The sequence below is a fragment of the Bufo bufo genome, chromosome 4, assembly GCF_905171765.1.
Source record: "Bufo bufo chromosome 4, aBufBuf1.1, whole genome shotgun sequence".
Lineage (NCBI taxonomy): Eukaryota > Metazoa > Chordata > Amphibia > Anura > Bufonidae > Bufo > Bufo bufo.
The window spans coordinates 314,518,333-315,095,048 of NC_053392.1; the positions used below are offsets into that span (position 1 = coordinate 314,518,333).

At 43.9% G+C, this 576,716-nt stretch overlaps 1 protein-coding gene and 1 long non-coding RNA gene across 2 annotated transcripts; one reads left to right on the forward strand and one right to left on the reverse strand.

Annotated features, from left to right (window-relative positions):
- Positions 1–65,465: 65,465 nt before the first annotated feature.
- Positions 65,466–439,085, reverse strand: LOC120998199. Its single transcript, XR_005778314.1, has 3 exons — positions 438,991–439,085; positions 423,953–423,955; positions 65,466–65,535 (listed from the first exon to the last, which is right to left on the reverse strand). It is a non-coding gene; the product is annotated as an uncharacterized LOC120998199 (long non-coding RNA).
- On the forward strand, positions 272,257–305,609 carry MANEA (mannosidase endo-alpha). Its single transcript, XM_040428775.1, has 5 exons — positions 272,257–272,328; positions 284,976–285,518; positions 296,343–296,452; positions 297,845–297,921; positions 304,364–305,609. The coding sequence occupies exons 2-5, from the start codon at positions 285,002–285,004 to the stop codon at positions 304,998–305,000; spliced, it is 1,341 nt and encodes a 446-aa protein (XP_040284709.1). The 5' UTR covers positions 272,257–272,328; positions 284,976–285,001; the 3' UTR covers positions 305,001–305,609.
- Positions 439,086–576,716: the final 137,631 nt, after the last annotated feature.

A 576,716-nucleotide genomic window follows, 5' to 3' on the forward strand; every position in this document is an offset into this window, starting at 1 on the left:
GTGGATCCGTAAAAAACACATAAGGACGTCTGAATGGAGCCTTACAGGGGGGTGATCAATGACAGGGGGGTGATCAATGACAGGGGGGTGATCAGGGAGTCTATATGGGGTGATCACCCCCCTGTCATTGATCACCCCCCTGTAAGGCTCCATTCAGACGTCCGTATGTGTTTTATGGATCAACGGATCGGATCCGCAAAACACATACGGACGTCTGAATAGAGGCTTACAGGGGGGTGATCAATGACAGGGGGGTGATCAATGACAGGGGGATGATCAGGGAGTCTATATGGGGTGATCAGGGGTTAATTAGGGGTTAATAAGTGACAGGGGGGTGTAGTGTAGTGTGGTGCTTGGTGCTACTTATTACAGAGCTGCCTGTGTCCTCTGGTGGTCGATCGAAGCAAAAGGGATCACCAGAGGACCAGGTAGCAGGTATATTAGACGCTGTTATCAAAACAGCGTCTAATATACCTGTTAGGGGTTAAAAAAATCGCATCTACAGCCTGCCAGCGAACGATCGCCGCTGGCAGGCTGTAGATCTACTCGTTTACCTGCAGTTCCTGTGAACGCGCGCGCCTGTGTGCGCGCGTTCACAGGAAATCTCGCGTCTCGCGAGATAACGCGTATATGCGTGACTCTACCTGGGTGAGCCGCCTCCGGAACGCGATCCTGCGTTAGGCGGTCCGGAAGCGGTTAATCTCCAGTCAAAATGGAAATCCAGAATATGCTATTCAATCATCAGTGTCAGAAAATGCAGGAAACAGCTGAGACAAATAGACAAAGTCTCCAACAACACTAAATGTAATGTGAAATCTATATCTATTAGGGCTCATGCACACAAATATTTTTTTTCTGTCTCCGTTCAGTTTTTTTTGTTGTGGCCTCATGGAACCATTCACTTCAATGGGGCCTCAAAAAAACCTAAGTGACTCTGTGTGCATTCCGAGTCCGTATATCCACATGGCCGTTCTACCAAAAAATAGAACATGTCCTATTATTGTCCACATTATGGACAAGGATATGACTGTTCTATTAGGGGCTGGCCCTTCCGTTTCGGAAAATGCAGAATGCACACAGTTGGTATCTGTTTTTTGTGGATCTACAATTAGCGGACCATAAAACATCCAAAGGTCATGTGCATGAACCCTAACTCCACTCATGTGCACGCATCTGCCACTTCTACATCTTTCCAATAAGTTACAGATGAAGATTCCCACAGATGTTAATAATATTGAGGGACATTTATCAAAACTGGTGTACCTATACGCCAGTCTTGATCTCCTTGCACTGGCATGAGATGCGTCTAATTTATTAAGATGCAGATACCTCAATAATTAGTCGCATCAATGTCCTGCTGTCCGACAGATACTGGTCTATGCCAGCTACAGGCTGGCGCAGACTTAAGTTATAACTTGTGCCAGTTTCTCACAAAAGCTATAGTAAATCTGGAGGGTGGTGTGATGCCCCGTCCTTCCTGTGAGGGGCATCCCTTTCTCAGCACTTCGAAAAAGTGTCAAGAAGCTTAAAGAGGTCGCAAATGTGCTGCACATATGGCTCTGCTTTAGGTCTTAACCCCTTTAACCATGGGCCTGTTTTCACCTTCCTGCCCAGGCCATTTTTTGAAAATCTGACATGTGTCACTTTATGTGGTAACAACTTTAAAACGCTTTTACTTATACAGGCCATTCTGAGATTGTTTTCTCGTCACATATCGTACTTCATGACAGTGGTAAAAATGAGTAAAAAAAAATCATTTTTATTTATAAAAAAATACCAAATTTACCAAAAATTTAGAAAAATTAGCTCTACTTTTATAATAGATAGTAATACCTACAGAAATAGTAATTACTTTACATTCCCCATATGTCTACTTCATGTTTGATCATTTTGAAAATGACATTTTATTTTTTGGAGACGTTAGAAGGCTTAGAAGTTTAAAAGCAAATCTTAAAATTATTAACAATATTTCCAAAACCAAAGTTATGAAGTCACTTTCTGGGGCTTACATATTAGAAACCACCCATAAATCACCACATTTTAGAAACTACACCCCTCAAGGTATTCAAAACTGATTTTACTAACTTTGTTAACCCTTTAGGTGCCCCACGAAAATTAAAGGAAAATGGGAATTAAATTTCAAAATTTCAAAACATTTTTGCAGATTCAAAATTTTAATCTATTTTTTCTTCACCACATTAAGGGTTAACAGCCAAACAAAACTCAAAATCTATTACCCTGAATCTGGGGTTTACAGAAACACCCCATGTGTGCTCAAAAACTGATGTATGGGCGCACAGAAGGCTTCAGAGTGGAAGGAGCACCATATGGCTTTTGGAGAGCGGATTTAGCTGGAATGGTAATTGGGAGCTATGTAGCATGTGAAGACACCCTGAGGTGGCCCTACAGTGGAAACCCCCAAAAAGTTACCCCATTCTGGAAACTACACCCCTCAAGGAATATTTCAAGGTGTGTAGTGAGCACTTTGACCCATTGGGCGTTTCAAAGAATTAGGAAACGCTTGGCTGTGAAAATTAAAAATTAAAAAATTTTCCCCAAAAAGTTGCTTTACACCCATATTTTTCACTTTCACAAGGGGTAACAGGACTAAATGAACTTCACATTTTGTTCCCCATGTCCACCCGAATACGCCAACACCCCGTATGTGCTCAAAAAATGATGTATGGGTGCATGTCAGGGTCCAAAAGGGAAGTAGCGCCATATGGCTTTTGGAGGACAGATTTTGCAGGATTGACTTTTGGGAGCTATGTCGCATATAAAGACACCCTGAGGTACCCCTAGAGTGTAAATCCCCAAAAAGTGACCCCATTCTGGAAACTATACCCCTCAAGGAATATTTCAAGATGTGTAGTGAGAAGTTTGTCCTCGAAGATAAAACATGGAATTGGCTGTGAAAATGTAAAATTTAAAATTTTTCAAGAAAAATTGACTTTAGGTCAAAATTTTTCACTTTCACAAGGGGTAACAGGACAAAATGCACCCCAAATTCTGTTTCCCATTCCCCCCCCCCCCGAATACACCAACACCCAATATGTGCTCATAAAATGATGTATGGGTGCATGGCAGGGTCCAAAAGGGAAGTAGCGCCATAGGCTTTTGGAGGATAGATTCTGCAGGATTGGCTTTTGGGAACTATGTTGAACAAAAAGACACCCTGAGGTGGCCCTAGAGTGGAAATCCCCAAAATCGACCCCATTCTGGAAACTACACCCCTACCCCTCAAGGAATATTTCAAGGTGTGTAGTGAGCACTTAGACCCATCGGGCGTTTCACAGAATTAGGAAACGCTTGGCTGTGAAAATAAAAAAATGACCATTTTTTCCAGAAAAAGTTGCTTTACACCACATTTTTCACTTTCACAAGGGGTAAAAGGACAAAATGTACCCAACATTTTGTTTCCCATTTCCCCCGAATACGCCAACACCCAATATGTGGTCATAATATCATGTATGGGCGCATGGCAGGGTCCAAAAGGGAAGTAGCGCCATAGTGCTTTTGGAGGACAGATTTTGCAGGATTGGCTTTTGGGAACTATGTCGTATATAAAGATACCCTGAGGTACCCTCAGACTGGACTTTCCCAAAAAAGTGACCCCATTCCGGAAACTACACCCCTCAAGGAATATTTCAAGGTGTGTAGTGAGCACTTAGACCCATCGGGCGTTTCACAGAATTAGGAAACGCTTGGCTGTGAAGTAACCCCATTTCGGAAAGAGCACCCCCGTACGAACATTTTAAGTGGTGGAAAGGGTACTTTTTACCAACTAGGCGTCTCACAGAAGGCAGAAATACTAGAAAGAGGATTTTAAAGCACACATTTGTAAAAATGAAAAATTACTAGCAGACCCCAATTTTTCACTTTCACAAGGGGTTAAAGGAGAAAATACACCCCAGTATTTGTTCCCCATTTTCTCCCCATTTTGCGAACACCCCATATGTGCTCGTAGCCTGCTGTATTGGTGCACAGTAGGCCTCTACAGACAAAGTACAAAATATGTTTTTTGCAGGCCTGAATTGGTAGACATGGATTTTAGCTGCCATGTCGCATTTAAAAAATTTCCAGTGGTCCCCAGAAATGAAAAACCCCAAGAAGTGACCCCATTTTGGAAAGAGCACCCCCGTATGAACATTTTAAGTGGTGGAAAGGGTACTTTTTACCAAACAGGTGTCTCACAGAAGGCAGAAATTCTAGAGAGAGGATTTCAAAGCACACATTTGTAAAAATGAAAAATTACTAGCAGACCCCAAATTTTCACTTTCACAAGGGGTTAAAGGAGAAAATGCACCCCAGTATATGTTCCCCATTTTTCTCCTTATTTTGAGAACACCCCATATATGCTCATAGCCTGCTGTATTGCCGCACAGCAGGCCTCTACAGGCAAAGTGTAAAATATTGTTTTTGCAGGCCTGAATTAGCACACATGGATTTTAGCTGCCATGTCACATTTAAAAAATGTCCAGAGGTCCCCAGAAATAAAAAACCCCAAGAAGTGACCCCATTTCAGAAAGAGCACCCTTGTACGAACATTTTAAGTGGTGAAAAGGGTACTTTTTACCAAACAGGTGTCACACAGAAGGCAGAAATACTAGAGAGAGGATTTCAAAGCACACATTTGTAAAAATGAAAAATTACTAGAAGACCCCAATTTTTCACTTTCACAAGGGGTTAAAGGAGAAAATGAACCCAAGTATATGTTCCCCATTTTCTCCTCATTTTGAGAACATCCCATATGTGCTCGTAGCCTGCTGTATTGGCGCACAGCAGGCCTCTACATGAAAAGTGCAAAATATGTTTTTTGCAGGCCTGAATTGGGAGACATGGATTTTAGCTGCCATGTCGCATTTAAAAAATTTCCAGAGGTCCCCAGAAATTAAAAACCCCTAGAAGTGACCCCATTTCGGAAAGAGCACCCCCATACAAACATTTTGAATGGTGGAAAGGGTACTTTTTACCAAACAGGTGTCTCACAGAAAAGATTATGTAGTAGTCATGTCCGGTTCATGAACGAATCGTTCTTTTGAATCGATTTAGTTCACTGAACCGGAGAAGTCGATTCACCTGATCCATTTGAAACAGCTCAGTCAGATAGCAGAGCAATAGAGGTGCTGGCAGCAGGGAGGAGGAGTAATGTGATCCTAGAGTGGAAGCCAGCCCCTCCCCTCTCCGCCCACTCCAGCCTGCAACCAATCAGAGCTCAGGCAAGCAGCACTGAGTTACACAATACAGGGAGTCTAAGAATCGAATGAGTCACAGGTTAAAATAATCTAAAGATCCGACTTAGTTATAGACTCATTCGATTCTTTGAGTTAAAAGATGCGTGAGTCACTAGAACATTTTACACTGAGGCTAATGCTTTTGTTGCAGCAGTGATAAGATTAAGGGACAGACGATTTATTAGAAAATCATGCACAAATTGCACAGTATTATTGTCCTGTGTGATGTCTGTGTGGACTGTGGACTATATTATTATCAGCCAGTGTTACTGTTATCAACTTAGCACATACAGTTTTCACAGTGCATTCCCTTCACTTGGTTGTACTGTCTGTCACTGTGGGTGACAATGCATTGCACGCCATGGCTCCTGAGTCCTGTCCTGACTGCTTCCGTTAACGTCCTCACTCAGACCAAGTGCCAAGAGCCGACTCAGCGAGTCAGCAAGTGAATCGAAGCTTCCGTCATCCGCGCATGCGCATTGCGCACCACCTGAGCTTCGGTTCACTTGCTTCTTGTCAGCTCAGCAGACTCAGCGAGTGAACCGAAGATTCCATTCATGAATCGGTTCATTTGAATGAACTGATTCAAATGAACCGATTTATGTGAAAGATCCAAAGTTCCCATCTCTATTATGTAGTGGTTGTTGAAAAGTGGGTATGCAAGTGAGGTGGACTAAATCAGAGATATGGAAATATTACAGGGCGTAAAAGGATGAAACTAAGAATTAATGGATGAGTGGTAGGTTCGGAAGAATTCTTTCATGCAGAGGCCTGGTTTATCAGGGCAGGTGTCGCACTGATAAACGGTGTCCTTTTGTAAGAAACCCGACATCTTTTTTGTGTTTTTCCCCTTTTTGCTGTTTGTGGCACTTCACCAGGGAAATGTTGTCCTGGTACAACACGGGCACCATGACCTCCTGAGGTACTCGGGCCCTCCCCTTCCTGACTTTGGAAAATTAGGGCCTTGATTACCGCCTCTTGGAACTGAAGGAAAGTTCCTGTGTGGCCTGCAGTTGGATGTAAAATGTACGCATTGTACATTGCCATCTGTACAATGTACAGTCGTGGCCAAAAGTTTTGAGAATGACACAAATATTAGTTTTCACAAAGTTTGCTGATAAACTGCTTTTAGATCTTTGTTTCAGTGGTTTCTGTGATGTAGTGAAATATAATTACACGCACTTCATACGTTTCAAAGGCTTTTATCGACAATTACATGACATTTATGCAAAGAGTCAGTATTTGCAGTGTTGGCCCTTCTTATTCAGGACCTCTGCAATTCGACTGGGCATGCTCTCAATCAACTTCTGGGCCAATTCCTGACTGATAGCAACCCATTCTTTCATAATCACTTCTTGGAGTTTGTCAGAATTAGTGGGTTTTTGTTTGTCCACCCACCACTTGAGGATTGACCACAAATTCTCAATGGGATTAAGATCTGGGGAGTTTCCAGGCCATGGACCCAAAATGTCAACGTTTTGGTCCCCGAGCCACTTAGTTATCACTTTTGCCTTATGTGCTCCATCGTGCTGGAAAATGCATTGTTCTTCACCAAACTGTTGTTGGATTGTTGGAAGAAGTTGCTGTTGGAGGGTGTTTTGGTACCATTCTTTATTCATGGCTGTGTTTTGGGAAAAATTGTGAGTGAGCCCACTCCCTTGGATGAGAAGCAACCCCACACATGAATGGTCTCAGGATGCTTTACTGTTGGCATGACACAAGACTGATGGTAGCGCTCACCTTTTCTTCTCCGGACAAGCCTTTTTCCAGATGCCCCAAACAATCGGAAAGAGGCTTCATCGGAGAATATGACTTTGCCCCAGTCGTCAGCAGTCCATTCACCATACTTTTTGGAGAAGATCAATCTGTCCCTGATGTTTTTTTTTGGAGAGAAGTGGCTTCTTTGCTGCCCTTCTTGACACCAGGCCATCTTCCAAAAGTCTTCGCCTCACTGTGCGTGCAGATGCGCTCACACCTGTCTGCTGCCATTCCTGTGCAAGCTCTGCACTGATGGCACTCCGATCCCGCAGCAGAATCCTCTTTAGGAGACGATCCTGGCGCTTGCTGGACTTTCCTGGATGCCCTGAAGCCCTCTTTCCTTGAAGTTCTTGATGATCCTATAAATTGTTGATTGAGGTGCAATCTTAGTAGCCACAATATCCTTGCCTGTGAATCCATTTTTATGCAACGCAATGATGACTGCACGCGTTTCTTTGCAGGTTACCATGGTTAACAATGGAAGAACAATTATTTCAAGCATCACCCTCCTTTTAACATGTCAAGTCTGCCATTTTAACCCAATCAGCCTGACATAATGATCTCCTCCAGCCCTGTGCTCGTCAACATTCTCACCTGAGTTAACAAGACGATTACTGAAATGATCTCAGCAGGTCCTTTAACCACTTCCCATCTGGGCCCTTTGCCCCCTTCCTGACCAGGCCAAATTTTGCAAAACTGACATATCTCACTTTATGTGGTAATAACTTTGGAACGCCTTTATTTATCCAAGTCATTCAGAGATTGTTTTCTCGTGACACATTGTACTTCATGATAGTCATAAATTTGAGTCAAAATATTTTACCTTTATTTATGAAAAAATCCCAAATTTACCCAAAAATTTGAAAAATTCGCAATTTTCTAAATTTCAATTTCTCTGCTTTTAAAACAGAAAGTGATACCTCATAAAATATTTATTATTTAACATTCCCCATATGTCTACTTTATGTTGGCATCATTTTGGAAATGTCATTTTATTTTTTTAGGACGTTAGAAGGCTTAGAAGTTTAGAAGCAATTCTTCAAATTTTTAAGAAAATTGCCAAAACCCACTTTATAAGGACCAATTCAGGTCTGAAGTCACTTTGTGGGGCCTACATAGTGGATACCCCCATAAATGACCCCATTGTAGAAACTACACCCCTCAAGGTATTCAAAACCGATTTTACAAACTTTGTTAACCCTTTAGGCGTTCCACAAGAATTAAAGGAAAATGGAGATCAAATTTTTAAATTTTACTTTTTTGGAAGATTTTCCATTTTAATCAATTTTTTTCTTTAACACATCGATGGTTAACAGCCAAACAAAACTCAATATTTATTACCCAGATTCTGCGGTTTACAGAAACACCCCACATGTGGTCGTAAACTGCTGTATGGGCACACGGCAGGGCGCAGAAGAAAAGGAACTCCACATGGTTTTTAGATGCCATGTCCCATTTGAAGCCCCCTGATGCACCCTTACAGTAGAAACTCCCAAGAAGTGACCCCATTTTGGAAACTAGGGGATAAGGTGCCAGTTTTATTAGTACTATTTTTGGGTACATATGATTTTTTGATCATTCATTATAACACTTTATGGGGCAAGGTGACCAAAAAATTGGTTGTTTTAGCACAGTTTCTATTTATTTATTTTTACAGCGTTCACCTGAGGGGTTCAGTCAAGTGACATTTTTATAGAGCAGATTGTTACGGACGTGGCGATACCTAATATGTATACTTTTTCTCATTTATTAAAGTTTTACACAATAATAGCATTTTTGAAACCAAAAAAATATGTTTTAATGTGTCCATGTTCTGAGAGCTATAGTTTTTTTATTTTTTGAGAGATTTTCTTATGTAGGGGCTCATTTTTTGCGGGATGAGGTGACGGTTTTATTGGTACCATTTTGTGGGACATACGCGTTTTTGATCACTTGGTGTTGCACCTTTTGTGATGCAAGGTGACAAAAATTGCTTGTTTTGACACAGTTTTTTTTTTTTTTACGGTGTTCACCCGAGGTGTTAGGTCATGTGATATTTTTATAGAGCTGGTTTTTACGGACGCGGCAATACCTAATATGTATCCTTTTTTTTATTTGTTTCACTTTAACACAATAATAGCATTTTTGAAACCAAAAAAATGATGTTTTAGTGTCTCCATGTTCTAAGAGCTATAGTTTTTTTATTTTTTGAGAGATTTTCTTATGTATGGGCTAATTTTTTGCGGGATGAGGTGACGGTTTTATTGGTACCATTTTGTGGGACATACGCGTTTTTGATCACTTGGTGTTGCACCTTTTGTGATGCAAGGTGACAAAAATTGCTTGTTTTGACACAGTTTTTTTTTTTTTTTTTTTTACGGTGTTCACCCGAGGGGTTAGGTCATGTGATATTTTTATAGAGCTGGTTTTTACGGACGCGGCAATACTAAATATGTCTATTTTATTTTATTTTTTCTATTTTAATTTTTTTTTTTATTCCTTACTTGGGATTCTTTTTTTTTTTCATGTGAAACTTTTTTTTATTTTATTTTTTCAACCCTTTATTTTATTTTTATTTTATTTTACACTTTTCGTCCCCCATAAGGTCATACAAGACCTCTGGGGGACATTTACTTCACTTATTTTTTTTTTTACACTGTTGATTTCTCCTGTAACTGGGGCTGACATAGCCCCAGTTACAGGACAAATGCACCCCTAGAGAGGCTGTACAGTAGCAATCCAGCGCTGTACAGCCTCACAGCAGGGCTGATCGAGGTCTCTGAGAGACCTCACACAGCTCCTGCACTCTCCGGTCACGGCGGTCACATGACCGCCGGGCCGGAACAGGAAGCGCACAGCGCTTCCTGCTCTGCAGACACAGCGCTCGGTGAGCGCTGTGTCTGCAGCGATCGTGAAGGCAGGGACACCTGGGCACTGTCCCTGCCTTGTCTTAGGGTTGCCCTGCTGTCACTGACAGCGGGCAACCCGATCAGCAGCTGCACGATTAGCGTGCAGCTGCTATTTCTGACAGGACGTTTTAAAACGTGCTGTCAGAAATAGACGTCCACCCATAGGACGTTTATATCCTATGGGCGGACGTGAGGCGGTTAATGAAAGCAATGAAATGCAGTGGAAACGTTTTTTTGGGATTAAGTTAATTTTCATGGCAAAGAAGGACTATGCAATTCATCTGATCACTCTTCATAACATTCTGGAGTATATGCAAATTGCTATTATAAAAACTTAAGCAGCAACTTTTCCAATTTCCAATATTTATGTAATTCTCAAAACTTTTGGCCACGACTGTATACGGCAAGCTTTTTGTACCACACATTAGTTTTATGCATGGCACTGTAGGGCTTCATAACTTGATCGGACAGATCAACCCTTCCCATATGCCTGTTGTAATCAAGGATGCAGTCTGGCTTGTTGACAGGGGTAGTGGTACCTCACACTTGGGCGGGAGAACTGGTGTTGGTGTGAATGGTGGTTAGTGCAAGGACATCCCTCTTGTCCTTCTACTTAACCGCCAGCATGTTCTCATGGCGGAGAGCCTTACTGTCACCTTTTCGGAGTAGTCGCCCTACCAGGGATATAGGGAGCCCTATCAGATTTTTTTCGCATTGTGCCGCAAGCCACAGTACCTCGGGCTTTAAGGGACATAAATAGGGGGATGCTGGTGTAATAGTTATCTACATAGAGGTGATAACCATTATCCAGCATTAGGTGCAGTAAGTCCCACACAATCTTGCTAGTAACTCCTAGGACGGGAAGGGGGGGCATTCAGGGGGTTGTATCCGGGAATCTTTCCCTTCATAAACCCGGAACCTGTAGGTGTATCCGGAGGTATTTTCGCACAGCTTGTACATTTTTATTCTGTACCAGGCCTGCTTGTTGGGCAGGTACTGGTGAAATTTAGCCCTTCCTTTAAAATGTACAAGGGACTCGTCTATGCCAATTTCTTTTTCTGGGGTGAACACCTCTGTAAATTTTGAGTTGAGGTGCTCCAGGAGAGGTCTTATTTTGAATAGGCAGTCAAAATTTGGGTAATTTTGGGGGAAACACTGTACGTTTTCATTATAATGTAAGAATTTCAAAATGGATTCAAATCTTGAGCGGGACATGGCCATATTGTAAATTGGAGTGTGGTACAAGACATCTGAACTCCAATATTGTCTCATTTTTATTTTATTTTTTTACCAGGCCCATATGCAGCAACAGCCCCCAAAACTTCATAATGTCTGCTGCATTTACAGGGGTCCAACCTAGGGGTCCAGCATATGAGAATGTCAGGTTTTGAGCAATAAACTGCTGGGCGTACAAATTTGTTTGGGTCACCATCAAATTTATGAGATCGTCAGAGAAATAGATTTTGAAAAAATCTATTTCTGTGAAGCCTGTGCAGGCAATCTGAATTCCAGAGTTTCCCACAAACTCTGGAATTTTGGGCTCATAATCCTCAGGTGGTGTGGTCCATAGGGGATCACTGGGGAAAGGGGGGGGCTACTTCATCTCTCCTTGGGCGTCCCTCATCACCGGATGACGATGATGATGAAGGAGTAGAGGAGTAGAGGAATGTGGCATCCTCTTCTCCCTCACTTGAAGACTCAGTTTCAGAGGCAAGGATGGCGTATGCCTCTTCAGCGGAGTACATTCTCTGGAATTAATTGGACATTTTTATTTTTTATTGGTGTATATAAAGTGAAAAGTGTCAGGGGGGTGTATGTAGTGATTTAACACGTGAGGGGCTTGTAATGAATTAATTAAAATAAAATTTATGAAAGAAAGAAAAGAGAAAAAGATAAGTGAAAGAATAGGATAAAAATTTTGAAAAAAGGCTCCAAAAAAAAAAGGCAGTAAACCTGAGCAGACACACTCAGGAATTGGACCAACGATCAGCAGGTGCAGGACCTACGCACGCAGATGGCACATGTGTGGGTTAAAAAATCTAAACTAATACAAACGAAAATTGACTTGTATATACAGTCATGTGAAAAAATTAGGACACCCTTTGAAAGCATGTGGTTTTTTGTAACATTTTTAATAAATGGTTATTTCATCTCCGTTTCAACAATACAGAGAGATTAAAGTAATCCAACTAAACAAAGAAAACTGAAGAAAAGTCTTTTCAAGATCTTCTGTAAATGTCATTCTACAAAAATGCCTATTCTAACTGAGGAAAAAGATAGGACACCCTCACATGTATTCCCTCTTAAATTGGCTCAGATCTCACACAGGTATATCACACCAGGTGCACATAATTAGTAGATCGTTACTCTGCATGTTGAATGAGGCTTGCCCTATTTAAACCTCAGACATTTAGTTTGGTGTGCTCCTGACTGTTGAAGTGAGAGTGAGCACCATGGTGAGAGCAAAAGAGCTGTCAGAGGACTTCAGAAAAAAGATTGTAGCAGCCTATGAGTCTGGGAAGGGATTTAAAAAGATCTCAAAAGATTTTGAAATCAGCCATTCCACTGTCCGGAAGATAGTCTACAAGTGGAGGGCTTTCAAAACAACTGCCAACATGCCCAGGACTGGTCGCCCCAGCAAGTTCACCCCAAGAGCAGACCGCAAGATGCTAAAAGAGGTATCCAAAAACCCTAAAGTGTCATCTCGAGAACTACAGCAGGCTCTGGCTACTGTTGATGTAGAAGTACATGCCTCTACAATCAGAAAGAGACTGTACAAGTTTAACTTGCATGGGAGGTGTGCAAGGAGGAAACCTTTGCTTTCCAAGAGAAACATCGAGGCCAGACTGACATTTGCCAGCGATAAAGTTGACAAAGACCAGGACTTCTGGAATAATGTTCTTTGGACAGATGAGTCCAAAATTGAATTATTTGGACACAACAGCAGAGGACATGTTTGGCGTAAACCAAACACAGCATTCCAAGAAAAGAACCTCATACCAACTGTGAAGCATGGAGGTGGAAGTGTCATGGTTTGGGGCTGCTTTGCTGCAGCAGGACCTGGTCAGCTCACCATCATAGAATCCACGATGAATTCTACTGTGTATCAGTAGGTGCTTGAAGAACATGTGAGACCATCAGTTAGAAAATTAAAGCTGAAGCGGAACTGGACCATGCAACATGACAATGACCCAAAACATACTAGTAAATCAACCAAAGATTGGCTGAAAAAGAAGAAATGGAGAGTCCTGGAATGGCCAAGTCAAAGTCCAGATTTGAATCCCATTGAGATGCTGTGGGGTGACTTGAAAAGGGCTGTACGTGCAAGAAACCCCTCAAACATCTCACAGCTGAAAAAGTTCTGCATTGAGGAGTGGGGTAAAATTTCCTCAGACCGATGTCGAAGACTGGTAGATGGCTACAAGAACCGTCTCACTGCAGTTATTTCAGCCAAAGGAGGTAACACTCGCTATTAGGGGCAAGGGTGTCCTATCTTTTTCCTCAGTTAGAATAGGCATTTTTGTAGAATGACATTTACAGAAGATCTTGAAAAGACTTTTCTTCAGTTTTCTTTGTTTAGTCGGATTACTTTAATCTCTCTGTATTGTTGAAACGGAGATGAAATAACCATTTATTAAAAATGTTACAAAAAACCACATGCTTTCAAAGGGTGTCCTAATTTTTTCACAAGACTGTATATATCTATCTATATGTGTATATATATATATATATATATATATATATATATATATATAACTAGCTAGCACTAACTGATTTCTTAAAAAAAAAAAAAGCCACTAAACCTGATCAGACGCAGTCAGTAATTGACAGTACTGACCGGCGCTCAGCAGATGCAGGACCACCCTGCAGCCCCGATCACTGCAATTGGCTAGCTAGTGAAGACCAGCCCATCGCAGCGCCAGCAATGTATGGAACTGCAGGGGGGCTGCAGGGGGGGTGTGCGGGTTCAAAAATCTATAATACTACTAACTAAAATTTACATATATATATATATATATATATATATATATATATATATACACTCACCTAAAGAATTATTAGGAACACCGGTTCTATTTCTCATTAATGCAATTATCTAGTCAACCAATCACATGGAAGTTGCTTCAATGCATTTAGGGGTGGGGTCCTGGTCAAGACAATCTCCTGAACTCCAAACTGAATGTCAGAATGGGAAAGAAAGGTGATTTAAGCAATTTTGAGCGTGGCATGGTTGTTGGTGCCAGACGGGCCAGTCTGAGTATTTCACAATCTGCTCAGTTACTGGGATTTTCACGCACAACCATTTCTAGGGTTTACAAAGAATGGTGTGAAAAGGGAAAAACATCCAGTATGCAGCAGTCCTGTGGGCAAAAATGCCTTGTGGATGCTAGAGGTCAGAGGAGAATGGGCCGACTGATTCAAGCTGATAGAAGAGCAACGTTGACTGAAATAACCACTTGTTATAACCGAGGTATGCAGCAAAGCATTTGTGAAGCCACAACACGCACAACCTTGAGGCGTTTGGGCTACAACAGCAGAAGACCCCACCGGGTACCACTCATCTCCACTATAGGAAATAGGAAAAAGAGGCTACAATTTGCATGAGCTCACCAAAATTGGACTGTTGAAGACTGGAAAAATGTTGCCTGGTCTGATGAGTCTCGATTTCTGTTGAGACATTCAAATAGTAGAGTCCGAATTTGGCGTAAACAGAATGAGAACATGTATCCATCCTCTGATGGCTACTTCCAGCAGGATAATGCACCATGTCACAAAGCTCGAATCATTTCAAATTGGTTTCTTGAACATGACAATGAGTTCACTGTACTAAAATGGCCCCCACAATCACCAGATCTCAACCCAATAGTGCATCTTTGGGATGTGGTGGAACGGGAGCTTCATGCCCTAGATGTGCATCCCTCAAATCTTCATCAACTGCAAGATGCTATCCAATCAATATGGGCCAACATTTCTAAAGAATGCTATCAGCACCTTGTTGAATCAATGCCACGTAGAATTAAGGCAGTTCTGAAGGCAAAAGGGGGTCCAACACCGTATTAGTATGGTGTTCCTAATAATTCTTTAGCTGAGTGTATATATATATATATATATATATATATATAGCTAGCTGGCACCATCAGCACTTGCAAGTCACAGCTCGCACACAGAAAAAGTGGTGCAGAGCCAAAAAAAAGCCAAAAAAAAGTCAACCCCCCAATAAAAAAGGACGGAGAGGGGGGTTGAAGGGAGGGAGAGGGGGGGGACAGAGACAGGGAATGGGGATCTGAAACAGCTGCAGATGAGCCAAAGATTACTACAGCTGTTCCAGATGTTGTTCTTCTTCTTCTGAAAAGCACTGAGTGAAAAGCAGTGATTTATGTGGTAGTACCACAAGCTCCAGCAGACAACGAGCAGCAAAGAGGGGCACAGGTCCTCTCTGCAAGCAGTCACCAAGCTAGAATGGCTGCCTGCAGAGAGGCACCAACGGTTCTTTCTGCTGCACAGCGCTGCCATTGACTGGAGCGTTGTTCCAGCCAATCGCAGCACTGGAAGGGGAAATCAGTGTCTGGTGTCCCCTCCCTGACCTCAGAGGTGACATGGGCTGATGTAATCAGCCCCAATCACCTCCGTCCCAGCCACCAGCAGCACCACAGATTGGATATTTGTAGTATAGCGCTGCCATAGGCTGGAGCGTTGCTCTAGCCAATCACAGTGCTGGGAAGGGACACCTGTCTCTAGTGTCCCCTCCCTGACCTAGGAGGAGACATGGGCTGATGTTATCAGCCCCCTTTCACTTCTAGCCGAGCCCCCCTGCAGTTCCATACATTTCTGGCACTGCGATGGGCTGGTCTTCACTAGCTAGCCAATTGCAGTGATCGGGGCTGCAGGGGGGTGAAAAAACTCCTCGTCTCCCTCAGCTAAGATGGCTGACTGACGATTAGTGCAGTCAGCTTACGCCGGTCACCGTGCGATTCGGCGCGGTGACCGGAGTTATCCATGACATGCTATTACGTCAAGAGGCGGTAAGTCACCAACTTTCATGACGTAGTAGTACGTCATGTGTCGGGAAGGGGTTAAAGAATCAGCAGGTATTTCTGTCAATCTTTGAACTCGAAGTAGACAACTCAACTCTATGGATGAATATCTAGTTATCAAGAAGTCACTGGTAAGAAATAAGGTAACTGAAAAAAATATAAAATTGTGCACAAAACACCAGAAACTGGACATCTTGATGGAGTAGAGATTTGTGGACTGAGTCTAAAGGTGGCTATACACATTAGTCTAAAGTTGATCAAAACAGATTATTTCAACCAAAACAATGTTTCATCAGGAGAAATTTAACGACGAACAATCGTTTTAGCAGACAGATCACAGACCATTATTATCAGTAAAGCATGGTGAAGGATCAATGAAAGTTTGGGAATATATCTAATCACCTGAAGTTGGTGGTTTGATTTTTTGCTTTTTTAACAGACACCTACCAGAAAGGGGTATTTTTTCATAGAAGACAATTTTTTTAGAATGTGCTGTTTTTCATTCTGGAAGTGCCAGTCTACTGAAAATTAAATACAAAATATTGTCTTTCTGTATTAGTCAGCTGAAATGATAAAACCTCCTATATAGACAAGCAATTCATTGTTAGTTTACTGTTGCTATGAGAAGACAATCCTTGTGAAAATAGGAGGTGTAGAACTGAAATAAAGGTATGACAACTCTATTGTTCTCTTAATAGGCCTAGATAAAGATGTCCACAGAAAAGCATTGGTTTGATAAGTAGTGATGGACGAACATCGGCCGGGAAAATTCGCAAATGCGCATTCGCGATCAAATGTTCGCGAATCACGCTTTTGCAGTGGGCCCCATTCACTTTAATAGCAGGCGAACCTGAAAAACCTTTAGGTCATATTTGCAGCCAGCAAACACTTACTAGAAGTACACAAATAGTCCAACAACATGGACAGTGATATACCAGAGGGGGATCATTGGCAAAAATTCCCATAAAAAATATGTATTTTAATTTTAACTTTAACTGTATAGTTCGGGTTCGTACCGAATTTTGGGGTGTCTGTGACACGGACCCGAACCCGAACATTTTCGTAAAAGTCCGGGTTCGGGTTCGGTGTTCGGCGCTTTCTTGGCGCTTTTTGAAAGGCTACAAAGCAGTCAATCAACAAGCGTCATACTACTTGCCCCAAGAGGCCATCACAGCCATGCCTACTATTGTCATGGCTGTGATTGGCCAGTGCAGCATGTGACCCAGCCTCTATTTAAGCTGGAGTCACTTAGCGCCGCACGTCACTCTGCTCTGATCAGTGTAGGGAGAGGATGCAGCTGTTGCTGTTAGGGCGAGATTAGGCAGGGATTTATTTACTGAAGTGATCGATATACAGCTGTGTATCATACAACCTCTGCTATTCAATTGCTCACTGTTTTAAGGCTGCCCAGAGCGTTTTTCAGTCACTTTTTTCTGGGGTGATCGGCGGCCATTTTGTGTCTTGTGGTGCGCCAGCACAAGCTGCCACCAAGTCCATTTTTAACCATCAATAGTGTGTTTTTTGTTTTTTTTTGCTATATTCATACATCAGCGGCTTGGCTGTGCTTGCTATTTTATTGAGGGGTAAAATACAATTGCCAAAATAGCAGTACCCTAAATCTGGTGTTTCAGCTGTGGCTAGCCAATTGTAATACTGTCTGCTGTCTGCCGAAGCACAGTTTTTGTTCTGGGTTGAATACAATTCCCAACTTAGCAATTCCCTAAATTAGTGGTTTCTGCTCTATCAGGCCAAGGTTAAATCTATCCATAAAAGGGTATATTAGATTGAAGGTGCAGATAGGGTCATCCTCAATAACTTCACATGCTACCGTGCATTTCCAAGTCTAATTCTGTCCGTAAAAGGGATACCTGTCATCCAGCGCCTAAATACTAGGCCTACAATTTATATTCAGCTAAATCTGTCGTTACTGCTGTGCCTGTATTAGTGTAATAAGGTACCTAAATAGATAGCCAGATAGTGTTAGGTGCCTGTAAAAAAAGGCCTGAATTTGAATTCAATACATTGGGCCAAATAATTTTTTTCTTATTGTGGTGAACGGTAACAATGAGGAAAACATCTAGTAAGGGACGCGGACATGGTCGTGGTGGTGTTAGTGGACCCTCTGGTGCTGGGAGAGGACGTGGCCATTCTGCCACAGCCACACGTCCTAGTGAACCAACTACCTCAGGTCCCAGTAGCAGCCAGAATTTACAGCGATATTTGGTGGGGCCCAATGCCGTTCTAAGGATGGTAAGGCCTGAGCAGGTACAGGCATTAGTCAATTGGGTGGCCGACAGTGGATCCAGCACGTTCACATTATCTCCCACCCAGTCTTCTGCAGAAAGCGCACAGATGGCGCCTGAAAACCAAGCCCATCAGTCTGTCACATCACCTCCATGCATATCAGGGAAACTGTCTGAGCCTCAAGTTATGCAGCAGTCTCTTATGCTGTTTGAAGACTCTGCTGGCAGGGTTTCCCAAGGGCATCCACCTAGCCCTTCCCCAGGGGTGGAAGAGATAGAATGCACTAACGCACAACCACTTATGTTTCCTGATGAGGACATGGGAATACCACCTCAGCACGTATCTGATGATGACGAAACACAGGTGCCAACTGCTGCGTCTTTCTGCAGTGTGTAGACTGAACAGGAGGTCAGGGAGGAAGACTGGGTGGAAGACGATGCAGGGGACGATGAGGTCCTAGATCCCACATGGAATGAAGGTCGTGCCACTGACTTTCAGAATTCGGAGGAAGAGGCAGTGGTGAGACCGAGCCAACAGCGTAGCAAAAGAGGGAGCAGTGGGCAAAAGCAGAACACCCGCCGCCAAGAGAGTCCGTCTGCTACTGGCCACCGCCATCTGGGACCGAGCACCCCAAAGGCAGCTTTAAGGAGTACCCTGGCGTGGCAGTTCTTCAAACAATGTGCTGACGACAAGACCCGAGTGGTTTGCACGCTGTGCCATCAGAGCCTGAAGCGAGGCATTAACGTTCTGAACCTTAGCACAACCTGCATGACCAGGCACCTGCATGCAAAGCATGAACTGCAGTGGAGTAAACACCTTAAAAACAAGGAACTCACTCAGGCTTCCCTGCTACCTCTTCTGCTGCTGCCGCCGCCTCGGCCTCTTTCTCCGCCTCTGGAGGAAGGTTGGCACCTGCTGCCCAGCAAACAGAGGATGTACCACCAACACCACCGCCTCTGTCACCAAGCATCTCAACCATGTCACACGGCAGCGTTCAGCTCTCCATCTCACAAACATTTGAGAGAAAGCGTAAATTCCCACCTAGCCACCCTCGATCCCTGGCCCTGAATGCCAGCATTTCAAAACTACTGGCCTATGAAATGCTGTCATTCAGGCTGGTGGACACAGACAGCTTCACACAGCTCATGTCGCTTGCTGTCCCACAGTATGTTGTTCCCAGCCGCCACTACTTCTCCAAGAGAGCCGTGCCTTCCCTGCACAACCAAGTATCCGATAAAATCAAGTGCGCACTGCGCAACGCTCTGTGTGGCAAGGTCCACCTAACCACAGATACATGGACCAGTAAGCACGGCCAGGGATGCTATATCTCCCTAACTGCACACTGGGTAAATGTAGTGGCGGCTGGGCCCCAGGCGAAGAGCTGTTTGGCGCACGTCCTTCCGCAGCCAAGGATCGCAGGGCAACATTCTTTGCCTCCAGTTGCCTCCTCCTCCTACTCGGCTTCCTCCTCCTCTTCTTCCACCTGCTCATCCAGTCAGCAACAGACCTTCACCACCAACTTCAGCACAGCCCGGGGTAAACGTCAGCAGGCCATTCTGAAACTCATATGTTTGAGGGACAGGCCCCACACTGCACAGGAGTTGTGGCGGGGTATAGAACAACAGACCGACGAGTGGTTGCTGCCGGTGAGCCTCAAGCCCGACCTGGTGGTGTGCGATAATGGGCGAAATCTCGTTGCAGCTCTGGGACTAGCCGGTTTGACGCACATCCCTTGCCTGGCGCATGTGCTGAATTTGGTGGTGCAGAAGTTCATTCACAACTACCACGATATGTCAGAGCTACTGCATAAAGTGCGGGCCATCTGTGCGCGCTTCCGGCGTTCACATCCTGCCGCTGCTCGCCTGTCTGCGCTACATCGTAACTTCGGTCTTCCCGCTCACCGCCTCATATGCGACGTGCCCACCAGGTGGAACTCCACCTTGCACATGCTGGACAGACTGTACGAGCAGCAGCAGGCCACAGTGGAGTTTCAGCTGCAGCACGCAGGGGTCAGTTGCACTGCGGAACAGCACCACTTCACCACCAATGACTGGGCCTCCATGCGAGACCTGTGTGCCCTGTTGCGCTGTTTCGAGTACTCCACCAACATGGCCAGTGGCGATGACGCTGTTATCAGCGTTACAATACCACTTCTATGTCTCCTTGAGAAAACACTTAGGGCGATGATGGAAGAGGAGGTGGCCCAGGAGGAGGAGGAGGAGGAAGAGGGGTCATTTTTAGCACTTTCAGGCCAGTCTCTTAGAAGTGATTCAGAGGGAGGTTTTTTGCAACAGCAGAGGCCAGGTACAAATGTGGCCAGACAGGGCCCACTACTGGAGGACGAGGAGGACGAGGATGAAGCATGTTCACAGCGGGGTGGCACCCAACGCAGCTCGGGTCCATCACTGGTGCGTGGCTGGGGGGAAACGCAGGACGATGACGATACGCCTCCCACAGCTTGTCCTTACCTCTGGGCAGCCTGGCACACATGAGCGACTACATGCTGCAGTGCCTGCGCAACGACAGCAGAGTTGCCCACATTTTAACGTGTGCGGACTACTGGGTTGCCACCCTGCTGGATCCCCGGTACAAAGACAATGTGCCCACCTTACTTCCTGCACTGGAGCGTGATAGGAAGATGCGCGAGTACAAGCGCACGTTGGTAGACGCGCTACTGAGAGCATTCCCAAATGTCACAGGGGAACAAGTGGAAGCCCAAAGCGAAGGCAGAGGAGGAGCAAGAGATCGCCAACGCAGCTGTGTCACGGCCAGCTCCTCTGAGGGCAGGGTTAGCATGGCAGAGATGTGGAAAGGTTTTGTCACCACGCCACAGCTAACTGCACCACCACCTGATACGGAACGTGTTAGCAGGAGGCAACATTTCACTAACATGGTGGAACAGTACCTGTGCACACCCCTCCACGTACTGACAGATGGTTCGGCCCCATTCAACTTTTGGGTCTCCAAATTGTCCACGTGGCCAGAGCTAGCCTTTTATGCCTTGGAGGTGCTGGCCTGCCCGGCGGCCAGCGTTTTGTCTGAACGTGTATTCAGCACGGCAGGGGGCGTCATTACAGACAAACGCAGCCGCCTGTCTACAGCCAATGTGGACAAGCTGACATTCATAAAAATTAACTAAGCATGGATCCCACAGGACCTGTCCATCCCTTGTGCAGATTAGACATTTATAACTACCTCCCCTTAACCATATATTATTGTACTCCAGGGCACTTCCTCATTCAATCCTTTTTTTATTTTCATTTTACCATTATATTGCATGAAGTTGAATGAACCTCTCCTCTGTCTGGGTGCCGGGGCCTAAAAATATCTGACAGTGGCCTGTTCCAGTGTTGGGTGACATGAAGCCTGATTCTCTGCTATGGGACCTCTCTCCTCTGTCTGGGTGCCGGGGCCTAAATATCTGACAATGGCCTGTTCCAGTGTTGGGTAACGTGAAGCCTGATTCTCTGCTATGACATGAAGCCTGATTCTCTGCTATGACTTGAAGCCTGATTCTCTGCTATGCCATGAAGCCTGATTCTCTGCTATGGGACCTCTCTCCTCTGTCTGGGTGTCGGGGCCTAAAAATATCTGACAATGGCCTGTTCCAGTGGTGGGTGACATGAAGCCTGATTCTCTGCTATGACATGAAGCCTGATTCTCTGCTATGACTTGAAGCCTGATTCTCCGCTATGACATGAAGCCTGATTCTCTGCTATGGGACCTCTCTCCTCTGTCTGGGTGCCGGGGCCTAAATATCTGACAATGGCCTGTTCCAGTGTTGGGTGACGTGAAGCCTGATTCTCTGCTATGACATGAAGCCTGATTCTCTGCTATGACTTGAAGCCTGATTCTCTGCTATGCCATGAAGTCTGATTCTCTGCTATGGGACCTCTCTCCTCTGTCTGGGTGTCGGGGCCTAAAAATATCTTACAATGGCCTATTCCAGTGGTGGGTGACGTGAAGCCTGATTCTCTGCTATGCCATGAAGCCTGATTCTCTGCTATGGGACCTCTCTCCTCTGTCTGGGTGCCGGGGCCTAAATATCTGACAATGGCCTGTTCCAGTGGTGTGTGACGTGAAGCCTGATTCTCTGCTATGACATGAAGCCTGATTCTCTGCCATGAGACCTCTCTCCAATTGATATTGGTTAATTTTAATTTATTTTATTTTTATTTTAATTCATTTCCCTATCCACATTTGTTTGCAGGGGATTTACCTACATTTTGCTGCCTTTTGCAGCCCTCTAGCCCTTTCCTGGGCTACAGCCTTTTTAGTGCCGAAAAGTTCGGGTCCCCATTGACTTCAATGGGGTACGAGTTTGGGGGGCGAAGTTCGGGTCGAGTTCGGATCCCGAACCCGAACATTTCCGGGAAGTTCGGCCGAACTTCTCGAACCCGAACATCCAGGTGTTCGCTCAACTCTAATCAGGAGCCATTTTTATGCGTCTAAAAGGGAAACTCTAAAAAATGTGCCCTGCTGGAGCCTAGAGAAATTTTATTTCCTATCAGTTTTATGTATACAAATGTGCAGCACTCCACATTTTTGTATCCTGCAGAGTCCATTAAAAAAATGCATACGTTAATGTTAAAATAAATTCTACCATGGAACTGTATGGTGAACGGACACCACTGTACGGCTTCAGTCTGAGGCATCTGTTAACGCATACATTTTTGGTATTCATTAAATGGATAGAATAAATACGATGTGAACCCAGCCCTAGTGTCAGAATAAGCACCAGCACACAGCGGAGCAGCGTGGCGGAGAGAGGAGGCCGTCATGTACTGACAGAGCGCTACCTGGTCCTGGTGGTCAGGGATGAGGACTGTGCTTCCCAAGGATCATTTTCTACTGGGAAATACAGGGCACAGTATAATACACTAGAATCTATATGATATAAATATATTATCCCTACCCCCAAATAATAATAAAATTAGGTGGTCATTTAATATATAGAAATACGTCTATGTTAGGCGTATTTCTGACACAGATTGTGGCACACAGGTCCTTAGCACCGCAATATGCATATTTCTCCTGGTCATGCCAGGTATAAAAAGGATGGCGTGGGCAGAGAAAGGGATACAGTTATGGCCATACAGTTATTGGATACCACCGCCATACATTGACTGGATAACACCTCTGTACAGTGACCGGATAACACCGCCATACCGTGACCGGATAAAAGAGTATAAGAGGGCATATTACAGGGAATGACTAGGGGCACTTCACAGGGTGTGGTAAGAGGGCACAATGCAGGGTATAAGGGGGCACAGTATGGGGTGAGGGGCACAGTACGGGGTGGGGGGTACAGTCACATGACCCTGTGACATTAGAAGGTCCTTATGGTGAATGTGGTTCATACACCACCATAATGAGAAGCAGAGGAGTAAGACAGGGGTGTGATTATGTGGATAGAGATAAAAAAATGTAACTGTCGGCCAGTACAGGCCCCAAAAATTAGCTAATAGACCTTCACCTGACAGCAAAGAACTTTGGATTCTGTGGCTGGAGGTACATTAGGCAGTCACAGGATAAAAATTGAACTGTTGGCCAGTATAGGCCCCAAAAATTAGGCAATAGGCATTCACCTGACAGCAAAGAACTTTGGATTCTGTGGCTGGAGGTACATTAGGCGGTCACAGGATAAATATGTAACTGTCGGCCAGTACAGGCCCAAAAATTAGGCAATAGGCATTCACCTGACAGTAGAGTTGAGCGGACACCTGGATGTTCGGGTTCGGCCGAACTTCGGAAAAAAGTTCGAGTTCGGGACCCGAACTTGACCCGAACTTCTCCCCGAACCCCATTGAAATCAATGGGGACCCGAACTTTTGAGCACGAAAATGGCTGTAAAAATGTCATGGAAAGGGCCAGAGGGCTGCAAATGGCATAAAAATGTGGTTAAGAGCATGGCAAGTGCTCTGCAAACAAATGTGGATAGTGAAATGACTTTAAATAACATAAAATACGTAAAAATAAAAAATAATAATCTTGATCTAGGAGGACCAGGTCCATATGGAGTAGGAGGTTGAGGAGGCGGTGGATGTGGCGGTGTAGGTGGAAGTGGCGGTGGAGGAGGAGGAGGTAGCCTACACTGCTTTTTGGTTTAAAATTTATTTACAATTTTTTTTTATTAGGATACACCCCAAAACATTGGGAAATATAACCCTCCAGTCGTGCTAAACACACGTTCAGACAATACACCGGCTGCAGGGCAGGCCAGCACCTCCAAGGTGTAAATGGCAAGCTCAGGCCGTGTGCCCAATTTGGAGACCCAGAAGTTGCAGGGGCTGACCCCTGTCAGTTAGTTCGTGTAGGCGTGTGCATACTTACTACCCCACCATGTTGGTGAAAAGCTGCCTCTTGCTAAGACGTTCCATATCAGCTGGTGGTGCTGGTTGTTGTGGCATGCTGACAAAGCTTTTCCACATTTTTGCCATGCTAACCCTGCCATCTGAGGTGCTGGCGGTGCCCCAGCTGCATTGGCGACCTCTTCCTCGTCCTCTGCCTTCGCCTTGTGCTTCCACTGTATCCCCGCTGTCAGGTGGGAATGCGACCAGCAGCGCGTCTACCAGCGTGAGCTTGTAATCGCGCATCTTACGATCATGCTCCAGTGACGGAATTAAGGACGGTACGTTGTCCTTGTAACGGGGATCCAGCAGTGTGGCCACCCAGTAATCAGCACAAGTTAGAATATGGGGAACTCGGCGGTCATTGCGGAGACACTGCAGCATGTAATCGCTCATGTGTGCCAGGATGCCCAGAGGCAACGAAAAGCTGTCCTCTGTGAGAGGTGTATCGTCTGTGTCCTCTGTATCCCCCCAGCCATGCACCAGTGATGGCCATGAGCTGGTCTGGGTGCCACCCTGCTGTGAACATGGTTCCTCCTACTCTATCTCCTCCTCATCCTCCACCTCCTCATCCTGCAGAACTTGTGTACCTTGGGTTTATGGGTGCAGGAACCCACCCTCGGAGCCACTTGGGAATGACTGGCCGGAAACCCTACGAAATGATCCCTCTTCCTCCTCCTCCTCCTGTGCCACATCCTCCTCCATCATTGCCAGGAGCGTTTTTTCAAGGAGGCATAGAAGTGGGATAGTAACGCTGAGAACGGCGTTATCGGCACTGGCCATGTTGGTAGAGTACTCGAAACAGCGCAACAAGGAGCACAGTTCTGGCGTGGAGGCCCAGTCATTGGTGGTGAAGTGGTGCTGTTTCGCCGAGCGACTCACCCGTGCGTGCTGCAGCTGAAACTCCACTATCACCTGCTGATGCTCGCACAGTCTGGCTAGCATGTGCAAGGTGGAGTTCCACCTTGTGGGCACGTCGCATATGAGGCGGTGAGCGGGAAGGCCGAAGTTACGCTGCAGCGCTGACAGGCGAGCAGCAGCAGGGTGAGAACGCCGAAAGTGCGCACAGACGGCCCGCATTTTCTGCAGCAGCTCTGACATATCGGGGTAAGTTTTAAGGAATCTCTGCACCACCAAATTCAGCACATGCGCCAGGCAGGGGATGTGCATCAAACCGGCTAGTCCCAGAGCTGCTACGAGATTTCGCCCATTATCGAACACCACCAGCCTGGGCTTGAGGCTGACTGGCACAAACCACTCATCGGTCTGTTGTTCAAGGACCGTCCACAGCTCCTGAGCGGTGTGGGGTTTGTCCCCCAAACAGATAAGTTTTAAAACTGCCTGCTGTCGTTTACCCCTGGCTGTGCTGAAGTTGGTGGTGAAGGTGTTACGCTGACCGGATGAGGAGCTGGTAGAGGATGAGGAAGCAGAGTAGGAGGAGGAAGCAACAGGAGGCAAACTGAAGCGCCCTGCAATCCTCGGTGGTGGAAGGACATGCGCCAAACTGCTATCTGCCTCAGGCCCAGCCGCCATTGCATTTACCCAGTGTGCTGTTATGGAGAAATAACGGCCCTGACCGTGCTTACTGGTCCACATATCCGTAGTCAGGTGCACCTTGCCACAGATGGCGATGCGCAGTGCACACCTGATTTTGTCCCCTACTTAGTTGTGAAGGGAAGGGATGGCTCGCCTTGAAAAGTAGTGGCGGCTGGGCACGACGTACTGTGGGACAGCCACCGCCATAAGACCTTTAAAACTATCCGTCTCCACCAGACGTAATGACAGCATTTCAAAGGCCAGTAATTTAGAAATGCTGGCATTCAGGGCTAGGGATCGCAGGTGGGTAGGGGGTACTTCCTCTTCCTCTCCAGAGTTTGGGATATGGAGAGCTGAACACTTCCATGGGACATTGTGGAGATGCTTGGTGACCCAGGTGTTGGTGTTGCTGGCAGATCCTCTGTTTGCGGGGTGCCAGGTGGCACTGTAACTCCAGAGGTAGATGAAGAGGCCGCGACTGCAGCAGAAGAAGAAGCAGGAGGAGCCAGAGACTTTTCTTGGTTTTTGAGGTGTCTACTCCACTGCAGCTCGTGCTTTGCACTTAAATGCCTGGTCATGCAGGTTGTACTCAGGTTGAGAACGTTTATGCCTCGTTTCAGGCTCTGATTGCACAGTGTGCAAATCACTCGTGTCTTGTCGTCAGCACATTGTCTGAAGAACTGCCACGCCAGGGAACTCCTTGGAGCGGACTTTGGTGTGCTTGGTCCCTTGCTGCAGTGGGCAGTAGGAGGCATACTGTCTAGAGGACGGCCGCTCCGCTTTTGCACCCTGCTCCCTCTTCTGCTGTGTTGGTGACTCTGTGCGACCACCACCTCTTTCTCCAAACTACATAGGTCACTTGATTTCATGAATGACCTTGATTCCATGTGGGGTCGAGGACCTCATCGTCCTCCACATCATCTTCCACCCAGTCTTCACCCCTGACTTCCTTGTCGGTCTGCACACTTTCGAAAGCCCCAGCAGTTGGCACCTGTGTTTCGTCATCATCCGAGACGTGCTGCGATGGTCCTTCCATGTACTCATCTTGAAAGATAAGTGGTTGGGCATCGGTGCACTCAATCTCTTCCACTTCTGGGGCAGGGCTAGGTGGATGGCCCTGGGAAACCCTGCTAACAGAGTCATCAAAAAGCAGAAGAGACTGCTGCATGACTTGGGGCTCAGACTGCTTGGCTGATTCGCAAGGGGGTAAGGTGAAAGACTAATGGACATCGGCTGCAGGTGCCAACGGTGTTCTTTCAGCAGGAGACTGAGTGGGAGACAATGTGAAGGAACTGGATCCACTGTCAGCAACCCAATCTACTATCGCCTGTACTTGTTCAGGCCTCACCATTCGTAGACCAAATACCGCTGCAGGTTCTGTCGCCTACTCGCACCTGTTTCACTTGTGCGTGTAGCTGGCACAGATCGACCACGTCCTCTCCCTGCAACAGGAGCTCCACCAGCAGCACCAGGACCTGGGCCACGTCCCTTATTTGATGCTCTTCTCATATTTTTTGAATTTAGGATCTTGCCCTAAATGGGTGTTTAATTAATAGTAGAATAGAACGACAGTATGTAAAGGGTGTATCTCACACAACCTGAACCAGACTAGGCCTAAATTAAATATTTCTTTGCACAAAATGGCTGTATTTCAAATGCCTGCATCAAACCCCTGTATGTAGAGGGAGTATCTCACATGGCCTGAACCAGTGTAGGCCTGAAGTAAATATTTCTTTGCCCAAAATGGCTGTATTTAAAATGGCTGTATTTCAAATGCCTGATTAAACCCCTGTATGTAGAGTGGGTATCTCACACGGTCTAAACCAGTGTAGGCCTGAAGTAAATATTTCTTTGCCCAAAATGGCTGTATTTCAAATGGCTGTATTTCAAATGCCTGATTCAAACCCCTGTATGTAGAGTGGGTATCTCACACGGTCTGAACCAGTGTAGGCCTGAAGTAAATATTTCTTTGCCCAAAATGGCTGTATTTCAAATGCCTGATTCAAACCCCTGTATGAAGACGGGGTATCTCACACGGTCTGAACCAGTGTAGGCCTGAAGTAAATATTTCTTTGCCCAAAATGGCTGTATTTCAAATGGCTGTATTTCAAATGCCTGATTCAAACCCCTGTATGTAGAGGGGGTATCTCACACGGTCTGAACCAATGTAGGCCTGAAGTAAATATTTCTTTGGCCAAAATGGCTGTATTTCAAATGGCTGTATTTCAAATGCCTGATTCAAACCCCTGTATGTAGACAGGGTATCTCACATGGTCTGAACCAGTGTAGACCTGAAGTAAATATTTCTTTGCCCAAAATGGCTGTATTTCAAATGGCTATATTTCAAATGCCTAATTCAAAACCCTGTATGTAGAGGGGGTATCTCACACGGTCTGAACCAATGTAGGCCTGAAGTAAATATTTCTTTGGCCAAAATGGCTGTATTTCAAATGGCTGTATTTCAAATCCCTGAATCAAACCCCTGTATGTAGAGGGAGTATCTCACAGGGCCTGAACCAGTGTAGGCCTGAAGTAAATATTTCTTTGCCCATAATGGCTGTATTTTAAATGGCTGTATTTCAAATGCCTGAATCAAACCCCTGTATGTAGAGGGGGTATCTCACACGGTCTGAACCAGTAAAGGCCTGAAGTAAATATTTCTTTGGCCAAAATGGCTGTATTTCAAATGGCTGTATTTCAAATCCCCGAATCAAACCCCTGTATGTAGAGGGAGTATCTCACAGGGCCTGAACCAGTGTAGGCCTGAAGTGAATATTTCTTTGTCGAAATTGTCTGTATTTCTAATGGCTGTATTTCAAATGCCTGATTCAAACCCCTGTATGTAGAGGGGGTATCTCACACGGTCTGAACCAGTGTAGGCCTGAAGTAAATATTTCTTTGGCCAAAATGGCTGTATTTCAAATGGCTGTATTTCAAATGTCTGATTCAAACCCCACACTGGGGAGCCATGTGCTGGCGTCCTGGGTGAGCAAGATGTGACCGTGCATGGTGGATGGCTCTCTCCAGATGCATTTGCAGTCTGCTTTTTGCCTCCTGTGCACTGTGAGTTCTGTATACTTCTCCTCCTGCTCCTCCCTATCTGCTGCTCCATCTCTCCCTCTGAACTCACCTCCTCATCCTCTCTTGTGGGCACCCACGTGACATCCATTGACACATCATCATCGTCACCTTCACCACCACTGACATTAGAGATATCAGAGTAGGCAGCAACAGCGGGGACCACCCTCCTTGGGCTGATCTGGGTACTGTCATCAGACCGCTGGGTGGCGGCCGTTGCTACCTCCTCTTCCTCATCTGATGCCAAGAATGGCTGCGCATCTGTAAGGTCTGGGAATGGATGGGAAAATAATTTCTCTGACTCGAGTGGAGGTGCTATTGTGGTAGTGGTGTCTTTGGGGGTGCACACAGCAGAGAGTGAGGAGGGTGCAGATACAGATGATGAGGAGCGTGCAGAAGCAGAAGACTGAGTGAGCCACTCAACCAACTCTGGTGCGCCCTTTGAAATTATCGCACACACCTTCTCCAACTTCCCACTTAGGCTCCGGCCTGGTGCACTTGTTTCACCCCTAACATCCCTGCGGAACGGTCTGCCTCTTCCTCTGCCTGTCATTATCTAAATGACCCTCTGCCTAAGTCTGCACAGAAGAGCAGTATTTGTGGAAGAAGGGATATTGCAGCCCCCAATCAGTATTTGGTGGAAAAAGGTATATAGCAATAGCACCCCTCAATCAGTATTTTGTGGAAGAAGGTATATGGCACCCCTCAATCAGTATTTGGCGGAAACAGGTGTATTGCAGCCCTCAATCAATCAGTATTTGGTTGAAGAAGGTATACAGCAATAGCACCCCTCAATCAGTATTTTGTGGAAGAAGGTATATGGCACCCCTCAAACAGTATTTGGCAGAAACAGGTATATATCACCCCTCAATCAGTATTTTGTGGAAGCAGGTGTATCGTAGCCCTCAATCGGTATTTGGTTGAAGAAGGTATATAGCAATAGCACCCCTCAATCAGTATTTTGTGGAAGCAGGTATATAGCACCCCTCAATCAGTATTTGGTGGAAACTGGTATATAGCACCCCTCAATCAGTATTTGACGGAGACATCCCTGCGGAACGGTCTGCCTCTTCCTCTGCCTGTCATTATCTAAATGACCCTCTGCCTAAGTCCTTACAGAAGAGCAGTATTTGTGGAAGAAGTGATATTGCAACCCCCAATCAGTATTTGGTGGAAAAATGTATATAGCAATAGCACCCCTCAATCAGTATTTTGTGGAAGAAGGTATATGGCACCCCTCAATCAGTATTTGGCGGAAACAGGTATATAGCACCCCTCAATTAGTATTTGGCGTAAACAGGTATATGGCACCCCTCAATCAGTATTTTGTGGAAGCAGGTGTATCGAAGCCCTCAAATCAGTATTTGGTGGAAGAAGGTATATAGCAATAGCAGCCCTCAATCAGTATTTTGTGGAAGAAGGTATATGGCACCCCTCAATCAGTATTTGGCAGAAACAGGTATATAGCACCCCTCAATCAGTATTTGGCGGAAACAGGTATATGGCACCCCTCAATCAGTATTTTGTGAAAGCAGGTATATCGCAGCCCTCAATCAATCAGTATTTGGTTGAAGAAGGTATATAGCAATAGCACCCCTCAATCAGTATTTTGTCGAAGAAGGTATATGGCACCCCTCAATCAGTGTTTGGTGGAAACAGGTATATAGCACCCCTCAATCAGTATTTTGTGGAAGCAGGTGTATCGTAGCCCTCAATCAGTATTTGGTGGAAGAAGGTATATAGCAATAGCACCCCTCAATCAGTATTTTGTGGAAGCAGGTATATAGCACCCCGCAATCAGTATTTTGCGTAAACTGGTATATATCACCCCTCAATCAGTATTTTGTGGAAGCAGGTGTATCGTAGCCCTCAATTAGTATTTGGTGGAAGAAGGTATATAGCAATAGCACCCCTCAATAAGTATTTTGTGGAAGCAGATATATAGCACCCCTCAATCAGTATTTGGCAGAAACTGGTATATAGCACCCCTCAATCAGGATTTTGTGGAAGAAGGTATATGGCACCCCTCAATCAGTATTTGGCGTAAACAGGTATATGGCACCCCTCAATCAGTATTTTGTGGAAGCAGGTGTATCGCAGCCCTCAAATCAGTATTTGGTGGAAGAAAGTATATAGCAATAGCAGCCCTCAATCAGTATTTTGTGGAAGAAGGTATATAGCACCCCTCAATCAGTGTTTGGCAGAAACAGGTATATGGCACACCTCAATCAGTATTTTGTGGAAACAGGTATATTGCAGCCCTCAATCAATCAGTATTTGGTTGAAGAAGGTATATAGCAATAGCACCCCTCAATCAATATTTTGTGGAATCAGGTGTATCACAGCCCTCAATCAGTATTTGGTAAAAGAAGGTATATAGTAATAGCACCCCTCAATCAGTATTTTGTGGAAGAAGGTATATAGCACCACTAAATCAGCATTTTGGCGGAAACTGTTATATAGCACCCCTCAATCAGTATTTGGCGGAAACAGGTATATAGCACCCCTCAATCAGGATTTTGTGGAAATAGGTATATGGCACCCCTCTATCAGTATTTGGCGGAAACAGGTATATGGCACCCCTCAATCAGTATTTTGTAGAAGCAGGTGTATCGCAGCCCTCAATCAGTATTTGGTGGGAGAAGGTATATGGCACCCCTCACTCAGTATTTGGCGGAAACAGGTATATAGCACTCCTTGATCAGGATTTGGTGGAAAAAGGTAGATAGCACCCCTCAATCAGGATTTTGTGGAAGAAGGTATATCGCAGCCCTCAAGCAGTTTTTTTGGGGGGCAACAGGTATATCACACCCGTTGCAATTAGTTTTTCCAATAGCGTTTGTCCCTCTATCTAGCTGCGGTATCGCAGCAGAACCGCACACAACTGCTGCACAATGCAAATACACTATAATATAATTTCTATGTTAGAAAGTATATTATAAGTATATCACACCCCTCTATATCACACCTATCGATAGCACACCTATACCAGTCCTTAAAAGGACTTTTGTTGCTCTATTAGCTAGTGTTTGGTGTCCCTAACTGTCCCTGCTCCAAAACACATAATGAAAAAATGGCTGCCAAATTAGGTTCTGTTATAGGGTTGTGGGTGTGTCCATGTGCTGAAACATCTCAATTGGCTGTCCTGTCCCACCTGATGGATGTGTCATGGGTCAAAGTACGGCGCTATGCAAAAGAAATATGGCGCGTGCAAATATATGTTCGCATGTTCGGTGAATCGCAAAGTTCGCCGCCAAACGACCGCCGGGCAAACCGCAGGGCCATCTCTATTGATTGTATATGACAATCTATTCGTAACAAAGCTAGAACCAGCCCTGTATCTCACATAGATCAAGAGATCTCCCCATTCATTGCTCCATTTGTTGTGCTAGATTTATTTCAAGCTGGCAGCTCAGGGGGAGGGTTCTGTCTCTGGGGGTGTGTCCGTTCTGCTGCAGCTCTCTCCCTGTAATCTGATACTATATTTAATTGCTAAAGCGATTGCCTTCTGTATAATTTTCTTTTGAATGTGTTTTCAGATTTTACTTGACGCTGACAAATGAATGATTGCTCAAATTACCAGATAGAGATAGATAGATAGGCTCTAATGATGAGCTGAAACATCACAACCACTTTGGGTGCATAACCCAAAGAGTGCTGCCTTTTTTCCCATTTTCTAGTTATTTGGGATTGTTTCAACCTATAAAACGACCAATATGAGCCACAAACAAATAATACGAAACCTACAACCTATATTTTGTATATGCCCAGGTTATTGAAAAAACTACAACAGCCATATTAATAATCCATTAAGTCTTTATTGAGTCCATACCCATAAAAACAAACAAATTGAATCCACACTACAGGTGGGAAAAAGATTAATAGGAGAGGAACTACTGGGATGAGGTTTTATGACCACACTGTAACTGGAGGAGCGACATTCAAGAAAACCTCCATTCAAGTACTGGTATGCAATCCATACGGTTAAAGTGCTAAGTGCTTCATAAACAAATGACAAATTTCCACTGCAAAAACTGTGCAAATACTGATAGCCTACCAAATGTATAAAAGTACATAACGTTATTGGAGGCTGCACCACTAAAGAGTATATGTAGTGTGAACACCATATAGATAATGTGTTACATCAAATAGCAGAGAAGAATCATAAAAAGGTACACAAAAATGTTGCTTATCAATAATTACCACAAAAGTAAATAAATACACCCATCCCAGTGTCCCTCACCTATTCAACGCATATCGCCAGATGGCTTCGTCAGGGGAAGTGAGGGACAAAGGAAATGGCTGACAATATACACTCACCTAAAGAATTATTAGGAACACCTGTTCTATTTCTCATTAATGCAATTATCTAGTCAACCAATCACATGGCAGTTGCTTCAATGCATTTAGGGATGTGGTCCTGGTCAAGACAATCTCCTGAACTCCAAACTGAATGTCAGAATGGGAAAGAAAGGTGATTTAGGCAATTTTGAGCGTGGCATGGTTGTTGGTGCCAGACGGGCCGGTCTGAGTATTTCACAATCTGCTCAGTTACTGGGATTTTCACGCACAACCATTTCTAGGGTTTACAAAGAATGGTGTGAAAAGGAAAAACATCCAGTATGCGGCAGTCCTGTGGGCAAAAATGCCTTGTGGATGCTAGAGGTCAGAGGAGAATGGGCCGACTGATTCAAGCTGATAGAAGAGCAACGTTGACTGAAATAACCACTCGTTAACACCGAGGTATGCAGCAAAGCATTTGTGAAGCCACAACACGCACAACCTTGAGGTGGATGGGCTACAACAGCAGAAGACCCCAACGGGTACCACTCATCTCCACTACAAATAGGAAAAAGAGGCTACAATTTGCACGAGCTCACCAAAATTGGACTGTTGAAGACTGGAGAAATGTTGCCTTGTCTGATGAGTCTCGATTTCTGTTGAGACATTCAAATGGTAGAGTCCGAATTTGGCGTAAACAGAATGAGAACATGTATCCATCCTCTGATGGCTACTTCCAGCAGGATAATGCACCATGTCACAATGCTCGAATCATTTCAAATTATTTTCTTGAACATGACAATGAGTTCACTGTACTAAAATGGCCCCCCAAGTCACCAGATCTCAACCCAATAGAGCATCTTTGGGATGTGGTGGAACGGGAGCTTCGTGCCCTGGATGTGCATCCCTCAAATCTCCATCAACTGCAAGATGCTATCCTATCAATATGGGCCAACATTTCTAAAGAATGCTATCAGCACCTTGTTGAATCAATGCCACGTAGAATTAAGGCAGTTCTGAAGGCAAAAGGGGGTCCAACACCGTATTAGTATGGTGTTCCTAATAATTCTTTAGGTGAGTGTATATACTTCTATATAAATAATTAAAATCACCTGAATAATGTCTATATCATCGGCCGCATGGGGAGACGTCAAAGACTATGTGCAACTTATGATTACACACCAGGCTCATATCATAAAACAATAAATAAATAATGGATGGACTGGCACTCAAACATAGGTGACTCCCATGGATACACGTAGATTTATTAGGTATTAAAAACTATGAGTTGCATGTCAGGGGATATTTGATCTCCATGCTGAAGACATTGGCACCATATTAGACAAGACCATAGGGTCACTAATACCCACCCTACCACGTTTCACCTACACGCGAGCACCAAATCTGGGCCTTAAAGTGGCCCCTTTGATTAAACACAGACACGGGAAAACCTCCTCAATACAGAATTGGCTTAAACTAAATGGTTTTTTTAGGTGCGGAAAGTGTATAGGCTGCAGAAGTACCAATTTCCCAAAAAAGACAAATAACGTCTCCTCTACACAGAGCTCCTTCAGCATGGAGATCAAATATCCCCTGACATGCAACTCATCCGTGTTATCTACCTAGTCCAGTGCCCATGCCAGAGACAGTACATTGGCAGAACAAAGAGTAAAGGTGAGAATATCCGAACACCTAACAAACATAAAAAAAGGATATGAGAAAAACTCTCTATCCAAACATTTTAAGGAAGTTCATAACCAAAACCATCAAGGTCTAACTTTTACAGCACTGGAAAGAGTGGAAAAACACTGGAGGGGGGGCAATCATATTGACAAAATGTCGCGAGCAGAGTCAAGATGGATATATGACTTTGGAAGCCTGCTACTAGCAGGATTAAATTCCGAGCTAGAGATTTTTGGGTTCCTGTGACAATCAAGTTGACAACAAGAGACGTGGGCCCCCTCGCCAATGGGAGATCGCATGTCCAGCTGTTTATCAGCAATGCAGTCTTCCCTCAGCGGGGGGCCTACGCAACCACTCTTCACACTACATTCCCCATACACCAATCAACAAACCCTGTACTATTTCTTATATGTTCTTATATGTTTTTATATTTTACATATTTATATATTCATATATTGATAAATAAATTTTTATACAGTGGAATGGAGGGACAATATACGACAATATACAGAAATGGGTAAACTAGAAGATCTCATGGACTGTATTACGATTTTATTTTTTAATTACGATTTTATCTTTTATCTTTGATTGTGCTAGCATTATGAATTTCTTAACATATAGGGAGGATATAAAATACAATTTTGCAAACATAAGCAAAAAAATGCATGAATACATGAAAAAACGCATGCATACCGCATGGAAACCACATAGAGAACAAAATACCAGAATTCGATACATTTTCGAAGGAGATCGAACGACTAATCGATATATTCGAAAATTGTGTGATAAATATACCACTTTGAAATGCTTATATATCGAATTACAAAGAGATCTGTAGGACACAGAAATCCAAACCAGACTTTGATGGGAGCTCAAACAGGATATAAAAGATCGAATCCGGAAACATTGAATAGAGCCACTGAAGAAGGGGAAAGTACTCCCCGAAACGCGTCTGGTAACTGTAAGACAATATTCAATGTCCGAATATATGCAAAAACAAGTCTGAAATGCTTAAGCATATTGCGAAAAATTGGATGCAAAAAAATCGGATTTGAATTTTCCTATGGATTGTGAGGAGAGTCACGTGAACCGCCAACAACAAACACAGCGTGAGACGCCGAGGCACAGCGTGAGAGGCCAAGATCGCATACCATTGCACCATAGGCTGAAACTCCATGCTGAAAACACGATTTTCCAATTCGATAATATCGATCACAGCAAAGGCGGCATACAGGGTCAGGTAAGCCCACAGCAGTGGGACGCCACAACGGGCTTGACCGACTGAACTGTAAGTAACCATCTAAGCGAGTACTGATTCATTTAAGTTATATACAAATACCAATATCAAAATTGAAAGCCTAAGCCATATCTTTGTTCTACATATGAGCCCTATATAGCAGAATTGCTATACATGAACTGTGTACAACCGATCTCATTATAATATCCTGGTCTACATATGAACTTTCTACAACTGGATTTATTGAAACACCTATACATGGGACTTTTGTGAAAACACGGAACATATGTGGAGTGACTTTGTGGTTTACCTACCTTTCCATGCGTGTTCTTATGGTTTTATCATTTCCTTTTAGTGTGCAATTTTAGTGTGCAATATTTTAGCTGTACAATTCAGCTCTTTTATACATAGTTTTTAATACCTAATAAATCTACGTGTATCCATAGGAGTCACCTATGTTTGAGTGCCGATCCATCCATTATTTATTTTATTGTACTACTTCTCATTGGAAGGGTGATTAAATTGGACTAGAGCACCTACCTTGGTATATGGTAGAGTGAGCCATTGTCTTGTACTAGCATATCATAAAACATCAGAATGACATGCAATACGTGAGTGCATAGCAGAGCAGTTATAGGTGTATTCAAAGTCACGCAGACTATCGCGTTATGTCCAGATGCCAGTGACAAAAATGGGCGCCGCATCCTCCGCACATATGCGCCATCGAAGCTAGTACACCTGAAAGGCTCATGTGACCGACAAGTATGAGGAAAATAAACAGATCTCGATAGAAGAAGGATCAAGGGCCCAGGTGAAGCCTAGGTTACAGGTAGTGCCTATATACTCTGATTTATAATAAGGTGACATATCTCCATGAGGCCAACTCGGTCAATACAATAAATATTGAAAAATTAAAAAATTTAAGAAATAAATAGTGCATCCATTTATATAATAAATATAGAGTACAGCATATACATCCATCATCAGGAACACGTGGAATAATATAAATATGCATCCTGTGAGGTAGTGATGGGCCTCATGGCTGCTAGGGGAGATTCATGGCAGGAGTTTCCATGTCTTCCCTGTCTGTCATCAATTCTGAGGCAGCACCAGGTGCCACAATCAGTCTGGGATAAGAGCCCAGCCCAGACTGTCAGTCAAGAGAGACAGTCTTGGTGCAACAGAGGCCCTGCTAGAGGCTCTGGAAGGGTGGTCTCAGCCAGGCTGACTGAGGGGCCACGGGGCTAGGTGTTAGCCTGATCTTTGGGGGACTTTGCGAGGTCTGGGAATCGATGGTTGCTAGGCCAGAGTCAGGCAGAATTTTGGGCCACAATCCCCCAAACGTAATGGACTTTGTTACAGCCTGGAAGTGCTGGAGTATAGGCTGGAAAAGCCTATAGCCGCATGTTGGTACAGTGTGTGAACGGGTGCTACAAGTGAGGTAGGATTATTCCTGTTTAGTTAGAGCCCAGACGGGTAAGGGGTTTGTTTTGTTGTTTTTTTGTTTGACTGTTGTGAAAATAAACCTGACCTTTGGACCTGCAATCTGGCTGTTGTGGAGATAATTGTGAGAATGACCCCCGAAAAAAGAGTATAGTCTGTAGGGACTAATATTATCCATCTAGGGAATTTTTCTAATTGGTGACCAATATATACAAACCACAAGGTCTCAATATCAGTGTATAGTAATCAATCTGCATGAATTAATGCTAAAAAACACTGCTTAAAAATACCACAAGTGATAAATTATTAAAACATATATATTTATACTAGCACAGGTTGGTGAGTGTACCGGTACGTGCAATAATTGCACGCAACGACACCCCCACAACCATGCGAGTGTGTATATAAAAAAAGTGTCAATCCGTGAGGTGCCACACGTGTATTAGTGAAAAGTGACAAACCGTGATATATATACCATATGTGAACTAATACATACACTAATGCATAAATGTAAAAAAAGGAACCTAAGGTGAAACTATACATATAGGTCACAGCAAATATCACATCCAATAATTCTGAGTATGAATTATCATGCAAAAGTGGAAAAATGACAATTTTAGGCTACTTTCACACTTGCATTCGGGATTCCGCTTGTGAGTTCCGTTTGAAGGCTCTCACAAGCGGCCCCGAACGGATCTGTACAGCCCCAATGCATTCTGAGTGGATAAGGATCTGCTCAGAATGCATCAGTATGGCTCAGTGTCGCCTCCATTCTGCTCAGCAGGCGGACACCCGAACGCTGCTTGCAGCGTTCGGGTGTCCGCCTGGCCGTGCGGAGCCAAACGGATCCGTCCAGACTTACAATGTAAGTCAATGGGGACGGATCCGTTTGACATTGACACAATATGGTGCAATTTCAAACGGATCCGTCCCCCATTGACTTTCAATGCAAAGTCAGGACGGATCCGTTTGACTAACAATTAGACTTAGATTTTTTTCTGAAATATAATGCAGATGGATCCGTTCTGAACGGATACCATTGTTTGCATTATAGGAGCGGATCCGTCTGTGCAGATACCAGACGGATCCGCTCTGAAAGCAAGTGTGAAAGTAGCCTTATTTTATGTGTATACTGTAAATATACATATAACTCATACCTAGCCCTCCAAAAAGAAAAGAAGAGGGGGAGAAAAAGTGTATGGAAAGAGACAGGTAAGTATATTTAAAAAAATTGTAACTATATTGAGGAAATGTCACTATTTCAGTAAATATAGAGATTAAAAATAAATAATAAATGAAGAAGAACCAAAGTCTATTCAGTCACTAGTGATGAGCGGGAGGTGCCATATTCGGTTTCGCGATATTTCGCGAATATTCGCATGAATATTCGTGTTATATTCGTCGAAATCGAATATTCGCAATTATTCCAATTATCGCGAAATTATTTTTCGCATATTGCGAAAATTTATCTTGATAGTATAAGGCAACGTTCCTATGCTAATGACTATGGCTAGGCTAATATGTGTATATTACGAAATTTTGTAATATTGCTCTAACTTCGTCTCTTAGAATATTACGAATATTCTAAAAGACGAAGTTAGAGCAATATTAAGAACATTTGCAAAAGTCGAAATTGCGATGCGAGTAATATAACACGAAATAGTCGCATGAAGATTTAAACTTAGCACTGCTATATTCCATATTCTAGCCTAATATGGAATATAGCTGTGTTAAGTTAGCACTGCTATATTCCATATTAGGCTAGAATATGGAATATAGCTGTGCTAAATTGAAATCTTCATGCGACTATTTCGTGTTATATTACTCGCATCGCAATTTCGACTTTTGCAAATGTTCTTAATATTGCTCTAACTTCGTCTTTTAGAATATTCGTAATATTCTAAAAGATGAAGTTAGAGCAATATTACGAAATTTCGTAAAATACACATAGATTGTATTTAAGCTAATATACTGCTATAGTAATAATTTTTAATAGTGTACATATTTTACAAAACTTAAGTTCAGAAGAGGCAAAAAAAATTACAGGAAAAAAAAGGGATTATAGCACTATATTAGCTAAATTACAATCTATATGTGTATTTTAAGAAATTTCGTAATATTGCTCTAACTTCGTCTTTTAGAATATTCGTAATATTCTAAGAGACGAAGTTAGAGCAATATTACGAAATTTCTAAAAGACGAAGTTAGAGCAATATTAAGAACATTTGAAAAAGTCGAAATTGCGATGCGACTAATATAACACGAAATATTCGCATGAAGATTTCAACTTAGCACAGCTATACTCCATATTCTAGCCTAATATGGAATATAGCAGTGCTAACTTAGCACAGCTATATTCCATATTAGGCTAGAATATGGAGTATAGCAGTGCTAAGTTGAAATCTTCATGCGAATATTTCGTGTTATATTACTCGATGCGTTCTATTAAATTGCGATGCGACTAATATAACACGAAATATTCGCATGAAGATTTCAACTTAGCGCTGCTAAGTTGAAATCTTCATGCGAATATTTCGTGTTATATTACTCGATGCGTTCTATTAAATTGCGATGCGACTAATATAACACGAAATATTCGCATGAAGATTTCAACTTAGCACAGCTATACTCCATATTCTAGCCTAATATAGAATATAGCAGTGCTAACTTAGCACAGCTATATTCCATATTGGGATAGAATATGGAGTATAGCAGTGCTAAGTTGAAATCTTCATGCGAATATTTCGTGTTATATTACTCGCATCGCAATTGCGACTATTGCGAAATTTCGTAAAATACACATATAGATTAGATTGTAATTTAGCTAATATGGAATATAGCAGTAAGTTGAAAGCGCCACTGACTGGAGCAGCCAGGAAGCCAGGAATCCAAAGGACAGGTAAGAACAACTTTAGGGAAGTGGGAAAGAAAAAAATATAATAAAAAAAAAAAAAGAAAAAAAACGAATATTCTATTTCGCGAATATATAGAACGATATTCTAAATATTCGCGAAATCTCGAAATTGCGATATTCGAGAAAAAAATTCGCAATTCGAATATTCGCGCTCAACACTATCAGTCACATAGAAATTGTGGACAATTCATAAAGTCCTGCAGTCCATCTTCCGCATGATATCTGGATCAGCTTGTCATCCACATTTCATCTGCACTAAAGAAGGAAACAAAAGGAAACAAACTAAAAGAAAGGTTTAAAAATAAGATAAAAAAACAAACTAATGACTGCATCAAAGGTTATGCACACAAGCGTAACCCTACAGAAACGGTACAAAGCTGTTATATTCATTCAGACCCTAATTTGTAGATCCACATAGTTTCTTTTTGTGCCAATTTCTTTCTCCAGTCCCCACCACGAATTGTTGGATATACTCGATCAATGGCTCGCACTTGTAGTAAGCTAGAGTCACTACTATGCATCAGCTTAAAATATCTCGGTAAGGTTTTAAGTGTGAGATGAAGTGTTCATCTCCCGCAGCTGTAATGTCAAGGACGTGTTCTCGTACCCTTCTTTTAAATTCTCGTGTGGTCATTCCAATATAGACTTTCCCACATGGGGATTTCGCATGGTAAATGATTCCAACAGAGGTGCAGTCGATCTTATGTGTAATCTTATACATCTTTCCTCCAGTAGCATCCTGGAATGAATCACATTTCAATATATTTGGGCATGCTACACATCTCCCACACGGAGAGCAGCCCATTTTGGACCCCTTGAGCCAAATAAATTTTCCAGGTTGCTCACCTCTATGATGGCTTGATACAAGCATGTCCTTCAAATTTCGGGATCTTCTATACGCTATGGATAGTCGTGATGGTAGGTATTTTTTTTAAATCCCATCCGATAACAGGATTGGCCAATACTTCTGCAAAATTGCACGTATTTCTTCCGATCTGTAATTAAAGGTAGTGATAAGTATCACACATCCTGTCTTTTCTAGTGTTGAGCGCGAATATTCGAATTGCGAATTTTTATTGCGAATATCGCAACTTCGAGAATTCGCGAAGAATAAGAATATTTGCCTCTATATTCGTTAAAACGAAATTTCGTTTCCTTTTAAGCTAATAAAATAATAGAAATATAATTTATTAGGCCCAATGCATTTAGAACAACTCACATATTATAAATCACGCAAAAGCAGCTAACAGTAGTTTGGATGAGCCAGCTAACCATTACACGAACAGAATTTTTTTACGAATTTAATGGTAGCGAATTTTCGCATACAATATAAGAAAGAGTCAAAATTATATGAGTATTGGGAAGAGCCAGCTAACCATTACACAAACAGAATTTTTTCAGGAATTTAATGGTAGCGAATTTTCGCATACAATATAAGAAAGAGTCAAAATTATATGAGTATTGGGAAGAGCCAGCTAACCATTACACGAACAGAATTTTTTTAGGAATTTAATGGTAGCGAATTTTCGCATACAATATAAGAAAGAGTCAAAATTATATGAGTAACTGAACACTTTTTACATGTCAAGTGAATTCTCGGCACGGTTGCTTGTCATGGAACATAACCTAGCCTTTGCCTTTGCGAAAAAAAACCGTCTTTACAACATGCGATCCGCACACAAGCTTTAAGCATTAGCAATAAGCATAGTAATACTTGACTGATGAAATGACTCGAAATTTTTCGAAAATAGTGCTATATACGAAAATCAAGAATATAGCACTATATTCGAAAAATACGAAAAATACGGCATATTCGTAATATTCTAAAAGACGGAGTTAGAGCAATATTACGAATATTCTAAAAGACGAAGTTAGAGCAGTATTAAGAAATTTTGTAAAATACACATATAGATTGTAATTTAGCTAATATACTGCTAAAGTAATTTTTTTAATAGTGTACATATTTTCCAAAAACTGAAGTTCAGAAGAGGCCAAAAAAATTAGATAAGAAAAAAAAAAAGGATTATAGCACTATATTAGCTAAATTACAATCTATGTGTATTATACGAAATTTCTTAATATTGCTCTAACTTCATCTTTTAGAATATTCGTAATATTGCTCTAACTCCGTCTTTTAGAATATTAGGAATATTCTAAAAGACGAAGTTAGAGCAGTATTAAGAAATTTCGTAAAATACACATATTAGCCTAGCCATAGTCATAGGAACGTTGCCTTATACAGGAAACAAAATCGTACGAAAAATTTATTCGCATATTATTCGCGAAAAATAAAATAATAACGAATATTCGATTTCGACGAAAATAATGCGAATATTCATTCGAATATTCGCGAAATATCGCGAAATCAAATATGGTACCTCCCGCTCATCACTAGTCTTTTCCGGAGACTTCTTCACATGTAGCAACTCATTATGGTTAGTACGTACTGTTCAAGCTTGGGCTCTCTTGATAGCCCTATTGATATATCCTCTTTAACGAAATCGTGTAGCTAATTTAGCCATTTGATGTTTAAAGGTATGTTCTTCCGAACAGATCTGTCTGGTCCGTAAAAATTGTTGATCAAATGTCGTGGATGGGCAGAGGAAGCATGTGATAAATTATTGGTAGCAGTGGGTTTTCTAAATAAATCAGTTTGAATGTGACCATCTGCATCTCTGATCAATTCAATGTCCAAGAAATCAATTTTGTTCATACTATGCTTACAAATCAATTTGATGTTATATGAATTCTAAAAGATGAATTCCTCAAGTTCCTAGACTGAATCCTGAATCCTGCCAAAACTACCAAATGTCATCAATGTACGTCGTCCAGAAATTGACTTTTTCAACATTTTTGACACGGTTAGTCATGAATATTTCTCTTTCCCATTGCTTAAAAAAGAGATTAGCGTAGGACGGCGCAAAGGCCGCCCCGTAGCAGTCCTTAAAATGTCTCCTTAAATATAAAAAAGTTATGGGTCTAGGCAAATTTGATGGCAGTTATCAGAAATTCACAAAGTTTTGTATCCAAGTTGCTCATCATTAAAAACTTGTGTGCTGCCACAATCCCGTCATCATGTCTGATTGATATTTACAATGATACAATGTAACGTGTCAGATTGAATGTGAATCCCATCAATCTTCGTTAATAAGTCCAAACTATCCCGTGTATAATATGGTAAAATTTCCAAAAAAGAAGTCAATTAGATGGCACAAAGGTTCCAATAAATTCCCTACCCCTGACACAATGGGCCTACCTGGTGGATTACTCAAATTCTTGTGTATTTTTGGAATTAGGTACAGGGTGGATATCGATGGTTCTTCTATTAGCAGTCCCATAACTTATTGTCAAGTCCTTTTAGGCTTACACCACCCTCTCATTTGTTATCTGGTGCTGCTATTTTTCTCTTTGTAAATAGATAGATAGATAGATAGATAGATAGACAATACATCTATCAATAATGTTGCAGAGATGGGATTTAGCACAATTTAACTACTGTAATCCATTCCAGTGGTTTCCAATATTTTTTATTACATTTTCGCATGGTTCATGATAAATGTGTATAATACAACAAGCTGTAATGAATTATGCACATGCTCTGTGCCAAGTCTGACTTTTTCTACATGTGCATGACTTTTAGAACAAAAAATTGCTAAATGTTTCAAACTTATTTTGGATAATGTGAATATTGTTATAAACTGCCCATATTACAAAACATAAGGGGAAATATGATTCTGAAAGAGAGTGATTAAAGGGTTTCCGGGCTTTTACTATTGATGACCGGCGGGCGTCTGACACCCGGAACCCTCACTGATCAGATGTATGAGGAGACGACTTGCGCAGTGTTCACATGCTGTCTCCCGCCATCTCTTCCTGTTGCTATGTCTATTGCAAAATAGCGGTGAACAGGAAGAGAGAAGGGAGATGGCATGTGAACACTCTGTGTGCTGTCTGCTCATACAGCTGATCAGTAGGGCGGCCGGACCCCCGCCGATCTGATATTGATGACCTACCCTGAGGATAGGTCATCAATAGTAAATGCCCAGACAACCCCTTTAATATGTATAGAAAGGCTGCAACTCACTTTACAACACAGAATAAAAGAGTGACATGATTCAGAGGATATCACAAAATTTGGGGGCTGGTGGCGGCATATGATAGCTTACCTGCATGAACCTCCATAAGGGAGGCGCTGTGTTATGTAACAAAGAGACTCTTCACTTTAAATATCTAACAATGGGGCACCAAGGTACTGATATTGTTATGGGATGTAACAGCAATCAATAATCTATTGTAAATTAAATTTTCAGCTTTCCCCAGGATATTTCTGTAATTTATTATATCTTCTACAGTATAACCGATTTCAAAATACATTTTTGTTTTATTCTATAAAACGCAAGGCACTTGTACAAAATGTTTAGATTGGCAAAGGACGTGTCTGTTACTTTTCTGAGTGATGCCCTTTGAATGTGAAATTGTGAAGGCACTAGCTTTGCTTTTTGGAGCGATACTCTTTTAACATGAAAAGAATAATATAGCTTTGAAGTAATAAATGAGATGCATGAACTTTTGCTACAGCAGTTTCTATGAAGCATACAGTAAGTGAAGAATGACATACGACAACATAAGAGCTAAGCAATTTTAAATGTCTATATCTTTATATATAGAATCAAAATTCTTCCCAGTCTTTCATTTACATTTAATGTGGAAATTACATTTAAACTTAAAGGAGCTTCCAACCGCGAACACTAACAGGCTTCAAACAGGGAAAAATGACACACAGTAATATGCTTATGCTTATGCTATACTTACATCTTTGTCATGGCCTCTGAAGCCACAGCGCTGTGCCAGATCTGTGTTTAGCACATCCAAAGGCAAACAAGGAGAGGAGAGGGTGGAGTTTAGGGCTACACTTATCCCTACCTTTTCGTGACACTTATCTATTCTTTCCTTGTACAATGACCTCTGCACTGGTCACAGACCATGCCTGAAAACTCTCTCATAGAAGTCTAATAGGTCTCCTCCTGATCATTGTGTCTGTGGCTCATGGGGCTACCATAAAGCAATTTTTTTTTTTTGCTTTGCAAATGCTCTTTCAAACGGCAAGGCAGCAGCCCCATAATCAGTAAAGAGAAAATAAAATCAGATTAGAAAAAAGTATATGTGTTGCTGGTTTTAACCTGCAGATAACATTTTGGGTGACATATTTTCTTTAAGTCACCAACCAGATGAGAAAAAATTCTAGAGTTAGTCTTCACAAATGGAGATCTGGTGTCTGAGGTTAAGGTGGAAGAATATTTGGGTTCCAGTGACCACCAATGTTTATAGTTTGATAGTAAAATGAACTGGGAACAAACGTACACTAATACTTCTAATACTTTAGAAGGACTCATTTTAAGGAGATGGGGGAATATTTGTCTAAAAAGACAACTAGACTATATGTTAGGCAGATTAGCAAGACTAAAAAGGGGAAGAGACCTTTATGGTTTCTTGGTTTCATGAAATGAGGAAGAAATGGTCAAATCTATTAAAGATGGGGGATGATAGTATATTAGTAATAGGAGGGAAAAAATTGTGGGATTACAAAAATGAAAAAAAAAAATTGGGGAAAAGTCACTATAATGATGAAGACATGGCTGTCGCTAACCATTTGAATAGTTACTTTAGTTTAATATTATAAGTAGTAATGGACATGAACATCTGCCGGGACGGTTCGCGAACGCGATCAAATGTTCGCGAACCGCAAGTTCGTGGCGGGTCCCATTTATTTTAATGGCAGGCGAACCTAAAAAACCTTCAGCTCATATTTGCAGTCAAGAAATAATTACTAGAAGTGCACAAATAGTCCTACAACATGGACACTGACATACCAGATGTATTATTCGAATTTGCGATCTCCATTCATTATTTTTTTTTTAATGCAAAATATTGGCAATATAATTTTCGCGTACGCACATGCGCACACCAGTTATAATTATTTTTTCCAATACCGTTTGTTACTGTGTGTAGCAGAGGGAGCGCAGCAAAACCGCAAACAAATGCTGCTGTACCCAAACGCCCTAAATAGAAAGTATATTATTGGTATATAAACCCCGCTTCTATCAGTTATTTTTGGGGGGCGACTGGTATATCACACCAGTTATAATTATTTATTCCAATACCGTTTGTCACTGTGTGTAGCAGAGGGAAAGCAGAAAAACCGCAAACAAATGCTGCTGTACCCAAATGCACTACATAGAAAGTATATTGGTATATAACACCTCGCTTCTATCAGTTTTTTTGGGGGGGGCGACTGGTATATTACACCAATTATAATTATTTTTTCTAAATTGCATTTGTCACTCTGTGTAGCTGCAGTTTAGCTGCAGAACCGCTCACCACTGCTGCACAATACAAATCCACTATAATATGCTTTCTATGTAAGAAAGTATATTATAAGTGTATTACACCCCTCTGTACTGCACACCTATCAATAGTACACCTATACCAGTCCTTAAACCAGTCCTTTTGTGGACCTATTTGATAGCGTTTTTGTTCCTAACAGACTGTCTCTGCTCCACACAGCAACCTTTCCCTACACTGACAAAAGACTGAATGTAAAATGGCAGCTAGATCGAGTCTATTTATAAAATAGGGGGTATGTCCATTTGCTGAAACATCTCAATTGGCTGTCCTGTACCACCTAATGGATGTGTCATGGGTCAAAGTTCTTCACAATGTAAAAGAATATAGCAGGCGCGAATATTGCCATATGTTCGCATGTTCGGCAAATCACGAACGAGCAAAGTCCGCCGTGAACCGACCGCTGGGCGAACCGCAAGGCCATCACTAATTATAAGAATGTGGCTTTCAATATCATATTTTGTATGGTCATGACATTACTGCTAGTTTCAAACGCTCAGCCCAAGTGTCTTTGGAGGCTGATGTTATTGGTGTATTGGCACATTTAAAGTTTAACAATGCAAATAGCATCCACCCCAGAGTCCTTACAGAACTCTATTCGGTGGTTTCTGCTCTTACAGATTTTTTTTAACTAGTCCCATCTGATAGGGGATTTTTGTTTCTGAAGATTGGAGAATGGCCAGCATTTTACCTATCTACAAAAAAGGTAACAGAGAAGAAGCTAGAAACTACAGATACAATTAGCTTCACCTAACTAGTATGGAAACCCTCCTGAATGTAGTTGACCACCTAAAAACCAGCAACTTTTTGGATCCAAAACAGCATGGCTTCACTGGGGGTAGATCATGTCAAACTCATCTTATCGATTTCTTTGTGACTAGCAATGGACGAACATCGGCCGGGACGATTTGCGAATGCGATCGCGCAAACGCGATCAAATGTTCGCGAACCGCAAGTTCGCCCCGGGCCCCATTCACTTTAATGGCAGGCGAACCTGAAAAGCCTTCAGGTCCTATTTGCAGCCACAAAATACTTACTAGAAGTGCACAGATAGTCCCACAACATGGAGAGTGATATACTAGAGAGGATCAATGACAAAAATTCCCACAAAAAATATTTATTTTAATCATGGGCCATTTTTATGCGTCTTAAAGAGGAATTCTCTAACAAATGTGCCCTGCTGGAGCCTAGAAAAAATTAATTTTAGGCCACGGGAGTATGGGCCCTAAATATTAGGCATTCACCTGACATAAAAGAAATTGTGATTATGTGGCTCGAGGTACATTATGCGGTCACTGAATAATAATTTTACTGTAGCCCACTGGACTACAGGCCCCAAACATTAGGAATTCACCATACAGAAAAGATCAAGTGATTATGTAGCTGGAGGTATATTAGACGGTCATTAGATATAAATTTTACTGCAGGCCAGTGGTGTACAGGCCCCAAACATTAGGCATTCACCGTACAGAAAAGAACAAGTGATTATGTGGCTGGAGGTACATTAGGCGGTCACAGTATAACAATTTTACTGTTGGCCAATTAGATTGCAGGCCCCAAAAATTATGCATTCATCGTATAGAAAAGATCAAGTGATTATGTGGCTGGAAGTATATTAGACGGTCATTGGATATCAATTTTACTGCAGGCCAGTACAAATACATGTCAAATACATATGTTTAAAAGAGATAAAAATATTAAATTGGATTAAAAACATGGCTAACGAAATCCCCCCACTTGAATAAACCCCAAATCATAATAAGTGAAATTCGATAACGTAGTCGTCACAGGTGTTGAATTCCTCTGAGGCCCCAACAATTAGGAATTCACCGTACAGAAAAGATCAAGTGATTATGTGGCTGGAGGTATATTAGACGGTCATTGGATATCAATTTTACTGCAGGCCAGTGGAGTACAGGCCCCAAACATTAGGCATTCACCAGACAGAAAAGATCAAGTGATTATGTGGCTGGAGGTATATTAGACGGTTATTGGATAACATTTTTACTGCAGGCCAGTGGAATACAGGGCCCAAACATTAGGCATTCACCATACAGAAAAGATCAAGTGATTATGTGGCTGGAGGTATATTAGATGGTTATTGGATAACAATTTTACTGCAGGCCAGTGGAATACAGGGCCCAAACATTAGTCATTCACCGTACAGAAAAGAACAAGTCATTACCATATTTTTCACCCCATAAGACGCACTTTTTTCTTATGCGTCTTATGGGGCGAATGCCTACTTTATGAATGAAGCAGGCGGAGCAGGCACGTGACCTCAGTGAGTTACGGTCACCCGGCCTGCCTGCTAGCTGCTAGTGCTTACTACAGGAGCGTGACATGTGTACCAGTAAGTACGGTACACATGGGGAGCAGGGGGAGCGTATCATTATTCAGTTTAGATATGATGAACACTACATATAATACAGTACATACTGAGCGGCGGTGCCAGAGTACAGTGCCTGCACTGCCCCGCCACTCTCCCCGCCTACTACAGCCCCTCCCTAGGAATCTGTGGATGGGATAATGATGGGGAGGGGGGTCTGTGGATGGCATTATGATGGGGGGATCTGTGGATGGGACTGTTATGGTGGGATCTGTGGATGACACATATAGCAGTGTCATCCACAGATCCACCACCCCATAACAGTGCCATCCACAGATCCCCCCATCATAATGCCATCCACAGATCCCCCCACCATCATAATGCCATCCACAGATCCCCCCACCATCATAATGCCATCCACAGACCCCCCCATCATAATGCCATCCACATCTCCCCCCATAACAGTGCCATCCACAGATCCCCCACATAACAGTGCCATCCACAAATCCCCCACCCCATAACAGTGCATCATCCACAGATCCCCCATAATAGTGTCATGCACAGACCGCCATTAGTTCAAACCCATCAAAAGCACACCTTTTGGTTAAAAACATATTTTTTCTTATTTTCTTCCTCAAAAACCTAGGTGCGTCTTAAGGGCCGGTGCGTCTTATAGGGCGAAAAATACGGTATGTGGCTGGAGGTACATTAGGCGGTCACCGTATAACAATTTTACTGTTGGCCAGTTAGATTACAGGCCCCAAAAATTATGCATTCATCGTATAGAAAAGATCAAGTGATTATGTGGCTGGAGGTATATTAGACGGTCAATGGATATCAATTTTACTGCAGGCCAGTGGAGTACAGGCCCCAAACATTAGGCATTCACTGGACAGAAAACATCAAGTGATTATGTGGCTGGAGGTATATTAGACGATCATTGGATAACAATTTTACTGCAGGCCAGTAGAGTACAGGCCCCAAACATTAGGTATTTACCAGACAGAAAACATCAAGTGATTATGTGGCTGGAGGTATATTAGGCGGACACCGTATAACAATTTTACTGTTGGCCAGTGGAGTACAGGGCCCAAACATTAGGCATTCACCAAACAGAAAAGAACAAGCGATTATGTGGCTGGAGGTACATTAGGCGATCACCTTATAACAATTTTACTGTTGGCCAGTGGTGTACAGGGCCAAAACATTAGGCATTCACCGTAGAGTAAAGATCAAGTTATTATGTGGCTGGGGGTATGTGTCACCGCTAGTTCTGTGAGAAGATCTGGCAGACGTTCTTCTCTACCTCTTGTATGATGTTCTTTGTTTTGGTTTCACTTTATCATCTCCTTTCCTTCTGCCAGGCGTCACTTATTTAGACTAATCGTCTTCCTTTATATTTCCTCCCATACTGCCTCACTTTGCGGTTTATACTACTTCCTAGGTGAAGTGTTCACTGCTGGAGGCTGCTTCTGCTGTTTGCTCAGATAAGTCCTTTACTTTATTGTGTTTCCTTGCTGGCTTGATTCTAGGTGACCCTGACTCCGTCTGTATTAAGTGCAGGGAGCCGTTGGTTGTGTCCCCTCACTATTATAGGGTTTTCAGGTGTCGCACAGACTTAAGTACGTGGGCATGCAATCGTCTACCATCGAGACCCTTGCATGTGCATAGCAGTCAGGGAGAGTTCTTAGGGTTTTATAGGGCTCACCTATAAGCTCCTTAGTTTGGGATCAAGCCAGTCGCTCGTTTATTCATAAGTTCCAGCTATCTGCAAATTTCACCCGTGACATTATAAACCGCCATAACCGTCTTAAGCATGGATCCGGTTTCAGCCTTGATTGACCGCATGCAAGGTCTTTTGCTGGAGGTAGCAGATCTCCGTAAAACTGTGTCTCAGTTTCAGATGACCGGTTCTGCTGGCGTTCATGGAGTTTGTTCCGAGCCTAAGATCTCGCTTCCGGATACGTTCTCAGGGTATAGTGAGAATTTCTTTCGCTTTAGAGAGGCTTGCAAACTCCATTTTCGCCTACATCCCTATTCCTCTGGTGATGAGGAGCAGAGGGTGGGGATCATCATCTCGCTGCTCAGGGATAACGCTCAGTCTTGGGCCTTTTTGCTGCCGGTGGGGGCACGGCCCCTCCGATCCGTGGATGCATTTTTTGTAGCCCTGGGGCAGATATATGATGACCCGGATCATATGTCTCTGGCTGAATCTAAACTGCGTTTTTTATGCCAGGGTAAACACTCCGCAGAGATATATTGTTCTGAATTTCGGAGATGGGCAGCTGATACTGGTTGGAATGATGCTGCACTCCGAAGTCAATTTTGCCATGGTTTTTTGGAAAGATTGAAAGATGCATTCGCTTTTCATGAGAGCGTCGTTAGAGTCAGCCATGTCTCTAGCTGTTCGTATTGACAGGCGTCTTAGAGAGAGAGAGGAGACTACTCTTTTCTGTCATATTCAGAGCAAGGACAGTAGGGCTGTCTCATTCAGTGCGCAGGGGTCTCAGTCTGTCTCAATCCCCTCTGAGGAGGAGGCCTTGCAGCTGGGTTTGCTTGCCTCTGATAGTAGAGGATTCAGCTCTCAGAGGAGGGTTTGTTTCTGTTGTGGGGGTATAAATCATTTTGCTACTGTTTGCCCCTCTACTAGATTCATGAAGTTTTATGAGGGTAATAAAAAGAAAAAAAAAAAATCGAAATCCTTTCCATTTGCTACTATTGGCAAGGTTGAAATTGAAGGTTTGCCGTTTGCTTGTAGTTCCCGTTTTCTCCTACCTGCCAGGGTGGCGCTAGATAGCAAGAACCTTGTTTGTGAGATTTTTGGAGATAGTGGAGCAGCTGTCAATCTCATTGATAATCAATTTGCAACAACGGATGGTTTCCAGGTATGCACTTTGGAAAAGGATATACCTGTTTTGCTATCGATTCCGCTCCACTTTCTCAAAGATCGTTAAAGGGCATAGTTCACAATATCCGTTTGACTGTGGGTGACGCTCATGTTGAGGATATGTCATGTTTCCTCTTAAGCAGATTACCTACTTACCTACCTAGTGTTGGGATGTGTTTTCCGAGAGTGGTGTCCAGGAGTTGCCCCCTCACCGGGAGTACAACTGCCCTATTAATCTCATCCCAGGCGCCAAGCTGCCAAAATCACGACTATACAATCTCTCCCAACCTGAAAGGGTCGCTATGCGTACTTATATCTCTGAGAGCCTGAGAAAGGGACACATCCGACCCTCGAAGTCACCTGTTGCCGCTGTTTTTTAAGACCTTGTCTGGATTTCAGGGAGCTGAACCGTATCACGATTCGTGACCCATATCCGCTTCCTCTGATCCCGGACCTGTTTAACCAGATTGTTGGGGCTAAAGTTTTTTCTAAGTTGGATTTAAGAGGGGCATACAACCTAGTCAGGGTCAGGGGACGAATGGAAGACGGCCTTCAATACCACTGAGGGTCATTTCGAGAATTTGGTTATGCCCTTTGGTTTGATGAATGCTCTGGCCGTCTTTCAACATTTTGTGAACAGCATTTTTTATCATTTAAATGGGGAAATTTGTACTGGTGTATCTAGATGACATTTTGATTTTTTCTCCTGATTTCAAGACTCATCAGGACCACCTATGTCAGGTCTTGCTGATTCTGCGGGAGAATAAATTGTACGCTAAACTGGAAAAATGTGTGTTTGCGGTTACGGAGATTCAATTTCTTGGTTTTCTTCTCTCCGCTTCTGGTTTTCGGATGGACCCTGAGAAGGTCCGCGCTGTGCTTGATTGGGAGATTCCTGAGAATCAGAAGGTGCTGATGCAGTTTTTGGGTTTTGCCAATTATTATAGAAAGTTCATTTTGAATTATTCCTCTGTTGTTAAGCCACTTACTGATATGACTAAAAAGGGGGTGGATTTTTCCTCGTGGTCGGTAGATGCGCTTAAAGCCTTTTCTAGTATTAAAGAGAGTTTTGCTTCCGCTCCCATTTTGGTACAACCTGATGTCTCTCTACCTTTTATTGTTGAGGTGTACGCTTCTGAGGTGGGTGTGGGTGCGGTCTTATCTCAGGGTCCCTCTCCTGCCAAATGGCGACCTTTTTCTCAAGGAAACTATCCTCTGCAGAGAGAAATTACGATGTGGGAGATAGGGAGTTGTTGGCCATCAAATTAGCTTTTGAGGAATTGTGCCATTGGTTAGAGGGAGCCAGACACCCTTATACTGTGTTTACCAACCATAAGAATCTGGCCTACTTGAAATTGGCCAAGCGTCTGAACCCGAGACAGGCCAGATGGTCTTTGCTCTTTTCTAGGTTTAATATTGTTGTTACGTTCCGCCCTGGGGTTAAAAATGTGAAGGCGGATGCCCTGTCACGTTGTTTTCCGGGAGGGGGGAACTTTGAAGACCCGGGTCCCATTTTGGCTGAAGGGGTGGTCGTCTCTGCTCTTTATTCTGATTTGGAGGCAGAGGTTCAGGCAGCCCAGGCAGAGGCTCCTGATCTTTGTCCTCCTGGGAGGTTGTTTGTGCCTCTCGCTTTACGACACAAGGTTTTTAAGGAGCACCACGATACTGTTCTTGCTGGGCACCCGGGGAGTAGAGCCACAGTGGATCTCATTGCTCGGAGATTCTGGTGGCCGGCTCTTCGTAAGACGGTTGAGGGTTTTGTGGCAGCCTGCGAGACCTGCGTTCGTGCCAAGGTCCCTCACTCACGGCCATCGGGTTCTCTCCTCCTGTTACCCATTCCTTCCCGTCCTTGGACACATCTGTCCATGGACTTCATTACGGACCTGCCTCGTTCTTCGGGGAAGACTGTGATTCTGGTGGTAGTGGACCATTTTAGCAAAATGGCACATTTCATTCCCTTTCCTGGGTTACCCAATGCTAAGACGCTGGCGCAAGCGTTTGTCGATCATATTGTTAAATTGCATGGCATTCCTTCAGACATCGTTTCTGATAGGGCACGCAATTTGTTTCCAGATTCTGGAAGGCCTTCTGTTCTCGCTTGGGGGTTCGGTTGTAGTTCTCTTCTGCTTTTCACCCGCAGTCGAATGGTCAAACCAAACGCGTCAATCAGAATCTGGAGACATATCTGCGCTGTTTTGTGGCGGAGAATCAGGAGGATTGGTATTCTTTTTTGTCCCTTGCTAAGTTTGCTTTAAATAACCGTCGCCAGGAGTCCTCTGATAAGTCACCATTTTTTGGTGCATATGGGTTTCATCCGCAGTTTGGGACATTCTCTGGAGAGGGGTCTTAAGGTTTACATGATGAGGAGAGATTTTCCTCGTCTTTGTCATTTATTTGGCAAAAGAATCAGGGTAATCTGAAGAGGATGAGTGAGAGATATAAGCGTGTGGCGGATAAGAGACGTGTGCCTGGTCCGGACCTGAATGTGGGTGATCTGGTGTGGTTTTCTACAAAGAATATCAAACTGAAGGTGTCACACAGACTTAGGTACGTGGGCATGCAATCGTCTACCATCGAGACCCTTGCATGTGCATAGCAGTCAGGGAGAGCTCTTAGGGTTTTATAGGGCTCACCTATAAGCTCCTTAGTTTGGGATCAAGCCAGTCGCTCGTTTATTCATAAGTTCCAGCTATCTGCAAACTTCACCCGTGACAGTATGTTAGACGCAAAGAGAAAAAAGGAGATGGAGTATTCTGCACGGATGTACAGAAAAGGTGGAGGGAAAATGGAACGAATAAGGCACCAGGGGATAACCACAGAATGGTGTGGAAGGAGGACAGAGAAAACTGCTAAAGAATAGTGGAGAAAAGTAGGCAGCTCCCCAAACCCCCCTAAAAAAGGAAGAAGGAATTCAGTACCCACTGGTGGACTGTGGTGAAAATAAAATTGTTGGTGAGCCGGGTATCTCAGGTGTCCTGATAATACCCAGTGGGCGCCACATAAACTCCAGTGTTACCAATAAAATTATAGTGGATTACACTATTAATATCTTGGCGAAAGGTTGCACTTACTTAACCGGGGAGGAGGGCATAGGATAAAGCTCAAGACACCTATACCTCAACCTGCCCTGCCGAGATCGCTTCACAAGATGTGATGAAAGCTTCCTGGTCCCCAAAAGGATAACACCGGGGCTCCAATATATGCAGGAAATCTTTTATTAGTTCAGCTCGACTCGTTTTGGGAATAAATCCCTTTTTCAAGAGCATATACAGTACAGACCAAAAGTTTGGACACACCTTCTCATTCAAAGAGTTTTCTTTATTTTCATGACTATGAAGGCATCAAAACTATGAATTAACACATGTGGAATTATATAAATAACAAACAAGTGTGAAACAACTTAGGATATGTCATATTCTAGGTTCTTCAAAGTAGCCACCTTTTGCTTTGATTACTGCTTTGCACACTCTTGGCATTCTCTTGATGAGCTTCAAGAGGTAGTCCCCTGAAATGGTCTTCCAACAGTCTTGAAGGAGTTCCCAGAGATTCTTAGCACTTGTTGGCCCTTTTGCCTTCATTCTGCGGTCCAGCTCACCCCAAACCATCTCGATTGGGTTTAGGTCCGGTGACTTTGGAGGCCAGGTCATCTGGCGCAGCACCCCTTCACTCTCCTTCATGGTCAAATAGCCCTTACTTTCAAAGTTTTCCCAATTTTTCGGCTGACTGACTGACCTTCATTTCTTAAAGTAATGATGGCCACTCGTTTTTCTTTACTTAGCTGTGTATCCACCTGACTTCTCCTCAACGCAACAGATGGTCCCAACCCCATTTATAAGGCAATAAATCCCACTTATTAAACCTGACAGGGCACACCTGTGAAGTGAAAACTATTTCAGGGGACTACCTCTTGAAGCTCATCAAGAGAATGCCAAAAGTGTGCAAAGCAGTAATCAAAGCAAAAGGTGGCTACTTTGAAGAACCTAGAATTTGACATATTTTCTGTTGTTTCACACTTGTTTGTTATGTATATAATTCCACATGTGTTAATTCATAGTTTTGATGCCTTCAGTGTGAATCTACAATTTTCATAGTCATGAAAATAAAGAAAACTCTTTGAATGAGAAGGTGTGTCCAAACTTTTGGTCTGTAGTGTAGATATAACAGAAAAGGACGAACTTATATAGGGGAATACAAACACATGATATGGGGTCATCCTCCTTAGGGGAGGGGAGCAAAGGCCAAAGAATGAGGTCATTTCCTGTCCATTGTTGTATCCATTAGGCATAATGATAAAATCAATACATTCAATAGTCTTATGTTCACTCTTTATCTAAAGTGTCCAGTGGATTTGTAAATAAAGAATATTTATGTAGCCATATCTAAAAACTGAAGAAAAATGTCTTGCGTTCCACCATGGAATGCAAAAGTTTTCCTGATGTGCATCTCACCGTAGAACGCAGTGTTGGGCCTAAATTAATAAATGGAAGATGAGCTATTATTGTTCAGAAGCCGATGCGCTCAAATTAGGAGCGCATTGGCTGAGACTGCTGTTCATATGAGGCCTGACAAAGTGAAAACGCTCCGATGCGTTCCACTGTGGAACGCATCGGGCAGGAAGCATACAGTATCGGCACCGATGCGTTCCACTGTGGAGAGCATCGGGCAGGAAGCATGGGGGCGGAGTCAATGTAAAGGAGCTCGCCCCAATCCACTTGTAGATGGGAGGGCTGAGTATTATACCGAAGCGTTCCATCGGTCATTGGATAACAATTTTACAGCAGGCCAGTGGAGTACAGGCCCCAAACATTAGGCATTTGCCGGACAGAAAACATCAAGTGATTTTGTGGCTGGAGGTACATTAGGCGGTCACCGTATAACAATTTTACTGTTGGCCAGTTAGATTACAGGCCCCAAAAATTATGCATTCACCGTACAGTAAAGATCAAGTGATTATGTGGCTGGAGGTATATTAGACGGTCAATGGATATCAATTTTACTGCAGGCCGGTGGAATACAGGCCCCCAACATTAGGCATTCACCGTATAGAAAAGAACAAGTGATTATGTGGCTGGAGGTATATTAGACGGTCACCGTATAACAATTTTACTGTTGGCCAGTTAGATTACAGGCCACAAAAATTATGCATTCATCGTACAGAAAAGATCAATTGATTATGTGACTGGAGGCATATTAGGCGGTCAATAGATATCAATTTTACTGCAGGCCAGTAAAGTATAGGCCCCAAACATTAGGCATTCAACGGACAGAAAAGAACAAGTGATTATGTGGCTGGAGGTACATTAGGCGGTCACCGTATAACAATTTTACTGTTGGCCAGTTAGATTACAGGCCCCAAAAATTATGCATTCACCGTACAGTAAAGATCAAGTTATTATGTAGCTGGAGGTATATTAGATCAAGTGATTATGTGGCTGGAGGCATATTAGACAGTCATTGGATAACAATTTTACTGTAGGCTAGTACAAAATATAAAATTGGATTAAAAGCATGGCTAACAAAATCCCCCCTCTTGAATGAGCCCCAAATGATAATAGGTCAAATTCAATAACACGTGGTCGTCACAGGTGTTGAATTCCTCCGAGGCCTCAACAATTAGGCATTCACCGTACAGAAAAGATCAAGTGATTATGTGGCTGGAGGTATATTAGACGGTCATTGGATATTTATTTTACTGCAGGCCAGTGGAGTACAGGCCCCAAACATTAGGCATTCACCGGACGCGATTCATCGAGCGCGATCCCCCCTGTTGCGCTGAACGTCCTTTTGGACAGGACACTCGACGAGGGGCAAGCCAAGAGTTCCACAGGTCACAGGTCAAGCCTGCACACCCAGTAGTGAAGGGGTTCCTCGCTTCTCAGAGCGTCCACATCGGCTGTTAACCCGATGTAGTCGTACAACTGTCGGTCTAGGCTTTCCCTGAGGCTGGATCCGGAGGGCGGCTGTCAATGGGTTGGCTGCAAGAATGATCTCATATCCAAAGTGACCAACACATCTTCAAACTGGCCTCTTCTTGCATGCAAGGTAGGATTGGTACCCGCAACTGTTTCTGTGTGGGTGGAAATTCCTCTGCCAGCGCCCGCAACAGCAGAATGCAGCATCTCTCGCAGCAAGGCCTGGAAATGCTGCATTCTGACAGCCCTCTGTGATGCCGGTAACATGTCCACCATTTTTTGTTTGTACCGGGGGTCTAAGTACATTGCCACCTAGTACTTGTCTTTGCCCTTTATGCTTTTTATGCGGGGGTCCTTCTTCAAACACTCGAGCATGAAGGCCCCCATTTGCACTAAATTGGAAGCGGTGGAGCGCCCTGGCTCCTGCTCATCGCCCAGGAGAATGTCATCCTCGGTCTCCTCCCCACATCCACGGACAACACCAGGGATCCCCGAAAAGTTTAATGCCTGCTCTTTTTGCTCCTCCTCCCCCCAGGCACCATCCTTCTCCTCTGACTCCTCTTCAGACTCCTGCTGACTTATCTCAGATGGAGTAGCCCCCCTGGAAATTCATTCAGCATTGTGACTTCCTCTTCTTCCAGCTCCTGGTACTCAATGGCACAACGCAATGCACGCTCCAGAAAGAAGGCGTAAGGTACGATGTCACTGATGGTGCCCTGGCTGCAACTGTGTCACAGTCCCTCAGGTGACTGATGTCAGGAAATCAAGGAGATTGGCTGAGCATGGAGGAATCTAACAGCCTCATAAATTTGTCTTGATTCAGTGTTGATAGGGTTAATGACCACTTCCCTTTTCTCAGCTGTTGCTCAGTGGTCATCACTTCTACCCTTTATAGTCTGACCCCACCCTTCTGACTATGCGGTAGATAGCTTCATTTGGGTTTGGCTGAGCTGGTGTGAGATCCTCTCTGGTGTTGCTGTTTTTACATCTCTACAGAAGTGAAGTGTCACGTTTGTATTTGTTATATTCCCTGTTGTTGTATCGGGGACTGAGACAGAGACTTTCATTCGTCCATCTGGGGAAGAATGGGTTGTCTCTGGTCCTATACTTATTCCAGGTCCTTATAGGGAAATCAGGGCCCAGGTATCCTGCTTATGAATATTCCTACCTTCAAGGTCTATTCATATTGATAGGTAGTCAGGGCCCGGATTAGGGTTGTCTAGGAGGTGACCTGTTTCTTCCCTAGTTTCCAGGCCCAGTTACTGTTCCCCTTCCCTCCTGTGTTCAGTGTAGAGTTCCCCCCCACACACTGATCGTGACATTATCTACCGCCATATAAACCGCCATTTCGTTCAGGTCAGTGCAGCAATGGATCCTATGTTTGTAGTGGTCGAACAGCTGCAGGGACTGTTTTTGGAGGTAGCTGACCTCCGCACGTCAGTCTCACGGATTCGGAGAGGGGGTAGTGACAATTTCATTCAGTTCAGGGAATCGTGTAAGTTGTACTTCAAGCTGCGTCCATACTCTTCTGGGGATGAGTGTCAACGTGTGGGTATGATCATTTCTTTGCTTAAGGATAATGCACAGTCTTGGGCTTTTTCTCTGCCGACCGGATCACCGTCCCTCCAGTCGGTAGATGAATGTTTTAGAGCCTTGGGTCTTATTTATGATGACCCGGATCGGATCTCTCAGGCTGAGATCAAGTTATGTGGTTTACGACAGGGAGAACGCTCCACGGAAATCTATTGCTCTGAATTTAGAAGATGGTCTACGGATACGGAGTGGAATGATCCTGCTCTCCATAGCCAGTTCTGTCAGGGTCTATCTGAGAGGCTACAGAACGCGTTGGCCTTTCATGAAAAATCAGAGTCATTGGAAGCAGCTATGTCCCTTGCTGTACGTCTGGATAGACGCTTGAGGGGGAGATCTAAGGGTCCTCACCCTCAGGATGTACTGTCAAATAAGGTGTCAGCTTCCTTTGACACTTATAGTATAGAGACATCTGTGGTTATGCCTTGTGAGGAGCCTATGCAGTTGGGGGGAGCTACTCCTGGGACTGCTGGTAAGAGCTCTGGTCATATGAAGGGAGTCTGTTTTTGTTGTGGAAAGAAGGGACCTTTCATGAATATTTGTTGTTACATCCAGCGTCAAGGTGTAAAAAAAAACGCTTAATCCCTAAATTACTATTGGTGATGTGGGTGGGGAGCAAGAAAACTTACTTTTGTCATTTATTGGTAGTACCCGATTTCTCCTGTCTAATGAGGTGGCGCTAGAGTCCAAAACTGTGGAAATCGAGGTATTTATCGACAGTGGGGCTGGGGTTAACCGATTTTTATTTTCACTGACATTTATTGTATTATCCCTAAATTGGTTATCCCTCTTTGGCCTCATGCACAAGACCCTAGTTATGATCCGCATCCGAGCCACAGTTTTTGCGGCTCGGATGCGGACCAATTCACTTCAATGGGGCCGCAAAAGATGCGGAAAGCACTCTGTGTGCTGTCCGCATCCGTTGCTCCGTTCCAAGGACCCGCATAAAAAATATAGCATGTCCTATTCTTGTCTGTTTTGCAGACAAGAATAGGCAAGTCTACAATGGGCCGCCCGTTCCGTTCCACAAATTGCGGATTGCAAAAAACAGCACGGTCGTGTGCATGAGGCCTTTTTCAGAGTATTTCTAGGACCAAATAACACATCGTGTCTAGATTTTTTAGACACAATGTTGATGCCTCTTTGTAACATCCATGCCGGATACCCGACCCCACATTCTTTTTGAAAGGCTGACTCTGTGCTACAATTTCTGCATGCGCGCATGTGTTCCCCCACAGGTATACCCCTTATGACATGGACTGGATGGTGGCTATTTGCATGGATATGTAATTGCCCTCCACCTCCTTTCTGTAAGTTTCAGTACATACCACTTGGTCTGGAACATCAGTCAATTTTAGATCCAAAAAAGTAGTAGACTCCACCTCTACCATACAGGTGAAAGGAAAGTTGTACATATTATTGTTGAGATAATAAATAGACACCATAGTGTTGTTAATTGTATGCATTCTGTGGTGGACCTGAAGGGTCCTATTTAAAAAAAAAAAAAAATAGGTTTAGTACACAAAGTTTGCCAATTTGTTGTTGATACAAAATTGTGTCACAGGGTAGATATTTCTGAAGGCATTAGTAACGAGGAAAAAGATTTAGCGTCCCTGGATAATTGGTCCAAACCATGGAAACTGCATTTCAATGTGTCCAAATGTAAAATAATGTCCTTGGGGGAGAAGCAACACTTTCTCTTGCAGTTCTGTGTTGGCCAAGACTTCAGAAGAGAAGGATCTATGGAGCCTCATATCTGACAGCCTCAAAATGAGCGCACAGTGTGGGAAGGTAGCTGGGAAAGCATGTTGGTTGCTTGGCTGTTTAACTAGAGGTGTAACCAGTAGGGAGATCTATATCATGATCTCACTGTATAGAGCACTAGTGAGACCACATCTGGAATACTGTGTCCAGTTCTGGAGACCTCACCGAAAAAAGCATATTGATAAAACAGAATAGGTGCAAAAGTGGATTAGTGGATTGTTTGAATACCCCGTTACTAAGGTTACTTAAAGGGGTTCTCCAGGAATAAAAAAAATATGAAAATACTTACATATTACTTTATAATAAATATATTCACAAATACCTTTAATTACTTAGAATGGCTTGTTTTGTCTAGGGAGCAATTATTAGGAGAAATAAAATGGCCACTGTCCTATCAGTACACACAAAACCTGTCCTAATTACACAAGAGGACAAGTTACTTCTGAACACTGAGCTAAAGAGCTGCCTCATCCTCCTCTCTGCTCTGCTGGTCAGGAATCATGATCCTGAATACAGGTGAATCTATGTGGGAATGGAGAAGATGATGAAACATTAGAGGAGGGTGAGGTGTGGCTAATGAGCAGCCGCACTTGTTTACAGTCTCCATTACCACAGCCCCACATTACCATAGCCTGTCCTGTCCATCCTCTCTGTACTTCATGTCTCCTCATGAACTAAATTCCCCAGAGATTCAGCTAAAGTTCTTATCATCTGTATTCAGGATGATAACACCTGACAACTAGAGCAGAGAGGAGGATGAGGTGGCTCAGTGTTGTGAAGTAACTTGTCCTGCTGTGTGATTAGGACAGGTTTTGTGTGAACTAATGGGACAGCGGCCATTTTGTTTCCCCTGATGTTTGCTCTACAGACAAAACGAGCCATTATCACTAATGAAAGGAATTTGAGAATATATTTATAACAAAGTAATAATTAAGTATTTTAATTTTCTTAATTCCCGGAAAACCCCTTTAAGCTATTTAATAAAGTCAAAAACATCACTGAATCAGAATGCCTACTAAACAGAAATAGAGATAGACAAGACAGTAAAGGAGATATAGTGACATCCAATGCTCCCAACATTACTTGCTCCACACAATATAGTGACCAATATAAAAAAAATTGTTATAATTATGAGTAAACATTTACACTTCTTGTATCAGGATCCATCTTTAAATCAAATAATCCAGCATACCGTAGTTGCAGATTTGTGGCAGCAAGAGATTTATCACTAGGTACTGTCACCCGGCATGTATAGCAGGCCTACTTGCATAGACCTATTTGGTTATCTTACTTAGGGCTCATGCACACAAGCATATTTTCTTTCCATGTCCGTTCCGTCCCTTTTGCGGACCGTATGCAGAACCATTCATTTCAATGGGTCCGCAGAAAAAAACGGAAGCTACTCTGTGTGCATTCCATTTCCATATGTCTGTTCTGAAGAAAAATAGAACATGTCCTATTATTGTCCGCATTACGGAGAAGTATAGGGGGTGGGGCAGCCAATAGCAGGCTGTGACAGTGACCAACCTCAAGAGGGAGATGCAGTGGCGGCCGTGCAGAGATCCAGAGCGACGCGGGTGCCGAGGAGCAGGTAAGTATAATGTATACAAGGGGACAGGGAATTGGAGGGGATCCTTTAGAATTCAGGTAACTCCTCTAATACTATTTGGATCACACAGGTAACTTATATACATCATACTAAGTGCAAACTAGCCTCCTCCCATCAGGCTGGGTTATATATTTTGCTGTATTTCATATAGGTCGCTAGGCCAGAAATGCGTCAGCCATATGCAATATGATTTTATCTGTTCTGGATGCCAAAAAAAGAATATTTTTAAGGATACAAGGACTGTTGCTAAAGTTCTGCTTTCTATAGTCTGTACTACCTGGTTGCCAGTCCAGTGATTTCAGCTGTTCTCCATGCAACATAGCCACATAGTTGAGAAGTACACAGGACGGGCTGAGGATTACTTCTTTTATGTGAAGTTGTACAACCACTTTAACTGATATTGAGCTGTCACAGGATTGTATGTCTCATCTATCAAAGGGCCTAACTTTCTGCATTAATACAGAAATTTAATTTACAGATTTTGAGATAGATCTGCATAAGGCTATGTGAAAAATTAATCTATTCAGGATATATGCAGCCAGAACATAGTGCAAAGGGAAAACCTATTGAACAACAACCAGTTAATGGGGGTATCAGTGTCAGTGAGAATTTTACAGTAACTTAATATCACAACTCATGAATGTTATAGACAATATTTTAGATAAAAGTGAAGCAAATTAAGTGTGGCAAATATGGATAGATTTTTGGGGAATATTTCATCAACAGTAAATTCCCCTGAGTCTGCCGACACTCCTTTAAATATATTTTAAAAACAGGTCCCAAATGATGTGAGGGCTCTTGTTTATCCCATTTCTCACTCCAATATGGCAGTAAAAAAGTGCCGCTGATTACCTGATGAACGAGTAAAACGCTCGTTGGTTGGGTAATTGGTTAGTTTGCATAGGCACCTAAATCGTCATTTGCCGGCGGCAGATCATGCTGTATAAACATTGCTCTGATGCCCACAAACAATAATTCTGTGTGGGGACAAGCAATGGCATTAGCGAACACTCCTCCCCATACTGTGGAGGAGATCGCTGCATGTAAATATAGCAGACTTCTTCACTGACGAGCAGGGGATTGTTGGGAAGAAACACTTCCTTCCAAACAATTGCCTGCTGAATTCACCAGTGTAAAGGGACCTTAAAGGAGAAATGAAAGAATTGTGATTTAGTACTCAGGACAATGTGGTTGTGAAGCTGACAGATAAGAGAGGATAATATTGTGTTATTGCCTATTCTCTGGAAGAATCACTGCCAACTGGGCGATAGGTAAACATAAGAAATGTTATGAAATGTTAAAGAAGGACCCTAATAAGACCTATCAAGGTATGTTGAGATCATTGCTTAGACAGGGGAGGAAGGGGATATATTTACTAGCAAGTTTGCAAAGACACTTACAGTAGATTTCCCTGTAAAATTGTATCGGTATATTATTCCCAAAAGGTCCAAATAGATAGATAGATAATGTGAGGCAGTTACAGGCCTCATGGCTGCTAGATTTATGGCAGGAGTTTCCATGTCTTCCCCGGCAATCATCAGGTCTGAGTCAGCACCAGGTGCCACAATCAGTCTGGGATAAGAGCCCAGCCCAGACTGTCAGTCAGGGGAAGTGTTTTGTGAAGCAGAGGCCTGCAAAGGCTCTGTGTGTGGTCTAAGTCAGGAGGACTGAGGGGCCACAAGGCTTTGAATAGCCTGGAGATTGGGGGACCACGCAACGCCTGCAGTGAGAGGGTTGCACGGCCAGAGTCAAGCGGACTTCTGGGCCCTAGTTCCCCAAACGTACTTTTTTGCTACAGCCTGGAGGCTGGCTGAGAAAGCCGCATCTGATTCCAAGTGTGAACTGCGTTATGTAGGTGAGTCAGGGATATTATTCTGTTTTGGTAGACCTCAGATGGGCGAGGTGTTTATTATGTATAATTGTTTATGTTTACGCAGATGTGCCACAATAAAGCACAGTGTTTGAACCTTAAACTAGGTGTCTGGCGAAGTTATCTGTGAGTGTGATCCCCGAAAGCGAGCTAATCCCTGACAATTGGTGGAGGATGTGGGCAAGCGTCCCTGCTGAAAGGAGACAACCGATTGCTACGAGCAACGGCAAGAGCAGGTGCTGCTGAATACTGCTCTGCTGCAAGCAAAAGCTGTGTGGATTTAAAGTGCCAGCAGCGTTGTGAAAGAAACTGTGATCTATGTGATGGAAAAGAAACTGTGATTGCTGAAATTGTCTCTGGAGAGTGAGACACCTGGAGGCCGGGGTCTCTGTTTTAAAGTGGACTTGTTGCTGAAAATTTTTCTGGTGCCTGGGCTGCTATGGGGTGGATGGAGGATCTCACCGAGCAGCTGAGGCAGGTCAATCTGGAGGCTAACCAAAGGCACCTGAAGTGGCAGCAGGAGCATGTAAAACTCATGGAGGAGTATGAAAGACAAAGAGAACTCCTAACCCAAAGCGTTTCCCATGGTAACAGCTGTGCCAAGGCTTTGAGGATGCAATTGCAGTGGGCCCTAGAGAAAAGCCTGCAAAGCTGAGTGGACAATTTATAAAAGTCCAAAGTGTCGGTGATGCGGCAGGAAAACCAGATGAAAAGGTGATGTGTGCCATTGCCAAGGGCAACCGTCGGGAAGAAAAGGAGTGTCCTATAGGGGATGTGCAGGGGTGCTGTGATGCGGGTGCTAGGTGCAACCAACCACGACAGCAGGCAGCTGTCCTGCAACAAAGAGAGCGCTGCTGGAGATGCCGTCAAATCCCAAAGTGTGCACCTGATTGTCCTATGGTCAGGAGTTAGGTAACCAGGAATCAAAGGCGGGAGGTTCCTAATATCCAGGAGAAGGACGGTGACCTCGGGGAAGATGTTCCTGGCACTCCCTCATCACCTGGGACTGCCGAACCAGTGACGTCTGTGGGTAAGACTGTTCCAGTTTTTTTTATTGTGTAAAAGACAAAGTGACAGTGAGCACGGCTCTGTAGACTGGGCAGGTTGCTGACCAGTGCCCTGGGGCTTCAGAAGCCGTGAACTCTGGTGTGAACCGGGGGGCAGTTGCTATCTGCCGATTCGGGAGGTGTTGAGACACCAGGACTGGAGACTGCTCCGCAAATGATAGATGTGCAGGATAGTCGTGCAGATAATAAGGACTATCAGGTGTTTCTCACTAAGGGTGAGACTATAGTGAGAACTGGGACTTATGACCTTGGTAATACAAAAGTGCTCATGTATGAGGGAATGTTGGGCCGTGATTTCCCGTTGTTCCGTGACTTGAGGGGAAGTGGAAACACTTCTGCAATCAGTGACGAAACTCCTGCAGAACTAGTACCTAATCCTTTAAGTGAAGTGACCACTAGAAACAATGGTGCAGATAAGGTGCAAGGTGACTGTGCCAAGTTGGCAGAAATGCATAATGAAAGTGGGATGTCATGTGAAATATGTAATGTTGATAACATGCCTTTTCCGTTGCAGGTTGTGGTTTAGGGATAAGCGTCCCCTGGTGGTAAAAATGTAAATGATGATGAAGCTTTATTTTCTTTATCTGCTTTTTTTCAAGAATAACTATATGACTTGATCAAGAGATTTGAAGAATTGCATATAAGTAGTGTGGAGCGAAGAACAGCTCCAACTCAGCATTTGGTGAATATTCTGCCTCTCAGACTGAAGGTCATGTATTTGTCATTGCAAGTAAGAGAACACACATTAAGGGCAATAAACAGGATAAAATGATTTAATGCACATCCCTGTAATCAGCTAAGGCTGCTGGTGAGGCAGTGTGAGTAGATAACCCTGCACAAATGTTAGAGAAGTAAACTGATGTTACACCTGGCACCAGTGTGTAGTGCATGTGATTGCTATAGGAGTTGATGTTAATATACACCCTGTACAGAATTATTAGGCAAATGAGTATTTTGACCACATCATCGTCTTTATGCATGTTGTCTTACTCCAAGCTGTATAGGCTCGAAAGCCTACTACCAATTAAGCATATTAGGTGATGTGCATCTCTGTAATGAGAAGGGGTGTGGTCTAATGACATCAACACCCTATATTAGGTGTGCATAATTATTAGGCAACTTCCTTTCCTTTGGCAAAATGGGTCAAAAGAAGGACTTGACAGGCTCAGAAAAGTCAAAAATAGTGAGATATCTTGCAGAGGGATGCAGCACTCTTAAAATTGCAAAGCTTCTGAAGCGTGATCATCGAACAATCAAGCGTTTCATTCAAAATAGTCAACAGGGTCGCAAGAAGCGTGTGGAAAAACCAAGGCGCAAAATAACTGCCCATGAACTGAGAAACGTCAAGCGTGCAGCTGCCAAGATGCCACTTGCCACCAGTTTGGCCATATTTCAGAGCTGCAACATCACTGGAGTGCCCAAAAGCACAAGGTGTGCAATACTCAGAGACATGGCCAAGGTAAGAAAGGCTGAAAGACGACCACCACTGAACAAGACACACAAGCTGAAACGTCAAGACTGGGCCAAGAAATATCTCAAGACTGATTTTTCTAAGGTTTTATGGACTGATGAAATGAGAGTGAGTCTTGATGGGCCAGATGGATGGGCCCGTGGCTGGATTAGTAAAGGGCAGAGAGCTCCAGTCCGACTCAGACGCCAGCAAGGTGGAGGTGGAGTACTGGTTTGGGCTGGTATCATCAAAGATGAGCTTGTGGGGCCTTTTTGGGTTGAGGATGGAGTCAAGCTCAACTCCCAGTCCTACTGCCAGTTTCTGGAAGACACCTTCTTCAAGCAGTGGTACAGGAAGAAGTCTGCATCCTTCAAGAAAAACATGATTTTCATGCAGGACAATGCTCCATCACACGCGTCCAAGTACTCCACAGCGTGGCTGGCAAGAAAGGGTATAAAAGAAGAAAATCTAATGACATGGCCTCCTTGTTCACCTGATCTGAACCCCATTGAGAACCTGTGGTCCATCATCAAATGTGAGATTTACAAGGAGGGAAAACAGTACACCTCTCTGAACAGTGTCTGGGAGGCTGTGGTTGCTGCTGCACGCAATGTTGATGGTGAACAGATCAAAACACTGACAGAATCCATGGATGGCAGGCTTTTGAGTGTCCTTGCAAAGAAAGGTGGCTATATTGGTCACTGATTTGTTTTTGTTTTGTTTTTGAATGTCAGAAATGTATATTTGTGAATGTTGAGATGTTATATTGGTTTCACTGGTAAAAATAAATAATTGAAATGGGTATATATTTGTTTTTTGTTAAGTTGCCTAATAATTATGCACAGTAATAGTCACCTGCACACACAGATATCCCCCTAAAATAGCTAAAACTAAAAACAAACTAAAAACTACTTCCAAAAATATTCAGCTTTGATATTAATGAGTTTTTTGGGTTCATTGAGAACATGGTTGTTGTTCAATAATAAAATTAATCCTCAAAAATACAACTTGCCTAATAATTCTGCACTCCCTGTATATGAGTATACTGCACTATTCGCTTACTGTGATGCAGGTTCAGTAATAACAGAGCTGCACATGATAATGAATTCTCTGTTATAAGAATGTTATAGCTGAATATGTGCATGTCAGTATTGAATAGATAGATGTGTATTAATCTATAGGGACAGAATATGTTGTTACTATCCTGTCTCTCATACTGAAGGCCATGTATTTGTCATTGCAGAAAAATGTTCAATAAAAACACTTCTGGTTTTACCCTGCCCGCTCCCTTCGCACATTGGAATTATTGACCATACTTTCAGCATCTGTGCAACAAAATTGGTGGCCTGTACAGGAAGCGGGTGAAGACAACGCGGACCCGGAAGTGAAAAAGAGTGGTAACGTGAATTTTAGAGCAGAGTGGGATATTAACCCTTGCAGCACGGCAAGCGAACACAGATGGATCTATAGAGGCTGCAGGATGAAATCGGTGGACACCTGATCCACTTGTCAGTGGGTGATCTCGAGGTTTGCCAATTCATTAAAGCCTCCGACGCCAGCATGGGGAAGGGAAAAACCCGGCGTCATTATATGCGGATAGTTAACAGGGTGATGGATGAACTGGTCGAAACTGAAAGTGAGGAGACAGTGACACCATTTCTGCAAGCAACAAAAATATTAATTAACGAGCTAGAGAAGAAGAGGGACAATGCAGAAGTCCCAAGCTTCAGTAAGAAAGACCCCCAACCAGAACATCAATTAGCTGACTTGAAAAACAGTATCACACTATGCAGGAGAAGTTCCAGGAAACGTCCAGAATAATTGAGGAACAGATTAAAGAGCTGAGTACCAAAAGTAAAGACTCAAGTGACAGTCAGCTAAAACCAGAGCCAGCTCCGCTTACTCAGAGACTACAACATGGTAGCTTACCAGGGGTGACAATCAGAAAAGACTTCAATATCACAGGCAAGATTGGAGAAAGAGAGCAGAAGGATAAGCTGTCCTACACCAATCTGAAGCACCAAATGGACCTGGGACTACAGAAAGGGTATCCTGAGACTGAGATCGTTGAAGCAGTGGTCAAAGCTATTAGCCCTGGTCTAAGCCTCAGAGGTATGCAGGAGATGAAAAATGGACTGACTCTAGAGCAACTTAGACGAATCTTGAAAAGTCACTACAAGGAGGAGAACGCCTCCGAACTGTACCAGCAACTCCTCAACATTTCCCAGAAGAGCAATGAAACTCCACAGAATTTCCTGTTCAAAGCGATTGAATTGAAAGATCGGTTGCTATTTGTCTGCCAAGGGGAAAGCTCTGATGAACATTTCGGGACTGAGCTGATATAGAAGAAATTTCTAAGATCAGTGGGTACTGGACTGAGAAATGAACACATCAAATTTCAATTAAAGCAGCATTTAGATGACCCTTCCATTCCAGATGAGGTGCTCATAGAGAAAACAAATGAAGCCACCAACATGGAGATGGATAGGGAACAGAAGCAAAATAAATCTCAGCACAGCAGTTCAACAAAAGGAAAAGAATGTCAGTCTAATGCCTTACAGTATCCTCAGGAACCAAGTGTCCAGACGACAACTGCCAACACAACACCTTGGTCTTCATCACAGGCATGTAGCCCAACGATTCAACAGCTGTCTAAGAGCAACTCTGAACTTGAAAAGCTGATGCTACAGATGTAAAAAGAGATGATAAAGATGAAGACACTTCTCCAAGCAAAGTAACCTGTCCTAGAACCAATCCTGTGTCCCAAAGTGCAACTCTTGTCGGTAGCAGACCAGCAAGCTCCAAAACCACCATCAGTGCCATGATTGGTAGGGGAAATCCAAACTCCTTTCAAAGAGTGCACAACTGCTGTAACCAAAGATTCCTCCAGATGGCTCAGCAAGTACCAACTCACGTGGACTGTGTTACCATGAGACAAAACAGCAAGTTACTGAGTCTTATATGATAGAAACTTTTAAATACATAAAGGGAATCAACTCGGTAAAGGAGGAGAGCATATTTAAAAGAAGAAAAACTACCACAAGAGGACACAGTTTTAAATTAGAGGGGCATAGGTTTAAAAGTAATATAAGGAAGTATTACTTTACTGAGAGAGTAGTGGATGCATGGAATAGCCTTCCTGCAGAAGTGGTAGCTGCAAATACAGTGAAGGAGTTTAAGCATGCATGGGATAGGCATAAGGCTATCCTTCATATAAGATAGGGCCAGGGACTATTAATAGGATTCAGATATATTGGGCAGACTAGATGGGCCAAATGGTTCTTATCTGCCGACACATTCTATGTTTCTATGTTTCTATGTTTGTTGCAAAAAAAATGCCTTGTGAACTGTGAAATAGACAATACTTCTGTCCATGCCCTATGGGACACCGGCTCCCAGGTGAGCATCATCAATAAGAGCTGGAGACAGCGGGTTCTGCCACATACAGTGCTCTGATCTTTTGAAGAATTGCTGGGGCCATGAGTCCTCCTTGGGAAGGCAGCCAACGATACTGAAATTCCTTTCTCCGGGTGGATTGAGGTAGTTTTTCAACTAAAAGCGGGAAGTAACAACACCAAACAGCTAGTAGTGCCATTTGTGGTATGGGCAGATGAGAAAGTCGCAGCTGTTGTGGAAATTTTATTATAATTTATCTTAGGATGTGTGTGTGTGTTTTATAGATTGTCATCTGTCTCCCTGTGTCGGATTTAACCTAGGAATGCTCTAGCAGAGGGTACTTGGGTTGAATCGGGACCAGCGGTAAAACCGTCAGTATGAAAACCTTCTCATGGGCTTGGAGATGTGTTCTCAGTGTGTAGAGGGGTGTTTGCCGGTTTGTGAGCACTAAGTGCAATGCACTGGGCTTCTTGTCTTCAAATGTCTATACACATTAGAGAAGTGAAGTCTGCATAATGAGAGATACATATTACACCTCTGCTGCGGCTTCGCTATCCCTTTCTGGATACATATCTGCTTTTAAGACATGCCTTCTCGGTATACTTGTACTGTATACTGACAATAGCCGTAGCAATGTCCCGCAGATAGTCTCAAATCTATAAGAACCAGTAGAATGATCTTCACTAAATATTGGTCACTCTGAGCAGTATTGAATGAGGTCCATGCTGATAGTGATGGGGGATGGGCAGCCACCTGGCTGATCGGACAATGGACATGACTCATCCTTTATACAGGGATGAGGTGTGTGCATTGCACTGTTCAGCAATGTTGATGCCCTCCCCTGTCCTTTTACTATGTACCTAAACTTTCTGGGCTGACTGGCTGAAGTTGTAAAGCCGTCTCCCACTGGGCATCGTTCTATTGCCTTAATAACGAAGGAGTCTGGGGTCTATTGAAAGGGTTTTTACACTGACTCCAGCTTGAACCAGCATTGTGTCTGACTCTTCCTGGCTAAAGAAGTACTTCATCCCTTATACAGAAAGAACTGAATAATAGCTTCGGAATTGTTTGTGTTGGGCGCACTTTAGTACTGAAGTGTACCTTTTAGTGCACCAGAGATTTGCCGGCAAAGTCCAAACAAATTATCCATATCACAAAGACGCCAATCATCGGGTATAATGTCATAGAAGAACTCTTCAAGGAGATAGCTGTCAAGGGAAGGAAAACCATTACAGGGTACATGGACCTACTAGGAACCGCCTTGGAATTGCCGACCCCCAAAGCAGAAGTCCTGGTGAGTCTAATGCAAGCCAGCCTGAAAGAAACTGGTGGTACTGCACTAAAGACTGGTACCAAGAGCCAAAGAATTCCGATAAACACTGTGACGTATCTCAGATGTAGGGCTCACGCCAAAACCAGCCTTGCAAGATCAGACAGTCTTGTTTACACCTGATGAGGCTCATGATGTGCCAGAAGGACTGTATATCGGAGAGATATTAGTGTCACTCAAAAAGGGACAATTTTCCAAACTATCCATTCCGGTTTGGAACACCACCAAGCAAGACGATATCTTACCAAGTCAGACTAGGATTATGTGCCTCAAGCCCATCAAGACAACATGGCCACTCACTCAGAGACTCATAGTCAACAGTCATACAGATCAGGGCCGGAAGGTCGAATGGATCATTTAAACACAAGTCAGTCACCGGTAAGCTATGCTCATCAAGAACACTGGGATCCACCAGTACCTATAGAACACCTACCGGAGGAAGATCAACAGATAGTCAAGACAATGCTAAGGGAGGAATGCCATGCCTTCGCTAAAGATGATTCTGACATCGGATGCATCCCTTCTCTAAAACACAACTGCCCCTCAAAGACAATACACCGGTTAGAATAACTTGCATGTCCATGCCTAAGCCACTACACCAGGAGGTGAAAGAATATCTGCACGATCTGTTGAACCGCGGATGGATTGCAGAGTCAAAATCATCATACTCTTCACCAATTGTGTGTGTGAGAAAGAACGACAGTAGTTTAAGACTGTGTTGTGACTACAGGGAGTTAAAGCAGAAGTCCATCCCAGACCACCATCCAATCCCTAGGATCCAAGACATGCTGGACAGCCTAGGAGGAAGTTCATGGTTTTCAGTGCTAGACCAAGGGAAAGCCTACCATCAAGGATTTGTAGAAGAATCCAGTCGACCACTGACTGTCTTCATCACACCGTGGGGTCTGCATGAGTGGATCAGAATCCCCTTTGGCCTTAGCTCTGCGCAAGGTGAATTTCAATGCAAAATGGAAACTTGTCTAAAGGGACTGAGAGATGAGGTCTGTCTGCCATACCTAGATGACAACCTGGTTCACAGCAGATCATTCCAAGAACATGTGGAACATGTCCGGTTGGTACTGCAACAGTATCAGAAACATAGAGTCAAGTTAACAGGAATGAAATGTGAACTATTCCGAAACAAAGTCAGATTCTTGGGCAAGATCCTGTCTAAAGATGGCCATTTCATGGATCCTGTATGAATTACTATCAGCGGCTACAACATCTACCAGAACGTCAGTATCGGCTCACCAACCCAAGAAGAAAAAGAAGCCATCACTAAAACTAAAGGTCAACAAACTTCTCATCAGTCTATAGTCTGGACGGACCACCACCAGGTAGTACTGGACCGGCTTATTGAGGCCTTAACTCATCCTCCAGTTATGGGTTACCTGGACTACAGCAAATCCTTTTTTCTGCACTGTGATGCCTCGCAGGAAGGACTAGGAGCTGTGTTGTACCAAGAGCAGGAGGAAAAGTTAAAAGTAATTGCTTACTGGTCCAGGACTCTCACACCTGCCAAGAAGAACTATCACATGCATTCAGGAAAACTAGAATTCCTAGCGATGAAATGGGCCATATGTGAAAGGTTCCGAGACTACCTATACTACTGTCCATCCTTCGTAGTCTATACTGACAACAATCCACTAACCTATGTCCTAACTACGGCTAAACTAAATGCAACAGGCCACCAATGGGTTGCAGAACTAGCTGGCATTAATTTCACTATTAAGTATCGTCCAGGAAAGAGAAATGAGGATGCGGATGTACTCTCTCATATGCCACTAAGACCTGAACAATACATGCAACAGTGTTCGCAAGAAGTCGACCCCAAAGTCATCAGTTGCATAACCCAAGCACTTCAAGTACGACAGAAAGAATAAACACCTTGGCTATGTCCAATAACCATCGCGAATACAACGTCAACAATAGATGGTACCCAAAAGAAGGTAGATCAAATACCTAAAGAGACCATCAGGACAGCACAAAAAGAAGACTTAGTAATCGATCCAGTGTGGAAGTACAAAAACCAAAACAGGTACCCATCAAAACAGGAACGACAAGGTGGACCGCTTGATCTCTTCATACTAATGAAGCAGTGGACAAAATTATACCTCGACGAAGATGGAATCTTGAGACGGAAAACACCCTCAGGTTCATTGGTTTTGAAAGAATTGCATGAAGAATTGGGTCACCTAGGAGTTTAAAATACTGTAAATTTGATCAGAGAAAGATTCTTTTTGGCCACATATGCAGAGAGACGCAGAGAAATACATTAATCACCAGTGCACCTGTCTGAAAGACAAACACCCTAATAAGCCTACCAGAGCTCCATTGAACAATATTGTCACCACTAATCCCTTTGAGATGATCTCCATCTACATACTACAGTAGTAGTAATAGACCACTTCACTAGGTTTTCTCAGGTCTAAGCGACCAAAAACAAGTCAGCAAAGACTGTTGCCAAAAAGACATTCAGTGACTTTGTATTGAAATTTGGATTTCCTACCAGAATTCACCATGTTATGGGAAAAGAATTTGAAAACCAGTTGTTCTTGGCATTAGGAAAACACTGCCACATTCAGAACTCACACAAGACTCCATATCATCCAGAAGGTAACGGACAATGCAAAAGATTTATTCGTACTCTGTTGTCTATGCTTCGGACTCTGTCACCAGATTCCAAGAAAGACTGGAAGAACTCACTTGCCCAGGTAATACATGCCTACAACTGCACCAAAAGTGAAGCTATGGGGTATTCTCCATTTTTCTTACTGTTAGGGAGATCTCCAAGACTACCAATAGACAGCATATTTGACACTCCAGTAACGTAAAAATATAAGAATGACTCTGAGTATGTAAAAACGTGGACAGATAGGATGACTGAAGCCTATCAAGTTGCTTCAAAGGTAGCTACCCAAGCTTCGCAAAGAGAAAAAGAGCACTATGATAGAAAAACTCATGGAGCAGAACTCTCACCTGGCAGTAGAGTCCTTGTAAGAAACCTTACTGAAAGAGGAGGACTAGGAAAACTGAGATTGTTCTGGGAAGACACTGTACATGTCGTTCTGAGGAGAAAGTGTGAAGATAACCCAGTGTATGAGGTAAAGCCAGAAACTGGAAAAGGCCAAACGAGAATCCTGCACCACAATTTGCTGTTGCCTTGGTCAGCAGATACCTGCCAGACCCAGTACCAGAAGGCAAGGCCAAGTTTCAAAGACTCCTCAACCAGTGACACAGACATATGAGGAAATATCAGAAGATGAATCGGATCTTGAACAAGAACAATGGAGATCATTCATCCCTATAACCCAAAGAGATCACACAAGGGAAAACATAGAACTGAATCCTGAAGCAGGAGAGTTCTACCCTTGCCAGTTGGAAACAAGTGAGGAAAGTATAGAGGAAGCTACAGAGGAAAGTACAGACGAAGCTACAGTGGAAAATACTGAGGCCGAGCCTGTGATTCAACCTGAACACACTACAGATCCATCAAGAAACACAGAAGAAGAAAACTCTTCACCAGAAAAACCAACAGAGACAGTTGACAGTGACGAAGGTGAGTTTGATGACGCTTCAGATGCCTTTCCGCCACGCAGGATACAGCCCAGCAGGAACAGTAGACAGCCGAAAGTTCTTACTTACGACACTTTTGGTCAACCCAGTAGTGTTGCCAGGAATGCAGCAGTACAGGTCATAGACTGTGTTGTTACACCACCTGCTTTCCCTAGCTGGTACCTAAGTCCAGATTGTTTTGCTGAGAATTTTAAAAGTTGGTAATCGTATCCATGCCTATAATGCCATTGTTTATTGATGTCTACTTATGTTGAAAATGTTAGATGTTATGTTCTGCGGTTAACAAAAGGAAATTTCTTGCACTCTTACTGCAGACATTCCAGGTAAAATAGATTCAAGTGATGGAACTAGGTAGAAGGGAAAGTTGGCCGGAAAAAAAAAAAAAAAGTAGAGATTAATAGGTGGTTATTCTGTACCATGGGTATTTCACCTTATTAAAAAGGAAAAAAGGACAGAAGTAAATAGTTGTCCCCTAGCTCTTCATCAACTCTTGTCTTTACATTAACATACACAAACCTGTGTTAAAGAGGTTTCTTACTAGTTGGCTATATGCAAGAATATCCCACCAGGCTTCATAGCGCTTTGGGCCGGGATGGGAAGCTGTGACATAACTGGGAGTAGATGTTACAGGGAGGACAGTTCCTCAAGTAATGGTATTACTAATTAACCTTGGCTCCGTATGGTTATTGGAAGATGAGTACGAGAATGTGGTTCTCATACTAAAGTCTGCGTATATCGGGGACGACATCAAATTTTGTGGTGGAGAGTGTAAGGTATGTAAAAAATAGGCACCCCATAAAAAAACTAAGTTAAACTCAAGGCAATTCTACTAAATCGCCAGTAGATGACAGCAGAGTGCTTAAAGCCTGATTCCTGGTTCCTAGAGGACAGAATATCTTGTTACTATTCTGCCTCTCAGACTGAAGGTCATGTATTTGTCATTGCAAGTAAGAGAACACACATTAAGGGCAATAAACAGGATAAAATGATTTAATGCACATCCCTGTAATCAGCTAAGGCTGCTGGTGACGCAGTGTGAGTAGATAACCCTGCACAAATGTTAGAGAAGTAAACTGATGTTACACCTGGCACCAGTGTGTAGTGCATGTGATTGCTATAGGAGTTGATGTTAATATATATGAGTATACTGCACTGTTTGCTTACTGTGACGCAGGTTCAGTAATAACAGAGCTGCACATGATAATGAATTATCTCTTATAAGAATGTTATAGCTGAATATGTGTATGTCAGTATTGAATAGATAGATGTGTATTAATCTATAGGGACAGAATATGTTGTTACTATTATGTCTCTCAGACGACTGAAAGTCATGTATTTGTCATTGCAGAAAAATGTTCAATAAAAACACTTCTGGTTTCACCCTGCCCGCTCCCTTCGCACATTGGAATTATTGACCATACTTTCAGCATCTGTGCAACACAATCAGGAAGACGATTTCTCTCTCTCCACCCGGTCCCTAGATAAGATAGAAACGGGTCTAGCTGTCTGCACAGAGTCACCAAAGAAGGCTGCAGAGGGGTCAAAGGAGGAGTCCCTGGAAAAGATGAAGGAATTAAAGGGTCTACGGCCTGATGCACAGGAGAAGAGAAAAGACTCCAGAAAGACACAGAGGTTTACAGTAGACATCGACAACGGGCTTGAAGAGTCCCTGGGTGGAACTCCCACAGGGTGTCTAAAGGAGAATGGTGGTACTCCTACATCTGCTGTTGCAGAAAAACAGAGCAAAGAGCCGCTGGAACCGGAGGCCCAGGAGTGGGGCACTTCCAACAAGAGATGGAAGATCTCATTTGCTCAAATGATGACGTCTGGAAGTGTCACGGAACCATGAACCAGACGTACAACAAGGGATAAGTGAAAATAAGAAGGCTTTATTGAAAATAAAGCTGTGAAGCAAAAGTCCAAACGGATGGCGAAACCGAAGCAGAGTCTTTGCGAAGCCAGAGGTCAGGAACCAGAAGGGTAGTCAGACGAAGCCAGGATCAGGAACCAGCAGGGTAGTCAGACGAAGCCAGGATCAGGAACCAGCAGGGTAGTCGGACGAAACCAGGATCAGGAACCAGCAGGGTAGTCGGACGAAACCAGGATCAGGAACCAGAAGCAGCAGTCTAGAAGCATGTGAACACAGGAGGACCAAGCAAGGAACTGAAGCCACAGACCTCCTATATATATGAGCTAGGCATCCAGCTCCTCCCAGTGGGAAGGAGGAGCCGCAGGGTGGGAGGCTACAAGAAACCCAGAAACCAAGAAGCAAGAAGGTAAGACCATGACAGTACCTCCCCCTCAAGGGCCCCTCCTCCGCGGAGTAAAGAACGGTTTCTGAGGGAAGCGTGCGTGGAAGGCTCGGAGCAAGGCAGGAGCATGGACATCTGCGGAGGGAACCCAGGAACGCTCCTCTGGACCATAACCACGCCAATGGACCAAAAACTGCACCCGACCGCGGACCAGGCGTGAGTCCAGGATATTGCTCACCTCATACTCCTCACGATTACCCACTCGGATCGGACGAGGCCGAGGAACCGAGGAAGTGAAACGATTACACACCAGTGGCTTCAACAGGGAGACATGAAACACGTTGGAGAGCCGCATGCCAGGAGGAAGCGCAAGGGCATAGGCTACCGGGTTTACCCTGCGAAGCACTCGGAAGGGACCAACAAAGCGAGGCGCCAGCTTGGGAGTGGGCACTCGAAGGTTGAGGTTGCGGGTGGACAACCATACACGGTCTCCGACCTGGTAGGAAGGAGCAGGCGCTCGTCTGCGATCAGCCTGGAGTCTCTGGCGCTGCGCAGAGACCTCAAGGGACTTCTGGATCAGTACCCAAGAAGCACGTAGGACGGAAAGGTGATCCTCCACAGCCGGAATATCCTGGGGAGAGAATACCTCCGGTAACACGGCAGATCTCCAATCGAAAGTCGGATTATGCTTCCGGAGCCAGGGGTACCCCAAGACCACCGAGTAGTGTGGAGACGAAATAACCTGGAGGCAGACCGACTCTCTGTGAACGGCACCAATGGCTATCCCCACTGGAAGGGTCTCATGAGTCACGTGTGGCGGCAGAAGGGGTCGCCGTCTATCACCTCAAGAGCCAGTGGGGAACCTCGAGCCTGCAGAGGAATGGAATTGGCGGCAGCGAACACATTATCAATGAACAAACCACCAGCACCAGAGTCCACCAACGCCTGGGTCGTCACCGAGCCCCCGACCCAGGAGAGGACAACAGTGATCAGTGGTTTGTCAACACGGGAAACCGGGGACGAGGAGACTCCACCCAAGATCTGCCCCCGATAGGATCTCAGGTGCGAGCGTTTCCCGGACGGTTTGGACATGCCAACCGAAAATGCCCACCGAGACCACAGTACATGCATCGGCCCTCGCGTCTCCGGAGTACCCTCTCCCCCTCGGACAGGCGAGCAAACCCCAGCTGCATGGGTTCACCCCCAGACAAGTCATCCCCAGGAGGCGTGGGAGGAGAGGGAGGCACGGGTGGGACAACAAACGTAGGCGCCAATCTGTTAGAAAACCTCCGCAGGCTGTCCTTAAAGGAAGGTCTCTCCCTGAGTCTGGTGTCAATCAAAATCAGGAAAGAAATAAGAGACTCGAGCTCCACTGGTAGGTCCTTAGCTGCAACCTCATCCTTCAAGGCATCCGAGAGACCATGAGAGAAAGCAGCAACCAGAGCCTCATTATTCCAGCCCACCTCTGCTGCCAGGGTACGAAACTCAATGGCGTATTCAGCTACGGATCGTGAACCCTGTCTGATGGACATAAGGAGCTTCGCAGCAGAGGCAGCACGAGCCGGCACATCGAATACCTTCCGAAGAGAAGCAACAAAACCGGAAAACTCGGCAACCACCGGATTGTTGTACTCCCATAAAGGGCTGGCCCAGGCCAAGGCCTTGTCCGAGAGCAGCGAGATCAAGAAGCCCACCTTTGATCTCTCAGTGGGAAAGGCATGTGGCAGCAACTCGAAATAAATGCCCACCTGGTTAAGGAAACCTCGGCACTGAGTTGGCTCTCCCCCAAAGCGCTGTGGAAGCGGGGCAGAACCGGTCATACCCCGAAACACCGCAGGTGCAACAACAGGTGTCGGGGTAGACTCTGGCGCAACAACCGGAGCGGCAGTAGGAGCGGGCCCAGGAGCGACAACCGACCCATCAGCAACGGGAGCGAAATGAGCCGTGCGTTCAAGCAGGGTTTGCAACGCCACAGCGAACCGACCCAACAGGTGATCCTGCTGATCAAGTCTGGCAACCAGCGTGGGTAGCGAGGATGGCCCTGTACCGTCATAATTCATGGCTTGGTCCTAATGTCACGGAACCATGAACCAGACGTACAACAAGGGATAAGTGAAAATAAGAAGGCTTTATTGAAAATAAAGCTGTGAAGCAAAAGTCCAAACGGATGGCGAAACCGAAGCAGAGTCTTTGCGAAGCCAGAGGTCAGGAACCAGAAGGGTAGTCAGACGAAGCCAGGATCAGGAACCAGCAGGGTAGTCAGACGAAGCCAGGATCAGGAACCAGCAGGGTAGTCGGACGAAACCAGGATCAGGAACCAGCAGGGTAGTCGGACGAAACCAGGATCAGGAACCAGAAGCAGCAGTCTAGAAGCATGTGAACACAGGAGGACCAAGCAAGGAACTGAAGCCACAGACCTCCTATATATATGAGCTAGGCATCCAGCTCCTCCCAGTGGGAAGGAGGAGCCGCAGGGTGGGAGGCTACAAGAAACCCAGAAACCAAGATGGCCGCCAGCACATGTCAAACGAAGGAGAACAGCAAGAAGGTAAGACCATGACAGGAAGACCGTCTATGAGTTGGAGAAGACTAAGCCTGAAGAGTTAGAGGCCAAGAAGTCTAAGCCAGAGCCTGTTAACAAGGGGTCTGGGGATGGTGGTGCTGTGGTGCCAACCGAGGCAGAGAAGATGGAAGATCTTTCTGCTGAACCCGTTGATAGGGCTAATGAAGAGGCAGAAGCCGAGAGACTCATGGCAGTGTGTAGCCAGGACCTGGTCGCGAAAAATGTCCCCTCCACCTACAAGGCCTTCCAAGTAGCCAGCAGCCTGCTGGGGAAGAAATGCAAGGAGATGGAAGGCTAATATGCGTATCCTGTCTACTACTATGGGCTGGCTCTCCTGAATTCCTTCCAAAAGGAGAACAGTGTCCTGAGTGAGCCTCTGGAGAAATGGCCAGAAGTCGACGAGTCTGGTGAAGTCCCCGGTGTTCATGGTGCCTCATTCCTCGATGAGATAGAGGAGAAGGACTTAAGAGGGCAAGTATATGATGTTGGGTCCAAGAAAACAAAGGCTGAAGAAGTTAAGGCTGAGGTGTTGGAGGATGGTAAGTCCTCAGGTGCTGCAGAGACCGAAGGAGCGGCTACCGTAGTGGAAAAAAACACTAAAAAAGCAGTGCACTGCTGGAAAGAAGGAAGATGTGAACCGGAGACCCGTAAAAGAAGCTAGCGGGGACAAGCATGCTCTGCTGAAGGAGCCCCACAAGGTAAAGGAGGAAAGGTCGGGACACGACCATGACTGGGAGCAGTTCAGTCAAGAGCTGCAGCAGTCCAAGAAAGGACATGAGGAGAATGTGCAGAAGCCAGAGAATCTGCCGATTGTATAAAAACATCTTCTGAAAGAAGTTCCAGAGGCCGAATGCCATATGTGGAGAGAAAAAGAAAAAAGAAAAGAGAGAGGCCACAGGTGCGAAAGCGCTTTATCATCGCTCGGGAAAGAGAGTACCTCGTCATGAGATGGGCAAGAAAATCCCATAGTTCTTATCTGTTTCGTAATAAACTCATGTTGGTGACAAACCTAGCTCTGTTTTCCTGGGTCTGGCAGAATAAGAGGAAGAATGTAGGCCAGCTCGATGCCCTCTCACAAGCATCTTGTTTTGATGCTAGTGTTCACCCCTCTGGGCTTGAACAAAGGGGAAGGGGAGGCAGTGAGAGGCCTCATGGCAGTTAGGGGAGATTTATGGCAGGAGTTTCCATGTCTTCCCCAGCAATCATCAGGTCTGAGGCAGCACCAGGTGCCACAATCAGTCTGGGATAAGAGCCCAGCCCAGACTGTCAGTCAGGGGAAGTGTTTTGTGAAGCAGAGGCCTGCAGAGGCTCTGTGTGTGGTCTCAGTCAGGAGGACTGAGGGGTCACAAGGCTTTGAATAGCCTGGAGTTTGGGGGACCACGCAAACGCCTGCAGTAAGAGGGTTGCACGGCCAGAGTCAGGCGGACTTCTGGGCCCTAGTTCCCCAGACATACTGTTTTGCTACAGCCTGGAGACTGCTGAGCGAATATTCAGGAATATTATTCTGTTTAAGTAGAGCCTAGATGGACAAGGTGTTTATTTTGTATAATTATCTATGTTTACGCGGATGTGCCACAATAGAGCACAGTGTTTGGACCTTAAACTAGGTGTCTGGTGAAGATATCTGTGAGTGTGACCCCTAAAAGTGAGCTAATCCCTCACAATAGTTAGATAATAGATAGATAGATATGAGATAGATAGATAGATAGATAGATAGATAGATAGATAGATAGATAGATAGATAGATAGATATGGAAAGAGGCAGTGAGGGAAGCAGTCAGAAGACAGGCAGCGTTTCTAAGGCACTAAATAGACCACTTTTGAGCTATTTTTCTAATAGAAATATATGATTTCGGTAATTACAGTATATTACACAAATGGTCAGTATCACTGTCCCTATACATTACAAAAAAAAAATTACAGTTACACTTACAGAAGTGGATTCAAAGGGAATGAGAATCATAAAGGAATGACTTATACTTCTTCCTGCTGCATCCACTCCCAACTTTGGCCTAAAAACTGCATCAAAAACTGCAGTGGAGTTTTGTTCCAAAGAAGGTTGTGTATGAAAACAAGTGGCATCATACATAGAATTTTTAGGAAAATATGTGATTTTTCCTGGTAGTTTAGGGGGTTGGAGTCTTTTTTTCAGGATCCTCATTTCTTGGCCAACTTGGTGATGAAGAGCATCTCACTCTGAATGGCTTATGCATTCCTACATTTAAAAGACAACTCATTGATCAGAATAGGCATTCTGTGATTCTCAATTTCTCCTGTGGTGGCACTGCAAGGAAATTGAACCCTTATGGCTGTATTACACTGGCAGATAAGCCTTATAATTGTCTGGAAGGAAGCGTTCCTTTACAATAATCGCTTGCTCATCAGTGGAGACCATTGTTTTCATATACTGCAATCTCCTCCACAGTATGGGAAGGAGTGATCGCTCGTCCCCATCATTATTTGCCGACAGCAGACCATAATTAGAAAGCATGATCTGCTGCTGGCAAATAATGATTTTTTAGCATTCATAAAAGATACGTTTACCCAATGAATGAGCGTTTGCTCATTCATCTGGTAAGTAGCAGTATTTTTACACAGGCAAATAATCTCTAACGAGCATTCCTACAAACCCTTATTAGCAATGATCTTGCCGACCCTCAGCCAGTGTAATATATGCCTTAGGGCTGTATTACACCAATAAATTATCTGACCAATTTCTGTCCAATCAGACCAATAGTTGGTGTGTATAACAAAAGATCTGAGTGTGTAAACAGCCATCTGAACGGCCATCTAACAGCTGATCCCTCAAAGCTCCAACTGGGTAAAACTTTGTGGTCTACTTATTGACAAGAAGGGATAGTCCAAAGTGGTCAAACCCCTTTTTAGCTGCTCTGGAATAGTGAAAGCTGCACTGTTATGGGTTACTGTTGCTGATGTGGCAATTTTTTTTCGTTAGACAGTTTTGATAAGTAATGCAGGGGGTCTTCTGAGCATCCTATTTTGTAATTAAGTTTGCACTTAGTATCATCCAGTGCTAAATAGCAGGAACACATTACAGTAAGTACAGTAATGAAAATTTCTACACACATACTGTATAGGATAGTACAGTTGGAAATGCTGGAAAACCTTGCCAGAGCAGTGTGCATGGGATCCCCATGTCTCTTTATTATGGAACTATAGGAACTCGATTTGCATTGCTTCTGAGGGAGAATACCTCGATAATGAGGCAACTGATGGGATATACCACAATTTAATATATGTCAAATTTTTCATTATGTGACAGAAAAAAATCTGTGTCCGTTTCTTTATGAAATTGGATACATACAGAATTACTTTATGACCCCACGACTTTGTGCCCATAATTATGTTACATGCAATACTCCTCATTCCCTGAAATGCATAATTTATTTAAAAAAAAAGTTTATTAGTTTATTGAAGTCATGGACAGTTAATTAATCTAGCCGTAATAAATCTCTGATAAGGAATGCCCTGTGGATAGAAGTATAGCAATGTGAAAATAATATTTATAAAAAAAATAGCAGGTAAGAGAAAACTTTACATATAACTCAAATCATGTAAATCCCTGAAATTGAAAGTCATACCCACTCAGATTTGCATGCTTTTTAATTGAGTTGGAAATGAACCTGAAATACAATCATCCCTGCCTGTAAGTGGGGAGATAGAACCTGAAAGCTGTATACAATGTACATGTTTGAGCATAAATCTGTCAAGGAGTCTAAATTATAGGGAATTATACAAATCAATTAGAGGAATAATCCAAGTGTAAATGAAAAACTGAAATTGGTTACAAAATATATGGCAAGCAAAATAATTATAGCAAAGCTGACAAATATAAAACAAATAGTTATATACACATTAATTTAATTTAGATAGACAGTAAATACATGTTTAGCAGAGAGTTTAAAAATTCTAAGTGACAAAAACAGGAAAATAAAACAATGAAATACGTTTTATAGTGCATTTATCAATTAATCTACTGTATATTAATTTGACTTAGAGGAAATCTTGTGTTTCTAAATCTCGTATACAAATGGGAAGGCCAGTGAAGCACAAGGTCAAAAAATGGGAAACTATACCTTACCCCAATAGTCCACTATAATAGATTAAATGTTGATTTACCTTACGGTTTAATCAATTTTGTACCCTGGGCGTCAGCAGCAAAGCCCATTATATACACTGTGCAGCGGACCTTCAACTATAGGTTGGTAGATTTTTTTGTATGGGAGCGCAGGAGTGTTTTTGATTTTCTCTAATAGTCCACTATAATAGTTTATAGACTGTCTCAAGGCACTTTCCCATGGACCAAAGATCGGGCCAAATATAAGAAAGGAATTTTCATACAAACTCTTCATATACTTACCTTGTAAACTAGAAAGAGCAGAGATTGACTTTATTTTCAATACTATAAGAGGCACCCGACAAGGGTTAGACAACAAAAAATTTAAAAAAATGTTTTCTACTTATTAAAGCTTCCTTGGTGGATTAATGAAGTGGAGGGGTCAATGTCAGTAATTTACAGCACTGCTGCATACACACCTGACAAACATAGCTCTGCTACAGTAAATGCACAAAAGAAACACAGCTTTGCTACATGCACACAAGCACAGCTCTACTACATGCAAATAAGAAACACAGCTCCACTATATACAACAAACAAAGTTAAGCTACATGCACACAACAAACACAGCTATGGGACATACACACAAAAACAGTTATGCTACATATACACACACACACACAGTTGTGCAACACATATACATAGATATAGGGTGCATCTTTAGTAATAGAAATACCTGTAGGGTAAATCTTTAGTAATAGACATATGGTACAGATTTCTGTACTTTTAGTTTTGCCCTGCCCACCAGTGATATCATAGAAAGTCCTTGCAGTACAAAGCTTTCATCTCAGCTTTCATCTCGCAGCTTGGGGTCAGGGAGGATCTTTGGCCAGAGGTTTTTTACTATCACTTTCCTCTTGCTGCATGTTCTAAATGATGATTCCGATATATTTTTTTATGCCTGCATTGATCTCATACAGATCGGTGTTGAGCAGGAAGAGAGAGGTGTGTGCAGATGCACAGTTCTCTCACAGATAGGGTAAAGCACTGTATGAGCTCTCTGTCAGATCATTAAGGAAGCAGTCAGGGAGGTCTGACACTGCTGCACCACCCTGACTGCAGACTATAAGACGCAGACACATTTTAGCAAGATTTTTTTCTTGCAAAAACGTGCATCTTATAGTCTGGAAAATACGGTAAATAAATACAAGATTTACTGAAAATGTTCCTACTAAACTACCACATTTTTCGCTTTATAAGGCTACTTTCACACTTGCGTTCGGAGCGGATCGGTCTGGTGTCTGCACAGGGGGATCCGCTCCTATAATGCAAACTATGGTATCCGTTCAGAATGGATCCATCTGCATTATATTTCAGAAAAAAATCTAAGTGTGAAAGTTAGTCAGACGGATCCGTCCAGACTTTGCATTGAAAGTCAATGGGGGACGGATCCGTTTGAAATTGCACCATATTGTGTCAACTTCAAACGGATCCGTCCCCATTGACTTACATTGTAAGTCTGGACGGATCCGTTTGGCTCCGCACAGCCAGGCGTACACCCGAACGCTGCAAGCTGCGTTCGGGTGTCCGCCTGCTGAGCGGAACGGAGGCCAAGCGGAGCAAGACTGAGGCATTCTGAGCGGATCCGCATCCACTCAGAATGCATTGGGGCTGTACGGATGCGTTCGGGGCCGCTTGTGAGAGCCTTCAAACGGAGCTCACAAGCGGAACCCCGAACGCAAGTGTGAAAGTAGCCTAAGACACATAGGTTTTAGAGGAGGAAAAAATATTTTTCATTAGATCTCAGAACAGACCCCCAATGTTCATCAGACAACCCAAATTAGAACCCCAATCTTCTTTAGACTTCAGACCCCCATATCAGACCGCAGATCAGACTTCTATATCAGACCTCAGATCAGACCCCCACATCAGACCTCAGATCAGATCCCCATATCAGATTAGACCCACAAATCAGACCCCAATGTCAGATATCAGACCCTAATATCAGATCACAGCCCCATGTCAGACCTCAGATCAGAACCATATCAGAGATAAAAATAAATTCACTTACCTATCCTGCTCCGCCGCTACTCTGCGGTCTCACTTGCAGTCCCACTCAGGTTATAGTGCTGGTATTACATCCTGACAATGTACAGTACAGATCAAAAGTTTGGACACACCTTCTCATTCAAAGAGTTTTCTTTATTTTCATGACTATGAAGGCATCAAAACTATGAATTAACACATGTGGAATTATATACATAACAAACAAGTGTGAAACAACTGAAAATATGTCATATTCTAGGTTCTTCAAAGTAGCCACCTTTTGCTTTGATTACTGCTTTGCACACTCTTGGCATTCTCTTGATGAGCTTCAAGAGGTAGTCCCCTGAAATGGTCTTCCAACAGTCTTGAAGGAGTTTCCAGAGATGCTTAGCACTTGTTGGCCCTTTTGCCTTCACTCTGCGGTCCAGCTCACCCCAAACCATCTCGATTGGGTTCAGCTCCGGTGACTGTGGAGGCCAGGTCATCTGGCGCAGCACCCCATCACTCTCCTTCATGGTCAAATAGCCCTTACTTTCAAAGTTTTCCCAATTTTTCAGCTGACTGACTGACCTTCATTTCTTAAAGTAATGATGGCCACTCGTTTTTCTTTACTTAGCTGCTTTTTTCTTGCCATAATACAAATTCTAACAGTCTATTCAGTAGGACTATAAGCTGTGTATCCACCTGACTTCTCCTCAACGCAACTGATGGTCCCAACCCCATTTATAAGGCAAGAAATCCCACTTATTTAACCTGACAGGGCACACCTGTGAAGTGAAAACCATTTCAGGGGACTACCTCTGGAAGCTCATCAAGAGAATGCCAAGAGTGTGCAAAGCAGTAATCAAAGCAAAAGATGGCTACTTTGAAGAACCTAGAATATGACATATTTTCAGTTGTTTCACACTTGTTTGTTATGTATATAATTCCACATGTGTTAATTCATAGTTTTGATGCCTTCAGTGTGAATCTACAATTTTCATAGTCATGAAAATAAAGAAAACTCTTTGAATGAGAAGGTGTGACCAAACTTTTGGTCTGCACTGTACACAGTTGGGACAGTGCAGCATAGTGCCCGGATGAAGACCAGGGAGTGTTCAGTACAGCCAGCGCCAGTAGCGCTACACTCACCGTCTCCTCCATACGATTGAGTACTTCAATAATAAAAGCTTTCACTAGCATTGGCTTTGCAAGACACACTGCCATTTTTCTAATTTTTACAAATGTGTCTTATAAAGCAGAAAATATGGTATATAGGAAATACTATATAGATCTTTTTTCACTCTCTATTAATTACTACTAGGAGATGACAGCCACGATCCTGCATAGAATAAGAATGCTATCATTACGGTAGGGAGCAGTGAACCCTGAACTACCTATCCCGCTGTCCCTACCTGCTTGCACGACCCACCCTAGCCAGCAGCCCACAGTCTCTTCCTGCAGTACTCCTGAAATAAAAGCAGAGCCCCTTCCTTCACCTAAAGTCTTTGCGATCAAAGTTGCCCCCAGTTGCATAGGTTCATCCAGAGAGTCCATAGTCCTGGAAGCCAAGGATGTTAGCTAATAGCAGTGCAGATAGATGTTCCCTGCTCCCATTTGGAAAGACAAATGTAAAGACATGTCACTGTGGACATGCCATGATTTGTAAAATAAAACATTCAACCAATATCCCCATGACATTCGTATGCTCTCCTCCTGTTTATGTGGCTTTCTTCTGGGCACTTCAGTTTCTTCCCCCACTTGAAAAATAATGCTTTGCACAATAAATTTGCAAATCATGTACAGAAGTATATTTGGTAAAAATTGCACTAGAATTCTTCTGCATTTTCATTAGTAAATGTTCCCGCTGCCCCCTCCTCCCATACCGTATGTCTTTCTGGTCTCTTCTTCAGTGTTGCATACAGAAAAACCCAATCTCCAAAACTAGTCATTCAATCTACCTATTACTTTATATAAGATATTCAGAAATAAAAAATAGCTGCAATTGCCAACTTTAAGATATACTAAAATGTGAAAATATGTCTGTTCCTTGAGTGATGAACGCTTTGATAGATTAAGCATAAAATGTATGAGCCCATAAATCTAACTGTAGGCAATCAACTCTGTAATTGTCAGGAAACAGAAGATCAGCTCAAAATTTTCAAGACTATTTCCCAGTTGCTAGCTAAATTCTTTACAGAGATTATATACAGAAAATGTCCTACAGTAGATAAGGGCAGTGAATTATACATCCATGTACTAAGGGTTACTATGAAATATGGCAAACAAAAGTTATCCCGTTGGTGTAATAACCCTTCACAAAGAACAAGTGATATATATGTGGGTAGAACCCCTGCCCATTTTTTTCTGGATATACAGATGTAACAAAATTATCTTGACTCATTAACCTGACACAGCAATGTGGTATGTTGGGTTAAAAGAACCACATCTTAATGCTTCTGGATTTTATATATTTGACTCCCACACTGCCGAATATGATGGCGCTATGTAAGGAAATAAACTGTATTTTGCATGCAGTAACATAATTTCACCAACAGAACCAATTCCTATATTTTATATTGTACATGCACACATTGATCCCAGCAATCTCTATTGCAGGCAAATTCCATGTGATGTGATACAGTTATTTGCATTAACCCTTTCGCTACCAGCACCGTACATATACAGCGCTGGAGCGATAGGCAAACATGGCGCCCGCTCGCATGTGCAGCGGGCGTAATGGCCGGCAGGTCTCTGCTGTTTCAAACAGCAGAGACCTGCTATTAACTACCACAATCGGCAATAATGCCGATCAACTGGGATCATGGCATCTAAATCAGCAAAAAACAGGAATCTCACCTACCGGCATCTCCTGCGGCCAATGGGGATGCTGGTAATTGGTTTGAATGGGATCAGCCTCACTGAAGTGGCCCACATGATTGTTCATAATTGAAAATAAAAAAAAGATAGATTTTGTAGGCTCATATATGAGCTTCAAAATCATTACAAAAAAATAAAAATAAAAAATAAAAAAACTGATTTTATATATATATATATATATATATATAAAATTAAAAAAGATAGAAAAGTTTAAATCACCCCCCTTTCCGTATAATAAAAAAATAAATACCAAAAATACAGACAATATGGGTATCACCGTGACTAAAAATGCCCATAATATTAAAATATAAAAATATTTTTTTAATATAGCGAATGGCGTAACGGAAAAAAGGGTCAAAATGGCCAATTTGCCATTTTTTCATTGCTTCTCTTACCCAAATTTTTTTTTATAAAATGTGACCAAAAAGTCACACACACTCCAAAATGGTATATAAAAAAAATACAGATTGCCCTGCAAAAAATGAGCCCCCACACAGCTCAGTACGTATAACTATAAAAAAAGTTCTGGGGGTCAGACTATGGTGATGTAAAAAAAATTTTTTTACAAAGTTTAAATTCATTTTTACTATTTAGACATAAAAAACCTATACATATGGGGTATCATTATAATCGTACTGACCTAGAGAATGAAGGACATGGGTAAGTTTTGCTTCAAACAAAATTATGTGCGAACAAAACCCATAAACGTTGGAGGAATTGCATTTATTTTTTCCAATTCCTCACCATTTGGAATTTTTTTACCGCTTCTCACTACATTGTATGCCATAATTAATGGTGGCATTAGAAAGTACAACTTGTCCCGCCAAAAATAAGCCCTCATACAGCTATGTGAATAGAAATATAAAAAGTTATGGTTCAAGGAAGATAGGGAAGAAAAATGAAAACGCAAAAACCTCCGGTATCCTAATGGTTAACTTGACTTGCCACTTCAGTTGTCATGCTAATGCTGGCTATAATGTGCTAAAGGGGCTGTCCCATGAATATTGTACAATTTTCACACCAGCATCTGAATCTAAATACTTGTGTAATTGCATGTAATTAAAAATGTATTATAGCTATTGAGCTATTCACTGAAATCTATCTGTATAGCGCCACCTGCTGTTTGCTCCTTTGTTAATTTCTTTTTCCTGCTCACTGAGATGGAAGCACATGCTCAGTTTTATCCTTCAACTGCCACTAGCTGCAGCAGAAAGGACATACCCTCTGAGTAGGAACACGCGCCAAAGCTGCCAGCTTGAAATAAATCTAGCAGAACAATTGGAGTAATGAATGGGGAGATCTCTGGATTTATGTGAGGCAAACAGGCTGGTTCTAGCTTTTTTAGAAAGTTGTCACGTACTAGATTATATATGATTTTCATTGTTTACATTAATCATGGGATAACCCCTTTAACTATGGCAGAATATGAAACTGATTATTAAAATATATAAATTAATTTTTTTTTTAGAACATTCTGGAATATTTATTTAAGTGACATTGGAGTTTACATATGCAAAAAATATGCAATTTGACAATAAATAATGCCAATGTTATAATGCCATGGCTTACATTGGGCAACCGACTCAGGGCACACATTTTTCTCTCATTTTAGATCAGCACTACTCATTGGGTGTAAACGAAAGGGTGAAAGCACTGCTCAGAACGTTCTCCCTCTTCAATCTTTTCAAGCATGTATTAGGCTACTTTCACATTAGCCGCTGCCTTCTCTGGCAGGCTGTTCCAGCGGGTGAACAGCCTACTGGATCCTTGCTGTCGCTAGTGCGCACGTGCCGCCAGAATCTACCCCGGCCCCATTGACTATGATGGGACAGGCCGGAGGTCTGGCTGCAGCACAGCAAACATGCCGAGAGGCAGCCGGAATAAAACTACAACATGTTTTTGGTTCTGTGTCCGGACCTCCGACTAGCCCCCATTATAGTGAATGGGACCGGAGTGGACTTCTGGCGGCACGGTGCACTAGCGGCAGCACGAATCCCACAGGCTGTTAACCGCCGGAACAGCCTGCCGATGAAGCCTTAAAGAGATATGTTTCCGGAAACTTAGCATCTGAACAGAAAAGTGCTATGAAAGAAAATATTGTGTGATTTTTCAGTGGATACAGAAAAATAATTGAAATACACATAGATTTTAATACAATCTGAATAGTCAAACAAACTAGTAGCATCTCAGAAGAACAGATAGGAATGAGGTCAAAGTGGAATTTTCTTTCATTCTCCTCTGAGATCACTATTGATTGTTTTATTAGTGCTCTTGGATAGAACGCACACAGTTGATATATAATCTATACATCATTATCCTTTATGTACATGTCTCCTGAATCAAAAGACAATCTAACACTAGCAAACTATCTAATATACAGAGAATATGCATATATAACCCTTTCATGGACACACATGTTTATGCCCTTCAAATTTGTTTCAGGAATTTATCTTTTAGACCCTGAGTTGGCCACTGATTGGGTGCCGGGTGCTGCCACTATGGTCTCATGGAGTCACCTGCCCCTCAAGGTAATTTTTTTGTGAGGAGGATCTGTGGTCTGTGGCTGTTGTTATTATTATAGCATTTGGAAAAAGTGCTTTGATTCCATAATTATATGCAAGGTACGATTAAAGCATTCCTACATATCACTAGCTATCCATGTAAACATGTGGGTGTCCATAGTATTTAATGCAAATGCAATAAATTTTTCTCTGCTGATGGTTAAAGGAAGTGCAATTTTACATAAATCATTGTGAAAGGTGCACCACAAAGATATGCAACTGATAACACTATCACTGGCTAATCCCTCAGGCTGATGTTAAGAACTGAGACTTTAGCCAATGTATTCCAGTCAGGAACACATCGGAGCCCTTTTGCACCACCGTCAAGGTATCTCAGCGTGGCACGGGTTCATACCACTAAGCTACCTACGGAGTGTGAACACGGTCTGACAGGTGCTAAGATACAACTTACTGCCAAGCTCCCACATACCTCAATAGTGAGAGTGGTAGAAACCCGTGCCACGCTGAGATACCTTGACGGTGGTGCAAAAGGACTCCGATGTTTTCCTGACTGGAATACATTGGCTAAAGTCTCAGTTCTTAACATCAGCCTGAGGGATTAGCCAGTGTTGTCAGTTACATATCATTGTGGTGCACCTTTCGCAGTGATTTATGTATTTTTATATTCGCATCCACACATTATCCCATCTTGTGTAGGATGCCATTGTGGTGCATGTGGTTCGCTGCCGACATTCTCCATTGTATGCATTTTTGCTGGGGATTGCCGTTAGCAACGGATCACATGCGGAGGAATTGCTCCCCCGATTATAAACGCGCTACAGTGTTTGGGGTTTTTTGAGCATTTCCTCCCATTTAGGCCACTTTATTTCAGTTATTTTTTCTATGTTTAGAATGTGCCATTGCGTACTGCTGGTAGCATTCTGTTGCACCTGGTAGCCCGTGCCACGCCTGGTAGCCCGTGTCACATGGCCTGTTATAGGTGGGGCTTACAGCCTTATCATCTCTCCCACCATAGGTGTGCGCAGCCTATTGCATTAGGGTGTGCACCCTAAAGCACAAACACACGCCGCGCGCGCGCGCGCGCGTGTGTATATATATATATATATATATATATACACACACACATACACATACACACAAATACACTAAGGGGTATCAGGGTACATTATTATACAGGGGTAATATAACTAAGGGCTATCAGGGTAAATTATACAGGAGTAATATAACTGAGGAGGGCTATCAGGGACATTATACAGGGGTAATATAACTTATATTATATAAGTTATATTACCCCTTCATCATGTCCCCTGAGATAGCCCTCCTCAGTTATATTACCCCTGTATAATAATGTACCCTGATACCCCTTAGTTTTACCCCCTGTATAATTTACCCTGATCCTTCAGTTATATTACCCCCTGTAATTTACCCTGATACCCCTTAGTTATACAGTATCATATAACTGAGGGGTATCAGGGTACATTATACAGGGGTGTAATTGAGGAGGGGTAGCAAGCAGCAGGGAACATACAGGGCAGAGTTCCAGTGGTGTAGCGTGTGTTTTGCCAGCACCCGGTGCAAGCCAAGTATTTCTCCCCCTCAATCTTTTTACAAATAATGAAGTACATGTCACCTGCAGTCCTATGTAACACCACAGATGACACAGTGGTAACTCTCTGAGTACAGGTAATGTAGTAGATGGGTATGAGGCCCCAGAATTCAGAACACGCACAGTGTGACCTGAAGTCTGGGACCGGACTGCGGCCGTGTGGACTAAATCCTATAGCCGCCCCCAAACAGATATGTGGATGGACATTACATATAATGGTGCACACTATACAGTAGAGTACAGCAGCACATACCTGTTACATCCAGTGACGTCTCCTGTGATGTAGACCTTCCTCAACGTCTTCATTCGGAGATAAGACCGCCATGATACCTTCTTTCAGCCGCGTATCTGCATAGTTTCACAGAAAAATGTTTAGATTTCTCACTTTACTATCCTCCTCAGATAACAGACCCCCCCCTCCACCCGTAGTGCCCATAAATATAATGCCCTCTGTATAATTATAATATATACTGGCCCCTCTGTGTTGTTGTTATTATTCTTAATATTATAATGGCCCCCTCTGTATTAGGCTCCATGCACACGTCCGCAAAATGTGTCCGCATCCATTCCGCAATTGTGCGGAACGGGTGCGGACCCATGCATTCTCCATGGGGACGGAATGGATGCGGAAAGCACACAGTGTGCTCTTCGCATCCGCATTTCCGGAGCGGCCTGCCGAACTTCCGGTCCGCGGCTCTGGAAAAAAATAGAACATGTCCTATTCTTGTCCGCAGCTGTGGACAAAAATAGGCTGTTCTATGGGGGTGCCTGGCGGGTGTGTTGCGGATCCGCAAAACACTGCGGACTTGTGAATGAATCCTAATAGTAATAATTATGGCGCTCTTCAGCCCCTCCAGCATACAGTCCCATGTAAAATACATCACTCCTTGCCTTCAGCCCCTCCAACATACAGTCCCATGTAAATAATATCACCCTCTCTTCGCTGCCTGCCTTGAGCTCCTTCAGCATACAGTCCCATGTAAAATACATCACGCCCTGCCTTCAGCCCCTCCAACATACAGTCCCATGTAAAATACAAAACTCCCCCGGCCTTCAGCCCTTCCAGCATACAGTCCCATGTAAAATAATATCACCCCTCCTGCCTTCAGCCCCTCCAGCATACAGTCCCATGTAAAATACATCACTATCTCTGCCTTTAGCCCCTCCAGCATACAGTCCCATGTAAAATACATCACTATCTCTGCCTTTAGCCCCTCCAGCATACAGTCCCCAGGTAAATAATATCACTTCACCCCCTCTCTTCAGACCCCTCTAACCTTCTGCTCCTCTCTGCAACGTGCTCTGCTCTGTTGAATTTCCTGCATATCTTGAGGCCCCGCCCCCTGTATGACGAGACTCCGCCTCTTTCCCGACATCATACCTTCCTAGAGCAAATCCATTCTAGTGCTCTACTGTCTCATAGGCTTCAGACCCTTAGCCTGAAGCCTATGAGAAGGATCGCATCAGGAGTTGGCAGATGGCAGTGCAGCACGGAGGTGATGATTAGGGTGTGCCCAGGCACACCCGGCACACCCCGTGCGCACGCCTATGTCTCCCACTACCTGAGTAATCTCACTATTGAGGTATGTGGGAGCTTGGCAGTAAGTTGTATCTTAGCACCTCTCAGACCGTGTTCACACTCCGTAGGTAGTTTAGTGGTAGGAACTCATGCCACGCTGAGATACCTTGATGGTGGTGCAAAAGGGCTCCGATGTGTTCCTGACTGGAATACATTGGCTAAAGTCTCAGTTCTTAACATCAGCTTGAGGGATTAGCCAGTGTTGTCAGTTACATATCTTTGTGGTGCACCTTTCGCAGTGATTTATCTATTTTTATATTTGCATCCACACATTATCCCATCTTGTGTAGGATGCCATTGTGGTGCATGTGGTCCGCCGCCGACATCCTCCATTGTATGCATTTTTGCTGGGGATTGCCGTTAACAACGGATCACATGCGGAGGAATGGCTCCCCCGATTATAAACACGACACAGTGTTTGGGGTTTTTGAGCATTTCCTCCCGTTTAGGCCACTTTATTTCATTTTTTTTTTTTTTTAAGTGCAATTTTATCACAAAGGTTGAAAGCAAGTTAGACATCAATACAGGAAAGGCTCCTTTATAGCTAGAGTCAAACTATAGAAGGTCCTACTCAAAGAGATAATAATGGCAGATACTATGTCAGAATTTAAAAATGTGCTAGATGTTTAATAGCAAATGTTGCTTAGGGTTATTATTAATCTAGCAATTAGTGTTGTATACCAAGGTTTCATGTCAGGCAATAACTGGAAATGCAAATTCTCCAAAACTGTCCCTTCATACCATCTGCAGGACACTGGTACCATTTATAAATTACAAAAATATGGAACTTTATATGGCAACTTTACCAATACATGATTATGAAAACAGAAATAGCCAAAAAACATTGTATGAATGTTATGTGGTACATATAATAGGCAGTATACAGGTATACGTAGGTGTGGACTGCCTCAGGACCCAGGGACAATTACTTCCTATACACTTCAGATTGCTAAAGGTGGCTGGCCTTATACTGGATGATGCCCTGTGCAATCTTTGCTGTTGTGTGCATATCCTAATCTTCAACAGCTATGGCTAGCCCCCGTGGGACTCATTGGGCAGTGGGATCAATAGGTTCCTTAGCTTAATAGCTCCCTGTGAAGGTGTGCTGTATTCACTTGTCTGCCCATTTACCAACTTCTGCTTGTTTACTGAACCCTGACACTTCGCTGCCTGAACTGATTTGTGCCAGACCTCCATATTGACCCTTCTCTGTCTGCCCTAACCTCGAACTGTTTACTGTACTGCACATGTTCCACTGACCCTGACCTTGGCCTGTCTCTGACCACAGATCGGCCTGGCCCCTCAGTGTTCCACACCGGTGTCTCTGACCTCAGCTGTCAACCACATGGAGACTACTTCAGGAGGTAGCAGCCTGGTGACTCCACTGCAGCAAACACTAGATCCCTGAATAGAGGGTAAAGGGTGAATACCAGGGAACAGTCAGGATAAATCCTTTAGGATTAGCCCTAAGTGAAATCTGTTGGTGGACATGGTGGTTTCACACCCACTGCCTTAACAGGATATATTTTATAATATACCATATCTGGGTAACTTGTACATAGAAATTATGGCTAGCTACACTAATACATAATATTCTCATAAGACATAACCTATTATGTTACCTTTATTTTTTTATCTAATTGTTGTCCCCCATATCTATTTTAATTTTCAACTATTTCATTCTTTATAAGTCTATTTCATTTACACAACAGATACTTCACTTTTTTATAAACATGTCCTAGCTAGAACATTTTGTCTACACTTGTAATAAAGAAGTTCAGCATCAAATGTGTCGACTTTGCTTTGTCATCAAAAAAAGAAACTTTACTAAACTTAATGGTTTCTAAGTGTAACATTGCCAAGTCATGGCCTGAATAATCCCACAATGTTAATGAGACAAGCTCTAAGTTGCCCAGTGATCAGTATGCATGCACAGACTGTATTCCAATTCCATTTCTGAACTTGTAAAAAATACAAACTAAGAAGATTTCTTTGCATTCCTAATATGTTTTGTCCCTTTGAATAGCCATCATGGTGTTTCATGTTTTTGTTATAAAAGTCACCAGAGGAATCAGATAAAAACTGCCACCTGAAGAAATTGGCAGAACAGAAACTAAAGGAATCCCAATGCTACACGTTTTATCTGTTTGCTACGCCAGATGTAAAGATCTACAATGCACACAAAAGTGGTTTTCAAATGTTTTGAAATGTAATGTTAAAGAACATTTCTCAACTCTCCCTTGGATTATTGAGTAAGGAAATCTATGCATATTTTATGTATGCCCTAAATAATATACAACAGAAATAACACCGAGAACTGCTGCAGAATACAAATAATCCATTGTCTTCTTTAAATGACCTGACAATTATCTAAATATGAAACACAAAGCTGTATATGCAACTGTAAAATCCGCCACTAGGAATTATTTCGGATATTCTAGCAGGTGTGTGAGATACCAGGTTCAACCCTAAAAACCCTTAACCCCATATTAGCCATTATTTTTGACATTATAGCAGGTGCAGTGTCAGGTTTTATACACAGTTGGGATTATAGAGGTTATATTAGGTACAATAGCAGCTGTCAGCAAACTGTACTGTCATTTGATGATGATAATAATGATGCTAAGAATTCTCTAGTTGCAGAAAGAGAATACAAAATAAAGAAAAGGCAAAGATCATGCAGAGATCAGGCGCTGCGGATTTGGGAAAAAAAAGACACAAGCCAAATGGGAAAAACGTACTGTCAACATTTCTATGACTCAAGTGACTTAATATAGCATTGCAATGCAGGGGTAGTGCTGTACTGTCACCTGAGACCTTTGCCCTGTTAGAGGAGGACATGGACAATGAGTTTGGTAAATAATGGCTTATTGTAATGGCTGTATTATGTACAGAGTCATAATAGAGCTACCATAAAGGTACATGAGTCTTCTAGTGTACCTCGTGTATGTTTCGGATTTCATACTGAGGTACAGTATACTGTACAGCGTTTTTCTTCTTTCAGGTTGTACAAATGTGATTGTCTGTCTGCTATCTCTAACATCATGTCCTCTTACTATCAAAAAACTGAACTATTTCCAAAACTGAACTTCTTGTGATTTCTCCTTCTACTAATCTTAAACCTGATATTTCCATCTCATTGTGTGACACTACCATTACTCCTAGGCAGTAAGCTCGCTGTCTTGGTGTCATGTTTGATGTCCTTCATCCCCTACAGTATATTCAATTGTTTGCCCGCTCATGCCACCTACATCTCAAAAACATCTCTAGAATCCGTAGTTTTTTTTACTGCGAAAACAAGAAACACTCTCATTGTTGCCCTGATCCATTCTCATCTTGGTTACTGTAACCCAGTGGTCCCCAACCTTTTTTGCACCAAGAACCAGTTTCATGCAAGACAATTTTCCCAGGGACTGGGTGGGGTGGGGGGGTTGTGGGGCAGGGCTTAGGGGTGGGAGGGGCTTAAAGGGGTGCTACTCGGCTCTGACTGATTCACGCGCAGAACAAAACACAAGGTGCATATTAAAATATATAACACTATATAACGATTACATTTATTATTTAAATGTGACTCAACTCACCATAATGCAGAATCAGTGTGAAATAGGCCTCACTATTACATTGATATCTCCCAGGCTTTATTTCAGGCTGACATGGTAACTATACCTGAATTGGCTGCACAAAACTGGTCTTTGCTGCACTGTGCTCTGCTGCACTGGGCTCTGCTGCACTGGGCTCTGCTGCACTGGGCTCTGCTGCACTGTGCTCTGCTGCACTGGGCTCTGCTGCACTGGGCTCTGCTGCACTGGGCTCTGCTGTACAGGGCTCTGCTGCACTGGGCTCTGCTGTACAGGGCTCTGCTGATATTTTCAAGGTGACATGGAAGAGGAACTGCAGGTCATTCTCCCGCTCACTCCCTTAGATACTAGCTGAAATTGGATGCCAACAACCCCTCTCCCCCCTCGGGCCGTCATGTTTGTTTCCATTGGTGGGGCAGTGAGACCTTACTAATCCCTCCCTCACAAGCACTTTTCAGCATTTTCATTGGTGGGGCAGTGGGACCTAACCAATCCCTGCCTCACTAGCCCTTTTCAAGCATTTTCATTGGTGGCAGTGTCTGGCCGGCATCACAGTTGGAAGGAAGGAACGCTCTCCTTCCTTCCTGCGTAATGTGATTAAGAGCCAACTGGGGATATCAGCTGATACTCACCATATGTCCAGTAGTGGTTATTTTTATATAGGGTGATATATAGTTTACAGTCACGGGTTGGAGCTAGAATGTGGTATGTGGTAACCTTATTTTTTTTTACTTATTCTTTATTTTGTTTTTCCTATTTTTACTGTACACTTTTTGCTCCCCATAATATCATGCAATAGCTTCAATTACAGGAGGAATACAGCCCCCAGAGTCATTGTGCAAGGCTGTTAAACTTCTCTGCAGAGCCAACTTGGGCCTGCTAAGATCCAGCAGCTCATGTAAATAACCAGCCCCATTAGGACTGGGGACATTGTGGCTGCCTGATCTTCTTGATCTGTATATGCAGTAATGGAGAAGACAGGGATGGTAACAAATATTCCTGCCTTCTCTATGGAGAGCCTGGCTGTCACCGAAAGCAGGCGTCCCACATCTGCAAATACACTACTGTGCAGTTGCTAATTCTGTAAGGACATTCCGAAACATCCTTGAAGAGTTAAAGGATAACTGTCATATTTTTTATTTTTTTTTGCTAAAGTGTAGGGCAAGTGATAGGTAATAATTTTGCAATAGACTTTATTTAGCCAAAACGTTTATTTTTGGTAGAAAACTGGGGCTGAAATGGCCCTTAGCAGCACTCTTCAAATGTGCGTTGCTAAGGGCCATCCGTCTCCTATTAGCAAAGGGGAGACGGGCTGTGCAGACGCTGTGCTTCTGCCTCGTGTTTCCCTGGGAGACAGAAGGCTGGGCACAGGAGTCTTAGGAGTTAAAATTGCATTTATATTCCCCCTTTCTATGCAATCTAATGCTCCGTTACATTCACTGACCTGCTGCGATCCCTGTGATAATAATTCATGAAGCAGCCGCCGGAAGTAGAAGCACTGTGCGCAGTGAGCCGGCTGCTTCATGAATTATTATCACAGGGATCGCAGGTCAGTTTTCTACCAAAAATAAACGTTTTGGCTAAATAAAGTCTATTGCAAAATTGTTACCTATCACTTGCCCTACACTTTAGTTATCCTTTAAATGCAGACTGTCTGGACATTTGTATTCAACAGGAGGTCCAGAAGTAGTTAAATATCGATTATTCTGATGTATGAGTTTGAGCTATTCTATTTAATATCTATCTCTTATCTATCTATCTATTATTATTTTTTATTTTAAAGCGCCATTAATTCCATGGGACTGTACATCCAGCTGGGGTTACACAGGGGAAAAAAAACACAGTACACAAGAAACTATTAACAGACTGGTACAGAGAGGTAGAGGATCCTGCCTGCAAGAGCTTACAATCTATAAGGGAAGGGGAGAACACAGTAGGTGAGGGTACTCTTGTGGCTATGTGGTGGCAGCATGCTCATTGCATATGGTAGGCTTTTTTGAAAAGGTGGGTTTTCAGGTTACTGTTGAAGCTTTGGATGTTGGGGGAGATTGTGATGTGTTGGGGTAGTGAGTGTCAGAGTAGGCACGTGAGAAATATCTATCTATCTATCTCCTATCTATCTATGTATCTATCTATCTATCTCCAATCTATCTATCTCCTATCTATCTATCTCCTATCTATCTATCTATCTATCTCCTATCTATCTATCTCCTATCTATCTATCTCTTATCTATCTATCTCATATCTATCTCCTATCTATCTATCTCCTATCTATCTATGTATCTATCTATCTCCAATCTATCTATCTATCTGTCTAATAGAGAAAAACAAAAATAGTATAAGCAGCACAGCGGTCAAATGAGTACGGTGTGCCAGCGGCTAAGATCCACTAACCAAAAAGACAAAAGAGACAAAAATTCCACGGCACTCCCAAGTAAAGTAAATAAAAAAAGTTTTCTTCAATCACCAGACCGTGACGTTTCAGTCCTCTTACTGGGACTTTTCTCAAGCAGTCACTGCTTGAGAAAAGTCCCAGTAAGAGGACTGAAACGTCGCTGTCTGGTGATTAAAGAACACTTTTTTTTTATTTACTTTACTTGGAAGTGCCGTGGAATTTTTTCTCATCTATCTATCTACCATCTATCTTCAGTATCAAGATGAATATCCCTGGAGAACAACAAAAACTATAATTATTTATAACACTTTTACACTAAAAAAAATCTTTTCTTTCAGTTACATTCTATGTTTCAGATACTCTACAAAGGGAAATATATATAACATGCGTGATCTATGATCAGCGTACTGTAGCACACATTTATATATTGCTCTCAGTAAAAACAGAATATAAGTGTAAAAGACAGAGCATCATTTCTGCTGACAAGGGAATATTGAAATGGATAATATGATAGAACTGCAGTTCAGCACTGAATTCCTGCTCTCTCTTCTACATTTGACATATTTTGTTTTTAAGCTGTGTACTGCCTCATTTGTATGGTAAAAGATTCACAGGGCAATGCTCAACATTCCTCTTTTGTTCCCAATTTTCTACAAAGAATGTTCACAGAAAAGCAAGTATTACTGAAAGCATGCCTGATACGGTATATTGATCTGGCTTCAATTTAGAATACGCCTGTGAAATGATTTTTTCATGTATATCAGAGTGACACCTCTAGCCATCTGTTATTGTGTTTATAGAGATAATTTACTGTCTGCGAGCTTCCCTCCCTCTAATCATATGAAAGAATGAGAAATAAGACTATGCAAACAAGAAAGGCTATCAGCCACAGGCAAGTCACGCAAGTCAGCAGTCAGCAAGCATAAGAATCAACAGTCATGAGCTAGCATCAAAATCCAAGGTCTCTGCCAGCCGGGGTACAATATGCTCACAGGCACTGGAGGAAGGTCGTGATGTTGTTTTGCCTGTACCTAGGTTTTTCAGAAAATTATTATTTTATCTCTATTAGGCTTCATGCACACAGCCATGTCTGTATTTAGGTCATCAAATAACGGATCTGCAAATTACAGGCAGCTTCTCACCCCCATCAATGGAAAGGATTATTCTGTTCCACAATACCGTCAAGAATCGGACATGTTATATAATCTGTGGAGGTGTCAGATGGATCTACAAAAAAAAAATAGATGTGTGCACGTCACCACAGAAATGAATGGGTTGGTGTGCTATGCTCAAAAAATGCGGATAGCACACAAAAAATGGCTGTGTGCATGAGGCCTTAAAGGGAATCTGTCACTAGCAACCTCCTATCCAATTTTTTTTACAGACATATAGCTGTAGTTCACCTGATTAAAGCACAGTATTCTTTATGATGAACGGAGGCTCCTTTCCCGAATTATGATACTTTTTCTTAATATGCAAATTAGGCCTCTGGTAGAATGAGGGCCTCACCATTACTCTTGTTGCACCCAAGCTCTGCTGTTTTCTGTGGCCAGCCGCTACCATGTTGCTTTCTTTGCCACTGCCTTTCCTTGTCAATCAAAGCAGCAAAGGCGGGTGGAGCTTGGGTGCAATATGTGCAATGGTGACACCGTTATTGCACCAAATTCCTATTTACATATCATCAAAAGAAAAACAGTGCTTTAACCAGATGAACTACAGCTATGTGTCTATGCAAATAGCTAGAAAGGGAGGTTGCTAGTGACAGATTCCCTTTAAGGGAAACCATCATCTACAGGGATTGTAAATTAATGTCACGATCCCTCCCGTGACAGAGGTTAGAAAATCTGAGAGACTTGCATCATGTGAGGTTTTCTGACAGCCTCTTGTTTCAGGTGTAGCTTGTGGTCATCACTGCTCCTCTATTTAGTCTGGACTCACACTTCTTACCATGCGGTTGATATTCTCTGCCTGGAGTTGGAAGAGCTGGTTTGTTGTCCTCGTCTGAGTTCCTGCTCATCCATTTTCTATATAAGATAAGTGTATTTCTCTTGGTATTCTGTTGCTCCCATTTGCTCGTCGCTTACTAGGCCTCAGGGAGGTTCATTCATCTGGGAAGGCACCAGTAGTCTCAGACCCTGTTAACAATCCTAGAGCTTTTCAGGGTTTTTAGGACTTAGGTATATGAATATTCCCACCTACATTGTCTATTCATACTGACAAGAGTCAAGACTAGGTTTAGGGTTTCCATAGGTGGTCACCATTTCCCTGTCCCTAGCCTTGAGGCCTAGTTCCTGGTCATTTTCCTTCTGTTGTCTTTATGGTGTTCCTCCCCTCCCCTTACATTGTGACATTTAACCCCTTAAGGACAAAGAAAGTTGTGTCCTACAGAACAACATTAATCAGATTACAATTTATAGTTTTCCTACTTAACCTCGCCATCCCTCCACCCTATTCCCTCGCTGTCAGTGAAATACATTGTTAGGCCTCTTTCACACGGCCGTTTTTTTCCCCCGTTTACTGGCCGTTTTTTGCGGTCCGTATACGATCCGTATACGGAACCATTGATTTCAATGGGTCCGCAAAAAAAACGGAATGTACTCCGTATGCATTCCGTTTCCGTTTTTCCGTTCCATTTTAACATAGAACATGTCCTATATTTGGCCGCAAATCACGTTCCGTGGCTCCATTAAAGTCTATGGGTCCGCAAAAAAACGGAATGCATACGGAAGTGCATCTGTATGTCTTCCGTATCCGTTCCGTTTTTTGCGGATCCATCTATTGAAAATGTTATGCCCAGCCCAATTTTTTCTATGAAATTACTGTATACTGTATTTGCCATACGGAAAAACGGAACGGAAAAACGGAACGGAAACGGAAACACAACGGAAACAAAAAACGGAACAACGGATCCGTTTAAAACGGACCGCAAAACACTGAAAAAGACATACGGTCGTGTGCAATAGGCCTTAGGACTGCAATGCATACACACATGAGCACTTTGAGCACTGACAGCAGCATAACAGAGTGGGGCAGGCAGTAGGGGGAAAAAAATGGAGATCTAGACTAAATAGGTTCATTTATCAAACTGGTGTAAAGTAGAACTGGCTTAGTTTCCCATAGCAACCAATCAGATTCCACCTTTTTCATTTTTGACAGTTCCTTTGAAACATCAAAGGTGGAATCTGATTGGTTGCTATGGGCACCAGTTTGATAAATGATCCCATTTATCTGCAATATTAATGTATGACTGCAGATAATAATCCAGAATTGTGGTGACAGATTCCCTTTAAGGGGATTTATGAAACAGTTAGAAAAAAAAACTGTCTTTGTTGCCCATAGCAACCAACCGCATCTTTCCTTTTGCAGTCTCCTCATAAAAATGAAAGCTTCGCTGTAATTGGTTGCTATGGGCAACAAAGACAGTTTCTATTTCAGACAGAGTCATAAATCTACCCGTATGCATTTTTTATTTTTTTACGTCCTCTCACATTTAACAATCGTAAAGTTTCACTTTTTTTCATTTTCGGCTTTAGCATATCTTGGGTCTTTTCAGGGTAAGTTGTAGATTTTTGGGGGGATCATTTTCAGGTACATAGAAGCTAGCAATAAATTTAGCTATTTATTTATTTTTTCACTTTTAAGTTTTTTTTTTACGCTATTTACTGAAAAAAGATTGGGGCAAATTCACATTTTATTTTCCGTTCTGATCCATTAGAAGAACAGAAAAAAATAAGGGATCTGTTATTTTGAGCATTAGTTCGCTTAGGAAGTTTGTACAAAAATAACTGATTTTTTTTAGCATCAGTTATGATCAGTTTTCATCAGTTTGTGTTAGTTCTGTCATCGATTGATTATTTTAGGTGGGAGATCAGTTGCTCAAAAGATCTTTATTTTTTTTATATATATATTTCTGATGGATCAGAAGAACGGAAAACAAAATGGTGATGTAACTGCGCCCTTACCAGTATTTATATTATTGTACAGGCTATTGTAGCTACAGATATAGCAAGGTATGTATTTTTGTGATATCTATGTAACAAAAAGTCTCCTTAAAAATGTATTTTTCTACTTTTGAAACTTATCTTTTGTTTATGTATTTGTTTTTTTCATTAGAAAAAGTCCAAAAAGAGAACTTCAACTTTCAGTCTTTTATTTTGAACTGTAATATATTGGAATAAGTGTACAGTTCAATGGATTGCTGCACATGAATAGCATGGTGGACGACATGCACACTACCACTCCATTTACAGATTCCTAAACCTCCGTTCTTAGGATTTGAATCCTCCACAATCCAACATTTATCACCTATTCTGTTGCTAGGTGATAAATATTTTTTGTGGGATAACCAGTTTAACTGTACAGCCCTGGTGCCTTACTTAGGGTAAGTATAAGGACCCCTTCTGACACAATATTTTTTTTTGCATTGTCAACTATTGGTGAAAACAGATTCAAGAGGTTTTAATTGCATTTTCTACAAATTTTTCTGGTGGCATTTTATATTTTGTTTAATTTGTCAAATATTTTTTTGTGCTTTCATGCCCGATAGAGAAATATATGGGAAAAACTCTATCCAGAGCATGATGCGCTGTGAAAAATACTGTACAGTAGATGTAGACTTTTCAATCATTTCTTTACACTTTCATAGTAACATCTGGCTGCAGTGACATAAAAGATCACTATGTGTGAATCTAGCCTAAAAGTAACAACAATACTAGAGTTGACAAGAGTGAGACGCCTTCCTTTTGTTTGCTTTCTTTAGATCCATCAATAAGCAGTAAAAAATAAATGCGCATTTAACCCTTTACTGGAGCTATAATTTGTTTTCCTGGAGCCATAACTTTTTTTTTCTCTGTTCGCATAGCCGTATGAGGTCTGTTTTTTTGTGGGATAAGGTGTACTTGGTAATGGCACCATTTAATATTGTATACGGTGTAATGGGAAGCTGGAAAAAAGTTATAAATAGGGTGGAATTGGAAAGAAAACACAATTCTGTCAGTTTTATGGGCTTGATTTTTACGGCATTCCATATGTGGTAAAACTGACCTGTTACCTTCATTGTCTAGTTCAGTACAGTTACAACAATATATATATATATATATATATATATATATATATATATATATATAGTTTTATATGTTTAATACTGAAAGAAAATGGAAAACATTATTTTCTTCTTTTCATAATCATATTCTGACCCTCATAACTTTTTTTTTATACTTATGTCTATGGAGCTGCATGAGGGCTCAATTTTGGGGATACAATCTGTAGTTTTTATTGGATACCATTTTGTAGCATGTATGACTTTTTTACAACTTCTTTATTAAATTTTTTTGGGGAGGTCAAGCGACAAAAAATATTGACTGTGTATTTTAATTGTTTAGGGTGCGGAATTGCCTATGATGCTTATTTTTTATTGTTTATTTTTATTTTAATTATCGGGAAAGGGGGTGATTTGAACTTTTATAGTTTTTAAAAATGTTTGACTTTTTTTTAAGTCACCCTGACTTTAAAAAGCAATTGTTTGATCACTTGTCCAACAGACTGTAGTGATTTAACAGTTTTTGCAGTCTATGGGAGATTCAATGTATGCCACCTGAAGGCCTACTGCTCTGGCAGCCTGGTATTGTTCAGCCTATCACAGCTTACCTGATCGTTGCAAGGGAAGCCTTTCAGGCCCCGGGAGCACAGTGGTTACAATTGATCACGGCATCTGAGGAATAAAAAATGTCTGTGATTGTCAATCACAGACATTAGTCCTGGGGGTCTGCTGAAACAGCAGAAATCTGGCGGCTAAGGTGCCCACTGTGCTCATGAGTGGGCTCCATATTAAAAACACCACTTCTGCTGTACATGTACCATGGTGGTCTTTAAGGGATTAAAGCCAAAGACAAGAGTTTATTCGAAAATAAGAGAAGACTCAGTCTTTCTTTTGTTATTGTCCTCCATTTATGATCCAATCCTGGCTTTGTTTTCCAAAACTGCATAAAAAAACCTCAGTATGGAAACTTTAATGACAGCCACACAGCCACTGTTGATCGGTAGGCACAATTGCTGTGCCATTGTGATCACTCTGACCCTGACACGACTCTTCATTATGGGTAATTTCGGCAAGGTAAACAATGGCATACAGTTTTGTAAGGATGTTCCACTGGATTAAAGCAATACTACACAATACTTGACATATGAAATATATAGTATACAGTTTAATTATGAACCTCTCCCTTTTCTTAGTTGTGTATATATATATATATATATATATATATATATATTATTAAAGCGCCATTTATTCCATAGCTCTGCACTAAGCATAAACAAGACGAGTTACACATTGGTACAGAAAGAGAGAGGGCTCTGCCGGTGAGGGCTTACAATCTACATGGTATGGGAGAAGGACACAGTAGGTGAGGGTGAAGCTGGTCATGGCGGTATAAAGGCAGCACGGTCACTGGTTGTAGGCTTGTCTGAAGAGGTGGGTTTTTAGGCTTCTTTTGAAGGATATCACTGTAGGTGAGAGTCTGATATGTTGGGGTAGCGAGTTCCAGAGTGTGGGGGATGCGTGGGAGAAATCTTGGAGGCGATTGTGGGAAGAGGTGATAAGAGAAGAGGAGAGAAGGAGGTCTTGTGAGGATCGGAGATTGCATGTGGGGATGTATCGGGAAAGTAGCTCAGAGATGTAGGGAGGGGACAGGTTGTGGACGGCCTTGTATGTATTTGTTAGTATTTTGAACAGAATTTGCTGGGCAATGGGGAGCCAGTGAAGGGATTGGCAGAGGGCAGTGGCAGAGGAGTAACAGAGTGAGAGGTGGATTAGTCGGGCAGCAGAGTTGAGGATAGATTGGAGGGGTGTGAGAGTGATAGATGTAAGGCCACAGAGGAGAATGTTGCAGTAGTCTAGGCGGGAGATGATGAGGGCATGTACAAGCATTTTCGCAGATTCAAAGTTAAGGAAAGTTAAGCAAAGTGCGGATGCGGGAGAAGTTTTTGAGTTGGAGGAAGCAAGTGGTGGAAAGGGCTTGGATGTGCCGTCGGAAGGAGAGGGCAGAATCCAAGGTCACTCCAAGGCAGCGGACTTGGTTGACCAGGGAGAGTGTGCAGCCATTGATCGTGATAGATAGGTCTGTTGGGGGGGGAGCAAGATGGGGGAAAGATGATGAATTCTGTTTTATCCATGTTAAGTTTTAGAAAGCGAGAGGAGAAGAAGGATGATATAGAAGATTGACGTTGTGGGATTCTGGATAATAAGGTGATGATGTCTGGAGAGGTAGATTTGTATGTCGTCAGCATAAGAGTGATGCTGAAAGCCATGGGACTCTATGAGATGTCCCAGGCCAAAAGTGTAAATAGAGAAGAGCAGGGGTCCTAGGACAGAGCCTTGCAGGACACCAACAGAGAGGGAAGGAGACAAGGAGGTGGTGTGAGAGTGGGAGATGCTAAATGTCTGGTCTGTGAAGTATGATGTGATTCAGGAGAGGGCCAGGTCAGTGATGCCAAGAGATGAGAGAGTTTGCAACAGAAGGGAGTGGTCAACAGTGTCAAAGGCAGAGGACAGGTCAAGGAGAAGGAAAACAGAGTAATGTTTTTTGGTTTTGGCTCTTAGTAGGTCATTGGTGACTTTGGTAAGATTGTAGCCGGTCAAAGAGGGAGCAAGAGGAGAGGTGAGAGGACAGTTCTGAATGGACATGTTGTTCAAGTAGCTTTGAGGCATACGGAAGAAGTGATATAGGGCGATAAATGGACAAAGAAGATGTGTCAAGTGAAGGCTTTTTGAGGATGGGTGTAATGGTAGCATGTTTAAAAGCAGAGGGGAAAACACCAGAGGTTAGTGATAGGTTATAAGATATGAGTTAGGGCTGGGATAAACACTGTGGTGAGGTTAGGGATGAGGTAGGATGGGATTGGGTCAAGTGCACAGGTGGTGAAATATGATCTGGAGAGTAGAGTGGAGAGTTTTTCTTCTGTAATGGTGGAGAGGTGGGTTTTGGGAGAAGAGGACCGAGCAGTCATGTAGAGGGTCTGTGGGGATTGTGTACTGAAGCTTTCTCTGATGTTGACGATCTTTTCTTTGAAGTATGTGGCAAAGTCCTCAGCTGAGAGGAGAGGGTGGGGACGGAGAAGGGAGTTAAAAGTGTTAAAAAGTTGTTTAGGGCTGTGGGATAGGGAAGATATGAGGGATGAGAAGTAGGCCTGTTTTGCATCAGCAAGAGAGGATTTGAATATGAGGAGGGATTGCTTGTATGCGGTGAATTGATCTTTAGCAGCTCAGCAGCCCTGGAAGCTTGTCTGAGTTTTTTGGTTAGGTTGGCGTGCCAGGGTTGTCTGTTGTCTGTTGATTTTTCGGGTTTTGTTGTGTGTGAGGGGGGCAACAGTGTCCAGAGATGTACTTATTGTGGTGTTTTATAGAGTGGTGGCAGCATCTGGGTTTTGTAAGGAACAAATGGTAGAGAGTTGGAGAAGAGAGTCAGAAAGCAAGCGAAAGTCGAGATGTTTAAGGTTCCTGCGGGGGTGTGCTAGTGTGTGGAGCGGGGGAGCAGCAGAAGAGACCAATGAAGAGAAGGTGAGTAGGTTGAGTCGGATAGGGGGAGACAAATTAGAAAGGCTAGATAGGGAGCAGAGGCGGGGATATATATATATATATATATATATATATATTACATATATAAACAGAACACCCAAAAAGACAATATGATATAACGAATACCTTAATAACATACTTAATAGTGATGGCCTTGCGGTTCGCCCGGCGGTCATTTTGCAGCGAATTTTGCTCGTTCGCGATTCGACGAACATGCGAACATATGGCGATGTTCGCATACGCCATATTCTTTTGCATTGAGCCGAACTTTGACCAATGACACATCCATCAGGTGGGACAGGACAGCCAATTGAGACGTTTCAGCACATGGACACACCCCCACCCTATAAAAGAACCTGATCTGGCAGTCATTTTACATTCTGTCTTTTGCCAGTGTAAGGAGAGGTTGCTTTCTGGAGCAGGGACAAGCTGTTAGGGACACCAAACGCTAGCTAATAGGGCCACAAAAGACCTTTTAAGGACTGGTATAGGTGTGCTATTGATAGGTGTGATATACTGAGGGGTGTGATATACTTATAATATACTTTCTAACATATAAAGTATATTATAGTGCATTTGTTTTGTGCAGCAGTTGTGTGCTGTTCTGCTGCGATACCGCAGGTATATAGAGGGACAAGCGTTATTGGAACAACTATTTGCAACGGGTGTTATATGCGTGTCACCCCCCCAAAAAACTAGTTTTATATACCTGTCATGCCCTGCTCAGGCTATGTGCGGAGGTCTGCCAGGTTAGCAGCACGTGTGTAGCCTTTTGTTTTTGTTTTGGAGTTGAGCTATATCCGCCTCCCTTCAGGTGCCCTGGGTGGGGTCGTTGGTTTGAGTTTAAATTACGCCCACTCCCAGTGTCCTGTGCGGGTTATAGCTTCTGTCTGGCTCAGAGGAAGGAAGGAAGGATTTGCTGTTCCTGTTCAGTAAAAGATAAGTGGGTTTTGTTTTCTTGTGGTTGTCTGTCTAGGCTGTTAGAGAGACGCCTGCCCCCTCCAGGTCCTGAGGGAGTAGGCTGCCTCTTTCCCCCTTTCACAATCTTAGGGATTTTAGGGAATCTTCAGCCTAGGCACGGGGACACGTTTATTCCCACCTTCAGGGTCTGAACGTGGGTATAGAAGTCTAGGGTGAGCTGGTAGGGATTTGTCAGGAGGTGACCTTTATCCCCAGCTTCTTGCCTAGACACTTGTTGATATTCTGTGTATCTTGTATCCTGTCCGCCGTGACAATACCTGCTTCCACTAAATACTGATTGATGGGTATGATATACCTGCTTCTACAAAATACTGATTAAGGGGTACTATATACCTGGTTCCACAAAATACAGATTTAGAGGTGCAATATACCTGTTTCTACAAAATACTGATTAAGGGGTTCTATACGCTTGCTTCCGCAAAATACATATTTCGGGGAGTGATATACCTGCTTCTACAAAATACTGATTTAGGGGTGCGATATACCTGCTTACACCAAATATTGATTGAGGCCTGCGATATACCTGCTTCCACAAAATACTAATTAAGGGGTTCGATATACCTGCTTACACCAAATATTGATTGAGGCCTGCGATATACCTGCTATCACAAAATACTGATTAAGGGGTTTGATATACCTACTTCCACCAAATATTGATTGAGGGCTGCGATATACCTGCTTCCACAAAATACTGATTAAGGGGTTCGATATATACATGTTTTCACCAAATATTGATTGAGGCCTGTGATATACCTGCTATCACAAAATACTGATTAAGGGGTTCGATATACCTGTTTTCACCAAATATTGATTGAGGCCTACGATATACCTGCTTCCACAAAATACTGATTAAGGAGTTTGATATACCTGCTTCCACCAAATATTGATTAAGGCCTACGATATACCTGCTTCCACAAAATACTGATTAAGGGGTTTGATATACCTGCTTCCACCAAAAATTGATTGAGGCCTGCGATATACCTGCTTCCACAAATCCTGCTCTTCTCTAGGGACTTAGGCACAGGGTAATTTTGAAAAGGACAGGCAGAGGAAGAGGCAAGCCATTCTGCAGGGGTGGTAGGCGTCGGGCAGGTGCACCAGACCAGAGCCTAAGTGGGAAGTTGGAGAAGGCACGTGCGATTACTTTACAGGGTGCACCAGAGTTGGTTGAGTGGCTCACTAAGCCTTCCACTTCTACACCCTCCTCATCCTCTGTATCTGCACCCTCCTCACTCTCTGCTGTGTGCACCCCCAAATACACCAACACCACCACCAGCAACATAGCCCCTCCACTCGAGTCAGAGAAATTATTCATCCATTCCCAGACCTTACCGATGCTCAGCCATTCTTGGCATCAGTTGAGGAAGAGGAGGCAGCAACGGCTGCCACCCAACGGTCTGACGACAGTACCCAGATTAGCCCAAGGAGGGTGGTCCCGCTGTTGCTGCCTACTCTGAGATCTCTAATGTCAGTGGTGGTGAAAGTGACGAGGATGACGTGTTGATGGAAGTCACGTGGGTGCCCACAAGAGAGGAAGAGGAGGGGAGTTCAGAGGGAGAGACGGAGCAGCAGATAGGAAGGAGAAGAAGAAGCAGGCAAAACTCGCAGTGCAAAGGAGGCAAAAAGCAGACTGCAAATGTATCTGGAGAGAGCCATCCACCATGCACGGTCACATCTTGTGCTCCCAGGATGCCGGCACATGCCTCCACAGTGTGGGCTTTTTTTAAAGTGTCAGCTGCTGACAATAGTGTTACCTTCTGCAGCCTGTGCTGTCAACGCATAAGTTGCGGTAAGCCCAACACTCGCCTTAAGGAGGCACCTGGCCTCCCATCACCGAGCCAGGTTGGAGCAATGCCGTCAGAACCCACAAAGCCACACTCCCGGCGTTCCACGTCCTGCCTCTTTTCCTGTCTCCTCCCATTTATCCTTCACTTCACCTTCCACCATGCCGCTGTCGTGTTCATCTGGCAAAGGCAGCCTTCCGTAGCCCAAATGTTCGAGCGCAAAAAGTTGATGATGCCGGATAACCCTCTTGCCCAATGGCTGACCACCAACTACTGCCATATAAACTGGTGGACTCGGAGGCCTTTAGAAAATTTGTGGCCATTGGCACATCGCAATGGAAGGTCCCGGAAGGAAATACTTCTTCCAGAAGGGCATCCCAGAGCTATATGGCCACATTCAGCGGCAATTGAATATATCTATGGCACACAGTGTCGGTGCCAAGATACATCTGACCACAGACACGTGGTCTAGCAAACACGTGCAGGAAAGGTACATAACTTTTACTGCACAGTGGGTGAACCATTTAACGGCCGTCCAGCATGTAACTCGTGGCAGCCATGTGGATTTGGTGTTACCACCAGGGATTGCATGCAGGCCTGCCTCTTCTTCTCCTCCTCCTACTCCATCCTCCGTCTCCTCCTCGGCTGACTCCTCCTTTTCCACTGCTACCTCCTGTTCCGCTGCACCCCCCAAGCTCCCCAGAACCTAATCGACGTGCCAGGTGAGACGTCGCCATGCTGTACTGCGGCTGTTGTGCCTGGAAGCCAAGAGCCACCACGGTCCTGCATTGCATACAGCTCTGCAGTCACAGGCCGATAATTGGCTAACCCAGCTCAATTTGACATCACAGCTCAATTTAACAGTCTGACGACTGATTTGTGACAGCCCGACGCGCTGGAACTCCACCTTGTATATGCTTAATTGATCAAGCTGTCGAGGAGTAGGAGCTGGAAGATGAGGAAGTCGCAATGCTGAATAAATTCCGAGGGGGGCTACTCCATCAGAGACAAGTCAGCAGAAGTCTGAAGAGGAGTCAGAGGAGGATGGTGGCTGAGGGGGAGGGAGGAGGAGGAGCAAGAAGAGCAGGCTTTGAGGAGGACTTTAAACTTTTCTGGAATCCCTGGTGTTGTCCGTGGATGGGAGAGGAGACCGAGGATGACATTCTCCTGGGTGATGAGCAGGAGCCAGGGTCCTCCACTGCTTCCAATTTAGTACAAATGGAATGGGGGCCTTCATGCTCCAGTGTTTGAAGAGGGGCCCCAGTATAAAAAGCATAAAGGGCAAGGACCAGTACTAGGTGGCAGGGTACTTAGACCCCCGGCACAAACACAAAATGGGGGACATATTACCACCATCACAGAGGGCTGTCAGAATGCAGCATTTCCAGGCCTTGTTGCGAGAGATGGTACATTCTGCTGTTGCCGGTGCTGTCAGAGTAATTTCCTCCCACAGCAAAACAGGAGCGGGTACCAATCCTATAGCGCCTGCAAGAAGAGGGCGGTTTGCAGATTTGTTAGTCACTTCGGATATAAGATCATTCTTGAAGCCAACTTATCGACAGCCGCCCGGCGGATTTAACCTCAGGGAACGCCTAGACCGACAGGTGTCCGACTACATTGGGTTAACGCCCGAAGTGGACGCTCTGAGAAGCAAGGAACCCCTGGACCACTGGCACAACTGGCACAATTTGCCATGGAACTCTTGGCTTGCCCCTCGTCGAAAGTCCTGTCCGAAAGGACGTTCAGCGCAGCAGGGGGGATCATAACTGATAAGCGCACTCGCCTAGCTCACAACATTTCTAAAAATGAATGAGGCATGGATCTAGGAGGAATTCAACACCTGTGATGACCATGTGTAATCAAATTTCACCTATTATCATTTGGGGTTTATTCAAGAGGGGGGATTTTGTTAGCCATGTTTTTAATCCAATTTTATATTTTTAGTTCTTTTAAACATATGTATTTGACATGTATTTGTACTGGCCTACAGTACATTTTTTATCCAGTGACCGCCTAATGTACTTCCAGCCACAAGTTCTTTTCTGTCTGGTGAATGCCTAATTTTTGGGGCCTGTTCTGGCCTACAGTCAAATTTTTAGCTAGTGATCGCCTAAGATCGCCACATAATCACAAGTTCTTTTCTGTCAAATGAATGCCTAATTTTTGGGGCCTGTACTCCCGTGGCCTAAAATAAAAATTTTCTAGGCTCCAGCAGGGCACATTTTTGTGTTTCCCTTTAAGACGCATAAAAATGGACCCTGATTAAAATACATATTTTTTGTGATCATTTTTGCCAATGATCCCGCTCTGTTATGTCACTGTCCATGTTGTGGGACAATTTGTGCACTTCTAGTAAGTATTTGGTGGCTGAAAATATGACCTGAAGGTTTTTAAGGTTTGCCTGCCATTAACCCCTTAGGGACCCATGACATATCGGTACAGCATGGTTCCCGAGTCCTTACCGGTACGTCATGTGTTGTTCTGATCACCGCCGCCCGGCGGGCGGTGATCGGAACAAGATGCCTGCTCAAATCATTGAGCAGGCACCTCGGCTAAATGCGCGGGGCGTCCCGTGACCCCCGCGTGTCGACGATCACCGCAAACCGCAGGTCAATTCAGACCTGCGGTTTGCGGCTTTTCTAAGTTGCGGCGGCGGCGGTGCCATCGGGTCCCCATGGGGCTGTGGGGGAAACCCGATGGCATGGAAGGCAGCGCGATGTCTAAGGAAGGCATCGTGCTGCCTTCCGGTGACGAGCCTGTGAGATCCAGCTCCGTAAAAAATAAAAACTGTGCTAAATAAACCATTTTTTTGTCACCTTACATCACAAAAAGTACAACAGCAAGCGATCAAAAAGGCGTTTGCCCACCAAAATAGTACCAATCTAACCGTCACCTCATCCCGCAAAAAATTTGCCCCTACCTGAGACAATCGCCCAAAAAATAAAAAAAACTATGGCTCAGGATATGGAGACACTAAAACATCATTTATTTATTTTTTTTGAAAAGCTGTTATTGTGTAAAACTTACATAAATAAATAAAAAGTATACATATTTGGTATAGCCGCGTTCGTATCGACCGGCTCTATAAAAAATATCACATGACCTAACCCCTCAGGTGAACACCGTAAAAAAAAAAAAAAAAAAACTGTGCTAAATAAACAATTTTTTGTCACCTTACATCACAAAAAAAGTAATAGCAAGCGATCAAAAAGACACACGCACCCCAAAATAGTGCTAATAAAATCGTCATCTCATCCCGCAAAAATCATACCCTACCCAAGGAAATCGCCCAAAAACTGAAAAAATTATGGCTCTCAGACTATGGAAACACTAAAACATTATTTTTGATTTAAAAAAAAGTATACATGTTAGGTATCGCCGCATGTGTGACAACCTGGTCTATAAAAATATCACATGATCTAACCTGTCAGATGAATGTTGTAAATAACAAAAAATAAAAACGGTACCAAAACAGCTATTTCTTGTTACATTGCCTCACAAAAAGTGTAATATAGAGCATCCACAAATCATATGTACCCTAAACTAGTACCAACAAAACTGCCACCCTATTCCGTAGTTTCTAAAATGGGGTAACTTTTTTGGAGTTTCTACTCTAGGGGTGCATCAGGGGGGCTTCAAATGGGACATGGTGACAAAAAAACTAGTCCAGCAAAATCTGCCCTCCAAAAACCGTATGGAATTCCTTTCCTTCTGCGCCCTGCCGTGTGCCCGTACAGCAGTTTATGACCACATATGGGGTGTTTCTGTAAACTAAAGAATCAGGGCCATAAATATTGAGGTTTGTTTGGCTGTTAACCCTTGCTTTGTTACTGGGAAAAATGGATTAAAATGGAAAATTTGCCAAAAAATTGAAATTCTGAAATTTCATTTCCATTTGCCAATAACTCTTGTGGAACACCTAAAGGGTTAACGACGTTTGTAAAATCTGTTTTGAATACCTTGAGGGGTGTAGTTTCTTAGATGGGGTCACTTTTATGGAGTTTCTACTCTAGGGGTGCATAAGGGGGGCTTCAATTGGGACATGGTGTCAAAAAAACCAGTCCAGCAAAACCTGCCATTGGCATTCCTTTCCTTCTCCGCCCGGCCGTGTGCCCGTACAGCAGTTTACAACCATATATGGGGTGTTTCTGTAAACTACAGAATCAGGGCCATAAATATTGAGTTTTGTTTGGCTGTTAACCCTTGCTTTGTAACTGGAAAAAAATTATTAAAATGGAAAATCTGCCAAAAAAGTGAAATTTTGAAATTGTATCTCTATTTTCCATTAATTCTTGTGGAACACCTAAAGGGTTAACGACGTTTGTAAAATTAGTTTTGAATACCTTGAGGGGTGTAGTTTATAGAATGGGGTCATTTTTGGGTGGTTTCTATTATGTAAGCCTCGCAAAGTGACTTCAGACCTGAACTGGTCCCTAAAAATTGGGTTTTTGAAAATTTCTAAAAAAAATTCAAGATTTGCTTCTAAACTTCTAAGCCTTGTAACATCACCAAAAAATAAAATATCATTCCCAAAATGATCAAACATGAAGTAGACATATGGGGAATGTAAAGTAATAACTATTTTTGGAGGTATTACTATGTATTATTGAAGTAGAGAAATTGAAACTTGGAAATTTGCAATTTTTTACAGATTTTGGGTAAATTTGTTTTTTTTTTACTTCATTTTACCAGTGTCATGAAGTACAATATGTGACGAAAAAACAATCTCAGAAGGGCCTGGATAAGTCAAAGCGTTTTAAAGTTATCAGCACTGGTCAGATTTGCAAAAAATTGCCAAGTCCTTAAGGTGAAATAGGGCTCAGTCCTTAAGGGGTTAAAGTCAATCAAGAACATTTGATCACGAACGAGCGTTCGTATTTGCGAAACGTCCCAGCCGATGTTCGTCCATCACTAATCCTTAATTTAGTTTGTACCTCTATGGGATTTTCTAATAAAAGCAGTATGTGCTCACAGTATTAATGGGTAAAAATGAGCCGCATCCAGCAACTAGCTATTCCATTAGTGCCTCCACCACATAACTAATCTCTCTTCTTAGCCTGAAGCTTTACTGTCCCCACTCTGCATAACTTTCCTCTATTCACAAGCGCTCCTCTGGAGAAGACATAGTAAATCTGCTGCAATCTGATTGTTATCTTAAATGGCCCTTTTGATTGGATTTTCATGGAATATCAAAGTACACTAAAAGATGAAAGAAGCTATTTTCTAACAACTTTACTATACGATCCACTGTCAAACTACCTTTAGTCTTTTTTTCTTTTTTTATCTCTGACTGTGAAAGGCTTCTACACCACAGAACGCTTATTGGACCAACACCATTCATTTCTTTCCAGATGAAGGTAGACAGGTCAGAATAATATAACATGATTAAAAGAATGTGTTTACTGAGTTTTTGATTCTGTTGCCAGGTAATGATGGAAAGCACAGGGCATATAGCCCTCTTATACTCCTAAATACTATTTTATTGTTCTTTCACTTTCCAAGTAGTTAACTTTTTATTTTCATTTAGATGGACATTTTCTTTTGTACACCCATCAGCTGTGGACATACTTCAATTACATGAAGTTATATATGGAAACAAATTCATCATTGATAATTTTAATCCTATTTAATCAGGTGTTCCTTAACCACTGATTTAGCATTTTTCAAAAATTTCAAGTAGTAATATAGATTTAGCAAAATTCAATTTAGTGATTTCATTTATAACTATATATGTCTATGAGAACTGACATAAGGTACCGTATATAAATGTTAGGGCATATTAAAAGTATAAATGAGACCAGATAAAAAAATAATAATACCTTACACAATTATCTCATTGTAATTTCATAATGATAAAGCCCTACAGTAATAATAACTGAACATCATTCTTAATTTTTAATTATTTTAAAAAATGAGCAACATATCTAAATCATCTCTAATCATTGTGATCATATATACAACACAGGCATGTTAAACTCATATATGTGTATAAATCAAAAAATGAGCGACATACCTACATCAGCTCTAATTATTGTGATCATATATTCAACACAGGCATGTTAAACTCATATATCTGTATCTGACCTATATGTATTATTGTAAAATCCAATTTTTTCAGTTTTTTTTTAAATTATAACCTGATTATGTTGTATTCCTTAAAGGTACTATTATAATACCTTTAAGCATAAAGATCACAAAAAAGTAAATGTTTCTAATGCTGTGGAATACCTAAAATAATGTCTGTCTATTGTTTTGTAGTATGACATAAAAGAATTATATACATATTTTTAGAACTGGTAATTTATGACATTTATACATTTTACTTTCCTGTCCAAAAATTTAAGTTTTTGATACTACAGAGGCACACAAAAAAGGTCTGGCAAGTGAACTGAAACACAAACTTCAGTGAAATAACTTTTGCCTAGTCCCTTTCTTCAGTTAAAAAAAAATGCTTTCCTATAGTTTCATCAAGGTATGTATTGTTATATTATCTCTTTTGGGCAACTTTTCATCCAGCACTGCTCCCGTGTCTTAGCAATGCTGCGTAGACAAAGCTGCTCCTAGAGATTGCCTAGCACAATATGTAGCTTGATAGAAACATATTCAATCCATTAGCATACCAGAAACATTCATTTACCAGTCCTCTGCTGTGCAAATAAGGCCACAGTGGAGCGAAATAATGCACAAGAAGTAGTCAGCATATCAGTAAAATGCAAATCCAGAAACTAGTTCTGGGTAATAGAAATAAATGAGTCAAATAAATTAAAGGGAAAAAAAAAAATCAAATATAAAAGTGTGTCAAATGACTGCTGAAATGAAGCGGGTGTTATCCTCATAGCAGAAGCATTTTCTAGAATTATTAGCTGCGCCTATGAAAGAGCTCTCAGAACGAGTCATGTCGAGTTTTGGATAAGTATTTTGTTTATTTGGTTGGGTTACATAAGCTCTTCGGACCCAAATAATGATATTCTAATTGAGCATTTCTCAAACCTGCCATCAGGTACCCTGAGTGGGCCTATTTACATCACTGCATGAGATTAGGTAAATTAGTTTTAATGACTGAGCCAGTCTTTATTCAACCTGTGCTCATCCATAAATTCTGGACTGTTAATCACTAGTTGAGAAATACATTTGTTTGTTGGAAAGTGATGACCTATATTCCCAATAATAAGCAAAACTTTAGTTTGAAGCAAATAACAAGACATCATTTGTGAATGCGGCTGATTCATTTAGATATTGGAAATTTTCATTAACTTTTCTGTAATGCAACATTTTTCCTGAACGCCTGAGCAGAACCTCAGAATAGTGGATATCTAGTGACCTCTGCTGTTGATTTGTATGTAGTAGAGATTTCAGCACTAGAACATCAATATGTATAGAGCAAACAGGCATTTACCTTGCTGAACCTTCGAAACATAATGATACACAAGATTCATTTTATATAACGCATTAATATCAAACTGTACAATCAGATACGATTTGCTGTATATTCAGCGAAATTCCGGTTTAGGATTTATGCAATCCAATTTCACTTTAATTTGGCTGCATTAAAAAAAGACTATGAAAATATCATTTGCAATTTAATTTAATGATTTCAGCAATATCCTTAATGACTCTAAAATGCACTTCAAGGAGTCCCAAGAGCAAGGTTGCAATCTAATACACAATCTTTGAATCATAGTGGGATCTGTTTAAGCAGAAACCCCATTTAATGCAATTGCATTCTATGTGTTAAAATATATTTCAAACCAATATGGTTATTTTTGCCTTCTATTTTATATAATTATTTTATTCATAACTGTGCTTATACTATTAGTATTCATAAAATGTTAAATCCCTTTACAGTCTTAAAACTTTATATCCTTAGCAATTATGGACATTAGGAGGCAATTGCAGAAGAGGAGAAAGAGAGTAATTAAAATGACACATACTAAATGTGAAGTGACGACTTTTAACCATATGTATTGTGGTTGTGACAAACAGAATAATAATGCTTTGATTAATATTTAAATAATAATAGTTATAATAATGATGATAATAAGAATAATATTTTGCATACATAAACATTAAGGCATGTTTCCAAGGGTTGGATTTTTGCTCAGATTCTGCACCAAAACCCGTCTACATAGATTTCAATCTGCAGGAAACAAGTGAGAAGTTGCTCATTTGCAGCAGGTTCTTTGCATTGACCACTATGGTTAACCCAATTGATGACAAATAGGTGTGTTGTACTTGTTTTTAAATGTTAATATTCTGTATATAACACAAGGTGTCCCTCATTTAATGAACTTAAAGCATCATCGGGGTCTATGAATTTGGTTCAGCAGAGACACAGGTAAGCTTGAGTGTTACATCCAGAACAAATAAGTTTAACCCTTTGGCTACCCGAGGTTTTTTCCGTTTTTGCGTTTTCATTTTTCTTCCCTATTTTCCGTGAGCCATAATTTTTTTATATTTTCGGTCACATAGCCATATGAGGGCTTATTTTTTGCGGAACAAGTTGTACTTTCTAATGCCACCAGTAATGATGGATAAAATGTAGTGGGAAGTGAGAAAAAAATTCTAAATGGGGTGGAATTGGAAAAAAAACGCAATCCCTCCACAGTTTTACAGGTTTTGTTCCAACGGCGTTTTGTTTACAGCAAAACTGACACATGCCCTTTATTCTCTAGGTCAGTACGATTACAACAATACCCCATATGTATAGATTCTTTATATCTAAATAGTGTACAAATAAATGTAATCTTTGAGAATTTTTTATATTTTTTTTACCATATTCTGACCCCCATAACTTTTTTATACTTATGTCTACTGAGCTGTTTAGGGGCTCATTTTTTGTGGAACAATCTGTACTTTTTAATTGATACCATTTTGGAGTATGCGTGACTTTTTTATCACATTTAATTACATTTTTTGGGTAAGAGAAGCAATGAAAAAATGACAAATCGATCATATATTTTTTAACATTTTTTTTAATTTTTGGCGATCATTATGTGCCTCATATATGAGCTTACTACATTATTATTTTTTTTTCATTTTTTTTGGTCTATCAGAAATTTTTTGTTAGCTTATTTTGCTTACTTTTGCTCATTTCTTATCCTGGCCTGCCATCTGGTGGCCAAAATAAGAATTGCAGCTTTAATACTGTTAGCCTCATCAGTAAGAGCTCATTCAGATGGCCGTATGCTTCCCGCAAAAATGCGGATCCATTTTTTCAAGGATTAGATGCTGACCCATTTACTTCTATGGGGCCCTTTTCTATTCCACGGTTCCGCAAAACAAATGAAACATGTCCTATACTTGTCCTTGAAAATCAGGACATGGCCCCATTGAAGTCTATGGGTCCTCAAAATTACTGAATTCTATCCGTTTTTTTTACGGACATGCTGAACTGTCCGCAAAAAAACTGATCCGCATTTTTGCGGACAGCATATGGCCGTCTGAATGAGGCTTAAGGCTTACAGTATTCAGCGCAACTGCCTATGCCCGGATTGGACACACGGGGCATCGGTTGGAAGCCCGGAAGCGCAGGGGTCTGTGTTTTTGTGCATTCAGGTGCCGTGATTTCACTTGTTCATGGCATCTAAAGCATTTAATTATTGCTATCGGCATTATTGCCGGTCACTGTAATTAGCCGCAGGTCTCTGCTGTATGAAACAGCAGAGATCTGTCGGCCATGACGCCTGCTGCACATGCGAGCGGGCTTCATGTTTACACATCGCACCAGCGCCGTAAATGTCTGTATATTCCACTGAGAGGGTATATACAAATTCCCCAGTGTATGTGGGGCACCCTTGTGGATCTGCACTAAGGAGGCACGTCCGCTTCACTGTATCAACAGAGCCTCGGGTGTCTTTGTTCATACACCTGTATGTACTTTCTCCAGGATAGGTAGGAGCAGTGATGGGAGGTCACATGTGTTGCTTCTCATGGCAGGGCTTCCCACAGGCATTTTTCAGCAAGATAATGCTAACTCAAACTGAGCTAGGGTTTCCCAGGAATATCTTCACCAGATTGCAACACTTCATTGGCCTGCCCAATCGCCAGATTTATCACCAATAAAAAAATTTATGGGCCCTATTGTACAGTTTTCCCAATAAATGTTTTCTTTCACTCTAATATACTCACTTACATCTATCTTCTATCTATCTTCTTTACATTCACATGCAAGACTTTCGTCTCCGCTCAAAAATCATGTTCTGAGCGGACACCGAACGGACCCTATTATAGACTATGGGGTCTTTAGGCTCCGTTACGCTCAGTTAGGTCTCAGTTATCTGCAGAATCCGTCCTTTCCATTCTCCTGCTCCTCAACGGAGCCGGCGAACGGAAAGGAGAAACGGTGATGTGAATGAGGCCTTATATATCCTGTACACAATCATGCATCTAATTTATGAATTGTCGCATACTTCTTTCTATAAAATTATGTTTTCTATTCTGTTCAATCTTGGGTGGCCGCCCTTCTCTCTTCTCTCTTTTCTCACCAGTATTGTTATTTCATTCACATTCATTCTCACTCCCTTTAATATTTTTTCCCATCATTCTGTTTCCCATTCCATATAGAATATGCGGTGAATCCAACAAGGTCTGACATGCGCAATGTTCCAATCAATGTTGGAAGCATAGTCTCGCGATACTCTGTGATGCGATTCTGCGCTGACATCATCATCACGTGATCGCAGCGGCGATCATGTGTTACAATGCAGATCACATGATTTCCGAACGCCATTTGGCGCGGCCGCATCTCCTTTCCAAAGACACACAGGTTACACAGAGTAAGATAATTATTTTATTTCATGGTGATTGGTTGGCTGGTTGTATTTAATCTGTGTCCCCCAGTGATGACGCCACCCCAAGACGAAGGTTCGCCGAAACGCGCGTCGGGGCTTTCGCCATTCTGGAGGGAGCACAGCATGGGTAACCGTTCAGTGTCCTTTTGATTGTAACGAGCATGCTTCTTGCACTTGCACTTTATTGTTAACCATGTTTATGTATATGGATTGATTTATGAACGTAGTATCCGCTGTGTTTATCCTCCAGATGACGTCTCTTTTTCCCTGCACCCATGTTCTTTTAATCATGTTTGTGAGATAGTTGTTTGTAATCATGCAATAAAATGACATTAATTCATAAGCGGTCTGGTAGTTGTTTGTAGGTTCCAAATCATTTTGTTCAACCCACTGAATTAAAGCTGAAAGTCTGAACTTAAACTGTATCTGAATTGTTTTGTTCAAAATCCATTGTGGTAATGTACAGAACAAGAATTTGAAAAATGTTGTCTCTGTCCAAATATATATGGACCTAACTGTATGTTTTACTGAATTTCTATGGAATGCATACTGATTCAAAATCAGCTCATTTAGAGCCTGCTTTAAAAATAAACCCAGATCCAAAAATGGATAAAACTCAGAGTAATATCATTGGATACATCAATCAACACTGATTAAACATAAGTAGCACACACCATTACGGTACATAGATTGTATTTGCAGGATATTTTTTGTGGAAAAAAAAGCTTCTTGGCTCCTCTGGGCTGTTTCCATAGATCTCTTTCAGCGTTTATGGATTGCTACATGCTCCACTCCCACTTCATGCAGACTAATTTAATAAAGGAATCAGTACAACTGTTCTATTGATTGATGGGGGCCCTAGAAGGGGAAGTCTCAGCAGGGGGAAAAAGAAGCACATATTTATTTTAAATTAAATGTATCACTAATCCTGTGTATTTAGTGGGAAAAAAGCCTTTAATTCTAGCCATTAGTTTATGAATCAGTAAATTAATTCAAACACATGGTCAAGAATGGACACTATCACTTTACTGACCAATATCTGTGAAGTCTTAAGTGATTGTGACATCCCATATATAAGACAATCAGTTAATAATCATGTAAGGATGGGTGGTTAGCTGTATGTATAACATGCTTTCAAATTCTTCATCAGAACAAAACATGTTTAGAACTTGAAGATAAAGGAGCGAATATCAGTGTTACCAAGAACATACATTCTAATTGCAATCCTGAATTTAGAAATTTATAAAAAATAAAAAAAAGAAGAGGAAAAAACAAAAGTTCTGTTTACCTACAATGTCAGAAGTGTAACCCACCACCAGGTGAATCCAGTGCAAGGAGGGGAGTCTGATCAACTCTCCAGGGAGCTCAATGGGAACCAGAATAGTCCAAAGGAGCCCAGGCGGGCACCCTCCCCCCAAAGTTTAGGGAGACTGCAGTGGTCCAGAGACAGTGTGGAAAAGGGGCAGTGAAGACTGTAGAGAGTGCGCAGAACTAAAGATGGGTGTTTGAATTTGAAGCCATGAAGAGAGCTCCAAATGAATGACAGCTCTTAGACTGAGTGGAAGAAAAGAATGTAAATCAATAGATTAGACTATGTGAGGAGGTGGGCAGCACAGAAAAGGGAAGAGGCTGGTCTCAAATTGTCAGACATAGTCAGTATTACAGGGATGTAGCCCCAATATGATGCATGTCAGCTTCCAGACTGACAAAGTATGAGGCAGCCTTGTTAACCCCTCCCTAACTAACTATTCCGAGGTCCACAGTGCTGAATCCTGCTACACTGCTTCCGCATGCTTCAAAAAGAGGGGAGAGCGATGGAGAACCAGAACCCCATGATTGTTTGTCTGCAATGAACCAAGAACTTAGGGGGAATGTGTCATCAGAGGATGACCTATTCTTTAAATCATTATTTTTTTTGTGGGCCCATTTTTGGAGAAATTTTTGTGATTTTATTTTTTGTTTTCCATGTCACTATCTACTGTATATTTGAAAAAGGGCCATGAAATCTTGCAGTTTTCTCACTAGCCACTGATCCTAGTGATGGGCGCCGCTTATTGGTCTGTATAGATCACTTTACTGCAGTTATCTGGGTAACATTACAGCCTCATTATATTACCTCTGTAAACAGATAATACAGAGGTGGACCCATTAACAATGGGTGATATCACAGCTTATCAGCTCAATCCTGACCTCTGCACAGATCAAGTAGCATGCCTGGAGACCTTTCCCGTACAGGTCAATGGGGTCCCCTACTAACCCTTGTGTCTGTTGCCTATGGGGCTGTTGTGAAGCAATTTTTTTTATGCTCTCGATGCTGTTGGAAGCTGCTCATCGGGATGGCAGCCCCCCATGGTCATGATCAGGAAATAGAGTGAAAAGATCTGTAATCAGAAAAAACATTGCAAAAGAAAGGACATGTGTTGCTGTCTGATATTGGCTGACAGAAAGGATTTTTGGTGACATTCTTTCTTTAAAGGCTGAGATACAGTAACTTAGGTGCTAATTTCTAACCCAGATCTTGAGTTTTTTTTGTAGATGGCTGCAGATACTGCCATGAAGAATCTTATTGTACAGGTTATACAGTGGAAACCGCACATGAGGTAATTATCCAACAACCACTCCCACCCTCATGTTCAGCACAGGATTTGGAGCTGAAGGCACTCGCAGAAGCATGTAACCTGGCAAAAGATAAGACTGACATCAACTACACTGACTCAAGGTATGCATTTGGTATAGCCCACGATTATGGGCCAATTTGGCGAAGTAGCCATTTCATTGGGTCCTCAGCTAAACCAATAAAGAACAAGGAGTCTGTGGAGGAGATTATGAAGGCTCTGATCCAGCCGCAACAGGTAGCAGTCCTGAGAGTGCAGGAATATGCCAAGGAAGCTACTCCGCAGGTTGTTGGCAACCGCAGAGCAAAGCAGGCAGCACTTGGTCTCACCGGTGTGGTTGCTTAACTGCCAGAGACTTGGGTGGTGGATCAGAAAGTGCTGATGCAGATGTATAACCAAGCCAGCATGGAGAAAAAGATGGCCTGGCAACTCAAAGGAGCAGAACCAGTCAATGGCCTGTGGGTGAGAAATGGTAAGACCTGTATCCCTAGGACACTGTACCCAATGATGGCCCAACTGACAAATGGAAAAACCCACAGCTCGAAAGAAGCAATGTGCAGCCTGGTGAGTAGATATTGATTTGTCTTTGGATTTAATAATGCAGCAGCAAGGTTTGTTGCGGGTTGTATGATCTGCGCCCGACACAACCCAAGGAAAACAACTAAAGTACCTATGAAGATGGCCCAAGGCCAGAATACCTGTTTCAGCAACTGCAGATCGACTACATACGGCTGCCAAAGGTAGCTTTGTATGATTATGTGCTGGTCTGCATTGATTTGTTTTCAGGATGGCCAGAGGCCTTGCTGGTGTCAGCTCCCACAGCTAAAAACACAGCAAAGAAGCTGATTAGTGAAGTGATTTGCAGATTTGGTTTACCGGAGACCATAAAAAGTGACAAGGAAACCTATTTGACTGGAGAGATAATGAAGGAAATGATGTTAACTTTAGGAATAGAGCAGGTATGTCATGTCCCTTATCTCCCACAAAGCAGTGGCAATTATTTAATGACACCCTGGAATTGAAGATCCAGAAGATGCAGGAGGAAATCCATAAACCATGGACTGAATGTCTCCCAATTTCCATGTATAGTGTAAGAGTGACTCCAAACAGGTCTTAGTCCTTATGAAGTATTATTTGGAGGGCAACCCAAAACAGGAGACCTGACAGACTTTTTGGAGAGCTTGCAAAAGGAGTTAGGGAGGACGCATAAACTTGTCTACTCTTCCATTCCAGACCCTGACTCAAAAGAGGTAACACACCCCTTGATCCTAGAAGATGATAAAGAGACACATCAGAAGGAATCTTGAGCCAAGATTTTATGGCTCTATGAAGTTTAGCTAACCACTTCTACATCAGTCAAACTTGAAGGAAAGGAGACTGGGATCCAAGCCAGTCATTGCAATAAAGAGCTGAACCCAAAACCTGTGCCATGTGGAGAGCTGTCCTCATCCTCCTAGGGAATCTGATGTTGCCCCTGACAGGGTAGCTGAGTGATGTGCTTGGGGAACACTGGGACACTAAGTTAATCAAGCATTATATGGACTAAAATTCAAGGAACTAGCTTAGAGACTGAAAACGAATTACATACTATAGAGCAAGTATTGGGTCACATCGCTCCTGCAGCCAACAGTTGGGGAATGGAGTGAAAAACCATTGCAAAGTCTCCACGCACTGGGGGATGCATTAAGGGTCACCTGGGACGGAAGGTACTCTCTGTAAGGCTGAGGGAGACAAGGTATCTGTTCAGAGTCAAAGAAAGAAACAAAAGAGGAGATTGTGAGAGTAAGAGGTTGCAGTACATTCTTCAGATGTTTCTTCGATTAAAAGGGTTCTGCACTTTGTTTTAACTTATGATCTATCCTCTGGATAGATCATCAGCATCTAATCGGCAGGGGTCCGACACCCGGGACCCCGCCGATCAGCTGTTTGAGAAGGCAGCGGCGCTCCAGCAGCGCCGCGGCCTTCTCACTGTTTACCGCAGGCCCAGTGACGTCACGACTAGTATCACTGGCCTGGGCGCGGCTAAGCTCCGCTCCCTTGAATGGAGCTTACCCCCGCCCTGGCCAGTTGATACAAGTCGTGACGTCACTTGGCCAGCGGTAAACAGTGAGAAGGCCGCGGTGCTGCTGGAGCGCTTCTGCCTTCTCAAACAGCTGATCGGCGGGGGTCCTGGGTGTCGGACCCCCGCTGATCAGATGCTGATAGATCATAAGTTAAAACAAAGTGCAGAACCCCTTTAATTGAAGAAACATCTGAAGGACACCCAGGACCCCCGCCAATCAGATGCTGATGATCTATCCAGAGGATAAATCATCAGTTAAAACAAAGTGCAGAACCCCTTTAACTCTGGATAATAAAATCCAGCTCCCAGCCAACAGTTGGGGAATGGAGTGAAAAAACATTGCAAAGTCTCCACGCACTGGGGGATGCATTAAGGGTCACCTGGGACAGAAGGTACTCTCTGTAAGGCTGAGGGAGACAAGGTATCTGTTCAGAGTCAAAGAAAGAAACAAAAGAGGAGATTGTGAGAGTAAGAGGTTGCAGTACATTCTTCAGATGTTTCTTCGATTAAAAGGGTTCTGCACTTTGTTTTAACTTATGATCTATCCTCTGGATAGATCATCAGCATCTAATCGGCGGGGGTCCGACACCCGGGACCCCGCCGATCAGCTGTTTGAGAAGGCAGCGGCGCTCCAGCAGCGCCGCGGCCTTCTCACTGTTTACCGCAGGCCCAGTGACGTCACGACTAGTATCACTGGCCTGGGCGCGGCTAAGCTCCGCTCCCTTGAATGGAGCTTACCCCCGCCCTGGCCAGTTGATACAAGTCGTGACGTCACTTGGCCAGCGGTAAACAGTGAGAAGGCCGCGGTGCTGCTGGAGCGCTGCTGCCTTCTCAAACAGCTGATCGGCGGGGGTCCTGGGTGTCGGACCCCCGCTGATCAGATGCTGATAGATCATAAGTTAAAACAAAGTGCAGAACCCCTTTAATTGAAGAAACATCTGAAGGACACCCGGGACCCCCGCCAATCAGATGCTGATGATCTATCCAGAGGATAGATCGTCAGTTAAAACAAAGTGCAGAACCCCTTTAACTCTGGATAATAAAATCCAGCTCCCAAAGTTTAGATAAGCTCACTCTGCCAGATCCTATATTCTGCAGGCTTTACAGATATTAGCATCAAGTTGTCCCCAAAGAGCTCACAATCTAAGTTCCTTACCAGTATGTATTTGGAGTGTGGGCAGAAACCCAAGCAAACACGGGGAGAACATACAAACTCAATGCAGATGTTCTCCATGGTCGGATTCGAGCCTGGGACCCCAGAACTGCAAGGCACCAGTGATAGCCACTGCGCCACCATGCTGACCAGATATGCATTCATACGCTATAACTATTACTGTAGTTTATACTAGTTTGAATAACAAAGTATAAAAAAAACTGGATTTCTGGCCTACAAGTAGAGAACTGCACTAAGGCAGGAGAAATCCATGTCTGTCTCCTGTGTCTTTTCTCTCCAGTATACAGTAGCACCACTATTTGGCAACCAGCAGGTGAACTATGAGGGCTACTTTTCTGCTCTCCCAAATTGCTAAATTACTTTTACAGAGATGCAAAAAAGATGGTGTGAGACTCCACCTATGAGCAATTCTCCATAGTGTTTCCCTAGTAAAAGCAGCACCTGCTCTGGACATGGTTATACCATTGAAGTATTTTCCCTCTCTATTCCTTGTCTCACTCTAGCATACCACTAGTAAAATACCATAAGCATAAACCATAAGTGAAAAAGTAAGGTCAAAGATCAAGGTAGTCTGTGATGCTTTACCATTACACTGTTGTGAGTTTATCAGTGAACCAGAATGTTGTCACAGGATACCAGCACTGAAAAGTGATAGCCTTCCTGCACCACCTTTGGGACTGGGTGAGAGTACTGGAGATGAGATCAGTATTGAATCTGACATTTTTCCAAAGTAACGGCTAACGCTAGTTTCACATATGCGGCAGGGAACTCTGGCAGGCTGTTCCAGTAGAGAACAGCCTGCTGGAGTTCTCTGCATCCGGCACTGCCGAATACTAATGCTTTCCAACAGACAAAAAACGCTGCACACAGAAAAGAAGCCTTAACTGGAGAACCCTTCTGTTCCCCTCAGGTGCCCACCAACAGGAGTTAATGTGTGATGTCACAGGCAGGTCTAGCAATGAACCGAGCAAGAGGCACAACTGCTGAATCCTGAGGTGGGGATGTAAATTATATGAATGGTGCACTGCATTATGTGGCCAGTTTATGGCAGCATATGATAATGTTAGTGAGATACTTTTATAGGACTGTTTGATCATAAACTCTGGTACTTTTATATAGAGTTTTATAATATTTTAAAAACGTGTGACCAGAGGTAGTTATGGAAGCTTGCATCATATGAGTATGTGTAATGTATTATGTGGGAAGCAGTTCCTAAAAGTAAGCTGCATTATATATGCATTTATGTTGTAAATGTGATATGTTCGGTAAGGAATTACATACCTTACAGAGTAGTTACAGAGTAATTACATACCTTACATACCAGTACAGAGTAGTTAGTTTGACTATACATGTGAGCATGTAGTGAGTATGTGTATGTATGTATGTACAGTAAAGACTAAAAGTTTGGACACAAAAAAGTTTTCTTTATTTTCATGACTATGAAAATTGTAGAGTCACACTGAAGGCATCAAAACTATGAATTAACACATGTGGAATTATATACATAACAAACAAGTGTGAAACAACTGAAAATATGTCATATTCTAGGTTCTTTAAAGTAGCCACCTTTTGCTTTGATTACTGCTTTGCACACTCTTGGCATTCTCTTGATGAGCTTCAAGAGGTAGTCCCCTAAAATGGTTTTCACTTCACAGGTGTGCCCTGTCAGGTTTAATAAGTGGGATTTCTTGCCTTATAAATGGGGTTGGGACCATCAGTTGCGTTGAGGAGAAGTCAGGTGGATACACAGCTGATAGTCCTACTGAATAGACTGTTAGAATTTGTATTATGGCAAGAAAAAAGTAGCTAAGTAAAGAAAAACGAGTGGCCATCATTACTTTAAAAAATGAAGGTCAGTCAGTCAGCTGAAAAATTGGGAAAACTTTGAAAGTAAAGGCTATTTGACCATGAAGGAGAGTGATGGGGTGCTGCGCCAGATGACCTGGCCTCCACAGTCACCGGACCTGAACCCAATCGAGATGGTTTGGGGTGAGCTGGACCGCAGAGTGAAGGCAAAAGGGCCAACAAGTGCTAAGCATCTCTGGGAACTCCTTCAAGACTGTTGGAAGACCATTTCAGGGGACTACCTCTTGAAGCTCATCAAGAGAATGCCAAGAGTGTGCATAGCAGTAATCAAAGCAAAAGGTGGCTACTTTGAAGAACCTAGAATATGACATATTTTCAGTTGTTTCACACTAGTTTGTTATGTATATAATTCCACATGTGTTAATTCATAGTTTTGATGCCTTCATAGTCATGAAAATAAAGAAAACTCTTTGAATGAGAAGGTGTGTCCAAACTTTTGGTCTGTACTGTATGTGCTCTGTATGTAATGTGTGGTGCACTGTGTATGCAGTGTGCAGAATGTGTATCTAGTGTGTGTAATGTGTATGTAGTGTGTGTAATATGTACCCAGTCTGTGTGTATTGTGTATGCAGTGTGTGTGCTGTGTATGTAGTGTAACATTTATTACCTGTTCTGTTAAATATGTGTAAATGTTAAAGGTAAAATGTGGGTGGTTTTAGAGGAGGGTACTAATGATACTTGTCTGTAAAACTGCACAAAACAGCAATATAAACCGTCCACTTGAGTTGGTGACATCACCAGGCTCCCTGCTAGGAGGAAGGCTCTGCCTAGTATAGTGTTGTGAAGCCCGGTACATCACCGGCTCACAACAAAGAGGCCTTGCCCTATGTGAGGGCAAGGGGAGCATCAGAGCAAGGAAATGCTCCAATGCTCCTATCCTACATGCTAAAGGAGTGATGGGAGCTTATGTCTGGGTTCGTGCCCTGAACCCAGACAACTTTTTTAACTGTTTGCCTCAGGCAGCAAAATGGCTAGGTGCACCCATGTGTATACACACACACAATATATATATATATATTTTGCACTAGTTTTGTGTATTTAAAGAATCTTGTGATGGCTCGAGGAACTTTCACCATAAAGATAGTCTTTTCTTCAAACCCTCACCATTGTACATTTATAGTGAGTTAAGGTGGCTGCCTATGCAATCAGAAAGCCAAATGTTGTGTGCCCAGCAGAGAATGCTTGATAAGAGAAAAGACTAAAAAGTCTGAAAATTGAAAAAAAATATAATACAATTATATTAAAGAAGCTAACATTGTTCATGAAAAAACTCAATTCATAAATCACATTAATCAGTGTTGCATCTGTGGGGCCCCAGCAGCAGTTGCATTGTTAAAAAAAATTCCTCTGAATACACATATGGATGAAAACTACTCAGGCAGTCCCTCCCCTGCCCCCCTGCTGTATGTACTTACTAGCAAAAACCAGGAAGAAGGGCTGCACGGTTGACATGGCTGAAGTGAGGGAAAGAGCCCAGCTATGCTCTCTCTTCTGCAGGTCTGGTTACTGTTAAAGCTCCTCCTAGAAAAGGCCCCATGGCCAGATCTGTCCACGTCCTCATTCCAGACAATGGAGCTGCAAAGCTCCACAAGTAAGGAGAGGTTAAGTGTCTGGGGTCTCATCTGGGGTTTCTAGTTGTTTTAGGGGGTCTGCATTTAGGAGGCTGCTGTCGGCCCTGGGGTCTGCATTTAGTGGGTCTTTATTTGTTTAATTGGAACTGATCTGTATTTAAAATCTGGCCACAAATTAATTCTTACCTCAAATTCTTACCAAATTTGTACAGACTCCAAATGCATACAGACCACAGATCGGACCCCCTAATTCTTAAAGACACCAGATCTTACCCCCAATTAATTCAGACCCCAAATCTGACCCTAAATTTATTCAGACACCACATCCAACCCCAAATTATTCAGAACTCTGAGCCCCCTATAACTCCCACCCTACTGTCCCATATATGCAGACCTCAGAACAGACAAAAAAAATACTCACCTCTCATCTCAGCTGCAGGTTATAGTGCATGTGTCACGGTCACTCCCAGGCTAGGTGTTAGAAGGTCGGAGAGGCTGTCTGCACGTGATGTCATCTGACAGCCTCTTTTAATTTCACTTTGGTGTTGATGGTAATGACCACATCTCTAGTCAGGTGCAGCATAGTGGTCATTACTATTTAAGTCTGGCTACTTCCTTCACTCCTTGCGGTGTATAGCTTAATTTGCAAGTGGAAGAGCTGGTGTGTGTTGTCTCCTCTGGTGTTCCTGCTCTTTCTTCTACTTCAGGAGTTAAGTGTCTCATTCCTTTGTATTTGTTTTGTGTTGTTTCCCCTGCCTTCTGGAATCTGGTCAGAGTCAAGACGCCTGTTCCTTCAGCTTAATGAACGGGTCGTCTTTGGGCCCTATCACTACCTCAGGGCATTACATGGTAGTCAGGCTTTAGATTCCAGTGAATGAACGGTAATACCACTGAGGTCTATTCATTTGGTTAGCATTCAGGGCTAGGGTTAGAATTCATTAGGTGGTGACCCTTTTCCTCTTCCTAGCTTCTAGGCCAGATACCCCCCCCCCTCTTGTGTTTGGTGTGGTGTTCCCTCCCACACCTCGTCGTGACAGCATGCCTTCGTGTACCAAGTCCTGACACTGTATGCTGCTGTGGCTCTGGCTCCTGGAGAAGAGGACCAAGGAGTGGTGATTAAAGCCTGTGCAGCATTAGCAATGACATACTCACCACTCCTTAGGACTCTGATAATATTGAATGCTCATTGGTTACAAGTAGAAAGTTTTTGTTTTACTTTTTACTAAATTAAAAGTGTATCCCGTCATCCTGGCCCTGGTCAGGTGCCTTTTTAAGGTTGATGGCCCTGAGCAATTAGCCAGTTTGCCCCCTTCCCAACCACACTGATGCTGACCCCTAGGCATTGTAAATATTATTGATAAAATGTTCCTTTTTTTTTTTACATCATATATTTACCGGTATACATACAGTATGTACCGCTATGTCATAAAGTATAAATGAAACATTACCTAGAACTAAAACTCTGCTCACTCTCCTTTCAGCTATTTATACTGCTCTACAGGCTGACATTTTTCTTGTTTTACTTGGTGAATAATAAATGTAGATGTCACAGAAATCAATAAATTTCTGGTACAAAGATTGTGTGCCTTTGTGTTCAGAGAAATTTCCACAGGCCGTCTGCCCTGCTATTAGTGCTCCCTTCCTTCTACACTCCCTATGGGTTACTCAAAATAATGAACATCTTGTCACTTTTTAGTCTTCAGGACAGTAGAGGGTTTGTTAATGCAGAAGAGCTGAGCTGATCTAATAAAACACATCATGCTATTGCAAAATACCACTCTGTCTGTGGACTTTTATATGACAGCAGATGAACTACCTTAATAATTATAGTAATTTAGCAAGTTGTCACTGTGGAAAAATGAAAAAAGTCAAGTCTGCTGTATCAGTGTACTGGGGAAATACATGGTGAAATTATGAACATATGTTACTTGGACATTGATACAATAATGTTATTGTTTTCTAACATGTCTCAAGAAAGAAACCTATTGTTCTGCAAAAGATTGCACTCTCAAAACTTCTTTGGTTTGTACCAATGAATAAAGGCCAACATGGTACAAGAATCTACTGGTACAGCCACACTGCCAGGTATCTGGATGCAGTTTTGGAAGCCAAAATCAGGAATGGATCATAGAGAAAGTATAAAGGACAGATATGACTTCTCTTTCTTAAATTCACTACTGATTCTGGCATCCAAAATTGCATGCAGAAACCTGACCTGTGTGGCCGTACTCTCCTACTTATATTTTCAGGTGATATTATTATTTTACGGTATGTTATTTTATATGATATTATATATTATATTATTACATTCTAGCATTTATTTGGAAGAATTAAATGCACACTGATTAACAATGTATATATTTCTCAATCTGGTCTATATGCTTCCAAATATGCACAAATAGGCATGTGATCATCAGGCTTTCTACAGTTGGGAACAGCAGCTGCTTCTCCCTGCCTATGGGAGCAATAGCATGCTTGTCTCTATTCCTATACAAACTGTAATGTAACATGTTCAGGATCTCTTCACTCCGAGATTATCACTGTGTTGCCTCTTCGATTACAAGGGAGATGTTTTGTCTTAGTAATAGGTGACAGAGATCTGCCTGGGAGAAGGATGCACGGATCACAGGTACTTTATCAGGCACTTCGCTCATGCTGCATCATGATTCGGTAATACAACATGACATGATCTATCCACTTTTAAATCAGTTGGGGTCTACCTGATCGTTAGAATTGGGGACCCTGCCCTACCATGCAATCCCAGAGAGGGAGTTTGTATGCAGTGGCAGTCAAGCAAGTGCACTTGACAATTGGTGTGAGTTATGGAAACAATCTAGTCTGCAGCAGTACACAACATGCCCACAACACTTCTGCATAGATGTCAATAGCAACCTATTTACAAAAAAGTGCAAAGAATGCCACAAAATGCCATGAATATTAATACTGTATCTTTAATTTCATCATATGGTACAAACAGTTCATAAACATCAAATATAAGATTAGAGTCACACAGAACAGAAACAGGGCAGTATCAGTGGGTCACTATTATAGAATACAGTGGAATATATTAAGACAAATTCTCAGTTAAACATATAGTAGTATACAGCATAGTGCATAACATTAAAGTGCAAAGAACCGTGGTGTAACTAGAATGCTATGGGCCCCAGTGCAAACTTTGGATTGCCCCCTCCCCCCCAATTTATGCAAAGAAGCAGTATTTTTTTTTTTTACGCTAAGCCCAATGCATGGCTACACTCACCCAGTCCTAACTAATAGAATCTGGTTCTACCTCATCCAGGGTGTCACTGGTGTCGGCGTGATGTCCACTGGATCCAGAACAAGGTCCCTGTGGTGATAGAGAAAAAAAGAATAATCAAATAAGGAAGGTATGGTGACTGCCCCCGTGAAATCACCAGCAGGAGGCGCTGTGCTGGCCTGTAAGACTGAGCCATACCAATGTATAGCAGGGTAATCTAGGACATTTCCCCTAAGTGCTACCACACAGTACGAATGCCCACATTGTGGCCTTTCACAGTAATTGAGCCCACCTTGTGGCCCCTTCACAAAAGTTATGTCCTCCTTGTGGCCCCTCAGAGCAGTTATGCCCACCTTTGTTCCTGTCACAGTAGTTATGCCCACTTTTGTGCCCCCTCACAGTAGTTATGCCCAGATATGTTCCCCTCACAGTAGTTATAAAATATATTTTCCGCCCTCACAGTAGTTATGCCCAGATATGTATCACCTCACAGTAGTAATGCCCAGATATGTGCCCCCTCACAGTAGTTATGTCCAGATATTTGCCCCTCACAGTAGTTATGGCAAGATATGTGCCCCCTCACAGTAGTTATGCTCAGATATGTGCCCCTCACAGTAGTTATGCCCAGATATGTGCCCCCTCACAGTAGTTATGGCCAGATATGTGCCCCTCACAGTAGTTATGCCCAGATATATGCCCCCTCACAGTAGTTATGGCCAGATATGTGCCCCCTCACAGTAGTTATGTCCAGATATGTGCATCTCTCACAGTAGATATGCCCAGATATGTGCCCCCTCACAGTAGTAATTCCCCCATATGTGCCCCCTTATAGTAGTTATGGCCAGATATGTGCCCTCTCACAGTAGATATGCCCAGAAATGTGCCCCCTCACAGTAGTTATGCCAGATTATGTGCCCCCTCACAGTAGTTATGCCCAGTTATGTGCCCCCTCACAGTAAATATGCCAAGATATGTGCCCACTCACAGTAGTTATGCCAGATATGTGCCCCCTCACAGTAGTTATGCCCACATATGTGCCCACTCACAGTAGTTATGCCCACATATGTGCCCCCTCACAGTAGTTATGCCAGATTAGGTGCCCCCTCAAAGTAGTTATGGAAGATTAGGTGCCCCCTCACAGTAGTTATTCCAGATTAGGCTCCCCCTCAGTAAAGATGCCCACTTTTGTGCCCCCTCACTCTAGTTGTGGCCCCCTTTTGCCTCCAGTCTGCAGCTTTATAGAAAAATAAAAAAACATACTTACCTTTTTCCCTGATGACACGCTCCCACACTCAAATCGCGCTGCTGGCTGTGCTGGAGGCCGATTCCTGGGCTTTCAGTGCTCCTCCCACAGCCAGCAGCGCGATGTGTGGCCTGCAGGGGGAGCGCCGGAGCTCAGAATAAAAGTGAAGCAGGGAGTGGAGAGGGCTCCCTGCTTCACCCTGGAGACAACAGCCCGGCAGTGACAAGAACTGCTGGGTGAGTACGTGCGCCCCCCCTTGCCTCTGCACTCCCCCTGCCTCTGCGCCCGGGCGCATATTATACATGTTTGAAGAGTGCTCTGACTGGGCCCGGCATTGTCACTGTACTTCATGCCAGGCCCCGTCAGAGCGCTCCTATTACATGTGAGTGCATCGGGCCCCCTCCCCCCGCTGTGCCTGATCGTTACGCCCCTGGCAAAAAGTATACTGTATATATAATAACTAAAGAGAGTATATTAACATATTCTACTTTGTAGCCTTTAATAGTGACTCCCCAATGCCATTCTGTTTCTATACTGTAGGACTCTACCTTGATATTTTTAATATTTTTATGAACAGTATTTACCATTTAATTACAAAGGTATGATTTTTTAAAGCATTTTGGGGCAATATTTCCACTTTTTTGCAGATAAGTTGAGTTTGTGCATTCTGGTGCTGTGCTAGATATACACTTCTTCCATTTTACAATTTTTTTTGTTACAACTGTTACTAGTTAATGTAGGTCTTCCAGTATTCTATGCTTAATTGTCTACTAAAAGTCATTAGATTGTTCTCTAATTTACATTTCTGATTTCCAGGTGCCTGAAGTAAAGCAAATCTCTGCAACTGCATTTGCAGAAGTTCAGTCAATGTACCGTAGCTGCCCTCTTAATAATGGTAAGAAAATATATCGAAAAAATCTCTACAATTAGGCTACTTTCACACTAGCGTTCGGGGTTCCGCTTGTGAGTTCCGTTTGAAGGCTCTCACAAGCGGCCCCGAACTGATCCGTACGGCCCCAATGCATTCTGAGTGGATGCGGATCCGCTCAGAATGCCTCAGTTTGGCACCGTCTGGCCTCCGTTCCGCTCAGCAGGCGGACACCCGAACGCAGCTTGCAGCGTTCGGGTGTCCGTCTGGCCATGCGGAGCCAAACGGTTCCAACCAGACTTACAATGTAAGTCAATGGGGACGGATCCGTTTGAAGTTGACACAATATGGTGCAATTTCAAACGGATCCGTCCCCCATTGACTTTCAATGCAAAGTCTGGACGGATCCGTCTGACTAACTTTCACACTTAGATTTTTTTGTGAAATATAATGCAGACGGATCCGTTCTGAACGGATCCCATCGTTTGCATTATAGGAGCGGATCCGTCTGTGCAGACACCAGACGAATCCGCTCCGAACGCAAGTGTGAAAGTAGCCTTAGAAAGATGAAAATTTCTAAATAAAAATTTACAAAATAAACAACAATCAAGTACACTTTGTATTGTTTATAGATAAAAGAACGTATATGGAAGATAAGAAATGGAAGCTCCAAGATGCTCCTAAGGCCTCATGCACACGACTGTTGTATTGGTCCGCATCCGAACCGCAGTTTTTGCGGCTTGGATGCGGACCTATTCACTTCAATGGGGCCGCAAAAGATGAGGACAGCACTTCGTGTGCTGTCCGCATCCGTTGCTCCGTTCCGTGATCTGCAAAAAAAATATAACCTGTCCTATTCTTGTCAGTTCTGCGTACAAGAATAGGCAGTTATTTCAATGGCTGTCCATGCCGTTCCGCAAATTGCAATACGCACACGGACGCCATCCATGTTTTGCAGGTCCGCAATTTGCGGACCGCAAAACACACAACGGTCGTGTGCATGAGGCCTAATTCTGACGAACCAGTAGAGGCATTTATGTGCCACAAACGTATATTGTTTGGGAAAAAGTTAAAACTTTTAGCACTTTTTATATTTCTACATCTTAAAAATAATACATATGTTTAGCCTGATGGATTATGAACACTATCAATTATATTTTTAAATAATGCTTTTATTCAAACTGTTTCTCCCTGTGAGGCAGTGTATTCTTTATTGGTTATATACTATGGTGGTTTATTAATGTGTATTTATTTAACATGTTTTTATTGTTTTCTTTTCTTTTTTTTTTTAAGAAAGAAGCAATAAATGAACTTGTGAATGAAGTTCATGTAGGGAGTAATAAAATTAAAACTTTCAATTTAGGATTGATGATTTAAATCTAATTAGTCAGCCATCGAATATGCAGTGTAACATTTAGATAGGTTAATTAATCTTTTTATCTGTCACAAAATACTAAATGTGCCAAAATATATAGCTACCATTCATCGAACATATCGTAAAATTTATTGAGCTGATCATAAAAAACAAACTGTGTATATCATTTTAATCCTTGATTTAAAGTTATGTCTCCACACCGATCATAAAATAGGCCTTTGCATTAAAACACACTCATTAATCTAACGCAATTTTCTTCAGCAGGGCACATAAAATGCTAATAAAATTAAATTCTAATAAATGTAATGCTTAGAGATTTTTTCTTCTTAGAGCTTATGTAATGGCTTCAACACAACAAGTAAATTATTTTATTGTGACTTTTAAAGGTCATGCTACTTTTATATTTTTCTATTGTCCAAATGACAACAGCTCAACATAAACTATATTACTAGAAAAGAGAAATGAATTGAAATTAAACATTTTATATGGAACAGACAACATACATGTAAGTGTATTTTTAATGTATACAGTGTTTAACCCCTTCCCGACCAGCGCCTTAATAGTACGATGCTGCGGGAAGTGACTTCCCAACCAGCGTCGTAGTCGGCGAGCTGATCGGGCATGTGCAGGAGCTGCACCCACCCGATCAGCTGCAGGGGACTGGTTGTTCTGATTAGCCGGACATCTGCTGTATGCGCCTGCATCAGTGAAAACACAGATGCTAGCGAGTTAACCCTCACTATTAACCCTCCCTGTCGCCATTGGGTCCCTGCGCTGCTGGAATGGGGACCCAATGGCTGGGACAGCAGCCCGATGCCTTCCTTAGGCATCATGCTGCCTTCCCTGTTAGCCTGTGAGATCCAGATCCCTTACAGCAGAAAGGCTGTAAGTGTATTACACAGAGTAATACACTTAGGCTGAGTTCACACGAGCGTGTCCGGATAAGGTCCGGATGTGTTGCGGCAAACCCGCGCGAGTAGGTACCCAATTGCAGTCAGTTTTGACTGCGATTGCATTCCGTTGTTCAGTTTTTATTTATTCATAAAAAACTGACTGTGGTACCCAGACCCGAACTTCTTCACAGAAGTTCAGGTTTGGGTTCGGTGTTGTGTAGATGTATTATTTTCCCTTATAACATGGTTACAAGGGAAAATAATAGCATTCTTTAATACAGAATGCTTAGTAGGTGGTCCTTTAGCTGGCAGCTCATGACCACAGGTCCTTTAGCTGGCAGCTCATGATTAATGAAGTAAGAAGAGACCGGCAGCTACGCGATCAAGAGGAGAAGGTGAGTTAATTATTTTTTATTTTTTAACCCTCAATTGACCACCTACTAAGCATTCTGTATTAAAGAATGCTATTATTTTCCCTTATAACCATGTTATAAGGGAAAATAATACAGTGAATAGACTGTCATCTTAGCAACCATGCGTGAAAATCGCACCGCATCCGCACTTGATTGCGGATGCTTGCGATTTTCACTCAGTCCCATTCACTTCTATGGGGCCTGCGTTGCGTGATAAACGCACAATATAGAGCATGCTGCGATTTTAACGCAACGCATAAGTGATGCGTGAAAATCACAGCTCATGTGCACAGCCCCATAGAAATTAATGGGTCCAGATTCAGTGCGGGTGCAATGCGTTCACCTCCCGCATTGCACCCGCGCGGAAATCTCGCCCGTGTGAACTCAGCCTTACAGCCAAAGCATTACAATACAGATGTATTGTAATGCATTGTACAGGAAATCAGACCCCCAAAAGCCGTGGGTAAAAAAAAGTAAAAAAAAAAAAGTTTAAATAGAGTTTTGCATGATAAAAAAATAAAAGTTTCAAGTAAAAAATAAGCGTTCTTTTCCCATAATCCCATAATTAAATAATAAAAAAATTGGAAAAAAATTTATAAAAGTATACATATTAGGTATCGCCGTGTCCGTATTGAGTGACTCTATAAAAATATCACATGATCCACCCTGTCAGGTCAGGTGAACGCAGTTCCAAAACAGCAATTTTTTGTCACCTTCTCTCACAAAAAGTGTAACACCAAGCAATCAAAAAGTCTTATGTACCCTGAAATAGTACCAATCAAATCGTCATCTCATCTTGCAAAAAATTAGACCTTACCTAAGACAATCGCCCAAAAAAAAAAAAAATAATATGGCAGTCAGAAAATGGCAACACAAAAACAAGATTTAATTCTGTTCAAAAATGCATTTACTGTGTAAAACTTAACAAAAATAAAAATAATAGAAACATTTGGTATTGCCGCATCCATAACAACCTGCTCTATAAAAATATCACAAGATATGCCCTCTCAGGTGACTAATGAAAATTGTTTTTTGTTTTTTTAACTATGCCAAAAGCCATTTTTTTCACCTTGCTTGACAAAAAATGTAATACCAAGCGATCAAAAAGTCTTATGTACCCAAAATTGGTACCAATGAAAATGTCACCTCATCCTGCAAAAAATGAGCCTCCACAAAAGACAATCATTAAAAAAATTAAATCTAATTGCTCCCGCAAACCAATCCATCAAAATCTTTGCTGCAAAAGCCATATGGTACTCCTTCCATTCTGAATCCTGCCATGTGCCCCCACAGTAGTTTACCACCACATATGAAGTGTTGCCATATTTAGGAGAAAATGCATAGCAAATTATGGGGTGCTTTTTCTACTGAAAAATTTGGGGCTAAAGCAACATTTTATTGGAAGAAATGAAACTTTTCATTTTCATATCCAAGTGTTTCCAAATTCCGTAAAACGCTTAGGGGGTAAAAGTGCTCAGTACCCCCGTTAATATATTCTTTGAAGGGTGTAGTTTCCAAAATGGGGTCACTTTTTGATGGTTTCTACTGTAGGGGTATGTCAGGGTCCCTTCAAATACAAAATGGTGCCTAAAAACCATTCTAGCAAAATCTACCTCCAAAATCCATATGGCACTCCTTTCCTTCTGACCACTGCCACATGCCCATAGAGCAGTTTACCACAACATATGGGGTATTTCTGTAAACTGCAGAATCAGAGTAATGCATATTAAGGTTTAGTTTGCTTTTAACCCTTGCTGTGTTGCAAGAGAAAATTTATTAACATGAAAATTCTGCATAAAAAATGAAATTTAGAATTTTTGCCTCCATTTTCCTTTAATTTTTCTGGAACACCTAAAGGGTTAACAAAATTTGTAACATCAGTTTTGAATAATTTGAGGGGTGTAGTTTATAAAATGGGGTCATTTATGGGTGGTTTCCATTATGTAAGCTCCTCAAAATCACTTTATATCTGAATTGATGCTTAAAAAATGGTTTTGGAAATTTTGTTGAAAATTAGAAAAAAGGCTTCTAAACTTCTAAGCCTTCTAATGTCCTAAAAATATGAAATTACATTTACAAAATGATGCCAACATAAAGCAGACATACAGGGAATGATAACTGATCACTATTTTATGAGGCATTACTATCTGTCTTAAAAGTAGAGAAATTCTAATTTAGAAAATTGTGAATTTAAATTTTATTTGGGTAAATTTGAGATTTTTTTTATAAATAAAGGAAAAATATATTGACTGAAATTTACCACTGTCATGAAGTATAATGTGCCACAGGAAAATAGTATCAAAATGGCCATGATAAGTAAAAGTGTTCAAAAGTTATCACCACATAAAGTGACACATGTCAGATTTGCAAAAAATGGCCTGGGCAGGAAGGTGAAAACTGGCCCGGGGTAGAAAAGGTTAAATGAATATCATTACAATAAATAGCATAGTCTATTATGCTATTCCATCCTTTTTTAGTGGTAGGCAATAAAAGCTGTATGCTGATATACACTGGCAAGAAAGAGGTGAAAATGACACCCTGTTGGACTTTATAAGACTAATTTAACTCCATGGACATGTTTAGGATATATGTACATCAGGGGCTTTATCAGCAGATATGCTAAATGTACATTACAAAAGTGATGTGAACCCATATTTTTCAGTATATTTTACATTGTCCCAAATACCCTGCAACTTTTTAGTGACTTTAAAAAAGTTGCCTTGATCTGGAGTGAAACAAATTAACATAGATAACTACATTCACTTTCCCAACTACATTTTTAAACTGGAGTGAGTCAGTTGAAAATGCAAACTTTGCAAAATTTTTACTCGAGTGACCCCAAAGCCCTTATTTTGCAACAGTTTGAAGCCAGAATTCTGAAGTGCAGGGTGTAATAAATTCTGTCACTTAATGTCCACACTAATAAAGATATATTAACAAATTAATCAGTAGAGAACTTTGGAAAACTGTGGGATATCTTACATTTCTTTCCATTGTTTTCCGCTGTTCATTCAAATTAGCGTACATTATAAGGGGGAGTTTTTTGTACTGACAAACATTAGGGGGCATTTTTCTATTGTCACATTATTTTTACTCGGGGGCATTATGGTGAGCTTTATTTCTACTGGGGGACTATGAAGAACATGATTACTAGTATAGGCACAGTGGAGACATTATTATTGTTGCGGGTACTGTAGGGGCACTATTACTACTAAGTGCACTCTGACAGAGAATTATTACTATTAGTGGGACTTTTTGGAGCACTATTACTGTGGGGGGCATTGGCACAGTATAAGCTTAACCCCTTCTACCCTGTGCCATTTTTTTTTTTCCTTTCTGCCCAGGCCATTTTTGTAAATCTGACATGTGTCACTTTATGTGGTAATAGCTTTGGAACACTTTTATTTATCCAAGCCATTCTTAGATTGTTTTCTCATGACACATTGTACTTCATGATAGTCATAAATTTGAGTCTATATATCTCACCTTTATTTATGAAAAAATCCCATATTTACCCAAATTTTAGAAAAACTCGCAATTTTCTAAATTTCAATTTCTTTGCTTTTAAAACAGAAAGTGATACCTCGTAAAATATCTAATACTTAACATTAGCCATATGTCTACTTTATGTTGGCATTATTTTGTAAATGTCATTAAAAAAATTTAGGACGTTAGAAGGCTTAGAATTTTAGAAGCAATTCTTTAAATTTTTAAGAAAATTTCCAAAACCCACTTTTTAAGGACCAGTTCAGGACTGAAGTCACTTTGTCAAGCTTACATAGTGGAAACCCTCCATAAATGACCCCATTGTATAATCTACACCTCTCAAGTTACTCAAAACTGATTTAAAAAACTTTGTTAACCCTTTAGGTGTTCCACAAGAATTAAAGGTAAATGGAGATGAAATTTCAAAATTTCACTTTTTGGGCAGATTTTCCATTTTAATCCATTTTTTTCTTTAACACATAGAGGGTTAACAGCCAAACAAAACTCAATATTTATTACCCTGATTCTGCGGTTTACAGAAACACCCCACATGTGGTCGTAAACTGATGTAAGGTCACATGGCAGGGCGCAGAAGAAAAGGAGAGCTATATGGTTTTTTGGAAGGCAGATTTTGCTGAACTTGTTTTTAGATTCTATGTCTCATTTGAAGCCCCCCTGATGCACTCTTACAGTAAAAACTCCCAAACATTGACCCATTTTGGAAACTATGAATTAAGGTGCCCGTTTTATTGGTACTATCTTGGGGTAAATATGATTTTTAATCGCTCTATATTACGTTTTTTGAAAGGCAAGGTAACCATAAAATGGCTGTTTTGGCACCGTTTTTATTTTTATTTTTTTACAACATTCATCTGACAGGGTAGATCATGTGCTATTTTTATAAAGCAGGTTGTTATGGATGCAATGATATCAAATATGTCTACTTTCTTTGTTTCAGTTTTACATAATAAAGCATTTTTTGTGTCTCCATTTTCTGAACGCCTTAGTTTTCTGCCGATCATCTTGTGCAGGGGCTCGCTTTTTGCAGGAAGAGTTGACATTTTTATTGGTACTATTTTTGGGTACATAGGATTTTTTGATCATTCATTATTACACTTTATAGGACAAGGTGACCCAAAAATTGGTTGTTTTTGCACAGTTTTTATTTATTTATTTTTACAGCGTTCACTTGAGAGGGTAGGTCATGTGACATTTTTATATAGCAGATCGTTACGGACGTCGCAATACCTAATATGTATACTTTTTTTTTATTTATTAGAATTTTACACAATAGCATTTTTGAAACCCAAAAAATGATGGTTTAGTGTCTCCATAGTCTGAGAGCCATAGCTTTTTTATTTTTTGACCGATTGTCTTAGGTAGTCTCTAATTTTTTGTGGGAGGAGATGACAGTTTGATTGGTACTATTTTGGGGGTATATGCATTTTGATCACTTGGCGTTGCACTTTATGTGATGTTAGGTGACAGAAAATTGCTTTTTTGGCACAGTTTTTATTTTTTTATTTTTACGGGGTTCATCTGAGGGGTTAGGTCATGTGATATGTTTATAGTGCAGGTTGTTATGGATGCGGCAATACCTAATATGTATACTTTTTTTATTTATTTCACTTTAACACAATAAACTCACTGAAAAAAATGGCCTAAACGGGTGAAAATGCTTCAAACCCAGACACTGTAGTGTGTCTATAACCGGGTGAGCAATTCCTCCGCATGCCGTCCGTAGATAACGGCAAACCCCAGCAAAAAATGCATACAATGGAGGATGCCGGGGTGGACCGCATGCACCACAAGAACATCTTACACAAAATGATACATTGTGCAGATGAAAAAATATACATACAAACAGGGCCGGTACAAGGCAGGGGCCGAAGGAGCGGGTGCCCTGGGCGCTACCATTTGCGGACAGGAGGGGGGCGCAGGTGAAGTGCCAGCAGCAGTGGCGTCGCCGGGGGGGGCCAGAGGGGGCCACGGCCCCCCCTACATCATGCTGTGCCCCCCCATGTGCCCCCCCAACTAAAATGACCCCCCCCCCCAAGTGAGCAGCCGACGCCGGGCACAGGGAGATGAGCGCTTCCATTGCGCTCATCTCCATTGTAAACTGTCTGTGCCAGCGGAGGTGCAGGGGAGGGAGAGGCGTGTCCCTTCCCTTTCCTCTGATAGGCTGCAGGCAGGCACCGAAGTGGAGGAGAGGCCCCGCCCCCTAATTACTCCTGTTTACCTTTCTAAAGCTAAAGGACCTTTGATGATGTCATCACAGGTCCTGTAAGGGAACTGCACAGTGTAAAGTGTAGTTCCCAGGTTAGAACAGTGCATCTGCCAGGACCTGTGATGACATCATCTTCAACATCACAGGTCCTGCAGAATCTAGCAAAGGAACTGCACCAAAAATGGTGTAGTTCCTAGGTTTCAAAGGTACATCTGCCAGGACCTGTGATGACATCATCACAGGTCCTTCAACCCCTAACAGCAAGTATTAAAAGTTCACAAGCAGCTCTGTATTGATCCATACAGACTGGAATGGAGAGGTAAGAGGAGGTCCTCCACTTTTCATCATTTACCCCCCCCCCCCCCTCCATGCCCTGTTTTTACTCATTGCTCACTCATGTATACTACTTCAGACAGTTACCACTACCTAATGTACCTCACAGTGACTATAATGCATAACTGACCACATATTTCTATAAACACTGCATCTACAGTATTATACCTTCTATGTGTCACATCAATACACTGCTCTGTATATATATATATATATATATATATATACACACACATACATGCACACACACTGCATATATTACACAGTATTATACATGCAATATGTACAGATATATAGTATATACCGCAGTGCACTGATATGTGAGGTATGAGGTATAATAGATGCTGTGTGTACAGATATCAGTACACTTCTGTATATACTATATATGTGAGGTACGAGGTATAATAGATGCAGTGTGTACAGATATATAGTATATACAGCAGTGTACTGATATGTGAGGTACGAGGTGTCAATACACTGCTGTATTTACTATATACCTGTACACACTGCATCTATTATACCTCGTACCTCACATATTACACTACTGTATATACTGTATACACTGCATATATTATACCCCGTACCTCACATATCAGTACACTGCTGTATATACTATATACCTGTACACACTGCATCTATTATACCCTGTACCTCACATATCAGAACACTAGGGAATATACTATATACCTGTACACACTGCATCTATTATACCGCGTACCTCACATAACTGTACACTGCTGTATATAATATACATCTGCATCTATTATACCTCTTTTGTGTGCCAGGGCTGTTTTGTAATCCCATTCCGGCCCTGATGGCATAAATTATAAAACGCAGCAGCAAGAATAGTTCATGGAACAAAGGGAGGGGCTATAAAAGGGGAATGGGGGCCCAATTTAGATTCCTGCTATGGGGCCCAGTGATTTTTATGTACGCCCCTGGCTGCAGGCACTAGGCCGGCAGCCTATCAGAGGCCGGCGCAATGACGTCATCGTGCCGCCTGAGCCTTACATTACAGCGTGGGACACAGGAAGAGGCTGCATCGCATCGCTGACACTTAGGTAAGTATAAGTGTTTTTTTTTTGTTTTTTTTTACAATAGTGTTACTGGCACATTGGGGGGGCTTATTACAAAACTGGCACATGATGATGGGGGGGACTTTATACTGGCACATGATGATGGGGGGGAACTTTATAGTGTCTGTGACTTTCAAAGTCCCACAGTCCTTTGTTCTATTGCTTTAAGTATATTCTTGTTTTGAAACAACATTGATTCTTTCTTAGAAACGGGGGGGGGGGGGGGGGGGGGGCGCAGTTTGCCATCTTCGCCCTGGGCACCAAATGGCCTTGTCCCAGCCCTGCATACAAAAATAACTGCAAAAAATGCACCAAAATGATACGCAACCGACAATACTAGCTAATCCTCAGGCCGATGTTAAACGCTGAGAACTTTGCCAATATCTTCCAGTCAGGAACATATCGGAGCCCCTCATGCACCACGTCACGGTGTCTCAGCACGCATGGGGTCCTACCACTCAACTGCCCGTGGTGTGTGAATTTTCACCCGTTTAGGTCACTTTGATCAGTGAGTTTTTTGTCTTTATGTGTTTGGAATGTGCCACTTTAATTTGTTGGTAACATTCTTTTGCACCTGGTAGCTTCTGTGTCACATGGTCTGTTGTGGGGGCGGCTCACAGCTTTATCCTACCTCACAGTGCATTGGTGATACCACTATGGAGGCATGTGAGAGTCTGGCTGTGAGTTGATTTCCAGCACTGATTCAGACCCTGTTCACACACCACGGGCAGTTGAGTGGTAGGACCCCATGCGTGCTGAGACACTGTGACGTGGTGCATGAGGGGCTCCGATATGTTCCTGACTGGAAGATATTGGCAAAGTTCTCAGCTTTTAACATCGGCCTGAGAAATTAGCTAGTATTGTCAGTTGCGTATCATTTTGGTGCATTTTTTGCAGTCATCATTTTAACACAATAATAGCATATTTGAAACAAAAAATGATGTTTTAGTGTCTCATTTATTTTTGGAGCGATTTTCTTATGTAGGGGCTCATTTTTTGCGGGATGAGATGATGGTTTTATTGGTACCATTTTGTGGGAAATACACCTTTTTGATCGCTTGGTGTTGCACTTTTTGTGATGTAAAGTGACATAAATGGCTTTTTTTGACACAGTTTTTATTTTTTTGATAGTGTTTATCGAACATGGTGGATCATGTGATATATTTATAGAGCCAGTCGTTACGGATGCTGTGCTACCTAATATGTGTGTTTTTCCTTTTTTTTCCAATTTTTTTATTATAAAATCAGGGGAAAGGGGCGTTTTTTTTTCTTTTTTTACTTGAAACTTTTTTTTTTTATTAAAAACACTTTTTCTTTTGCTTTTTTTTAACTTTATTTCTGTCCTACTCTGGGACTTTAACTTTTGAGGGTCTGATCCTCTCTGCAATGCATTACAATACATCTGTATTGTAATGCATTACATGTCAGTGTATTACACAGAGTAATAAACTAACAGGTTGCCTAGGAGACCCAGCCTGGGACTGGATCTCCTCGGCTCCTATAGAAGGCAGGTCCCTATGCTGTGCATATACAGGCTGCCTTGTCAACAATCTGGTCCCTGCCACAGCAGCACAGGGACCCGATGGGCTCCCTCACCCGCCGCATGCACCTTTTATGCCACGGTCAGCATATAGGAGGGGTGTAAAATCCGATGCCGGCGAATACAGCAAGGGCCCGGCTATCAGGGACTGCCGGGCCCCTGCAGTGATCGGACAAGCACCCCTCCGGTGCCCGCCCGATCATCATGGCGTAATAGTATGTAAAAATGCAGCAAGTCACTTGCCGCCATGACATACTATTAAGTTATATGTCGGGAAGGGGTAAAACAATTATTTTTGGGGAACATTATGTTTGCAACTAGGGATGAGCGAACCCGAACTGTATAGTTCGGGTTCGTACCGAATTTTTGGGTGTCCGTGACACGGACCCGAACCCGAACATTTTCGTAAAAGTCCGGGTTCGGGTTCGGTGTTCGGCGCTTTCTTGGCGCTTTTTGAAAGGCTGCAAAGCAGCCAATCAACAAGCGTCATACTACTTGCCCCAAGAGGCCATCACAGCCTTGCCTACTATTGGCATGGCTGTGATTGGCCAGTGCAGCATGTGACCCAGCCTCTATATAAGCTTGGGTCACGTAGCGCTGCACGTCACTCTGCTGATTCAAGCATAGGGAGAGGTTGCAGCTGCGACGTTAGGGCGAGATTAGGCAGATTAACTCCTCCAAAATACTTCATTCTGTGATCGATCTGCAGCTGTGGATCATTGAAGTGCTAATATTGACTTGCTCACATTTTTTGAGGCTGCCCAGAGCGTTTTTAGATCACTTTTTTTCTGGGGTGATCGGCGGCCATTTTGTGACTTGTGGTGCGCCAGCACAAGCTATCACCAAGTGTATTTAACCATCAATAGTGTGGTTATTTTGTGCTATATCCTACATCAGCTGCAGGCTGAGCCTTTGTCACCGAAGTGCATTTAACCATCAACAGTCTGGTTATTTTTTGGCCATATACTACATCAGCTGCAGGCTGAGCCTGTGTCACCGAAGTGCATTTAACCATCAACAGTCTGATTATTTTTTGGCCATATACTACATCTGGTGCAGGCTGAGCCTGTGTCACCCAAGTGCATTTAACCATCAACAGTGTGGTTATTTTTTGGCCATATACTACATCAGGGGCAAGTTGAGCCTGTCACCCAGCGCCTAAAAAATAGACCTGACATTTCTATTCAGCCAAATCTGTACTGTTTTAGCTGGTCAAGTTATTTGTAGTGACCTTAAAAGCACACTTTTTGTTCTGGGTTGAAAAACTATTCCCAAATTTGCCATTCTCAAAATAACTAGTTTCTGGTATATGAGGCCTACTTGAAATCTATCCCAAAAAGGATATCTTACATTGAAGGTGCTGATAGTGTCATTCAGAAAAACCTAAGACACACGCTACCGTGCAGATAGAAGTCTGATTCTGTGATTAAACCTATACCTGTCACACAGCGCAAAAAAAAAACAGGCCTCACATTTCTATTCAACCAAATCTGTACTGTTTTAGCTGGTCAAGTTATTTGTAGTGACCGTAAAAGCACATTTTTTTTTCTGGGTTGAAAAACTATTCCCAAATTTGCCATTCTCAAAAAAACTAGTTTCTGATATTTGAGGCCTACTTGAAATCTATCCCAAAAAGGATATCTTACATTGAAGGCGCTGAACAGTGTCATTCAGAAAAACCTAAGACACACGCTACCGTGCTGATAGAAGTCTGATTCTGTGATTAAACCTATACCTGTCACCCAGCGCCTAAAAAATAGACCTGACATTTCTATTCAACCAAATCTTTACTGTTTTAGCTGGTCAAGTTATTTGTAGTGACCGTAAAAGCACACTTTTTTTTCTGGGTTGAAAAACTATTCCCAAATTTGCCATTCTCAAAATAACTAGTTTCTGGTATTTGAGGCCTACTTGAAATCTATCCCAAAAAGGATATCTTACATTGAGGGTGCTGAATAGTGCCATTCAGAAAAACCTAAGACACACGCTACCGTGCAGATAGAAGTCTGATTCTGTGATTAAACCTATACCTATCACACAGCGCAAAAAAAAAACAGGCCTCACATTTCTATTCAACCAAATCTGTACTGTTTTAGCTGGTCAAGTTATTTGTAGTGACCGTAAAAGCACTTTTTTTTCTGGGTTGAAAAACTATTCCCAAATTTGCCATTCTCAAAATTGTGGTGAACGGGAACAATGAGTAAAACATCTAATAAGGGACGCGGACGTGGACATGGTCGTGGTGGTGTTAGTCGACCCTCTGGTGCTGGGAGAGGACGTGGCCGTTCTGCCACAGCCACACGTCCTAGTGAACCAACTACCTCAGGTCCCAGTAGCCAGCAGAATATACAGCGATATTTGGTGGGGCCCAATGCCGTTCTAAGGATGGTAAGGCCTGAGCAGGTACAGGCATTAGTCAATTGGGTGGCCGACAGTGGATCCAGCACGTTCACATTATCTCCCACCCAGTCTTCTGCAGAAAGCGCACAGATGGCGCATGCAAACCAAGCCCATCGGTCTGTCACATCACCCCCATGCATATCAGGGAAACTGTCTGAGCCTCAAGTTATGCAGCAGTCTCTTATGCTGTTTGAAGACTCTGCTGCCAGGGTTTCCCAAGGGCATCCACCTAGCCCTTCCCCAGGGGTGGAAGAGATAGAATGCACTAACGCACAACCACTTATTTTTCCTGATGATGAGGACATGGGAATACCACCTCAGCATGTCTCTGATGATGACGAAACACAGGTGCCAATTGCTGCGTCTTTCTGCAGTGTGCAGACTGAACAGGAGGTCAGGGATCAAAACTGGGTGGAAGACGATGCAGGGGACGATGAGGTCCTAGACCCCACATGGAATGAAGGTCGTGCCACTGACTTTCAGAGTTCGTAGGAAGAGGCAGTGGTGAGACCGAGCCAACAGCGTAGCAAAAGAGGGAGCAGTGGGCAAAATCAGAACACCCGCCGCCAAGAGACTCCGCCTGCTACTGACCGCCGCCATCTGGGACCGAGCACCCCAAAGGCAGCTTCAAGGAGTTCCCTGGCATGGCACTTCTTCAAACAATGTGCTGACGACAAGACCTGAGTGGTTTGCACACTGTGCCATCAGAGCCTGAAGCGAGGCATTAACGTTCTGAACCTTAGCACAACCTGCATGACCAGGCACCTGCATGCAAAACATGAACTGCAGTGGAGTAAACACCTTAAAAAAAAGGAAGTCGGGGGCGGAGCTTGCGCCGGATGAAGATGGTCGCATAGCTCTGTGCTCTGTGAAGAGATTCGTCCCTAACGCCAGCTAACATAAGCTTATAAAGGCAGAATGGTGAAAATTGGGAACGCCAGGCACGGTGACACCCCTGCTCCCTCTAAACCACTGACTGCTGGGGGAGATATGGAGAAATTTCTAAAGAAAGCCGCCGCAACGGTTGCGGCCAGAGAACCCAAGATGGCGCCGACACCACAGGCTAAAGCACCGAAGCGCGCCCCTGCACAGTCGGACCCAGAGAGCGACTCAGATGAAGCACAGGCCAGCTCTGACCTGCCGGTAACAAGAAAGTACCTCGATCGGGCTCTGAGCAGGATAATGGAGCCGATTCTTGCAGAACTGTCAGCATGCAGGAACGAGGTGAGGCACATAGGAAGCCGTGTAGAAAGCCTAGAGCAGCACCAAACGGAAATTCTAAATCATCAGTCTGCAGTGTCAGACTCTCTCCGCCGCTGTGCCCTGTATTTAAATGACCTCCACAGCTCATTAGAGGACCAAGAAAACAGGGGGCGCCGAAACAACCTGAGATTCAGAGGGGTGCCAGAGTCGGTTTCCCCTGGGGATGTCTCAGCCTCCATAATTGAAATATGTGAAACGCTGCTGGGCCCAAACTTCCCCCAAGAAATAATAATAGAACGGGCACACAGAGCCCTCAGACCCAAGCCCAAACCTGCTGAACCACCCAGGGATATTATATGCAAGTTCTTGAACTTCCAAGTGAAAACTGCTATCCTGGAAGCTGCACGTAACCGCCCTGAACTAACACATGAAGAGTCCAAGATTGAAATATTTCAGGACTTAGCCCCATCAACTCTGAAGAAACGTAGATCCCTTAAGCCTCTGACAGATTGGTTACGCTCAAAAAAAGTATTATACCGTTGGTCATATCCATTCGGCCTGTCCTTTTCATATGCGGGCAAGAGAGTGAATATATCATCTTATACAGACCTCATATCCGCCTTTGAAATCCTGAATGTGCCGCCTATGCTGATAGAAAATTGGGAACTTTTCCAGGACCTTGGCACCTTGCCTGAATTACCAAAGGTGGCCCCTTTTGAAATACTACGCACGCCAAAGTCTTCCCGATCTAAGAAGAGAGGTCTCCAGCTCACCCCAAGAAGTCTGTCACAAGAACAGTAGAAAGATTTACCTGTTTATTTTTTCTATAATATGTGATCCTTAGATTGTGTTCTCATTTTGAGATGTCTTTTCTTTAATAGGGTCTAGGGGCCTAGGATTTATGATCTAACTGTCACTATGATCCCCAACAGTCTCTCCATTTGTCTCAGATTGTTCCCCCCACTTTTCTGCCTTATCGATGCCCTCCTCTAGGCGTTATACGTTCTCATAAACGGTCTACTGACCTATTAACCCCCCCCTGATTATGACATACCATACTATGTCTTTGTTATTACTTTTTGTTTGTTTAATAAGTTGTGTTCTGTCCCTTTTCCATATCCCTAACTCAAGGTACACGCTTATCCTGCTGAATTGGATTGAGTCTTATATGCGCACATCCTTCACGGTACATGAGACTGACGACTACAGTAAGCTCGCTACACCTTTTAAAAAGAGACCACAACAGATACAAGGTAAACTCGGGCACACCACAAAAAATGGCTGATATCTTGGTGGCCTCTTACAATGTCAAAGGCTTCAACTCCCCATCTAAACGGAGCCAAATCTTTGCCATTTTAAGAAAAGCCAGGGCAAGTGTCATATTCCTACAAGAGACACATTTTCACTTTAACCACTACCCTGACATGCAGTTCTCCCACTTCTCCAATTGGTACCACTGTGGGAGCAACTCCTCAGCCTCTAGTGGGGTCAGCATAGGGCTACAGAGGAAAATCCCCTTCAAATTTGTTAGCCAATGCTTAGACCCGGACGGCAGATATATACTACTCAAAGGCACCATAGGGCCACAAACATACACTTTTATCAATCTATACGCTCCTAACTCCAACCAGTCCCGCTGGTTGTCTGAGGTCTTCCCTACTATAGATTCCTTTAAGGAGGGCATAGTAATTGCTGGGGGCGACTTAAATGTAGCTCTATATCCTCAATTAGATGTCTCCTCTCATAAATCATCTCATTCCAGAAGATTCCTAAAAAGTATCAGAAATACCCTTCTGGAGTTACACTTGATCGATGTCTGGCGAACCTTCCACCCAAGTTCTTTAGATTTCACCTTCTACTCTTCCGCACATAAAACCTATCACAGGCTAGACTACCTGTTCATTTCTAAAGAGCACATACACTTGTGTAAAGAGGCCTCTATTGGTGCTATTCACATATCAGACCATTCCCCAATATATATCTCTATTTTGGCTCCTAGTGAAACACCCACATGTTTCAATTGGCGGCTAAATGAAACTCTCCTGGGTTATCAAGATTCGGTTGAGAAAATCTCCAAGCATATTAAAGAATATTTTTCCCTTAATAAAAGTTCTGACATAACGGCTAACACTCTTTGGGATGCCCACAAACCTGTTGTCAGAGGACAATTTATTAGCATTGGTACACACCTCAAAAAAATGAGAGACAGAGAAATAGATGATACACTTAAAAACATTCAGAAGTTAGAAACATGCCACAAAACTGAACCCTCTGACACCCAATTCCAAAAGCTGTCAGATTACAGGGCCAAACTTAGATCTCTTTTAGCCACTAGATCAGCTAAGTACCACATGAGCTCTCAACATAAGTTTTTTGCTCACGGGGACAAGGCCACCAAGTTTGTAATGAACAGGATTAAAGGTAGGAGATCCGCTAATTTTGTCCACCAATTATCCTCACAAAATGGGACTCCTATCTTCTCGGTCAATCAGATTGCAGCACAATTTCGCACATTCTATAGTGAGTTATACAACCTCCCCTCAACAATTGAACCAAAAGCCAGAACTTCAGTCATCTCTTCATTTCTGGAAGCTGCTAAACTCCCTAGCATAGATTTGGAACAGAGATCGAGCCTCACAGCTCCCTTTTCCCTAATTGAGCTAAAAAAAGCTATGAACCAAATGCCGTCAGGAAAGAGTCCAGGCCCTGATGGCCTCCCATTAGCATACTACAAAATGTTCCAGGATCTCCTCCTTCCTTACCTATTGGAAGTATGTAACCAGACTCTTGAAGGAATTCCTCTTTCAAGGGATATGACTGCGGCCCACATCATTCTCATTCCCAAAGAAGGGAAAGATGCCAGCTTATGCTCTAATTACAGACCCATATCCCTCCTAAACATAGACCTCAAACTCCTGGCCAAGATGTTAGCAAATAGACTAGCTACTCTTCTTCCTCAAATTATCCATGGTGATCAGGTAGGCTTTGTCCGTAACAGAGAAGGTAAAGACAATACCACGAGGGTGATTAATACTCTTTGCCATGCTAAACGAGTCTCCTCTCCTTTGCTTTTACTCAGCACAGATGCTGAAAAAGCATTTGATAGAGTTAATTGGACATATTTAAAACAAATACTTCCGGGATTCGGCATACCTGACTCCTATATCAGAGCTGTCTTCTCGATGTACGAACAAGCAACAGCTTCAGTCCTAGTTAATGGCACTATGTCTGCCCCCTTCTCCATTAGAAATGGGACACGCCAGGGTTGCCCATTGTCACCCCTCTTATTTATCCTGGCTCTTGAGCCTCTTCTAGCTAACATAAGGTTGGACCAGGAGGTAATGGGTCTATGTTTGGGAGGCAGGGAACAGAAAATCGCCGCTTTTGCGGATGATGTTCTTATAATGACGACTAATCCCAAAACATCCCTGCCCCGAATCCAATCACATCTGAAAACATATAGCAAAATGTCAGATTTCAAAATTAATGCTAACAAATCGCTAGTTTTATGCATAGGAATTCCCCGGTCAACCAAATGCCTCTTAATGATAGACTCCCCATTTAATTGGTCTTCTCCCAACATCACATACTAGGGGTCAAGATTAGCCCAGAAATAACAGAACTTTACTCTCTTAACTACATTCCCCTGAAAAAGTCTATTTTTGACTCTATCGATAATTTGGCCAAATCCAATCCAATGCTGTCCTGGTTTGGTCGAAAAAACCTCCTTTCTTCCCTTATACTTCCCAGACTCACATATTTGCAGCAGGTACTCCCCATTCCTGTCCCTAAACACTATTATGACCTGATCATGAAAAAATTCAGATCTTTCATCTGGAGCGGGAAAAAGGCGCGACTTTCTTCTAACCTCCTCATTAGACCTAGACACGCGGGGGGAATAGGTTTACCGAACCATGAACTATATGGGAAGTCCATTCTCCTAGCACGCTCAATAGCTTGGTTAAGCGCTTCCCCGCCTTCCGCTGTGGTCCGGATAGAATTAGAAATACTGAAAAAATCAGCCAGAGCACTATTGTTGGGCCAAGAGACGATCTATCCTGGTCACATGTCTCATTACCCGATTGTCCGGGCCACATTGGAAGCATGGAAATGGCTATCCTCCACACACTACTCGGTTCCATTCCCCTCGCCCATGCTGACGGTAGCAGATGTAATAAACACAGGACCTCTCACATTAAGAGAATCCACTTCAGCAGGATTGCTATCATCTTTGACTCCAATAGTCTCTTTAGCTCTTCCATCTGGAGATTGGATGGACTCAAAGGATACAAACACAATTCTTAACCCCCACCCCCGAGATTTTATCTCAGTTACTTACCTCAGGGCCTACCTAAAACAGCATATTAAAGTAGGAGATCTCCTTCGCCCCTTAGTTTGGCTGGAAGCCATGACCTCCTTACAAACACTACCTAAAAAACTCATCTCACGACTGTACAACAAACTACGTCAACCCCCTATGTTGGCTAAACCAGCTTTTGTCATGAAATGGGAATCAGATCTAAATATCACCTTTCCTTTTGAATCCTTGCCCAAACTACTGGAGTCCCCCCATGGTGCCTCCCGCTGCATCAGAATTCAGGAAAATAGTTACAAAATTCTTACAAGATGGTACAATACGCCAGACAAGATATCGAGATATGCTGGATCCGCTTCTGACGTATGCTGGAGGTGCCTGGGAGAGAGAGGAACTTTCCTGCATATTTGGTGGACATGCCCTCCCATCCAGAAATGGTGGTGCGAGGTTTTCTCTATTGCCAATAGTGTTTGTGGTACAACAATTCAACCCTCCCCGTTAATTGCCCTCCTCTCATTTTCTCAGGAAAAGGCGAATGCCAAACCTCCGTATATATTTACACAAATGATTTTGGCAGCTCGTCTCCAGCTTCCTAAATTTTGGCTCCTGACTACTGTTCCACCTCTAGACCAATGGATTCAAAAAATTGACCAGATACACAGGTTCGAGGAATTATCCTCTTGGGAATCTCGCACACATTTGACCTTCCTCAAAAAATGGTCTCTGTGGTCTAAATACAGATCCCCCAAACCTTAACTTACCTCTAGAAACTCAGTCAGCTGCAATACCCCTGTAACTATCTTGTACAAACACTCACCATGCCATAGACCCTGCACTGATAACTCTACCCCTCAAACAATAGTCTAAAAATGCCCATCTACGTGGCCTCCACACTCTGTCTGGGTCTTAATTTTCAAGTCTCACAAACATCTAGCATATTGGAAACCTTCTTAGAGTAGCTAGAAACTGATTTGTATCTTAGCTCGTGTAATGTGCTTTGTGCTTTGTGTCGGATTAAGTTGGATCCTAAATTTGTATCCACTTCATGCTTATCAGCACTCTGATGTGGCCTGCGAGCCAACACCTTGAAATGTTGACATCCCCTGTTATATTGTGAAAATTTTCAATAAAAATATAAATAAAAAAAAATAAAATAAAAAAAAAGGAAGTCACTCAGGCTCCCCCTGCTGCCTCTTCTGCTGCTGCCGCCTCGGCCTCTTCTGCTGCTGCCGCCGCCTCGGCCTCTTCTGCTGCCGCCGCCTCGGCCTCTTCTGCTGCCGCCGCCTCGGCCTCTTCCTCTGCCTCTGGAGGAACGTTGGCACCTGCCGCCCAGCAAACATGGGATGTACCACCAACACCACCACCTGCGTCACCAAGCATCTCAACCATGTCACACAGCAGCGTTCAGCTCTCCATCTCGCAAACATTTGAGAGAAAGCGTAAATTCCCACCTAGCCACCCTCGATCCCTGGCCCTGAATGCCAGCATTTCTAAACTACTGGCCTATGAAATGCTGTCATTTAGGCTGGTGGACACACACAGCTTCAAACAGCTCATGTCACTTGCTGTCCCACAGTATGTTGTTTCCAGCCGCCACTACTTCTCCAAGAGAGCCGTGCCTTCCATGCACAAACAAGTGTCCGATAAAATCAAGTGTGCACTGCGCAACGCCATCTGTGGCAAGGTCCACCTAACCACAGATACGTGGACCAGTAAGCACGGCCAGGGACGCTATATCTCCCTAACTGCACACTGGGTAAATGTAGTGGCGGCTGGGCCCCAGGCGGAGAGCTGTTTGGCGCACGTCCTTCCGCCGCCAAGGATCGCAGGGCAACATTCTTTGCCTCCTGTCTCCTCCTCCTCCTACTCAGCTTCCTCCTCCTCTTCTTCCACCTGCTCATCCAGTCAGCCACACACCTTCACCACCAACTTTAGCACAGCCCGGGGTAAACGTCAGCAGGCCATTCTGAAACTCATATGTTTGGGGGACAGGCCCCACACCGCACAGGAGTTGTGGCGGGGTATAGAACAACAGACCGACGAGTGGTTGCTGCCGGTGAGCCTCAAGCCCGGCCTGGTGGTGTGCGATAATGGGCGAAATCTCGTTGCAGCTCTGGGACTAGCCGGTTTGAGGCACATCCCTTGCCTGGCGCATGTGCTGAATTTGGTGGTGCAGAAGTTCATTCGCAACTACCCCGACATGTCAGAGCTGCTGCATAAAGTGCGGGCCGTCTGTTCGCGCTTCCGGCGTTCACACCCTGCCGCTGCTCGCCTGTCTGCGCTACAGCGTAACTTCGGCCTTCCCGCTCACCGCCTCATATGCGACGTACCCACCAGGTGGAACTCCACCTTGCATATGCTGGACAGACTGTGCGAGCAGCAGCAGGCCATAGTGGAGTTTCAGCTGCAGCACGCACGGGTCAGTCGCACTGTGGATCAGACACACTTCACCACTAATGACTGGGCCTCCATGCGAGACCTGTGTGCCCTGTTGCGTTGTTTCGAGTACTCTACCAACATGGCCAGTGGCGATGACGCCGTTATCAGCGTTACAATACCACTTCTATGTCTCCTTGAGAAAACACTTAGGGCGATGATGGAAGAGGAGGTGGCCCAGGAGGAAGAGGAGGAAGAGGGGTCATTTTTAGCACTTTCAGGCCAGTCTCTTCGAAGTGACTCAGAGGGGGGTTTTTTGCAACACCAGAGGCCAGGTACAAATGTGGCCAGACAGGGCCCACTACTGGAGGACGAGGAGGACAGCTTGTCCTTACCTCTGGGCAGCCTGGCACACATGAGCGACTACATGCTGCAGTGCCTGCGCAACGACAACAGAGTTGCCCACATTTTAACGTGTGCGGACTACTGGGTTGCCACCCTGCTGGATCCCCGGTACAAAGACAATGTGCCCACCTTACTTCCTACACTGGAGCGTGATAGGAAGATGCGCGAGTACAAGCGCACGTTGGTAGACGCGCTACTGAGAGCATTCTCAAATGTCACAGGGGAACCAGTGGAAGCCCAAGGCGAAGGCAGAGGAGGAGCAAGAGGTCGCTAACGCAGCTGTGTCACGCCCAGCTCCTCTGAGGGCAGGGTTAGCATGGCAGAGATGTGGAAAAGTTTTGTCAACACGCCACAACTAACTGCACCACCACCTGATACGGAACGTGTTAGCAGGAGGCAACATTTCACTAACATGGTGGAACAGTACCTGTGCACATCCCTCCACGTACTGACTGATGGTTCGGCCCCATTCAACTTCTGGGTCTCCAAATTGTCCACGTGCCCAGAGCTAGCCTTTTATGCCTTGGAGGTGCTGGCCTGCCCGGCGGCCAGCGTTTTGTCTGAACGTGTATGCAGCACGGCAGGGGGCGTCATTACAGACAAACGCAGCCGCCTGTCTACAGCCAATGTGGACAAGCTGACGTTCATAAAAATGAACCAGGCATGGATCCCACAGAACCTGTCCATCCCATGTGCAGATTAGATATTAACTACCTCCCCTTAACAATATATTATTCTACTCCAGGGCACTTCCTCATTCAATACTATTTTTAATTTCATTTTACCATTATATTGCGGGGCAACCCGAAGTTGAATGAACCTCTCCTCTGTCTGGGTGCCGGGGCCTAAATGTGTGACAGTGGCGTGTTCCAGTGGTGGGTGACGTGAAGCCTGATTCTCTGCTATGACATGAAGACAGATTCTGCGCTGACATAAGGCCAGATTCTCTGTTACGGGACCCCTCTCCTCTGCCTGGGTGCCTGGGCCTAAATGTGTGACAGTGGCCTGTTCCAGTGGTGGGTGACGTGAAGCCTGATTCTCTGCTATGACATGAAAACAGATTCTGCGCTGACATAAGGCCAGATTCTCTGTTAAGGGACCTCCCTCCTCTGCCTGGGTGCCTGGGCTTAAATGTGTGACAGTGGCCTGTTCCAGTGGTGGGTGACGTGAAGCCTGATTCTCTGCTATGACATGAAGACAGATTCTGCACTGACATAAGGCCAGATTCTCTGTTACGGGACCTCTCTCCTCTGCCTGGGTGCCTGGGCCTAAATATGTGACAGTGGCCTGTTCCAGTGGTGGGTGACGTGAAGCCTGATTCTCTGCTATGACATGAAGACAGATTCTGCGCTGACATAAGGCCAGATTCTCTGTTACGGGACCTCTCTCCTCTGCCTGGGTGCATGGGCCTAAATATGTGACAGTGGCCTGTTCCAGTGGTGGGTGACATGAAGCCTGATTCTCTGCTATGACATGAAGACAGATTCTGCGCTGACATAAGGCCAGATTCTCTGTTACGGGACCTCTCTCCTCTGCCTGGGTGCCTGGGCCTAAATGTGTGACAGTGGCCTGTTCCAGTGGTGGGTGACGTGAAGCCTGATTCTCTGCTATGACATGAAGACAGATTCTGCGCTGACATAAGGCCAGAATTTCTGTTACGGGACCTCTCTCCTCTGCCTGGGTGCCTGGGCCTAAATGTGTGACAGTGGCCTGTTCCAGTGGTGGGTGACGTGAAGCCTGATTCTCTGCTATGACATGAAGACAGATTCTGCGCTGACATAAGGCCAGATTCTCTGTTACGGGACCTCTCTCCTCTGCCTGGGTGCCTGGCCTAAATATGTGACAGTGGCCTGTTCCAGTGGTGGGTGACGTGAAGCCTGATTCTCTGCTATGACATGAAGACAGATTCTGCGCTGACATAAGGCCAGATTCTCTGTTACGGGACCTCTCTCCTCTGCCTGGGTGCCTGGGCCTAAATGTGTGACAGTGGCCTGTTCCAGTGGTGGGTGACGTGAAGCCTGATTCTCTGCTATGACATGAAGACAGATTCTGCGCTGACATAAGGCCAGATTCTCTGTTACGGGACCGCTCTCCTCTGTCTGGGTGCCGGGGCCTAAATATGTGACAGTGGCCTCTTCCAGTGGTGGGTGACATGAAGCCAGATTCTCTGCTATGGCATGAAGAGACTGATTCTCTGCTGACATGAAGCCAGATTCTTTGCTATGGCATGAAGAGACTGATTCTCTGCTGATGTGAAGCCAGATTCTCTGCTATGGGACCTCTGTCCAATTGATATTGGGTCATTTTTATTTTTTAAATTTTTATTTTAATTCATTTCCCTATCAACATTTGTTTGCAGGGGATTTTACCAACATGTTGCTGCCTTTTGCAGCCCTCTAGCTCTTTCCTGGGCTGTTTTACAGCCTTTTTAGTGCCCAAAAGTTCGGGTCCCCATTGACTTCAATGGGGTTCGGGTTCGGGACGAAGTTCGGTTCGGGTTCGGATCCCGAACCCGAACATTTCCGGGAAGTTCGGCCGAACTTCTCGAACCCGAACATCCAGGTGTTCGCTCAACTCTATTTGCAACATTATTGGTGTCAGGGCATAATTTGCTTGGCGCAGTTTTTTTTTAGGGCACTGCGTGCTAATAATTAGGGTACACTATCAGTGTGGTACTAGTATTTTCAGGGGGACTATCTGTTTCCGCAGAATAGTATTGGGGAGAAAAAGTGGGCACAGTATTGGGAGTGGCAATGCACTTCCTCTGCCTCTTAAAAGGCCAGCTCTTGTGCACCCTAATCTTCCCCAGCTAATGGCTGTAGAAATAGAGATTTCTGATCAGGCGCAAAAACACAGGCTCCAATACGTCTCTTAATGGTGAATCTTCTTTAATTGCATAAAAGATGAAGATGTGTAGAACAACGCGTTTCGGGGCTCAAAATGTCCCCTTTATCAGGTTAACAGTAGTCCTGGACTACTGTTAACCTGATGAAGGGGACATTTTGAGCCCCGAAATGCGTTGTTCTACACATCTTCATCTTTTATGCAATTAAAGAAGATTCACCATTAAGAGACGTATTGGAGCCTGTGTTTTTGCGCCTGATCAGAAATCTCTATTTCTACAAGCAACCTTTGGGGGATTGGGCATCCGATCCAAAAGATACCTCTTCTGCGGCTGCATTCACGGATCCGAAAGGTCTCTATATACCTACATACCTACAATAGAGTTGTGTCTATTATTGCACAACCTAAAAAGGTGAGCACCTCTACTTGTTTAACAATTCAGTTTGTACTGAACGTACTACCCTATTGTGCGCCCCCCACACCTCTTTTTTTGTCTCTACGTTCCCCTCCTGACCGAGGGTAACTCTAGATTCGCCCGTGGTTACCAAGACCAGCTAATGGCTGGTCACCCTGGGGTACCTAAGACACCTTACCCTGAGGGAGGATGCCTAAGCAATAGTTTTCTAAAGTGTGATGTTATACCTTCATCTGCCTCAATACCTACTTATGCTTCTTTCCTGGATTTCATTCCATTCCATTCCATTGCTCCATGACCTCTGTCTCATCTCTGTTTTGACTCTAAGATCCCCACCCTGACATTAGACTGTTTACTGAATTGCACAAACTCTGCCTACCCTGACTTTGTCCCGTCCATGACTATGGTTTTGCCTGATCTCTCAGTATTCTGCACTAGTGTCTCTTGACCCCCATGGGTTAGCTGTAACTTGAAGAGTTTAAACTTGAACTTGAGACTGCTCTGTGAGGTAACAGCTTGGTGGCTTCTCTGCAGTGGAGTCCAGATCCCTGTAAAGGCATTAAAGGTTGAAGACCGGGGGGGCAATTAAAAAACACTCTAGGGAGTAGCCCCAAGCCAAATCGGTTGAAACATGGGTCTTCATCTGCTGCATTACAGTTTGCTCAGGCCATGTATCCTGCTGGTCCACCCAAGGTGTGTTTAAGGAGATAACCCAGCAACACAATATCCAGGAGCAACTAATCCAATACATAAATACAATGTTTTCTCACCTGGTCAATCTAACCATCACTACACCTTCTCTGGCTCCACAACCCGGAAGTCTGCTCTATTCTCTAGTGGTTACAAAGTGTATATACTCATGCCACCATGTTATAATGGGGACCATGCTGGGGCTTTCTGAACGTATGCACCATTAATTTTGAACTGCAGGCTCATCAGTTCCCCAGTTGCCTTTATTTTGTTGCTTCTGTCCGGGGAAGCATTAGCCTTGGCCATGCACCTCTGTGAGTGGGGGGATTATCTAATTGGCAACCTAAACCTAGCACCCTATACAGTTGCAAGAAAAAGTATGTGCACCCTTTGGAATGATATGGATTTCTGCACAAATTGGTCATAAAATGTGATCTTCATCTAAGTCACAACAATATAGACAATCACAGTCTGCTTAAACTAATAACACACAAAGAATTAAATGTTACCATGTTTTTATTGAACACACCATGTAAACATTCACAGTGCAGGTGGAAAAAGTATGTGAACCCTTGGATTTAATAACTGGTTGCACCTTCTTTTGCAGCAATAACTTCAACCAAACGTTTCCTGTAGTTGCAGATCAGACGTGCACAACGGTCAGGAGTAATCTTGACCATTCCTCTTTACAGAACTGTTTCCGTTCAACAATATTCTTGGGATGTCTGGTGTGAATCGCTTTCTTGAGGTCATGCCACAGCATCTCAATCGGGTTGAGGTCAGAACTCTGACTGGGCCACTCCAGAAGGCGTATTTTCTTCTGTTTAAGCCATTCTGTTGTTGATTTACTTCTATGATTTGGGTCGTTGTCCTGTTGCAACACTCATCTTCTGTTGAACTTCAACTGGTGGACAGATGGCCTTAAGTTCTCCTGCAAAATGTCTTGATAAACTTGGGAATTCATTTTTCCTTCGATGATAGCAATCCGTCCAGGCCCTGACACAGCAAAGCAGCCCCAAACCATGATGCCCCCACCACCATACTTCACAGTTGGGATGAGGTTTTGATGTTGGTGTGCTGTGCCTCTTTTTCACCACACATAGTGTTGTGTGTTTCTTCCAAACAACTCAACTTTGGTTTCATCTGTCCACAGAATATTTTGCCAGTACTGCTGTGGAACATCCAGGTGCTCTTGTGCAAACTGTAAACGTGCAGCAATGGTTTTTTTTGGACAGCAGTGGCTTCCTCTGTGGTATCCTCCCACTAAATCCATTCTTGTTTAGTGTTTTACGTATCGTAGATTCGCTAACAGGTTGTTAGCATATGCCAGAGACTTTTGTAAGTCTTTAGCTGACACTCTAGGATTCTTCTTCAACCTCATTGAGCAGTCTGCGCTGTGCTCTTGCAGTCATCTTTACAGGACGGCCACTCCTATGGAGAGTAGCAGCAGTGCTGAACTTTCTCCATTTATAGACAATTTGTCTTACCGTGGACTGATGAATAGCAAGGCTTTTGGAGATACTTTTATAACCCTTTCCAGCTTTATGCAAGTCAACAATTCTTAATCGCAGGTCTTCTGAGAGCTCTTTTGTGTGAGGCATCATTCACATCAGGCAATGCTACTTGGGAAAAGCAAACCCAGAACTGGTGTGTTTTTTATAGGGCATTGCAGCTGTAACCAACACCTTCAATCTAATCTCATTGATTGGACTCCAGTTGGCTGACACCTCACTCCAATTAGCTCTTGGAGATGTCATTAGTCTAGGGGTTCACATACTTTTTCCACCTGCACTGTAAATGTTTACATGGTGGGTTCAATAAAAACATGGTAACATTTAATTCTTTGTGTGCTATTAGTTTAAGCAGACTGTGATTGTCTATTGTTGTGACTTAGATGAAGATCAGATCACATTTTATGACCAATTTGTGCAGAAATCCATATCATTCCAAAGGTTTCACATACTTTTTCTTGCAACTGTAAATATGCTGCTGCGAAACTCGGGTGTTCTCTCTAAAGGCATTCCGTTATGCATTCCGTCATAGAATTGGTAATGGAATCCATAACGCAATTCAGTAAATACCACAACACGAACCCGCACACGAACTTCAAAATATGAAATTCGCTCATCCCTAATAGACACAAAATTTTGTGTTATGTCGTTTACTTGTCAATATAGTGAAGTTTTTATAAAAACACAGTTGAATAGGTGCAGCTTTTGCCAAACACTTTGCAAGCCAACGATATGCCCTCTGTATTTATAAGCTAGCAACTTCTTCCACCCATTTGCCACCAAGTGACAGCTTTCTCCCTTTCCTACCAATACTGGGGATTCTTGGTTCGCACAGTGTTCAGCTTGCGCTAAACCTGATAAAGGGCTCATTCCAGACGGCCCGTATGCTGTCCCGCAAAAATGCGGATCTGTTTTTTGCGGACAGTTCAGCATGTCCGCAAAAAAAACGGATTGCATTCCGTTTTTTTGCTGATCCATAGACTTCAATAGGGCCCTGTCCTGATTTTCACTGACAAGTATAGGACATTATACATTTTTTTGCTGAGCTGTGCAATGGAAGAAAAGGGCCCCATAGAAATGAATGGGACAGCATATAATCTGCAAAAAAATGGATACGCATTTTTGCGGACAGCATACGGCCGTCTGAATGAGCCCAAACTGTGATTTTATAAAAAAAATTATATCATATTGACAACTAAGTGAGATCTGTCACTACTTTATGCTTTATACTTTATGATAGACCTTGCTATAGATTACTTGTAAATAGTGATGGACGAACATCGTCCGGGACGGAACGCGAATGCGATCGCGCAAACGCAATCAAATGTTCGTGAACCGCAAGTTTGCGGCGGGCCCCATTCACTTTAATGGCAGGCGAACCTGAAAAACCTTCAGCTCATATTTGCAGCCACCAAATACTTTGTAGAAGTGCACAAATAGTCCCACAACATGGACAGTGACATACTAGAAGGGGATCAATGACAAAATTCCAACAAAAAATATGTATCTTAATCAGGGACATTTTTATGCATCTTAAAGGAAAATTCTCTGAAAAGTGCCCTGTTGGAGCCTAGAAAAATTTGATTTTAGGCCACGGGAGTACGGGCCTTAAAAATTAGGCATTCACCTGACATAAAAGAAATTCTGACTATGTGGCTCGAGGTACATTATGTGGTCAATGGATAAAAATGTTACTGTGTCTTTTTGCTAACATACAGACTTCTGGGGGGCCTTCACGTTGAGTGGGGGTTACTATGGAGAGTGCTTCAGAGGATGGGCTTTGGCCCTAGGTTTATTAATATGTTTAAACTTCTTTATAGATCCCCTACTGCAAGACTAAATATAAATGGACATCTTACAAGAAGTTTTCCCATGACCAGGGGCACTCACCAGGGATGTCCACTCTCTCCTCTTCTATTTGATATCTATATCGAACCTTTGGCTGCCAGGGTTAGACAAGATCCTAGGATACTAGGGTTTGGGGTATTTGGAACGGAAGATCGCATTTCTTTATATGCTGATGATATTTTATTTTATGTCCAACAGACAAAACCTACTCTCCTAACTATTATGCAAACGATAAACTCTTTTGGAGAAGTCTCAGGTCTGGATGTAAATTGGGATAAAACCACGATTATGCCACTAGATACTACAACTATGCCCTTAGATAAATTTTCATTTCCCAAAGATAGTCCTTCTGAACATCCTGAAAATTGCCGACTCTTTTGACTATCTTGGCATTACAGTCTCCCCTAGGGTGGAAGATTTCATTCCGCTCAACTTGATGCCATTGATAAATAAGTTAAGGTTAAAAATAACAACTTGGCTTCGATTACCTTTATCAAAGGCTGATAGAATATCTTTAGTTAAGATGGTGATTCTCCCTCAGTTACTCTATCTCTTTAGGAATTCTCCAGTTTGGTTCTCGGATAGGTATTTTAAGGTAATCAAAAGAATTATTAATGATCTACTCTGGGGGAAGAAACGGGTAAGGCCTCATGCACACGACGGTATTTTTTTTGCGGTCCGCAAAACGGGGTTCCGTTTTTTCCGTGATCCGTGACCGTTTTTTCGTCCGTGGGTCTTCCTTGATTTTTGGAGGATCCACGGACATGAAAAAAAAAGTCATTTTGGTGTCCGCCTGGCCGTGCGGAGCCAAACGGATCCGTCCTGAATTACAATGCAAGTCAATGGGACGGATCCGTTTGACGTTGACACAATATGGTGCAATATCAAACGGATCCGTCCCCCATTGACTTTCAATGTAAAGTCAGGAGTTAATATACCATCGGATCGGAGTTTTCTCCAATCCGATGGTATATTTTAACTTGAAGCGTCCCCATCACCATGGGAACGCCTCTATGTTAGAATATGCCGTCGGATTTGAGTTACATCGTGAAACTCAAATCCGACAGTATATTCTAACACAGAGGCGTTCCCATGTGATGGGGACGCTTCAGGTAGAATATACTAAAAGAACTGTGTACATGACTGCCCCCCTGCTGCCTGGCAGGTGCTGCCAGGCAGCAGGGGGCAGCCCCCCCCCGTAGTTAACACATTGGTGGCCAGTGTGGCCGCCCCCCCCCCCTCCCTCCCCTGTAGTTAACTCATTGGTGGCCAGTGCGGCCGCCCCCCCCCTCCCCTGTAGTTAACTCATTGGTGGCCAGTGGGCCCCCCCCTCCCCTGTAGTTAACTCATTGGTGGCCAGTGGGCCCCCCCCTCCCCTGTAGTTAACTCATTGGTGGCCAGTGTGGCCGGCTCCCCTCCCTCCCCTGTAGTTTACTCGTTGGTGGCCAGTGGGCCTTCTCCCCTCCCTCCCCCTCCTAATTAAAATCTCCCCCCCTATCATTGGTGACAGCGGAGTGTACCGATCGGAGTCCCAGTTTTAATCGCTGGGGCTCCGATCGGTAACCAATGGCAACCAGGACGCTACTGCAGTCCCGGTTGCCATGGTTACTTAGCAATTTGTAGAACCATTATACTTACCTGCGAGCTGCGATGGTCTGCGTCCGGTCGGGATCTCCTCCTACTGGTAAGTGACAGGTCCGGCCGGGAGCTCCTCCTACTGGTAAGTGACTTGACCTGTCACTTACCAGTAGGAGGATCTCTCGGCCGGACCTGTCACTTACCAGTAGGAGGAGCTCCGACCGGACGCAGACCATCGCAGCTCGCAGGTAAGTATAATGGTTCTACAAATTGCTAAGTAACCATGGCAACCGGGACTGCAGTAGCGTCCTGGTTGCCATGGTTACCGATCGGAGCCCCAGCGATTAAACTGGGACTCCGATCGGTACACTCCGCTGCCACCAATGATAGGGGGGAGATTTTAATTAGGAGGGGGAGGGAAGGGAGAAGGCCCACTGGCCACCAACGAGTTAACTACAGGGGAGGGAGGGGCCCACTGGCCACCAATGAGTTAACTACAGGGGAGGGAGGGGGGCCGGCCGCACTGGCCACCAATGAGTTAACTACAGGGGAGGGAGGGGGGGGCGGCCACACTGGCGACCAATGTGTTAACTACAGGGGGGGGGGCTGCCCCCTGCCCCCTGCTGCCTGGCAGCACCTTCCAGGAGGCAGGGGGCAGTCATGTAAACAGTTCTGTTAGTATATTCTAACCTGAAGCGTCCCCATCACCATGGGAACGCCTCTGTTAGAATATACTGTCGGTTCTGAGTTCTTCGGATCCGTCTGTATAAAAACTAACCTACGGCCACGGATCACGGACACGGATGCCAATCTTGTGTGCATCCGTGTTCTTTCACGGACACATTGACTTGAATGGGTCCGTGAACCGTTGGCCGTAAAAAAAATAGGACAGGTCATATTTTTTTCACGGCCAGGAAACACGGATCACGGATGCGGCTGCAAAACGGTGCATTTACCGATTTTTCCACGGACCCATTGAAAGTCAATGGGTCCGCGAAAAAAAACGGAAAACGGCACAACGGCCACGGGTGCACACAACTGTCGTGTGCATGAGGCCTAAGACTCAAGTTAAAGCATTGGTATAAGCCCCTGGAGAGGGGAGGAGTTAACCTCCCCTGTTTCAAGGGATATTTCTTAGCTGCACAGTTTTGTTTTCTCCGTGAATGGAAAGATAGCCCACTTTGCAGGGACTTAGTGAACAGATCTCCATATGATAACTTTTTTACCCTACTGAAGTCTGATCAACTGATCAACTCCGATAGGGAATTTAGATCAGCCAGGAATCTTTTTGTGAAGTCATGGCAGGCTATTAGACTAAGGTGTGGAGTGAAAGGCTCACTAGGATGCACTCCTTTATGGTATAACCAGCATTTCGAAACTTTAGATGAACTAGCTAAGGCCTCTTTCACACTTGCGTTGTCCGGAGCCGGCGTGCACTCCACTTGCCGGAATTACACTCCGGATCCGGAAAAACACAAGTGTACTGAAAGCATTTGAAGACGGAACCGTCTTCAAAATGCTTTCAGTGTTACTATGGCACCCAGGACGCTATTAAAGTCCTGGTTGCCATAGTAGGAGCGGGGAGCGGGGGAGCGGTATACTTACAGTCCGTGCGGCTCCCGGGGCGCTCCAGAGTGACGTCAGAGCGCCCCATGCGCATGGATGACGTGTCCAATGCGATCACATGATCCATGCGCTTGGGGCGCCCTGACGTCACTCTGGAGCGCCCGGGGAGCCGCACGGACTGTAAGTATGCTGCTCCCCCGCTCCCCGCTACACTTTACCATGGCTGCCAGGACTTTAGCAGCTTGGCAGCCATGGTAATCAAAAGAATTATTAATGATCTACTCTGGGGGAAGAAACGGGTAAGGCCTCATGCACACGACGGTATTTTTTTGCGGTCCGCAAAACGGGGTTCCGTTTTTCCGTGATCCGTGACCGTTTTTTCGTCTGTGGGTCTTCCTTGATTTTTGGAGGATCCACGGACATGAAAAAAAAGTCATTTTGGTGTCCGCCTGGCCGTGCGGAGCCAAACGGATCCGTCCTGAATTACAATGCAAGTCAATGGGGACGGATCCGTTTGACGTTGACACAATATGGTGCAATATCAAACGGATCCGTCCCCCATTGACTTTCAATGTAAAGTCAGGAGTTAATATACCATCGGATCGGAGTTTTCTCCAATCCGATGGTATATTTTAACTTGAAGCGTCCCCATCACCATGGGAACGCCTCTATGTTAGAATATGCCGTCGGATTTGAGTTACATCGTGAAACTCAAATCCGACAGTATATTCTAACACAGAGGCGTTCCCATGGTGATGGGCACGCTTCAGGTTAGAATATACTAAAAGAACTGTGTACATGACTGCCCCCTGCTGCCTGGCAGGTGCTGCCAGGCAGCAGGGGGCAGCCCCCCCCCCTGTAGTTAACACATTGGTGGCCATTAAAGTCCTGGTTGCCATAGTAGGAGCGGGGAGCGGGGGAGCGGTATACTTACAGTCCGTGCGGCTCCCGGGGCGGTCCAGAGTGACGTCAGAGCGCCCCATGCGCATGGATGACGTGTCCAATGCGATCACATGATCCATGCGCTTGGGGCGCCCTGACGTCACTCTGGAGCGCCCGGGGAGCCGCACGGACTGTAAGTATGCTGCTCCCCCGCTCCCCGCTACACTTTACCATGGCTGCCAGGACTTTAGCAGCTTGGCAGCCATGGTAACCATTCAGAAAAAGCTAAATGTCGGCTCCGGCAATGCGCCGAAACGACGTTTAGCTTAAGGCCGGATCCGGATCAATGCCTTTCAATGGGCATTAATTCCGGATCCGGCCTTGCGGCAAGTGTTCCGGATTTTTGGCCGGAGCAAAAAGCGCAGCATGCTGCGGTATTTTCTCCGGCCAAAAAACGTTCCGTTCCGGAACTGAAGACATCCTGATGCATCCTGAACGGATTTCACTCCATTCAGAATGCATTGGGATAATCCTTATCAGGATTCTTCCGGCATAGAGCCCCGACGACGGAACTCTATGCCGGAAGACAAGAACGCAGGTGTGAAAGAGCCCTAAGGAACAATACTGGCAAAAAAGTAATATTAGATACGTGACACAGGTAGTAAGTAATGGAGATATTATTTCATTTGTAGAATTATCACAGAGAGAAAAAGCACAGAAATTATTATGGTTTCAGTATTTACAGTTACGATCGGCACTTTTGAGTATACAGGAAAAAAATAGGTTTCAAATATACACTTTAACACAATTTAATGAGTGGATAGGGAATTTGGATCAGAAGATGAAGATTTCTCACCTTTATAAAAATTTATTAATAACGCGATTTGGAGGTGTTTCCTCTACTGGTCAGAGGACTTGGCAAAATGAGTGTCCAATGATTCATTTGGACGACCAGGAGAAGGTAACTTTGAATTTAAAATTGGTCTCACATCATTTTAATCACGTGGTGGTGCAGTTTAATATTCTACATAGACTTTATGTTACCCCTCTCTGGCTTAATAGATGTGGGATTAGGAAAGACTCTAACTGTCCCAGGTGCGATGTCCCTGAAGAGGACTATTTGCATACACTCACCTAAAGAATTATTAGGAACACCATACTAATACGGTGTTGGACCCCCTTTTGCCTTCAGAACTGCCTTAATTCTACGTGGCATTGATTCAACAAGGTGCTGATAACATTCTTTAGAAATGTTGGCCCATATTGATAGGATAGCATCTTGCAGTTGATGGAGATTTGAGGGATGCACATCCAGGGCACGAAGCTCCCGTTCCACCACATCCCAAAGATGCTCTATTGGGTTGAGATCTGGTGACTGTGGGGGCCATTTTAGTACAGTGAACTCATTGTCATGTTCAAGAAACCAATTTGAAATGATTCGAGCTTTGTGACATGGTGCATTATCCTGCTGGAAGTAGCCATCAGAGGATGGGTACATGGTGGTCATGAATGGATAGACATGGTCAGAAACAATGCTCAGGTAGCCCGTGGCATTTAAACGATGCCCAATTGGCACTAAGGGGCCTAAAGTGTGCCCAGAAAACATCCCCCACACCATTACACCACCACCACCAGCCTGCACAGTGGTAACAAGGCATGATGGATACATGTTCTCATTCTGTTTATGCCAAATTTGGACTCTACCATTTGAATGTCTCAACAGAAATCGAGACTCATCAGACCAGGCAACATTTTTCCAGTCTTCAACAGTCCAATTTTGGTGAGCTCGTGCAAATTGTAGCCTCTTTTTCCTATTTGTAGTGGAGATGAGTGGTACCCAGTGGGGTCTTCTGCTGTTGTAGCCCATCCGCCACAAGGTTGTGCGTGTTGTGGCTTCACAAATGCTTTGCTGCATACCTCGTTTGTAACGAGTGGTTATTTCAGTCAACGTTGCTCTTCTATCAGCTTGAATCAGTCGGCCCATTCTCCTCTGACCTCTAACATCCACAAGGCATTTTTGCCCAAAGGACTGCCGCATACTGGATGTTTTTCCCTTTTCACACCATTCTTTGTAAACCCTAGAAATGGTTGTGCGTGAAAATCCCAGTAACTGAGCAGATTGTGAAATACTCAGATCGGCCCGTCTGGCACCAACAACCATGCCACGCTCAAAATTGCTTAAATCACCTTTCTTTCCCATTCTGACATTCAGTTTGGAGTTCAGGAGATTGTCTTGACCAGGACCACCCCCCCTAAATGCATTGAAGCAACTGCCATGTGATTGGTTGACTAGATATTTGCATTAATGAGAAATAGAACAGGTGTTCCTAATAATTCTTTAGGTGAGTGTATGTTCTGGTCCTGTGCAGAGTTGAAACATTATTGGGGGACTATTCATAAACACATTGAGGGAAAACTGAAGGTGCGGATCCCTTCTTCCGCTGAATGCTGGGTATTGGGTGAGCTGGCCAAGGTGAGCTTGCCAAGGTAAGCTGTCAGCAACATAAAAAAAATCTATTATTTAAGATAATGTTTTTGGCACTTCTTTTGATAGCACGCTCTTGGTTTTCGCGAAACAGTCCCACTATAAATACACGGTTAAATCTGGTGAACACTACTAAGAGATATGAATATATCTTGTATAAGCAGAGAAATACGGAGAAAAAATTGATTGGATTTTGGGGAGACTGGAATTCATAGAACGTCTCCGATCCTCACTCGTCACCAATACTCCTCGGTCTTAGAACGGAGGAGTGGTGGTGAAGGAAGACGCATCGCAGGAAGGGGGGGTTGGGGGGTCTTTTATGTTAATTTGCATAAAAGGCGGGAAGTACAAAAATGCATAATACTTATTGAATTCGTCTGAAAATGAAATTAAAAGTGTAAATTATATGTTTAGGGTAACACAATGAACATTTTGAAATGCTCAGTGAGGGAAGCATAGTAGAGGTGACAGGTTCCCTTTAAGGACGACGCTTTGCATGTGGAAGAAGTGAAAATGGGGTAAGACATTACACAGGGTGATAGCCAGACCACCCACAGTTCGTCTTCTCAGAGTGAGTTGGACGATGAAGAGGAGGAGGAGCAGGAGACGGTTGCCTCCGCTACAGAGGGTAGTACCCATGGAAGTTTAATTCCACCTGTCCTGCATGGGTGGGCAGAAGAGGAGGAAGAGGATGAGGAGATTGAGAGTGATCCTCCTGATGACGACAGCGAAGTCTTGCCTGTTGGTTCTCTGGCACTCATGGCTGACTTCATGTTAGGCTGCCTTTCCTGCGACTCGAGCATTATACGCATTTTGGACTACATGGATTACTAGTTGCTCACCCTTCTCGATCCCCTCTAGAAAGAGAACTTCTCATCTCTCATTCCTCTGGCGGAGATGAAGAGCAAAACGGTGCAATACCAGAAGATCCTTGTTGAAAAATTGCTCCAAAAATTTCCATCTGACAACGCTGGCGGCAGAGTCCGTAGTTCCTTGGCCAACTGAGGAGGGGAGACAAGGGGAACACACAGCAGTTCCAACAGAGGCAGGGCAACACTCTCCAAAGCAAGGAGGAAAACATTTTGGAAGATGGTGAAGGAATACATAGCAGACCGTGTCAGTGTCCTCAATGATCCCTCAGTGCCTTACAACTACTGGGTGTCCAAGCTGGACACGTGGAACGAACTGGCGTTCTACGCCTTGGTGGTGCTGGCCTTCCCTGCCGCCAGCGTTTTGTCTGAGCGGGTATTTAGTGCTACTGGTGGCATTATAACAGATAAGCGTATCTGCCTATCAACAGAAAATGAACAAGGCCTGAATTGGCCGTGACTTCTGGACTCCACCAGAGGAAAGCTGATGAACATAAAGGCACTTTAAATGTGTTGTTTATAATGTACTGAATACACTGTATTCCCATGCCATTCCACCAAAAACAAGGGTATATGGTTGAATCTTCCTTTTCTCATCCTCCTTCTTCTCTTCCATCATATCAACATGCTTATTCATCGCATATAATGCCTTCGCATATATGCCCTTCGCATATAATGTTTTACAGGGTCAGCTCAGCTGCAGGCACTCGTATATAATTTTTTAGAGGGTCAGCTCACAAGCAGGCCCTCACCTACAATGTTTTACAGGGTCAGCTTACCTTTCCAGAAAATGTTGATCACGCTGCCTTATGAGCGTAGAGTTCCAATCTCAGACCCTTCTTTCCAATGTTCAGGTTAATCCACCTTGTAGCCAAGCAATCGGTAACCAGAGGCTGGTGCACTCACGTACAACAGCACCCTAGAGGGAAGTTATAGCACAAATAGTGAAGTTCTACCAGGTAGTTCCGCAACCAACAGGTTTTATTGTACTTACAAATAATCATAAAATTCAAGCCTAAAATCAAATTGCTTTCATCAGAGATCCACCCAACCCGGGTTTCACCAGTCCAGCTTCGTAAGGGGCTGTGCTATAACTTCCCTCTAGGATGCTGTTGTACGTGAGTGCACCACGTACTCACCTGAAGGCCCTCGCATATAATTTTTTAAAGGGTCAGCTCACCTGCAGGCCCTCACCTACAACCTTTTAGAGGGTCAGCTCACCAGCAGACCCTCAACTACAATCTTTTACAGGGTCAGCTCACCAGCAGGCCCTCGCATATAATGTTTTAAAGGGGAAGTTCACCTGCAGGCCCTCACCTACAACCTTTTAGAGGGTCAGCTCACCAGCAGGTCCACACCTTAAATCTTTTACAGGGTCAGCTCACCAGCAGACCCGCACCTCAAATCTTTTGCAGGGTCAGTTCACCAGCAGGCCTTCACATATAATGTTTTACAGGGTCAGCTCACCAGTAGGCCCTCACATATAATTTTTGCCAGGGTCAGCTCACCAGCAGGCCTTCACCTACTATCTTTTAGAGGGTCAGCTCATCTGCAGGCCCTCACCTACAATCTTTTACAGGGTCAGCTCACCAGCAGGTCCTCGCATATAATGTTTTAGAGGGTCAGCTCACCTGCAGGCCCTCACCTACAACCTTTTAGAGGGTCAGCTCACCAGCAGGTCCCCCCCACCAACCTTTACAGCATCAGCTCACCTGCAGGCCCACACCTAAAATCTTTAACAGAGTCAGTTCACGTGCAGGTCCGCACCTAAAATCTTTTACAGGGTCAGCTCACCTGCAGGCCCTCACCTAATTATACCTATTTGCGCGCATGCTGCCTTGTTTGGATGTGGTAGCCGTTTCTCAGGCTCCCTCTCCAGAATAGAACCCTGATTCCCCGTTACCCAGGGTCAACATGGTTTGTGCTGAAAATAACATCGAAAGTTGATAGAGTAGACATCCGAATGGATCGTCGCCATCACGGGGACGTGCGATCGGCCCCAGGTCATCTAAAATTGACTAAAGCGGCAGCAGGCCCTCGCCCATAATATTTTAGATGGTCAGATCAGCAGGCCCTTGCTCCAAATGTTTTTGAGGGTCACCAGCAGACCATCAATCATAATTTTTTAAGGCTGTGTATGATGCCCACCTTTATGTGTAACAAAGGGTGTATTGAAGTGCCGGTTCCTTGTAATTTTTGGCAGCCCTTTCACTTAGTGCATAGGCTTTATGAGTGTAGGACTCCCACTACATGAACAATTGTACCACAATGTGAATGAGGCCCTCCTTTATGTGATATACAACTTGTATCTGAGTGCCTCTTCCTTGTAATTTTTGTCAGAAAGAGTGTTTCCTAACAATTTTTTCTCTAAAATCGATTTTATCTTTGGTTTTGTGCATATTATTGTCAGTCTGTAAAAATGGCGTACTACTCGGACAACATCGTTCCCAGCAGCGACCTGGGATTTCAAGATGCATCCAGACATCCTCCCCATGCTGTTCCCAAACCATTTTGGTGGTGTTTCCATCAATTTATGACCTTTTCCTATGAATCAGTCACCCTCTCCTCCTCAGAGCAGGGGGTGCCTGGTTTAATACTCGGGTTCTCCTATTGACTTCCATTATACTCGGGTATTCGGTAGAGCATCCAAGCATCCCGATGTGTTCAGCCAGAGCACCCGAGCACTTTGGTGCTCGATCAACACTAGATTTTACCCCAACACTACGAACTGACTGCTACCGCCACTGCATCCGTGAACCCATGCACCACTACTTTCCGGGCAAGTAGGCTCCTGTGAAGTGGGGGGTCTACCCCGGGCATGTTTGGCTATCGACCTCCCACTGCTGCCACACTGCTGACTCCCAGCCATGCTTGCGACTTTCTGGCTCCGCTGCTGCCTTACGAGCAAGCTGCCACCCTCTTCTCCCGGTGATGATGAAGCCCCTAATTCACCCAGCTCCCAAGTGCGATCAGCTACATCATCATCATCGAGTACTGTCTGCATGTCACAAATGTCCTCCTCAACGGTCTCTGGGTCAGGAGCCTCATCGCTCGCAACACCAGCTCCCACGCCACTCTCCTCATCACTACTTGCCCGCCTAGCGGAGGAAGCGGCAGATCTCTCCTCCAAATCTTGGCTGGCCAGTAGCTGCTGACTGTCCTCTAGTAGTTCGTCATCGCTGTATAGTGGGGCTGAATATAATACTTCTCTGGATGAAAGAACAGGACAGAGGCAGGTTGAGGACATGTGAGGGCACAGGGCCTGCTCCTGGGCCATGCAAACTAAGGATTGTGTCTGCCGAACCCACCGACTCTTGGCTGGGGGTGTCTGATATCACTTGGGACTAAGTGTCAACCATTCAAGAACCGCTGGGTTGCCTCTCGCTGCGACTCCTGCTGCCACGCTCCCTTACTCTGCTGCGACATGAGCCTGCGCCAGAAACATTTAGGCCTCTGCCACTCCCCTGTGCAGGGTCTGACATACTGTTAGATCAAATAAATAAAAAGGAAATTAAAACACCCCAAAAAAGTCAGTATTTTTCTCACTTCACCACACAACGGCAAATACTTTTTTGTGCCACTAATACACTCCAAAAAGTGCTTTAGAACATATATGCACAGCTGAACAGCAAATATATTTTTCTTTTGCCACTAATACATGACAAATGGGCTTTAGAACATATAACTGCACCGCTGAACGGCAAATATATTTTTCTTTTTTCCACTTATACACTCCACTAAAGGTTTTAGAAGATATAACTGCACCGCTGAATGGCAAATATATATATATTTTTCACTTATACACTCCACAAAAGGGCTTTAAAACATATAACTGCACCGCTAAACAGCAAATAGGCCTTTTTTTCCATTTATACACTTCACAATAGGCTTTAAAACACTAATACATGACAAAAAGGGCTTTAGAACATATAACTACACCGCTGAACGGCAAATATATTTTTCTTTTTTCCACTAATACATTCCACAAATGGTCTTTAGAACATATAACTGCACTGCTGAACGGCAAACATATTTAACTTTTTTCCACTTATACACTCCACAAAATATTTTTTAGTGTTGATCAAGCACCAAAGTGCTCAGGTGCTCTTGCCAAACACATCGGGATGCTCGGGCGCTCTACCGAGCACCCGAGTATAATGCAAGTCAATGGGAGAACCCAAGTATTAAACCAGGCACCCCCTGCTCTGAAGAGGGGAGGGTGCCTGGTTCATAGGAAAAGGTCAGATATTGATGGAAACAACACCAAAATGGTTTGGGAACAGCATGGGGAGGATTTCTGGATGCATCTTGAAATCCCAGGTCGCTGCTGGGAAACAATGTTGTCCGAGTAGTACGCTACTTTTACAGACTGACAATAATATGCACAAAACCAAAGATAAAATCGATTTTAGAGAAAAAATTGTTAGGAAACATTCTTTCCTGTATATTTACTTGTATATAAAGTGCAAGTGCTGCCAAAAATTACAAGGAAGAGGCACTACGATACAACCTGTATATCACATAAAGGAGGGCCTCATTCACATTGTGGTACAATTATTCATGTAGTGGGACTCCTACACTCATAAAGCCTATGCACTAAGTGAAAGGGCTGTCAAAAATTACAAGGAACCGGCACTTCAATACACCCTTTGTTACACATAAAGGAGGACATCATACACAGCCTTAAAAAATTATGATTGATGGTCTGCTGGTGACCCTCAAAAACATTTGGAGCAAGGGCCTGCTGATCTGACCATCTAAAACATTATGGGTGAGGGCCTGCTGCCGCTTTGGTGACTCTAGATAACCTGGGGCCGATCGCAAGTCCCCGTGACGGCGACGATCCATTCGGATGTCTGCCCTATTAACTTTCGATGTTATTTTCAGCGCAAACCATAGTGACCACGGGTAACATCGAATCAGAGTTCGATTCTGGAGAGGGAGCCTGAGATACGGCTACAGCTAACAAATCCAAGCAAGGCAGCATGCGCGCAAATTACCTATTAGGTATAATTAGGTGAGGGCCTGCAGGTGAGCTGACCCTGTAATAGATTTTAGGTGCAGGCCTGCAGGTGAGCTGACCCTATAAAATATTTTAGTTGTGGGCCTGCAGGTGAGCTGACCCTGTAAAAGATTTTAGGTGCGGGCCTGCAGGTGAGCTGACCCTGTAAAAGATTTTAGGTGCGGGCCTTCAGGTGAGCTGACCCTGTAAAAGATTTTAGGTGCGGGCCTGCTGGTGAGATGACCTTGTGAAATATTTTAGGTGCGGGCCTGCAGGTGAGCTGACCCTGTAAAAGATTGTAGGTGAGGGCCTGCAGATGAGATGACCCTCTAAAAGGTTGTAGGTGAGGGCCTGCAGGTGAGCTGACCCTCTAAAACATTATATGTAAGGGCCTGCAGATGAGCTGACCCTGTAAAAGATTGTATGTGAAGGCCTGCTGATGAGCTGACCCTCTAAAAAATTATATGTGAGGGCCTGCTGGTGAGCTGACCCTGTAAAACATTATATGCGAGGGCCTGCTGGAGAGCTGACCCTGTAAAAGATTGTAGGTGAGGGCCTGCAGATGAGCTGACCCTGTAAAAGATTGTATGTGAAGGCCTGCTGATGAGCTGACCCTCTAAAAAATTATATGTGAGGGCCTGCTGGTGAGCTGACCCTGTAAAACATTATATGCGAGGGCCTGCTGGAGAGCTGACCCTGTAAAAGATTTGAGGTGCGGGCCTGCTGGTGAGATGAACCTTTAAAAGATTGTAGATGAGGGCCTGCTGGTAAGCTGACCCTGGAAAAAATTATATGCAAGGGCCTGCTGGTGAGCTGACCCTCTAAAATATTGTAGGTGAGGGCCTGCTGGTGAGATGACCCTCTAAAAAATTATATGCGAGGGCCTTCAGGTGAGCTGACCCTGTAAAAGACTGTAGGTGAAGGCCTGCTGGTGAGCTGACCCTGTAAAAAATGATTTGCGAGGGCCTGCTGGTGAGCTGACCGTGTAAAACATTGTAGGTGAGGGCCTGCTGGTGAGCTGACCCTCAAAAAAATTATATACGAGGGCCTGCAGCTGAGCTGACCCTGTAAAACATTATATGCAAAGGGCATATATGTGAGGGCATTATATGCAATGAATAAGCATGTTGATATGATGGAAGAGAAGAAGGAGGATGAGAAAAGGAAGATTGAATCATATACCCTTGTTTGTGGTGGAAGGGCTGCATGGGAATACAATGTATTCAGTACATTATAAACAACACATTTAAAGTGCCTTTATGTTCATCAGCTTTTCTCTGGTGGAGTCCAGAAGTCATGGTCAATCCAGGCCTTGTTCATTATTATAAGAGTCAACCTGTCAGCATTTTCCGTTGATAGGCGGATACGCTTATCTGTTATAATGCCACCAGCAGCACTAAATACCCGCTCAGACAAAACACTGGTGGTATGGAGGGCCAGCACCTCCAAGGCGTAGAGTGCTAGTTCATGCCACGTGTCCAGCTTGGACACCCAGTAGTTGTAATACACTGAGGGATCATTGAGGACGCTGACACGGTCTGCTATGTACTCCTTCACCATCTTCCAAAATGTTTCCCTCCTTGTGACACTAGGCCGCACATCAGGGTAAGGGTGATGGCGGCGTGTCATGAAACTGTCCCAGGCTTTGGAGAGTGTTGCCCTGCCTTTGTTTGAACTGCTGTGTGTTCCCCTTGTCTCCCCTCCTCAGTTGGCCAAGGAACTACGGACTCTACCACCAGCGTTGTCAGATGGAAATTCTTGGAGCAATTTTTCAACAAGGATCTTCTGGTATTGCACCATTTTGCTCATCCTCTCCACCAGAGGAATGAGAGATGAGAAGTTCTCTTTGTAGCGGGGGTCGAGAAGGGTGAACAACCAGTAATCCGTGTTGTCTAAAATGTGTATAACGGGTCATGGGAAACGCAGCCTAACATGAAGTCAGCCATGTGTGCCAGAGTACCAACAGGCAAGACTTCGCTGTCGTCATCAGGAGAATCACTCTCAATCTCCTCATCCTCTTCCTCCTCTTCTGCCAACCCCCGCAGTACAAGTGGAATTAAACTTCCATGGGTACTACCCTCTGTAGCGGAGGCAACTGTCTCCTGCTCCTCCTACTCTTCATCGTCCAATTTGCGCTGAGAAGACAAATTGTGGGTGGTCTGGCTATCACCCTGTGTAATGTCTTACCCCATTTAAACCTCCTCCACATGCAAAGCGTCATCCTTAATTGTGAGCAGCGAGCGTTTGAGTAGACACAGAAGTGAGATGGTTATGCTGATAATAGCGTTATCGCCGCTCACCATCTGTGTTGATTCCTCAAAGTTTCTTAAAACCTCACAGAGGTCAGACATCCATGCCCACTCCTCGCTTGTGAATAGCGGAATCTGACTGGAAAGGCGACGACCATGTTGCAGCTGGTATTCCACTACTGCCATCTGCTGCTCACAAAGCCTGGCCAACATGTGTAACCTAGAGTTCCAGCGCGTGCTCACGTCGCACAACAGCCGGTGAGCTGGCAATTTCAAGTGCTGCTGCAGCGTTGACAGACCGACTGAAGCTGTTGATGACTTTCGGAAATGTGCACACACGCGGCGCACCTTCACCAGTAGCTCAGACAAATTGGTGTAGGTTTTTAGAAACCGCTGAACCACTAAGTTTAAGATGTGGGCTAAGCATGGGATGTGTGTGAGCTTCCCGAACTCTAAAGCCGCCACCAAGTTACAGCCATTATCAGGCACAACCATGCCTGGTTCTAGGTTAAGTGGTGAGAGCCACACAACAGTCTGGTCTCTTATCTAGTGTTGATAAAAAATATTCGAATTGCGAATTTTTATCGCGAATATCGGCACTTCGAGAATTTGCGAATATTTAGAATATAGTGATATATATTTGTAATTTCGAATATTCAAGATTTTCTTTTAATCAGTACACATCATCACTCCCTGCTTCTAGCTTGTCGGTCAATGAGAAGGCTGTAATATCTTTGACTTTAGGGGTAGTGTTGAATGCGAATTTTCGTAATGCGAATTTTTATTGCAAATTTTTCAATTGTCGATTTCCGTAATCAAGAAAATAATGACTGGAGATAACGAATTTGCGAATATATGGCGAATATTCGTCTAAATATTTGCGAAATATCACAAATTTGAATATTGCCCCTGCCGCTTATCACTACTCTTATTTACTGTCACAGCTCTGTGGCGGTGTGCTGTTTGTCCTCTAAGCATATCAGCTTCAGCACGGCTTGTTGCCGCTTCCCCACTGCAGTGCTACACTGCTTCCAGCTACCCACTGATGACTGAATGGTGCTGCACGCGGATAATTCGGAGGTCAAAGTGGAGGAGGAGGAGAAGTGGGGTTGGAGCCACTAACGTAGGTGGTGGTGGAAACCCTGATAGAACTAGGGCCCGCAATCCTTGGCGTCGGTAGCACCTGTGCTATCCCAGGGTATTACTCGCTCCCGACCTCCACAACATTCACCCAGTGTGCCGTCAGGGAAATGTAGCGTCCCTGGCTGAATGCACTTGTCCATGTGACCTTGGTTAAGTGGACCTTCCCAGTAACAGAGTTGGTCAGGGCACGTGTGATGTTATGGGACACATGTTGGTGTAAGGCGGGCTCTGCACACCTTGAAAAATAGTGGCGGCTGGAGATTGCGTAACGCGAGATGGCCGCCGGCATCAGGCTGCGGAAGGCCTCAGTGTCCACAAGCCTAAATGGCAACATTTCCAGGGCCAGTAATTTGGAAAGCTGCGCATTTAGTGCTATGGCCTATGGGTGGGTGGCTGGGTATTTGCGCTTGCGTTCAAATGCATGGGGTAAGTAAATTTGGATGCTGCGCTGGGACACAAAAGTGGATGCAGTCGCTTATGGTGCTTGCGAAGGTCCAGGTGCAGGGCGGGAGGAATCTGGGTCTGCGCTTTCAACAGGGGAATGGCCAGCACGTAACACAGGGGAAGAGGAGGCAGTGGTGTGAGCCGCAGACACAGTTTGTGGACCCAGGCGTTCGTCCCACTTATTACGGTTGCTAGTGTTCACACCCGGCTGATTTTGGTACGGCACAGGTTGCAAACTACTATTCTTTTGTCGTCCGCACTTTCCTCAAAAAAGCGCCATACTGCAGAACACCTACCCCTTGGCAAGGGAGATTTCTGCAAGGGGTTCTCCGTGGAACAGTTGCAGGCCTGTTTGGTGTGGCCCGCCTTCTTCTTTTTGTCACCCCACTGCCTCTTCTAGCCTGTTGCGGTGCAGCAGATCCCTCCCCCTCTGTACTGATGTCCTCGCTCGTCTTTCCACCTTCCCAGGTTGGGTCAATGACTTCATCGTCCACCACCTTCTGTTCCACTTCCTCACTCTGCTCATCCTCCTAACTTGTTGACCTAACCACTACCTCAGTGATTGACAACTGTGTCTCATCCTCTTCATCAACCTCTTGAGACAGTAATTGCCGTTAAGTTATTGGCAACTGTGCCTCATCATTATCCACCTCATTAAACAGTATTTGCCGTCCCCCACCGTCATCTTCTTGTGATTGTGGATGTTCAAGAGTTTGGGAATCAGGGTACAAGATCTTTCCCTCTTCAAGCGTGCTTGGTGAGAGGGCCAAATCAAGGAATGGCGCTGAAAAGAGCTCCTCGGAATATCCGAGTGTGGGATCACTTGTTTGCCCAGACTCTCCATGGTGGGAGGAATGAGGATCAGGGTGAGGATTGGGTTGAGCAGACTCTTGGCTACTGAGACTGGACTTGGTGGAAGACAGGGTGGTGCTTAACCGACTAGAAGCATTATCTACTGCAATCCAATCGACCACCTGGTCGCACTGGTCGGACTTCGAGAGCGTTGTTCTGTGCCGCCCTTCAAACTGGGACATAAAGCTAGATATCGTGGATGATTGTTTTTCTTGTGCTCTGGCAGCAGGCACAGTTTCACCGCACCCAGGGCCACAGCCTCTGCGTGCACCATCAGCATCACGGACACTGCCACGTCCCTTACTGCTCGCCTTCTTGATATTAAATGTTATATATGATTGAAAGTCTGTCACACGTACAGTAGCGTAGGATTTGGAAGTGTATGCGCAAACAAATTTAAAAAGGTATTTGGGATATGGAAACGTCACACAGGAAATATCCCGCAGTGTCACGGATGGTGTACAGGAAACAAGACAATGCAATACAATTAATGACTCACTGGATCCACAACTAAGGAACAAAAGGGTGACCCCTACATGAGTCCTGCCACTCTCCCTAATTGCTCAGCCTATGCGAACACCCCAAAGGTGGATGGGCGCATATCCACGTACCTCGGCTATCTAATACCTGAAGACCCTACAATAGTGAGGGGACACGACCACCGGCTCCCTACACAAGACACGGAGGGAGTAAGGGTCACCTGAAAATCCAGCAGACAGAAAATCACAAATAAAGGAACAGCACTTATCTTGCAGAGGACTGAGGAATAGAAACAGCATGCACACACACTCCAGGAAGTTGTATAAGCCGCAACCTAATGCATCATGGGGAGGAACTTAAAGGGAAGCAATCAGTCCAACTGCATGACAGCTGAGATAGACTAACGAGATGAGGAACTTAACCAAAACAAAGAAACTCAAGGAGGAGGATATGGAAAGCTCCTGTCAGAGCTTCTCAACTGTCTGGTTGTGACAGTACCCCTCCCTCTACGAGTGGACTCCGGACACTCAGGGCCCACCTTCTCAGGATTGGACCTATGGAAAGCCCTGATGAGACGAGTGGCCTTAATGTCCGTCACTGGGACCCACATCCTCTCCTCAGGACCATAACCCTCCCAATGAACGAGGTACTGGAGGGAACCACGGACAAGACGAGAATCCACAATCCTAGAGACCTGAAATTCAAGATTTCCATCAACCATAATCGGAGGAGGAGGCAAAGGCGAGTGTACAATAGGTTGAACATAAGGTTTCAATAAGGACTTATGAAAAAAATTATGGATCTTCCAAGTCTGAGGAAGATCAAGACGGTAGGCAACAGGATTGATGACAGACAGGATCTTGTAAGGCCCAATAAGCCTAGGACCCAACTTCCAGGAGGGAACCTTCAATTTGATATTCTTGGTAGACAACCACACCAGATCACAAACATTCAGGTCCGGACCAGGCACACGTCTCTTATCTGCCACACGCTTATATCTCTCACTCATGCTCTTTAGATTATCCTGAATCTTTTGCCAAATAGATGACAAAGACGAGGAGAATCTGTCCTCATCAGGTAAACCTGAAGACCCCTCTCCCGAGAAAGTCCCAAACTGCGGATGAAACCCATATGCACCAAAAAATGGTGACTTATCAGAGGACTCCTGACGACGGTTATTTAAAGCAAACTCAGCAAGGGACAAAAAAGAACACCAATCCTCCTGATTCTCCGCCACAAAACAGCGCAGATATGTCTCCAGATTCTGATTTACGCGCTCTGTCTGGCCATTCGACTGCGGGTGGAAAGCAGAAGAGAATGACAACCGAACCCCCAAGCGAGAACAGAAAGCCTTCCAGAATCTGGAAACAAACTGCGTGCCCCTATCAGAGACTATGTCTGAAGGAATACTATGCAATTTGACAATGTGGTCAATAAATGCCTGCGCCAGCGTCTTAGCATTGGGCAAACCAGGAAAAGGGATGAAATGCACCATTTTGCTAAAACGGTCCACCACCACCAGAATCACCGACTTCCCCGAGGAACGAGGCAAGTCCGTTATGAAGTCCATGGACAGATGTGTCCAAGGACGGGAAGGAATGGGTAAGGGAAGGAGAGGACCTGATGGCCGTGAATGAGGGACTTTGGCACGAGCGTAAGTCTCGCAAGCTGCCACAAAACTCTCAACCGACTTACGAAGCGCAGGCCACCAGAATCTCCGAGCGATGAGATCAAGTGTGGCTCTTGCCCCCGGGTGCCCAGCAAGGACCGTATCGTGGTGTTCCTTAAAAATCTTGTGTCTCAAAGCGAGAGGCACAAACAACCTCCCAGGAGGACAAAGATCAGGAGCCTCTGACTGGGCTGCCTGCACCTCTGCCTCCAATTCAGGAAAAAGAGCAGAGACCACCACACCTTCAGCCAAAATGGGACCCGGGTCTTCAAAATTCCCACCTCCTGGAAAACAACGTGACAGGGCATCTGCCTTCACATTCTTAACCCCAGGGCGGAACGTGACAACAAAATTAAACCTTGAAAAGAACAAAGACCATCTGGCCTGTCTCGGGTTCAGACGCTTGGCTGACTCCAGGTAGGCCAGATTTTTATGGTCAGTAAACACGGTAATAGGGTGTTTGGCTCCCTCTAGCCAATGGCGCCATTCCTCAAAAGCCAACTTGATGGCCAACAATTCCCTATCTCCCACATCATAATTTCTCTCTGCGGAGGAGAGTTTCTTCGAGAAAAAGGCACATGGTTGCCATTTGGCAGGAGAGGAACCCTGAGACAAGACCGCACCCACCCCTACCTCAGAAGCATCAACCTCAACTATGAAGGGTAACGAAATATCAGGTTGTACCAGGATGGGAGCGGAAGCAAAACTCTCCTTGATATTAGAAAAGGCCTTACGCGCCTCTACCGACCAGGAAGAAAAATCTACCCCCTTTCTGGTCATATCAGTGAGTGGTTTAACAACAGAGGAATAATTCAAAATAAATTTCCTGTAATAATTGGCAAAGCCCAAAAAACGCATCAGCGCCTTCTGATTCTCAGGAAGCTCCCACTCAAGCACAGCGCGGACCTTCTCGGGGTCCATGCGAAAACCAGAAGCGGAGAGAAGAAACCCCAGAAATTGAATTTCTGGAACCGCAAACACACATTTTTCCAGTTTCGCGTATAATTTATTCTCCCACAGGATGAGCAAGACCTGACGTAAATGTTCCTTATGAGTCTTGAAATCAGGAGAAAAAATCAAAATGTCATCCAAATACACTAATACAAATTTTCCCATTAAATGATAAAAAAAGCTGTTCACGAAATGCTGAAAAACGGCTGGGGCATTCATCAAACCAAAAGGCATAACCAAATTCTCAAAATGGCCCTCAGGGGTATTGAAAGCCGTATTCCATTCGTCTCCTTCTCTGACCCTGACCAGGTTGTATGCCCCTCTTAGGTCTAATTTGGAAAAGACTTTAGCCCCAACAACCTGGTTAAACAGGTCCGGGATCAGAGGAAGCGGATAAGGGTCACGAATAGTGATACTGTTCAGCTCCCTGAAATCCAGACAAGGTCTTAAAGAACCATCTTTTTTCTTAACAAAGAAAAAACCAGCGGCAACAGGTGACTTCGAGGGTCGTATGTGTCCTTTTCTCAGACTCTCAGAGATATAAGCACGCATAGCGACCCTCTCAGGTTGGGAAAGATTGTATAAACGAGATTTAGGCAGCTTGGCGCCTGGGATGAGATTAATAGGGCAATCGTACTCCCTGTGCGGGGGCAAATCCTGAACTCTACTCTCAGAGAAGACATCCGAAAATTCAGAGAGGAAAGGTGGTACAGTCTTAGTAGAAACCTCAGAAACAGATGTCATGAGGCAATTCTCTCTGCAAAAGTCACTCCAACCATTTATTTGCCTCGCTTGCCAATCAATGGTGGGGTTATGTTTAGTGAGCCAGGGTAGCCCCAACACTAGAGGAGTAGTCAAACCGCTAAGGACGAAACATGACACATCCTCAACATGAGCATCACTCACAATTAAACGGATATTGTGAACTATGCCCTTTAATGATTTCTGAGAAAGTGGAGCCGAATCAATAGCAAAAACAGGAATATCCTTTCCCAAAGTGCATACCTGGAAACCATGAGTTATTGCAAATTGATTATCAATGAGATTGACAGCTGCTCCACTATCCAAAAAAATCTCACAAAAAATGCTTTTGCTCTCTAGCGCCACCCTAGCAGGCAGGACAAAACGGGAACTACAAGCAAACAGAAAACCTTCAATTTCCGCCTCAACCCTGCCAATAGTAACAGACGGAACATTTTTAAAAGATTTTTTCCTTTTTGTTTCTTTATTACTCCCAGAAAACTGCCTGAATCTCCTAGAGGGACAAACATTTGCCAAATGATTTATACCTCCACAACAAAAACAAACCCTCCCATGCGGGCTGAATCTTCTATTGTCAGAGGCAATCAACCCCAGCTGCATGGGCTCCTGCTCAGAAGGGGCTGACAGCGACTGAGACCCCTGCGCACAGAAAGAGACCGCTGTACTGTCCTGGGACTGAGTATGACAGGAAGGAGAGATCTCTCCTCTCTCTCTAAGACACCTGTCAATACGAACGGCCTGAGACATAGCATAATCCAAGGAGGTAGGTCTCTCATGAAAGGCAATTGCATCTTTCAATCCCTCAGAAAGACCATGGCAAAATTGACTTCGGAGTGCAGCATCATTCCAACCAGTATCAGCTGCCCATCTCCAAAATTCTGAGCAGTATATCTCTGCGGATTGTTTACCCTGGCATAACAGACGTAGTCTAGACTCAGCCAGAGCAATACGATCTGGATCATCATATATCTGACCCAGGGCTAAAAAGAATTCATCCACTGAACGAAGGGGCCGTGCCCCCTTCGGCAGCGAAAAGGCCCAGGATTGAGCGTTACCCCTGAGCAGCGATATAATGATCCCCACCCTCCGTTCTTCATCACCAGAGGAATGGGGAAGAAGGCAAAAATGGAGTTTGCAAGCCTCTCTAAAACGCACAAAATACTCACTACCCCCAGAGAACGTATCCGGGAGTGAGATCTTAGGCTCAGAACAAACTCCATGAACGCAAGCTGAACCGGTCACTTGAAACTGAGAAAAAGTCTTACGGAGATCAGCTACCTCCAATCAGCTACCTGGAAGCGCTCAGCCAAAAGTGAAACCGGATCCATGCTTGAGACAGTTTTGGCGGCTTATAATGTCACGGATGGTGTACAGGAAACAAGACAATGCAATACAATTAATGACTCACTGGATCCACAACTAAGGAACAAAAGGGTGACCCCTACATGAGTCCTGCCACTCTCCCTAATTGCTCAGCCTATGCGAACACCCCAAAGGTGGATGGGCGCATATCCACGTACCTCGGCTATCTAATACCTGAAGACCCTACAATAGTGAGGGGACACGACCACCGGCTCCCTACACAAGACACGGAGGGAGTCAGGGTCACCTGAAAATCCAGCAGACAGAAAATCACAAATAAAGGAACAGCACTTATCTTGCAGAGGACTGAGGAATAGAAACAGCATGCACACACACTCCAGGAAGTTGTATAAGCCGCAACCTAATGCATCATGGGGAGGAACTTAAAGGGAAGCAATCAGTCCAACTGCATGACAGCTGAGATAGACTAACGAGATGAGGAACTTAACCAAAACAAAGAAACTCAAGGAGGAGGATATGGAAAGCTCCTGTCAGAGCTTCTCAACTGTCTGGTTGTGACACGCAGGTAATGTCAATGCTGTCAGCAGCGGCTAATAAAAAATTACATGGAATGTCACAGGTATTTGGGATGAGGAAATGTTATACAGGAGAGGTACCACCGGTAATGTCACTGTCCGCAGCATCTACGCAATATAGTACACTTTATGTCACAGATAAATTTTTGAAGCGCACACATTACACTGCAGATGTGACCCTGGTAATGTGACTGTCAGAAGCGGACACCGTCTATTGACAAAGTACACTGTATGTCACAGATATTTTTTGGATGCGCACACTTTACAAAGGAGATGTGGCGCAGCTTATGTCACTGTCCGCAGCGGACACCGTCTACGGAAAAAGTACACTGGATGTCACAGATATTTTTGGGATGCGCACACTTTACACTGGAGATGTGGCGCAGCTAATGTCACTGTCCGCAGCGGACACCATTTACGGAAAAAGGACACTGTATGTCACAGATATATATTTTCAGCGAACGCGTTACACTGCAGATGTGGCACTGGTTATGTCACTGTTAGAAGCGGACACCGTCTATTGAAAAAGTACACTGGATGTCAGATATTTTTTGGATACGCACACTTTACACAGGAGATGTGGCGCAGCTAATGTCACTGTCCGCGGCGGACACCGTCTACAGAAAAAGTACACTGGATGTCATATATTTTTGGGATGCGCACACTTTACACTGGAGATGTGGCGCAGCTAATGTCACTGTCCGCAGCGGGCACAGTCTACGGAAAAAGTACACTGATGTCACAGATAATTTTTGGATGCGTTCACACACTTTACACTGGAGATGTGGCGCAGCTACTGTCACTGTCCGCAGCGAAAACCGTCTACGGAAAAAGTACACTGGATGTCACAGATTTTTTTTGGATGCGCACACTTTACACTGGAGATGTGGCGCAGCTAATGTCGCTGTCTGCAGCGGCCCTACTATTGTACGCTATTTAGCGCAGGATGTGCTAAAAATAGATATTGCTGCCACACACAATAGTCCTTAGAAGGACTTTTGGGTTTGTAAAGTTTTAGCTATTTTGCGCAGTTTGCACTAAAAAAAGATATTGCTGCTGGCACACACAATAGTCCATAAAAGGACTTTTGAGTCTGTAAAGTTAAAAAAAATTAGCGCAGGTTGCGCTAAAAATATAAATTGCTGCTGCCACACACAATAGTCCTTAAAAGGACTTTTAGGTCTCTGAAAAGTTTTCATGGTACTAAAAATATTCTTAAATCACTCCCTACACTGTCTGTCCCTTCCTCAGCACAGCTGTCCATGACTAAGAAAGAGACGAACATGCGTCATCGGGTGCTATATAGCACCCGATGACGTGTTCCAGCCAGCCAATCACTGATATGCCAGCAGCCAACATGGCTATGGCATTACAGTGAGGGTAGCAGCCAAGAAATCTGTGGGCGGAGACTCGAGTATTGCGATCAAGCACATGCGGTATTCGGCCGAATATCGCCACGTGCCAAGCATCGAGATGCTCGAGCCGAACTAGTGTTCAGCCGAGCATGCTCGATCATCACTAGCAAAATCACCTACTCGGCAGTGTGGCAGTTTTTTGTTAAGCCGCTGAAGAAGGTGAACATGGCCATACAGTCAGGTCCATAAATATTGGGACATCGACACAATTCTAACATTTTTGGCTCTATAGACCACCACAATGGATTTGAAATGAAACAAACAAGATGTGCTTTAACTGCAGACTGTCAGCTTTAATTTGAGGGTATTTACATCCAAATCAGGTGAACGGTGTAGGAATTACAACAGTTTGCATATGTGCCTCCCACTTGTTAAGTGACCAAAAGTAATGGGACAGAATAATAATCATAAACCAAACTTTCACTTTTTAATACTTGGTTGCAAATTCTTTGCAGTCAATTACATCCTGAAGTCTGGAACGCATAGACCTCACCAGACGCTGGGTTTTATCCCTGGGGGATGCTTCAGTTCCAGCTTGTTCTTGGGGCATTTTCCCATCAGTTATGTCTTCAGCAAGTGAAATGCATGCTCAATCGGATTCAGGTCAGGAAATTGACTTGGCCATTGCATAACATTCCACTTCTTTCCCTTAAAAAACTCTTTGGTTGCTTTTGCAGTATGCTTTGGGTCATTGTCCATCTGCACTGTGAAGCGTAGTCCAATGAGTTCTGAAGCATTTGGCTGAATATGAGCAGATAATATTGCCCGAAACACTTCAGAATTCATCCTGCTGCTTTTGTCAGTAGTCACATCATCAATAAATACAAGAGAACCAGTTCCATTGGCAGCCATAAATGCCCACGCCATGACACTACCACCACCATGCTTCACTGATGAGGTGGTATGCTTAGGATCATGAGCAGTTCCTTTCCTTCTCCATACTCTTCTCTTCCCATCACTCTGGTACAAGTTGATCTTGGTCTCATCTGTCCATAGGATGTTGTTCCAGAACTGTGAAGGCTTTTTTAGATGTCATTGGGCAAACTCTAATCCCTTTCCAAGTGGTGGACTCTGCACCTTTCAGAGAACTAATTGCTTGTGCCTAGCCGAGGTGGAGAGTCCCACTGCCAAAAAGGCAGTACCAGTCCTGCACACACATGTAGAACAGAAGGTGGGCCAGTCCAAAGAGCACGGCAGCGCCTACGTGTGGAGCTGTAACTTCGGTCAGGGACAATACATGTCCTTTACGGCCCACTGGGTGAATATGGTTCCTGCACAGCCACACCAGCAACTTGGCCAGGTGACGCCGCTTCCGCCTCTACGTTGTCACACAGTTGGTTCTGCGGCAATGTCCGCCTTTGCCTCCTCATCCTCCACCGTGTCTTCAGCCTCCCCTGCTGGGACAATTCACAGTGCCCCTCCAGCATACCACATGTGCAGGGCATGGCGGTGTCACGCTGTTCTGCACCTCGTTTGCCTGGGTGAACAGAGTCACACAGGGGATGAACTGCTCTGTGTCCTTCATCAAAAAATCGAATCCTGGCTTTCTCCACGACAACTCAAAATTGGAACCATGGTGACCGACAACGGGAAGAACATGGTGTCCGAGCTGCATCAAGGAGGGCTCAGCCATGCGTCCTGCATGGCACATGTGTTTAATCTGGTTGTCAAGCAGTTCCTGAAGTCTTCCACCCATCTGCAAGACATCCTAAAAATGGACAGGAAACTTTGCATGCACTTTAGCCACTCGTACACCGCAAAGCACACCCTCCTTGAGCTGCAGCGGCAGAATAGCATCCCACAACATTGGCTGATATGCAACGTTTCCACCTGTTGGAATTCCACCCTCCATATGTTAGACCAACTATACGAATTGAGAAAGGGGACTGGAGATGTGGCTCCTAGATCTCACGGCCACATGAGCCCTGTGGGATCTGAACTGGCGAAGGAGGAGGACATTGGAGCACAAGCAATGTATAGCGAAATGGGTGGTTTTTACACATACAGTACAGACCAAAAGTTTGGACACACCTTCTCATTCAAAGAGTTTTCTTTATTTTCATGACTATGAAAATTGTAGATTCACATTGATGGCATCAAAACTATGAATTAACACATGTGGAATTATATACATAACAAACAAGTGTGAAACAACTGAAAATATGTCATATTCTAGGTTCTTCAAAGTAGCCACCTTTTGCTTTGATTACTGCTTTGCACACTCTTGGCATTCTCTTGAAGAGCTTCAAGAGGTAGTCCCCTGAAATGGTTTTCACTTCACAGGTGTGCTCTCTCAGGTTTAATAAGTGGGATTTCTTGCCTTATAAATGGGGTTGGGACCATCAGTTGCATTGAGGAGAAGTCAGGTGGATACACAGCTGATAGTCCTACTGAATAGACTGTTAGAATTTGTATCATGGCAAGAAAAAAGCAGCTAAGTAAAGAAAAACGAGTGGCCATCATTACTTTAAGAAATGAAGGTCAGTCAGTCAGCCGAAAAATTGGGAAAACTTTGAAAGTAAGGGCTATTTGACCATGAAGCAGAGTGATGGGGTGCTGCGCCAGATGACCTGGCCTCCACAGTCACCGGACCTGAACCCAATCGAGATGGTTTGGGGTGAACTGGACCGCAGAGTGAAGGCAAAAGGGCCAACAAGTGCTAAGCATCTCTGGGAACTCCTTCAAGACTGTTGGAAGACCATTTCAGGGGACTACCTCTTGAAGCTCATCAAGAGAATGCCATGAGTGTGCAAAGCAGTAATCAAAGCAAAAGGTGGCTACTTTGAAGAACCTAGAATATGACATATTTTCAGTTTTTTCACATTTGTTTGTTATGTATATAATTCCACATGTGTTAATTCATAGTTTTGATGCCTTCATAGTCATGAAAATAAAGAAAACTCTTTGAATGAGAAGGTGTGTCCAAACTTTTGGTCTGTACTGTAGGTGACAGGAGAGGAGGAGCAGGAGCAGCCAGAGGAGCTACAGGGCGATGAGGAAGACGAGGCAGAGGATCCAGACACACCGAGGCAGTATGCAGTGGAGATGGAGGCAGGGAGTCCCTTCGAGTCACTTACACAAATGGCCCGATGCATGCTCACTTGCTTGTGTAGTGACAGCCGAATTGTCACCACTCGGCAGAGGGATGACTACTGGCTATCCACCTTGTTGGACCCTCGCTACCGGTCCGAAATGGGGGACTTTTTTACACCTGCTGAGAGGGAGGACAAACTAAACTACTATAGAGACATCCTATGTAGTCAGTTGGCTGCTGCCTATTCACGCAATCATCCATCCTCTTGCAGGTCTTACCGTGGGGGCCCTCTGCGCTCACATTCCTCTGCCATGGCTGCTGTTCAAGCTCTATCAGCAGCAACTTGAGTCTAGAGTCGCCTAGTGAAGAAACTACTCACCAGCAACAGCAGCTAGACCTGGAGCAGGACCTGAACCAGCTGGTGGTGGCATACTTAGACAGTACCCTGCCACCCCACATTGAAGATCTGCTGGACTACTGGGCAGCCAAACTGGATTTGTGGCCACAACTGGCCGAGTTTGCACTGGAAAAGCTGTCCTGCCCGGCCAGTAGTGTGGCATCAGAGCGAGTGTTTAGTGCGGCAGGGGCCATAGTTACCCCAAGAAGAACTCGCCTGTCCACCCAAAATGTGGAGAGACTGACCTTTGTCAAGATGAATCAGGAGTGGATCAGCCAGGATTTCCAACCACCACTGCCTGATGCAACAGAATAGATCATCCATGGTGCCACACCAACACTTTGACAAAAGAGACCGGTTTCTTCTTCTTACCTGCCTCAGCTATTATTCTGATGCTACCACCCACCTGAAGCCACACATCTGATGCCAAGTGCTCCTTCTTTCACACACCATCTTCAGCTGGTACTGGTATTGCCACCCACCTCCGCACTCTGTCACCGGGTCATTCTGTGGTCTCCTGATTAGAGTTGAGCGAACACCTGGATGTTCGGGTTCGAGAAGTTCGGCCGAACTTCCCGTAAATGTTCGGGTTCGGGATCCGAACCCGAACCGAACTTCGTCCCGAACCCGAACCCCATTGAAGTCAATGTGGACCCAAACTTTTGGGCACTAAATAGGCTGTAAAACAGCCCAGGAAAGAGCTAGAGGGCTGCAAAAGGCAGCAACATGTAGGTAAATCCCCTGCAAACAAATGTGGATAGGGAAATGAATTAAAATTAAAATAAAAAAAATAAAAATGAACCAATATCAATTGGACAGAGGTCCCATAGCAGAGAATCTGGCTTCACGTCAGCAGAGAATCAGTCTCTTCATGCCATAGCAAAGAATCTGGCTTCATGTCAGCAGAGAATCAGTCTCTTCATGCCATAGCAGAGAATCTGGCTTCATGTCAGCGCAGAATCAGTCTTCATATCATAGCAGAGAATCAGGCTTCACGTCACCCACCACTGGAACAGGCCACTGTCACACATTTAGGCCCCGGCACCCAGACAGAGGAGAGCGGTCCCGTAACAGAGAATCTGGCCTTATGTCAGCGCAGAATCTGTCTTCATGTCATAGCAGAGAATCAGGCTTCACGTCACCCACCACTGGAACAGGCCACTGTCACACATTTAGGCCCCGGCACCCAGACAGAGGAGAGCGGTCCCGTAACAGAGAATCTGGCCTTATGTCAGCGCAGAATCTGTCTTCATGTCATAGCAGAGAATCAGGCTTCACATCAGCCACCACTGGAACAGGCCACTGTCACACATTTAGGCCCAGGCACCCAGGCAGAGGAGAGAGGTCCCGTAACAGAGAATCTGGCCTTATGTCAGCGCAGAATCTGTCTTCATGTCATAGCAGAGAATCAGGCTTCACGTCACCCACCACTGGAACAGGCCACTGTCACACATTTAGGCCCAGGAACCCAGGCAGAGGAGAGAGGTCCCGTAACAGAGAATCTGGCCTTATGTCAGCGCAGAATCTGTATTCATGTCATAGCAGAGAATCAGGCTTCATGTCACCCACCACTGGAACAGGCCACTGTCACACATTTAGGCCCCGGCACCCAGACAGAGGAGAGAGGTCCCGTAAAAGAGAATCTGGCCTTATGTCAGCGCAGAATCTGTATTCATGTCATAGCAGAGAATCAGGCTTCACGTCACCCACCACTGGAACAGGCCACTGTCACACATTTAGGCCCAGGCACCCAGGCAGAGGAGAGAGGTCCCGTAACAGAGAATCTGGCATTATGTCAGCGCAGAATCTGTATTCATGTCATAGCAGAGAATCAGGCTTCACGTCACCCACCACTGGAACAGGCCACTGTCACACATTTAGGCCCAGGCACCCAGGCAGAGGGGAGAGGTCCAGTAACAGAGAATCTGGCCTTATGTCAGCGCAGAATCTGTATTCATGTCATAGCAGAGAATCAGGCTTCAGGTCACCCACCACTGGAACAGGCTACTGTCACACATTTAGGCCCCGGCACCCAGACAAAGGAGAGCGGTCCCGTAACAGAGAATCTGGCCTTATGTCAGCGCAGAATCTGTATTCATGTCATAGCAGAGAATCAGGCTTCACGTCACCCACCACTGGAACAGGCTACTGTCACACATTTAGGCCCAGGCACCCAGGCAGAGGAGAGAGGTCCCGTAACAGAGAATCTGGCCTTATGTCAGCGCAGAATCTGTATTCATGTCATAGCAGAGAATCAGGGTTCACGTCACCCACCACTGGAACAGGCCACTGTCACACATTTAGGCCCAGGCACCCAGGCAGAGGAGAGAGGTCCCGTAACAGAGAATCTGGCCTTATGTCAGCGCAGAATCTGTATTCATGTCATAGCAGAGAATCAGGCTTCACGTCACCCACCACTGGAACAGGCCACTGTCACACATTTAGGCCCCGGCACCCAGACAGAGGAGAGCGGTCCCGTAACAGAGAATCTGGCCTTATGTCAGCGCAGAATCTGTCTTCCTGTCATAGCAGAGAATCAGGCTTCACGTCAGCCACCACTGGAACAGGCCACTGTCACACATTTAGGCCCCGGCACCCAGACAGAGGAGAGCGGTCCCGTAACAGAGAATCTGGCCTTATGTCAGCGCAGAATCTGTATTCATGTCATAGCAGAGAATCAGGCTTCACGTCAGCCACCACTGGAACAGGCCACTGTCACACATTTAGGCCCAGGCACCCAGGCAGAGGAGAGAGGTCCCGTAACAGAGAATCTGGCCTTATGTCAGCGCAGAATCTGTATTCATGTCATAGCAGAGAATCAGGCTTCACGTCACCCACCACTGGAACAGGCCAGTGTCACACATTTAGGCCCAAGCACCCAGGCAGAGGAGAGAGGTCCCGTAACAGAGAATATGGTCTTATGTCAGCGCAGAATCTGTATTCATGTCATAGCAGAGAATCAGGCTTCACGTCACCCACCACTGGAACAGGCCACTGTCACACATTTAGGCCCCGACACCCAGACAGAGGAGAGCGGTCCCGTAACAGAGAATCTGGCCTTATGTCAGCACAGAATCTGTCTTCATGTCATAGCAGAGAATCAGGCTTCAAGTCAGCCACCACTGGAACAGGCCACTGTCACACATTTAGGCCCAGGCACCCAGGCAGAGGAGAGAGGTCCCGTAACAGAGAATCTGGCCTTATGTCAGCGCAGAATCTGTATTCATGTCATAGCAGAGAATCAGGCTTCACGTCACCCACCACTGGAACAGGCCACTGTCACACATTTAGGCCCCGGCACCCAGACAGAGGAGAGCGGTCCCGTAACAGAGAATCTGGCCTTATGTCAGCGCAGAATCTGTCTTCATGTCATAGCAGAGAATCAGGCTTCACGTCACCCACCACTGGAACAGGCCACTGTCACACATTTAGGCCCAGGCACCCAGGCAGAGGAGAGCGGTCCCGTAACAGAGAATCTGGCCTTATGTCAGCGCAGAATCTGTATTCATGTCATAGCAGAGAATCAGGCTTCACGTCACGCACCACTGGAACAGGCCACTGTCACACATTTAGGCCCCGGCACCCAGACAGAGGAGAGGTTCATTCAACTTTGGGTTGCCCCGCAATATAATGGTAAAATGAAATTAAAAATAGTATTGAATGAGGAAGTGCCCTGGAGTAGAATAATATATTGTTAAGGGGAGGTAGTTAATATCTAATCTGCACAAGGGATGGACAGGTCCTGTGGGATCCATGCCTGGTTCATTTTTATGAACGTCAGCTTGTCCACATTGGCTGTAGACAGGCGGCTGCGTTTGTCTGTAATGACGCCCCCTGCCGTGCTGAATACACGTTCAGACAAAACGCTGGCCGCCGGGCAGGCCAGCACCTCCAAGGCATAAAAGGCTAGCTCTGGCCACGTGGACAATTTGGAGACCCAGAAGTTGAATGGGGCCGAACCATCAGTCAGTACGTGGAGGGGTGTGCACAGGTACTGTTCCACCATGTTAGTGAAATGTTGCCTCCTGCTAACACGTTCCGTATCAGGTGGTGGTGCACTTAGCTGTGGCGTGTTGACAAAACTTTTCCACATCTCTGCCATGCTAACCCTGCCCTCAGAGGAGCTGGGCGTGACACAGCTGCGTTGGCGACCTCTTGCTCCTCCTCTGCCTTCGCCTTGGGCTTCCACTGGTTCCCCTGTGACATTTGGGATTGCTCTCAGTAGCGCGTCTACCAACGTGCGCTTGTACTCGCGCATCTTCCTATCACGCTCCAGTGTAGGAAGTAAGGTGGGCACATTGTCTTTGTACCGGGGATCCAGCAGGGTGGCAGTAGTCCGCACACGTTAAAATGTGGGCAACTCTGCTGTCGTTGCGCAGGCACTGCAGCATGTAGTCGCTCATGTGTGCCAGGCTGCCCAGAAGTAAGGACAAGCTGTCCTCTGTGGGAGGCGTATCGTCATCGTCCTGTGTTTCCCCCCAGCCACGCACCAGTGATGGGCCCGAGCTGCTTTGGGTGCCACCCCGCTGTGAACATGCTTCATCCTCATCCTCCTCCACCTCCTCCTCATCCTCGTCCTCCTCGTCCTCCAGTAGTGGGCCCTGTCTGGCCACATTTGTACCTAGCCTCTGGTGTTGCAAAAAACCTCCCTCTGAGTCACTTCGAAGAGACTGGCCTGAAAGTGCTAAAAATTACCCCTCTTCCTCCTCTTCCTCCCGGGCCACCCCCTTTCCATCATCGCCCTAAGTTTTTTCTCAAGGAGACATAGAAGTGGTATTGTAACGCTGATAACGGCGTCATCGCCACTGGCCATGTTGGTGGAGTACTCGAAACAGCGCAACAGGGCACACAGGTCTCGCATGGAGGCCCAGTCATTGGTGGTGAAGTGGGTCTGATCCGCAGTGCGACTGACCCGTGCGTGCTGCAGCTGAAACTCCACTATGGCCTGCTGCTGCTCGCACAGTCTGTCCAGCATATGCAAGGTGGAGTTCCACCTGGTGGGTACGTCGCATATGAGGCGGTGAGCGGGAAGGCCGAAGTTACGCTGTAGCGCAGAAAGGCGAGCAGCGGCAGGGTGTGAACGCCGGAAGTGCAAACAGACGGCCCGCACTTTATGCAGCAGCTCTGACATGTCGGGGTAGTTGCGAATGAACTTCTGCACCACCAAATTCAGCACATGTGCCAGGCAAGGGATGTGCGTCAAACCGGCTAGTCCCAGAGCTGCAACGAGATTTCGCCCATTATCGCACACCACCAGGCCGGGCTTAAGGCTCACCGGCAGCAACAACTCGTCGGTCTGTTGTTCTATACCCCGCCACAACTCCTGTGCGGTGTGGGGCCTGTCCCCCAAACATATGAGTTTCAGAATGGCCTGCTGACGTTTACCCCGTGCTGTGCTGAAGTTGGTGGTGAAGGTGTGTGGCTGACTGGATGAGCAGGTGGAAGAAGAGGAGGAGGAAGCTGAGTAGGAGGAGGAGGAGACAGGAGGCAAAGAATGTTGCCCTGCGATCCTTGGCGGCGGAAGGACGTGCGCCAAATAGCTCTCCGCCTGGGGCCCAGCCGCCACTACATTTACCCAGTGTGCAGTTAGGGAGATATAGCGTCCCTGGCCGTGATTACTGGTCCACGTATCTGTGGTTAGGTGGACCTTGCCACAGATGGCGTTGCGCAGTGCACACTTGATTTTATCGGACACTTGTTTGTGCATGGAAGGCACGGCTCTCTTGGAGAAGTAGTGGCGGCTGGGAACAACATACTGTGGGACAGCAAGTGACATGAGCTGTTTGAAGCTGTGTGTGTCCACCAGCCTAAATGACAGCATTTCATAGGCCAGTAGTTTAGAAATGCTGGCATTCAGGGCCAGGGATCGAGGGTGGCTAGGTGAGAATTTACGCTTTCTCTCAAATGTTTGTGAGATGGAGAGCTGAACGCTGCTGTGTGACATGGTTGAGATGCTTGGTGACGCAGGTGGTGGTGTTGGTGGTACATCCCATGTTTGCTGGGCGGCAGGTGCCAACGTTCCTCCAGAGGCGGAGGAAGAGGCCGAGGCGGCGGCACCATCAGCAGAAGAGGCCGAGGCGGCAGCAGCAGAAGAGGTAGCAGGGGGAGCCTGAGTGACTTCCTTGTTTTTAAGGTGTTTACTCCACTGCAGTTCATGCTTTGCATGTAGGTGCCTGGTCATGCAGGTTGTGCTAAGGTTCAGAACGTTAATGCCTCGCTACAGGCTCTGATGGCACAGCGTGCAAACCACTCGGGTCTTGTCGTCAGCACATTGTTTGAAGAAGTGCCATGCCAGGGAACTCCTTGAAGCTGCCTTTGGGGTGCTCGGTCCCAGATGGCGGCGGTCAGTAGCAGGCGGAGTCTCTTGGCGGCGGGTGTTCTGATTTTGCCCACTGCTCCCTCTTTTGCTACGCTGTTGGCTCGGTCTCACCACTGCCTCTTCCTCCGAACTGTGAAAGTCAGTGGCACGACCTTCATTCCATGTGGGGTCTAGGACCTCATCGTCCCCTGCATCGTCTTCCACCCAGTCTTGATCCCTGACCTCCTGTTCAGTCTGCACACTGCAGAAAGACGCAGCAGTTGGCACCTGTGTTTCGTCATCATCAGAGACGTGCTGAGGTGGTATTCCCATGTCCTCATCATCAGGAAAAATAAGTGGTTGTGCGTTAGTGCATTCTATCTCTTCCACCCCTGGGGAAGGGCTAGGTGGATGCCCTTGGGAAACCCTGCCAGCAGAGTCTTCAAACAGCATAAGAGACTGCTGCATAACTTGAGGCTCAGACAGTTTCCCTGATATGCATGGGGGTGATGTGACAGACCGATGGGCTTGGTTTGCATGCGCCATCTGTGTGCTTTCTGCAGAAGACTGGGTGGGAGATAATGTGAACGTGCTGGATCCACTGTCGGCCACCCAATTGACTAATGCCTGTACCTGCTCAGGCCTTACCATCCTTAGAACGGCATTGGGCCCCACCAAATATCGCTGTAAATTCTGCTGGCTACTGGGACCTGAGGTAGTTGGTTCACTAGGATGTGTGGCTGTGGCAGAACGGCCACGTCCTCTCCCAGCACCAGAGGGTCCACTAACACCACCACGACCATGTCCACGTCCGCGTCCCTTATTAGATGTTTTCCTCATTGTTCCCGTTCACCACAATTTTGAGAATGGCAAATTTGGGAATGCTTTTTCAACCCAGAACAAAAAGTCTGCTTTTACGGTCACTACAAATAACTTGACCAGCTAAAACTGTGCAGATTTGGTTGAATAGAGATGTGAGACCTGTTTTTTTTTTGCGCTGTGTGACAGTTATAGGTTTAATCTCAGAATGACACTTCTATCAGCACGCTAGCGTGTGTCTTAGGTTTTTCTGAATGACACTATCAATACCTTCAATGTAAGATTTTCTTTTTGGGATAGATTTCAAGTAGGCCTCAAATACCACAAACTAGTTATTTTCAGAATGGCAAATTTGGGAATGCTTTTTCAACCCAGAACAAAAAGTCTGCTTTTAAGGTCACTACAAATAACTTGACCAGCTAAAACTGTGCAGATTTGGTTGAATAGAGATGTGAGACCAGTTTTTTTTTTGCGCTGTGTGACAGTTATAGGTTTAATCACAGAATGACACTTCTATCAGCACGCTAGCGTGTGTCTTAGGTTTTTCTGAATGACACTATCAATACCTTCAATGTAAGATTTTCTTTTTGGGATAGATTTCAAGTAGGCCTCAAATACCACAAACTAGTTATTTTCAGAATGGCAAATTTGGGAATGCTTTTTCAACCCAGAACAAAAAGTCTGCTTTTACGGTCACTACAAATAACTTGACCAGCTAAAACTGTGCAGATTTGGTTGAATAGAGATGTGAGACCTGTTTTTTTTTGCGCTGTGTGACAGTTATAGGTTTAATGACAGAATGACACTTCTATCAGCACGCTAGCGTGTGTCTTAGGTTTTTCTGAATGACACTATCAATACCTTCAATGTAAGATTTTCTTTTTGGGATAGATTTCAAGTAGGCCTCAAATACCACAAACTAGTTATTTTGAGAATGGCAAATTCGGGAAAGCTTTTTCAACCCAGAACAAAAAGTCTGCTTTTACGGTCACTACAAATAACTTGACCAGCTAAAACTGTGCAGATTTGGTTGAATAGAGATGTGAGACCTGTTTTTTTTTGCGCTGTGTGACAGTTATAGGTTTTATCACAGAATGACACTTCTATCAGCACGCTAGCGTGTGTCTTAGGTTTTTCTGAATGACACTATCAATACCTTCAATGTAAGATTTTCTTTTTGGGATAGATTTCAAGTAGGCCTCAAATACCACAAACTAGTTATTTTGAGAATGGCAAATTTGGGAATGCTTTTTCAACCCAGAACAAAAAGTCTGCTTTTACGGTCACTACAAATAACTTGACCAGCTAAAACTGTGCAGATTTGGTTGAATAGAGATGTGAGACCTGTTTTTTTTTTGCGCTGTGTGACAGTTATAGGTTTAATCACAGAATGACACTTCTATCAGCACGATAGCGTGTGTCTTAGGTTTTTCTGAATGACACTATCAATACCTTCAATGTAAGATTTTCTTTTTGGGATAGATTTCAAGTAGGCCTCAAATACCACAAACTAGTTATTTTGAGAATGGCAAATTTGGGAATGCTTTTTCAACCCAGAACAAAAAGTCTGCTTTTACGGTCACTACAAATAACTTGACCAGCTAAAACTGTGCAGATTTGGTTGAATAGAGATGTGAGACCTGTTTTTTTTTTGCGCTGTGTGACAGTTATAGGTTTAATCACAGAATGACACTTCTATCAGCACGCTAGCGTGTGTCTTAGGTTTTCCTGAATGACACTATCAATACCTTCAATGTAAGATTTTATTTTTGGGATAGATTTCAAGTAGGCCTCAAATACCACAAACTAGTTATTTTCAGAATGGCAAATTTGGGAATGCTTTTTCAACCCAGAACAAAAAGTCTGCTTTTACGGTCACTACAAATAACTTGACCAGCTAAAACTGTGCAGATTTGGTTGAATAGAGATGTGAGACCTGTTTTTTTTTGCGCTGTGTGACAGTTATAGGTTTAATCACAGAATGACACTTCTATCAGCACGCTAGCGTGTGTCTTAGGTTTTTCTGAATGACACTATCAATACCTTCAATGTAAGATTTTCTTTTTGGGATAGATTTCAAGTAGGCCTCAAATACCACAAACTAGTTATTTTCAGAATGGCAAATTTGGGAATGCTTTTTCAACCCAGAACAAAAAGTCTGCTTTTACGGTCACTACAAATAACTTGACCAGCTAAAACTGTGCAGATTTGGTTGAATAGAGATGTGAGACCTGTTTTTTTTTGCGCTGTGTGACAGTTATAGGTTTAATGACAGAATGACACTTCTATCAGCACGCTAGCGTGTGTCTTAGGTTTTTCTGAATGACACTATCAATACCTTCAATGTAAGATTTTCTTTTTGGGATAGATTTCAAGTAGGCCTCAAATACCACAAACTAGTTATTTTGAGAATGGCAAATTTGGGAATGCTTTTTCAACCCAGAACAAAAAGTCTGCTTTTACGGTCACTACAAATAACTTGACCAGCTAAAACTGTGCAGATTTGGTTGAATAGAGATGTGAGACCTGTTTTTTTTTGCGCTGTGTGACAGTTATAGGTTTAATCACAGAATGACACTTCTATCAGCACGCTAGCGTGTGTTTTAGGTTTTTCTGAATGACACTATCAATACCTTCAATGTAAGATTTTCTTTTTGGGATAGATTTCAAGTAGGCCTCAAATACCACAAACTAGTTATTTTGAGAATGGCAAATTTGGGAATGCTTTTTCAACCCAGAACAAAAAGTCTGCTTTTACGGTCACTACAAATAACTTGACCAGCTAAAACTGTGCAGATTTGGTTGAATAGAGATGTGAGACCTGTTTTTTTTTGCGCTGTGTGACAGTTATAGGTTTAATCACAGAATGACACTTCTATCAGCACGCTAGCGTGTGTCTTAGGTTTTTCTGAATGACACTATCAATACCTTCAATGTAAGATTTTCTTTTTGGGATAGATTTCAAGTAGGCCTCAAATACCACAAACTAGTTATTTTGAGAATGGCAAATTTGGGAATGCTTTTTCAACCCAGAACAAAAAGTCTGCTTTTACGGTCACTACAAATAACTTGACCAGCTAAAACTGTGCAGATTTGGTTGAATAGAGATGTGAGACCTGTTTTTTCTTTTGCGCTGTGTGACAGTTATAGGTTTAATCACAGAATGACACTTCTATCAGCACGCTAGCGTGTGTCTTAGGTTTTTCTGAATGACACTATCAATACCTTCAATGTAAGATTTTCTTTTTGGGATAGATTTCAAGTAGGTCTCAAATACTACAAACTAGTTATTTTCAGAATGGCAAATTTGGGAATGCTTTTTCAACCCAGAACAAAAAGTCTGCTTTTACGGTCACTACAAATAACTTGACCAGCTAAAACTGTGCAGATTTGGTTGAATAGAGATGTGAGACATGTTTTTTTTTTGCGCTGTGTGACAGTTATAGGTTTAATCACAGAATGACACTTCTATCAGCACGCTAGCGTGTGTCTTAGGTTTTTCTGAATGACACTATCAATACCTTCAATGTAAGATTTTCTTTTTGGGATAGATTTCAAGTAGGCCTCAAATACCACAAACTAGTTATTTTCAGAATGGAAAATTTGGGAATGCTTTTTTAACCCAGAACAAAAAGTCTGCTTTTACGGTCACTACAAATAACTTGACCAGCTAAAACTGTGCAGATTTGGTTGAATAGAGATGTGAGACCTGTTTTTTTTTGCGCTGTGTGGCAGTTATAGGTTTAATGACAGAATGACACTTCTATCAGCACGCTAGCGTGTGTCTTAGGTTTTTCTGAATGACACTATCAATACCTTCAATGTAAGATTTTCTTTTTGGGATAGATTTCAAGTAGGCCTCAAATACCACAAACTAGTTATTTTCAGAATGGCAAATTTGGGAATGCTTTCTCAACCCAGAACAAAAAGTCTGCTTTTACGGTCACTACAAATAACTTGACCAGCTAAAACTGTGCAGATTTGGTTGAATAGAGATGTGAGACCTGTTTTTTTTTGCGCTGTGTGACAGTTATAGGTTTTATCACAGAATGACACTTCTATCAGCACGCTAGCGTGTGTCTTAGGTTTTTCTGAATGACACAATCAATACCTTCAATGTAAGATTTTCTTTTTGGGATAGATTTCAAGTAGGCCTCAAATACCACAAACTAGTTATTTTCAGAATGGCAAATTTGGGAATGCTTTTTCAACCCAGAACAAAAAGTCTGCTTTTACGGTCACTACAAATAACTTGACCAGCTAAAACTGTGCAGATTTGGTTGAATAGAGATGTGAGACCAGTTTTTTTTTGCGCTGTGTGACAGTTATAGGTTTAATCACAGAATGACACTTCTATCAGCACGCTAGCGTGTGTCTTAGGTTTTTCTGAATGACACTATCAATACCTTCAATGTAAGATTTTCTTTTTGGGATAGATTTCAAGTAGGCCTCAAATACCACAAACTAGTTATTTTCAGAATGGCAAATTTGGGAATGCTTTTTCAACCCAGAACAAAAAGTCTGCTTTTACGGTCACTACAAATAACTTGACCAGCTAAAACTGTGCAGATTTGGTTGAATAGAGATGTGAGACCTGTTTTTTTTTGCGCTGTGTGACAGTTATAGGTTTAATGACAGAATGACACTTCTATCAGCACGCTAGCGTGTGTCTTAGGTTTTTCTGAATGACACTATCAATACCTTCAATGTAAGATTTTCTTTTTGGGATAGATTTCAAGTAGGCCTCAAATACCACAAACTAGTTATTTTGAGAATGGCAAATTCGGGAAAGCTTTTTCAACCCAGAACAAAAAGTCTGCTTTTACGGTCACTACAAATAACTTGACCAGCTAAAACTGTGCAGATTTGGTTGAATAGAGATGTGAGACCTGTTTTTTTTTTGCGCTGTGTGACAGTTATAGGTTTTATCACAGAATGACACTTCTATCAGCACGCTAGCGTGTGTCTTAGGTTTTTCTGAATGACACTATCAATACCTTCAATGTAAGATTTTCTTTTTGGGATAGATTTCAAGTAGGCCTCAAATACCACAAACTAGTTATTTTCAGAATGGCAAATTTGGGAATGCTTTTTCAACCCAGAACAAAAAGTCTGCTTTTACGGTCACTACAAATAACTTGACCAGCTAAAACTGTGCAGATTTGGTTGAATAGAGATGTGAGACCTGTTTTTTTTTGCGCTGTGTGACAGTTATAGGTTTAATCACAGAATGACACTTCTATCAGCACGCTAGCGTGTGTCTTAGGTTTTTCTGAATGACACTATCAATACCTTCAATGTAAGATTTTCTTTTTGGGATAGATTTCAAGTAGGCCTCAAATACCACAAACTAGTTATTTTGAGAATGGCAAATTTGGGAATGCTTTTTCAACCCAGAACAAAAAGTCTGCTTTTACGGTCACTACAAATAACTTGACCAGCTAAAACTGTGCAGATTTGGTTGAATAGAGATGTGAGACCTGTTTTTTTTTTGCGCTGTATGACAGTTATAGGTTTAATCACAGAATGACACTTCTATCAGCATGCTAGCGTGTGTCTTAGGTTTTTCTGAATGACACTATCAATACCTTCAATGTAAGATTTTCTTTTTGGGATAGATTTCAAGTATGCCTCAAATACCACAAACTAGTTATTTTCAGAATGGCAAATTTGGGAATGCTTTTTCAACCCAGAACAAAAAGTCTGCTTTTATGGTCACTACAAATAACTTGACCAGCTAAAACTGTGCAGATTTGGTTGAATAGAGATGTGAGACCTGTTTTTTTTTGCGCTGTGTGACAGTTATGGATTTAATCACAGAATGACACTTCTATCAGCACGCTAGCGTGTGTCTTAGGTTTTTCTGAATGACACTATCAATACCTTCAATGTAAGATTTTCTTTTTGGGATAGATTTCAAGTAGGCCTCAAATACCACAAACTAGTTATTTTCAGAATGGCAAATTTGGGAATGCTTTTTCAACCCAGAACAAAAAGTCTGCTTTTACGGTCACTACAAATAACTTGACCAGCTAAAACTGTGCAGATTTGGTTGAATAGAAATGTCAGGTCTATTTTTTAGGCGCTGGGTGACAGGCTCAACTTGCCCCTGATGTAATATATGGCCAAAAAATAACCACACTGTTGATGGTTAAATGCACTTGGGTGACACAGGCTCAGCCTGCAGCTGATGTAGTATATGGCCAAAAAATAATCAGACTGTTGATGGTTAAATGCACTTGGGTGACAAAGGCTCAGCCTGCAGCTGATGTAGTATATGGCGAAAAAATAACCAGACTGTTGATGGTTAAATGCACTTCGGTGACACAGGCTCAGCCTGCAGCTGATGTAGGATATAGCACAAAATAACCACACTATCGATGGTTAAATACACTTGGTGATAGCTCGTGCTGGCGCACCACAAGTCACAAAATGGCCGCCGAACACCCCAGAAAAAAAGTGATCTAAAAACGCTCTGGGCAGCCTCAAAAAAGTGAGCAAGTCAATAATAGCACTTCAATGATCCACAGCTGCAGATCGATCACAGAATGAAGTCTTTTGGAGGAGTTAATCTGCCTAATCTCGCCCTAACGTCTCAGCTGCAACCTCTCCCTATACTGATCATAGCAGAGTGACGTGCGGCACTACGTGACTCCAGCTTAAATAGAGGCTGGGTCACATGGTGCACTGGCCAATCACAGCCATGCCAATAGCAGGCATGGCTGTGATGGCCTCTTGGGCCAAGTAGTATGACGCTTGTTGATTGGCTGCTTTGCAGCCTTTCAAAAAGCGCTAAGAAAGCGCCGAACACCGAACCCGAACCCGGACTTTTACGAAAATGTTCGGGTTCGGGTCCGTGTCACGGACACCCCAAAATTCGGTACGAACCCGAACTATACAGTTCGGGTTCGCTCATCCCTACTCCTGATGCTGCTGCCACCTCCTTACTATGTCACCTTGCCACTCTGTGGTCTCCTGATGCTGCTGTCACCTCCACACCATGTCACCTTGCCACTCTGTGGTCTCCTGATTCTGCTGCCACCTCCACACTAGGTCACCTGGCCACTCTGGAGTCTCCTGATGCTGCTGCCACCTCCCCACTCTGTCACCGGGTCACTCTGTGGTCTCCTAATGCTGCTGTCACCTCCACACTATGTCACCTTGCCACTCTGTGGCCTCCATAGGCGTGCGCACGCTAATCATCACCTCCGTGCTGCACTGCCATCTGCCAACTCCTGATGCGATCCTTCACATAGGCTTCAGGCTAAGGGTCTGAAGCTTATGAGACAGTAGAGCGCTAGAATGGATTTGCTCTAGGGAGGTATGATGTCGGGAAAGAGGTGGAGTCTTATCATACAGGGGGCGGGGCCTCAAGATATGCAGGAAATTCAACAGAGCACGTTGCAGAGAGGAGCAGAAGGTTAGAGGGGTCTGAAGAGAGGGGGTGAAGTGATATTATTTACCTGGGGACTGTATGCTGGAGGGGCTAAAGGCAGAGATAGTGATGTATTTTACATGGGACTGTATGCTGGAGGGGCTGAAGGCAGGAGGGGTGATATTATTTTACATGGGACTGTATGCTGGAAGGGCTAAAGGCCGGGGGAGTTTTGTATTTTACATGGGACTGTATGTTGGAGGGGCTGAAGGCAGGGCGTGATGTATTTTACATGGGACTGTATGCTGAAGGGGCTCAAGGCAGGCAGCGAAGAGAGGAAGGGTGATATTATTTACATGGGACTGTATGTTGGAGGGGCTGAAGGCAAGGAGTGATGTATTTTACATGGGACTGTATGCTGGAGGGGCTGAAGAGCGCCATAATTATTACTATTAGGGTTCATTCACAAGTCTGCAGTGTTTTGCGGATCCGCAACACACCCGCCCGGCAACCCCATAGAACAGCCTATTTTTGTCCACAGCTGCGGACAAGAATAGGACATGTTCTATTTTTTTCCAGAGCCGCGGACCGGAAGTTCGGCAGGCCGCTCCGGAAATGCGGATGCGAAGAGCACACTGTGTGCTTTCCGCATCCATTCCGTCCCCATGGAGAATGCATGGGTCCGCACCCGTTCCGCACAATTGCGGAATGGATGCGGACACATTTTGCGGACGTGTGAATGTAGCCTAATACAGAGGTGGCCATTATAAAACACTAGTGTGAAAGTAGCCTAAGGCCTATATGGTCCCATCAGAATTGGCTTGTGATTTGGTAGCCAAAAGCAGGAGTGGGTACAAAACACAGAAGACAGGCAAATATTCTATTTACGTGTCATCTTTGTTTTGGATCCACTCCTGTTTTTTTTGGCATTAGCAATAATGATGGATTACTGACCAAATGCTGACCGAGTGAAGGCGGATGCTCAACAGACAGGATCCATTTTTGGGGGGTTATTGTTCTGACAGATCAGAGGAAGGGCAAAAAAATCAGTGACATTAACACAAACTTTCTGATGACACCCTCTCTACTCTGTCGGGGGGCTCTACTTGTTCAAGCGTTTAATAGAACAGGTTCTGTAGACATCTATGTGGAATCAGCTGACTGTAAAAGGAGTGTGCTTCTTGGCGCTAACATCGACCTGTAAGGCCGAGTACACACGAACGGGTCCGTGATCCGCCCGTTCCGCAAAAAGATAGGAAATGTTCTATCTTTTTGCGGAACGGAAGTACGGGACACAACCCCACGGAAGCACTCTGTAGTGCTTCCGAGGGGTCCCGTTCCGTGCGGCCGTTCCGCAATTCCGGATTTGTGGACCCATTGAAGTGAATAGGTCCGCATCCGTGCGGAATGCACACGGAACTGTGGCCGTGTATTGCGGCCCGCAATTTCCGGGCTGTAATACGGCCATGGATCACACACCTAAGGCTGAGTTGCGGCCTAAGGCTGAGTTCTAACTTGAGTTATTTGGTCAGTTTTGGCGCTGTGACTGCCCTAATAAGTGAAGTGTGCAGTGATTCTAAGAACGATACCTGTCATGTGCTTGTCATACTGACTCACAGTATTATTTCACTACCAAAGCAGACTCCCCATGCGTGTTACTGCAAGGCAGTGTTCTACACCACTATAAATGCTCTCTGCAGCAAGGAAATAGCCATTTTTTCACGTAATTCACCGCGAATAAATTCGGATCGAACCAAATTTTTTCGAAAAATTCGGCAAACCGGCCAAATATAATTTTTGAAAAATTCGCTCATCTCTACTTGGCACCCCCACAATCAGCTATATGAAAAGGTTCCATGATTGCTTAGACTCCTTCCTAGGCCATGTGATGTCACGTTCATTGTCACATAGCCTCGGAGCAGCTTAGTGCCATTCAAGTGAATGGGGCTGAGCTGCAATACCAAGCACAGCCACTATCCAGTGGACGGCATTGTGCTTGGTAAGCTGTGAGCAATCTGCAGCGCACACTAGAGCACCACGGCTTCCTCAAACAGCTGATCTGCAGGGTTGCCAATAGTTGAATTCCCACTGATCTTATATTGATGAACTATAATATTGTGTATTATACTTGTCAGTTTTATACTGACAGGCAGACTATTAGGCCGTTCCAAAGGCCCAACAGGTGCACATCTATGGCAGAACTAAGACTGAAGTTAGCTCTGATCCCACCAGAGTGTTAACTGCAGGTTACAGCTGACAACCAATGCTGATGACACAGAGGCAGTGCTCTGAACTGCCACTCGCTCTTACCATAATTGTATTGCATAATGCAGGAAGGAGTTATCAGACTACATTCACATGACGTCTTTTAAAAATAGCAAAATGGTCAATTTTTAACGCATATTTTTTTCACTGGTGCCTTTCTGAGAAATGGATGTTAAAAATGGTCCCCTTCAATTGTGTAGGAGCAGTTGGTCAGTGAAATCATAGTTCTATTTTATGACATCTGTTATTCACTGGCTGTCAAAAAAACTGCCATCTGCCACTCGTCCGCTTTTCACTGTCGTGCGATTGTAGCCTGAAACTACCCATTTTCATTACATTGACAGTTCGCTGATGTGAAGAAGAATAGTTAAATCTTCATTCATTTTGCTATAATGTTGCAGGGATATTAAAGAAAAGTTGCTGGGTTCCCCCACAGAATAAACAGTTTAGTAGAGCTCTTAGCAGTAAGACAATCAAAGGACAATCCCTTTAACTGTTTAACCATGATTCCAGTAGAAACCTGTATGACTTGCACACGACCGTATGGCTTTTTCAATATTTTGCGGTCCGCAAAAAATGGATCCGCAAAAAATACAGATGATGTCCGTGTGCATTCCGTTTTTTGCGGAAAGAAACAGCTGGCCCCTGATAGAACAGTACTATCTTTGTCCGTTATGCGGACAATAATAGGACATGTTCTATCTTTGAACGGAACGGAAATAATACGGAGTACCTTCCTTTTTTTTTGCGGACCCATTGAAATGAATGGTTCCGTATATGGAACGCAAAAAAACGGAACGTAAACGGAAAAAAAAACATTTGTGTGCAAGAGGCTTTAGAGAATGACTTGAAAAAATAAATCAGTAAAAGATTAGTAAAGTAAACAATTTGCAAAGATATTAAACATTTTTGTAGGTTTACTTTAAGTGTAATTAAAAAATACAGCTCTCATTTAGTGGGTATATGGTCAAAGATCTTAACCTTATGAAACAACATAGCTCTACTCATATAATATAATGCTAATAAATAGATGCATTAGTTCTGCTAGAATTCCACTAGAGGGCAGTCTTAACATTTTAAATAACTTCCAACATACAACTGCATTTTACATCTTACCTGTATACTGTAGTTATTTTATATTTTACAATTACTTTTTATATATCATTTTTACACAAAATAGAAATACGCTATTCAGAAAAATGTAATTAGCAAATATACAACTCATATCCTATATAACATTCAAAAATTGTCTGCTTATTACCTGATGCTAGCATTATAATTGCCATTCTATTTTCAGCTTGTGATCTCTAAGGCCCCTTGCAGACGAGCGTGTCCGGATTAGGTCCGGATGCGTCCCGGTGCATTGCGGCAAACCCGCGCGAGTAGGAACGTAATTGCAGTCAGTTTTGACTGCGATTGCCTTCGGATGTTCAGTTTTTATCGCGCGGGTGCAATGTGTTTTGCACACGTGTGATAAAAAACTGACTGTGGTACCCAGACCCGAAGTTCAGGTTTGGGTTAGTTGTAGTGTAGATTGTATTATTTCCCCTTATAACATGGTTATAAGGGAAAATAATAGCATTCTGAATACAGAATGCATAGTACAATAGGGCAGGAGGGGTTAAAAAAAATAAAAAAATAATTGAACTTACCTTAATCCACTTGTTCGCTCAGCCGGCATCTCTTCTGTCTTGTTCTGTGAGGAATAGGACCTTTGATGATGTCACTACGCTCATCACATGGTCCGTCACATGATCCATCACTATGGACGGACCATGTGATGAACGCAGTGACGTCATCAGAGGTCCTATTGCTCACAGATGAAGACAGAAGAGATGCCGGCTGCGCGAACAAGTGGATTAAGGTGAGTTACATTTTTTTATTTATTTTTTTTAACCCCCACAGCCCTATTTTACTTAGCATTCTGTATTCAGAATGCTATTATTTTCCCTTATAACCATGTTATAAGGGAAAATAATAATGATCGGGTCTCCATCCCGATCGTCACCTAGCAACCGTGCGTGAAAATCGCACCGCATCCGCACATGCTTGCGGATGCTTGCGATTTTCACGCAACCCCATTCATTTCTATGGGGCCTGCGTTACGTGAAAAACACACAAAGAGGAGCATGCTGCGATTTTCACGCAATGCACAAATGATGCATGAAAATCACCGCTCATGTGCACAGCCCCATAGAAATGAATGGGTCCGGATTCAGTGCGGGTGCAATGCGTTCACCTCACGCATTGCACCAGCGCAGAAAACTCGCCCGTGTGAAAGGGGCCTAAGGGTGTCTTGTGGCAGTGTGTGACAAATAGCTATTACACAAGCTACTAATATAGTGTGATAGGGACACTATAAAGAGAGCATAGAGAGAGAATAATAAGATATAATTGGGTATATTTTAGGGACTTTGATCAGGGAAAGCATGATTGTGAGGGAATGGTAATCTTACTGTGTGTTTAATACAGCTGTGATAGCTAGTTCTGCATTACAAAAACCCTGCAAGAAAAACTCATTTTTCCTGTATATAAACAGCCAGCTTTTAACCACCTCCGGACGGCTGTACGCACAGACGCGTCCTGGAGGTGGTTGTTTCATTCCACCTGGACGCGCCGGCGCGTCCTCTCGCGAGACGCGAGATTTCGGTCACAGCCGGCCCGCGCATGCGCATCGCGGGCCGGCAAAAGTTAAAGGACTATTGCATCAGCAACCTGCCAGCCAATGATCGTCGCTGGCAGGTTGCTGATTTTTAAAAAATCGAATCACAAGCCAGATAACAGATCATATTAGTAAATATGATCTGTTATATGGCTTCTCTGCTCCTCTGCTGGTCCTTTTCGTCGGTTGGATCCAGCAGAGGAGCAGACATCACTGTGAGTACACACCAAACACTACCCTTAGCCCCTGATCACCTTCCATCACCCCCATCATCCAAATTAACCCCTTGATCGCCCCCTGTCAATCACTTAGTAAAAGACAAAAAGTGATCAGTGTAAACTGACACTTTTTTTTTTCACTAGTATTGGCTGTTAGGTTTTAGGATTAGTTTAGGCCCCTTGGTTAGGTAGTTTAGGGATCAGTTAGCGCCCAGCCCACCGCACCGCAGTCACTTATTCGCTGTTTAGCGTATCGCTAATCAGCATTTGTACTTTTATAGTATCTGTAAGTGATCAAAACTGATCACGGTCAGATCTATAATAGTATTAGTGTCGCCTTAGCTCGCCCTCCACCCAAAACGCAGTGTTTGCCCGATCAGGCCTGATCGGTCGCCCACAGGTGCGTTCACCCACGCCCGCCCCACCGCAGTGACAAAAAAAAATTTTTTTTTGATCGCTGCACATTCACTTTACACGCTCTGCGGCGATAAAAAAATCTGTTTTGATATTTTTTATCAACCGCAGCGGCCTCCGGTACTTCGCTAGCCTCCCCTTTGTAAGACAGGCTTGCTTTTTTTCTTGGGTAGTCTCAGGGAATACCCCTAAATTTAGTAGTCCAAAATGTCAAACAGGGGGTATTCTTCTGAAGAGGCCTACAGGATTCTGACCCAGTCGGATGAGGAATGGGAACCCTCATCTGACGAATCTAGCGGGTCAGAATATGAACCTGTAGAAAGCAGTGGCTCTCTGACCCAAAGTTCGGACGAGGAGGTTGAGGTCCCTGGCAGCACCAGGCGTACCCGGCCCCGTGTCGCTAGACCACAGGTTACGCAGGATCCGCTTCAAGAGCAGCAGAGTGGGGCTGTCGCTGCCGGATCACGTGGTGAGGCATACACCAGCAGCGCAGCCCTCCCTGGACCTAGTACCAGCACTGCCGTACAACATGGTGAAGTAGCGAGCACCAGAAGGGCAGTCGAAGCTGGTACGGTGGCACGTGCAGTAGTTACCCCGTCGCAGCCACCGCACAGACAGGCCCGTAGAGCCCCTAGAATCCCTGAGGTGCTGGCAAACCCTGATTGGCAGTCACCAACTTCAGCCGCACCTGTAGTTCCCCCTTTCACCGCCCAGTCTGGAGTTTGGGTTGAGACGGCTCAGATCAGTACGGCCCTGGGATTTTTTGAGCTGTTCTTGACTGCGGAGCTCTTGGACTTAGTCGTGGCAGAGACAAACCGGTATGCCACACAATTTATAACCGCAAACCCGGGAAGCTATTATGCCCAGCCTTTCCGGTGGAAACCAGTCCAAGTTTCCGAACTTAAAATTTTTCTGGGCCTTCTCCTCAACATGGGTCTAACCAAAAAGCATGAATTGCGGTCATATTGGTCCACGAACCCAATTCATCACATGCCCATGTTCTCTGCTGCTATGTCCAGGGCACGTTTTGAGACCATCCTGCGTTTCCTGCACTTTAGCGACAACACCACCTCCCGTCCCAGAGGCCACCCAGCTTTTGACCGGCTCCACAAAATTCGGCCCCTCATAGACCATTTCAACCAGAAATTTGCAGATTTGTATACCCCTGAGCAAAACATCTGCGTAGACGAGTCCCTAATACATTTTACCGGGCGCCTTGGCTTCAAACAATACATCCCAAGCAAGCGTGCCCGGTATGGGGTCAAATTGTATAAGCTCTGTGAAAGGGCCACAGGCTATACCCACAAATTTCGGATCTATGAGGGAAAAGATCAGACCCTGGAGCCGGTCGGTTGCCCTGACTACCTGGGGAGCAGTGGGAAGACAGTCTGGGACTTGGTGTCACCCTTATTCGGCAAGGGGTACCATCTTTATGTGGACAATTTTTACACAAGTGTGGCCCTCTTTAGGCATTTGTTTATAGAACGGATTTGCGCCTGTGGCACCGCGCGAACTAGTCGCGTGGGCTTCCCCCAACGGCTTGTAACCACCCGTCTTGCAAGGGGGGAGAGGGCTGCCTTGTGTAACGAAGAACTGCTCGCGGTGAAATGGAGAGACAAGCGTGACGTTTACATGCTCTCCTCCATTCACGCAGACACGACAATCCAAATTGAAAGGGCAACCCGTGTCATTGAAAAGCCCCTCTCAGTCCACGACTATAATGCGCTCATGGGAGGGGTGGACTTCAATGACCAGATGTTGTCTCCGTATTTAGTTTCCCGCAGAACCAGACGCTGGTATAAGAAGGTGTCTGTATATTTAATTCAATTGGCGCTGTATAATAGTTTTGTTCTCTACAGTAAGGCTGGGAGAACACGATCCTTCCTCAAATTCCAGGAGGTTCCGTGGCCCCATCCACCAGTGTAGTTAGCCGTCTACACGAGCGACATTTCCCCAGTGTCGTTGCTGGTACCTCAACCCAACCGCCACCCCGAAAAAAATGTTGTGTCTGTATCAGGAGTGGAATAAGGCGTGACACCCGCTATTTCTGTCCTGACTGTCCTGACCACCCTGTCCTGACTGTCCTGACCACCCTGCCCTATGCTTAGGAGAGTGTTTCCGGAAGTACCACACACAGGTACACCTAGCATAGGGATCACATCTCACCAGGACAGGCACACAGGGCTATTAGGGCCCTTTCTCTCACAGCTGCTGCAAACCTCTCCTTTCACCTGGGATAAAGTGCATAACGTACTTCGCCACATCTTTGGGCGATTTGCGCTTTGCACATTGTCCCATGGGGAAGGAGAGGTTTGTTCTATAAAGGTAAAAAAAAAACAAAAAAAAAAAAAACACCAGTAAGCAAAAAGGTTAATGTTCAGTTCAAAAAGTTAAAGTTTAGATGTTCTCTTCCAAAGTTAATACATTTATTGCGTTGCGGCCTGGTTTTTTCTTTCTTTTTTTTTTTTTTTTTTTACCTTCCAGGTGGACCAACCGATCGACTAGCTGCAGCACTGATGTGCATTCTGACAGAAGCATTGCGCTGCTGTCAGATTACACGCAAGTCGGTGTATGCGGCGCTGCAAGATGAGATTTCTCCTCTGCAGTAAAAGATACGTTTGCCGAGGCATATGAGCTGAGGAGGTTGCGGTGTTCATATACTTTGGCAAACACTTTGTATATATAAAAAAAAAAATCCCGGCAAGGATTTATTCATCCACATCGATTGATGTGAATGGAGAAATCTGGTTTGCCAGGGCATACGAGCTAAGTGGGTATGGATGTTGGGCGGAGCTCCTATGTCCTGGCAGACGCCTTTTCCCTCCTTTTTCTTTTTTTGCCGTTCATTTTTTTCTTTCAGCCCAGAGGCTGAACGGAAAAAAAAAATCTCATTACCCGTATGCTCAATATAAGGAGAATAGCAGAAACTCCTAATGCTGGGCATACATGTAATGATTGCGGAGACTCTCAAATGCCAGGGCAGTACAAACACCCCACAAATAACACCATTTTGGAAAGAAGACACCCCAAGGTATTCGCTGAGGGGCATATTGAGACCATGAAAGATTGAAATTTTTGTCCCAAGTTAGCGGAAAGGGAGACTTTGTGAGAAAAAAAATCAAAAAAATCAATTTCCGCTAACTTGTGCCCAAATTTTTTTTTTTCTATGAACTCGCCATGCCCCTCATTGAATACCTTGGGGTGTCTTCTTTCCAAAATAGGGTCACATGTGGTGTATTTATACTGCCCTGGCATTTTAGGGGCCCCAAGGCGTGAGAAGAAGTCTGGTATCCAAATGTCTAAAAATGCCCTCCTAAAAGGAATTTGGGCCCCTTTGCCCACCTAGGCTGCAAAAAAGTGTCACACATGTGGTATCTCCGTATTCAGGCGAAGTTGGGGAATGTGTTTTGGGGTGTCATTTTGCATATACCCATGCTGGGTGAGATAAATATCTTGGTCAAATGCCAACTTTGTATAGAAAAATGGGAAAAGTTGTCTTTTGCCAAGATATTTCTCTTACCCAGCATGGGTATATGTAAAATGACACCCCAAAACATATTCCCCAACTTCTCCTGAATACGGCGATACCACATGTGTGACACTTTTTTGCAGCCTAGGTGGGCAAAGGGGCCCACATTCCAAAGAGCACCTTTCGGATTTCACAGGTCATTTACCTACTTACCACACATTTGGGCCCCTGGAAAATGCCAGGGCAGTATAACTACCCCACAAGTGACCCCATTTTGGAAAGAAGACACCCCAAGGTATTCGCTGATGGGCATAGCGAGTTCCTAGAATTTTTTATTTTTTGTCACAAGTTAGTGGAAAATGATGATTTTTTTTTATTTTTTTTTTCTTACAAAGTCTCATATTCCACTAACTTGTGACAAAAAATAAAAACTTCCATGAACTCACTATGCCCATCAGCGAATACCTTGGGGTGTCTTCTTTCCAAAATGGGGTCACTTGTTGGGTAGTTATACTGCCCTGGCATTCTAGGGGCCCAAATGTGTGGTAAGGAGTTTGAAATCAAATTCTGTAAAAAATGGCCTGTGAAATCCGAAAGGTGCTCTTTGGAATGTGGGCCCCTTTGCCCACCTAGGCTGCAAAAAAATGTCACACATGTGGTATCTCCGTATTCAGAAGAAGTTAAGAGATGTGTTTTGGGGTGTCATTTTATATATAACCATGCTGGGTGAGATAAATATCTTGGTCAAATGCCAACTTTGTATAAAACAAATGGGAAAAGTTGTCTTTTGCCAAGATATATCTCTCACCCAGCATGGGTATATGTTAAATGACACCCCAAAACACATTCCCCAACTTCTCCTGAATACGGAGATACCACATGTGTGGCACTTTTTTGCAGCCTAGGTGGGCAAAGGGGCCCACATTCCAAAGAGCACCTTTCGGATTTCACCAGTCATTTTTTACAGAATTTGATTTCAAACTCCTTACCACACATTTGGGCCCCTAGAATGCCAGGGCAGTATAACTAGCCCACAAGTGACCCCATTTTGGAAAGAAGACACCCCAAGGTATTCGCTGATGGGCATAGTGAGTTCATGGAAGTTTTTATTTTTTGTCACAAGTTAGTGGAATATGAGATTTTGTAAGGAAAAAAAAAATAAAAATCATCATTTTCCACTAACTTGTGACAAAAAATTAAAAATTCTAGGAACTCGCCATGCCCCTCACGGAATACCTTGGGGTGTCTTCTTTCCAAAATGGGGTCACTTGTGGGGTAGTTATACTGCCCTGGCATTCTAGGGGCCAAAATGTGTGGTAAGGAGTTTGAAATCAATTTCTGTAAAAAATGACTGGTGAAATCCGAAAGGTGCTCTTTGGAATGTGGGCCCCTTTGCCCACCTAGGCTGAAAAAAAGTGCCACACATGTGGTATCTCCGTATTCAGGAGAAGTTGGGGAATGTGTTTTGGGGTGTCATTTTACATATACCCATGCTGGGTGAGAGATATATCTTGGCAAAAGACAACTTTTCCCATTTTTTTATACAAAGTTGGCATTTGACCAAGATATTTATCTCACCCAGCATGGGTATATGTAAAATGACACCCCAAAACACATTCCCCAACTTCTCCTGAATACGGAGATACCACATGTGTGACACTTTTTTGCAGCCTAGGTGGGCAAAGGGGCCCAAATTCCAAAGAGCACCTTTTGGATTTCACAGGCCATTTTTTACAGAATTTGATTTCAAACTCCTTACCACACATTTGGGCCCCTAGAATGCCAGGGAAGTATAACTACCCCACAAGTGACCCCATTTTGGAAAGAAGACACCCCAAGGTATTCCGTGAGGGGCATGGCGAGTTCCTAGAATTTTTTATTTTTTGTCACAAGTTAGTGGAAAATGATGATTTTTTTTTTTTTCTTACAAAGTCTCATATTCCACTAACTTGTGACAAAAAATAAAAACTTCCATGAACTCACTATGCCCATCAGCGAATACCTTGGGGTGTCTTCTTTCCAAAATGGGGTCACTTGTGGTGTAGTTATACTGCCCTGGCATTCTAGGGGCCCAAATGTGTGGTAAGGAGTTTGAAATCAAATTCTGTAAAAAATGACTGGTGAAATCCGAAAGGTGCTCTTTGGAATGTGGGCCCCTTTGCCCACCTAGGCTGCAAAAAAGTGTCACACATGTGGCATCGCCGTACTCAGGAGAAGTTGGGGAATGTGTTTTGGGGTGTCATTTTACATATACCCATGCTGGGTGAGAGATATATCTTGGCAAAAGACAACTTTTCCCATTTTTTTATACAAAGTTGGCATTTGACCAAGATATTTATCTCACCCAGCATGGGTATATGTAAAATGACACCCCAAAACACATTCCCCAACTTCTCCTGAATACGGAGATACCACATGTGTGACACTTTTTTGCAGCCTAGGTGGGCAAAGGGGCCCACATTCCAAAGAGCACCTTTCGGATTTCACCAGTCATTTTTTACAGAATTTGATTTCAAACTCCTTACCACACATTTGGGCCCCTAGAATGCCAGGGCAGTATAACTACCCCACAAGTGACCCCATTTTGGAAAGAAGACACCCCAAGGTATTCGCTGATGGGCATAGTGAGTTCATGGAAGTTTTTATTTTTTGTCACAAGTTAGTGGAATATAAGACTTTGTAAGAAAAAAAAAATATAAAAAATCATCATTTTCCACTAACTTGTGACAAAAAATAAAAAGTTCTATGAACTCACTATGCCCATCAGCGAATACCTTAGGGTGTCTACTTTCCGAAATGGGGTCATTTGTGGGGTGTTTGTACTGTCTGGCCATTGTAGAACCTCAGGAAACATGATAGGTGCTCAGAAAGTCAGAGCTGCTTCAAAAAGCGGAAATTCACATTTTTGTACCATAGTTTGTAAACGCTATAACTTTTACCCAACCATTTTTTTTTTACCCAAACATTTTTTTTTTATCAAAGACATGTAGAACAATAAATTTAGAGCAAAATTTATATATGGATCTCGTTTTTTTTGCAAAATTTTACAACTGAAAGTGAAAAATGTCATTTTTTTGCAAAAAAATCGTTAAATTTAGATTAATAACAAAAAAAGTAAAAATGTCAGCAGCAATGAAATACCACCAAATGAAAGCTCTATTAGTGAGAAGAAAAGGAGGTAAAATTCATTTGGGTGGTAAGTTGCATGACCGAGCAATAAACGGTGAAAGTAGTGTAGGTCAGAAGTGTAAAAAGTGGCCTGGTCTTTCAGGGTGTTTAAGCACTGGGGGCTGAGGTGGTTAAAAATAAAATTAAAATAAAAACTAAAATTTCTACAGTTTACAGGCTTACTGCCAGCACCCCATTAGCATACATTCTGCTCCAAATGCTGAGCAATTGCGCAATTTAAAATAAAAATTAACCATTTGTAATTGGGAATATCAGTGCATTATACCCGTGTTACTGCAATACTGCAATACTGCAATAATGCCATTTCTATACCCTTGTTATTGAACACATTTTATTTTCACTGCAAAAAACATGTATTACTGCAAGATACCATGTAGTTACTGCAAAAATTGCATTGTTATACCCATGTTAGTGAATGCATTACTGCATCATACCATGTATACCAAAGAGATTTTACTGCAAAAATCACATTGTTATACCCATGTTGGAGAACATATTATTGCATCAGACCATGTGTTTCAAAGAGATTTTGCTGCAAAAATTGAATTCTTATACTGTGTTAGTGAACACATTACTGCATCATACCATTTAGTTGAAAGACATTTTACTGCAAAGATACCGTGTAGTTGCTACAAAAATTGCATTTTTATACTCATGCTAATGAATGCATTACTGCATGATACCATGTAGTTCAAAGACATTTTACTGCAAAAATTTAAATTTTATACCCGTGTTAGTAAACACATTACTGCATCATACCATGTAGTTCAAAGACATTTCACTGCACAAATTTTATTATTTTACCTGTGTTAGTGAACACATTACTGCAACAGACTGTGTAGTTTTACCACATTATAATTCAAAAACTGCATTGTTACCCAAGTAAACTGTTAATAACAGTGTGTAGTGTGTTTGTATAAGGGGAGGAAAACTGGGAAAAACTGCAACATCAACAATGTCATCTCCCTGATATTTATCTGATGCAACATGGAAGAAGAACAGCTTACAAATATTGTTGGCTGTCCTGTAGCTATTGGGGACTCACACAAAATTCCATGGAGGAGGAAGTGGTGAATGAGGAGCTACCACTGAAGAAGGAGGAGCAGCAGGAGGAGTCGCTTGTGCAGGAGGACAAGGCTGGCGATGATGATATGATGACCAAACATAATGGAATTTTTTTTTCATGTGCTGCACCAGGCTGACACAAATCAGCAAACAGAGACATACTGCCTGAACTCCCAGGTTCAGGATCAATATCATCTCAGAGAGGCTTTTTGGCAGGGCAAAGTTGTCCTCTGCTAGTGTACAAAGCTTCCCTTTTCTCAAAATGAATGAGGCATGGATCCTTGAGGACTTTCACACACCTCCAGCTGAGGCTGATAAATAGATCTGCCATTGCTGATGGTGCCCCATCATGCCATTCCTGCTGTCTACCTGCCTACCATCATGTTGCATACCATATGGCTGCTGCTGCCGCCATCACGCCCTTACTGCTATCTGCCTGCCATCATGTTACATACTGAATGGCTGCTGCTGCCGCCAGATCTGCTACTCTCTGCTTCTAATCCCTCTACTACTACTTCCAGGTGTTTTAACACCGTAAACCATGCGTTTAATCCCTGACAAGTATAGCAGAGAGGAGGATGAGGCAGTTCTTTACTTCAGTGTTGTGAAGTAACTTGTCCTCTTGTCTGATTAGGACAGGTTTTGTGTGTAATAATAGGACGGCGACTATTTTATTTCTCCTAATGATTGCTCCCCAGACAAAGCAATCCACTATAAGTAATGAAAGGTATTTGGGAATAGTGTGGGGCACGAATATTCGAATCGCGAATATTAATCGCGAATATCGGCACTTCGAGAATTCGCGAAAATTTAGAATATAGTGATATATATTTGTATTTTCGAATATTCTAGATTTTTTTCATCTGAACCGATGATCCCTCCCTGCTTCTTGCTTGTGGGCCAATAAGAAGGCTGCAATGTCTTTGTGTAAGCTCAGCAACATCCCTAGCAACCAATAGGAAAGTTGCCTACCCCTTACTATATAAGAACCTCCCCAACAGCCATTTTCTGAGTTTTATGGAGTTCTGAGAGAGACAGCAGTGTCATTGCTGTGCTCTGTGCTTTGCTGTGTCATTACATTAGATAGTTAGATAGCTTATATATTTAATACAGATAGTTAGTGGGAGATAGTCAGTGTAGGTTAGATAGTGATATCGTGTAGCTGTTGCAGTGCAGTGTGTTAGATAGTGTGATAGGTTCTGCTACATACATACATGCTACAGACATAGTGCTGTCACAACAATCAGTAATATGTAGTCAGACCTGCTAAAATGTGAAGTTTCACATATTGCGCCAAAATATTTGCATTATTAGTGCTGATTATCGCAATTGCGAATATATTGGAGCACTCTATCTGCATATAAAGCTATTGTAATGTTCTGCTGTGCCAACCATTTTCTCCAGTCTCAGGAAACTTCTAGCAGCTTGGAAAATGTAGCAAAAGTGACCCACGCCTGTATTGCCCGCTCATTACGCGAATATTACATTGCCGATCAAGAAAATAATCGCGAATTTGCAAATATATGACGAATATTCTATAACATATTCACGAAATATTGCGAATTCGAATATTGCCCCTGCCGCTCATCACTATTTCAGAATATATTTATAATAAAGTAATATTTAAGTATTTTAATTTTCTAAATTCCTGGAGAACCAGTTTAATGTAAGATAATATTCTGTTAGCTCTAGATTGACATACACATTTTGATCCTTCAAGGTTTTAGATTCACCTAATGGTGAAAATTATACACTGCTCAAAAAAATAAAGGGAACACAAAAATAACACATCCTAGATCTGAATTAATTAAATATTCTTCTGAAATACTTTGTTCTTTACATAGTTAAATGTGCTGACAACAAAATCACACAAAAATAAAAAAATGGAAATCAAATTTTTCAACCCATGGAGGTCTGGATTTGGAGTCACACTCAAAATGAAAGTGGAAAAACACACTACAGGCTGATCCAACTTTAATGTAATGTCCTTAAAACAAGTCAAAATGAAGCTCAGTAGTGTGTGTGGCCTCCATGTGCCTGTATGACCTCCCTACAACGCCTGTGCATGCTCCTGATGAGATGGCGGACGGTCTCCTGAGGGATCTCCTCCCAGACCTGGACTAAAGCATCTGCCAACTCCTGGACAGTCTGTGATGCAACGTGACGTTGGTGGATAGAGCGAGACATGATGTCCCAGATGTGCTCAATTGGATTCAGGTCTGGGGAACGGGCGGGCCAGTCCATAGCATCAATGCCTTCATCTTGCAGGAACTGCTGACACACTCCAGCCACATGAGGTCTAGCATTGTCTTGCATTAGGAGGAACCCAGGGCCAACCGCACCAGCATATGGTCTCACAAGGGGTCTGAGGATCTCATCTCGGTACCTAATGGCAGTCAGGCTACCTCTGGCGAGCACATGGAGGGCTGTGCGGCCCTCCAAAGAAATGCCACCCCACACCATTACTGACCCAATGCCAAACCGGTCATGCTGGAGGATGTTGCAGGCAGCAGAACGTTCTCCACGGCGTCTCCAGACTCTGTCCTGTCTGTCACATGTGCTCAGTGTGAACCTGCTTTCATCTGTGAAGAGCACAGGGCACCAGTGGCGAATTTGCCAATCTTGGTGTTCTCTGGCAAATGCCAAACGTCCTGCACGGTGTTGGGCTGTAAGCACAACCCCCACCTGTGGACGTCGGGCCCTCATATCACCCTCACGGAGTCTGTTTCTGACCGTTTGAGCAGACACATGCACATTTGTGGCCTGCTGGAGGTCATTTTGCAGGGCTCTGGCAGTGCTCCTCCTGTTCCTCCTTGCACAAAGGCGGAGGTAGCGGTCCTGCTGCTGGGTTGTTGCCCTCCTACGGCCTCCTCCACGTCTCCTGATGTACTGGCCTGTCTCCTGGTAGTGCCTCCATGCTCTGGACACTACGCTGACAGACACAGCAAACCTTCTTGCCACAGCTCGCATTGATGTGCCATCCTGGATAAGCTGCCCTACCTGAGCCACTTGTGTGGGTTGTAGACTCCTTCTCATGCTACCACTAGAGTGAAAGCACCGCCAGCATTCAAAAGTGATCAAAACATCAGCCAGGAAGTATAGGAACTGAGAAGTGGTCTGTGTTCACCACCTGCAGAACCACTCCTTTATTGGGGGTGTCTTGCTAATTGCCTATAATTTCCACCTGTTGTCTATCCCATTTGCACAACAGCATGTGAAATTGATTGTCACTCAGTGTTGCTTCCTAAGTGGACAGTTTGATTTCACAGAAGTGTGATTGACTTGGAGTTACATTGTGTTGTTTAAGTGTTCCCTTTATTTTTTTGAGCAGTGTACTATTTTGTATGTCTCGCAAATAGCTAATCTATGGTTGATGTCTCAAATTTTCTTATGACTCAAAAAACAGGCAAAGTCCCAACCTGGTTTCAAAACAGCAGTATAGATATGGCGCCTAACTAGGTAGTGCTCCTAAGAATGTCTGGCATCTCTCATGACCCCCCTGAGCTTCAGACATTGGTTTTCTGCTTTGCAGATATTCTGCATGAGGTAATTTTTGACATCATCATATACCTCTGCTTGACTCGCTGTCAGTGCAGGAAGTAGTATGCAAGTGTTGATATGTAAGTGGAAAACCTTACTCCTCATGTACACAACAGTGTTATATGCAGGAAACTCCATGTGGTCCATTGCTCCATTGGGTGCCGTATGTTACGAGGTATTCTTCACTAGTAGAATGGTTCTATTCATATAGCATCAGATGGATTTGTCCCAAACTCACCAATCTGGTCTCCAGCGGTGAGCTCTCCAACGCGGCGGGAGAGATGCACTGCTGAGCCCCACCCCCTGGTGACTTCACAACATCCTTAGCAACAGGATGCAATGCTCTGTTTCTTCCGGCAGTGGGTGTGTGCAGGAGGAGATTAGCAGTGGGCTCATTGCTCAGTTGCTCTATTCCTGTGTGCTAGTGTTTCTTAATGAAGCGCCGAGTCATGGTTTTGATCCTGGAACTCGGTGCTCTATTTAAACCCTTCCTGGCCATATATCAGTGATAGTCTCTGACTTACTATCTGTGTTCCTGGTTCCTGTGCTTATTGGATTGCTAGTTCCTCTGACCCCGGCTTGTCTTCTGACCACTCTCTGTCTCTGGTTTAGTACTGAATAGTCTGTCTTGTTCTGACCCCTTTACGTACTACCCTGTTTTTGTATTGTTTTTTCTCTTGGTGTTTGTCTGTCCCTGGACCTTAGTTGTATAGGAACTGTCGACCAGTTGTGGTCTTTCTACCTAGGTCTTTTACTGCAAGCTAGGTTCTAGGTCAAGGCTCACTGTCTGTGTCTGTTCCCTAACTACAGGCATTACAGGAGCATGTCAAAGCTTTTTTTATACACAATGTGGCAGAGGAAAGAAAACTGACTCCCTGGTTCTTGAGCATAATGGCAAATGTTCAGCTGTATGTGGTTGATAATGCCACACATTTTGGGCCATAATTTTCCATTTTCTGCAGACAGAATTCTGCCATTGGCTATTGTGTATGATGATTTGTGCTATTTTTCAAAGATTGGCAGATGAAATGGACTAAATGATTTATTTTGGTAGACTTTAATCTCATGTGTATGGCCAGCTTAATTCTGATGTATAGTATAAAGTAGTTAGAGGAAATGAGGAGGTGCCTAGTCTAGAGCTATAGTACACATAGCAATAAGGAATGGCTCTTAAGACAAATTATAGACCACTGTAGCCATTATAAACCACTATACTGAATCCCTATCCATTGCAGCTCTCATACTCTGACCCAACAATTTTCTCTACAATGGCGTGAATGAGAAGGAGTACCATGTCCAAACTGTAAAATGCAGAAAACAAAATGCTGCACTGATATCGACACAGTAACGAATGAATCCAGAACAAAAAATTACAGCTTCAAATGAGGTTCGTTTTCTCGGATCCAGAATAATAAAGAGACTGGACAACATTTCAAATTTACAAAAATAAAAGTGAACTATCCAAACATTGTTTTGGATAATATTTGACAAATTTAACAGAAATGGTACACACACACATCTCAAACTTTCTGCACCACCAATTTCTTATTGTGTCAAACCCTCCCAGACAATAAAGAACACAAAGCGTAACACCCCAGATTTTATTAACCCCTTAACACATAATCATATACATGTATGTCATACAGGGATATTAAAAAGTATTTTCCCCTTTACAGATTTCTTTTGTTTCTGCACATTTGTCTCACTTAAATGTTTCAGTGTGCTTCAGATCATTGTCCTGCAGCAGAACCCAAGTACGCTTGAGTTTAAGGTCACAAACTGATGGCCTTAGAGAGCAGAATTCATGGTTCCATAAATTACAAGTCGTCCAGGTCCTGAAGGAGCAGAACAGCCCCAGACATCACACTTCCACCACCATGTTTGACTGTCGGTATGATGTTCTTTTTCTGAAATGCTGTGCTAGTTTTTCACCAGATGCAATGGGACGCACACTTTCCAAAAAGTTCAACTTTTGCCCTGTCAGGCTTGGGGATTATCAAGATGTTTTTTGGTAAATGTGAGCCTTTGTGTTGTTTTTGGTCAGCAGTGGTTTTCACCTTGGAACTCTCCCATGAATACCATTTTTGCCCAGTCTCTTTCTTTTTTTTGAATCATGAACGCTGATGCTAACTGAGGCAAGTGCTTTAAATGTTGTTCTGGATTCTTTTGTAATCTCCTGGATGAGTCATCAATGTGCTCTTGGAGTAATTTTGGTAGGCCAGCCACTCCTGGGAAGGTTCACCACTGTTCCATGATTTCTCCATTTGTGGATAATAGAACTCGATGTGGAACTATGGAGTTCAAAAGCCTTAGAAATGGGTTTGTAACTTTTTCCAAACTGATAGATGTCAATGGCTTTCTTTCTCATCTGTTCTTGAATTTCTTCAGATCGGACATGAAGTGTTGCATTTTGAGATTTAGCCTACTTCATGTTGTCAGACAGGTTCTATTTAAGTGATCTCTTGAATCTACAGGTGTGGCAGTAATCAGGCTTGGATGTGGCTAGTAAAATTTAATTCAGGTTTCCAAAAACTGTGGTAAATCACAGTTAATTCATGGGGGGGGGGGTTCCCTTAATAAATACAATCATAATTTAAAACAGATTTTTGTATTTAATCAGATTATCTTTTATATTCAAATGTGTTTGATAATCTGAAACACTTAAGTGTGACAAATGTGCAAAAACAAAAGAAATCTGTAAGGGGGCAAATACTTTTTTACAGCACTATAAGCTTTAGGGGGTTGTATGGGGCAAGCTCCCATGCTGAACTCTCTCCATAAATGACGGGTGCCAGGTGTATAATGCAGCCGTCACCCCTTGGCTGTGACAAGGATGTCAATAGCAACTGTGGCATCTGTTGGGTTAAACAGAGAGAGGAGGCTTCCTTTGCTCTCCGATTGAAGCCCATGTGCAAAATCACAGGGCTCCAATCAGTTGCCATGACAGCCTGAGGCCTTTGTGAAGGTTCCCAGGTTTGTCCTAGCTACCTGCCTGTGAAGCTGTGTCTGGTGCACAGCTTCACAAGTGGTGTGTCAGGATCCCATAGACTGCAATAGTATTCTACTGTGGTCTATGGGACAAGCAATCAGAAGACTGCATGCTCATGTCCCCTAACAGGGACTAGAAATGACTGCATAAAAAGTAAAAAAAATATAGTTAAAAAATTAAAAGCACCCTGTTACGATCCTCCCGGCAGGAGAGAGTGAAACCGCCGTTTAGGAGAACCCACCCCCCAAAAAAAAAATGAGACCAAGCTCTGTGTTGAGGGTAAATCAGAATCACTCTTTACTGAGGGCTACCCGCCCGTATTTATGCAGGTCCCCATCTGGTGGACACTCCCCTAGGGGGACCAGATGGAAGACTGTGACACAGGACAGATATGCAGCAATTCAGGATACACAGACACAATACATCCCCACAATGCATCATGGTTTCCTCCTCTCTGCCCTGAAGACAACAGAGGAGTAATTTAATTATCTCTCAGGACAAAGGGAAATCGCTAATACACACGTGGGGACAACAGGGCAGAAATCACTATTCAAATATACAATGTCACAACCATTACAGTAAACACAGACATTTAACATATCCCCAGACAGCTCAGGTCTGAGTGCATATTATTAGGTGAATGGCACTCAGACTACACGAATACAATAGAATCGCCATGGAGCCAAAGTCTTTAATTTCACGAACAGGCTCCATGGCATAGCTATCTGGGTACCCTCACATAACATACAATACAATTCCAAAGACAGATGGTTCTGTCACACTCCCCCTTTACCAATTTTATGTATAAAAACAAATAAGCAATAAAAAAAGTAAACATATGCTACTGCCGCATCCAAAAATGTCTGAACTATTAAAGTATAAAAAAATATTTTTTTGTCAAATCAATGCCATAATTGAAAAAAATCTAATAAAAATGGGCAATTTGCAGTTATTGGTCATCTCATACACTATCCCCCACCACCAAAAAAAAAAAAGGATTTTTGATTACAGACAGGAAAGCGGACGGAAGCAGCATTATTCTGACTAGCTGTTGACCTGTTACAGATACTAGTGACAATCTGTAGAGCAAACACATCAAACATTGGTTGCCCATACAGTACAAGATTACATTTAAACTGCTTGTTCTCACCCACAAGGCTCTCTAGTGCTGCATCCCCCTATATCTCTTTCCTTGTCTCTGTCTATCACCCTACCTGTGCTCTATGCTCTGCAAACGATTTACGATTGACATCCACCATAATCCGAACTTCTCACTCCAAGACTTCTCCTGAGCTGTACCAGTTCTCTGGAATGCCCTACCCCAAGAAATTAGGTTAAACCACAATATACACAATTTTAGGCACTCCATAAAAACACATCCTTTTAGGGTGGCCTATCACATCCCCTGATCTAACTCCTCCCCATATAGCCCACTTATCATAATTTTCTGAACCTGATCCTCCAATAAACTCTCCACTGCACCCATGAACCCAGAAGCACTACAGATATCGGCTGGTCACTGGCTCATGCAACTTTATATCTGCTCCTCTAGTTTCCCAAGATGGCTGGACCACTGTACAAAACAAGCACTTTAACTTTTTGTGTCACCTTACCTCCTCATAGACTGTAAGCTCTTGTGAGCTCTCGTTGTAATTATTGACTTAGGTCTCATGCACATGACCGTATGTATTTTGTGGTCCGCAAAACACTGATCCGCAAAAAATATGGATGCCATCCGTGTGCATTCCGTATTTTGCGGAACGGAACAGCTGGCCCCTAATAGAACAGTCCTATCCTTGTCCGTAATGCGGACAATAATAGGATATGTTCTATATTTTTGCGGAACAGACATACGGAAACGAAATGCACACAGAGTAACTTTCGGTTTTTTGCTGACCCATTGAAATTAATGGCTCTGCATATGTTCTGGAAAAAAAAACGAACGGACATAGAAAAAAATAATACGTTCTTGTGCATGAGCCCTTATCTGTTGCTATCTTAGGCTACTTTCACACTTGCGTTCGGGGTTCCGCTTGTGAGCTCCGTTTGAAGGCTCTCACAAGCGGCCCCGAACGCATCCGTACTGCCCCAATGCATTCTAAGTGGATGCAGATCCGCTCAGAATGCCTCAGTCTGGCTCCGCTTGGCCTCCGTTCCGCTCAGCAGGCGGACACCCGAACGCAGCTTGCAGCGTTCGGGTGTCCGCCTGGCCGTGCGGAGCCAAACGGATCCGTCAAGACTTACAATGTAAGTCAATGGGGACGGGTCCATTTGAAGATGACACAATATGGTGCACACCGCTCTTTGGAAGACTGGTGAGTACGTTCTGGTCCTAAAGTCTGGACCGTGTGCTTGTATCTGCACAGGAATTCACTCACTGGGGGTCCGAGGGGTGGGATGCCTTTTGATACTGGCACCTTAGGAATCCATTACAAAGTCCTTTGCTGTCATGAACCGTACGCGTTTCGGGGATCAAGCCCCTTCCTGGAACAAAAAGTTTAATCCAATTCTCTGTATTCCTTATAATCCTCACTGTTATAATGAATGATCAAAAAATCTGTGAGGATTATAAGGAATACAGAGAATTAGATTAAACTTTTTGTTCCAGCCAAAGAATACACGGCGCGAACATCACTAACAGCGGTACTCTTCAAATTCTCACAGTCAACAAGACTGACCAACCAGGAACCCGAAAATGCTGAGTCACCATCACGTGGAACACCACATGATAAGGCAAGTGATCACGTGGGACGCCACGCAGGTCCTTGCAGGACGGAGGACAACACAACAGACCGAAGAGTGGTAAAGTACATATACTCTTTATTGTCCATCCGTAATATACATACTACAATACAAATATTTGCCGTGCACTTAACAACATAAACTGGAAAGCCAACATGCGAATTTCTTTCCAGCGAATTGAAATCCTGTCATGAGAGACGCTCTCTCCTTAACAGGCGGGTGACTGAACAATTGGAATTTCGCGGATACAAGACCAAAAGTATTCCGCCTCCACGACTGCAGTTTATTTATATTTTTATTCAAAAACAAGAACACTATTTTTATTTTTATATTTGCATTTTTTCACTCATTTGATTATTTTTTACATCATCTTTTTTGCACGTACTCCTTGTTACTATTTATTTATCCATAACTGCTGGATCCATTTAGGACATACTGATCCCATTTATCATTGTCCATTTTATACTTACATTTTAGACCAACTCTATCAGATTCCAATTAATAATCACGATTTGTGACTTTACCCTACCATCTTATTATCTATCTTATCCATTTCACAACAAACAACAGATATTTTATTCATTAATAATAAATACCTTTTAGTTTAACCCAAATGTGAGTGTGCCATCACAATTCTTCTTTTTAATCTTACATATTTATATGGTTTTTAGGTGTACCGGTGATCGAGCACCTCTATCCATATTGATCAACTGGTGAGCCACTGAGGCTCTCTATCATGAAGTACAATGTGTCACGAGAAAACAATCTCTGAATGACTTGGATAAGTAAAGGCGTTCCAAAGTTATTACCACATAAAGTGAGATATGTCAGTTTTGCAAAATTAGGCCTGGTCAGGAAGGGGGCAAATGGCCCAGATGGGAAGTGGTTAAGTAAAGGGGAGCAGCAGTGCAGTTACCATTTCTGTCCACTACATGTGCAGTTCCAATGTCGACTTTCGGAGACGGAGCTACTGCAGAACAGCTGACTGGCAAAATACATGAGATGCATGCACTCTAGGCTTAGCCATCTAAATAGTTGCAAGGCAATATGGAAGATCTGGAGTTTGTCGAGAATAAAGCACAATGCTTGATCTGAGCAAATTTTACAATTTCACTTTGGTATTATTAATTCATAGAAAAATACTAAAATAAATTAAAGCTTTTTCACCATGCACTTCTCTTCTTATAATGTTCTTTAAATCTAGTAGCACCGCTAACAACTATGTGCTGGGTCTGGTATTACAGCGCAACCCTATGCGAAAAATACAACCGGAGTGAAATTGGCTGCTACCTCACTTGTGGATCAATTAAGCAATTAGCAATTAATATGGACCATTTTCTAGATAACACATGCCTTTGTCAACAAGGTAGAAATAAAAAGAATGCAGCAAGTGCGTATTGAAATATGTCCCTAAGATTGTAATGAAAGCCATGCATACTATTAGGGGAAGACATTCTGCCGAAATAATTGAGCAATATAAAATTACAATACATAAAAATAAAATTTCCATTACACAAAAATAATGCAAACCTTTTGTTCATGTCATGATAGAACATCTAGGTTCTTCAAAGTGTTAGGACTAAAATATGAATACGCAGGCGAAGGAACTATAAAATCAAACCGAGTGCACGTTAAAGCAAATTTAGTGAAGCCTAATTAAGAAAAACTAATTTAACTTGTAAATATGTTGTTCTTCATAACTACTGCTCATTTCCTAAGCTGTCAGGAGCTCTCACCATTTAATTTGTTCTTCACAATTAATAGAAGATTGAAAGCATATTATCGTTTGTGTGTAAGTAAATATAACATGGAAATTAGATAAACATAAAAGTAAACTACTTTTTTTTTTCCTGAAAAGAGATAAGAAATGTTCACAATATAACACACAATTACAGAAAATTAATAGGTTAACTAAAAACATAACCGGAATATACTGTATTATAAATACACATTACCCATTTAATGGAAAAGGGCTTTACACATTCAATAGCTCCTGGCCAAATGAGCTATTTCTCCTGGCTCCTTCCCACGGCTCCCCCATACATGCTCAATATGGCCAAATGTGTATGTGTATTAAATGGTGGCAGTTTATCTCCTGGCAGAACAAATGGATCAGGCATAAAAATAATCTCCTGTGATCCTTCTCTCCTTTGACAACATTTGTTGGGGGAGAGTCAGCAGCTCCTCAAACATAATATACTAATGTGTATGGGGGCCTTTAATGTCTAAAAAGTAAAGTGCAAACATATTCAAAGAGAGGTCATGGAGAATGTGCACTGTATACAAACTTACATCCACGGTCAAATTATCGGTAACAAGCATTCATAGGAATACTTGTTCCTGATAATTGGCATGTATAATCAAGCTGTCAATCAGCCTATGAACGAGCAAAAGCTCATTCATCGGCTGACGGACATCGTTCATTACACAGGGATGAGCTACCGATAACAAATAGGACAAAATGAGAGAGGAACGAATCGTTCTTCCTGTATTCAGTTTTCATAGGTCTGGGTAATCAGGGCAGTACCAACGAGCGCTGATAGTTGTGCTCTCATCCAATGGCGCTCACACTACCTGAAGACAGAGCAGTGTAATACCACCTTAAAGGAACCAATTGTTTAAATCACAAATTTATGTTTAACATGATTTAAAGAATTTTTGGTAGTTATGTTTAATTTTCCATGTTGATATCTATATTTAAACAAAAACCATAAAACCCTGCAGTTTTCGCACTGTCCAATAAGCTGAATAATAGTCGCCACTTCTTGGTCTGTACAGATCACTGCAGTTACCTGCTTATCTATACACATAGGAGATATCATTATAGGCAGGATTAGAATGACAGATACGACAGGATCCACCATTCATCTTATCTATTCTTTCCTTGTATAATGACCTCTGCACACGTCACAGAGCATGCCTATCAAACTCTACCATAGTAGTCAGTGAGGTCCTCGCCTGACCATTGTGTCTGTGGCCCATAGGGCTGCCGTAAAGCAATTTTCTTAATGCTTTCTAAATGCTGTTAAGAACAGCTCAGGCAAGATGGCCGCCCCTCATCATGTTCAGCAAATAGAATAAATAAATCAGTAACCAGAAAACAGAAAGAGATTAGAAAAAAGAAGGTGGTTTTAACTGAAAGAAAATATTTTTGGTCACACATTTCCTTTATTAAAAAAATATGCTGAAGAAGAATGCGCTGAAATTATTAGGATGCACAAGCCTCATGGTAATATCATACAAACCGGATTCAAAAAAAAGTTGGGACACTAAACAAATTGTGAATAAAAACTGAATGCAATGATGTGGAGATGGCAAATGTCAATATTTTATTTGTAATAGAACGTAGATGACAGATCAAACGTTTAATCCGAGTAAATGTATCATTTTAAAGGAAAAATACGTTGATTCCAATTTTCACGGTGTCAACAAATCCCCAAAAAGTTGGGACAAGTTGCAATAAGAGGCTGGAAAAAGTAAATTTGAGCATAACGAAGAGCTGGAAGACCAATTAACACTAATTAGGTCAATTGGCAACATGATTGGGTATAAAAAGAGCTTCTCAGAGTGGCAGTGTCTCTCAGAAGCCAAGATGGGTAGAGGATCACCAATTCCCACAATGTTGCGCAGAAAGATAGTGGAGCAATATCAGAAAGGTGTTACCCAGCGAAAAATTGCAAAGACTTTGCATCTATCATCAACTGTGCATAACATCATCCGAAGATTCAGAGAATCTGGAACAATCTCTGTGCGTAAGGGTCAAGGCCGTAAAACCATACTGGATGCCCGTGATCTTCGGGCCCTTAAACGACACTGCACCACAAACAGGAATGCTACTGTAAAGGAAATCACAGAATGGGCTCAGGAATACTTCCAGAAACCATTGTCAGTGAACACAATCCACCGTGCCATCCGCCGTTGCCAGCTGAAACTCTACAGTGCAAAGAAGAAGCCATTTCTAAGCAAGATCCACAAGCTCAGGCGTTTTCACTGGGCCAGGGATCATTTAAAATGGAGTGTGGCAAAATGGAAGACTGTTCTGTGGTCAGACGAGTCACGATTCGAAGTTCTTGTTGGAAATCTGGGACGCCATGTCATCCGGACCAAAGAGGACAAGGACAACCCAAGTTGTTATCCACGCTCAGTTCAGAAGCCTGCATCTCTGATGGTATGGGGTTGCATGAGTGCGTGTGGCATGGGCAGCTTGCATGTCTGGAAAGGCACCATCAATGCAGAAAAATATATTCAGGTTCTAGAACAACATATGCTCCCATCCAGACGTCATCTCTTTCAGGGAAGACCCTGCACTTTTCAACAAGATAATGCCAGACCACATTCTGCATCAATCACAACATCATGGCTGCGTAGGAGAAGGATCCGGGTACTGAAATGGCCAGTCTGCAGTCCAGATCTTTCACCTATAGAGAACATTTGGCGCATCATAAAGAGGAAGGTGCAACAAAGAAGTCCCAAGACGATTGAACAGTTAGAGGCCTGTATTAGACAAGAATGGGAGAGCATTCCTATTTCTAAACTTGAGAAACTGGTCTCCTCGGTCCCCAGACGTCTGTTGAGTGTTGTAAGAAGAAGGGGAGATGCCACACAGTGGTGAAAATGGCCTTGTCCCAACTTTTTGGGGATTTGTTGACACCATGAAATTCTGATTCAACATATTTTTCCCTTAAAATGGTACATTTTCTCAGTTTAAACTTTTGTTCCGTGATTTATGTTCTATTCTGAATAAAATATTAGAAGTTGGCACCTCCACATCATTGCATTCAGTTTTTATTCATGATTTGTATAGTGTCCCAACTTTTTTGGAATCCGGTTTGTATATGGTGGGAGGTCCGTAAGCCAGGAAATTACATTTCTGGTGCAATTTATACAGATTTTCTGGTGAAAGTATTGCTAAATTTGTTAGGCCCTTTCCTCTACTACCTACACCACTGTCCACTTTTCATGTGAAAACTTCTCTTTTGCCAATATTTGTGTCTTTTCTAGGCCAGATACACAAGTACACACAAATGACACACAATGGACCCCATTTATCACAGCTGCCTCATAGTAAGACTGTCTCTGTTCCCCTAGCAAGCAATCAAGGCACAGATTTCATTTTTCCAGAACAGTATAGGAAATAAAAACTGAGCACTGGTTGGTTGCTATTAGCAACAGATGGTTTTCCTATAAGACAGTCCTGAAAATAAGGCCTAATATTTATATACCGTAGCTGAGGAGCATTGATATGGGAAAGACATATGTGACCTCAGGTGCCAGGGGTCGGGCACAACTGATAGATCTGAACCAATTATTAACCCTTTCACGACTGCAATCTGTATATATACGTGATAGCTGCACATGCCCCGTGCAGCTACCACGTGTATAGACTTCAAGCCAGCTCTTTAATCCAAGCGCGGCAAAACGCTTGGATTAAAGCTTCTGCCCCTGCCCTGGTGCTGTCACGGACAGCATACAGGCCAGTAATGCCAGCAAGGGGCCAATCAGAGTGGCCCCTTGCCGGCAATCGATCCGATTGGTTAGTCTGTGCAGACTAACCAACCGGATCGCGGCAGTGTTAAAATGCCGGTTTCAGGCTCTGATCTGCGCTCTGCAGATCAGAGCCTGAAAGCCGATAGTGTTCCTCATGCCCCCCCCCCCCCCCCGATCTGTGCCCCTCCAAGCCCTTAGTGCCCCTCTGTGCGCCGACGATCTGTGCCCCTCTCCTGCGCTGATGGCATGCGGTCCGCCCCCTGCATTAATTTTCTAGCCGCCCCTCCTGCCCCAGCCTTCCTCGATATTGTGGGCAGCCTCCCGAACCCCCCCCCCTTTCCAGCGCTGCCCTCCCCCCCCCCGATCCCCCTGCTGTGTGCGATGGCTGTGTGTTACTGAGCCGCCGCCATCAGCAGAGAGTGTCAGCTCTATGCTGACACTCTCCTGTAACCCCTATAGATGCAGCGGTTGCGGCATCCATGGGGTTAACAGAGGGAGGGAGCTCCCTCTCTCCACCATCGGGGCTGCAGCGCTGTGATTGCAGCACCCGATGGTTGCCATGGCAAAGGCGTCCAGTGCTGCCACCTACAGGCAATCTGGAAGTACTATACTTTGGAATGCAAGAGCATTGCAAAGTATAGTACAACTATCAGCCCCACTGGATCTTCAAGATCCAAGAGGGAACTGATAAAAAAAAAGTGAAAATAATAAAAGTAAAAATAAATAAATAAAAATGTAAAATTAGAAAAAAGAAAATTGCCTTTTCCTATAAAAAAATGAAAAAATAAAATACACATATTAGGTGTCACCGCGTCCGTAACGACCATCTCTATAAATATATCACATGATAGACCACGTCCGATAAACACCATAAAAATAAAATTAAAAAAACAGTTCCCAAAAAGCTATTTTTGTCACCTTACATCACAAAAAGTGCAACAGCAAGCGATCAAAAAGGCTTATGACCCCCAAAATAGTACCAATCAAACCGTCACCTCGTCCCGCAAAAAATGATACCCTATTTAAGACAATCGCCCAAAAAATAAAAAAGCTATGGCTCTCAGACTATAAAGACACTAAAACATCATTTTTTGGGTTTTAAAAATGCTATTATTGTGTAAAACTTAAATAAATAAGAAAAAGTATACATATTAGGTATTGCCACGTCCGTAACGATCTTCTCTATAAAACTATCACATGACCTAACTCCTCAGATGAACGCTGTAAAAATAAATAAATGAAAATTGTTCCAAAACAGCCAATTTTTGGGTCACCTTGCCCCATAAAGTGTAATAATGAATGATCAAAAAATCCTATGTACCCAAAAAAGGTACCAATAAAAACCTCAACACTTTCTGCAAAAAACGAGCCCCTGCACAAGACGATCGGCACAAAAATAAAAAACATATGGCGTTCAGAAAACCAATCCAGCACAATCTACCTTCCAAAAACCGTATGGCATTCCTTTCCTTCTGCGCCCTGCCGTGTGCCCGTACAGCAGTTTACGACCACATGTGGGGTGTTTCTGTAAACCGCGGAATCAGGGTAATAAATATTGAGTTTTGTTTGGCTGTTAACTCTCAATGTGTTAAAGAAAAAAAAATTATAAAATGGAAAATCTGCCAAAAAAGTGAAATTTAGAAATTTCATCTCCATTTTCCTTTAATTCTTGTGGAACGCCTAAAGGGTTAACAAAGTTTTTAAAATCAGTTTTGAGTAACTTGAGGGGTGTAGTTTCTACAATAGGGTCATTTATGGGGGTTTCCACTATGTAGGCCCCACAAAGGGACTTCAGACCTGAACTGGTCCTTAAAAAGTGGGTTTTGGAAATTTTCTTAAAAATTGTAAGAATGGCTTCTAAACTTCTAAGCCTTCTAACGTCCTAAAAAAATAAAATGACATTTCCAAAATGATGCAAACATAAAGTAGACATGTGGGGAATGTTAAGTAATAAATATTTTATTAGGTATGACTTTCTGTTTTAGAAGCAGAGAAATTGAAATTTGGAAAATTGTGAATTTTTCAAAATTTTTGGTAAATTTGGGATTTTTTCATAAATAAAGGTGAAATATATTGACTCAAATATATGACTATCATGAAGTACAATGTGTCACGAGAAAACAATCTCAGAATGGTGTGGATAAGTAAAAGTGTTCCAAAGCTATTACCACATAAAGTGACGCATGTCAGATTTGTAAATTTTGACCTGGACACTGGGGCATCAATGACCCTTGGTCATGAAAGGGTTAATATACCCCTGATTCCAAATACATAGAATATTTCTGAGAAAAGTTTTTTCGTGTGTTACTGTTCGCTAGATATTTATTATAATTTTACGTTATTAACACGTAAAGTGTAACTGTCATGTTTACATAAAAAAATCTATTTTAGCATATGTTACTACTGCTGCAGCATTATACATAAAGCAATCTTTAGTTTCTTAACATAACACTGTTTTCCTTGAGCTTTCCCCTAGTTACGGCTGTTTTTACCCCTACAATATGAGGATCTTCTCAAGATGGCTCCTCTGCCAGTTCTCTGAGGCCAAAACTGCCTTCCCTCACTTCACATACACACTTGCTGTAGCCAGCAGCTTCCTGCCAACCAATCAGATTGGATTACTGAGAGACACGACTCCTCACTCAGGCATGTTTATACTAAAGGGATTTTTTCTCTGTGTTGTGCAATTCTTCTGGAATTCCTACTAGAATCTTATGAATGAATTGTTAACCATCTGCAGTATGTTACCAATAGGTGTTACCAGTTAGAGTCTGACACTATCCAATCACTGCTGCTGGTGGAAGACTGTGCAGGGACACAATCTTAACTGCTAACATCCCGTTGTAATTATATTACAGACTGCTGGTAAATCATTCATAAACTTCTAGAAGGAATTATAAAGAAATAGTACAACATAGACACTTAAGAAATGATGATTCACAATTGTTATTTAATGGGGAACGCAAATAATTAGTAAAACAGACATGTCAGACGAGGTAACAGGTAGAGATGGCCTTGTAGTTTGCCCGGTGGTCGTTTTGCGGCAAACTTTGCACGTTCATTATTCGCCGAACATGCGAATGTATGGCGATGTCCGCCGGCGCCATATTCTTTTGCATTGCGCCGAACTTTGACCCATGACACATCCATCAGGTGGGAGTGGACAGCCAATTGAAATGTTTCAGCACATGAACACACCCCCACCCTATAAAAGAACCCGATCTGGCAGACATTTTACATTCTGTGTTTTGCCAGGGTGATGTTACTTTGTGGAGAAGGGACAGGCTGTTAGGGACACCAAATGCTAGCTAATAAGGCCACAAAAGTCCTTTTAAGGACTGGTATAGGTGTGCTATCGATAAGTGTGATATACTGAGGGGTGTGATATACTTATAATATACTTTCTAACATAGAAGGTATATTATAGTGCATTTGCATTGTGCAGCAGTTGTGTGCGGTTCTGCTGCGATACTGCAGCTATATAGAGGGACAAACACTATTGTAACTATTATAACTATTGCAATGGGTGGGATATACCTGTTGCCCCCCAAAAAAATTATTGAGGGGTGTGATATACCTTCTTTGACAAAATATTGATTGAGGGCTGTGATATACCTGTTGCCCCAAATAAACAGGGTGGTGTGATAGAACTGTTGTGGCAAAAAAAAATTATTGAGGGATGTGATATACCTGACTACACAAAATACTGATTAATTGGTTCGATATACCTGCTTCCACCAAATATTGATTGAGGGCTGCGATATACCTGCTTTCACAAAATACTGATTAAGGGGTTTGATATACCTGTTTCCACCAAATATTGATTGAGGGGTGCGATATACATGCTTCCACAAAATACTGATTAAGGGGTTTGATATACCTGCTTCCACCAAATATCGATTGAGGCCTACGATATACCTGCTTCCACAAAATACTGATTAGGGGGTTCGATATACCTGTTTCCACCAAATATTGATTGAGGCCTGCGATATACAGTACAGACCAAAAGTTTGGACACACCTTCTCATTCAAAGAGAATGCCAAGAGTGTGCAAAGCAGTAATCAAAGCAAAAGGTGGCTACTTTGAAGAACCTAGAATATGACATATTTTCAGTTGTTTTACACTTGTTTGTTATGTATATAATTCCACATGTGTTAATTCATAGTTTTGATGCCTTCATAGTCATGAAAATAAAGAAAACTCTTTGAATGAGAAGGTGTGTCCAAACTTATGGTCTGTACTGTACCTGCTTCCGCAAAATACTGGTTAAGGGGTTTGATATACCTGTTTCCACCAAATATTGATTGAGGGCTGCGATATACCTGCTTCCGAAAAATACTGATTAAGGGGTTTTGATATACCTGCTTCCAGCAAATATGATTGAGGCCTGCGATATACCTGCTTCCACAAAATACTGATTAAGGTGTTCGATATACCTGTTTCCACCAAATATTGATTGAGGCCTGCGATATACCTGCTTCCACAAAATACTGATTAATGGGTTCAATATACCTGTTTCCACCAAATACTGAATGAGGGCAGCGATATACCTGCTTCCACAAAATACTGATTAAGGGGTTTGATATACCTGCTTCCACCAAATATTGATTGAGGCTGGCGATATACCTGCGCTGCTTCCACAAAATACTGATTAAGGGGTTTGATATACTTGTTACCACCAAATATTGATTGAGGCCTGCGATATACCTGCTTCCACAAAATACTGATTAAGGGGTTTGATATAACTGCTTCCACCAAATATTGATTGAGGCCTGCGATATACCTGCTTCCACAAATACTGCTCTTCTCTAGGGACTTAGGCACAGGGTCATTTTGAAAATGACAGGCAGAGGAAGAGGCAGGCCGTTCCGCAGGGGTGGTAGGGGTCGGGCAGGTCCACCATGCCGGTGTCACGAGGGTGTCAAGAGCCACGTCTGACTCCGTTATATCCGGGGTCAGGAAGTTGCAGCGGGTGGCTGCGCGTTCGATGTACAAAGACAGTGCTGTTTCGTAATGGTAGCTTTCTGGGTTTGCCTTGCAATCCTTTTTGGCTCACTCAGGGATCCGTAGCTTCTCCTCCTCAGCTGTTTCTTGTCCAGCAATCCCAACCTCCTTATATTCCCATCTCCCACTTCTCTGGTTGCCAGATATAGAGCTTCCTGCCTGGACTTCTATACTGACCCACTGGAGCTGAGTAGCTGAGATCCCTGGTTGTTGTTCCAGAGCGTTACCCTCCGGATCCCTGTTGGGCCTTGGTGGTCTGCTGTTGTCGCCCACCTGGGATTATATGTTTGTCTGTATTGTCTGTCCTCTCCTTGGTGTTTTCCTCTTAGTGTCAGTGGTGCGGACTAGTGATCCCACCGCCCCGTTCACTACACAGGGCTCATCTTAGGGAAAGCCAGGGTTTAGGCACGTGATCGGCGTACGGGTGAGGAACCCGTCTCGGGACGTCAGGGCAGTCAGGTGCCAGCCGCAAGGTGAGTCAGGGGTCACCACCTTTCCCCCTCCCTTGGACAGGGCCTTCCCATTTCCCTCCCTTTGCGTGACGCCGGTCATTACAGCCAGACCCTAAGTGGGAAGTTGGAGAAGGCGCGTGCGATTACTTCAAAGGGTGCACCAGAGTTGGTTGAGTGGCTCACTCAGCCTTCCGCTTTTGCACCCTCCTCATCCTCTGTATCTGCACCCTCCTCACTCTCTGCTGTGTGCACCCCCAAATACACCACCACCATAGCTCCTCCACTCGAGTCAGAGGTATTGTTTTCCCATCCATTCCCAGACCTTACCGATGCGCAGTCATTCTTGACATAGGATGAGGAAGAGGAAGTAGCAACGGCTGCCACCCAGCGGTCTGACGACAGTACCTAGATCAGCCCAAGGAGGGAGGTCCCCACATTTGCTGCCTACTCCGAGATCTCAAATGTCTGTGGTGGTGAAGGTGACGATGATGACGTGTCGATGGATGTCAAGTGGGTGCCCACAAGAGATGAGTTCAGAGGGAGAGACGGAGCAGAAGAGAGGGAGGAGAAGCAGGCAGAGCTCGCAGGGCATAGTAGGCAAAAAGCAGACTGCAAATGTATCTGGAGCGAGCCATCCACCATGCACAGTCACTTCTGGCGCTACCCAGGAAGCCGGCACATAGCTCTGCAATGTGGGCTTTTTTTAATGTGTCAGCTGCTGACAATAGTGTTGCCATCTGCAGCCTGTGCTGTCAACGCATAAGTCGCGGTAAGCCCAACACTCACCTAGGGACGACCGCCTTAAGAAGGCACCTAGCCTCCCATCACCGAGCCCAGTGGGAGCAACACCGTCAGATCCCACAAAGTCATACTCCCGGTGCTCCACATCCTGCCTCTTTTCCTTCTCCTCTCTCCTCCCATTTGTCCTCCACTCCACTTTCCACCATGCCGTGATCACGTTCCTCTGGCAGAAGGCAGGCTTCCATGGCCCAAAGGTTCGAGCGTAAAAAGTTGATGACGCCGAATAACCCTCTTGCTCAAAGGCTGACCGATGGCTTGTCGGAACTGCTAGCCTGCCAACTACTGCCATATAAACTGGTGGACTCAGAGGCCTTTAGAAAATTTTTAGTCATTGGCACACCGCAATGGAAGGTCCCAGGAAAAAAATATTTCTCCCAGAAGGGCATCCCAGAGCTTTATGTTAATATATCTCTGGCACACAGTGTCGGTGCCAAGATACATCTGACCGCAGACACATAGTCTAGCAAACACGGGCAGGGAAGGTACATAACTTTTACTGCCCACTGGGTGAACCTTCTGACAGCCGTCAAGCATATAACCCGTGGCTCCCGTGTGGATTTGGTGTTACCGCCAAGGATTGCATGCAGGGCTGCCTCTTCTCCTCCTCTTACTCCATCCTCCATCTCCTCCTTGGCTGACTCCTGCTTTTCCACTGCTACCGCCTCTTTTGCTGCGCCCCCCAAGCTCCCCAGAACCTATTCGACGTCCCAGGTGAGATGTTGCTATGCTGTGCTGCGGCTGTTGTGCCTGGAAGCCAAGAGCCACACCGGTTCTGCACTGCTTTCAGTTCTGCGGTCACAGGCCGATTAGTGGCTAAACCTGCTCAATTTGACAGTTGGTAAAGTGGTGTGCGACAACGGTGCCAATCTGCTAAGCGCGCTGAAACAGGGCAAAAGGACACATGTGCCGTGCATGGCACATGTCCTGAACTTAGTTGTGCATCGCTTTTGGTGCCAAATACCCCGGGGTCCAGGATGTCTTGAGGCAGGCCAGGAAAATCTCTGGCCATTTAAGATCTTACACGGCCATGGCTCGCCTTGCTGTTGTTAAGTGGCGACACCACCTGCCCGTAAGACGTCTGATTTCTGACAGCCCGACGAGCTGGAACTCCACCTTGTATATCCTTGATAGGCTGCTCCAGCAGCAATGTGCCGTTAACGACTACCTGTACGAACTCTGCAGCAGGACAGGTTCTGGGGAGCTTGGTTTCTTTTCACCGCGCCAGTGGCTGCTCATGCGCGATGCATGCAGACTTCTACGGCCATTTGATGAGATCACCAAACTGGTCAGTCGCAGCCAGGATGCCATTAGTGACATCGTATCTTACGCCTACTTTCTGGAGCATGCATTGCGTCGTGTCATTGATCAAGCTGTCGAGGAGCAGGAGCTGGAAGATAAGGAAATCGCAATGCTGAATGAATTCCCAGGGGGGGTACTCCATCTGAGACAAGTCAGCAGGAGTCTGAAGAGGAGTCAGAGGAGGATGGTGGTTGAGGGGAGGAGGAGCTAGAAGAGCAGGGTTTAAGAGGGACTTTAAACTTTTCGGGGATCCCTGGTGTTGTCTGTGGCTGGGGGGAGGAGACCGAGGACAACATTCTCCCGGGCGATGAGCAGGAACCAGGGCTCTCCACCGCTTTCAATTTAGTGCAAATGGGGGCTTTCATGCTCCAGTGTTATAAGAGGGAACCCCGTATAAAAAGCATAAAAGGCAAGGACAAGTACTGTGTGGCAACGTACTTAGACCCCCAGTACAAACACAAAATGGCAGACATGTTAACAGTATCACAGAGGGCTGGCAAAATGCAGCATTTCCAGGCTTTGCTGCGAGAGATGCTGCATTCTGCTGTTGCGGGCGCTGGCAGAGGAAGTTCCACCCACAGCGAAACAGGTGCGATTACCAATCCTACCAGGCCTGCAAGAAGAGGGATGTTTGAAGATGTGTTGGATTCTTGCATACAACCCATCGACAGCTGCCCTCAGGATCCAGCCTCAGGGAACGTCTAGACCGACAGGTGTCCGACTACATCGGGTTAACTGCCGATGTGGACACTCTGAGAAGCAAGGAACCCCTGGACTACTGGGTGTGCAGGCTTGATCTGTGGCCAGAGCTAGCACAATTTGCCATGGAACTCTTGGCTTACCACTCGTCAAGTGTCCTGTCCGAAAGGACGTTCAGCACAGCAGGGGGGATCGTGACCGATAAGCAAACTCGCCTAACTCACGACAGTGTGGACTACCTCACATTTCTAAAAATGAATGAGGCATAGATCTCGGAGGAATTGAACACCTGTGAGGACCACGTGTAATTGAATTTCCTCATGCCAGCCCACACATATCCACCACCACCGATAACAAAGAATGGTCCTTGTCTTATGTATATACAGCGGCATAAAAGTTATTTTCTGTCAGGTGAATGCCTAATTTTTGGGGCCTGTACTCCAGTGGCCTACAGTCAAATTTTTATCCAGTGTCTGCCTAATGTACCTCCAGCCACATAATCACAAGTTCTTTTTTGTCAGGTGAATGCCTAATTTTTGGAGCCTGTACTCCAGTGGCCTACAGTAAAATTTGTATTCAGTGACTGCCTAATGTACCTCCAGCCACATAACTACAAGTTCTTTTCTGTCAGGTGAATGCCTAATTTTTGGGGCCTGTACTGGCCTATAGTAAAGATTTTATCCAGTGACCGCCTAATATACCTCCAGCCACATCATCACAAGTTCTTTTCTGTCAGGTGAATGCCTAATTTTTGGGGCCTGTACTGGCCCACAGTAAAATTTTTAGCCAGTGACCGCCTAATGTACCTCCAGCCACATAATCACAAGTTCTTTTCTATAAGTTGATGCCAAATTTTTTGGGCCTGTACTCCCGTGGCCTAAAATAAAAAAAATTAGGCTCCAGCAGCGCACATTTTTGAGTTTCCCTTTAAGACGCATAAAAATGGCTCCTGATTAAAATACATATTTATTGTGGCAATTTTTGCCAATGATCCCCCTCTAGTATGTCACTGTCTATGTTGTGGGACTATTTGTGCACTTCTAGTAAGTATTTGGTGGCTGCAAATATGACCTGAACGTGCGCTCATTTACCGTCCCGGCCGATGTTCATCCATCACTAGTTACAGGTCCTTTTTAAGACTGAGGTAAGACATGCCATCCTAATAAATCTCTTGTTCTGTGTGTTCATGTGTGATGCTCCAGGAACATACGATCAATGACACATAGACCCCCATTATAGAAATGGAAATCAAAACACTCTTCTTTTGGCCTAGGTCATTTTGCTGCTTTTTGTTTCCGATTTCTCTCTGCATAAATTAACGCAGTAGCGTGCACTATTCCATAAAGGGACCGATTGGGAACTGAAAGTGGCCCTGGAAAGAAACCTGAAAGTGGCCACAAATTGTAGCTGAGTCCAAAATAACAGAAGGCAGGGCAACAGAAGTAGATGGGACCAGCAATACTGTAGTACTGCACAAACTATCAGCCCAGCAAAACCAAATAAGACAGTACAGCATAAAATACTGCCCTATCACCATATTCAGGATGGTGATACAGTGGAATTAAAGGGGATTTCTGGGAATTTGATACTGATAACCTATCTGTATCATCAGGTCATCAGTATCTGGTCAGTGGGGGTTTGACAACTGGGACCCCTGTTGATCAACTGTTTAAGAAGGCACCAAGGCCTTCTCTGTGCCATACATTGTGTAATGGCTGTGTGTCACAGTCTCTCCCATGACAGAGGTGAGAAGATCTAAGAGACTGGCGGCACATGAGAGTATCTGTATCTGACAGTCTCTCTGTTTTTTCCTTGCAGTGTTGTTGTTTGGTAATGACCACGCCTCTTGTCAGGTGCAGCTTGTGATCATTAATGAGGCTCTATTTAGTTATGACTCACACTGCTTACCATGCGGGTGATATTTTCTGCTGGAGTTGGTTGAGCTGGTGTGTTGTTCCTTTGGATCTCCTGCTCCTCCATTCTTCTTTTAGCTAAGTTCATTTTGTTTGCATTTTCTTGTTCGCTTGTGTTTTTAGTTTTCTAGGCCTCAGGGAGACGCTGGTTCCTTCATCTGGGAAGGAACCAGTAGTCTCATTTCCTGCCACCACTCCTAGGGATTTCCAGGGTCTCTAGGGCTAAGGTTATAGTGTATGAGTATTTCCACCTTCATGGTCTACTCATATTGTCAGGAGTCAGGGAGAGGTCTAGGGATTCCTAGGAGGTCACCATCCCTCTCCTTTAGCTTTGAGGCCTAGACTCCGGTCTATTTCCTTCTGTGTGTTAACTGGTGTTTTCCCCATCCCATTACCTGTGACACTGTGCTTGGTATCGCTCTCAGGTCTATTGAAGTGCATCAGATGATTGTGTGCCTAGCCAAAGACCTTGAGGAGGGCTCGGGCAGGCCCCTTGGGCATTGGCCCACCGGTAAATTTCCCTGTAGGGTCTATGGCCAGTCTGCCTTGGATTTCATACTGAGCAATCCAGTATACTGCATTGTCTATGTTTTCTTCAGCATGCCATGTGCCTGGTGGGCACGCTGCAGATACAGTGTGAAAAGACTTATATCTGAGGGCTAGCTATGTCGGATGGTGGTGGCGAGTGTGATTTTAATGACTGCAGAGAAGACACAAGACAGATGCAATTGTATCGCAAAACAATGATGGGAGTTGTGGTCCTTCTCTCAGGTCCAGCAGGCTCGGTGAGCGTCCATAAAGAACACTTATCACTCTAAGGTCCTGAGAGAAGAACCACAACCCAGTGATCCAGACGAAGGCGAAGAAAAACCCTGGAGATCTGAGTTTCAGGGGAAAAAATGATTCTTTCCTGACCCCACATGTGGCGATCAGACATCATCCTGGATCACATCTGTCCATCTGCCTACTGCTGCTGAGATCACCTCCTCCCAGGACCTTACAATCTACATAAAGGACTGAACTGAACCCTGTCTGCTCATAGATGCTTACAACTTACAGAAAAGACCATCCTGCTCCTAGGAGCTGTAAGAAGGTACAAGGAATCATTGTAGATGATAGGTATGTGTCACTGAGGTTCCTGGCCTCGGTCGAGTAAGAGCCAGTTTTCTGTGTCAGCAGCAGTTGCTGTTTGACACCTTGCTATCTAGTATGGCTGTAAATAGCTGATCCGGGACGGCTCTTACTGGAAGTATTTAAAGTGCTGGGTGGGTGACTATTCCCCACAGTCCAGGCCGGGTTTTGACAGGCCTATAAAAAATAGCCAGCAGTGTCAGATGGGTGGATTACTCCTCTCTGACACTGGAGCTGTGTGAAACTCTGCTGAAAGCTGAAGACAGTGTGTCGGGCGAGCAGGCCGCCTAAAGCCTGCAGGTGGACTTTCTGAGGCTGAGCATTCAGCCGGGTGTGAATTAAACACCCAGGATAAAAGGTTAATGTTTTTTCTGTATGAACTGTTTGGGTGTAAACTAACACCAATACTGAAAATGGACTGTCATACTGTGAACCTGCAACTAGTGTGAATAAAAACTGCAGTTTTTGAGTTACAAACGTGTCTTTGCCTCTATACTGCACCCGCTTGTCCTGTCTACCAGAGCGAATCCCCACAGAGCTTACAATCTAGAGAAAGGACCCCGCCCTTGGAGGTAACAAACTACAGAAAGGACCTTTACTCCCCACTCATAAGAGCTTAATATCTATGTCTTGCTATGATGATGTCTTGCAATGATAATGTCTTGTGATGGTGATGTCTTGTGATGATGACAATGTCTTACGATAATCACAATGTCTTGAGATGATGATGATGATGTCTTGTGAATATGATAATGATGTCTTGAGCTATATTACCAAAAAAAGAGAAGAAAATCCCTTATTTGCTGCAATCCTGTGACTGACCTTGCTCCACCTTAGTATTTAGACCTGGATCGCATAGCACAGTGTTTATACCACCATTTTTTCTTTCTCTCTTCCCCATTGACTTGTATAGAAAAGCCATGTGATTTCTGTCCTGTGTTCTCTACACACACCGGATCTGAACAACAGCTAAGTGTTTGTTTTCCGTGCAGCGCCTTTGCAGGAAACGTGAGAAATGACATCTACTAAAATCAAAGCCTGCTACTGCATGATACCCCCTCCCCTTCCCATATACCCCTATAGAGTATATGGATTATATTGTTGATAACATGCTGGTTATGAGGCAATCATGCAGATCATACATATATCATACTTGTGGTCACCAATGCACGGAACAGCCGGCACACGTTCATGTGCATAAGGCCTAACCACTATAGCTAAGTCACTGGCCAAAGAGACTCTGTAGTCTTTGGGAGTATTTTTTAAGGAGAATGTGGAATTAAATACACCAACACAACACATAGACAGCCCTACATGGGATCTGAAAGGGGCGTGATATGTCATGGGGGGCTGAAAAAAAAGGCCCTCCCACAAGCCAACTTCTAAATGTTGGCAGGTATGATAATTAGATAGATAGATATGAGATAGATAGATAGATAGATAGATAGATAGATAGATAGATAGATAGATAGATAGATAGATAGATCCAGGATTCCTTTTATTTCTACTTATAATGAGCACAGTTTGCACATTAATTCTATCATCAAACGCCAATGGCCTATGCTCTCTGGGTGTGTAAAGGGTGTTCCTGAATTTACAATTCCTCCTTTATTTTCTTGTCACAGGTCCAGGAATCTGAGGGACCAACTAGTATCTGCTGATGTATCATATAATGTGAGCCCTACACAGACTTTAATGTCCATACGGAAATATGGATGCTTCCCTTGCTTGAGATGTGTCAACTGCCGCCTGATGATCAAAGGCGACCGTTTCACACATCCAGTCACGGGAGAGACATTCACTATCAAGCATTTTTTGACACGTGACAGTGATCACGTCATTTACGTACTATCTTGCCCCTGTAATTTACTTTATGTGGGTGAGACTACTCTTGACCTGAAAACTCGACTCATCCAACATCGCTACACCATTCACAAGAAGCGTCAGGATTTACCAATGCCCAAACATTTCTCTGAACACAAACATAGTGAACATCAGCTGTGGTTTCAGATAATTGACCATGTCCCCCCATTAAGGAGGGGTGGCAATAGACATTTTGAATAAAAAAGAGCTTCAATGGATCTTTAGATTAAACACGTTGAAACCCACGGGACTCAATGTAGATTTTAAATTGAATACAATAATACGCTGATCTCTTTCACTGTAAACGTACGGTGGATGGCTTGCCCACCACTCCTGGTGCTCTCTCAATCAGCACTAATGTGATAGCAAGTTTTTTTGCTATAATTTTAAGTTAAGCTTATTGTCTTTTTCCTCTTTCAACCATTTGGTTTCCCGACAGTTAGGGGCCGTCTCTACAGTTTCGGAGTGATGACCTCTTTCTTCACTTCTCTAGTATGCCACATTATTTACACACCGTTACCATTTTAATGAGGAGACCCCTCTGTTTCTGGTTGACCTAAGTACCTAAGTATCCAGTATTATTTTCTATATACTCGTTTCTTTCCTATATTTAGTTTAATTTAATATATGCCAGCCCTCTGAAATTGCTCTACAAGCAGGTTGGCCCTTTTTCAATAGGGTGTTAGTGCCATAGTAATAGCTAGGGCGCTTGTCAGTGATTACTGACTATAGAACATTTTTCCCTCAGGTTCGGTTCCAAAGTACCACTTGGAACCGAACCCGAGTTCGGGAAATGTTTTTTTACAGTATAAATTAATTTCTGAAGTTACTATGCGAAGTCTCGCGAGACTTTGCGAAGTAATAACTTTGACTCATCAGAGCCAATACATTCTAATACTGTACGGAGCTCCTGCTCCGTACAGTATTAGAACAAAGTTTAATGCGAATCGACTTCGGATGTTTCATCCGAAGTCGATTCGCTCATCTCTATCACCTATATATTTATTTCCAGGTCCCTGAACATTGTTAATTTATAATAATGTTATGTAACAGAGCTGTATGTAGGTAGAATGGAGCATTCTGGCCTCACCATTCGTACACTGGTCAGCGTAACACCTTCACCACCAACTTCAGCACAGCCAAGGGGAAACGACAGCAGGCAGTTTTAAAACTCAACTGTTTGGGGGAAAAACCCCACACCACGCAGTAGCTGTGGACGGGCATGGAACAACAGACCAATGAGTGGTTGGTTGGTGCCACTGAGCCTCAAGCCCGGCCTGGTGGTGTGCGATAATGGACAAAATCTCGTAGCAGCTTTGGGCCTAGCAGGTTTGACGCATATCCCTTGCCTGGTGCATGTGCTAAATTTGTTGGTGCAGAGGTTCCTGAAAAATGACGCTAATATGTCAGAGCTGCTGCAGAAAGTGCGTGCTTTCGGCGTTCTCACCCTGCTGCTGCTCGCCTGTCTGTGCTGCAGCGTAAGTTCAGCCTTCCCGCCTCAAATGCGACGTGCCCACAAGGTGGAACTCCACCTTGCACATGCTGGAGAGACTGTGCGAGCAGCAGCAGGCGATAGCGGACTTTCAGCTGCAGCATGCACGGGTAAGTCGCTCTGCGGAACAGCACCACTTCACCACCAACGAGTGGGCCTCCATGCGGGACCTGTGTTTCGAGTACTCCACCAACATGGCCAGTGCCGATTACTATCCTACTTCTATGTCTCCTTGAAAAAACGCTTCAGGTGATGATGGAAAAGGATGTGGCACAGGAGGAAGAGGAGCAGGAAGAGGGATTATTTCCACGGTTATCAGGCCAGTCATTCACAAGTGGCTCGGAGGGTGGGTTCCTGCACCAACAGAGGCCAGGTACACAATTTTCCAGCCAAGGCACAGTTCTGGTGGATGAGGAGGATGATGATGAGGAGGAACCATGTTAACAGCAGGCGCACCCAAAGCAGCTCATGGGAATCTCTGGAGCGTGGCTGGGGGGATACAGAGGACACAGATGATACACCTTCCACAATGGACAGCTTGTCGTTGCTTCTGGGCAGCCTGGCATACATGAGTGACTACATGCTGCAGTGCCTGTGCAACGACCGCCGAGATGCCCACATTCTAACCAGTGCTGATTACTGGGTAGCCACCCTGCTGGATCCCCACTACAAGGACAACGTGCCGTCCTTAATTCCGTAACTGGAGCGTGATCGGAAGATGCATGATAACAAGCGCATGCTGGTAGACACGCTGCTGATGGCATTCCCACCGGGCTCAGTGGAAGCACAAGGCGAAGGCAGAGAAGGAGGAAGAAGTCGCCAATGCAGCTAGGGCACCACCAGCACCTCAGAAGGGAGGGTTAGCATGGCCTAAATGTGGAAAAGCTTTGTCAGCACGCCACAACAACCAGCACCACCAGCTGATATGGAACGTCTTAGCAGGAGGCAGCATTTCAGCAACATGGTGGTACAGTACTTGTGCACACGCCTACACGTACTGTGACACAGTGAGAGTTTGGTCTGGGAAAACAGGTATTTTCCTCCCAGCATGTGCTGCTGGACTTATTTACAGCCAGGAGAGGTCAAATACCGGACCGGATTTTAAATGCTGGTCCGGGTTTTGCCAGCACGTGGCTGTCCTTAAATAGGCAGCTGGGCCCAGAAGCCATGTCTCTGTGTTGGGATCTGGGAGCCTTGTGTCTGGATGAAGGCTTGCTACCTGTTTGGCGTGAAACTCTTTGAGCAAGGACTCTTTGAGGCAGAATTGCCGCATGGTGTGAATTACCACCAATACCGCAAGGTGACTTTTTGTTTGAATATGACTGCTTGTTTTGTCACTTGCCTAAAGTGTGAATAAAACACTGAACTGTTTGGTCCAAAGAACTTGTGGTTGCCTCTATACTGCATCCGCTAATCCTGTCTACCAGAGTGAGTCCCCACAATTGGTGGGGGATACAGGCAGGATTAGTGAGGCTATTATAACTTACTTCACCTCTTGCAAAAATGGCTACAGCCTGATGAGTCCCACTGCTATGCTGGATCATCTGTTAGCCGGCATGTTCTGGAGGGTTTTGCCATACCCTCTCCAGCACTGGATCTGTCAGGTGTCTCCTGGCAATGCCCTTGAGATGGTGGACCCGGTGGAACGCTATGACGCTACCAGAAATCTAAAGGAGGGTTCTGTCGGGAGGGGGGTCGGCAAACCCCACAAATCTCCACCCCAGGCCCGGAGATTTGAGCCGATAAAACCCACCCGGGATGAACGCATAGCAGACCTGGCTCCGATAGTCTGCTGGCGGTGTCAGGAGCCTGGCCATGTAAGGAGCCCAGCTGAGGCTCTGATGGACTCAGGGAGTCTGGTGACCCTAGTAAGGGCTACCCTGTTGCGGTCCACTGAGTATACTGGCCTAAAAGTCGGGGTGATGTGCATCCACGGAGACTTAAAAGACTACCCCACCGCGCTGGTGTCTCTAACCACAGTGGCCGGTAGATGGACCAACGAGGTGGCTGTCGCCACAAATCTGTATTATGAACTCATTATAGGGGGAGACTTCCCGGGCTTCCCGGCACTGTGGCCTGCTGTGAGAGTGACTGATACCCATGAGACAGGGGTAACCCTAGCAGAGTGGCCCGGCTCAGGGGGATACCAGAACCCTGGGAACCTAAGACCGAAGGGCGAGAGATAGGGGTGACCGCCACTTCGGTGGAAGAGGGGGAGACAACCCTGATGTGGAGGACTTGCTGCCGGGTCCTGAATTGGCAGACCTCCAGGGTGTGTAATTAAGGTGTGGCTGTCTAATTAGTAGAAGGTAAAAAGCCAGTCTTGAGGGCAGCCCAGTCCTTTGAATCCAGAGGAAAAAAGGCTGGTTTTGAGAGCTCCATTTATATAAGCAGGCATATAACGCGAGTATGCGCGTCGTGTGTTTGATTTAAGTGTGTGTTGGCTTAAGTGTGTGACCTTAGAATAAGTGACTTCAGATTTAGGGACTACAGTGGGGGACTGCAGTAAATCAGTTTCTTATTAATGCATTCTATTCTATTTTTTGCTTTCGTTGTGTAATCCCCATCTAGTATGTGTTCCATTATTGACAACGCAGTCCAGTGCACATCTTGTCTGATGTATGCAGTCCTGGAACAGCCGTTCGATGGTGTATATCATTGTTCAAAATGTGAGCAAATTACCCGTTTGAAATCGCAAATTGAGTATCTAAAAGGGCGAGTTTCAGCACTGAGAGGCGTTAACAATTTGGAAAAGAGTTTGCTGCTCACTGAGCAAGCACTCTATGGGGTAGATGAGGGGGAGGGTGATAGCGAGGAGGCTGAGGAAAGTGAGGTAGCTAGCTGGGTAACAGAAAGCGGGGTAGAGGGAAGAGTGCCAGGGAGGCTAGCCCTGATCAGTCACAGCCCAACAAGTTTGCACGGTTGGCAGATGAGGGGGTAGTCGGTTCAGGGACAGCACTGCTGCAGTCGGACACTTCCTCTGCCAGTCAGGTGAATGTCAGCTCCAGTAAGCAGGGAACCAGGAGAGCAGGGCAGGCTAGACAGGTGATGGTTTTGTCACTTGCCTAAAGTGTGAATAAAACACGGAACTGTTTGATCCAAAGAACTTGTTGTTGCCTCTACACTTTGTCCGCTAATCCTGTCTACCAGAGCGAGTCCCCACAGTACTGACTGATGGGTCTGCCCCATTCAACTTCTGGGTCTCTAAATTGGGCACATTGCCTGAGCTTACCCTTTACGCCTTGGAGGTGCTGGCCTGCCCTACGGCCAGTGTATTGTCCGAACGTATGTTCAGCATAGCAGGAGGAGTGATCACAGACAAGCGTAGCCGCCTGCTACAGCCAATGTGGACAAGCTCACGTTCATTAATAGTGATGAGCGGGAGGTGCCATATTCGATTTCAACGAAATTCGCAAATATTCGCTTGAATATTCGTCTCATATTCGTCAAAATCGAATATTCGTCATTATTCTAGTTATCGCGATTAATATGCGATTTAAATAATCGCGTATTGCGATTTTAACTTAAGGTAACTTTCCTATTGGTATGAAATCTAGAATTAGCGAAGATGACGAATATGACGAATGTATTCGTCATATTCCTCAAAACGAAGATAACGAAGTATTCTCCATCTTCGTTTTAGCTCCATATTCGTAAACTTCGCTAATTCTAGCAATCATATAGGAAAGTTGACTATAGAGACAGCTGTGTTTAATTCGCTATGCGATTATATAACTTTGCTTTTTTTTAAAAATAAATAGAATAATTATAATAATTATCAAGTATTATAATTATTTTATTTATTTTAAAAAAAGCTAAGTAATATTATCGCATAGTGAATAAAAAACTTAGCTGTCTCTAGTCAACTTTCCTATTTGATTGCTAGAATTAGCGAAGTTGACGAATATGGAGCTAAAATGAAGATGGAGAATACTTCGTTATCTTCGTTTTGAGGAATATGACGAATACATTCGTCATATTCGTCATCTTCGCTAATTCTACCAAGCCAACCATAATAAACCAGGTCTAAGTTGAAATCGCAATGCGATTACTTCAAGTTATATTAATCGCATTGCGATTTTAACTTAATTCTCACATCCGACAGTACAATCTAGTATGGAGGCGTTCCCATGGTGATGGGGACGCTCCATGAGCACAGAAGTCGGCAGAAGCGGCAACGGGCACTGACTGGAGCAGCCAGGAAACCAGGAATCCTCAGGACAGGTAAGAACTACTTTTGGGAAGTGGGAAAGAAAAAAATATAACAATAAAAAATATATATATACGAATATTCGAAATAGCAAATTTATAGTGCTATATTCAAAATATTCGCGAATTAGTGAAGTGCCGATATTCGATAAAAAAATTCGCTATTCGAATATTCGCGCTCAACACTATTCATTAAAATAATCCAGGCATGGATCCCACAGGACTTGTCCGTACCTTGTGCAGAATAGACAAGTATACCGCCACTTTCTTTTTGTTTTCGTTTTAATATTTCCCAATGTTTTGGGGTATTCCCAAATTTATAAAAAAATTGAAAAAAATTAAACAAAAAATAATAATATTGTGTTGGGGACCTCCTCCTCCTCCACCACCGCTTCCACCTACACCGCCTCCTCAACCTCCTACTCCACTTTGACCTCCGCCTCCTAGTTCAAGATCATTATTTTTAACTTTTTTTTTAATTCTATGTTATTTTAACACATTTCCCTATCTATTTGTCCTGCTCTTACCCCTATTTTGCTTCCTTTTGCAGCCCTCTAGCCCTTTCTATGACTTTTTTAGAGCCATTTTAGTGCCCCAAAGTTTGGGTCCCCATTGACTTAAATTGGGTGCGGGGTTAAGTTTGGGTCAAGTTCGGGTCCCGAACCTGAACTTTGCGGCAAAGTTTAGCCGAACACAGCAAACCCGAACTTCCAGGTGTTCGCTCAACCCTATACATCACACATTGCTGTGAACAGGGCAGCACAGCTGCCAACCAGTCAGGGAGCCCAAGCTCACTCTGACCACTGAGCAAATGAGCATCAGAATTGGTCTATGGAGGATGTGAAGATGGTGGCTGTTAGATCTCTTTTGGTGCCCTGTATGCAAATCAACATGCACACTGTCAGCTGGATATTGGACAGTTGCCACAAAATGGTCTCTCTCCTCTGGTCTGACACTTTCCAATCAGCACGGACATTGTCAGAATGTCTTCTCATAGTAGGACTAATGACAGATTCAAGACTATCTCTTTCAATACAGAATCAGTACTGTATGTTAGCCAGAAACAGAGAGGCTGAATTATACTAGCGGGTACAATTTTACCCATTATACAGCCCCCAAAGGGGAGCTCAAAACATAGCAATGCTTTATTTTCAGTAAAAACAGACGTATCCACAGCATCAACATACAATGTTCACCCTTTGTTAATCGAATGTGATATACAGAGAAATGTTGATGTTTCAATCAGAGTTGGATTGAATGTGATTGCTGTGGCTACATTTAAAGTGAGGCCCATCCCATATATCCAAATATTCTCTGTCACGATCCCTCCCGTGACAAAGGTTAGATCTGAGAGACTTGCATCACGTGAGGTTATCTGACAGCCTCTCGGTTTCACTTTGCAGTCTTGTTGTTGGTAATGACCACACCTCTTGTTTCAGGTGTAGCTTGTGGTCAATACTATTCCTCTATTTAGTCTTGACTCACACTTCCTACCATGCGGTTGATATTATCTGCCTGGAGTTGGAAGAGCTGGCGTGTTGTCCTCTTCTGAGTTCCTGCTCATCCATTTTCTATTGAAGATAAGTGTTCTCCCATTTGTATTTTGTTTTCCCCTTTTGCTCATTGTTTCCTAGGCCTTAGGGAGACGCTGGTTCGTTCATCTGGGAAGAAACCAGTGGTCTCAGACCCAGTCACTACGCCTAGGACTTTTCAGGGTATCTAGGGCCTAGGTATACGGTTTATGAATATTCCCATCTTCAGGGTCTATTCATACTGACAGGAGTCAGGGCTAGGTTTAGTGTTTTCCTAGTGACCTGTCGCTTTCCCTAGCCATGAGGCCTAGTTTGGGGTCATTTTCCTTATGTTGTCATTCTGGTGTGCCCCCCCTCCCCCTACATTGTGACATTCTCAGTGGTCTGTGCTGTCCTATGTTCTTACTTGTGGTTGCAGTACTAGACAGTTTATGCACATGAGTTGCACTATTTTTGTAAACTACAGCCATGTTTTTCTAATCTCAAGCAAACAGTTTAAGTCCCGAGCTACACGGTAACTGGATGGTGCACTAGAATGGTAAGAAAGTTGCACTTGCAATACAACTTTAATTACTCCCTGTGGTGAAAGAGTTACACGCAAACTTACTATGCTAAAATTCTCAATCTTCCCAGACATATTGTGATAGATGAACAAATTTAAAATGAAAAATCTCCAGCACTCTGTAAAAACATGACTTCTTTATTGGAAAATCCTTACCACAATACCATGATTAAGGACAAGTCATACTATGTCCAAAACACGTAGGTATGCTTTTTAAAGGGGATATCCCATGACTAATGTAAAAAATGTAAATCAGACATCATATAGGACATGACAATGTCTTTGTAACAAAGCTAGAACCAGCCCTGTACCTCACATGGATCTAGAGATCTCCCCATTGCTTTGCAAGATTTATATCAAGCTGACAGCTCAAGGGGAGTGTCTTGCTCTCCCTATCACAACTCAGGAGGCAGTTGAAGGATGAAACTGAGCATGTGCGGCCATCACAGTGAGCGGGACAAAGAAATAAAAAAACTAAAAGAAGGTCTCGCTATGCAGATATATTCATCGTATTTTTCGCCCTATAAGACACACTTTTTTCCCCCCAAAAGTGGGGGGGAAATAGCAGTGCGTCTTATGGGGCGAATGCTGCTGATTTTGCCATATTTTCAATGATACACCCGCCGCGATGCCGCGCGGCGGGTGTATCAGCTGTGATGGAGGAGGGGCTGGGGGCCGGCATCTGCTTTTATACACTGCGTGCAGAATTATTAGGCAAATGAGTATTTTGACCACATCATCCTCTTTATGCATGTTGTCTTACTCCAAGCTGTATAGGCTCGAAAGCCTACTACCAATTAAGCATATTAGGTGATGTGCATCTCTGTAATGAGAAGGGGTGTGGTCTAATGACATCAACACCCTATATTAGGTGTGCATAATTATTAGGCAACTGCCTTTCCTTTGGCAAAATGGGTCAAAAGAAGGACTTGACAGGCTCAGAAAAGTTAAAAATAGTGAGATATCTTGCAGAGGGATGCAGCACTCTTAAAATTGCAAAGCTTCTGAAGCGTGATCATTGAACAATCAAGCGTTTCATTCAAAATAGTCAACAGGGTCGCAAGAAGCGTGTGGAAAAACCAAGGCGCAAAATAACTGCCCATGAACTGAGAAAAGTCAAGCGTGCAGCTGCCAAGATGCCACTTGCCACCAGTTTGGCCATATTTCAGAGCTGCAACATCACTGGAGTGCCCAAAAGCACAAGGTGTGCAATACTCAGAGACATGGCCAAGGTAAGAAAGGCTGAAAGACGACCACCACTGAACAAGACACACAAGCTGAAATGTCAAGTCTGGGCCAAGAAATATCTCAAGACTGATTTTTCTAAGGTTTTATGGACTGATGAAATGAGAGTGAGTCTTGATGGGCCAGATGGATGGGCCCGTGGCTGGATTGGTAAAGGGCAGAGAGCTCCAGTCCGACTCAGACGCCAGCAAGGTGGAGGTGGAGTACTGGTTTGGGCTGGTATCATCAAAGATGAGCTTGTGGGGCCTTTTCGGGTTGAGGATGGAGTCAAGCTCAACTCCCAGTCCTACTGCCAGTTTCTGGAAGACACCTTCTTCAAGCAGTGGTACAGGAAGAAGTCTGCATCCTTCAAGAAAAACATGATTTTCATGCAGGACAATGCTCCATCACACGCATCCAAGTACTCCACAGCGTGGCTGGCAAGAAAGGGTATAAAATAAGAAAATCTAATGACATGGCCTCCTTGTTCACCTGATCTGAACCCCATTGAGAACCTGTGGTCCATCATCAAATGTGAGATTTACAAGGAGGGAAAACAGTACACCTCTCTGAACAGTGTCTGGGAGGCTGTGGTTGCTGCTGCACACAATGTTGATGGTGAACAGATCAAAACACTGACAGAATCCATGGATGGCAGGCTTTTGAGTGTCCTTGCAAAGAAAGGTGGCTATATTGGTCACCGATTTGTTTTTGTTTTGTTTTTGAATGTCAGAAATGTATATTTGTGAATGTTGAGATGTTATATTGGTTTCACTGGTAAAAATAAATAATTGAAATGGGTATATATTTGTTTTTTGTTAAGTTGCCTAATAATTATGCACACTAATAGTCACCTGCACACACAGATATCCCCCTAAAATAGCTAAAACTAAAAACAAACTAAAAACTACTTCCAAAAATATTCAGCTTTGATATTAATGAGTTTTTTGGGTTCATTGAGAACATGGTTGTTGTTCAATATTAAAATTAATCCTCAAAAATACAACTTGCCTAATAATTCTGCACTCCCTGTAATGACAGAGGGGCCCATGCAGTGACTGTATTCTACTACACGGGCCCCGCTCACTGTATAATGGTATCTGTAATAGTTAATTATGTATATACCGGTAATCGCATAATCAGCGCTACTTACAACTACAAGTGCTCGGTAGGTAGCAGAGAGGAGGCAGGCCGGGAGGACAGGCGCTGGCAGCGTGAGTCACTACGTCACGCACCTGCGCCGCCTACTTTATGAATGAAGCGGGCGGCGCAGGAGCGTGACGTAGTGACTCACGCTGCCATCGCCGTTTTCCCGGCCTGCCTCCTCCCTCCTCTCTGCTACCTACCGAGTGCTTGTAGTTGTAAGTATCGCTGATTTTGCGATTACCAGGATATACATAATTAATTATTACAGATACGATTATACAGTGAGCGGGGCCCGTATAGTAGAATACAGTCACTGCACGGGCCCCGCTGTCATTATAAAAGCAGATGCCGACCCTCAGCCCCTGTATTGAGGGTCATTCACTACAAAGACACTGTTATGGAGGGGATCTGTGGATGACACATAGCATAAGATGCTATATATGTGTCATACACAGATCCCCATAACAGTGCCATCCAGAGACCTCCATAAGTGTCACCCACAGATCCCCCATAAGTGTCACCCACAGATCCCCCATAACAGTTCGCCATCCACAGATCCCCCATAACAGTGCGCCATCCACAGACCACAATTAGTTCAAAACCCACCAAAAGCACACCTATTGGTTCAAAATATTTTTTTTTCTTATTTTCCTCCTCAAAAACCTAGGTGCGTCTTATGGGCCGGTGCGTCTTATAAGGCGAAAAATACGGTAAGTGAATAACTCAGTGTCTATGCTCAATTTTTAATTACATACAAATACTGAAGAATTCAGATCCAGGAGTTGGTTTAAAAACTGCAGAATATTTTTCATGGGACAACCCCTTTAATCGCTGTACAAGATGGTTTTAAGGATTTTCTAATAAAGAAGTGAAGTTTTTACAGAGTGCTGGGGATTTTTTGTTTTGAATTTGTTAATTGTGGATACACCTGTTTCCGGCTCAAGACATCTCCTAGCACCTGTTATTTGGACTGAGCATAATCATTTTTCTTCTGTGTATCTTACTAAATTGGGATACATATCAAAATCCATAAGACATAAATATGGAAGGCGGATTTAGCATTGGCCTGAAGTTCCTTGAGCCAGACAGAGAAAATGATTCTGAGGGCCCACTCTCTGTGTATACTGAACATGTGCACATAGACTTATCATCATTAGGTTTCCATAGGAGATCTGGTTCACAGGTAAACATAGACTGCAAACGACACCTGTACAAGAAATTAGTTTGAGCCCCTTTTATGTAATACCCAGTTTGCTTTAGGGCTCATATACACGAACTTATTTTCTTTCCGCGTCCGTTCCATTATTTTTGTCCGTATGCGGAACCATTCATTTCAATGGGTCCACAAAAAAACAGAAGTTACTCTGTGTACATTTCGTTTCCGTATGTCCGTATTTCCGTTACACAAAAAAATAGAACATGTCCTATTCTCCGCATTATGGAAAAGGATAGTACTGTTCTATTAGGGGCTAGCTATTCAGTTCCGCAAAATACGGAATGCACACGGACGTCATCTGTATTTTTTGAGTATCCATTTTTTGTGGACCACAAAATACATACGGTCGTGTGCATGAGCCTTTAGAGTGAGGTACTCACCATGGAGCTTCTTTCTAGTGAGGTGCATCATCTCTTGTGAACTGCAATCCATCAGCTATGACAATAGTTAACAGTCTCTTACCTGCAATGAAGAAGACATTAGGGTGCATGGGTCTTTACTTAATAAGATGGTGAAGGGCCCATCTTCCTACTGGGCGTATGTGATATGCACTCCCGATCTGGTTACTGGTTTCAAAGTCAGCTCAGGTTGATCTTTGTGGCCCTGTTTTATTACTGTGTTAGACCTTGGGTCCACCGGATGATCCTCTGCTGCTCTAGTGGGCCAGTCTGACCCTTGTAGTTCTTCACTTTTTGATTCCGGATCCCAATTTTGCCTGGGAGTACATGCTGCAATACATTTAATGGGTATTGAAAAGAAAAATAATTTTATGTAGTGATTTACAAATAAAGTGCAACTCACTGTCTATTCAGGCTTCACTTGAGTGTCATATATTCCTTGCTGCATCTCCTAATTACCATTTCAATGGCTCACATCCGATGGTAGTCTCAATCAGAGCCAGCACTTCTCAGACTTTTAATGTGAGGGAATTAACTAAGAATCTTCTACAAAGTGTTTTAAACAGACCATTCCTGATTTAATTTTCCAGCTCTGAAGCAGATCAAGTAAATAATGTGCGACAAGAAAGATGAAAATGCCGATGATAGCAGATTAGAGAAATAGTTTATGTAATTTGTGGCCTTCTGTCAGTGATACCAAAGAGCGGGCATGGAATTCCAGTGTTTAGAGACACATTGGCATACACTATACGTAGATAGGTTCAAGGTAACATTAAAGGAGTTCTCTGGGCTCTTACTACTGATGACCTAATCAATATCAGATCACCGGGTGTCTCCAATCAGCTGTATGTGGAGACGACACGCGCAATGTGCATGTCACGAGGGTGTCAATAGCCACGTCTGACTCCGTTATACCCGGGGTCAGGAAGTCGCAGCGGGTGGCTGCGCGCTCTATGTATAAAGATAGTGCTGTTTCTTAATGGTAGCTTTCTGGGTTTGCCTTGCAACCCTTTTTGGCTCACTCAGGGATCCGTAGCTTCTCCTCCTCAGCTGTTTCTTGTCCAGCAATCCCAACCTCCTTATATTCCCCTCTCCCACTTCTCTGGTTGCCAGATATAGAGCTTCCTGCCTGGACTTCTATACTGACCCACTGGAGCTGAGTAGCTGTGATCCCTGGTTGTTGTTCCAGAGCGTTACCCTCCGGATCCCTGTTGGGCTTTTGTTGTCTGCTGTTGTCGCCCACCTGGGATTATATGTTTTGTCTGTACTGTCTGTCCTCTCCTTGGTGTTTCCCTTTAGTGTTAGTGGTGCGGACTAGTGTTCCCACCGCCCTATTCACTACGTAGGGCTCATCTCAGGGAAAGCCAGGGTTCAGGCACGTAATCGGCGTACGGGTGAGGAACCCGTCTAGGGACGTCAGGGCAGTCAGGTGCCAGCCTCAAGGTGAGTCAGGGGTCACCACCTTTCCCTCTCCCTTGGACAGGGCCTTCCCATTTCCCTCCCTTTGCGTGACGCCGGTCATGACATTATATCTGGCCCTTATTTTGTGTAGGTAAAAAAAAAATATATATATATATATATATATATAAAAAATAATAATACTTTTTTTCTTTTTCTGCCTATTTAGAATCCAGTATGGATCCAATTGCTGCTTTGACAAAGCAACTTCAAGGCCTGTCTTTGGAGGTGGCAGGAGTGAAGGCATCGGTCCTCCAGCAACAGCAGCAATTGCAACAGAACGCAAGCCCAGCGGTTGCTACAGGTAACCAGGTTGTTGCGGAACCCAAGGTTGTTCTTCCTGACTGATTTTCTGGGGGAAGGGACAAATTTGTGACATTCCGTGAGGCCTGTAAGTTATATTTTAAGCTGCGCCCTTACTCCTCTGGTAATGAAGAACAGCGGGTGGGGATTGTTATTTCCCTGCTTCAGGGGGACCCGCAATCCTGGGCATTCTCTTTACCCACTGATTCCCAAGCTCTCCGGTCAGTGGATGAATTTTTTGGGGCCTTGGGTCTCATATATGACGACCCTGACCGAGTCGCACTGGCTGAATCAAAATTACGGAGACTCCTACAGGGAGAGCGGCCAGTAGAGGAGTATTGCGCAGAGTTCCGTAGGTGGGCTACGGATACCCAGTGGAACGACCCGGCTCTCAGGAGTCAGTTCTGCTCTGGGTTATCCGAAAGGATTAAGGATGCGCTTGCGCTGTATGAGACTCCCTTTTCCCTTGATGCTGTTATGTCCCTTTCTATCAGAATAGATAGACGTCTGAGGGACAGATTGAAAAATCCGGAGCAATTGGTAACCCCTCCCAAGCAGCAGTTAGTCTGTACGGACTTAGACGAGCCTATGCAGCTAGGAGGAACTACTCGTCAGGTCCGTCCTCCTGAGGCTCGCCGTAGGCGTGGGGTTTGTTTTTTCTGTGGGGGGAGGGGTCATTTCATTAATGTCTGTCCTTCCTTTATCAAAAACAAGAGACCGTCGGAAAACGACTAACCCCCAGGCTGTGTGGAGGATGTCAGCCGGGGGGTATACGTTTCCTCCATACGAACATCTCAATTTGTGTTGCCAGCGGTTGTTGTTTTTGGTGTTAAGACGGAGACTATTTCTTTCTTTCTAGACAGTGGAGCAGGAGTAAATTTGATAGATGCCCATTTTGTCCACACTATGGGTTTGTCTCTCTGTACGCTACAGAGACCTATTCCCATATTTGCTATTGATTCTGTTCCTCTGTCTCAGAGAAACCTCACTCACATTGTCCATAACTTACACCTTCGGGTAGGGGACCACCATAACGAGTGTCTTTCATGTTATGTTCTGGAGGGGCTTCCCACTGTTGTGGTATTGGGTCTTCCCTGGTTGGTAGCGCACAATCTAGTGGTGGATTGGCAGGCCAGGGAGATATTGGAGTGGAGTGAGCATTGCAGTGAAAATTGCTTAAATAGCAATTGCTTAGTCGCCTCCATAGCTACCCTACCTAAATTTGTTTCGGACTTTGAGGACGTTTTTTCTGAAAAGGGTTGCCAGAAGTTACCACCTCACCGTCCTAATGATTGCCCGGTTAATCCCGGTGCAAAATTACCCAAGACCAGGTTATATAATCTTTCGGGTCCGGAGAGACAAGCCATGAAAGATTATATCTCCGAGAGCTTGGCTAAGGGACACATCAGACCCTCTTCTTCACCCGTGGCTGCAGGGTTTTTCTTTGTTAAAAAGAAAGATGGGGGCCTGCGTCCTTGCCTAGATTTCCGCAAACTAAACCGGATAACCATCCGAGACCCTTACCCTCTTCCTCTCATTCCTGACCTGTTTAATCAGATTGCGGGTGCTAGGTGATTCTCCAAACTTGATCTTAGGGGTGCCTACAATCTGATTCGTATCAAGGAAGGGGATGAGTGGAAGACAGCTTTTAACACCCCTGAGGGGCATTATGAAAATCTAGTCATGCCTTTCGGTCTGACCAATGCTCCTGCTGTCATCCAACATTTCGTTAATGACATTTTTAGTCATCTTATCGGCAGGTTTGTGGTGATATACCTAGATGATATTTTAATTTATTCGTCTGATCTGAAAACACATGAGGTGCATGTCAGACAGGTACTGCAGGTCCTACGGACGAATAAATTATATGCGAAAATTAAAAAGTGTGTCTTCGCCGTTCAGGAAATACAGTTCCTAGGTTATTTATTATCTGCTTCAGGTTTCCTTATGGATCCTAGGAAGGTCCAGGCAATTTTAGAATGGGATCTTCCTGAGAACCTCAAAGCACTGCAACGGTTCTTGGGCTTTGCAAATTTCTTCAGAAAGTTCATTAAAAATGATTCGGTGATTGTCAAACCCCTTACTGACATGACTAGGAAGGGGACTGACTTTTCTAAATGGTCTGACGCCGCTAAAATTGCTTTTTCCTCTCTAAAAGAGAGGTTTACCTCGGCACCTGTACTAATCCAACCTGATGTCTCCCAGCCTTTTATTGTTGAAGTAGATGCGTCAGAGGTGGGAGTGGGGGCTGTACTGTCTCAGGGTCCGTCTCCTGGCAAATGGTGTCCTTGTGCTTTCTTTTCTAAAAAACTATCTGCAGCGGAGAAGAACTATGATATTGGCAATAGGGAACTATTAGCTATTAAACTAGCGTTTGAAGAATGGCGTCACTTTTTAGAGGGGGCAATCCACCCCGTCACGGTGATTACAGACCACAAAAACCTTCTGTACCTCGAATCAGCTAAGTGTCTCACCCCTAGACAAGCTAGGTGGTCGCTATTTTTTACCAGGTTTAACTTTTTTATTACCTATCGTCCTGGGGCAAAAAATACCAAGGCAGATGCATTATCTCGTTGTTTCCCTGGAGGGGGTAATGTGAGTGATCCGGTACCCATTCTACAAAGAGGAGTGGTTGTCTCTGCGGTACACTCTGTTCTGGAGGGGAAGGTGTTAGAGGCCCAGGGGGACGCCCCGGTCTCTTGCCCCTCAGAGAAATTGTTTGTACCGTTAAACCTGCGTCTAGAATTATTAAAGGAACATCATAATTCGGCACTTGCTGGGCACCCGGGTAGTAAAGCAACCTTGGAACTATTGTCTCGTCGTTTTTGGTGGCCAAGGTTGCGTCAGGATGTAATGGATTTTGTGTCTACTTGTTCTACTTGTGCGCGCGCGAAAGTCTCTCATACACGTCCTGCAGGGTCTTTATTGCCACTTGTCATTCCCAATAGGCCATGGACACATCTGTCAATGGATTTTATTACTGACTTACCTTTGTCTGCGGGTAAAACAGTTATCTTGGTAGTAGTAGACAGGTTTAGCAAGATGGTACACTTCATTGCGTTACCCGCACTACCTAATGCTAAGACTCTTGCTCAGGTATTCATCAGTGAAATCGTGAAGCTTCATGGGGTCCCTTCCGATGTTGTTTCGGATCGGGAAACCCAGTTTATTTCTAACTTTTGGAAAGCTTTTTGTTCCCATTTGGGGGTACACTTGTCCTTTTCCTCAGCTTTCCATCCTCAGTCGAATGGACAGACTGAGCGTACCAACCAAAACCTTGAGACATATCTAAGGTGTTTTGTGTCTGAAAACCAAGAGGTGTGGTCATCATATTTACCGTTAGCCGAGTTTGCCATAAATAATCGCCGTCAGGAATCCACTGGCAAGTCACCATTTCTTGGTGCATATGGTTTTCATCCCCAATTCTGTACTTTCAAAGAGGGGGGGTCTTCTGGGGTTCCCGAAGAGGAACGGTTTTCGTCATCTCTTTCATCTGTATGGCAGAAAGTGCAAGCTAATTTGAAAAATATGGGAGGTAAATATAAATGCATGGCTGATAAGAAACGGTCGCTAGGTCCGGACCTAGGTGTGAATGACTATGTGTGGTTATCTACTAGGAATATTAAATTACAGGTTCCCTCTTGGAAACTGGGTCCTAGGTTCATTGGTCCTTACAAAATAGTAGCCATCATTAACCCCGTGGCTTTTCGCCTGGAGCTATCTCAGACTTTTAAAATTCATAACGTCTTCCATAAGTCGTTACTCAAAAAGTATGTTCCACCTCTAGAACCATCACCGCTGCCACCCCCTCCTGTTATTGTGGATGGTAATCTAGAGTTTCAAATATCCAAAATTGTTGATTCTCGTCGGGTCCGCCGCTCTCTTCAATATCTGGTGCATTGGAGGGGTTACGGTCCCGAGGAAAGAATGTGGGTTCCAGCGTCTGAGGTAAACGCCGACAGGTTAGTTCTGGCTTTTCATGCCTCTCATCCTGAGAGACCTAGTCCTGAGTGTCCGGAGGCCCCTCGTGGAAAGGGGGGTACTGTCACGAGGATGTCAAGAGCCACGTCTGACTCCGTTATACCCGGGGTCAGGAAGTCGCAGCGGGTGGCTGCTCGTTCTATGTATAAAGATAGTGCTGTTTCTTAATGGTAGCTTTCTGGGTTTGCCTTGCAACCCTTTTTGGCTCACTCAGGGATCCGTAGCTTCTTCTCCTCAGCTGTTTCTTGTCCAGCAATCCCAACCTCCTTATATTCCCCTCTCCCGCTTCTCTGGTTGCCAGATATAGAGCTTCCTGCCTGGACTTCTATACTGACCCACTGGAGCTGAGTAGCTGTGATCCCTGGTTGTTGTTCCAGAGCGTTACCCTCCGGATCCCTGTTGGGCTTTTGTTGTCTGCTGTTGTCGCCCACCTGGGATTATATGTTTTGTCTGTATTGTCTGTCCTCTCCTTGGTGTTTTCCTTTAGTGTCAGTGGTGTGGACTAGTGATCCCACCGCCCTGTTCACTATCTAGGGCTCATCTTAGGGAAAGCCAGGGTTTAGGCACGTGATCGGCGTACGGGTGTGGAACCCATCTAGGGACGTCAGGGCAGTCAGGTGCCAGCCTCAAGGTGAGTCAGGGGTCACCACCTTTCCCTCTCCCTTGGACAGGGCCTTCCCATTTCCCTCCCTTTGCGTGATGCCGGTCATGACAGTGCATGTGCCATCTCTCTTCCTGTTCACCAGAGCAGGAACAGAGAAGGGATACAGCCCGTGCACACTGCACCCGCCATCTCCTCATACAGCTGATCCGCGGGGGGGAAGGGGGGGGCGGGAGTCGGACCCCCGCCCATCTAATATTGGGAGACCTGTCAGTGTTATTTCTCTCGGTGTGCCTGCACGTATCTATCTATCTATCTAATTTGGAGCAGTGTATCAACCTACCTGACCATTGATCAGAACCAGAACAATTATCAGTAGTAAGAGCCCGGAGAAGCCCTTTAATATAAGTAAAAGTGACTTCCCATGTCGCTGCTATGGGGCCCATGAGATGAGGACTAGCCTTATCATCCTTTCCTATAAATAATTGGGCACAGGGTTCTTTCTCAGTACCGCAGCAACCTTGGCCACACGTGAGGAAGAAGTTGCTTTAGGGTCATGAATAAGGAAGGACCAGGGCTGGTCAGCCAGAGGGAATTATAGAAATACAAAGTAGAGGAAGCTGAGGGCCGTAATTGTAGCTTCTGATATATACTGGATGGGTTGGGATCTGTGTTCAGACAGACCCTGGGGCCATGTGTAGGGGTGGACTTTGATGTGGCGATTTATTGTGTTGCACTGAGATATTTGGCTCTGCTAGGGCGGTATTTTGTGCCGCAAAATGGTATTGCTGGCCCCGCCTATTTGTGTTAGCCCTGCCTTCTGTCAATTTGGACCCACCTACAACAAGAGGCTACTTTCCGCTTTTTTTTTCCAGGGCCCACTTTAAGTTCTCAGTCCGCCCCTAGTGGTCATGTGTGATAATCGCCTGGCCGGGGTGATGTTAAGGCGGTCTCCTGAGATATTGCTGTTATATTGGATCATGGATAAAATACTTCAGCTCCAAGTGGACGGTCTGGCTGCTGTATAAAGGACCCTGGAGTCCTCCCACTCCAGACCAGCTCTCTCTTGTATCTATCAATCCATATGTCTATATCATATCTATTATCTATCTGTTATCTAATCTACCTATTATTTATCTATCTATATACTTACAGATCTATCTAATATCTGTCTGTCTATCTACATTATATGTCTATGATATATCTATCTAATATCTATCTATCTATCCCCTATCTATCTATCTATCTATCTATCTATCTATCTATCTATCTATCTATCTATCTATCTATCTATCTATCTATCTATCTCATATCTATCTATCTCATATCTATCTATCTATCTATCTATCTATATATCCCATATCTATCTATCTATCTATCTATCTATCTATCTATATATCCCCTATCTATCTAATATGTATACACTGCGTGCAGAATTATTAGGCAAATGAGTATTTTGACCACATCATCCTCTTTATACATGTTGTCTTACTCCAAGCTGTATAGGCTCGAAAGCCTACTACCAATTAAGCATATTAGGTGATGTGCATCTCTGTAATGAGAAGGGGTGTGGTCTAATGACATCAACACCCTATATCAGGTGTGCATAATTATTAGGCAACTTCCTTTACTTTGGCAAAATGGGTCAAAAGAAGGACTTGACAGGCTCAGAAAAGTCAAAAATAGTGAGATATCTTGCAGAGGGATGCAGCACTCTTAAAATTGCAAAGCTTCTGAAGCGTGATCATCGAACAATCAAGCGTTTCATTCAAAATAGTCAACAGGGTCGCAAGAAGCGTGTGGAAAAACCAAGGCGCAAAATAACTGCCCATGAACTGAGAAAAGTCAAGCGTGCAGCTGCCAAGATGCCACTTGCCACCAGTTTGGCCATATTTCAGAGCTGCAACATCACTGGAGTGCCCAAAAGCACAAGGTGTGCAATACTCAGAGACATGGCCAAGGTAAGAAAGGCTGAAAGACGACCACCACTGAACAAGACACACAAGCTGAAACGTCAAGACTGGGCCAAGAAATATCTCAAGACTGATTTTTCTAAGGTTTTATGGACTGATGAAATGAGAGTGAGTCTTGATGGGCCAGATGGATGGGCCCGTGGCTGGATTGGTAAAGGGCAGAGAGCTCCAGTCCGACTCAGACGCCAGCAAGGTGGAGGTGGAGTACTGGTTTCGGCTGGTATCATCAAAGATGAGCTTGTGGGGCCTTTTCGGGTTGAGGATGGAGTCAAGCTCAACTCCCAGTCCTACTGGCAGTTTCTGGAAGACACCTTCTTCAAGCAGTGGTACAGGAAGAAGTCTGCATCCTTCAAGAAAAACATGATTTTCATGCAGGACAATGCTCCATCACACGCTTCCAAGTACTCCACAGCGTGGCTGGCAAGAAAGGGTATAAAATAAGAAAATCTAATGATATGGCCTCCTTGTTCACCTGATCTGAACCCCATTGAGAACCTGTGGTCCATCATCAAATGTGAGATTTACAAGGAGAGAAAACAGTACACATCTCTGAACAGTGTCTGGGAGGCTGTGGTTGCTGCTGCATGCAATGTTGATGGTGAACAGATCAAAACACTGACAGAATCCATGGATGGCAGGCTTTTGAGTGTCCATGCAAAGAAAGGTGGCTATATTGGTCACTGATTTGTTTTTGTTTTGTTTTTGAATGTCAGAAATGTATATTTGTGAATGTTGAGATGTTATATTGGTTTCACTGGTAAAAATAAATAATTGAAATGGGTATATATTTGTTTTTTGTTAAGTTGCCTAATAATTATGCACAGTAATAGTCACCTGCACACACAGATATCCCCCTAAAATAGCTAAAACTAAAAACAAACTAAAAACTACTTCCAAAAATATTCAGCTTTGATATTAATGAGTTTTTTGGGTTCATTGAGAACATGGTTGTTGTTCAATAATAAAATTAATCCTCAAAAATACAACTTGCCTAATAATTCTGCACTCCCTGTATATTAATCTATATATCCCATATCTATCTATCTATCTCATATCTATCTATCTATCTATCTATCTATCTATCTATCTATTATCTATCTATCTATCTATCTATCTATCTATCTATCTATCTATCTATCCCCTGTCTACCCATGTACAGTATCTGCCTCATCTTACAGTATAGTGCCGATCACCACGTGCAGTGATGAGGTGAAGCTATGTACTGGGAGCTGCAGCCCTCCAGTGTCTGATAGAGGAATCAGCCCCGCCCCCAGCACAGCCCGGCTCCTCCCCTCCGCCTCTGCGTCACACTGATCCCGGAAGTGTCTGCAGACTGTGCTCAGCACTAAGGTAGAGGGGAGCTCGTGCAGAGACCTGTGTGCCAGGCAGGTAATGTACCACACGACCAGCTGCAGCTTCTGCAGTGCCATATGTTTCTGTCCTCAAGTGTTGTGGGGGGGGGGTGAGTGCTCTCTTGCCCTCAGTGTGTATGGTTATACCTCTGTGACAGGTAGGGTGGCCACTGGCTTCTCACAAGACAGCCGGACCTCACCGGCCACGCCCCTAACTGATAAACCACGCCCACATAAGACATTTCTGCGGCGAAGGTGAGCTGGGGGCAGTCCTGGCGCTTCTCTCCCCCTCAGGTGGCCATGTCTGCGGCTCTAGTAACTGACTGGGGGTGAGAGAAGCCCACGCTCAGACAGTACAAAGTCTGGCCACCCTAGTGACAGGACAAAGTCCATAGAGGGTTAATAATCCACATGCCTCCCAGTGTTTATGTTCCCTCAGTGAGCTGGAAGGACTGCAGGGGTTAAACCTGTCCATGTTCTCCTGATCCTGCTGCAGATCGAAGTTCATGCACGCTACACTATTAATAACACCTATTTAGAATATTTTTCTGAATCCCCCCCCCCCCATTATATTCACTTGTAAGGCCTGATCTGCACCATAAAGCTGAGTGTATATGTGTGTGTGTATGTCCGCTAAAGGAATCCGCACCGTCGCATTTACAATCACTAAATTTGGCACACAGGTACATCAGGTGTCCGGGGAGGTTTTAGACCGGGTCTCAGCTCTCTAGGACGTACCGTTCCTGAGATATTCCCAAAAAATGCAAATATGGCACATCACATGACCTACATTAGTCAATAGAAGCCTGCAGGTCTTTCTCTTCATATCCCAACTGCCATACACATGGTCACATGACCCTTATCCGCCAACAGAAGCTCGCAGGTCCTTAGTCTCCACATACACACAGTTTTACAGAAGGTTTCCATAACAACCCAGCCATTTTTCTTCACTGCTGCAGGTCAGCTTTAAAGGGGCAGGTCGCTGTGGATGACACTGTTAAGGGAGCAGAGTGATGTGGAGGCCACAGTTCAGGGGCAGTCAGGCCACTCTCAAAAGACGGACTTAAGAACTCCGCCATCAGGTCCCACTAAGCCACGCCCTTTCCCACTCCGCAGCCGACGGGGATTAAAAAAATGATGGTAAAAATCAACTTCTGTCAGCTACAGGGGATCGAGGGACAGTGACTTTCTCCCTGCAGCTCATGCTCAGACAGCACAATGCTGCTGTCTGAGAGTGAGCTGTTCAAAAAAACATCCCTTTGTTTATCCAGGCCCTGCGCCAGACGGAGGACAGGGAGTCTGAAAGCTAGACTGTCCGGCCTAAAACCAGACCTCTGGCCTCCTTAGGGGCGGGCGCTGTGGAGGTCTCTATTAAGGGGACAGGGAACTGTGGAAGTCACAGTTAAGGGGACGGTCCGCTATGAAGGTCAGTGTTTAGGGGCGGGGTGCTGTAGAGGCCACTGTTAAGGGGACGGGGTGTTGTGGAAATCACTGTTAAGGGGATGGGGTACTGTGGAGGTCACTAATAAAGGGGCAGCCACTGTGGAAGTCACTGTTAAAGGGACGGGCTGCTGTGGAGGTCACTGTTAAAGGGACGGGCTGCTGTGGAGGTCACTGTTAAAGGGACGGGCTGCTGTGGAGGTCACTGTTAAAGGGGCGGGCGCTGTGGAGGTCTCTGTTAAGGGGACAGGGAACGGTGGAGGTCACAGTTAAGAGGACGGTCCACTATGGAGGTTAGTGTTTAGGGGCGGGGTGCTGTAGAGGTCACTGTTAAGGGGGTGGGTGTTGTGGAGGTTACATTTTAAGGGAATGGAGCTCTGTGGAGGTCACTGTTAAGGGGGCGGGTTATTGTGGAAATCACTGTTAACGAGACGGGGTTCTTTGGAGGTCACTAGTAAAGGGGCGGCCGGTGTGGAGGTCACTGTTAAAGGGGAGGGAAACTGTAGAGGTCACTGTTATAGTGGACACTGTCGATATCTTTTAACGACACACACAAACATGAAATGAAATAGATTAAATATACCCGTGCAAAGCCGGGTCCTTCTGCTAGTGCTATCATACACTGCTCAAAAAAATAAAGGGAACACTTAAACAACACAATGTAACTCCAAGTCAATCACACTTCTGTGAAATCAAACTGTCCACTTAGGAAGCAACACTGAGTGACAATCAATTTCACATGCTGTTGTGCAAATGGGATAGACAACAGGTGGAAATTATAGGCAATTAGCAAGACACCCCCAATAAAGGAGTGGTTCTGCAGTTGGTGACCACAGACCACTTCTCAGTTCCTATGCTTCCTGGCTATTGTTTTGGTCCCTTTTGAATGCTGGTGGTGCTTTCACTCTAGTGGTAGCATGAGACGGAGTCTACAACCCACACAAGTGGCTCAGGTAGTGCAGCTTATCCAGGATGGCACATCAATGCGAGCTGTGGCAAGAAGGTTTGCTGTGTCTGTCAGCGTAGTGTCCAGAGCATGGAGGCGCTACCAGGAGACAGGCCAGTACATCAGGAGACGTGGAGGAGGCCGTAGGAGGGCAACAACCCAGCAGCAGGACCGCTACCTCCGCCTTTGTGCAAGGAGGAACAGGAGGAGCACTGCCAGAGCCCTGCAAAATTACCTCCAGCAGGCCACAAATGTGCATGTGTCTGCTCAAACGGTCAGAAACAGACTCCATGAGGGTGATATGAGGGCCCGACGTCCACAGGTGGGGGTTGTGCTTACAGCCCAACACCGTGCAGGACGTTTGGCATTTGCCAGAGAACACCAAGATTGGCAAATTCACCACTGGTGCCCTGTGCTCTTCACAGATGAAAGCAGGTTCACACTGAGCACATGTGACAGACTTGACAGAGTCTGGAGACGCCGTGGAGAACGTTCTGCTGTCTGCAACATCCTCCAGCATGACCGGTTTGGCATTGGGTCAGTAATGGTGTGGGGTGGCATTTCTTTGGAGGGCCGCACAGCCCTCCATGTGCTCGCCAGAGGTAGCCTGACTGCCATTAGGTACCGAGATGAGATCCTCAGACCCTTTGTGAGACCATATGCTGGTGCGGTTGGCCCTGGCTTCCTCCTAATGCAAGACAATGCTAGACCTCATGTGGCTGGAGTGTGTCAGCAGTTCCTGCAAGACGAAGGCATTGATGCTATGGACTGGCCCGCCTGTTCCCCAGACCTGAATCCAATTGAGCACATCTGGGATATCATGTCTCGCTCTATCCACCAACGTCACGTTGCACCACAGACTGTCCAGGAGTTGGCAGATGCTTTAGTCGCGGTCTGGGAGGAGATCCCTCAGGAGACCGTCCGCCACCTCATCAGGAGCTCGCAAAGGCGTTGCAGGGAGGTCATACAGGCACGTGGAGGTCACACACACTACTGAGCCTCATTTTGACTTGTTTTAAGGACATTACATCAAAGTTGGATCAGCCTGTAGTGTGTTTTTCCACTTTCATTTTGAGTGTGACTCCAAATCCAGACCTCCATGGGTTGAAAAATTTGATTTCCATTTTTTAATTTTTGTGTGATTTTGTTGTCAGCACATTCAACTATGTAAAGAACAAATTATTTCAGAAGAATATATAGTTAATTATTTTTGTGTTCCCTTTATTATTTTGAGCAGTGTATATGCTGACTTTGCCATAGACTTTCATGGGCAAATGTATGTCAAAGAACAGTCCATTTGGCACGTGTTTGGAGTCCCGGCTGTATTATGAACAGCTTCTTTCAATACAATGATTTGCAAAAAAAAAATGTTTTCAGCGTGTTTGAAGCAAAACCAGCCTTTACACTTAAAAGGTATTCTGGTTATGGGGGGGATAACTATTAGACCGGGGAGGGGGGGGTCCTAGTCCTACCACTGCACATCCTGAGGCTCTTTGATCTCTACAGACATCCTAATAAGGGCTCGTGCACACGACCGTTGCCTGTTTTGCGGTCTGCAAATTGCAGATATGCAAAACACAGATACCGGCCTTGTGAGTTCTGTATTTTGCGGACTGGAACGTCCGGCCCCCGTTTTTTTCTTGTCCATAATGCGGACTACAATAGTACATGTACTGTCTTTTTGCGGAACGGTCGTTTCCATTGTTTTTGCTCCAAATTCTGGAAAGTAGCTATGTTATAAGATGATTAGGGTCCATTCACACGTTCGTAACTGTTTTGCGGTCCGCAAATTGCAGATCCACAAAACACAAATTCCGGCTGTGTGTGTTACGCATTTCACGGACCGCACATGGCCGGCCCCATGATAGAAAAGCCTATTCTCGACCGCAATTGCGGACAAGAATTTAGGACATGCTCTATCATCTTTTGCGGCCCCGATTGAAATTAATGGGTGTGCACCCGTTCCGCAAAATTGCAGAAAGGATGTGGACCCAGAACTACGGACACATGAATGGATCCTTTTTCTACATTTATATCCGTTCCCTTTCTGGACATTCACAGGTTGGTAATATCTAAATCAATTGGTAAGCGTGCTTTCCACAGAAAATGCAGATACCACACGTCTGTGAAAAACTTAAATGTGAACGAGGCCTTAGGTTCTACACAGTCACGTGTTATTTGCATCCTGTCTCAGACAAATCACGTGGAAAAAAAATAGCGTGTGACTATTTTAGAGATTGACTGTAAAAAAAACATTGCAGATAGGTTACAGCACCTGCAACCACAAATCTAACAGGGTTGGATTTTTGGTGACCTTTGCTGTAATTCGTGCCATAATCTCATCCATAATGGATTTACTAATGTGTTTGTGCCTAGAATCTGTCTAGAAAATGGTGCAAATTTCCACAAGTGTGGTGCAGTGTGGCGCATCAAGGGTTTCTCCAGTTTTATTCACCAGTTGCTTTCATTTTGTTCCTTCTACATAATAGTAAACCATGTTGTTAACGGTATGGCCTCCGTCTCTCCCTATTCCTAATTCTTCTTTCCCTTTGTTTATTGCTCGCTGTCAGGGGTTACGGCCACCGCAGCAGCGCTACAGCTGTAGCCGCGCTTGCGCAGTGTCTTCCGTTCCTTGAACTGGGCTGTGGTGGCCGGTACCATGGAAGCGAGCATATTCACGCATGCCCGCCACCTCTCTGCTTCTTTATAGAAACCAATTAACCAGAAAATCTGAAAATGACTTAAACATGTAATTGACTGCATTTATCGTACTATGACTCAGTTCATCCGAAGGGAAATAAGATCCTACAATATCAAGCTCTTGGTACCGTGGTCTGTAAGAAAATGCATCCAAATTAAAAACACATATCAGATTAAAATGACATTACCTCATAGTCCCTATTTAGGCCTCTTGGTTGCAAAGTATCCAAAGTGTGGATCCAAAAGGCTTCTCTTCTAAGCAGAAGCTTCTTTAAGTCACCTCCCCTTCTTGGCTGATGTACCCGTTCTATCACCTGATATTTTAACTGAGCAATTGAATGTTTTTGAGTGTGGAAATGGTGCAGGATCGGTAGTAGCAGATTTTTCTTACGTATAGTGGATTTGTGTTTGCTGATACGGTCTTTTACCATCTGCATTGTTTCCCCTATGTACAGCAGGCCACAGGGGCATCAAATAAATCACATTTTGGGTATCGTATGTGTAGTAACCCTTGATCTAATATGATTTACCTGTATGTAGATGATAAACGTATTGGCCCTTTTGTACATTACTACATTGCATACAGCGCAGACAGGGAAATGTTCCACTTTTTTGACATCTTAGGGTTTGCTGTATTCCTTCTTTTTCTGTACTACCTATATCCGCACGTACCAACTGGTCCCTCAAATTGGGGCTACGCTTGTTGCAAATAAGTGGTGGATTTTTAAATTCTTCCACCATTGGATATGATTTGCCTAAAAGGTGCCAGTGTTTACGTACTATATTGTCGAAATGGTGATTGTAAGGGTGGTACTTATGTACAAATGCTATTCGATTGTTCTTTTTATTCTTTACATTGGGAACCGACTGATCCTTCATATTATTTTCAGCCTCTGACAGCACTTTCTCAGGGTTAACCCCTTTGTAAAAACCTGGTTTTCATTTCCTCCATCCTCACATTCTGAGTGTTGGGATCTGAGACTATCCTTTTAATCCTCATGAACTGTGATTTGGGGATGGCTTTTTTAAGAGAAATCAGATGCGCACTCTGTACAAGTCGGTACATAAATATCCACCCCTCTGCTTCCTCACCATTACATCCAAAAAATGCACAGAATTCTGGTCATAAGTGATCGTGAATTTCAACTCACTCCATATGTTATTCATATATTCGAAAAATAGCAAGAGGGGCTCGAGTGGACCCGCCCATACGCAAAAAAAAGGCATCAATAAATCTTTTCCAGACTACTGCAGACTCCTGAAAGTACTCATTAGTATAAACATAATGTAGTACATTACTACATTGCATACCGTGCAGACAGGGAAATGTTCCACTTTTTTGACATCTTAGGATTTTCTGTATTCCTTCTTTTTTTTGTACTACCTATATCCGCACGTACCAACTGGTCCCTCAAATTGGGGCTTTGCTTGTTGCAAATAAGTGGTGGATTTTTAAATTCTTCCACCATTCTCAACTGCATGATACTTCTCTGAGAAAGAACAATCCCAACGTACAGTACAGACCAAAAGTTTGGACACACTTTCTCATTCAAAGAGTTTTCTTTATTTTCATGACTATGAAGGCATCAAAACTATGAATTAACACATCGAGATTTGGGGTGAGCTGGACCGCAGAGTGAGGGCAAAAGGGCCAACAAGTGCTAAGCATCTCTGGGAACTCCTTCAAGACTGTTGGAAGACCATTTCAGGGGACTACCTCTTGAAGCTCATCAAGAGAATGCCAAGAGTGTGCAAAGCAGTAATCAAAGCAAAAGGTGGCTACTTTGAAGAACCTAGAATATGACATATTTTCAGTTGTTTCACACTTGTTTGTTATGTATAGAATTTCTCATGTGTTAATTCATAGTTTTGATGCCTTCAGTGTGAATCTACAATCTTCATAGTCATGAAAATAAAGAAAACTCTTTGAATGAGAAGGTGTCCAAACTTTTGGTCTGTACTGTATATCGGTTGTGGATGAAGGTGACTAGAGAGAAGGGACTATGCTAAGACTGGCAGATATGGGTTTGCGATTAAAAAGTAACTTTACCCCTCCTAAAAGCCATCAATCATCTCGTGGAAACTTTTGTACATCTAGTAACTATGGAAACACAACATACGCTGGAGATGGCTAGAAAAGGTGACTTACATTTGAAACAAAATATAACAATGAAAGAAAGACAGGCTATACATGCTTTGATGAGTGATACATCATTGATTATTAAACCCGCCGACAAAGGAGGTTCCATTGTAATAATGGATAAAGAGAAATGTGAGCTTAACCGCCAACTCTCGGATACTGCAACTTATAAAGATGCTCGATCATAATCCTATATACCAGATAAAAACGAAGATCATGGATGTGGTGACGGGTTATAGACATCGGGGAGTTGTTGATGAAAAGTTATGTGATTTTTTTTTTTGGTCAGCCGTTGACCAGTGCTTTATATCCTTCCGAAGGTACACAAAACCTTGATAAACCCCCCTGGACAACCGATTGTGTCTTCGGTCGATTCTGTGTTGTCACCTTTAGCGATAGCTTTGGAGAAAGCACTCACGCCACTGGTGAAGGACGCCGCCTCTTTCTTGTTGGATACTTCACATTTCTGACAAGTGATCAGGGAATGTCCCGGAAGATTGCTGGTTTGTGACTATAGAAGTGGTCAGTCTGTACACGTCTATTGAACACAGTAAAGGTATAGAGGCGGTGATATCGATGTTACAGTTCAGCAATTATTCTGTTGAACAGCAGCAATTTTTTGTTGACTTATTGAGGTTGGTCTTATATGAAAATTACTTTGTTTGGTGAAAGGTTTTCCTGCAGCAACGGGGTACGGCGATGGGCGCGAATGTGGCCCTGCCCTATGCAAATATGTTCATGTCATCTTTTGAGGAGCATTATGTTTATACTAATGAGTACTTTCAGGAGTCTGCAGTAGTCTGGAAAAGATTTATTGATGCCGTTTTTTTGCGTATGGGCGGGTCCACTCGCACCCCTCTTGCTATTTTTTGAATATTTGAATAACATATGGAGTGAGTTGAAATTCACGATCACTTATGACCAGAATTCTGTGCATTTTTTGGATGTAATGGTGAGGAAGCAGAGGGGTGGATATTTATGTACCGACTTGTACAGAGTGCGCATCTGATTTCTCTTAAAAAAGCCATCCCCAAATCACAGTTCATGAGGATTAAAAGGATAGTCTCAGATCCCGACACGCAGAATGTGAGGATGGAGGAAATGAAAACCAGGTTTTTACAAAGGGGTTACCCTGAGAAAGTGCTGTCAGAGGCTGAAAATAATATGAAGGATCAGTCGGTTCCCAATGTAAAGAATAAAAAGAACAATCGAATAGCATTTGTACATAAGTACCACCCTTACAATCACCATTTCGACAATATAGTACGTAAACACTGGCACCTTTTAGGCAAATCATATCCAATGGTGGAAGAATTAAAAAATCCACCACTTATTTGCAACAAGCGTAGCCCCAATTTGAGGGACCAGTTGGTACGTGCGGATATAGGTAGTACAAAAAAAGAAGGAATACAGCAAACCCTAAGATGTCAAAAAAGTGGAACATTTCCCTGTCTGCGCTGTATGCAATGTAGTAATGTACAAAAGGGCCAATACGTTTATCATCTACATACAGGTAAATCATATTAGATCAAGGGTTACTACACATACGATACCCAAAATGTGATTTATTTGATGCCCCTGTGGCCTGCTGTACATAGGGGAAACAATGCAGATGGTAAAAGACCGTATCAGCAAACACAAATCCACTATACGTAAGAAAAATCTGCTACTACCGATCCTGCACAATTTCCACACTCAAAAACATTCAATTGCTCAGTTAAAGTATCAGGTGATAGAACGGGTACATCAGCCAAGAAGGGGAGGTGACTTAAAGAAGCTTCTGCTTAGAAGAGAAGCCTTTTGGATCCACACTTTGGATACTTTGCAACCAAGAGGCCTAAATAGGGACTATGAGGTAATGTCATTTTAATCTGATATGTGTTTTTAATTTGGATGCATTTTCTTACAGACCACGGTACCAAGAGCTTGATATTGTAGGATCTTATTTCCCTTCGGATGAACTGAGTCATAGTAGGATAAATGCAGTCAATTACATGTTTAAGTCATTTTCAGATTTTCTAATTGATGTCATGATTAAGTGATGGGGATTAGGTGTTTATATAAATGTATATGCTGTTATTCAGTATCATGGAGTTGAGGAAGGCTGGATGGGCCGAAACGCGTCCTGTATATCTACTTTATTATATGGAATAAAACAATATCATGGATTGAAAAATCAACACGTCTGCTGGGATTACTCTTTGAATTATTTGATGGGGGTTGCCCCTTCCCGTGCAACGTAATTGGAGGATCACGAGCTGTCTGATTTGCGCTTTGATTTTTTTAGCCTTAGGCCTCGTTCACATTTCTGTGTACATTTGGCATCCGTGAAAAAAATCTGTCCATTTTTTTTTTTATCTGTGAAGATATACGTGTTTGGTCCTTGTGTACGTATTCCCATACACTGCTCAAATAAGAGTGTTTCCTATTAGTGGCCAATGAAAAACAGACCAAACATGGATGCCATCCGTGTTTTTTCAAGGACCCATGACAATAATGGGCTTGTTTGGTCCGCTTCACAGACCAAAGTAGTGCATGTCTCAGATTTTTTTTCACTGTCCCATGGTCAATAAAAGAACACTGATATGTCAACAGACACATTAAAATGAATGGGTACGTTTTCTTAATTTTGAATGAGGCCTTACACTGTTTTTAATGATATTACTATATGATTAGTAAATCTACCCGCTGTCTTCAGTTATTACAGAAAATGGATCTCTTGTATGTTCAGTTCATAAAATTCTCCATTTCCAAACACAATGTGGAGGCAGTAAACACATTTCTGGCCGTGTATGCTTGTAATAGATCAGTAAATCCAATTTTACATAGTTGGAATTTGAGGCTGATATCGCTGCCGTAGAAGCCAATAGAGCTGCCATGGGTCATGCTGTGTTGGTGGGCCCAATGGGATCCGGACCATGGCCATGTGAGTTATTCTACATGCCTTTCCTTGCATACAGGGAATACTAGCTGGTGCTAAGCACTCTGCCCCATGCACACACATCCGCATGAAGCTAGCACTGGCAGCGCGGCACCCTGAGAGGCATGGCATGTTATCCCTCCAGGTAATTTTCAGCAATCTAGAAATAGCATAATCCATTACCGGAATGTGCCTCAGGATCTACAATAGAGTGATTTCAGCAAAACCCCTCGTCTTCCCCTTTTCTCAAGTCTTAATGCACTTAGTGACATATTCTGTGAAAAGAGGTGTCAAAAGCCTACTCAAAGCAAAGTTACTCACGTGCATTATATATTGTTTGCAGAGAAAAACTACTCACAAAGGATTCATGAAAAGTATTTAAATACTTTAATGATTGTAATGGGAGAATTAAAAGCCCTTTGTACTTTCTAGCGTGCACGCATGAACTAGTTATTGGTAGGTGGTGTCATGGCCTGGAGTCCATGTACAGTAAATAACGACTCCTGCCAGAATAATAGCAGCAACCTGTCATCATTCTGCCTTTAGTATGCCATGCAAAGAGCGGGTCTCTCAGGTTACATAGTTAATACAAATGATCAAGCTCAACCAAGGGATAGGTGGGGACGTGAATCCCAGAAGGAAGTGAGACTCAAATTTCTACACATTTTCAGCATTTATGTTTTTTACTTTTAAGAATTAGTCTAAACCCTTTTTGAAACTGTCCACTGTTCCTGCTGTGACCAGGTCCTGAGGAAGTCTATTCCACAGATTCACAGTTCTTACAGTAAAGAAGCTTTGACGCTTCTGGAGACTGAACTTTTTCCTCCCCAATCGGAGGCAGTGCCCCCTTGTCTTTTGAGCGCATTTTACATGGAACAGTTTTTCGCCGTATTTTTTGTATGGCCCATTTACATACTGGTATAGGTTAATCATGTCCCCCCTTAGACGTCTCTTCTCAAGACTAAATAAATTCAATTCTTTTACTATTTCTTCATAACTAAGTCCCTCCATGCCCCTTATCAGTTTAGTTGCTCTCCTCTGTACTTTTTCCAGCTGTATTGCGTCCTTTCTATGTACTGGTGCCCAGAACTGAACTGCATATTCCAGATGAGGCCGCACCAACGCTTCGTAAAGTGGTAATATTATATCCCTCCCCTGCGAGTCCATCCCTCGTTTAATGCTTGACAGTATCCTGGTGGCCTTAGAAGCAGCTGATTGACATTGTAGGCTGTAATTTTATCTACCATCTACAAGGACACCCAAATCCTTCTCTATAAGTGACTCTCCCAGTGCTACATCACCTAGGACATATGAAGCACAGAGATTATTACTACCAAGATGCATAACTTTACATTTGTCCCAGATGCTCTTCATGTTTCTCCAAATACTCCCACAATGGCTCTATCCGGTCACTTCTGTAAGAGTTTCTAAAACAGCCGAGCATGTACAGTACCTATGGAGAAGTCCATACTCACCTGCTCCCCGCCGCTCTCTTCCAGCTCCTTGGCTTCCTTCATTGTTCTTCCAGTTCCTAACTGTATACCTGTATAACTGGTGTCACATGCACTGCCACAGCAAATGACTGGCCTCACTAGTAACGTGTTCCCAAGCAGAGTGTCACTGCTGGGTCACGTGCCACTTGGAGACACATGACCTATGCGACCAGTCATCAGCTGTAGTAACACACGTGACCCTGTATGTCCTAAGGTTTACAGACGGGGATCGGAAACCGAGTGAGTTGAGCCAGAACATTGGGGAGCAGGTGAGTATGATTTCTTTCACAGGTACAGCAGGCTGAGGTTGAAATTTAAAAAAGTAAAAAAAAAGATGGGAAATCCTTTAAAGGGGCTGTGCAAGAATGGGGGTGGGGGATTTTGGCAACCCCTCTACTTGGCTGGACTTGTAAAGGGCTTGTGTGACTTGTGTGGAAAAGTCCTGTCTTGCCAGAGGAAGGAGGCGTTTTGCTGCAGTAAGCAGTGCTGTAGGAATTTTTCTGGAAGCTGGCTTTATTTCTGACTACTTGTATATAACATTTTCTATATTTCACAAGGTATGCCCCCTTGTTTGCCAAGTCTTTGTGCTGTCCAGAGGACTTGTCCATAAAATGGCCGCTGATAGAGGGTCATGTGACTAGGCAGATCTTGTCCATGTGATGCCTCCTCCATTCTGACGCACTGTATCTGCACTAAACTCCCAACAGTGCAAGTGCACATGGCAGTTACAGTATTTGAACACATCGCATGGAGGTGATTTGCTTGGTCACATGACCCTCCATCAGCAGCCATATTGTGGACAGCATAAGACTTAAATAAGGGGGCATACCTAATGAAATAAAGGAAATGGTGCTGAATTTTAACAAAGGCTATATTAGTAAGTGCCATATAGTCATCCTACATACAAATTGGTCAGCAGTAACCAGAAAGTGGCCAACCCCAATAAAGAATCAAGATCTTCCTTTAAGTTTATGGCAACTCTGTGCTGGAGTTTACTATAAGATGTTCATGTAATGTGCATCTTTGGTCTTTGCGTCTTTTACAGCCTAGAATGAATGGAGCGGTGCCATCATGGCAAGATTTCGTAGAAGAACCTGTATCACCTTAGCAGTTTTTCTTTTCATTGTTTGTGCTGTTATGATGGGCTTGAAGTCACTGAGACCAGAAACAGCTACTTTTGGAAATCCTTTTGGACTCGGCCTCTTACCAGAACTTCAGAAAGTCACCGCATTAGATAAAAATTCAGGCAGTAAAATGACTAGCCAACAACACACCAAAGAGCATGAAGATAGAATTCCTTCACCTGAACCTGGTGACCTGGACACAGACTTACCTGCTCCTAATTATGACTTTCATGTTTTTTATTACACCTGGTATGGAAATCCTTCATTTGATGGAAAATATATTCACTGGAACCATGAGAAGCTGAAACATTGGGATGCCAAGATTGCGAGCAATTACCCAACTGGAAAACACAATCCTCCTGAGGACATTGGATCTAATTTCTATCCAGAATTGGGCCTGTACAGTTCTAGGGACCCTAGCGTTCTTGAAGCCCACATGAAGCAAATGCGATCAGCAGCTATAGGTGAGGTCGTAAACCTATGATGTGTGTGTGTGTGTATAGCTATATATAATATATATATATATATATATATATATATTTTTTTTTTTTTATGTGTTAATGTTCTTCAGAGTTTTGACCTACTTATTACCAGTACAGCCGTTGTTCTGTACATTGGCATGTGCTCAGTACAATGAATAGGGAGCAGATTTTTCAAAATTTCCTGTTCTTTTTCTTGCATTTAGTCTAATAACAATTTGAGTTCTACCATATGTTTGTTTTTGGTGCTATTAATTTTAGCAGTTGTTCATTTTGAATATAGTCAGATTGGCACATGAAGTAAGGACAATAGATTGACACATGAAGTAAGGACAATAGATTGGCACATGAAGTAAGGACAATAGATCTTCTGTGCCATTTTACATGCCTGCATATTGTAAGTTTGTTTATAGGGAAACTGCTTAAAACTGATATTTGCAATATGTCCCAGTAAAGTTTTTCATGTGTCAGCATGATACAGACTTGTCCTTTTTATTACATTATCTCTTTGCTCAACATATCCCAAAATCAAGGTGCGAGATGACCAGCTTTTAAAAAAAAGATAAACATAATTTTGTCACACTGTGTCACAAGATGTCTATCCTAACTGTTTGTGTGTGGCCACCCAGTGGTTGTGATCATGAGGACAGGGGCCCCATACTCCGTTAAGCCCTCACCCTGCTGAATGAACAGAGTAGCAGGTCGGAAATGCTTTCAGCTGCTCTATTAATTTCTATGAGAGTTCCCGGAAATACCTTAGCACTCGGCCATCTCCGGAACTCCCATAGAAATTAATGGAGCAGCTGAGTGCATGCCTGACCAGCTGCTCTGTTCATTTCGGGAACCTCCACAGGGTACAGGGCCCCCGTTCTCATGATCAGTGGGGACTCCACCAATATTAATATAACCAGAATACCCCTTTAATATGTTTTGTGTAAATTTGGAATCCTTAAAGGGGTTGCCCGGGGCTTTTAATATTGATGACCTATCCTTACCTTCATACAGCTGAGCGGCAGGGATGTTGGACCCCTGCCGATCCGATATTTATGACCTATAAGGAGGATAGGTCATCAATATTAAAAGCCTGGAGAACCTCTTTAAAGCGGTTTTCCGAGATTTAAATACTGATCAGTGGGGTTACACCGAGGACCCCCCCTCCCCCAATCAGATGTTTTGAGGTCAGTAGCGGTGCGGCCTTCTCACAGCTTAGCCGAGAGGCCATGTGATGTCACGTTCATCTGCCATGTGGCATAGGCACAGCTCAGCCCCATAGAAGTGAATGAGTACGATACCAAGCACAGCCACTATACAATGTACGGCGCTATGCATAGTAAGTACAGAGATGGCTGTGGTGCTCACAGGAGTGCCGGAGATTTCTTAACCCCTTAAGGACGCAGGAATCGGGATTCCGGCGCCGCGGGAGTTAATCGGAACGGGATGCCGGCTGAAATCATTCAGCCGGCATCCCGTAACAATGCAGGGGGGGGGTCATTTGACCCCCCCGTATCGATGATAGCAGAAAACCGCAGGTCAATTCAGGCCTGCGGTTTTCTGCGTTTCCGGTCCATTCGGGTGTCCTGTGACCCGATGAACCGGAAAAAGACTCCGATTGGTGGCGTAATTATACACCACCTATCACAGTCCGAGGATTTGGAGAGGCGGTGCTGGCCCTGGTGCTGAACACTGCTGTCCAGGGTGCTGATTGGTGCGCGGGAGAGAGGCGCAAGATTCAAACTTCCTGCGCTCCTCTCTCCCCTCCTCTTCTGCACGAGCACCCGGCAGCATCGTCCAGCACCAGCTCCTGAGTCCCCCTAATCGATATCCATCACCCTCCTGCACCCATCGCCACCCAGGTAGGTTAGGGTCAGTGAGGGAGAGGCACCGTTAGGCAGGGAAAGAAGGGAAAAGTTAGTTAGGAAAAAAAAAAAAGCACTTTTATTCAAAACTTTCTTTGATCCATCTATCAGACCCCAGACCCCCCCCCCTGCCACTTGATTCCCACAGTGGGGTTTACTGAAATTGACTATTTTAGTTTTTTTTTCAGTAACCCACTGGTGAATCTGATGGTGGAGCAGACGAATCTGTACGCCCAACAGTTCGTCGCTCAAAACCCAGGCTCATTTTTGGCTAGACCCGGTGGCTGGACGTCCCCGGTTTGAGGCCACCCGGAAATGGCTGCATTATTCCGATAATGCAGCATGTCCACCCCAAGGTGATCCTGCCTATGACCGGCTGTATAAGATACGGCCGGCCATTGATCACTTTGGGGCCAAATTTCAGCAGGCCTACGTACCTGGAAGGGAGGTCGCGGTTGATGAGTCTCTCGTTGCGTTCAAGGGGAGACTCAGTTTCCGCCAATATATTCCCACAAAGCGGGCGAGGTATGGCGTGAAGCTATACAAAATTTGTGAGAGTACCTCAGGGTACACTTACAAATTTCATGTGTACGAGGGGCGAGATTCCCGGATTCAACCCCCAGAATGTCCCCCCACTCTGGGTGTTACCGGGAAACTCGTGTGGGACCTTATGTATCCATTGCTGGATAAGGGTTACCACTTGTACGTGGACAACTTTTATACCAGCATTCCCTTGTTCAGGTCCCTTGCCGCCAGATCCACGTTCGCTTGTGGGACCGTGCGGGAAAAATCAACGCGGCCTCCCTGGCTACCCCCTATAGGTACCTATCCCCAGGGGTGAGACCCGTGCCCTTACCAGTGGAAACTTGTTGCTGGTCAGGTATAATGACAAGAGGGATGTCCTTATGCTGTCCACAATCCACCGTAACAGCACCACCCCTGTCCCTGTGCGAGGTACCACGGCAACGGTCCTCAAGCCCGATTGTATCGTCGACTACAATCGGTATATGGGAGGAGTTTATCTCTCTAATCAAGTCCTCACGCCATATAACGCCATGCGCAAAACCCGGGCATGGTACAAAAAAGTTGCCGTCTACTTGGTGCAGGTTGCCATGTACAACTCTTTTGTACTATCCCGAAGCGCTGGCAGCACAGGGACATTCCTCCAATTCTATGAGGCAGTCCTCAAGGCCCTGATCTTTTCGGACCGGGAAAGAGCAGGCCGGAGTACCTCGGAAATTGGAGGCGCACGGATCGTCCCTGGCCAACACTTTCCAGGTGTGGTCCCCCATACTGGAAAGAAGGGACGAACCCAAAAAAAGTGCAGAGTGTGTCACAGGAGGGGGATACGGAAGGACATATAATCCCCAACAGTCCACTAGAGAACATAAAAAACTATGGCTCTCAGACTTTGGAGACACGGAAACAATTTTTTTCCCCCAAAAAAATATTAGTTTTAGTGCAGGCATCCTCAAACTGCGGCCCTCCAGATGTTGCAAAACTATAACTCCCAGCATGCCCAGACAACCTACAGCCATCAGCAGGGCATGGTGGGAATTGTAGAAATGTATTTTTAGGATGCCTGCTTAGTGTCTCCAAAGTCTGAGAACCATACATATTGGGCATCGTCGCGTGCGTAAATGTCGTCGCTATAAAAATAACTTTTGACCAAACGCCTCGGATGAACGGTGTTAAAAATATAAAATAAAAACGGTGCCAAAACACTAATTTTTGGGCAAAATTTCCATTTGAATCCTTTTTGCCGGTAATAAAGCAAGGGTTAACAGCCAAACAAAACTAAATATTTATTGCCCCGATTCTGTAGTTTGCAGAAACACCCCATATGTGGTCGTAAATGGCTATATAGCCGCACGGCAGGGCATAGAACGAAGGGAACTCCATATGGTTTCTGGAAGGCAGATTTTGATGGACAGGTTTTTTTTTTTACACCATGTCCCATTAGAAGCCCCCCCTGATGTAGCCTAGACTAAAAACTCCAAAAAAGTGACCCCATCTAAGAAACTACACCCCTCAAGGTATTCAAAAGTTACTTTACAAACTATGTTAACCCTTTAGGTGTTCCACAAAACTAAATAGCGAATGTAGAAACAATTTTAGAATTCATTTTTTTTGTTACATTGCCTGAAAAAGAGTAATATAGAGCAACCAAAAATCATATTTACCCCTAAAATAGTCCCAAAACAACAACCACCTTATCCCGTAGTTTCCTAGATGTTTCCTAGATGGGGTCACTTTTATGGAGTTTCTACTCTAGGGGTGCATTAGGGGGCTTGAAAGGGTACATGATGTCCTGCCGTTTAGCCAAATAGTAGTTTATGACCACATATGGGGTGTTTCTGCAAACTACAGAATCAGGGCAACCCATTTTGAGTTTTGTTTGGCTGTTAACCCATTTTTTCCAGTAATAAAGTAAGGGTTAAAATGGAAAATTTTCCAAAAAATAGAAATTTCTAAATTGTTTCTCCATCTGCCATTAACTCTTGTGGAACACCTAAAGGGTTAACAAAGTTTGTAAACCCAGTTTTGAATACCTTGAGGGGTGTACTTTCTTAGATGGAGTCACTTTTTTGAAATTTCTATTCTAGGGGTGCAACAGGGGGATTCAAATGGGACATGGTATAAACAAAACCAGTCCTGCAAAATCTGCCTTCCAAAACCCATATGGTGTTCCCCTCCTTCTATGTGCTACCGTTCGGCCAAACAGTAGCTTACGACCACATATGGGGTGTTTCTGCAAACTACAGAATCGGGGCAACCCATTTTGAGTTTTGTTTGGCAGTTAACCCTTGTTTTACTCCTGGAAAATTTTTATTATATTGGAAAATTTTCCAAAAAATAGAAATTTCTAAATTGTTTCTCAATCTGCCATTAACTCTTGTGGAAGACCTAAAGGGTTAATAAAGTTTGAAAAAACAGTTTTGAATACCTTGAGGGGTGTAGTTTCTAGAGTGGCATTTTTGGGAGGTTTCTATTATCTAAGCCTCACAATATGACTTCAAACCTGAACTGGTCCATAAAAAGTGGGATTTTGAAGATTTCTGAAAAATTTTAAAATTTGCTTCTAAACTTCTAAGCCTTGTAACATCCCCAAAAAATAAAATATCATTCCCAAAATGCTACAAACATGAAGTAGACATATGGGGAATGTAAAGTCATCACAATTACAGAGGTAGAGAAACTGAAACTTTGAAATTTGCTAATTTTTCTAAATTTTTGGTAAAAATTTTATTTTTTTTATGCAAAAAAATTTACTTTTTTGACCCAATTTTAGCAGTGTCATGAAGTACAATATGTGACGACAAAACAATCTCAGAACGGCCTGGGTAAGTCAAAGCGTTTTAACCCCTTAAGGACCGGGCTCATTTTCACCTTAAGGACCAGGCCATTTTTTGCAAATCTGACCAGTGTCACTTTATGTGCTCATAACTTTAAAACGCTTTGACTTATCCAGGCCATTCTGAGATTGTTTTTTCGTCACATATTGTACTTCATGACACTGGTAAAATGAAGTCAAAAAAATTATTTTTTTTGCACAAAAAAATACCTAATTTACCAAAAATTTGAAAAAAATTAGCAAATTTCAAAGTTTCAGTTTCTCTACTTCTGTAATACATAGTAATACCCCAAAAAATTTTGATGACTTTACATTCCCCATATGTCTACTTCATGTTTGAATTGTTTTGGGAATGATATTTTATTTTTTGGGGATGTTATAAGGCTTAGAAGTTTAGAAGCAAATCTTGAAATTTTTCAGAAATTTACAAAAACTCAATTTTTAGCGACCAGTTCAGGTCTGAAGTCACTTTGCGAGGCTTACATAATAGAAACCACCCAAAAATGACCCCATCTAAGAAACTACACCCCTCAAGGTATTCAAAACTGATTTTGCATACATTGTTAACCCTTTAGGTGTTGCACAAGAGTTATTGGCAAATGGGGAGGAAATTTGAGAATTTCATATTTTTGTCAAATTTTTCATTTTAACCCATTTTTTCCACTAACAAAGCAAGGGTTAACAGCCAAACAAGATTGTATCTTTATTGCCCTGACTCTGCCGTTTACAGAAACACCCAATATGTGACCGTAAACTACTGTACGGCCACACAGCGGGGCGTAGAGTGAAAGGTGCGCCGTTTGGTTTTTGGAAGGCTGATTTTTATGGACTGGTTTTTTGACACCATGTCCCATTTGAAGCCCCCTGATGCACCCCTAGAGGAGAAACTCCCTAAAAGTGACCCCATCTAAGAAACTACACCCCTCAAGGTATTCAAAACTGATTTTACATACGTCGTTAACCCTTTAGGTGTTGCACAAGAGTTATTGGCAAATGGGGATGAAATTTGAGAATTTCATTTTTTTGCCTAATTTTCAATTTTAACCCATTTTTTCCACTAACAAAGCAAGGGTTAACAGCCAAACAAGATTGTATCTTTATTGCCCTGACTCTGCCGTTTACAGAAACACCCCATATGTGGCCGTAAACTACTGTACGGGCACACAGTAGGGCGTAGAGTGAAAGGTGCGCGGTTTGGTTTTTGGAAGCCAGATTTTGCTGGACTGGTTTTTTGACACCATGTCCCATTTGAATCCCCCCTGATGCACCCCTAGATTAGAAATTCCATAAAAGTGACCCCATCTAAGAAACTACACCCCTCAAGGTATTCAAAACTGATTTTACAAACTTTGTTAACCCTTTAGGTGTTGCACAAGATTTAATGGAAAATAGAGACACAATTTCAAAATTTCACATTTTTGGCAGATTTTCCATTTTAATATTTTTTTTCCAGTTACAAAGCAAGGGTTAACAGCCAAACAAAACTCAATATTTATGGCCCTTATTCTGTAGTTTACAGAAACACCCCATATGTGGTCGTAAACTGCTGTACGGGCACACGGCAGGGTGCAGAAGGAAAGGAATTCCATACGGTTTCTGGAAGGCAGGTTTTGCTGGACTGTTTTTTTTGACACCATGTCCCATTTGAAGCCCCCCTGATGCACCCCTAGAGTAAAAACTCCAAAAAAGTGACTCCATTTTAGAAACTACGGGATAGGGTGGCAGTTTTGTTGGTACTAGTTTAGGGTACATATGATTTTTGGTTGCTCTATATTACACTTTTTGTGCAGCAAGGTAACAAGAAATAGCTTTTTTGGCACGTTTTTTTTTTTTTGTTATTTACAACATTCATCTGACAGGTTAGATCATGTGGTATTTTTATAGAGCAGGTTGTCGCGGACGCGGAGATACCTAATATGTATACATTTTTTTTTATTTATGTAAGTTTTATACAATAACTTCATTTTTAAAACCAAAAAAATGTTTTAGTGTCTCCATATTCTAAGAGCCATAGTTTTTTCAGTTTTTGGGCGATTATCTTGAGTAGGGTCTCATTTTTTGCGGGATGAGATGACGGTTTGATTGGCACTATTTTGGGGTGCATATGACTTTTTGATCGCTTGCTATTACACTTTTTGTGACGTAAGATGGCAAAAAATGGCTTTTTTTACAATGTTTTTATTTTTATTTTTTTACGGTGGTCATCTGAGGGGTTAGGTCATGTGATATTTTTATAGAGCCGGTCGATACGGACGCGGCGATACCTAATATGTATACTTTTTTTTTATTTATGTAAGTTTTACAGAATGAGTTCATTTTTGAAAAAAAAAAAATCATGTTTTAGTGTCTCCATAGTCTAAGAGCCATAGTTTTTTCAGCTTTAGGGCGATTATCTTGAGTAGGGTCTCATTTTTTGCGGGATGAGATGACGGTTTGATTGGTACTATTTTGGCGTACATGCGACTTTTTTGATCACTTTTAATACCTTTTTTGGGAAGTAAGGTGGGCAAAATTTCAATTTTCTCATAGTTTTTATTTTTTTATTTTTATGGCGTTCACCGTGCGGGGAAAGTAACATGACCGTTTTATAGATCAGGTCGTTACGGACGCGGCGATACCGAATATGTGTAGTTTATTTTATTTTTTTAATTTTTATTCAGTGATAAATGTTTTTTTTTTTATCTTAACTTTTTTCACTTTTTTTTACATTTTTTTGACCCAGACCCACTTGGTTCTTGAAGATCCAGTGGGTCTGGTGTCTGTATAATACAGTACAGAACAATATGTATTGTTCTGTACTGTATTTTACTTACACTGAACAGATCTGTGCTTTTAGCACAGATCTGTTCAGCACCATGGACAGCAGGACGCCTGAGCAGGCGTCCTGTTGCCATGGGAACCCTCCCCGTCTGCTCAGAACTTCGCAGACGGGGAAGGGTAAGCACGGGGCTGAGGGGGGCTCTCTGGGGGCTCTCTCCCTCTCCATCGGGGGGCTGCAAAGGCACAGCAGCCCCCCGATGGAGAGGGAGGGAGCTCCCTGACCGATGACAGTTAACTTTTTCCATACAGCGGTCCGTACGGACCGCGGTATGGAAAGGGTTAAACGGCTGACATCTTCACAGATGTCAGCCGTTTATACCAGGGTGCCAGCAATGTGCTGGCACCCTGGTACAACTACTAGAAGCCAACGATCGTTCATGGGGAGGCGGGCGGGGGATCGCGATCCCGCCTGCCGCACCGCCCGCCTCCCGCAACGCCCCCACCGCCTGCGACACCCCCCCCCCCGCACCACCCTCCGGCATAAAATCGCGCAGGGGTGCAGGGGGGGGTGAAAAATATTTATTTTAGCCACTCTAAAGTTTCTGATCCCCGCGGTCAGGGACCGCGGGCATCAGAAACTGCAAAAAGCGCAGCAAACCGCAGGTCTGAATTGACCTGCGGTTTGCTGCGATCGCCGATACGGGGGGGTCAAATGACCCCCCCCCTGCATTGTTACGGGATGCCGGCTGAATGATTTCAGCCGAAATCCCGTTCCAATTAACCCCTGGGGCGCCGGAATACAGATTTTAAGTCAGGACGTACCGGTACGTCCTGGGTCCTTAAGGACTCGGGAAATAGGGCGTACCGGTACGTCCTAGGTCCTTAAGGGGTTAAAGTTATCAGCGCTTAAGGTGAAATAGGGCTGAGTCCTTAAGGGGTTAATCAGCTGATCAGATACTGATGACTTATCCCGAGGACAGGTCATCAGTATTAAAATCTCAGAAAACCCTAACCAAATTCAGGTAACGGTGGGGACATCTGCCTCTATTATTAAGTATCAGATCCACCAAACTGGGGCTGTTGCATAGCAACGCCCTGAATCAGGCCCTGGTGACAATGCCGCCTCTCCATGTACCTATGGGGATACCTCTGTGTCAGGACTTCCTGTATGATGTCACTACTTCAGCCTCAGTGTCACTGTCCCACGCAGTCTCTGACCGTCTTTTCGTTTTTCAAATAGAATTTTATTTTTATTTTTTTACCAATAGTGAGTCCTGGTTTTGTAATGAGAAATACAATGACTGTACATTGGGATATGTTCATGAAAATCCCATAGCAACTAGCCAAACTACGCCTGTCTTGCTACAAAATGAAGAAATGATCTGATTGGCTGGTACGGGCGCCAGGCTCAGATTTCTCAGCGCACTCGTTTTCATTTCTGTAAATCGTAAATGAACGGTGAAGAATTATGATATGAATGCCCATAAAACCCATTCCACAGGCCTGCAGAGTGATCGGCTGGCATTAAACTCCTTTCAAACCATAGATTCTGCATTTCAGTCTGCAGTCACTGGCGCCTCCCGTCACTGGAACAGTATGAGAAATTTTCAGGGCAGTTGAACATTGTAAGGAGTTCCATTAAAACAATGTGAAGTTATAAAGTGCCACTGGAACTGCAATTGTGATGCATTGGTAAAATTAAAAGAGTTCAATGGCCCATGAGGGAAGGTCTGTGAGAAGAATACTTGGATGAAATACAAGATTTGGTCTCTGCCTACAGACCTAGCGCGACTGCTTTCTGATCTTCACCACTATTGACAAGCACTGCCGGGTTAGGGAACCTTAGACAGTGCCTCTGAAGTGTGTTTGAAAGAGCAATACCTTCTCCACCATCCTGTATTTCACATCAGGCATGCTTAAAGGGGTGGTTCACCTTTGTGGAGCTTTTCTATGCACCGCACAGTGTGGCCAGACCCACGGTAGTAATCATACTTACCTGATTCCGCCTCCATCGCTGCACCACCAGCTTTGCAGATCTCCCCACATCAACATCTGGTGCCCGCTGCAGTCACAGCAGTGATGTCACCCATGCATCATGTCACCAAGTCCTGTGACTCATCGCTGCAGCCAGTAATTGGTTGTAGTGGTCATGTGACCCATTGTCCACCAGATGTTGACAGGACAGCAATGGAGCCATAACCTAGGGACGGGGATCAGGTAAGTATAACTACCACCACGGGTCTGGCCATGCTATGGGGTATGTTGAAAGTTCCACAAAAATGAACTACCCCTACTGCCAGTTTAATAAGACCTGCTTCTTAGAACTCTGTGTCGTGCAGGCCTCTGGTATTCCTCTGAGAAACGTAGGAGTGAATTGACAACCAGGTGTTACCAGTTGGGTGTCTGTCCCTGTGTAGTCAAGGCTGCCGGTCCTAGATTGTGTAGGGGCGCACCTCTTTGACAAGGAGAGTGTTAACCCTCCGTTATCAATTCTGTCACACAATTCCAGAGGGAATAACAGAAGAATTGCAGAGGTTTAGGAAATGATGACTTGTTATATCATATGGGGAATATAAGTATTTACTAAAGCAGACATGTCTGAGGCAGTGACAGGTCCGCTTGAAAATGAGTAAAAATAAAGGATATCTCCATGCTGAAATCATAGCAGACTTCAAGTAATTGTAGTAAGATGTAGGGAAATGGGGTTGTTTCCTGGGAAGAGTATAACATGGTGCCTCTGCTCATGCGCTAACAGTGAAGGTAGAAGAAATAAGAATTATTGATGGCTTCTGTGGCATGAGGATAAATGCCTATTTCAAGCCTTTCCTATATTTACAGGAGTGATCTCCCTGTCCTGGTATCCACCACAGACGAGTGATGACAGTGGTATCCCGGCTGAGAACTTGGTACCAACTGTTTTAGATATTGCTCAGAAATATAGCCTAAAGGTAAGTGGGGGGGGGGGGGGGGGGGGGGGGGAGTGGCGGAGCTGTTGTGACCACTAGGGGAAGCAGCCCTGGCGGGAGAGGGATTGAATTTGGCTCCCTGTGCAGTTATCAGACAGTATTATTATTTCATGCCATACTGTAGTTCCACAAGCTGTAGCCACAAAGGTAGAACCACACAGCTTCATTTTATACTCCTGCCTTGCCTCCATGGACTGTCAAGCATTACTCACCTTCATGGATCCTCCACCGCTGACATGCTAGTGCTGCTGTTGTCTCCACTGCGCTGGAAAGGCCCGCTTAACCAATCACTGGTTTTTAGCAGTGACCCACCTCAGCCAGTGATTGACTGTGGACCTTTACTTGGCATTTTCTATCATGTTAAGTGGGGACGGAGCAGCATGACAATGGCAGGGAATTAGTGAAGGTGAGTAATACTACTTTGTTATATTTAAGGCTAGTTTCACACTAGCGGTAAAAAGATCGGACAACTACTTGAATGCCCGCATCAGTATTTGCTGGGTTGCAGCCTGATCTCCGATAGGGCTTCATCCAGTAGGCGTTTAGAGAGCTCCAGCAAGAGGTTGCCTGCCGGATCTCTTTACTGCTAGTGTGAAACTTGCCTAATATTGTGTAGCTTTTTTTTAAATAAAAGTTTTCCCCTGGAAAATCCCTTTGACATGGGATGCATTTATTTAATTTTGTCCTATTATTACTGTAAATGCCGATATTCAGTCAGTATTTCCTGCAGTATATGGGTGTTTAGCCAGTGAGTCTGCAGTGACTGCGCACAGCTGATATCTTTCTCTAGACGTATTTCCAGACTTGACTGGCCTCTAACACATAAAGACCCCTTTCACACGAGCGAGTATTCCGCGCGGGTGTAGTGCATGATGCAAACGCATTGCGTCCACACGGAATCCTTACCCATTCATTTCAATGGGGCTGTGTATATGTGCGTTGGTTTTCACACATCACTTGTGCGTTGCATGAAAATCGCAGCATGTTCTATATTCAGCGATTTTCACACAACACTGACCCCATAGAAGTGAATGGGGCTGCGTGAAAAATCGCATCCGCAAGCAAGTGCGGATGTGATGCGTTTTTCACGGATGGTTGCTAAGAGATATTGTTTGTATACCTTCAGTTTTTTATCACGCACGTGCAAAACGCATTAAATCGCATTGCACCCGTGCGAAAAAAAACTGAACGCAATCGCAGACAAAACTGAATGACTTTGTTTGCGAAAACGCGCATTTTTCACTTAAAGCATTCGCAACGCATCCATACTAAATCCGCACACTCTCGTCTCCAAGGGGCCAAACTGCTCTGGTCTCCAACTTCAATCTTTTACATTCATGATTGCTTGTGTTTTAATACAGATTTACTTTATAGGTTACATTTCACATTGAGCCCTACAGAAATCGAGACGACCGCAGTTTACATGACGATGTTATATATATTATTGACAAGTAAGTTTTTATTTGACTTTACCTCCAGTTTTTTTATCTGTTTTATTTTGTCCTATTTGCAGTTATTATAGCCTCATTCAACATATACAAAGAATTAGATTATGAAACTGGTTGCTGTAAGGGTCCATTCACACATCCGCAATTTCGTTTTGCATTTTGCTGAACGGAATTGCGGACCCATTCATTTCTATGGGGCAGCACGATGTGCTGCCCGGATCGGGAATTGCGGATCCGCACTTCCGGGTCCGCAATTCCGATCCCGAAAAATATAGTTGCGGAAAAGATTAGGCATTTTTTATTAAGTGCCGGCGATGTGCGGTCCGCAAAATGCGGAACGCACATCGCCGATGTCCGTGTTTTGCGGATCCGTGGATCCGCAAAACACACACGGACGTGTGAATGGACCCTTAGCCTTGAAGAGGACATGCATAAATGGTACCCGGGCAAAACTTCCAGGGATTTTTCTGGAATTTGATATTAAGGGCTCATGCACACGGCCATATGTATTTTGCAGTCTGCAAAACACGGATCCGCAAAAAATACGGATGACGTCCGTGTGCATTCGGTATTTTGCAGAACGGAGCAGCTGGCCCCTGATAGAACAGTCCTATCCTTGCCTGTAATGTGAACAATAATAGGACATGTTCTATTTCTTTGCGGAACAGACATATGGAAAAGGAATGCACACCGAGTAACTTCAGTTTTTTTTGCGGACCCATTGAAATGAATGGTTCCGCAAAAAAAACGGAACGGACACTGAAATAAAATACGTTTGTGTGCATGAGCCCTAATGGACTATCTTTAAAGGGGTTTTTCTGCCTGAAGGTATTAATGGCCTATCCTCAGGATAGGCATCAATATCAGATTGTCGGGGGTCCAACAGCCGGCTCCACCGCCCATCTGCAGCTACTGGCACTGGAAACTAAACAGTTGAGTGATTCGTCTGCTTCCGGTTCTATCCACTGTTTAAGTGCCAATGGCGGCTGAAAAAAGCTGATCGGTGGGTGTGACAAGTGTCAGACCCCACTGATCTGATGTTAATAACATATCCTACGGATAGGTCATCAATATGTCCAGGCTGGAAACCTCTTTTAAAGGGGATGTCCAGCCTAAAAGCCTGCAACTCCATAGGGACTCTGACAGGGACTGGAAGTAGTGGCAAAGGTGTTAAAGAAGCACTCCCACACAAATTTCTATTCTCTGACCTGTTGGAAAGGTACATGATGTAAACTGTAATGAAGGTAATCTTCTTACCACTGACTGTATTCGTGAGTTATAATCTCCCTTATGATGCTCAGCTGTGTCATGTGACCAATACTCCGGATTGTGGGAAAACGAGAATGGGTGTGTTCATTCTTGGCTCGGTTTCCATGCGAAATGGGACTAGGTCTGCACAAACTCAAAATCTGAGCTAGAAATCACTGCCAAAGATTTCTGCCAAAGATTCAGTGGAAAATACACACCGTATTTCTTCAACGTGTATTTTCCAGCACGTGAACATACCTTAGGATAACCAGCTGAAAGAAAAATGCAACGACTAGAAAATCTCTCAAATCTTCACAAACCAAAACACTAATATGTAGACTTTTCAGTATTTTGCTGCAGACTTTAAAGTAGCATCCGGCCGCTGTGTTTTTGAAAATGTTGTGTGTGATTTCAGCTTGGTAGATCTGCCTGAAGCCTACACTGCAAGTCAGTGGTCGGCTCGGTGCCAGACTTTACTATGCATGCTGTTTCATTGGAATTTGCGCACTTACACTCTTTATGTACAACACTATAGAAATCTATTTCACTCCCGAATGCAAGCTTAGAAAGTGTCAGCAAAGGATTGTGGGAGTTAAAGGCTTTAAATGGGTGATGTGATAATGATGATTTAAGATCTGTATTAAAGGTAGTGAGGTGTGAGAACAGCAAGATGAGCGGCGATGTAGATGGAGCCTAAGCAATGCTGACAGACTTCATACGTTTATGTAGCAACTAAATAAGGTTCTTAGGCCTAAAAGAACTTCCAGTTAACAGATGGGAGAAAATCTAATGACACTAGTGATTGTTATTTTATGCCTTTGCTCTGTGTGAAAGTATTATCCTGGAAACGCTAGCCAGCCAAATCATGTGTCAGTATCAATCTACCAGTTTTACATGAATATGAAGCAGAATATGAGGAAATGATGATACAATTGGCTACTATCAACACTGGAGCAAATTTCTTTCTGTCCCACTCAATAGACGTATTTAAAAGTGGTTCTGCAGTTTGTTTTAACTGATGATCTATCCTCTGATCATTCAAGTGAACGGAGCTCAGCCGCGCCCAGGCCAGTTGATACTAGTCGTGACGTCACTGGGCCAGCGGTAAACAGTGAGAAGGCCGCGGCGCTGCTGGAGCGCCGCTGCCTTCTCAAACAGCTGATCGGTGGGGGTCCTGGGTGTCGGATCCCACCGATCAGATGATCTATCAAGAGGATAGATCATCAGTTAAAACAAACTGTAGAACTCCTTTAATTTCTGTGCCCCTTCAATACACAGATATTGTATATTATTTGCTTTATATCAGGACAAGAGTTTAAAAATGACTTTATATCAGGACAAGAGTTTAAAAATGACTATCTTCCATGATTATTTATTTAAATGGGTATCCTGAGATTGATGATTTTTATTTCATATCCCCCCCCCCCCCCCCGATTACTGTGTTTACTAACCTTTTAACCCCTTCACGTATTATGACATACATGTACGTCATAATGCGTGAGGGGATGTATGGAACGGGCCCACTCCATTGGCGGGTACTGGCTCTATCATACATCTGGCACCCGCACTGACAGGGAGGGCAATCGAGCCACCCCCATTTAACCCCTCAGGTAAGTGAAGGCAGATGGATGCGGTTCCCTCTGCCTTCCGATCTGAGCCCCTGCAGTGAAATTGTGGGGCTCCGATCAATTGCCATGGCAGTGTGGACACTGCTGAAGTGATCCAGGCCTGTCATGGCATTCTTCATACTGAGCTATGCATGAGGCATAGCTCAGAATGGAGAGTGTAAAAATCCTATTCAACCTAATAGTAATTAGTATGCCATGACGATAGCTCAGGAGCTGGGCCCATGCCTTTGCCTACAGATGTCAACTGTATTATACATTTGCCACTCAACTCACCGTGGCATCTGAGAGTTTAGACAGAGGGAGAGAGCTCCCACTGTCCTCTGATCATCACCCTGCAAATGCACTTGTGGCAAGTTGAGTACTTGTCATGGTGGAGAGGGAGGGAAAATTCCCCACCGTACGATGATGGGTGTGCGGGGAAGCAGCTAGGCCAGGATCAGGGAGCAGGTCACCTCCTAAAGCGTCCCTAATCCTCGCCCTAACTCCTCACCGTATGAGCGGACCTGGATGGTAGGACATACCTAGAACCCTGAGTCGCCCTGTTAATCCCTCACATAGGTGCAGGGGAGAGACGACCTGTTCGTCCAAGACACGGAAGAGCATGAGTCTCTGCAGGCCAAACAGCAAGGAAAGGAAGCGAAGTGGAACGGCAGGTAAGTATCCAGTGGCGGGGATAACCACTGAACCAAGAACCCAGGAAGGCATGGTAACTTACCTGCCACAGCTGCTGGACAGCACAACAGAAGACCACACCAAGGTAAACTGGAACCCATGCAACCGTACTGCAATCCGAACACCATACCGGACTCTGTACGTACTGACACATATAGGAACCAGCACTCCAGCAACAGCTCACTGACTTGACTTTTGGTTCCCCCTCCGGGGAACCATGAGACCCCCTTCCGGAGAACACAACAGACAGGGGAAATGTCAAGCAACAAACAGGGTACGACTTGCATACATGCCGGACATATAACACCAACTGACCAGACATGTAACAACAACAAGACAAGACACCACACCCTGCACATAAACCCTAACCAAACACCAACACAGGGAAAGAGGGGGAAAAAGGAGGAGAAATAAGGAAGACATCGCTGGAGACATTGATGTCCCATTAGGTGGACCTTACACTGGAAGATGGAACATCCAGACAAGGAACATAACTCCAGCACACACCAAGGCTGGAGTACAACTGACTCTTGGCCATAAGCCACAGGTATAAGAAACACCTAGTGACCACACCCAGCAAGGTAGTTAACCCCTCCAGCACCAGACAGAGGAGGATCCAGGAGAAGGGGAGAAAAGCACATACAAGCCGACATCAACGCGTTGCCCCTGGCAACCGGCATGCACGGCAAACGTGTCACAGCGCACAACACCGAGGCCGTGACACATGGCAGCTGGGGGTTTTTGGAAGTCCTCCAGGCGTGCCAAGTCCCAGCCGCTACTACCACCTGCCTGTCAGAATGACAATGCACAGTAGGGAAATAGCATACCTTGAGGCTCTAACCTGTTTCCATAGCTCCCATACTCTGCACAGTGCCAGCCTACTCTGCCTTTTCCCTGGTGGTTCCCAGTGAGATGGGACGACCCCTTTAATACCACGTACCGTTGATCGTGAAATAACTTGAAGGGAAGAAACTTTATGAAATGAGTTGTTACAATGCTGGCATCCTATTACAATACCACTCTGGAATTCACTGAGCTCTTTAGATTGACCCATTCTTTCTCAATTGTTTGTAAAGGTAGACTGCATGGTTATTTGCTAGATTTTATACTCCTGTGGCACTGGATAAAACACCTGAATGCAGTGAATAAGAGGGGTGTCCCCAATACTTTTGTCCAAATAGTGTATCTTTAAATGCTGTTAGCAGCGATCAGGGGGAAAAAAAAACTGATTAATCAAAGATATGTACTGTATAGGCGAATCATTCCCTTTAAGAACTTGATTCTACAGCAATTTCTTGATATAAACTTCTATCTCCAGCACTGTCAATTGAGGAGAGCCCTCTTTATTATTTCAGTGGAGAATGAGGGCTGTATTGTGCTGATCACAGAAGCCTTTCTGCATTGGAGGTTGGTGACTTTAGAGAGAGCAGCTACAGATAATTTGATTTCTCAGCACCTTCTCTCCCCTATTATCCTTGTTATTTGAGTTAGGGTACTTTCACACTTGCGGCAGAGTGCAAACGGACAGCATTTGTAGACGGATCCGTCTCACAAATGCATTACAAGAACGGATCCGTCTGTCCGTTTGTCATACGGACAAACGGATCCGTTTCTGTTTTTTTCCCCAAAATTTTTACAGGTCTGCGCATGCGCAGACCGGAAGGACGGGTCCGGCATTGTGGTATTTTTAATGCCGGATACGGCACTATACATTTCAATGTAAATTAATGCTGGATCCTGCATTCCAGCAAGTGTTCCGGAATTTTGGACGGACATAAAACCACAGCATGCTGCGGTATTATCTCCATTCTAAAAAGTCAAAAAGACTGAACTGAAGACATCCTAATGCTGAACGGATTGCTCTCCATTCAGAATGCATGGGGATAAAACTGATCAGTTCTTTTCCGGTATAGAGCCCCTAGGACGGAACTCAGTGCCGGAAAAGAAAACCGCTAGTGTGAAAGTACCTTATAGTTATACATTACGGAACCAAGTTTTACCAAAGAGAAACACATTTGTATTTCTTAGTAATGTTATTAGGACTGGATTCAATATCTCCTTTGTTTTCATAAAAAAAGAAAAGATCATAAGGGGTTGTCCGACTTCCAGATATAATGGGTTAATGGTGGGAAACACAATAAAATAATAAAAAAAGCTCTACTTACCAATTCGATCCTGCTGTGCTGCTCCAGGGATTTGTTTACCTTACTGCAGCAATCACGTGTTATAAAAGACACGTGACTGCTTCAGCCAATTACTGGCCTCTGTGGTGAGCCGCTGAGACCAGTGCTTGGCTGCAGTAGTCGCGTGTTGTTGACGTAACGTCCTCCCTGCAGCCAGGTAAACGAGGCTAGACCTGAGAACAGGCGCATCATCACAGGATTTAATTGGTAAATGATGCTTCTTGTCATATTTTACTGTGTTGTCTGCCATTGTCCAGTTTTATCTTAAAGCCAGAAAACTCCTGTAAACTACAGGCAATCCAGGGATATAGTCATGTGGAACATTGTGCATTTTCATGTGGTATTCTTTTTAATATTATGTAGATACTCAGAGGGTTATTTATTCTGACCGGTGTTTTAGACACCGGTCTTAATAAGGTCCTGCTCTGGCAGTGGATCCACCGACGTTATGTAGAGGTGCCGGATACACCGCCACTTCTAAATGTATGCCAGCAGCTGGCGTAGATTTAGACCATTTTCTACACCTAAAACAGGCTTAGAAAATGATGAGACAGGCCCCTTCACCCGCCCACTTTTTTAGCTCTGGCATGAGTAGGGAAAAGTCGCAATCTGCTCAAGAAATACGCCTATTCTTTTAGTAAATAGCCTCATTACTGTATGTATTTCAATGTTTTTTGTCTTCTGACTTTTATTTAACACGATTTTATATTGTAGATATGGGGAGCACCCTGCCTTTTACAAATACAAGACAAGAATCGGTAGAAGTCTGCCAATGTTCTACATTTATGATTCCTATATAACACCACCTGATGCATGGGCTAAACTCTTTACAGCTTCGGGATCCCACAGCATTCGCAATACCAAGTATGATGGCATTTTTGTGGCCTTGCTTGTAGAGGAGAAACATAAGTTTGATATCCAAAGAAGTGGTTTTGATGGAATATACACTTATTTTGCCACAAATGGTTTTACATATGGTTCCTCTCATCAACACTGGCAAAGTTTGAAAGATTTTTGTGATTCCAACAATTTGATATTCATTCCAAGCGTTGGGCCAGGCTACATAGACACTAGCATACGTCCATGGAACTTCAAAAACACCAGGAATAGAATAAATGGAAAATACTACGAGACTGCGCTAAATGCAGCATTGCTAGTGCGTCCTAGCATTATTTCCATCACATCATTCAATGAATGGCATGAAGGAACTCAGATTGAAGCAGCTGTGCCTAAGAAGAATGCTGAGATGAAGTATGAGGACTATTTACCTCATAAGCCAAACATGTACCTGGAGCTCACTCGAAAATGGGCCGAAAAATATATGAAAGAGAAAGAACAATGGCTTGTTTGAGGGACAGGGACGTTGTTCAGTTTGAGTTTTTATTACTTGGTATTGAATATCTTAAATGGTAGTCAATCAGCTTATCCCCTATCCAAAGGGGGAACATATTCTCGTGATCGGCGGGGTCCCATCTGTCGATTTGACACTTATCTTTTATCCTGTGAAGCTTTAACTGCTGATAATTCAATTTTGTACACTGGAATTTAAAGTAAAGTTTACTTATATGACACTTTTACCATTTCTATAGGCTTATCTGGTCTTAGGGTTCTTTCACACTATCGTTATTTTTTTCCGGTATTAAAATCCGGCAAAGGGTCTCAATGCCGGGAAAAAAACGCTTCAGTTTTGTCCCAATGCATTCTGAATGGAAAGCAATTTGTTCAGTATGCATCAGGATGTCTTCCGTTCTGTCCTTTTTACGGTATTTGACAGGACAAAATACCGCAGCTTGCTACGGTATTTTTTCCTGACAAAATTCCGGAACGCTACCGCACTTGCCGGATCCGGCATTAATTTCCATTGAAATGTATTAATGCCGGATCCGGTGCCAAGTGTTCCGGAAATTGCCATATCGCCGGATCCGGTATTTCAATGAATAAGTCTAACAGATCTGGGGAAAAAAAGATATCCGTTTGCATACGGATTTCTGGATCCGGCAACGGAACTGCCTGACGGATTCTAGCAACGCTATTGTGAAAGTACCCTTAGAGTTATGTCTATAAGATTTTCTTTTTGGAATTCAAACTGAAGCATGACTATTATGACACGTTTAAACTTGAATCTCCTCTTCTGGTCTATACGTATATTGCCAGCGAAATTGCTCTTATAGAGTTTCTAGCAGTCTTATGGTAGCCATATGCATTAAATAATTATGAGGCAAACCCACGGATTTTTAATATGGCACATTTCCACTCTGAGAGGTATCTGGTGAAAGACGGATCAGACCTGTTGCATTTCAACATGCTCAAAACTTTGTCCCATGGGATGCACTGGCTTGGTCCCTCTTCAGGCCTGCTCAGCTTGCATATTTCTGGTCACCCGAGAGAGCATTCACCCTACAGCTATATCTTCAGCAGCTGAAAGACTTGTCTGCAGATAGGCAGTAATGAGTGGGCAAAGCCCTCGCTGAAGCTCCACCCCCCGGACTCTTTCAGAGACAGGAATACCTGTTTGTAATATAACATTCATTGTAATGTTGTACGGCTCTTCGCAGATTGTCACTTGTTCTCAAAATTTAAAACTCGGAATAATCAGAATATATATTGGGAAATAATTGATAATGCCTTTCACTTTTATAGTGTCTCCCAACGGTTTGGATTCAGTTTGAGTTGTAGTAATAACCGTTATGTATATTGCTCCAACATATTCTGCAGCACTTCTCACGGGGGGGCGCAGTTTACATGCAAGGCGACAAACAAACCAACAAATAGCACTTCCTAAAAAAATGAAATAACTAGGCGGGTGAAAATCTGATGTGACTGCAGCAAAGAATGAGAGAAAATAAGACCCTTTTCATACGCGCCTACGTTCTCAGGGCAGGTGCACAGGGCTGATTGTTTTCCTTTCGAAAAATCCACTGGGGGATTCTCAGTAGAAGTGAGGCTGACCTTTGGATTTCTGTCATGGATTTGAAGTTGTACATGGCACAGATCCAGATTTATCACCATTTAATCCATGCAGAAAGATCTGTAAGACTGAGCATGTAAACAGGGTTTTTTTGTGCAATCCATGTGCCGTATGAACTATGCTGGGGATTACCGAAGACAACATTGAGAGTTGGATCCTGCACCAGAAATGCTTTTTAAATTGTCAGAATTTTCAACTACAGTCCATACATTATATTCTGATTCAATATCAAAGTGCAAACATAAGAAAATGCTTTCAGCACAGAAAACAAGTTATCAGGTCCACACGGAGCAGATAAATCAGTTAGCACATTCACTTATCTGAAGCAGTGGAGAAACTGAAAAGTGAGAGTCCAACAGTCTCCCTACATAGATATGTATGCTCACACTAGCCTTAGGTTACCTCACACTAGTTTCATACCCCCCAGCTGCTATAATTCAAATCCATTTTCTAGGCACAGTTCAGACATCAACTAATGACTTCATTCTGTACGCAGAGAAAAAACTGTTTATCTGAAATGCTCACCTGTTGGAATATTTGTTGCTCTGTGGACTCTCCTGGTTGTGCTTTTACCGTTTTTCAATCTTTAAATTACTGTCAATTTATGAGATTTTTCATATTGAACTTCCATTAAAGTCCACTGCCTCGACCCGTTCAGCATTGCTGTCCTTTTTCCGACAAGCTGGAATTATCTGCTGGTTTGTGTTAGGCTATTTGTACACTTGCGTCGTTAATTCTGGTATTGAGATCCGGCAGAGGATTTCAATACCGGAATTAAACTGATCCATTTTGATCTTGCACATCAGGATGCATCCGTTCCGTTAGGATGCGGTTGTGTAAAATCAAAACTGAAAAATCCGTCACTAAATACATTGGGCTCCTAAAAAAATACGGATCTGTCACCATTGACTTACCATGTTTTCAGAGCTGATCTATTTTTTTTCCGTTTTTACGACCGGACACAAAACCGCAGCTTCCTGATGCATCCTGAACGGATCTCTTTTCATTCAGAATTCATGAGGACTAAACAGAAACATATTTTTATGGTATTCTATCCTCTGCAGGATCTCAATACTGGGAAAAAACAACGCAAGTGTGAAAATAGCCTCGAAAGTGATTTACTAATCGGAAGAGAGGGGAACAAGGTGACTTATTCAGAATCGTGAATTTCTTTGGTGATCATGTTTAGAGATGAGCAAATCGATTCTATCTAATCAAATTTATGAATTTCCCCAAAAATTGGGATTCTACTCATAGCCATACATTGTCACTTTACATTACTAAGGCAATTGGGGCAATTCAGGTAAAATTTATTCTTACCCAAATGGAACCTGACGACCAATTTGTACAAATCGGACCTGAAATGAGTTTCCAGATAGCTACTCGTCTCTAGTTGTGTGACATGGATGTGTTTAAAGGATAACTGTCATATTTTAACTCAAAATTTTATTTTCACATATGTAGTTACTACTGAGGTGATAATCCATAATCACTCATTTTTTTCCTCACATACCCCATATTTAAGGAGATTCCGTCCATAGCAACCGTTATTCACCAGACTTCATTCTGCCTCTCCTCTCAAGATGGCCGCCGAGCCCTCACCCTGAGGCTAAGCCCGCCTTCCCTAACTACCCAGAATGCATTGCGCTAATCTCGGGAACGCGCTGCCTGAGTTGTTGTCACGGCGGGGAGTGGGGGAACGTAACAGGATCAGCGTGAGTGCAAGAATGTCTCTCTAAGACTACTGCCAGCCCCTGGAGCAACACACAGGAACCAGAGCACCAGCCACCAAACAGCCCAGAGAAACCGCACTGAACGCTGCGTCCACCTCAGACCCAGTTCACACAAGGTCGCTGCCAGCAAGCATTCCCAACCAGCACACAGCCAGTACACCACAGGAATGCAGCCTGCACACAACACAAGTGACAAAACCACTGAGACATGGACAAGGGGAAGTAAGAAGATTCAGTGTCAGAGCAAGGATGTCTCTCTAAGACTGCCGCCAGCCCCTGGAGCAACACACAGGAACCAGGGCACCAGCCACAAAACAGCCCAGAGAAACCGCACTGAACGCGTCCACCTCAGACACGGTTCACACCAGGTCGCTGCCAGCATGCATCCCCAACCAGCACACAGCCAGTACACCAAAGGAATGCATCTGGCCAACAAGACAAGCACCTAAACCACTGAGAAATGGACGAGGAGAAACGCAAACACAAGTGACGGTTCACACCTACTGCAACCAACAGTCACAGGGAACCGCACTGTAAACAGCATCTCACCTTTCACCCTCCCTCCGGAGGATAAGCATGTGCGCCAGAAAATGGCAGGTGACACATGCTGGGCCCTCTTCCGAAGGCTCCAAGCAAGGAGCCATTGTCATACTGTCATGGCGGGGAGTGGGGGAAACCCCCCATCGTGCAGTTTCAAAGGGTAAAGGCGATCAGCCTGGCCAAAATGAGTGATAAGGGAGCAGGTCACCTCCTACTGCGTCCCTAATCCTCTCCCTGACTCCTCACCGTATGAGCGGACCCCGATGGTAGAACGACTCATACTCAGGATACCTAAAGACCCTAAGTCGCCCTGGTAATCCCTCACCAAGGAGCAGGGGAGAGACTACCTGTTCATCCTCAACATGGAGGAACAGGAGTCTCTAACTAAGGCCAGGCTGCAAGCAGAGGGGAACACATACGGCTATGGAGATGGCAGGTAAGTGAAACAGGTAAGTGAAACCAGCAACAGAGAAGGCAGGTAAGTGAAACCAGCAACACACTGTTAGGGCACCCGGCAGAGGAGCAATCACAGCGGTCCCTGCCTTTGGACTCCGATCCCCTCAGTGAGTGTTTTGGAGATCGGGCTATGCTGCTGTGTTTCTGTGCCCTTATCTCCCGTTCAGGATGGCCGAGCCAGAGAAAATGTTTATTTCAGACAGGGAGGCAGTCCATCCCCCCACCCCTCCTCTCCCCTGTAATTGAACAGGATGGCCGAGCGGTTCAGTAGATTGTCAGCTGTATGTCACGGTAGGTAAGATAAGGGAAGGAAACAGAACACGCCAAAGCAAACAAAACAACTGACTAGGCCCCAAATGCTAGGGAACAAAGGGGTCACCTCCTAGCAATCCATAAAACACTTTCCCTAAGCTGCTATGCCCATGTGCATATCTCGATGGTAGATATGCACATGCCCACGTACCTAAGACTATAACACACTGAACCAAACCTTCAGCTGTAGGGAAGAGGGAAAGAGGCACCCAGCTCCTTCAACAACCGAAGGAGCTAGCGTCACCCTAGAGGCCTAGTCAAAACAGACACAGAAGGAACAAGGTAAAAGGACTTATCTAGAGATGTGTTGGAGCAGATGATTCACCAAACTTCCAGAGCTCACACAAGGCAGAACTATAACCCGCAAAGACTATAGGGAGAAGGAGGAATAAATATCCTCACCAATTACCTAAAGAGCAACACCTGGGAGGAGGTGGGATTCTGCTCAAACCCACAACAAAACAAACTGTCAAATCGAGTCACGTGCAGAAACTCTGACAGATCTCCTCAGAACACCCACAGGGCAGGGCGTGACACTGTAACATACAGCTGCGGACTTCAGTGGATGTCTGCCGTTTAACCCCTACCTTGCTGCGGTCCGTAGGGACCGCTGTATGTAAGAGGTTAACTGTGAGAAAGCTCCCCCCTCCCCTCCCAGCACTTCGCTTCTCTGCTGCGGCAGGCTCCGGATTCCACATAACAAGTTGGGAGCTCCCTCCTTCCCCCCTCCCATCAGAGGCTGCTCTGCTGTGACAGCGTGTGATGGTTACCATGGCAACTGGACGCCATACACAGGCTCGGCCATCCTGAACGGGAGATCAGGGCACAGCAGCACAGCCCGATCTCCAAAACACTCTCTGAGGGGATCGGAGCCGTGGCTGGATACCTGGTGTAATGCTTAGAACGTGATTTACAGCTCTCTATGCATGAAGTAACTTCCTGGTTCAGATGGGAGCGAGCACGCAGGGTGAGGGACTGCCCACTTCTACGTCCTCCGTCTTCTGAATAAAGAAGCTGGGAGACGGAGGACACCTAGCAACGCTCTTTTAGCAGCAAAGCTAAAATGCCAGAGGGAGGACCGGACATGCAGGAATTACATGGTAATTTAGTACCTAGCCAAAAGTATAAACTAGGGCACTAATGTAAACACAATGAGACAAATCCAATTATATAAAAATATATATATATGACAGTAATCCTTTAATGATATGGACTAAATAACCTGGAAGAGATTTATCAAAACTGGCGCAAATTAAAACTGACAACCAATCAGATTAATTATTTTATTTTCCAATGGAGTCCTAAAAAAATTAAAGGTGGAATCTGATTGGTTGCTATGGCCAACTACTAATCCAGTTCTACTTTACACCAGTTTTGATAAATCTCCCCCACCATTTCCTTAAACCAGTGTCCTGGTAATATGTTTGCTCTCAATTCAGAAATAAAAAAAAAATCATATTTCATAGGATTTGCGTACATACCTTTATTGTCTGCTGTGGAAGCATTGAACTAGGGCTGAAATGATTACTCGATTAAATCTGCAATTTTTTTGCATCGAGGATTCGTTTGTGTCATGTGACCACGGAGCGGGAGTGAAGAGCTTTCTATTACTTATGGCTCCGTGGTCACCCGCGGGCCCGTACCGCGTTGCACTGGATCCTGACACATCGTCAGGTCATAGTGCACGTAAGCGCGCACTATGACCCGACGCTGTGTGACATCAGGATCCAGTGCAGTGCGCGGAGAAGATGCTGTGGAGCGGCGCCCCTACAGGAAAGGTAAGTATTTTATTTAACTGGCACTGGGGACATGGCACTGAAGAGGGACAGCCAGCAATGGATGGCATGGAGGGGCAGATGGAAGTGAAGGACATGGAGGGGCTGATCTGATGGCACTTGGGGACATGGAGGAGCTGATCTGTTTGCACTGGGGGAGTGGGGGACATGGAGGGGCTGATCTGATGGCACTGGAGGAGTGGGGGACATGGATGGGCTGATCTGGCGGAGTGGGGGACATGATGGGGCTGATTTGATGGCACTGGGGGAGTGGCGGACATGGGGCTGATCTGATGGCAGTGGGGGACATGGAGGGGCTGATCTGATGGGAGTGGAGGGGCTTATCTGATGGCACTGGGGGAGTGGGGGGACATGGAGGGGCTGATCTGATGGGAGTGGGGGGACATGGAGGGGCTTATCTGATGGCACTGGGGGAGTGGGGGACATGGAGGGGCTGATCTGATGGCACTGAGGGACATGGAGGGGCTGATCTGAGGGCACTGGGGGACATGGAGGGGCTGATCTGATGGCACTGGGGGAGTGGGGAACATGGCAATGGATGGCATGGAGGGGCTGATGGCACTGGAGAGTGGCGCTGAAGGCACTAGGGTGGGGGAGAGCTGAAGGCACTGGGGGAACGGAGCTATTGGAACTGGGGTGGGGGGGAGCTGATGGCACTGGGGGAACTGATGCACTTGGGCTGATCACACAGGGGGGAACAAAGGGTGTTGGGGACTGATGGCAGGGGGTCTGATGAGTTTTTATAAAGGAAAACAGTCTATTAATTCATTTCTTCTTATTACTCATAAAAAATAATCGATAGAATACTTGATTACTGAAATAATCGTTTACTGCAGCCCTACTTTGAACTCCCCCAATTCACTGTTACAGTATAGTTACTACATTCTAGTAGTAAGTCAGACTATCATCCTATTATATGATTATGCATACAGCGGCATCCTCTAGCAGTTGAAGAATGAGTCTCAACACATCTCGTCATGCAGATCCATCGATATTGGTAGATCACCATATCCAATATACTTTAGGTTAAAAGACCCTCCATCACCTCTTCAATTATCATAAAGTTGTAAGTCTTTTCAGTGCATTGAACAGTTGTCTTTTTTTTTCTCCCATGCCTATTGCTAGGTAGCTGTGCATTACTTTACATTAATTGACATGTAGTCTGTTTAAAATTACTATAGGATAAACAACTTTGATTTTTAAAGCAGAAAATTATAAAATCAAAGGACAAAAATGTATGAGCATTTAGCATATTAGAACATTTCTTTGTATTACCATCTGTTCCAAAAAATGTTTTGTTTAGAATATGTGGTGATTTTTTATTTTTTTTCAATTTCCATGTGTCTATCAATATTTTTTTTAAATCCTAAAATCATGTAGTTTTTGCATTGGCCACTAAGTGTAATAATATGTCAATACTTCCTGTTCTGTTCAGATCACTTTCCAGCAGTCGGCTCATTATCATTACAGGCAGGATTACAATAGCATATAAAACCTCTGTATAGCTAACACAGGATCCACCATTCAGGTGATGGTCACAGCTTATATACTCCCCCTCCCCACACAAAGACCTCTGTACAGGTCACAGCATATTTACATAACTCTCCCATAGAAATCGATGAGGTCCTCTCTAGTCTATTGTGTCTATGGCCAAGCTATTGATATATTATTAGACCTAGTGGCCTTTGTGAAAATTTTAAGAATTTAGGTTCTTTTTTTTTTAATCATTAAAGGCGTTATCTTGGAATAGATATTGATGACCTATCCTCAGGATAGGTCATCAATTTTAGATCGGCGGCGGTCCAACACCCGGAACCCTCACTGATCAACTGTTATAAGAGGTCGGGCGCTCAGTAACTGCCACGGCCTCTTCTTAGGCCATGTGACGTCACCATACATCAGTCACGAAGCCTAGTTGCAGTACAGCCCCATAAAAGTGAATAGGGCTGAGCTGCAATACCAAACACAGGTGCTATACATTGTACAGAGCTGTGGTTGGAAAGCCGCCAGTAGCCGGTTGAGCTCCCCAGAGTGTGGCGACTCCCTGAAACAGCTGTTGGCAGGGGTGCCGGGACTTCGACCCCGCCGATCTGATAATGATGAACTATCTTGAGGTAGTCGTCATTATCATTCACTGGATAACCCCTTTAAAAAAATAAAATACATGTAACTTGATAGGTAATAGAATTTGATGACACATTCCATTAAAATTAAAATAATATCTAATAGTTTTATAGTTATTAAAATAAAACAAATATAAATAAAGGGAATTATTAACCACTTCAGCCCCCAGTGCTTAAACACCCTGAAAGACCAGGCCACTTTTTACACTTCTGACCTACACTACTTTCACCGTTTATTGCTCGGTCATGCAACTTACCACCCAAATGAATTTTACCTCCTTTTCTTCTCACTAATAGAGCTTTCATTTGGTGGTATTTCATTGCTGCTGACATTTTTACTTTTTTTTGTTATTAATCAAAATTTAACGATTTTTTTTGCAAAAAAATGACATTTTTCACTTTCAGTTGTAAAATTTAGCAAAAAAAACTACATCCATATATAAATTTTGCTCTAAATTTATTGTTCTACACCCTAAGGTATTCGCTGATGGGCATAGTGAGTTCATAGAACTTTTTATTTTTTGTCACAAGTTAGCGGAAAATGATGATTTTTTTTTAAATTTTTTTTTTTCTTACAAAGTCTCATATTCCACTAACTTGTGACAAAAAATAAAAAGTTCTATGAACTCACTATGCCCATCAGCGAATACCTTGGGGTCTCTTCTTTCCAAAATGGGGTCACTTGTGGGGTAGTTATACTGCCCTGGCATTCTAGGGGCCCAAATGTGTGGTAAGGAGTTTGAAATCAAATTCTGTAAAAAATGACGAGTGAAATCCGAAAGGTGCTCTTTGGAATATGGGCCCCTTTGCCCACCTAGGCTGCAAAAAAGTGTCACACATCTGGTATCTCTGTATTCAGTAGAAGTTGGGGAATGTGTTTTGGGGTGTCTTTTTACATATACCCATGCTGGGTGAGATAAATATCTTGGTCAAATGCCAACTTTGTATAAAAAAAATGGGAAAAGTTGTCTTTTGCCAAGATATTTATCTCACCCAGCATGGGTATATGTAAAAAGACACCCCAAAACACATTCCCCAACTTCTACTGAATACGGAGATACCAGATGTGTGACACTTTTTTGCAGCATAGGTGGGCAAAGGGGCCCATATTCCAAAGAGCACCTTTCGGATTTCACTCGTCATTTTTTACAGAATCTGATTTCAAACTCCTTACCACACATTTGGGCCCCTAGAATGCCAGGGCAGTACAACTACCCCACAAGTGACCCCATTTTGGAAAGAAGACACCCCAAGGTATTCCGTGAGGGGCATGGCGAGTTCCTAGAATGTTTTATTTTTTGTCACAAGTTAGTGGAAAATGATGATTTATTTTTTTTTATTTTTTTTCATACAAAGTCTCATATTCCACTAACTTGTGACAAAAAATAAAAACTTCCATGAACTCGCCATGCCCATCAGCGAATACCTTGGGGTCTCTTCTTTCCAAAATGGGGTCACTTGTGGGGTAGTTATACTGCCCTGGCATTCTAGGGGCCCAAATGTGTGGTAAGGAGTTTGAAATCAAATTCTGTAAAAAATGACGAGTGAAATCCGAAAGGTGCTCTTTGGAATATGGGCCCCTTTGCCCACCTAGGCTGCAAAAAAGTGTCACACATCTGGTATCTCCGTATTCAGTAGAAGTTGGGGAATGTGTTTTGTGGTGTCATTTTACATATACCCATGCTGGGTGAGAGAAATATCTTGGCAAAAGACAACTTTTCCCATTTTTTTATACAAAGTTGGCATTTGACCAAGATATTTATCTCACCCAGCATGGGTATATGTAAAAAGACACCCCAAAACACATTCCCCAACTTCTACTGAATACGGAGATACCAGATGTGTGACACTTTTTTGCAGCCTAGGTGGGCAAAGGGGCCCATATTCCAAAGAGCACCTTTCGGATTTCACTCGTCATTTTTTACAGAATTTGATTTCAAACTCCTTACCACACATTTGGGCCCCTAGAATGCCAGGGCAGTATAACTACCCCACAAGTGACCCCATTTTGGAAAGAAGAGACCCCAAGGTATTCGCTGATGGGCATGGCGAGTTCATGGAAGTTTTTATTTTTTGTCACAAGTTAGTGGAATATGAGACTTTGTATGAAAAAAAAAAATCATCATTTTCCACTAACTTGTGACAAAAAATAAAAAATTCTAGGAACTCGCCATGCCCCTCACGGAATACCTTGGGGTGTCTTCTTTCCAAAATAGGGTCACTTGTGGGGTAGTTATACTGCCCTGGCATTTTCCAGGGGCCCTAATGTGTGGCAAGTAGGTAAATGACCTGTGAAATCCGAAAGGTGCTCTTTGGAATGTGGGCCCCATTGCCCACCTAGGCTGCAAAAAAGTGTCACACATCTGGTATCGCCGTACTCGGGAGAAGTTGGGGAATGTGTTTTGTGGTGTCATTTTACATATACCCATGCTGGGTGAGAGAAATATCTTGGCAAAAGACAACTTTTCCCATTTTTTTATACAAGTTGGCATTTGACCAAGATATTTATCTCACCCAGCATGGGTATATGTAAAATGACACCCCAAAACACATTCCCCAACTTCTACTGAATACGGAGATACCACATGTGTGACACTTTTTTGCAGCCTAGGTGGGCAAAGGGGCCCAAATTCCTTTTAGGAAGGCATTTTTAGACATTTGGATACCAGACTTCTTCTCACGCTTTGGGGCCCCTAAAATGCCAGGGCAGTATAAATACCCCACATGTGACCCCATTTTGGAAAGAAGACACCCCAAGGTATTCAATGAGAGGCATGGCAAGTACATAGAAAAAAAAAAAATTTGGCACAAGTTAGCGGAAATTGATTTTTTTGATTTTTTTCTCACAAAGTCTCCCTTTCTGCTAACTTGGGACAAAAATTTCAATCTTTCATGGACTCAATATGCCCCTCAGCGAATACCTTGGGGTGTCTTCTTTCCAAAATGGTGTTATTTGTGGGTTTTTGTACTGCCCTGGCATTTGAGGGTCTCCGCAATCATTACATGTATGCCCAGCATTAGGAGTTTCTGCTATTCTCCTTATATTGAGCATACAGGTAATGAGATTTTTTTTTTCCGTTCAGCCGCTGGGCTGAAAGAAAAAAATGAACGGCACAGATTTCTTCATTCGCATCGATCAATGTGGATGAAAAAATCTCTGCCAAAAAAAGAAAAAGGAGGGGAAAGGCGTCTGCCAGGACATAGGAGCTCCGCCGAACATCCATACCCACTTCAGCTCGTATGCCCTGGCAAACCAGATTTCTCCATTCACATCAATCGATGTGGATGAATAAATCATTGCCGGGATTTTTTTTTTTTATATATACAAAGTGTTTGCCAAAGTATATGAACACCGCCACCTCCTCAGCTCATATGCCTCGGCAAACGTATCTTTTACTGCAGAGGAGAAATCTCGTCTTGCAGCGCCGCATACACCGACTTGCGTGTAATCTGACAGCAGCGCAATGCTTCTGTCCGAATGCACATCAGTGCTGCAGCTAGTCGATCGGTTGGTCCACCTGAAAGGTAAAAAAAACAAAACAAAAAAGAAAAAACCAGGCCGCAACGCAATAAATTTATTAACTGTTGAACAGAACATAGAAACTTTTTTTAAACTTTTTTAACTGAACGTTTAACTTTTTTACTTACCGGTATTTTTTTTTTTGTTTAGTTTTTTTTACCTTTATAGAACAAACCTCTCCTTCCCCATGGGACAATGTGCAAAGCGCAAATCGCCCAAAGATGTGGCGAAGTACGTTATGCACTTTATCCCAGGTGAAAGGAGAGGTTTGCAGCAGCTGTGAGTGAATGGGCCCTAATAGCCCTGTGTGCCTGTCCTGGTGAGATGTGATCCCTATGCTAGGTGTACCTGTGTGTGGTACTTCCGGAAACACTCTCCATAGCATAGGGCAGGGTGATCAGCACAGTCAGGACAGAAATAGCGGGTGTCACGCCTTATTCCACTCCTGCTACAGACACGACATCTTTTTTGGGGTGACGGTTGGGTTGAGGTACCAGGAACCACACTGGGGAAATGTCGCTCGTGTAGACGGCTAACTACACTGGTGGATGGGGCTACGGAACCTCCTGGGTAAAGGAGGTTCTCGATGATCTCTTCCTGGAGTTTGAGGAAGGATCCTGTTCTCCCAGCCTTACTGTAGAGAACAAAACTATTGTACAGCGCCAATTGAATCAAATATACAGACACCTTCTTATACCAGCGTCTGGTTCTGCGGGAAACTAAATACGGAGACAACATCTGGTCATTGAAGTCCACCCCTCCCATGAGCGCATTATAGTCGTGGACACAGAGGGGCTTTTCAATGACACGGGTTGCTCGCTCAATTTGGATTGTCGTGTCTGCGTGAATGGAGGAGAGCATGTAAACGTCACGCTTGTCTCTCCATTTCACCGCGAGCAGTTCTTCGTTACACAAGGCAGCCCTCTGCCCCCTTGCAAGACGGGTGGTTACAAGCCGTTGGGGGAAGCCCGCGCGACTAGTTCGCGCGGTGCCACAGGCGCAAATCCGTTCTAGAAACAAATGCCTAAAGAGGGCCACACTTGTGTAGAAATTTTCCACATAAAGATGGTACCCCTTGCCGAATAAGGGTGACACCAAGTCCCAGACTGTCTTCCCACTGCTCCCCAGGTAGTCAGGGCAACCGACCCGCTCCAGGGTCTGATCTTTTCCCTCATAGATCCGAAATTTGTGGGTATAGCCTGTGGCCCTTTCACAGAGCTTATACAATTTGACCCCATACCGGGCACGCTTGCTTGGGATGTATTGTTTGAAGCCAAGGCGCCCGGTAAAATGTATTAGGGACTCGTCTACGCAGATGTTTTGCTCAGGGGTATACAAATCTGCAAATTTCAGGTTGAAATGGTCTATGAGGGGCCGAATTTTGTGGAGCCGGTCAAAAGCAGGGTGTCCTCTGGGACGGGAGGTGGTGTTGTCGCTAAAATGCAGAAAACAGAGGATGGTCTCAAATCGTGTCCTGGACATAGCAGCAGAGAACATGGGCATGTGATGAATTGGGTGCGTTGACCAATATGACCGCAATTCATGCTTTTTTGTCAGGCCCATGTTGAGGAGAAGGCCCAGAAAAATTTTAAGTTCGGAAACTTGGACTGGTTTCCACTGGAAAGGCTGGGCATAATAGCTTCCCGGGTTTGCGGTTATAAATTGTGTGGCATACTGGTTGGTCTCTGCCACGACTAAGTCCAAGAGCTCCGCAGTCAAGAACAGCTCAAAAAATCCCAGGGCCGAACCGATTTGAGCCGTCTCAACCCGAACTCCAGACTGGGCGGTGAAAGGGGGAACTACTGGTGCGGCTGAAGTTGGTGACTGCCAATCAGGATTTGCCAGCACCTCAGGGACTCTAGGGGCTTTACGGGCCTGTCTGTGCGGTGGCTGCGACGGGGTAATTATTGCACGTGCCACCGTACCAGCTTCAACTGCCCTTCTGGTGCTCGCTACTTCACCAGGTTGTACGGCAGTGCTGGTACTAGGTCCAGGAAGGGCTGCGCTGCTGGTGTATGCCACACCACGTGATCCGGCAGCGACAGCCCCACTCTGCTGCTCTTGAAGCGGATCCTGCGTAACTTGTGGTCTAGCGACATGGGGCCGGGTACGCCTGGTGCTGCCAGGGACCTCAACCTCCTCGTCCGAACTTTGGGTCAGAGAGCCACTGCTTTCTACAGGTTCATATTCTGACCCGCTAGATTCGTCAGATGAGGGTTCCCACTCCTCATCCGACTGGGTCAGAATCCTGTAGGCCTCTTCAGAAGAATACCCCCTGTTTGACATTTTGGACTACTAAATTTAGGGGTATTCCCTGAGACTACCCAAGAAAAAAAGCAAGCCTGTCTTACAAAGGGGAGGCTAGCGAAGTACCGGAGGCCGCTGCGGTTGATAAAAAATATCAAAACTGATTTTTTTATCGCCGCAGTGCGTGTAAAATGAATGTGCAGTGATCAAAAAATATATATTTTTTGTCACTGCGGTGGGGCGGGCGTGGGTGAACGCACGTGTGGGCGACCGATCAGGCCTGATCGGGCAAACACTGCGTTTTGGGTGGAGGGCGAGCTAAGGTGACACTAATACTATTATAGATCTGACCGTGATCAGTTTTGATCACTTACAGATACTATAAAAGTACAAATGCTGATTAGCGATACGCTAAACAGCGAATAAAAGTGACTGCGGTGCGGTGGGGTGGGCGCTAACTCACGCTAAACTACCTAACCAAGGGGCCTAAACTATCCCTAAAACCTAACAGCCAATACCAGTGAAAAAAAAAAAGTGACAGTTTACACTGATCACTTTTTTTCCTTTCACTAGTGATTGACAGGGGCGATCAAAGGGGTGATCAAAGGGTTAATTGGGGTGCAGGTGGGTGATCTGGGGCTAAGGTGTAGTGTTTGGTGTACTCACAGTTCAGTCTGCTCCTGTGCTGGATCCAACCGACGAAAAGGACCAGCACAGGAGCAGACAAGCCATATAACAGATCATATTTACTAATATGATCTGTTATATGACTTTTGATTGGATTTTTTGAAAATCGCCAGCCTGCCAGCCAATGATCGTGGCTGGCAGGCTGGTGACGAAATACTTCTTTTAATTTTGCCGGCCCGCGATGCGCATGCGCGGGCCGGCTTTGAGCGAAATCTCGCGTCTCGCGAGATGACGCGTATATGCGTGACTCTGCGCAGCGCTGCCACCTCCGGAACGCGATCCTGCGTTAGGCGGTCCGGAGGTGGTTAATGACTACCAAAGTAATGTCTTTCCTATATTTATTTATTCTTATAATCTGTCAATTTTTTTTTTTTTTCTAATAGTCTTTCTAATAATTTTTTTTTCAAGTTACAGCTGCAAGTCAGCCAACTCTTGTCTGTGAGTGTAGGCCTTTCCATAACAAATATTGTATGTGTGTCAGTTGTAGTGATGTGTACAGTATAAGTGGTGGGAGTATCCAGAAAGCTGCAGTGGTTTCAGCAAAGTGTAGTTTGCTGAGACAGTTTTGTCTAGATGTTGTTCTGGGCTGGATTTCATGTGGACTGGGGGATATGTTTGGTAGTGGGATCTGTCAGTCCACACCCTTCCACTACATGTATTGTCTTTTGCCTGAGGTCATCACAGGTGAGGTCTGCTGCTGTAATCACGGAGGGATAAAACAACCCTCTGTGTATGACTTGGAGGAAGCCTGAGAGAGAGGGGAGTCAGCCAGGAGGGCTGAGGGGCCACAAGGCTTTGTAAAGCCTAAAGTTTGGGGGGCTTGACGGTCAGAGTCGGGAGGACTTCTGGACTGTCTCCTGTAAACTATAAGAGTGAAACTGGATCGCACATCCTCAATACTATGCTTTTATCTAATAACTGCTTCTCAGCATAATTAACATTGCTTCTCAGCGCAATTTATCGTATACCTACCCCTATGTTGCATGCTGTACATGAGGCATTAGTATACAATTTGATCAAAAAGCATAGGCCCACTCGCCACGACTAGGTTGCCTCTTTGAATGGGAACCTACTCTAAATTTGGCGTAGCGCTGCGCGGTGACCACCGGCGCCACCGCACCAGAAGGCAGCGGGACCCAGCAGTCAAACAGTGCCCCCGCTGTCTGGGAAAGCCACCCTGGCACTGGGCCCCATCAGCACAGCACCAAAGCAACAATGGCCACCACGCAGCACTGCACCATGTGAACAGGTGTGAAACTCACCTTATCACAAATTCAGGAACTCCAACTGAGAGGAGGTAGGAATTTCTACACCCTTAGGCCTATTGCACAGGACCGTATGGCTTTTTCAGTATTTTACAGTCCACAAAAAACGGATCCGCACAAAATACGGATGACGTCCGTGTGCATTCCGTTTTTTGCGGAGCGGAACAGCTGGCCCCTGATAGAACAGTACTATCCTTGTCCATTATGCGGACAAGAATAGGACATGTTCTATCTTTGAACGGAATGGAAATACGGAAACGGAATGCATACGGAGTACATTCCGTTTTTTTGGCGGACCCATTGAAATGAATGGTTCCGTATACGGAACGCAAAAAACGGAACGTAAATGCGCCCCGTTGCCGTATTGCGGACCGCATTTGCAGATCCGCAATATACAGATGCCGTTCCGTGGGCATTCTGCATCACGGATGCGGACCCATTCACATCAATGGGTCCGCAAATCCGGAGATGCGTAATGGTGCAGAACGGAAGCATGGAACGGAACCCTACGGAAGCACTACGGAGTCCTATCTTTTTGCGAAACGGCTGGATCGCGGACCCATTAAAGTGAATGGGTCAGCGATCTGCTGCGGCTGCCCCACGGACAGTGTTTGTGCAAAACGACCACGGGGCGCACAGGAGGCCTTATGCAGACGCCTGCTAATTAAAAATACCTGGGCCGAATGGGGAGGAGTGCTGATAGCAGAGGGGGAAAAGCATAGATTCTACAAAACGTGTAAAACTGGATCGCACATCCTCAATACTATGTTTTTATCTAACAACTGCTTCTCAGCATAATTAACATCGCTTCTCAGCGCAATTAGGCTTCATTCACACGTCCGCAATTCTGTTCCGCATTTTGCGGAACGAAATTGCGGACCCATTCATTTCTATGGGGCCACATGATGTGCCGCCCGGATCCGGAAATGTGGACCCGCACTTCCGGGTCTGCAATTCCGATCCCGAAAAAAATAGAACATGTCCTATTTTTGTCCGCAATTGCGTGGATCCGCAAAACACACACGGATGTGTGAATGGACCCTAATTCGTATACCTACCCCTATGTTGCATGCTGTACATGAGGCATTAGTATAAAATTTTATCAAAAAGCATAGGCCATCTCCCCCCAAGGGTGCTGGTGTGGTCACATCCTGGAGGCTGCTGGACCGTATATGGCTGAGGAGCGGCCGGATCTAATCCCATGTGTGAACCGCGCTCTATAGGTGAGGTAGAGACAACATGTCTATTAGGTAGAGCCCAGACGGGCAGGTGTTTATGTTTATGTGTGTGATGGTGTTGAAGTGCCAAAATAAAGCACCTTTTGGACTTGAACCCCCTTGTCAGAGGAGAAGTGTGTGTGTATATATATATATATATATATATATATATATATATGTGTGTGTGTATATATATATATATATATATATATATAAATCCAGAAAAACGGGCGGCACTCCAAGAGATAAAAGAAAGTGAACCTTTATTCACCCAGGTGGTGCAACGTTTCGGCTCTACACTTGAGCCTTTTTCAAGCCTTGAAAAAGGCTCAAGTGTAGAGCCGAAACGTTGCACCACCTGGGTGAATAAAGGTTCACTTTCTTTTATCTCTTGGAGTGCCGCCCGTTTTTCTGGATTTATACATTGGGGTAAGAAGCCTATTCCCCTTGGGATGTGCACCCTAACTTCAACTGATCTTGTACCAGTGCCGCCTTTTTTCCTTGGTATATATATATATATATATATATATATATATTTATATACAGTTGAAACCAGAATTGTTTAAAGGAATAGTAGTCTTAGTGTATGTAAATTTTTGACATTGCAGAAAGTAATAGAAATGGCTTAAAACATTCTCTCTCTTGTCTTTATTCTGGCATTTGGCAAATAATAATTATGGTAATCCTAATTGACCAAAAACAGGAAAGGTTTATTCTGATTTCATGTCAGATATTGAGAAAACATGCATATGTGTCTTTTTATATAGTATATGTAAACTTCTGGTTTCAACTGTGTGTGTATATATATATATATATATATATATATATATATATATATATATATGTGTTCAGGGTGGCCCACAAAAAAGTAGCCCGCCTCCAATATCTCCAAATCAAACTGCCTAATTGTAAATCTGTCTTACTTGCCCATAGCAACCAATCAGAGCTAAGCTTTAATTTTTTCAAAGCCCAGTAGGAACTGAAAGCTGAGCTCTGATTTGTTGCTATAGACAACTAAGACAGATTTACTATTAGGCAGTTTGATTTGGAGATGTTGGAGGCGGGCTACTTTTCCTGGGCCACCCTGTATAATATATATAAGGCAAACCCGGGATTTAATCCAGTTACTCCAAAAATAAGGTTTCAAAATGCATCCAAATGAACAACAAATAACTCCCAGTTCCTCTCCATTTAGCTTGTGAAATGCATAGATGCACCGATTAGCCATAACATTACAACCTGTGACAGGTAAAGTGAATAATATTGAGCGTCTTGTGACAATGGCACCTACTATGGGATACATTAGGCAGGTGAATAGACGTGTTTTGAAGTGTCCAAAAGTTTTGGCTAAGCAGTAAGCCAAGTCCACTTTTACAAACTGATGCGAGTGGTACACTTTGGTTAATAAATCTGTCACAAAGCAGGTAAGACACTATTTTGGAGCAAAATATATAGAAAAAAAGGTGCAAATACATTAATAAGCGTGGGCCAATGTCACAAAATCAGATCATGCCATAATAGCTGAGAAAAAAATGACCTATTGAGAATGTTTTTCACATTTCTATGCGCCCAAAATAGCCTTAACCCCTTCAGGAGATTTTCAATTTTTGTGTTTTCTTGTAATACTCCCCTCGTTCCCATAGTCCTAACTTTTTTATTTTTCCATTCACATAACCTTATGAGGGCTTATTTTTTGCAGGACAAGTTGTACTTTCTAATGGCACCATTTAGAGTTGCATATTATGTAGTAGGAAGCAGGGAAAAATTTCCAAATGGGGAAGAATTGGGGAAAAAATGCAATTCTGATAAAGGTTTTAATTTATTTTTTACACTGTACACTATACAGTAAAATTGACCTGTTATCTTCATTCTCCAGGTCAGTACGGTTACAACGATACCACACTTGTATAATATTTCTTGCGTTTTAATACATATTTTTTTTTTTTTTACTTTTGAGGAAAAAAAGATTTTTATAACCATATTCTGACCCCTATAACTATTTTGTAGTTATGTGTACGGGGCTGTGTGAGGGCGCATTTTTTTGCGGGACGATCTATTCTTTTCAGTGATACCAATTTGAAGTGTGTGCAACTTTTTGATGCCATTAATATTGCTATATTTTAATTGTATGGGCATTTTCGCAGGCGGCGATGCCCATGATGTTTATTTTTTTATTGAACTTTTAGTTTTTTTATATTTCTAAAAACTTTTTTTAACTTTTATTTTAAACTTTTTTTTTAAGTCATCTTGGGTGACAATAACTGGCAATCATTAGATTGCCCATTGTGTTCATTGATGGATAAATAGCCATCATTGAACACTTCATTTGCACTATGCCAATACAATGCTGCCACCTAGTGGCCTGTATTGGTATATGCTTGAGACTTCGCTGTATTTCAGCGATGTAAAGGTTCCCCGATCTCAGGGAACGCTGTTATCGGAGCTGAAGCTCACTACTTCTGCTTCTGGACTGATCAGATGCCGTGGTCATATTTTACCACGGCATCTGGAGGGTAAAATGTATGTGATCAGCATTATGGCTGATCGCATACATGTGCCGCGGGTCTCTGCTATTTAAAATAGCAGAAACCCTGCGGCTATGGTGCCCGCAGCACGCGTGAGCGGGCGCCATGTTTGGGGACCGGACTTCCGCCGTACATATACAGAGGAGGTCCTTAAGGAATTAAAGGGAATGTATCATCAGAATATTACAAATATTTTTGAGTTTAATCTTTTACTATAAACATACTGGGGGTCATTTAATTTAGACCATCGTTTTAGACGCCGGTCTTAAAAACCACTATATGTTTCACCGAAGTAATGAAGAGGCCCTGGCCTTTACATAACTTCGGCGCATTCAGTGCCAGTCTAAATGTAAGACAGCTTCCAAGCTGTATTACATTTAGACTATTTTCTACACCTATGGCTACTTTCACACCTGCGTTCAGGTGTCCGCTCGTGAGCTCCGTTTGAAGGGGCTCACGAGCGGTCCTGAACGCAGCCGTCCGGCCCCAATGCATTCTCAGTGGAGGCGGATCCACTGAGAATGCATCCGCCTGCCAGCGCTCAGCCTCCGCTCCGCTCAGTGAGCGGACACCTGAACGCTGCTTGCAGCGTTCGGGTGTCCGCCTGGCCGTGCGGAGGCGAGCGGATCCGTCCAGACTTATAATGGAAGTCAATGGGGACGGATCCGCTTGAAGATGACACCATATGGCTCAATCTTCAAGCAGATCCGTCCCCCATTGACTTTCAATGTAAAGTCTGAACGGATCCGCTCAGGCTACTTTCAGACTTAGAAAATTTTCTAAGTTATAATGCAGACGGATCCGTTCTGAACGGATGCAAACGTCTGCATTATCGGAGCGGATCCATCTGATGAAACATAGTGTGTGTGAAAGTAGCTAGGCCTCTTTCACACTTGCGTTGTTGGGATCCGGCGTGCACTTCCGTTGCCGGAGGTGCCCGCCGGATCCGGAAAAACGCAAGTGTACTGAAAGCATTTGAAGTCGGAACCGTCTTCCAAATGCGTTCAGTGTTACTATGGCAGCCAGGACGCTATTAAAGTCCTGGTTGCCATAGTAGGAGCGGGGGAGCGGTATACTTACAGTCCGTGCGGCTCCCGGGGCGCTCCAGAATGACGTCAGGGCGCCCCATGCGCATGGATGACGTGATCCATGCGATCATGTGATCCATGCGCTTGGGGCGCCCTGACGTCACTCTGGAGCGCCCGGGGAGCCGCACGGACGGTAAGTATGCTGCTCCCCCGCTCCCCGCTCCACTTTACCATGGCTGCCAGGACTTTAGCGTCCCGGTAGCCATGGTAACCATTCAGAAAAAGCTAAATGTCGGCTCCGGCAATGCGCCGAAACGACGTTTAGCTTAAGGCCGGATCCGGATCAATGCCTTTCAATGGGCATTAATTCCGGGTCCGGCCTTGCGGCAAGTGTTCCGGATTTTTGGCCGGAGCAAAAAGCGCAGCATGCTGCGGTATTTTCTCCGGCCAAAAAACGTTCCGTTCCGGAACTGAAGACATCCTGATGCATCCTGGACGGATTTCTCTCCATTCAGAATGCATTAGGCTAATCCTGATCAGGATTCTTCCGGCATAGAGCCCCGACGACGGAACTCTATGCCGGAAGAAAAGTACGCAGGTGTGAAAGAGCCCTTAGGCTACTTTCACACTAGCGTTCGGGGCTCCGCTTGTGAGTTCCGTTTGAAGGGGCTCACAAGCGGCCCCGAACGGATCCGTCCAGCCCTAATGCATTCTGAATGGATGCGGATCCGCTCAGAATGCATCAGTCTGGCTCCGTTTGTCCTCCGCTCAGCAGGCGGACACCTGAACGCAGCTTGCAGCGTTCAGGTGTCCGTCTGGCCGTGCGGAGGCAAACGGATCCGTCCAGACTTACAATGTAAGTCAATGGGGACGGATCCGTTTGAAGTTGACACAGTATGGCTCAATTTTCAAACGGATCCGTCTCCCATTGACTTTCAATGTAAAGTCAAAACGGATCCGTTTGCATTATCATGAAAAAAAAAAAATAATAATAATAATTTTTTTTTTTTTTTTGTTCATGGTAATGCAAACGGATCCGTTCTGAACGGATCTAAGCGTTTGCATTATAGGTGCGGATCCGTCTGGGCACATACCAGACGGATCCGACCTAAACGCAGGTGTGAAAGTAGCCTAAAACAGGCATAGAAAATGATGAATGAGATGGGCCTGCTGGCCCATCCGGTTCCCCAACCATGCCACTCCCTCTTTTTCATGCCACTGAAAAAAATATTTTTTTAACAAAAAAATATAAAGTTTCTAGTTAAAAAAGCACCCTTCCCAATAATCAAGCTATGTACAATAATAAAAAAAAATGAACATATTAGATATTGCTGCATTTGTAATGACCTGCTCCATAAAATATCTCATGTTCTACCCTGTCAGATGTAAAAATAATAAATAAATACTGTGCCAAAATAGTGATTTTGTGGTCACATTGCCTAACAAAAAGTGTAATAGCGATTGATCAAAAAGTACTATGTACCCCAAAATCGTACCAATGAAAACATCAACTCATTCCGCAAAAAACAAGCCCCCACACAAGAGGATCATTAGAAAAATTAAAGGAAATATGGCTCTAAGAAAATGGCAACACAAAAACAGGATTTTTTTCAAAAAAGATTTTATTGTGTAAGATTACCAAAAAAATAGACAAATTATGTATTGTCGGATCCATAACGACGGCTATATAAAAATATCACATGATCTACGCCGTCAGATGAACGCCGTAAAAATAAAAAATAAACTTTGTTAAAACAGTAATTTTTTGTCACCAAGCCTTACAAAAAGCGTAATAGCAAATGATCAAAAAGGTCTATGTACCCCAAAATGGTACCAATAAGAACCTCAACTCATCCCGCAAAAAAATGAGCCCCCATGCAAAACGATTGGCAGAAAAATAGAAAAAAACATGGCTCTCAGAAAATGCTGGGTAAAAGTGGCAAAATGTAAATATATATATATATATATATATATATATATATATATATATAAAATTGGTATCAATGTAATCGTACTGACCAGCTGGATATAAAATGTATGATTGTCAGAAAATTACTGTACCGGTCTCCAGAGGCTGATTAATGGCAACATAGCGCCTGTAAAGCATTCCACCAAAATCTGCCCTCCAAAAACCATATGGTGTTCTTGTCTTCTGATCCCTGCCGTGTGCCCAAACAGCAGACCACATATGGGGTGTTGCCGTGTTCAGGAGAAAGTGCTTACCAAAATTTGGGGTGCTTTTTCTCCTGTTACCCCTTGTGAAATTGAAAAATGGGAAGCTTATGCAACATTTTATTGGAAGAAATTTAAATTTTTATTTCCACAGCCAGGTGTTTCTAAATTCTATGAAACAACTGTGAGATCAAAGTGGTCAGTACATCCCTCAATACATTCCTTGAGGAGTGTAGTTTAAATAACCCTTAGGTTCTCTCCAAATATGACATGGCACCCGAAAACCATTTCAACTTCATGGCGATCCTTTCCTTCTGCGCCCTGCCGTGTGCTAATAGAGCAGTTTACAACCACATACAGTGTGTTTATGTAAATGGCAGAATCGGGGTAATAAATATTGAGATTTGTTTTGCTGTTAACCCTTGCTGCCTTACTGGAAAAAAACTGGAAAACGCGCAAAGATGAAATTTTTACATTTCGGCTTCATTTTCCTTTAATTCTTGTGAATTAAGGGTTAATGAAGTTTGGAAAATCAGCTTTGATTAACTTGAGGGTGTAGTTGGGTGGTTTCTACTACAAAAGCCCCACAAAGTGACTTCAAAACAGAATTGGCCCTTAAAAAAGTACGTTTTTCTATAAATTCTGGATTTTTAAAAATATAAATAAAAGTGAAACATATCGAATCAAATTTACCACTAACATAAAGTACGATATGTCATGAGAAAACAGTCTCAGAATGGCTTGAATAAGTAAAAGTGCTCCAAAGTTATTAACACATACAGTAAAGTGACACGTTAAATTTCCAAAAAACGGTCTGGTCCTTAAGATGAAAAATGGCAGGGTCCTTAACAGGTTAGAGTTTGTCATCGTCTCCAAATCCTGTTAAGGCCTCATTCACATAACCGAGGGGCCTCCATGCCTGTGTTGTGGACTGCAAAGCAAAGGTACCGGGCATGTGCACTCAGCATGACTTCAATGGTCCGCAATCTGCAAAATGCGGCGAAAGATAGAACATGTTTTATCGTTTGCAGTTTGCAGGCACAGACTCGGACGCACATGGAAAGGCTCCTGTGTGCTTCCGGGTCCATGGCTCTGCACTGCATAAGATAGGACATGATGCCCGTGTTTGCAAACCCGTGGTTTGCAGCCTGCAGCACAGGCACACAGTCGTGAATGAGGCCTAACTGTAGTTCTACATCAATGGAACTAGTGGCACTGACTCCAGATCCCTCATTAATATGTTGACACACTCCCCTCATTCTCATGCTGTGCTGCTGCAAACCGCCACTGGAATACATTGAGAAGACTTATGAGCCTGTGCAGGTCCTCTACATGATAAGCCATGCTCAGGAGTCCACTAAATGTATTCTAGGAGCAGCATAGTGGTGGAATGGGTAAGGACTAGTGTTCAGCGAGCATGCTCAGCCGAACTGCTGTTCGGCTCAAGCATCGCTATGCTCTGCTCATTGCAGTGCTCGGCCGAATACTACAGGTGCTCGAGTATCATTTAAAACAATGAAAGTCAATGGGAGACCCGAGTATCAAACCAGGCATCCCCTGCTCTGAAGAAGAGAGGGTGTCTGGTTCACAAAAAAAAAGTTAGAAATTGATGGAAACCCCATCAAAATGGTTTGGAAACAGCATTAAGAGGATAGTTAGATGTGTATTGGACTCTTATTATCTATGACATACAATAGACAACCACACAAAGGCTATATGCCTAAAGTCAGGTATGTGGCAGCCAGCAATCTAGCCATGAGACAGATAACAGTCTGGAAAATTCTAAACAACTCATGAAACAGCGCCATCTATTGGATTCATAGTCTTGTCTTGGCGCTGTTCATGAGTCATTACAAGCAGGGCAAAAGTCCTCAGATACACCCTAGCAAGCTTATATTACCGCAGATAAAGTGCTAGAAGATTTGTGAATGATAGCAGCAATACGATATACACCTCAGTGTTAGCGCAGGCTATTATAGGCTGAATGCTACACGGTGTGTGGACTCTGTGGAGCAGGGTGCCTCACTTACTATTGCCCCAACAAGATGAACAGCGCCATCTATTGGTTTCGTAGTCTTATGACAAGACTAATAGTCTTGTCATAAGACTATGAAACCAATAGATGACGCTGTTCATGAGTAGTGTAGATCGCGAATTTTCATGTCTTTCCCATATGCCCATGTTTATGCAAATGAGTTTTTACATTACAAAACTGTATAGAAAGGTTATTGAATATTATGTTAGGACAATCGGAAAACTTTTTGGCACCCTATTGATATTATTCTAGGTGCGCAAGTCCACCCAATCCATCCCACAGATGTGAAGCAACTTTGAGGCTTACTGGCTGTCAGTCAGATGAGAGCTGGTATGGAATGTCTCATAGCTCACAAGGCTGCCATTGTAAGGTATGCTGACTGTTATATGTCTCATGGATAGATTGTTGGCTTCCACATACCTGTATTTTGGCATATAGCCTTTATGTGGTTGTCTATTGTATGTCATAGATAATAGGAGTCCAGGATGCAGCCAGCCATCCTCCTAATGCTGTTTCCAAACAATTTTGATGGGGTTTCCATCAGTTTCTAAACCTTTTTTTATAAGCTAGACACACCATCTTCTCTTCCAAGCAGGGGGTGCCTGGGGTTCTACCATTGACTTCCATTGTGCTCGGGTGCTCGGTAGAGCACAAAAGCATACCGATGTGTTCGGCCAGAGCACACAAGCACTTTGGTGCTCTATCAACACTAGTAAGGACTATCCACCTATTATTTAGTTATCTGGAGCAAGTGCCTGCAGTACTACTTGTGGTCACGTGCTGTATACCTGTACATTACTGCTGCAGTCTTGTATACGAAGAACAGAAGGAAAACCATAGGTGCAGGGAAGAAACCAGCATTTAGTGGCATGGGGCAAATTTGGACAATATCTTTAATAGTGTTTGGGGGAGATGACATACTTACTTTAACACATTACTATGAATGAGCTTTTCTTACCCTTACTACTTTTTCCTTACTGGATTTCTCACTGTGTGTTGTTTATTTTGGATATTCCAACTTTTCTTTCACTAATGAACTTATATTGAAGGACAGCAGATGGTTTGTCTAATGATAGGAATGCATTAAACAGCATCTTCTGAATGCAAAAGTATTTCTAGGTACTGTGCAAATTTCAAGTAATTTAGTTTATGAGGCACACAGCTGAATAATTCTTTCTATACATGTTCATCCTTGTCTTTTTATTTCTTAGTCATAATCCCAATTTACAAAACTAATTCCAAAAGTTGGGGCCATTCTTAAAAATATTTTTTTATTTATTTTATGAGTTTCATTTAGCATTTTCTATTTTACATTATTATGTAAAGACTTCCTGTTCTGTACAGATAAATGTTCATCAGTCATCTCATTCTCATCACATGCAGGATTACAATAACAGATATCACCTGTGTATAGATTACACAGGGTGTACCAATTACCACCACTTACAATAGATGATGTCACAACTTATCTACTCCCTTCTGAGCTTTGCACAGGTCACAAAGCATGTCTAGAAAACTCTCCCATAGAAGTCAATGAGGTTATCTGTATTCCATTGTGTCTATGGCCTAGTGACTGCTGTCAAATAACATGAAGCAATAATATATCTTGGGCCTAGTAGGCTGCGTAAAAATCACATGATTATAGGGGACATAAACGTTTACTGAAAGCAGAGAAGGTGCAGCAGTGCTTCGTAGACCTCTCTGCGCCTATCGCATCGGCTCTGCTTTTCCAGAATGCGGAGTACAGATCCATAGAAAGTTTATAGAATATGTACTCTGCATGCTGAAAAAGAAGAACAGAACCGATCCAAGCCCAAGGTGCAGATCACTTTGATAAATGCTGCTGCACCTTCAGTTCTTTCAGTAAAGGTTTTGGTCCCCTTCAAATGTAGATACTCAGTTGGAAAATTGGAAAAAATCTAAAACATATTTAGCTTCATTTAAACAATAGGTCATTTTCTTATGACACATTTCCTGTAAAGTAGAGTAAGAACACTCAGTCCAAAATGCGTGAGCTGGTTTGCTTGGGATTCATGTAACATAGGCTTTTAACCCTTAGGTTCCCAGCGCCTTAAATGTACGTTGGGTTAGCTCTTTAAACATGGCGCCCAGCTGCACGTGCAGCGGGCGCCATAGCCGATGAGTCTCTGCTGTTTCAAACAGCAGAGGCCCGCAGCTCATGTCTGCAACCAGCAATAATGCCGATTGCATGCATTTAAGCATTTAGATGCCGTGATCAAGCACTGTCACGACTTCTAAATAGTGATAAACCCAGAAGCGACCAGCTCCCCTGTGCGGCGATCAGGGAAGCCAGTCATTATTTCTAATATGCTGAGTCTCTCTGAAGAGACCCAGCGTATTAGAGCTGCAGTTCCTATGTTGGCCAGCAGGTGGCAGGTCATCATAGGATAACAGCTAGGGGTGAGCGAAATGCTCTTCGGATCCGAAGATCCGAAGTCTATTTGTTCCCCAACTTTGTTTCAATGCTGTACTGAGACCTGTCTCCATACAGCAATAAAATGTATCGGCTGTGTGAAGGCAAAATTTGTTAAGTCTGAAGTTGTACTTCGATTCTACAAGTTAAAATTTTTAAAAAAACAGGACTTCGAAGTAGGCTCTGGTACCGGCTGGTACCTCGGTACCAAAGCCAACTTCGGATTCCTGTTTTTAAATTTGTAGAATCAAAGCCAAAGTTCTTCACACTTCGGACTTAACAAATTTTGCCTATGCTCAACACATACATTTCAATTCTGTACGGTGTCTGTACAGCATTAAAACGAAGTTGAGGAACGAATCGACCTCGGATCTTGGATCTGAATCGCGATTTACTCACCCCTAATAACAGCAATTGGTGCTTTATACTGTAGTTCTATAGGGATACAGTATAAGCCATTAAAAAAAAAATAATAATTAGTGGATATTGTAGCCTCCTTGAGGGGCTACAAAAAAGTTTTAAAAAAATATAATATTTTAAATCACCCCTTTCCCTAGAATAAATAAATAAATACATAAACATTAAAAAAAATATAAACATCATGCGCATCACCGCGTCCAAAAACGCCAGTACTGTTAAAATACAAAAACATTTATCCTATATGTCAAATGGCATAATGGAAAAAAAATATGAACATTAGGCATTTTTTAATCATTTCTCTTACCCAAACAAATTGAATACAATGTGATTAAAAAGTCACACACTCTCCAAAATGATATCAATAAAAGCTACAGATCATCCAGCAAAAATGAGCCCACACAGATATAACTATAAAAAGTTTATGGGGGTCAGAATTTGGCAATGTAAAAAATACTTTTTTTCAAACGTTATTTTTTCAGTATTAAAACACACAAAAAACACATGCACAAGTATTCACCCCCTTGACTTTTTTTTTCGCATTTTGTTACATTACAGCCTTAAGTTCAATGTTTTCTTAATCAGAATTTTATGTGATGGATCAGAACACAATAGTCTAAGTTGGTGAAGGGAAATGAGAAAAATATATAAATAAATCTATTATTTAGAAATAGAAAACAGAAAATTGGCATGTGGTTATGTATTCACCCCCTTTGTTAGGAAGCCAATAAAAAGCTCTGGTGCAACCAATTACCTTCAGAAGTCAGATAATTAGTGAAATGATGTCTACCTGTGTGCAATCTAAGCGTCACATGATCTGTTATTTTTGAAAGGCCCCAGAGGTTGCAACACCTAAGCAAGAGGCATCACTAACCAAACACTGCCATGAAGACCAAGGAACTCTCCAAACTAATAAGGGACAATGTTGTTGAGAAGTACAAGTCAGGGTTAGGTTATAAAAAAAATATCCAATTCTTTGATGATCCCCAGGAGCACCATCAGATCTATCATAACCAAATGGAAAGAACATGGCACAACAGCAAATCTGCCAAAAGACGGCTGCCCACCAAAACTCACAGACTGGGCGAGGAGGGCATTAATCAGAGAGGTAGCACAGAGACCTAAGGTAACCCTGGAGGAGCTGCAGAGTTCCACAGCAGAGACTGGAGTATCTGTACATAGGACGACAATAAGCCGTACGCTCCATAGAGTTGGGCTCTATGGCAGAGTGGCCAGAAGCAAGCCATTACTTTCAGCAAAAAACAAAAAGGCATGTTGTGAGTTTACAAAAGGCATGTGGGAGACTCCCAAAATGTATGGAGGAAGGTGCTCTGGTCTGATGAGACTAAAATTGAACTTTTCAGCCTTCAGCCATCAAAGAAAACGCTATGTCTGGAGCAAACCCAACACATCACATCACCCAAAGAACACCATCCCCACAGTGAAACATGGTGGTGGCAGAATCATGCGGTGGGGATGTTTTTCAGCAGCCAGGACGGGGCAACTGGTCACAGTTGAGGGAAAGATGGATGGTGCTAAATACAGGGATATTCTTGAGCAAAACCTGTACCACTCTGTGCGTGATTTGAGGCTAGGACAGAGGTTCACCTTCCAGCAGGACAATGACCCCAAACACACTGTTAAAGCAACACTTGAGTGGTTTAAGGGGAAACATGGCTACTTTCACACTTGCGTTCGGAGCGGATCCATCTGGTGTCTGTACAGACGGATCTGCTCCTATAATGCAAATGCTTGCATCCATTCAGAACGGATCCGTCTGCATAACTGTTTTTTTCAGATCTGATTTTTCACTTCGTGAAAACTCAGATCCGACAGTATATTCTAACACAGAGGCGTTCCCATGGTGATGGGGACGCTTCAAGTTAGAATATACTAAAAGAACTGTGTACATGACTGCCCCCTGCTGCCTGGCAGCACCCGCACCTAAGGGGTTAATTGTGCATATCATGGCCCCCTGTAAGAGATCGGGTGCTGCCAGGCAGCAGGGGGCAGACCTCCCCTCCCTCCCTCCCCTGTATTTTACTCATTGGTGGCCAGTGCGGCCCCCCTCCCTCCCCTGTATTTAACTCATTGGTGGCCAGTGTGGCCAGCCCCCCCTCCCTCCCCTGTATTTAACTCATTGGTGGCCAGTGCGGGCGGCCCCCCCTTCCTCTACCCCCCTAATTAAAATGACCGACCCCCCATCATTGGTGGCAGCGGAGAGTTCCGATCGGAGTCCCAGTTCAATCGCTGGAGCTCCGATCGGTTACCATGGCAGCCAAGACGGGCACTCCTCCTACTGGTAAGTGAAAGGTCTGTGCTGCGCATTGCTTATAGCACAGACCTTTCACTTACCAGTAGGAGGAGCCACCGGCCGGTCACAGACATCGCAGGTAAGTATAATGCTTCTACAATTGCTAAGTAACCATGGCAGCCAGGACTGCAGTAGCGTATTGGCTGCCATGGTAACCGATCGGAGCCCCAGCGATTAAACTGGGACTCTAATCGGAACTTTCCGCTGCCACCAATGATGGAGAGTCGGTCATTTTAATTAGGGGGGGGGGGAGAGGGGAGAGGGGAGGCTGCACTGGCCACCAATGAGTTAAATACGAGGGAGGGAGGGGGGGCCGGCCGCACTGGCCACCAATGAGTTAAATACAGGGGAGGGGGGGCCGGCCGCACTGGCCACCAATGAGTTAAATACAGGGGAGGGAGGGGGGGCAGCACTGGCCACCAATGAGTTAAATACAGGGGAGGGGGGGCCGCACTGGCCACCAATGAGTTAAATACAGGGGAGGGAGGGGGGGCGGCCGCACTGGCCACCAATGAGTTAAATACAGGGGAGGGAGGGAGGGGGGGCGGTCGCACTGGCCACCAATGAGTTAAATACAGGGGAGGGAGGGAGGGGGGGCGGTCGCACTGGCCACCAATGAGTTAAATACAGGGGAGGGAGGGGGGCCGCACTGGCCTCCAATGAGTTAAATACAGGGGAGGTAGGGGGGGCCGCACTGGCCACCAATGAGTTAAATACAGGGGAGGGAGGGGGGCCGGCTGCACTGGCCACCAATGAGTTAAATACAGGGGAGGGAGGGGGGCCGCACTGGCCACCAATGAGTTAAATACAGGGGAGTGGGGGCCGCACTGGCCACCAATGATTTAAATACAGGGGAGGGAGGGGGGCCGCACTGGCCACCAATGAGTTAAATACAGGGGAGGGAGGGGGGGCGGCCGCACTGGCCACCAATGAGTGGGTTAATTTTGCGGATCACAGCCCCCTGTAAGAGATCGGGTGCTGCCAGGCAGCAGGGGGCAGTCATGTACACAGTTCCTTTAGTATATTCTAACTTGAAGCGTCCCCATCACCATGGGAACGCCTCTGTGTTAGAATATACTGTCGGATCTGAGTTTCACGATCTAACTCAAATCCGATGGTATATTCTAACATAGAGGCGTTCCCATGGTGATGGGGACGCTTCAAGTTAAAATATACTATCGGATTGGAGAAAACTCCGATCTGATGGTATATTAATAGGGACTCCTGACTTTACATTGAAAGTCAATGGGAGACGGATCCGTTTGCAATTGCACCATATTGTTTCAACGTCAAACGGATCAGTCCCCATTGACTTGCATTGTAAGTCTGGACGGATCCGTTTGGCTCCGCACGGCCAGGCGGACACCAAAACGCTGCAAGCTGCGTTCGGGTGTCCGCCTGCTGAGCGGAACGGAGGCCAAACGGTGCCAAACTAAAGCATTCTGAGCGGATCCACTCAGAATGCATTGGGGCTGTACGGATCCGTTCGGGGCCGCTTGTGAGAGCCTTCAAACGGAACTCACAAGCGGAACCCCGAACGCAAGTGTGAAAGTAGCCTAAATGTGTTGGAATGGCCTAGTCAAAGTCCAGATTTTAATCCAATAAAAAATCTGTGGTCAGACTTAAAGATTTCTGTTCACAAGCGCAAACCATCCAACTTGAAGGAGCTGGAGCAGTTTTGCAAGGATGAATGGGCAAAAATCCCAGTGGTAAGATGTGGCAAACTCATAGAGACTTATCCAAAGTGACTTGGAGCTGTGATTGCCGCAAAAGGTGGCTCTACAAAGTATTGACTTTAGGGGGTGAATAGTTGTGCACATTGACTTTTTCTGTTATTTTGTCATATTATATAATATAATATCTAAATAATATTGTAGATTCTCTTTTTTTCATTTTTTTTTAATCATAATACAATTTTACATTTTAGCATTTCTAGACAGGTAATTGATACTAGGTGACCACAACTAATAGCGTACATTACTGTGCTCAGCACAGCACTTTCCATAGACCTTGAGCAGCATATAAATCTTTCTATGCAGAGTTACTGTCTATAACTGCAGATTTTTCTGACTACTCTTGGCTCACTGTAATGACTGCCTTGAGTAGTTGTCACTTTGTATCTTTTACAGCTATAGAAATATAAAATTTCACATATTACAACTCAGGAACTTCCAGTCAATGTGGATTTTAGGGATTAATGCTGTTTAATGTACATTAATGTGAAATTTAATATACCATCAAGAACGACACCTACTACTCTGCCATATTTTTTCTGATTTTACTAGATGGGAGATAAGCTTTAAATCAACATAGCATTTAAGCAAGCATTAAAATTCCCCTGAAGCTGCAGACCAAAAAATGAATGTGTAATGTTATTGAATTACACATCCAACGTGAACACCAGTGATTTAGTAATTGAGATGAAATTGGTGAAAAATATTTCCTGAGCTTTTGTAAACCCTGATATGCATCTCTGATCCTCTGCTTCATACTCGCAGAGATCCCTGGAATTGCTAATGTTATGTCCATGGAAGCCTACATTAGTAATTAAATACAGTTTTGTATTATTGGCATGCATGCATTACATAGGGGAGACTTGCCATAAACCAACAGGTTGGAGAAAAAGGTAAGTGTAACATAGTTTTTATTTTCTATTTTAATAACTTTTTATTTTTTTATTTAATAATTATTTCTTGTCCAGGATTTTTAAAGTGTACCTAACCTTTCAACAAACGTTGCATTAATCAATGGTACAGTGTGTCTACATGAGGACCAAGAGGGGCCCAGCCTCTCCATAACTTCGGCAGATCCACCGCTGACTCTAAATGTAAGACAGCCTGCCTGTCCTCTTTCATGCCCACACCACTCCCACTTATTTAGACCTGGCATGAGCGGGACAAAGTCGCAGATTGTGGCGCAACTAGCTGCTATAGCACCGCCACCCGTCATTGTACCCCTCAGATGCCGCGTTCATACATAATTGCGGCATCTGAGAGTAAAAACAGTGTAAAATTAACATTAAAAAAAGAATTGAATCAAACTTACTGCCTCCATTTGCTCGTGATGGGCCGGCCACCACCTTTTTGCTTGAAGATCTGGCGCAAAATTACGTCATCACACCGTCATATGTCACCACACACGGGATTTCGGCTGAGATGTTCAATCAAGATGGTGGCTGGCTGTCCATCGCGAGCAAATGTAGGAGGTAAGTATGATTTTTTTACACTATTTCAGGTTAAATCGATTCGCTAACATGAAGCACAAGGAAATTCGGCTTTGAGGCGAAACAAATTTATTCTGAAATTCAGATCAAATTCTACTTCGTGGGATTCGATTCGCTCATCTCTAACCAAGAGGTATACTACAGACAGGTAAGCCTCTTAGAGCCTTTTTATAGGATAGCAAGCAAAGCACTTGTCTACCCTCTTGTGGCGAGACCCAGTGTCAATTCAGAGCACATCTGTCATCATTTATATGTCTGCCTGAGACATAACTGCATGCCAATTTTTGCAGCAAACCAATATTTATATCTGGGTACGTTTTTTACCTCAGTGAGTGTATAGGACTTTTCGCACTCACATACAGTATTTAAAGTCTATGGACACCTTTCAGTGCATTTTTAAAATATTATTGCATTGCACATATCTTGGACTAAAAATGTTAAAAATATTTTTTTTCCAATAGGCCTACATTAAAAGTTATATCAACAGTTTGTCTTCTACAGCCTTTAGTTTCCCTTTCCTTCTCTTTTTTTAGTGAACTCATCAGGTAACTGCTCTGATAGCTGGATCTTTAGCCCTTAGGGCTCATTCACACGACCCTGTGTGCCCTGTGCCCGTGCAAACTGCAGTCCTCAGTGCATGGGCACTGGCCGTGTGAATCCCGTATTTGACTTGAATGGGTCTGCAATCCACAATATAAGGCGAAAGTTAGGACATGTGCTATCTTTTGTGGTGCGGAGACACGGATCCTAAAGCCATGGAAGCACTTCCACCCCCAGCAACTATAACCCATACATCCCATATATTAAAGTTACCCTTACATAAAGAGGACATCATTAAAAAAAAAAAACATTTACTTGCTTGTTGTGCTATTAACAAATACATTTTAAAAAGCTGTGGAACACTTTCTTTTTTTTTTACATTTTCCTAGCTATACAAAATAAAAATAAAATTAAAATGTCATAAAAACAAAGCCCCATTTATAAGTGAAAAAGCGTGCAAAAATGATCTGGCAACTTTAAGCATTCAATATTTGATTTTTGGGACTCTCTGGGTTGTTTTACTAATCCTGTTTAAAATATAGAAAGTGTAAATTTAGAAGTCGATCTAAAGATGCAGCAAATTTATTAGAGGTTGGCGCTGTAGGGTACATAAATTTGGTGCATGGGTAGCCACTTTTGTCTAATGTTGCACCATTAGTTGGATTACTTTGTAGCAAAATTTAGGCGCACGATGTTGGATCTTAAGCCGCACCCCCTTGTTAAGATTGGCACAGTAGATTATTCCTTTTGTTGTATTTGCTTAATAAATAGGTTTAAAACTTGATTCAACATTATGTACAGGAAATGCACACATTTTTGGTACATTTTACAACAAGATCTAGGAGCTATCACATTATCAAATGTGCCTTTTTAATTATTCAGAATTAGAAACATTCAGATAATTATTTAAATGCAAAATGGATTTGCAAATTATAATAATTTTATCCTTCAGAGAGTTGCTGACATTACGGTTGCTTGAAGGGATAATAGAACATAACCTAGATATGTCCACTCTGATACATATTTTTGTTTCTCTGCGGAGATAAATTGGAGAAAAGACTGTCTACTGAGCATTTCAACATTTAAATTATATAGCATATGAAAACTTCAAATATATCAGGTTTATTTAATCTAGAAATGTATGCATGTTCATTCAAAAACTTTCTGAAATGAAGTTAGTTTAGAAAAGTATGCTGATTTAGCTGTATGCCTTTAGCAAAAAAAATATACATTATCCTTTAAGAGGCTATATTTATAGTATGATCATGATGTTGGCTTTCCACCATCATCTTTGACCAGCAGAGCTGTTCTACCTGAACAATAGCTTTGTTTTTAATGATCCATGGGTCTGTAAGCAATATACACTACTCACAAAAAGTTAGGGATATTTGGCATTGAGGTTCTGGGGTAAACAGTTACAAGCCTCTACACTGGGGGTGCACAACCTGCGGCCCTCGATATCATTCTGTGCTGCCCCCAACCATCTGATGACAGACATGTATGTCTATGTCTTGTGGCTGCCCACATGCATTTTTCATGTATTCTCCCATTAGATGTGAATCCTAGAGGTGTAACCAGACATTTATAGTATATACTGCATGTACAATATGCAATAAATACAGTATATCAGTTGGTAATACCCCTTTAACTTTTATTTTCGTCCCTTGGTATTCCTTCAGTCTTACAATGTGGCCCCCAACCAGAAAAGGTTGTGAACCCCTGCTCTATATGGTGACTCAGCTGATCTCATAGGTTTTCAATGGGATTTAAGTTTGGAGAAAGTGCAGGCCACTACATTTGAGGTACCCCAGTCTTCAGCAGCAGTTCCCTAATGAGCTCGCGTCCCTAATGAGTATTCCCTAATGAGTATTGTCGTCCATGAAGATGAAATTAGGCCTGTGTTGTTCATGCAGAGGCACAATGACTGGATTAATGATGTTATTCAAGTAGTATGGGCTTGTCACTGTACCATTCACAAAGTGTAGGGCAGTTCTGTATTGTCTAGACCCACCTGCCCACACTGTAACACCACCACCAAAGGGTCATCTTGTGACAACAGCGGCTGATGCATAGTGCTCTCCTAATATCCTTGGCGGCCATCATTTCTTTGGCGTGAATCGAATTTCATCAGTGAACAGCACTGGTCACTTGTCCAGCATAGATGCTCCCTGGCCCAAGACGATGACGCCTATGCCTGGTGGTGTGGTCAGATACCCTTGCAGGTTGTCTAGCACGCAGACCACGCTGATGTAAACAGTTTGGAATAGTCTGATGTGACACTTGGGTGCCTCTCACTCTCACCTCCCTCAAATGTGCCTGGAGTTGTGTGACATTTATCATCCGGCTCCGCAGGTCATTGTTCACAATGAAGCAGTCATCAGTGTGGGATGTGGCCAAAGAACTTTCACTTCTATGCCTTTCTGTGACTCCTCCAGTCTCTTAGTCTCTCTGTTGCAACCTGCTGATGACACTCTGTGACACTCTAAGCTCAGTGGCCACTTCCGTCTGAGAACATCCTGCTTAAAGCCTTGCAATGGCGAGGTATTGTTGATCAATTATTAGGTGTCTTCTTGGTCTCATGGTGTCAAAATGTGAACAGCATGATGAGGAGGAATGTTTAAATATCAATTCTAATTGAACCAGGAAATTTATTGGGCGATTATTGGATCAAACATCTGTTGTGAATTTTGCAGTTAAGCTACTTGTTAGAGAACAGCAAGTTGTGCAAAAAGTACTGAAACATTGAACAGTTGGACATGTGCATTCAAAATTAGAGTAAAGATTAGAGTGCGTTTTAGGTTCATCCTGAAATTTCAACCACAAGCCAAATATCCCTTTTTGTGAGTAGTGTACATATTATTTTTCATAGTTTTTTTCCTCTAACTTTTTTAGAATATGAAATGCAGTTGAAAAGTCTCTTCTATCAGATTCTTGTAATCTACCTAAATATAAGTTCTACCAGATCTTGGTCAATAATATCTGCACCCAGCAGAAATAAATAAATGTCAACTCACCTGGCAGTAAGTATCATGACGAGGATCATGAAGTCCTCTTACCAAGTTACTCTGGCTCTGGTGCTGAAGTACAGTACTACTACTTTTTTTTTTTTTTTACTATTTTGGAAATAACCAGCACCACTACTTGCAGTGGCTGTAACTCATCAATGAGTGTGAGCATTTGGATGTGCCAAGCAAAAGGGGAGTAACAGTAGGGAGCTCAGAAGTTACAGTCACACCCAAGTTAGGTGGGGGTGTCCTTTATTTTAAATGGTAATAATCTCAGTCTTTATAAATTCATGCAATTTTCCGTATCTTTTTTTTTTTTCTTTCATTACATTGACTTTATATTTTGGCCAGAAAGCTGCAATGAATGATAACATATACGTGAGATTAAAAAAAAGTTGCTATTTTAATCAGAAAGAAGGAACATTTATCCCACCTTTTTCAGTTAAAACGTGACTATTGTAACCAGTAAAATAGAGTAAATTGACTAAGTGCTGTTCAGAAGCCTCACTCAAAGCAAATTCCTCAGGAAATTGATCACATGTAAGCCCTATAGGTCACACCACTAACGCCAGCTGTACTTTCAGCATTGTGTTCCCCTGTAGTGATGAGCGGCCTAGGCAATATTAGTTTTCGTGATATTTCTAGAATTTTTCGCATAGTATTCGCAATAAATTGCGAATTCTAGAATTCGTGATCTCCAGTCATTGTTTTTGGGATTGTGCAAATCAGCACTAATAATGCGCAGGTCTGAGTAGATATTACTGATTGGTGCACTAAGTATTGTTGTGACATCACAGCACTATGTCTGTAGCATGTATGTATGGACAGCAGGGAAACAGTAATTCCTATCACACTAACACCCTGCACGGCTGCACTGTATCACTGTCTAACCTACACTGACTATCTCCCACTAACTATCTGTATTATATATATGAGATAACTAACTATCTAATGTAATTAAATAAGGATCCAGAGTATTTAGAGCTCACTTATAATAGTTAATAGATGTGCTGACTTCATTTTAAGCGAATCATTAAAAGTTACATTTTATTATCTGGGACAAGAAAGGAAATTAGCCTGTAGCTATGTGATTGTGCAAAGCACAGAGCACAGTAATGTCACTCCTCTCTCTCTCTCAGAACTGCAAAAAAAACCTGCAGAAAATGGCTGCTGGGGAGGTTCTTATATAGTAAGGGGTAGGCAACTTTCCTATTGGTTGCTGGGGATGTTGCTAAGCTCAGACAAAGACATTGCAGCCTTCTCATTGGCCCACAAGCAAGAAGGGAGGTTACTGATGAGAAAAAAAATCTAGAATATTTGCGATTACGAATATATAGCACTATATTCTATATCTTCGCGAAGTGCTGATATTCGTGCTAAAAATTAGTGCTAAAAAGAGTAGAATATTTGCGATCAATACTATTCCCCTGGTGCCCAGGTCTTATGACACTAATGATTGCGCCCACAGCAGACTATCTCTACAGCAGGGTCGCAAAGTACATACTGTGCCTTACAAGGGTTATCCAAACTTTAAAAAAAGTTAAATAAAAACAACCGCAAATTTTTGAAAATTACAAAAAGCTATAAATACCTCAGCTATGGAAATAATAGTGCCAGTAATAGCACATGTGACAGCTGAAGCCACTGATTGGCTGTAGATGTCACATTTGAGCTGCTTGTAAACAAGGACTGAGGGGGTGACTGGAGCTTCTGTGCCAGATCGGCAGCGGACTGGAGAGAAGTATTTTTTGTTATTTTATTTATAGTTTGGATACCTCTTGGCCACCAACAATGTTCCATTTATAATAATTGTGTTATGTGGCAAAGGGGCCTCCAGGCCTAGGTGCGACTGATACCTCTGCATTCTTTATAGCTACACCCATGACAATATTCCACAATGAAATATTTTCAGTACAGTAATAATATCCACATGGAATGGCCCATAGTGTACATCCTAGGGAATTGCTACATAATGCGCACAGAGTAGTTAGAACTGCAATATCTTCTACAAGGAGCACCCCAATTACATTAGGTATTTCCACTAATAGAAACTTACATTAGAACAGTCAGCAGCCACTTGTACGAATAGAAGAAATTTATCTCTTTTATCTAGGGTAGATGTGTGGCATTATGGATCTGTATTCTGAAATCTGAAAAATCTTAATTATATGGTTAAGCAGTTGGGAGCCATTCAAAAGAGACTCACAAGCCACAACTTGTCCACCCCGGTTATATACTGTAGTATCACTAACTGTATCATAACAATGAAATGGAATTGTGTAAAACAGTAGTAACATTTCTTTTGGATGTGCACTATTGAAGTTTAAGGGGTTGTCCAAGTGAAAGAGCTTGGGCAGCCTCTGTAAATTGACTAAAATGACAAAAGAATTGATACCCTTTTCTCCCCTACTTCATCCATCTCTGCCTTCTGGTCCTCCCACTGCTGATGCCATCTTTTTGGTGAAGCGTTGACGCAGGCCGCTGTGCAGCCAATCACTGGCCTCAACAGTATATGGGTCGTCACTGCTAAGGTCAGTGATTGAATGCAGCAGTGACCTGTGTGCACAGAACGTCTGCTCCTGCCAGGATACACCAGCAGAGAGGGTTGAAGCGCAGCACATGAAGAAGGGGAGAATAGGGTTTTGATTCTTTTTTCATTTGAGAACATTTACAGGGGCTGTGGGAGTTTTATTTCACTTGGATAACCCCTTTAACAAGAGATCCAACTAGGAAAAAGTAGATGTGAAGAATACAATTGCAGAATTCATGAAGGTTTAAAGTATCATTTCTACATTTTCTAATATTTCAGACAGAAGCATATGCAATGTATAGAAAAGGTTTTATATATTGTAAAGTTTTAATAGAAGTCCTTTGAGCTTGCTTAGAAGTTACATGAAAAATAACCACCTAAAATGGTATTCTTACAGTCTAAGAGTTTCCAGGCAATTCAAAGGGCCATTTAAATGATACATCTTCACTCCTTGTAAAGCCTATATTTCGTTCAGCTGCATTTTGTAGTCAGTAACCATAGCTCAATGTTCCAGTGTTCATTGTCATTTCTCAAAAGAAGGACAGGATCTTTTTATATGTATTACAGCTATCCTTTTAATATTATTAATGGAAAGGAAGAATGTCGGAGCACTTATGTATGATAAAGGAAAATCTAGCAAATTCTTTATTTTATTGTTTTGGAGACATATTCCTTTAGAAAAGTGTGAGGACTACTACAATACAATGACATTCTAATTCAACAATCAAATATAGTAATTTATATGAATTTCATGTATTGTTCTACTATGTTTCATCTTTACTATTATAATGTGTACATTAAGAACTTAGAGTGCACTCGTTTAGGGAGGTCATCATCTCCATATTGGAATTTGTCCATAATTTGTGCCTGGACTTCAGACTTAATTGTGGGTCATGTCAATCTACGATCTAATTTTATAAACCTGGTGTCAGACACTAAAGTGTGAATGGCAGTATAACATTAAACTAACATATAACTTTTCAAAAGTGATATTCTAATTATTATATTATTTAACATTTACATTTTGTTAATATTTTTAGTAACCTTCATTTTTACAAATCTCCCAAAAATTTAACACATGTAAGTTGGAGCATAGTCAGGGATGGTCTTAGGTAACAAGTGCCGTGTGTACATTTCTTTTTAGCAAAATGCAATTTTAATAAATGAATGTGTGGAAATAGTATCAGTCCAAGCCTACAAATTCAAAAAAGCTGAAATAATACAGATTCAAAATACAAATACAGTACAAATATAAATATAATATATAAAAATACTGTATAATACAGATGCACAAATAACAATGCAATACAGTATCCAAATGATAACGCTATTCAAAGTAAACAAAATGTACGTTACCAAAATAATACACTTGGGCTCCTATTCTCCATAGCAGTTGTGGCTTGGACCTCCACCTACCGTACATTTATTTATACTTTTCTAATTGACAGGTCATAGAAATAAAAAAAAAATTGGTCAAGGGCAGCAGACTGGCCCAGTGGTTAGCATGGTTTCCTTGCATAACTGAGATCCTGGGCCTGAAACTAACCAAGAGCAACCTCTGCATGGAGTTTGAATTTTCTCACCTTTTTTTTGTATTACTTTCCTCCAGGTCCTCCAGTCTTCTACCACAGTCCAAAAACGTACTGTCAATTTAGAAAATTAGATTGTGAGACCCAATGGGGGCAGGAACTGATGTGAATGATGCTGATTTATGGCTCATCTATAGGATATGCCAGAAAATGTCTGATAGGTCAGTGTCTCATCTCAGGAATGCATTGATATCTCAAGAATGGGGTCCTGTTGTGAACGGAAAGAATACTGCACAGACATGACTTGCTCTTCTTTCACTTTTGGGCCCTGTTTTTGACACTTGGGGTGGGCCCCAGAGGTGAGAGCTGCACCTCTTGGATATTTATGGCATATCCAATTGATAGAAAACAGAGATTTTGAGCAGCTCTCACCTGCCAGGGATTCCACTGTTATAGCACGGAACAACTCCTTCACCCGAATCAGGAGAAATACGGAAGTATAGAAAAAAAGAGGTTTTGTCCAGCTTGTGGTTGTGGTAATCCAAAGGCTACTTTATTGAATATTCAGTATAAAATCCAGGTACAGAAAGCAGAGTCTACATGTTTCGGGCACAATGCAATCTTAGCCCTATATCCAATTGATATACCATAAATGTTCCAGAAGGGAATAACCCTTTAAGGAGCAGAATCTGGCAAAATAAAATGTAATAACTTACTACTCATGATAAAAACTCCACAAAAGGTATTTTTCCACTATTCTCTCCAGCCCCTACTTACTGCTGTCAGCAGTTTAGTATGGTCAAAACTGGCGACAGTTTCCCTTTAAAGCTCAGACTAATTTCCATTCATATATTTTATAATCAATGGGATAAATAATTGCTTAGCTATATTTCTGTCAATCTGTTAATAATAAATAAAATGAATGTACAATTTGGCATTTAGACCAGGTTGTGCACATACAAATGGGAAAATTAGTGTTCTTAAGCTTTTACGTGGAAAAATTTATGTAGAAAGTTAACTTCAGGGAGATATATCAAAAAAATTTATCAACTGATATAGTTGGCAGCCCAGAATTACCAATGATATATAAAACGGTGTGATGAGTTCTTGTGGTAATTGAAAATATACTGTATATCTATTGATTACTTTGTAAAAAAAAGTGGGAAAATATCCACAGTTAATTAAAATTAATTAAATAAAATATCTACTTCCAGTGATTAGATTTACATTTCTTTACTTAATTGATTTGAAAGCTCACCCCCATAGCATTGCCTAAAATTAAAATTCCATTAAAGTCTTTCTGATATTTTATTACAGCAATGCCCTTGAATTATGTTGTACTGATTTAATGAAAGTTAATTGCGTGTTGACTACAGACAATGTAAATCTGTTTTATATTGGCATAATATGATTATGCTGGTTTTCACTTTAATGTCTCAATGCATGCTATACGAACCAAATGAAACAGTTTGAATCTGAACAATAGAGCTATTAAGGAGAGTTCATACAGTCAGATACTTTTCATGCACCCATGTTCCAGGGTAATGAACTGCATAATTAGCAAAGCTGAGGAGCTCATTTAAATAGGAGACAATGTCTCTGGGAATCCTGTAATGCATCATAATGGTATGAGTTTAGTTGTGGTATGGTATTTTTCACCACAGTTCATTGAGTTTCACGCACTCTATTTAAGACAAGTTATGGAAATGTGAACTAAGTTCCAAATACACAGATGGTAAAAATCTGGGAGCTGAGAAAATGATAAATGTTGGTGGTTTTCAGTATATAAAATGGACTGTAATTTATAATCTGGGCATTGTGAATCTATATAGTCTGTTAGGTCTGACACTTAAAAATGATATACAGTAGTACCACTTCTGGCACAGATGCATATCGCTTTGAAAGAACTTATAGTACTGTGCAAATGTTTTAGTTTTATTCTGCAGCAGGACAAAGACTCCAAACATACAGCCAACGTTTTTAACAAGTATCTTCAGCGTAAATAATATAAGTGATGATATAGCCCCCATAGAGACCTGATCTCAACATCATCCAGTCTGTCTGGGATTACATGAAGAGACAGAAGGATTTGAGCATGCCTACATCCACAGAAGATCCATGGTTAGTTCTCCAGGATGTTTGGAACAAACTTCCTGCCGAGTTCCTTTAAGAACTGTGAAAGCGTACCTTGATGAACTGATACTTTTTTTAAGACAGGATGGTCACATCATATATTAATTTGATTTAGATTTCTCTTTTGTTCATTCACTTTGTATTTTGTTAATTAATAAATACAAACTATTAAAACTTCTGTTTTTGAAGGCATTCTTACGTTGCAGCATTTTCCCCAAAATTAAACCATATTAAACTATATTTCAGGTCTTGTTTTTTTTTTTTTTTTTTTTTTTTGTGACTCAGGTTTACAGCATTAAAACATAATGGGGGGGGCTTTATCAAATCAGATAGGTCAGGTTTTTGGCCCTTGCCCCTGGTTGTTCCTGCCCCTTTTGTTGTAGTTCAAGGGTAGAGATGAGCAAAGTTTTAAAAATTTCGATTCGGACACTTTGCTGAATGTTTCCAAAAAATTTTCTTAGTTCCGAATTAACTTGTCATGAGGTGTGTTAAATCAGCTATATCGGGGGGGCGTGGCCAGCTATGCAGGAGTGAAGACGTGTGTGCTGCGTGCTCCTCCACAGCACCGGAGTTAATCCACCGCCAGCGACCCTCTAAAGATGGGCAAAATTCCTAAAAAGGTCAGGACCCGCTCTGTGGTCCCCCTGACATCTTCACAGGGGGACATACCCAGGCTTTTCGCCAGGCAGCCTGCAACACCAGGCCCCGACATGACCGAGCGCGCCGAGCGTTTCCAAGATGGCGCCGCCGGCCCTGAAGCAACTCCGCTCAAAGCGGTACTAGCTGAGCCGGGAGCTGAGCACCCGAAACAGCTGTCGCACTTACCGGATCAACGGAGTGTCCAGTCCGCATCTGTACCGCCTCTGGGCAGCAGCCCTGACCAGACCCAGGTGTCTCATGCCCAGGAAGAAGAGGGCCCTGGAACGCACGCTGATCCCTCATCTTCAGTCCAGGGAGGAGGCCTGACAACTGCCGCGATGTCTCCCTGCTTTCCGGCGATTCAGGTTAGTGAGGAGGACTTCCCCCCGCTACAGAGGGCTCCTCAGTTGGCCCCTCACCCTGTCGCCTGGGGTCCTAGAACCCCCACCTCGCCTGCAGCCTCACTAAGCCCAGGGGTGGGATCTCCCACTGGGTCCCCCTGGTCAGGTGCTCCAGCCAGCTTTATGGGACATTCCCAGCCACAGAGAGACCCTTCTCACCGGGGGAAACCTGAATAGGCTAATGAAAGGGCCTCAAACTCACCACAGGCTGCGGCCTCTTCCCCATGCACGCTGCGGGAGCCTCCCTCAATTCGCTCTCCTGAGCCGTCCCTAGCAAATTCCCCACACTGGTCCACGGGGTCGTCGTGGGATGGATCCCACCCACGCCATGATGGCACCGCTTCATCAGGCACACAGACCCTGGTTGCCCCTGCAGCGTCAGCCTCATGGGGCTCTCCACATTTGCCCCAGAGATCTGTGCCCCATGCTCCTCTACCTGACGAGGACTCTCGGCCACCTACCATGGCGGACTTACGCAACCTGATGTGCTCACTTCCTACCAAGGCAGACCTCTCTAGTTTTGCAGCTAACATTTTACAAGAATGTAAAAGAGAATTCACGCAAGTGCGCTCTGAGATGGCCTTGATTGATACAAAGGTGGACACTGTTCAACAGGAACATGATTCCTTGTCTGCAGATGTGCAGGTATTGAAAGACAAACTACAATCCCATGATGCACAGCTACACGCCTTGCAATATCATCTGGATGATGTCGAAAATAGGAGCCGTCGCAATAATATTCGGATCAGAGGCCTCCCTGAGACAATAACACAGGCGGTTCTTTTACCTACCATTGTAAAAATTTTCAATGACCTCCTGGGACGTCCGCCAAGCTCCAACATCGAAATCGACCGAGCCCATAGGGCATTGAGACCTACCAACCCTGACCCCTCAAAGCCAAGGGACGTTCTCTGCAGAGTCCACTTTTATGCCGTCAAGGATCAGATTCTGCTCAAGGCCCGACAGATGTCGTCTCTGTCCTACGATGGTGTCCCCTTTATCTTGCTACAGGACTTATCCCGCTACACCCAAGCCCAACGTGCTGCTCTGCGCACACTCTTGCACCTCCTCAAAGAGCGCAGTATCTCTTACCGCTGGGGCTTTCCTTTTGCTCTACTTGCGGGCCCTAAAGATCAAATCGTCACCCTGCGGGACCCTACAGATCTCCCCCACTTTCCACAGCAGCTGGACTTGCCACCAGTTGATTTGGGACCCTGACCTTCTCTCCTCCCGCCTGCCTCTGAGTCGATGAGGCGACAGCGTCCACCGCCTGCTGAAAGAGCGTCCAGTTCTTCTGTTCCGGCCTCAAGAGGATGACGCCAGAAAGGACCAGGCTACTCAAGTCGCAGATCCCCACCTCGCCTCACCACCTGAGGGGCTCCCTGCTTAACCTGCCTGGGACTACTAAAGCTTTAACGTGCTGAATGTTCCTTATTGGTTCTTAGTTGTTTGCCCATTTTCTTTATCTGTCTTTATGCTATAAATCTGCTGGTGCTTATAAGTTTCCATTTGCATCCACTGGTGTTGTGGGGGGTCAGCTCTTGTCTGGCTGACACTTTCTCCCCCAAATAAGTAGAGACTTTCCCTTGGGGTGTCTTCCCCAAGCGACAGCCTCTTTGGACCTTCGGGTCACATAAAACCACTCTATTTTCCCTTTTTCAGGGTTTTCCTCCTGTTTGTTTACTTCTAACAGTTTTTTTTTCTCTCTTCTTTTTGTTTTTTGTCGGTTGTCTCCCCGTGCCTCCCTTGTGTTTTTTTCCTTCCCCCCTCCCCCCACAGCAATGGGGTCTCTGAAGATCGCATCATTCAACACGAAGGGTCTCAACACTCCCGAAAAAAGGGCCCAGGTACTTCATCACTTCCATCGCCAAAAGGTACATATTGTCTGTTTCCAAGAAACGCACTTTAAGGAGGGTAGCGCCCCGAACATACGACATCGACACTACACCACCTGGCACTTTGCAAATAATGCGGTAAATAAGACCAAAGGAGTCGCCATAGCGATCCACAAGTCTTTACCCCACCAAGTGCTGGGATGTACTGCCGACCCAGATGCGAGATATCTGGCCCTCGCATTACTTATTGGTGGCCAGGAATTAACCTTCCTTAACGTATATGCCCCTAACCAAAATCAAGCTCCCTTCATTGTAAACCTCATTAATAACGTCATACCGTTGCTCCGGGGGACAATCATCTTATGTGGGGACCTTAATCTGACACTTGACCCGACACTTGACAATTCGACTGGACGTGCCTCCCTCACATATTCCACCATTAAAAAGGTAAAACGGGCACTTCTCCAATTGCAATTGCGAGACGCCTGGAGGATCCAGCACCCAGTTGATAAGGATTACACCTTTTATTCCGCCCCCCATGGCTCATATAGTCGCATTGACCATATCCTTATCCAGCAATCGGCCCTATCCTGGCTTGACTCCACACAAATAGGAAATATCCTTTGGTCTGACCACGCTCCCATATACTGCTCCCTGAATTTGCCCTTCCTCTCTAGACAGGAATGGACATGGCGATTAAATGAAAGTCTCCTTCTTGACGCGGGGTGCGCGGCTGACCTTGCTAGCAGTATATCAAACTTCTTATCAGATCACAAGTAGGATTCTACCCCAATACCGATCCAATGGGAGGCCTTGAAGTGTGTTGCAGGAGGCTGAAGAGATTCAAGAGATACTGCAAGAGATTGGCTTAGAGTCTCCAACTGGCTCATCTGTGTTGTTTTTGCTGATCATTGCTTGAGAAGAGGTAAGGAATTCGGTCAGCTGTTTGCTATTGTGCGTTTGCTAATGAGCCTAGCTCACTAAGGTGTTACATTTGTTGCTGGGGGAGGAGTTTTGGAAGCAGTGTGTGTATATATAGAGACAGACTCATTAGCTGGCCTAATTCATTAGCTGCAAGTACCAGCTTCAAGTACTACATTAAGTACTAGTAAAGAGATATTGCAGGAGATAGTCAGGAGGTAGGCTGGAAGGTGGAAACAATACAAAAAAAAAGGTAAGATTTGTTTGATTTAAAGTTACCAATTTTATTTTTTTTTCTCCTCTTTAAAATGGCAGACTTGGTTCAGTGCAGGAATTGTTGTGCATTTATTTCATGTTCCACTCTTTGGAGATTCGGATGCTGTCAGATCTGTAGACAGTTCTCCTTACTGCAGCAGGAAATTGCATTTTTGAAAGCTGAAATATTTAAATTATCTGTTAAACAAACTCCAGCTAGGACTGCTGCAATGCCACTGCCACAGAGGACCCCCAGAAATGGCAGATGGGTTACTGTAGGTTCTGGAAGTCTTAGAGTGGTGGATAGAAGACATGTCCCACAGTCGGTGGTTCTCCATAATTCATTTGCAGCACTCTCAGAATGTAAGGACAACATGGATATGGACTCAAGCACAGAGGGTGTGAAACCATCGACTCCTATGTCTAATGTATGCAACAAAAAAGATAAAGTGAAGTCTCAAAGGAAGCAGCTGTTGCTGGGTGATTCAATCATAAGAAGTGTGGAGCTTAAAGAAAATGGTTTTGTGAGATGTCTCCCTGGGGCTACTGCTAGAAGAGATAGAAGACGTATTATTAATATTGTTAAGCAAGCAAAGCAGGAAGGGGACGTGGATGTTCTTGTCCATCTAGGGACAAATGACCTGGCTTGCAATGAAGTGTCAGAGGTGAAAAAAAACTTTTATCACACTTGGTAATGACGTACAGGATTTTGCATCCAGCATTTCATTTTCTGAAGTTCTGCCTGTGCATAATGTTCAGAATGATAGGCAGAGGCGCATAAAGGAGTTCAACATATGGCTTGGTAAATGGTGTCAAGAGCAAGGATTTGGCTTTGTTTCTCATGATAGCTCTACTTGGAATAGAAAGGAACTGTACAAAAAAGATGGTTTGCATCTTTCTCTCAAAGGAACAAATGTACTTAGTGAACAACTCCAAGAATTTGCGGAAGAGTATTTAAACTAGGAAGGGGGGGCAAAAGAGTGAAAATAAAAGAGTCCAATTGCCCCCCGAAACAATGCCAGAACAGGTCAGAAGCACAGAGGTTAAGAAATGATAAGCTCAGAGTCCTGTCTACAAATGCTCGCAGTTTAGGTAAAAAAATCAATGAACTTGGGTCAATAATGGCATCTGAGAATGTAGATTTAGTGGCTGTTACGGAGACATGGTTTAATGAAAGAAATGACTGGGACATAACCATACCAGGGTACTCTTTATACAGAAGAGACAGAGAAGGCAAGAAAGGAGGAGGAGTGGCCCTGTATGTGAAAGATAGCATTAAATCTAACCTAATACAAGTTGGTGAGGCCAACATAGAGTCAGTTTGGGTTACGTTGCAGTTTGCTAACCATGCAGTAACTCGTGTAGGTGTGATATATAGACCACCTGGTCAAGTTAAAGAACTAGATGATCTACTAGTTGAAGAAATAGCTAAAATGACAATGAAAGGAGAAGTTATCATTATGGGAGATTTCAATCTTCCAGATATAAACTGGAAAACCAAAATAGCAAGTTCTACCAGGAGTACAGATATTCTAAATTCCCTACTGGGGTTATCTCTACAACAAGTGGTTGAGGAGCCAACCCGGAGGGAGGCCATTTTGGATTTGGTATTCACAAATGGGGATTCGGTATATGATGTCATTGTAGGCGAAACCTTGGGATCTAGTGATCACCAGTCAGTGTGGTTTAATATAAGAACTGTGAAAGAGTCCCACCACACAAAAACAAAAGTTTTAGATTTTAGAAAAACAGACTTTTCAAAAATGAAATTAGTCATAAATGAGTCCTTATCAGACTGGAACAGATTACATGGAGTCCAGGAGAAATGGGACTACTTAAAAGGTGCATTATTGAAGGCAACAGAAAATTGCATGGATGCATGGAATAGCCTTCCTGCAGAAGTGGTAGCTGCAAATACAGTAAAGGGGTTTAAGCATGCATGGGATAGGCATAAGGCCATCCTTCATATAAGATAGGGCCAGGGGCTATCCATAGTACTCAGTATAACGGGCAGACTAGATGGGCCAAATGGTTCTTATCTGCCGACACATTCTATGTTTCTATGTTTCTATGTTTCTATGTTCTTCGAGGTGTGCTCATTAAGCACGGCTCCCGTCTCAAGAAGGAGAAAGCCCATTCACTTAAGCTTGCTCTTCAAAAAGTCACTTCCCTGGAACTTGCCTACAAACGAGCACTTACCCTGCAAACCCTGCATGATCTCCAGAATGCACGTATGGAAGCTAAACGCCTCCTAGATGTATCCTACAAACGTATGGAACAAATTTGCAGGAGTAAATTCTACGAATACGGGAATAAAAGTGGCCGTATGTTGGCAAGGGCTCTAAGGGGAAGACTAGCAGCCTCCCATATTCCTGCTATCAAAAATGCCCAGGATCGTATGATTCACACAACCGCTGATATCGTGGCTACTTTCCACTCCTTCTACTCGAAGCTCTATAATCTGCCCCAAACATCCCCTCAAGTAGTGGGCAAATCTTCCGACCTACCTCTCCTACTTCCCAAGCTTTCTGCGCTCGATTGTGCCACTATGGAGGCTCCATTCACAGACACTGAACTTCATACGGTACTTAAGTCGCTCCCGGGTGGCAAGAGCCCAGGCCCTGACGTGTTCACGGCTAGGTTTTACAAAGCCTTTTCCTCCAATCTTTCCCCTATTATGCTCCAAGTCTTCAATGGAGTGTCTCCTGGGCTCCCCTTCCCGGCGCAGACCACTGAGGCGCATATTACGGTCATTCCGAAACCAGGAAAGGACCCGCACCTGTGTGCCAGCTATCGTCCTATCTCCCTTTTAAACGTTGATCTCAAGATCTTCGTCAAATTAATGGCGAACAGATTGAACGCTTATCTGCCTTCCCTGGTTTGCGCTGATCAGGTTGGATTTGTGCCGGGAAGGGAGGCCCGGGACAACACTCTTAAAACCCTAGACATCATCCACTATGCCAAATCTAAAAAGGTCCCCCTTATGGTGCTTTCCCTAGATGCAGAAAAGGCCTTTGACCGGATATCTTGGCGCGCCATCCATGAGACTCTTTCACATATAGGTTTGGGCCCAATATTCCTGTCAAAGATCCTGACACTGTACCAACATCCCACCAGTAGAGTCAAAGTAAATGGGGCTCTCTCCCCCCCTTTCCAATCCATAATGGGACACGGCAGGGCTGCCCATTGTCCCCCTTATTGTACGTTCTAGTTATGGAACACCTGCTGGCTTCTATACGTGCCAATCCAGACATAACGGGAATAAAGATCGGATCACAAGAGTATAAATGCGCGGTGTTTGCTGACGATCTCCTTCTCTACATAACCAACCCACGTATCTCTTTGCCGTCCTTACTTCGGGAAATATCTCAATTTGGTACTTGGTCCAATTTTAAGATTAATATGTCCAAGTCAGAGGCCTTAGATGTCACTTTGCCAAGTGACCTGACCCCTGCTCTTAAGGCTTCTTTTTCCTTTACCTGGCCACCTAAAAGCATAACGTATTTGGGGATTAAAGTAAGCAGACCTCTCACGACTTCATAAATTGAACTTCGCGCCCCTCCTCCTTCGCGCCACTTTTCTTGGTTTGGAAGGATTAGTATAGTAAAGATGACCCTTTTGCCAAAACTACTGTACCTTTTACAGACTATGCCCCTTCACATACCGTCCACTTTTTGGTCCCAACTCCGTAGGTGCTTCACGCAATTTGTATGGGCCCCTGGCCGACCGCAGATAAAATGGGAGATAATGACTCGCACCAAGGAAACAGGAGGAGTGGGTCTTCCAGATTGTAGACTATACTATCACTCTGCAGCATATGCCCGACTGTTGGACTTGACGCGTACTGATTCTCCCAAGTCGTGGGTGCAAATTACAAAGGATACTTCAATGTGCGCGGTATCAACCCTCCCATGGCTAGTGGGCTCTCCACGCCAAACGTCGTCACATTTGTCCTTCTCAGCTCACCATACCCTTGCAACCTTAGCATCCATTAGTCGCTCAACCTCACTGATTGACCCTAAAGGCCCTCTGGTGCCAGTCACGGATCATCCTAGATTCCCTCCAGGACACTCTTCTAAACATTTTCTTCAAGGCTCAAGAACCCGACCGATCAGGTTCTGCCAGGTTCTCTCTGGCCCCGCACTAAAACCCCTATCCCAGATTTTAGAGGCTCCACTAACCCGCAATTCCTTTGAATACCTGCAGCTCCAACACTTTTATACCTCTCTAAGTAGAACCCACACTCTGGCCAGGAAACTCACTGAGTTTGAGCAGATGTGTGTCTCCTCCTCAGCGACCCTACACCCCATATCCTCGGTATACAAACTACTGATACACCAGCGATCCTCATGCCTTCCTCCATATTGTCAAGCCTGGGAGCGGGATCTGGGGAATCATTATACCCCAGCCCAGTGGAACAGATGCTTCCTTCTAGCACACAAATCAACGATTTCGGCCAAAGCTCAGGAAACGAGCTACAAAATTATATCTAGATGGTACAGAGTACCAGCACTACTCCACAAATGGTTCCCGACAGTATCGGACCGATGTTAGAGATGTCTTAAAGAGGAAGGCACGATGATCCATGTGTGGTGGAACTGTAGCGGCTTACGGTCCTTCTGGAACTTCGTTCATAGAATAATTAAAGAAGTCACGGGTGTCCCTCTCCAAAATTCCCCAGAAGCTCTTTTATTGTTCGACAGTGTCCTGAATGTCCCGGCATATAAGAAATCCCTCCTAAAATATATGGTTCAGGCAGCAAAGGCGGTGATTCCCAGGCATTGGAAATCCCCTTCTCCCCCTTCACCTGAGGAGTGGTTTGACGAAATTGCTCTGTATCAGAGGCTAGAAGATCTCATTAGTATTACGCCCGCAGACACCGCACGATATGTGAAGATATGGGGCCCCTGGGAAGCCTTTCGCTCTTCAGCCGCATTTCGTGATGCGCAGGTTTAACCGCTTCAGCAGAAAGTGTACCCTTCCCCCTTCCTTTCCTCCCCCCTGTTCCCTTGTCCAATGTCTTGTCTGTCTATATGTTACTGCAATTTTACATGTCCATTTCGATATGTCTAACTCATATTCTCCCATGAGTTGCACTATGTGATGACGGGTGTGTATACCCACCACAGTTTTGTGGACATCATGTTTGAACTGTTAACATTGTTTGAATTTGCACATGTCTCTATTTTGGTTGTACCGAAAAATTTCAATAAAACCTAAATTTGAAAAAAAAAAAATCAGCTATATCCCAGCCTGCAGGGAGAGTGTGTCCTGGTGTAAATCACTGTGCATTGCAGCAACATGAATAGCCAGTCCTTTCTGGTAGCGAAGCAGTTATTGTGCATACTCTTAAGCTCAGTTCACACTTCACTTATTTGGTTAGTTACGGGTCAAAACACAGAGGCAGATCTTTTCAAGATACCTTATCTGAGAGAAGGATTGGCTCCTGATTTTGGCTCACCATATTGTTATTGCTCAAATTAACTGACCAAATAACTGAAGTGTGAGCTCAGCCTTACAGGTCAATGTTAGCATCAGGTATAATGTACTTAAAGGGAGTCTGTCACCACATTTGAGCATATTAGACTGATCAAATAGCGTTATATGTGCCACCCAGAACTTAAAAACGGTACCTTTGTTGTATCTAATGGAGTTTTCTTTCAGCCAAAAATTAATTTTTAAGATTCTGTAAATGCGCCCTCTCAAGTGCCCAGGGCGGCGTCTCAATCGTCCGAGCCCCAGGCAGCACCTCCTCAACGGCTCATAACCCCGCCCTCCCTGTGCCTCTGCCCGCCCGTTTACTCTCCTCCTCTCTCCTTTTCCACTGTGGCTGCGCGGTCAAATTCATAGCGCAGTGGAAAAGGAGAGAGGAGGAGAGTAAACGGGCGGGCAGAGGCACACGGAGGGCGGGGTTATGAGCCGTTGAGGAGGTGCTGCCTGGGGCTCGGACGATTGAGACGCCGCCCTGGGCACTTGAGAGGGCGCATTTACAGAATCTTAAAAGTTCATTTTTGGCTGAAAGAAAACTCCATTAGATACAACAAAGGTACCGTTTTTAAGTTCTGGGTGGCACATATATAATGCTATTTGATCAGTCTAATATGCTCAAATGTGGTGACAGACTCCCTTTACCTGTGCAGTGGTCCAAAATTCTACTACAAAGTGAAAGAGCTGTCTCATTTTACACCGTCTGCTGCTTCCACATAGGTTGATAGATAACCTATTTTTTTAGCCACTGATACAAGTGGCCCATGACAGAATAAGGAGGGTGTCAGTAGTAAGTTTCTGTTGACATCACTGTTTATTTTCCCTTTCTTCTGTTCCATCAGAACAACAACCCAAAAAACCTTAATCCTGTCTTTTGAGCATCTGCCTTCACAGGGTAATGAGTATTTGGTCAGTAATTGATAAGTGGAAATATTTGCAAGTCTTCTGTGTTTTTGACCCACTTCTGCTTTTGGCTTCCAAATTATGATCAAATCCAGATTCAAAATACATGTGATAGAGGCCTTATGGATGCTCCAAAGACAGGATCTGTTGTGTCTTTCATTTTTCAGTTCTTCTGACAGATCAGAAGAAGGGTAAAATAGACAGTGATGTCAACAAGGCCAAACAGGGGCACTAGTCGTGAGGCTGGCAACAGAAAGAGGAGTCAACATAGTGGCCCAGTCAAAGAGTGGTGAGGGTGGCAACAGCATGAGGAGTCAACATAGTGGCCCAGTCACAGAGTGGGGAGGGTGGCAACAGCATGAGGAGGCCCTTTCTTTTGGAGGGCTCTGGCACCTCTTTGTTGGACATACTGTACAGTAACTGTATATGTAAAATAAGTTATTCAATGTAAATGTTGAACACCCCAATAACAGTAGTATCAGACATCTTATTCCCCCCAGTTTGGAAATCAAGGTGTAATAGAATTGCTTATCAATTTAACAAGGTGGACACCCCAATAACAGTTAAATGAAAAAGCTTATTCACCCCAATTTGAGAATCAATGCCTAATGGAATTGCTTATCTATTAAACAAGGTGGACACTGTTCAATTAGATAGCTCTGTGCCCTACACATGGATTGATGCAAAGTGGTCTGTCTCCTATGGATCTCTTTAGCTTCATATTACAGAGCCTGCACTGTCCCTTTAGTCTCCCTATGCTCACCCTACAGTGTGCAAAAACTGCACTGTCCCAGCACTCTCCCTATCTAATATTCCACAATTAAAGGCTTCTTGAATACTGTCCCTAGCGCTTGTCACGTCTCTCCCTATGCTCAGCTCACAGTCAAATGGCTGACACAGCACAGGATAAGGCTTTCATAAGGCTAGGACATCACAGGGGCTGGGTAGCTGCCGATGCTGTCTGCATGGCATTATGGTTGATCTCGCATTCCCAGGCTTCTTACTTTCACTTTGTAACACATATACCCACTATTTTAGGGGGAAAAAACTATTTGTTACGACGAATCGCAAGGAAACTCTGATTCGTTGTGAATCAAATTTTTCCTAAACTTCGGATCAAATTCCACTTTGGATGCTTCTATTCTCTCAACACTATTCAAGGGATATGACTATCACTGTAACAAACAAAAGACAGATCCTGAGAATGGAAAGTATTCAAATATTAGAACAGTATTTTCATGCTAGTGTTTGGATGACCAGAAGACACAGCTCTATGGCCTCTTCCTGCTGTCTTGAGATTGATCAGCACTGGCCACATGAACAGTGTTGGCCAGTCTAAGAGCAGGGCTGGACAAGTGGTAAATGTCTTTGTCTACCAAACGCATAGTGTGCATCAGATGCCCTAAGAAGCAGTGCAGACATCTTGGATGGCAGAAGAGGAGCCCAACAATTAGCGGATCTGCAACTAAAAAGATGAAAAGGAGGTCACCATGTAAGTGTTCTGTTTATTCCCCAGTTAATGTGAATTTTTCTTCTTGACTGCGGCTCATCTGAACCAAACTTACTGCATGACAGTGAACTATGATGCTCTGAGTTTCAGCCCACCCATGATTCTACTGTCAGTGAGTACAGAAGAGCAGACATGAAATCTGTCTGGAACTTACAGCATCCTAGATCACTAGCATGGAGTGAGTTCGGCTCAGATAAGCCAAGGTTGGGCTGGAAAATAAGGTCATCATGCAGATCAGGTTTTACAGTCCCACACTCTATGTGAAAGCAGTCTTGTCATTCCTAAGTATTACTATTGATATTCAGGTTTCACACAATGTCTGCTGCCCCTATGCAATAATTGTAAATCTTTCTTTTTTCTTTGTAATATATCTCCGTCACTTTTTCTCATTTTTTATTTCATTTTTATTTTCTCTTTTTACTAGTCTAGAAAAAGCAATCACATGTTATTACCTGCAGACTAGCATTGCGTTTATGCTAATTATGACTTATACTATACACCACGCAGCTCAGCTCATTAAAAGTTGTTTCCATGGGAAATGGTGTGTGAGAAATATATAAATCCAGCTTGGAGTAGCTTTTCAAGCATACTTTCTGTCATACAGTATGTAACGTGACCAAAGATGAATAATTAAGGTTCATTGTGTTAAAACTCCACTTTTTCTAGCATCCTTTAGAATTGTATGTGCCTAAACAAAAGAACACAATTAGATGAATAAACAAATTTGTAAAGAGCAAATAGAAATATATCATGAAAGCATAGACATAGTAAGAGCAATTATGGAGAGAGGAACCAGGAATATTCTTTCATGAGCAACATAATGTAGTGGGTTTATTAACAAAAACACTAAAAGTAAAAAATATACACAAAAAGAAATTTCCCTTTTTTTAGTCTCATATTGCAATTAAAGACATGATGCATTTAAAAAGAAGTCCTCTATATGTGTTAAATTATATCAACCATTTTTCTCCCATCTTCTCACAAACCTCAGAACAGACCTGGGCTGCAGCAGGATCACCTCAAACTCTGCCAACGTCTCTCAAACTGTCTGCTGCAATACATGTAAGGCCCTATTCACACATCTGCAATTTCGTTCCGCATTTTGCGGAATGGAATGGCGGACCCATTCATTTTGTTCCCGAAAAAAATAGAACATGTCCTATTCTTGTCCGCAATTGCAGACAAGAGTAGGCATATTCTATTAGTGCCGGCAATGTGCGGTCCGCAAAATGCGGAACGCACATTGCCGCTGTCCGTGTTTTGTGGATCTGTGGATCCGCAAAACACATTATGGACGTGTGAATGGAGCCTAAGAGGGATGATGTTGTTGTTTCCCCAGTTACAAAAAGCTGTATCCTTCTGCAATGTTTGGTTCCTGTGATGGTGCCAGTACCACCTATGTTGAACTGTATTGTGCCTATTTACTGTGTTATTTATGTGACAAGCTACCTTATGTCTATGTTTGACATGCTGTGTATGGTGCACCGTGTAATCATATTTGCCAACTCTCCTGAGACATTCAGGATACTCCCACAAGAGTTGGCAAATCTCCTGGGCACAGTATCGAGGGTTGCTTTTCTCAAAATGTGCCTTATGCCGCTATGAGACACTACTGTGATACCAAGTAATGTGTGCACCATTGTGGGTAAAATGTCCTAAGTATTGCATGTCATGTATGAGATGTCGATTGTGAATAATGATGTCACAGGTGGCCTGCAAAACAGAGATAATGACCAAATGGGCTACAGAATATATTCCCAGACAGGATGTCAATGGATGCTGCAAATGTGTGTGACTATAACCAAATTGTAATTGAAGTTAACTGCCAAGTATGTATTAAGAAACTGCATTTTAAATTGTTGGCATGTACCTTGAAGTAAGGTGACAACTAGCTAGCAAGTGGGGGTGACACAAATTGGCATAGCACCCTAGGGACCTAGTTGGAATAGTGACGCCCACAGCAGAGTAAGTGTTGAGAGGGGTATCCGACCATAATTTGTTCCGAACCCTCTTGTCCATGAGCATTCAGAGGACCTGTGATAAGCCAGGCAGCTTACTGCAGAAACTGAGATGCCTATGAGGAGAGTGGCATGCAGTCAGTTAAGAAATCACAGTATTGAAAGTGTCTTAATGATACAGTTGACTGACTACTTACACCCAGCTTTCTATTTGGGCTGCAATCCCCATTCTGCAGTCACATGACCAGATACTTACCAACATTGCAGTTGGTAAATTGGAGGCATGTAAGCCAACCCATGAAACAGCCCAGAATGGAACAGCCTGAATTTGCCCGGACTGTTTCTGAAAATTAAGTACAATCCCTTCAAATTCGTAACTGTTGGCAACTATGTGACGGTAATATTCTGGTGCTCATCAATGCGGTGTGATGTCCTCTGTGCCAATGAACAAATGCCTTGGGTGCTGTGTCTAAAGGGGAGAAGCAACGGTGGGAGATGATCTCATGATTGGCAGACAGGACTTCACTTGCCGTTGCTTGACACTACCAAATAGAAGGCTGGGTGTAATTGTAAACCAATTGTACTGTATTATTACTTTCATTACTGTATTAATACAATTTCAGTACTGTAATTTACTATATAACCACACAAACCCTTTGAAGGAGTCATGCCATAATTAATGAAAAAAATGAAAATCAGACATCATATACTTTTTGACTCTAACAAAGCTAGAACCAGCCCTTTATCTCACGTGGCTCTAGAGCTCCCACCATTCATTGCTGCAATTCTAGATTCTCTTCAGGCTGGCACCTCAGGGGGCATGTCTTTTCTCAGGGAGTGGTGTCCTTTCTTCTGTAGCTATCTCCCTGTAACTGTCACAGCTTCTAACAAAATATGTGGCTGGTGGCAATTGAAGGATGGTACTGAGCATGTGTGACCACCTCAGTTTGTGGCATAAATGATGACAATTGTTCTGGGCCACTGGCCCCTCTCACACCACACCCTCCAATGCCACCTTTTTGGAAAACTGGTAAGGGCAGTGTTAAAATGTTAGTTACAACTAAATTTAGTCTCATGACACTTTAACCCCTTAAGGACCGGGCTCATTTTCACCTTCAGGACCAGGCCATTTTTTGCAAATCTGACCAGTGTCATTTTATGTGGTGATAACTTTAAAACGCTTTGACTTATCCAGGCCATTCTGAGATTTTTTTTTCATCACATATTGTACTTCATGACACTGGTACAATGGAGTCAAAAAAATTCATTTTTAGCAAATTTCCAAGTTTCAATTTCTCTACTTCTATCATACATATTAATACCTACTTTACATTTCCCATATGTCTTCTTCATGTTATGATCATTTTGGGAATGACATTTTATTTTTGGGGAACGTTACAAGGTTTAGAAGTTTAGAAGTAAATCTTGAAATTTCTCAGAAATTTTCAAAAACCAACTTTTTAAGGACCAGTTCAGGTCTGAAGTCACTTTGTGAAGCTTACATAATAGAAACCACCCAAAAATGACCCCATTCTAGAAACTACACCCCTCGAGGTATTCAAAACTGATTTTACAAACATTGTTAACCCTTTAGGTGTTCCACAAGAATTTATGGAAAATAGAGATACAATTTCAAAATTTCACTTATTTGGCAGATTTTCCATTTTAATATTTTTTTTCCAGTTACAAAGCAAGGGTTAACAGCCAAACAAAACTCATTATTTATGGCCCTGATTCTTTAGTTTACAGAAACACCCCATATGTGGTCGTAAACTGCTGTACGGGCACATGGCAGGGCGCAGAAGGAAAGGAATGCCATCCGTTTTTTGGAAGGCAGATTTTGCTAGACTGTTTTTTTGGACACTATGTCCCATTTGAAGCCCCCCGATGCACCCCTAGAGTAGAAACTCCAAAAAAGTGACCGCATTTTAGAAACTATGGGATAGGGTGGAAGTTTTGTTGGTACTAGTTTAGGGTACATATGATTTTTGGTTGCTCTATATTACACTTTTTGTGAGGCAAGGTAACAATAAATAGCTTTTTTGGCACTTTTTTTTGTGTTATTTACAACATTCATCTGACAGGTTAGATCATGTGGTATTTTTATAGAGCAGGTTGTCACGGACGCGGCGATACCTAATATGTATACAATTTTTTTTATTTATGTAAGTTTTACACAATGATTTCATTTTTTTTGTGGGATGAGATGACGGTTTGATTAGCACTATTTTGGGGTGCATATGACTTTTTGATCGCTTGCTATTACACTTTTTGTGATGTAAGATGACAAAAAATAGCTTTTTTACACCATTTTTTTATTTAAATTTTTTTACGGTGTTCACCTGAGGGGTTAGGTCATGTGATATTTTTATAGAGCCGGTCGATACGGGCGCGGCGATACCTAATATGTATACTTTTTTTTTATTTCTGTAAGTTTTACACAATGATTTTCCATAGTCTAAGAGCCATAGTTTTTTCAGTTTTTGGGCGATTATCTTGGGTAGGGTATGTTTTTTGCAGGATGAGATGACGGTTTGATTGGTACTATTTTGGCATACTTTTTTTTATCACTTTTATTACCTTTTTTGGGAAGTAAGGTGGGCAAAATTTCTATTTCTGCATAGTTTTTATTTTTTTATTTTTATGGCGTTCACCATGTGGGGAAAGTAGCATGACCGTTTTATAGATCAGGTTGTTACGGACGCGGCGATACCTAATATGTGTAAGGTATTTTTTATTTTTATTCAGTGATAAATGTTTTTTTTATCTTAACTTTTTTCACTTTTTATTTTTTATTTTTGACCCAGACCCACTTGGTTCTTGAAGATCCAGTGGGTCTGATGTCTATATAATACAGTACAGTACACTATATAGTGTATTGTACTGTATTTTACTTACACTTTGTCTGAACAGATCTATGCCTTTTAGCACAGATCTGTTCAGCACCATGGACAGCAGGATGCCTAAGAAGGCGTCCTGTTGCCATGGGAACCTTCCCCGTATGGCACAACTGAGCAGACGGGGAAGGGGAAGGAGGGGGGCTCCCTCCCTCTGTGACACCATCCTGTCTGGGGGCTGCAAAGGCACAGCAGCCCCCCGATGGGAGAGGGAGGGAGCTCCCTGGCTGTTAACCTTTTCCATACAGAGGTCCGTACGGACTGCAGTATGGAAAGGGTTAAACGGCTGACATCACAGCACAGAAAATAGAACATGCCCTATTCTTGTTCATTGTGCAGACAAGGATAGGACATTTCTACAGAAGTTAAAAAATATATGGTGTCATGCATTCTGCCAGGATCTGTGTTTTGCCGAGACCTAATCCTGTGAATACTCTGGGTGTAGAAGAAAGCATTAAAATGGGGCAGATCTGTAAACCTGTCTAAAAGAAAAGCTGTCTATGTTGCTCATAGCAACCAATCACAGTGCAGTTTTCATTTTTCAAGAGCACAAAAGAACTAAAAGCTGTGCTGTGATTGGTTGATATGTGCAACACGGACAACTTTTCTTTTAGATAGTTTCATAATGCTCCCTCCACTCCTCCACAATAAAATTGTGAGAATACATTCCACACAATGATGTCTCTAATGCAGTGACAAAAGCAAGAAACGTGAGCCAGAAGCATTTAACAAAACACACTACAGAGAGTATTTACTGACACATGATCTCCTCAGAGAATGGAGGAATCAGTAAAGAGGAACAACACTGCAGACTTCACAGAAAACAACAATCAAAGCAACAAACAAGCAAATACTTTCTATTCCAGGTACACGAAACGTACTTTACATTTGTTATGTAGTTAAATACTGTATATTATTTCCCATAAGCAGTGATTTCAGGCTGGGAAGAGCCGTTCAAACAGCGGATTATTCCATTGAGAGCCGAGTGGTGTCCGCCTCCGCTTGTTTCAGTAGAAGACAGCGCTACTGTTTAAAGCCATGTCCTTTCTTGGCTTGGTGTCTGCAAAGACACTGCTGGGAGTCACAACAGGTGTCAGTTTGCGGTCTAGCTCCATTCAGTGCAAAACTGTGAGTGGGTCCGTGGCATTCAAAGTGAAAAAACGCAGCGTTCAAGTTGAAAAGGAGACTGTGGTGGTTTTTCTGCCATGGAGTTGCGTTGGGTATCAGTTTGCTGTTCAGATCTAATTAATAGAGCAAAACCCCAAGTGGGTCCGTGGCATTCAAAGTGAAAAAAAACCACGTCAGAAACAGCGGCAGTTACTGCTGCGGAGTCGGCGGTGCATTTCGCCGAGGTAAAATCACTGTGTGAGCATAACTTAAAGGGGTTGTCTGACTTCAGCAAGTGGCATTTATCATGTAGAGAAAGTTAATACAAGGCACTTACTAATATAATGTAATTATCCATATTGCCTCCTTTGCTGGCTGGATTCATTTCCCCATCACATTATACGCTGCTCGTTTCCATGGTTACGACCACGCTATAATCCAGCAGCGGTGGCCGTGCTTGCACACTATAGGGAAAAACTCGGTCCTATGTGCATTCCCACAGTCCCGGCCACCAGAGAAGTAGGTGCCTTTTCCTATAGTGTACAAGCATGACCACTACTGATGGATTGCAAAGTGGTCATAACCATGGAAACGAGCAGTGTATAATGTGATGGAAAAATAAATCCAGCCAGCAAAGGAGGCAATATGGATAATAACAATACATTAGTAAGTGCCTTGTGTTAACTTTATCTACATGATAAATGCCATTTGGCAAAGTGAGACCACCCATGTAATGGGATTTTTTTACAGGAAGTTCAGAAAATTATCTTTCATCATCACTACTTTACCAGACACATTTCCATTTCTGATGACCCACAGGAACAATTATGTACATATCTGTGGCTGATATTACAGTAGAAATTCTTTTAATGCTTTGAGCAGTTTGTCATATGGCTAAAGGCAGTATGGCGTAATAACACAGAATTGTGGGTCAACCTGTTGAGTGTTTTAAGTACCACTGCTTACCTTGGATTTTACCAGGGAAGAAAACCATTGGAAACTGATGCCAGGTTCTAGGGTGGAAAGTGTTGGGAGGAGTACAGTATGTAGACCCAATATCATTTGACTAGTAAAAGTGCCCTAGGAATGTGGAAGTGAGGCACTGCAGGTTTTCATTGAGGGAAGTGAGCAGGCCACAGATTTCCTGTCTAGGTTGAGTGAGGAGTGTGTGCTGCTCTGGGGAGTAAGCCAGGGTCCAGAGTGAGCAAGGGACAGAGACAGAACAGCTACAAGAGAAAAGCTTGTATAAAAAGTCCCATTGTGTGTCAGAACGGATCCGTTTGGCTCAGTTTCGTCTGACAGACACCAAAACGCTGCAGGCAGCTTTTTGGTGTCCGCCTCCAAAGCGGAATGGAGGCGAATGGAGCCAAACTGATGCATTCTGAGCGGATCCTTTTCCATTCAGAATACCTTAGGGCAAAACTGTTCCGTTTTGGACCGTTTGTGAGAGCCCTGAACGGATCTCACAACTGGAAAGCCAAAACGCCAGTGTGAAAGTAGCCTTAAACTGTTTGAGCTGTTAAATTGAAGTGCTTCCTATAGTAGAGGAAACTACCATTGCCAGTAAAACATTCAAGCAACCACCACTCTTGGTGAAGCCTGACAAAGGCCCCATTGAGCTGGGCTGAAATGTTGTGACTGGGGTAATAAATGGGTCCACCTCCCTCACCTTCCTTGGAGTGCTGCCTCATTATTTGCTGTCTGGACATTGTCTGTGGATTTGTACCTGGAATCCAGGAGGGATTGCACCCATCTTTCACCCTTGAAGAGAGTATGCTGCTGTTGTTTTTTGTTTTTGATACTCCCTCATTGCAAAGAGAACCAGCCGGCTGCAGCAGTACCACGTGAATAAGCAACCCCAGAACATTATAGGTCTGCAAACATAAAAAATAATCATGCTCTACCTTTTATAATCATTTCACCATTGTATCGTTGTATGATGGTCTTGTGACTGGCATTTGAGGGGTTTTCTTGCTGTTACTACAAGGGGGTTCTGCAGCTGTCACTGTTAAAGCATACCTATACTTTTAGATAATTTTCTCAGAATTAGCTGCCATATGTGCATACATGGGTGTTAGTAATATAACCAACAATTTTGTGACTTGTATCCATCATTTTTTAGCAGTTTTCCCTATGCAGGCTACATCTCTAGCTTTCAAGTGTCCCAGAGCTAGTGGGTAGAGACAAGCTGTTCATGCATGTCCATAGATTTCACATAGACACAAGATTCTGCTCCCAAACTCTCTTGTTCACTCAGAGTAAGGCCACTTTCACATAGTCAGTGTAACGGAGAGTGGGTGTGAGCTAAACTGGTTTGACTTTAACCTAAGGGCATTGTCCTGGTGGTTCCCTGGTATTCACCCTTTTAGCCCTGTACAGGGATGTGGACTTCTTTGCAGTGAACCAACCACACCGCTACCTCCTGGATTACTCCTGGTATAGTTGGTTGCTGAACCATGATCAGAGACACCAAGGGATCAGGCAAAAGGCGTAGTCTAAATACAGTCCAAGGTCAGGGCAGGCTGAGTATGTGCATATTCCAGATAGCAATTCCAAGGTAGGGGCAGGCTGAGCATGTGTGTAATGCAGATAGCAATTCCAAGGTCAGGGCAGGCATCAAGGAGCAGAATCTGTAGTCAGGCTAGGTACGATACATGGGTAGTCAGACAAGAGATCACACCATTGCTGGTTACTAGACACTAGAAAAACCAAAGCCCAGCTAGATAGGATGGCTGATCAGCACCTTAGACAGCAGCTCGACAGAGAGCATATTCATATCTCATCATAGATCACCTTAATGTTTTTTTCTCTCTTTGTACAGGTTTTAATGTTTTAATAGTGGTTCCAATAAAATTAAATTTTTTTCTTTGGATGAGTTTTTTGCTTTGTTAGTTAAATATATTTTAGGAACATATTGGTAGAAGTTCTGTTTAACTGCTGTGTGTGTCCGCCTATCCTTTGTTTCTCAAATTATATACTACAGGCTCAGTGATTGGCACTTTTGCCTTGCAGCACTGGGGTCCTGGCTTTAAATCTGACCAAAGACAACATCTGTCTCGTGTGTCTGTTTTCTCCTTGTAATTGTTGGTTACCTCCAATTCTCTGTTTTTCTCACACACCCCAGAAACATACTTGTATTTAAGCGTTTTCCTATGAAAGTTGCCCTGGTGCATACTGTATGTGCATATAATATAAGAAAAGGACTGTGTGCAGGGACTGTTGTGTATGATAGTAATATACAGCATGTACAGTGTAATGCAGCTTCTGTAGACTCTTTGTGTCACTAAACAGATTTGGCTTTCAACTACTCCTAATTGCGTTATCTAAGTGGCCCCCCTGATTCTGAACCTTTCACTCCTATACAGGTATCTGGTCTATGCTGTGGGGGAACAAGAATGTTGCCGCCTTTTAGAGTAATCTCCATTCAGGGACAGCTGACTTAAGTGGGTCAAAACACTGGTGTGTGGCACCAAAGGGGACAGGCAAAATCATGGTCAGTGGACAAGCCAAGGTCAGAGCAGGCGGAATTTCTTAAATCCAGATGCTGGTATAGTAGAACACTGGCTCTACAAGTGCCAGAGGTAGCACTCTCACCCTATGAGCAGACAAAGGGACTGTCGACCAGAAGGTCACAGCCCAGCATGACGTGGATGGAGCAATTCTATTCCGGCGGACGTGCCCACTGGGACACGGCGGATACATTGGAGTAGGGGTTCAGGTAACCGTCCTGGAGGCAGTATCCTCTGGGAGCAGGGAGAGGCAGGTGTTATCCTCCAGGAACAGGGAGATGCTAGTGTTTCATACAGTACTAAGAATTATGTTGGGCAGACAGCTGTCAATTGTTTTGCTGATATTACATGTAGTGTAAATGTTGATGAGAGTTCTTATAAAAGTATCATAAATTTCTATTACTAATCACTTTAAAGCTTTTAGTCAGATGGATATTTTATTATTGTCTTTATAGCTGCACTCACAAAATTTGCTGTATGCAGACATATATTCTTGTATACTTGTGTGCTTGGGAAATATAAATGATAAGTATGACCAATTGATCATATACTTATAAGTGCTGTCAGTGGTATTTACAGTCAGGTCCATAAATATTGGGACATCTACACAATTCTAACATTTTTGGCTCTATACACCACCACAATGGATTTGAAATGAAAAGAACAAGGCGTGCTTTAACTGCAGACTGTCAGCTTTAATTTGAGGGTATTTACATCCAAATCAGGTGAACGGTGTAGGAATTACAACCGTTTGCATATGTGCCTCTCACTAATGGGACTAATGGGACAAGTGGCTTCTCCGCTGTTCCATGGCCAGGTGTGTGTTATTCCCTCATTATCCCAATTACAATGAGCAGATAAAAGGTCCAGATTTCATTTCAAGTGTGCTATTTGCATTTGGAATCTGTTGCTGTCAACTCTGAAGATGAGATCCAAAGAGCTGTCACTATCAGTGAAGCAAGCCATCATTAGGCTGAAAAAACAAACCCATCAGAGAGATAGCACCGGTGAGCTCAGCAACACCAAAAGACCCGGAAGACCACGGAAAACAACTGTGGTGGATGACCGAAGAATTCTTTCCCTGGTAAAGAAAACACCCTTCACAACAGTTGGCCAGATCAAGAACACTCTCCAGGAGGTAGGTGTAAGTGTGTCAAAGTCAACAATCAAGAGAATACTTCACCAGAGTGAATACAGAGGGTTCATCACAAGATGTAAACCATTGGTGAGCCTCAAAAACAGGAAGGCCAGATTAGAGTTTTCCAAGCGACATCTAAAAAAGCCTTTACAGTTCTGGAACAACATCCTATGGACAGATGAGACCAAGATCAACTTGTACCAGAGTGATGGGAAGAGAAGAGTATGGAGAAGGAAAGGAACTGCTCATGGCCAAGTCAATCATTTGACCTGAATCCGATTGAGCATGCATTTCACTTGCTGAAGACAAAACTGAAGGGAAAATGCCCCAAGAACAATCAGGAACTGAAGACAGTTGCAGTAGAGGCCTGGCAGAGCATCACCAGGGATGAAACCCAGCATCTGGTGATGTCTATGCGTTCCAGACTTCAGGCTGTAATTGACTGCAAAGGATATGCAACCAAGTATTAAAAAGTGAAAGTTTGATTTATGATTATTATTCTGTCCCATTACTTTTGGTTCCTTAACAAGTGGGAGGCACATATGCAAACTGTTGTAATTCCTACACCCTTCACCTGATTTAGATGTAAATACCCTCAAATTAAAGCTGTCAGTCTGCAGTTAAAGCACATCTTTTTCATTTCATTTCAAATCCATTGTGGTGGTGTATAGAGCCAAAAATGTTAGAATTGTGTCGATGTCCCAATATTTATAGACCTGACTGTATAGGTATTACTGAAGTCTACCATATAAATTACCGGTAGATTGTTTTTAGTCGATACCATCAATTTGAACAGGATTCATTGAAAATCTAGGATCCACTGTGATTGGATAATATTCCTCTAGCATCTTAACTTGACAGATCTTATTGTTTTTCATGAGATAAGCAAAGCTAGATAGGTCTGTTAGCCATGAGGGCTTATTTTTTGTGGGATAAGTTGTAATTTCTAATAGCATCATCTAATTCAACATATTGTGGGGTTTCGCTCTGGTAGACAGGATTAGCGGACACAGTATAGAGGCAACAACAAGTTCTTTGGATAAAACAATTCAGTGTTTTATTCACACTTTAGGCAAGTGACAAAACAAGCAGTCATAATCAAGCAAAAGGTCACCTTGCAGTGTTGGTGGTAATTCACACCATGCGGCAATTCTGCCTCAAAGAGTCCTTGCTCATAGCAGCACCACCCTGTTTTCACGCCAAACAGGTAGCAAGCCTTCATCCAGACACAAGGCTCCCAGATCCCAACACAGAGACATTGCTTCTGAGCCCAGCTGCCTATTTAAAGACAGCCAGGTGCTGCCAAAACCCAGACCGGCACTTAAAATCCCGTCCGGTATTTGACCTCACCAGGCTGTAAATCAGCCCAGCAGCACATGATGGGAGGAAAATACCTGTTTTCCCAGACCAAACCTCTCACTGTGTCACAATATCTTGTACTGGCAAACCAGAAAACATTCTTTCTGATGTGAAGCAGAGAAAAAAAAACACTATTCTGCCATGGTTATTGGTCTTTGTTTTTAAAGAGTTCACAAAAAAAAAAAAATGTCCCCTACACAGAAGCGATTGTCTTACATGTCATTATAGCATGGCAAGATTAAGAGAGAGAGTTCCAAAATTGTGTGTGCTAAAGAAATCACATTGTCAGCTTGTGTAATGAGAAAACAATAAATTGGTTTCAAAGCTTTAAAAAAAAAAAAAAAAAAAAAAAAAAAGAGTTCACTATGCGCTAAAAATAACATGACAGCCTTACTCTGCAGGTCAATACAATTATGTGACACAAATTTCTATACTTTCTATTATGTTTTTCTACTTTTTTTTTTGCATTGCTATATTCGGACAGTCATAACTTTTCTGTCTACAGAGCAGTGTGAAGACTTATTTTTTGTGGGGTAGCTGTAGTTTCTATTAGTGGTATATTTGAATTGTTTAGCATTTTTTATTCGGGAGGGGGGGCAACATGACCAAAAACAGCAAATTGGCATTTTTTCTGCATGGGATTAGTTGTAGGTTTTTAGGAACGATTTTTATATATAGTGTATTAAATAACTTTTTTTTTTTTTTAAATCAAATAATTTTTATTTAGTTTCATTCAAGTAAAATGACCGTACAGATCAGAAGTTTACACTCAAGCAGCGACAAAGGTCATAATACAAAATCATGACATAACATAGTTACAATAATATAAAAGTTAAATACACTTAAACACAACACAAACCCCCCCACCCCCCCACCCGCTTGAGACAGATTTAGAGTATTACAAAGGATTGTCTAATCGCATTATGGCTCCAATAGCCGATAAATATCATACATATCCAGATATCTAGAGCAAATTCTATCCATAGCGATCACAGAAATTCACTTAAATTTGATGATACACCCAATACACATCCCCTCACATCCCTCTAGAGAGAGCTAGCCAAGGACTACACACCCCTGATCTGTCTATCCAGAGGCCCCAGATACTTTCAAATTTAGACAGGCAATTACGTTTAATGTATACCCCTCTCTCCATTCTTATTACAATAGTCAATCTTGCAATAAATTCAGCGATAGTAGGAGAAAGAGGCTGTATCCATTTGGCGGCCAGTGTTTTACGCGCTTGATATAATATTCTATTAATTCCAGTGACAATGTATTATTGTAAGTTATCAGTTTCAAAGATACCAAGTAGACACATTCTAGGATTTGGCACATATTTTGCACTATATATTTTGTTAACTAGAGTTATTACATCACTCCAGTACCATTTCAGGGCACTGCAGTTCCACAACATATGGAATTATCCAGCCTCCTCCTCCTGGCATTTCGGACATGTGGAGTCACCTCTATAACCAATTTTAAATAAAAAGGCTGGGGATTTGTACATCCTGTGGACCATGTACAGTTGTGATAATCTAGCCGCTTCACTAAGGGACAACTTTGGGGTCAAGGCCAGTATCTCCTCCCACTGGGTATCTGTCATCACACCCACATCCTTTTCCTATTGCAGTTTTACTTTCAGAGGAAACTTTTTCAGATACTTTCCTATGAGTTCCAAATATATAGTCGAAATAGTTCCTTTCACCGAGCCCACTTCAATGATCTTACCAAGTGTTCGATTAGAGGTAAACTGCAGTGTCATCCTTTTGGCCTGTGCACCAAGGGCATGTCTTAATTGCAAATATTTGTAAAAATGCACGGTAGGTAGATTAAACTCTGAGCTTAATTGCTGGAACAGTTTCAAATTCCCCTGGGTGTATAGCTGACTAATATTCCATATGCCATTTCTTTCATATTGGGCAAAGCCTTCTAGGCAAGATATTTCTGACAAGGCCTTATTACTCCATATGGGTGAAATGTCCAGTAATCCTGTGATTCTCAACACTTCTTTGATCTTATCCAATATTTTTCTTATGAGCCCAATAATCGGGATCGTTTTCAATTTTACAGCTATCTCTCTCCAAAAACGTAACAGGAGGAGAACACCCAGATGCCCACTCTATAAGCTTACCACTCCTACCACCTCCTCCAACTACACTCCAGCTCTTAAAATGCTGCGCTTGAGCGGCTACAAAGTATAGAAAAGGATTAGGTAAAGCTAGGCCACCCATTTCCTTACATCTCTGCAGAGTTTCATATTTGATCCTACTTCTATCATTTTTCCACAACACAAACCGGAATTTTTTTTGAATCTTGTAAAAGTAGCACATGGGAACCCAAACAGGTGCGTTGTGGAGTATATATAAAAGTTGTGGCATCAAAACTATTTTCAGCAGATTACCCCTACCAATCAGAGATAAGGGGAGTTTATGCTATGATATCGCTTTAAGTTTAAATTTGGCAAGTATAGGAATTATATTGTCAGGGATATATCTATGAGGGTTGGCTGACACTTCCATTCCTAAATATCTAAAAGATGATACTACTTTAAGATTAGTATGGGCAAGAGAGAGAGATTGCGGGACAGGGGATAATGGGAGAATCACAGATTTATCCCAGTTAATAAGCAGACCAGACTGGTTACCAAAATCCGAAATTAGCAATATTATGGGTTTAATGGAGGAGGTTAGGTTTCTCACATATAACATGTCATCCGCATATAGCGATACTCGTTCTTCCATCCTCCCTCTTTTAATACCTTGTATTAATGGAGTAGATCGGATTAGACATGCTAGTGCCTCAATTGCCAGTGCAAAGAGCAGAGGGGATAGAGGATAGCCTTGCCTCGTACCCCTCTCCAATTCCAGCACCTGGGACACTCCACCATTTATTCTGAGCCTAGCTCTAGGCTGGTCATACAGTAGTTTAACCCACTTAATGAAACAAGGACCAAATCCCACCTTTGACAATACAGCCCACAGATAGTCCCACTCGACGCTATCAAAAGCTTTGGCAGCATCAAGAGAGACCACAGCACTACAATCTTCCCCCTCCGTTCCCAGCTGAAGATTAAGGAAAAGACGCCTAAGATTAAGGGAGGTGGAACTGTCTGGCATAAAACCACATTGATCCTCATGTACAATAGCGGATATGACTCCTAGCAATCTGTTAGCTAAGACTTTGGCAAGTATTTTAATATCCACGGTCAGTAGTGAAATGGGCCTATAAGAGTCAACTAAGGTAGGATCTTTACCCGGCTTTGGGATTACAACAACCACTGCTTCTCTCATCTAAATCGGTAAAGTACCTGTGTTAAAGGAATCCTGATATACATTCAAGAGATGTGGGAGTAATAAATCTTGATGTTTCTTGTAAAATTCTCCAGGAAGACCATCCCCACCCGGCGCCTTTTCATTTGGGAAAGAGCTCAGTGCTAACTCTAGTTCTTCTAATTGAATATCTCTATCGAGAAGTTCCCTTTGTTCCACAAAGAGGGCAGGCATTACAATTTCACTCAGATAACAATCCCTGTCTTTTGAGGTAACTGTCAACCTAGACCTATAGACGTCCTTAAAGTGTGTGTGAAATGTCCCAACTATATCCTCATCCCTGGTAACCAGGATACCATTCCTGTCTCTGACAGCTGTCACACAGGAGGGACCTGATTGTGCTTTTACAATGGTAGCCAAGAGATGGCCAGCGCTCTCACCTTCCATAAAATATTTCTGTGCCCTGAAGAAGCATTTAGCTCCTGCCTTATCAATCAGATGTTCTTTCAACAAATCTTGGGCCTCAGTCCAGTTATTAGCATTCTCTGGTGTCGGGTTGGCAATATATTTCACTTCAGTTTCCAGCACTCTATTAGACATTTCAATTGAAAGGGCCTTATTTTTAGATTTGTGTATACTAATTTATTTAATATATATCCCTCTAACGTATGCCTTTAAGGCTTCCCATACCCTTGATAAATTGGCTGAGCCAACATTAATGTCAAGGAATTCTTTTAAGCATTTAGATATTTTATCACATGTGTCTACCAGCTGAATCCAGAATGGGTTTAAACGCCGCATAGGCCTCGGGCCTTGTTTTACATTTCCCAGCTCCAATACTACTAAAGTTGGTGAATGGTCAGAGATACTCCTAGGAAGATAGGAAGCCTCTCTCACCCTATCCAATAATACAGGGGATCCCAATATTAAATCAATTCTAGACAGAGAATTATGTGAGGAGGAGGAGTAACATGAGTACTGCTGCATTCCTGGGTGTTTCGTTCTCCAAATATCACACAGGTCAATTTCCATGAGTAGTCTGCTCAGTGAGGTAGGAGATGGTCCTAAAGTACCCCCTCCTGGGTGAAATTTGTCAAGGGCTTTATCAAGATACATGTTAAAATCCCCTACCATTAGGATAGGAATACCTGGATATTTAGCAGTAAAGTTTAACACTTTTTTCAAAACCTCACATGAGTACGGAGGGGGAATATATATAGTGACCAATATCATTCGGAACTGAAATATAGTGCAATCAAGACATATGAATCGTCCCTCAGTATCAATGCATACTTCATTAGAAGTGAAGGGAAGACTCCTATGTACAAGGACACAGACTCCCCTTGATTGGGTGGAGTATGTAGAATGAAATTCATGTGCCATCCATGCTCTGTGTACAAGGTGCGTCTTATCTGAAGTAAGATGGGTTTCAGACAAGCAGAGTATAGCCGGTTGATGGACTTGCAAAGCATGAAGTACAGCATTGCGCTTAGCAGTCTGGCCCATCCCCCGTATATTCCAAGCTATAACCTTAAGGGTCCCCATCATCAAACCAATTCTAGAATTGTAGTCGGCTGTTACTGCGATCTCCTATAGCGATAATACTAGGCCTCATATACCAGTCACCATCTGTCTCAAGTATTCCAAAAAAAACATCCCTTCCCCAACATAAAACAGTAAAACAAAAAGACATTTCTCCTATCAAGAGGAGAACTGGGGTATTAAAAATACCTGAACTCTGATATAGCAATTAATCAAAACTGTCAATAGGTCAACTATTACAGTAAGCATACTTGGCTTTGAACGCTGGCAAAGCATATTTCTATACCAATCTCCTACATACTGCTATTACAGAGATATAAACATCATAACTAACAGTTGTATGTGACTCTCATTCACAGTAGGTAATTTCTGAACAACTGCTCTATTCTGCCTCCCATTATTTTCATAAGCTGTCTTGCTGTAAGAACATTCAAACTGTAAAGCAGCAAAGCAATTCTACCATTATAACTACAGTAATTCCTGCAAGAAAACTGATGTAGTTATTAAACATTACTAATGGCACATGATGAACTCAAGAATTTCCACGCAGATCCCCTTCATGCACATCCAACCACTGGCATGCATCTTCAGGATTATCAAACATATGAGTCTTATCTTTCGCAACCACCCGCAATTTTGCCGCGTATAACATTGAGTAAGGAAGCTGTAGAATCCGCAGCCTTTTCTTAATGTCCAGAAAACGAGCACGTCTCTTCTGAACTTCAGCAGAAAAGTCCGGGAATAAAGAGACCCGGCTACCATTTATAGTGAGATCCGTACAGTCTCTGGCACCTCTCAGGATGGCATCTCGGTCCCTGAAGTGCAGAACTTTCAGCAGTAGTGGTCTCGGTGGCGCCCCGGGTGGTGAAGGGGGGAAACGGTACACGGTGAGCATGCTCAACGGCAAAAAACTGAGATAACTTATCTTTGCCAAACTTTTCTATCATCCACTTTTCTACAAATGTAACAGCGTCCGATCCCTCTGCTCTTTCAGGCACTCCAATCATACGGACATTACTACGTCTCAGCCGGTTTTCCATGTCATCCGTCTTGGATATGAGCAGTGTGAAATTATGAATCACACGTTTAAGATCGCGCTGTATTGGCGGCACTTGATCTTCCAAGTCGCTTACACGTGTCTCCATTATTCCAGTTCTTTCCCTCACTTGCTTCATATCTTGTCTGATGAGCCCAATATCTTCCTTCAGGCTACCAAAATTATTGCTGAGTGAGGCAAGCGCTTTGTTACTATGCGCTACTGCTGCAAACACATCTTTAATAGTAGGTTCTTTATCAGCAGCAACCACCTATTCTGAAGTTTCACCAACCTCTTGAGATTGTACTGCAAGCAGAGCTGGTTCCTCAGTGTTCTGGGTGGTGGACACAGCGGAGGTCTCCAGGTCCAGTTCATATGGTATGAGCGAATCTTTCTAGGCGCGTCGCTACCTCCGCTCTCTTCACAGGCTGGCCGGCGCCATTTTGGGAGCTCAGGTCGGCACCGCTGCAGTCCTTTCCTTCCCTCTCCTTTGCCTTTTGTCACTTCATTTTTCAGCGATTATGCAGCTAGGTACAAGGGGAACAGTGCGATCTTCAATTCTGGCGAGTCACACACACTTTTAAGCAGTTTGCAGGAGTTTTTAGAGGATTTTGTGCCAGGAGATCCTCACCACACAGCTGCTCACATGTCCGGTCAGGCCACGCCCCAAATAACTTTTATTATTTAATTTTTACGGGGAAAGATAAAAAATGCCAACTTTAACATTATTTTGTGTAATTTATTTATGGCGTTCACTGTGTAGTATAAATAACATAACTTTATAATGTGCATCATTAACATTGATGATAATGTCAAATTTCTATATATCTTTAGCTATTCATATCTCTGGATAGGTAGCAGCTAGAGATATATTTCAAACAATACTAGAATCACAACATACACTTCACTACATGGGATTTTAGTTAAATCCTGGAAAACCAATTTCTCTTCATAAATATGTCCATTTAGAAGTGCTTAGATTATATATATATATATATATATATATATATATATATATTTTTTTTTTTTTTTTCACGAAACAGGGCAGCACTCCTTGTATATAGCAATCCAGGTGCCAGCGTTCAAGCCTTGATCCTGGGTATGTACAGTACAGACCAAAAGTTTGGACACACCTTCTCATTCAAAGAGTTTACTTTATTTTCATGACTATGAAGGCATCAAAACTATGAATTAACACATGTGGAATTATATACATAACAAACAAGTGTGAAACAACTGAAAATATGTCATATTCTAGGTTCTTCAAAGTAGCCACCTTTTGCTTTGATTACTACTTTGCACACTCTTGGCATTCTCTTGATGAGCTTCAAGAGGTAGTCACCTGAAATGGTCTTCCAACAGTCTTGAAGGAGTTCCCAGAGATGCTTAGCACTTGTTGGCCCTTTTGCCTTCACTCTGCGGTCCAGCTCACCCCAAACCATCTCGATTGGGTTCAGGTCCGGTGACTGTGGAGGCCAGGTCATCTGGCGCAGCACCCCATCACTCTCCTTCATGGTCAAATAGCCCTTACTTTCAAAGTTTTCCCAATTTTTTGGCTGACTGACTGACCTTCATTTCTTAAAGTAATGATGGCCACTCGTTTTTCTTTACTTAGCTGCTTTTTTCTTGCCATAATACAAATTCTAACAGTCTATTCAGTAGGACTATCAGCTGTGTATCCACCTGACTTCTCCTCAACGCAACTGATGGTCCCAACCCCATTTATAAGGCAAGAAATCCCACTTATTAAACCTGACAGGGCACACCTGTGAAGTGAAAACCATTTCAGGGGACTACCTCTTGAAGCTCATCAAGAGAATGCCAAGAGTGTGCAAAGCAGTAATAAAAGCAAAAGGTGGCTACTTTGAAGAACCTAGAATATGACATATTTTCAGTTGTTTCACACTTGTTTGTTATGTATATAATTCCACATGTGTTAATTCATAGTTTTGATGCCTTCAGTGTGAATCTACAATTTTCATAGTCTTGAAAATAAAGAAAACTCTTTGAATGAGAAGGTGTGTCCAAACTTTTGGTCTGTACTGTATATATGCAGAAAAGTCCACGGCACTCCTCTGTAGATGGTGAAAAAAGTGTATTAAAAAGTTATTCACATATATCTCAAATATTCACACATATCTCAAAGCAACGTTTCAGTCCCCTCACATAACCTTTCTCAAGCCAAGCGACTTGACTTGAGAAAAGATCCTTGAGGGGATTGAAACATTGCTGTGAGATATGTGTGAATAAATACACTTTTTTCACCATCTACAGTGGAGTGCCATGGACTTTTTTGCATATATATATATATATATATATATATATATATATACATACCGTAGTTTTCACCCTTTAAGACGCACCTACCCATAAGACGCACCTAGGTTTCAGAGGAGGAAGATAAGAAAAAAAAGCTGTGCTGTGACCCGACATTAAACAGCGTGAGGTCATAGAGCATGCCGACGTCCTCACAATGTGCGCAGGTCACAGCACAGCGTACGGCTGAGGAAGACAAGGAGGCAGTGAGTACAGAGTTCTCACAGGGACTGCTGCATTCACAGCTCTCTGGTCATCCTGTACCAATGATGTAAGCATGCATTAGTATTCTCCCCATAAGACAGATTTAAATTTTCACTCCACTTTGGGTGGTAAAAAGTGCATCTTATAGGGCAAAAACTACTATATATATATATATATATATATATATATACAGTGGTTATAAAAAGTCTACACACCCCTGTTAAAATGTCAGGTTTCTGTGCTGTAAAAAAATGAGACAAAGATAAATCATTTCAGAACTTTTTCCACCTTTAATGTGACCTATAAACTGTACCACTCAATTGAAAAACAAACTGAAATCTTTTAGGTAGAGGGAAGAAAAATATAAAAATAAAATAATATGGTTGCATAATACTTTGTTGAAGCACCTTTTGATTTTATTACAGCACTCATTCTTTTTGGGTATGAGTTTATCAGCATGGCACATTTTGACTTGGCAAGATTTGCCCACTCTTCTTTGCAAAAACACTCCAAATCTGTCAGATTGCGAGGGCATCTCCTGTGCACAGCCCTCTTCATATCACCCCACAGATTTTCAATTGGATTCAGGTCCGGGATCTGGATGGGCCATTCCAAAACTTTAATCTTCTTCCGGTGAAGCCATTCCTTTGGTGATTTGGATGTATACTTTGGGTCGTTGTCATGCTGAAAGATGAAGTTCCTCTTCATGTTCAGCTTTCTAGCAGAAGCCTGAAGGTTTTGTGCCACTATTGACTGGTATTTGGAACTGTTCATAATTCCCTCTAGCTCAACTAAGGCCCCAGTTCCAGCTGAATAAAAACAGCCCCAAAGCATGATGCTGCCACCACCATGCTTCACTGTGGGTATGGTGTTCTGTTGGTGATGTGCAGTGTTGTTTTTGCACCAAACATATCTTTTGGAATTATGGCCAAAAAGTTCAACCTTGGTTTCATCAGACCATAATACCTTTTCCCACATGCTTTTGGGAGACTTCAGATGTGTTTTTGCAAAATGTAGCCTGGCTTGGATATTTTTCTTCGTAAGAAACGGGCTTTCTTCTTGCCACTCTACCCCATAGCTAAGACATATGAAGAATACGGGAGATTGTTGTCACATGTACCACACAGCCAGTACTTGCTAGATATTCCTGCAGCTCTTTTAATGTTGCTGTAGGCCTCTTGGTAGCCTCCCAGACCAGTTTTCTTCTCGTCTTTTCATCAATTTTGGAGGGACGTCCAGTTCTTGGTAATGTCACTGTTGTGCCATATTTTCTCCACTTGATGATGTCTGTCTTCACTGTGTTCCATGGTATATCTAATGCCTTGGAAATTCTTTTGTACCCTTCTCCTGACTGATACATTTTAACAATGAGATCCCTCTGATGCTTTGGAAGCTCTCTGTGGACCATGGCTTTTGCTGTGGGATGCGATTAAGAAAATTTCAGGATAGACCAACTAGAGCAGCTGATCTTTATTTGGGGTTAATCAGAGGCACTTTAAATGATGGCAGGTGTATGCTGACTCCTATTTAACATTATTTTGAATGTGATTGCTTAATTCTGAACACAGCTACATCCCCAGTTATAAGAGGGTGTGCACACTTATGCAACCACGTTATTTAAGTTTAGTTTTTTTCTTCCCTCCACCTAAAAGATTTCAGTTTGCTTTTTAATTGAGTGGTACAGTTTATAGATCACATTAAAGGTGGAAAAAGTTCTGAAATGATCTATCTTTGTCTAATTTTTTTACCTGACATTTTAACAGGGGTGTGTAGACTTTTTATATCCACTGTATCTTAGTGTGATGTTTACCTTCAGTGCAGCACTATAGTTCGTATAAATTATAATAATATTATAAATTCACCCTCAAACTAAATATGTGCTAAAAACCTTCTGAATAAAAATAATACAATGTTATTTTACAAATCAAGTGCTGGAGCTTCGCTCTTAGGATTATATTTAGAAAACTCATTTGTCATCATTCTGGAGTATTTTAATCAGCAAAATGCTATTCACTGCATGTTAAAACAGTGTAATTAAAATATTGAAATATACCAATGGGACTCCAGAGACAAGGCCTCAATATTTTCATAAGATTATAACATACACAAGATATATAGCCCCAGCCCCAGCAGAATTTAAGAAAGAAAAAAGTTGTAATTAATTAAATGGTTAGCAATTGCATTTCAAAGTATTGGTTTTATCCAAGTGAAGTCCAGACCAGTTGTTAACCTGTTACAATGTGTAGATACACAGCAATAATAACATTTACTTCAGTTTAAATGGTCATTAACTTATTACACAGCTTTGCAAAAACTAATGTACAAACAACCATAAGGACCTTTGTAATATCTTAGAGAAATGTCTAGTTCTGTTATCAGATGTTTACCTCTCCCTTCCCCCACTTGCTAAATGCTTTTCCCTTTGAAAACTTCTTTTGTATCCAACCAGAACAGAGCAGCTCACTGAAGATTGATATAATATCAATACAAATCTATGGATAGGGGAAGGAGTGTGCAGTAACTCAGAAACGGGCAGAGCAAGAGAGACTACATAGACAGTTTCTGTCTCAAGGGCTAAATTCACATTCCTGCAGGTCAGTTCCTTTCTGTAATGTACACTATGATCGTGGGGCTGCTTCTGAGTGACTGTGAGAAGGTTAGGAAGCAGATTCTACGAGAACTGCATATTAGAGGCAGAGCGTGCAGAAGGGAAAACCACTAAAAATGGCAGATAGAAGTCATATAATGGCCACAAATAGTGTTATTCTTCATGTACACACACTGTATTATTGATCAATGTAAAGTTTGTTGACAGGTTAGGTATGCTTTAAATTTTATAAGCTTCTGTTTCATTTTAATTGCTTTGGATTTGGTACAGGATATCAGTTAAAAGTGCTAAGATTTATTACACATGATCAGTGTTGGACTGGGGGGCCTAGGGTCCACCAGTAAAATTTATTTTCGGGCCCACCGTACGAATACATTCAAATATTACCTGCTCACACAGCAGCAAGATGCTACCAGATGATTGAATATGGGGGCCCCTGCAGCAACTTTGAGAAGGTAGGTCCTGGGGAAAAGAGGATTCTGGCTAGCTTTCCTCTATACCTAGAATTCATCTCAGCTATCTGATTGTGTCTATAATAATAAACTGGGGAGTTTCTTTCATAATATATTATTTATATATATATATATATATATATATATATGTGTGTGTGTTTTTTATATGAACATAGGTTGGTTGAGGTGCTGTACAATGAATATATGTATGTAGTGCAGTAAGTCTACTGTGTTATGTGCCACTTGTGCAGGGGGTGGGAGATTAGAGACCCACCTTGCTCAGGAGCCCACGGGGGATTCACCTGTACCCCTGTGGGCCAGTCCGAGCCTGCACATGATGGTTGCAGAAAGTCAACAATCTCTGTCCAGGGAGCTGGATATTTGCAGTCTCCAGTAACCTTTCATTTAAAATCACAATGAAAATAGGAAATCCCACCATCAGTACAATTTTTTTTACTAGGATTTAGAGATCTTCAAACTTCAGAGGAGAAACATTCCACAGGGATTTCACAATGACTGTTGAAGGCTTAGATGAGCATACACAGGGCACCCCATCGGGGAAAGGGCAAAAGGCATAAATAAAGGGTCTATTAGATGGATCAATTACTTTAATATCACTAGCACTAGATATAAGCATGCCCTGGGAAACTGTAGCTCTATAGACAAAAGGTTCCCCAACCCCTTGACAGTCATGAGCCACTATCAATACAACAGGTTATGTGAAGCCAAATTGAATATTAATATAGAAAAAAAACCTTGTGATAGCTATTATCCTAGTGTTATCTGTCAGAGATATGGATTTGAGGTGCAACTATAAACTGCTGGGGAGCCACATGTACATACTTACCAACATTTGAGCTGGTAAAATCATTGCATATAAGCCCCGCCCCTGGGAACTCCCTAGACCTGCCTAGAAACAACCATTTGTGGTCGTGGTTTGGGTTATCCCCACCTATTTTCCCGTTCGTGACAGTGCCGGGACAGTTGGCAGCTATGCATGTAGGGAGCTTGAGAACACCATGTGTTCTTCTAAGCAACTGCCAAAAAATTGTAATTTGTAAATTAAGTCATTTACATAGCCGATCCACAAAAAATAGCATCATAAAGCATTATTTCAAAACTGTAATGTTCATTCTGTATTTTCTTCTCTGTTAAGAATAGAACTATCCTTTCAGATAGCCTTAAAGTTAAACTCCACACTTTATAATCATGTTGTCAAGTGTAAAATTCTGTACTGATTAATTTTAATATATCAAAGCCTGGCGTTTCTGACTCAAAACTCTTAACCCCTTGCATAGCTATAATTTTAAAAGATACAATGCTGACTGCACCACTAGAGGGAGGTTAGGAGATTACTGCATAATATGTTTGTCAATGAAGGGGATTTGAAGCAATATATTCATAAGATAGAGCTCCAACCTATATCAATGAATTAACTGCTTCAGGACACCATGTGCAAAAAATAACATGACATCATTATTCTGCAGATCAATACAATTATGTGATACAAAATGTATAGTTTCTTCATGTTTTTACTACTTAAAAAAATTAAAACCCTATTTTTTTGCATCGCCATAATTTGACTCATAACTTTTTAAATTTTCTGTCTACAGAGCTGTGTGAAAGCTCATTTTTTTGAGCTAGCTGCAGTTTTTATTGGTACTATTTTGGGGTACATCTGACTTTTTGATCACTTTTTATTAAACTTTTGAGGGAAGGCAACATGACCAAAACCAGCATATTTGCAATTTTTCCCATTACAGCATTCACCACGCATGATAAATATTTTTTTATTTTATTAGTTCAGATGCAGCAGCATTTGAGGGGTTAAATGACCAGGATTGGAGTTCTCAGCATGTGAACTCACTCCATACAGCTGCATTAAGGGGTTAATGAGCATAGAATGTTATTTAGGTTAAGTTCATGTCTAATTATTTCAACATAACACATAACTTACTAACAGATAAAGGTATAAAGGTATACGTCCCTATTCCAGTGGTAAATATAACTAAGCCTGATGGGAACGTTAAAATCTCAAAATAATTTTATTGGTGAAACATCTCTAAAATTTTGGGGTGTACAACCCACTCTAATAAATACAACACAGGCTTTAAAGAGGGGTTACACTGTCTGGTGTGTTTATATAACCACACAGTGAAACCTATGGATCTGGACTAAAGTGGTGTGCTCGTGATGTACTAATGACACATAGTAGCACCCCCACAATATTGTTAGCAGTCCGATCACACTACCCCTCCTAACAGAACTATCTGGTGGCCAGCTCATCCAAGCTTATAGTACACCACCAGTCAGGTCCTAGATATGGTAAGCGTGTATGCTAACTAGGACACATTCAAGGCTGTCTCTTACCTAAACTTGCATATCCAGCACAATCCTTGTCCCTAATCCTAGGAGACATACAATTGGAATGAGCCATTCTAATTGTATGTCTCCTAGGATTAGGGACAAGGATTGTGCTGGATATACCAGATGCCAGCCACGCTAGTTTAGTTCTGTGAACAAGACAGACATAGCAGAGCTGGAGAGGGTTCAGAGGAGGGCAACTAAAGTAATAACTGGAATGGGTGGACTACAGTACTCAGAAAGATTATCAAAATTAGGGTTATTCACTTTACAAAAAAGACAACTGAGGGGAGATCTAATTACTATGTATAAATATATCAGGGGTCAGTACAGAGATCTATCCCATCATCTATTTATCCCCAGGACTGTGACTGTGACAAGGGGACATCCTCTGCGTCTGGAGGAAAAAAGGTTTGTACACAAACATAGAAAAGGTTTCTTTACGGTAAGAGCAGTGAGACTATGGAACTCTCTGCCTGAGGAGGTGGTGATGGTGAGTTCACTAAAAGAGTTCAAGAGGGGCCTGGATGTATTTCTGGAGCGTAATAATATTACAGGTTATAGCTACTAGAGAGGGGTCGTTGATCCAGGGAGTTATTCTGATTGCCTGATTGGAGTCGGGAAGGAATTTTTTTCCCCTAAAGTGGGGAAAATTGGCTTCTACCTCACTTTTTTTTTTGCCTTCCTCTGGATCAACTTGCAGGATAACATGCTGAATTGGATGGACAGATGTCTTTATTTCAGCCTTACAAACTGTTACTATGTTACTATGTTACTATTTAAGGTATATCAGTTGCCACTTCCCGTCCAGTACAAGATGGCAAAATGGGAATGGGGTTCTGCTAATGTTTCTGGCAGATTAGCATCAGACTAGCCCATTAGAGTACCAGGATCCTGAAGTGAGCTCAGGCTATGATACCATATTGGGCCCCAAAGGTCCAGGAGAAAAATAAAATTGGGAGACAAACCATATTATTCCTTAGAATTAATAAATCAAATTTTTGACTGTCTCTGCAGAAAACATGAGTTCTGACCTTTTCATCACATTACATTAATGATCCATAGTTTATATTACACTACAGAAAAGTTACATTTTAATCACAAGAGCCTGTCCTTTAACTGTTCTCTGCATGACAACTTCCATAAGAATCCACTCAGCACACTGATATTATTGCTTAGTATAGACTAAGTATAGGTTATAAATATAGTACTAATCTAATGCAAGTGGGCAAAACGTAATTAACTGTTCCTATAGAATGGAGCTATTAAAAAGTTCCTGCTGCCTCCTTATATCCTTATATACTGTAAAACATGCTACCTTCTTTATTCTGAATACCTCAGCAAATCATAGTCAATATTGCAAATCTCCATTAAAGGCTAATTCCCAGCTGCACATTTATGGCATATAAACAGCATATGCCATAAATGTCCGATAGGTGCTTCCCCTTTTGAACCTGCACCTATCTCAATGAACAGGACTACATCTTGCAGCTGGTCTGAATGTGCGACTCTCTCCATTCACTTCTATGGGACAAACTAAAATAGCCAAGCACACTTCAGGACAAAAGTGTTAGGTTTAAAGATGTGCCAAATTAGTAGTGTAACATCTCTATCATTCGTCAAACTCAATTTGACAGGTGCCACACTCCTTTTATTGCACTGTGAGCATTACAGTAGATATGTTTCCTTATGTTCTGACGTAGCTCTTAAATTAGATTATGCATCTTTTTTACCAACTACAGCAAAATATATGATGTACACATTTAAAACTTATAAGCTTATATATTAATTTGTCAAAAGAGCTCTGCATTTCTGCTTATAAACACAGCACAATTGACAAGTTTCTTTTACACTATAAAAATTCATTTTTACAAAATGAAATGTGTTTACAGACTTAACCATGCAGAATGTAACAGAGGTAAAGTCATTTTTTAGATAGTAAGGTTGCTCGTGTTAGGCCTATGGGTGTAAAAGGAAAAGAACCAGGTTTGTTTTGTGGTGGTGGTGGTGTATCAGAAGGCTGATTTAGATAGATTTTGATACCATTTAGAATTTCTCTGGTATTGCAATTGCCGACAACCGTAGAGGGGATATTTAACTCAGCCATTGCATGCATAAATGTGTCTTATCCAGGAGGTATATTCCTTTTGGTCATGCCATGGTTTTGTGTTGTATTACGCACCAAGGCCAGCATATTAGATCCAGGAATTACATTGCCCTTGTAAATAAATTCAGCATTATCATTCCACAATGCGATATCAGGCTTTTTAATAAAAATTCAGCATTTTTTGTAAAACACGGATTGACCTGATTTACAATTTCACGGGTGGTGTCGGTCTTATCAGGTATTAAATCTGGCTGGTGGTGATGATCTGGAGTTGAAGATGCAACAAGATTTAAAGTCGCTAGTTCTTTTGCATCCTGTTTAGCATGAACCAAGTATCTTTGCAGAACATCTGTGTACCTTTGTATTTTAACGTCGTCTGGTATGTTTCTGCTCTGTAAAATCCTATTAATTTCATCATCAAGACATTAAATAGCGCTCTGACGAATGTTGGGTGTTGGTGGAAGGATCTGTTTTAACTTATTCAGCTCACTTTTGAGGACTAAGTAAATTTTTTCTGCATGCTCCATTATTTTCCAGCAATAAGGCTTGTTACTAATGGAATCGCAAAACTCAGGAGTGTTCTTATAAATCCACCAGTCTGATTCACTAGTCGCCTCTTTTTCTTTATGGCTAAAGCTTTATCCCCCAGCTTTCTTATAGTTTACGCCACTTTTTTAGGATATTTCTTTGGCGTTCTTTTAGGGGCAGCCGACCTTTTAAGATATTTAAAGTGATCTCCCCAATGACCTTGATTAAATAGTTACTGGCATTTTTCAAAATAGACTTTCTGAGTGAGGGTAGTGCTTTTACAAAAGTTTTTAAGATATACCAGTTGCGTCGTATTCTCTCAGACACCTTGTCCGTACAATGTACAGTACACAGAAGGCTGATGATTTTGTAATATTCACTTATTAGAGCCAATTTTATTTTGAATATACACAGCTGGAAATCTGGAGGGAACAATCCTGTTCTTAATCGTAGCTCTTCTGGAGTGGTGGCTCTCAAATCTACTAACAAATATCAATAAGGAGCACATGTGGCATCCTCAAAAGCTTCTAAAAAGAAACGTGATTTTCCCAGATACATCTGTCTTGCTACTGTCACAATTAGAGATGAGTGAATTTCTCAAAAATTTGATTCGGCCGGTTCACCGAATTTTTTGAAAAAAGTCGTTTCGATCCAAATTTATTCGTGGCGAATTGCGTTAAAAACCTCTATTTCCTGGCTGCAGAAAGCCTTTATAGTGGTGTAGAACACTGTGTCTTTCAGTTACACGCATAGGAAGTCTGCTGTGGTAGTGACAGTACTGTGAGTCTGTATGACATGAGTCTGTATGACATGCAGATGACAGGTGTCGCTCTAAGAATCACTGCACACTTCACTTATTTGGGCAGTTATGGGGCCAAAACTGACCAAATAACTCAAGTGTGAACTCAGCCTTACAGGTCAATTTTAGCGTCAAGAAGAAGCGCACTCCTTTTACACCGTCTGCAGCTGATTTCACATAGATGTCTACAGAACCTGTTCTATTAAAGGCTTATACAAGTAGAGCCCCCCCCCCCAACAGAGTAAAGAGGGTGTCAGCAGTAAGTTTGTGTTGACGTCACTGATTATTTTGCCCTTCCTCTGATCCATCAGAACAATAACTCCCAAAAAACGGATCCTGTCTATGGAGCATCCGCCTTCACTCAGTCAGCATTTGGTCAGTAATACATCAGTATTGCTAAAGCCCCAAAAAAACAGGAGTGGATCCAAAACAGGGATGACATGTGAATGGAAAATTTGCATTTCTTCTGTGTTTTGTACCCACTCCTGCTTTTGGCTACTAAATCATAAGCCAATTCTGATGCAAAATAGGGACCATGTCATGCAGGCCCAGGGCTTTTTTTCTGGCAGAACGCGCCGGAATGGCGTTCCGCCACCTATTTTCGCCAACTTGCCCCGCCGCCCTTTAGCTACTGGGCCCAGCCGGCCCTCTGCTAGTGGCGTCGCTAGAGGGGGGCTAGGGGGGGCAATGGCCCCCCTATGTTATTCTTTGCCCCCCCGCTGATTCTCCCAGGTGAATACTAATGAGCGCTTCCATTATGGAAGCGCTCATTAGTGTACCGAAGGACCAGGAAGTGGTGAACGCTCTGTACTTACCACTTCCTGGTCCTCGGCTGTCGGCTGTGTGCGCCAGTTCAGAGCACAGTCGACTGAGGAGAAAATTGAAAATTGCAGGCGGCGTCCGTCCAGGAGCAGGAGAGGTAAGTGGTTTTTTATTTTATAAAAAATGTGGCTGCTGGGGGCATAATGGGGGTTAATTGGAGGCATATGGGGGCTAATTGGAGGCATATGGGGGCTAATTGGAGGCATATGGGGGCTAATGAGGGGCATCATGGGGGCTAATTAGAGACACAATGGGGGCTAATTAGACTATTAGAGGCATATAGGGGCTAATGAGGCATATGGGGGCTAATAAGGCAAAATGGGGGCTAATTAGAGACATAATGGGGGATAATTAGGCATATGGGGCTAATAAGAGGCATAATGTGGGCTAATGAGGCATAATAGCTTATAATTGGGGCAAATAAGAGGCATAATGTGGGCTAATGAGGCATAATTGCTTATAATGGGGGCTAATGAGGCATAAGGGCTGATATGGGAGCTAATGAGAGGCATGGGGGCTGATATGGGAGTGATGAGAGGCATAATGAGGGCTAATGAGAGGCATAATGTGTCATCCACAGATGCCCCCATAACAGTGTGTCTTCCACAGATCCACCATAACAGTACGCCTGCGCACTGATGAAAGACAGAAAGAAGGGGAAATAATCCGCGGAAGCAAGCAGAGGACGGCACAGCAGACGACTGAATAGCTTCTTTTGTAAGTAAATTGTTTTATTATAAATGTATCCCTGCATACCGCAATTCTCTCGTATTTTGTAATCTTATTTATATATACTTATTTTGTTTTTGCCCCCCCATTTTTGACTGTGGTATCTTTGTGCCCTCCCTATATATTGTTCCTAGAGCCGCCACTGCCACGGGCACTGGCAGCCTGGCTGTCACGACCGTCACTGGCAATTTTACTTGCATCCCTGTTCTCTAAATGGGCGGTGGGTAGGGGCGTGGCCAGGGGAGGGGGGTGAGTTCCACCACCTTTTCTCTGAGAAAAAAAGCCCTGTGCAGGCCTTACAGCTGTTACATAGACAGGATCCGTTGTGCGTCTCATTTTTCCTTCTTTCTGACAGATCAGAAGAAGGGTCAAATAAATGATGATGTTAGCCAGGCCGAAAGGCTAAATAGTGGGCCAGTCATGAAGTGGGGAGGGTGGGAACAGCATGAGAAGTCTACAGAGTGGCCCTATGATATAGTGGTGAGGTGGAAGTAGCATGAGGAGACCACAGAATGGCACAATGATAGAGTCTGGAGGTGGCAGCAGCATCAGGAGGAGGCCACAGAGTGGCACAATGACAGTGTGGAGGTGGCAGCAGCATCAGGAGGCCACAGAGTGGCAAGGTGACATAGTGTGGAGGTGGCAACAGCATCAGGAGACCACAGAGTGGCAAGGTGACATAGTGTGGAGGTGGCAGCAGCATCAGGAAACCACAAAGTGGCAAGGTGACATAGTGTGGAGGTAGCAGCAGCATCAGGAGACCACCGAGTGGCAAGATGACATAGTGTGAAGGTGGCAGCAGCATCAGGAGACCACAGATTGGCAAGGTGACATAGTGTGGAGGTGGCAACAGCATCAGGAGACCACAGAGTGGCAAGGTGACATAGTGTGCAGGTTGGCAGCAGCATCAGGAAACTACAAAGTGGCAAGGTGACATAGTGTGGAGGTAGCAGCATCAGGAGACCACAGAGTGGCAAGATCACATAGTGTGGAGGTGGCAGCGCATCAGGAGACCACAGAGTGGCAAGGTGACATAGTGTGGAGGTGGCAGCAGCATCAGGAGACTAAAGAGTGAACCGGTGACAGAGTGGGGAGGTGAGTGCCGATACCAGTACCAGCTGAAGATGGTGGGTGAAAGAAGGAGTACTTGGCATCAGATTTGTGGCATCAGGCCGGTGGCAGCATCAGAATAGTAGCTGAGGCAGGTAGCCAGAAGAAACCGGTCTCTTTTGTCAAAGTTTTGGTGTAGCACCCTGGATGATCTAGTCTGATGCATCAGCCATTGGTGGGTAGAAATCCTGGCTGATCTACGCCTGATTCATCTTGACAATGGCCCACCGCACTAAACACCCACTCTGATGCCACACTACTGGCAGGACAGGACAGCTTTTCCAGGGCAAACTCTGCCAGTTGCGGCCATAAATCCAGTTTGGTTGCCCAGGGGTGGCAGGGTGCTGTCCAAGTATGCCAACACCTGCTGCTTCTACTGGTGAGTAGTTTCTACACTAGGCGGGAGAAGAAAGCTGCTCATCAGCGACGCTAGACTCAAGTTGCTGCTGATGGAGCTGGAACTGCTCCTCACCCCCTTCCCCCACCCTGCCACAGCAGCCATGGCAGAGGAACGTGAGCACAGAGGGCCGCCCCGGTCAGACCTGCGTGAGGATGGACGATGGCGCAGATAGGCAGCGGCCAACTGACTACATAGGATGTCTCTATAGTAGTTCAGTTTGTCCTCCCTCTCAGCGGGTGGAAAGAAGGCCCCCATTTTGGACCGGTAGCAAGGATCCCACAAGGTGGAGAGCCAGAAGTCATCCTTCTGCCAAATGGTGACAATTCGGCTGTCAAGTAACTCGGAGGGACTCCCTGCCTCCATCTCCACTGCATACTACCACGGTGTGTCTGGGTCCTCTGCCTCGTCTTCCTAAACGCCCTGTAGCTCCTCTGGCTGCTCCTGCTCCTCCTTTCTTGTCACCTGTGTAGAAAAACCACCCATTTCGCTACACATTGCTTGTGTTCCAATGTCCTCCTCTGCCAGATCAGCACCTACAGGGCTCATGTGGCCGTGAGATCTAAGCGCCACATCTCCAGTCTCCTGACCAGCCAGATTTGACAGCATCTGTTCCAGGACATAAAGCAGTGAAATGACGTTGTTCATCCCGTAGTCCTGGTGTCACGGCTGAGGATGGTGAATACCCTCAGCCGTGCGGTATCAGCAGATGGAGTGGTCGCTGTGCGACCAGGACAACAGGATTAGGGAGCTGGTGACCTCCTAATCGCATCCCTAACCTGACCCTGACTCCTAGCTACATGAGCCGACCTTGATGGTAGGAGGGCTCATGCTCTGGAAACTAGAAGTCCCTGCTAGCCCTCAAGATGGCCCTAAACTAGGAGCTGGGCAGACAGCCCGTCTCTCCTGGACACGGAGGAACAGGAGTCTAAAGTGGCCAAGTAACACAGACAAGGAAACATAAACAGACATATGGGAGTGACAGGTAAGTGAGCCTAGTACCACACTTACCTGCCACAGACACACAACCTGGAACCCAAGTGCTGCTGTCCACAAACACCAAAGACAGAGCACACAACACACATCACAGGAAACCATATGCTGCAATAAGAAACGACGAAACAAACATCTACCAAACACCATACATGAAGTAAACACACAACCTCATAAACATAGAGAATCACAATTTATGACCACAAGGGTGGCCCTCACTGGTAGATGGAAATGTGACCAGGAGAGTTCCTCCAGCTTACAACAAGGCTGGAGTACCCCTCAGACATCAGGTCTAAACTGAGGCTTTATAGCCCATGCAGCCACACCCACAATCGGACACACCCAGTGCACACACACACTAGGAAGGAAGTTAACCCTTCCAAGCCAGGGAAGGGAAACACACACTTAAAGGAGAAGTGTCCAAAACACGAGACACACTGTGGCTGTTGCCGCAAGCAACGACATGGGAGGCACTCATGTCCTGGGAGTCAGCCCGAAGGCCGGGACACTGCCACCACATGTACACAACGACTAAACGTTGCCACGGACAACCACAGTGAGGGGAAGATGTCAGTGCACACCAAACATAAGACAGAGTGCACACAGACATACATAAGTGCATACATACAGACACACAAACACCAAAGGGACCGCACACATACCTGTTGTCCGTGGCAACCGCACTTGAGGCAAACTACAGCAAGCCCCAAGCTGCGGTTGAAACAACAACCCAAACCACGGGCAACTGTATGCGGCTCCCAAGGAGTCACGGCCAGAACCGTGGCCGTGACACCTGGCGACTGACAAATAACGAGGCCTCCTCAAAGGGCCTAAGCAAACGGCAGGTGTCACGCACAGTGATGAGCAGCAGGGGCAATATTCAAATTCGTGATATTTCACGAATATTTGGGCGAATATTCATCATGAATTCGCGAATTCGTGATCTCCAGTCATTAATATCTTGATTGCGAAAATCGGCAATTGGAAAATTCTCAATAAAAATGTGCGATCAACACTACTCCTAAAGGCAAAGATATTGCAGCCTTCTCATTGGCCCACAAGCAAGAAGCAGTGAGGGGTCATGGGTACTGATGAAAAAAAATCTAGAATATTCGCGATTCCGAAAAAATATAGCACTATATTCTATATATTCGCGAATTCTCGAAGTGCCAATATTCGTGCACAAAATTCACGATTAGAATATTCGCGATCAACACTAGGACTCACGCATGAGCTGCCACTGGCTGACAGCGAAGTTACACAGGGGAGTAGTCCTGTCCGCTTGGATCATCAAGAAATTGTTTATGGCCTTTCTCGGTTCGTATAGTCGGTCCAACATATGGAGGGTGGAATTCCAACGGGTGGAAACGTCGCATATCAGCCTATGTTGGGGGATGGCGTTCTGCCGCTGCAGCTTAAGGAGGGTGTGCTTTGCAGTGTACGAGTGGCTGAAGTGCATGCAAAGTTTCCTGGCCATTTTTAGGATGTCTTGCAGATGGGTGGAAGACTTCAAGAACCGCTTGACAACCAGATTGAACACGTGTGCCATGCAGGGCCCATGGCTCAGCCCTCCTTGATGCAGCACCTACACCATGTTCTTCGGTCACCATGGTTTTGATTTTCAGTTGTCGTGGAGAAAGCCAGGATTCTTGATGAAGGACACGCAGCAGTTCCTCCCCTGTGTGACTTAGTTCGCCCAGGCAAATGAGGTGCAGAACAGCGTGACACCACCGTACCCTGCACATGTGGTATGCTGGAGGTGCACTGTGAATTGTTCCTGCAGTGGAGGCTGAGAACACGGTGGAGGATGAGGAGGCAGAGACAGACATTGTCGCAGGACCAATGGCGTGAGAACGTGGAGGCGGAAGCAGCGTCACCTGGCCAAGTTGCTGGTGGAGCTGTGCAGGAACCACATTCACCCAGTGGGCCATAAAGGACATGTATTATCCCTGACCATAGTTAAAACTCCACACGTTGGCACTGCCGTGCACTTTGGCAGACACCAACAGGCTCAAGGAATGGCCCACCTTCTGTTCTACATGTGTGTGCAGGGCTGGTACTGCCTTTTTGGCAAATTAATGATGGCTTGGGACTCTCCACCTCGGCTCGGCACAAGCCATCTGTTCTCTGAAAGGTGCAGAGTCCACCACTTGGAAAGGGAGGGACTGCAGCACCAGCAACTTTTCCAGGAGCACATTCAGCTTCTGTTGTCTCCTGGCAATCGCTTCGGTGATCAATTGCTGATGGAATTACTGACGAGGAGTAGAAGGAGGAGCATCAGGACCAGCAGATGATGGGAAGGACAGACAACTCCCTTCGGCTGAGTTGGTGGAGCCTTGACTGCCTGAAATCGGGTGCATGCCACTGGGTGATGCAGCGTTTGCTGAGGCAGGCTGGACCACCACATCAGAGCCACGGTTCTCGCAGGCCACTTTATGGTGACGCTGCATATGTTGACGCAGGGCTATGGTGCCAACATTGGCACCCTTGCCATGCTTCACCTTCTGCTCACAGATTCTACAAACGGCCATGTTCACCTCCTCCGGCGGCTTAACAAAAAACTGCCACACCGCCAAGTACGTGATTTTACCCCCAACACTCCGCACTGACTGACTGCTACCGCCGCTGCTTCCGTGAAACCCTACACCACTACTTTCCGGGCAAGTAGGCTCCTGCAAAGCGGGTGGTCTACCCCAGGCTCCCGACCTCCCACTGCTGCCACCCTGCTGAATGCCAGCCACGCTAGCGACTTGCTGGCTCCGGCGCTGCCTCACGGGCAAGTTGCCACCCTCTTCTCCCGATGGTCATGAAGCCCCTAATTCACCAGACTCCCAAGTGTGATCAGCTACATCATCATCATTGAGTACTGTCTGCACGTCACTAATGTCCTCCTCAACTGTCTCTGGGTCAGGAGGCTAACCGCTTGCAACACCAGCTCCCATGCCACTCTCCTCATCACTACTTGCCCGCCTACTGGAGGCAGGGCCGGTGCAAGGATTTTTGCCAACACAAGCAAAGCAAAATTTGTCAATCCCCCCCCCCCCCCCCGCAGCTCACCTGGCCCTTGTCCCGTTTGCAGCAGCTGGCTTCTCCTCTGTGTGGTCCTTTTATCTTCGCTCTGCTTTAGACAATCGCTGGTTTGAGGACCATATTTTTCACCATATAAGACACACCGGCCAATAAAAATATTTTCCATTACACCTCAGGTCAGACCAGCAATCAGACCCCCAATGCCTCAGATCAGACCCCCCATGTCAGCCATCAGCCCCCCATGTCAGCCATTAGCCCCCCATGTCATTCAACATGCCCCAATGTCAGCCATCATACCCCCCATGTCAGCCATCATGCCCCCATGTCAGCCATCATGCCCCCATGTCAGCCATCATGCTCCCATGTCAGCCATCATGCCCCCTTGTCAGCCATAAGCCCCCCATGTTACATTTCTCCCCCTCCATGTCAAATCACCCCCCTATGTCACATCAGCCCTCCATGTCACATTTCCCCCCTCCATGTCACATTTCTCCCCCCTCCATGTCACATTTCTCCCCCTCCATGTCAAATCACTTACGGTATGTCACATCAGCCCTGACTGGAGGAAGCAGCGGATGTCTCCTCCACATCTTTGCTGGCCAGTAGCTGCTGACTGTCCTCTAGTAGCTCGCCCTCGCTGTATAGTGGAGCTGAGCCAACAGCATATAATACTTCTCTGCCTGAGGGAACAGAAAAGAACAGAGGCAGGTTAAGGACAGGTGAGGACACAGGGCCTGCTCCCGGGCCATGCCAAACCCACCGACTCTTGGCTGGGGGTGTCTGATGTCACTCGGGACGAAGTGGATGACCGAGTCAACCATTCAAGAACCGCTGGGTTGCTTGTCAAGACACGACCGCTAGATGACACCGGGAACTCAGGCCTCTTGCTGCGACTTCTGCTGCCATGCCCCCTTACTCTGCTGCAACCTGTGCCTGCGCCAGTAACATTTAGGACTCTACCACTCCCCTGTGCAGGGCCTGGCACTTCTATGTCTGACATACTGTTAAATCAAAAAAATAAATAAAAAGGAAATTAAAACACTCCAAAAAAGTCTGTAATTTTCTCACTTAAACACACAACCGCTAATAAGCCCTTTTTTCCACTAATACACGCCAAAAAGAGCTTTAGAACATATAACTGCACCACTGAATGGCAAATACGCCCTTATTTTTTTCCACTTATACACGCCACAAAAGGCTTTAGAACATATAACTGCACCTCTGAGCGGCAAATATATATTTTTTTTTCCACTAATACACACCAAAAAGGGCTGTAATTTTCTCACTTCACCACACAATGGCAAATACTTTTTTTGTGCTACTAATACATGCAAAAAAGGGCTTTAGAACATATAACTGCACCGCTGAACGACAAATAGGCCCTTACTTTTTTCCACTTATACACTCCACAAAAGGCTTTAGAACATATAACTGCAATGCTGAACGGCAAATAATATATATTTTTTTCAACTAATACATGCCGCAAAGGGCTTTAGAACATATAACTGCACCGATGAATGGCAAATAGGCCTTTATTTTTTTCCACTTACCGTATACACACCACAAAAGACTTTAGAACATATAACTGCACCGCTGAATGGCAAATATATATTTTTTCCCACTAATACACGCCAAAAAGGGCTTTAGAACATATACCTGCACTGCTGAACAGCAAATATATATATTTTTTGCCACTAATACACGCCAAAAATGGCTTTAGAACATATAACTGCACCGCTGGACGGCAAATATATATAACTAATACACGCTTAAAACGGCTTTCATTTTCTCACTTCACCACACAATGGCAAATACTTTTTTTGTGCAACTACGATAATACGCGCAAAAAAGTGATTTAGAACATATAACTGCACTGCTGAATGGCAAATATACAGTATATTGTTATGCCATTAATACACACCAAAAAGGGCTGTAATTTTCTCCCTTCACCACACAATACTTTTTTTGTGCCATTAATACATGCAAAAAAGTGCTTTAGAACATATAACTGCACCACTAAACGGCAAATACAGTATATATTTTTTCCACTAATACACGCCAAAAAGGGCTTTAGAACATATAACTGCATCGCTGAACGGCATATACGCCCTTATTTTTTTTCAGCTATCCACGCCACAAAAGGCTTTAGAACATATAACCGCACTGCTGAACGTCAAATAATATATATTTTTTTGCGACTAATACACGCCTAAAAAGGGCAGTAATTTTCTCACTTCACCACGCAACCGCAAATACTTTTTTTTGTGCTACTAATACATGCAAGAAAGGGCTTTAGAACATATAATTGCACTGCTGAACGGCAAAAAGGCCCTTACTTTTCCCCACTTATATACTCCACAAAATGCTTTAGAACACATAAGTGCACTGCTGAATGGCAAATAATATATATTTTTTCCAGTAATACACGACAAAAAGGGGCTTTAGAAAATATAACTGCACTGCTGAACGGCAAATAGGCCCTTATTTTCTTCCACTTATACATGCCACAAAAGGCTTTAGAACATATAACTACACCGCTGAACGGCAAAGAATATTTTTTTTTGTCACTAATACACGCCAAAAAGGGCTTTAGAACATATAGCTGCACCGCTGAACAGCAAATGGGCCCTTATTTTTTTCCACTTATACACGCCACAAAAGGCTTTAGAACATATAACTGCACCTCTGAACGTCAAATAATATATATTTTTTTGCCACTAATACACGCCAAAAAGGGATTTAGAACATATAACTGCACCGCTGAAAGGCAAATATATATATTTTTTTGCCACTAATACATGCCAAAAAGAGTTGTAATTTTCTCACTTCACCACACAATGGCTAATTCCTTTTTTTGTGCTACTAATACACGCAAAAAAGGGCTTTAGAACTTATAACAGCACTGTTGAACGGCAAATAGGCCCTTATTTTTTTCCACTTATACACACTACAAAAGACTTTAGAACATATAACTACACCACTGGACGGCAAATAATATTTTTTTTTTTGCCACTAACACACGCTAAAAAGGGCTTTAGAACATATAACTACACCGCTGAACGGCAAATAGGCCCTTATTTTTTTCCACTTATACACGCCACAAAAGGCTTTAGAACATATAACTACACTGCTGAACAGCAAATAATATATATTTTTTTGCCAATAATACACGCCAAAAAGGGCTTTAGAACATGTAACTGCACCACTGAAGGCAAATAATATATATATTTTTTTGCCACTAATAGACGGCAAAAAGGGCTTTAGGACATATAACTGCACCGCTGAATGGCAAATATATATTTTTTTGCCACTAATACACACCAAAAAGGGCTGTAATTTTCTCACTTCACCACACAACGGCTAATAAGCCCCTTTTTTCCCACTAAAACAAGCCAAAAAATGCTTTAGAACATATAACTGAACCGCACAAGGGCAAATAAGATATGGAAATATTTCCTTGTAATAAACCCTCTTAATGGCTGTATCAAACAACACTTGCACCCTAATAATAAGATTGGTTTGCTTGAATTACAGAGCTGTATAATGGCAATTTGGATCCGCAGTCAGTGCAGCAAGGTGTAATAGGATTGTTCCTAATACCCAGGCTGTAAACTCCCCTACTGAACCCTGTTCTGCTTCAATACTGTGGAATGATTCCTCCCTATGCTTTCCCTGAACTTCTATACAGCAAAATAAAAGTTTTAAAGTCTTTTCTACCACTGTCCCTAGCACCTGCTGACATCTCTCCCTGCACTAAGTACACTGGAAAATAGCTAAATCCAAGGTGCCTGAGGCTATTTATAGGGCTGTGACATCACAGGGCTGGCTGGCTGCTGATTGGCTGCATGCATGGCATTGTGGGTGATCCCGCCTTCCCAGAGTTCCTTGCTCCATGTCCTAACACTTGCAGCAGCCATTTTAGAAAAAAAATGTATACGTTACCACGAAGCGTGAGGAAAATCGGATTCTTTGCTCATCTCTAGTCACAATCTGTAATTTATCACGGGGGTTATCAAAAAGTACCATATACTTGGTGTTTAAATTTATAGTTCTACTTTTCTTTACCTGACAGAATATATTCTGTACTAGGAAAATTATGCTTAGATTTCGTGCTCCCTACATGCACGGGCATAGTACGGGCATAGTACGGGCATCATCATAGTACGGGCATAGTACGGGCATCATCATAAAAGCCGCGGGCAATAGGTCGTACTATGGTAGAGCAGTGTTATCTAGTACTCCCTCCAGCAGTCCATCTAATTCACAGACGATCATATGGGTGTGTTATACCTGGTATCACCCGATCGTCTCACTTGAACAAGTCCTAGTTAAAATTTCCCCTGATTATTTCTGTTGAAACGTGCATGTAGGGAGCGGGACTAGATTAGGGCCATATAGGGCCAGGTCACAGGGAGAGGTTCCGGACGGGGTCGCCCTTATAAGGACGAGTGCCCTGTGGTTAGGCTGCTATCCCTAATTAGTTATTAGGGCAAGCCTTAGACCACTTTATAGGGCCAAATTAGGGTTGATCTTGACCCCGCCATCCCTAGCAGCTGAGCGTCCAGCTTGGAGTCAATCACCTTGGTGTCATCTGGACGCATCCTGCACCCTGGACGCTGACGACAGAGCGGTAGGAGTACAGGTTTCTTTTTGGGTGCCGCCGAGTACCTTTTTTCATCATTGTTTGGGTGCCGCCGTGCACATTGACCTGTTATATCGCCGCCCTGATAGTTTACTTACATTATATATATATTGGACCTATTTTCTTAAATTCTTTAGTAAAACTAATGTTTTAATACAACCCACAAATCACTATTTTTGGAGTTATTGAAATTGACAACTTTGTATAAAAAAAATTAAAAAGTTGTCATTTACAGAGATATTTCTCACACACAGTATGGCTATATTTAAAAATACACCCCAAAACACATTGCCCTACTTCTCATGAGTATGGCGATACCACATGTGTGACACTTTTTTGCAGCCTAGGTGCACAAAGGGGCCCAAATTCCAATGAGTACCTTTAGGATTTCACAGGGCATTTTTTACACATTTGGATTCCAAACTACTTCTCACGCTTCAGGGCCCCTAAAATACCAGGGCAGTATAAATACCCCACAAGTGACCCCATTTTGGAAAGAAGACACCCCAAGGTATTCCGTGAGGGGCATGGCGAGTTCCTAGAATTATTTTTTTTTGGCACAAGTTAGCGGAAAATTATATATATATATTTTTTCCTCTTACAAAGTCTCATATTCCACTAACTAAAATTTTACATGAACTCGCCATACCCCTCACAAAATACCTTGGGCTGTCTTCTTTCCAAAATGGGGTCACTTGTGGGGTATTTATACTGCCCTGGTATTTTAGGGGCCCTAAAGCGTGAGAAGTAGTTTGGAATCCAAATGCGTAAAAAATGCCCTGTGAAATCCTAAAAGTACTCATTGGAATTTGGGCCCCTTTGCGCACCTAGGCTGCAAAAAAGTGTCACACGTGTGGTATCACCATACTCAGGAGAAGTAGGGCAATGTGTTTTGGGGTGTATTTTTACATATACCCATGCTGGGTGAGAGAAATATCTCTGTAAATGACAACTTTTCCAATTTTTTTATACAAAGTTGTCAATTTACAGAGATATTTCTCTCACCCAGCATGGGTATATGTAAAAAGACACCACAAAACATATTGCCCTACTTCTCCTGAGTACGGCGATACACATGTGTGACACTTTTTGCAGCCAAGATGCGCAAAGGGGCCGAAGGTCCAACGAGTACCTTTTAGGAGGGCATTTTTAGGCATTTGGATTCCAGACTTCTTCTCACACTTTAGTGCCCCTAAAATGCCAGGGCAGTATAAATACCCCACATGTGACCCAATTTTTGAAAGAAGACACCACAAGGTATTCCTTGAGGGGCATGGCGAGTTCCTTGAATATTTTATTTTTTGGCACAAGTTAGCAGAAAATGATTTTATTTTTATTTTTGTCTCTTACAAAGTCTCATATTCCACTAACTTGTGACAAAAAATAAAATTTTACATGAAATCGCCATACCCCTCACGAAATACCTTGGGGTGTCTTCTTTCCAAAATGGGGTCACTTGTGGGGTATTTATACTGCCCTGGTATTTATGGGGCCCTAAAGCGTGAGAAGTAGTTTGGAATCCAAATGCGTAAAAAATGCCCTGTGAAATCCTAGAGGTACTCATTGGAATTTGGGCCCCTTTGCGCACCTAGGCTGCAAAAAAGTGTCACACATGTGGTATCGCCGTACTCAGGAGAAGTAGGGCAATGTGTTTTGGGGTGTATTTTTACATATACCCATGCTGGGTGAGAGAAATATCTCTGTAAATGACAACTTTTCCCATTTTTTTATACAAAGTTGTCAATTTACAGAGATATTTCTCTCACCCAGCATGGGTATATGTAAAAATACACCCCAAAACACATTGCCCTACTTCTCCTGAGATGCGCAAAGGGGCCGAAAGTCCAACGAGTACCTTTTAGCAGGGCATTTTTAGGCATTTGGATTCCAGACTTCTTCTCACGCTTTAGGGCCCCTAAAATGCCAGGGCAGTATAAATACCCCACATGTGACCCAATTTTGGAAAGAAGACACCCCAAGATATTCCGTGAGGGGCATGGCGAGTTCATAGAAGATTTTTTTTTTTGGCACAAGTTAGCGGAAATTGATTATTATTTTTTTTTCTCACAAAGTCTCCCTTTCCGCTAACTTGTGACAAAAAGTTCAATCTTTCATGGACTCAATATGCCCCTCAGCGAATACCTTGGGGTGTCTTCTTTCCAAAATGGGGTCATTTGTGGGGTGTTTGTACTGCCCTGGCATTTGAGGGTCTCCGCAATCATTACATGTATGGCCTCATGCACACGACCGTTCCGCGGCCCCGCTAAAAAAAGATAACATGTCCTATTCTTGTGAGCGCGCGTTCACAGGAAATCTCACGTCTCGCGAGATGACGCGTATATGCGTCTAGGAGGAATATCCCGGCCGCCAGCAGGACGCATACCTGCGTTAGGCGGTCGGGAGGTGGTTAAAAAGGGTAGCTAGAGTATCTGAAAAAGAGCAATGTCGTTGTGTGATAACATTATTAGAGACCAAAAGGTAGTGTTGTAAAATCATCAAATCTTGTGGTAATATCCCAAAATGTCTTATTCCGCATAATACCGGGTTGCTCTACAGTTATGTATTTCTGGGTCTTAGAGCATGAATTGCGAGGGTAATCAAAAACTAAATCTTTTAAGCTGTCAAAATTAATAGCTTTTGTGTTAACAACATTCAGTTATACCCTTAACTTTTAATACAGTTTTATCATTGTTGAGTTTATAGCCATAGGCTTTGGGTCCTACAGATAGAGATGGCCTTGCGGTTCGCCCGGCGGTCATTTCGCTGCGAACTTTGCTCGTTCGCGATTCGCCAAACATGCGAACATATGGCGAAATTCGCACGTGCCATATTTTTTTGCATAGCGCCGAACTTTGACCCATGTCACATCCATCAGGTGGGACAGGACAGCCAATTGAGCCGTTTCAGCACATGGACACAGCCCTGACCCTATAAATAAACCCGATCTGGCAGCCATTTTACATTCTGTATTTTGCCAGTGTAGGGAGAGGTTGCTGTGTGGAGCAGGGACAGACTGTTAGGGACACCAAACACTAGCTAATAGGGCCACAAAAGTCCTTTTAAGGACTGGTATAGGTGTGCTATCGATAGGTGTAACATACAGAGGGGTGTGATGTACTTATAATATACTTTCTAACATAGAAAGTATATGATAGTGCATTTGTATTGTGCAGCAGTTGTGTGCGGTTCTGCTGCGATACTGCAGCTAGATAGAGGGTCAAACGCTATTTGAATAACTAATTGCAACTAGTGTGATATACATGTTGTCCCCCCCAAAAAAAAATATTTAGGGGTGTGATATACCTATAATATACCTTCTAACATAGAAAGTATATTATAGTGCATTTGTATTGTGAAGCAGTTCTGTGCGGTTCTGCTGAGATACCGCAGCTAGATAGAGGGACAAACGCTATTGGAATAACTAATTGCAACTGGTGTGATATACCTGTTGCCACAAAAAAAAAAATGATTAAGAGGTTTAATATACCTCTTTCCACAAAATACTGATAGAGGGTATTGATATACTGGCTTCCACCAAATATTGATTGAGGCCTGCAATATACCTGTTTCCACAAATACTGCTTGTGACAAACTGCCATTTGTCACTGGGCATTGTAGAGGACTTATGGCTAGCCTCCTGCCCTACGACTCTGGCCCCGGGACATATTACCTTCTTCCATACTGAACTTTCAGCTCCAGAGACTAAGTCCCGTTCGAAGATGGGACTTAGTCGTTTTCTGCATGAAATTGACCGACCGCACAGCCCAAATCTATGGAACTGTTTCGGGCAGGAAATTGTGCTTGCGGTCGGTCATAAAGGACTTCCACTAAACTTTTGATCCGCTGGAGGGATTTGTGTGATTTTTGGAAGTGTTTATGTTTGATGTATGCTGAGTTTAAATATGTAATTTTTATGGAGATGGAATGTAGGGTTTTAAAGTTACAGTGTATGTTTAAAAACTGTATTTTTACTGTCTGTGATAGTTATGTTAATCCATAATTATATCCCAGACAGAAGGGAGGATTTTGTGTATTCGGGTGGGGATTCCTCTCCTATTGTTCCCACATGTGTATTGGTGATCTCCCTTTGTCCTGGGAGATAATTGAATTGTCTTCGGGTGTCTCCAGGGTAGAGAGGAGGAAACCATGATGCATCGTGGGGACCTGCATAAATACGGGCGGGTAGCCCTCAATAAAGAGTTCAGTTCAGTTCACTTCATGTTTTTCTAACCCTTCAAAACGCAGCCTTGTCTCGTTATTGGAGGGAATTGCTGTATCACGCTGGGGATTGCTATGCTCTGCATATTCCCTGGAGGAGAGATCTTTCCCACACAGTCCTGATTGCTGGTGGTTCATTCAGGGTGGAAGGAAGACGGCGCGGCTCCAGTTAAGCTACGGCGGTTGTGGAGTCTGCGGTGGTTGTGGTGTCCAGTGCGGTGCTTGTGGTCCTCGGCGCAAGCTAGGAAGCGTCCATTAACGGAAGCGGATCCGTTACACTGCTCTTCTATAGGGTCTATGTCACAGGGTCATTGTGAAAATGACAGGCTGAGGAAGAGGCAGGCCATTCCGCAGGGGTGGTAGGGGTCGGGCAGGTGCACCAGGCCAGAGCATAAGTGGGAAGTTGGAGAAGGACGCACCAGAGTTGGTTGAGTGGCTCACTCAGCCTTCCGCTTCTGCACCCTTCTCATCCTCTGTATCTGCACCCAGACAGAGCAGCAGATGGGGGTAGAAGGAGAAGAAGCAGGCAGAACTCGCAGTACACAGGAGGCAAAAAGCAAACTATAAATGTACCTGGAGCGAGCTATCCACCATGCATGGTCACATCTGGCGCTCCTAGGATGCCAGCACATGTCTCCTCAGTGTGGACTTTTTTTTACTGTGCCAGCTGCTGACAATAGTGTTGCCATCTGCAGCCTGTGCTGTCAACGCATAAGTTGCAGCGAGCCCAACACTCACCTAGGGACGACTGACTTAAGAAGGCAACTGGCCTCCCATCACCGAGCCCAGTGGGAGCAACACCGTCATAACCCACAAAGCTACACTCCCAGCGCTCCACGTCCTACCTCTTCTCCTTCTCTCTACTCCCATTTGTCCTCCACTCCACCTTCCACCATGTCGTCGTCGCGTTCATCTGGCAAAAGGCAGGATTCTGTGGCCCAAATGTTCAAACGTAAAAAGTTGATGACGTCGGATAACCCTCTTGCCCAACGGCTGACCGCTGGCTTGTTGGAACTGCTAGCCCGCCAACTACTGCCATATAAACTGGTGGACTCAGAGGCCTATAGAAAATTTGTGGCCATTGGCACACTGCAATGGAAGGTCCCGGAAGGAAATATTTCTCCCAGAAGGGCATCCCAGAGCGATATGGCCACGTTCAGCGGCAAGTGAATGTATCTCTGGGACACAGTGTCGGTGCCAAGATACATCTGACCACAGACACGTGGTCTAGCAAACACAGGCAGGGAAGGTACATAACTTTTACTGCCCACTGGGTGAACCCTCTGCAACCCGTGGCACCCGTGTGGATTTGGTGTTACCGCCACGGATTGCATGCAGACCTGCCTCTTCTTCTCATCCTCCTACTCCATCCTCCGTCTCATCCTCGGCTGACTTCTCCTTTTCCACTGCTACCGCCTCTTCCGCTGCACCCCCCAAGCTCCCCAGAACCTATTCGATGTGCCAGGTGAGACGTTGGCATGCTGTGCTGTGGCTGTCGTGCCTGGAAGCCAAGAGCCACACCAGTCCTTCACTGCTTTCAGCTCTGCGGTCACAGGCTAATCAGTGGCTAACCCCGCTCAATTTGACAGTTGGTAAAGTGGTGTGCGAAAACGGTGCCAATCTGCTGAGCGTGCTGAAACAGGGCAAAATGACACACGTCTTGAACTTAGTCGTGTAGCAATTCGTGGCCAAATACCCCGGGTCCAGGACGTCTTGCAGCAGGCCAGGAAAATCTCTGGCCCTTTTAGATCTTACATGGCCATGGCTCGCCTTGCTGACGTTTAGCGGCGACACTACTGCCCATCAGACGTCTCCATCTTGTATATGCTTGATAGGCTGCTCCAGCAGCAACGTGCCGTTAACGACTACCTGTACGAACTCTGCAGCAGGACAGGTTCTGGGGAGCTTGTTATCTTTTCACCGCACCAGTGGCTGCTCATGCGCGACGCATGCAGACAGGGCGCCATCAGTGACATCGTACCTTGCGCCTTCTTTCTAGAGCTTGCATTGCATCGTGTCATTGATCAAGCCGTCGAGGAGCAGGAGCTAGAAGATGAGGAAGTTGCAAAGCTGAATGAATTCCCAGGGGGGGCTGCTCCATCTGATACAAGTCAGCAGGAGTCTGAAGAGGAGTCAGAGGACTTTGGTGCCTGGGGAGAGGAGTAGGAGGAGGAGCAAAAAGACCAGGTTTTAAACTTTTTGGGGATCCCTGGTGTTGTCCGTGGAGGGGATGAGGAGACCGAGGACAACATTCTCCTGGTCGATGAGCAGGAGTTTTGGTGCTCTACCGCTTCCACAGAGGGCTGTTAGAATGCAGCATTTACAGGCCTTATTGCGAGAGATGCTGCATTCTGCTATTGCGGGCACTGGCAGAGGAATTTACACCCACAGAGAAATAGTTGTGGGTACCAATCCTACCGCGCCTGCAAAAAGAGGGCAGTTTGAAGATGTGTTGGTCACTTCGGATATGAGATCATTCTTGCAGTCAACCCGTCGACAGCCGCCCTCCAGATCCAGCCTCAGGGAACGCCTAGACCGACAGCTGTCCAACTACATCGGGTTAACGGCCGATGTGGACGCTCTGAGAAGCGAGGAAGCCCTGGACTAATGGGTGTGCAGGCTTGACCTGTGGCCAGAGCTGGCACAATTTGCCATGGAACTCTTGGCTTGCCCCTCGTCGAGTGTCCTGTCCGAAAGGACGTTCAGGGCAACAGGAGGAATCATGACCGATAAGCGCACTCGCCTAGCTCACGACAGTGTGGACTCCCTCACATTTCTAAAAATGAATGAGGCATGGATCTCTGAGGAATTCAACACCTGTGACGACCACGTTTAATTGAATTTCCTCATGCCACCACCCAAAACAAAGAATGGTCCCTGTCTTATGTAAATACAGCGGCATAAAAGGCTTTTTCTGTCCGGTGAATGCCTAATGTTTGGGGCCTGTACTCCACTGGCCTGCAGTAAAATTGGTATCCAATGACCGTCTAATATACCTCCAGCCACATAATCACTTGATCTTTTCTGTCCGGTAAATGCCTAATTGTCGGGGCCTCTGAGGAATTCAACAACTGTGACAACCACGTGTTATCGAATTTCACCTATTATCATTTGGGGTTTATTCAAGAGGGGGGATTTCGTTAGTCATGTTTTTAATCAAATTTTATATTTTTAGTTTTAGTTTTAAACATATGTATTTGACATCTATTTGTAGTGGCCTCCAGTAAAATTGTTATCCAATGACCGTCTAATATACCTCCAGCCATATAATCACTTGACGTTTTCTGTCCGGTGAATACCTAATGTTTGGGGCCTATACTCCACTGGCCTGCAGTAAAATTGATATCCAATAACCGTCTAATATACTTCCAGTCACATAATCACTTGATCTTTTCTGTTCGATGAATACATCATTTTTGGGGCATATAATCTAACAGGCCAACAGTAAAATTGTTATACAGTGACCGCCTAATGTACCTCCAGCCACATAATCACTTGTTCTTTTCTGTACGGTGAATGCCTAATGTTTGGGGCCTGTACTCCACTGGCCTGCAGTAAAATTGTTATCCAATGACCGTCGTCTAATATACGTCCAGCCACATAATCACTTGATCTTTTCTGTTTGATGAATGCATAATTTTTGGGGCCAACATTAAAATTGTTATCCAGTGACCGCCTAATGTACCTCCAGCCACATAATCACGCGTTCTTTTCTGTACGGTGAATGCCTAATGTTTGGGGCCTGTACTCCACTGGCCTGCAGTAAAATTGACATCCAATGACTATCTAATATACTGTACCTCTACCCACATAATCACTTGATATTTTCTGTACGGTGAGTGCCTAATTGTTGGGGCCTCAGAGGAATTCAACACCTGTGACGACCACGTGTTATCGAATTTCACCTATTATCATTTGGGGTTTATTTAAGTGGGGGGATTTTGTTAATCCAATTTTATATTTTTAGTTCTTTTAAACATATGTATTTGACATGTATTTGTACTGGCTTGCAGTAAAATTGATATTCATTGACCGTATAATATACGTCCAGCCACATAATCACTTGATCTTTTCTGTACGGTGAATGCCTAATGTTTGGGCTACAGTAAAATTGTTATTCAGTGACCGCATAATGTACCCCGAGCCAATATAATTACAATTTCTTTTATGTCAGATGAATTCCTAATTTTTAGGACCTGTACTCCCGTTGCCTAAAAAAAAAAAAATTCTAGGCTCCAGCAGGGCACATTTTTGAGAATTTCCCTTTAAGACGCATAAAAATGGCCCATGATTAAAATACATATTTTGTGTAGGAATTTTTGTTATTGATCCCCTTCTAGTATGTCACGGTCCATGTTGTGGGACTATTTGTGCACTTCTAGTAAGTATTTGGTGGCTGCAAATATGACCTGAAGGTTGTTCAGGTTCGCCTGCCATTAAAGTGAATGGGGCACGCTAGCAAACTTGCGGTTTGAGAACATTTGATCGCGTTTGCACGTTCGCGAATCGTCCCGGCTGATGTTCGTCCATCACTACCTGCAGATATAAACTCGGTGATGTATGTACCATCGGGTATTTCACTGGTTAATTCCCCCAGATAATCGCCTAAAGGCGTATTCTACTCACCCTCACGTTGTACAAAAATGAGTCTGTGTCGTGATAAAGGCACCTTTCTTGGAGTCTGTCCAGAACTGAACACAGCTCTAGTCTGGCGTAAGCTGTGGTAAAACAGGCTATAAAGATGTTTGTGTTTTTTTGATGGTGTGATGACCCTTTACATACTTCCAATTGACATTTGCTGTTTCATCATCAATAAAATTCAACTCTGAAAGCTCATAGTATGGTAGAAAGGCATTTGATCGCTATGCAAACTTTCCTGATTAGGAATTTAGGAAAAGTTTCGAAATCTGTCTTTTAGCAGGGTTCACAGTGATACTATCAGCCTGTAATTGTACGCCTTCTTTTGCAAGAAAGGAGTAAATGTATTGTTTTTTCTCGATTTCATCAGTACACCAGCTAGGGTAAGGTTATTTTCACACTACCATGTATTAGAAAATCGATCGGCACTCAATATCTGTTTTACGCTGATAGCATTTTAATAATAAAACAATAAAACAATGAAAATGCAATTGCAAATTGTTCACACTAAAAACAAAAATACACAATAATTTATATTATTAAAATCCAGAAATACGCATGGGTTGACCTAGTATGATTTAGTCCTTCTGTGCTTGTATATCAACCAAAGTCCTACATAGAACTTATTTAAATGGCAATACGGATGATCTATAGTAGTCGCAGCAAGCTGATAGTGATGTTCATCCGATTATTTTGTTGCGATTATTTTATTTGCGATTTTTGTATGAATTATCTCAATACATATTCATTTGGAATATCGATGCAACCTAATCCTGTATTGGAATATGAATAAACGTAAATCCTATATTAAACTTAAATGATGGTTGCTGAGCAAAAGTCCCACGTATTTGTCATAGATAATGAAGGAAAATCGCGTCCAGTTTTTATATAATGTTCATCCGATTGGTAATAATGCAATTTTTTGGTTGTTATTAAACATGCGATTTTTCGTGAATTATCCCAACATATTCGTTTTCAGAATCTCTACAGAATTCGATTTTTACACTTTAGACTTTCACACATATATTCGGTACTCACTAATAGATGGGTTTCTCCGGGTGTTTATCCGTGCTGTGTGTCGTCCCACGTGTAAAACAGCCGGTGTACGCTTACCTCTGAGATCCCAATAATGTCTCGTGAGATTACCGCAGGTGTGTAGCTCAATTGAAGGCTTTACAATCACATCGTCATCACATCGAATTTTCTGTGTTTTTCCACTATTCGCTGCAGAGTGGGAGGCTCTTGTTGGTTTTCTTCTTTGTTATAATCGCTTGAAAGATTGATGAAAAAGATTGTCTATGCCGGCATGATGTGGTTCTGTCCTTAGTGAACGGAACCCGCCCCATACCATGCGTATTTCTGGATTTTAATTAATATTAATTATTGTGTATTTTTGTTTTTAGTGTAAACAATTTGCAATTGCATTTTCATTGTTTTATTATTAAAATGCTATCAGCGTGAAACAGATATTGAGTGCCGTGATCGATTTTTCTAATACATATTTTTGCACGTGATTGGAGGTGTCATATCGATCAGAGCACCAACCATTATTTCTGGGTCAGTTGTGCCACTCTCTATATATATAGATCAATTTTCACACTAGCGTTTTAGTTTTCCGGTATTGAGATCCATCATAGGGGCTCAATACCGGCAAAAAAAACTTCAGTTTTGTCCCCATTTATTGTCAATGGGAACAAAACTGAACTGAACAGAACGGAATGCTCCAAAATGCATTCCGTTCCGTTTAGTTGCGTTCCCAGACCGGAGAGCAAACCGCAACATGTTGTAGTTTGCTTTCCGTCCTGGGATGCGGAGCAAGACGTTTTCTCTGCCACAATCTGCCACAATAGAAAACGGATCCGTCCTCCATTGACTTTCAGTCTTGGCTATGTTAAAGATAATACAACCGTCATATAATCCGTCCATAACGGATCCAGATGGTTGTATTATCAGTAACAGAAGCGTTTTTGCTGAGCCCTGCTGGATCCAGCAAAAACGCTAGTATGAAAGTAGCCTAACCAGAAGCCTCTTACTTATCCCTAAGGTGTACCTTAATGTATGGGCCAAACAATTCCTCTGTGGTGTTAGGAAATTGCCAGACCTCAAAGATGTGTGTGATCCTGTACCCTTTTTCCAGTGCTACCTCTAGCTCTATACTGCACCATGTACCTGTCAGAGATCTCCCCTCATCGCTGTGCATGCAAGGGTCGGTCTGGGAATTTACAGCACATGTATAACACAGAGGAAACATTAATTTTTTGTTCATTTTCATAGGGAGAACAGGGAAAAACAGATCTCTTGGTGGATAGATTGTGGCTTGGACAATACCAAAGTATTGTTTTATGTAACCAAAATCATCATGAATGATTTCGGGGTGACCCACAGGATATGTTTTTGTTTTGTTAACGAAGGGGTAGAGGCTGGTGAAAACGTAATAATGTATGGTTTCCCCTATATCCTGCTTGTGATAGAGCTTAACAGTGTTGCTTCTGCCCCTATACAATGCATCACGTGGATCTAAAGGTTGTGGGAACTGCATTTTTGTAAGATAAGATTGAAGGTTCGAATCTTTTTTCACCATCTCATTCCAATCATGTTCCCATAACACACGAACCATGTAACCACAACTCTGTAAGTAGCGCTTTTTAAATAAAAAAGTGTAATATAATTGGCTATAGGTTGTGTATGGCCAGGTAGTGACTTTATTTCTGTCTGCTTCATTATAGCATACGGGGCAGCCAGGGGCGTAGCTATAGGGGGTGCAGAGGTAGCAGTCGCTACTGGGCCCGGGAGCCTGAGGGGGCCCAAAGACCCTTGTGCCACATAAGACACTGGCATTATAGAAAGTGCATGCTAGGCAAGTTACTCCTCTGGCTGGAGGGAAGGGGTTAGGTCAAGAATTTGGCATGAGGGGGTGCCCTTTCAATGTTTGCCTCAGACAGCAGGAAGGCTACGTGCTCCCCTGCCCCTTTCCAACAAGCACTGAGGGAAGGGGGGCCCAAGCTGAACTCTTGCACTAGGGCCAATGAGCTTTTAGCTACGCCCCTGGGGGCAGCCATGGTAAAAGCAACCCTGAAATTCAAATGCTATATGTTGCCCATTAACAAATGCATAACCATCTAAAAAATATCTCCCCACCTGTTTCTTCCCTGCTTTTAATGCGTGCTGTATATCAATATTGTCTGTGTGAGACACATACATGAGCCACTCTATGGCTGGAGTTGAATAACCTTTTTTCACCTTGTGGGAATTATCTGCTGGCACAATGGCTATTGTGTTTTTGGGGAGAAATTTAAATCTATACATAGCCATACATACAGATGCTAGAGTGATAATCTGAAAAGGATCAACAAACTTGGTCACATTAACACACTTCTTTTCCCATTTACAGTACTTTTTAAAAGTTTTTCTGAGTCATATCCATTACTCGCTCCCTATACCGTTCACAAGCCTGTCTTAGCACCTCCACATCTTGCTTACAATAAGATTTTAGCGCAGCATTGAAATTAAAAGTGTCGTTTTTCTGTGCTTCATACCACAGCATGAAATCCTTTTTCTCACTAGGCATCATATACTCCACACCATAATACTCGAAAGCTGGTAAGGGTCCCACCTAGTTTTGATTTTTTTTCTGTATTAAAAAAGTGTGGAAAGTAACCTTTTGAATCTGAAAAACCCATTGCTTCTGGCAATTTACTCATGGGAATGAAATTTAGAGTGTTTATGAACCGCATCTTCAAATCAGGTAGAGACGACCCCCTCGAGTAAACAATTTTACCCGCAGTTTTTCATTAATCAATTTCTTAACAACAAAGTAAAAGTTATATCTAGCAGCATTGTGTGCTTTAAAAGTATAGCCTGAAAATGTACCATTAGTAAAAAATCTAACAAAGTCACTAGCACATGTTTTGCCCTGAAATTCCCAGAACAGCTGACCATGCAGTGTTGTGGCATAAATGTAATTCGGAATGTGCGTACCTGTCTCCTGCATACACTCAAAGTCATAGAAAATATACAGACTGGACTCCGAGTCTGGGTTATAAGGCTGCATGTAACAGAGATGGCCATCAAATCTATCAATACGGGCATGACACACATTGCATTGCAAACCACCACATCTATGCTCCTTCTCACTATTATTACTGACAAAGCGGCAGCAGCTGTCACAAAATGTTTTAAGTCTACACAATCCAAGATCCTCTTGGGCTAACTGAATATGACGCTCTAAGCAATCTTCTGAGCGACAAAACACGCGACAACAAGGACACCGTGGTTGTGTCTCCACGCTCTGACTACAATCCTGTCTCTGACAAGCTTTACAATAAAATTGACAGGCATCATTGTATTTGTGGTGGAACACAGAACTGCATCGCTCACAAAAGTAACACTCCCCAATAAACCCTTTCATGCTTTTGATACCGTAGTAGTGGTTGTCATGATACAGAATGTATATAATTTGATCACTAAGAGCATCACCAGTATGAAAAAAACGCCAATCACCATGGCTGTAGTACAAAACTCGGATACTGACATTTAAAGGGGTTATCCGAGTTAACTTAACCTTATCTTTATGGCTTTATTTCTCCTATACCTTAGTTTTCCTAAATCACTTACTGTACCTATCTTGTGCCGTTTCTCTGCTACACTAAACAGTCATGTGACCGCCCACGTCATCAGCTGTGACGTTCCGTTGACATGGAGCTCTCTGCTTGTCGGAGTGACTAAGCCATGTCAACGGAACGTCATCAGCCTTGGCCACGCCCCCACCTCTCTGCATTACAGTCCGTGCGGCTGTGAGTTGATCGCGCATGCGCGATCCTCACTTGTGCCGCAGCTACCTCCAACTTTCTAACTGCGGCTAATAGCTCAACCCCTCCCACAAATATAACAGATCAACCCCTCCCACAAATATTCATGAGGGAGAGATGAGTCATTGTTGTTACTGCTGCATGTAAACACAGCAATAACAGAACCTGGAAAAGGTGTAAGGATCGTTCTTTTTTCAAAAAATCAAGCTTGACTAATGTATATGTATATCCTGATTAATTTTGTTAGGTTTTATTTTTTTTCCCATAACTCGGATAACCCCTTTAAGTACTGCTCAAAATCAGAAATATTGCTAAAACTCACCAGCTGATTATCAGGGATACCCAAATCAACATGCAACTGTTTAGCATGCAACCACAGTAAACAGTCATCAATATCACCATCACTCATCAAAGCATATAAACTAGCTGCTAGACACAAATTTGAGTCGTAGTTATTAAAGTCATACAGCCACCAACTTTTTGCTTGATTATCTGACTATAAGCTATAGCCCTTAATCATTTCTTAACATCCCCTCTCCTGTTTCTGACTATTGTGACTACTAATTTTAGACAATCAGTGTTACTTTGTAGTGTACTGGTTCCGGCATTTAAAAATGTCTCAGCATTAAAATCAAGCCCAGACTGCTTTGTGAAATAAAGAGGATCTAAAGTATGACCGCCTTCAAGTCTTAACTGCACAAAGTCACCAGGTTCAATGCTCCCAATGACCTTATCCAGAAAGGTCTGAATAGCATCATGCACCGCGTTCACAGCCTCTACAAATGATTGTCTAGATTCACAAACCTAAAATGATTCACATACTCAACAACATTAAATGTATTTAGGTTCCTCTGTCTTTGAAATAAGTGCTGTAAAAACACAGAACCAACAGGCTGCTGCTCAACACTTGGGGGTTGATCTTGAGAGTGGGTATTGTGTTATTGTGATGATCTTGTGTTGGGGCCATCACCCACTGTGTTATGCAGTGCTCCTCTACGTCTTCTGGCTGCTAAAGACCGCCTGGCACGTACCAGCATTTGTATAGCTCTTTTTATCGCTCTGCGGCTAGTAATGTTGGATACTGGGTGTTAATGGGGTTAAGGTCTGGACTCTGTGGTGGCCAATTCATGTGTGAAAATGATGTCTCATGCTCCCTGAGCCACTCTTTCACAATTTGAGCCCAATGAACCCTGGCATTGTCATCTTGGAATATGCCCGTGCCATCAGGGAAGAACAAATCCATTAATGGAATAACCTGGTCATTCAGTATGTTCAGGTAGTCAGCTGACCTCATTCTTGGAGCACATACTGTTGCTGAACCTAGACCTGACCAACTGCAGCATCCCCAGATCATAGCACTGCCCCCACAGGCTTGTACAGTAGGCACTAGGCATGATGGGTGCATCACTTCATCTGCCTCTCTTCTTACCCTGATGCGCCCATCACTCTGGAACAGGGTAAATCTTGACTCATCAGACCACATGACCTTCTTCCATTGCTCCAGAGTACAATCTTTATGCTCCCTAGCAAATTAATGGCTTTTTTTCTCGTTTGCCTCACTGATTTGAGGTTTTCTTACAGCTACACAGCTGTTCAGTCCCAATCTGTTGAGTTCCCTTTGCATTGTGCGTGTGGAAATGGTCTTACTTTCACTATTAAATATAGCCCTGAGTTCTACTGTTGTTTTTCTTCGATTTGATTTCACCAAACATTTAAGTGATCGCCGATCATGATCATTCAGGATGTTTTTGCCGCCAAATTTCTTCCTCGAATACGATGGGTCCCCACTATCCTTCCAGTTTTTAATAATGCGTTGGACAGTTCTTAACCTAATTTTAGTAGTTTCTGCAATCTCCTTAGATGTTTTCTCTGCTTGATGCATGCCAATGATTTTACCCTTCTCAAACAGACTAACATCTTTTCCACGACCACGAGATGTGTCTTTCGACATGGTTGTTTAAGAAATGAGAAGCAACTCATTGCACCAGTTGGGGTTAAATAACTTGTTGCCAGCTGAAAGATAATCGCCCATGCAGTAATTATCCAATAAGAGGCTCATAACAATTTACTTGGTTAAATCCAGGTGGCGACTTTTTTTTTTTTTGGACAGGTAGTGAGTGCCGATTGCTGCTAGGACGGGATGCTGAATGTGTGTCGAGCTCCGTAATCTTTTTCACAGCGTCGTTGAGAATTGAGGGTTCAGATCTGTTTTTCACTGTATCTGATGGAGAGTTTTCTTTAGCCCTAGATTTTTGTAGGCTTGGATAGTTTCAGATCTGTGAGTGATATGGCCATTAGTTGTAGAAATCAAATTAAAGGGATTCTGTCATGAGACTTTAGCCCTATAAGCGAAACATATGCCCATGTCCGTACTAATAACATGAATCCTAAACTGGCCTTATTAAACCTGCTTGTGGCTCTATTAGCCCAAAAAACTGGCTTTTATAACCGGTCAATCGCCTACCTAAGGTGCCCAAGGGGACGTCAGTTAATACAGGGTGCCCGGCCGTCTGGTGCCCAGCGCCTCCTTCCCAGTCTTAATCGCCGCCTTCCCTGTCTACAGTGACGCCTTCATCGCCTCAGCGCCGCCTCCGCAGGCGCCGGATCTAGCGGAGGCGGCGCCGGGCACCCTGTATTAACTGACGTCCTCTTGGGCACCTTAGGTAGGCGATTGACCGGTTATAAAAAACTGTTTATAGAGCCACAAGCAGGTTTAATAAGGCCAGTTTAGGATTCGTGTTATTAGTACGGACATGGGCATATGTTTAGCTTATAGGGCTAAAATCTCATAACAGAATCCCTTTAAATATTAGTAGAAGGTTCCACAACAGTGTTGTTATGAACTTGAACTTTGTAAACATTAGACATAGCTTCGGTCTGTGCTTTGATGTTTTTTTTACTCTTAGTTTTTTTTAGGCTTGGATAATTTCTGATCTGTAAGTAATATGGCCATTAGTTGTAGAAATCAAATTAAATATTAAAAATCGCAGCTGTTATTTCGATCATATAAGTGATCTTGTTCTCATTACCTTTTTTAGTAGAAGGTTCCACAACAGTATTGTTGTGGACTTGAACTTCGTAAACATTAGATATAGCTTCGGTCTGTGCTTCAACTTCCATATGAGATACTTCTGATACTGAATAAGAAAGTAAATTTAATTTAGCGCTTATGTGAGAATAGCATGATATTAAAACTAATTGATATAAATCATACTGTTAATTGTGGTCTCTAAAATTCCAGCGAGGATATCGGTCTCAGCTCTAAGTGTATAATCAAATTCTTCATTGATGCTTTCATATACACCCATAACTGCATCTTAAAACATAAAATGAAAGATAGCTTTTAGCAATTGTATACAACAGAATAGCTATAAAAGTTGTTATTTTGGTATAGTAAATTTACCCATTTCAGAATTGGTTATTAGGTTGGTTGTAGTCTGATCATGAACATTATTCAGATTTTCCATCTAGCAAAAAAAACAGTGTATTAAAAAAAAAAGTCCTATAGATCACTCTGTGTATTCGGTATTACATACTAAATATTGTAAAATAACTCGGGAATCTGAATAGACGTTAATTATTTTTAGTGGGATGTGGCACTCGTGTCCTATTGGTCTACCACATGGTGACAGGTCACTTTCCTCAAACCACTTTTCCCTCTTTCTTTCTTATGGCAACTAGTGTTTGAAAAAGTTCACGTAGGACCGAAACGCCACATAAACACGAATAAGTTGGCTTGCATATGAAAACCAAATAAAGATCAACACAATACTTTGTGCAATTCCTATGGGGTGCCTAAGTTTATTTTATCATTGCTAGACATTAATTATTATTAGGAATCAGCTATTATGAAATGTTAAATAATGTCTAAATTAGTAAAACACTAATATTAACCCTTTCACGCCCAGCGCCGTACATATACGACGCTGGGCGGGTGTTTAAAGATCGCGCCCGCTCCGGCCCGCTGCGGGCGCCATAGCCTTGGGTGGCCGCCTGCTTCTTTTAGCAGACACCCGTGGCTAATGTCCGCAACCGGCAGTAATGCCGATCGCGGACATTTAAACCCTCAGATGCCATGGTCAATCCTGACCATGGCATCTGAGCGCACTGAAACTGAAAGTGAGCACTTTCGGTTGTGCTTTGGCTCCTCCGTGTGGCGATCGGAGGAGCCGGAGTGTGTATACAGCAGCCCCTGTCTTTATGAAAGACAGGAGGCTGCTGCATAGTATTTCCTATGGAGCCCTTGCCTGTAATAGGGCTCCATAGGAAACTAGTAAAATCATCATAGATTCCAATGCAAGTGCATTGGAGTCTATAATAATAGCAATCTAATGATTACATGTTATAGTTTCCTATGGGAACAATAAAAAAAGTGTAAAAAAAATAAAAAGTAAAACTTTTTTTTTTTTTAAAAACATAAAAATTCAAATCACCCCCCTTTTCCCCAAAAAATTAAAAAATTCACATCATGGGTGTCGCGGTGTGCTAAAACGCCCATAGTGTAAAAATATAAAAATATATTCCCCATACGACAAACAGCAAAATGGAAAAAAGCATTCAAATGGCCGATTCGCCGTCTTTGGTCGCTTTATTTTCTACAAAAAAATAACAACAACCCCAGAATGGTATCAATAAAAAGTTCAGATCGCTCCGCAAAAAATAAGCCCCCATACAGCTCCGTACACATAATTACAAAAAAGTTATAGGGGTCAAAATATTGCGACAAAAAAAATGATTTTTTTCCCACTTTTAAATTTTTTTATCACTATCAAAACGCAATAAAAACTATACATATAAGGTATCGCCAGATTCGTACTGACCTATAGAATAAAAGTAATCAGTCAGTTTTATCGCACATTGAGCGTCGTAAATAAAAAAAACATAAAACTGTGGTGGAATTGCTTTTTTTTGCAATTTCACCCCATTTAGAATTTTTTTCCTGCTTACCACTACATCATATGCAATAATAAATGGTGGCGTTGGAAAGTACAACTTGTCCCGCAAAAAACAAGCTCTCACGTGAACAGAAAAATAAAAAGGTTATGGCTCTGGGAAGGCAGGGAGTGCAAAACAAAAACGCAAAAAAAAAATATTATTTCAAGATATATAAAAAGGCAAAATAATTACCGTAGTTATAGAAATTAGTAAAACATTAATCTTATGGATTCCATTATTTTCCGTTTAACCATGTGTGAGACAGTGACAGGCTCACTCAGGTTAGAGGCAAGGAAGGGGTGGATAGTGTGGTCCACACCCCTGTTCCACCACAGGTGAGAGAAGCTGGAGGTAATCAGCCTGGCATAAGGCACCTCCCAGAGTGTCAGAAAGGGGGTAGTGTGTTACCTGTGGACAGAGGCCTGGAGGCTCTGTCTGTGTGGTCTCAGCTGGGCAAGGCTAAAGGACCACAAGGCTGGGAGATAGCCTGGAGTTGGGGGATGCAGCGACGCCTGGGAGGGTCGCAGGGCCATAGTCAGGCAGACTACTGAGCCCCAATCCCCCACAAGAAATACTGAACTGGAGACAGTGGGCGTACTGTGCTCTGTACAGCCAGGAGGCTGTGGGACATTGGCTGACAAAAGCCGCATGAGTTCACAGGGTGTGAACTGGGACCTAGGTGAGTCAGGAAACTTTATGTTTAGTTAGAGCCTGGAAGGGCGAGTGTTTATTATTTTATGTGGATGTCACATGTGTTAGGTGAAGCTGCGACTTCATGATAACCTGTATTGGTTGGAGTGTGCACAATAAATACACTGTTTGGACCTGAAACCTGGTGTCCTAAAGACGTATCTGTGAGAATGACCCCCGGTGAAGAGTGAACCCCCTACACATGTTATAACGGAAAGCCATAATAGAATCCCTAACGCTAGTGTGAACCCACCCTTAGCAAGGTTACCACCCATAATGTGTGTCATCTCATGACACACATGCGCAATGCAACTTTCCCTGTTATAATAAGACGAACCCAATCATGATTCTGACCAAGCAATTTGTCTAGTAATTAAAATCATACAGTTGACGTACAATATGTTATAGCCCTATACATTGTACACTATTTTATACTGATTATATCTTTTAATGTATAGATTATATGCATACTTTATAAACTAATCCGAGAAATTAAGGCTATAAACAAGCTTATATTGATACCAGGGCAGGCGTCAGCACCCGGCATACCTAGGCAAGTGCCGGGCCCACAGCTCCTGCGGGGGCCTGCAGCACAGCTGCCAGAGTTCAGAAGCAATGAGCGCCTCCATCATTACAGATGGAAGCACTCATTGCTGGAGCGCTGGGAGCTGCGGTCCTGTCACTCACCGCTCAGCTCCCCGCGCTCCTCCCCTCCTTCAGGCCGGCGGCGCTCTGAATGGTGAAGCAGGGAGACTTCTCCCTGCTCCACTACTTAGCCTGCAGGCACGGATCGCGCTGCTGGCCTGTGTGGGCGGAACCTGCAGCCCGTTAATCTGCATAGGCTCCGGCCAAACAGTACTGCTGAACGATCTGTGCCTGCAGAGAAAAGAGGACTGTGAGCTTCAGGAACGGGACAAGGTAAGTAGTTACTGTGCTTTTTTTTGTTTTCAATACAGACGGGTCTCAGAGGAATTTATTACTATGGAGGGGGCACAGAGGATTTTATTACTATGGAGGGGGCACAGAGGACTTTATTACTATGGAGGGGGCACAGAGGACTTTATTACTATGGAGGGGGCACAGATGTCTTTATTACTATGGAGGGAGCACAGAGGACTTTATTACTATGGAGGGGGCACAGAGGACTTTATTACTATGGAGGGGGCACAGAGGACTTTATTACTATGGAGGGGGCACAGAGGTCTTTATTACTATGGAGGGGGCACAGAGGTCTTTATTACTATGGAGGGGGCACAGAGGTCTTTATTACTATGGAGGGGGCACAGAGGTCTTTATTACTATGGAGGGGGCACAGAGGTCTTTATTACTATGGAGGGGGCACAGAGGTCTTTATTACTATGGAGGGGGCACAGAGGTCTTTATTACTATGGAGGGGGCACAGAGGTCTTTATTACTATGGAGGGGGCACAGAGGTCTTTATTACTATGGAGGGGGCACAGAGGTCTTTATTACTATGGAGGGGGCACAGAGGACTTTATTACTATGGAGGGGGCACAGAGGTCTTTATTACTATGGAGGGGGCACAGAGGTCTTTATTACTATGGAGGGGGCACAGAGGTCTTTATTGCTATGGAGGGGGCACAGAGGGCATTTCTACTATGGAGGGGGCACAAAGGGCATTACTATTCTGGAGGGGGCACACAGGGCATTACTAATATGAAGGGGGCACAATGGGCATTTCTATATGAAGGGGCACAGTGGGCATTGTTACTGCAAAGGGGGCACAATAGGGATTTCTACTATGAAGGGGGCACAATGGGGATTATTACTATGAAGGGGGCACAATGGGGATTATTACTGTGATGAGGGCACAATGGGGATTATTACTGTGAAGGGGGTGCAATGGGGATTATTACTGTAAAAGGGGCACAGAGAGGGCATAACTACTGTGAGAGGGCAAAATGTGGGCATAACTTCTGTGAGAGGGAACACATCTGTGCAAAACTACTGTGAAGGTTGTACAATGAGGGAAATACTACTGTGAGGGGGTACTTTTTTTTGTAAAGTATTGGAGGGGGGGTACCAGAGAAAGGACCCGCCCCCGGGTGCCAAACATCGTAGGCACGCCACTGAAGCTGTGAACTATTTGCTCCCAGCGCTCCACATCAGCAGCAGCACGATGTCCTCACACATTGTCCTGCTGATCTGTGTAGGAGGAGGAGCAGGACAGGGTGGGAATCAGCAGCGCGATGTGTCATAGTATCCTGCTGCTGCTTATGGGGAGCGCAGATCATGGGAGGAGCCAGGTGACTGAGGCGTGGAGTATTTATTGTTTGTTTTTTTCACTTCCTGTGAAGGGTGCACATCTGGGCATAACCACTGTGAAGGGGGCCCTGGGCCGATATCTTGGCATATCCACCGTAAGAGGGCACATATATTGGCATATTTACTGTGAAGGGGGCACACATCTTGGCATATCAACTGTGAGAGTGCACATATTTTGGGATATCTACTGTGAAGGGGGCACACATCTTGGCATATGTATTGTGAGGGGGCACATATCTTGGCATATGTACTGTGAGGGGGTACATATCTTGGCATCTGTAATGTGAAGGGGGTACATATCATGGCATATCTATTGCAAAGGGGGCACATATCTTGGCATATCTATTATGAAGGGGGCATATCTTGGCATATCTACTATAAAGGGGGCATAACTTGGCATATCTACTATGAAGGGGGCATATCTTGGCATATCTACTGTGAGGGGGCACATATCTGTCAGTAGACCTGAGGGACTGAAACACTGAGTAGAAAATAAAAGTAGCCACATAAAGACTGATTCACACGTATATGCTCTGTAGCATGCTCTGTGTAAGGTAGTTAATCTATAATACATGCAGTTTCATTGCTGTAAGCGCCGTGCAAAATGCCACAAGGGGGCCCACTGAGACTTTATCGCCCAAGGGTCCACATGAACCTGGAGCCGGCCCTGAGTGATACTATCATCACTTAATTTTACTTCTAAATGCTTGTGTAAAAATAAAGAGGCGCTGTAAACTCATTTCAAAAATTCGATTCGGCCGGTTTGCCAAATTTTTCAGAAAAATTAGCTTAGATCCGAATTTATCCGCAGCGAATCACATTAAAAACTGTCTGTTTCCGGGCTGCAGAGAGCCTTTATAGGGGTGTAAAACACTGTGCCTTGCAGTAACACACATATCATAACACACGTGCACCACTTTAACACCTGGCTACTACACTTTCTTTCTGCCGACATCCCCACTATCATCGTGGGTCACTTCAATATCCCTATTGACACCTGCCACTCAGCCACCTTTAAACTCCTATCACTCTCTTCCTCCTTCAGCCTATCACAGTGGTCTTCAGCTCCCACCCACAGAGATGGTCACACTCTGGATCTTATCTTTAACCGCCTCTGCTCCCTATCTAACCTTTCTAATTCGCCTCTCCCCCTATCCGACCACAACCTACTCACCTTCTCTTCATTGGTCTCTTCTGCTGATCCCCCGGTCCACACACTAACACACCCCCGCAGGAACCTTAAACCTTTTGCTTGCTTTCTGACTCTCCTCTCCCACTCTCTACCATCTGTTCCCTACAAGACCCAGATGCTGCCACCACCCTATATAACACCACAATAAGTACAGCTCTGGACACTGTTGCCCCCCTCACACAGCAAAACCCGAAAAATCAACAGACAACACTGGCACACCAACCTGACCAAAAAACTCAGACAAGCTTCCAGGGCTGCTGAGCGGCGATGGAAGAAATCCCATTCTAAAGATCAATTCACCACATACAAGCAATCCCTCCTCATATTCAAATCCTCACTCGCTGATGCAAAACAGGCCTACTTCTCATCTCTCATATCTTCCCTGGCCCACAGCCCTAAACAACTTTTTAACACTATTAACTCCTTTCTCCGTCCCCCAGTGCCCCCACCCTCTCCTCTCATCTCAGCTGAGGACTTTGCTACATACTTCAAACAAAAGATAGTCAATATCAAAGAAAGCTTCAGTACACAGTGCCCACAGACCCTCTACACAACTGCTCGGTCCTCTTCTCCCAAAACCTCCCAAAACCCGCTTCTCCACCATTATAGAAGAAAAACTCTCCACTCTACTCTCCAGATCACATCTCACCACCTGTGCACTTGACCCAATCCGATCCCACCTCATCCCTAACCTTACCACAGTGTTTATCCCAGCCCTAACTCATCTCTTTAACCTATCACTAACCTCTGATGTCTTCCCCTCTGCTTTTAAACATGCTACCATTACACCCATCCTCAAAAAGCCTTCACTTGACCCATCTTCTTTGTCCAGTTATCGCCCCCATATCACTTCTTCCGTATGCCTCAAAGCTACTTGAACAACATGTCTATTCGGAACTGTCCTCTCACCTCTCCTCCTGCTCCCTCTTTGACCAGCTACAATCTGGCTTCTGACCCCACCACTCGACTGAGACTGCTCTTACCAAAGTCACCAATGACCTACTAATAGCCAAAACCAAAAAAACATTACTCTGTCCTCCTGCTCCTTGACCTGTCTTCTGCCTTCGACACTGTCGACCATTCCCTTCTGTTGCAAACTCTCTCATCTCTTGGCATCACTGACCTGGCCCTCTCCATATCATACCTCACAGACCGGACGTTTAGCGTCTCCCACTCTCGCACCACCTCCTCGTCTCATTCCCTCTCTGTTGGTGTCCCCCAAGGCTCTGTCCTAGGACCCCTGCTGCTCTCTATCTACACTTTTGGCCTGGGACATCTCATAGAGTCCCATGGCTTTCAGTATCACTCTTATGCTGACGACACACAAATCTACCTCTCTGGTCCAGACATCACCATCTTACTATCCAAAATCCCACAATGTCTATCTTCTATATCATTCTTCTTCTAGTCTCGCTTTCTAAAACACAACATGGATAAAACCGAATTCATCATCTTTCCCCCATCTTGCTCAACCCCCCCAAAAGACCTATCTATCACGATCAATGGCTGCACACTCTCCCCGGTCAACCAAGTCCACTGCCTTGGAGTGACCTTGGATTCTGCCCTCTCCTTCCGACCGCATATCCAAGCCCTTTCCACCACCTGCCACCTCCAACTCAAAAACATCTCCCGCATCCGTGCTTTCCTTAACTTTGAATCTGTGAAAATGCTTGTACATTCCCTCATCATCTCCCGCCTAGACTACTGCCACATTCTACTCTGTGGCCTTCCATCTAGCACTCCTGCACCCCTCTAATCTATCCTCAACTCTGCTGCCCGACTAATCCACCTCTCACCCTGTTACTCCTCTGCCTCTCCCCTCTGCCAATCCCTTCACTGGCTCCCCATTGCCCAGCGAATTCAGTTTAAAATACTAACAAATACATACAAGGCCGTCCACAACCTGTCCCCTCCCTACATCTCTGAGCTACTTTCCCGATACATCCCCACACGCACTCTCCGATCCTCACAAGACCTCCTTCTCTCCTCTCCTCTTATCACCTCTTCCCACAATCGCCTCCAAGATTTCTCCCGTGCATCCCCCACACTATGGAACTCGCTACCCCAACATATCAGACTCTCACCTACAGTGGAATTCTTCAATAGAAACCTGAAAACCCACCTCTTCAGACAAGCATACAACCAGTGACCCTGCTGCCTCTATACCGCCATGACCAGCTTCACCCTCACCTACTGTGTCCTTCTCCCATGCCATGTAGATTGTAAGCCCTCACAGGCAGGGCCCTCTCTCCTTCTGTACCAGTTTGTAACTCGTCTTGTTTATGCTTAGTGCAATTGTCTGTATTATAAATGTATACCCTTTTTCATATGTACAGCGCTATGGAATGAATGGCGCTTTAATAATTAATAATAATAATAGGGAGTCTGCTTTGGTAGTGAAATAATACTGTGAGTCTGTATGACAAGCACATGACAGGTGTCACTCTTAGAATCACTGCATACTTCACTTATTTAGGCAGTCACGGGGCCAAAACTGACCAAATAACTTGAGTATCAACTCAGCCTTACGTAGATTTTAGCGTCAAGAAGAAGCGCACTCCTTTTACAGCCTCGTCAGCTGATTCCACATAGATGTCTACAGAACCTGTTCTTTTAAACGCTTATAAAAGTAGAGCCCCCCCCCCCTGACAGAGTGGAGAGGGTGTCAGCAGTAAGTTTGTGTTGACGTCACTGATTATTTTTCCTTTCCTCTGATCCTTTAGAACAATAACCCCTCAAAAAACGGATCCTGTCTGTTGAGCATTTACCTTCACTCGGTCAGCATTTGGTCAGTAATCCATCAGTATTGCTAATGCCTAAAAAAACAGGAGTGGATCTAAAACAGAGATGACACGTGAACCGAATATTTGCCTGTCTTCTGTGTTTTCTACCCACTCCTGGCTACCAAATCATAAGCCAATTCTGATGGGACCATACAGGCCTTAAAGCTGCTACATAGACAGGATCCGTTGTGCGTCTCATTTTTCCTTCCTTCTGATAGATCAGAAAATAAATGTCAAATAAATGATGATGTCAGCCAACCCGAAAGCCAAAATAGTGGACCAGTCATGAAGTGGGGAGGGTGGGAACAGCATGAGAAGTCCAGAGAGTGGGCCTATGACATAGTGGTGAGGTGGAAGCAGCATGAGGAGACCGCAGAGTGGCACAATGATAGGGTCTGGAGGTGGAAACAGTATGAGGAGGCCACCGAGTGGCACAATGACAGAGTCTGTAGGTAGCGGCAGCAGCAGCAGCATTAGGATAAGGCCACCAATTGGCACAATGACAAAGTCTGGAAGTGGCGGCAGTATGAGGAGGCCACCGAGTGGCACAATGACCGAGTCTGCAGGTGGCGACAGCATGAGGAGACCACAGAGCTGCACAATGCCAGAGTATGGAGGTGGCAGCAGAATCGGGAGGCCACAGAGTAGCACAATGGCCGAGTGTGGAGGTGGTAGCAGCATCAGGAGTAGGCCACAGAGTGGCACAATAACAGAGTGTGGCGGTGTCGGCAGCAGCAGCATCAGGAGGAGGCTACAGAGTGGCAAAATGACAGAGTCTGGTGGTGGCAGCAGCATGAGGAAGCCACAGAGTGGCACAATGACCGAGTGTAGAGGTGGCAGCAGCATGAGTAAGCCACAGAGTGGCACAATGAACGATTCTGGAGGTGGCAGCATGAGTACGCCACAGAGTGGCACAATGACAGAGTCTGGATGGGCAGCAGCATCAGGAGGAGGCCACAGAGTGGCACAATGACAGAGTGTGGAGGTGTCGGCAGCAGCAGTATCAGGAGGAGGCCACAGAGTGGCACAATGACAGAGTCTGGAGTTGGCAGCAGCACGAGGAAGTCACAGAATGACACAATCACAGAGTGTGGAGGTGGCAGCAGCATGACAGAGTGTTGATCGACCAAGATACTTCTGGGGGGAACCTGCCTAGCATGAACAGGCCTCTAGTAGCTACAGACAATGGGAAGACAAAGCGTCAAGATAGCTTTGAGCCCGGAAGAGTCGCTAAGTTCCACCAAAATAAGTTACAAAAGATTTAACCGCATATAACTACAGGGCTGAACGCTGAATAAAATTTGTTTTTCCACCGAAATAAGTCACAAAATATTTTACTGCATATAACTGCAGCACTGAACGCTGAATACAATTTCTTTTTCCACCGAAATAAGTTACAAAAGATTTTACCGCATATAACTACAGCGCTGAACACAATTTGTTTTTCCACCAAAATACGTCCCAAAAGGTTTTACCACATATAACTTCAACCGAAATAAGTCAGTAAAGATTTTACCACATATACCAGAGCACGGAGATGGAGAGGGTTTTTGGATTCCCTCTGCACTATACGGACGTTTCAGAAATGAACCGCTGCTCCCGACAGCAGCTCCTGGGAAGGTCATGGAGCATCCCAGTCAACCGGCATCTATTCACCCCTCTGAAGGATGATTTTGAAAGTGTGTAGAAGCCACACGGGGCCCCCACGCTGCAGATTTATCATGGAGACATCATGGAGATTTTACCGCATATAACCCCAGTGCTGACTGCTGAATATATTTTGTTTTTCGACCGAAATACTTCAATAAAGATTTTACAGCATATAACCACAGCGCTGACCACTGAATTAATTTAGTTTTTCAACTGAAATACTTCAATAAAGATTTTACAGCATATCACTGCAGCGTTGAACGCTGAAAAAAATTAGTTTTTCGACCGAAATACGTCAATAAAGATTTTACCACAAATATTACTGCAGCGCTGAACGCTGAATATATTTTGTTTTTCGACCGAAATACGTCACTAAAGGTTTTGCCACATATAACCGCAACGCTGAACGCTGAATATATTTTGTTTTTCTACCGAAATACGTCACTAAAGGTTTATATAACTGCAAAAGTGAACACTGAAAATATTTTGTTTTTGTAAACTAAAATAATAATTGCACAAGTGAAGTGCGTATATACAGTATTTTTCTTTTTGTACTCAAAAAGGCCAGGAAATGGTTTTAGCAGAAATAAATGCAACAGTGAAGTGCGTATATTTTTTTCCTTTTTGTACTGAAATAGGACACTGAACGCTTTCACCACATATAACTGCAGAAGTGAAATGCATATATATTTTTCCTTTTCGGCCACTAAATGATTTCAAGACATATAACCTCCGCTGACGTGAACTGAGAATATATTTTTCTTTTTGTGCTGAAATAGGCCACTACACGCTTTTAAGACATATAAACGCCGCCTAAGTGAATTGAGAATGTATTTTTCTTTTTCTACTGAAATAGGCCACTAAACGCTTTCAACACATATAACCGCCGAAGCGAACTGAGAATATATTTTTCTTTTTGTACTGAAATACAAAATAACACATATAAGCGCTGCATCACTGACTTCTACCGCCGCTACTTCCGTGAACCCCTGCACCACTACTTCCCAGGCAGATAGGCTACTGCGAAGCAGGTGGTCTACCTCGGGCACGTTTGGCTCCCGACCTCCCACTGCTGCCACCCTGCTGACTCCCAGCCATGCTTTCAACATATAAAACCGCCGACGTGAACTGAGAATATATTTTTCTTTTTGTACTGAAATAGGCCAGTAAACGTTTTCAGCAGAAATAAATGCACCAGTGAAGTGCGTATATATTTTTATTTCTGTACTGAAATAGGCCAGTAAATGCTTTCAAGACATATAACTGCAGAAGTGAACTGAGAATATATTTTTCTTTTTGTACTGAAATAGGCCACTAAACGCTTTTGCCACAAATGACTGCACCAGTATAGTGTGTATACAGTACAGACCAAAAGTTTGGACACACCTTCACATTCAAAGAGTTTTCTTTATTTTCATGACTATGAAAATTGTTGATTCACACTGAAGGCATCAAAACTATGAATTAACACATGTGGAATTATATACATAACAAACAAGTGTGAAACAACTGAAAATATGTCATATTCTAGGTTCTTCAAAGTAGCCACCTTTTGCTTTGATTACTGCTTTGCACACTCTTGGCATTCTCTTGATGAGCTTCAAGAGGTAGTCCCCTGAAATGGTTTTCACTTCAGGTGTGCCCTGTCAGGTTTAATAAGTGGGATTTCTTGCCTTATAAATGGGGTTGGGACAAAAGGGCCAACAAGTGCTAAGCATCTCTGGGAACTCCTTCAAGACTGTTGGAAGACCATTTCAGGGGACTACCTCTTGAAGCTCATCAAGAGAATGCCAAGAGTGTGCAAAGCAGTAATCAAAGCAAAAGGTGGCTACTTTGAAGAACCTAGAATATGACATATTTTCAGTTGTTTCACACTTGTTTGTTATGTATATAATTCCACATGTGTTAATTCATAGTTTTGATGCCTTCATAGTCATGAAAATAAAGAAAACTCTTTGAATGAGAAGGTGTGTCCAAAATTTTTGGTCTGTACTGTATACACTGCTCAAAAAAATAAAGGGAACACAAAAATAACACATCCTAGATCTGAATTAATTAAATATTCTTCTGAAATACTTTGTTCTTTACATAGTTGAATGTGCTGACAACAAAATCACACAAAAATTTAAAAATGGAAATCAAATTTTTCAACCCATGGAAGTCTGGATTTGGAGTCACACTCAAAATTAAAGTGGAAAAACACACTACAGGCTGATCCAACTTTGATGTAATGTCCTTAAAACAAGTCAAAATGAGGCTCAGTAGTGTGTGTGGCTTCCACGTGCCTGTATGACATCCCTACAACGCCTGTGCATGCTCCTGATGAGGTGGCGGACGGTCTCCTGAGGGATCTCCTCCCAGACCTGGACTAAAGCATCTGCCAACTCCTGGACAGTCTGTGGTGCAACGTGACGTTGGTGGATAGAGCGAGACATGATGTCCCAGATGTGCTCAATTGGATTCAGGTCTGGGGAACGGACGGGCCAGTCCATAGCATCAATGCCTTCGTCTTGCAGGAACTGCTGACACACTCCAGCCACATGAGGTCTAGCATTGTCTTGTATTAGGAGGAACCCAGGGCCAACCGCACCAGCATATGGTCTCACAAGGGGTCTGAGGATCTCATCTCGGTACCTAATGGCAGTCAGACTACCTCTGGCGAGCACATGGAGGGCTGTGCGGCCCTCCAAAGAAATGCCACCCCACACCATTACTGACCCAATGCCAAACCGGTCATGCTGGAGGATGTTGCAGGCAGCAGAACGTTCTCCACGGCGTCTCAAGACTCTGTCATGTCTGTCACATGTGCTCAGTGTGAACCTGCTTTCATCTGTGAAGAGCACAGGGAGCCAGTGGCGAATTTGCCAATCTTGGTGTTCTCTGGCAAATGACAAACGTCCTGCACGGTTTTGGGCTGTAAGCACAACCCCCACCTGTGGATGTCTGGCCCTCATATCACCCTCATGGAGTCTGTTTCTGACCGTTTGAGCAGACACATGCACATTTGTGGCCTGCTGGAGGTCATTTTGCAGGGCTCTGGCAGTGCTCCTCCTCTTCCTCTTTGCACAAAGGCGGAGGTAGCGGTCCTGCTGCTGGGTTGTTGCCCTCCTACGGCCTCCTCCACGTGTCCTGATGTACTGGCCTGTCTCCTGGTATCGCCTCCATGCTCTGGACACTACGCTGACAGACACAGCAAACCTTCTTGCCACAGCTCGCATTGATGTGCCATCCTGGATAAGCTGCACTACCTGAGCCACTTGTGTGCGTCTCATGCTACCACTAGAGTGAAAGCACCGCCAGCATTCAAAAGGGACCAAAACATCAGCCAGGAAGCATAGGAACTGAGAAGTGGTCTGTGGTCACCACCTGCAGAACCACTCCTTTATTGGGGGTGTCTTGCTAATTGCCTATAATTTCCACCTGTTGTCTATCCCATTTGCACAACAGCATGTGAAATTGATTGTCACTCAGTGTTGCTTCCTAAGTGGACAGTTTGATTTCACAGAAGTGTGATTGACTTGGAGTTACATTGTGTTGTTTAAGTGTTCCCTTTATTTTTTTGAGCAGTGTATTTTTTTTCTATAATTAAATAGGCCACTAAACACTTTTGCCACAAATAAGTGCACCAGTGAAGTGCATTTTTTTTCTTTCTGTACGCTTTTAACACATATACGAAGTGAACTGCGTATATATTTTTCTTTCTGTACTGAAATAGGCCACTAAACCCTTTTGCCACAAATAACTGCACCAGTGAAGTGCATATATTATTGTCTTTCTATAATGAAATAGGCCACTGAATGCTTTTGCCACAAATAAGTGCACCAGTGAAGTGCATATATTTTTTTCTTTCTGTACTGAAATAGGCCACTAAACGCTTTTACAACAAATAACTGCACTGGTGAAGAGCGTATATTTTTTTCTTTCTATAATGAAATAGGCCACTAAACCCTTTTGCCACAAATAACTGCACCAGTGAAGTGCGTATATTTTTTTCTTTCTATAATGAAATAGGACACTAAACGCTTTTGCCTCAAATAAGTGCACCAGTGAAGTGCTTGAATTTTTTTCTTTCTGTACGCTTTCAACACATATAACTGCTGACGTGAACTGAGAATATATTTTACTTGTTTGAAAATATATAAGCCACTAAAGGCTTTTCAACATAGCACTTGCACCACAAGAACAAATTGCTGGAATGACAGAGCTGTATAATGGCTATTTGAATCCCCAAATAATCTCTCCCTGCACTTGTAAATCACTTTTCTAGCACTGTCCCTAGTGCCTTCTGACATCTCTCCCTGCACTAAGATGCTGTGAAATGATTCCTCCCTATCCTGTCCCTGCACTTGTAAATCGCTTTTTTGGCACTGTCACTAGTGCCTTCTGACGTCTCTCCCTGCACTAAGATTCTGTGAAATGATTCCTCCCTATCCTTTCCCTGCACTTATAAATCTTTTTTTTATGTTTTTTTTTCACTATGAGGTTTTTCCAATTGCTGTCCTTGCACTCAGAACTCTAAGATGGCTGCCGTATTTATAGGGCTGTAACATCACAGGGCTGGCTGCTGATTGTCTGTATGCATGGCATTGTGGGTCAGCCCGCCTTCCCAGAGTTCATTGCCCCATGTCCTCACACATGTAGCCGCCATTTTAGGAAAAATTGTGATTCGTTACCACGAAGTGCGAGGAAATTCGCCTTCCTTGTGAATCTAATTTTTACTGAAATTCGGATCGAATTCTACTTTGTCAGCCTCAATTCGCTCAAATCTAGTTATGATGATACTGTATTCCAAAGAAAACGACGGGATAAAATATATTTTAACAGTAATCGATGTATTATCCAAATACGCATGGTGTGTAGCTTTTTGGGACAAGAAGGGATCATCTGTTGCAAAAGCTTTTGAGCTAATATTTTAAAATGATGGCCGTGTTCTGCAAGAATTGCATACGGACCGTGGGTGAGAATTTATGAACTAGGCTATGAAGAGTCTTTGCAAATCATGTTATATACTTCAATACTTTACTATGAATACATTAAAAGCGGCTATAGTTAAGAGGTTTAATCGAACTTTAAAAACACATATGTGGCGCTATCTTACAAAAATTACACTTTTAGGTACATTGATGTTCTACTGGACTTTGTATATAGCTATAGTCATACATACCACTCCACAATTCGGTGCAAACCATCTGAAGTAACAAAGCGTTACTCATTAAGAATATGGCGAATCACTTACGGTAAATCTGTGTTGTCTAAACCTATGAAGGCTTCTTTAAAAATCGGCAACCATGTGAGAATCTCTCAGTATAAGGGGACATTCGATAAAGGTTACGACCAAACTTACACAGATGAAATTTTTGTGATCTCGGCTGTCAATACACGATTCAGGAAATCAATGTATAAAATTGTTGATCTGGATGGAGAGCCTATAGACTATAGAGGGAAAATTTTATAACAAGGAGATACAAAAGCTACTTCTTGATGAGGGTAGAAAAGATAGTGAAATTTTTTTTTATTTTGTAAAGTGGCTTGGATATCCTGAAAAATTTAACAGCTGGATTAAAGGGGATCAGCTGACAGAGATATAAGTTATGGAGGAGGGCTCATTCTATATAACACTGCCTAGTAATGCATTTTCTAAAATGTGTCCAGAAAACACAATTTCAACCTACACCACTAAATTAGCTAAACCTGTCTATCTTAATGGAGCCTATGAGGTCAGTCTTACAAAAATGTCATACCTGTGTCTTACTGTAGTACACATTTGGTAGCCAAAAAGGTGCTTTATTTTATCGGAAAGCGTGATTAAGAGATGAAAGAGTATTACATCAGGTCAGGATTTTATTCGGGTGTCTGTGATGTTGTAAAAGCAATCATCGATCGGATTGATAATTTGAAAATATCAAGCGAAATCTATAAACTACGCTTTGATCCAGCAAAAAGAACTGTTTATACCACCAAATCTCATACCATACAATTTGCTCCTAGTGAAAAGTTATCACTTATTTTAGGTATGAGTCAATAGCATCTTCAGCAGATAACATTTTTAAACAGAGAAAGCCCATTTATGTCGCTATAAATGCTTGCTTTTATACACTTTTTGTGTACAGTCATGGCCAAAAGTTTTAAGAATGACATAAATATTGGAAATTGGAAAAGTTGCTGCTTAAGTTTTTATAATAGCAATTTGCATATACTCCAGAATGTTATGAAGAGTGATCAGATGAATTGCATAGTCCTTCTTTGCCATGAAAATTAACTTAATCCCAAAAAAAACTTTCCACTGCATTTCATTGCTGTCATTAAAGGACCTGCTGAGATCATTTCAGTAATCGTCTTGTTAACTCAGGTGAGAATGTTGACGAGCACAAGGCTAAGATCATTATGTCAGGCTGATTGGGTTAAAATGGCAGACTTGACATGTTAAAAGGAGGGTGATGCTTAAAATCATTGTTCTTCCATTGTTAACCATGGTGACCTGCAAAGAAACGCGTGCAGCCATCATTGCGTTGCATAAAAATGGCTTCACAGGCAAGGATATTGTGGCTACTAAGATTGCACCTCAATCAACAATTTATAGGATCATCAAGAACTTCAAGGAAAGAGGTTCAATTCTTGTTAAGAAGGCTTCAGGGCGTCCAAGAAAGTCCAGCAAGCGCCAGGATTGTCTCCTAGAGAGGATTCAGCTGCGGGATCGGAGTGCCACCAGTGCAGAGCTTGCTCAGGAATGGCAGCAGGCAGGTGTGAGCGCATCTGCACGCACAGTGAGGCGAAGACTTTTGGAAGATGGCCTGGTGTCAAGAAGGGCAGCAAAGAAGCCACTTCTCTCCAAAAAAAACACCAGGGACAGATTGATCTTCTGCAGAAAGTATGGTGAATGGACTGCTGAGGACTGGGGAAAAGTCATATTCTCCGATGAAGCCTCTTTCCGATTGTTTGGGGCATCTGGAAAAAGGCTTGTCCGGAGAAGAAAAGGTGAGCGCTACCATCAGTCCTGTGTTATGCCAACAGTAAAGCATCCTGAGACCATTCATGTGTGGGGTTGCTTCTCATCCAAGGGAGTGGGCTCACTCACAATTTTGCCCAAAAACACAGCCATGAATAAAGAATGGTACCAAAACACCCTCCAACAGCAACTTCTTCCAACAATCCAACAACAGTTTGGTGAAGAACAATGCATTTTCCAGCACGATGGAGCACCGTGCCATAAGGCAAAAGTGATAACTAAGTGCCTCGGGGACCAAAACGTTGACATTTTGGGTCCATGGCCTGGAAACTCCCCAGATCTTAATCCCATTGAGAACTTGTGGTCAATCCTCAAGAGGCGTGTGGACAAACAAAAACCCACTAATTCTGACAAACTCCAAGAAGTGATTATGAAAGAATGGGTTGCTATCAGTCAGGAATTGGCCCAGAAGTTGATTGAGAGCATGCCCAGTCGAATTGCAGAGGTCCTGAAAAAGAAGGGACAACACTGCAAATACTGACTCTTTGCATAAATGTCATGTAATTGTCGATAAAAGCCTTTGAAACGTATGAAGTGCGTGTAATTATATTTCACTACATCACAGAAACAACTGAAAGATCTAAAAGCAGTTTAGCAGCAAACTTTGTGAAAACTAATATTTGTGTCATTCTCAAAACTTTTGGCCACGACTGTACATGGATATAGTTCAACATCAGCGTGTTGGTGCTAGCTTTGTACAACTATTAAGGAGTTTCGAAATCAGCAGAAATAGCAACAAAATTGTCACGATACACTATACAAGGCCAGACTATATACTCGTGTGCAAATGCTGTCAGAAACATTGCAAAAGATGCATTGACCTCAAGCTCAACGGCTGTTACAGATAAGATCAACAATCCGGTGTAAGAGCAGAAGGGGTCTGGAGTAGTTTACGTTTCAAAACAACAATGTAAAAGAAAAAGGCAATCTGCCACTTCGTTGCCCCCCATGCTTATAATTAAGAAGCATGTTCAGTAAGACGTGCTGCTGAGGACATCTTCTAATACTGCATCATGGCATTCATACACGACGACTCTATAGAATGCACCAAATCAGAATTGGATATTTTCAACGTTCCCCCTACACAGACCAGTATTGAAAAATAACTCTTTGTAGAAGTCCAGCCTATTGCTGCCATTTGTGAGACAGTGACAGGTCTCACTCAGGGTAGAGGCAAGGAAGGGGAGACCACACCCCTATTCCACCACAGGGAGACCAGCTGGAAGTAATCCGGCTGGCATAAAGCACCTCCCAGGGTGTCAGCAAGAGGGTAGTGTGTTACCTGTGGACAGAGGCCTGGAGGCTCCGTCAGTGTGGTCCAAGCCAGGAGGGCTGAGAGACCACGATTCCCCAAGAGACACTGGACTGGAGACAGTGGGCGTACTGTGCTCTGTACAGCCAGGAGGCTGTGGGACATTGGCTCAGAAAGCCGCACGTGTTCACAGGGTGTGAACAGGGACAGGGGCGTAGCTAGAAATGCATGGGCCCCATAGCAAAAATAATTTTATGCCCCCCCCCCAGTGCCATCCACAGATCCCCCTGCCCCAAACAGTGCCATCCACAGATCCCCCTGCCCTAAACAGTGCCATCCACAGATCCCCCTCCCCTAAATAGTGCCATCCACAGATCCCTCTCCCCTAAACAGTGCCATCCACAGATCCCCCCTCCCCTAAATAGTGCCATCCACAGATCCCCCTCCCCTAAATAGTGCCATCCACAGATCCCCCTCCCCTAAACAGTGCCATCCACAGATCCCCCTCCCCTAAACAGTGCCATCCACAGATCCCCCTCCCCTAAACAGTGCCATCCACAGATCCCCCTCCCCTAAATAGTATCATCCACAGATCCCCCTCCCCTAAACAGTGCCATCCACAGATCCCCCTCGCCTAAACAGTGCCATCCACAGATCCCCCTCCCCTAAATAGTAACATCCACAGATCCCCCTCCCCTAAATAGTGACATCCACAGATCCCCCCTCCCCTAAATAGTGGCATCCACAGATCCCCCTCCCCTAAATAGTGCCATCCACAGATCCCCCTCCCCTAAATAGTGCCATCCACAGATCCCCCTCTCCGACGCTCACAGGAGCACATTTATAAACTAATTAGTAACTTGAACTTTAATCATTGACATTGCTGAATGCTGATCTCTTTACTTGCATTGGATACCTTACTCTGTCTTAGCTCTGGTAACGGTACAGCAGGCAGTGCGGGCGGGCGGCGCTCACTCACTGATGTCACGCGCCTGCGCCGCCTAGTGGGAGGAGCAGGCGTGTGACGTCAGTGAGTGAGCGCCGCCCGCACTGCCTGCTGTACCGTTACCAGAGCTAAGACAGAGTAAGGTATCCAATGCAAGTAAAGAGATCAGCATTCAGCAATGTCAATGATTAAAGTTCAAGTTACTAATTAGTTTATAAATGTGCTCCTGTGAGCGGCGTGGCCCTGTATATTCTAACCCCCAGGCAAGCGTCCCTGTCACCATGGGAACGCCCGGGGGTTAGAATATACCATCGGATTTGAGTTTTCACGCTCTCACTGAGAGCGTGAAAACTCAGATCCGATGGTATATTCTAACCCCCAGGCAAGCGTCCCCGTCACCATGGGAACGCCTGGGGGTTAGAATATGATCGGATCTTCCTTACTCAGTGGCCTGGCTGGAGCCTCCCCAGCCTCTGTGTCGGCCCGGCCCTGCATGCGCCCTGCTCCAGTCCAGTCCTGACTCCTCCCCAGCCAAGCCTGAGCCGCGGACCGCCCGCACCCCGCCCACTACACTAGTGTAGTGGGCGGGTGGTCCGCGGCTCGGGCCTGGCTGCCTGTTTGTAGTGTGTGTGTGTAAAGAAAATAAAAATAAAAAAAATCAACAGAAGGCGGCCCGGACGGGCCCCCAGTGGCGTAGGGCCCCATAGCCACTGCTATGGTTGCTATGGCGATCCCTACGCCACTGAACAGGGACTTAGGTGAGTCAGGGATCTGTTTGTTTAGTTAGAGCCTAGCCGGGCGAGTGTTTATTATTTTGTATTATTGTTTACACCGTGTTTGGATCTTAAACTTGGTGTCCTGAAGATATCTGTGAGAATGACCCCCAGAAAGAGAGCTGATCCCCTACAATTGGTGTCGGATGCGGGCAAGTTGTCCATGAGAGAAGGGCAACGGTTGGTTGCTAGGGGCAATGACGAGAAAGAGCAGGTGCTGCTGAATCCTGCTGTGCTGGAGTTAACGGGCCGGAAGCCCGTTTGTTCGGTGGAGCAGGTGCTGCTCATGCTATTGTGGACTATTTTGCTGTAGTGCAAGTAAAACTGCAGTGAATTAAAGGGCCAGTAGCCCAGCAAAAGTGGACTTGTGGCTGAAAGTTTTTCCTGCTACAAGACTGTTTGTTGCATGGGTCTCGGGGAAGAATACATCCGACGGACGTGGGAGATTAAACGGCAGGAAAAACTGGTCAAACAGATCAAACAGATGTGTTGTACTCCAAGTGAGTTGGCGAAATTTGATGCTGAGCGAGAGGCTCTGGAGGCACAGCTGCAGCTAGCCCTGAATAGAGGGTCCTCAACGCTGTATGGACCCTGCACAAAGTTCCAAGAGGTCGGCAGTGTGCCGGGAACGCCGGAGAAAAAGCAAAGATATGCCGTTGCCAAGGGCAACCGTCGGGAAGATAAAGAGGGGGAGAGTGGTTCAGCTCTCAGCAAGTCGAGTGTTCCCTACCAGTGGAGACAGAGTCCTAGAAAGGATGTGCAGAGGATCTGCGAGGCGGTTGCTAAGGGCGACCAACCACAACAGCGTGCGGCTGTCCAGCAGTTATGGAGCGGAGCAAGTGGCTCATATTCTGCGGCTGGAGTATCCTTGGCTCCCGAAACTGCTAAACCCGTGACATCACTGGGTAAGATTGTTCCTGTTAGTGATTATGTGGCAGACCCAGTGAGTTAGCCGGCGGCAGTTGATACCTGTCTGGCCGGTAGGTGATACGTCGCGGAGGCAAGAAACTATTGCGAAAATGTGTGATAACATGGAAAAACCAGTGTCTGAACAGGCGGGTAAGCTTGTTGTGATTGCTCCCTTGCAGGAATCTGCCGGGCGAGTGTTTATTATTTTGTATTATTGTTTACGTTTACGCGGATGTGCCGCAATAAAGCACCGTGTTTGGATCTTAAACTTGGTGTCCTGAAGATATCTGTGAGAATGACCCCCGAAAGAGAGCTGATCCCCTACACCTTGCAGATGGTGCCCCTCTGAAATTTTTTATATCGGGTAGTGGTGAATATTATTATGGTCTAAATAATACCCTTTTGTACATAAACTGTCGCATTCTGAAACAGGATAATACCGCCATTCCAGCTGGAGCCCGTGTTGGCCTAACTAATTACCCTATAGCAACACTGTTCAACCAGGTGGACATCACCCTGCGTGATCGCCTTATCTCGCAGTCGGATAACCTCTATAGTTATAGAGCCTACATTGAGACTTTTAAATTACAGTTCCTCGACTCTGGCCTCCCAGTTTACAGATGGCCTGTTCTATAAAGACACAGCCGGACAACATCAGAATGTCACAACCAGACAGCTGAGAAGCTCTTAAAGGAGCCGTCCAGATCCTCCTCCTTGAGTTTCTTTGTTTTGGTTTCTGTTCCTCACCTCGTTAGTCTATCTCAGCTGTCATGCAGTCGGACTGATTACTTCCCTTTAAATTCCTCCCCATAAGGCAGTAGTGTGCGGCTGATACAACTTCCTGGAGTGTGTGTGCATGCTGTCCCAGTTCCCAGTTCCCTGTCCACAGTCGTCTGCAAGATAAGTTCTGTTTATGTATTTATGATTTTCTGTTTTCTGGATCCAGGTGACCCTGACTCCCTCCGTGTCTGTGTAGGGAGCCGGTGGTCGTGTCCCCTCACTATTGTAGGGCCTTCAGGTCTAAGATAGCCGAGGTACGTGGATATGCGCCCATCCACCTTTGGGGTGGTCGCATAGGCTGAGCAATAAGGGAGAGCGGCAGGTCGATTGCAGGGGTTCCCCTTTTGTTCCTTAGTTGTGGGTCCAGTGAGTCATTGTTTGTATTGTATGATCTTGTTTCCTGTACACCATCCGTGACATTATCAGCCGCCAAAACCGTCTCAAGCATGGATCCGGTTACACTTTTGGCTGAACGCTTTCAGGGTCTTGCTTTGGAGGTAGCTGATCTCCGTAAGACTTTTTCTCAGTTTCAAGTGACCGGTTCAGCTTGCGTTCATGGAGTTTGTGCTGAGCCTAAGATTTCGCTCCCGGATACGTTTTCCGGGGGTAGTGAGAATTTTGTACGTTTTAGAGAGGCTTGCAAACTCCATTTTCGCCTTCTTCCCCATTCTTCTGGTGATGAAGAACGAAGAGTGGGTATCATTATATCGCTGCTCAGGGGTAACGCTCAGTCCTGGGCCTTTTCGCTGCCGGAGGAGGCACGGCCCCTCCATTCAGTGGATGAATTCTTTTTAGCTCTGGGTCAGATATATGATGATCCGGATCGTATTGCTCTGGCTGAGTCTAAACTACGTCTGTTATGCCAGGGTAAACAATCCGCAGAGATTTACTGCTCAGAATTTCGGAGATGGGCAGCAGATACGGGTTGGAATGATGCTGCACTCCGAAGTCAATTTTGCTATGGTCTTTCAGAGGGATTGAGAGATGCATTTGCCTTTCATGAAAGACCTACCTCCTTGAATTCTGCTATGTCTCAGGCTGTTCGTATTGACAGGCGTCTTAGAGAGAGAGGAGAGATCTCTCCTTCCTGTCATACTCAGTCCCGGGACAGTGCAGCGGTCTCATTCTGTGCACAGGGGTCTCAGTCGCTGTCAGCCCTTTCTGAGCAGGAGCCCATGCAGCTGGGGTTGATTGCCTCTGACAATAGAAGATTCAGCCCGCAGGGGAGGGTTTGCTTTTGTTGTGGAGGTATAAATCATCTGGCAAATGTTTGTCCCTCTAGGACAGTGGTCGGCAAGCCGCGGCTCGCGAGCCACATGCGGCTCTTTTGATCCTTCACTGCGGCTCTTTGGTGCGGGCGGCCGCGCAGGGGGGCGGGCTGGGCCGGGGGGGAGGCAGGCAATTGCCCCCCAGGCCGCCCTAAAAAAACGGCCGCTGGGCCGCCCATCTTTATAAAAAATTATTTATATATTTTTCTTTTCAGGGCCGCACCGCCGATCACCACAGGCGGCGCGGCCCTGGATATAATTGCGGCAGCGGCGGCGGGCTGGTGCTGTGTGCTGTGGGGCAGGGGAGGGACTCAGGGAGAGGCGTGTCCCTCCCCTGTTCTTCTGATAGGCCGCAGGCACTAATGCCTGCAGCCTATCAGAGGCCGGCTCAGGCAGCACGATGACGTCATTATCATCGCCCCGCCTGAGTCAGGCGGCACACAGCAGGGACACAGGCCAGAAGAGGCCTGCATCGCTGCTGATGGAGGAGGTAAGTATTAGTGTTTTAGTTTTTTTTGTTTTCTTTGCAGGGGGAGCTGGCACTATGTGGGGGGGGGGGGTCTGGCACTATGTGGGGGGGGGGGATCTGGCACTATGTGGGGGGGGGAGCTGGCACTATGTGGGGGGGGAGCGGGCCCTATGTGGGGGGGGGCAGCTGGCACCATGTGGGGGGGGAGCTGGCACCATGTGGGGGGGGAGCTGGCACTATGTGGGGGGGGGGAGCTGGCACTGTGTGGGGGGGATCTGGCACTATAGGAGGGATCTGGCACTATAGGAGGGATCTGGCACTATAGGGGGGTCTTGCACTATAGGGGGGCTGGCACTATTGGGGGGATCTGGCACTATGTGGGGGGGGAGCTGGCACTATGTGGGGGGGGCAGCTGGCACTATGTGGGGGGGGCAGCTGGCACTATGTGGGGGGGGGGAGCTGGCACTATGTGGGGGGGGAGCTGGCACTGTGTGGGGGGATCTGGCACTATAGGAGGGATCTGGCACTATAGGAGGGATCTGGCACTATAGGGGGGTCTTGCACTATAGGGGGGCTGGCACTATTGGGGGGGATCTGGCACTATGTGGGGGGGGGAGATGGCACTATGTGGGGGGGGGAGCTGGCACTATGTGGGGGGGGAGCTGGCACTATGTGGGGGGGGGGGAGCTGGCACTATGTGGGGGGGGGGGGGATCTGGCACTATGTGGGGGGGGGAGCTGGCACTATGTGGGGGGGGAGCTGACACCATGTGGGGGGGGGAGCTGGCACTATGTGGGGGGGGGAGCTGGCACTGTGTGGGGGGGATCTGGCACTATAGGAGGGATCTGGCACTATAGGAGGGATCTGGCACTATAGGGGGGCTGGCACTATTGGGGGGATCTGGCACTATGTGGGGGGGGAGCTGGCACTATGTGGGGGGGGAGCTGGCACTATGTGGGGGGGGGGGAGCTGGCACTATGGGGGGAGAGCTGGCACTATGGGGGGAGATCTGGCACAATGGGGGGGAGCTGGCACAATGGGGGGGAGCTGGCACTATGTGGGGGGGGGGAGCTGGCACTGGGGGGGGGGGGGATGGCACTATGTGGGGGGGGCAGCTGGCACTATGTGGGGGGGGGAGCTGGCACTATGTGGGGGGGGGGAGCTGGCACTATGTGGGGGGGGGGAGCTGGCACTATGTGGGGGGGGGAGCTGGCACTGTGTGGGGGGGATCTGGCACTATAGGAGGGATCTGGCACTATAGGGGGGTCTTGCACTATAGGGGGGCTGGCACTATTGGGGGGGATCTGGCACTATGTGGGGGGGGAGCTGGCACTATGTGGGGGGGGGGAGCTGGCACTATGGGGGGGGGGGAGCTGGCACTATGTGGGGGGGGAGCTGGCACTATGTGGGGGGAGCTGGCACTATGGGGGGAGAGCTGGCACTATGGGGAGAGCTGGCACTATGGGGGAGAGCTGGCACAATGGGGGATAGCTGGCACAATGGGGGGGAGCTGGCACTATGGGGGGGAGCTGGCACTATGGGGGGGATCTGGCACGATTGGGGGGGATCTGGCACTATGGGGGGCTTGCACTATGGGGGGAGAGCTGGCACTATGGGGGGGAGCTGGCACTATTGGGGGGGATCTGGCGCTATTGGGGGGGATCTGGCACTATTGGGGGGGATCTGGCACTATTGGGGGGGAGCTGGCACTATGGGGGGAGAGCTGGCACTATGGGGGGATCTGGAGCTATTGGGGGGGATCTGGCACTATTGGGGGGGATCTGGCACTATTGGGGGGGATCTGGCACTATTGGGGGGGATCTGGCACTATTGGGGGGATCTGGCACTATTGGGGGGATCTGGCACTATTGGGGGGGATCTGGCGCTATTGGGGGGGGGATCTGGCGCTATTGGGGGGGATCTGGCACTATTGGGGGGGATCTGGCACTATTGGGGGGGATCTGGCACTATGGGGGGCTTGCACTATGGGGGGAGAGCTGGCACTATGGGGGGGAGCTGGCACTATGGGGGTGTTCAGAAGATGTGAAGATGATGGAAATGTGGGAAACTATTGTCTGTTTGTTAATCTCTGCAGAGACGGGAGATGGCAGAAAAATCATCATGGCGGTCTGGTCTGAATGGAGAAGATGAAGAAAGAGAAGTCTACAACAAAGGTGACATCACTGGATGTAAGAGGTAGGGGGCGCTATGTAGGAGAGGAGATGCTCCGGCTCCTCCCCCTGCCATTTGCAGAAGGAGGATTCAGAGCTGGGTGAGGACGACGAAATGGGGGCAGCAGGCCACGGGCGGGTGGCAGATGGTGGGGGGAACCACAGGCCTTGAGCAGGATCTGGGGAGGGAGGAGAGCGGAGGAGCTTCCTGGCTGTAGCTTGTTATATAAGCAGGCAGTGCAGCCAGGACAGACCTCCCCTCTCTCCGTATAATTTGTAGAGACAGGCCGCAACTATAGAATGTCAGCTGTACAGTGTTTGTTGAGCGTGGCCTATTATATGTAGGAGGGGCTTTAATAATGGGCGGGGCTAAAAATGGGCCACTTGACTGTATTTGCCCCCCAGGACTAAGGCTGCCAGCCCTCCCCGGCGCAGCCATATCGCGCCGCTCAAGCTGCTTGTAAATTGTCCGTCATGCGCCTGCTGCCCCGTCTGTCTGCTCCTTCCATTTTATGAATGAAGCAGGCAGGCGGGGCAGGAGGCGCATGACGGAGGGAGAGATGTCACGCTGCGCACAGCAGCAGAAGGGCGGGCAGCGCGGCTCTAGTTCGGCTGCCCACTGTGAGGAGGGGTGGAGTGGTGAAGAGGCCGCCGCTCAGGAGGAACGAAATGTCCTGCAGCAGAAAGGTAGGAGCTGCCCCCGGTGTGTGCACTGCACCGGCCCCGCCGCAAGTGTCCCTGCCCCCCTTCCTTCCCCCCACTAATACATTACTTACTGGAAGGCACTTATGGGGGATATCTGTGGAGGGCACTTATGGGGGATATCTGTGGAGGGCACTTATGGGGGATATCTGTAGAGGGCACTTATGGGGGATATCTGTGGAGGGCACTTATGGGGGATATCTGTGGAGGGCACTTATGGGGGATATCTGTAGAGGGCACTTATGGGGGATATCTGTAGAGGGCACTTATGGGGGATATCTGTGGAGGGCACTTATGGGGGATATCTGTGGAGGGCACTTATGGGGGATATCTGTGGATGACACATATATAGCATCTTATGCTATATATGTGTCATCCACAGATATCCCCCATAAGTGCGTCATCCACAGATATCCCCCATAAGTGCGTCATCCACAGATATCCCCCATAAGTGAGTCATCCACATTACATCCACATCTGCAGACAAGTTTAAGAAAATTAAAAAATGATAAAGATAAAATGAAATAATAATCAAGATTCAAATAAAAGAAAGTACATATAAAAGTATTCAAAAACACACTCTGGGCTCATGCCCACGAATGTAAGGGCGCCGTGCCTGTGCTGCGGACCGCAAATAGCGGTCCGCAATGCACAGACACAGACCATGGGGCAGCTGCATGAGGATCGCGGACCCATTCACTTGAATGGAGTTCGCGATCCGCATCCGACTGCCCGCACTGCAAAAAAGTAGCACATGCTGAAGTGAATGTGTCCATGATGCGGGCTGCACACGACCGTGTGCCCGCAAAAAAGTAGCGCATGCTGAAGTGAATAGGTCCATGATGCGTGCTGCACACGACCGTGTGCAGCCCGCATCATGGACCCATTCACTTCAATGGGTCCAGGATCCGGGATATGAGTGCTACAGTGTGCTTCCGTGGTGCTTCTGGCTGTGCCTCCGCACCGCAAAAAAGTAGTGCATGCGCCCGGATCCTGGACCCATTGAAGTGAATGGGTCCTTGATGCTGGCTGCATGTGCAGCACGCATCATGGACCTATTCACTTCAGCATGCGCTACTTTTTTGCGGGCACACGGTCGTGTGCATGAGCCTAATAGTCCTCACTGGTACTGTTGATGCAATATTTTAGGTTTTAAAAATGTGGCTCTCGAAAGAAATTCCAATCGTGGTTTTGGCGATATTTGGCTCAGTTGACAAAAAAGGTTGCCCACCACTGCTCTAGGAGATTCAGGCAGTTTTCTGGGAGTAATAAAGAGACAAAAAGGAAGAAATCTTTTAAGAATGTTCCGTCTGTTACTATTGGCAGGGTTGAGGCGGAAATTGAAGGTTTTCCTTTTGCTTGTAGTTCCCGTTTTGTCCTGCCTGCTAGGGTGGCGCTAGAGAGCAAGAGCATTTTTTGTGAGATTTTTGTGGATAGTGGAGCAGCTGTCAACCTCATTGATAATCAATTTGCAATAACTCATGGTTTCCAGGTATGCACTTTGGGAAGAGATATTCCTGTTTTTGCTATTGATTCAGCTCCACTTTCTCAGAAATCATTAAAGGGCATAGTTCACAATATCCGTTTAATTGTGAACGATGCTCATGTTGAGGATGTGTCATGTTTCGTCCTTAGCGGTTTGCCTACTCCTCTAGTGTTGGGGCTACCCTGGCTCACTAAACATAACCCCAGCATTGATTGGCAAGCGAGGCAAATAAATGGTTGGAGTAACTTTTGCAGAGAGAATTGCCTCATAACATCTATTTCTGAGGTTTCTACTAAAACTGTACCACCTTTCCTCTCTGAATTTTTGGATGTCTTCTCTGAGAGTGGAGTTCAGGGTTTACCTCCGCACAGGGAGTATGATTGCCCTATTGATCTCATCCCAGGCGCCAAGCTGCCTAAATCTCGTTTATACAATCTTTCCCAACCTGAGAGGGTCGCTATGCGTGCTTATATCTCTGAGAGTCTGAGAAAAGGACACATACGACCCTCGAAGTCACCTGTTGCCGCTGTTTTTTTCTTTGTTAAGAAAAAAGATGGTTCCTTAAGACCTTGTCTGGATTTCAGGGAGCTGAACAGTATCACTATTCGTGATCCTTATCCGCTTCCTCTGATCCCGGACTTGTTTAACCAGGTTGTTGGGGCGAAAGTCTTTTCCAAATTAGACCTAAGAGGGGCATACAACCTGGTTAGGGTCAGAGAAGGAGACGAATGGAAGACGGCTTTCAATACCCCTGAGGGCCATTTTGAGAATTTAGTTATGCCTTTTGGTTTGATGAATGCCCCAGCCGTTTTTCAGCATTTCGTCAACAGCATTTTTTATCATTTAATGGGAAAATTTGTATTAGTGTATTTGGATGACATTTTGATTTTTTCTCCTGATTTCAAGACTCATAAGGAACACTTATGTCAGGTCTTACTCATCCTGCGGGAGAATAAATTATACGCGAAACTGGAAAAATGTGTGTTTGCGGTTCCAGAGATCCAATTTCTGGGGTTTCTTGTCTCCGCTTCTGGTTTTCGCATGGACCCCGAGAAGGTTCGCACTGTGCTTGAGTGGGAGCTTCCTGAGAATCAGAAGGCGCTGATGCGTTTTTTGGGCTTTGCTAATTATTACAGGAAATTTATTTTGAATTATTCCTCTGTTGTTAAACCACTCACTGATATGACCAGAAAGGGGGTAGATTTTTCTTCCTGGTCGGTAGAGGCGCGTAAGGCCTTTTCTAATATCAAGGAGAGTTTTGCTTCCGCTCCCATCCTAGTACAACCTGATGTTTCGTTACCCTTCATAGTTGAGGTTGATGCTTCTGAGGTAGGGGTGGGTGCGGTCTTGTCTCAGGGTTCCTCTCCTGCCAAATGGCAACCATGTGCCTTTTTCTCAAAGAAGCTCTCCTCCGCAGAGAGAAATTATGATGTGGGAGATAGGGAATTGTTGGCCATCAAGTTGGCTTTTGAGGAATGGCGCCATTGGCTAGAGGGAGCCAGACACCCTATTACCGTGTTTACTGACCATAAAAATCTGGCCTACTTGGAGTCAGCCAAGCGTCTGAACCCGAGACAGGCCAGATGGTCTTTGTTCTTTTCAAGGTTTAATTTTGTTGTTACGTTCCGCCCTGGGGTTAAGAATGTGAAGGCAGATGCCCTATCACGTTGTTTCCCAGGAGGTGGGAATTTTGAAGACCCGGGTCCCATTTTGGCTGAAGGTGTGGTGGTCTCTGCTCTTTTTCCTGAATTGGAGGCAGAGGTGCAGGCAGCCCAGTCAGAAGCTCCTGATCTTTGTCCTCCTGGGAGGTTGTTTGTGCCTCTCGCTTTGAGACACAAGATTTTTAAAGAACACCACGATACGGTCCTTGCTGGGCACCCGGGGACAAGAGCCACACTGGATCTCATTGCCCGGAGATTCTGGTGGCCTGCGCTTCGTAAGTCGGTTGAGGGTTTTGTGGCAGCTTGCGAGACTTGCGCTCGTGCCAAGGTCCCTCATTCACGGCCATCAGGTCCTCTCCTCCCTTTGCCCATTCCTTCCCGTCCTTGGACACATCTGTCCATGGACTTCATAACGGACTTGCCTCGTTCCTCGGGGAAGTCTGTGATTCTGGTGGTGGTGGACCGTTTTAGCAAAATGGTGCATTTTATCCCTTTTCCTGGTTTGCCCAATGCTAAGACGCTGGCGCAGGCATTTGTTGACCACATTGTCAAATTGCATGGGATTCCTTCAGACATAGTCTCTGATAGGGGCACGCAGTTTGTTTCCAGATTCTGGAAGGCCTTCTGTTCTCGCTTGGGGGTTCGCTTGTCATTCTCTTCTGCTTTCCATCTGCAGTCGAATGGCCAGACAGAGCGTGTCAATCAGAATCTGGAGACATATCTGCGCTGTTTTGTGGCGGAGAATCAGGAGGATTGGTGTTCTTTTTTGTCCCTTGCTGAGTTTGCTTTAAATAACCGTCGTCAGGAGTCCTCTGATAAGTCACCATTTTTTGGTGCATATGGGTTTCATCCGCAGTTTGGGACTTTCTCTGGAGAGGGCTCTTCTGGTTTGCCTGATGAGGACAGATTCTCCTCGTCTTTGTCATCTATTTGGCAAAAGATTCAGGATAATCTAAAGAACATGAGTGAGAGATATAAGCGTGTGGCGGATAGGAGACGTGTGCCTGGTCCGGACCTGAATGTTGGTGATTTGGTGTGGCTGTCTACCAAGAATATCAAATTGAAGGTTCCCTCCTGGAAGTTGACCTAGGTTTATTGGGCCTTACAAGATCCTGTCTGTCATCAATCCTGTTGCCTACCGTCTTGATCTTCCTCAGACTTGGAAGATCCATAATGTTTTCCATAAGTCCTTATTGAAACCTTATGTTCAACCTATTGTACCCTCGCCTTTGCCTCCTCCTCCGATTATTGTTGATGGAAATCTTGAATTTCAGGTCTCTAGGATTGTGGATTCTCGTCTTGTCCGCGGTTCCCTCCAGTACCTCGTTCATTGGGAGGGTTATGGTCCTGAGGAGAGGATGTGGGTCCCAGTGACGGACATTAAGGCCTCTCGTCTCATCAGGGCTTTCCATAGGTCCCATCCTGAGAAGGTGGGCCCTGAGTGTCCGGAGTCCACTCCTAGAGGGAGGGGTACTGTCACAACCAGACAGCTGAGAAGCTCTTAAAGGAGCCGTCCAGATCCTCCTCCTTGAGTTTCTTTGTTTTGGTTTCTGTTCCTCACCTCGTTAGTCTATCTCAGCTGTCATGCAGTCGGACTGATTACTTCCCTTTAAATTCCTCCCCATAAGGCAGTAGTGTGCGGCTGATACAACTTCCTGGAGTGTGTGTGCATGCTGTCCCAGTTCCCAGTTCCCTGTCCACAGTCGTCTGCAAGATAAGTTCTGTTTATGTATTTATGATTTTCTGTTTTCTGGATCCAGGTGACCCTGACTCCCTCCGTGTCTGTGTAGGGAGCCGGTTGATACCTGTCTGGCCGGTAGGTGATAAGTCGCGGAGGCAAGAAACTATTGCGAAAATGTGTGATAACATGGAAAAACCAGTGTCTGAACAGGCGGGTAAGCTTGTTGTGATTGCTCCCTTGCAGGAATCTGCCGGGCGAGTGTTTATTATTTTGTATTATTGTTTACGTTTACGCGGATGTGCCGCAATAAAGCACCGTGTTTGGATTTTAAACTTGGTGTCCTGAAGATATCTGTGAGAATGACCCCCGAAAGAGAGCTGATCCCCTACACCTTGCAGATGGTGCCCCTCTGAAATTTTTTATATCGGGTAGTGGTGAATATTATTATGGTCTAAATAATACCCTTTTGTACATAAACTGTCGCATTCTGAAACAGGATCATACCGCCATTCCAGCTGGAGCCCGTGTTGGCCTAACTAATTACCCTATAGTAACACTGTTCAACCAGGTGGACATCACCCTGCGTGATCGCCTTATCTCGCAGTCGGATAACCTCTATAGTTATAGAGCCTACATTGAGACTTTTAAATTACAGTTCCTCGACTCTGGCCTCCCAGTTTACAGATGGCCTGTTCTATAAAGACACAGCCGGACAACATCAGACTGTCACAACCAGACAGCTGAGAAGCTCTTAAAGGAGCCGTCCAGATCCTCCTCCTTGAGTTTCTTTGTTTTGGTTTCTGTTCCTCACCTCGTTAGTCTATCTCAGCTGTCATGCAGTCGGACTGATTACTTCCCTTTAAATTCCTCCCCATAAGGCAGTAGTGTGCGGCTGATACAACTTCCTGGAGTGTGTGTGCATGCTGTCCCAGTTCCCAGTTCCCTGTCCACAGTCGTCTGCAAGATAAGTTCTGTTTATGTATTTATGATTTTCTGTTTTCTGGATCCAGGTAACCCTGACTCCCTCCGTGTCTGTGTAGGGAGCCGGTGGTCGTGTCCCCTCACTATTGTAGGGCCTTCAGGTCTAAGATAGCCGAGGTACGTGGATATGCGCCCATCCACCTTTGGGGTGGTCGCATAGGCTGAGCAATAAGGGAGAGCGGCAGGTCGATTGCAGGGGTTCCCCTTTTGTTCCTTAGTTGTGGGTCCAGTGAGTCATTGTTTGTATTGTATGATCTTGTTTCCTGTACACCATCCGTGACACAGACGCGATATTGATGGTGAGAATTTGGGATTCAACAAGAGGGGGCAGGCCACCGCCCAATCTAAGCTTGTAGAGCTTTTGGGCCCTATCTTTGGAGACATATTCAATCAACCGAAATTAATACTAAATGGTTTGGATTTGAAGTTCAAATTATTGCGAAATAAAGATGCCTTTTGTCTAATGTCTGGTGATCAAGAACATCATACGTAAAGTTCAGATTCAGCAAAGAGTAAAGAGAGTCCAAGTCTCACCAGCCGTCAGAATAGGCCACAGTCAAACGCTTCTAACATCCACGGCTAAGTATACCCTCTGGTACAAGAATTAGAAATCATGAGAATCTGTTCCTGGGTCAAATTCCTAAAGCTGTGATATTAGGCTTTGTGAATAATGAGGAATTTAGTGTCAGTTACCAAAGAAACCCACTATGCTTCCAGCGCTACAACATAAATCATACAGCCTTGTATCTGGACGGATAGCAGATACCTGCAAGACACTTTCAGCCAAATTTTGATACTTTATCAGCTATTAGAGAATATTTTGCTCCAGTTCACATTTCTGGAAAGCAGAAATCTAATACAGCTCTATCAGTAGATTGCAACGAGTTTAGTCATGGGTATACATTATTCGCTTTTAACCTGTCTCCTGATCAGGAGCCTGGAGGTCATATTTTTTGATAGCTACGGATTTGCACCAACTGCAAGGATATTCCCTAAAGAATTTATATATTTTTTAAAAAGAAACTGTGATTCTTACAGTTATCAGAGTATTAAATTGCAGGATATAATCTCTTCATATTGTGGCCATTATTGCGTATTTATACTATACCATTTAGCAAGGGGTTTGTCATATAAAAAGATTTTAGATAGATTTCATAAACAATTATGATTTAGTTTCAGAGTTTGTAAAAAGGAATTTTTATGGTGTAAAAGAAACTTGTAAATTGTGCTGTGTTTATAAGCAGAAACGCAGAGCTCTTTTGACAAATTAATATACAAGCTTATAAAGTTTTGAATGTGTACATCATATATTTTGCTTTAGTTGGTAGAAAAGATGCATGTGTTAACATAATCTAACTTAAGAGCTACGTCCACCGCCCCTCCACCCAGCTAAGGTTACATAGGGGTGATGGAGGAGGGGGCGTGGTGGGGGGTTTAGTAGGGTGGGGAGGTCAATCAAAGGGACGTGGCACCTGTCAAATTGAGTTTGACAAATAATATAGATGTTAACACTACTCAACAAACAATTGCCCTTTGAGAAATTTGATGCAAATCCCTAAATCTGTCCATATAAGACCCCAAACATGCTGTATTGGTTGCATGTCTAAAGATAACTGTGTTCCTTTCCTTTGTGTGTGGCAAAGAGGTCATGCTTCATCATAATTTATTTGTTTGCATTCATAGTGCCTATGACACGTCTATATCGTTCCTCCTGATTGACTGAAGTTGACTGCAAAGCATTATGGGTGAGCCCACTGGCCAGGAACCCCATCAGGGGTTTATGTTGTCCTCTGTTTTCATCCTTCCTGACCTGCTGGGCTCAGAACTATACTGTCACATGTAAAATGGCAGACTTATGATTCAAATAGCAAAAACTTTTGTTTAATTTGGATAATTTTTGGGAAATTCTAAACGAATTTGATATGCTTAGAATTGATTGTCTCATCTCATAGTGCATTTAGTTTGCAGATATCATTCATCCCAATTAATAAATATAATTTTGTTACATAGTTTCATTAAATATCATGTTGTACTGTCATTTGCAAATCTTCAGTATGTAGGTTATTTATCTCTGCAGGTTATTACACAGAGCATCTATGTAATATGCATTCAATATGGAGCATATTTTAGAAGGGATTTTGTGCTCAGTGTATCTTTTTCTTCATCAACCAACATTTGCTTTTCCAATCTCTGAAGATAGAATTAAATATGAATTAAACAAATAAATGTATCCGCATAAGTCTGTGACATTTAGCTTTAGTTCCATTAGTGCCATAATTAATCTGACTTTTATTTAATCAGCTAAATTAGATGAAGTCTGCAATATTTTTAACTTTCACATTAACCAATATTCCTAAATAATGTATGGAAGTAGGGCTGTGAAATATATAGAGTGAATATTACTGTTTTATGCTAAGGAGCTTGTATGAGCTTAAATGGGTTGTGCAAGAGGTTTATATTGATGGCCTATCCTCAGGAGAGGTCATCAATATCAGATTGGCAGCAATTAGAGGAGGCGGCTTGTACGAGCGCTGCTTCCTCTTCAAGATTATGTGTGTTGTCTTGGTTGCAGAGGCGTTGCAGTGTAATTACAAGCGCTGATCCCGCCTCCTCTTCAAACAGCTGATTGGCAGGGGTGCCGAGAGTCGGACACCCACTGATCTAATATTGATGCCCTACTCTGCGGTTAGGTCATCAATATAAATCTCTGACACAACTCCCTTATACAGGAGGTTGCTGGCACATCTCTAGAATGTGGGATTGGGTCAGACTAATTGGACCCCTACTGATCATGAGAACGAATGGGACACAACTAGTCTAGAAAATATCCAAAAGGATTGTGAAGCTCAAAAACCCTTTATTCTCGAGTTCAACAGGGTACTAGAAGTTCTCAGGATAAGTCATCAATATCAAATCAGCAGGGGTCCGCCTAATGGGAGCCCCGCAGATCATCTGTTAGAAGCAGGCAGGCACTCCGTGAGCGCCACGACCTCTTCCTAGGTCATGTGACATCACCATACATCAATCAATAAATAAACTTCAGCACAAGGAATGTCTGATGACTTTGTAGTGGCTGTTATTCGTAAACGGCTGTTTCAACAGTTAGTGTTGTTTCAGCCAAATGGGCCTTCTTCAGACTAATACCGGTGGTTTGAATAGACAAAGAAGTAGAGAGAAGAGCACTAAAGAGAAAGAAAGCGTGTGTAGCAACACACTGAGGGAAAGGTGTGTTCCACCAAAAGTGTATTGCAGAGGAGTAATAGACCTTAGATTAATATGTCAGTGACTAACTTATCCAGATAGCTGAAAGATATCCATGCACAAAACACGATATACTATAAATCACAAATATGTCAACTAAATGCTACCCAACTGTGCATGCATCCGGGGCTGTTGATCTATGAGGTCTATATTATGACATCTAAATTACAACATTAGTTAACATTGGTTGTACTTGATGGACTTATGTCTTTTTTCAACCGTATTAACTATGTTACTATGTTATGGCATCATTAGCTGGCAAGAGATTGATTTTATTTTTGTCCATTTTTTTTTAATTATTGCAGATTTTTGTAGTAATCAGTTACTTTGTTATAGAAGGTGAATAACATTTGGTGTCTTTGAAACACAATATTTTAACTGCAATGCAATAAAAATATGTATGTAATATATACTGTATATAAATCTATATCTAATTTTCTAACGAATATAACAGCATCTTTGTCACGTTTGGGTGTGGGAGGGAAACACCACACCGAACATAGGAGGGAAAGGGGTGAGGGAATAAGGCCTGGAAACTAGGGAAAGGAGATGGACACCTCCTAGTAAAACACTAATCAAAGTCCTGACTAACTACCAGTATGAATAGACCCCAGAGGTAGGTGAGTTCATACACAGGAATACCTAATGTCCTAACTAACCCTGTAGGACCCTGGTACTAATGTCAGGACTGAGACAACCTGTTCCTCCAAAAGGAAGGACGAACAGGAGTCTCCCTCAGGCCTTAATACAAATGACAGAGAAATGCAACACACAAAATAACCCAAACAAAGTGGCTATGGCAGCACCAGGAACTCAGCCCAGATCCACACACCAGCTATCCACAACTCCAACAGAAGCTATAAACCGCATAGCATAGTGTGAGAAACAACAATAAATAGAGAAGATTAAATGGCCATAATAGCCACATCTGGGGAAAGAAGGTGTGGCAAGCACCAAAAACAGCACAGACGCCATTTGATCCAAACAGAAAACATGTCAGATCAAACCACGTGTTGCCAGTCTCACTGATCTCCTGCCACCTGTCGAGGGGACGTCTGTGACAATCTTCTTGCCTAAATTTGCAGTTACAATAATTCCTTGGAGATACATGGTTTTGTCCCCATTGACAATGAATGGGGACAAAACAGAAGTGTTTTCCCCTGCTATTGAGATGAGATCTTATGACGGATCTCAATAGCGGAAAGGGAAAGCGCAGATGTGAAAGTAGCCTTACCTGTTGCCTGCTGCTCCAGTCCTCCAAGCTGGCTCCTGCATATCCATGTTCTAGTCAGAACTTTTTACACCTGGCGGTGCATGGCAATGGTCACATACTCAGCTGCAGAAAGTTTTTGGGGATCAATTAATTAAACTGTGGTAAAGAAGAACTGGCTAAGATGCCCATACTAACCAATCAGATTCCACCTTTAATTTTTGATGGCTCCTTTGGACAATGAAAGGTAGAATCTGATTGGTTTCTATAGGCAACTTAGCCAGTTCTACTTTACACCAGTTTGATAAATGACCCCATTTATTCCCAGACAGCCCCTCTACACGTATGTCCATTTGAACAGATTCCATACTATTATTATTATTATTATTATTATTAAAGTAAAATAGATAGAAATAGTGTGAGTTTATTTTGATTGTGCTGATTAACAATTCGCTGTTGCTCTGCCATTATCCCCTTATATCCCTTGTTTTTACAATGTCTAAATTGAAAGCAAGGAATTCAATTTATTCTTAACAACAGTAAATGCGACTATAAACAACCATATGCTTTTCAGACTATCATGTGGAGAGATGGAGCAAATTAGCTAGAAACTATTATTCAAAGATGGTCTCTCATGGAAAAACATCATTTTACATCCATTCTGACAGCAATGTTAAAAATCAATTATATTTTTAGCACTAAGTACAGAGCAAGTTCACAAGAGGCAGCTTTCTGCTTCATCTGTTTAATGAAATTCAAATTAATATCCCTTTGGAATGGTTTATATTATGTGCATGAATCCATTTTGCATTCTTATATCTTCAAAGTTTCTGTGCATTCAAAGAATTAAATGTGTGTACCACAAGACCCTTAAAAGGTAGTGGGGCCAATAATTAGACTGAATATTGAAAAATCATTTTATTTTGGGTTATTATAGAGACGTGTCCACCATTACCTTGGCTCGAATTTTAGAAAAGTAGAAAGAAGCTGAAAAAGTCACATATTATTGTGCATATATGGTGTGTGCTATAATTTGCAACTTTTTAATGTCACAATAATGGCATAAGCCTTTTGATTAGTGTTGCGCGAACTTGTGTTTTAAGATCGGCGTCTAAAGTTCGGGGTCGGGTTATCAAAGAATCGCGTTATGGATTCCACTACCACGGATCATAACTTATGGTCCGTGGTAGCGGAATCCATAACGCGATTCTTCGATAACCCGACCCCGAACTTTAGACGCCGATCTTAAAACACAAGTTCGCTCAACACTACTTTTGATAAATATTCCCTTATGTGCCTCAGGACTCAGTGTATTGTGGTTGTATACACTTCGTGACTGAGTTTCTGTGGTTCCTAAATGCCTCCACTTTGCAATAATAATACAACTTATGGTTGATGGTGGAATACGTATCTAGGAGGGAAGAAATTTAACAAACTGACGTTTTACAATGGTGGCATCTTTTTACAATAATGTTTGTAAAGGCAGACTAGGTCCTGGATTTTATACACCTGTGGCAATGGGACTGAACTAAACACCTGAATTCAGTGATTAAGAGGTGTGTCCCCATACTTGTGTCCATATACTGTAGTGTATGTTTTGTTTTATGTATGTTTTATGTCTTTCATTGTTAAATTTACTGTGCTTTTTTTTCTGTGACAATTATCTAATTAGCTAATTTTGTTCATTGGTATTGCTTCCCCATTTAAATGAGAAAAGGTACAGTGCTTTTGGTGCTCTTGTAGTTTGCACTGGCCTGCTGGTAACATGCAGATGCATCCTTTTTCAAATGTTTAATAAGACACATTTCATTAATATGGCTGAATAATAGCTTCAATGACCACACTCATCTGACTAACATGAAACAACATGTACAGGGAATCTGCCACCAGGAAATTCACCTTAAACCAAGCCTTGTAGGGCAAGCCCAGCTGAATGTAATAATACCTTTCACTTAGCAAGCCACATTCTCATATGTAAACGAGCAGTTAAGTGCACAGAAGGCGGGCCCAAGGCACTTTGCACATCCTTGCTGGCCTGCTTCCTCTGCCAGCCCCTCCTTATCCTTGTTGATTGAGAGTGCCTGGTTTCTGCATAGTTATTTCACCTGACCTTGTGCAGCGTACTCAAGTTGTGTGTAATAGAGTTTCTGGGTGTAGTAGTGCAATGACACTAACCTGAGACGGCTGACTCTCTGCATAGGCAGGTGATGATAGAAATTGTTCGTGACGCCAGTGCCAATTAAACGGTGGCACGCCGTTTGCGGATAGCAGGAATAAATTGAAGAACACGTGGTATTAAAACAGAACTCCAACTTTAGTAGTTTTCATGCAGAGACAATATTGGAATCGCAGTTCCTTGGCATACAGTCGATTTTGCAATACGGTTGATGCAGGCAATTACAGATTTAGCAAGGTGATTACAGAGTGTTGAACACAGGACTTGCAGTACAGGAGCTTGCACTCTATTTCTGTCTGATCCTGGAATATAGCAATTCTTCACCAAGGCCCAATAACCTAGTTCTGGCTTTATATCCTTGGCTATAGCTTTAGAAAGTACCTCCTCTGTTATTTTTAGTACCTCTTGCTTCTCTGCAGTTTGCCTCTGTCTCTCTCTGCTTCCTGAGGCTCTAGAAACTTCTGAGCTCTCCACTAGACTGACTTTCACTTCCCTGTCTGGGCCTTATATAAACTAGGGCTCTCTAGCTCCCTCTAGTGACTAGAAGCTGGAATGACACCCCTAGCAGGCCTGTACATGCAAGTGTCATAGTAACAGGGAAACACATAGCATTGCATTACATGACATTTTATAAAACTGACATATACCAACTTCCCCATAATTAAGGAGGGACGACAGCACACCAAGTGACACTTTGGTAGTGACGGGTATTACAGTCCCCGTACACTACATACCCCACTGCTTTAAGCTGAGTACGACCTCGTACTCCATCATGGGTCGCCCAACTGGAATCTCTACCTGAAATAGAAAATAGAGACATGCAGGCATACATACATGTAATTCATCTGCATTTACATTTACATCAGGTCCAATTGGCAAAGGTGAAGGGTAGTGACAAGGGGCGTCGTTCTCTTCTCTCAGGATAATGAATGGAACGGGGGCGCTGACCTGGCACAGCGTAACATTATAACCAGGATAGTCCATGACAATGAATAAGTCCATGATAGAACAGCAAAATAGATAAAACAGTATAACAACGGAACTACCCAGGAGTTTCCTGTGGGTGTATCACAGGCAAGGGCTCACGTGGAGGAGTCCACTCTTGCGCACAAATGTCAAGTAAGGTATTGCCAGTGGCAACTGTTTGGGAGGAGACACCACCAGAATAATCAAAGTCTCCTAAACGGACTGGCGGGCGTCCCCTGGTCATCCGGGTGGACCTTCTCAAAACAGGGGTCTCCTCTTCCCTTGGCAACAAGGTGGAAGAGAGAGGAGCAACAGGAGGGTCTCCATCAGGGAGATCTTGGTCAGGAACAACTGGAACAACTGGAACAATTAGATCCACTAGAGGGGGAACTGGATCCGGGGCATCTTGAACCAGCTCTTCCGGAGGTGAAGTTACAGTAGGTGCCGGAGCAGGCACCAGCAAGTTCAACCAAGGTGTCAGAAGCCAATGCATGGGATCAGCGTCATACCTCAGATTACTAACAGCTTGCATAGGATCCTCGGGCTGTATTGCTGACTCTGACACAGGATATTCAGATCCAGAACTCTCGGCACTAGGTTCTGGTGTCAGGCAGAGCTTTAACCGGTTTCGGTGTACAATTTGGGATCCCTTGTCTTCCCGGGTGATCTCATAAGTGTGAGTTCCAACATTTGGGATTGCCGTGACAACATAGGGACTTCGCTCCCATTTACTGTCCAATTTACTGGTACGGCGGTTATTCTTTAACCATACCATGGCCCCTATTGTCAAGGGTTCTGCATGGGCTGCTTGATCATAGTCTCTCTGTTGTCGGTCCCTAGCATAGTCCATACGCTCCTGAACAATGGCTTTGGCTGTATTCAATCGCCTTTGATGTTCAGCAACCCAGTCGGTGTTAGGTAATGGGTTAATGCAATCAGGTACGTGTATGTCCAATGAATGATCAGCAGGCAATGTCCCTTGGCGCCCAAACATCAAGTAAAAAGGGGTATACCCGGTGGAACAATGTATGGTATGATTGTATGTGAACATGAGCTGTGGCAACAGACTGGGCCAATCTCCTCTGTTCTCAGGAGGCACGGCCCTCAGCATCTCTATCAAGGTCTGATTCATTTTTTCACATAATCCGTTACCTTGAGGATGGTAGGCCGTGGTCCGTATCTTCTTACAGTTGTGTAAGCAGCACAGTTCATGGAACAGATGGGACTCAAAAGCCGGTCCTTGATCGGTGAGGATCTTTTCCGGACATCCATAGGGCAGGAGGAAGTGCTTCCAGAACATTTCAGCTGTAGTCTTGGCTGTCTGGTCTCTCACAGGCACTGCTACTACAAACTTTGTGAAATGGTCAATAACAGTCATGGCAAAAGCATACCCTGAGCGACTAGGCTCCAGTTTCACATGGTCGATGGCGACAAGTTCAAGAGGACGGGTACTTACAATGGGTCTCAGTGGTGCCCTCTGATCATGGTGCTCACTCCGTTTTAAGGCACAGGCTACACACTCTCGACACCACTTCTCCATGTCTTCTCTCATGCCCACCCAGTAAAACCGCTGGCGGAGAGTAGCCTCAGTCTTTTGGACCCCAAAGTGACCGGATTGATTGTGGTACATCTCCAACACCATACCTGCATCTCGTCGGGGTATGAGAATCTGATGCACTCTCTCATTGGACACTGGGTCTAGGCTTCTCCGTAGCAATAGGCCCTTTTGTATGAAGAGTTGATGGCGCTGTCTCCACAGTTTGATGAGCTCAGGATCTGCACTCTTACGCCGAATCCTCTCAGGGGCTCTGCCACTAGTAATGAAGTCCAACAACTCACCCAGCACTCTACTTTCAGACTGTAGTTTCACCCACCTTTCTCCTTTAGGATCAGGCCTACTGGAGGGTGAAGGAACTGCAGCTCTGTTATTGGTAGCTCGAGCCTGATCCTGTTGAGCAAATTTGTTATAGAAAGCCGGCATCTCTACATCTTCCCAAGCATCTCGCACATCATCAGGAGCTGTCTCTGTGGGAAGCCTGGATAAAGCATCAGCATTATCATTAGTACGTCCAGCACGATACTTTACAGAGAAATTATAGTTGGCAAGGCGAGAGGCCCATCTCTGTTCCAAGGCCCCCAATTTAGCTGTATTTAGATGTGCCAGAGGGTTATTGTCAGTGAATGCAATGAACGGGGTGGCGGCTAGATAATCCTTGAATTTTTCTGTTACCGCCCACACTAATGCCAGGAACTCTAGTTTGAAGGAACTATAATTCTGGTCATTTTTCTCAGCTCCTTTCAGGGAGCGGCTTGCATATGCTATCACTCTCTCTTTTCCCTCTTGGATCTGGGCTAACACAGCTCCCAGGCCTCGCTTGCTAGCATCAGTATAGAGATGGAAGGGCTTGCTATAATCTGGATAACCTAACACTGGAGGCTCGGTCAGTTTCTTTTTTAGCAATTGGAACGCTATCTCTCTTTCCTCATTCCACTCAATGGGCACAGGAGTTCTAGGACTTTTCTTGGGTTGCCCCCTCAAGAGTTCCTGGATAGGATCAGCTATTTAAGCAAAATGGGGGATAAAACGTCTATAGTAGCCGGCAAAACCAAGGAAACTCCTCACCTCTTTGACGGTAGTAGGAACCGGCCAATTACGGACAGCTGCTAATTTATCAGGGTCAGGTTGCACTCCCTCTCCGCTTACTACATGCCCCAGGTATCTTACTGCAGGTTTGAGCAGGTGACACTTGGATGGCTTTACCTTCAAGCCATATTTGATAAGGATTTCAAATACTTCTGCCAAATGTTTCAGATGGTCTTCATATGTTTTTGAGTACACAATGACGTCATCTAGATACAGCAGCACTGTTTCGAAGTTTTTGTGACCCAAACACCGTTCCATTAGTCTCTGGAAAGTTCCTGGGGCATTACATAGCCCGAACGGCATACAATTGAATTCAAACAGGCCCATGGGAGTAGTGAAAGCAGTCTTTTCCCTATCCTCGGGGGCCATGGGTACTTGCCAGTAGCCGCTGGTCAAGTCCAATGTGGAGAAATAGGCAGAAGAGCCCAGAGCAGTTAGTGACTCCTCAATGCGGGGCAGTGGGTATGCATCTTTGTGGGTTATTTGATTAATTTTCCGATAATCCACACAGAAACGGATACTACCGTCCTTCTTCTTTACAAGAACCAGGGGTGCAGCCCACGGACTACGGCTGTCCCGGATCACATTAGAGTCTTTCATCTCTTGGATCATTTCCTTTACAGTCTGATATGAAGTAGGTGGTAAGGGTCTGTATCTCTCCTTGATAGGAGGATGAGAGCCAGTAGGTATGGTGTGTTGTATGGCACTCACCTCCCCATAATCAGTAGCATGCTTACTGAACGCCTGGTGGTACTCTTTGACCAGCTGTAGGATCCCTTCTTGTTGATGTTGGGGGGTAGTCTCGTCCCCCACATGGAGCTCTTCCCACCAGGGCACTTGTGGCTGGGTCACCGGCGAACATCCGCTGTCTGCAGCTGGCGGCTTTTCTGTCGCTGGAAGACGAATGATGTCTTGGAAGGACACCTGGGACAGCTGGGCAACACGGCAATGCTTAGTAAGCGCAACAGGATGATTGCTCAGGTTAATCAGACGGACAGGTACTTTACCTTGGGAGACGTTCACCAGGCACTTGGCAGCTCTCACATAAGGGTAATCCTCCATCTGTATTGGTTCCACCAGGGCTGGATAATCTTGGCCTTGGACTCCCAGGACAGCACGACACCATAAAAGAGTTTGAGAATTAGGAGGCAAAGTCACAGGCTTAATATCACTAATCCTGGCAGTACAAATTTCTCCTTTCCCATTAGCAAACCTCTGCTGGGCACTTAACACAGTAATAGTCTTTTGAATCACCCTCCTGGATGCAGAGGAAGCAGTGGGCAAAGTCTGATGTAATACGGCAAGTATTTCTGAATAACAGTTTTTGAAGACATTGGTGCCTAGAATGACAGGATGTCCTCCTCTGTCACCGGCCTGTACTACGATCACTCCCTGTTGAGGCAGGGTTACTTCTCCCACCTGCAGGGTGGGTTCCCAGTATCCATGAATCTTTACTGGTTTGCCATTGCTGGCGATAATTTCCACCCAGGATTCAGGCGGTTGGGTCAACTGGTTGGTGTCCCAGAACTTTTCAAATGCAGGCAGCTGAATAGTAGTGACCTGAGACCCAGTATCTAATAGGGCTTCAAAGGGGACCCCGTTGATCTCTATATTGATTTTAGGATGGGATCCTACATAACGTGGCATCCAATTTGGATCCTCTGGACCTAGTGTTCTACCTCCCGAGGGGTGGTCCTCAGCCTCAGGGGTTGCCCGTTTAACTGCCAGCACGTGGATTCTGTGTGTCCCAGCTTTTTGCAGTATGTACACACGGGCCGCTTGCGATCTCTATTACGCCTCCCAGGATCCCTGGGGTGAGTCTCTTGGTAAGGAGGTGGGAACGGCCTAGGAGGTGACAGGAATTCTTCATCTAGCATTATGGGTTTTTCCCATTCCTCTATTTTTCTGCACACTTTCTCTAGACTTTTAGTGAGGTGATTTACTTGCTCTGTCAGCATGGCAATAGTATCGGTAGCTGACACTTGAACAGCTTGGCCGGCCTCAGCTCGGTTAGTGATAAGCGGTTTTGGCCTGCAGGCTGGTGACTCAGGTGGGGTGCTCAACTCAGGAGATACTGCGGACCCCAGAATTTTTATAGCCAGTTCTTTAAAGTCCAGAAAGGTACTGTTAGGGTGCTGGGCGGACAGCATCTTTAATTGGGTCCTTATTTGTTCACTAGACACCCCGTTGATAAATTGTTCCCTCAGGGTCTGGTCCTGGTTATCAGCCTCTTTGGGATCTATCTGAATTACAGCCCCTAAAGCCTCCTGAAGTGATAGGGCATAGTCACGGAGGGACTCACCGGACTTCTGTTTCTTGCCAAAGAAGTGCATCTTTATCTCTGAGGCAGTCCTAGTTTCAAAAGTGGCTCTGAGGCGGGTGAATATCTGTTCTAGAGTACTCCGCTCAGTAGCAGGCCAGGATAACACTTCTCTACGGGCAGCTCCCTCCAGTTGTGCTAGCAGGATTTCCATTTGCTGGTCGGCTTTTATAGGGTACAATCGGAATAGTGCCAGCAACTTTTCTTTAAAGTCCCTTAGGGTATGGGTCTCTCCCCTGTAGCGAGGGAACCATGGGGCCCCGAAATAGTAAGGCATGGTAAAGGGCATCATGCTGGGGGCTGTAGGATGATTAGGAGCCGTGAACTCTCCCGGGGCCGGCTGCTCAGGCACTCCTGGCTCTGACATGGTAGTCTATTGAGAGGTGGCCACTGGCGACTAAAGGGGCCGGAACACTCCCCTTCCCTCCGGTTACAATTGCTTACCGGTATCGCCGGGCTTGCGCAGGCCAAGTCTCGCGAGATTCCGGACGTCCTGAGCACCCGATGACGTAGAAGAAGCAGGGCCGCGGCGGTGTGATGATGAAGAGGGGCGGGATTCTCTGTGTCCCTGCAGGGATCCGCCCACGAAGGTCCTCAGCAGCGCGGGAAACTTTACTCCAGGCGGCCGGTGGCCATCTTTAGCAAAACGCTGTCCATTCACTGACAGCAAGCAGGATTGTAAAAAGTTCACAAAACCACACTCCAATGTGGCGATTTTCTTCCTCTTGGTAGCGCAACACTGCACAGCGCTTTTTGGAGGTTTTAGGCACACTTTGGGTAGGATTTTCAGTTCACAAAGTCCAGTTTAAATAAACAGGCAATTTGTCACTTTGGTCACAGGGCAACTGTATAAGGCACAAAGTTCACGCTTCTTGCACTATAAAGCGTGCGTATCCTGTTCGTGACGCCAAAAGAGAGGTGCAGCGTACTCAAGTTGTGTGTAATAGAGTTTCTGGGTGTAGTAGTGCAATGACACTAACCTGAGACGGCTGACTCTCTGCATAGGCAGGTGATGATAGAAATTGTTCGTGACGCCAGTGCCAATTAAACGGTGGCACGCCGTTTGCGGATAGCAGGAATAAATTGAAGAACACGTGGTATTAAAACAGAACTCCAACTTTAGTAGTTTTCATGCAGAGACAATATTGGAATCGCAGTTCCTTGGCATACAGTCGATTTTGCAATACGGTTGATGCAGGCAATTACAGATTTAGCAAGGTGATTACAGAGTGTTGAACACAGGACTTGCAGTACAGGAGCTTGCACTCTATTTCTGTCTGATCCTGGAATATAGCAATTCTTCACCAAGGCCCAATAACCTAGTTCTGGCTTTATATCCTTGGCTATAGCTTTAGAAAGTACCTCCTCTGTTATTTTTAGTACCTCTTGCTTCTCTGCAGTTTGCCTCTGTCTCTCTCTGCTTCCTGAGGCTCTAGAAACTTCTGAGCTCTCCACTAGACTGACTTTCACTTCCCTGTCTGGGCCTTATATAAACTAGGGCTCTCTAGCTCCCTCTAGTGACTAGAAGCTGGAATGACACCCCTAGCAGGCCTGTACATGCAAGTGTCATAGTAACAGGGAAACACATAGCATTGCATTACATGACATTTTATAAAACTGACATATACCAACTTCCCCATAGTTAAGGAGGGACGACAGCACACCAAGTGACACTTTGGTAGTGACGGGTATTACAGTCCCCGTACACTACACTTGTCAATCAAAGAAGGGTAGGTACTGTCAGGGGAAGCAGGAGGAGCAAGGGTGCACAGAGTTGCTTAAGCCTGCCCTTGGTGCACTTAACAGCTCATTTGCATATGTATTAATAGTACTTTTTTTCCCCCAGATTAAAGCAATGGATCATTAAGTGAAAGGTATCATTACATTCATTTGAGCTAGCTCTACAAGGCATTTTGTCTGGTTTAACAGTCAATATTCTGATGACAGATTTACTTTAAACTCTAATTCTTTTTGACATACAGTATATTTCACAAATCAGGACACACACTGGGGGGGGTCATTTACCAACAGTTTTACGCCTCTTTTTGGTGTAATATTGTTGCACAGCCCGTTCTTACACTGTTTTTGACATTAAAGAGTGTTGAGGGAGTGTTTAGGGGTGGATTAGGGGTGTACCAGACCTGGAAAAAAAGGCATAAAACATGCCAAAAACTGGCTGGAGCACATTTTCCATTGCAAAGACTACCAAAGTCGCACCTATTTTATGAAGAGGCGCATGCCCCATCATAAATTAGGCACATCTTCTTGAAGCAAAGCCGGCATAAAAGGGACTAAAAATACCATTAAAAAAGTATGGTCTTAGTAAATGACTTTCATTATGTATACTATGTCCATCAAAAATGTGTCAAAAAAAGTGATGTATATTTACGAGGTCAGATCAGCTGTTTCAGGGAGCCACTGTGCTTACTAAAGCTCTGGTGAGCACAGCCGCCTCCCAGCAGCTTTTAAAGCACAGCGCCATACATTGTATAGTGGCAGTGCTTGGTACTGCAGCTCAGCCCCATTGACTTGAATGGGGCTGAGCAGTAACTAGGCCATATGACCAATGTGCAGTGATGTCAAAGGCCTAGGAAGAGGCTGCGGCACTCAAGGCCACTTCTAACAGCTGATCAGCGGGGGTCCTGGGTTTTGCACCCCTGCAGATCTGATACTGATGACCTATCCTGAAGATAAGTCATAGATATATTTTCCTGGATAGACCCTTTAAGTGGGTGTCTTTGTTACAGTGTAATACTGTAGGTGCCTATAGTTAACCTAGGAAATATTTTTATTTGTTCAAATCCAACATAACTAAAATGATTAAATATTGTACATGTTTCTTATTCAGTATTCTGTGTAAACCCGTGCTATATTAGACAAAGTTTTTATCTAGCTAATATAGAATCATGATATTCATGACCCCTGGCTACAAACTTATAATGCAAATATAGAAAAATATTCTCATTGCATTAATCATTTATCCATAAACTTTTTACCATCACCTCCATTAAAGATGGTTTTCTGGAAGGCTGGGAGCAGTGGGTATATCTCTCAAAAAATCTAAATTCAAGCAGTCATTCATCCGCATAGCAGCATGTAGAGCTGCACCTTTTTCCTCTGAGCTGACCTTGTTCCTTCAAGTCAGCACCAGAATGAGCAGATTGGTTAATTAATCCAGTGTTCCCGAAGCTGCTAGACATGATAATTTAGCACTAGCTCCAGGTAAGCTCGGAACTCAGCTCTGATTCACAGCGCTCAGACTCGAGCCTGCTAAATTATATTGACGCTGACAGAGGCTGTCTGCTTATTAGGAAAGGATTTAGCAATGCTAGTATACTTATTTATTACAATTCCTGTTATATCCCACATTTAATCTGTTCCTTTTCTTACTTTTGGTGATAAGAGCACTATTTCTTCGCAGGGCACACTAATAATATGCTTGCATAAAATAGGACACAATATACATGGAATGAAATGTAAATGAAATTCTGATGGAAAACCATATCCAGTGGTATTTCAGAGAGTTATAGAGTACATGTCTAAGGTGGAAGGCTTAAGGGAACATTGGATGAGATACGTAAGTTATATACACATGTCCAAACATACATATGTAGAAGAGCTAATTTGGTCATTTGGCTTGTCCACCATAATAGCTCTGGCCACACATAACAGATTGTTATATCATAATTTGTTGTGCAAAAGGACAAATTAAAGGGGTAAAATATGCAACTTTTTTCCATTTCCAAAATATCACACACGATTTTCTAAACTGGGCACCTGAAATAACTTTGGAATTTCATTCTAAAGTCTATTGATATTTTAAGGGCTCATGATCGTATAAGGGATCCATGTTCGATCCACATTTTTTGCGGTTCAGACAGCTTTCCCATTCATTTCAATAGGGTCCACACAGCACACAGATGTTTGTTCAGCAAATTATAAAGCTTGTCCTATTCTTGGCCACAAACTGCAGTCCGTGGTCCCTTTGAAATAAATGGGCCTTAAAAAAACACCATCAATGTGCCATCCACGGTTTGCGGAACCATTGCCTGGAAATGCCATGGTCAGCCCTCTGATCCACGTGGAGGATCATTTCTGACAGGCCCTGGAAGAACAGAAATGTGTTGCTAGGTCTGAAAACATCCAAATTGGCAGGGGTGCATCCTGGTCCACTGAATGGGAGAAACTGAGCTAGCGCCAGAGGCAAAAAATTGGTGCCTATAGTATGTGAACACCCTATGCACCCAAAAGTATGTGAACCCCTAAATGCAGCCTAAAGTATGGGAACTCCCAAATGCACCCTAATGTACTGTGTGCAAACCCACCATTACATCTGAAAGTATGTGAACCGAATATGCAGCCTAAAGTATCTGAACCCCCCCCCCCCCCCAATTCACCCTAAGGCAGGGGTCAGCAACCTTCTGTACTCCAGCTGTTGTGAAACTACAATTCCCAGAATGCTCCATTCATTTCTATGGGAGGTCTGAGAAGAGCAGAGCAAGTATGCATGCTGGGAGTTGTAGTTTCAAAAAAGCTGGAGTGCCAGAGGTTGCCTACCCCTGCCCTAAGGTATGTGAGCCCACTATTGCACACAAAAGTATGTCAACTCACTATTGCATCCTAATGTATGTGGACACCCTATGCACCCTTAAGTATGTGAACCCCCAAATGCATCTTAAAGTATGTCAGCCTACTATTGCACCCTAAAATAAGTGAACACATTTTGCCCTAGCTGAATCTAATCATTCTTTCTTTCTTTTTCTTTTTTTCCAGTCAAAAATGGAAAAATCCAGTGAAACAGTTGCAGAGTCCAGTTCTGCCGGGAACTGACTGAACACGCAAGAAGTGGTGATGCTGGCTCCAAGAAAAGACCATATATGTTTACACAGCAGCTGCAGTTCCTTAACCCCTTCCTGACATCTGCTGTACATATACGATGGATGTCGGGTTGTATACACATCACACGGCCAGGGCTAATGTCTGCAATCAGTGATAACGTCGATCACAGACATTTAACCACTCAGAAACTTGTCCTATGTGACCACGTCATCCAAGCGCTGAACCAAAAGCGCTGCACTCCTGGGACTTGAACAGTTCTTCAATGCAGAGATTGGGGGAGCTGCTCATTGATTGTGAAAGGTTGGAGCCTGCTGGAGGCTCTGATGTCAATCACAGGTATATTCCAATGTAGGCTTGCAGGTGATGGCACTACATTGAAATACAATGCATTTTCCATTTAGTAATGCATGAAATCCCATTACTGAATAGAAACGGCAATCAGACGATTGCATGTTGGGGTTACCTTGCGCACAGCTTCTCCTCAAACAGCTGATCGCTGGGAGTGCTGGGTGTCATACCCCCGCCAATCTAAAATTGATGACCTATCCTAAGGATAGGTCATCAATATGACAAAAAAACTGAGAACCTTTTGAATCTATCCCCAATACTGTGCCTGTTGTGCTCGCCCCCATGTCCACAAACTCTATACTATACTATACTATACTATACTATACACCCAGACGGCCCTCATTAGTAATGGTGCCCCCAATAGTGATAATACTCCCCAAGATAGCCCCCATTAGTAGCAATGCCCTCCATATTGCGTCAAATAATAATAACGCCCCTACAGTACCCTAGTAGTACTAGTATAACCATAATGCTCCCAGTCGCTCTAATGTGCCCCTGTAGTGTCCCCCACTAGTTCCAAAATATAATGCTTCCCCCCATAGTGCCAATATATATACAGGTATATATAATGTTCCCCTGTAGCGCCAGTATATAATGCTCCTCCCTTCCTCCCCAGTAGTGCCAACTATATATAATGATCTCCTTCCCCCCATCCCTGGTGCCCCAGCAGTGCGGACATTTAGTATATGCAGACCAGAGTGGATGCACACCACAGTTTTATCTGCAGCTTGTGTTGCTGCGTCCTGATGCATGCAGTCCCAATTACATCACCACTCCTGCTCCGGGTCTCAGACCCAGAGCAGGAGGTTGCAGTGATTTCATTGCAGCTTCTTGCTCTGTTCTAATGCCTCCTAGGCTTGAGGCCTAGCGGCCTGAGGCTTGTGAAGTTGGACGGTCATGAGTGCACCCCCTTTTATGGGGCGAAGTGGCGCCCTAGGCAGAGGACTACCTTCTCCTATCCATCGTCCCGGCCCTAATTCAAAGCACAATACTGCAGGAGGTATAACAAGAGAGAATTATAACTCCCAGCATGTCTAAGCCATTATTATTTAATATCTGAGCACATTACAGGGGGACGTATAAGAGGATAGGACTATAATTCCCAGCATGTCCAAGCCATTATTATGCAATATCAGAGTACATCACAAGAGGAGGTATAAGGGAAGACTACAGCTCCCAGCATGTCCAAGCAGTTATTATGTAATATCAGAGTACATTGTAAGAGGAGGTATACAACTCCCAGCATATCCAGGGTGTTGTAATGTACCCTGATATTTTATAATAATGGCCTGGACATGCTGAGAGTTGTAGTCCTCTCCTCTTATACCTCCTCTTGTAATGTACTCTGATATTACATAACAAGCTGGACATGCTGGGAGTTTTAGTCCTCTCCTCATACCTCTTCTTGTAATGTACTCTATTACATAACAGGAGGTATAAGAGGAGAGGACTGCAACTCCCAGCATTTTCCTTGCACTTACATTGAATCCATACTTCTTCACATGCACGGCTGGTCTTCTTCTTCTTCATTACTTTACTACACTGCTGAGTTCCGCCTCCTGTTCTGGTCACATGATGGTGAGGTCATCACAGGTCCTTCATTCCCTCTTCTCTGCTGAGCTCCGCCTCCTACATCTGACATTATGGCAGGTCCTGTCAGCACTAGGGTAATGATTTCTCTTATATGTGAGGGAGGGGACTTTACACTGCATTGTAAAGTGCAGCTGTTCAGCTGTCTGTCTGTGTGCTTCCTCGGACGTTCAGCTAAACAGCAGCACTGAAGCAGGGGGCCCCTTAGACAATGGGGGCCCTGGGCAATTTCCCAATTTTCCCGCCCTAATGCCGACCCTGCCGCTTACAATCCCTAGTGCGAGTATTAAGCGAGTACAAGAGGACGTCATCTGCAGAGTTTTTCACAATGGTGATCAGACAGACATCACCAGAAACCAATGCCAGCCAAGCAGAGAAATCTAACAGAGCTATCTATGCTATGAAAGCAGTAGAAAATGGTGCTGGGGTGATCAAGTGACCTCCCTATTGATGTTTTCAGAGGTTTGGGGCTTAAATAGTGACAATTTCCTCCTACCGAATTCTTTTGTGGATTGCAAAGAACGGAGAATAAATAGAAACAATGCCGAACAGTATGTTGTCTGCTGGGTGCTCAGGTTCGGCATATTGCGGACAGATTGCTGGGTGGGGCTGGGGAACACCCGGCGGTCATGGTACACATTGGCACCAATGAAAAAGTCAGGGGGAGATGGAAGGTCCTTAAAAATGATTATAGGGAACTAGGTGAGAAGCTCAAGTCCAGGACCTCCAAGGTAGTGTTTTCAGAAATACTACCAGTGCCACGAGCATCACCAGAGAGACAACGGGAACTTAGGGAGTTAAATAAGTGGCTTAGAAGCTGGTGCAGGAAGGAAGGGTTTGGGTTCATGGAGAACTGGGCCGACTTCTCGGTCGGTTACAGGCTCTACAGTAGGGAAGGGCTGCACCTTAATGGGGAGGGTGCAACTGCCCTGGGGGGAAAAATGGTTAGACGGCTGGAGGAGCTTTTAAACTAGGATCTGGGGGTGGGGGGTCATACTAATAAGGGGGTAGATAGTGTAGATAGTGAGATATAGGAGGGGACAGTGGGGATTTAGTGGGGGCTGGGGTTAGCGAGGAAAATAGGGAGAAGACTGGCCATAACTATACATTTATGAAAAATAGATCTGCTGGTAACAAGAACCTATTACATACAAAAATCAACCAAGGTAACCAAAAAATCCTGGATATTCACTTTACAGGTAATAGTAATTTAAAATGTATTTTCACAAATGCCAGAAGTCTAGCTAGAAAAATTGGGGAACTGGAGGCTATGGTACTAGAAGAACACATCGATGTAAGTTGGTGTGGCTGAGACATGGTTGGACTCTTTGCATGACTGGGCTGTTAATATTAAGGGTTTTACATTATTTAGGAAAGACCGGGTCAATAGAAAAGGTGGTGGTGTGTGTGCCTGTATGTGAGGAGTGATCTGAAGACAAGTGTAAAAGAGGCAATTCTGGGTGCGGATGGTGAGGATGTGGAAACCTTATGGGTGGAAGTTCAAAGGGATATAAACACTGAAAAAAGAATACTTGGTGTAATCTATAGACCCCCTAACATCAAACAAGAGATAGAAACGCAACTGTATAACCAAATAGAGCGGACGGCACAGGCTGGTACAGTGGTCATAATGGGAGATTTTAACTTCCCAGATATTGACTGGGCTCATGGTTCTGCCTCAACCGCAAAGGGGAGAAAATTCCTCAACTTGCTGCAGACCACTTCATGGGCCAGTTTGTAGAAGCTCCCACTAGGGGCTATGCTCTGTTGGATCTGGTAATTTCTAATGATGCAGAGCTTGTTGGTAATGCTACTGTTCGAGAAACACTAGGTAACAGTGACCACAATATAATTATATTCCCCCTAAACTATAAGAAGCAAACTCTGTCAGGCAGATCAAAGACATTGGAAGTTCAAAAAGGCTAATTTCCCCGGGTTGAGGGCAGCATTTCAGGGCATAGACTGGGAGCAGCTACTGTCAAAATAATACTGAGGATAAATGGGAGAGCTTCAAATCCACATTGAGGAATTGCACAATTTTTTTTATCCCTTTAGGTAACAAGTATAAACAGCTAAAATTAAACCCCCCATGGCTTACAGCTACTGTAAAAAGGGCAATAAAAGACAAAAAAAGGGCATTTAAAAAATACAAATCTGAGGGGTCAGCTGGAGTGTTTTAAGATTACAAAGGGCTTAATAAAATCTGTAAAAACGAGATAAAATTAGCAAAAATACAGCAGGTAGCAAAAGAGCAAAACGAATCCCCAAAAATTCTTTAAATATATAAATGCTAAAAAACCTAGGTCTGAGCAGTTAGGTCCACTAAATAATGGTAAAGGGGGGGGGGGGGGGTAATCACTGAAGATAAGGAAAGGGCAGAGTTACTAGATGTTTTTTTTAGCTCTGTATATACAAAAGAAGAGAAAGGAGCTGATATCTGTGGCGCCAGGGCTGTTAGTACATCCAGTGATATACTCAATTGGCTAACTGTAGATATGGTCGAAGAGAAGTTAAATAGGGTAAATGTGAACAAGGCTCCGGGTCCAGATGGATTACACCTAAGAGTGCTTAAAGAGCTCAGTTCAGTCATTGCTGTGCCCCTGCTTATAATTTTTAAAGATTCTCTAGGTACTGGTACAGTGCAAAGTGATTGGCGCAAGGAAAATGTGGTGCCCATATTCAAAAAAAGATCAAGGTCCTCCACAGGTAATTATAGACCATTTAGTTTAACTTCTGTTGTGGGAAAAATGTTTGAAGGACTCTTAAGGGACTATATACAGGAGTATGTGACTATAAATAATATATATATTTTTTTTTTATCAGATATTTTTTATTAAAGTTTTGTAAAAAACTGTCACGAGGGTGTCTAGAACCACGCCTGACTCCGTTATACCCGGGGTCAGGAAGTCGCAGCGGTTGGCTGCGCGCTCTATGTAAGATAGGGCTGATTCTTTATGGTAGCTTTCTAGGTTTGCTTTGCAAACCCTTTTGGCTCACTCAGGGATCCGTTGCTCCTTCTCCTCAGCTGTTCCTTGTCCAGCACTCCCAACCTCCTTATATTCCCCTCTCACACTTCTCTGGTTGCCAGATATAGAGCGTCCTGCCTGGACATCTATTCTGACCCTCTGGAGCTGTGTTGCTGCGTTCTCTGGTTGTTGGTCCAGAACGCTACCCTCCGGATCCCTGTTGGACCTTTGTGGTCTGCTGTGGTCGCCCACCTGGGTGTATGTGTTTGTCTGTATTGTCTGTCCTCTCCCTGGTGTTTCCCTCTTAGTGTCAGTGGTGCGGACTAGCGATCCCACCGGCCCGTTCACTATCTAGGGCTCATTTTAGGGAAAGCCAGGGTTTAGGCACGTGATCACCGCACGGGTGAGGAACCCGTCTAGGGACGTCAGGGCAGTCAGGTGCCAGCCGCAAGGTGAGTCAGGGGTCACCACCTTTCCCTCTCCCTTGGGCAGGGCTTTCCCTTTTCCCTCACTGTGCGTGTCGCCGGTCATTACAAAAACATTATATTATTACAATAACAACCCCTTTTACCCACCCTCCCACTCCCTCCCTCCCACGCCTTTTTCAGTCCTGCAACGAATCAAAGTCCAGAATCATCTCTGTGGTGTTCTTTGTAATGCCATACATCATTAACATGCCCTCTTCTGTATGTAAGTGATAACCAGCATGAGTTTACCAAGGACAGAAGTTGTCAGACTAACCTGATTGGTTTTTATGAGTAGGTGAGTAGTAGCCTGGACATAGGGGCAGCTGTGGATGTAGTGTTTCTGGATTTTACAAAGGCTTTTGATACTGTCCCTCATAGACGCTTAATAGGTAAAGTAAGATCTATAGGCTTAGAAAGTATAGTTTGTAATTGGATTGAAAACTGGCTGAAGGACCATGTCCAGAGAGTTGTGGTCAATGATTCCTATTCAGAATGGTCCCAGGTTATAAGTGGTGTACCCCAAGGTTCAGTCCTGGGCCCTTTATTATTTAATGTACAAACCGGATTCCAAAGAAGTTGGGACACTATACAAATCGTGAATAAAAACTGAATGCAATGATGTGGAGGTGCCAACTTCTAATATTTTATTCAGAATAGAACATAAATCACGGAACAAAAGTTTAAACTGAGAAAATGTACCATTTTAAGGGAAAAATATGTTGAATCAGAATTTCATGGTGTCAGCAAATCCCAAAAAGTTGGGACAAGGCCATTTTCACCACTGTGAGGCATCTCCCCTTCTTCTTACAACACTCAACAGACGTCTGGGGACCGAGGAGACCAGTTTCTCAAGTTTAGAAATAGGAATGCTCTCCCATTCTTGTCTAATACAGGCCTCTAACTGTTCAATCGTCTTGGGCCTTCTTTGTTGCACCTTCCTCTTTATGATGCGCCAAATGTTCTCTATAGGTGAAAAATCTGGACTGCAGACTGGCCATTTCAGTACCCGGATCCTTCTCCTACGCAGCCATGATGTTGTGATTGATACAGAATGTGGTCTGGCATTATCTTGCTGAAAAATGCAGGGTCTTCCCTGAAAGAGATGACGTCTGGATGGGAGCATATGTTGTTCTAGAACCTGAATATATTTTTCTGCATTGATGGTGCCTTTCCAGACATGCAAGCTGCCCATGCCACACGCACTCATGCAACCCCATACCATCAGAGATGCAGGCTTCTGAACTGAGCGTTGATAACAACTTGGGTTGTCCTTGTCCTCTTTGGTCCGGATGACATGGCATCCCAGATTTCCAAAAAGAACTTCGAATCATGACTCGTCTGACCACAGAATAGTCTTCCATTTTGCCACACTCCATTTTAAATGATCCCTAGCCCAGTGAAAACGCCTGAGCTTGTGGATCTTGCTTAGAAATGGCTTCTTCTTTGCACTGTAGAGTTTCAGCTGGCAACGGCGGATGGCACGGTGGATTGTGTTCACTGACAATGGTTTCTGGAAGTATTCCTGAGCCCATTCTGTGATTTCCTTTACAGTAGCATTCCTGTTTGTGGTGCAGTGTCGTTTAACCACCTCAGCCCCCAGTGCTTAAACACCCTGAAAGACCAGGCCACTTTTTACACTTCTGACCTACATTACTTTCACCGTTTATTGCTCGGTCATGCAACTTACCACCCAAATGAATTTTACCTCCTTTTCTTCTCACTAATAGAGCTTTCATTTGGTGGTATTTCTTTGCTGCTGACATTTTTACTTTTTTTGTTATTAATCGAAATTTAACGATTTTTTTTGCAAAAAAATGACATTTTTCACTTTCAGTTGTAAAATTTTGCAAAAAAAACGAGATCCATATAGAAATTTTGCTCTAAATTTATTGTTCTACATGTCTTTGATAAAAAAAAAATGTTTGGGTAAAAAAAAAATGGTTTGGGTAAAAGTTATAGCGTTTACAAACTATGGTACAAAAATGTGAATTTCCGCTTTTTGAAGCAGCTCTGACTTTCTGAGCACCTGTCATGTTTCCTGAGGTTCTACAATGCCCAGACAGTACAAACACCCCACAAATGACCCCATTTCGGAAAGTACACACCCTAAGGTATTCGCTGATGGGCATAGTGAGTTCATAGAACTTTTTATTTTTTGTCACAAGTTAGCGGAAAATGATGATTTTTTTTTTTTTTTTTCTTACAAAGTCTCATATTCCACTAACTTGTGACAAAAAATAAAAAGTTCTAGGAACTCACTATGCCCATCAGCGAATACCTTGGGGTCTCTTCTTTCCAAAATGGGGTCACTTGTGGGGTAGTTATACTGCCCTGGCATTCTAGGGGCCCAAATGTGTGGTAAGGAGTTTGAAATCAAATTCAGTAAAAAATGACCTGTGAAATCCGAAAGGTGCTCTTTGGAATATGGGCCCCTTTGCCCACCTAGGCTGCAAAAAAGTGTCACACATCTGGTATCTCCGTACTCAGGAGAAGGTGGGGAATGTGTTTTGGGGTGTCATTTTATATATACCCATGCTGGGTGAGAGAAATATCTTGGCAAAAGACAACTTTTCCCATTTTTTTATACAAAGTTGGCATTTGACCAAGATATTTATCTCACCCAGCATGGGTATATGTAAAAAGACACCCCAAAACACATTCCTCAACTTCTCCTGAGTACGGAGATACCAGATGTGTGACACTTTTTTGCAGCCTAGGTGGGCAAAGGGGCCCATATTCCAAAGAGCACCTTTCGGATTTCACAGGTCAATTTTTACTGAATTTGATTTCAAACTCCTTACCACACATTTGGGCCCCTAGAATGCCAGGGCAGTATAACTACCCCACAAGTGACCCCATTTTGGAAAGAAGACACCCCAAGGTATTCCGTGAGGGGCATGGCGAGTTCCTAGAATTTTTTATTTTTTGTCACAAGTTAGTGGAAAATGATGATTTATTTATTTTTTTTATTTTTCATACAAAGTCTCATATTCCACTAACTTGTGACAAAAAATAAAAACTTCCATGAACTCACTATGCCCATCAGCGAATACCTTGGGGTCTCTTCTTTCCAAAATGGGGTCACTTGTGGGGTAGTTATACTGCCCTGGCATTCTAGGGGCCCAAATGTGTGGTAAGGAGTTTGAAATCAAATTCAGTAAAAATTGACCTGTGAAATCCGAAAGGTGCTCTTTGGAATATGGGCCCCTTTGCCCACCTAGGCTGCAAAAAAGTGTCACACATCTGGTATCTCCGTACTCAGGAGAAGGTGGGGAATGTGTTTTGGGGTGTCATTTTATATATACCCATGCTGGGTGAGAGAAATATCTTGGCAAAAGACAACTTTTCCCATTTTTTTATACAAAGTTGGCATTTGACCAAGATATTTATCTCACCCAGCATGGGTATATGTAAAAAGACACCCCAAAACACATTCCTCAACTTCTCCTGAGTACGGAGATACCAGATGTGTGACACTTTTTTGCAGCCTAGGTGGGCAAAGGGGCCCATATTCCAAAGAGCACCTTTCGGATTTCACAGGTCAATTTTTACTGAATTTGATTTCAAACTCCTTACCACACATTTGGGCCCCTAGAATGCCAGGGCAGTATAACTACCCCACAAGTGACCCCATTTTGGAAAGAAGAGACCCCAAGGTATTCGCTGATGGGCATAGTGAGTTCATGGAAGTTTTTATTTTTTGTCACAAGTTAGTGGAATATGAGACTTTGTATGAAAAAAAAAAAAAAATCATCATTTTCCACTAACTTGTGACTAAAAATTAAAAATTCTAGGAACTTGCCATGCCCCTCACGGAATACCTTGGGGTGTCTTCTTTCCAAAATGGGGTCACTTGTGGGGTAGTTATACTGCCCTGGCATTTTACAGGGGCCCTAATGTGTGGTAAGTAGGTAAATGACCTGTGAAATCCGAAAGGTGCTCTTTGGAATGTGGGCCCCTTTGCCCACCTAGGCTGCAAAAAAGTGTCACACATCTGGTATCTCCGCACTCCGAGAAGTTGAGGAATGTGTTTTGTGGTGTCTTTTTACATATACCCATGCTGGGTGAGAGAAATATCTTGGCAAAAGACAACTTTTCCCATTTTTTTATACAAAGTTGGCATTTGACCAAGATATTTCTCTCACCCAGCATGGGTATATGTAAAAAGACACCCCAAAACACATTCCTCAACTTCTCCTGAGTACGGAGATACCAGATGTGTGACACTTTTTTGCAGCCTAGGTGGGCAAAGGGGCCCAAATTCCTTTTAGGAGGGCATTTTTAGACATTTGGATACCAGACTTCTTCTCACGCTTTGGGGCCCCTAAAATGCCAGGGCAGTATAAATACCCCACATGTGACCCCATTTTGGAAAGAAGACACCCCAAGGTATTCAATGAGGGGCATGGCGAGTTCATTGAAAAAAAAAATTTTTGGCACAAGTTAGCGGAAATTGATTTTTTTGATTTTGTTCTCACAAAGTCTCCCTTTCCGCTAACTTGGGACAAAAATTTCAATCTTTCATGGACTCAATATGCCCCTCAGCGAATACCTTGGGGTGTCTTCTTTCCAAAATGGTGTTATTTGTGGGGTGTTTGTACTGCCCTGGCATTTGAGGGTCTCCGCAATCATTACATGTATGCCCAGCATTAGGAGTTTCTGCTATTCTCCTTATATTGAGCATACGGGTAATGAGATTTTTTTTTTTCCGTTCAGCCTCTGGGCTGAAAGAAAAAAATGAACGGCACAGATTTCTTCATTCGCATCGATCAATGTGGATGAAAAAATCTCTGCCAAAAAAAGAAAAAGGAGGGGAAAGGCGTCTGCCAGGACATAGGAGCTCCGCCCAACATCCATACCCACTTCAGCTCGTATGCCCTGGCAAACCAGATTTCTCCATTCACATCAATCGATGTGGATGAATAAATCATTGCCGGGATTTTTTTTTTTTATATATACAAAGTGTTTGCCAAAGTATATGAACACCGCCACCTCCTCAGCTCATATGCCTCGGCAAACATATCTTTTACTGCAGAGGAGAAATCTCGTCTTGCAGCGCCGCATACACCGACTTGCGTGTAATCTGACAGCAGCGCAATACTTCTGTCCGAATGCACATCAGTGCTGCAGCTGGTCGATCGGTTGGTCCACCTGGAAGGTAAAAAAAACAAAACAAAAAAGAAAAAACCAGGCCGCAAAGCAATAACTTTATTAACTTTAGAACAGAACATATTAACTTTTTTAAACTTTTTTAACTTTTTTACTTACCGGTAATTTTTTTTTTGTTTTGTTTTTTTTACCTTTATAGAACAAACCTCTCCTTCCCCATGGGACAATGTGCAAAGCGCAAATCGCCCAAAGATGTGGCGAAGTACGTTATGCACTTTATCCCAGGTGAAAGGAGAGGTTTGCAGCAGCTGTGAGAGAAAGGGCCCTAATAGCCCTGTGTGCCTGTCCTGGTGAGATGTGATCCCTATGCTAGGTGTACCTGTGTGTGGTACTTCCGGAAACACTCTCCTAAGCATAGGGCAGGGTGGTCCGGACAGTCAGGACAGAAATAGCGGGTGTCACGCCTTATTCCACTCCTGCTACAGACACGACATTTTTTTCGGGGTGGCGGTTGGGTTGAGGTACCAGCAACGACACTGGGGAAATGTCGCTCGTGTAGACGGCTAACTACACTGGTGGATGGGGCCACGGAACCTCCTGGGTAAAGGAGGTTCTCGATGATCTCTTCCTGGAATTTGAGGAAGGATCGTGTTCTCCCAGCCTTACTGTAGAGAACAAAACTATTGTAGAGCGCCAATTGAATTAAATATACAGACACCTTCTTATACCAGCGTCTGGTTCTGCGGGAAACTAAATAGGGAGCCAACATCTGGTCATTGAAGTCCACCCCTCCCATGAGCAAATTATAGTCGTGGACTGAGAGGGGCTTTTCAATGACACGGGTTGCCCTTTGAATTTGTATTGTCGTGTCTGCGTGAATGGAGGAGAGCATGTAAACGTCACGCTTGTCTCTCCATTTCACTGCGAGCAGTTCTTCGTTACACAAGGCAGCCCTCTCCCCCCTTGCAAGACGGGTGGTTACAAGCCGTTGGGGGAAGCCCACGCGACTAGTTCGCGCGGTGCCACAGGCGCAAATCCGTTCTAGAAACAAATGCCTAAAGAGGGCCACACTTGTGTAAAAATTGTCCACATAAAGGTGTATTAGGGACTCGTCTACGCAGATGTTTTGCTCAGGGGTATACAAATCTGCAAATTTCTGGTTGAAATGGTCTATGAGGGGCCGAATTTTGTGGAGCCGGTCAAAAGCTGGGTGGCCTCTGGGACGGGAGGTGGTGTTGTCGCTAAAGTGCAGGAAACGCAGGATGGCCTCAAATCGTGTCCTGGACATAGCAGCAGAGAACATGGGCATGTGATGAATTGGGTGCGTTGACCAATATGACCGCAATTCATGCTTTTTTGTCAGGCCCATGTTGAGGAGAAGGCCCAGAAAAATTTTACGTTCGGAAACTTGGACTGGTTTCCACCGGAAAGGCTGGGCATAAAAGCTTCCCGGGTTTGCGGTTATAAATTGTGTGGCATATTGGTTGGTCTCTGCCACGACTAAGTCCAAGAGCTCCGCAGTCAAGAACAGCTCAAAAAATCCCAGGGCCGTACTGATCTGAGCCGTCTCAACCCGAACTCCAGACTGGGCGGTGAAAGGGGGAACTAATGGTGCGGCTGAAGTTGGTGACTGCCAATCAGGGTTTGCCAGCACCTCAGGGATTCTAGGGGCTCTACGGGCCTGTCTGCGAGGTGGCTGCGACGGGGTAACTAGTGCACGTGCCACCGTACCAGCTTCAACTGCCCTTCTGGTGCTCGCTACTTCACCAGGTTGTACGGCAGTGCTGGTACTAGGTCCAGGAAGGGCTGCGCTGCTGGTGTATGCCTCACCACGTGATCCGGCAGCGACAGCCCCACTCTGCTGCTCTTGAAGCGGATCCTGTGTAACCTGTGGTCTAGCGACATGGGGCCGGGTACGCCTGGTGCTGCCAGGGACCTCCACCTCCTCGTCCGAACTTTGGGTCAGAGAGCCACTGCTTTCTACAGGTTCATATTCTGACCCGCTAGATTCGTCAGATGAGGGTTCCCACTCCTCATCCGACTGGGTCAGAATCCTGTAGGCCTCTTCAGAAGAATACCCCCTGTTTGACATTTGGACTACTAAATTTAGGGGTATTCCCTGAGACTACCCAAGAAAAAAAGCAAGCCTGTCTTACAAAGGGGAGGCTAGCGAAGTACCGGAGGCCGCTGCGGTTGATAAAAAATATCAAAACTGATTTTTTTATCGCCGCAGAGCGTGTAAAGTGAATGTGCAGTGATCAAAAAATAATAATTTTTTGTCACTGCGGTGGGGCGGGCGTGGGTGAACGCACGTGTGGGCGACCGATCAGGCCTGATCGGGCAAACACTGCGTTTTGGGTGGAGGGCGAGCTAAAGTGACACTAATACTATTATAGATCTGACCGTGATCAGTTTTGATCACTTACAGATACTATAAAAGTACAAATGCTGATTAGCGATACGCTAAACAGCGAATAAAAGTGACTGCGGTGCGGTGGGGTGGGCGCTAACTGACGCTAACTACCTAACCAAGGGGCCTAAACTATCCCTAAAACCTAACAGCCAATACTAGTGAAAAAAAAAAAGTGACAGTTTACACTGATCACTTTTTTTCCTTTCACTGGTGATTGACAGGGGCGATCAAAGGGGTGATCAAAGGGTTAATTGGGGTGCAGGGGGGTGATCAGGGGCTACAGTGAAGTGTTTGGTGTACTCACAGTGATGTCTGCTTCTCTGCTGGATCCAACCGACGAAAAGGACCAGCAGAGGAGCAGAGAAGCCATATAACAGATCATATTTACTAATATGATCTGTTATCTGGCTTGTGATTAGATTTTTTAAAAATCAGCAACCTGCCAGCGACGATCATTGGCCGGCAGGTTGCTGATGAAATACTCCTCGAACTTTTGCCGGCCCGCGATGCGCATGCGCGGGCCGGCTGTGACCGAAATCTCGCGTCTCGCGAGATGACGCGCCGGCGCGTCCAGGAGGAATTAAACAACCACCTCCAGGACGCGTCTGTGCGTACAGCGGTCCGGAGGTGGTTAAGGGCCCGGAGATCACGGGCATCCAGTATGGTTTTACGGCCTTGACCCTTACGCACAGAGATTGTTCCAGATTCTCTGAATCTTCGGATGATGTTATGCACAGTTGATGATGATAGATGCAAAGTCTTTGCAATTTTTCGCTGGGTAACGCCTTTCTGATATTGCTCCACTATCTTTCTGCGCAACATTGTGGGAATTGGTGATCCTCTACCCATCTTGGCTTCTGAGAGACACTGCCACTCTGAGAAGCTCTTTTTATACCCAATCATGTTGCTAATTGACCTAATTAGTGTTAATTGGTCTTCCAGCTCTTCGTTATGCTCAAATTTACTTTTTCCAGCCTCTTATTGCTACTTGTCCCAACTTTTTTGGGATTTGTTGACACCGTGAAATTTTGAATCAACGTATTTTTCCTTTAAAATGATACATTTACTCGGATTAAACGTTTGATCTGTCATCTACGTTCTATTACAAATAAAATATTGACATTTGCCATCTCCACATCATTGCATTCAGTTTTTATTCACAATTTGTTTAGTGTCCCAACTTTTTTGGAATCCGGTTTGTATTTATTAATGATATTGAGCTTGGGATTAATAGCACCATATCTATTTTTTCAGATGACACTAAGCTGTGTAGAACTGTACGGTCTATGGAAGATGTCCATATACTACAAGCTGACTTGAACACTCTGAGTGATTGGGCATCAACTTGGCAAATGAGGTTCAATGTGGACAAATGTAAAGTTATGCATCTTAGTAGTAATAATCTCTGTGATTCATATGTCTTAGGTGATATAGCACTGGGAGAAGGTATACATAGAAATCCGCAGCACTCTTCCAGTAGTGAAAAAAATCTGGTCTTTAATTTAAACCAGCAGCATAATACAGTGACGTTTCGACCGCCTCCGGTCTTTGTCAAGCAATGAAATCACAATACACAGTGTGCCTTTTAAATAGTGCAAATAGGGGTGTCCCACACCTTTCCCCTTATGGGCACCATCACCCTTCTTAATGGTATTTCTTATTCCCATTCTGGGATTTGTAGTGCTGCTTATCATTCAATTTCCGTAGCACTAAGAGAGTCACTTATAGAGAAGGATTTGGGTGTCCTTGTGGATGGTAGATTAAATTACAGCATACAATGTCAATCAGCTGCTTCTAAGGCCTCCAGGATATTTTCATGCATTAAACGAGGGATGGACTCGCAGGGGCAGGGATGTAATATTACCATTTTACAAAGCGCTGGTGCGGCCTCATCTGGAATATGCAGTCCTGTTCTGGGCACCAGTCCATAGAAAGGATGCACTGCAGCTGGAAAAAGTACAGAGGAGAGCAACTAAAATGATAAGGGGCATGGAGGGTTTTAGTTATGAAGAAATATTAAAAGAATTGAATTTATTTAGTCTTGAGACGAGATATCTAAGGGGGACATGATTAACCTGTACAAGTATATAAATGGGCCATACAAAAAATATGGCGAAAAACTGTTCCATGTAAAATGTGCTCAAAAGACAAGGGTCACTGCCTCCAATTGGAGAGGAAAAAGTTCAGTCTCCAGAAGCATCAAAGCTTCTTTACTGTAAGAACTGTGAATCTGTGGAATAGACTTCCTCAGGACGTGGTCACAGCAGGAACAGTGAACAGTTTTAAAAAGGGTTTAGACGAATTCTTAAAAGTAAAAAACATTAATGCTTATGAAAACGTGTGGAAATCAAAGTCTCACTTCCTTCTGGGATTCGCATCCCCACCTATCCCTTGGTTGAACTTGATGGACGTATGTCTTTTTTCAACTGTAACTATGTAACAATACGGTTGTATTTTGCAGACAGAACAAATGCAGAAACACAATGGAACTGACACAAAACCGCAATGGTAGTGAGCATCTAGCCTTACAAATATCCAATCTGTTTGTACTCCACCAAGGGACTGGATTAACTTTAACCTTTTATTTTTATTTTTTATAACTCTTTGTTTTTTTTGTTCCATAGAAGTAATAATACTGTACATGGAAATGACAACATCGTGTCCAGACGATATCTATAGAAATATTGAGATTAGTAGGTCAACATTACATAGCTAATAATGAAGACAAAGAAATATGCAACACATCACTGTATACAAAGTGAGTTTCGCAAAGACTATGCTGACATGTGTACAGTAGCCTGGATCGTATGGGAACAAAACCACAAAGCACCAGCGGTAAAGGAATGTGGGTCCATTCTGTGGGAGTGAAGGAGGGCAAAGTACAGCAGAAATTATTAATTATTCTAGGTTATCCAGGGGTCCCAGGTTTTCAAAAAGAAGTTAAATTCCCAGCCATAGAGTTCTTCTAGGTGGCATAGTTGATCAACCTTTACTCTCCACTGAGCAATTGTTGGTGGCTCTGTAGACCTCCAGTGCAGAGTGCATTTTCCAAAGGAGCTGTTAAAAATGAAATGTGGAATCTATCATCAGATACACATACATTTGCTTGCTCATCAGGTAATTAAATTGTCATTTGATCGACACACAGGTGCTCAGTTTGTTAGAGGCAAGGTTTCAACAACTTAAACTGTAAAGCCTGTATTAGACAGGCCACTGCAGCAGACGATTGTCAGGAGGGAAGTGTTCTCTCCAGGTAATCGTCTGCTCGCTGGTGGAGAAGACTGCTGCTATTAAATGCAGCGATCTCCTCCGCAACATGGAGAGGAGCGATCGCTATGCCATGGCTCGTCCCCATGCTGTATAGTGGATTGCCGGCGTCAGATTGTGATTAGACACCACGATGTGCCACCTGCAAACAATATTTTTTAACATGTCAAAAGATTTGGATTGCATGATGAATGAGTGTTTTTCAGTCACAGCGAGATTTCAAACTGGAAAACGGTCTGTCAGAGGCAATTAATTTATGATGAGGCCTGCATCTTGTCATAAGTTAAAACAGTCCCTATCAAAGGAGCACCAGTTACAGGTGAAAACAGCCCCCTGTGGGGCCATTTTACACATGCAGAACAGATCTGGATCTGCTAAGCATTAGTAGCTTTGCTATGTCCGAGACACAATCATGGGGTCTAATAGCCATATAAGTCTGGTGCTTGGTCATTATGAGGTTAAGTACAGTACGGTGAGTTTATAAGATCTGTCAGAACAGGTGGCTTCTGATTATGTGATAGGAGATGTACTGTAATTCACAGCGTAGGTGGTGGCGTGTCAACAGATGGTAATCGGAGTGCAAAGTGTAAGAAGTCAGGAAGGCAAATGTTCATGGATTTGTTAGCTAGCAGGGTGCCAGAGCAATAGATAGATTGAGTTTAGTACTAGTGAGAGTATAGTGTAATTTGTGTTCCTTAATGCACATTATATTATTATCCATTGTGGATCTTCAGTGTAAAGAATTGTATAATGATTACTACAGTCCTGCTAACCCCTTAATGTGTTTTGCATACACAGTAGGTGACTTTCTGCAAGGGGTATATACAGGTTTATATATATATATATATATATATATATATATATACACATACATACACACACACACAAACACACACACATAGACACATATAACAAATTGCAACACCCAAAAGTACAAGCTGTAAGGTTATACAAATCAGAGAAGTAGCAGGTGTTGCTAAGGTCTGCAGATGATCACATTTGCAAGCACCTAGCTCCAATAATAATAATAATAAAATGTATTTATATAGCGCCACCATGTTCCGAAGCGTTTAACAAATTCATAGGGTTCATATATGAAACAAAACTAACTGGCTAATATGCAACTGAAACACTAGGAGGGTCCTGCTCGCAAGAATTTACAATCTATGAGGATTTGGGGGTGACACATAAAGTAGTTGATTACGATAAGTAGGATTCGAGCAATTATTGAACTGACAGCAGTGGTGCCGGCCATGGGCGTCCGCAGAAATTTTTCCGGGGGGGGGGGCATAACTTTATTGACATCCATGCTCTGCTTGTTTCTGAGAATGTAATGAAGGAGAGGGGCATATTCATTATCACAAAGTATAATAACGCATGAGCTGTGCAGTGGCGGATCCAGAGCCTGGTCTCGGGAGGGGCACTTCCAGATTATTTTCTGTCCTCCGCCACAAAACAATGGTGCTTATAGAACAGACTACACAGTGTAGCTGTATACTGTATATTGTGTGGCACAGTGTAGAGGTATACTGTATATTGTGTGGCACAGTGTAGAGGTATACTGTATATTGTGTTGCACAGTGTAGGCTATATGTGTATAACATAAACATATTTCACATGAAAACTTACAGTTACTTGTCTTGGCCCTTGGGGATCTCGGACACCACTTCAACACTTTGGCCGGGGGCTCGGCGGAGCTGATGTTGTGTTTTATCCTAATGAGAAAGATTTCATAATAAGGATTTGGAGAAGGGGCAGAGGAATAGCAGAGCAGGGAGAGGATGGTGCTGCTTTACTACTCCCATACCATGTGGGAGTAATAAAGCCCACCATAATGCCCCCAGTAGAAATAATTCTCCTTATAATGTGACAGTGCAAAAAATACCCCCTTGTAATGCCCCCAGTTGAGCTAATGTCCCCATAGTGCCCCCATTATGTGCCAGTATAAAATACCCCTTCTTAGTGCCCCCCGTAGATGACCCCATAGTACTTCTCTCCCCCCTTCCTCATAGTACCCACCATAATGTGTCCCAGTATAAAATTCTACTGTACAGAGCCCCCCATATAAAACACCCCTTCTTTGTGGCCTCAGTAGATGCCCCTATAGTGCCCCCAATAATGTGCCAGTAATAACAGCCCCCCTATCATGTGCCAGTAATAACAGCCCCCCCATAATGTGCCAGTAATAACAGCCCCCCCATCATGTGCCAGTAATAACAGCCCCCCATCATGTGCCAGAGATAACAGCCCCCTATCATGTGCCAGTAATGACAGCCCCCCTTGTGCGAGTAATGACAGCTCCCATTATGTGCCAGTAATGACAGCCCCCATTATGTGCCAGTAATGACAGCCCCCCATTATGTGCCAGTAATGACAGCCCCCCCCTTGTGCCAGCAATGACAGCCCCCATTATGTGCCAGTAATGACAGCCCCCCTATTACGTGCCAGTAATGACAGCCCCCCCATTATGTGCCAGTAATGACAGCCCCTCCATTATGTGCCAGTAATGACAGCCCCCCCATTATGTGCCAGTAATGACAGCCCCCCATTATGTGCCAGTAGCCAGAGACCCCCATTATGTGCCAGTAGCCAGAGACCCCCATTATGTGCCAGTAGCCACCAGTATTGTACACAAAAAAAAGAAACACTTATACTTACCTCCTTGGCAGCGATGCGATGTAAACCTCTTCTGGCCTGTGTCCCGCGCTGTACGGCTCAGGCGGCGCGATGACGTCATCGCGCCGCCTGCGCCGCCCTCTGATAGGCTGCCTCTCCCTCCCCTGCCTCAGCACAGTCATCTGTATCGCTGTCTTGAGGACGGCGATACAGATGACTATAGAGATAAACGCTTCCACAATGGAAGCGTTCATCTCCCTTGGAGGTTATTAATCTTAGGTCGCTAACAGAACGGAGAGCACGAGTAGGGTGGTAGATGGAGATGAGGGAGGAGATATACGGAGGTGCAGCACTGTGGAGAAGTTTGTGGGTGACGGTGAGAAGTTTCTACTGTATTCTGTAGTGTGATTACAATTACATACATGTGATGCCAGGGGACAAGGTAGATGGGAGCAGGGGAAGGAGAAGAAACGGCACCACCCTGGGAGAACACATAGGTCAAAAATACATAAATATGGAGGTCATAGGGAAGTACTCGGTACAATGACCAACCCATAAACCAAATGCATATAGAGTTGTAGGGTGAGTGAAAGGGTCAGCTGAGGAACCAACCACGGAAATGAAGCAAGGTATGTTGAGCATAAAGCTACAAAAGTAGGAGATGAAAAATAAACAGCATACCAAAATGAATAAAGACCAGGTGTAATGATGAGGCACCAAAGTCATGAAACCGTGGAGGTAAGGTTGCAGCCAGGACTCACCAAAAGTAGACCATGTGTAAAACAACCCAGGATGGCGCTACCCCAAAGTGCGTTTCGGAGTGCCTTCGTCAGTGGGTAACGCCATCACTGTGAATCAGGTATTTATGGTCTCTCTAAACCAATGAAGAATCAGTACTTACTCGTCCCCAGGTGTGTATGCTGGGTGGCGCGCGAACAATCCAGCACGCACAACCATTTCTAGGGTTAACAAAGAATGGTGTGAAAAGGGAAAAACATCCAGTATGCGGCAGTCCTGTGGGCGAAAATGCCTTGTTGATGCTAGAGGTCAGAGGAGAATGGGCCGACTGATTCAAGCTGATAGAAGAGCAACGTTGACTGAAATAACCACTCGTTACAACCGAGGTATGCAGCAAAGCATTTGTGAAGCCACAACACGCACAACCTTGAGGCGGATGGGCTACAACAGCAGAAGACCCCACCGGGTACCACTCATCTCCACTACAAATAGGAAAAAGAGGCTACAATTTGAACGAGCTCACCAAAATTGGACTGTTGAAGACTGGAAAAATGGTTTCTTGAACATGACAATGAGTTCACTGTACTAAAATGGCCCCCACAGTCACCAGATCTCAACCCAATAGAGCATCTTTGGGATGTGATGGAACGGGAGCTTCGAGCCCTGGATGTGCATCCCTCAAATCTCCATCAACTGCAAGATGCTATCCTATGAATATGGGCCAACATTTCTAAAGAATGCTATCAGCACCTTGTTGAATCAATGCCACGTAGAATTAAGGCAGTTCTGAAGGCAAAAGGGGGTCCAACACCGTATTAGTATGGTGTTCCTAATAATTCTTTAGGTGAGTGTATATAAACAATAAAAATGTGAAAGTGCATACAAATAATAATAGTTCATATATGATCGCATTGATCAGTGGATCCATGATTCGAATAAGAAGACATACCGGGATGAAAAGAAAAGTCCACGGCATGATCATAATAATCAATATATCCATAATTATAATAAAGGACATACAGTGATTGTGAAAAGGACATCGAGTACAGTGATAAAATGAAATCAATAATCCATAGTGAACCATAAATAACCGTAAATGTCTACACAAATGTACACATATATAGGAATGAAACATATGTATCAACAATAAAAATATATAAAAGTGCGTACAAGTAATAACTCATATATAATCACAATAATCAATGGATCCATGATTAGGGTAAAAGGGCATACCAACATTAAACAGAAAATCTAAGACATGATCATAATAATCAATGAATCCATAATTAGCGGGGAGACATACAGTGACAGTGGAAGAAACGAAGACATCAAGTGCAGTAACGAAAATATAAGAGTATATCAAGCTCATAAGTAGTGTGACAAAGGCAATATTATATAAAAACCAATAATTCATAAGTATTTATAAAGTGCAAAGTGCTGAAGCAGAATAACTACATAAGATGTGCATTGTATACATAATAAAAAAGTAGCCGGCAAAATAAACGCTGAAGAATATACATGCACCAAGATGATAATTAGGTGAATGTCACTGGGAGGGGGAGGGAGAGGGTGAGGGAGAAGGTGGGAAAGGGCAGAGGAGGGGAAGGGGGAAGAAAAGGGAGAGGGAAAGAAGGAGCGGGGAGGTAAGTAGATGTGGCGTCCTGCAAAAAACTGGTGAAGTGCTGGAAAGAGAGACAAAATTAAAAAAGGTCAATAAAACTTGTAAATTAATGAACACACATACTGTTAAAAGAAATGATGGGATCCACAGTTGTGGGCCCAGCGGCTACAGAAAAGCAGAGAAACCCAAGTTGTCATTAAGGCCCCTGGGATGTAAAGTCCCCAGGGTCCAGATCCAACGGCTCTCCCGTTGGGCTAGCCTCTTGGATACATTGCCTGCATGTAGGTCCACCTGGATACAGTCAATCCCCCTCACCTTGAGGAGTCTCGGATTACATGAATGAAATGCCTTGAAATGCCTCACAATAGGTTTGCTCTCGCTATTGTACTCGGGAGCTTGTACCGAGTTATCTCCTACGGGTGCCCTCTGTGGATACATTGGGTGGGCACTGTCCTTCTCCCTTGGGACACCCGGGGTCCCCCCTTTTTCTTCTGATTAATTTTGTACTGTGTATCTTCACAGATTCATCGACCTAAACCACCACCATGGATTACAAGGCCAGAGAATTATTCTGGCTTTCTCAACTCGATGCCGTCTTCAAGGACGAAGGAGCAGTGGGTGGTCCCAGCGGTGGCATAACTAAAGAGGTCCAAAACTCACTACAACAATTGCTACACAAAAGAGCACGTACATGGTGGAATAAGGCCTTCCTGGAAAAATATCTCCAGAGAGGCCTTATACCCCGTGGCCTTAGGATACAAGTCTTTCCTTCCTTCTCTATAGAGGATGACATGTTTGTCTGCAAATGGGAAGAGATTTGCAATCAGAGCTCATTTAAATTTATTGAGCTTGTGATTGGTCATAATAAAAAAAGTCTGGAACAAATGGACAGCAAAATTGATCTAATGCAGGCACGCCTATCGAGTGACTGCAGCGCAGAAAACCTGAAAAGCTTCCAAGAACAACTAGATACAAAATACCCAATCTGGGAAAAAGAGATTCAGGAAGCAAAAATCCAGAAGTTCTCCAGGGACAGTAATGATGCACAACAAAATCGTGTATACAAATAGAAAAATAGAGGACTTAATAACAACAAAAACAAAAATAGGTCTCGCAGTAGATCATCTTCAGTATCCTCTGTATCATCAGCTGGAGATTCCCAGTTACAAGGTACTAACCCCACCCGCCTGACTCGTAACAATAGAAAGATGGAGCAGGGAAATGGACCTGGGAGAAAGAGACAACCCGAATCATCCGCGAACGTGAGAGGGCCAGACAATGAACCTAAGGTAATTAACCTATCTGGTCACACTTTTTCCAATGTAGATAACTCTCTATTGGAGAAAGGCCTATCGTACGCACCTAGTTGCAGGTTTGACTGTTTTACCGCCATCAAGGACCTGCACTTCTTTGGGCGCTCCTTGATGATGAAGAGGTGGTATGCTATGGGTGACTCAACACTGAGGATGAGCAGCGGGCTATCCGTGTGCTGGAGGATTTACTGGCAGAACAGGCAGGACCGGCTACCAATATCACCGATGTGATACCATCGGAGATTAGAAAAAAGTCCACTAAATTTCCCCCCTTGTCGTTATGTCCAGCGATTGATCTCTTTGTCAAGATGGTCAGCAGGGATTTTGAACAAATCCCGACGTCTATTCGACGTGACAACCTTGACAGGGACCAACGATTGAAAATATCAATGATGTGATTTACAAACCGGCCGACAAGGGCGGAAATTTGGTGGTCTGGCCCCGGAGCATGTACCTGGCGGAGGCATACCGACAACTAAATAACCCCATTTGTTACCAGAAATTAACTTTTAATCCCTCCATTTCCTTTATAGGTGAACTACTGAAAATCCTGGACACTGGTTTGGAGAAGAACATCATCTCCAAACAGATGTATGAAGCCCTTATTATTCAGGAACCGTCTATCCCAACCTTGTATCTTTTACCCAAGGTTCACAAGAATGCCTCTGTACCTCCAGGTAGGCCCATTATATCTGTGTGTAACAGCATGGTGGAAAATATTTGTAAACTACTGGATTTCCATTTAAAACCTATTGTGGAAACCTTACCATCGCACGTCAGAGACACCTCTGACTTCCTGCAGAGGATACAGGGGATTACCCTGGATGAGGATAATATCATGGTAACCTGCGATGTAGAATCCCTCTACACTAGTATCCAACATGTGGACGGCTTGCGGGCAGTAGAGTTTTTTCTCTCTGCCAGCAGCCTACCGAAGGATTTTTCATCGTTTTTACTACAACGCCATTTTATGGACGTGGTACATAGATTACGTTTTCTTGATCTGGCAGGGAAAGGAGGAACAACTCCATGGTTTCTTCAAGTTACTCAATACTAACTCCAGAAACATAAAATTAACCTATACACATCACAAACAGAGGGTTTATTTTCTGGATGTATCTGTGTTCAGAGACACCGGTGGCCATCTCAGGACTGACGTCTTCCGTAAGGAGACAGCTGTCAATGCGTATCTGCACGCAACTTCCCTACATCCCAAAAGCACCATCTCTGCTATCCCTGTTGGCCAATTTCTACGCATTCGTCAGATATGTTCCGACGATGCAACTTTTGAAAGACAGGCCAGTGTTTTAAGGGACCGGTTCCTCAGGAGAGCCTACAGTCACCGGTCCATCAAAAAGGCCTATTGGCGGGCTAAGACCCAGGGCCAGTCCCAACCTTTACAAACTTCATAAGCACTTATCATTCATATTGGGATGAAATGAGGAATTGTCTGGCCTCACATTGGCTCATTTTACTAACCGACCCAGTCCTGGAAAAACTCCTGTCCACACGACCCCTTGTCACAGCGCGCAGGGCTAATACCCTGCGAGATAAACTGGTTAGAGGATATTTACAACCAGTTTCCCCCCAGCTTTATGCTGGACAGGGCAGTCCCAGGACTGGGTTTAGACCATGCGGCAGGTGCGCTGCATGCCCCAATATGGAGCGCTCCATCGATTTTGTGGATTCCTCCGGCACCAGATCGTTTAGGATTAACCAGTCCCTTACGTGCTCCAGCACGCGGGTGGTATATTATGCCCAATGCCCATGCCCCAAGATTTATGTGGGTTTGACAACACGGGAGTTGAGGGTCCGCATGCGGGAGCACGTAAGGGGCATTTTGAATGCACAGGAACAAAGGAGGCTGAGGTTCTCAAACCTATTGCGAGGCATTTCAAGGAATTTCATTCATGTAATCTGAGACTCCTCAAGGTGAGGGGGATTGACTGTATCCAGGTGGACCTACGTGCAGGCAATGTATCCAAGAGGCTAGCCCAACGGGAGAGCCGTTGGATCTGGACCCTGGGGACTTTACGTCCCAGGGGCCTTAATGACAACTTGGGTTTCTCTGCTTTTCTGTAGCCGCTGGGCCCACAACTGTGGATCCCATCATTTCTTTTAACAGTATGTGTGTTCATTAATTTACAAGTTTTATTGACCCTTTTTATATTTGTCTCTCTCTCCAGCACTTCACCAGTTTTTTGCAGGACGCCACATCTACTTACCCCCCCTTCTTTCCCTTTTCTTCCCCCTTCCCCTCCTCTGCCCTTTCCCACCTTCGACCCCCCCCTCCCCCCTCCCCCCTCTCCCAGTGACATTCACCTAATTATCATCTTGGTGCATGTATATTCTTCGGCGTTTATTTTGCCGGCTACTTTTTTATTATGTATACAATGCACATCTTAGGCTACTTTCACACTTGCGGCAGAGAGATCCGGCAAGCAGTTCCGTCGCCGGAACTGCCTGCCGGATCAGGCAAAATGTATGCTAACTGATGGCATTAGTAAGACTGATCAGGATCCTGATCAGTCTTAAAAATGCCTGATCAGTCGAAAAAATGCATTGAAATGCCGGATCCGTCTTTCCGGTGTCATCCGGCAAAAACGGATCCGGCATTTATTTTTTCACCTTTTTTTCAGTCTGCGCATGCGCATACCGGAAGGACGGATCCGGCATTCCGGTATTCTGAATGCCGGATCCGGCACTAATACATTCCTATGGGAAAAAATGCCTGATCCGGCGTTCAGGCAAGTCTTCAGTTTTTTTAGCCGGAGATAAAACCGTAGCATGCTACGGTTTTCTCTTTTGCCTGATCAGTCAAAACGACTGAACTGAAGACATCCTGATGCATCCTGAACGGATTACTCTCCATTCAGAATGCATGGGGACATACCTGATCAGTTCTTTTCCGGTATAGAGCCCCTGTGACGGAACTCTATGCCGGAAAAGAACAACGCAAGTGTGAAAGTAGCCTTATGTAGTTATTCTGCTTCAGCACTTTGCACTTTATAAATACTTATGAATTATTGGTTTTTATATAATATTGCCTTTGTCACACAGGAACAAAGGAGGCTGAGGTTCTCAAACCTATTGCGAGGCATTTCAAGGAATTTCATTCATGTAATCCGAGACTCCTCAAGCTGAGGGGGATTGACTGTATCCAGGTGGACCTACGTGCAGGCAATGTATCCAAGAGGCTAGCCCAACGGGAGAGCCGTTGGATCTGGACCCTGGGGACTTTACGTCCCAGGGGCCTTAATGACAACTTGGGTTTCTCTGCTTTTCTGTAGCCGCTGGGCCCACAACTGTGGATCCCATCATTTCTTTTAACAGTATGTGTGTTCATTAACCACCTCCGGACCGCTGTACGCACAGACGCGTCCTGGAGGTGGTTGATTCATTCCTCCTGGACGCGCCGGCGCGTCCTCTCGCGAGACGCGAGATTTCCTGTGAACGCGCGCACACAGGCGCGCGCGCTCACAGGAACGGAAGGTAAGAGAGTTGATCTCCAGCCTGCCAGCGGCGATCGTTCGCTGGCAGGCTGGAGATGTGTTTTTTTTAACCCCTAACAGGTATATTAGACGCTGTTTTGATAACAGCGTCTAATATACCTGCTACCTGGTCCTCTGGTGGTCCCATTTGTTTGGATCGACCACCAGAGGACACAGGTAGCTCAGTAAAGTCCCACCAAGCACCACTACACTACACTACACCCCCCCCCCGTCACTTATTAACCCCTTATTAGCCCCTGATCACCCCTAATCACCCCTGATCACCCCATATAGACTCCCTGATCACCCCCCTGTCATTGATTACCCCCCTGTCATTGATCAACCCCCTGTAAAGCTCCATTCAGATGTCCGCATGATTTTTACGGATCCACTGATAGATGGATCGGATCCGCAAAACGCATCCGGACGTCTGAATGAAGCCTTACAGGGGCATGATCAATGACTGTGGTTATCACCCCATATAGACTCCCTGATCACCCCCCTGTCATTGATCACCCCCCTGTCATTGATTACCCCCCTGTAAAGCTCCATTCAGACGTCCGCATGATTTTTACGGATCCACTGATAGATGGATCGGATCCGCAAAACGCATCCGGACGTCTGAATGAAGCCTTACAGGGGCATGATCAATGACTGTGGTGATCACCCCATATAGACTCCCTGATCACCCCCCTGTAAAGCTCCATTCAGATGTCCGCATGATTTTTACGGATCCACTGATAGATGGATCGGATCCGCAAAACGCATCCGGACGTCTGAATGAAGCCTTACAGGGGCATGATCAATGACTGTGGTTATCACCCCATATAGACTCCCTGATCACCCCCCTGTCATTGATTACCCCCCTGTAAAGCTCCATTCAGACGTCCGCATGATTTTTACGGATCCACTGATAGATGGATCGGATCCGCAAAACGCATCCGGACGTCTGAATGAAGCCTTACAGGGGCGTGATCAATGACTGTGGTGATCACCCCATATAGACTCCCTGATCACCCCCCTGTCATTGATTACCCCCCTGTCATTGATCACCCCCCTGTAAAGCTCCATTCAGACGTCCGCATGATTTTTACGGATCCACTGATAGATGGATCGGATCCGCAAAACGCATCCGGACGTCTGAATGAAGCCTTACAGGGGCATGATCAATGACTGTGGTTATCACCCCATATAGACTCCCTGATCACCCCCCTGTCATTGATTACCCCCCTGTAAAGCTCCATTCAGACGTCCGCATGATTTTTACGGATCCACTGATAGATGGATCGGATCCGCAAAACGCATCCGGACGTCTGAATGAAGCCTTACACGGGCGTGATCAATGACTGTGGTTATCACCCCATATAGACTCCCTGATCACCCCCCTGTCATTGATCACCCCCCCTGTCATTGATCACCCCCCCTGTCATTGATCACCCCCCCTGTCATTGATCACCCCCCTGTCATTGATCACCCCCCTGTAAGGCTCCATTCAGACATTTTTTTGGCCCAAGTTAGCGGAATTATTATTTTTTTTTCTTACAAAGTCTCATATTCCACTAACTTGTGACAAAAAATTAAATCTCACATGAACTCACCATACCCCTCACGGAATCCAAATGCGTAAAATTTTTTAGACATTTATATTCCAGACTTCTTCTCACGCTTTAGGGCCCCTAGAATGCCAGGGCAGTATAAATACCCCACATGTGACCCCATTTCGGAAAGAAGACACCCCCAGGTATTCCGTGAGGGGCATATTGAGTCCATGAAAGATTGAAATTTTTGTCCCAAGTTAGCGGAACGGGAGACTTTGTGAGAAAAAAATAAAAAATATCAATTTCCGCTAACTTGTGCCAAAAAAAAAAAATTTCTATGAACTCGCCATGCCCCTCATTGAATACCTTGGGGTGTCTTCTTTCCAAAATGGGGTCACATGTGGGGTATTTATACTGCCCTGGCATTCTAGGGGCCCTAAAGCGTGAGAAGAAGTCTGGTATCCAAATGTCTAAAAATGCCCTCCTAAAAGGAATTTGGGCCCCTTTGCGCATCTAGGCTGCAAAAAAGTGTCACACATCTGGTATCGCCGTACTCAGGAGAAGTTGGGGAATGTGTTTTGGGGTGTCATTTTACATATACCCATGCTGGGTGAGATAAATATCTTGGTCAAATGCCAACTTTGTATAAAAAAATGGGAAAAGTTGTCTTTTGCCAAGATATTTCTCTCACCCAGCATGGGTATATGTAAAAAGACACCCCAAAACACATTCCCCAACTTCTCCCGAGTACGGAGATACCAGATGTGTGACACTTTTTTGCAGCCTAGGTGGGCAAAGGGGCCCATATTCCAAAGAGCACCTTTCGGATTTCACTGGTCATTTACCTACTTACCACACATTAGGGCCACCGGAAAATGCCAGGGCAGTATAACTACCCCACAAGTGACCCCATTTTGGAAAGAAGACACCCCAAGGTATTCCGTGAGGGGCATGGCGAGTTCCTAGAATTTTTTATTTTTTGTCACAAGTTAGTGGAAAATGATGATTTTTTTTTTTTTTTTTTTTCATACAAAGTCTCATATTCCACTAACTTGTGACAAAAAATAAAAACTTCCATGAACTCACTATGCCCATCAGCGAATACCTTGGGGTCTATTCTTTCCAAAATGGGGTCACTTGTGGGGTAGGTATAATGCCCTGGTATTTTAGGGGCCCAAATGTGTGGTAAGGAGTTTGAAATCAAATTCTGTAAAAAATGACGAGTGAAATCCGAAAGGTGCTCTTTGGAATATGGGCCCCTTTGCCCACCTAGGCTGCAAAAAAGTGTCACACATCTGGTATCTCCGTACTCAGGAGAAGGTGGGGAATGTGTTTTGGGGTGTCATTTTACATATACCCATGCTGGGTGAGATGATTATCTTGGTCAAATGCCAACTTTGTATAAAAAAATGGGAAAAGTTGTCTTTTGCCAAGATATTTCTCTCACCCAGCATGGGTATATGTAAAAAGACACCCCAAAACACATTCCCCAACTTCTCCTGAGTACGGAGATACCACATGTGTGGCACTTTTTTGCAGCCTAGGTGGGCAAAGGGGCCCATATTCCAAAGAGCACCTTTTGGATTTCACTGGTCATTTACCTACTTACCACACATTAGGGCCCCTGGAAAATGCCAGGGCAGTATAACTACCCCACAAGTGACCCCATTTTGGAAAGAAGACACCCCAAGGTATTCCGTGAGGGGCATGGCGAGTTCCTAGAATTTTTTATTTTTTGTCACAAGTTAGTGGAAAATGATGATTTTTTTTATATTTTTTTTTTTTTCATACAAAGTCTCATATTCCACTAACTTGTGACAAAAAATAAAAACTTCCATGAACTCACTATGCCCATCAGCGAATACCTTGGGGTCTCTTCTTTCCAAAATGGGGTCACTTGTGGGGTAGTTATACTGCCCTGGCATTCTAGGGGCCCAAATGTGTGGTAAGGAGTTTGAAATCAAATTCTGTAAAAAATGACGAGTGAAATCCGAAAGGTGCTCTTTGGAATATGGGCCCCTTTGCCCACCTAGGCTGCAAAAAAGTGTCACACATCTGGTATCTCCGTATTCAGGAGAAGTTGAGGAATGTGTTTTGGGGTGTCTTTTTACATATACCCATGCTGGGTGAGAGAAATATCTTGGCAAAAGACAACTTTTCCCATTTTTTTATACAAAGTTGGCATTTGACCAAGATATTTATCTCACCCAGCATGGGTATATGTAAAATGACACCCCAAAACACATTCCCCAACTTCTACTGAATACGGAGATACCAGATGTGTGACACTTTTTTGCAGCCTAGGTGGGCAAAGGGGCCCACATTCCAAAGAGCACCTTTCGGATTTCACTGGTCAGTTTTTACAGAATTTGATTTCAAACTCCTTACCACACATTTGGGCCCCTAGAATGCCAGGGCAGTATAACTACCCCACAAGTGACCCCATTTTGGAAAGAAGAGACCCCAAGGTATTTCGTGATGGGCATAGTGAGTTCATGGAAGTTTTTATTTTTTGTCACAAGTTAGTGGAATATGAGACTTTGTAAGAAAAAAAAAAAAAAAAAAAAATCATCATTTTCCGCTAACTTGTGACAAAAAATAAAAAGTTCTATGAACTCACTATGCCCATCAGCGAATACCTTAGGGTGTGTACTTTCCGAAATGGGGTCATTTGTGGGGTGTTTGTACTGTCTGGGCATTGTAGAACCTCAGGAAACATGACAGGTGCTCAGAAAGTCAGAGCTGCTTCAAAAAGCGGAAATTCACATTTTTGTACCATAGTTTGTAAACGCTATAACTTTTACCCAAACCATTTTTTTTTTTACCCAAACATTTTTTTTTTATCAAAGACATGTAGGACAATAAATTTAGAGCAAAATTTATATATGGATGTCATTTTTTTTGCAAAATTTTACAACTGAAAGTGAAAAATGTCATTTTTTTGCAAAAAAATCGTTAAATTTCGATTAATAACAAAAAAAGTAAAAATGTCAGCAGCAATGAAATACCACCAAATGAAAGCTCTATTAGTGAGAAGAAAAGGAGGTAAAATTCATTTGGGTGGTAAGTTGCATGACCGAGCAATAAATGGTGAAAGTAGTGTAGGTCAGAAGTGTAAAAAGTGGCCTGGTCTTTCAGGGTGTTTAAGCACTGGGGGCTGAGGTGGTTAATTTACAAGTTTTATTGACCCTTTTTATATTTGTCTCTCTCTCCAGCACTTCACCAGTTTTTTGCAGGACGCCACATCTACTTACCCCCCCTTCTTTCCCTTTTCTTCCCCCTTCCCCTCCTCTGCCCTTTCCCACCTTCGACCCCCCCTCCCCCCTCTCCCAGTGACATTCACCTAATTATCATCTTGGTGCATGTATATTCTTCGGCGTTTATTTTGCCGGCTACTTTTTTATTATGTATACAATGCACATCTTATGTAGTTATTCTGCTTCAGCACTTTGCACTTTATAAATACTTATGAATTATTGGTTTTTATATAATATTGCCTTTGTCACACTACTTATGAGCTTGATATACTCTTATATTTTCGTTACTGCACTTGATGTCTTCGTTTCTTCCACTGTCACTGTATGTCTCCCCGCTAATTATGGATTCATTGATTATTATGATCATGTCTTAGAGTTATTACTTGTACGCACTTTTATATATTTTTATTGTTGATATATATGTTTCATTCCCATATATGTGTACATTTGTGTAGACATTTACGGTTATTTATGGTTCACTATGGATTATTGATTTCATTTTATCACTGTACTCAATGTCCTTATGTGCATTTGTTTCACAATCACTGTATGTCCTTTATTATAATTATGGATATATTGATTATTATGATCATGCCGTGGACTTTTCTTTTCATCCCGGTATGTCTTCTTATTCGAATCATGGATCCACTGATCAATGCGATCATATATGAACTATTATTATTTGTATGCACTTTCACATTTTTATTGTTTATATATATATATGTGTATCATTGGTTATATATATGTATATATCTGTGTATATATCACTATATATCTGGGCTTTGTCTGTTTCATACTATATGGGGCATATATTTGTAGTGATCATTAGTGTTTACTATAGATATGTATACAGGCGCGTTTTATGTTGGTTCCTTTTTGTTTCATTTTGCTTCTATGCGATGGTTCATGACGGAGATATTTAGATTTGGGGGTGAGTTTTGATATGTTGGCGTCCGTTTCTCCTCCCCTTCTGTAATGCATGCGCGCGTCATCCAGCGCCGCCTCCGGCACCCCGCGCCTGAGCGTCCTCACGCCGTCTCCGCCCGATCAGGTGATTCTGTCACGTGAGGTGGGCATGTCGGCGGGACGCCGGCCGCGGGGAAGCCGGATGTGTTTGTGCTGGATTGTTCGCGCGCCACCCAGCATACACACCTGGGGACGAGTAAGTGCCGATTCTTCATTGGTTTAGAGAGACCATAAATACCTGATTCACAGTGATGGCATTACCCCCTGACAAAGGCACGCCGAAACGCGCGTTGGGGTAGCGCCATCCTGGGTTGTTTTACACATGGTCTACTTTTGGTGAGTCCTGGCTGCAACCTTACCTCCACGGTCTCATGACTTTGGTGCCTCATCATTACACCTGGTCTTTATTCATTTTGGTATGCTGTTTATTTTTCATCTCCTACTTTTGTAGCTTTATGCTCAACATACCTTGCTTCATTTCCGTGGTTGGTTCCTCAGCTGACCCTTTCACTCACCCTACAACTCTATATGTATTTGGTTTATGGGTTGGTCATTGTACCGAGTACTTCCCTATGACCTCCATATTTATGTATTTTTGACCTATGTGTTCTCCCAGGATGGCGCCGTTTCTTCTCCTTCCCCTGCTCCCATCTACCTTGTCCCCTGGCATCACATGTATGTAATTTTAATCATGTTTTGATATAATGTAATAAAATATTTATTATTTGGTACTCTGAGCTCCATTTTTCTCTGTTTTCTCGCTATTGTACTCGGGAGCTTTTACCGAGTTATCTCCTATGGGTGCCCTCTGTGGTTACATTGGGTGGGCACTGTCCTTCTCCCTTGGGACACCCGGGGTCCCCCCTTTTCTTCTGATGTATTCTGTAGTGGATGGGCAACCAGTGAAGTGACTGGCACAGACTAGGAGCATCAGTGTAGTGGTTGGATGGATAGATGAGCCTGGTTGCAGCATTTAGGACAGACTGAAGAGGGGAGAGTTTAGTGAGAGGGAGACCGATTAGTAATGCATTGCAGTAGTCAAGACGAGAATGAATCAAGACAACAACAAGAGTTTTTGCCATTTCCACCGTAAGAAAAGGGTGGATTCTGGCAATATTCTTGAGGTGCAGATGACAAGAGCGTGTAAGTGATTGAATATGGGGAACAAAGGAAAGATCAGAGTCAAATGTGGCCCCAAGACAGCGGGCATGTTGCACAGGAGTTATGATAGTGCTGCAGACCGAAATTGAAATATCAAGTTTAGGTGAGTTAGTACATGGGGGGAAGAGAAGAAGTTCAGTTTTTGAAAGGTTCAATTTTAGATACAGAGAGGACATGATGTTAGAGACAGCTGCCAGACAATTACTGGTGTTTTGGAGTAAAGCAGGGGTGATATAGTTGGGTGTTGTCAGCACAGAGATGGTATCGAAAGCCAAATCTACTGATAGTCTGTTCGATGGGGGCTGTATAGAGGGAGAAGAGTAGAGGACCTAGCACTAAGCCCTGAGGAACGCTGACTTTAAGAGGAAGAGGAGAAGAAGAAGAGCCATGAATGATACACTAAAGGAGTGGCCAGAGAGATAGGAAGAGAACCAAGAGAGAGCAGTGTCCTAAGGCCAATTGAGTAGAGAATGGTAAGGAGGAGTTTATGGTCTATGGTATCAAACGCTGCAGAGAGATCCAGCAGAATCAGTAGAGAATAATCACCATTTCTTTTTGCTGTTAGGAGATCATTAGACACTTTAGTAAGGGCAGTTTCTGTAGAGTGAAGAGGGCGAAAGGCAGATTGAAAGGGGTCAAGAAGAGAGTTTGCAGAGAGATAGCTCATTAAGCAAGAGTAGACAAGACATTCAAGGAGTTTAGAGATGAAGGGGAGGTTAGAAACAGGTCTATGGCATTTGGGAGGGACATAAAATCCAGATTGACACATGAAAACTAAAAAATCGGATTAAGTCATGTGGGATGATTGTGTGATGTCTCCTGTTCTTCCCACTATATCCTATGCAATATTACATGGTGCAACTAGAAAGTGCAACTTGTCACTCCAATGGCTCTCTACAATGCAATCGCAGGGTACTGATAGCTGCTAGGGAGTAAACTGACAGTTCAAATGCAGTACAACATAGCATATATTCTTACTGAAATAGGCGCAACCATATTGCGCAACCACGCATAGTATTAAAAGCTAACCTGAAATAGATCTACAATTACAAATTTCCCCCTACAGCTTTGTTTAAGCTCTGACAATTTGGAAGAAACTACTTAAGAACTGGCTGACCTGTTGCATGTTCACATGGCAGCTGAAGGCATCTGTGTTGGTCCCATGTTTATATGTGCCTGCATTGCTGAGAAAAATCATGTTTTAATATGTGCAAATCAGTCTCTAGAACAGGGATCAGCAACCATACTATTAAAATAAAAAAAGATTTACTCCATATGGCAAACAGCAAAACTGAAAAAAGTCTAAATGAAAAAACATACACTGTTTTTGGTTGCTTCTTCTCCCATAAAATGTGATCAAAAAGTCATACACACTCCAAAAAGTACAGATTGCCCCATAAAAAATGAGCCCTTACACAGCTCCATAAACACACAATAAAAAAAGTTATGGGGGTAAGAATATGGTGATGCAAAGAAAAAATGTTTTTCCCAAAGTTTTTTTTTCCAGTATTAAAACACAAGAAAAACTACAAATACGTATGTGGTATCGTTATAATGGTACTGTCGCAGAGAATCTAAGTAACAGGTCAGTTTTACCACATACTGTAGGAAACGCTGTAAAAACAAAACCCATAAAACTGTGGTGGAATTGTGTTTTTTTTTTATTTATTATAATTCCACCCCATTTGGATTTTTTTTCCTGCTTCCCCCTATAAATGGTGCCATGTAAGTACAACTTGTCCCACAAAAAAAAAGCCCTCATACAGTATGTCTATGTGAATGGAAAAAGCTGGGAGTAAAAAATAAAAATAAAAAATGGAAACATCGGACAGTCATTAATGGGTTATACAAAAATATTATATTTTGGTCTCATCCATCCACAAAACATTGTTTTAATAGCCTTCTGGCTGTTCCAGGTGATCGTTTGCAAACTGCAGGTGGGCAGCAATGTTCTTTTTGGAGAGCAGTGGTTTTTTTCCTTGCAATCCTGACATGCACAACATTTTGTTCAGTGTCCTCCTGAATTTTTTTTAAGCCATTCAAGGCTTTTCTTTTATTGTTAGCACATGTAATTAAAATAATGCCTGATAAACAACTTTCCGGGTAACTACTATGTCACCATTTTTCAGAACCGCTGTGAGCACCACCCCCAGCTTGGTAATATTCACATCACACTGTACATTCGTATAGATCACTTCAATGTGGGAGCTGAATGCAGTAGGAGTGGCCGGCCACAGATTGGTGAAGCAGTAGCAGCTGTGCTAAACGCGAAGGTTAGTGTAGTGGGAGCCACTCTCCGTAAACACTGCTGAATGGAGGGAAAGGGGACATTGGAGTGAGTTTCGATTAGACGGCTTCCTTCTCTTCCTCCCCCACTTGGTACCCCTACATCACAATGTACATCCCTGTACAGCGCTTTGATGTGGGAGCTGAGTCGCTGACTGTGAGTGTAGTAGGAGCCGCTCTCCGCTACACTGGTTAGAGGTTGGCATAGCATCTTTTTTCCTCACCTTCCCCCCCCACCTGGCAAGTGCGGGCCACAGTGTCCTCTACAGTTTAAACAATTAGGTGTCGAGTAACCCTCTACTGGCCCACATATATAAATGCCTTAGTGTGTCATGGGGTCATCCAACCATATGGTGGCAGTACACAAGACACACTAAGGCCTCTTTCACACGGGCGTCATGTTTTTGGCCCAGATAAGATGCGGGTGCATTGCGGGAAAATGCACGATTTTTCCACGCGAGTGCAAAACATTGCAATGCGTTTTGCACGCGCGTGAGAAAAATCGGCATGTTTGGTACCCAGACCCGAACCTGGACTTCTTCACAGAAGTTCGGGTTTGGGATCGGTGTTGTGTAGATTTTATTATTTTCCCTTATAACATAGTTATAAGGTAAAATAATAGCATTCTTAATACAGAATGCATAGTACAATAAGGCTGAAGGGGTTAAAAAAATAAATAAAATATTAACTCACCTTAATCCACTTGATCGCGCAGCCAGGCTTCTCTTCTGTCTTCTTCTTTAAAGGAATAGGACCTGTGGTGACGTCACTGGGCTCATAACATGGTCCATCACATGATCCATCACCATGGTGATGGATCATGTGACGGACCATGTGATGAGCGCAGTGACGTCACCACAGGTCCTTTTCCTGTGCACAGCAAAGATGAAGACAGAAGAGAAGCCGGGCTGCGCGAGCAAGTGGATTAAGGTGAGTTAAATTTTTTATTTTTTATTTTTATTTATTTTTTAACCCCTCCAGCTCTATTGTACTATGCATTCTGTATTAAAAATGCTATTATTTTCCCTTATAACCATGTTATAAGGGAAAATAATAATGATCGGGTCTTCATCCCGATCGTCTCCTAGTAACCGTGCGTGAAAATCGCACCGCATCCGCACTTGCTTGCTGATGCTTGCGATTTTTACGCAGCCCCATTCACTTCTATGGCGCCTGCGTTGCGTGGAAAATGCACAAAGAGGAGCATGCTGCGATTTTCACGCAACGCACAAGTGATGCGTGAAAATCAACGCTCGTGTGCACAGCCCTTTAGAAATGAATGGGTCAGTATTCAGTGCGGGTGCAATGCGTTCAACTCACGCATCGCACCCGCGCGGAAATCTCGTCCGTGTGAAAGGGGCCTAAGGCATGCATATATGTACTGGATTAAGACTGGTAAGTATCTTCATATTCCTAGTCTGTTTTTAACTTTTACACAACTGGTTTATAGTTACTACTAATCACCAATTATGAATATTCATATTTTTATATATTGTTATGATGAGTATTCATCTTAGGCTACTTTCACACTAGCGTTCGGGGCTCCGCTTGTGAGCTCCGTTTGAAGGGGCTCACAAGCGGCCCCGAACGCATCCGTACTGCCCTAATGCATTCTGAGTGGACGCAGATCCGCTCAGAATGCATCAGTCTGGCAGCGTTCAGCCTCCGCTCCGCTCAGCAAGCGGACACCTGAACGCTGCTTGCAGCGTTCGGGTGTCCGCCTGGCCGTGCGGAGGCAAGTGGATCCGTCCAGACTTACAATGTAAGTCAATGGGGACGGATCCGTTTGAAGTTGACACAGTATGGCTCAATTTTCAAACGGATCCGTCCCCCATTGACTTTTAATGTAAAGTCTGGACGGATCCGGATATTTTTCTACAATATAATGCAGATGGATCCTTTCTGAATGGTAGTGTGAAAGTAGCCTTAAATACGTAGTGGATGATTTCTATTATCATGCACTTTATATACATACTTGTATTTTTGCACTTGTTCTTATATTATTATAATCATATTATACACGAATGACCAATTATCTTGTAATTATGGTTCAGACATGTATATATATATATATATATATATATATATATATATCTTGTACAATTGCACTTTGTTCGCTGCTTAAAAATAAAACATGGGTGCATAAAAGGACACTATTCCGAAGCTTTACCTTGAGAGTGCCTTGGGATTTCTTTGTTATTGGAGGTTTGACTACATCCGCAGTCACTGGCACACCGTTTCTTTTTCTTTATACTTATTTAGCTGTGGTTTTTCATTTTTTCTTTTTTATATATACATTTGATATAGAAAATTCAGAAGAGTTTGCAAACTTTCAAGCACCACTGTATTTCCATAGACACTGGCCAAATATAAAAAGCACCATAGTGTTATTTATTAGTGCAATCACTGGAGCTGTGTAGGAGGGGAGCTGATTGCAATGTACTCCTGGGACATGACGTGTTTCCCCTCCACAGAAAAGAAAAAGACAAGAACTCCAGATAGTTTCTAGTGTGAAAAAAAGAGAAAAAGTTGAATTTACCCTGAAGAACAGTGTTTGTATTGACATAGTTTGGCCTACAGAATTTCAGGGCAATGTAGAATCCAGCTTTAGCACATTCTGATTAAAAGCCCTGGGCAGATGGACGGGAGTGCACAGTCTAAGGCCTCTTTCACACGGGCGTTGCGGGAAAATGTGCGGGTGCGTTACGGGAACACCCGCAATTTTTCCACGCGAGTGTAAAACATTGTAATGCGTTTTGCACTCGCGTGAGAAAAATTGCGCATGTTTGGTACCCAAACCCGAACTTCTTCACAGAAGTTCGGGCTTGGGATCGGTGTTCTGTAGATTGAATTATTTTCCCTTATAACATGGTTATAAGGGAAAATAATAGCATTCTGAATACAGAATGCATAGTAAAACATCGCTGGAGGGGTTAAAATAAATAAATAAATAAATAATTTAACTCACCTTAGTCCACTTGATCGCGGCCTGGCATCTCCTTCTGTCTTCATCTGATCTCTGTGCAGCAACAGGACCTGTGGTGACGTCATTCCGGTGATCACATGATCCATCACCATGGTAAAAGATCATGTGATGGATCATGTGATGACCAAAGTGACATCACCACAGGTCCTATTGCTGCACAGAGATCAGATGAAGACAGAAGGAGATGCCGGGCTACGCGATCAAGTGGACTAAGGTGAGTTAAATTCTAATTTTTTTTTTTAACCCCTCCAGCGATGTTTTACTATGCATTCTGTATTCAGAATGCTATTATTTTCCCTTATAACCATGTTATAAGGGAAAATAATAATGATCGGGTCTCCATCCCGATCGTCACCTAGCAACCGTGCGTGAAAATCGCACCGCATCCGCACTTGCTTGCGGATGCTTGCGATTTTCACGCAACCCCATTCACTTCTATAGGGCCTGCGTTGTGTGAAAAACGCAGAATATAGAACATGCTGCGATTTTCACGCAACGCACAAGTGATGCATGAAAATCACTGCTCATGTGAATAGCCCCATAGAAATGAATGGATCAGTATTCAGTGCGGGTGCTATGGGTTCACCTCACGCATCGCATCCGCGCGGAATGCTTGCCCGTGTGAAAGGGGCCTAAGGCCCCTTTTACACGAGCGAGTTTTCCGCACGGGTGCAATGCGTGACGTGAACCCATAGCACCCGCACTGAATCCTGACCCATTAATTTTAATGGGTCTGTGTACATGAGCGTTGTTTTTCACTCATCAGTTCTGCGTGGTGTGAAAATCGCAGCATGTTCTATATTCTGCGTTTTTCACGCAGCCCTGGCCCCATAGAAGTGAATGGGGCTGCGTGAAAAACGCATTGCATCCGCAAGCAAGTGCGGGTGCGATGCGTTTTTCACTGATGGTTGCTAAGAGATATTGTTTGTAAACCTCCAGTTTTTTATCACGCGCGTGAAAAACGCATCAAAACACATTGCACCCGCGCGGAAAAAACTGAACAACTGAACGCATTCGCAGACAAAACTGACTGAACTTGCTTGCAAAATAGTGTGAGTTTCACTGAACGCATCCTGAACGCATCCGGACCTAATCCGTCACGCTCGTGTGAAAGAGGCCTAAGCGGGGGCAATCGCTCCCCCAAATGTACAATGCAAAAAACAAAATGAGACCAGCAGCTCCAAACAATGAGACAGAAGGGGTTCAGGTGCATGCTACCATGGCTAGTATGTAAAAGCAAACAAGGACTACAAGTAGCAGCACACTGCCATGCACAAGTGGAAGGCTGAAAAGTCAGCCTGAATTTGTGGGAGGGGCATCTTACCTTCTTAAGCTCCAGCCCCCAGCTCCTCAGGGCGCTTCTGGTCATAGCTGGATAGGGAGTCGCTTGCTCTGGTACTGCATCCGTGCAAGTCGTGAGTTGCTTCATCTGCTTCGTTTTGTTTTCCATACACCGCCGTTCACGTCTTCAGGAGAGGTAAATAATGTGCGATGATGCTCCCTGCTCCACAAGGGCTCCTCCAGCGGCTGTCACACACTTCCGGCTCTCTGGGTCAGCGTGTGTTCCAGCGTGGAACGCACGACGATATACATTCCTGGTCCTAACAATTTTTCACCTCCCTCCTGAGGCAGCAGGGGGGTAGGGTCCGGCCTGCGGGTTACCCCCTCCACAAGGCCTCCCCCGTCCCGTCTTTTGCTTGGGCGCTGTTGCAGCCCGGCGTGCGTTCCAGCGTGAAGCGCACGCTGGAAATCCTCCGGCAGGCCTGGGCTCCGGTCACGTGTACGGCGTGCGTTCCAGAGTGGAGCGCACGCCGGAATCTTCAATCAGGCCCGGCGGACTTAATCGACCTGGCGGCTCCAGTGCGGTGGCTCCAGTGTAGGTAAATTCTGTCCCACACCCGGGTCTCCCGCCCCACTTACTACTCGGGACGGGTGGGCCCCGTCCCCCAGACTACCCGGTCACCCCCCTGCTGTCTCCCTGCTCTACTTCCGGGGCTAGATGGCGGTGTGCGTTCCAGGGTGGAACACACGTCAAAACAGGCCATATACAAAGTAAATAGGGGTATCTAGCCCCTGGGCAACAACGGCCCATGTCTACAAACAGCCCAAAAAAATAAAAAAAATTAATAAGTAAATAAAAAAAATATTATTTTTTTTAAAACCCTCAGCAGGATTATCCAACAACCAGCCATCTCATACGCACTCCCGCCGTGCCACGCAGCGCCAGGTGGGAGGAAGACCAAGTCATCCTCGGTCCCCTCATATAGGGGGAGGGCTCCCGGGTCCCCGCTGGGCTGGAAGGGCGCTAGTTTCTGTGCGGTGGTCAAAGAGAGCTGGGGGTATCACCACGAGTACACTAGGTCGTCATCACACTCCATACGCAACCAGCGGTCACTAAACACTCACTGCAGTCATCTGTTCTATGGTGGCGACAGGGCCACATGATATATGTATGTGCTTTCACGTTATATGCTGTCTCCCTGCTCTACTGGTTCGCCCAAGCTCTCATCTACCTCTGTCTCCTGGATCGCCCAGGCTCACAACTACCTCTGTCTCCTGGATCGCCCAGGCACGCAACTACCTCTGTCTCCTGGTTTGCCCAGGCTCATACCTACCTCTGCCTCCTGGATCGCCCAGGCTCGCAACTACCTCTGTCTCCTGGTTCGCCCAGGCTCATACCTACCTCTGCCTCCTGGATCGCCCAGGCACGCAACTACCTCTGTCTTCTGGTTCGCCCAGGCTCATACCTACCTCTGCCTCCTGGATCGCCCAGGCTCACAACTACCTCTGTCTCCTGGTTCGCCCAGGCTCATACCTACCTCTGCCTCCTGGATCACCCAGGCACGCAACTACCTCTGTCTCCTGGTTCGCCCAGGGTCATACCTACCTCTGCCTCCTGGATCGCCCAGGCTCACACGTACATCTGTCTCCTGGACCACCCAGGCTCACACGTACATCTGTCTCCTGGACCACCCAGGCTCACACCTACCTCTGTCTCCTGGACCGCCCAGGCTCACACCTACCTCTGTCTCCTGGACCGCCCAGGCTCACACCTACCTCTGTCTTCTGGACCGCCCAGGCTCACACCTACCTCTGTCTTCTGGATCGCCCAGGCTCACACCTACCTCTGTCTCCTGGATCGCCCAGGCTCACACCTACCTCTGTCTCCTGGATCGCCCAGGCTCACACCTACCTCTGTCTCCTGGATCGCCCAGGCTCACACCTACCTCTGTTTCCTGGATCGCCCAGGCTCACACCTACCTCTGTCTCCTGGATCGCCCAGGCTCACACCTACCTCTGTCTCCTGGATCGCCCAGGCTCACACCTACCTCTGTCTCCTGGATCGCCCAGGCTCACACCTACCTCTGTCTCCTGGATCGCCCAGGATCACACCTACCTCTGTCTCCTGGATCGCCCAGGCTTACACCTACCTCTGTCTCCTGGTTCGCCCAGGCCTGTCATCCTCCCCAGTTATGTTCTCTTTCCCTTCCGAACTTTATGGATTTGTCCTCTCTGGAACGTGTTCTGACCATTCACTTGTCCGACATTTGGACCAAGGTCAGGTGACCCAAGACATCAGTACAGGTAGTAGCCTCTAATCCCAGGTACGTTACTCAGACCGACACAAGCCTTCTCGCAGGCACCGGTCGTACTACGTTCCGGTCACATATAGTTATTGCATATTTTTCCTGGAACAGTCTGGTTATGTATTCCCCTGAATCAGTCAGGTTTAGGTATTGGCCTGAATCCCTCAGGCTTCTGTATTATCCCTGGTCTCTCAGTGGGTAGGTAGTGGCCAGGTTCACCCAGGTTCAGGGTAATGCCCGACGCACCCAGGGTCCGTCATCTTCACGAAAGGTGTAGGTAAGCGCCTAATTCGCTCAGGATTCCATGTTGCCTGAACCACTCAGGATTCAATGTATTTGCCTGAATCGCTCAGGTTCCGTGCATCTGCCTGGAACGCTCGGGGGTTTCTCAGCAGGGTCCGACTGGTTCCTGGTTACCCGGTTCGTGTCCTGCATGTCTGGATTTCTGTTTCCCGCAGATCTTGTTGCATGCAGCGCGACTTCGGGCCCTGATTCTGGCAGTTCACGGTCATCCAGCAGTTGGCCATGACGCCCAGGCTGCATCCTGGTTCTCCGTCGCTTCATTCCAGTGCCACCAAATCGCACCTCTCTCCGGGTCTCGTACCAAAGCAAGCTTATTTTCAGGTAAGCAGGGCCTCAGGCCACTGGAATTTCGATCCATCCTCAATTGTGTCGCAGGGCTTCTCCGTGTCCGGTCATTCCACGGTGCCAGGTTTCAGGTAAGGTCCAGCCGTGTGGCGGCTTTACGCTCCTCCGCAGCTCAGAGCCTTCCTTCATTCATCACGAGCCTCCATTCCTAGGTCTTCAGTATCGCCAGAGAGTTGGCAGCGCTGTCCGTGGATTCGGGTAGGTTGCGATTCTTTTTATACCATGGTCATTCCTGTTTCCTTTCCGCTCTCGCCCGGTCACTCGGCCACCGCTTAAAAAAATAAATAAAAAAAATAAAATAGAATTAAAAAAAAAAGGGAAAATATATATTTATCTTTTCTGATGCACTCAGGTTGTGTTTTCTCCTGAATATCTCAGGGCGTATTTTCCTGGTTTTCATATATTTCCATGATTAGCTAAAATTTTCACGTATTTCCACGATTCACCCAGGTCTCATTTCCCTGAATTGTTTGGGTTTTATGTATTTCCCTGAATCGCTCAGGTTTTATGTATTTACCTGAATCGCTCAGGTTTCATGTTTTCTCTGAATCACCCAGGTTTTATGTATTTACCCGTATCACTCAGGTTTTACGTATTTTCCCTGAAATCACTCAGGTCATGTATTTTCCTGAATCGCTCAGGTTTATGTATTTCCCTGAATCGCTCAGGTTTGTATTTTCCTGTCTCTTTTGGGTTGACGGTATTTCCAGGTTGTATGTATTTTCCTGATTCACTCAGGTCACATATTTCCCTGAATCGCTCAGGTCTTATTTCCCACAGGTTGTATGCATTTGCCTGAATCAGTCAGGATCCAATATATTTGCCTGAAACGCTCAGGGGTTTTCCCATACCATCAGGAAACTACCAAGCCGGCGTCAAGGTTTCCAAAGTTTTTCCAGGTCCCACCCGCAAGGTGGCTTGGACGATGTCTCCTACACCCTGGCGTTCATAGCCCACTGTCCCCGCAAATCTCAGGCTGTCAGTTAACACCATCGGGCTGTACCTAGTGGGGATACAGCACTGCGCCATGCTTCATAATCCAAATGGAGGTTCCATTTCTTAAGTGCAGGCAGTCAGGGCGGCCCTTAGGGGGATCCAGAGGTGCGGGGATGCCCCTACCGCCTGTAGAAAGCCTGTCTCCGGCGAGATGTTTAGGAGACTGTCGTCCGCGATGGATAGACATCCTTTTGGGCACTCTCCTAGTTTGGTTATTAAGGCAGCCATGTACCTTGGGTTTTTATGGGTTCCTTAGGTCAGGTGAGTTCACCAGCACCTCCCCTTAACGTAGGGATTGCAGGTGCGGCAATTGTCCGGGGTCCATGACCCTTTTGTCCTCTGGCTCCCTTCCATGAAATCCAATCAGCATGGGCCTCCCTTGGAGGTCAGGTTCTTCAAAACTTCGAACGATTGGTGCCTGGTCATGGTCCTCCGTCAATTGGTAGCCCTGTTGCAAGATCCCCCCCTAGATGGCCCGCTGCTTCCTTGGCATGGGAGTTTCCTGACTTCAATCCAGTTCGTGTCCCACATCAGAACGCTGGCTTCAGGTCTCGGTTACAACCCGCCAGCCATCACAGGACACTCGCTCCGAATCGGGGCAGCGTCCTCAGCATCAAAAAATGGGGTCCCGGCGCACGTGATCAAATGCATGGATCGCTGGCGTTCTTCTTGCTTCACGAGGTACATCCCGAACCCAAACGTAGAGATTTCCCAGGCTTTCTGTAACCTTGCTCTAGAAGAGGAATTAAATGTTTTGGACACTACTCTGCTCTCCTCGTCTATTTTTGCCCACTGCTAGGCTTACCCTCGCTCCTGGCTCCCGGCACAACACAGCCAGCTTAGGTCAGGGGAAGCGCTTCCCCCTTATCATAGCCCTAAGCCTCTCCCATAAGTGGAAGGCTGAAAAGTCAGCCTGAATTTGTGGGAGAGGCATCTTACCTTCTTAAGCTCCAGCCCCCAGCTCCTCAGGGCGCTTCTGGTCATACCCACCCACCCCCCCTGTTCTCAAACACTCCCTTTAGGGTACGCCCACTGCTAGGCTTACCCTCGCTCCTGGCTCCCGGCACAACACAGCCAGCTTAGGTCAGGGGAAGCGCTTCCCCCTTATCATAGCCCTAAGCCTCTCCCATAAATCAGTGTGTGATATTGCTGGATTCTACATTACCCTGAAATTTTGTAGGTCAAAAGCCCAGAAGAGGCAAGTCTGTAGTTAGTGTAGGTCCCACCTGTTAGAAGCCTTCTTGTTGCTGGTAGATGGGCTGACACAACTTTTATAAAAAGTGTGTGCAAAGGCTCCTTTCACACGAGCGATTTTTCAGTGCGGGTGCAATGCGTGAGTTGAACGCATTGCACCCGCACTGAATCCGGACCCATTTATTTCTATGGGGCTGTTCACATTAGAGGTGATTTTTACGCATCACTTGTGCATTGCGTGAAAATCGCAGCAAGCTCTATTTTGTGCGTTTTTCACGCAACGCAGGCCCCATAGAAGTGAATGGGGCTGCGTGAAAATTGCAAGCATCCGCAAGCAAGTGCGGATGCGGGGCGATTTTCACGCACGGTTGCTAGGAGACGATCAGGATGGGGACCCGATCATTATTATTTTCCCTTGTAACATGGTTATAAAGGAAAATAATAGCATTCTGAATACAGAATGCTAAGTAAAATAGGGCTGGAGGGGTTAAAAAAAATAAAATAAAATTTTACTCACCTTAATCCACTTGTTCGCGCAGCCGGCATCTCTTCTGTCTTCATCTGTGAGGAATAGGACCTTTGATGACGTTACTACGCTCATCACATGATCCATCACCGTGGTAAAAGATCATGTGACGGACCATGTGACGAACGCAGTGACGTCATCAAAGGTCCTATTCCTCACAGATGAAGACAGAAGAGATGCCGGCTGTGGATTAAGGTGAGTTAATTTGATTTTATTTATTTTTTTAAAGCCCTCCAGGCCCTATTTTACTTAGCATTCTGTATTCAGAATGCTATTATTTTCCCTTTATAACCGTGTTATAAGGGGAAATAATACAATCTACACAACCTTGAACCCAAACCTGAACTTCTGGGAAGAAGTTCGGGTCTGGGTACCACATTCAGTTTTTTATCACGCGCGTGCAAAACGCATTGCACTCGCGTGATAAAAACTGAACAACGGAACGCAATCGCAGTCAAAACTGACTGAAATTGCATACCTACTCGCGCGGGTTTGCCACAACGCATCCGGACCTTATCCGGACACGCTCGTGTGAAAGAGGCCTGTATCTTGGCACATGGCAGTGTGCTGCTACTTGTAGTTCTTATTTGTGACATTTGTTACTTTGTTTCATTTATTTTATGAAGGGAGTGTGAAAATGAAAGTTTTAAGATTTGCTCAACACAGCCTCCTACTGCCATGAACTTCATTATTTTATACTGCCATGGACTAAGATACTCTGGACTGGACTTAAGCCTTAGTCCTCCTGCACATGATCGTGTGCTTCCCGTTGTCATATTGTGGACCGCATTTGCGGATCCGCATTACACGGGCGCCGTTCCGTGGGCATTCCGCATCACGGATGCGGACCCATTCACTTCAATGGGTCCACAAATCCAGAGATGCGGGATGGTGCGGAACGGAACCCTACGGGAGCACTACGGAGTGCTTCCGTGGGGTTTCGTCCCGTACTTCCGTTCCGCAAAAAGATAGAACACGTCCTATCTTTTTGCGGAACGGCCGGATCGCGGACCCATTAAAGTGAAGGGGTCCGCGATCCGCTGCGGCTGCCCCATGGACAGTGTTTGTGCATTGCGGCCCCCAGCACGACCACGAGACGCACGCGTTCGCGTGCAGGAGGCCTTGTGAAGATGTCAGTGAATCACGGACCTGTGCTGTCCCTGTTCTTTACGGACAGCACACGTACCGTACCCTTTGATTTTAATGTATGTATTCACAGATCTGTGATTTACCGTGGTTCTGTGGTTACACCATGGAAGCATACCCTATTTTTGTCCATGTTTACAGATCCATCCCTCCCATTATAGTCTATGGGTTCATAAAAAAACACAGATAAAGCATGGATGGCATCCGTGTTTTGTCTGTCTTTCATGGATCGTTCCAAGGAGGAGCTCTTGTAATTAATCTTCAGCTAAGCAGTGTCCGTGAAATACAAAGACATGTGTTTCCAATAGTGCCCAGGTACTGCTGAAGTCAACTAAACAAAATCACCAGATGCGATAACCTTCCAAGATGCAGCTTTAGCTACAGGTATGCTGCCATGTCTGCTACTGGTGTCTGGGAGTGGACCTAAAGTCATCTGACAGTAACCCAACAACTATCAGGGTTGCAAAAAAACAGTACATCTAAGCTTCGAAGCTCATCTGTGCAGGGCTGGTGCAAGGATTTTTGCCAACACAAGTGAAGCTACATTTTGGTGCCCCCCCCCCCCCCCCCCCGCCCCCCTTACCTGGCCCTGGTCCCATCTGCAGCAGCCTGCTCCTCCTCAATGTGGTCCTGGTATCTTCTCTCTGCTTCAGACAATCGCTGGTTTGAGGACCATGTTTTTCACCCTCTAAGAGGCACCGGCCCATAAGACGCACCCAGGATTTAGAGGAGGATAATAAGAAAAAAATGTTTCATTTTTCTGCCCCCCCCTCGTCTCTGCGCCCTAAGGCAGCAGCTTGGTCTGCCTTATTATAGAACCGGCCCTGCATCTGTGAAGAACAAAGACAACAAATGAAGGCTAAAGAGAGGATGGTCCTGAACAGCTGCAGCTACCACAGAAAGGGACATTATTTTACGTGTTTGCAGCCATGGATACAGCCCTGCTCCCCTCACTCATCGACACATAGAAAGGAGGTGAAAAGGTTACAACAGATAACTGGCATAAAGGGCAGCGTAAGATTCTTCTTTAGGCCTCATGGACACCACAGTTTTTTTTCTTCAGTGTGCTATTAGTTTTTAAAGCACCGAGCCATACATTTCAATGAGGCCATGCACACATCCGTTTTATTTTAAAGGAGCCAGTTGGCTGTTCCATTTAAAATGGCACATGTACGCTATCTAGATCGGAAAAAGGGCTCATGCCCACAAGCGTACTTTCTCAATGCCCATGGTCCACAATACATGGGCACCAGCTGTGTACACTCCTCTTGCAGATACAGACCCATTGACTTTGAATGGGTCCGCATCTGCAACATATGGCCCAAGATAGAACATGTTCTATCTTTTTGCGGTGCGGAGGCACAGATCAAAAGCCCACGGAAGCGCTTTGTAGTGCTTCCAATCCGTGCCACCTCACTGCAAAAAAATTGGTGAAGACCTATCTTTGGTCATATCTGGAGGATGCGGACCCATTGAAGTGATATGGAGTGCACACAGCCAGTGCCCATATATTGCGGACATTGCTCATTTACGGTCTGCATGAGTCCCAACCCTTTGACAACGTCTACAGGATTGTGAAAAAAATGGCTTGCTCTTTTTACAATCTGTTTTTAACTGATCAGTTTCCTAGCAACACCAAAGATGAAACCAGGAAGCCGCTTTAAGGGTACAGACTCGTACATCACAGAAGAAACTTCTGAGGACCCTTTTTCAGCACCATAAGCCCACCTGAACACCCTTGTGGGCCATGCTTTGTTCTAGCAAAGAGATAGATGTGATATGGATGGAAAAAATGGACAAATGGAAATGAAACCAACACAAAATGGATGAAAAATAGATGTGACTAGGAAAAACGGACAGTATTGTCCGCTTTTTCTTGACAGAAAACAGGTGGAAAAACAGACTCTGTTGTGTGCATAACCCCTTTTAATGGATATAATGCTAATAATGGAAATTTCCATTATAGCATACATATAAAACTAATTTATTAGGTAATAAAAACAATGTTTCACCGCACTCCACAAAGTGGGATAGAAAGTTGCCTTTGATGCTTTTTAATGGCATCTCTGATATTCTATTAAAATATTCACAGATATTTTCAATCAAATGCTGTAAATCAAATGTAATTTTCAATAAAGGTCCTTAAGTGCTCCACTTATATGTTCGCTCAGGAATATATCTTTTTTTTTTTCTACCGTGGAAAGTATAATATTTTCAGAGCATCTGATAAAAAGCTCTAATAACTTCACCCTGGGATTTAGTAAGATAAAATGTTACCTTTATTAGATCCCAGTGTATGATGTGAAGTGTCTTCTAAAATAGCGTGCATTGGTTATGCATGATGATTTAAATATAAGGGAAATCAGCAGGGGGAAAAAAAAGGATACTTTACCCAGGGGAATGTTCTCCATGTCCCTGACAGGTTTATACAGCTGAGATGTAAAATAAGTATGTAAAATGTTGTATTCCAAGGGCAGGATCATTACTGCTTTCATAAGACATGGCTGGTGCCCCTCTAGATGGATTTGAACTAGTTTCACATAGAATTTAAAAGTGTATTTTGCGGTCCGCAAAAAACGGATCCACAAAAAATATGGATGACGTCCGTGTTCATTCCGTATTTTGCAGAACGGAACAGCTGGCCCCTAATAGAACAATACTATCCTTGTCCGTAATGCAGACAATAATAGGACATGTTCTATCATTTTACGGAACGGTCATACGGAAACGGAATGTACACAGAGTAACTTCCTTTTTTTTGCGAACCCATTGAAATGAATGGTTCAGCACACAGTCCGCAAAAAACAGAACGGACACGGAAAGAAAATACGTTTGTGTGCATGAGCCCTTGCTGTATCTGTATTTGTAACTAATCCTTGTTATTACAACTTTACTTTCCTGCTCCTCTCCTTGAAGACTACAAGTATATACTGTATTAACATGTGGTCCAGTCTTTCTACTGAGATCTTATGTGGACCAGCCTATTGTTACGCAGTAGCTCAGATATATTCACAGGCCGGTGTACTGTTGATACACACAGATTTTACCCCAGAACTAGAATAACTAGGTAGGTTCTTCTTGTTATTTAAAGTTTGTAAGGGCCCAGGACTTAACAGCAGACTAGTGTGCTTCTGTATGAAAATTTTGTTATCTTTAGTTTATGTTTTAGGGATTCAATTTGTTCCTACTAAAGGCTAAAAACAGAAGACTGTTAACCTAACCTAACAACCGTGTGAATGAAATAAATACAATTATACTTACAATTTTCAAGTCTCAAATTTGGGGTCCTGATTTTTTTTTAATAGCGTTTATTTAACACTTTTGCATTAAGTACAACAATCCCAAAGGGAAAGGGAACAATTCACATAGAGACATTCACCAACATACGAGGTTCCGGTAATGATCAAGTGTACATGTGCTTCCTGACAGCAGAAGAGATAAAGAATAATTTTAAAATCAAATCAGGTATCGGACAACATGTGCATGGAGTTTGTATGTTCTCCCTGTGTTTGCGGGGGTTTCCTCCGGGTACTCCGGTTTCCTCCCACACCTATGATATTGACCCTAGTGTGTGTTGAGGTTGAGCAACCCTACAGTTGCAAGAAAAAGTATGTGAACCCTTTGGAATGATATGGATTTCTGTACAAATTGGTCATAAAATGTGATCTGATCTTCTTCTAAGTCACAACAATAGACAATCACAGTCTGCTTAAACTAATAACACACAAAGAATTAAATGTTACCATGTTTTTATTGAACACACCATGTAAACATTCACAGTGCAGGTGGAAAAAGTATGTGAACCCTTGGATTTAATAACTGGTTGAACCTCCTTTGACAGCAATAACTTTAACCAAATGTTTCCTGTAGTTGCAGATCAGACGTGCACAACGGTCAGGAGTAATTCTTGACCATTCCTCTTTACAGAACTGTTTCGGTTCAGCAATATTCTTGGGATGTCTGGTATGAATCGCTTTCTTGAGGTCATGCCCCAGCATCTCAATCGGGTTGAGGTTAGGACTCTAACTCCAGAAGGCGTATTTTCTTCTGTTTAAGCCATTCTGTTGTTGAGTTACTTCTATGCTTTTGGTCGTTGTCCTGTTGCAACACCCATCTTATGTTGAGCTTCAGCTGGTGGACAGGTGGCCTTAAGTTCTCCTGCAAAATGTCTTGATAAACTTGGAAATTCATTTATCCTTCAATGATAGCAATCCGTCCAGGCCCTGACGCAGCAAAGCATCCCCAAACCATGATGCCCCCACCACCATACTTCACAGTTGGGATGAGGTTTTGATGTTGGTGTGCTGTGCCTCTTTTTCTCCACACATAGTGTTGTGTGTTTCTTCCAAACAACTCAACTTTGTTTTCATCTGTCCACAGAATATTTTGCTAGTACTGCTGTGGGAACATCCAGGTGCTCTTGTGCAAACTGTAAACGTGCAGCAATGTTTTTTTGGGACAGCAGTGGCTTCCTCTGTGGTATCCTCCCATGAACTCCTTTCTTGTTTAGTGTTTTACATATCGTATATTCGCTAACAGGGATGTTGGCATATGCCAGAGACTTTTGTAAGTCTTTAGCTGACACTCTAGGATTCTTCTTCACCTCATTGAGCAGTCTGCGCTGTGCTCTTGCAGTCATCTTTACAGGACGGCCACTCCTAGGGAGAGTAACAGCAGTGCTTAACTTTCTCCATTTATAGACAATTTGTCTTACCGTGGACTGATGATGAACAGCAAGGCTTTTGGAGATACTTTTATAACCCTTTCCAGCTTTATGCAAGTCAACAATTCTTAATCGTAGGTCTTCTGAGAGCTCTTTTGTGTGAGGCATCATTCACATCAGGCAATGCTTCTTGTGAAAAGCAAACCCAGAACTGGTGTGTATTTTTTATAGGGCAGGGCAGCTGTAACCAACACCTCCAATCTCATCTCATTGATTGGACTCCAGTTGGCTGACACCTCACTCCAATTAGCTCTTGGAGATGTCATTAGTCTAGGGGTTCACATACTTTTTCCACCTGCACTGTGAATGTTTACATGGTGTGTTCAATAAAAACATGGTAACATTTAATTCTTTGTGTGTTATTAGTTTAAGCAGACTGTGATTGTCTATTGTTGTGACTTAGATGAAGATCAGATCACATTTTATGACCAATTTGTGCAGAAATCCATATCATTCCAAAGGGTTCACATACTTTTTCTTGCAACTGTAGTCGCCACTGACTTCCCAGGGAGTCTCCCCAAGCACACAACTATCCCTTCGCTTTGAGTCCCAGTGAGAAAAGCGCATTACAATGTTTGTCATTGTGGTAATGTCTTTTGGTCCCCCCTGTACATTTAATTCTTGTAGACTGTTCTGAATTTCACTTTTGAATAAGATAGTGATATTCTTCTCAATTACCTCTCTACAAAATAAACTTTGGGAAAGCTCCAAACAGTATGCATGAAATCTGCCTCTGAGTAAGGGCATCAGGGGCAATTTCCATCTTCCTCATACTTTATACAGGAAATATGGAGATTAACATAACTCATGTGTTATATTAAATTGCACTAAAGGGGAACATAACCCTTAAAAATCATAAATCATACAAATGCATTTAATCCATAGTGTACACACTTCGTTCAGCCTGTTTTGCTGGTTCTGATGATGTCATCACTTTGTGAACATGTTCAGCATTCATACACTTTTTATAGGCTTAAGGACTAGTGGCCTATAAGGATGAATGGGTGGTTGCAGGGAGCCACCAGCACCTGTGCTCCTCTGCAATATTCAACGTCTGTATAGTTGAATTCTGGAGGGCACTGACCCTAGCCAGGTACATACCTACCTGATACTCCCTTAACATATATGATATATACATATATTTTATTTTTCCCTACATCAGGTTGTGTTGCTCTTTCGCAGCCTGTATAAATAACATAACAGCATGCTACCACATTTTCTATTCCTTAGATCTAAGCCCAATTTGTACAGTGCACAGTGTACAGATCTAAGCCCAACTTGTACATTAAAAAAACTACTTTCAGTGATTTATTTCAGCTTTAGTCTTGCTGTATTGACTTTTTTTTTACTTAGAGACCATCGCTAAGTTGACATATCCTTGATTTTTAGGCACGTTTCACAAAGTTATAATACAGCTGCATTTTAGTATTAATATTTTGGCCGTAACACCCCCTACTACTTCCTGGTTCACAGAAATTAGAGTACCATATAAATTATAATGATTTCAGCATTGTCAAGTGAAATCAAGACAAGGTCCAGGTGTTGTGACCATAATGGAGATGTTAATATACAGTATCTGTAGTCCGCCTGTGTCAGACATATACTCTTCAGTATTCAGTGTAATGACACTCTTAAAATATCTTCCAATTTTGTTGAGTAACACAATTTTCCTGTGAAACTATAATCATACACTGTATAGCCTCTTTCACACGGGCGTCATGTTTTTTGCCCGGATAAGATGTGGGTGCGTTGCGGGAAAATGCGTGATTTTTCCGCGCGAGTGCAAAACATTGTAATGCGTTTTGCATGAGCGTGAGAAAAATCGGCATGTTTGGTACCCAAACCCGAACTTCTTCACAGAAGTTCGGGTATTGGTTAGGTGTTCTGTAGATTGTATAATTTTCCTTTATAACATGGTTATAAGGTAAAATAATAGCATTCTGAATACAGAATGCATAGTACAATAGGGCTGGAGGGGTTAAAAATTTTTTAAAATAATTTAACTCACCTTAATCCAATTGATCGCGCAGCCCGGCTTCTCTTCTGTCTTCTTTCTTCAGGACCTGGGTAAAGGACCTGTGGTGACGTCACTGCGCTCATCACATGGTCCATCACATGATATTTTACCATGGTGATGGATCATGTGACGGGCCATTTAATGAGCGCAGTGACGTCATCACAGGTCCTTTACCCAGGTCCTGAAGAAAGAAGACAGAAGAGAAGCTGGGCTGCGCGATCAATTGGATTAAGGTGAGTTAAAAATGTTTATATTTTTTTAACCCCTCCAGCCCTATTGTACTATGCATTCTGTTTTAAGAATGCTATTATTTTCCCTTATAACCATGTTATAAGGGAAAATAATAGTGATCGGGTCTCCATTCCGATCGTCTCCTAGCAACCGCATCCGCACTTGCTTGCACGCAGTCCCATTCACTTCTATGGGGCCTGCGTTGCGTGAAAAACGCACAAATTAGAGCTTGCTGCGATTTTCACGCAACGCACAAGTGATGCGTGAAAATCACTGCTCATGTGCACAGCTCCATAGAAATGAATGGGTCCGGATTCAGTGCGGGTACAATACCTCACGCATTGCACCCGCGCAGAAAACTTGCCCGTGTGAAAGGGGCCTATGTCTTTTAATATATTTAAATGTTTATGTGCATATATATATATATATATATTGGATATACATGAGTTAATTTATTAGTCTCCACTCACTGTATATTCAGTAATGTATGCTGTAATAAGAATGAGAAGAAATCTATAAAAAAAAATCTGTTGGTAGCAACAGCTTAGGCTACTTTCACATTAGCGTTTTCAATTCCGCTATTGAGTTCCGTCATAAGATCTCAATAGCAGAAGAAAACGCTTCAGTTCTGTCCCCATTCATTGTCAATGGGGACAAAACTGAACTGAACGAAACCGAATTCACCAAAATGCATTCCGTTCCGTTTGGTTCGCAAGCAGCGTTTTTCTGTCTGCGATGTGGTGCGGAGCAAGACGGATCTGTCCTGACACACAATGGGGACGGATCTGTTTTCTTTGACACAATAGAAAACAGATCCATCCCCCATTGACTTTCAATGGTGTTCATGACGGATCCATCATGGCTATATAAGACATAATACAACCTGATCCGTTCATGACGGATGCATGCGGTTGTATCATTGTAATGGAAGTGTTTTTGTAGATCCATGACGGATCTGCAAAAAACCGCTAGTGTGAAAGTAGCCTTACCTACTTGATGGTTATTTGCAGGCAAAGACAGATCGTAAGTGAATTTAAGATACTTTATGAAATGTTATCAAAATGCTTTATCTATACTACCTAAGGCTAGTAGCATTAAAATCTTCCAGGAGGCTGTTCCGGCAGAGGAACAGCCTGCTGGAACTCGGTGTATCCAGCATAGCTAGAAAGGACCAGAGCATTGCCAGGCCCCATTGACTATAATGGGACCCAGTGGGAATTTGGCCCGACAAATACCGTTGTAAGCAGAATTTTTGTCTGGCCAAATCCAAGCACTAAGACCCCTTTCACACGGGCGAGTATTCCGCGCAATGCGTGAGTTGAACGCATTGAACCCGCACTGAATCCTGCCCCATTCATTTCTATGGGGCTGTGCACACGAGCGGTGATTTTAACGCATCACTTGTGCGTTGCGTGAAAATCGCAGCATGCTCTATATTCTGCATTTTTCACGCAACGCAGGCCCCATAGAAGTGAATGGGGCTGCGTGAAAATCGCAAGCATCCGCAAGCAAGTGCGGATGCGGTGCGATTTTCACGCATGGTTGCTAGGTGACGATTGGGCTGGGGACCCGATCATTATTATTTTCCCTTATAACATGGTTATAAGGGAAAATAATAGCATTCTGAATACAGAATGCAAAGTAAAATAGTGATGGAGGGGTTAAAAATAAAAAAGAGTCCAGTTGATCGCATAGTTGCGGATCTCTGTCTTCTTCTGTAATGTTCAGCTGCCGGCTAAGGACCCGTGGTGACGTCACATCACATGATCCAATCACATGGTCCCTCACCATGGTGATGAACCATGTGATTGGACCATGTGATGAGCACAGTGACGTCATCAAAGGTCCTATTCCTGTGCACAGCAAAGAAGAAGACAGAAGAGAAGCCGGGCTGCGCGATCAAGTGGATTAAGGTGAGTTAAATAATTTATTTTATTTTTTTAACCCCTCCAGCCTTGATGTACTATGCATTCTGTATTCAGAATGCTATTATTTTCCCTTATAACCATGTTATAAGGGAAAATAATATAATCTACAGAACACCTAACCCAAACCCGAACTTCTGTGAAGAAGTCCGGGTACCAAACATGCCGATTTTTCTCACGCGCGTGCAAAACGCATTACAATGTTTTGCACTCGCACTGAAAAATCGCGCATTTACCCGCAACACACCCGCATCTTATCCGGGAAAAAAACATGCGTGAAAGAGGCCTAGGGCTACTTTCACACTGGCGTTTCTGGGTCCGCTTGTGAGATCCGTTTCAGAGTTCTCACAAGCGGTCCAAAACGGATCAGTTCAGCCCCAATGCATTCTGAATAGATAAGGATCCGTTCAGAATGCATCAGTTTGGCTGCGTTTGGTCTCCGTTCCGCTTTTGAGGCAGACACCAAAACGCTGCTTGCCAAACGGAACTATCCTGACTTACAATGTAAGTCAATGGGGACGGATCCGTTTTCACTGACACAATATGGTGCAATTGAAAACGGATCCGTCCCCCATTGACTTTCAATGTAAGTCAGGACGGGTCCGTTTTGACTAAGACTTTTTTTTTAAAGAATGATGCAAACGGATACATTCTGAACGGATACAAGCGTTTGCATTATCGGTGCGGATCCGTCTGTGCAGATACAAGACGGATCCGCACCGAACGCAGGTGTGAAAGTAGCCTAATGCTGGAGACAGGCCTGATCCCCGCTGGGTCCCATTATAGCCAATGGGCTCTGGCAGGGGAAGGTAGTGTCCGGCAATGCCGGATACCATGAACTCTGGCAGTCTGGAAGATTTTAACGTTAGTGTGCAACTAGCCTTAAGGCCTCTTTCACATGTCAGTATTTGGTCAGTGATTTCCATTAGTGATTGTAAACCAAAACCAGGAGTGAAGCCTACACGGTATGAGGTATAATGGAAAGATTTGCTTCTGTTCTGTGTTTTTGACCCGCACCTGGATTGGGCTCACAATCAATAATGAAAATCACTGATCAAACACTGACTGTGTAAAAGCAGCCTAAGGCCTCATGTTTTTCTCGGCCTCCGTTTCCGTTTTTTTTGGCGGATAGGATGTGGAACCATTCATTTCAATGGGTCAGCAAAAAAATGCTGATAGCTCATCCGTTTGTGTTCCGCGTCCGTTGTCCGTGTTTCCCTTCAGCAAAAAAAATAGTGCATGTCCTACTTTTTTCACATTTGCGGACAAGGATAGGCATTTATTACAAGGGATCTGTGAAAAAAAACGGATACTCAAAAAAAATACGGATGCCGCATCCGTTTTTTGGGGCAGACGCACAATTTGCAGACGCAAAAAACAACTGTCGTGTGCATATGGCCTAATAGGGAAGAAAAGTCCAGAAACCGCACTAAAAAGTCTCCTCGGGCTGAGACTTGTACTTGATCCAGAACTCCATAGAAACAAAATAATAATCATGAGCGAGATCTCAGTGGGCTAATTTGTTGTAAACAGGCTAACATTTTCATATACAAAGCTAACACTTAAACCATATAATAGTTTGTAGGTTTAAATCACGGTAAAAGTCAACTTGGTTATTAATTGGGTTTTATTGAGCGCTTCAGCATTACGGTATCTCCTTTTCAACAGATGCCATCAATAAGAGTGAATTGGCGATTAACTGTGAAGGGTCATCGGGGTCATGTAATTAATTTTTAAGCAAACCTGATAAGAAATTGCTGATCCTTTGACTGCAAATGCAAGCATTTTGGGTTAAAAATATATTATCAAATAAAGCATAGATGGTGAAAATTTGTTTACTACATAGAGGGAAAACCAAATATAATGTAAACGTAATACATTGTACATTCATGTACAATGTATGTATATCTAGAGTGTGCAATGTTATTGTAAATTCACTTTTTTCCCTTCTTTAGCGGGCAAATTAAGCAATATGCAAAGTTACGAGTGTTTTTTTTTTTTTTAAATAAACGGGAACTAAAGACAAAATCTAAACACAAAAAATGAGCAACCAACATAATTTAATAATCTCTTTATATGTCTTTTTTATTTGCTTTTGTTTTGTTAAATATCACAATTGCAGACCATAAAAAATACTATAGGAAATAAAGAGCATTGTTCCCTCGGGCTGCAGCCATGACTTCTCCCCAGGGCTGATTCTAGGTTTTCTGCTGCCTGAAGTGAAAATTGAAATGGCGACCCTCCCTAGCCCTACTGCTAAATACATATTTGGATGGACACTACATTCCATACGACCAAACATGCAGGAGAACACAGTGCTACAAACCTCTTACATGCAGTGATGTCTCAACTAATGTAGATGCTCTCTTTCCTCATGTTCTCCACTGGAAGGCAGACAGCCATGATGAATTCTTTCAGCCACATCTCATCTCTGCAGAGTGTGCCACACAGACATACAGTATTAGATTCCTCAATTTTTGATTATTCTCCTCCTCATCCTGGTTCCCCAACTGTGTCATCCTGCTGCAACTCACAATATTGTACCTGCTGTGCTCCCCAATACCCCCAAATACTTGAATGCAAAACAGAACAGTACCATACAGATAGTCCATAGTAATAGTACTCACAGACTGCCCTTGATAGTAATAGTGCCACCAATAGTGATAATGCTCCCCAAAAGCACCCCCATTAGTTGCAATGCTCTCCATATTGTGCCCAATAATAATTACCACAAAACTCCTAATAGTAATAATGCCATGATAATGCTCCCAGTATTTATAATGCCCCCTTGCAGTGCCTCCTGTAGTTCTAATGTCCCCTTGCAGTTATAACACACCTGTAGAGCACCCTACCAGTATGTACAATGCCCCTTTGTAGTGCCCCCTGTAATGCTAGATTGTATAATGCTCCACCTGTAGTAGCAGTATATGTAATGCTCCTCCCCATAACGCCAGTATATATAATGCTCCTTCGTCTCACCTGTAGAGTCAGTAAATATAATGCTCCCCCCTGTGCCACTATACATAAGACCCCATTCCCCCCATAGTACCAGTATATAATGCTCCCCCTGTAGTGCTAGTATATAATGCTCTCCCTGTAGTGCCACTCCAGTATATAATGTTCCCCCTTCTCCCCTGTAATTACAGTATCTAATGCTCCTTCATCCCCCTCCTGTATTTAATGCACCCTATGTAGTGCCCGTATATAATGCACGCCACAGTGCCAGTATATAATGCTCCCTCATGGTACTAATATGTAATGCTCCTCTACACCCCCCCATAGCATCAGTAATTAATGTTACCCCTGTAGTACCTCCTGTGCTGCTAATATATAATGCTCCTCCGTAGTGGCTGGTATATATAATGCTTCATCCCCCCACCACCCTGTGGTGCCCCCAGTAGTGCTGATGTTATAAATAAAGTCACCTCACTTTATGTTGCCCGCCATCTGTGATGCAGGCCCAGCCTGTGGCCTGAGTTGCCTAGTCCCAACAAAGGAGGTCGCAATGACATCATTGTGACCTCCTGCACATGAGTCTTGCATTGAGGACATAATCACATGAGACCCACCTCAGCCAGTCATGGTGATGTCATCATTACCTCCTGTGACATTCTGTGCCTGAGAACTATGAGGCTGAATGAAAACTGCAACCCCCTCCAGAGGCAGGTCAGCCAGCGCCTGAGGCAAGATGCTCATCTCACCTCATGGCATATTCAGCCTTTGTTCTTCCCTTCTCTCTCATGCTAGTGCACATGAAGTATAGGAGAAGGGGGCTGGATTTAGTCTGGATAACGTTTGTCTACACAGCCAGAGTAGCCATTTTGTTGGAAGGAAGCTCCTAATTGGTAATAGTACATAAAAGTGTATGTCATTAAAAGATATTGACAGTATCCACTATAACAGTGACATCTACAGGGCCGGTGCCACCCATAAGCAGAGTAGGCCACCGCGTACAGCGCACTCTGCCTGGGGGCGCCGCGCCGGCGCTCTGGAGTCTGAATCCCGACTAGCCGCCGGCCGCCACCCGCGCCACGCCCCCTACTTGTGATCCATCTGACATCATCTCCTGATTCCCGACTAGCCGCCGGCCGTGCCACACCCCCTACTTGTGATCCATCTGACATAATCTCCTGATTCCCGACTAGCCGCCGTCCGCGCCACGCCCCCTACTTGTGATCCATCTGACATCATCTCCTGATTCCCGACTAGCCGCCGGCCGTGCCACGCCCCCTACTTGTGATCCATCTGACATCATCTCCTGCGGCTGCTTGACTCCTTCTGTTCCTGTACTTGCCGGACGGATGCGCTGCGAGCCTGCGCGGGCATGAGATTGTTCAGTCACTTCGGCGCGAAATCCCGCGAGACCCGTGACCTCCGGTCTCGCGGGATCTCGAGCCGATACACATGATCTTATGCAACGTCATATCCGGGACGTCACAACAGGAAGTGACGTGACGACTCAGGGTATTGAAATATTACGGGTAGGGAAATATCACGGGACACCGGCGGCAAGTACAGACTAGACTACAGGATCATCAGCGTCAGCGAGCGACATAAGTACGTACGGGGGTGGGGGGTTTTGCCGGCAATTTCAAATTACATAATGGAGCCTGGCTGGAGGGCAGTGTGACTGTGCACTGTCTGTGGGGGCAGTATTACTTAGTGGGGCACTGGGGGGGCAAATTACATAATGGAGGGCATTGTGCACTGTCTGTGGGGGCAATATTACTTAGTGGGGGCACTGGGGGGCAAATTACATAATGGGCAGTGTACACTGTCTGTGGGGGCAGTATTACTTAGTGGGGCACTGGGGGGGCAAATTACATAATGTAGGGCATTGTGCACTGTCTGTGGGGGCAGTATTACTTAGTGGGGGCACTGGGGGGCAAATTACATAATGGAGGGCATTGTGCACTGTCTGTGGGGGCAATATTACTTAGTGGGGACAAATTACATAATGAAGGGCATTGTGCACTGTCTGTGGGGGCAGTATTACTTAGTGGGGGCACTGGGGGGCAAATTACATAATGGGCAGTGTGCACTGTCTGTGGGGGCAGTATTAGTGGGGCACTGGGGGAAAAATTACATAATGGAGGGCATTGTGCACTGTCTGTGGGGGCAGTATTACTTAGTGGGTCACTGGGGGAAAAATTACATAATGGAGGGCAGTGTGGGGGTCTGATTGGGCTGATCTGAGGTCTAATGGGGGCTGTATGGGCTAATATAAGGTCTGATCGGGGGCTGCGTGTGCTAATGGGGGGCTTAGTTGGCTGATATGAGGTCTCTCTGCAGTGACAGAGAGACTCACTGAGACCAGAAGCAGCCATTTTAGTCAGATTACAGCCACTCTGCAGCTTTGTCTCTAATCTGAATGAAATGGCTGCTACTGGCCTCAATATCTCTGCCACTTCTGCTCTTAGGGTGGCCAGACATCCGGTTATAGGCCGGACAGTCCGTTTTTTTTACACCTGGTTATCAGCGCTGCAGGTCCGTACCATACTGATATAACCTGGGCATCTCCTATATATAACTATATATGTACAGCTGGTATAAGTAATGCATCTTCTTGTATATAGTGATATGGACCATGCTGGTATAACCTGGGCATCTCCTGTATATAGTTATACACTCACCTAAAGAATTATTAGGAACACCATACTAATACGGTGTTGGACCCCCTTTTGCCTTCAGAACTGCCTTAATTCTACGTGGCATTGATTCCACAAGGTGCTGAAAGCATTCTTTAGAAATGTTGGCCCATATTGATAGGATAGCATCTTGCAGTTGATGGAGATTTGAGGGATGCACATCCAGGGCACGAAGCTCCCGTTCCACCACATCCCAAAGATGCTCTATTGGGTTGAGATCTGGTGACTGTGGGGGCCATTTTAGTCCAGTGAACTCATTGTCATGTTCAAGAAACCAATGTGAAATGATTGGAGCTTTGTGACATGGTGCATTATCCTGCTGGAAGTAGCCATCAGAGGATGGATACATGTTCTCATTCTGTTTACGCCAAATTCGGACTCTACCATTTGAATGTCTCAACAGAAATCGAGACTCATCAGACCAGGCAACATTTTTCCAGTCTTCAACAGTCCAATTTTGGTGAGCTCGTGCAAATTGTAGCCTCTTTTTCCTATTTGTAGTGGAGATGAGTGGTACCCGGTGGGGTCTTCTGCTGTTGTAGCCCATCCGCCTCAAGGTTGTGCGTGTTGTGGCTTCACAAATGCTTTGCTGCAGACCTCGGTTGTAACGAGTGGTTATTTCAGCCAACGTTGCTCTTCTATCAGCTTGAATCAGTCGGCCCATTCTCCTCTGACCTCCAGCATCCACAAGGCATGTTCGCCCACCGGACTGCCGCATACTGGATGTTTTTCCCTTTTCACACCATTCTTTGTCAACCCTAGAAATAGTTGTGCGTGAAAATCCCAGTAACTGAGCAGATTGTGAAATACTCAGACCGGCCCGTCTGGCACCAACAACCATGCCACGCTCAAAATTGCTTAAATCACCTTTCTTTCCCATTCTGACATTCAGTTTGGAGTTCAGGAGATTGTCTTGACCAGGACAACACCCCTAAATGCATTGAAGCAACTGCCATGTGATTGGTTGACTAGATAATTGCACTAATGAGAAATAGAACAGGTGTTCCTAATAATTCTGTAGGTGAGTGTATATGTAAAGCTGGTATAAGTTATACATTGATAATTATATGAGTGCAGACCTGTATGTATGCAGAGTGTATTTGTGTATATATGTGTGTGTCTGTATATATATATATATATATATATACAGTACAGACCAAAAGTTTGGACACACCTTCTCATTCAAAGAGTTTTCTTTATTTTCATGACTATGAAAATTGTAGATTCACACTGAAGTCATCAAAACTATGAATTAACACATGTGGAATTATATACATAACAAACAAGTGTGAAACAACTGAAAATATGTCATATTCTAGGTTCTTCAAAGTAGCCACCTTTTGCTTTGATTACTGCTTTGCACACTCTTGGCATTCTCTTGAGCTTCAAGAGGTAGTCCCCTGAAATGGTTTTCACTTCACAGGTGTGCCCTGTCAGGTTAAATAAGTGGGATTTCTTGCCTTATAAATGGGTTTGGGACCATCAGTTGCGATGAGGAGAAGTCAGGTGGATACACAGCTGATAGTCCTACTGAATAGACTGTTAGAATTTGTATTATAGCAAGAAAAAAGCAGCTAAGTAAAGAAAAACGAGTGGCCATCATTACTTTAAGAAATGAAGGTCAGTCAGTCAGCCGAAAAATTGGGAAAACTTTGAAAGTAAGGGCTATTTGACCATGAAGGAGAGTGATGGGGTGCTGCGCCAGATGACCTGGCCTCCACAGTCACCGGAGCTGAACCCAATCGAGATGGTTTGGGGTGAGCTGGACCGCAGAGTGAAGGCAAAAGGGCCAACAAGTGCTAAGCATCTCTGGGAACTCCTTCAAGACTGTTGGAATACCATTTCAGGGGACTACCTCTTGAAGCTCATCAAGAGAATGCCAAGAGTGTGCAAAGCAGTAATCAAAGCAAAAGGTGGCTACTTTGAAGAACCTAGAATATGACATATTTTCTGTTGTTTCACACTTGTTTGTTATGTATATAATTCCACATGTGTTAATTCATAGTTTTGATGCCTTCATAGTCATGAAAATAAAGAAAACTCTTTGAATGAGGTGTGTCCAAACTTTTGGTCTGTACTGTGTATATATATATATATATATATATATATACATACTGTACATACATACACGTGCGGCGTGTGTATTTGTGCTTCAGGGTGCACACTCAGAGTGTCAATCAAGCAGGAGAGGCTAAGAGGAGAGCGGAGGAAGCGTGACTACATGCGCCGCAGCTCCGGCTACTTACTCGGCAGCAAGCAGTAACTATTAAAGATTTTATTTTATTTTTTATATATAACCACTTGGATCCCCTTAGATGCTGAGAATGGAAGACAATTGTTCCTGAAGGAATGCAGCGGCAGTGCACATGCGCAGCCAGCAATTAGTTCATTCTTTATGGGGTCTCCAAACATAGATGAGCTCATAATTGGCCACTCCATGGGAGACAATTTTCGTGATTAGTGAAGGATCCAGCGGTCCGACCCCCAACAATTAACTTGTTATCCTTTATCCTGTGGTTAGGTCAGCGCCGACGCAACCTTTGCAGTAGATTGATTCATGCTGAGCAATGTTTGGACCACCACGTAAGAACTTGTCGGGTGCAGGTTTCAAAAGGAAAAGAAAACTTCAAGAAAAAGAAGCCCGAAAAATGTCTGGATCGTTAAGCAAATTCTTCAGTGTTGGTCAAAAGCAAGCCACACAAGCTGATGAGGAATCATATTGTGTAGCTGAAGACAATCCAGTACATATGGACACAGATGAAGGACCTTCAACAAGCATGACAGTGGTTGCTTCAACATCAACAACTGTTAGTGAGCAATCTGTTATAGAGAAAAGTTACACAGATACCGAAGAAGTGACCTCTCCAAAATCACCAGAACTAATAGAACAATAAAAGGAGATCACTGCATTACCACTGGATATCTCTGATCCAGTGAACTGGCCAGATGTCATTACTACCTCATTTCGGGATACCATCGTAATGAAAGGCCCAGCAAACCAAGCAAAGACTTTGCATTTCCAAGAGATGCATCTAAGAGACGTTTTACAGCAGTCCATTACAAACGCCACCTTGGAAATGGAGAAGTGCAGAACAGACATTGGCTAATTTACTCTACCATGCTAAACAGAGTGTTTTGTTTTTGTTGCAAACTGTTTGCAAAGCAACAAATAAGTCTGACTGCTGGAGGTGTCGATGACTGGAGAAATATATCTCATATTTTGAACGCACACGAACAGTCTGCATCTCATCTTGCTTCTGTGGGAAGGTGGAATGAGTTATTGAGGAGGCTTGGATCAGAAAGAACTATTGACCAGTCTTACCAGAGATTGTTAACAGCAGAAACTCAGCACTGGCAAAATGTTCTCCAGCGCCTTGTAGCCATCGTCCAATATCTTGGTAAGCAATGCTTGGCTTTCAGAGGAAGCAATGAAGCAATTTACAGTGAAAATAACGGCAATTACTTGCAACTTGTGGAGATGCTGGCTACCTTTGATACAGTGATGCAGAACCACCTTACAAAAATAACTAATTCAGAAATTCATTGCCATTACCTGGGAAAGGATATCCAAAATGAATTGATTGGCATCATTTGCAAAGAAATAACAAGACGGATTGTGTTACTTTTAACAAATGCATAATACTATTCTATCATCCTTGACTGCACCCCAGATGTTGCTCTTGTGGAACAGATGACCATCATTGTTAGATTTGTGTCAATCACACAAGGGGACTCAATAACTGCAAGCCCTGAAGTGAAAATTGAAGAAATGTTTCTTGGATTCATCCCAGTATATAGTTCAACTGGAGAAAGTTTGACTGAATCAATTCTGGCAGAGCCTGAGAAACTTAACATACCATTAAAGGATATGAGAGGTCAAGGTTATGACAATGGGTCTAACATGAAAGTCAAGCACTCTGGCGTCCAGAAAAGAATCAGAGATTTGAATTCACGTGCATTCTATGTTCCTTGCAGTGCTCATTCGTTAAACCTTGTTGTCAATGACGCCTCTATGAGTTGTAGTTCATATTTTGGTACTTTGCAGAAAATATATGCGTTTTTGTCTGGCTCGACAAATCGTTGGGACATTCTAAAGAAGCACATCAGTAGGCTGACTGTGAAGCCACTATCAGACACAAGATGGTCTAGCAGAATTGATGCCATTCGTCCTTTTAGATTTCAAATGTCAGAAATATATGACACACTGATGGAAATTGAGGAAGATGCAGCATTTTCTTCTCTTGCCAGAAATGAGGCTGCATCATTGGCACAAGAGATAAACAACTTTACATTTGTGTGTTTGACAGCAGTGTGGTATAGCATATTAAATCGCATAAACAGAGTAAGCAAACTTCTTCAAAGTCAAACTATTTACTTGCCAGATGTGGTGGAGCTTTTAGAAGCCAGCAAGAGCTACTTAAAAAATTATCGTTCTGACACTGGATTTGAGGAGTTACATACAGAAGCAAAAAAACGATGGCATCAGAAATGGAAATTGATCCTGTGTTTCCTTCTACATCGCATAGGCACAGAAAAAAAGAGACTTTTTTCCTACGAGGGCCAAGATGAACCAATCCAAGATCCCCAAAAACAGTTTAAGGTTGAGTGTTTCTATACTATCTTGGATGTTGTAATCAAATCTGTTCAAGAGAGATTTGAACAGCTTAAAGATCATAGCAACAATTTTCAATTTTTGTATGACATTAGGAAGCTTAAAGACATGGATAGGGAGCAACTCTTAAAGAGCTGTATAAAGCTACAAACCGTATTAACTGACAAAAAGTCCAAAGATGAAGATATTGATGGAATGCAGCTGTATGAAGAGCTCATTATTTTGGCTCCTTTGACGTTCTGGGCTATGCCGTCAGGAATGGTTTTGTTCCAAATGTAGCAATAGCACTTTGAATACTGCTGACACTCCCCATCACAGTGGCTTCAGGTGAAAGAAGCTTCTCAAAACTGAAAATCATAAAAAATTATCTGCGGTCTTCAATGTCTCAAGAACTACTGGTGGGTATTGCCATGCTGTCTATTGAGAATGCCATTGCTCAAGATATTGATTTTGAAATATTGATGAAGGACTTTGCTAATTCTAAAGCAAGAAAAGTAAAAAATTTTGTAGACCCAATAGCCTTGGTGACATTATGCTTTTACAGCATAAAGATCACAGATTGGCACTTGCATTATTGATTGTATTTAGGTTTATACTGTTATGCACTGTTATGTTAGTTTTTGCACTTTGTTGTTTTGCACTATAATTTAATCACAATTTGCACTTTTGTACTTCAGTTTATTGACATTTTTATTTTTTGTACTGTATTTGAGGCGTTTGGAATATTAGTCTTTAATATCTCTCCTGTCTCAAAGTGTTTTTCATTTTTTGGTTATTTATTTTACCATTCTATTCTGTTTTAATATTTCTATTTATATTGTAATTTTTATGTTATGTTTGGAATAGTGATGAGCGGGAGGTGCCATATTCGATTTCGACGAAATTCGCAAATATTCGCTAGAATATTCGTTTCATATTCGTCTAAATCAAATATTCGTCAGTATTCTAGTTATCGTGATTAATATGCGATTTAAATAATCGCGTATTGCGATTGTAACTTAAGGCTACTTTCCTATTGGTCAGAAAAAAGAGAAAAGACCCTGGATATCCCAGAAACACAAGGAGGGCAGGACATCCGAAACGAGGTACAAGCTCCGAGTACAATAACAAAGGAAAAAGGAAAGAAGCTCAAAGTACCAAAAATAACAATTAAATAGATATTTTATTGAATCAAAGACATGATTAAAAATGCACATACAATTGATGCCAAGGACAGGGTATTGATGTCCTTGGCATCAATTGTATGTGCGTTTTTAATCATGTCTTTGATTCAATAACATATCTATTTAATTGTTATTTTTGGTACTTTAAGCTTCTTTCCTTTTTCCTTTGTTACTTTCCTATTGGTTTGATATCTAGAATTAGCAAAGATGATGAATATGACGAATGTATTCGTCATATTCCTCAAAACGAAGATAACAAAGTATTCTCCATCTTCGTTTTAGCTCCATATTCGTCAACTTCGCTAATTCTAGCAATCAAATAGGAAGGTTGACTATAGAGACAGCTGTGTTTAATTCGATTATATTACTTTTTTTTTTATAAATAGAATAATTATAATAATTATCAAGTATTATAATTATTCTATTTATTAAAAAAAAAGCAAAGTAATATAATCGCATAGCCAATTAAACACAGCTGTCTCTATAGTCAACTTTCCCATTTGATTGCTAGAATTAGCGAAGTTGACGAATATGGAGCTAAAACGAAGATGGAGAATACTTTGTTATCTTCGTTTTGAGGAATATGACGAATACATTCGTCATATTCATCATCTTCGCTAATTCTACCAAGCCAACCATAGTAAACCAGGTCTAAGTTGAAATCGCAATGCGATTACTTCAATTTATATTAATCGCATTGCGATTTCAACGTAATTCTCAAATCCGACAGTACATTCTAGTATGGAGATGTTCCCATGGTGATGGGGACGCTCCATGAGCATGGAAGTCGGCAGAAGCGGCAACGGGCACTGACTGGAGCAGCCAGGAATCCTAAGGACAGGTAAGAACTACTTTTGGGAAGTGGGAAAGAAAATAATATAACAATAAAAAAAAAAAAAAGAATATTCAAAATAGCGAATTTATAGCATCATATTGAAAATATTCGCGAATTAGCGAAGTGCCGATATTCGCAAAAAAAATTCGATATTCGAATATTCGCGCTCAACACTAGTTTGGAAATCTTGTTGGTACTTGATATATGTGCAATGCTGCTATTTTATGTTTTATATATGAGAAAATGTTTACAATTAAAATGTTTTAATTAAATGTTCTATTTTACTATTTTTATTATTTGCTCGAAAGGCTGATTGGGGGGAGGGGGGATTGTAACGGGACTTCTGTAGAATATCTAAAATTAGCTGAACAAGTAAAATGTTGCATGCAATAGGTGGCCGAAAAAGGGGCGGGTAAAGGGCGTGGTCAATGGGCGGACTCAAGTGGGCGGCAAAATTAGCTTTTGCCTAGGGTAACAAAAATCCTTGCACCAGCCCTGGACATCTACAGTACCCCGCCTCTTTAACAGTGACCTCCGCAGCGGCCTGCCCCTTAACAGTAACATCCACAGCGCCCTCCCCTTTAAAAGTGACCTCCACAGCAGCCGCCCTTTTATTAGTGACCTCCACAGTACCCTGTCTCGTTAACAGTGATTTTCACAATAACCCGCCCCTTAACAGTGACCGCTACAGAGCCCTGTTCTATTAAAATGCGACCTCCACAACACTCTGCCCCTTAACAGTGACCTCTACAGCACCCCGCCCCTTAACACTGACCTCCATAGCGGACCGTCCCCTTAACTGTGACCTCCACAGTTCCATGTCCCCTTAACAGAGACCTCCACAGCATCCTGCCCCCTTATCAGTGAGTTCCACAGCTTCCCGCCCTCTTATCAGTGACCTCCACAGCAGCCCACCCCTTTAACAGTGACCTCAACAGCATCCCGCCCCTTTAACATTGACCTCCACAGCGGCCTCCCCTTTATTAGTGACCACCACAGTACCCCATCTCCTTAACAGTGATTTCCACAACACCCCGTCCCCTTAACAGTGGCCTCTACAGCAATCTGCCCCTTAACACTGACCTCCATAGCGGACCGTCCCCTTAACTGTGACCTCCACATCACTCCACTCCCTTAACAGTGTCATCCACAGCGCCCTGCCCCTTTAAAGGGAACCTGTCACCAGTATTTTGTGCATAGAGCTGGGGACATGGGCTGCTAGATGGCCACTAGCACATCTGCAATACCCAGTCCCCACAGCTCTCTGCTCTTTTATTGTGTTAAAAAACCTTTTTGATCAATATGCAAATGACCTGATATGAGTCCTGTCTCCGGAGATGAGTCAAGCAGAAAGGAGCCCAGCACCGCCCCGCGTCCTCCGAATCTCCTCCTTGCTGGCTGACGTCACAGCTCTATACACAAAATCCTGGTGACAGGTTTCCTTTAAAGCTGACCTACAGCAGTGAAGAAAAATGGCTGGGTTGTTATGGAAGCCTGGTGTAAAACTGTGTGTATGTGGAGACTAACGGCCTGTGAGATTTTATTGGCTGATAAGGGTCATGTGACCAGGCTTCTACTGGCTAATCAGAATACGGTGTCTGTGGATCACTACAGCTGGGTAATGGATTCAAGGTGCTCTTGGTTTATGTGACCCACCCAGTCACAGAAAGAAGTTGCAAAAATATATATATAGGCTAAACCAGTCACTCAAATATGAAGTAAATTGATCAAACTATTTATTTAAGGGAAGATTCCCACAATAGTAATAGAATATAACAATAAAATATACCATTAAAATACAAATACAATAAAATCACTTAAATTCACTAAAAAACACTGATCAAGTAGCAGCAATAGTAGGCATATATTCTAAAATGACAAATGCGGCTTCAATTTTAAATACTGCGGTCATTGTTCCAGTCTAGGAAAAACGCAATTCCGTGCTTTGTAACAAAGTCTTATGGACACTCGTCGGTTTTGAATCGGTAGTAACAAAGTGCAATTGTGCACAACGGTGGCGTCCCACCTAATTGAGCAACTATGTTGCTTTGTTTTACCATGTCCTTATCCTGCGTCCGGCCATCTAGCAGCCCATGTCCCCAGCTCTATACACAAAATCCTGGTGACAGGTTTCCTTTAAAGCTGACCTACAGCAGTGAAGAAAAATGGCTGGGTTGTTATGGAAGCCTGGTGTAAAACTGTGTGTATGTGGAGACTAAGGGCCTGTGAGATTTTATTGGCTGATAAGGGTCATGTGACCAGGCTTCTACTGGCTAATGCATTTTTTGGGAATATCTCACGCAGGGACGTCCTTTTGAACATCTCACTCTCAGACAGCAGCATTGTGCTGTCTGAGCGTGAGCTGCAGGGAGAAAGTCACTGTCCCTCCCACCTCTGAAACTGACAGAAGTTGATTTTTAACTTCATTTTTTTAATCCCTGTCCACTGCAGAGTGTGAAGGGCGTGGCTAACCTGATTGGGGGTGTGGTTTAGCAGGTCCTGGGGGTGGGGTTTTTAAGTCCTCTTTTGAAGGTGGCCTGAATGGCCACCCTACCTTTCCCCTGAACTGTCACCTCCACAGCACTCCGCTCCCTTAACAGTGTCATCCACAGCACACTGCCCCTTTAAAGCTGACCTACAGCAGTGAAGTAAAATGGCTGGGTTGTTATGGAAACCTGGTGTAAAACTGTGTATATGTGGAGACTAAGGACCTGCGACATTCTAATGGCTTATAAGGGTCATGTGACCGTGTGTATGGCATTTGAAAAACCCCTGATGCACCCCTAGAGTAGAAACTCCAGAAAAGTGACCCCCATTTTAAAAACTACACCCCTCAAGGTATACAAAACTGATTTTACAAACTTTGTTAACCCTTTAGGTGTTCCACAAGAATTGATGGAATATAGAGATGAAATTTCAGAATTTCACTTTTTTGGCAGATTTTCCATTTTAATCCATTTTTTCCAGTTACAAAGCAAGGGTTAACAGTCAAACAAAACTCAATATTTATGGCCCTGGTTCTGTAGTTTACAGAAACACCCCATATTTGGTTGTAAACTGCTGTACGGGCACACGGCATTGCACATAGGGAAAGGAACGCCAAACGGTTTTTGGAAGGCAGATTTTGCTGGACTGGTTTTTTGACACCATGTCCCATTTGAAGCCCCCCTGATGCACCCCTAGAGTAGAAACTCCAAAAAAGTGACCCCATTTTGGAAACTACGGGATAAGGTGGCAGTTTTATTGGTACTATATTAGGGTACATATGACTTTTGGTTGCTCTACACTCACCTAAAGAATTATTATGAACACCATACTAATACGGTGTTGGACCCCCTTTTGCCTTCAGAACTACGTGGCATTGATTCAACAAGGTGCTGATAGCATTCTTTAGAAATGTTGGCCCATATTGATAGGATAGCATCTTGCAGTTGATGGAGATTTGAGGGATGCACATCCAGGGCACGAAGCTCCCGTTCCAGCACATCCCAAAGATGCTCTATTGGGTTGAGATCTGGTGACTGTGGGGGCCATTTTAGTACAGTGAACTCATTGTCATGTTCAAGAAACCAATTTGAAATGATTCGAGCTTTGTGACATGGTGCATTATCCTGCTGGAAGTAGCCATCAGAGGATGGATACATGTTCTCATTCTGTTTATGCCAAATTCGGACTCTACCATTTGAATGCCTCAACAGAAATTGAGACTCATCAGACTAGGCAACATTTTTCCAGTCTTAAACAGTCCAATTTTGGTGAGCTCGTGCAAATTGTAGCCTCTTTTTCCTGTTTGTAGTGGAGATGAGTGGTACCCGGTGGGGTCTTCTGCTGTTGTAGTCCATCCGCCTCAAGGTTGTGCATGTTGTGGCTTCACAAATGCTTTGCTGCATACCTCGGTTGTAACGAGTGTTTATTTCAGTCACTGTTGCTCTTCTATCAGCTTGAATCAGTCGGCCCATTCTCCTCTGACCTCTATCATCCACAAGGCATTTTTGCCCACAGGACTGCCGCATACTGGATGTTTTTCCCTTTTCACACCATTCTTTGTAAACCTTAGAAATGGTTGTGCGTGAAAATCCCAGTAACTGAGCAGATTGTGAAATACTCCGACCGGCCCGTCTGGCACCAACAACCATGCCACGCTCAAAATTGCTTAAATCACCTTTCTTTCCCATTCTGACATTCAGTTTGGAGTTCAGGAGATTGTATTGACCTGGACCACACCCCTAAATGCATTGAAGCAACTGCCATGTGATTGGTTGACTAGATAATTGCATTAATGAGAAATAGAACAGGTGTTCCTAATAATTCTTTAGGTGAGTGTATATTACACTTTTTGTGAGGCAAGGTAACAAGAAATAGCTGTTTTGGCACCATTTTTATTTTTTGCTATTTACAAAACTCATCTGACAGGTTTGATCATGTGGTATTTTTATAGAGCAGGTTGCTACGGACGTGACAATACCAAATATGACTACTTTTTTTGGTTGTTTGTTTCAGTTTTACACAACAAAGCATTTTTGAAAGAAAATGATTTTTTAGTGTCTCCACATTCTGAAAGCCGTTGTTTTTTGGGTGATTGTTTTCTGTAGGGGCTCATTTTTTTAGGGATGAGATGACGGTTTGATTGGTACTATTATAGGGTGCATATGACTTTTTGATCGCTTGCTATTACACTTTTGTGATGTAAGGTGACAAAATATGTCTTTTTTTTTACACAGTTTTTATTTTTATTTTTTACGGTATTCTCCTGAGGGGTTAGGTCGTATGATATTTTTATAGAGCAGGTTATTATGGACCTAATATGTCTACTTTTTTATATAAGTTTTACACAACAATATTTTTTTAACAAAAAATAAATCATGTTTTAGTGTCTCCATATTCTGAGAGCCATAGTTTTTTCACTTTTTGGGCGATTGTCTTAGGTAGGGTATGATTTTTGCGGGATGAGATGATGGTTTAATTGGCACTATTTTGGGGTGTATATGACTTTTTGATCGCTTGCTATTACACTTTTTGTGATGTAAGGTAACAAAATGTTTTTGTTTTTTTACATGTTTTTTTTTTTTTTTTACAGTGGTCATGTGGTATTTTTATAGAGCAGATACTTATTTTATTTACTTAAGTTTTACACAATAACAGCATTTTTTAAACCAAAAAAACGATGTTTTAGTGTCTCCATATTCTGAGCCATAGTTTTTTTCCTTTTTGGGCGATTGTCTTAGGTAGGAGCTCATTTTTTGTGGGATGAGGTGTCGGTTAGATTGGTACCCTTTTGGGGGGCATACGCCTTTTTGATCGCTTAATGTTGCACTTTTAGTGATGTAAGGTGACCAAAAAATTTTTATTTATTTTTTGACGGTGTTCCCCTGAGGGGTTAGGTCATGTGTTAGTTGCATAGAGCCGGTCGATACGGACACGGCGATACCTAATATGTGCACTTTTCTTTTTTCCCCTATCTTTTTTTTTTTATTTCCCTTTATTTTGGCAAAAGGATAAAAAAACTTTACATTTTTTGGGGGTAAAACTTTATTTTGAAAACTTTATTTTTTCACTTTGTTTTTTGTCCCTCTCTGGGACTTCAACTTTTAGGGGTCTGATCCCCTTTACAATGCATTCCAATACTTCTGTATTGGAATGCATTGGCTGTATGATCCAGCCCCCTGGTTCTCTGCCCGTGAGAACCAGGGGGCTGGATCTCACAGGCTCTCCCCCGGAAGGCAGCCACGATGCCTAAGGAAGGCATCGCGCTGCCTTCCATGCCATCGGGTCCCCGTCACAGCAGCACAGGGACCCGATGGCAGCTCCGATACCCGTGAGGACATCGCATGTGCCGCGGTCAGCGCTGACCGCAGCACATCAAGGGTTAATGCTGGCGCATGCAGCAGGGGTCCGCCTGCCGCAGATCGGGCGGGCGCATCTTCTGCACCTGCCCGATCACAGCGCCGTACATGTTCGGCGCTGGTCCTTAAATCACGGACATCTGGGCCGTACATGTACGGCGCGAGTCCTCTACAGGTTAAATGGTCGCATTAGAAAGTACAAAAAACAAACCCTCATACAGCTATGTGAATGGGAAAATTAAAAAGAATATGGCACTGGGAAGGCATGAAGTAAAAAATAAAAAAGCAAAAACGGAAAATCACCATGTCAGGAAGGGGTTAGTATAGATTTTTGTATATTATTTCATAAATTTGTAGGATTGGCATCAGGGGTAATAGACACACTGACAGATTATAATTTGCTTCCCATATTTTATTTGAGGGAATCACTATAGAAGCTTTACACAGCTGCTATCCCATTCTTTTTTCTGCGTGTTATAGAAGTCTTTAATTTCCTTTACACCCCCCCAATGACTTAGAAATAGAAGGCAGAGGGGTCGGGGTGCAGGAGAAATAAAACACAGCAACGGAAATGCCTTTTTGTTTTTGAATATGACAGTATCTGTAGCTAACTAGAACTTTCATTGTTTCCATGACAACCCAATGTTGGAGCATTCAGTCCACATTTAAAACTGTTTGTAAACTGTTCTACATGCCGGGAAATTGTTCATCCAGAGAGCGGGCCTTTCATCTAACATTATGTTAATTGTGCCAGAATATGCCATGATTTTAAAGTCATTTCAAACATTGGTTACGTAGTGACATATTAATGTATTATTCATTTACATATTAGCGGAAATGAAACCTTGTAAAACAATGAATTGATTTACAACCCTCGAATACAGGGCCGGGACAAGGTGTTTTGGTGCCCTAGGCAGAGCAAGCAAATTGCGCCCTTCCCCCCCCTACCCACACACACCTCCAAATCAATTTACAGTGACCTTACTTTCTAATAAAGAGATTAAAACACACTTATAAAAACAGCAGTTACAATACAGGGTAACAAATGTAAATCCAGTGAATTACAGATGAGGTCTGCAAGGATTTCAGTTGTTCACGTTCCTTTACTATTTGGTCCAGACGCTTATGTACAGACGACTTCAGCCCCCTCTGCCACATAAAAAAAACACTAGTATTAATAAATAGTGATGTCGCGAACATAAAATTTTCAGTTCGCGAACAGCGAACGCGAGCTTCCGCAAATGTTCGCGAACTGGCGAACCGGGCGAACCGCCATAGACTTCAATAGACAGGCGAATTTTAAAACCCACAGGGACTCTTTCTGGCCACAATAGTGATGAGAAAGTTGTTTCAAGGGGTCTAACACCTGGACTGTGGCATGCCGGAGGGGGATCTATGGCAAAACTCCCATGGAAAATTACGTAGTGGACGCAGAGTCGGGTTTTAATCCATAAAGGGCATAAATCAACTAACATTCCTAAATTGTTTGGAATAACGTGCTTTAAAACATCCAGTGTGTGTATACGATCAGGTATGATGTTGGCACTGGCAGTGGGCACACTACAGTCAGTGGAAGAGGGCCTGACACACTGACTGGCAGCAGGCAAGCAACTGAATTTAGACTACTGTCTAAAAATTAAATGCCTTATTTATCGGCAAGCTACTGTGCCACCCGGTATCAGTGGTTGGCACTGGCAGTGGGCACACTACAGTCAGTGGAAGCGGGCCTGACACACACTGGCAGCAGGCAAGCAACTGAAATTACACTAAAGTGTAAAAATTAAATGCCTTATTTATCGGCAAGCTACTGTGCCACCCGGTATGAGTGGTTGGCACTGGCAGTGGGCACACTACAGTCAGTGGAAGAGGGCCTGACACACACTGGCAGCAGGCAAGCAACTGAATTTAGACTACTGTCTAAAAATTAAATGCCTTATTTATCGGCAAGCTACTGTGCCACCCGGTATCAGTGGTTGGCACTGGCAGTGGGCACACTACAGTCAGTGGAAGCGGGCCTGACACACACTGGCAGCAGGCAAGCAACTGAATTTAGACTACTGTCTAAAAATTAAATGCCTTATTTATCGGCAAGCTACTGTGCCACCCGGTATCAGTGGTTGGCACTGGCAGTGGGCACACTACAGTCAGTTGAAGTCGGCCTGACACACACTAGCAGCAGGCAAGCAGCTGAAATTACACTAAAGTGTAAAAATTAAATGCCTTTTTTATGCAAAGTCCTGTGCCAGCCGGTATGAGTGGTGGGCACTGGCAGTGGGCACACTACAGTCAGTGGAAGTCAGCCTGACACACACTGGCAGGCAACTAACCTTAGATTAAAGTGTAAAAATTAAGTGCCTTTTTTTAAGCAAAGTCCTGTGCCACACGGAATGACAGGGGTGAGCACTGGCAGTGGGCACACTACAGTCTGTGGGCCTGCAGCTCCTCACACACAGGCAGGCCAGGCAACTGCAATATGTATATAAAGGAAAAAAAAAAAGCAGACTAATGTTGCAGCCCTAAAAAGGGCTTTTTGGGGTGCTGTCAGGACGCTGTCCTTACAGCAGAGATCAGATGAGTCTTTCAGGACTGGAGTGGACACTGAATTCACTAGCCTAGCTATCGATTTCCCAATTAAATCAGCAGCAGTTACAGTCTCCCTCCTCTCACTAAGACTGCAGCTTCAGAATGAATCTAAAATGGATGCTGTGCAGGAGGTGGGAGGGTCTGGGAGGGAGGGTATGCTGCTGATTGGCTGGAATGTGTCTGCTGACTGTGAGGTACAGGGTCAAAGTTTGCTCAATGATGATGTATAGGGGGCGGACCGAACATCGCATGTGTTCGCCCGGCAGAGGCGAACGCGAACAAGCTATGTTCGCCGGGAACTGTTCGCCGTCGGATAGTTCGGGCCATCTCTATTAATAAATGGCATATGGTAGATGGGGGTTCGTTAAATATTTTACATTAGGGCCCAGATTAGGTTACACATCTGACTTTGACTTATTGCTTCCGCAGTCCACCCCCACCCTCTATAGCAAAGAACGCCCCATCCAGCTGCCCCTTTAACACCGCCATCCTGTAGCGTCCACCAAGACTGTGCCTGATGCTGCCCCATGTGCCTACATTAGTTTTCTTTTTAAACCCTTCCCGACCCATGACGTACTACTAAGTCATGGGAACCACTGTGTCCCCGCAATTTGACGTAATAGTACGTCATGGTGATTGCGTGGGCACAGACCCTGGTAGCCGGCATAGTTGTAAAAGCCGGTTTGTGTTGGGCGAGTGAGCTGCTGTGGCGGGGACCCGATGCGTGACAAGGCAGCCCGATGCTGTGCAGAGGTTGCCCAATGCCTTGCACGGCATCGGGACCTGCCTTCTACAGGTGCCGAGGAGATCCAGCCTGGGTCTCATAGGCAACCTGTTCGTATACTACTCACTGTAGTAGACGAACAGGCAATGCATTACAATACAGATGTATTGTAATGCATTGCAGAAGGGATCAGACCCCAAAAAGTGAATATCAGTAATAAAGTAAAGAAAAAAAGTAAAAATAAAGTGTTTTTAATAAAATTTATAAAGTAATAAAATGAATAAAGTAAAATAAGAAAAAAAAAACGCTCCTTTCCCCTTATTTTATAATAATAAACTGAAAAAAAAACAAAAAACAACACATATTAGGTATCGCCGCGTCAGTAATGACCAGCGCTATAAATATATCACATGATCCACTCTGTCCGATAAACACCCAAAAAAAAAAAAAAAAAGTTTAAAAAAAAATATTTTTGTCACCTTACATCACAAAAAGTGCAACACCAAGCGATCAAAAAGGCGTATGTCCCACAAAATGGTATTGTAACGGACCATTTCAGCAGACAAGGGGTTAAAATCCATTTAGGCGATAAGCCCCTTTCTGATAGACAGGCCCAGCTACTGCAGAACACCAATGTCCCTGACTGGATACAAAGTAGCACTCCAAACTGGAACCTCACGAATAGCTGCTAGCAGACGAACAGGAATCAGCTTACACTCCTGGCAATCAGCCTCTAACAGCATACAGCGGATCCCCCCAATAACGAGACAAAGCTCCGTATTGAGGGTCAAGCAGTGGTCTGAGGTGCTGGTACACCCAGCCTGGTTTTTATTAGTCTTTTCAAATACAGGACCGCCCACAGGGAGGTATAAAACAACCAATCGCATATCAGTTACATCCCACATATTCCCTCCCCTTATCCTGAGAGGAAACTCAATTACACATGCAGTTAAAACATACTTTCTACCTAACTTTCATAACTCTAAAACCATACATCACATTCACATAAAAATTACATATTCACAATCAATCCATTCAGGGGAACAACATATTACAAAATGGCATGAATCAGACCAGGGGTTGAAAAGTTAGTAAAAGTATCTTTTGGGCCCTGGCTGGCAGCATGGCAATCTGGCTCAAGCAGGTTTTACAGAGACAATACATCCCCACAATGCATCATGGTTTCCTCCTCTCTGCCCTGGAGACACCCGAGGCGTAATCCAATTATCTCTCAAGACAAAGAGAAACCACCAATACACATGTGCAGACAACAGGACAGACATCACCCTTTAAACACACAATGGGACAATGGCACAATAGAAACACACCCAGCATTTTCCTCCCAAGCTGACAAGTTACACTTATTATAAATTGTTACAACTTTGTGAGTTTACATTGGCCATACATATAACTTACATTAATTTAAACAGTATAACTTGGGGACAAACCTATCCAAAATTCACTTGAATAGGTTCAGGGGTTTAAAAGTTAGTATATGGCCCATAATCCTGGGGCAAGAGGCCAGCAGCCAGGCCTCTCCAAAACCCAGTGGCGAGGTTGGTTTCGCCACACATCTCCCTCCCCAGGGAAGACTAACCAGATACCTGACCTCACGCCGGTCGGTACCTGAGTTAGTCTGGCAGCCCACCCACAACCAAATACTGGACCTGTTGAATTTAGTAGCCTGTCTCTGTCCAGTGAGTCCACCAAGGTTATGTTGGAAGCTGGTACTCCCGGTCTCTGTGTTGCTCCCTGGCTTGGAGTGGAGGTTGCTTTGTGGGCAGGTAGCAGCGGTACTCTGCCCTGGTGCCAGCGTTACCATGGAAGAAGCCTGGTTGGAGCCTGGTTGTTGGAGGGGGAGACCGACTGTCTCCCCTTTGGATACCCAGCTTTGCTGCTGGAGGGGGAGACCGGCTGTCCCTACCACCTGTGCTGTAAGTGCAGAGACAACGGTCCCATCTGCACTGTTGTGGGGCTTACTGTCTCCCCCTGGTGCGTTAAGCTGCCGCTGGGGAGAGGGGGTAACAAGCTCCTCTCCCATACATACTTCCAGCCGCTGGGGAGGGCGACCGACCGTCTCCGCTCCCAATACAGTGTCCTGCTGCTGGGGAAAGGAGACTGGGCTCTCTATTCCCTGCTGGACACTCTGCCGCTGGGGGACAGGACCGACTGTCTCTGCCCCCTGTAACTCCCCCTGCCGCTGGGGAATGGAGACTGGGCTCCCAATTCCCAATAAATCACACGGCCGCTGGGGAATGGAGACTGGGCTCCCAATTCCCAAAAAATCATGCTGCTGCTGGGGGGCAGGAACAACTACCTCTGCCCCCTGTAACTCAGCCTGCCGCTGAGGAGGGAGGACGCTGCTCTCCTCTCCCTGCATTTCACACTGCCTTCCCGGCATATCACTCTGCTGCTGGGGGGCAGGAACAACTACCTCTGCCCCCTGTAACTCAGCCTGCCGCTGGGGAGGGAGGACGCTGCTCTCCTCTCCCTGCACTTCACACTGCCTTCCCGGCATATCACTCCGCTGCTGGGGGGCAGGAACAACTACCTCTGCCCCCTGTAACTCAGCCTGCCGCTGGGGAGGGAGGACGCTGCTCTCCTCTCCCTGCACTTCACACTGCCTTCCCGGCATATCACTCTGCTGCTGGGGGGCAGGAACAACTACCTCTGCCCCCTGTAACTCAGCCTGCTGCTGGGGAGGGAGGACGCTGCTCTCCTCTCCCTGCACTTCACACTGCCGCTGGGGAATGGAGACTGGGCTCCCAATTCCCTGCACTTCACACTGCCGCTGGGGAATGGAGACTGGGCTCCCAATTCCCTGCAGGACCGGTGGAGAGACCTCGGTCCCATCTCTACCGGCCACCTGGGGTCCTTCCCAGTAACACTCTACAATATCTGCCCAGCTGAAGGGGTCTGGATCTGGGTCTGTCACCTTACCGTCCTGCTGAGCCTTCTCAATGGAGTGGAAGAGATCTCGGTAGTCCTGCTCCAGTTCCCATTCCAGGGTTGCTAGGTGAGCCAGGTCTTGCTCTACCTCATGGGGGTCATCCCACTCATGCCTAGCCTCCCTCTCATAGAAAATGTCCTGAAGTCTGGACTGTGCAGGGCTCCCGAAGTCAGGCTCTGCAAAGGACTCCCATAACAAGCCAGGACCATCAAACGCCTCTCCCTCTGTCTTGTCATGTTCGGCTGTCCAGGGTATATACTGTGCCATATACCACCAAAGCGCCTGGTAGGCATCCTCCAGCCATAGCTCCTGCCATACCCGGTGCTCTAGATCCTTCACCCATTCCTCCAGGGGCTGCTCTCCCAGGAAGGGCATCCGCAGGGCCACTTGCTTCTGCAACCGCTGCTCTTCGCTGGGGAGACTCTCACCCCGCTGGTATTGTACACTATCCAGGGCCTGGTACCAGATGCCTTTCCTTAATGCATCCCGGCCATCCAGGTCCTCCTCCTCGTATAACACTGCTGGTTCCATCATGTTGCTTTTAGGGTCGCTGTACTGGGACATGCGTTGCCTTTAAATTGTAGAATCCAAAGAAATGGTGTCTCCTGTAGCTGTCCTTCTGGCTGTAGGAACGATCCCGCTGCTTGCCACCAATGTAACGGACCGTTTCAGCAGACAAGGGGTTAAAATCCGTTTAGGCGATATGCCCCTTTTCTGAGAGACAGGCCCAGCTACTGCAGAACACCAACTCCCGAACTGGATACAAAATAGCACTCCAAACTGGAACCTCACGAATAGCTGCTAGCAGATGAACAGGAATCAGCTTACACTCCTGGCAATCAGCCTCTAACAGCATACAGCGGATCCCCCCAATAACGAGACAAGGCTCCGTGTTGAGGGTCAAGCAGTGGTCTGAGGTGCTGGTACACCCAGATTGGTTTTTTATTACAGTCTTTTCAAATACAGGACCGCCCACAGGGAGGTATAAAACAACCAATCGCATATCAGTTACATCCCACATATTCCCTCCCCTTATCCTGAGAGGAAACTCAATTACACATACAGTTAAAACATACTTTCTACCTAACTTTCATAACTCTAAAACCATACATCACATTCACATAAAAATTACATATTCACAATCAATCCATTCAGGGGAACAACATATTACAAAATGGCATGAATCAGACCAGGGGTTGAAAAGTTAGTAAAAGTATCTTTTGGGCCCTGGCTGGCAGCATGGCAATCTGGCTCAAGCAGGTTTTACAGAGACAATACATCCCCACAATGCATCATGGTTTCCTCCTCGCTGCCCTGGAGACACCCGAGGCGTAATCCAATTATCTCTCAAGACAAAGAGAAACCACCAATACACATGTGCAGACAACAGGACAGACATCACCCTTTAAACACACAATGGGACAATGGCACAATAGAAACACACCCAGCATTTTCCTCCCAAGCTGACAAGTTACACTTATTATAAATTGTTACAACTTTGTGAGTTTACATTGGCCATACATATAACTTACATTAATTTAAACAGTATAACTTGGGGACAAACCTATCCAAAATTCACTTGAATAGGTTCAGGGGTTTAAAAGTTAGTATATGGCCCATAATCCTGGGGCAAGAGGCCAGCAGCCAGGCCTCTCCAAAACCCAGTGGCGAGGTTGGTTTCGCCACAGGTATCAATAAAACTTTCCCCTTATCCCGCCAAAAATTAGCCCCTACCTAAGATAATCGCCCCAAAAATAAAAAAAACTATAGATCTCAGAACATGGAGACACTAAAACATCATTTTTTTTGTTTCAAAACTGCTATTATTGTGCTAAAGTGAAATACATAAAAAAATATATACATATTAGGTATTTCCACGTCCGTAACAACCAGCCCTATAAAAATATCCCATGACCTAACCCATCAGGTTGACACCGTAAAATAAAAATATATATATTTTTTTTAAAAATGCCATTTTTGTCAACTTAAATCACAAAAATTGCTACACCAAGCGATCAAAAATGCAAATACCATCCAAAATAGTACCAATTAAACCATCACCTCATCCCGCAAAAAATGAGTCCTTACCTAAGACAATTGGCCAAAAAATAAAAAAGCTACGGCTCTCAGACTATGGATACACTAAAATATTATATCGGTTTCAATAATGCTATTATTGTGTAAAGCTTAAATAAATAAGAAAAAGTAGACATATTAGGTATTGCCACGTCAGTAACAATCTGCTCTATAAAAAAAATCACATGACCTAATCCCTCAGGTAAACGCTGTGAAAATAAATAAATAAAAACTGTGCCAAAACAACAAATTATTTGGTTCCCTTGCCCCATAAAGTGTAATAATGAATGATCAAAAAATTATATGTACCCAAAAATGGTACCAATAAAAACGTCAACTTTTCCTGCAGAAAACAAGCCCCGGCACAAGACGATCGGCAGAAAAATAAAAAAAATAGGGCGTTCAGAAAATGGAGATACAAAAACCTAATTCTTGTTTTAAAAAATGCTTTATTATGTAAAACTGAAACAAACATCATAGAAAGTAGACATATTTGATATCATTGCGTCCGTGACAACCTGCTCTAAAAAAATAGCGCATGATATAATCTGTCAGATGAATGTTGTTAAAAAAAAAAATAATAATATTGTGCCAAAACATTAATTTTTTTATTACCTTGCCTCACATAAAACGTAATATAGAGCAATAAAAAAATTATATGTACCCCAAAATAGTACCAATAAAACTGGCACCTTATCCCATAGTTTCCAAAATGTGGTCACTTTTTTGAGCTTCTACTGTAGGGGTGCATCACGGGGGCTTCAAATGGGACAGGGCACTAAAAACCAGTTCAGCTAAATCTGCCTTCCAAAAACCATATGGCGTTCCTTTCCTACTCCGCCCTGCCGTGTGGCCGTACAGCAATTTACGATCACATGTGGGGTGTTTCTGTAAACCGCAGAATCAGGGTAATAAATATTGAGTTTTATTTGGCTGTTAACCCTTGCTTTACTACTGGAAAAAAAATGGATTAAAATGTAAAATCTGCCAAAAAAGTGAAATTCTGAAATTTCACCTCCATTTTCCATTAATTCTTGTGGAACACCTAAAGGGTTACCAAAGTTTGTAAAATCAGTTTTGTATACCTTGAGGAGTGTAGTTTCTAAAATGGGGTCTTTTTTGGGTGGTTTCTATTATGTAAGCCTCAAAGTGACTTGGACTGGTCCTTAAAAGGTAGGCTTTGGAAATTTTCCGAAAAATTTCAAGATTTTCTTCCAAACTTCTAAGCCTTCTAACGTCCCCAAAAAATGTAATGTCATTTTTAAATGATCCAAACATGAACTAGATATATGGGAAATGTAAAGTAATAACTATTATATGAGGTATCACTATCTATTATAAAAGTAGAGAAATTGAAATTAGAAAATTTGGGAATTTTTTTTTTTTTTGGTAAATTTGGGATTTTTTCACAAATAAAGGTGAAATATAAAATAGATAAAGAGAGGTGACGCACTGGATTTAGAGCAGATTATGGTAGAGGTGCTCTCAGTAAAAAGTAATCACCCTTCCTTTAATAAAATGTACAAATGAAAAAAGATACTGGGCACTCTCTAGAATAAAAGGAACCTCACAATTTATTATCAATAAGACATATAAACATATAGACAGTTCATTTAATACCATTAAAACACCATAACATAAAATCCGGATAAATATACTAAAATATAGATATAAAACTAGATTCCTAATAGTCTAAAAAATATATAGGAATAAGACCGCCTCTGATTGTTCGGGGATAAAAAGTCTTTTAAATAAATGTTCCTCCAACTTTGAGTTTGGGTATACTGTAGAAATATTCTTTAGGGTATTGATAGCCCAAATATAACTTCTCCTCCGCAAATGAAATGAAATCTCAGTTTTTCAATACAGTGATTTAGTTGTGCGGCATCCCGCTTTACTCACTGTTCAGTTGAAATGCTTTATTCCGCTGCTGTGCCGGTACTTTTTGTTCAGGGATATCACATATGAGTTTCGTTCCCCTCTCTGTCTCGTAGGCGCCGCTCTATTAGTAGCAGAGCCGGCGCTCAATGGATATTGCAGGCTCCTTTTTCTGCGCTGGATTTGATTTATGGATGAGGGTGTGATACTACTCAGAAAATCCTTTTGGAGTGCGCATAAGGTCTGCAGTGAGACGCAGTTGATCCGGGTATCTATGATACTTTAGCACGGAATATCAAAGTCCATCAGGGGGGATCCTAGCACCAAACGCGTTTCGGGGTCTGTTATCACCCCTTCCTCAGTGGTAATGAGTCCCCCTTCATCCAAGTCCAATTACACAGCAGATTATAGTTGTGTCATTATCTAAGACTATATAAAGAAACTTAGAAGGGGGACTCATTACCACTGAGGAAGGGGTGATAACAGACCCCGAAACGCGTTTGGTGCTAGGACCCCCCCTGATGGACTTTGATATTCCGTGCTAAAGTATCATAGATACCCGGATCAACTGCGTCTCACTGCAGACCTTATGCGCACTCCAAAAGGATTTTCTGAGGAGTATCACACCCTCATCCATAAATCAAATCCAGCGCAGAAAAAGGAGCCTGCAATATCCATTGAGCGCCGGCTCTGCTACTGATAGAGCGGCGCCTACGAGACAGAGAGGGGAACGAAACTCATATGTGATATCCCTGAACTCAAAGTACCGGCACAGCAGCGGAATAAAGCATTTCAACTGAACAGTAAGTAAAGCGGGACGCCGCACAACTAAATCACTGTATTGAAAAACTGAGATTTCATTTCATTTGCGGAGGAGAAGTTATATTTGGGCTATCAATACCCTAAAGAATATTTCTACAGTATACCCAAACTCAAAGTTGGAGGAACATTTATTTAAAAGACTTTTTATCCCCGAACAATCAGAGGCGGTCTTATTCCTATATATTTTTTAGACTATTAGGAATCTAGTTTTATATCTATATTTTAGTATATTTATCCGGATTTTATGTTATGGTGTTTTAATGGTATTAAATGAACTGTCTATATGTTTATATGTCTTATTGATAATAAATTGTGAGGTTCCTTTTATTCTAGAGAGTGCCCAGTATCTTTTTTCATTTAAAGGTGAAATATATTGATTCAAATTTATGACTATCATGAAGTACAATGTGTCACGAGGAAACAATCTCAGAATGGCTTGGATAAGTAAAAGTGTTCCAAAGCTATTACCACATAAAGTGACACATGTCAGAAAAAATGGCCTAGGCAGGAAGGTGAAAACAGGCCCGGGGTTGAAGGGGTTAAACTGCTTGAAATGTTATAAAATAATAAAAGTAGTAAAACTGATCCCGCCATTTGCTTCCAAATCATTGGCCACATGGGTCACATGTCTGAATGGAGGGGGACTTGGAAGTACAGAGACCAGCGAGGACACAGGAGATTAGTAAAAGGACTGTGTCAGGGATCCAAAATGAATCACATTCTAATCAGTTTTCAAAAATGAATTTTTCATGGCTGGACAAACCCTTCTTATTACACAGCCCAGATGCAACCCCAAATTTATAGACTCCCAATACTAGACCTTAAAATTAATACAGACCCCCAAATTAATAAAGACCTCCAGTCCAGACTCCTGAATTATTACAAACCTCCAGACAAACCACAAAATTAATACAGGCCTTTAGACAACCCCCACAGTTAAAGGGACTGTCTTACTTTAGCAAATGGCATTTATCATTATGATTACCCATATTACCTCCTTTGCTGGCTGGATTCATTTTTCCATCACCTTATACACTGCTCGTTTCCATTGTTACGACCACCCTGTAATCCAGCAGTGGTGGTCATGCTTGCACACTACAGGAAAAGGCATTGGCTTATGCACACTCACAAGTCCTGGCCACCAGAGAGGCCGGTGCCTCAAGCCCGAAAATGTATGCAGACCCCCAAATCATCCCTCAAATTTATACAGTTCAGCCCAAAAATTTATACAGACCCCCAGATCAGACCACAAATTTAAAAAGACCCCAAATTAGACCCCTGCCAACCCTATAACTCCAACCTCACTCCTCTGTCCACTAAATGCAGATCTCAGACCAGAAAAAAAATATACTCACCTCCTCCTCCGGACACCATCACTCTTGGTTTAGCACTGTGTCCTGGTGCCAGTGCTTCACTATATCCTGATGTCACACAGCGACAGGTCATAGTATGCTCCTATGTGCAACATCCTGGAGCTGTCCACTGCCAGCACCCCCATCCTCCACAGTATCGCCCCTCATACACTGAGCACCCCCATCACCCACAGTATAGTCCCTCATACACTGAGCACCCCCATCACCCACAGTATGTCCCTTTATACACTGACCACCCCCATCATCCACAGTAGAGATGGCCTTGCGGTTCGCCCGGCGGTCGTTTTGCGGCAAACTTTGCTCGTTCGCGATTCACCGAACATGCAAACATATGGCAATATTTTTTCGCATAGCGCCAAACTTTGACCCTTGACACATCCATCACGTGGGACAGGATAGCCAATTGAGACGTTTCAGAACATGGACACACCCCGTACCCTATAAATAAACCCGATCTGGCAGCCATTTTACATTCTGTTTTTTGCACAGTGTAGGGAGAGGTTGCTGTGTGGAGCAGGGACAGACTGTTAGTGACACCAAACGCTAGCTAATAGGGCCACAAAAGTCATTTTAAGAACTGGTATAGGTGTGCTATCGATAGGTGTGACATACAGAGGGGTGTGATATACTTATAATATACTTTCTAACATAGAAAGTATATTATAGTGCATTTGTATTGTACAGCAGTTGTGTGTGGTTCTGCTGCGATACTTCAGCTAGATAAAGGGACCAACGCTATTGGAATAACTAATTGTAACTGGTGTGATATACCTGTTGCCCCCCAAAAAAACTGATTGAGGGGTGTGATATACCTATAATATACCTTCTAACATAGAAAGTATATTATAGTGCATTTATATTGTGCAGCAGTTGTGTGCGGTTCTGCTGAAATACCACAGCTAGATAGAGGGACAAACTCTATTGGAATAAGTAATTGCAACAGGTGTGATATACTTGTTTCCCCCCCAAAAAAAATAATAGAGGGGTGCGATATACCTATAATATACCTTCTAACATAGAAAGTATATTATAGTGCATTTGTATTGTGCAGCAGTTGTGTGCGGTTCTGCTGAGATACCGCAGCTAGATAGAGGGACAAACGCTTTTTGAATAACTAATTGAAACTAGTGTTTTATACATGTTTGCCCCCCAAAAAAATAATCTGATTGAGGGGTGTGATATACCTATAATATACCTCCTAACATAGAAAGCATATTATAGTGCATTTGTATTGTGCAGTAGTTGTGTGCGGTTCTGCTGAGATACCGCAGCTAGAGGGACAAACGCTATTGGAATAAGTAATTGCAACAGGTGTGATATATCTGTTTCCCCCCCAAAAAAATGATAGAGGGGTGTGATATACCTTCTAACATAGAAAGTAGATTATAGTGCATTTATATTGTGCAGCAGTTGTGTGCAGTTCTGCTGAGATACCGCAGCTATATAGAGGGACAAACGCTATTCAAATAACTAATTGAAACTGGTGTGATATACCTGTTGCCCCCAAAAAAACTGAATAAGGGGTGCTAAATACCTGCTTCCACAAAATACTGATTGAGGGGTGTGATACACCAGCTTCCACCAAATATAGATTGAGGCCTGCGATACACCAGCTTCCACCAAAAATTGATTAAGGTGTTTGATATACCAGCTTCCAGCAAATACTCATTATTGGGTTCTATATACCTGTTTCCACAAAATACTGATAGAAGGTATTGATATATCAGCTTCCACCAAATATTGATTGAGGTCTGCGATACATCGGCTTCACCAAATATTGATTAAGGGGTTTGATTTACTGGCTTCCAGCAAATACTCATTACTGGGTTCTATATACCGGTTTCCACAAAATACGGATACAGGGTATTGATATACCAGCTTCCTTCAAATATTGTTTAAAGCCTGAGATACACCAGCTTCCACCAAATATTGATTAAGGGGTTTGATTTGCCAGCTTCCAGCAAATACTCATTATTGGGTTCTATATACCTGTTTCCACAAAATACTGATAGAGGATATTGATATACCGCCTTCCACTAAATATTGATTGAGGCTTGCGATATACCAGCTTCCACAAAATATTAATTAAGGGGTCTGATTTACCGGCTTCCAGCAAATACTCATTATTGGGTTCTATATACCTTTTTCCACAAAATATTGATTGAGTCCTGCGATATACCTGCTTCCACAAATACTGCTCTTCTATAGGGACTTTGTCACAGGGTCATTTTGAAAATGACAGGCAGAGGAAGAGGCAGGACATTCCGCAGGGATGGCAGGGGTCGGGCAGGTGTACAGACCGGAGCCTAAGTGGGAAGTTGGAGAAGGTGCGTGCGATTACGTCAAAGGACGCACCAGAGTTGTTTGAGTGGCTCACTCAGCCTTCCGCTTCTGCACCCTCCTCATCCTCTGTATCAGCACCCTCCTCACTCTCTGCTGTGTGCACCCCCAAAGACACCACCACCATAGCCCCTCCACTCGAGTCAGAGGAATTATTTTCCCATCCATTCCCAGACCTTACCGATGCACAGCAATTCTTGGCATCGGATGAGGAACTGGAGGTAGCAACGGCCGCCACTCAGCGGTCTGTCAACAGCACCCAGATCAGCCCAAGGAGGGTGCTCCCCGCTGTTGCTGCCTACTCCGAGATCTCTAATGTCAGTGGTGGTGAAGGTGACGATGATGACGTGTCGATGGACATCACGTGGGTACCCACAACAGAGGAAGAGGAGGGGAGTTCAGAGAGAGAGACAGAGCAGCATATAGGGAGGAGAAGGAGGAGAAGCAGGCAGTGTACAGGAGGCAAAAAGCAGACTGCAAATGTATCTGGAGCGAGCCATCTACCATGCACGGTCAAATCTTGCGCTCCCAGGACGCAGTCACATGGCTCCGCAGTGTGGGCTTTTTTTAATGTGTCAGCTGCTAACAATAGTGTTGCCATCTGCAGCCTGTGCTGTCAACGCATAAGTCGCGGTAAGCCCAACACTCACCTAGGGATGACCGCCTTAAGAAGGCACCTGGCCTCCCATCACTGAGCCCAGTGGGAGCAACACCGTCAGAACCCAAAAAGCCACACTCCCGGCGCTCCACGTCCTGCCTCTTCTCCTTCTCCTCCCATATGTCCTCCACTCCACCTTGTACCGTACCATCGTCGCGTTCATCTGGCAAAAGGCAGGCTTCCGTAGCCCAATTGTTCGAACGTAAAAAATAGATGACGCCGGATAACCCTCTTGCCCAACGGCTGACCGCCAGCTTGTCGGAACTGCTAGCCTGCCAACTACTGCCATATAAACTGGTGGACTCTGAGGCACACCGCAATGGAAGGTCCCCGAAAGGAAATATTTCTCCCAGAGGGCATCCCAGAGCTATATGGCCATGTATAGCAGCAGCAAGTGAATGTATCTCTGGCACACAATGTCAGTGCCAAAATACATCTGACCACCGATATGTGGTCTAGCAAACACAGGCAGGGAAGATACATAACTTTTACTGCCCACTGGGTGAACCTTCTGACGGCTGTCAACCCATGGCACCCATGTGAATTTGGTGCTACCGCCACGGACTGCATGCAGGCCTGCGTCTTCTTCTCCTCCTCCTACTCCATCCTCCGTCTCCGTGCATGTCACACATATTGAACATATTCGTGCAGCGATTTGTTGCCAAATACCCCGGGGTTCAGGAAAATCTCTGGCCATTTTAAAAGATCTTATACGGCCATGGCTCGCCTTGCTGACGTTCAGCGGCGACACACCTGCCCGTCAGACGTCTGATTTGTGACTGCCCGATGCGCTGGATCTCCACCTTGTATATGCTTGATAGGCTGCTCCAGCAGAAATGTGACTGTACGAACTCTGTGGCAGGACAGGTTCTGGGGAGATCACCAAACTGGTCAGTCACAGTCAGGGCGCCATCAGTGACATCGTACCTTACACCTTCTTTCTGGAGCGTGCATTGCGTTGTGTCATTAGTCAAGTCGTCGAGGAGCAGGAAGATGAGGAAGTCGCAATGCTGAATGAATTCCCAGGGGGAGCTACTCCATTTGAGACAAGTCAGCAGGAGTCCGAAGATGAAAGAAGAGCAGGCTTTAAACTTTTCTGGGATCCCTGGTGTTGTCCGTGTATGGGGGGGGGAAGAGACCGAGGATGACATTCTCCTGGGCGATGAGTAGGAGCCAGGGTGCTCCACCGCTTCCAATTTAGTGCCAATGGGGGCCTCCAGTGTTTGAAGAGGGACCCCCTTATAATAAGCATAAAGGGCAAGGACCAGTACTGGGTGGCAACGTACTTAGACCCCCGGTACAAACACAAAATGGCGGACATGTTACCAGCATCACAGAGGGCTGGCAGAATGCAGCATTTCCAGGCCTTGCTTTGAGAGATGCTGCATTCTGCTGTTGCGGGCGCTGGCAGAGGAATTTCCACCCATAGAATAACAGTTGCGGGTACCAATCCAACAGCGCATGCAAGAAGAGGGCGGTGTGAAGATGTGTTGGTCACTTCGGATATGAGATCTTTCTTGCAAACAACCCATCGACAGCTGCCCTCCGGATCCAGCCTCAGGGAACGCTGAGCACCCCCACAGTGTCTGCCTCTCATACACTGAGCACTCTCCACAGTATCTCCCCTCATACACTGAGCACCCCCTTCCTCCACAGTATCCCCCCTGATAAACTGAGCAACCCCCACAGTATCAGACCCTTATGCACTGAGTATCCCCCACAGTATCAGCCGCTTATCAAGTACATTGAGCACCCCCTGCCCCCACAGTATCCCTTCCTCCCCCAGTATCAGCCCCTAATACAGAGAATACAGCACATTTACATGATTAAACTCACTATGAATGCTAGCTCCTCACAGGTCAGCTACCATCTTCCTCTCGACCCCTAGGAAAAGCCCCTACTCCTTCCCTCACAGCTCTCCACATAAGCCTTGCCTTCTCTGGTGCCCTCAAGTGCGCTCCACATAGGCTCTTCCTCCTCCACTAACATCGCTCTGCACAGGCTGTGCTGAGTCAGGATATCACTGTACAGCACTGAAGAGAAAGTGCATGGAAGTGCTCAGTAGTTAATTGTGCCCCACCTTATGGGTAGCAAGGTGGTGCCCTACATGGGCGCCTACCCTTGCCTGCCCATCGTCCCGGCCCTACACAATTTAGGATTCAAGTACTAAGTTTTATAAAGTCTTCTTCATATGTATGTTTATATGTAGAACATCTGCTTCAAAAACAAGCCACCATTAACCACTTAAGGACCACAGGTTTATACCCCCCTAAAGACCAGGCCCTTTTTTACAAATCGGCACTCCACAACTTTAGCGGTTTATTGCTCGGTCATGCAACTTACCACCCAAATGAATTTTACCTCCTTTTCTAATCACTAATAGAGCTTTCATTTGGTGGTATTTCATTGCTGCTGTCATTTTTACTTTTTTTGTTATTAATCGAAATTTAACGATTTTTTTGCAAAAAAATGACATTTTTCACTTTCAGTTGTAAAATTTTGCAAAAAAAACGACATCCATATATAAATTTTTCTCTAAATTTATTGTTCTACATGTCTTTGATAAAAAAAAAATGTTTGGGTAAAAAAAAAAATGGTTTGGGTAAAAGTTATAGCGTTTACAAACTATGGTACAAAAATGTGACTTTCCGCTTTTTGAAGCAGCTCTGACTTTCTGAGCACCTGTCATGTTTCCTGAGGTCCTACAATGCCCAGACAGTAGAAAAAAACCCACAGATGACCCCATTTCGGAAAGTAGACACCCTAAGGTATTCGCTGATGGGCATAGTGAGTTCATAGAACTTTTTATTTTTTTGTCACAAGTTAGCGGAAAATGATGATTTTATTTGTTTATTTATTTTTTTGTTACAAAGTCTCATATTCCACTAACTTGTGACAAAAAATAAAAACTTCCATGAACTCACTATGCCCATCATGAAATACCTTGGGGTGTCTTCTTTCCAAAATGGGGTCACTTGTGGGGTAGTTATACTGCCCTGGCATTTTAGGGGCCCAAATGCGTGCGAAGTAGTTTGAAATCAAAATCTGTAAAAAATGGCCGGTGAAATCCGAAAGGTGCTCTTTGGAATGTGGGCCCCTTTGCCCACCTAGGCTGCAAAAAAGTGTCACACATGTGGTATCTCCGTACTCAGGAGAAGTTGGGCAATGTGTTTTGGGGTGTCATTTTACATATACCCATGCTGGGTGAGCTAAATATCTTGGTAAAATGCCAACTTTGTATAAAAAAATGGGAAAAGTTGTCTTTTGCCAAGATATTTCTCTCACCCAGCATGGGTATATGTAAAAAGACACCCCAAAACACATTGCCCAACTTCTCCTGAGTACGGGGATACCAGATGTGTGACACTTTTTTGCAGCCTAGGTGGGCAAAGGGGCCCACATTTCAAAGAGCACCTTTCAGATTTCACCGGCCATTTTTTACAGATTTTGATTTCAAACCACTTCTCACGCATTCGGCCCCTAAAATGCCAGGGCAGTATAACTACCCCACAAGTGACCCCATTTTAAAAAGAAGACACCCCCAGGTATTTCGTGATGGGCATAGTGAGTTCATGGAAGTTTTTATTTTTTGTCACAAGTTAGTGGAATATGAGACTTTGTAAGAAAAAAAATAAAAAAATCATAATTTTCCGCTAACTTGTGACAAAAAATAAAAAATTCTAGGAACTCGCCATGCCCCTCATGGAATAACTTGGGGTGTCTTCTTTCCAAAATGGGGTCACTTGTGGGGTAGTTATACTGCCCTGGCATTCTAGAGGCCCTAATGTGTGGTAAGTAGGTAAATGACCTGTGAAATCCAAAAGGTGCTCTTTGGAATGTGGGCCCCTTTGCCCATCTAGGCTGCAAAAAAGTGTCACACATGTGGCATCGCCGTATTCAGGAGAAGTTGGGCAATGTGTTTTGGGGTGTTTTTTTACATATACCCATGCTGAGTGAGAGAAATATCTTGGCAAAAGACAACTTTTCCCATTTTTTATACAAAGTTGGCATTTGACCAAGATATTTATCTCACCCAGCATGGGTATATGTAAAATGACACCCCAAAACACATTGCCCAACTTCTCCTGAGTACGGCGATACCAGATGTATGACACTTTTTTGCAGCCTAGATGCGCAAAGGGGCCCACATTCCTTTTATGAGGGCATTTTCAGACATTTGGATCCCAGACTTCTTCTCACGCTTTAGGGCCCCTAAAATGCCAGGGCAGTATAAATACCCCACATGTGCCCCTATTTTGGAAAGAAGACACCCCAAGGTATTCAATGAGGGGCATGGCGAGTTCATAGAATTTTTTTTTTTTTGCCACAAGTTAGCGGAAATTGATTTTTTTTCTCACAAAGTCTCCCTTTCCGCTAACTTGGGACAAAAATTTCAATCTTTCATGGACTCAATATGCCCCTCAGCGAATACCTTGGGGTGTCTTCTTTCCGAAATGGGGTCACATGTGGGGTATTTATACTGCCCTGGCATTCTAGGGGCCCTAAAGCGTGAGAAGAAGTCTGGAATATAAATGTCTAAAAAATTTTACGCATTTGGATTCCGTGAGGGGTATGGTGAGTTCATGTGAGATTTTATTTTTTGACACAAGTTAGTGGAATACGAGACTTTGTAAGAAAAAAAAAATAATTTCCGCTAACTTGGGCCAAAAAAATGTCTGAATGGAGCCTTACAGGGGAGTGATCAATGACAGGGGGGTGATCAGGGAGTCTATATGGGATGATCACCCCCCTGTCATTGATCACCCCCCTATAAGGCTCCATTCAGATGTCCGTATGTGTTTTGCGGATCCGATCCATGTATCCGTAAAAATCATACGGACATCTGAATGCAGCCTTACAGGGGGGTGATCAATGACAGGGGGGTGATCAATGACAGGGGGGTGATCAGGGAGTCTATATGGGGTGATCACCCCCCTGTCATTGATCACCCCCCTATAAGGCTCCATTCAGATGTCCGTATGTGTTTTGCAGATCCGATCCATGTATCCGTGGATCCGTAAAAATCATACGGACATCTGAATGCAGCCTTACAGGGGGGTGATCAATGACAGGGGGGTGATCAATGACAGGGGGGTGATCAGGGATTCTATATGGGGTGATCACCCCCCTGTCATTGATCACCCCCCTATAAGGCTCCATTCAGATGTCCGTATGTGCTTTGCGGATCCGATCCATGTATCCGTGGATCCGTAAAAATCATACGGACATCTGAATGCAGCCTTACAGGGGGGTGATCAATGACAGGGGGGTGATCAATGACAGGGGGGTGATCAGGGAGTCTATATGAAGTGATCACCCCCCTGTAAGGCTCCATTCAGACGTCTGTATGTGTTTTGCGGATCCGATCCATGTATCCGTGGATCCGTAAAAAACATACGGACATCTGAATGCAGCCTTACAGGGGGGTGATCAATGACAGGGGGGTGATCAATGACAGGGGGGTGATCAGGGAGTCTATATGGGGTGATCACCCCCGTCATTGATCACTCCCCTGTAAGGCTCCATTCAGACGTCCGTATGTGTTTTGCGGATCCGATCCATGTATAAGTGGATCCGTAAAAATCATACGGACATCTGAATGCAGCCTTCCAGGGGGGTGATCAATGACAGGGGGGTGATCAGGGAGTCTATATGGGGTGATCACCCCCCTGTCATTGATCACCCCCTAAAAGGCTCCATTCAGATGTCCGTATGTGCTTTGCGGATCCGATCCATGTATCCGTGGATCCGTAAAAATCATACGGACATCTGAATGCAGCCTTACAGGGGGGTGATCAATGACAGGGGGGTGATCAATGACAGGGGGGTGATCAGGGAGTCTATATGAAGTGATCACCCCCCTGTAAGGCACCATTCAGACGTCTGTATGTGTTTTGCGGATCCGATCCATGTATACGTGGATCCGTAAAAAACATACGGACATCTGAATGCAGCCTTACAGGGGGGTGATCAATGACAGGGGGGTGATCAATGACAGGGGGGTGATCAGGGAGTCTATATGGGGTGATCACCCCCGTCATTGATCACTCCCCTGTAAGGCTCCATTCAGACGTCCGTATGTGTTTTGCGGATCCGATCCATGTATCAGTGGATCCGTAAAAATCATACGGACATCTGAATGCAGCCTTACAGGGGGGTGATCAATGACAGCGGGGTGATCAGGGAGTCTATATGGGGTGATCACCCCCGTCATTGATCACTCCCCTGTAAGGCTCCATTCAGACGTCCGTATGTGTTTTGCGGATCCGATCCATGTATCAGTGGATCCGTAAAAATCATACGGACATCTGAATGCAGCCTTACAGGGGGGTGATCAATGACAGCGGGGTGATCAGGGAGTCTATATGGGGTGATCACCCCCGTCATGATCACTCCCCTGTAAGGCTCCATTCAGACGTCCGGATGCGTTTTGCGGATCCGATCCATCTATCAGTGGATCCGTGAAAATCATGCGGACGTCTGAATGGAGCTTTACCCCCCTGTCATTGATTACCCCCCTGTAATCAATGACAGGGGGGTGATCAGGGAGTCTATATGGGGTGATCAGGGGCTAATAAGGGGTTAATAAGTGACCGGGGGGGGGGTGTAGTGTAGTGTGGTGCTTGGTGCTACATATTGTTGAGCTACCTGTGTCCTCTGGTGGTCGATCCAAACAAAAGGGACCACCAGAGGACCAGGTAGCAGGTATATTAGACGCTGTTATCAAAACAGCGTCTAATATACCTGTTAGGGCAGGCATGCTCAACTTGCGGCCCTCCAGCTGTTGCAAAACTACAACTCCCATCATTCCCAGACAGCCTACAGCTATCAGCCTACAGAAGGGCATGGTGGGAGTTGTAGTTTTACAACAGCTGGAGGGCCGCAGGTTGAGCATCCCTGTGTTAGGGGTTTAAAAAATCACATCTCCAGCCTGCCAGCGAACGATTGCCGCTGGCAGGCTGGAGATCCACTCGCTTACCTTCCGATCCTGTGAACGCGCGCGCCTGTGTGCGCGCGTTCACAGGAAATCTCGGCTCACGCGAGATGACGCCAATCGGCGTTAGTGTAGCCTGGGAGAGCCGCCGCGATGACGCCTTTCGGCGTTAGGTGTGCAGCAAGTGGTTAAGCTATTTTCACATGAACGTGTTCAGTTTGGAAAACACACTCCATGTAAGGGTCCATTCACACGTCCGTTTTTTCTTTCCTGATCTGTTCCGTTTTTTCAGGAACAGATCAGGACCAGATCTGGACCCATTCATTTTCAATGGGTCCTGGAAAAAATCGGACAGCACAATGTGTGCTGTCCGTTTCCGTTGTTCCGTTCCGCATGTCCGTTTAAATATAAAACATGTCCTATTCTGAGGTGAGACCGCACTGGGCACATTTATTAATACTGGGAATCCGCACTGCCACCAATGATGGGGGGAGAGGTGAGACCGCACTGGGCACATTTATTAATACTGGGAATCTGCACTGCCACCAATGATGGGGGGAGAGGTGAGACCGCAGGGGTCGGGCAGGTGTACAGACCGGAGCCTAAGTGGGAAGTTGGAGAAGGTGCGTGCGATTACGTCAAAGGACGCACCAGAGTTGTTTGAGTGGCTCACTCAGCCTTCCGCTTCTGCACCCTCCTCATCCTCTGTATCAGCACCCTCCTCACTCTCTGCTGTGTGCACCCCCAAAGACACCACCACCATAGCCCCTCCACTCGAGTCAGAGGAATTATTTTCCCATCCATTCCCAGACCTTACCGATGCACAGCAATTCTTGGCATCGGATGAGGAACTGGAGGTAGCAACGGCCGCCACTCAGCGGTCTGTCAACAGCACCCAGATCAGCCCAAGGAGGGTGCTCCCCGCTGTTGCTGCCTACTCCGAGATCTCTAATGTCAGTGGTGGTGAAGGTGACGATGATGACGTGTCGATGGACATCATGTGGGTACCCACAACAGAGGAAGAGGAGGGGAGTTCAGAGAGAGAGACAGAGCAGCATATAGGGAGGAGAAGGAGGAGAAGCAGGCAGTGTACAGGAGGCAAAAAGCAGACTGCAAATGTATCTGGAGCGAGCCATCTACCATGCACGGTCAAATCTTGCGCTCCCAGGACGCAGTCACATGGCTCCGCAGTGTGGGCTTTTTTTAACGTGTCAGCTGCTAACAATAGTGTTGCCATCTGCAGCCTGTGCTGTCAACGCATAAGTCGCGGTAAGCCCAACACTCACCTAGGGATGACCGCCTTAAGAAGGCACCTGGCCTCCCATCACTGAGCCCAGTGGGAGCAACACCGTCAGAACCCAAAAAGCCACACTCCCGGCGCTCCACGTCCTGCCTCTTCTCCTTCTCCTCCCATATGTCCTCCACTCCACCTTGTACCGTACCATCGTCGCGTTCATCTGGCAAAAGGCAGGCTTCCGTAGCCCAATTGTTCGAACGTAAAAAATAGATGACGCCGGATAACCCTCTTGCCCAACGGCTGACCGCCAGCTTGTCGGAACTGCTAGCCTGCCAACTACTGCCATATAAACTGGTGGACTCTGAGGCACACCGCAATGGAAGGTCCCCGAAAGGAAATATTTCTCCCAGAGGGCATCCCAGAGCTATATGGCCATGTATAGCAGCAGCAAGTGAATGTATCTCTGGCACACAATGTCAGTGCCAAAATACATCTGACCACCGATATGTGGTCTAGCAAACACAGGCAGGGAAGATACATAACTTTTACTGCCCACTGGGTGAACCTTCTGACGGCTGTCAACCCATGGCACCCATGTGAATTTGGTGCTACCGCCACGGACTGCATGCAGGCCTGCGTCTTCTTCTCCTCCTCCTACTCCATCCTCCGTCTCCGTGCATGTCACACATATTGAACATATTCGTGCAGCGATTTGTTGCCAAATACCCCGGGGTTCAGGAAAATCTCTGGCCATTTTAAAAGATCTTATACGGCCATGGCTCGCCTTGCTGACGTTCAGCGGCGACACACCTGCCCGTCAGACGTCTGATTTGTGACTGCCCGATGCGCTGGATCTCCACCTTGTATATGCTTGATAGGCTGCTCCAGCAGAAATGTGACTGTACGAACTCTGTGGCAGGACAGGTTCTGGGGAGATCACCAAACTGGTCAGTCACAGTCAGGGCGCCATCAGTGACATCGTACCTTACACCTTCTTTCTGGAGCGTGCATTGCGTTGTGTCATTAGTCAAGTCGTCGAGGAGCAGGAAGATGAGGAAGTCGCAATGCTGAATGAATTCCCAGGGGGAGCTACTCCATTTGAGACAAGTCAGCAGGAGTCCGAAGATGAAAGAAGAGCAGGCTTTAAACTTTTCTGGGATCCCTGGTGTTGTCCGTGTATGGGGGGGGGAAGAGACCGAGGATGACATTCTCCTGGGCGATGAGTAGGAGCCAGGGTGCTCCACCGCTTCCAATTTAGTGCCAATGGGGGCCTCCAGTGTTTGAAGAGGGACCCCCTTATAATAAGCATAAAGGGCAAGGACCAGTACTGGGTGGCAACGTACTTAGACCCCCGGTACAAACACAAAATGGCGGACATGTTACCAGCATCACAGAGGGCTGGCAGAATGCAGCATTTCCAGGCCTTGCTTTGAGAGATGCTGCATTCTGCTGTTGCGGGCGCTGGCAGAGGAATTTCCACCCATAGAATAACAGTTGCGGGTACCAATCCAACAGCGCATGCAAGAAGAGGGCGGTGTGAAGATGTGTTGGTCACTTCGGATATGAGATCTTTCTTGCAAACAACCCATCGACAGCTGCCCTCCGGATCCAGCCTCAGGGAACGCTGAGCACCCCCACAGTGTCTGCCTCTCATACACTGAGCACTCTCCACAGTATCTCCCCTCATACACTGAGCACCCCCTTCCTCCACAGTATCCCCCCTGATAAACTGAGCAACCCCCACAGTATCAGACCCTTATGCACTGAGTATCCCCCACAGTATCAGCCGCTTATCAAGTACATTGAGCACCCCCTGCCCCCACAGTATCCCTTCCTCCCCCAGTATCAGCCCCTAATACAGAGAATACAGCACATTTACATGATTAAACTCACTATGAATACTAGCTCCTCACAGGTCAGCTACCATCTTCCTCTCGACCCCTAGGAAAAGCCCCTACTCCTTCCCTCACAGCTCTCCACATAAGCCTTGCCTTCTCTGGTGCCCTCAAGTGCGCTCCACATAGGCTCTTCCTCCTCCACTAACATCGCTCTGCACAGGCTGTGCTGAGTCAGGATATCACTGTACAGCACTGAAGAGAAAGTGCATGGAAGTGCTCAGTAGTTAATTGTGCCCCACCTTATGGGTAGCAAGGTGGTGCCCTACATGGGCGCCTACCCTTGCCTGCCCATCGTCCCGGCCCTACACAATTTAGGATTCAAGTACTAAGTTTTATAAAGTCTTCTTCATATGTATGTTTATATGTAGAACATCTGCTTCAAAAACAAGCCACCATTAACCACTTAAGGACCACAGGTTTATACCCCCCTAAAGACCAGGCCCTTTTTTACAAATCGGCACTCCACAACTTTAGCGGTTTATTGCTCGGTCATGCAACTTACCACCCAAATGAATTTTACCTCCTTTTCTAATCACTAATAGAGCTTTCATTTGGTGGTATTTCATTGCTGCTGTCATTTTTACTTTTTTTGTTATTAATCGAAATTTAACGATTTTTTTGCAAAAAAATGACATTTTTCACTTTCAGTTGTAAAATTTTGCAAAAAAAAACGACATCCATATATAAATTTTTCTCTAAATTTATTGTTCTACATGTCTTTGATAAAAAAAAAATGTTTGGGTAAAAAAAAAAATGGTTTGGGTAAAAGTTATAGCGTTTACAAACTATGGTACAAAAATGTGACTTTCCGCTTTTTGAAGCAGCTCTGACTTTCTGAGCACCTGTCATGTTTCCTGAGGTCCTACAATGCCCAGACAGTAGAAAAAAACCCACAGATGACCCCATTTCGGAAAGTAGACACCCTAAGGTATTCGCTGATGGGCATAGTGAGTTCATAGAACTTTTTATTTTTTTGTCACAAGTTAGCGGAAAATGATGATTTTATTTGTTTATTTATTTTTTTGTTACAAAGTCTCATATTCCACTAACTTGTGACAAAAAATAAAAACTTCCATGAACTCACTATGCCCATCATGAAATACCTTGGGGTGTCTTCTTTCCAAAATGGGGTCACTTGTGGGGTAGTTATACTGCCCTGGCATTTTAGGGGCCCAAATGCGTGCGAAGTAGTTTGAAATCAAAATCTGTAAAAAATGGCCGGTGAAATCCGAAAGGTGCTCTTTGGAATGTGGGCCCCTTTGCCCACCTAGGCTGCAAAAAAGTGTCACACATGTGGTATCTCCGTACTCAGGAGAAGTTGGGCAATGTGTTTTGGGGTGTCATTTTACATATACCCATGCTGGGTGAGCTAAATATCTTGGTAAAATGCCAACTTTGTATAAAAAAATGGGAAAAGTTGTCTTTTGCCAAGATATTTCTCTCACCCAGCATGGGTATATGTAAAAAGACACCCCAAAACACATTGCCCAACTTCTCCTGAGTACGGGGATACCAGATGTGTGACACTTTTTTGCAGCCTAGGTGGGCAAAGGGGCCCACATTTCAAAGAGCACCTTTCAGATTTCACCGGCCATTTTTTACAGATTTTGATTTCAAACCACTTCTCACGCATTCGGCCCCTAAAATGCCAGGGCAGTATAACTACCCCACAAGTGACCCCATTTTAAAAAGAAGACACCCCCAGGTATTTCGTGATGGGCATAGTGAGTTCATGGAAGTTTTTATTTTTTGTCACAAGTTAGTGGAATATGAGACTTTGTAAGAAAAAAAATAAAAAAATCATAATTTTCCGCTAACTTGTGACAAAAAATAAAAAATTCTAGGAACTCGCCATGCCCCTCATGGAATAACTTGGGGTGTCTTCTTTCCAAAATGGGGTCACTTGTGGGGTAGTTATACTGCCCTGGCATTCTAGAGGCCCTAATGTGTGGTAAGTAGGTAAATGACCTGTGAAATCCAAAAGGTGCTCTTTGGAATGTGGGCCCCTTTGCCCATCTAGGCTGCAAAAAAGTGTCACACATGTGGCATCGCCGTATTCAGGAGAAGTTGGGCAATGTGTTTTGGGGTGTTTTTTTACATATACCCATGCTGAGTGAGAGAAATATCTTGGCAAAAGACAACTTTTCCCATTTTTTATACAAAGTTGGCATTTGACCAAGATATTTATCTCACCCAGCATGGGTATATGTAAAATGACACCCCAAAACACATTGCCCAACTTCTCCTGAGTACGGCGATACCAGATGTATGACACTTTTTTGCAGCCTAGATGCGCAAAGGGGCCCACATTCCTTTTATGAGGGCATTTTCAGACATTTGGATCCCAGACTTCTTCTCACGCTTTAGGGCCCCTAAAATGCCAGGGCAGTATAAATACCCCACATGTGCCCCTATTTTGGAAAGAAGACACCCCAAGGTATTCAATGAGGGGCATGGCGAGTTCATAGAATTTTTTTTTTTTTGCCACAAGTTAGCGGAAATTGATTTTTTTTCTCACAAAGTCTCCCTTTCCGCTAACTTGGGACAAAAATTTCAATCTTTCATGGACTCAATATGCCCCTCAGCGAATACCTTGGGGTGTCTTCTTTCCGAAATGGGGTCACATGTGGGGTATTTATACTGCCCTGGCATTCTAGGGGCCCTAAAGCGTGAGAAGAAGTCTGGAATATAAATGTCTAAAAAATTTTACGCATTTGGATTCCGTGAGGGGTATGGTGAGTTCATGTGAGATTTTATTTTTTGACACAAGTTAGTGGAATACGAGACTTTGTAAGAAAAAAAAAATAATTTCCGCTAACTTGGGCCAAAAAAATGTCTGAATGGAGCCTTACAGGGGAGTGATCAATGACAGGGGGGTGATCAGGGAGTCTATATGGGATGATCACCCCCCTGTCATTGATCACCCCCCTATAAGGCTCCATTCAGATGTCCGTATGTGTTTTGCGGATCCGATCCATGTATCCGTAAAAATCATACGGACATCTGAATGCAGCCTTACAGGGGGGTGATCAATGACAGGGGGGTGATCAATGACAGGGGGGTGATCAGGGAGTCTATATGGGGTGATCACCCCCCTGTCATTGATCACCCCCCTATAAGGCTCCATTCAGATGTCCGTATGTGTTTTGCAGATCCGATCCATGTATCCGTGGATCCGTAAAAATCATACGGACATCTGAATGGAGCCTTACAGGGGGGTGATCAATGACAGGGGGGTGATCAATGACAGGGGGGTGATCAGGGATTCTATATGGGGTGATCACCCCCCTGTCATTGATCACCCCCCTATAAGGCTCCATTCAGATGTCCGTATGTGCTTTGCGGATCCGATCCATGTATCCGTGGATCCGTAAAAATCATACGGACATCTGAATGCAGCCTTACAGGGGGGTGATCAATGACAGGGGGGTGATCAATGACAGGGGGGTGATCAGGGAGTCTATATGAAGTGATCACCCCCCTGTAAGGCTCCATTCAGACGTCTGTATGTGTTTTGCGGATCCGATCCATGTATCCGTGGATCCGTAAAAAACATACGGACATCTGAATGCAGCCTTACAGGGGGGTGATCAATGACAGGGGGGTGATCAATGACAGGGGGGTGATCAGGGAGTCTATATGGGGTGATCACCCCCGTCATTGATCACTCCCCTGTAAGGCTCCATTCAGACGTCCGTATGTGTTTTGCGGATCCGATCCATGTATAAGTGGATCCGTAAAAATCATACGGACATCTGAATGCAGCCTTCCAGGGGGGTGATCAATGACAGGGGGGTGATCAGGGAGTCTATATGGGGTGATCACCCCCCTGTCATTGATCACCCCCTAAAAGGCTCCATTCAGATGTCCGTATGTGCTTTGCGGATCCGATCCATGTATCCGTGGATCCGTAAAAATCATACGGACATCTGAATGCAGCCTTACAGGGGGGTGATCAATGACAGGGGGGTGATCAATGACAGGGGGGTGATCAGGGAGTCTATATGAAGTGATCACCCCCCTGTAAGGCACCATTCAGACGTCTGTATGTGTTTTGCGGATCCGATCCATGTATACGTGGATCCGTAAAAAACATACGGACATCTGAATGCAGCCTTACAGGGGGGTGATCAATGACAGGGGGGTGATCAATGACAGGGGGGTGATCAGGGAGTCTATATGGGGTGATCACCCCCGTCATTGATCACTCCCCTGTAAGGCTCCATTCAGACGTCCGTATGTGTTTTGCGGATCCGATCCATGTATCAGTGGATCCGTAAAAATCATACGGACATCTGAATGCAGCCTTACAGGGGGGTGATCAATGACAGCGGGGTGATCAGGGAGTCTATATGGGGTGATCACCCCCGTCATTGATCACTCCCCTGTAAGGCTCCATTCAGACGTCCGTATGTGTTTTGCGGATCCGATCCATGTATCAGTGGATCCGTAAAAATCATACGGACATCTGAATGCAGCCTTACAGGGGGGTGATCAATGACAGCGGGGTGATCAGGGAGTCTATATGGGGTGATCACCCCCGTCATGATCACTCCCCTGTAAGGCTCCATTCAGACGTCCGGATGCGTTTTGCGGATCCGATCCATCTATCAGTGGATCCGTGAAAATCATGCGGACGTCTGAATGGAGCTTTACCCCCCTGTCATTGATTACCCCCCTGTAATCAATGACAGGGGGGTGATCAGGGAGTCTATATGGGGTGATCAGGGGCTAATAAGGGGTTAATAAGTGACCGGGGGGGGGGGTGTAGTGTAGTGTGGTGCTTGGTGCTACATATTGTTGAGCTACCTGTGTCCTCTGGTGGTCGATCCAAACAAAAGGGACCACCAGAGGACCAGGTAGCAGGTATATTAGACGCTGTTATCAAAACAGCGTCTAATATACCTGTTAGGGCAGGCATGCTCAACTTGCGGCCCTCCAGCTGTTGCAAAACTACAACTCCCATCATTCCCAGACAGCCTACAGCTATCAGCCTACAGAAGGGCATGGTGGGAGTTGTAGTTTTACAACAGCTGGAGGGCCGCAGGTTGAGCATCCCTGTGTTAGGGGTTTAAAAAATCACATCTCCAGCCTGCCAGCGAACGATTGCCGCTGGCAGGCTGGAGATCCACTCGCTTACCTTCCGATCCTGTGAACGCGCGCGCCTGTGTGCGCGCGTTCACAGGAAATCTCGGCTCACGCGAGATGACGCCAATCGGCGTTAGTGTAGCCTGGGAGAGCCGCCGCGATGACGCCTTTCGGCGTTAGGTGTGCAGCAAGTGGTTAAGCTATTTTCACATGAACGTGTTCAGTTTGGAAAACACACTCCATGTAAGGGTCCATTCACACGTCCGTTTTTTCTTTCCTGATCTGTTCCGTTTTTTCAGGAACAGATCAGGACCAGATCTGGACCCATTCATTTTCAATGGGTCCTGGAAAAAATCGGACAGCACAATGTGTGCTGTCCGTTTCCGTTGTTCCGTTCCGCATGTCCGTTTAAATATAAAACATGTCCTATTCTGAGGTGAGACCGCACTGGGCACATTTATTAATACTGGGAATCCGCACTGCCACCAATGATGGGGGGAGAGGTGAGACCGCACTGGGCACATTTATTAATACTGGGAATCTGCACTGCCACCAATGATGGGGGGAGAGGTGAGACCGCAGGGGTCGGGCAGGTGTACAGACCGGAGCCTAAGTGGGAAGTTGGAGAAGGTGCGTGCGATTACGTCAAAGGACGCACCAGAGTTGTTTGAGTGGCTCACTCAGCCTTCCGCTTCTGCACCCTCCTCATCCTCTGTATCAGCACCCTCCTCACTCTCTGCTGTGTGCACCCCCAAAGACACCACCACCATAGCCCCTCCACTCGAGTCAGAGGAATTATTTTCCCATCCATTCCCAGACCTTACCGATGCACAGCAATTCTTGGCATCGGATGAGGAACTGGAGGTAGCAACGGCCGCCACTCAGCGGTCTGTCAACAGCACCCAGATCAGCCCAAGGAGGGTGCTCCCCGCTGTTGCTGCCTACTCCGAGATCTCTAATGTCAGTGGTGGTGAAGGTGACGATGATGACGTGTCGATGGACATCATGTGGGTACCCACAACAGAGGAAGAGGAGGGGAGTTCAGAGAGAGAGACAGAGCAGCATATAGGGAGGAGAAGGAGGAGAAGCAGGCAGTGTACAGGAGGCAAAAAGCAGACTGCAAATGTATCTGGAGCGAGCCATCTACCATGCACGGTCAAATCTTGCGCTCCCAGGACGCAGTCACATGGCTCCGCAGTGTGGGCTTTTTTTAACGTGTCAGCTGCTAACAATAGTGTTGCCATCTGCAGCCTGTGCTGTCAACGCATAAGTCGCGGTAAGCCCAACACTCACCTAGGGATGACCGCCTTAAGAAGGCACCTGGCCTCCCATCACTGAGCCCAGTGGGAGCAACACCGTCAGAACCCAAAAAGCCACACTCCCGGCGCTCCACGTCCTGCCTCTTCTCCTTCTCCTCCCATATGTCCTCCACTCCACCTTGTACCGTACCATCGTCGCGTTCATCTGGCAAAAGGCAGGCTTCCGTAGCCCAATTGTTCGAACGTAAAAAATAGATGACGCCGGATAACCCTCTTGCCCAACGGCTGACCGCCAGCTTGTCGGAACTGCTAGCCTGCCAACTACTGCCATATAAACTGGTGGACTCTGAGGCACACCGCAATGGAAGGTCCCCGAAAGGAAATATTTCTCCCAGAGGGCATCCCAGAGCTATATGGCCATGTATAGCAGCAGCAAGTGAATGTATCTCTGGCACACAATGTCAGTGCCAAAATACATCTGACCACCGATATGTGGTCTAGCAAACACAGGCAGGGAAGATACATAACTTTTACTGCCCACTGGGTGAACCTTCTGACGGCTGTCAACCCATGGAACCCATGTGAATTTGGTGCTACCGCCACGGACTGCATGCAGGCCTGCGTCTTCTTCTCCTCCTCCTACTCCATCCTCCGTCTCCGTGCATGTCACACATATTGAACATATTCGTGCAGCGATTTGTTGCCAAATACCCCGGGGTTCAGGAAAATCTCTGGCCATTTTAAAAGATCTTATACGGCCATGGCTCGCCTTGCTGACGTTCAGCGGCGACACACCTGCCCGTCAGACGTCTGATTTGTGACTGCCCGATGCGCTGGATCTCCACCTTGTATATGCTTGATAGGCTGCTCCAGCAGAAATGTGACTGTACGAACTCTGTGGCAGGACAGGTTCTGGGGAGATCACCAAACTGGTCAGTCACAGTCAGGGCGCCATCAGTGACATCGTACCTTACACCTTCTTTCTGGAGCGTGCATTGCGTTGTGTCATTAGTCAAGTCGTCGAGGAGCAGGAAGATGAGGAAGTCGCAATGCTGAATGAATTCCCAGGGGGAGCTACTCCATTTGAGACAAGTCAGCAGGAGTCCGAAGATGAAAGAAGAGCAGGCTTTAAACTTTTCTGGGATCCCTGGTGTTGTCCGTGTATGGGGGGGGGGAAGAGACCGAGGATGACATTCTCCTGGGCGATGAGTAGGAGCCAGGGTGCTCCACCGCTTCCAATTTAGTGCCAATGGGGGCCTCCAGTGTTTGAAGAGGGACCCCCTTATAATAAGCATAAAGGGCAAGGACCAGTACTGGGTGGCAACGTACTTAGACCCCCGGTACAAACACAAAATGGCGGACATGTTACCAGCATCACAGAGGGCTGGCAGAATGCAGCATTTCCAGGCCTTGCTTTGAGAGATGCTGCATTCTGCTGTTGCGGGCGCTGGCAGAGGAATTTCCACCCATAGAATAACAGTTGCGGGTACCAATCCAACAGCGCATGCAAGAAGAGGGCGGTGTGAAGATGTGTTGGTCACTTCGGATATGAGATCTTTCTTGCAAACAACCCATCGACAGCTGCCCTCCGGATCCAGCCTCAGGGAACGCTGAGCACCCCCACAGTGTCTGCCTCTCATACACTGAGCACTCTCCACAGTATCTCCCCTCATACACTGAGCACCCCCTTCCTCCACAGTATCCCCCCTGATAAACTGAGCAACCCCCACAGTATCAGACCCTTATGCACTGAGTATCCCCCACAGTATCAGCCGCTTATCAAGTACATTGAGCACCCCCTGCCCCCACAGTATCCCTTCCTCCCCCAGTATCAGCCCCTAATACAGAGAATACAGCACATTTACATGATTAAACTCACTATGAATACTAGCTCCTCACAGGTCAGCTACCATCTTCCTCTCGACCCCTAGGAAAAGCCCCTACTCCTTCCCTCACAGCTCTCCACATAAGCCTTGCCTTCTCTGGTGCCCTCAAGTGCGCTCCACATAGGCTCTTCCTCCTCCACTAACATCGCTCTGCACAGGCTGTGCTGAGTCAGGATATCACTGTACAGCACTGAAGAGAAAGTGCATGGAAGTGCTCAGTAGTTAATTGTGCCCCACCTTATGGGTAGCAAGGTGGTGCCCTACATGGGCGCCTACCCTTGCCTGCCCATCGTCCCGGCCCTACACAATTTAGGATTCAAGTACTAAGTTTTATAAAGTCTTCTTCATATGTATGTTTATATGTAGAACATCTGCTTCAAAAACAAGCCACCATTAACCACTTAAGGACCACAGGTTTATACCCCCCTAAAGACCAGGCCCTTTTTTACAAATCGGCACTCCACAACTTTAGCGGTTTATTGCTCGGTCATGCAACTTACCACCCAAATGAATTTTACCTCCTTTTCTAATCACTAATAGAGCTTTCATTTGGTGGTATTTCATTGCTGCTGTCATTTTTACTTTTTTTGTTATTAATCGAAATTTAACGATTTTTTTGCAAAAAAATGACATTTTTCACTTTCAGTTGTAAAATTTTGCAAAAAAAAACGACATCCATATATAAATTTTTCTCTAAATTTATTGTTCTACATGTCTTTGATAAAAAAAAAATGTTTGGGTAAAAAAAAAAATGGTTTGGGTAAAAGTTATAGCGTTTACAAACTATGGTACAAAAATGTGACTTTCCGCTTTTTGAAGCAGCTCTGACTTTCTGAGCACCTGTCATGTTTCCTGAGGTCCTACAATGCCCAGACAGTAGAAAAAAACCCACAGATGACCCCATTTCGGAAAGTAGACACCCTAAGGTATTCGCTGATGGGCATAGTGAGTTCATAGAACTTTTTATTTTTTTGTCACAAGTTAGCGGAAAATGATGATTTTATTTGTTTATTTATTTTTTTGTTACAAAGTCTCATATTCCACTAACTTGTGACAAAAAATAAAAACTTCCATGAACTCACTATGCCCATCATGAAATACCTAGGGGTGTCTTCTTTCCAAAATGGGGTCACTTGTGGGGTAGTTATACTGCCCTGGCATTTTAGGGGCCCAAATGCGTGCGAAGTAGTTTGAAATCAAAATCTGTAAAAAATGGCCGGTGAAATCCGAAAGGTGCTCTTTGGAATGTGGGCCCCTTTGCCCACCTAGGCTGCAAAAAAGTGTCACACATGTGGTATCTCCGTACTCAGGAGAAGTTGGGCAATGTGTTTTGGGGTGTCATTTTACATATACCCATGCTGGGTGAGCTAAATATCTTGGTAAAATGCCAACTTTGTATAAAAAAATGGGAAAAGTTGTCTTTTGCCAAGATATTTCTCTCACCCAGCATGGGTATATGTAAAAAGACACCCCAAAACACATTGCCCAACTTCTCCTGAGTACGGGGATACCAGATGTGTGACACTTTTTTGCAGCCTAGGTGGGCAAAGGGGCCCACATTTCAAAGAGCACCTTTCAGATTTCACCGGCCATTTTTTACAGATTTTGATTTCAAACCACTTCTCACGCATTCGGCCCCTAAAATGCCAGGGCAGTATAACTACCCCACAAGTGACCCCATTTTAAAAAGAAGACACCCCCAGGTATTTCGTGATGGGCATAGTGAGTTCATGGAAGTTTTTATTTTTTGTCACAAGTTAGTGGAATATGAGACTTTGTAAGAAAAAAAATAAAAAAATCATAATTTTCCGCTA

Excerpts from the sequence above, each read along its gene's own strand:
- MANEA (XM_040428775.1), top strand. The coding sequence starts at position 285,002 with ATGGCAAGATTTCGTAGAAGAACCTGTATCACCTTAGCAGTTTTTCTT. Across the intron at positions 296,453-297,844 it reads CTCAGAAATATAGCCTAAAG|GTTACATTTCACATTGAGCC; the intron begins GTAAGTGGGGGG and ends TTTACTTTATAG. Across the intron at positions 297,922-304,363 it reads GTTATATATATTATTGACAA|ATATGGGGAGCACCCTGCCT; the intron begins GTAAGTTTTTAT and ends TTTATATTGTAG.